The 576,716-nt window shown below is 36.0% G+C and overlaps 1 protein-coding gene and 1 pseudogene across 2 annotated transcripts; both read right to left on the bottom strand.

The window, feature by feature from the left end:
• Positions 1 to 73,551: 73,551 nt before the first annotated feature.
• On the bottom strand, positions 73,552 to 73,668 carry LOC150107109 (U4 spliceosomal RNA; annotated as a pseudogene).
• Positions 73,669 to 206,305: 132,637 nt separating this feature from the next.
• lqfR (clathrin interactor lqfR) lies at positions 206,306 to 571,090 on the bottom strand. Of its 2 annotated transcripts, XM_090391640.1 has the most exons (12): positions 570,901 to 571,090; positions 502,951 to 503,152; positions 459,892 to 460,030; positions 423,020 to 423,146; positions 414,214 to 414,345; positions 367,070 to 367,247; positions 362,078 to 362,192; positions 323,998 to 324,064; positions 296,580 to 296,997; positions 247,226 to 247,340; positions 210,156 to 210,242; positions 206,306 to 207,462 (listed from the first exon to the last, which is right to left on the bottom strand). In XM_090391640.1, exons 1-12 carry the CDS (start codon positions 570,930 to 570,932, stop codon positions 207,326 to 207,328), a joined length of 1,749 nt encoding a protein of 582 aa, XP_090247766.1. In that variant the 5' UTR covers positions 570,933 to 571,090; the 3' UTR covers positions 206,306 to 207,325. The 2 variants fall into 2 exon arrangements, with proteins under 2 accessions (XP_090247766.1, XP_090247767.1); XM_090391641.1 differs by lacking the exon at positions 210,156 to 210,242 and having other exon boundaries at positions 570,901 to 571,089.
• Between the last annotated feature and the right edge of the window lie 5,626 nt (positions 571,091 to 576,716).

Here is a 576,716-nt window from a genome sequence, read left to right as displayed (position 1 = left end):
AAGAAACAAAAAATAACTCAGAAATAACTTGATTTTAGTATATTTCAAGAATATGCGAGCAAAGTTGAAATGAGATGGCCATTTCGAACAGAATGGAGATAAAGATTAGCAAAACTTTACACACACACACACACACACACACACACACACACACACACACACACACACACACACAGAGATAGAGAGAGAGCGATCAGTATAAAGAAAGCTAGATGAAGTTTTGGCATGTCTGATCATATTAGAGCCAAAACAAATCAGCCTAATCTTTTCAAAAACATCAATGATCAGAACGTGTCAAGAAAGCATCAAGCATCGTTGACTACAATATTACATTTTACATTCCCTAGTACACATTGCATGAAATAACGAGGATCTGTTTATTTTTAATTTTTTCTTTATTTAATTAGATGCCTAGATCAGGGCTATCCAACCTTAGGTAATCCGAGGGCCGCATTAAAAAAAAAAATAAAAGAAAAGATTTATCCGAAGGCCACACCCGAATAATATACCGGTACGTTGAAACAAAACAGTGCAAGAACGCTTCTTTGACACATCTAATATTTGAAAAACACGTGGGTATATATAATGATGTAAACACACCATATAAAATTAACAACATCGTGATTATCGATTAGTGTTGAATTAAAATATATAGTACACATTCGATTCAAATTGCTTTTTAAAAAATAATAAAAAAAATTTTCACGAGCAAAAATTCTTTTAAAAATTTTTTGCTCGTGAAAATCAAAATCCACAGGCGGGTCGCACAAAATCGCACCGCTGACTGCATCCGGCCCTTGGGTCGTGTTTTGGCCTAGATCAAAGAATAAAAGAATGCAGTTCTGTTCTCACCATTTATTGGAACTATTGAAACGTCATAGCATCTAATTGCGTAAATAGCAACAAATACGCCTAAACATTTCAGATTTTGCACTTTGCCATCACTGAAAATGATTGATAGCATGCTTATATGCAAATTTATGGTGGACACGTAATCATTTGTTTGTACGAACATGGTTTTGGTCTCATTGTTCGTTTCGATTTCAAAATGTTCAGAGAATGAATAACAGTTGTGTCAAGAACTGCTAATGATTATCTCCTATCTTTGACACGGACTACTAGAAAATAAACAGTGTGGGTTATGTGCCTGTTCGTATCGCAGTTATCAACCACAGATAAAATCTTCAATTTATTACAGACTCGCGTTCAAAAATCAAGTGAATTTATTCTTCTCTCAGCTACTCAAAATATGATTTATAATCTGCTAATAATGATATGCTCTTCGCAGAGACAAATCCATTTTAGATAGTTCCATTTTATGTTCAGAGAATAAGTAGATAACTAACGATTTTTTTTCTTGTGCTAAAAAGGAGTACACCATTAGGGTTTAGCGCTGTTTATTTTTGGACTCATTTTCGATTGACATTTCAAAATTCACTGTACTTTCACTACTTCCGCTTTCTTCTTCTTACCTAGCATTAACTTCTCTTTCTAAAATATGTCATATTTCATCATTACTCATACCATGTCTGGACCACGACGCTGTATTTACACGAGAAAAGAAGCTGTCAGATAGAACATTACAGCGCCTGACAGATCTGAAGATGTTTACTGGAATCGGGCTTCTAATACACTTAACAGCTTTCATTTGGAGCAGATCGTCCTTTCGCTACCTAAAGCAGCAAACTGCGAAGTGAGTTTCGCCGAATTAGACATCCATGATATACCTTGCACTCTTTTAATGGTTTAGTTTGGATATCCTTTAAAAAGGTAGAAGTAATCACACTCTCGACTTTTAGAGCAAACTTTCATAAGTGAACTATGTAATCTGCGCATTAAGTAAACATACCAATTCAATATAAACGTATTTTCTAATATGAGTTCCCATTTTCTAAGCAGAGTTAATCCTAATTTATTTATATTCATATAAGCATTTTTATCATGAAATAGATGAAATGAGTGTGCTACTGATTTGGGCAACTCTTTCCGTCAGTTTATCCTCTTCTCGTAATGTTCAGCTCAACATGTTCTACTGCACTTTGCTAATTTCATACGGTGCTATAGAGACGGATAAAATCAATAGAAATCTGACAGACCACAAGCAGTAGTATTCGGGGAAGAGTCGTCAGACAGCTGGAGCGTTAGGAGAGGGGTACCACAAGGTTCAATGTTTGGACTCTTGTCATTTAATGTATTCATGAGTGATCTACGTTCAAATATTAAGAACAAAAATTCTCTCTTTGCTAATGATGCAAAGTTGGGCAGAGTAGTCAATTTTTCTGATGACCCACGTTCTTTACAGAATGATCTTCAAATGTTGGAAGAGTCCACGAGAAGTGTAGTTTATTATTTAATGTGAATAAATACAAGTCTATTCAGTAAGAAGATAAACAAGATGGATATGAGTTGAATGGGCACGCTTTAGAAAAAGTAATGAATACAAAGATGTGGATATTTTTGTTGACAGCGGATTTACGTTGAGCCATATCGATCAGGCAACTACTAAAGCTGAGTCAGCTTCTGTGGGATTAATTAAACGAAGATTCACTTGCAGTTGTGATGCCATTCTATCACTCTTTAGCCATTCTAATATCGAATTATGGTTCCAAGCTTTATTTACCAAGTTTTTAATAGATGTCAAGAAAATTTGAGGATATATAGATGAGACTGACTAAGTTTGTAGAAGGATGTGACGATAGGTGATTACAACTAACCAATCAAATCAGTTGGTTTAGTTTTAATCTAATTATTAATTTATCTAACAGGAGAAAGCGAGGAAATTTAATTGAAATTAGTTTAAAGCAGGTGTGTCAAACTGGCTGCCCCCAAACCAATTCCTTGCGGCCTGTGACGATACAAGGAAAGATACAAAAAAAAAGGATAGTTGCTTTTCATAATAAAACAGAAATATCGATTTAAAAATTCGATTTGTTCGTTTTCATACGACATTTATAGTTACAATATGGATGCAACGACTTGCTATAATATAATTGCAATAATAAAAATTTATATCATAATTCCAAAACTGTATCCAGACATTCCAAAACTGCAATCTTTCCACTGCATTATTCATCGGCAAGTCCTGTGCTCCAAAGCATTGGGAATGAGCGGTGTACTCAAGGCAGTGACAAATACTATGAACTTCACCGATCCAGAGGCCTCAATCACCTCCAGATTGCCCAGTTTTTTAACGACTTGGAGTGAATTTGAAAGACTACCTTATTACACAGAGATTCGTTGGTTATCTTGTCATAAAGTTCTAAAAAGCTTTTTTTTTACTTTTAGAGGAGATCAAATTGTTCCTAGAAATGAAAAATCATGATGTTGCATTTATTAATGATCAGGCATGGGTACAAGATCTAGCATTCTTAGTTGCTATTACAGAACATAACATTTGAATGATTTTAATGTCAAACTTCAGGGGAAAGATCAGTTAATAACACACATGTATGACTGGCAAGTTTTAGACGTAAATTAGTTTTGTTTCAAAATCATTTAAAAGAGAATATTCTACAGTAAATTACTTTTCTTTGTGTAAACAGTTGAATAATAAGAATCAATGTTTTACCTTTTCTCAATATTGTCCCAAACTAGAAAATATTAAAGAAGAATTTTACAGGTTATTTTTCCTTTAATTATGGATTTCCAGAATGATTCCATTCTAAAAGAGAAATACCAAGAAGTCGGTGTTCCAAATCTATACATTTATTTAGGTCAAAAATATGCGGAAATAAAAAAAAAAGTTTGCCGCAAATATTCTATGTTATTTTGGAAGCACCTGTTTATGCGAACAATCATTCTCATGTATGAAAGGTAACAAAACAGCCCACAGATCAAGACTAACAGACGTCAATATTTCTGTCATAGTGAAGATTGTACGAGCTTTGAGTCCAAATTTTGGCAGGCTGGTTAACAAGAAGCGTTGTCGTGTCGAGAAAAAAAAAAAAAAATATATATATATATATATTACAATTAAATTACTTAAAATTACTATAATTATATTATGCAGTGTGCATATATATATTACCCCAAAATATTATCACTGACATTTAAAAAATTCCCCAAAATATAGACATTTCCCCCAAAAATAGATGTATTTTATTTCAACACAAACACAAATAAATTCAAACTAATAGGAGGCTCTGTAAATTTTTGCGATGGTTATTAAATGAGACTTTATACTTTTTAGGTTGTATAAATATTTGATTTGTTCAAATAATATTTTAATTTCGGTTTAATTTGGTTTATATGCTATACATTTGTAAATATTAAAATAATAAAACATATTCTCTATTTTATTCTTTCATTTCCCTTCTCTGTGCAGCTTTTTTTTTTTTTTTTTTTTGAAAAAATTTTTTCGGTCCACTCGAGATACACTTTTATGGCAAATGGCTCGCGGTCCAATTGAGTTTGACACTCCTGATCTAGATATTTACAATGTGTCTATGCATAAATATGTGTGGGAAAAATTTCAAAATAATAATAATAATAAAAAAAAATGAATGAGAAATTCAGCTTGAGTGGATATACACAAACCAACCTATACGTGGATGGTGAATGTTGTGCACACGACTCTCGTTAAGTCCACAATAGCGATTAGCCAGTATAGTCAGTATATTGGTGTTCGTGTTTTGGGGAATTGGCTTTCCTCTGAGTGCTCCGGATTTTTCTTCACATGAAACCAACCTTGAACAGATTTGCGTAGGAGTTACGCTTATTTAATCAAGGTACAAATATACATTCCAGTAATTCCTGGAGTTCATGTCGATGCCATCCTAGATGGATTTGCGTCTTCCGCTGGAAAACCGAATAATATTATGCAGCGTTATTTTCCCAACTTATAAGAAAACGTTTCTGGATAGATTCTTTTAAACTAACAAATGGAAACTTTCCCTGTTTAAAGTTTATTTATGCAGTCAGTTACTAAAAATGTTAATCCATGGTCCAAACACGCAATCCAATGGTGATAATGTATAATCCAAGCTACTTAAGAGATGAAGACATGGCATCTTTTTCATATCAATGAAACGGGAAAAGAGGAATATATCAGAAGTAAAAAATGGCTGCAATGGTTTACTTTTTTATGTGAAATCCACACACAAAGAAAATTAAAATACTATTGCATTTTAGATTAAACAGACTGAGCACTGCAAACTGGTTTCGCTTTTCAGAAACCAAAAATGGTGGTACTTTTTCAATCACTCCAAAACTACAAAGTTGGGTCTATCTCAGCATCTGTTATATTAATTAACCTGTAAGATGAACCTCTATTAATAGATTTACTATAGCAATATAAATTCCAGTGTGCAAATGGATTTCACTTCATTAGCTATTTTATTAGGAAAACTAACCTAAGAAGGTGAAGAACCTCTTTTAGTTTAAATCACTGCGTGTTATTGGTTATTGATTCAGAAGGGTTGAAGCGTTTTGTAACGATTAATATCTCATGAGTAGGAATGGACAGTAACATTACTGAAATAAGAGCCAACAGGCTTCACTTCTGCGAAGTAAAATTATTCAAAATTAAGTGGATATTCAATATCCACTTAATTTTGACCAATAGACAATAACATTTCTCTCTCTCTCACGCACACACGCTACACCTTACTTTAAGAGCGTGGAAAAGGTTTAATCTATGCTCTTTGATCTTTCTACTTATTCCATAGATGTTTTTCCAGTAGAGCCATATTAGGATACTCAGTTGTTCAATGAAGCTGAGAGAGAGAGAAAGAGAGAAAAAAAATTTTCTGCTCCCATTTCTGCGCTATTAGCTCCCACTGACATATTATTTTGCTGTTATCAAGCCATCATCCATCTAGTAAACAATCACACTTGAAGAGAGAACGGCACATCTATTCAGCGGTATTGTGTATGTAGGGTGTTAAAATTTAAGTGCGGATCGTTTGATATTTGTGAAATTTGTTTCGAGAAAGAAATAGGTTTGTTTCTTTCTCTGTGTCTTTGATATTTCACAACATAATACGATTTCGGTTGTATTAGACGAGATAATTTTCTTTCATTCTCCAAGTTACTAGTTCCTTGCTTACGATTCTTTCTGGAAGAACTGTGTACACTACTTATATTATATTCGCAGTTATTTCAAACGACCAAGAGCGCGATGGATAGTGCAGTTGAATATATTGAGTTGCTGACTGTAGCTGTACTGAGATGCTAGGAGATGAAGATGCCAAACCAGCAATCTGGATTGTCCAGGACAGTGCGTCTATACTACAACGAACAGGTTGTGGGGTTTGAATCTCAACGCAGCATAGTGTTTATGGATGCTTTTAGGTGATAGATAAATGTCATCGTCTGGTATAAGATCACCATCCTGCTTACTGGAGGCCTGAATTGGCTTGAAAAAGTTTCATGTTTTCGGTCTTTAAATTTGAGATGTGCAGCGATAGATTTGTAACAACACTGTTCAGGGGTGGTATATTTACATTAAAAAAAAAAATTTTTTTTTTGGATTGGTTACTTGCTGGGAAATTCATGTTAAATTCTTGACACCGTTTTTTTTTTTTTTTTTTTTTTTTTTTATACATCAAACTAGGACTGCATGCATAATACTATTACCTTCTCTTCTGACACTAACAGCTATATAATCTCGTTCGAAATTTGTTAGTTATAGGTTCACTCATTTGTCAATACCTCGTAAACTTATTTCGCGATATTTAAATCACGATCTGCAAATTGGTACAATAATAATGTTCATATATTATTGTGCCAATAATATATGAACGATGATAAATGTCATCGTCTGGTAAAGACAACCTATTGATTTCAAAATATAATTCTGTATTTTTCCGATGCATTTTTCATAATAAAAAAAAATTCCACGTGTATAATACTGATTTATCATTATTTCTTTTATTTCTTTTATTTATATTTATATTATATTATTTATTTATATATTTGATGCATTGTTTTGAAAGTTTTGATACTCAGTGGATTTTATTTTTTTGCTTTATACGCGAGTAATTCTGGCGTATATTTATACAGAATTAAAGGCTTTTAAAAGGTTTATCACAGTGTGACAGTAAGCTCGCTTCAGTTCTAGACCTTTCCCCGAAAAGTCCGATTTTGTAATTTTTTGCGTCTTTAGATCGTAAAACTACGGTGTATTTTCACTCACTTCTTGTAAAGAAGGTAGAAAAAGAAAAAAAGAAAAAAAACGTGCTTTTGCTGAAAAGGAGTTGGCGGTTGTTGTCGCATCGATCCGTTCCAAAGTAAACGTCAAAGTTTCCCCTTCATAGGATAATTGTTGGTAGATGTGGTGCACAAGTGGTAATTGATACGTACAGTCTCGCCCTCTTCTGTGCAAAACATCATGAATCATACTCGCAAAAGTCATAACTGGAGCAGCAACACTGCGGACAGAACTGGTCAGACCGAAATGTGTTTCACGTTTTAAGTACGTCGCCCGCCTGGTAAATGACATTTTAAAACATTGCCCGTTTCTCGGAACTGTCAATACCACTGACAAATCGACTTACTGTACTAGTCGGAACCTTCCCTCCACGCACTTGCAGAAAGTTTCTTTGAATGATCACAATCCACTCGAATTTCTCATACTACAAATAAATATACTGTGTGCTTTCTTCAGTATCTGTAACTGATTAATGTCCTCATTATCGCCACGCGCTAGTTGTCAGTGGCGTTGCTTACTATCCAGTTGGGGCACGACAGTATAACTAGGAGTTGCGTAACTCTGTATTTTTTTTTTTTTTTTGGCATCCCATAAAACTTGCACTTAATTAACATTTCATAATCAGTTCCTTTGTACTTGTCATTATTTTTATGCGAATGACACGTATGAAAGTTACCGCACTGCCTGCACCTTGGGTGGACTAAAGGCACATTTTCTCTAAAAATTCTCCTAATTTTAACCCACTCCACATCCGACGGCAACATCAAATGTCAGAACAATTTTAGGCGAAAATGGAAATATCTGCTATCAAATGCAGAACTCTTTTAGATCACTTCATGTCCGCAGTAAGCTGGGAAGTTGTCTAGCAAAACATCGATGTCCACAGAGGGATTTTCTCTAAAACTCACAGCATGTATTGAGCTATAATATAATATAATTTTGTCAGATTCATTGTTTGTCTTTTATTTCGCGAAAACTTATGTGACCAAGATATTGGGGGAGGGGGGGGCAAGTATCATACGTTAGCTTATCCACTGTCCAACCAACAGGCTGTGTGTTCAAATCCCATATTGGCATGGATGTTAATGATTGCTTTTAGGTGTGAGACCTCTGCCCTATTTATCGGAGGCCTGAAAGGGCTTGAAAAGAGGTCTATGTTTGGTCTCTAGATCAGGGTCTCTAGTCGATGCAAAGCATCAATAAAAATATATACAAACGTTAAAATTAACGACAAATAGAAAAAAATCTGTGGCCCAATCACAGTGCTTACTTATGTATTATATGCTTACATCCTTTAATGAGTGGAAGTCGCATAAAAATAATTAATCAAAAAAGTACACACACACACACACACACACACACACACACACACACACACACACACATATATATATATATAGAGAGAGAGAGAGAGCTTAGCCACTTACAGTACTAATGCACGTGTGTAGAGGTGACATTAAAAAACTAGCAGGGTATAAATACTTAAGGGGGAAACGTGCTGTTGAATATAAATGGTTGTGAATAACACTTGCAAGATATTTTAAATCTTTGCTTCTACATAACAAATGATGATAGTTGAACTGATGGTAACGTAAGACGTGGTGCAAGTTGGCATTCAGGATAATCTGAATATAAAAAGTGTACTATAAATGTGTTATTAACCCTGCTTCAACATTGCGTCTTGGCGATATTATTTCAAACTGAAATAATCCCTCCCATCATCCATAGAATTCGATGATTCGTCAGAGACGGTGTCACTTGTCTGTTCAAGGCAGAAAATGTAGCAGACGCTTAACCTGTTGTTTGCAGTGTCGTTGGAACTACTGTAGTGCTGAAGTGACCTTCACATACACCACCATTCAACAAGTACCAAAGATGGTCTAAAAATCAGAAAACATGCAATAGAGGGCGTCCTGAGGCCCGAGTTTTTATTTTATTTTAATTTTTCTTTTTTTATGCCGGTTATAAGAATCTTTCAGTCTGACAGGAATAAAAACAGTGTTATGTTAATAAATGGTGGTTTATTAATATAACACTGGTCTGCAAAGAGTCCGGCAATGCGTCGCAACTTCTTAAAACTGACGGCAGATGACCTCCATTTCCACTACTATCAGATAATAAGGAGTAACTTATCGGATTTAAACGAAGACTCTTCGCCACAGAGACCGCTGGCAATCCAATCTGAGACTTCTACGAAATGAAATAGAATCCGCATCAGCTGGTAATTCTGCTGGATGCTTGTGGCATTTCGTTCCCTGTGCCACGAGGAATTCAGGCTGTTCTCGACTCGTCGAACTCGCAAAGGGGACGATATAACATATCGTCTCCTTTAAATAAACCAGCCACTTAGCGTATAAAGCTATAATGTAGTTATGCTTCTGGGACTACTATAACAGCCTGAAAATAACATTAAATTCATTTTACCAACTTCTGACAGCACATGCATCGATGATCTAGTGCCGGAATCTTCGCGTACGCTAGAACAAGAATCCATCCTGTTGGGTGGGTTCTGGAGCTTTATAAGATATTTATGACATGTATGATGTAGTTTCCTATAAAAAAAAAATCAGTAAATTGAGAAAAACTAATTTTTAGTTAATTGAATTATTTCTAGAACAGTTATGTTCCTTCATTTGTAGTATTTTGCGTCATTTGTTATTTTATTTGTAGTATTTTGCATCATTTGTTCCTTCATTAAATACTTTGCACATAACAGTTAATTTTTATCATTCTTTCGATCATTTTTATAAAAACTTTCTTAGGGGTACCCGCAAAAAAAGAAATACTTTATGTACGGTTCTGCAATCTCATAAGGTTTAAGAAACATTATTCTAGAGTATGCCAAAGCAATTAGCTATAGATCAAGCTTTTCATTGGTAAAGCAGGGCACAGAAGTAAATATGCAACTCTTTACCCAAACCTCTACAAACAGTTGTCGTGAACTCCTAGCCGAGAAAATTCTCTGATGCATCAAAAAAAAAAAAAAAGAACTCATGTCGTCTTCTCAGCAGCCTTTTGTCTCTTTTTCATATTAGTCTGCGGTCTGCCTAAAAACTTCTTGAATTTATTTCCGTTTCATTTTTTTCCCATCACGTTTCGTCTTCGATAACTGAATGATAACTAGTATAACTCTCTCTAATACCCTTTTTCCGGAATACAGTTAACGCCCAACTTCTATTCAGGGTTAAAATATTTCCTGATATTTAGTAAGGAGAAAATGTCGAAACCCTGTTCTAGCGACGAAACATACTTTTCAAGGCTCTTACAGGTTTCCAGTAAGCCAAGCATTGGTCATACGATGAATCCGAACCATTCGGATTAAGCCACTTTGTATTTGTATTTGTATTAAGCCAGTGCTTAATCCGGATGGATCGACTATTCATTGGCTAACTTTCACTATTTTCCAAAGATCTAAAATTATTAAGACTGCGGATTCGAATCTGCATGGATGGTGTTGATTGTCTTTAGGTAGAAATGACAAAAATTTTCATTTCTTTTCATTTCAGTTCCACGGCTTGAATGGTCCATACTTTCATGCCGAACTAAACCATTCGTTTCGTTTCGTACTAAACCCAGACTGTGACTCAGATACGTCGAGGACGTTTTCATCCTTAGACCAGGGTCTAAACAAATCCTCGAGAATTTTTCAAAATTCCTCAATAGCTTAAACCACAACATCCAATTCACATTAGAGATGAAAAATACGGATCTCTTCATTTCCTAGACGTTCTCATCTTGATTAAAATCGTGGCAATCTCTCATTTGAAGTCTATAGAAATAAAAAAACAAAAACTCAACACTAGAAGACATCTACGCGATACGTCACATCTCATCCCATCCTACCCAGAAACGAGCCATTCATCAAAACATTCAAAGACAGGGCCTTTATAATATCTGATGATAAGAAAAGACAAAAACAAATAACACGTCTTTAAGAAATACTCTTTAAATGGATACCGTCTCAAAGCCATCAATAACATCTTAAATAGGCCGTCACATTTTCCAGAGCATACGCAGCAGCAAAACGACTACAAAGATGTCCTTTCTTTAGCCTACATAAAAATTCTACAGTAAAAAATTGGAAATACTGAAGCACCACAACTTGAAAATTACCATCGCGCAAATAATCTTACCTCCTCCACCTCTGAAACGAACCAGAGTGTATGTTCGTCAGATGGATCGATCTGTTCGTTTTCTTCTCCATATCAGAGATGTGGAAAAGAAACGAACACATGGGTGAAGATTGGCATTTCATATTACCACCAAAGAAAAGCATCAAGCGCTTTGGCAACTTACAAACATGCCATATATAGAATTCAACAGATGTGCTCGCAGATTTAAAGAAGTCAGTGGAATAATATCATATCCTAGTCAATGTAATAAAAACAAAGATCTCATCTTTAAACGAACATTGATCAGCATATATCAAAGACCTACAAATTAACGAATTAGTCTATGAGAGAAGTTACAAAACACATCTCGATGCTATAGTCATCATCTGGTTTGTTCATTCGATGTGTAGCAGTTGATAATTTAGAAATCTCTGTTGCGATCTTTTTTCCGATCTGCATTTAAAATCTAATCTGAAGATGTACACGATAAGATGTACGCTAATTGCGTATTACTAATTAATATAATATAAAAATTATTAATATAATATGATTAATGTCATAAAATATTTCATACAATATAATTTAAATATAATAATAACAAAATAGCACATGATCACGTGCGATGAGCGTTGGTTTTATTTTTATACAAAAATGGAATTCCTGGAAATGTTTTTAGACTTTCGTTTTATTTTCATTGTTTTCGAAAACTTTATTTTCATTTCGATGTAGGAAGAAATCTCGCGTAATCACATAGAAAACCGATCAATAAGATCGCATAAATTAAAGTAATTAAATTAGTGAAGTAAATATGCCATCTTGTTGATGCAGCTGACACTTCCATGGGTGTTGTAAAACGACTCTCCATTTCCTTCACGTTCGTTGAAGTGTTCTTTGCATGCCATTCACGCTTCTCTGATGTTCACGGGCTTGTCAATATGTCATTCACACTGTTGTCGGTGACATGTTCCTTATGCATTCACGTGATATGCATGTCATATCAACAGTGAAGGGAAACTCTCTTTCTCCTTCTTCTTCTTTTTCTTCTCAAGAAGAAAAAAACGCGATAAACAATTCGCTGCCTCCAGAAACAGATTATGCAGTCTTTTAAGAAAGTGAACAAATTGTCATTAAAATACGATTATAAGGAACATTTATTTGAAATTAACGATAACATCGTAGGAATATCGTCATTAACATGTACGGAGAAGGTGTAGCTTTATTCTATTTTGCCATTTGAGATGCAGTTATTTCTAATGAGAGTAAAGGAAGTTGTAAGCAGTTTAGATACGCTTCTTCCCTTGATCGGTGAGCAGTAAATGTGAGTAATTTAGGCCTAATCAAACCACGGTTTTATTGTTATCCTTACAGTATGACTGAAATGGATTCCTGTAAAGCACAACTTACCCAACACTGCCCAAAACACCCAGCGCTGAATGATGACCTGACGCTTTTTCTACTTCAACTACAGGATGATCTAAATGTTGCGCACATCTTGAATTTTTCAATATTAGTGACAAACTTTAGAGAACTAAATGGCTACAAACAAAACTTATAACCGTATCTTTACAAAGACAAATAAATAACATTACCAAAGCAAATATTCGAAATGCCCGCCTCGTCTTGATCTCGATGTTTTTACCAAATTGGAGGCAACTCTTCGAAACATGGGGTTACTGCCTGCTCTGGTGCTTCACAAATGTTCGTCTTCAATTCATCAGTTGTGTGAAGGTTATTTTTATACCTTCACACAACTGATGATTAGTAATTGGTTTTATTTTTATACAAAAATGGAATTCCTGGAAATGGTAACGTCCAGGAATTCTTGGAATGGTAACTTCCAACATTGAACAGTGCACTGTTCAATGTTGTCTCAATGAAAATGGTTCCTTCGTCTTAGGTAACTCCATAAGACGAAATCTGGAGGTGAGAAATCTGACGATTTGGGGAGACAAAGTCCATTAGAAATCAGTCTGCACCAAAAACAACTTGAAAACATTGCGTTGTTTCATTTTATGTATTGTAGGTGGCACCTTTCTACTAATAACAGCAATTATGTCCTTCATTCTCAAGGAGAGCCACGAAGTAGGTGATGATGTCTTGATACAGTGCACTGTTCAATGTTGTCCCAATGAAAATGGATCCGACAATGCGACGGCGTGATACTGCACACCGCACTCCCATTTTCAGAGAATGCGTTTATTTGTTTCACTAAAACTAAAAAGGTTTATAACGTTTATTGTAAAATATAGATAGCATTCTAAACAATCATATTATTACTTTAAACAATTAATTTTGATACTTTTCACAAAAATGAACTTTTTTTTTTTAATAAATCAGGTTCGTGTTTTAAAAATTCATAAAACTATAGAATTCACGTCAAAGTTCCATTTGGTATAAATGCATGCTTTCAATTTTCGATTTTTAATTGGGTTTTTTCAACCCAATGGTTGAAAATACTCGTTAAGTGGGGCAATAGATCCAGGGACACATAAACAAAAGTCAACGATTTTTAAAATGCTTTTAAAAGATACACGTTTATCTGTGAAATATTTAAAATTTTCAACCCATCTATGTCGGCAGGACTCGTCATTTTGTCCCCATTCTTCGATCTTTTCACTGGTGACAGAACTTTTAATACCCGGAACATCATCAAATAGTTCGCCGTCATTTATGTTTAAGTTCCAGTGACTGGAAGTGAACAAAACACTTTCCTCAATCTTCGCCCGCAGAGGGATTTCTCGTAGCAGGACCCATTCAAATACTTCAATTTCCACGAAACAGCTGTCCCAGTTATTTGAATAATCAGTGCAGGTTTGGTAAAATTTAGGAATTGCATCTTTAAATATATTGGCATCAATATTCAATTTACTATTTCAATTCACAAAATAAAAGACAAAATGACCATTTTAGGGGGAAAAAATCTAAAGGACAGAGCATTGAAATAAAGGACGTATGGTCACCTTAATTATATGGCATGTTTCAATTCATGGTAGAATTTTATTCGAAGTTAGCCTTTGTGATCTGTCATAATGACATCGAGAATTTCAAATGCAATCAAACAAACACTTATTTCATATAATTGAAAAATTGACAATAGATTTTAGTTAGATACTGTGTTTCAGTGCGACATATGGTTTTGCTTGGTCTATACAGCATAGTTTCTGTGGGAAGGGACAATAATAGTGCAATTAGAGACAGCTGGAATAAAAACTGCTCTAACTAATGAATCACACTTTTTGTTGAGAAATATATTACACAGACTGCAAAAGCGTCTGTACCTTATTCAGGGATACAATAAAACTACACTTGTTTTTTTTTTTTTTTTTTTTTTTTTTTGCACATCTGCAGTATAATATGGCTGTTGGGGAGGGCATGTTGTTACCGCTGGGAGCGAGTTACTATTGCCTCGACATGAACATGTTTAAACATTTTTCGTGTGCGAGGTAATATGCAAAACTTTTTGATGTCTTTTTTCGTAAAGTAAAATCAGGGGTGCGAAGTTATACGCGAGGGCATGTGCTATATTCGAGTAAATACGGTAAGCATTTCGCTGACAAGTTGACATCCTTCTGCTGTTGACATTCTACAAGTTGACATTCCCCTACGCAGCTGACTTCTATGGTGAGTTACAATGAATAAATATTTTTCTCACTACCGGTTTTGTTTTGTTTTTTTTCAAACCGTTAAACATCATTAAAATCAATTTAATAATAAAATACTCAATTTTACACTGAATAATATTATAAATTTATATAAATATTATAAATACATAAAATATTATTTATAAAATGGTAATTATTTATAAAATATTATATAGTATAAATAAATTAATTAATTTTCTATTAATTTTTCCCCCACTGAAACCTGTCCGGCACGACAGCAACTCAATTTGTAAACTTCTGACACGCGCACATAAAAAGGTTCGCCACCACTCTCCTAGGGTGCCAACGAATAATTACAATTAAAACACTTCGATACAGCTCAGCTTCAACTTTGATGCGCGCGACTTTTGGGTCACCCTGTATTTCTTCATTTCGGACTGTATAATAGCTTTCGGTTCACAGCGAGCTAACTTTCTTCCATTCGTGCCAACTTTTAGCTACAACAAGATAGTTTTACATCGGACTTGGTTTTTATCTCCAATGTATTCCGCCACTCCAGACATGCCCCAACGCTAAAATCAGCACTGCCGTCACGTCAGCTGCTGTTGTAATGCACACTGCAGCTGATTTCTGGCCATGAACTCTTTAAGATTCCTAGGCGTCAGTCTCCGACCAACACTTCACTTTTGAACATTCCGGAAAGGTGCTGCAGAATTTCTCGCCACTGTCAGTCAACGGGTTCGCATAACCAGTCTTTAACACAACGCATAACCATCAATAAAAAGTAAACATCATTTAAAATTAAACACGTTATCAAGTTAAACATACTTCCTAAAACCTGCACCATAACAGCTTTCTAAACGTTAAAGATACTAAGCTATTTTAAACCTGGTTTTAATCCATTTCCCAAGTAAGCAAACAGACAAGAAAGTCAAGTTAGCTCCTGCAAGTAGTGCAAGTCTGGGTGACGCACGCAGTGCAAGTCTTAGGCAACTCGTGGTAAAGGTGGAATAAGCTCTGATCACTATTCTTAATATTTAACCTTAATGCAAAGCACATCTCCTTGAGGACATGTATGATGCTATGCATTAAAAGCAAGGGGCCACTACCCAGACCGGTTACGACCTTTATTCAGATCTCATCAGTGGGAGCCAGGCTTAGAAATACCAAGGTTTTAGTAATACAGAGCTTATAAATATTTTAACAAAACAAGTTACCATAAGGTGCTGCAGCGGAAAATTGACTTTATTGTCTGATTGCTTACTTGGGAAATGGATTAAAACCAGGTTTAAAATAGCTTGGTATCTTTAACGAACATTATACCCAAGGTAAAAAACTTTCTACATCTATCTCTCATCCTGAGATTTTTATTTAATAAGATCAAAACACCTTATGGTAACTTGTTTTGGTAAAATACTTATAAGCTCTGGATTACTAAAACCTTGGTATTTCTAAGCCTGGCTCCCATTGATGAGACCTCAATAAAGGTTGAAACCGGTCTGGGTAGTGGTCCCTTGCTTTTAATGCATAGCATCATACATCTCCTCAAGGAGATGTGCTTTGCATTAAGGGTAAATATTAAGAATAGTGATCAGAGCTTATTCCACCTTTACCACGAGTTGCCTAAGACTTGCACTACTTGCAGGCGCAAACTTGACTTTCTTGTCTGTTTGCTTACTTGGGAAATGGATTAAAACCAGGTTTAAAATAGCTTGGTATCTTTAACGTGTATTATACCCAAGGTGAAAAAACTTTCAACTTTCTAAACGCTTTGATTTGAAATACTTTTGTGACTCTCACGTAAAAATGACTGTCAACCAATAGCACATACTGTGGGGTGAGATAAACATTTTTTTCGATTTTATTGTTTCTATTTTTGTTTATTATTTATATAATCCGGAAGCTGTGTCCTAGAGCCATGAAACTTTTTTCAAGCCACTTCAGGTCTCCAATAAGCGGGGACGGTAGTCTCACACAGGGAAATGAAATTCATCTTCTACCCAAAGACAATCACAAACATCCACACCCACGTCGGGATTCTATCCCCTTACGCAGCAAACGCCGGTGTATTAGTAAAGTTGTAAATTTTAAATGTTTATGAAAAATATTAATCACTAGTTTTAAGCACTGGTTGAAATGTTAGTTGCTAGTTCAGGTAAGCCTTAAGAAAAACTATACTAATTAAAATAAATGGATAAATTTCTCTCTTCGAGTTTTTCTACAAATGCAGACATTTATGTGTATATAAAAGAAATCAGAGCGCTCCCTCATTCCTCCTACTATAACAAACCTTGCGAGGCTCAAATATTCCAATCTTCAAGAATTTCTATAATCAGCACCTTAAACACTGATTCCCATAACATTCTGTCATGAGGTAGCCATCTTGTATCCTTTACTGTTTTTATAACACAATAATTTAGTCTTTTTTTCCTCGCAAAAAAGGACCTGAATTCCTTTTCTCTTCCCTTCTATAACACTCACCCTACCACTGAGCCTCCGGAGCTCAGCTGATATAGACGATGCCCTGTGGTCAGAAAGACCTCGATTCGGTTCCCGTCCATGACGTGAGGAACCTTTATCTGGTCTCTTTCGATTAAAGGTGAGTTACCTGGTCTCATACGTGGGTAGAGGGTTTTTCAACAAGAAATTCGAGTTTTACGTCCCTCAGAACAGGCAAACAGTCCATGAACACGCACCGATCTACAGTCATAAAAATATACTTAATCTCTCATAGGAAGGCTCAACCCTAGGGGACTGGGGAGGAAAAGGTGGAACACACTATACATAACAAATACTGTAAACCCCACCATTCAAGATCACAATACGCTTTCTAACCTTTCTCGGCGAAAACATATCACTCTGTAGTATCCTCACCTTTCAAAACTCTTGGCATCCTTTTTCTCTCAATACTTTACTTTCCACCTGTCCAGCTATTAAAATACTGTTCTCACATCCAGCACAGTGTATCAAATACTTTTTTAAAAATAGATGCCGTCCAAAAGAATGGAGTTTGGCTCCATTTTATCTTTCACATTAGGAGATCTCTGTTTCACAGACCCTCTCCAGTCGCTGGAGAGGGTCTGTGAAACAAAGCCTCTCCAGATACTTTTCACAGACTTCTATTTTTCACAGAGGTCTGTGTAAAAACACAATGCAGTTACTGCATTGTGTTTTCCCTATCGATGCTCGAGAACTATTCAGCAAAACTGACACCAGTAATCCTCGCTTCCCATTTTTTCTAACCTTAATGGATGTCCAAAAAAATCGCGTCACCCCATATGAAATTGGTAGATACAAATCATTTTTCAATGCTCTTTTTAGGCGTTAATTTCTTCAAGGCTCTCACAACACCCTTCTCAGCTGGTGTTCACTGTTTCCTTCTTGTTGAAGGTCAACCAGTTTTTTGGTTAATTCTTCACATTTCCATTGCTTAAAGAGTTTCTTTTCTTATCCAGAGAGTGTCCATTTTGGTGGAGGATCTGGTTGAATTGTCGCTTGAAATCAACTCATAGCCATTTCACTGTATTTCCAGCTTTTTCCCTGCCGAACATCCCACAGCTGATAATAACAATTCTTCACTTTCACCAGGAACATGTACCAAGATATTTGTATTTATCAATTTCACACAGTGGTAACGGGACTTCGCCGCCGCCACCCTATACAGTAACATGAGTAAAAGCTGCCCAAGAGGTGAGGTCCCTAAATAAGATCCTGCACACTTACCATTTGCGCGTTCATTGTAGAATCCTCTGATACGTCCGTTGTTTTTATATCTGATCCACACACGAAAGGTCACAAGACCTAGAGCACATTAGTGCTGTCTGTGGAGACAAGAGGAATAGAAGAAAGGTGAGAATTGTAATCTCTGGGGGAAGGCAGAGCTGGGAAGACTGTTCCAAAGGACAGAAGTAGATGAAATAAAACAGGAGGCAGCGAAGTTGGTTCGGTGAGTTTATAGATAGACGGTAAAAGGGTGTTGGCTAGCAGTGGCTCTTGTTTTAATGGTTTTGGAGTAGAGTGGAGGAATAATAGTGGTCATTTCAGCAGAGCACTCTCCATTCAAAGTATCTGTGGAAGAGGCACAAGCAAAAACTGAACGTCTGTGAGAAAAGGATCATTAATTACGGTGTTCATTCAGTCGATTTTTGTCTGTTTTACGGAATAAAAAAAAACAATTTTAGAGATAAAAACACCATTGTCTCGGATTTATTGTGCCTGATAAAAGCCTAATAAATTCATATCTGAAGAACGGAATACGTATGCCACTGCTCTGAAGTGCGCAGAAATTTCGAAGACAATCAGGGACGGATATTCAGATGCTAGGTGCGTGGTCTTCATCCGCCAAATAGCAGTATCACCGATATTATATTTTTGCATTTACATTTATTCCCGTTAAATACTCCCCCTAATTGTTTCCAGACTTCGCGTGATTCCTAAAAGGAAACACAATATGCTAATGATTCATGAAGAGGACACTTTACGACGTGTCATTGTATCACATCCGCGTTAATAGCCCGGATGTGCATTCAAAATACATACACCTTTATGTATTTTGACTGCAGAAGGAGAATACCAAATATGGTATTCTCCTTCATTATTGTGTTCTAATATACAGTTTCTTAAAACATACACATTGTGTCCCACTCAGCGCAGATTTACAATACAATGCAAAGTTTATTACTCTCATATTTTCTGTTGAATTTTACATTTATTTTAGGCTGATTATTTTGTTATAGATAAATAAAAATATTTTCCTTATTATTATTATTATTATTATTATTATTATTATTACGAGAGACCTCCAGGGAGTCAGAGACTCTGCGAGGGAGACCAAATACTACCCGCACCAGCTATCATACTTATTCTTGAATTCATTCACACTGCTTGCACTCACAACATCCAATGGCAACCATTCCAATCACGCACCACCATCTGAGAGAAAAATCTAGCCCTCACACCCTTCTTGGCGGCCTTCATTCTCAGCTTTCAAGGATGCTCTCTCGTCCTTTCCCCACCCTCCATAAATTGAAAAAATTACATCAATTGAAACACTGTATGACCCTTTCAGAAGTTTGTAAGTTTCGATCACATCACTCCCTTTCTCCTGTTTGCTAGTCTGCAGTCTACAAATTCTCAATTTGCCTTCATAATCAGTATTCACAATCCTGATATCATTTTTAGCACTCTCCTTTGTACTCTCTCCAATATATCAGAATCACAACGGAAACCAGGAGAACAGACCTGCGCACTATAATCCACGTGAGGTCTTATCAAGGCCTTATATCTTATGCAATCTTATCAAGGCCTTATATATTACAATTTCTTTGTGTGTAACCAAGAGCCAAGATTTGGTTACAATTAACTGATAAATTAAAGTATCCTACAGTGATAAATAGATTTTTAAATACCCAAATAAAGTTTTTAGTTGTTTATTTGTGCGTAATCAGATATCAGGTTGGGGGAACGTGATCTATATAAGAGAGTAGATCGCCGAATAGGTTTTTATAGAAAAGAGAGAGACATTGGACCAATTAAGATGAGCGCTGAGGCGCTATCTTTGCTATTCCCTCAGCCATTCCTGCTGGTAGGAGTAGCTACCGTACTAGGGAGATGATTATGATCAATGTGGGTTTCCCGTTGTCTTGCCGTAGTATCTTTTATGACTGTAGCCGTCTTTGTTCACGAGACAGGTTTGCCTGTTTCGACGGACGAAAAAATCCTCCACCAGATAAAGATTCCTCATGTATTGGACGGGAATCGAACCCAGGATCTTCCGACCAAAGGGCTTCGTCTATACAGACTGAGCTACGTAGGCTTTTGCGCTGTACGCTAATGCGCTTACACTCTTAAAACTTTCATACAGCGATAAAAATACAATCAGACGGTCAAACTGATGTGAATTTTGTAGCACGGGCTGCATAAGCCACAACACCACACCCAACCGAAATGGGCACGCGACGCCACTGAAGACAATTTATTTAACCCATAAAAAAAAAAATAAAAAAAAAAAAATAAAATAAAAAAAAAACTTAAATTGAAAGGAAGATATAATGGCCGCTCTTTCTTTACTTTTAGTTCGTAAGCAATATTAATAAATATCATTTTTCTCTAAATTCAAGTTATTTTGTCTTCTTTGCTTGGAATGTTCATAATAATTTTAAAAACTGTAAAATTAAAAGAAACGAACTTAAGTAGACATTTCTGTACTATTGCAATATTGCAATATATAATACACAAAATTTGCAAATAACTGAAAATTCTGCAATACTTAAAAAAAAAAAAAAAAAAAAAAAAAAAGCGACTTGCTAGAAATCACAGATGCCGACAATCACAGGCTGTATCTGTGGCAAGGTATGGTTGGATTCTCATCGATCACACTGCACAATGGTATTTGTGATTCTGACAGGAGAAGCCTTTTTAACAAGTGGCTACTCCATGATGGGGAACATGCTCCCTAAAGCAGCGAAATGCTCGTAGTTCAAGAGCGAGGTCGCCATTTTGATGACGATTGTATTAGACGAGACGCATGGTCTCTGTGAACTATAACTGACACGTCAAAAGAACAAATGGCTTCGACCTTGGGCAGGAGAATGTTCTCTTGCCGAAGGTCGAAGCAATCACCTCAGTTTATAGTGTTAGAAAGAATGAGTAACAGTACGCAGCTTTATTTATATTTTCATTCTGTTAGAATAATTCAGGGAATGAACTACAGTCCTTGCAAACGGAGACACTTTTCGTGCTTATCCATTACCAGTAAATATTACAAAGTGATTAAATATTCAAGACCGAAGAGTTCACTTTGTACTTATTTAATATTTATATTTATATTGATTTGCATATGTTTGTCTATACTTATTGATATCCTGCGATTAAAATGCTAGATTAGGTTACCGAGCCGTACGCCAAGGGATTCACTTTGTTTCTGTGTAGTTAGCACCGTAAAATGTTTGATGTTTGTTGGCTACGGAAGATTATCTTCAGCGTGCTTATGCTCATACGAAAAGAGAAACGCCACAAAAGGTTAATAGCGTTATCTAAAATTGTCGCACAGGGTACGACAATTTAGATAGCGTCTTTTAGATAACAATTTTAGATATCTTCTTTAATTTACCTGCTAACGAATAGAAAAACCATCAGATATTAAAATAAATTCCCTCTATTGAAATACCCTATCTTAATATATATATATATATATATATTTTTTTTTCTTTTTATATGTACCTCCCTGGTCTAAATGTTAATTACTGTTTCGCAACAGGCCCGGAATTTCTTTTTTGGACTTTCCTAAATCGTAAAACAGTGCAATATTTATTTCAGTTAATAATTGACTGCTATAGAATTAAAAACGTTCTTATTACAGTTTAGTAATGCATCTACCATTAATGTGGGTTACAAAAAAAATAACTTTTTAATAACATTAATGAAATGCAATGCGGTTCCATAAAATCACTTTTATGGAACCGCTTTGCATTTCCCATCACGTAATTTATTCCGTCTTTTCCAACTGACAGGCCTTAATACAGTTAAGATAAACTTCGACTAGTCTGCAATGCTTACCATTATCTTCTTTAATTTATCTGCTGGCGAATAGTTAACCCATCAGATTTTAAATTAAATCCCCTCTAGTCAAATAATCTTAATATATATATTTTTCTTTTTATGTGTACTTCCCCGGTCGAAATGTTAATTAAGGCTTACTTTACAGTTTCGCGATAAATCTTATCTTTATTTCCCTCAATGTATATTAATCAATGTTAAAGAATTTTGTTACAAGAAAACAAATCTCAGCCCGGAATAAATTCAGGTGTAAGATCTGAATAAATAATCTGTTCGTAAAATCCCTGTAAGACATAATAAGTAATTATTAACTTTATATAATTCCCCTCTATTTTGCTGGAAGACAGAAAGAGAATCTTCGGCCATACTTGGTGCTTTGTTTGAATAATTCTCTTATTCGTTTAGCTTTCCATCCAACTCCTTAACATCTTAAACTAAAGAACCTCTGTTTCAGCAACTAGTAATCTTCTCGTCTCGTGTTAACATGATATCCTTCCGAAATAAGGCCTTGCTCATAACTAAATGTGATTCATTTTCTATGATTACCCTACAAAGGAAAGTCAATTTATACTGAAATAATAACCCTGAACTCCTAGTGAAATATGAGTCATAATTACTTATTAATAAATATATAATCATCTTAGTTTTTTTTTCCGGATATATTATGCTATCAATGACCAGAATATAACTTTCTCATCCCTAATAAACATGATTCGGTTTATATTTTATAACCTAAAAACGGGGCCGTGCAAACCACGAAAACCATGAGGCTTCTTTGTGGTATTTAGGAAAGTATTCCTTGGAAACATAATCTGAGTAGGATGTAATTATATTCTTTCTTTCTTTATATGTTACAGAATTTAAAAAAGTGACAAAAAAAATCATTGTCAAAGAAACAGTCTCCTCAGCTTTGCTGTCGACTAGAAAAATTCACAAGAATAGTAATTTTATTCCTGCAAATTCCTGTAATTTTATTCCTAGTGGATTGTTACAATAGAATCAGATTACAGTTAAAGCCGAAAATTTTAAAATTAAGTAATTTGAAATAAAATTAATTTTAATTAAATAATGAAATGACACAGCAGCATATCAAATTAAATTTAGGGAAAGAAGTTGAAAAAATTATTAATAATTATTATTATCAATGATTAAATTAATAAATAAAGCAATAAATAGATGAGTTATTAACATATCCGGACATTCTCTCACTCCAGCAAAAAATTCAATTCTCGCGAAAGGACATCATTTTGCTATAGTGCCTGAATGAATTCCATATCTGGATTTCGTACGTAATATTGAGAAATGACGTAAAAGAAACGACTTGAAGTCTCCTTAGTACTATTCAGAGCTACACTTCACCCTCATCTCCAACTGAAATCAAGGCCCAATAATCATTAAGGCATAATCAGTAACATCTCCCCATAACGGAACAGACAAGGGTAAAACTGTAGTCATCATGGACACTACTGACTACAACAGGAGATTCCCAAGAAGCATACCAACAGTCAAATTAACAAACTCAATTCCTTACTCAACAAAGTGATCAGTCGGGATGAAGACACTATCAAAAAATTGAAGTCTTTTTTTATGGCCTTTCAAAAATACATAAGGAAGAGTTCCACCGAGACTCGTAATGAACTGCATAGACTCCGTTACTTATCAATAAGCCAAATTCCTAACTTGTTAAACTCGTGCTCTGGCTACACACAAATCTCTGTGAATAATTCGTCAGATTTTTTGACATAAATAAAAATTAACCCTTCAATCTACAGACAATGATTAGCTTTGATATTCACTTCTTATTCACCAGTGCACCTCTAGCTGACACTCTCCAACTGTTATCAAATGAGTTTCCTCCAGACATAGTTGAGCTGTTCGACTTTGACATGCACTCACGATATTTCATCTCCAGGAACCATTCTACGAGTACAAACAAATTGAAGGAATGACAATGGGAGGCCCCTTGTCACCTGCACTTGCTAATGTCTTGAATAATCCATATTCTCTTCAATACAGCCCCAACCTTCCTTTTGGATTCGATATGTAGATGATGTGTTTTTGCCATTAGGTCAGATTCAGAACAAGCTCTACTTTTGTAACCAAAATCAACAGCCAACATCCACGCATCAACTTCGCTATGGAAAAAGAAAATGATGGCGAATTAGCCTTCCTAGATGCCCTCCTTTCCCGTATCCCTTCTGAAATACTTGTTGCTTCTATTAACCGTAAACCTACCTTCACAAGCCACTACATACAGCAAGATTCAGCACATCATCCATGTCAAAAAATAGGAATCTTCAAATCTTTGCTCATTTAAACTTCCTTGAGGTGAAATTACAAAATGAAATTACAGAGTGTAATTACAGAATGGTTTCACCTCAAGGAAGTTTAAATGCATGTTGGATCTCAAGAACTCTGAACCTGCACGGCGAGTCCCTATCGCATGCATCTCTGAGACGATTGCTTAGATCCTGAAAAGATATAATTCTTTTTCTTTTTCTCTACTTTTTCTCTATCAACAAAATCCCCTCTTGTTACCATCCACGACAGATAAACAATCCCCTATCTCTCCCTGGTGTTTACTAAGTTCCGTGCGAGTGCCTCCGCTCGTACTTTCGACAAACAGGACGTTCTGTTGAAAATGACTACAGGAACATCAATCTTATATTAACAACAATAAACCTAAAAAATTTTTCCTAGCTTAGCATGGAGTGGACACTGACCACGATATCCCATGGTCCAATACTCGCCTTTTACATTGTGCAAGTTTAGGTTTGAGTGGTTATTTAAAGATAGGGATGAAGTACTTATGCACAGTCTAAATTAAAATCCGAATGACTGTCTCTCTATTGCCAAGATTTGGGAGAATCTCATCCTCATAAATGACAAGCAACAATGTTTCTCCATTCGTAATAATAATTATGAATTTTTTTTAATTTCATAAAATGTTGCGTCATTTCATTATCTAATTAAATTAATTTTATTCAAATAACTTAATTTTAAATTCGGGCCTTAATTGTAATATTATTCTATTGTAACCACCCACTAAGTGGCAACTGGCACGTGGCACAGCTTCATAAATAGGATTAACGTTCTTTTTGTAGCTTCACCTTGTGATTATACTGATGCACTGATGATGACCAGTTAGTATCTGATTGAACTATTTGCAGTAATAACATTATTGTTAATACGTGTGTATAATAAATGTTATAATGGCACATACTCTATTTAAAAGAAAATTCGAATAATTATCCTTCACGGGGAAAAATTGGAAATATTGTGTTGATCGTTGCTCGTTTAGAGTGGCTGTGTTAGCTTTCTCAGAATCATTTCGAATTATTATTCGGGAAAGATATGTCGCTTTCCTGTCTTTCAATACGTCTGCTTGTTAATCCGTGCTTTCAATCTTTTTGTCCAATGTCCTTTCTAAGAGCAGAATCTATTACTTATAAAGGGCTTACTTATGACGATTAAATTTAATCGTCATAAGTAAGCCCTTTTCGAAGTTTATTATTTTTACGGTTATTTTGCCTGCTTTCAAATAACTTAATTTTAAATTCGGGCCTTCTGCCTTGATCGATCCCTGATGTCAGCATACCATATATCCATGCGGTATTTATTTATTAGTAAAAGTATAATGTTTTTCTTCAAGACGCTGCACATGACTGCAAAGTCATGTTAGGTAAATCAGACTGCGTTGCGTGCCAAACAGATGAAAGCTCAAATCTCTATGATAAATCTATTTTCCTCATATGCCTTTGATTCTAAAAGTATTTTCTTCTGTTCCGATAGCATGAAAACTAAAATTTAAATTTAAAATATTTTCCTACAAATGGAGCTGAGTAGCTTTTCAGTTGTTCTCAAAACATGTAATTCAGAGCTATTACACGATTTGTATGATTTCGTTCAAGGAAGGAGATATCTATACGACCAGATATCGTCAGTTCATTATACAGGCTGTCCCAAAATTCACGCAAGATTTAAATTTAGAGCCATTTGTTGGGTAAAGTGTTGCCAACGAGAAAAAAAAAGCGTGACAGCTGACAGTTCAGGGCTATTAAAAATGGAGCGCTACACGAAAGAACAACGCATTTTCATTGTTGAGCAATATTTTAAAAATAATGAAGGTTTGGCAGCTACAGTTCGCAATTTTGGTACAAAATATGGTCGAAATAGTGATTTAACGTCATCAACTGTGAAAAGATTAATTAAAAAATTCAAGGAAACTGGATCAATTAGTGATCTTATACACGCTGGCCGTCCTTCAACAAGTCGTTCAACAGAAAACATCGAAGCAGTTCGTGAGAGTGTTGCTGAGAGTCCAGGAACATCAATTCGGCACCGTGGTCTTGAATTGGGCATTTCGAGAAGCTCTCTACAGCGTATTCTCACGAAAGATTTGCATCTTTATGCTTACAAAGTTCAATTGACTCAAGAACTGAAGCTTACTGACCACACACACACAGCGAAGAGAGTTCGTTGAATGGATTATGGAACAACAACAAGTGGATGCTTATTTTTCGAACAAAATCATCTTCAGCGATAAGGCTCATTTTCATCTTGATGGCAAGATGAAAATGAGATGAAAATATTAATCGACAAAATTGTCGCATTTGGGGTTCAGAAAATCCACGAGTGATTGTTGAGAAACAAATGTATCCACAACGTGTCACTGTTTGGTGCGGATTTTGGGCTGGAGACGTCATCGGTCCATTCTTCTTCGAAAATGCGGCTGGTAAGGCAATAACAGTTAATGGTGCTCGCTATCGCGACATGATAATCCAGTTTTTTGTGCCTAAATTGCAAGATATGGATGTGGACGACATGTGGTTTCAACAAGACGGTGCCACATGCCATACAGCCCGAGAAACAATTCAATCACTGCATAAGTCATTTCCTGGTCGTGTAATTTCCCGTTTTGGTGATCAGAATTGGCCGCCCAGATCATGTGACTTAACGCCGTTGGACTTTTTTCTTTGGGGTTTTTTGAAGTCTAAGGTTTATGCCAAAAAGCCCACGACCACCCACGCCTTGAAGGAGGAAATTGAGCTGTACCAACTAAATTCAGCCACATTTATGCAAAACGGTCATGGAAAATTTCGACAAAAGAGTGCGTATGTGTCAGCAAAGCCGTGCAGGCCATTTACCCGATATGCTATTCCATGCATAACCCTATACTGTATACTTTATGAATCAATAAGAAATTACAATTTTTAATTAAAAACCTGTGTTTTCTATCAAAATTACTTCTCGCGTGAATTTTGGGACACCCTGTACATACTTAAACAAAACAACAACAAAAAAAATTTAGCTACTAATATTTCGCTAGGTTTCAAACACGCACCTTCGGATCACAGAAATACTTCTCATTGTTCCTAGAGAAGGCAGTTAATCAGTTAGTTGTGAATTATAGAACTTGTGCATTATTGTGGTATCCTCCGCGATAGGAGCAAAAGAAGAAATTCTCATGTTAGAGGTGGTCTTAAAATGCATTTTTTTCCCCCGTAAATTAACATAGCATACTTGCTGAGATTAGGAGAGTAGTTCGTATCTGATGCAGACTTTAAAAGCAGTCTCTCAGACTTGTTGCAATTTCATCCATTAATCTTGTGTAACTTCCATGTAGCACTGTAGTATATCGCTGCACAGAAGTAGAAGCTTTCTTTGAAACACTGTGCTCTTTGTCAGTTTAATCCTGTGTGATGGTTATATGCAAACCACGCTAGTTTAGATAACTCCCTCGAAGACTAATGTCTTCTGACGGAAAGCGTCTTAGTAGGATACTAATTATCTGAATTGTTTTCACAATTAGCCTTGTGTGTGAGAAGTGTTTTGTGCTCTAAGTATGCTGGTTTGAAATCCAGCGAAATATTAGCGACATAAGTTACTGATTTTTTTATTATTTTGGTGTTCATATCGTGAGGTATATATTAATAATCGCCAACAACGGAGCCTTTTGCTTGTCTTATTTACAACAAATTCCTCTTACCATAGTCCTCTCTACACTAATAGAAAAAAACTCTATTGCAACTCATGTTTTACATAAGTACTTATCAAATAGCTTACTTGCAAAACGATCAACACAAATATCATCCATTTTGAAAGAAATGCTCTGCAATGGTTTTTGAGAAACTCTGACCTTAGCGTTCGACATCTCCAAAGAATTTGATTATATTCGATAACTGGATACTTGACTTCGTCCCCTGCCATTTTAACACGTGACTTGGGAATGCATCGCGTGTTTATTCTCAAGCTTCTCTACCAATGCAAAAATTTCGCCAGTTTTTTTTTTTTTTTTCATAAAGAATATAGGCTTTCTTCTATATAGCATCGATCTTCTTTCCTTCACTTCCACTAGTTCGTTTAACAACTCTAGTTTTGAAAGAGTTCTACACACTTTTTCTGAATTAAATCTTGCAAATCTACAAAGAAAAGTAGTCGAAAGTTATTTACAACCAATTACTTTAATATTGATCTTCCTAACATTCGTAAGTTTGCGAAGGATAATCTCTCAAACTCAAAAACAAAAACCTGATATACCTCACGGAGATTCACAAGGCTGTATCAAAATTCGGAATGAAGACGTCGCACCTGAAGCTTCTTATATTCAAAATATCTTAACTTTTACCCACTTATACGGTTTATAAGTCATTGACCGATGATCATCAAATGGAGGAATTGTGGAGACTCATCCAGTCTTTTTTAAAAAATCCTACACTGGGTTCAACAGAAGTCATCTGATCAAACAAATGCTCAGTTTCTGTGGCTCTTCTTAGAACTACTTCTATTCATTTTACGAAAGCCTATTAAAGCATAAGCAGCAATTAGTTGCGCCCTTCGCTCTCCAGTTTTATAACAGCAGTACTAATTGCTCTTATTCTTCGTCGCTGTCACTCTTCTATTACTATCCAATGAACCATACTTTCACCATCCGTATTTTTCAGAAGCCACCACATGTATTAGTTCATGCGAATTAATTATTTTATCTTGCATATCCAGCCATTGCTCCACAGATGGTACTGTTGTACTAAATGTTTTCAAACTTTCCTCGGCAGAATTTTTGTTTAAAAAAAAAATTAAAATTCGACTGTAAATGTGAAATAAATCCATGTCACAACATGCCTGGAAGAGAATCTGGAGCGCGTTCAAAGGGTAAGAAATGTTCCAAGATATAACTGTTGTAACTTTTATAACAAGCAACAATTGTATGTTTTAATTTCGGTATTTCTCCCGAAAACTCAAGTTTTAATCACACAAAGTGGGTAGCGGAACATACGCAGTTAACCAACACCAAATGTTCAAAAGACAAAACGAATAACCGTAACTTACGTATACTTTTCTTCGTTTTGTCTTTTGAAGTATATAATAATACAGAGAATGATTTAGGAAAAAATGAAAGAGAGAGAATTTCAAATTGAATTTTTCACAAAATTCCCACAATGCTTTCGAATTAAGGGATGGAGCAAATGATACGGTGTTGACAGCTATATACAAGTGGAGTACTCATGAAGATACTATGCAAACTTTGTTTGTTACGCTTAAATGAAGGAATAAAACAAGATTATAATTTCTTGTCAGGTATTATACGATCAGATAAAAATTGTAAAGATTAAGATTGCCAAGTAGATCAAATAAAAATGGCCAGTCTAAAGAAATACGAGAACGGAAAAGTATTTTCTATATAATCTCCGCGTAAATCAGTACAGAAAACCATCAAAAATTGGCGACCTCCGTAGACTCTATAATTGCATCAATGCCCTGTGCTGGTAAAGATGCTGGTAAAGATAATTTAATGCTCTTTTGGATATAAAACATTTGCACAGAAGATGTTCGTCAATACACAACAAAAAGGACTGGCACATCTTTGCAGTTGAGAGACTTTTTGCGAAAGTCTCAGTGAAAGCATAATATAATAACTTTATACCAGCAAGAATAATCTAGAAAAAGAACTCTAATGGTCGTCGTCGATTTTTATGCGAATTGCTTTGGAGAACTGAGTAAGGAATTATTGGCAGGAATTGCAACAAAGGTATCGAAGTGTCTCAAGGAAACTACACTGTGAACTTTCTAAAGGAGAATAATATTCACAAAGAGTGTCGTTTTGAAAATTTTTTATTTCTCACACTGTCAGGAATTGCTTCCTCCGTAAATCTTAAAGTGCTAATCAGTAGAAGACGGTCGCATATTACGACAAATCAAAATTCTTTCTGTTAATCCAATCATCATTAGAACACCGTTTGAAGACGAATACATGAAGTACAAGCTGGTTACAGTTCTACTATGAAAGAACGTTTCTTTTGCCTGCAACGTTTTCATTGTCAAAGTGATAGTCGAATAACTTTGCAAACGTATGTCCTACTTTCATCCAGTAATAACCGATGATGAATTTTCAAGATGAAAACTATTCTTCGCGCTTAAAGATTTCAAAATGTGACCGAGAGTATAAACGCGAGAGAGCTCTCCTTAGTCCTGCAGAATGTATACGATATATTCTGGAGAAATGTAGACGATAGCAACTTCTTACCTCAGCTATCTTTCGCTTATAATGCAGTGTTTCGACATTTTGATACATTTATTTAGTTTAATTCTTTATCCAAGTGTAAGCAAACAAAGTTTGCGCCTGAAGTATCTTCAGGACTGCGACAACTCGTGGCAAAGGTGGACCACTTTCCTTAGTTATCCCATAATGCAAAGCACATCTGCTTGGACATGTATAATGCTATGCATGAAACCCAGACCGGTTTCGCTGGTTAAGTGCGGGGTTACCTCTTCAAAAAACTCGTGAGATCCCCCCAACAATGAGAGACCCAAAGGATCATTTAACTCAGCAGTTGTTCCCTTCAGTATCAGGCTCACCCCGTCACTGAGAAGAACTCTCAGCGATGGCTCTACCCAGTGGCACCCCCCCACACACACACCACCACCACCCAGCAGAACCGCTCATATCTCATCTGAGGGGCAACAGCCTCAGATAACTTCATGGGCTACAGCATTGCCAATCGTTGCAACTCTACCTGGGGGTAACAGCAGCAGCCGAGCCTCAGTTAGAACTGCATTGGCTACAGCATTGCCATCTATCACCCAAGCTTCCAAATGGTTTCCCTGTTTAAGTGCGGGGTTACCTCTCCAAAAACTCGTGAGATCACTCTGATCACCAAAAATGACGTAGGATCAAAGACTCAACGTTGTGCCCCTCATTAACAGGCTCACCCTACCACTGTGAAGAACTCTCAGCGTTGGCTCTACTTCGTAGCAGGCTCACCCCACCACCGAGCAGATCCGCTCATATTTCATCTGAGGGGGCAACAGCAGCAGCCGCGCCTCAGTTAACTTCATGGGCTACAGCATTACTATTCATCACCCAGGCTTCCAACCGGTTTCGACCTTTATTGAGGTCTCTTCAGTGGGGGCCAGACCGCGAGAGAGATGATACCAAGGTTGAAGTAATGTAGAATTGGCATATTTCCTTATGCCAGTTGCCAAAAGGTGTCACACCTTATTATTAAATTACCTTGGATTAGAGAAAAATGTTGGAAGTTTTTTCCACTTTGTTGGACTATAAGTTATATCATCATCATCATCATCATGCGTATTAAGGATTTAGGCCTAGCACGGCCTGTTTCGGCCTTAGAAGTCATCGTTGAATCGTTTAAGAGGACGTCCTGGTATTCTTTTTCTTAATGGCATAATCCTTTATCCAAGTGTAAGCACACAAAGTTTGCGCCTGAAGTATCAAGACTGGGGCAACTCATGGCAAAGGTGACTAAGTTCTCATCACTTTCCTTAGTATCCCATAATGCAAAGTACATCTCCTTGCTGATACAAAGGAAAGTGATGTCCACTGCTCTTTGCATTGGTTCTTGAACCTTTCTTACAACAAGTCAACAATACACATGCTGTGCAAGGAATAACAGTTCCTTCAACTAAAAAGGAAAATAAGGTATTAGCATATGCCGATGATGTAGTCGGAATTTTGAAGATTCCATATACAGGTAAACCTCATATAACGCGGTACTTATACAACGCGGTTTTGATATAACGCGGTCTATAAATTATGGATCCGCGCGGTTTGCCTAGTGGCTGTGCGCTTCGCAACCGTATGCCTGGAGAAGGAGTGTCTTAAGTTCGATTCCCGTAGGAGGCGTGAGTAGCTGAAGGATCTTCCTCGGCCATAGCAAAGTTAGCCGGTCTTGGGCGCGGGCAGTAGGGTTTTTCTAACAGTTTATTCTGGGGCTTTTATTCCACAAACAGGCAAACCGGACCCGTTAACACATAGGATACAGCCATAGGACATAGCATGGCAAGGAAGGCAACGGGAAACTACCTTGCTCATAATCACCTTGCTCATAAGTTTGGTAGCATAGCTTCCCTTACCGTCCGTAAGGATGAAAGGAAATCATTCCATACAAATTGTAGTAACCCTTTTTCATTGCGTACTTACGTACAACGCGGTTTCGATAAAAACAGTAGTAACCCTTTTATCTTTTCATATTTTTTCACCCCGCGACTTAAAAATCAAATTTTATCTTCGTTAAATTGGCGTTCTGCCCGTATCGGCATCTAGTTATAAGCAGCGAATTTATATTAGGGGGGGGGGGGGGGACCCTTTAGCACGCATGTACGTCAATTGTTTACCGTGTAAAGTGTTTATTGTTGAAAATGGTCTTTGATTTCTGCCAGGAAAGCGCATTAAAAATCATGTTTGTTAAACTGAGCACTTTATTTTCTGGTGAGTTACATACATAATTAATATGTAATGCTTTTTTTTATGTAAAAGAATTTATTTTTATAGTAATGGCCACTTAGAGGGCGTTTGCGATATGGTTGAAAACGAAATAAGTGAATTAATTGATGGGGAAATAGACTTAAATGAGGAGAAACTGGTACAATTAATAGATGAGGTCGAACCAGATGGCGGGAAAAGTTCTGCCGAAGATTCTGATTGCGATGAATCCGTTAAAGAAATCGGTTTAAAGAAATTATCAGAAGGATTGGACTTGGCAAGAAAGTCAGGAAGCTATTTTACGGATAATGATCCCTAAATGGAGCGCTCCGGAAAATTCACGAGACAAGTGGATATTTGTTTAGCTACATACTGTGAACTTAATAAAAAATTGCAGCATAGTGGAAAGCAGAGCTTATTACTGATTCTTGATAACTAAACCAGCCGAAGTATGAAATGAGAATTACACAAATGATGTCCAAGAGATTTCAAGTGATGATGACGTCCGGCCACTCGTAAATAAAGAACATCTACAAAATGTTCGTTTTGAAGACAGTGATGACAATTAAAATGTGCACTTGATTTTATTTTGCCTAAAACATTTATGCATTATGCGCAATGAAGTTTACGTACAAAAATTTGTATTTTTATAAGTTTATACTATGTATTTTGTTTCATAGTTTATGTTTTCTTAACTTACATGAATTATCTTTCGTTCGGAAAATAACCCTACTTTTTCTTTGTGATCTGAGTCTCGGATAACACGATTTATATAACGCGGCATTTCTGTGGAACCTAACATCCGCGTTATACGAGGGTTACCTGTATATATATTTTTGGTATTTTAGAAAAAGTCAGCAAAACCAATGGATTAATTACACAGTCCAACACAATTTTTGCTGACTTTTATATGAGACTTGTTTTTTACTAATTTGGGTGCGCTGAACCTTCAAGGAATGCCTTCAAGGTCCTACTTTCCATAGAGTTTTAATTTTGTCTTGCCTGCATTAATAACACTGGCCAACAAAAAAAAAAATTTTTCTGCTAATTATGATCTGACACTTGTTTTTTTACTAAAATTTGGGTGCGCTGATTTCAAATATCAAACCCATTTTTCTCTATCACGTCAGGTTTTTCCTATATGGCATTTTATTTTTGCTAATTTGTAAGTTTTTGATAGTTTTAAAGAGGCAGTACTATTTAGAGGATCAAAAAAAATCGATTTTTAATATTAGTTTCTGAAAGTATGTACTTTTAAAAATCTGTTCCTAACTTTTTATCAAGAAATGCGAAAAATTCCCGAAGATATAGCCTATTATTCAAAGCGGTGCGCAGATCAGAATCGGAGCGCTCACCGCTCTCGCTTGTTAGTAAACGAATAAATGCGTAAGAACCTGCAACGGCACGTAGTGGCGCTTTGAATGCGAGAGAGGCCGATAATTAGATACATAACTACTTAACAATATTCATTAAAAATTACAAGAATAAACGAATAAATGCGTAAGAACCTGCAACCGCACGTACTGGCGCTTTGAATGCGAGAGAGGCCGATAATTAGATACATAACTACTTAACAATATTCATTAAAAATTACAAGAATATTTATAAAAAAATAACAATTTTACTTACACATGAGTTTCAGGGAATAAATTTTTGTTTGTAGCAATTTCTGCTGTGTGTTCTGTTTTGGCAATCCCTTTGAATACTCCAACAGTAGTCGGCTATCGTGTGAGAATCCCATCTTCCTTGGTACCGATCTTCCATAGTTTTTAAGTCTTGATGAAATCTTTCGCCTTGTTCATCGCTTACAGCACCTAAATTCTCGGGAAATCTATCAAAATGAACGTATAAGAAATGAAGCTTTATGCTCATGTTGCAACCTAGGCGCTGGAAATTTTCAAGCATTGTTTCCACTAGATCTTTGTAATTGCACGCTTTTTTGTTTCCAAGAAAATTATTCGCAGCCATCGTAAATGAAGTCCAGGCCTCTTTCTCAATTTCGTTCATAGAGTTGATGAAAGTTGGGTCTCTCATTAAAGTTCTAATTTGTGGTCCATCAAATACACCGGCTTTAATTTTTTCATAACTAAGTCGTGGAAATTTTTCACATATGTATTGGAAACAGTCACCTTGTAAATCTAAAGCTTTAACATACTGCTTCATAAGACCTAGTTTGATGTGTAGAGGTGGAAAAATTATTTTTTCTCTGTCGATTAAAGGTTGATTTATAACATTCTGTTCTCCAACATTTAAGGATATTCTAAGAGGCCAACGTTTCTGACTCCAGTGTTGGTTTCTAGCTCGATTATCCCAGAAGCATAGAAAACACAGAAACTTTGTATATCCTCTTTGAAAGCCAAGTAAAAAGTTCACCATTTTAAGATCCACACAGATGATCCAGTTATGGTCTGTATATTTTAATAACTTCAGAACTTTTTTAATGTCCTCATATGTTTCCTTTAAGTGGACTGAATAGCCAATAGGAATTGAGCCATATACATTCCCATTGTGTAGTAAGACACACTTGAGACTTCTGCTTGAACCGTCGATAAATAAACGCCACTCATTTGGATGATATTGTACAACACTCATTTCAGTTAGTAAACCTGACACATTGTTACAGTAAACAAACCCACACTCGTGTTTAAAATATTGTACAAGATTACTTTCCCTGCTACGATAAAAAGTTATCTTCGTATCTTGCTCCAGTAAGTTTTTTTTTCATTTAATCTTGAAGCTAACAATTCCGATGATTCCTTTGATAGGCCCAAATCTCTTACTAAGTCATTCAATTCCGCTTGAGTAAAACGTTGCGGTCCAGAACTAGAAATTAAATTTTCATTGTCTAAATCAACATCCGGGTTTTGCTCCTCAAGAACATCTGGCATATCCCGATCATGCTCCATGCTCGTTCTCAAGTAAAGGAAGTCCTTTATAAATTGGCACGGCTATTTCATTGGAATGAGCAACTGGCCGAATTGCTGAGTCGAGATTTGGATACACAATTTTTTTCTTATTCTTCTTATTATAACCAGAAGTCTGAACTAAACAAAATTATCAATTATCTACGTGATTTTTCGGTTCACGCCAAATCATTGGAATGCCAAAAGCTAATTTTTGGCATTTTCCCTTGCTCCACTGTCGTAAATTTTCTACACATGACTTACACACTTTATTTGGAGCCCATGACTTGTCCTGATCTGCAATTTTTACGTCAAAGTATGCTAAGTACACTTTCTTAACGAAATCAGTGACCTTTGACTGGGAACAGTAAAGCTGCCACAAATGTAGCAGAAGGAATCTACACTATTGACACAATTTCGAGTAGTAGACATGATGTATTTTCTTCACTGCCGACTAACATGCAATTAACAAGACAAAAAAAAAACAAAAAAAAAAACAGAGACTTTATTGAAACGTTATAAGCGCTCATCATACTTTCACGATCGATTAACGATTGACTGATTTCGATCGTTCTTTGTCCGCTATGACGCATATAGCATTCATTTGTTTTAGGCAGTTGTCATCGCCTACTTTTCATCACCTAAATGTATTAGGTCAGTTATCGGCCTCTCTCGCATTCAAAGCGTCAGTACGTGCCGTTGCAGGTTCTTACGCATTTATTAGTTTACTAACAAGCGAGAGCGGTGAGCGCTCCGATTCTGATCTGCGCACCGCTTTGAATAATAGGCTATATCTTCGGGAATTTTTCGCATTTCTTGATAAAAAGTTAGGAACAGATTTTTAAAAGTACATACTTTCAGAAACTAATATTAAAAAATCGATTTTTTTGATCCTCTAAATAGTACTGCCTCCTTAAAACTATCAAAAACGTACAAATTAGCAAAAAGAAAATGCCATATAGGAAAAACCTGACGTGATAGAGAAAAATGGGTTTGATATTTGAAATCAGCGCACCCAAATTAGTAAAAAAACAAGTGTCAGATCATAATTAGCAGAAAATTTTTTTTTTTTTTGTTGGCCAGTGTTATTAATGCAGGCAAGACAAAATTAAAACTCTATGGAAAGTAGGACCTTGAAGGCATTCCTTTTGGACTAACCCCAAAGAGAGAACCCCTCGTTATACTTGGAATTCCCTTCTCCACTTATTCAATATTACCAGTCCAAGAACTTATATGCAAGAACTTAAAAATGTTAGAAGACTGGAGAATGTGGCTGCTCTTCTTTTCTTCTAAAGCCATAGTACTCAAAACAATAATATTTCCTACTCAGTTGTACATATTAATATTACAGACATCCTAGAAGCTGAAGAAAAGCAATTATATAATAAACATCTGCATTTTTTTTTTGGTCAGCCGATACCAAGAAGTTCAAAAGGAATTTCTTCAACTATCAACGAAGCATAGAGGGTTTGGACTTGCAGTCTTAACATTCTACTATATTTAAGCAATACTGCTTCAAAAATCCATAAAATATTGCAAACTAATCACACATGTGCAGACCTTCTTCGGTACTACTTGGGTTTTCATCTTCACCTGTTTGGAGTTAATCATAAAGGTCCAAAAGCTCAGATTGTTCCTGAATACTGCAACACTCTGTGCTTAACTCTAAGACTGCTAAAACTCTCGGTATTTGACATTCTTTCCATTAAAAAAAGTAAAATTTGGTATAAAGAAACCTTTAATTTCTTTCGCTGCGACGTTCCACAGTTGCGTACTAACAACAATATTTTGTTTCATAACTTGATGAAGTTCCAAGGGTACCCTAACAGGAAGGATCTTGCTTGGAGAATTGCATATGGCCGCCTTCCAGTCAATGCCATCAAATGGAAGTACTTTAACATTGGAGATCAAATCTGTGACATCTGTCACCAATTGGAAACAGTAGAATATGCATTCTACAGCTGTCTTTTGCTCTGCGTATTTGGAACAGATTATGCAATGTGTTGGGCATGCCACTATTTACAACAGAACAAGTTATTTTTTTCAATACCACCACCTGTCGGCCATGGGAAGAGAATTTCGATTTTTATAATTAATGAATTAAAATACAATTTATGGAAGGTTAGAAAAAAGACATGGATTTGAAAACCAGCAATATGACATCCAAATGCTTTATAATATTGTAATGTGGAAATTTTATTGTTCAGTCAGACGTTTTTTGTATTTAGAAAGAAGCATTCTAGGAGATATCAAATTTATCACTAGATGGTGTAGACCACACACATTATGCAATATTCACCAGGGGGGGGGAATAAAATTCTGTCTGTTCTTGATATTAGAGGTTTTTTAAATAGTTCCATCCTCTTAATTCAATGTAGTCTAGTCAATTGCAGAGATGACTGGAGATCAATCCCAGTCAGAGAAGGCCAACTCAAGGCAGTTAACCCAGATGGTGCAAACCACCTGGGTATCAGTCATCTTTTGCGCTTTAGTTTCAGTTGGTCTTTTGGTTGTTCATCTATATAAGATTGGTGAAAAAGGAAAACTGATAGCCTTTGGCTATATGATGATATAAAAGAGCTGAGGCCTTTTCTCTCTCTCTCTCTCTCTCACATACTATCTATCTGCCTTTTTTTTTCTCCTAATACTATCAGGCTCTGTTGCACCCCTATACTAACTACCCTAGGCCTATAATGAGCAACCCTTTACTTTTTCACCTCAATAAAGGTCTAAACCGGTCTGGATAGTGACCCTTCCCATGATGCATAGCATTATACATGTCCACAAGAAGATGTGCTTTGCATTATGGGATATTAAGGAAAGTGATGAGAACTTAGTCCACCTTTGCCACGAGTTGCTCCAGTCCTGAAGATACTTCAGGCGCAAACTTTGTTTGCTTACACTTGGATATTAAACTAAATATATAATTTATAGTCTAACCAAGTGGGAAAAAAAACTTACAACATTTCGCTACATTGTTGGAAGAATCGGTTGGGATCGATCTCGACCAATGCAGGCTGCAGAAACTTTCTGCAGCCTGCATTGGTTTCTGAAACGCCTTACGAAATTAGTTTTAAGCATATATGGAGTTTAACTAGGTATTTGTCTTGTTATTTCTTTAGAAGAATAGCCTTTATTCGTTTCATCTGGGTGCCATATAATTTGTATATATACATACAAATACTTTATGAATACAAAAAAACTTTTTTTGAAATGAAGTTGTTTTTGTTCAGTCTTCTTAGCGAGCTTCACAGAAGAGTTGTTAGAGGCATTCACTCTCTCTCTCTCTCTCTCGTAACATCAGGAGTTTTTTTTTTTTTTTTAATCTCTGTAGTCTAGGATATATATACGTATGTTCATTTTTCTTCGTTTCTCCTATCTAAATGTCGAAAGTAGTTCCATTTATTATCATGTTTTGTATATATTACTTTAGATATTTTCTTGTGTATTTTATATCCACTCGTTTGTTTTTTCAGTGGCATCAATAGCTTCGATCATTATTCATTCCATATCTTTGTGCAATTTGTTCTTATCAGACTTTTTCTGTTAAATTCCATAAATTTCCTCCAGTCGCAATTCAATATACTAAATTTTCAGTGATTATCAAGCTGGGGAAAAGAAAAAAGCGTTAGAAAGTAAAATGAAATAATAAATGAAGGACTCCAAATATCAGACATTTCTTTTATGTGAACTTTTACGCAGTCGATAAATGCAGGAATTTGACAACAACATTGCTTACAGTAACGTAATTCAGAGAATATTGATTAAGACATAATTTTCATCTTTTCAGGTGATTCCAAAGGAAAAGAAGATGTCCCGATTGGTAGAAAAAGCCTAACTTAAAGCAAAAAAGCTTCCGGGGCAGACTTTCTTACTTGCAGTCATGGAATCTTGAGAGCGTTTGTGTGTTCTTTATTGAAAGTAGAGCACTCTCAGGTTTGGCACTTGAGGTCTACTGCACGTCTACTAAGATTCACTAAGTGCACTATAACTGTGATGGACGTATCGGTGGCGAGAACATCTTCACGAACCTTCTTTTTCGTTTAACTGTACATATTCTTTCTTAACATTTTATTCTATAAACCATCAAACAAAGGAAGTTTAAAACTTCCTGATTATGGCAGCTTAGTTATATGAATATTTTGTAGCTGAGTAGTTTATTGCGTTGAAGTATTTAGCCAATATTTAAACTGTGGCACAAAAGGTGTTTTGCGAGTGTTTACTGTTGTCAGTTTCGAACGACTTTAAGAAGTGTGGAATGATGTTGAATTTTCAGTTCTGAATCTGAGTTACGTTCAATGTGCATTCTTTACGCAATTTTCATCACTCTGAACTAATTCATTTGTTAATCTTGAATTAGGTCTGAGTGATTAAAAAAAAAAATCGAAAGAAAGTGATTCAAATTAATGTTCGATTTCGGCTTCAGCAGGTGTAGAATTAAACTAAATTTTTAAGTTTAAAACGACGTAGAGGGAAAAACTTAAAATGAAAAGTTATAAATTTATCACTGTTTTAAAGCCAAATAATTGTATGTTAAACTTAAAAGTTTGAAAACTGATCTTAAAATTATAAGAATACAACCTTTGGCATCAGCGCTACCTTAGTATTGAACCACTTAACAGAACAAACTACTCGGGGGGGGCGGTCGTGTCGTTTAAGAAGTGCAATACCAAGGCAACTTCGATGTCAAAAGTTGTATTCTCATAAGCGCTAATCAAATTCTGAAACGTAATTTAAAATTCCGTTATTTCGCTATGACAGGAGTTGGAAACGTCCGGCCCGCTGGCCGTATAAGGCCAGCGAAATCATTTGGTCTGACCCTGCCAAGGCAACCGCAGGCGGGACTCGAGATTCAAGAAGCTTTTTTTTCATAGCAACATAAATTTATATTAAGTGAATCATAATTATGACGTAAATTTTTAGGGACAAGCAAGGAACGTCCATTACGGGATAGACAGGACACATACGAGTACATGACGGGACAGACACGTATGCTTCTCGTCGGCTGCCTCGGCAGCCGACAAGAAGACCGCGAGAGTTGATGGTACGAACGTTGGATATGTTCCAAATCCAAGATGCAGGATTAGAACAGTGATTAAAGCCAAATAATCGCGTCGCTGGCGACACACACACACTGGATAGTTATTAAAACTTAAGTGGTGTGACATCCTACAAATGGCGACTACAAAGAAAACTAAAGTTGATGCTGAGTGTCGATTTTCCAAGAGAAATGGACAAATTATTATTATTTTTTGTTGACGTCAAAGGCGAACCTGTGTGCCTAGTTTGTGGCGATGCGTTAGCAGTAATGAAAAAAGCCAATCTCGAGCGTCATTACAGCTCAAAACATGCTGAACTCAATGAATTGGGTGCCAAATGCATCTGGATGAAGTCAGTGCTCCTCAGCGGAGTTTGGAATCACAACAAGTTGCTTTCATTAGGCCACGTTCTGACAGAGACAACGTCATTCAGACGAGTTATGTAGTGACCGAACTAACCGCAAAAAAGTGAGGCCTCATGTAGAGGGAGAGTTTGTGAAAGAGTGCATGATGGCTGCTGCGGAGTTGTTAGCACCAGACAAAGTAAAATTATTTCAGAATGTTAGTTTGTCTCGGATCTCGAACCATCTCAGATCGGATTACTGACTTAGCACAAGATATTGAAAAAACATTGAAGGATTCTGCAGGAGATTTCCAATTTTTCTCTCTGGCTTGTGAACGAGACAACGGACGTAACAAATACTTCTCAACTGGCCGTTTTCGTTCGAGGGATAACGGCAGAGTTTGACATGCGAGAGGAACTGCTGTCACTGGAAGCCATGCATGGCACTACAAGAGGTGAGGACTTGTTTGAGAGACTTGTTTTATCAATGAAAAAACTTGACTAACATTTGAAAAGTTAAGTGGCCTTGCTACATTTTTGCGAGCCAACCATGGAGCTCCAGCCATGGTTGGCTCGCAAAAAGGATTAATTGCATTTGTCAAGAAATAACTGAATCGTCTCAGTCTTGATCCAAGTGATTTAATTATATGCCACTGCATCATACACCAAGAAAGTCTCTGTGCACAGTCGTTGCGGCTCAACAATGTGATGTCAACAGTAGTGTCATGCATAAATTTTGTCAAAAGCAGAGAGTTTAACAGATCATTCAGTAACTCCAGTTTAAGGAGTTACTGAATGATCTTGAGTCTGAGTACTGTGATCGTGTTTATCACTGTGAAGTGCGGTGGCTGAGTCGCGGGAACATGCTCATGAGGTTTTACGAACTGCTGGATGAAGTCAAGCAGTTCAGGGGAACTCAGTGATAGCAAGTGGCTATCACTGATAGCCACTTGCTATCAGTGATATAGCAACCAGCTTCTCAGTTCCCTGCTTTCAAACGTGAAATCATTTGAAGCTAAATTAAGGCTGTGGAAAGTGCAACTCGAAAGGAATAACACGGTGCATTTCCCCACTCTGGAAGGACTAAAGCCTTCTACGACACTTGAATATGCTGGTGAATGTGCGAAACTAATCGAGGCATTTAATGAAAGATTCAAGGACGTGAAAAGTAAACAAATGGAATTGAACATTTTGCTACACCGTTCAACGTGGAACCAACTGATGTGCCTGATAACCCACAAGACGAAATCATTCATCTGAAAGCTAGGTACAACAACCTCCACTGCTTGAGTTCTATAAACGTTACATAAGCAATGATGAATTTCCTACTTTCAGGAGACATGAATTGAAATATTCATCTGTGTTCGGAACAACTTATTGCTGCAAGCAGTTCTTTTAAAAACTTACCATCGTAAAGAGTGTCCGCGCGGTTAGCCTAGTGGCTTTGCGCTTCGCAACCATATGCCTGGGGAAGGAGTGTCCTAGGTTCGATTCCCGTCGGAGACGTGAGGAGCTGAAGGATCTTCCTCAGCCATAGCCAAGTTAGCCGGTCTTGGGCGCGGGCAGTAGGGTTTTTTCCGCCAGTTTATCTGGTGTTTTTCATCCCGCAAGCAGGCAAACCGGCCCCTTGAACACACAGGGATACAGCCAAGAATACCTTGAGGCATAGGAGTGACCATTCTATCCTCGTATTTCGGTTACGAAATCCAAGCATGCTTGGAAGGTTGTGGGCCTTAAAGGCCTGTTAAAGCCATTGGGATGGATCGTAAAGAGTCGACTGCACTCCAGACTGACCGACGCAAACCTGGAAAAGCAGTTGCGAGTAGCAACATCATCAATACCAGCTAAAATCACACGCCTCACCAAAGAGAAGCAGTTCCAGCCATCACATCAGAGGTGAGTTAATTAAATGTTTGACCAAATATAGCTAATTTTTAAGTTAATAATTTTGTATGGGCAGCGAATGATGTTATAAATATCCAAATGGCCCTTGGCATAAAAAAGGTTCCCCACCCACCCCTTGGCTATGATGTAATGATGGTGGATTCATAATACTTTCTATTTCTATAACTATGCAACACCAAATTAAAGCCGTTCAGGCTTTTTCTCCAGCTATCAAAAGGAAAAGTCAGTTTTCATACAGAGACTCAGATGAAAGTTGGCCGATTTTATGTACATAACAATCGGTAGTGTTAGTTAAATCTAATGATAATCTTAATAATTATTCATGACCAACAGATATAATTAATAAATAACTAATCCTGAAAGACAGAAATTGTTATCCGCTGCTTAGTGACTATTTCAGATATATTTACATTAATTCGTGCTGAGGAAACTATTTGTAAAAGAATTGGCATTTATTATTGCGAGCTTAGTAATAAATAGGCATTTACAGTGACTTCTTTAGGCATAAAATTAAAATTTAGTTCCACTATGAGACTGCCTGAATATTTTCAAGTTATTTAGGAATGAGGACACTCGAAAACACGCCGACGATAATCGTTTGCAATTCCACTTAACGAATTACTGAACTGGTTGGAAATGTGATTTTATTGTTTACCAGAGTACCTGGATGAAGACGGAATAAATACGGCATTCAAATGTTATTTCACAACATCTCCGTTTTAAGAAAACAAAAGCATGCGTAATATTAAATTAAGAAACCAATAAGTAAGGAAATGCGTGATCTCGCTGACTAGTTTAAGTCTGTTCCAGAGTATAGCACTACTAGGCCAGCTTCTGAAGAACTCTCAATAGTTACAACAAAACATCCAATTAATAACAGTAAAACAAACTGGAGCATGAAAAATAATCTCATCCGCATGAAGGTCATTAGATACGAGTACAAAGAAATGGAACAGGATGTTTATATCAAATTCATGAATGAGATAGAATTTTACATTTCGCGTATATGAGAAGAACTGCTTGTGGTTTTGTTACACCGCTTATACGAGCAATGGCCAAAATACACAATTTTATTGTAAAAAAATATATAGCGAGACCCCATTTTTCTTCGAGTACTGCACACCGTGATAAATGAGTGGAACAGTAAAGTATAAAGGCAGGGGGGGGAGGAAAAAACAATCAAAATGTAACTGCGTATTAACTGTGAAAAATAGAACGTGGTTTAGTAAAGTATCATCATATAATATAATATAATAGTTATTAATCAGTTCGTAGAACTGTGGCACAATGAAAGCCTCTGGGAGACTAACCGACATCGTTAAAATATAGAAGACAATTGCTTGCATTAAAAACATGCGGAATGGGCTCTAAATGCATCGCATTTTTGTCTTCAGACGTAAGTTGTTAATATCATGTTAGTTGAAAAAAAAATCACATCTGCCTAATTTCACTGAGACACAGTAACTAGATTTATTTAAATGATATCTTCTTCCAGAATAATTAAGACATATCTTATTATGGATCTTTTTTTTTCTCTTTTTTTTATGTTGGGCTGTTGACTGTTCAACCTATAGTACTTTAGTACCGTATATGTGTATATACGGTACTATATACGATACGGGATCTGCTTGACTTCCTGTTCAATTCTGATTACTGGGATATTTTTTCTTTTCTTTTTTCCTCTCGAAAAGATGCAGAATTAGTCAATCTTTTCCAAAGGCAAATGGGAGATTTTACATTGGAAGATATTCAGATTTTTAATCCCCTTACTAAGCAAAGCACCTGTAACATACAAAAGAGCACGCGGACACGTAGATACAGATATATGCAAAAACATCCACCGAGGTTGAGTGCAAGAATGCACTCAATTTCGTCGACGGCGAAAGGTAAAAAATGGCTACCCACAGATTTCCTAAAAATTAATACTGAAATAATATCCGAACTTAATTTCGGAACTAAATCTTTCACTCAAATTATTCTTCTCCGAATCTTATTTTAATTTTAGTATTAACGCCTTCTTAGCTCAGTCGGTATAGACGAAGCCCTTTTGTCGGAAAGACCTGGGTTTGATTCCCATCCAAAGCCTCAGAAACCTTTATCTGGTCTCTTTCGATTAAAGGTGAGTTAGTCGGTCTCGTACGGGGTAGGGACTTTTTTCACCCGGAAACTCGAGTTTTTCGTCCCCAGAACAGTAGGCAAAACCAGCCCCGTGAACACAGGCGGATTTACAACCAAAAATACTTACGACCATATGTGGAAGAGATATCGTCCTCACCACATGTAGTAATGCCCGCAGTTAACCATCATGATAGTCAACCTTTTAGATAGGAGATGGCACTTGAATGGGATAGGATTGAAGCTAATCAAAGGGATCAAAATTTTTACACCTTCGATAACAGAAAACGTATAAAATCTGAGAATCGCAAGAACGACAACACTTAAATATTCTAAATATCAAATTACCTATTAAACTGAATGCATAGGGTAATAGTTCACTTCAGTAAACTAGTATCCTCTAAAGATCTCTCCTGTCCTCCTTGAGTTTGTCTTCTTCATTTCTTATTATTTTTATTGCAACTGAATTTTACTTTTTCCTTCTTTCATCATTCAACTGTATTCTTGGAAACAATACAGAAACACCCGTGTAGTTACAACCAGTGGTGAGCTATAAGGGGCTCGCGCGAGCCCTATGTTAAATTTTTCTCAAATTTGCGAGCCTCTTGTTCTTCTTGTTTACTTTCTTATTTTTTCAAAAAAAAAATCTTTTTTGAAACATATTAAGCGAAAAATTCATACGGTAACCTAACAGAAATTAGTCTATTCGGCAGTGTATAGATTACTTGGAATTCTTGTTTCAACTCCTCTATAACGAAATCGCCCAAGTTTGAAAATATAATAAGACATGCGCTATCTTTACCCTTCTCCCTTCTGGTAGCCAATCGTATAGTAAAACCAGTAGCCAATCAAATGTTTTATAAAAGATTATAAAATATTTCATTCTTACTATATTTTATAGTTAAAAAATGTTTTTCTTATGTAAGATAAATTAAAAAAGTTGATTGTGTGCAAATATGTTCAGATCATGAAATATTTGTTTAAAAATGATAGCCTTTAGAGGTTGATTGTTCTCTCATACATTTTGATTGGAATTTGTACACAAGCTGTATTAATAAAAGTTTTAGTGTGAAATACGGCTTGCTTTTTTTTTCTTTTTTTTCCTTTTTTTTTTTTTTTTAATTTTTAGCTTTACGATACGAGCCCTTTGTTAAAATTTCCATATCTCACCACTGGTTACATAACTGCAGCTTCAGTAACCTGCTTAATGTGAAATCACTTGAGTCGGGCTTATAAAAAAAGTGATTATAAATTGGATTAAATCACAAATCGTTGGAGAGTTGCGGTTTGCGGCCAACTTAAGAAAAAGAACTTTATTAGGATATTTTGGTTTCATTTCCCTATCAATAAGAAATGTTAATGTTGTTTACTTAAAAGAAGATATTTCAAACTTAAAAATTCGGATGCAGCAACTCATTAAAGTTATCAACATATGTAATAATCAAATTTTATTACTTTCTTAAAGTGATTTGGAGACTATTTGAAAATTAATTTCTTGATAGATAGCTTAACTTTCATAATTAGCAGTCCATCATGTGATGCAACTGAATACCATCGTTATTGTGTTTCCATAAGCAAGAGCTTACGAATTACAATGCATTTATCGTGTGAGTTGCATTTTAGAAAGAAAGCTAAAACCTATTTACATCGCTTGAACAAAAAAAAAAAAAAAAAAAAAAAAAAAAAAAGATGTAGGAATTACTAAAGAAGGAGAGTTTGTAGCTCACTAGATATCAACATTGATTATTGGCTGGAAAGACCTGAGTTTGAATCTCGACGATGCGCATAACCTTTATCAGGGCTTTTCAAATGAAGGTGAGTTAGCCGGCCTTCTATGGTGGTTGCGTAAATTCGGATTCCCCCCCCCCCCCCAAATAAAAAAGAAACAGACCATCCAGCGAGAACAACACCCGCAGTTAGCAGATGCAATATACTGGTGCTATAGTCTTACTTGCTTCGATTTTAGCTCTAAGCAACAACAGCTAAAGAAAGAAGGTCATGTGACTAAAGTACAAGTGCGTACGAGAAGGAGAAAGATTGTTTCTCTGAGTGTCAAGTTGAACTTTAATGGATGGTGATAAAAGCCACTCCCAGAATTTCGGAAAGGTTGAACGATAATAGCTGCTCACCCAGATTATCAGTGGAAATGATAAGAGAAAAGGTAGCATAAAATGTTGCGGTCTTTAGGATAATAACATGACGAATCAGTAACAGAAATATCACGACCAGGTAATTTTACTCTCTCTCTCATTTATCAGGGCTTTTTAACTAAAGGTGAGCTAACAGGTGACAGAGTTTTTCTTCTGCCAAAATCAGACCAACCGGCATCAGGAACACACGCAACTAACAAGCATAGTATACTGGCCTCACAGACTCAGTTTCTTCGACAGTAAATACAAAGAAATCTCTCTCTCTATCGGTAGAATCAGGAAATTTTAGGGAAATACACATGTGCACAATCTGAAATATGGGACTATTATTATAAGGCTGAACTAATTCATGATTGATACAAAGAGGTTATTTTGAAAAAAGATAACACTTAAGGAGAAAAAGAGAAAAAAATGAAACTACTTTTTAAAATATTTTACTTGTTTCTTTAAGGATGAAACAAATTTGTCTTCTTTTCTTTAGGCCAGGAAATACTCGAGCTTAATGTGAAGAAACGAAGCGATATTTGTTCTTCTATAGAGGTCTGTATATTATCATAAGTGAAAAGGGTTCTGTTTTTGTGTTTTTCATCAAGCATTAATACTTAATGTTTTCTTCTTCTCAGCGTTTATCTATGCCAAGTTTAGTCAAATAATAAAGATTCATAGGGTAATGCCTGCATTGACAAAACATAATTTATGCTCACTGGAAGATAAGCGATACTACAAAAACAAAATTGTGGCAAAAGAAATGAGGCACTTCCTGAATTAGTAGGACAACCAGCAGGAAGGGAGAAAACGCAGTCCACTGTGACGCGACGTGTCCAGTCAAAGATAAAATGTCAAAAAAGTTTAAAAATACAGAAGAAAGGAAGTGCTATTAAAATTTTATTAAGTTCAAACTTAATTATTAGTTCGAACTTATTTAGCTTGTACGAACTCCTGAGCCAAATGATGTCGTGAGACTAAAGTTTGTAAACCACCATATTTACCGGCCTGGTTGGCTCAGTGGTTAGAGTATCCGCTTTCCAACCACAGATTTCGGTTGAATCTCATGTTGGCATGGATGTTTGAAGCTGTCTTTAGGAAAGAGATGAATTTCATCGCCCGACGTAAGATCAAGTTTATTGGAGCCCTGAAGTGGCTTGAAAAAGTTCCGTATTTTGTCGCTAGAGTAGCGTTTCCGTAAAAAATAAATTTCAAAAAAATTACAATAAATAAATAAAATAGATAAATCAATAAGAATCATTGGCTCATTCACTGTGCAAATGTACTATTGGTTTGTATATAACTTTCGTGGGTGGGTGGGTGGGTGGGTGGGTGCCAGATAAAAAAAATGCAATCTGAGAGTGAGTCGCCACATTTCACCAGTGCTCCGTTTGCATGCACTGATGCTAAAATAAATAAAGTCTACCATTCCAAGGAGGCTCAAGTGAGACTCTTTCAAAAGCAGTTTTCGTATTGCCAAATGCAATACTGTGCAAATATGTCTTTTACAGGTGTTTCTGAGTGTTTTTAGCATCATCATCATCGGCAGTTATTATTATTACTATTAGGCCTGAGAAACAGTTATTAAAATTGGGTCAGTAATTAAGCTGGCAGGTTTAATCATCCACTTGCTTGTTCGATAATTATGTGAAATATGCTGCAATTGAATGGCCATGCAGCATACGATATGAAAGTATGCTCTTTTCATTAATCCATTCCATTCGCATCCTTTGTCATTAGTTGTTATTAAGGAAAGCAAGAAACCATTAATAATGTCCCAGATTTTTTTCAACACAGAAGGAAATTCTTTTCTACAAATATTATCATATTTTAGCATGGCGTTATGCATGTTTTTGTAGGTCAATTAGCTTAGCTTAGTTATTCCATCCGTTATGGTGGCAAGAATGTTTTCACTAACTACATTACACGAAAAGCAAGTTCTTAAAGTCATTTGTGTGTGGAGCATTTTCACAGTTACAGATCATTAAGTTCCAACATCTTCTGCGGTGTGGTTAACGTTTGAAATGCATCCTCGAAGATTTCTTAAATGTTTTGATTTATGACCAACGTCTACAAGCTTACTTTTCATCCCACACAGAATGGCATTTGCTTCGATTTCCGCTCGTAATTACAAAGACGATTGGAAAATATACCTGTGCACTGTGATAAAAAAAGCACCATCTGATCATTGGGCAAGATTGATTATATACTATTTAAAGACTGTTTCCATACCACCTTTGTTAGGAGACCATATTTTCAAATACCTTATATTTAAGCATGGTGGAAATGAGTCACATATTCCATAAAAGCAATACGTTATCAGTAGGTGTATGAAAACACATGCTCGCACTTATAATATGCACAGAAAACTTCTTACTACCTAAAAAAAAACCCTCTTTTTAAAACATTTATACTTCGTTCAGCAGTTAACAATGGTGCGTTTTGGTTAGAAAAACCTGCGTTCTAGGACGTGGAGAACCTGAATACATAATTTTCTCCTAAAGATGAGTTAGCCATTCTTATACGGACTTGGTAATTTTTACTTCTCGGAAACTCGAGTTTTTTTTTTTTTTTTTTTTTTTATAAACAAAACAAATTGATCTAAGAGGACAACACAGTAGTATACGCAATAGATACGGTAGTTGCATATATAGTATTAACTGCGCTAATAGAGTATTCATTAGATTTATATAAAACCAAATCACTTGGCTGATAAAGCTGGTTAGCAAGTGCGGATTCGAATCCCACGTGTACATAGTGGGATTCGAATTTATGTACATGTATGTTTGCGATTGCTTTAGGTGAGAGATCAATTTCATAGCCAGGTATGAGATGATCATTGTACTTAATAGTGGCCTAAAGGGGCTAGAAAAGGTTCCATGTTTAGTCTCTACGACAAACTGTCCGGATATTTATTAATATCCTTAATAACACTAACGTACTACACCGGATTAATGCGAATATCCGCCCAATGAAAACTAATAGCCTTCGATACGTCGGATTCACATAACATAAATCAATAAAACAAGAAGTCGCAGTAGATAAAATTTTAAAAGGAATACCAAATATTATTATGCTATTCAATAACAGCACGTATCATGAGTTCAAAATAAAAATTATGTATTATAGCCATTTAACTAGATGTGTGAAAAATGCTCGTAAACTTTTTTCATTGAACGCGCAGTAAGCTGAACAGGTTTTGCCAATCAGGATCGTTTCTTTAAGATAGATTTTCAAGGAAAGTATCGCTTCCCTATTTCAAAGTACTTTGGATGCTTTGGATTCCTGACTTAAACGCAGCAACTGTTTTCGAATTATTTTCCCCATTATTTTTGGCAAATGTTAATTGTATATTTTGTCATCTGTCCTCTTTTCAGACATGAAAAAAAGATAATGTGATTTAAACATATTCAAGCGCTGTATTATGGCCGACAAACAGTGTGAATTTTTTGAATTAATTCCTAATAATTCGTTGCAAATTATAAAAACAAAACCTGCCATTTAATGAGATAAAATTTTAATCACCGCTAAATACTTCCAAAAAGGCGATTGTTTTTTCGTGTAGATACACGAAAAATGTCCTTCCAAACAATTAATTTGTCGGTTCAAATATTATTGTGTATGAGTAGTTCTGAGACAAATTCTCATTCAATCATTCGGAAATTGTATACCAAGAGTTGTGTTAACGGTTGTAAATCTGAAGTACAGTATTTTATTATGTCCTGAATTTTATTTTCGAGTTGCCATCACGCAACAATTTTTATTTCAAGTGTATAATGCAATGAAGTTCAATTCCTTTAATAGAGTGATCCATTCATAACAATATCTTCCTGTTATTCAAGATAGTTAGTCAGTTTATTAGGATAAATTTTATAGTTGTGACCAATATCATCAGAAACGTTCTTTAATTATAATTCTGAAAGGGAACTGGGAAACATACAAAATACACAGAATGTACTGGAAATAATGTACTTTGCTTGGAAATAATATGTAATCTGGTATCCTTTGAAAGTTGAATCTGAGAAGTAATTTCCCTTATTATTGGACAAATTACTTCTCATGAGGATCATGAGAAGACCATCCTTCAGATGAAGCTTTTATATAAAAATAACGCCATCATTTCTAGGTTTTAGGAACACAACAGTGATTTTTTTGCCAAATAGTCATTGTGCCGTTCCAGACTAATGGAATGTGCGAGCGCTTTTTTGTAAACATGCTTCCAAGAGAGTAGTAAAGGGATTGATGAACTATAGGTATGGGAAGCAGAATTTTGAGAGATAGGATTGGAGCAATTCACAATCGATAATGTGGCTGGACGAAAATGTGGAGAAAACATTTTCTGTACATTTTGTCCAGTCACTTCCGAGTCACAACATTGCAGAGTCCTCCTTGGATCAGCTATTTCATTCATCTTTCGGCGGGAAGGGGAGTTGTAGGCAGACAATCCAATTCATTTATACTGAGAGTGGTTTCTCTTATCTGGCATTATTTCGATATAGCGGATGAGTGCATATCGCTTTCTTACTCTATAGGAAATTTTCCACAGCTGTGCATGGCTGGGCTAACATTATCGCCCTCAAATAAAATCCAGAACTAGCTTCTAGACAACTGTTGTTTGGAAACTAAGTTGTCTTGTCCAAAGTTGTTCCAATTATGAAAGATAACCTGTTTTGTGTAAGCACAAATAAATCCTAATTAAAATCCTCTAAGTTTTTTCATTCTCGAAAAGAAGTAGACAGTATCTTCTAGCCCTAGCTTTCTAGTAATCATCTGTCAGTCGTCGCGAAAATTTCATATTTCATAACTGAAAAATTAGTTTGACCTCTAGTTGGTTGGCATAGACGACATTGCATGAAGATACGGAAAACTTCCACTATCTCACATTCCTCACTAGTATTAATGAGTGAAATCGTTTGGATTTAACAGTCGCTTTTCTGATTTGCATGAATTAAATACTCGAGTTTCTTCCCCAGATCAACTAACTCAGCCCATTGGCTGAAAAGAAGTACGGGAAAGATTATCTTGTTAATAATTAGAAGAAACCCTAAACTGTTAAATTCTGTTTACCGATCTAACTTCGTTCATGATTTAAGTGCGCTTCGTACAATGCATTAACGCTAATGAATTGATTTTGTTTGCTGTCTGTCTGGACACCGATTGATTTGAATGTTACGGTTACTCTTTCTCTCTGGCTAAATAGATTTTGTTTAGAATTTGGTAATAGGCATCTTTACTAAACTGTGTTCGAAACGTTCCATTTTTGATTTTAGTCAGATTAACGTAGTTTTAAAACGAATTGAAACAGCTCGGGATCAGTTGTTGAAATAGCAAATTATGCCACCGTACAAAAATGCTGTTACAAATTCAATATTTCAGTTGTTAATATTTCAAATCCTTTCCCTACTTTTAGAAGCGGTTCGTAAAATAGATAAGAACCACTACATCAGATTCGTTTTGTCTATTCGTCCGTGTGTGGCGTTAATCCTCTACCTGAATGGAAGGATGAATTCTATTCGGATTTAGTGTTGAGATTTCAGATCGATCTCCATTGAACTATGGCTAGAAATCTCTATTTATTACAGCAAACCAACAACAAAGTTTGGCAAAAAAAAAGTTTGGAAATTAAACATTTTCCAAAAATTATGCGCTGACAGATGTCAGTGTGCAGTACGTGAGGGGGGAAAAAGCTGTAAGTTTAATTGTTTGGTGATAAATATTGTCACTATACGAGGTTGATATTTAGAAACTCCCCTTTCTGTGATTCTTCTTTCGGATATTTTCCATATTTGTATTTTTTAAAGTTATTTTTACTTTAATAAGATGTTTTATTAAATAAGATTTACAAACAAAATAGGATATATGAATGTTTTTCTTCCCAATGTGTTTGCGATATCTTTCTTGTATGAGGGCGATGCTATGGTTGGTCTGGTCGGAAAAACTAGGTTCCAAATCTAGAATATGAGGAATCGTTGAGAACCTTCAGTTCACCTACTTTTGAAAAGCCTTTATAAAGTCTTTTACATCCTAGATGAGCTCTCAGTTAACCAGCCTTAGGTTTTCTCACAGAACTTTAGGTTTATATTCCTGAAAAACCAAAGTCAGCCAGAGAACACGGAAGTTTTAATATACTGGCCAGTATATTATATTACACATTTTTATCATGTGTATGTTTTAAACGCATAATGTTATGTTTCAGAATATGGAAGTATAAATAAAACGTTAAAGATCTGTTTTTCAAGAAAAATGACTTCTCTTGAACCTGAGAAATTTTCACCCCCCCCTAACCGACCTTCATCATTGCAGACAACAGAGAAAATGCCTTCTACTTGCTGAAAGAAAGTGGTAGGAACTAATTCGGATGCTGTAAAATAAAAATAAAAAAATCGTCTTTGAGCCTAGAAACAGCAGACCTTTCAAATATCCAACCGAGAACACCAATGCTTTTAGTATTGGTGGTGGAAACATTAATTACGTGAAATATTTGCTGCGGAGTGGAAAATTTGAATAAATGATACGAATGCATTGCTCTACAGCAACCTATACATAATAACGTCATTAAAGCATATTAAAGGCACCTTGTTAATGGGGATCAATTATCCAGCTTTCTCGTTCCCTAATGATTCCACGGATACTTTACTGAACTCCGCCTTTGCTTATTAATAAATGATGAAGATAATAAATTCACGATGAGGCCAGTTTTAGTTTGTTTTTAAAATGTGTCGCATGGAATATTTTATTTCTTAAAACATATTTCATAGAATTGCAAATAAATACAACCAGATTACTTCCTCTAACCATGTATATTAGCTAAAGCTTAGAGGAAGTAATCTGGTTGTATTTGTACAAGCAGCCGTTAAGGCTATAAAATTTTATATTAAAAATGCTGAAAAGAGATCAGATCTGAAAAATTCTTGAAGGTGAGGATGATTTGTGAACACTCACTCCAAATTAGGTACTTCAATTAGCATTGAATCCAATATCAGCGTAGAAATAGCACGAGACCGGGAATGATGCGTATATGAATATAAAATAACAGAACTATGACACAAATAAAATAAAAAGAGTGTGAATGAAAAATATCTAAGTAAACAAACCTGTAATATTAGCGACAAGTCAGCAATATAAATGAGAGTATGTCGGCTGATAGTGGCTTAAGAGATTAGATATTAAACGGAATTTGGTTGATTTAAGAGAAGTGGGCTGATTCGTCTTATTTATTATTATTACGAGCATGGGAATACATTCCGATCTTGTTCCTTCAGATACCCGTTGATTATGTCCCATGCACTGCTAACATCTTTTCCCTGAAATTTCTTATGCCATGGAACGGCTGTAAGCTGCCTCCGAAGCTTGGTATAATTACCTACACTGTAGTTCTGTATATATCCCTTATCGAAAGAAAAATCCACAAATGTTTCAACCTCCCACGTCAATACCTCATGATGACTCTCACCAGTCGGAGGTAATGTGTTCACCTTACTTATCATAAATCTTCTGAACCTATCACCAGAACCAACACTCTCACACCACGAGTCCCTTCAGTTATATATGATATTTGAAAGAGTTATCTCTTTATCTCTTAGCTGTATGAATTCAATTTCATTTTTACTGCCTGACTTTCCACTTTCCAGTCGATATCTTCAGTTGTGAAAATCACCCATAATAATTACTCGGCTTGCGTTAATTTGCCGAGCCTATCGTCAACATCACTCATTGTACTAAGACTATAGTATCAACCACCTGTATGTTTAGTTCCGTTGGCCAATATTTCATACCAGATTACTTCAAATAAACTACCAGGCACAGGCCTATCTTCTTAATATCCTACTATTTTTGGGGCCGCAGTTCTTCAGTTATCATCCCCAGTACTCCCTCCCCGTTCTATCTTATATATCCTCCCTGAAAATATTCACCCATCACATTCAATTCCAGTAACTCCATCTTCTGCTGTCAGCCAAGTTTCACTGATGCCAATATTTATTTAACCTGCGATCTGGACTAGATTAGGTACATCTTTTCATGTTTATCGCGTATTGGCTTGTTCTTATAGCCAGAGATTCTGAGCAATATGCTGTACGACCAGAGATGCAAGAACCCCCTCGACACTTCTGTCCATGGCAGAAGAAGGCAATTCGATTCCGATAATAGGGTAATCAATGATGAGTGTTAATTTTTGTACGTCGGAAAATTAGCTTTTCTTTTACGAAAATTCTAGTTTTTAAATGGATAACTATTTTGCTTGTACAACGGTTGGGAAATTTTACATATAAAGTACGTGAGCACTGCTAGTTTGTTGCTAGCAGTGCTCTTTTTTGTATTTTTACTATGTCACAATGTGGTTTAAAAAAACTGTTAATCCGTATTTAATACGGATTTTTATTTTTTTTTTTTAAATTAAGTTTAATTGAACATTTCTGATTGCAATATTCGCATAAAATATTATTTAAATCTAATCACAAAGAAAAATATAAACAAAAGAACACCAGCAACAAGAAAAATCGGACTATCGTTACATTCCATACAATTTAAGAACTCCGTCAAATCAAAGAGGTCGCCAAAATTGATTTTCAAGAAAAGGATAACAAATTATTGCTCAGAATCTCTGGCTATACGAACTGGCCAATATGCGATAAACCCACAAAGATACTAACTAATCTCGTTCACATGGCAATTAAATAAGATTAATTGCTCTCCCTTACTCTAGAACCAACAATTCCACTTAATATCTAATCTTATAAGCCACGCGGAAAACTCAGTACTCTTTGGCCAACACATCGTCATTTATACTGCTAACTTGTGTCATCTCAGGTCTTTCTTACACGTACGGATATACGTTTGTTATTTGCTCGACTTCTTTCTGTTTTTTATTTGTTGAAGAGAAGCAAGACGAGACTTTTTTTAATGTCTTTCAAATATCCTTACATCCGATTTTTTCTAAAATGGCCCTTTTGTTCGGCATAGCATGTCAAATGAAGAGGGAAAAAAATTTCCATTTTTAAAATAATTGAAACGGAAAACTTACGTGAAATGATTTATTTCATATTAAATTTTCGCCCAATTATCAAAGTTACCATCGGTATAAAATTCAAAAATTTGAACAAGCAAGCATTGACTGATTAATTAATTATTATTATCATTACACGCAACTCCATGGAGCTCGTAGACTCATCGAAGGACCTCCTAAACATAATGCCAAGCACTACCCAACACGTACAGAGTATCTCTCCTAATTCGCTTTGAACTCATTCGTCAACACGGCACTCGCGACAGATTCTGGCAAACTATTCCGCTCATTTACCACTTTCCAAGCAAAAGTAGTCCTCACACTGTTGCTGACCAAGTTCTTGCTCACTTTTACTTGATGACCCTTCGTTCTCTCCCCATTACACCTGTATTGACATTTTTATCTATATCAATCCTATAACAAATCTTTCAGTAATTTTTGTCTATCACATTACCCCTTTGCTGTTTCTCAACCAATTTCTGTAACCCACAATTCTTCAATCTATCCTCATATTGAGCCTTTAACCATCTTGCTCAATCGCCTCTGAATCCTGTTCACCTCTTCCTCATTTCCTAAAAGTCCAGGCGACAAGATCTATGCACATTCCACTATCGGTAGGATGTTCTTCATTAACCGAGTAATCTTATAGCTGTTTTCGCTACTTTTGCAACATGTTCTCTGAACTTTAACTCCCTGTCCATTAACACCCCCAAATCCTTGGCTTCATCAGTTTTCTGCAGTACACTTGAATCAATTTGTTAGTTCGTCAACGTGTGTATTATTTTCCGATCTCGAGTTATTTTGGCCCCATTAGCGGCAAAATTGTAGAGCAGGTGCCCTTCCTCGATGAGTCCTTGGACTCCCTGGAGGTGTCAAATAAAAATAATTATTATTATTGGGTTCAGCACTAAAAATGAGATACAAATGATGTACTTAATTTGAAAATGTTCACAAATATGACACCCAAGAATTTCCAGTTATGACTTCTTATGAGTATTTCTCCTAATCTAAAATTGTAAACAATAAATAAACATTTTACTGGTTGGCCCATGACCTTTGAAGTTTTGGATGATAGATATACACATACCGGCCAACGAATTAAAAACTTTTATGCAGATATACGTAAACGTCATTTAAGCAAAGTATACGCAAAATACTTGGTCATGCATCAACGCGTATTATAGGCAACCATGTAAGAATGTTTCTGGTCAGTAATCGTAAATACTGTTGATCACAGTGGGAAGGTAAACAAACGACATTTCGGAGTTCGATAATAGGTTTATTGTGGGTTCCCGTCTTGCTGGAGCCACGATTTTGAAAACAGCAGAGCTGACTGGTTTCTCAAAATGTGAGATATCCCAGCTGGTTAATCACAGAAAAAATAATCCACACTGGTTGTGAGGCGTAACTGTGGTCCTAAGGCAGTCTCTCGGGAATGAGATCGCCGTAGGCTGAAAAGGCTTGTACGAATAAACAACTTCCTGTGCTCAGCAATTGACGGAAGCAATTAATGAAAGCTTTTCCCAACCCTTATCTCACCGAACTATGCTCAGGAAATTCAACAGGATCGGTATTGGCAGTCGCATGCCTATATGGAAACCACTGATTTCTGCGAAGTAAATGAAAGTTTCTAATTCAGAAGTCTGCAAGCTGAACTTTTAATAGGTAGCGGAGTTGCACGCTGAATACCAGCTGTTTGCAGAGATTAGTAACCATGATTAATCACGTAACCATCATGGTCTGTCCACTGGCTACACATACCAACGAAGAACATCATGCAGTGATTCAAGTTTTATAGGTGGATAGTGTAACGGACACAAAAATTCATATGTGACTTACAGCACAATATGACAAAATGTTTTGCATCAGAAAACCATACAACAGCATGTTTACTTGCTTTAAAAGCAAAAAAAAAACAAAAAAAAAACGAACAAATGTTACTAACGAAGAAACGATCAGAAAGCCCATTGACATACACAACTGATTTTTCCCTGCGGCATACAAAAGCGGTGCTTACCAAGTGGACTTTGAATCAGAACAACTATATTTAAAGATAAAAAAAAAAAGCACAGCATATTGTGTACATTGCTGATTTACTAATTTTAATAAATACTTGGCGGACACCTTCTAAATTTCGTTTACATTTCAAATCGTTTCTACAATTTTCTTCGTGGTGGGTCATGTGGATAAAACCACGAGTGCATTTTGATTGGAAAAAGACCGAGTTCAAGTTTCATGAAAGAGAGGATGTGAAGAACTTTTTCTGAAGCTGAATTAGAAGATTTCGGAAGAAAAACTTTTTCTTCCAAAAAATTGGAGTTTTCTTCTGGTCGGTGAAACAATTTTATTTATCGCATATGCGGCACTCACGTCATGGCGTTAATTCTAAACAACAACAATTATCAAATCTCCTCCAGTTTTTTTTTCTTTTTTTCTTAAGTACATATCAAATACTTAACGTTGGTACTTCAAAAATTGCCGGAAATAAAGTGAATATTTGATGTTATTTAATTCTTCCGTATCGTGTTGATGTTAGAAGTATTTCCTTACTTCCTCTGTGTACTTGGTCTTCTACCAAAAGAATATTCTTCTCCAAGGAGTATACACTACTATATACTGAGAAGTGCAAGGACAGACTCCAACAACTGCACTTTCTAAAAGCATTCCCTACTTTCCGCAACCGAAGCGTCATCAATCACTAACCACTCATTACGGTTGACGTCATCTCAGGAGAAAAAAAAGACTTGCTCTTCTGTTCGTTGCCAAAAAGGTGCATCTGTGTGTGTGTGTGTGTGTGTGTGTGTGTGTGTGTGTGTGTGTGTGTGTGTGTGTGTGTGTGTGTGTGTGTGTGTGTGTGTGTGTGTGTGTGTGTGTGTGTGTGCGTGTGTGTGAGTGAGTGAGTGAGTGAGATTCTTTATGGATTCTCTTCCTTCTTGCTTCGCACACACACACATTTGATGAGTGCTTTTTAGCAAAAAAGAATTATCCATACAAGACATGAATGTTTAAGATCTAGCTACAGCAAAGGCAATGAATTATTTTATTTTCTATCATATCGAGAATTGAGTTCTCGTTCATGTCAGTATTTTGTATCTTTGTCTATGTTAGCTTTTGCAAATGCATATAATATACTTAAATTTATACCCTATCCTTTAATAACATGTTTTAACAAGGCAATAACTTTTAAAATTGCGTTTAATGCGAAGTTGATGTTCTAAAATGACACTAAACTCTGGCACGTTACGCTGTTTAAATCATAAAATACAAGATTAAAGATATAAAGAACACTGCTCCCCCATGGTGTTTTATTCCATTTATCTCGTCTGATAACTATCTCTGTATGCTTAATAGTAAAGATGGAGAGAGTAGAAACTTCGATCATCCTTAAATATATTGCTGCTGGTGACTTCAGCATCACTCCATCTGGCCCTGTAATATTCGTTAGAATTTGAATCAGTTCTATGAATTTGTTCACGTTCCCACATTGCCTTTATGTTCGATATTGATAAATTTATCAGTTCAAATCAGGGGACTTTTAGCTGCCAGTCCTTCAATAGTCAGTGTAGAATGCTCTGTTACATCTCTATACATGCTGTAAAAACTCGATGTAGCTTAAAAATATCAAAGCGCTTTACATAGATTTTTTACATAGGTCAAGTCCCATGGGAACTGTAAATAACCTTGTTTGTTTCTATGTATATTTTGCAAAATATTAATGTAGTTAACCCTGTGGGAAATGAATGTATTTACTGTTTTAACATCAAAAACAAAGGCAATGCTTTGCCATCGGGGAACTTTGCATATAGTTTTGTGTAAGAGTGCAGGCAAGTTGTTTACTAGATTTGTATATAAGAGTTGCTTACAAGCTCTGCGCTAACACCTTTAAAGTTAGTATCCAAGAGTGCCGCTAGGTTTAGAGAAGTTTCTGCGGCCCGAAAGGAGAAGCAAAGTATCAAAGAGATCCGCTAGTTTTAGAGACAACTTTCCGCGCCCGGCAAAATACGATCAAACAGATTGCACGGAGGAGAACAAAGAGCGGGTCAAACTTAAAAGATGAAAGAGTCATGCCGAATTCTTCGGGATTACTTCCCTCAGTGCAAGGCCCCGATATCCCAAAATAAAAGGGAACTGAGCCGAGCATAAGGGGGCTTCCAGACGTCCAGAGTGAGTCATCAGAAGTCGGAGCTAGAGGCAGTTGGAACCAGAGCGGAAGCGAGCTGAGACTATATGCGGAGTCCGAATCAGAGCAGTGGCGGCAAAGAACGAGGACAGGCAAGGCCCCAGTTACAAAAAGAAAAGCCGAGATCCAAGTGCCTAAAGAACAAAGGTGAAGCGCTCTTACCGAGAAGAGCCAGAGCCAGTAGGCAGAAGTTGCAGTCATCGGCGATTAGTAGCCGAAGTGGCGGCAATTAGAAGCAGATGTTCCCGAAGCAGGATCCAGAGGAGAATTGCCCTTATGCTGAAATATTTTATATGTGCTATTAGAGTACTGCAGATTGCAGTCCAAAAAACCCGCTAATATCCCGACGTGATACCACTGAAGCAAGTTACTCCTGAAGGAAGCCTAAGACTCGAGATGAAAGAAAAGCCATAAAGACTTTAGTAAAAGACTCTTGACTGAATGTGTGATACAGAGCCCCTATAAGTCACATCCTTTTGTATATTTTCTCTTATATATAATCTAGGATATATTTTGTATATGGTCTGTTAAGAGTTAGTATATTAGTAATTAAAAGTATCCATAAGAGAGTCAATTGGCATGTTAGAAGTCGATATAAAAATCTGTAAAAAATAACTTAACAGAGATTTAGCTAACCTCTTTGCGAGTAAACTAGAAGTTTAATAAGTTGAATTTGTAAGCAGAGAGTAAAAACTATTTGAGTTAAAGAGATTATTTAGTATTGAAGTGAAAGGTTCTAATTTTATGCTAATTACTTATGTTAATTTATGACAATCTCCCTGTCGTTTGATTCATGTATATTTCAATTTAATGTAAATAAATGTGTTTTAATTATTTGTTAAAAGAGTGCTGCCTGATCCTTTATTTTTCAACTGCACTGTTCCTAAATAAAACGGACTTGTGTGCAGGGAAACAACTAAGGCATTAAAAACGCAGTTCAATAACTTAAGAACCACGACTGTTTATATAAACTTTCTTGAAGAAATATACGCTAATAAGAGAGAGAGAGAGACTACCAGAAGTTTTATTGAGTCTTATGCCGATTATCTGATATAGTGATGGCGCAGTCTTACAAATAAATTTTCAGTGTTCATTGGCATATGGCTAATAAATACGGAAGGTGGATAAACATAAAACGCAGAGTAAGTGAGTAAGGTTAAGAGAGAAAACGCGCATTAGAGTAAAGCTATAAAGAATTAGGAATAGAATAAAGACAAGAGTAAAGAGTAAAGATAAAACATATAAGAAAAATAACATACGTTTACAATACTCTACACAAGTATAGCGCTTACGTCTTCCTGTCTCTTATTAATTTGTGGTTCGCTCTAAAATAGTATAGAAATGGTTTGTATCTTGAATCTCAAACGCAGTCAGCAAAGCAGGCCTTTCACTTAGAAGAGTTCACTTTAATTCTTCATTCCAAACCAGTCCCCTGAAAATTTCAAAATCAGGCACGTTCTCTAAGTTAAATGGAAGTTGTTGTGTTCTCTACCTGTAATGCAGTTTCCGCTTGTAAATATGAACATGAAACCTTTAATGTTTGAATTTGCTTTGTAAATGGATTATTTCTCTGCTTTATTTCCACAATTTGTGAGTTGGAATCCTTTTGTGGCATAGAAGTTTGTAAGAGTCTTTAGAATAGTATGATATTATTAGATTATTAGAACAGCATGAGGTGACTAGAAACCGTACGATGGTTTGTAGCTATGACAGGTTTCCCGTAAAACGTAACTGTTTCCACCTGCAAACAAATAATTTGGGTTATTTCCCTGTGGGATTCAAATTGACATTCTGTGCTTGAGTTTTTATTACGTGACACCTCCAAGGGGTCCAAAGCCTCATCGAGACCTACTCTACAATTCTGCGTCTCTACCACTCAATCCACTAACAACAGCGAACCACATTATCTACACCAACGCCATCTACTGCAAACCACCACCACTAGTATTTTCACATACAATCACAAACATTCATACCCACGGCGGGATTCGAATCCGCAACCTTCTGGCTGAAGAGCGGATATGCTAACCACTCGGTTCATCCTTATCACATTAAGGATCAAATAGTTCGTTTCCATGGGATCTCCAAATGATAGGCAACATGGAATTTCTAATATTTTATATTTTGGGGACACTAAGGCAAGGAATGAGAATTATTTCAACGTTCAAACGAGCCGTAGCATTCTTTCAGTGCAGCCACACTGCCTGCTCTGAAGGATGCGTATCGTCATTAGTCATTCCATACACGGTATGGAATTACTAATGGACACTACATTGGATAGTGGACTGTTTCCAATAGTCTGCTGTCCGTCAGAGCACATCAGTTCATCCATTGAAACTGAATTAATGAAATTCAGCGATGGATGTCCCGACTTGTAGTTGAAGAATCCGTTGATGCAAGAAGGACGTGCAACTTTTTTCAGCACTCTCGAATCTCGTAACGTCGGTTTATGTGATCTTTAGGAATGGTTCTAAATTTTTTTTTTTTTTTGCACCATCGTGTTTCCTTCTTTTAATCGCTGCAGTTGATCTTCAAAGCTCTAACTGTTCTGCTGGAGTAGGAACGGACTGACGATTAATAAGGTAGCCTCTGATAATCAATTTCGAGAGGACGTATCTAACTTGAAACCATGTTCTGTTTTTAGTAAATGCATGCAAGTCCAATAATTTAGGTTAAATTCCTTTCTTTGTCATCACGTAGTTTATCACTTCTATGGAGAAATTGAGAAGTCCCTAAATTCTTTGCAGTATGGTGCATTTTGCTTCTTTGCATGATTATTTATTAATAAGAAAGATTAGGCAACATCGCAGTCAAAATATAAACAAAATTTCCAGCGTCAAGATTTGTTTAGTGAGAAAGATATTCTCAGATTTCTATGGAAACCTAGGGAATTCTTTCTCGCTAAAATAACATTGCTTTAATTCTGACCTTACAATACTTTAAAACGGTTTGAATAGTATACAGTCTCTGTTGTGGTAAGGTTTGAAAGCACTTTGCATTTATCGTCGGAAAATTTAAAACAATTCTTATAAAACAACCGGCGAACAACTTCATAAAGTTCCCTCAATAACTTTGTTATCGGAGCTTCACTCAAAACTGGTCCATTTTTTCTCTTATGAATGGTCCCCTCATATCATTTAATAATTGCACAAATGTGCTCTAAAGAAGATTGTTTTTTTAAAAGAGAACAACTGCGTCATTAGGCTTTTAGGCAAAAATTTTGAATCGTACACATTTTATATATTTGTTTTTGATATTGAAAAATATTTTCATCCGTTCAACTTAGCTCCCCCCCCCCCAACATTAAATCCTGAGTGCACCACTGGTCACGTGCGTCATCGCGTATTCTAGGCAACGATTTAAGAATGCGGCTGATCAGTAATCGTCAATGGGGAAAACAAAGGATTTCTCGGAGTTCGATAAACAGCTTATTGTAGGTGATCGTCTGGCAGAGCTACGATTTTGAAAACAGCAGAGCTAACTGATTTCTCAAAAGGTTAGATATCCCGGGTGTTTAATCGGTGGGAAAATAAAATACGTGCTTGTCTAACAGGCGTAACTGTGGTCCTAAGCTTTCTGTCATGAAAGCGATCGCCTTCGTTCTGAAAAAAAAAGCTTGTACGGACAAACAGAACTTGTGTGTAGCAATTAACCGAAGCATTCCATGAAGGCTGTTCCCGAACCATCTCACCGAACTATGCGCAGGGAATTGAAGATGATCGGTGCTGGCAGTCGCATGCCTATTTTTTAAAATCGCATGCAGTTTTCAAAATCGTGGTTCTAGCCAAACGTCCACCCACAATAAACAAAGGAGTTGGGGTGGGGGATTAAAAGAGTTTAATTCTTTTGAATGAAAAGATCAAGGAATATAAAGGGAAATGGAAAGAACGTTTTTTAGGATGGAAAGATATCAGCTACCAAAAGAAGTGGATATATATATAGACTAAAGGGAAGGAGAAATAGAGGAAGACGAGTCGCAACATCATTGGACTGAAACAGGTAAATGCCTAATCCATGAAGAGAAGAAGAAGAAGAAGCTACATGAATCTCCAGTTTATCTGTGATTGTCCGAAATCTGTTTCTTATCATACTGATCAATTCGCTTTTTAATTATTTTGGTTAGACATATGAATGATTTCGTCACTTGGTATACTGATACCAGCAGCTGAAGGCGTAACTGTTTTAAAATATTCCTTTCTTGACATTCGCTTAAGTAATACGTCATTTTCAAAAGAGCACGTTAATCCTCGAACGTATTCTTAGAAAAATTAAAACCGAAACTTCACTTTCTAGATTACTGCTATTGTCAAGTGACTCACGAGTTTAAAATGAATCTAACTGCGTGATTGCGTTTCCCGTAGAGTTAGGGAATCCTGTCGGTGTGTATAGTACGGAAATTACGTGACTATAAGAAATCATTTAAGATTTCTTAAAGTCATCCGAACGTCAAAAATTCAATACTATGAGCAAAATATTCTCAATTATTTATCACTAAAACCATGGAAGTCTTAAACATGGTTTATTTCTTCCTTTAGAATTGCATCATTCTTTGTGAGTTTACAGTGCTCTACTTATGCATATCCACATCCACTCTAAAACTATAACTTTCTATCTTCTAAATAGGATCACTGATCTCTCTCTTCCAATATTTTTCATCGTTTCATGTTCAAATATAACCCATCTTTACTGAGATTTCCTGTCTGCCAAAAAGCTGGTCTTCTGCAGTGTTACAATAACCCACAGAGGCATTTTTCCTCTTCTAATTCCCACCTCAAAATATAGTTTGCTTTCGAACCAAGTTTTCCGATTTCTTAATAATTTGATTCTAACTGTCCATTTGTATCTTGTTTACCTTTACTAATGAGGTCAGTGTGGAAATGCTTTATTAAGCACCATTGGATGCCTTTAAATGGAACAAGTCGGACTTTTATTTGCCTCAAATTGACTCTTGGCCATTAAACAATTTTCTTTGCCTACAATGTAATGTTTATCATCAGCCTTTACTCTCATCTGTTTGCTCAGACTTATTGAATAGGATGCAGTTCTGACATAATCTCTCTCTCTCATGAGCTAATTTTCTAATTTGATTAGGAAATTACACTTTTTAAATAGATATTGCACATGTAACTCAACTAAAGCCCTTCAATGAGCACTTGCTAATAACTTTCCACTCATGAGAAATCGTAAATTGACACTCCTGTAGTTCAGTGGTCGTAAGTACAATTGTTTATCACTTTAAGGTGATAAGCAATTGTATTTATTAATTCCGGAGGAAAGCAATCATACTCTTCTCTTCTCCTCTGTTCTCGTCTTAATTTTAAACCTTACCTTTATTGGTATTGTGACTCCGATGATTTTCACATACTTCAGGTATAACGTAAATTCGCTCTCCTGCATACACTCACACACACACACACCAATAAACCAGGCTATTTAACAAATCGAGCCTTAATTTATCCAATCTGCTGTTACTCACAGAAAGTCTGAAGAAGCGTTATTTCAATGATAAAATATAAAATTCCATCCCTGCTCAAGTTTCTTTAAATAGAATTTCTTATCCTATTCAACAGGTTTTTCATTCTGTTCCACTCACATTAGTCTTTTTTCTTTACTTTTCTTTTTTTTTTCTTTTCATTTCAGAAACTCGTATACCTCTTCACAGTTTAAAGTAATTTCTATAACAATGTCCTCTTTCATAATTTTTGGCATCCCCTACCATTAATTAGTATCGAATGTGAGATGAAAACTAAATAATCCAGAAACCTTTTTCTAGGAAGGAAACCTGAAATTTTTTCGAGCTAGCGCAAGTCTCCAAAAACCAGAGTGGGAGAGAAGGGAGGGGGGTGATCTCATCCAGATTACGAAAATCGTTTACTACCTGACGATTAGAATCCACAACCTGTTGGTTGGAGAGCGGGCGCACACTATCTACTCCGCCAATAAGGCACTAGATTTATAGAATAAGTCAGCGAAAGAACCCACAGGACTTTGTAATTACGTAATTTTTGTAATGTTATCAATTTTCCCTTCTAAACTAAATGGAAGAAAACGAGGAGCTATTTTCTTCTCATTAGGCAAGGAAGGGGTTGGGGACAGTCCATCTTTCTTCTAACCGTCTTGATAAATTTTCTATTTCAAATGACCCTCGAATTAATAAATTTTGTCAAAAGAGTTGCCAATACTTGATGGTGTTTCTTTTACCTAACTCATCATCAGTAAAGTATATTTCCAGCGCCTTTCTGTGTAATACAATAGTTTCCTTTATCTATGAATTAGACATTATGTTATGATGACAATCCGTTCTTATTTATTTTTTTTTATGTTGAGCCCATATACGAGAGGTTGGCTGATCAAGCTATAGTACATTAGTACTGTATATGAGCAGTGGGTTCGGAAAGGAGGAACTTGTTTACATTTGATTTGAATGAGTGTATATTGTATTCCTTGGTAAAAAAAAAAAAAAAAAAAACACAGGGGGAAGACTGTTCCACAATACAACAGTTGAAGGGATTGAAGGAGGAGGAAAAGAAACTTGTACTGTGAACGGATGTTGAGCAGCAGCTGCGCGTGTTCCAACTAGCTTAATACTAAGTTGGGGAATTATTGATGCTATTTCAGATGAACATTTCCCATGGAAAGATTTGTAAAAATACACATACCCAAACATGCACCCCGGGGGGCAAAATCCCTTCCCCCCTCTGGGTGCGCAACTGCTTGGGGGAATTTGCTACTGTCAGTTATGCATGCATTGGAAGCAAATTGTGAACCCAGGAGATTGGCTTTTTATGTAGGTGATGATGCAATCGAGCCATCTGGGTATGATAGGAGTAAGAACCGTGTTTAGCAGAAGTTACGGCCAATTGCTTTGGTGAGAGACCAAAAGGCTCAGCTGCCGTTTGAGCAGGCTGCTAATTTCCTGCTTTTTGCTCTTTCGAACTCTGTTTTGGAAGCATTGACTTTTTAGGTCTTGACGTTCTAATTTTAGTAGCTCGGTGGTTAGAGATGTTTTGAAATTACAGCCCAAACACTTAAGTAAGGCTATGAGGTCAATGTATTTTGTCTGCTGCATCATTGTTCTTTTGGCTGTATCTATCTGTTTTGCAAGATGAAAACGGCAGGTTTCCGGGAAGAAAAATCATGCCGTCCCTTTATGAGGCCATCTAACTCACCTTTAGTTGAAAACCATTTGAACAAATGTTCTTCCCTTCACTGATGAATTTGGACTAAGGTCTTTCCAACAATCAGCGTCAATAGTGAGTGCGCTTCTGACTCTATCCCTGGGGAAGTTACTCGTTACTTCGAAATGATCCAACAACCACAACATTACTGGCTAGATGGGTGAAGCAATTATGTTTTTCATATTCCCCTTTATCTGTGTAAGGAACTTGGGGAAGGGGTTGTGAGCGTTCCGCTCGCCCTTTGGGGCTGTAGAGTTAGCTGTGTTCAGCTGGGAGAAGGATTATCTTGGGTCTTTTTTGTTTGCAGTTCGGATTCATTGTAGTTAGCAGCTTGTCTGACTAGTGGGTTTGGGTGCTTGCCTTTGAGAAGGACTTTTCAGCTAGATCATGAAGGAACGGAAAGATCTATAAATTCTGGTCTCTCGGTGGATCTGGGTGTTTCTAATAAACCATGGAGCGTCCAGTATCATCGGCTCTTATTCTGTATTCGTTGCAATTTTAGAATGTTTGATTTAGAGATATAACTCCATGCTTGGGAGGCGTATGTGATTACAGAGCGCATCACCATCTGGTATAGCAGTAGCTTGTTTCGTGTATCTAGTTTGCGGTGGCGGTAGAGTTGAGCTATGCCTTAGCACCTATGAGTTTGATGTGACTGTTGAATCGAGTTGTGCTAGATCATGAAGGAACGGAAAGATCTGTAAAATCTGGTCTCTCGGTGGATCTGGGTGTTTCTAATAAACTGTCGAGATATTCGGTTTCTGTCTGCCATGGAATCGTTTTTCCGAAGAGCTGGATGCCATCATTAACGGAGGCTTTTCTTCTGGAGAATAGTTGACTGTGCTTTTGTGGGAGTTTACTTGGATCATCCAGTCGGAGAACCATTTCTCCAGTGTAGTGATACTATCCTGGAGTTGTCGGATTGCCAGGTGGGGCGGAGAGATCTTGCTAGTATTGGCTTGTCGTGTGCTTATAGGACTGTAATGGTTTTCCTCTGGTTTTGCGGGATGTCTGCGATGTAGACTGCGAATAGTAGCGGAGGGGGGGGGGGGGGCAGCAAATATCCCTGTGGAACACCTGCTAGGATTTTGCTCCTAGTTGAGACTATTCGTTGATTTTTACCTGCATGGTTGTTTCGCTGAGGTATGCTTTTATTAATCTTATTAGATTTCTTGGCATATTTGCTTTTATGAGTTTATATAAAGTAAGCCTTGGTGCCAGATCTTGTCGAAGATCTGGCACCAAGGCTTAGCGACTTCTAATTCCAATTATATCCTATTGTGATGTATTCTACTATTCGGTAGATTTGCTGAGCTGTGCTGTGCTCTCGTCGGAAGCCAAATTGTTCATTTGGTATGATTTATTGTTTCTTGTAATCTTGAGAGGATGACTCTTTCTCTAACTTTTCCTTGTTTGGCCAGTAGACTGATGGATCGGTAATTTCGGGAGCTGGGGATCAGTGCCTGGCTTCTTTATAGGTATGATGTCGGCGGTTTTCCATGCTGTGGGAAAGTGCTACATTCTTAATATACAGGGTGTTCGGGATAAATTTGACAGTTTCGTAAGGAAAAAGAAAATCTTCTTTGTATCTATTAAATTTAATGAATTGACAAAAAAACATTACAGGCAGAGTTAATTACAATACTATCAACAAGATTTACTCAAAATAACCACCATTAGCATCGATCACAGCTTCAATTCTGCTTCGGAACCTCGAACAAGCTGATGCTACAGTCTCCCTGGGAAGGGCCGCAAAAACTGTTTTAATTTTATCCATTAACTGGGCTTTTGTATTACTGGAAGTGCGATTGGTGTCTTTTTCAACTGCGCCCCATACAAAATAATCCATGGGGTTAAGGTCTGGGGAGTTTGGAGGCCAAACATTTGGACTGGTGAAGTCGTAGAAATTTTCAGACAACCATTTTTGACTTTTCCCAGAGGTGTGGCAAGGGGCCGAATCCTGCTGCCATACATACGGCCTACCATTGGCTACCCTTGTTATCCAGGGCTTGACTACAGTTAGCAACTCCACGAACAAAGCCCGAATTCCAATGCCAGGGTTCTTCAACACCTGTTCCTGCAGATTTGCGAGGAATTCTGCTGTACGAACGCAATCAGATCGTCTGCTAGGGATCTTTCTTCTTGCTACATCCTCGTAGTCACCATTGCAAGTCTCTAGTTCATGCCTGATTGTTTTTACTGTATTCAGGGAGCATTGGGCAGCAGTCGTGATATCCTTATTTTGATGGCGGGCACGAATCATCATGATACAAGTTATTCTCTTCCATGATTCAGGTGGGTTCCAGCTATCCATCCTTTCTGACATCTTGTATATGAATGAAGAAGGGTCCAAACTTTTAAATGAAGAGAAGTGTGTGTTAATACATGTAACTTACGGAAAAATATAATTAATTATAAATATGTCAAATTTATCCCGAACACCCTGTAGTTATGTTTATTTTTTTATGTTTGACTAGGTGCACTATAGCCTTTCGTGGAAGCAGTTTTATAATTTTGTTGGTGATGCCTGGGACTATTTTTACTGTTGAGATGCTTTATGATCTTGTTTATGTCTACTGGAGTAGTGGGGGTGATACGTTCTGAGATTTCCTTGGACGGTCTTAAGGTGCGTTTAACCTGGTGATGAACTTTGTAGATGAGGTTAATGTTTATGTTTTCACATGATGGTCTACATTGTTTTTCCAGATTGTCCACGAGAGTTTCGCCTTTTTCCATATCAGTGTGTGTAATACCGTGTATGGCCTGCATGGAGGGGGGACGATGACTTTCGTTTGGTACGAAGGTTTCTCAGGAATTCCCAGATTGTATGATCATGTGGGTTGAGTGTTCCCATTCCTGACGATCAACGATAGCGCGTTGATCGTCTCTAGTCGATACTGATATCTGATGTTTCTGAAAATAACAATATCTAGTATATTTGATCTCTCATTAGGGCTGTGATGGGTGGACTTGGTGGCTCCTGCTACTGCAATTGAGTTTTGTGTTGTTTAGTGTGCGACCATTTGTGTTGATTGTTGTGCTGAACCATGATGCGTGTGCTTCGCGTTTAAGTCTTCTGCTATGATGGTGGAGTCTGGAGCCGAGGATGGAGTTCTGATATCAGTAGGTGGTTTCTTGGTGAGTTGTATGCTGCATATATTTTGATTCTGCCAGCATTGTTGGTGTGCACTTCTATACCGGTTATCTCCAGGTTGGTGGTTTGAGGGTTGGTTATGGCATTGTAGTTTTGTTAGGTTTTTATTTTATGTAGATGTCGGTGCTTCCGAGTCTGTCCGTCCGGTACATGGAGTATTCTCTTAGTTTTGGATTATTTGCAGGTCGGAGGCGCGTTTCATTGATTATTATTATGTCTGGGTTGTGTCTGTGTGTAAACTCGTGTACTTCTAGTATCTTGTTGATAAGATCTTTGGCATTCCAGACAGCGAAGAGGAGGGAGTTTGGTTGGATTTTGGTTTTATTCATGACTGAGGACTGTCAGAATGGACTAGGTTCCTTGCCGAAATCTCTTTGTGGAAGATGGTGATGGACTGGTTTTACTGAATTCATGGAGCATGGTGGCTAGCGAGGCAGTCAAGGTTGCTGCTAGGTTGGGGGCTTGTTTGGTCATTAGGTGTTGTATTCTTTGATCGCACTGCTTCTGCATAGGTTTTGATTGGAGATTGGATTCTTTCATGAATTATCGGGTTATTGAGTGTAACCCGTCGCAATTGGCACATCTGGCCGGTGTGGTTCTTGGCTTGGTGCTGGTTTGGTGGTTTTCACCGCATTTTAGGCACCTACAGTATATTCTGCTTTTCATAGTTTTTGGGCATGGCCAAATTTTTGGCATCTATGGCATTTCCCAGCTGAAGCTGTTTCTGAGTGGTTCTGCGATGATCCTGAGACCGCAACTGCGATTAGCTGATAAATCTGCTTTTGTGTGTTGTTAATTTCGACTAGCACTAGTGGCATTGGTTTTTTGTCTGTTCTGTACATTCTCCTTACCTTGATTGACGTCAGTCCCTGGTTGATGAGGTCTGCAGTGATCTCATCAGATGTGATGCCTTCGGCAACCCTTCAGAGCACCAGCTTCAGATTTCTTTTGCTACTTAGAGCGCAGGTTTGATATTGTAGTTTAGAATTGTCCATCATTTTGGTCATCTGTCTGTAATCAGCAACTGTGGTAGGTTGGGTTTTTACCCTCTCATCTATTTTGGTCCAGGAGTAGGCGATATTTTATTCCCTTAAGATCAGTGAGACTGAGGTCCACTTTTTTTTGTCTCATTGAATTACTGGAGAGGACCTTTTCTTTTTTGCTTCGGATGTCTTGTGCAGATGAATCCTCCACGTGGACATCTTCGGTCCTATGTCTTTTGCTGGTGTGTTCCTCCTGAGAGCCAGTCTGATGGGGCTCCTTAGGCGAGGGGACAGTTGTGTTTTCGGCTTCTTTATCACCCTCATCATCTTTAGGATCATTTGTTTGTGCATACAGGTTTAGAAAACCCAGCCACTCGGTCTCGAACTTCTTCAATAGCTTCTTGAACAGGTCAAGCGCGTGATCTCTGTTCAAGTGTTGTATTAAATCGTTTAAGTTCTCCATACCAGGTATGTACAGAATTCCACCCGCTGGAACCCACAGTCGTCCGTTGTTGGCTGGGGTTATTGCCAGCCTTGGAGACGCTTATGAGTTACTCTGGTTCACAAATGTTAGCCACAGATTTTAAAATAACAAAATTAGTATTAGAAATACACTAATTTTACACAACCAGAGAGCTTAGACTTAACAGTTACAACTACTTATACTTTATAATATACTCATTTGAAGTCGATCATATCCCTTCACTGTATCAATCTCCTTGCAAAATCATCATTTGCAATAACATTGTAATCACAATTTTCGTCAGTCAACAGGTATCGCAAACAAAAGCTATTATCAGACAATTCACGATTCAAAATGTTCTTTAAGTCCTTAAAAGGACTGGCTTAAAGGGGCAAAGCAAGAATGCTTTTCATATTTCCCGTTATCTGCAGAGGACAGTGTAAGGATAAGGTGTTTTTGAGCTATATATAGCTCTTATCATGGCAAGAGGGTAACAGCAATAGCCGAGCCTCAGTTAGAACTTCATTGACTACAGCATTGCCATCCATTACCCTCCAAGGGTATTAATCACCGCATCTCACGGTCGATTCTTCTAACTTCGAAATGTTCCTTAGTCCTTATAAGGACTGGCTTAAAGGGGCGAAGCAAGAATGCTTTTCATCTTCCCCGTTATATCTGTAGAGGACAGTATAGGGATAAGGTGTTATTGAGCTATCAAAGCTCTGATCATGGCAAGAGGGTAATAGCAATAGCCGAGCCTCAGTTAGAACTTCGTTGTCTACAGCATTGCCATCCATTACCCTCCTTATGAATAAGTAAAGCCGTCTCTAAAAATTCGGACGATCCCTAGGCCACTCAATTGTGGGCGAAAGACCGTCCATCTCAGCGTTGGCTCCACTCAGTGATGGCCTTCCACCCACCACCACCACCGAGCAGAACCGCTCTTATTCCGAAGAAAAGCATTCACCGACAAAGCCCCTCACCGGGCCGTGCCGGAAAACACTTTCCCCGGAGACTTAAATTGCTCCCTTAAGGCAAAAACCTTAAGAGAGCGTACTCATATTAGCAATAGCCGAGCCTCAGTTAAACTTCATTGGCTACAGCATTGCCATCCATTACCCTCCAAGGGTATTAATCACCGCATCTCACGGTCGATCATCTGCTGATGTTCCTTAGTCCTTATAAGGACTGGCTTAAAGGGGCGAAGCAAGATTGCTTTTTATCTTCCCCGTTATCTGTAGAAGACAGTGTAGGGATAGGGTGTTAAAAGCTCTGATCATTATTAACAAGGCAGTTTACAATATGCAAGAATATGTACAATTTGCAAAGTTTAAATATTCTGTATTTACAATTACCTTTATAATTATGGAATATTAACAATTTATTTCCTTTTATAGTAAGGATTATGTTTTAAAAAATAATATAATATTCCATAAAATATGAAACCAGTGGCATCAAATAACCTAATTAAAAATTTCTTTTTTTATTCTAAAAAAAAATGATAATCGCACTGTCCTTCGTACATCGCACTTCAACGAGGTTCTTCAAGTTCATCACATGTAAGGAAGTGAAAATCAAGAAATTTCAATGAGCATAGTTTACATTGAAGTGTCACAACGGTAAGTGGCAATCTTCTTTTTCTAGATGTTGTTCACAAGAGAAAGTCGACTTAACCAATTTACTTGTGGTGTACGATGAACGATATCCGGACTCTTTTGTTAAGACGTAATTCATAACGGAAACTCTCATTTGTAATTTAATTTAACAAAACTTTCTTCATGTAAGAGATTCGACAGTTTGCCCCTCCGGGTGGCCGAGTGGATGTCTCTTCTTTGCTATCAATTTGACTCAACACAACGATGAGGGGGGAATCAGCTTAGTTTAAGGCTCCTTTATCTAGACTCATACAAGCAGTTTTTTCTTATCTTGCTTATGGTTCCCTGAGAATTTCGGTTAAATAAATGGCAAGTGTAAGATTCGCTTCTTTCGTACTAATCTCTGTAGGTTACATATTATAACCGATTTCGACTCTCTCTGGAATATCATTATTTCTTACGTTGCTCGTCACTCCCTCGGGATTTTGCGCTTCGAGCAAAATAGAAGGGGCTTGTAAAGAAGAGAGAAAAAAATGTCTCAGACATCGTTACGACTTGCACTGTTCAAGCGAATCAGTCGAGAATAGATTGATTGTAATACTTCCGAAATCTCATGCTGTTTCTTACTATTATTAATTTTTCTTTACTCTATACTTTACCGTTATTCTGATTTGCTGTGCGCTTCCTCTCTCTCTGAATCTTTCTTGCTTATATTATTACGTACTCTGTTTATTTACCCTTCGCACTACGAGTCTTATGCCTAAGATACTAGAAAATTTATTTAATTTAGACTGCATCACTAATATCATTTAATTAGCATAAAACTCAATAATACGGCCGGCAGATTTCTCTCTCTCTAATACAAATTCCTTCAATAAAATTTGACACAAACAGTCGTGGTCTATTCTTTTACTTAATTTTACGCTTCGGCTATCTCACTTAGTTTCCCGCTCACAAGTCCGTTTTATTTAGGAACAGTGCAGTTGTAAAAATAAACGATCATGCAGCACTCCTTTAACAAAAAAATCAGAACACATTTTATTTACATTACTATGAAATACACATGAATTTAAACATTAGGGAGAATGCTTTCTCTATCTGTAAAAATTCTTTAGCATAAATTAGAACCTTTTTACTTCAACATTAATTGATCTCTTTAACTCAAAAACTTATTTACTCTCTGCTTACAATTTCAACTTATTAAACTCCTAGTTTACTTGCAGAGGTTAGAGTTATCTTTTACAAACTTTATATCTACTTCCAACATGGCAATTGACTCTGTTAAATCCATATATACAGTATATGGATATTCCAGATCCCCATTCATAATGAATAAAACACAGCAGAATATTACGAAGAAATTCTTTGAATTACGACTGCCTGATTCTGTTACTTGTGAAGTAATTCATAATGACACATTATGAATTTACATATTCTTAATTAACATAAACCATTCTTCATGTCAAGATTACTTTCACTGTGGGGAATTAGCGTACGTGCGTGCGCGCGCGCGTGTGTGTGTGTGTGTGTGTGTGTTTTAAATGTATGAAATAGTTCATAATATCGAAATTGCTTCATAGTAATTGAAAACTTTAAAACAATTCAAATGGTTTTCGATCTCTGGGGACAAATTAATTTGGACCAGGCGTCCAAAAATTAATTTGGTAATTTGGACCAGGCGTCCAAATGGTAATTTGGACGCCTGGCGTTCTTCGTGTCCTAGACGGGATTTGAGCTCAGCCCACTTTAATCAAAGTACTGAGTTACGAAAGTTCCTGAAAAAAATAATATGCTAATAATGGAATCCACTCTTCACCGTCACCATTAATAAACAAAGAAAAATGTGCTTCGATTTTTTTTTAATTAGAACAGACGCCAAGTAGTTAACTTCCTGATTCACTTAGAAAAAAAGGGACAGATTTAATAAAACATTTTATGTAACGAAAAAAAAGTTTATAAAATATGTTCCTGAGAAATTCTTACAAGCTTCTATAACTCAAAATGATTTTACAGTGAGCATGAAATAATATTTCTTTAATTTTTGATACATTTTAGTTTAATCTTACTATTTCTTATTTCTTAAGATTAATGTTAAATGGCCACTTAAAGTCACAAACTGAGGGGGGGGGGAAAGGAAATAGTTTTTTTTTTTTTTTTTTTTTTTTTTTTTTTTTTTTTTTTTTCGCAGTTTCGACTATGAGAGCTAACCCAAAGTACGGAAAATGGAGAAAATCCTACATGGAAAACTAATTATGTTTTCACAGTCTATCAGCACAAGCTTATTAACATACATATAGAAAGGGATTTTTATACAATATCACTCCTGCAAAGTTATGACTACAGCGCACGAGTATGTGGTTTGTTTAAGGATTAAATAATTCGTAGAAATAATCCGAAATGTAAAAGGTGCTGTTTATTTGATAATAAATAAATGGGGGGGACAAAAGAAATCAAGCCACGTTTGTCTCCCCAGTTAAGCAGAATGCTACTCCCACAATGCATTCGTAAGCATCATATTAATGTGGGGTTTAAAGAAATCCTGTAGGCTGGAAAGTGCAATCCTAGCCAGGAAGACAAGTTTGTCAAGAATTTTAAACAATACAACATAATATCACTAGGACATTATGCTGGATGTTGCTGTTTTCGGAGTGGTTCTCAACGAAAGAGAAATTCTAGAGAAATTTGATGAGTGACAGAAATATCGGTTTATTTTATTTATTTATTTGTTTTGAATATCCCAATTTTGAGTTGGCAACCATTATTATATTTTTAGGAGAAAGCATACGTTTCAGTCCGTTTTCAAAGCTATTGAATTCTAATGGCATTAAGTCCCCCTAGTATCAGCTATGATAATAGTTTGAGCTTACTGCCGTTCTCATAAGTGTAAAATCATGTTGTTGCTTTGCTAATACATAAAAAGGAGAAGACAAGATTGTTATTTATAGCTTATTTGTGGTTGTTTACACTAAAATAATGTTTATCTGGTAGTATTCGACATAAGTTACCTTCAGTGCATAACTAGTTGCGCTGTTTCCATGCTTTTAATGCCACTCTGTGGAATGGCATTCAACGAACATTGTGAATATAAAAAATTACCTCCATAAAACTACATAAGCACAAAAAAAAAATAAATCCGTTAGACAACAATAAAAATATCAGTCTTCTTTCCTAATGGATTTTAACTAATTATCTTAATGAAACATGTGCGGACATTATTTGTGTTTGTTTATTATGAAATCATGATTCTATTTAGATTATCGTTGCCATTACAGAGGGTTCTTCTTTTGCTTTCTTTTCTTCGTCATTTAAATGTCTACACTCAATGTTTTTTCCTCAGTTTCAATAAATTAATATTTGGAAATATATAGCTGATACGTGTATTTTGATGGATTGGATTTTATTTCGCTATAAACCTTTAAGTTGTATCATATGTTTGAAAGGAAAGTTTTCTACCTTAATGTTTTATGTGCATTTGATATAAAAGCTAAAAGGTTAAATCGATATTATGATGTGTGTCGGTCCACATTTGCAAAAATCTTTGTTGTATAGAACTGGGAAATATTGCTTGATTAATGGCATCGAGTTGTCACAGAACTATACTGAAAAAAAAAAAGGAAAAAAAGTAAACGACTACAGTTTCCTAAATCCAATATTTCACTTTATTATTTATTTATTATTCTAGCAATTTCCTCCCTCCCACCCGAAAAAAAAAAAAGAAAAATCGGAGACTTGAAATATTACTGTTAGCAGTACATTTAAGAAGGAGAGATTTTTTGTCAAATGCTTGCTTGTTATCACTAATTATTACATTTCTATATAAGGAAGAACATATCCAGGTTATTTCTATATCAAAATCTCTTGACAGTTTCGAGCAACTCTCATGTTCTAATCAGCAATTTGACGTTATAGGAACGTAAAGAAAATTATTTGATTTCTTTTTTCTTTTGTTTGCTATAAGTCATATGACATCATTTCTCTTCAAGAATCGTTTGAGAGCTATTTACATTGTCCGATAATTTTGGGCCGCTCAGTAATCACTGGAAATCATAACGAATACCATTATATACTGCTGACAGCTAATAAACCAGAAGCGCTCGCTCTACTACTTCCATGTTATTGCTTCAGCTTGCAACCGAACTGTCTCTCGCGCTGTCGACATCAGTCTGCTTTTTTTTTTCTTTTTTCTGTGATGATGGATGAGGAACCTAGTAATGGTGGAAGTTTCTGAAGATTTATACCTACGTGAAGAAGCTTTAGCGCTGTATCAATTTTCACGATAGGGTCAAGAAAGTAAAAGTCACATAGCTGCCTCCTACAAAATCTATGAAATGTGGGAATCGAATGAAAAATTTACTAAATAGATTTATATTGAGAAAGATATAAATTTGTATTATATAAAAGTTCATCAGTGTAGTTCTGTATTGAAAAATAAAGTTTATTTAAAAAAAAAAAACGAATAACATACTTTTTCGGTTTGTACATCAAATGACCCCTGATGAACAAAATGCAGTACAATTCTGAAAGGACCAATCACTTAGGGAGATGGGGCAGTCTTATTAAGAACTTTGTAATGATCAGGAAAATTTATCGCAAAAAAATTGAGTAAAAAATTATTGTAAGCCGTTGTACATGTAAAGCATTTTACTAAAAAATAGCCAATTTTTCTTGTAGCTAGTTATTTTTATTTTAATTTTTCCTTCTCCAGTTTTCAGAATCCTTAAATGAAACGTTTTCTTTCTTTTGAAAATTCTTCGCTGACCTTTTTTACCCCCAATAACAGCGCTCTGATGTTCTTATGAATATTCTTTTTACGGAGTCTCCTCAGTCCTGTCAGTAACGACAACACCGTTTGCTTGGAAAGATTCGGATCCAGTTCAGGATGAGAAGAAGCTTTGAAAGGGCTTTTCAACTGAAGTGATTTATCCTGTCTCGCAGGGATATGGCAAGATTTTCTGTCCGGAAGCTTGAATTTTTCATCCCTCACGACAAAGAAGAGGGCCAGAGAATGCACGCCACACAAAGAAAACTATACGGATAGGCTTAACTGTTTTATCCCAGAATTAATTACGTTACTAAGAAGCCAAGTTACTTCTCTGGGACCGGCAATGAGCTTGACATATAAGAGGAAGATGAGATGAGAGGAGATATTCTTTTTACAATTAATTGTGACCTTTAGAGGAGAGTGTGGAATCCTCGAATTGGGAAGCAACCGAGTTCGGAAATACTCTTGTGATAGTTTATGGCATCATATAAGAAATATGCGGCAAGAGTTGTACAAGAGTTGTATTAAATGAAGCCAAGGATGCAAGGACAACAAAATGGCTATTAACTGCTCCCCTTGAAATAGTCTCAGTAGGACCGAATGCACTTATTCTAGCTATCAGATACATTATGAAAAGGCTTGGTTCTTCTGTTCTGTTCTGCTGTTACTTTCTTATGAATATCATCTGCCATGTCGAATCGGTGGATTTTAAATCTCCGTTTCAACTTCGGAAAAAAATTTAAAAAAATGTTTTCTGGAGCCAAATCAGATGAAAGAGATAAAATATTTAAGATATCATTTTTTTAGTTAAGTAATTCATTTTTATCCAGCAATATCCTCATCAAGCTACAAACGTGCGCCTCAAACTTTGCACACATTTTTCTCTTACATAAGTGCGTGTTTTTTATGGACTTTATCAGTTTCCTTATTCACATTTACTTTATTTGCTATCCATCTCGCTGTCTGTCATTTAACGATCAAGAAACTGCTCACTCAGTTCTAGGTTGAAGAACGTGTTTAGTCATTTATTGTAAGGGTATCTTCTCGTTTTTCTTTCTTTTCCTCTTAAAAATGTTTAAACTATCGAAATATTTGTGCTCTAGACAACGGTTTACCCTCATAGTTTTCGTAGCATGTCAAGTATCTTACTGGGTCTTTCCCAAGCTTTACACAAAACTGTACAGTTTTGTGTAACAGTCTGGATAGTCAACGGAATAACTGTGCATCATCTCACAGTTTTTGATCTTTAACACAATCTTCATTTTCTGCATGTTCTTATAACTTACAACTATCAGTATTGATAACTATTATAGACGACGAACATATTGTAGATTATAGCACTCTTGTGGCTTTTCCTAAATCGATCCTTTCATTTAAAGCAACTTTAAAAGTGTTGCTTCATCTGACGGCACATAAAAGGCCAAAATATTAGACATTTAGAAATGCTTTTCTATCGATGACATGACATGATAGAAATGCTAACTGTTATTAGAATGTTTCGACGAACTTTCTATATACACTTTAGCCAAATATCGGCTTATTAAAGCCTCTATAAACGAATTTCGTTCTTTTTTTTTTTTTTCTTATTTGCACAAGCGCCATTTCTAGACAACAATGATCATCTAAAATGAAATTTTATTAATTACTTCTCTAAATCTTTGGAATGCTTCTACTGCTCACGCGTTAGCCAGACTTAGCGATGCAAGTACTAATGATGTATGCTTATAGCCATTGATTAGTTAGTTTACCCCCCAAATTAGATTTCAACTAGGAAAACATAAGGGTGCTTCATAAAAATAATAATAAATATACTGTAACAAAAATATAAATAATTTCTTAACGCATGCCACACACCAACAAGTGCACAAGCGACTGGTTACGGAGCCAACAGCTAGAAAGTTGTAGACCATCAAAGAAGGAGCATCTGACTTGCATGCGATTTGCATACAAACCGACCTGAATGCATAGTTCTATAATTTTCTGTTAAACATTTTGATAATGATGTCTTCTACTCTTGGATAAACGGACTGGCACCACAGCTGACGAATCATCGGCAACTATCGAAAAGTGACGTGTCTGATAGTCGATTTTTTTTCCTATATGTATCTGAGTCAGTACCGTCGACAGGCTGTAGAGGCAGCCTGCCTCACGGCGCCTCTTAATAAGGGCGCTCGTTCAGCCATATTCGGTAGGCGCCGTATTACGGCAACAAGATATTTTACATCTGATGTAGATGCAATAGATTTATTTGAAGAATTAAAAATTCTCTCAAAAATAATACAAAAGAAAAGTGGTCCTCACCAAATTTTATCATATATATATATATATATATATATACATACATATAACCAAAATCTTGTAGAAATTTATCCCAAAGTAACCACCGTCCTAAGGATAAGGATAGTGTTAACAATTCCTGTTAGAGTAGCAAGTGCGGAAAGAAGTTTTTCCAAGCTTAAACCGATTAAAAATTATTTGCGAACAGCAATGACTCAAGAAAGATGGGTCGGTGTAGCAATTATATCGAATAGAGGCGGACATAGCTTATAATTTAAATTCAGAAGAGCTTATGAACAGTTTCATTGTGCGATATCCCCGTAGAGCAAACATTTAATTAATATTATCTAATCGTTTTACATCAATATTTCTCTTGTAATAAAAACAAAATAGCAATTGGAATTTTCTTATATTTTTATTTCTTATATTATAATCCTTCGAGGGCGATATTGAATTGTTTGCCTCAGGGCGCGATCTAATCTGGTGACGGCCCTGACTGAGTTCGACTACCATTCTAATACTACTGGAGGGAGAACTTTTAGAAGTGCTTTGGAATTTAAAGTGAATTAACAGGCGCATTATTAACGTGGAAGAAGTTCCCCCCCCCTCCTCCTCCTCCTCTGCGCGAAAACACGAGTTCTCTATCTTTACAAAACATTCAAACCTACTAAAGGAGGCATGCAACTTATACATACCTCAGAGCCTTATATTTGTTTTGTATTCATCCAAACAACCAACTAACCATGTTCCAGAGCCGTCAGTGAATTAACCACCCCTCATCTAGAGTTTCCCCATTAATAGCTACTGCAGTAAACTGCTACACGCAGTTTTTGAGTTGTGACTGACTTCTAGGTTTCTTTTTTTCCCCAACCTGTCGCGTGAATTAATATACAAAAAGTAAGTTCTCTGTTGCCACAAACACGATGAATAAAAATAAAGCAGTTCTGGATATTGATCGATAGTGAGAGGAGATTAATCAGCATTGAAGCACGTTCGTGATTCATCTTAAAGCATCAGAATTCCAGAATGGCGAATTTCTTTGAATTTCAAAGTATTTATTTAATTCCAAGCAAAACTTTTGCTCGAATGATGTTCACCCAGAAAGAAGTTTAATAAATAAATGTCCCTGATATGAATACCACGCAAGTATTTTGTGTTTCTCGGGAAAGCCGTTCATCAAATGCACGAGACGAGCGGAGCGAACGCTGGGAAAGAACGGAAGAGCTCCAACACGAACCGACTCTTTCGCCGTGATGAATGAAAAATCAATCAGGAATTGTGGGAGATGCCGTGTATGGGGCACAGTATCAGCGTGCCATTAAATTCGAGTGAAAAATTGCGCCGCTGACTTCTCACCGACATCATTCTAAAGGCATGACATTCGGTGCTCAGGTAAAAACAGCCCGCACTGCTTCAACAGAACACCGATTAGGAAAGCTCGTCAGCAGAACAGAATTTGCTGTGATGCTGACGAACACAGCAAATTCCGTGTTTCAATTTCTTACGCGAATATTTCAGAAACGTCATTTTAAGAATTAATTTTCAAGTATATTAAACTTTTGCTTGAATTCCAAATAAAATTGTGCAAACAAGGTACAGATATGAACATCACGTTATCAATTTAATATTCCGAAAACTGGCAGTAATTATCTGATGATGGATAGCTGTTGATGAATGTAAACTGATTCTCCTCATCCCCGGTTTTCGAAAACGCCGTGCAACATTTCTTCGCCCTGGATTACTTAGTACTAACATACAGGTAAATAACAAGTGAAAATGGCGGTTTCTCTAAATATCATACTACAGTATGAAATTAAAATTAAATCAAAATAATCTAAATGTAGGCTATTTTGGTCTAAATTCCCTTTAAACTCGTATGACTCTTTTGTGACAAATAAGATGGTTATATTGTTAATACAACACAGTGTGCAAAACTAAAACTCCGTGGACTATTTCCTCGTACAAATATGTTGGGGCGAAGCCTGTGAAGAATTTTGTGCCATCCTTAATATTTTCATTCCCAATAAAGAAAACTCTATTTGTGTAATATTATAATACAATACTATAATATACTATTGTATGAAATAATCAGTGGCGGTTCGTGGCTTGAAATCGTGGGGTGCTGCAACTTTCGAAATATACATACACACTATAAGTACAGTGTATACGTGTTTGGATAAAACATCAAAATTATGGTAAAAATTAAAAAAATATTAAACACGAAAAAATATTGTTTATTATCGATAAAATTATACAGTTTAATATAATTCAAAATTACTTAAAAATAAAATCCATTATCATAACCCCAATAATGTTCTAAAATAAAAACTATAACAAATGTTATGTCTTTAATTGTAATGTCCAAAAATTTAAAGAGGCGGAGTAAACACGATAAGCACTACCAACACTCTACTACTGGCGCAAACTGCATACAAACGACAGTGGAACTTCGCGACGGACAGTGCCGCATTACGCTAATAGCTTGTATCTCACTATGACGTGCATATGCTTGCGCGCGTAACAATATGACACTGTGGTAAACACAGTGCTGCTAGCGCCCTTCGCCCTCCTAAGCGCTACCAGATGGATTTTTATTATTTTTATACGAAATAAGATAATTGCATAGGATTGTTGATGATAAAATTGAATATTACAAGCAAATATAAATAAATTAATAAATATATTTATATATCGAGAAAAATTGGGGGTGCTGCAGTTTCGCAGTGCCTATGCCCCTGGAAATAATATACATTTCACTTTATTTAAATTGGTCTCCGTGTTGTGGAGGAAATATTTGTAGTTTCTAAGTTCAAATAATAAAATATTTTACCAATAATCTGAGTTAGAAATCTGGCTTGAATAAAGTTCCGTGTTTGGTTTCTTATAGGGGGATCCTTGAATTCCTATCTTAGTTTTCTGTAAACTGTTATGTAGTCTATACTTTTGTGTGACATACCATATATAATATCGTGATAAGAATGGTCTGAGATATCATGTCTTTATAATGACTGCATAATTTGCCTCCAATCCAGTTTTTGCCTTTGGCACGCACGCGCTCGCGCGCGCGCACACACACACACAGTATATATGATATACACAGTATATACACCTTCCATTAGTTCATTGTTATTTAGTGCTCGTTTCTCTCTCTTTTTTTTTTTTTTTTTTGCCTACAGACAGTTATAAAGGTACATGTACACAAGGCAATATAAATATGTAAACAGTAACTGAAAAACAGTTGAAGTAAAACAAAGACAATTGCACTCTCAACGAACAAAACAATTATAAGATATTTTTATGTATTTTACTTGGATGGAACTTTTTCATCTATGTAGGCCTCAATAAACGAGATGCAGTCTCACATCGAAGAATGAAATTCACCATTCACCTAATATCTCATTATTATTATTATTATTATTATTATTATTATTATTATTATTATTATTATTAGGAAAGTGAATGAATGAATGTTAAAAAATTTCTTATGAAAATACGATGAGAAGGAAAAACGAAATATAGGTGGAACTGAGAGTGAGATCAGTCAGCATCACGGCACAAGCATGCAGCTATGTACCGTAACCATGCAGCTACAAGAGGAGTATTCTGCTTCTTAACTGGTGAGTTCTCCAGCCAGTTAATCTATTTCTGTTGGCGTGAAAAAATGAGTTTGGAAACAAAAATTCTGTTGCCTTTTTATGAACCTGCTAACCCATTTTCAATTAGAATGTTATGAAGATAAACGGGAGTCGAGGACAAGTCTTTCTAATCGCAGGATACGTTTTCTCATCGCACTCAAGACAGCGCTACTGTAATTGCGGAAGTTCGGGTTGAAAATGGCCTATACATTGAAATTGTCAAGCTAAAACAGAACTAATGCATCCTAAAAAAGTCTCTGTATGGAGTACTGAGGTATTTACAAACTGTGGAAATGTAGGGGATCTCACTGGGTATCGGATTAGTAAATGGCAGAGAGTATTTAAATGTAATTATTGTTTTAATTGAGGATAATCATAAGGAGAAGAACCTGTAAAACGGAAGTAGAATGCAAACCGGATCTAGTAGATAGACAGGAACTAATTATGAAAAAACTACTCAGAGAAAAACAATGGCAAGTGGAAGGGACTAAAATCTTAGGAGTTAGAAGAAGTATTTTAGATTTTTAACTCTGTTGAATAAAACGGAAGTAATAATGTTTCAGATGTCAGCAATTGGCTGGTTGAGAACGAATCGGGTGAGGGTTTTGTAAGCGGAATATTTGATAATAAAGAAGATTCTAAGAAGTGGGATGAATACTCAGTTATAAATGATGCCATTAAATTTGATGGAAATCCCACAGAACTGAAAACAGTAAATATACTAAATAGGATCAGTGGCACACCCAGAGGGGTGGGGGGACAAGGGGTACTGCCCCCCCAAAGAAAAGGGTTTTTCCCCTTTTCTTTGGGGGGGGAATTAAAATTAAAACACTAGAAAAATTTCCAAAAATCTTTTCCTAATTAAAATTCATTTTTTTATTTTGTTGTGTCTTTTCTTCTATTTCTATACTACTTATGAATTAGCGATCATTGCCAATGCTCAGTCATAGGTCGTATGCGATGCGTAGTGTGTATTCTCAAATCGTTTTTTTTTTGGAGGGGGCCAGTCTACTCAACCCCCCCCCCCCCACAAGATTAAATCCTGAGTGCGTCACTGAATAGGATTGATTCGCTACAAAAATAATGCACAAAAACTGAAAAAAGCCTCCATATCTCAGTCAGTATCGAAGATCGAAGTCCTGTAAAGACTTTCGAATCCCGATATTTAAGAGATTATCCACGGAAGGTGAGTAGCCCGTCTAATACAGGGGTGTCAGGATTTTTCATCCAACAAGGTGTCAGGGGAATGCACGTTATCATACTAAAATTATATGATTTCATTAAATTGATTGATTTTGTTATATCAATTATATGATTTATCATATTAGAATTATGATTTCGGAAGTCAATCACTGGCATTTAAAGGCTCAGTTCCGGTGCTGATGGTGTTGCTTTCAGAGAAGTTACAGGATATAAAAAATGTTGTATTCAAGGTTAAAAAAATTAAGATATGGAAATGAACCTGGATTGTTTATGAACTGCAACTAAAACTGATGACTTAGTGAAAAGAAAAATTGAAGCAGAATTGTTATGAACAGATCTCTTCAATTCAAGAGTGGCAGGTGGCAGTATGTTGTCGAAGAGGAGAAGAAGTGATAACGCTATTATGGGACAGTCATTCAGTGAGGCACGAAAAGATGATGTATTAACAATGGGCAGTTTTAGTTTCGGTGATATTAACTGAAAGAACGAACGAAACGGTCTCAAATAGAATGAACCGCAGTTTTAAATGTATTCCTTGGTAGTTTAGTAAAGATGGGCCAACAAACTGATAGATTAAATAATTATATCAAAATATTCAAGAACAGAACATATCAAGAATCTCGAGTTATTGGGCATTTATTTGAGAGAAGAATTCAAATTGTGGTTTGATGAAAAGAAAAGCATCTAGTTTGAAATTTAAATAAAGATAATGTTTGGAAGAAGGGGAGAATATGAGAATATGATAAAAGAAAGAGAAAGAACAAATTAGGAATTGTAATTTAATGGTAGTAACACTAATAGTAAATATTAAATGGCTATGATCCAAGAAGTAAAGTTCAAAATAAGATTGAATCGGTAGAATGAGCAGTCAAGTTCTCGAAGAAATAATAATAATAAAACTGAAAATCAGCAGTATGGTAAATATCATACATTGATTTAAATAAGATAAATATAAATAATTTTAACCGTATTGTGATTATGGATAGAATGGTTATTTTTTAGAAGGCAGGAAAACTAAATTTGCGCTGTACTTAATTCAGAAAACTAAGATTAACTGTAAATGTTTTTATTTGTTTTGCAAACACGTGTAAAATAAACAGGACTGAATTTAACAACACAAACATTGACAAAGCGACTTTAAACATCACGTTGAATGTGATGGGAGGAATTTAAAAAAATATTTTATGAGTGTGTAGGTGGAGGACTAAATTAATCGGATAATTCCAGCTCTCCTATCAATCTAATCACTAATTTTTAACGGATGCTAAGAGAATTGAGTTATGCAGAGACGATTCGTTGAGTGCGTTGGAGGACTTAATCAGGGCAATTGCGAGATTCGGTTAGTCAGACGTAATTTGATGTACTGAACCAGATGAAGAAGAAAAGGGACATAACAGACAGAAGTTTATTACAAATAAGTTCATTTATAACGCAGACGTGGAGATCCTATTGTAACTGACAGTGCCAGTGTCAGTTGCTGAACTCCAGAAAATACCGAACCATTTCATATCAAATAAGACCTCAGCATATAACAGACATTACAAGTAATTATAATGACGCATATGGAAAAGTAATCTATCAATTATACGTATCCGACCTATTAAACAAACTTCCATACAGTATGAAGAACCAAACTTCATACTAAGAGCGCTTTGTGGTCCTTATACTCAACATGCGGCAATAACAATGCCTAATATTAAAGTATCCACATGCCAACAAAGAAAAAAATAGTAATCTAATTATATACGTATTCATCTTTACACAAGCCATACACGGCTTCGAAAGATGTGAACAAAATGGTGTGTGTGTGTGTATGCACGCGCACGCACGCACACACACACACACACACACACACACACACACACACACACACACACACACACACACACACACACACACACACACACACACACGCCGGCGTGGTTGGCCGAGTGGTTAGCGTATCCGCTCTCCAGCCAAGAGGCTGCGGGTTCGAATCCCGTAATCATGGATGTTTGTGATTGTTTCCACCTTCATATTGATACATTCATTCACCCAAGTATAGATACACTCTCCCAATGTGGATTGGGTCATCATGGGAGTAGTAGACTCAAAACCTCCCGCAATGGGAGAGGGCTTGGGTCGAAAAATAGGCTGTTCATCATCTTCATCATATACACACATTTTGTTCACATCTTTATAAATATCGTTACTGTATGCCTGTTGTTCTAACACGCACACAGGAACGAATTTACCATTTGTATTGTGGTTTATCAATTATTTAACAGTTGTGAAGTTATCAAAAACATCTAATATGTGTAATTAATTGTCAATAGGCTTTTGTTGTGTAAAACGTTTATGTTCCACCACCCTTGATGATGTAAGTCTTACGACGTACGAAACTTGTCGGGTTTTATTTGCTTATTTTTATTCAACTCCTTGTTTATATTATAATGTGGTCTCAATACCGAAAGCTTCCCACAGAACTGCTAAATCACGGAAACTTACATTTATAAAGTAAATAACTGTTATGTTGCGGTGGTTGCTATGTAAATAATACCAGCTAATGTATGGATGATTAGTTTATGTAATTATAATTAATCTATGCATTGTTACTTATATTTATAACTTAGTATATTCAACATTAGTATTAATGTAAGGATGGTTAACATAAGTAATTATCGTAATGTTCAATATGCTGGTACTGTTATTTTTTTATCGCTAATTGCGGCAGATTTTATTAATGACAGTTAGTAGAGTAGCGATTTCTTATGGAAACCTATCCACAAAATTTTGGAAATTTTGTTGCACATTAGCAGTACGGTTGAACCAATGATTATTCCGGAAATCCCTCTGTAAACCAAACAAAACTTTCTGAAATCACTTCTTCAGGCCTCCGTGCTATAAGCAGCGTGGTTCTCATACCAAGTGATGAAAGTCATCTACTACCTAAAGACTTTTCGCAAATATCCATGCCCATTGTGGGATTCGAACCCATAATCTGCTAGTTGAAGAGCTCATATTTTACTGCTACACATTTAAGTATGTGTAGCAGTAGAATATGAGAGCAGAATACTGCTACACATAAATAGGCATGTTACCAAGACGACACCAAAACGTTTTAGTTTTTTGAAAAAAAAAGAAAAAAGAAAAAACAGAACCACGACAGTCGTGTAAATGTTTGGATTCAGCGAACGTGGTTGTGGTCACATTTCCTAACTTAAAGAGAACTTAAAAGTCAATGTATGAAGCAATGTTGACAAATCTGTACACGACTCAATGACAGAACGTTTGCTGTAAACTGTTTCAAAAACCCTTCCATGAAATTTATGGGGGGGGGGAGAGCGTATACGTGCAGAATGAACGAAGACGGTCCATCCCAAAACTTTAAAACTTAGTTCGTAATTTTGTATTTTTGTACAAAATGTTTTACTTTTTTGAGTAGGCCCGTGTGTGTGTGTGTGTGTGTGTGTGTGTGTGTGTGTGTGTGTGTGTGTGTGTGTGTGTGTGTGTGTGTGTGTGTGTGTGTGTGTGTGTGTGTGTGTGTGTGTGTGTGTGTGTGTGTGTGTGTGTGTTGGTGTTTGGGATCACAGCTGATGCAACAAAGGTTACGAGAACAGTGTATGCAAACGGCGTGTATTATTCTGTCCTGTTTTGCGGGATGAAAATCCCAAGTTTCTCAAAAGGAAAATGTCCACCTCGTTATGAAACTGAATAACTCGCCTCCAGCTGAAAAGATCTTGTAAAGGTTCTTCGCGATCTAGACGGGTTTCGAACTCTTTCCAACCAAAGTGCATCGTCGATGCTGAGTATAAAAGCTCCATGTGTGTGTGTGTGTGTGTGTGTGTGTGTGTGTTGCATATACAGCTGCATATATAGCGCACTTTCTTATTGTTGTAGTGCATTCTATTTTTATACATCAGTGAAAAACATGGTCGAGACTTCTTCCATCATCTTAGGAATTCGTTTAAAGATATTGCCAATGAAACTATCATTGCGTTTCCATTCGAACATCATGACTGGGACTCACTACGTTAAGACGGGCTTTCTTCTTTTCGTTAGCTTTTGGGTAAATATTTTTATAATTAAAATGATGTTAGTGGGTTTCCTCTTGCTATACTCTAGTCCCCCTCCTAGGGTGTTCTAAGTAGGTTTGCCTACAGAACATATCTAATCAGTTTCTCTTTAGAAGAAGAAAGCAGACAGAATTTCGGAATCAAACAAGCTCCGCATCTTAGATTCCCGGATTCACAGAAAAAAAATTCATTAGTTTTCTTTTCTCTTCATATCTTCATATGTGAAATTTCATAGATTTTTGTTTAATTTTTTGCAGTACATTTACAGTAATACAAAGAAAAACCAAAGGGCGACCGAGCAGTGGTACGGTATATAATTTACTTTGAATAATTGAACCACATTTATTACAACTCTGAACTTCGAATGGAAAGCCTTTCTGATATTTACATTTATGTTCGTCGAGTGTATAATCAGGAAGAAAAAAATCGTTTCGAACCTAGAAAAACTTTGAGCTGCCTAACCGTGGGTTCGAGCAATAGCAAACACAATACTTTTCCGTACGCCATACTGGTAGAAGTTTCCATAACATTATTTTCTAATTTAAAGGCGCCGCGTTGTTGACATGCATCTTCCCTTGCTCAAATTCATTATAAGACTCTTTCCTCAACAGCAGACTTTTTTTGCTGTTACCAAACTGCTTGTTTTTCTCCTTACAGCGTGACTTATCATTCATTACCCACCGCACTCCATAAAAATCGAGAGCGTCAGCTTCCTATCACGACAAAGTGAGCCCTGGTTCTAATTGGAACCCTGCACGCCACATTGTGTGTATAAAAATGAATTCCTGCTGGATCCCCATAAAAATTTATTGCGACAGTAAATTAGCCATTTTTTGAATAAATTAGGTGTCCTTTTCCCTTACAGATGGTATTCGAACCAGATCTCTTGAATCAAATGACGTTCGTCGTTACCACTGGCATGTAAATATAATTTTACCCATTTGTCTGGCATTACGGTAGCGTATCTTGATTATTCTCTCAGCCACCACAGACACGGCGCCGAGTTCAAATAGTGCGCGAGCAAATTTCTTTAACACCTTCTTCAAATAGATTAGAATTATTATTAGTTTATTTCTAAATTTCCATTACCAGCTGGCCAATTTGCACCAGCGCTTCCTAGCTTTCAATCTCGATTTCTCTCTCCTCCAATGTTGACTCCCACGTCGCCATCTCATAATTTCTTACTTTTCAATACATTAAGGGAGTGCATGAATGTAATTGTTTATTAGTTCTCATAAATAAATAATGAAACGACGACTAGTTTTATTTGAATAATGCAAATATAATACATATTGTAATTAAGTTACTGTTCTAGATAGAATTAGTCTTCTTGCGAAGAGTTAACATAATAATAATAATAAATACAAATAATAATAATAATAATAATAATAATAATAATAGTAATAGTAAATACTAATAATAGTTGCTTATATAATGCTAATACAAAATATGCATTAGGGTTATATAAGCAACAGTAGAATAATGAACAATAAGATTAAATAGCGATACAAAGGATAATTAATAATTACTTATTATTCTAATTTTTCTAATCAGTTTAGTTATTCTTTTTTGTTTTTATTCTTATTTCAAATTCCGGATGTTTTCATGAATAATATGAATTACAGGGTTTCTTCTACCACTCTTTTGTATCTTTTATCTCAAAACGAGAGAGAGAGAGAGATTAAATTGCATATTGAAATTATATTCAATGCGTAAGCCTTTCATAAGTTATTGTTGTGCGAGCAAGCCTTAATAAGATTTTATCTGAAATTATAAGTATAAACGATCACATCGTATTATCAGCCAATCTGCGTACTTCAATGAAAATGTATGAAACAGTTCCCACATTTTTATGGCAGACTTCTGGGATAAAGACTTCGTGCTTGCTTATCTGAACAAATGAACAAGCGTTGCGAGATTTTTGTGTAAATGCTGAGCTGTTTTATTTCGTTTTCATTTTAAAGTCCCGATAATGTTCACGGCAAGAAAAGGTCTTCCTAACAAACCCTAGTGGGCTATAAGCGTGTGTTTGTGTGTGTGTCGAGAGAAAGAAAGAGGAGGTTACATGATCATTTGCATCCTTAAAAGCATGTATCGTGCATCCCATTAGCATCGATAGAATAACTATATAGAAATTTTGAATAACTTTGATGTAGCTCTAAATAAATAAGTGCTGTATAATCATACATTCTACCCAGGGCTGATACCAGCAGAGCAAAGGGGATGATCTTTCATAAGGGAATTCCTTCAGTATGCAAAAATAACATTTTTGTTGTTGTTGTTGTTGTAGTCTTCGACATTGTAATTTCGTAATTGTGATTATATTAAAATAAAAAATGACTACACTAAGTTCTTATTTCTTAGAATATAAACATTTTTTTTTTTAAATCTTGAAGTAAAAATTACACAATTCATCAAATAAAGGAAGGGATCGACTGAAAAAAAAAAAAAACATTAGGTGGGGTGGGACGTCAAAAAACTTACAGCCTATTCTGATTCTCTTTACGGATTTAATTTGCTGAGCTAATAAATCTTCACCTATTCTATAGTAATTGTCTTGTCCAAAATAATTTCACCAACGCTAATAAAAAAATACGCAAAACATTTTTTATGTGATCCTTTTTAAACGTTTACCTTGATCTTATGTTTCTTTTTGTGTAAACTGCTATTGTGATGTTGCATTAATACATTAGCAGAGACTTTGTTTACAACAAACGTTTTCATAGTTCAAAATGTGTGGGAAGAAAAAAGCGTTCTACACAACACACTCTTCGTGCCGTGCGCTACGGTTTCTGACGCTGGAATACCCAGGACGAAATACCAAAGTGATTTTCGAGTCTTTCTACTCTCGAGTCCCGGAAAAATCAGCTGAAGACCTTCATTAAATTTAAATTTAGAAAATTGAAACAGAAAAGTGTCGAATGTGTTATAATTTTTAAAATATTTTTAATTTTGATAAAATTGTTAAAATTTTATTACCAATTGATGAAACTGTTTAACGACTGCAATAAATATAATGCTATTTTTAATACATCGATTCGTGTTTCCTTTGAATACAAATACGATAATATCATTATATGACTATAAGTCAAGCGCAACGAAAAACATCCACAAGTAATAGATATTTTTATTACGCTTAAGATTCAAAGACATTCTGAGTGAAACAGAGAATCTTCAATAGATCAAAAAGAATTAAGTTTGATCAATCAATTTTAAATACAAACTGCACTGTACTGTTAAAATATTTAAAAAACGTTCCAACAAAAGTACCGTAATATTACACAGGAATACATGAAAAAAGAGTTTAACAAAGAAGTACATTTAGTTTTAGACAAAAAACACAATAGTCTCTTGTTACTATGATTGAAAGATTCGTAAACCTGAAAAATTGTATTAAATAAAACTGTAGTAGTTCTGGATACGGATAATAAATGGAACGAGAAAATACTTTAATAAAAAATTCTTAATGGTATAAAAATTGCTAGTAAAGCATTTAAAACAACACAGAGATGCAAATTACTTAAAGGCAGAAGTCATAAATTTTCTCCTGAAAAAAAGTTAATGAAATTCCAAATTAGCAGACGATGTGTACAATGCACTTTGAGTGAGAATTCGAGAATGCACAAACAAAGCAATATTTGTTTGTTAACATATTTACATTATTTTGAAATACAAAAAAGATGTCTTTTTACTGATTTTCAAAGTGACTTGATAATTTTGTTTAAAATTTAATGGTATGATTTTTCCGTCTCACATAGAACATTTTAAGGAAGACAATGAAATCTAATGCATCAGAAAATGAAATAGAATTTTTGTTTCTCAAATAACTAAATACTGCTATGTTAATTATGCATCATTAGCAAACGCAAAAAAAAAAAAAAAAAAAATCGCAACTAGAAAATAATCAAAACAGAATTTAGTTTCTTGGAAAGATTTGTAAAAGTAACAAATAATTTAGAACTATTAAAAATCATTAATGAAAATTAAACTGAGTAGTACAGAATGTGAAAAAAATTTTCACTGGCAGGTAATTTTGACACCAAAATACAAAATTACTTAACTAATGAAGCCATTAATACGGTATATTTTAAAAAACTTATTTTGAGAATGAAAAATTTAATTAAATGTTTTTTTTTTTTTTCATTTAGAATTTGTTTGTATTATTACATATCAACTTGAGTTCCATTCTTTTTTTCTCTTATTGCATATTCCTGGGAAATGTAAAAAAAAATTTTAAAAAAAAATTGTATAAAATAGAAATAGGAATATAAAAACAGCAGAAACCCCACGAGCCAAATAACATGAAAAAACTATCTTGTTATGCGTTTTAAAAGACATCGAGTTAATTTAAACAAAGCCAGATTTCCCAATGATCATTAAAAACTAATTCGGTAAAACTGATTGCAGATGTATCACATATACTTACATACAGTTTTGAAATTCAGAGGGGAGGGGCATGCATTATCTCAAAATTTGTAGCGAGATATAAGATATGATATCATATTTGATGGCCATTCTTGCTTAAGCGAGGTCAAAAAACAATCCACCAAAGGACAATTACAGAAGCAGCGCTAAATTCATTCCCACTAAGGTATGCATTGACTTTTTCGCTATACGCTTATTCTTATTGGCTGTGAAAGTCGTTGTTATTGTTTATGGGATTGCGGCCGAAGCGACTAAGGCTGAGGCACTTAACAAACGCAGTTGGCATATAAATATTATGTATGTTAATTGCGTGTCCTCAGCAAGGGATTCAAAATGAAATCTTTCCAAGCCTTAACAAGGTATCTCACATATCAATGAATGTATGTGAAACTGGACTTCTCTTAGTTTCTGAACTTGTCTTATTTATACCACGGTTTCCACTGAATTACAGTAGTTGGTGAAACAATGTGATGTCACTAGCTGTTTATTTTTAGTATTGCCGAATTACATCAATCCGCGCGGTTAGCCTAGTGGTTGTGCGGTTCGCAACCATATGCCTGGAAAGGAAGGAGTTTCCTAGGTTCGATTCCCGTCAACGACGTGAGGAGCTTAAGGATCTTCCTCGGCCATAGCCAATTAGCCAGTCTTGGGGGTGGACAGCAGAGTTTTTTTCCACCAGCTTATTGGGGGGTTTTCATTCCGCAAGCAGGCAAACCCGCCTCGTGAACACACAGGCTACAGTCATAGAATATAGTACGGCAAGGAAGGCAACGGGAAACCACCTTGGTTATAATCATTTCCCTGCTATGGTAGCATATAGCTAACCTCCCCCCCCACGCACACACACACCAGCCGTATGGCTGAAGGAATAGAATAGAATTGCATCAAATACTGCAGGCACAACCAATGAATGCCACGTCTGCGAGCAACAAACAAGATTCTTCAGGAATGATGGAAGGTGTCAAAAACTCTTCCACAGCGTCAGTTTCTCCATCGATACCTCCGTATCTTCGCTTGTCGGAATTAAGCAAAAAAAAAAACGTCTACGCTGAAGTGGAGCAGGAGGTTGCGATTGGGTTAACCAACCGTCTAAGCAATTCTTCATGCATTGCTTATGATGAAATTATATCACCGGATATTCAATACCTTAGCGCGCATTTCTATCAAAGCAATCCTTGCATTGAAAATCACTCTGTGACCTGCTGTTGATCTGAATGTGCTCGAGTAAAAGAGTAAAAATCATATGGAAATATGATTTTTACTCTTTTTATTTCATGAGGTAAATTTACGTATCTAAGCATGAATAATGTTTTAAATTTTTTTTTTTCTTAGAGAAAATGTGTTAAATTCTGTCATAGTTTTTTGAACCGGAAACACTCATTGCATTTTTACATTCAGTCTTATGCATATCAAAATGAAGCTTAATCCGCAATGTTTAGTTATTCTCATTATCAATGAGAATAACTCACTGAATAGCCAATGTTGAATAAATGCACAACTTTCCTGACTTTTTAGACGTTGTTAAATCAGTCCCCTGCTTTTCAAGTTGAGTTTCCTGAAATGTAAACTTGAATTAATTTTTGAAAAGACATGCAGAAGCTTCATCTTTCATCTAACTCATGCTGTCATTTATACAGCAGCTAAACAGGCCAGTCTTTTCGAATTCTGAAAGTCCACATTGCTGTAGTATTAAAATGATTAATGCTGAGAGCAATGATAAGGAGACTATTTCCTTCCAGTACCGTATATCTGATGAAACTACAATTTCATTGTATCATTTGTCCTATTTTAAGAGAAAAACATTAAAATGCATCCTTTCCCGTCCTTCCGAAGATTATACTGTTCTTTATAACAGTATAATCTTCGGCACTGGAGTGAATAAAAAGTGGTTAAAGATTAGAGCTGCACCCGTCTGTTTTTCATTGTTAATGCAGTATTAAAAGACTTTCAGTATAATAGAGAAGTTAATGCGGCCAGCAGGCTACATTTTAAAATGCGCAGAAGCAGAGGGGAACCAAATCCTGATTTGCAAAGTCGCCCAAAGAAAGCATGATATCCAGAAATCTCGAAGAAAGATGTGATGTGAGTAATAAAACGCGATGCTGCATTATAGGCACCGGAGTAAGTCCCAAATGTAAGAAACTGCGTAGGGAAATGGATGGAACGGGATTTAGAAGACTCGGGAAAAGCATTTCTCTGGAATCAGAGATGCAGATGAGGAGCTTTGAGAGAGAGAGAGAGAGAGAGAGAGAGAGAGAGATTTCCAGTTCTCCTCCACAGAAAACCAGCGCATATTCCGCAAGCTAATTTCCATCTAACTTAGTTCCTGAAAGAAAACTGAATAATTTAGAAAGAATATAATTTTTTTTCATTTTTTCCATTTTGTCTAGCAACGTGAATGTCAAAATCGCGCTAAATTAATAAACACATCGGAAATTAAGACGCAGCAGCATTTGTGGAGAAAATAAACTGAAGATAGCCAACCTGTTGGTGGTACAAATAAAATATATAAAAACTCAAGAACAAAATAACACAAGCAAACTACACACAGCTTTGTTTCGCTTTGCATTTAGAATTAACAGGAATGTAAAAAAAATAGCAATGAATTAATTATTATAATCACCGTAAGTATTAGTATTCTGAATTTCTTTTATTTTCATTTTTAAAGATGGTTTAGACCAGTGATTCTCAACCTTTTTTTCTTCACGGTACACTTTTAATAATTTTAAAATTTGGCGGCACACTAACAATAAGATAAATTTAAAAGAATTTTACTTGGTTAATTAATTCATGTACCTATAATATATTTTATAAAAATAGCATACAATAATAATTTGCAATAAAATATAAAATGAAATTGCATTACAAAGTAAACAAAATGTTTATTTAATGATAAATTACATTTAATGCGAAATTTGAGCATGTTTTTTTTTGATAACTTCATTTATATTTGGGCGTATAAATGATAATGCTATCTCGTTTCGTGATCCAGATTTAAAAGTCTGGATCTTTTTTTCGTTTTTATATCGGTCAAAGCCGAAAATCCGAATTCGCACAAATAAGATGTGGAAAATTGTAATAACACACTTAAAGCTTTTTGTGATATTGTTGGATAATCGTATCTAAGATTAATCCAGGACGAATTAATTGGTTCTTCTGAATGTTTTGAAATTAAATCTCGGTTATTACACACAGAAATCAGTTCTTCTTCTTCTTTCAAAGTTAGTTCATACACCGATGTGTCGTTTATCACAAATGGATTCCGAATCCAATCACATTTTTTTATTTCTAAATTTAGAAAGCAATGAAAAATTTTTTGCTCTAGTATTGTCAAATGATCAATAACTATTTTATAAATTATTTTATAACAATCTTTTGGAAATGACTCAAACTTTTCTAAACTACCTTCTTGTGCTTTATTCTTCTATAAAGTAATTTTTTTTGAAATCCCAATAATTTATCGGTTGAGTTTAAAATATTTTCTTTCGGTCTTTGCAAACTCGTATTTATGTTATTAAAAATAAAAAAATATCAGATAAGTAAGCCAGCTTAGCACACCATATTTTGTCATCCAACAAACCAACAAAATCATTATTATCTTGTTCAAAAAATATCTTTATCTCGTTTTTTAATTCAAGCACGCGAGACAACTTTCCCTCTGGATAACCACCTGACTTCCGTGTGTAGTAACAATGACTAATATTTAGACTCCATAGCTTGGCATAATTGACTAAACAGGCGACTTTTTAATGGTCTTGATTTTATATATAATTAATCTCATTTTAACACATTGTTCCAGCACTCCTTTCAATTCTGATGGTAATTGTTTTGTAATGAGTGTTTCCCGATGCAAAAACAATGGGTAACTAATATATCTGCATTATGTTCTCTTACATATGCTACAAATCCTTTTATAGATCCTGTCATAGCCGGAGCACCATCTGTACAAATGCCAATGCACAAATTCCACGAAATTTTAATTTCTTGTAAATAAGAATTAATTTCATCGAAAATATGTTTTCCTGTTGTGAAATCAGATAATTCACGACAACATAAAAATTGATTAATTATATCATTTTCGTGAATGAATCGAACGAATGCAATTAAGTGTGCTTTTCCCGTAATATCAGTTGTTTCGTCGATTTGTAAAGCAAAATTTGAATTTGCAAGAGTTTTAGCAGTATTTTCTTCAATATTTCGGGACAAGTCTATAATTTTGCGATGAATTGTGTCATTCGAAAGTGGTATTTTACAAACGCCAATTTCTGCTGATTCACCGATCATTCTTTTTACAAATTTACGACAAGCAGGTAATATAATTTCTTCAGCCAAATTATGAGATTTTAATTGGAGAGCAAATAATTCAGCCACTTCATAAGAAGCTACCTGAGCTGTTTCAGACACACTAATTTGCTTTTTAAAAATCTTTAATTGTTTGGATCTTGCAGATAATGGATTTTGAAAGTAGGCTTTGTCTTTTGATGCTTGCGAAGGATGATTAGTGAGCAGGTTACGTTGGAGCTTGCTCGGAACCATAGCACTGTTTGATAATTTACAACCACATACCACACACTCGGGAACAGTTTTATCATTTTCCATTGTAGATGTAAATCCAAATTTTAAGAAGTCATCATTATACTTACGATAAACATTACAATTTTTTGCGGAGGAAACATCTTTACTTGTACTGGGCTCGTTAGCATGATCGCTAGCATCATCATTATCGTCGTTGAGCTTTCTTTTTTTTATCCATTTATCCATTTTAGGGGGTTCATAGAAAATAAAAATAATTGTCAAAAAATTTTTAAAAACGACATATTTTTGAATCCGTTTTAATTAAGTTTGGCTACACAATATTGTGGTATTGCACGTACGAAAACGAATATATAAGTTGTAACTAACCATATGCACACATCAAGCGGGCGACTAGTAGACTAAACTAATATGTAGCTTTGTTAGCCAGTAGCCAGAACTATAATAGCCATGCGCATTGGTTCAGCCAGTTCCCGCTAGGAAGGTAGAACTGATTGAACCACTTGTCTGACGCCGCTTATGTATGGGTATTCGCAGTGGCGGCACACTTAAAAAATCTCGCGGCACAGTGGCATTAAAGAATCACTGGTTTAGACATTTTAAATTTAAATTTCAGATATTTATTCCGTGAAGTCGTAACTTGATAGTGTACATGGAAATGGAACAGTAGTCGACATTGTTTGCCCTTTTCGAAATGGCAAATAACCTCATCATAGAGATAAGTTGGTATAACATAGCAACGCAATATGATTATTTATTTATTAAAGCACGTTTCGTAATTATTTACAATCATGTGATTATCAGCCATGTTTACCAGTTTCACATCACCTTTCACATCTGCTTCTGCACAATCTCTTCTCTGATATATCACAAAGACAACGTGATGACACCCAATATATAACTACTAAAACTATTCCATGCGTTGGTACCATCTCCAAAAAATAAGCTCGCCTCCTAAAACCACACAATATTAGAGTGACCTTCAAGCCAGTTGAAACTATCCAGAAATTTCTAAGGTCACCAAATGATTTCAATCCTGTCCTAATGCCTTTTTATTCCCCAATGAGGGTAAGCATTGTCTGAGACTTTTTTCTCCCCAGAAATTGGCAGTCGCCCAGGTTAAGTGTATTCCCACTACGTTCTGCATGACAGCTGACAAGTACAGAAATAATTAGAATTTAGTTGTATGCACTCTCTCTCTCTCTCTCTCTCTCTCTCTCTCTCTCTCTCTCTCTCTCTCTCTCTCTCTCTCTCTCTCTCTCTCTGTGTGTGTGTGTGTGTGTGTGTGTGTGTGTGTGTGTGTGTGTGTGTGTGTGTGTGTGTGTGTGTGTGTGTGTGTGTGTGTGTGTGTGTGTGTGTGTGTGTGTGTGTGTGTGTGTGTGTGTGTGACAGATTTTGCTGAATTGAGCGATTAACATCCTGGTTTCTACGGGAAGAAAAAGAAACCCCTGGTTACCTGCGCCGAATCTACAACAAAGGAGAGCAGGGCTCATTAATCACAATAACAATGAAAATAATGACAAAATGCATGCAACATAAAATAAAAATAATATTCTGGTATTCTGGAACAAATTTTGCCACTCTGTCTAACTACCCCAATGTCAGTATTTAGTTTGATTTATATCGAATTATTATTTGTTGTTCAAAACTTAAACAAACCTCAAGAACTGTCAACTTAAAAACAATGACTATTAAAAGTTTCTTACACAATTTTTTTACGTAACACAAAACAACGACCAAATGGAGCTCAGTGATATACATTCATCCACAGTGACATATTAATCGTCAAAAGCGATTTGTTTTAATCCCTCCCGTTGCTTATTACTGATTGTTAACCAATGCATCTTATTTTTTCTTTTCTTTCCTTTTCTTTTTTTTTTTTTTTTTTTTGTTCCTGTTGATGCATAACAAGTATCACGTATTACTTAGGTTTCGTCCCTTTTTTGTCCATGAAATGTCACCTCGCTTCTATCACAATTGACGTTTATGTTTTAAAATTAATTTGTCTCTTGCTATCAGAATATTCATACCAAGTACTCTTTCAACGAATGTCTTATATTTTTATCACGTTTTAATGACCGATAGTTCTGGAAAAGAATAAGTGTCCAAGATAATTCTACACCTAAGTTTTGTTCGGATCGCACACAAAAATATCTAATTTTCAATGCTATACCACCGATAACATTTAATGTCAACTGTTTTATTTCCTGAGTGTCCTTTACAACGAAAATACTGTAGTTCTCATTTAGCGACATTATGGAAGCTGCAGCGAGTGAAGTGTTACTATATAGAGAGAAATTATTTAGGGATTCGAGTCCGAAACTTCCATTGGGAAACATATATATAGCTTTGCACAGCTATGTATCGTACGAGCTGCGGTTGTCGTTGCACGGGAATGATTCATCAGTGTTGATGACCGTTTGCAACTTCGTGCTTAGTCGAGTTGCTCAAAACTGACTTGTTCTGTTCGATATAGACGAGGCACTAGTTGACATTCACTATGCCTTGAAAGTCTGGAGAAATTTAACATATAAATTTCTCCAGACTTTCAAAATTGATTCTAAAATCAGCTGCTCTTCTTGGTACTGGGAAGAGAGAAATGGGATTCGTTTTGGATCTGCTACACAGAGTTCACTTTTTTTCTGTAAATGTTCTTATCGTTTGGCTTACTCATACGGTTTTATTTTTTAAAAGAATATTATGTTGAAACTCTTGTTAGGCAAAAATGTAAGTATCCATACATACCAGAAATTTCAAAGATGAAAACATTAAAAAATTGAAAAATTGAATTTTTTTGAATACATTACAAAAACGGAATCATTTGCTACAGCGAAGGGAAGCGAGGCGATGGGACGTTCGATTTTAGTAAGTTAAATCTCGAATAAACTGAACAATCTATCAATATGTTGATAAGAAAGTTGCATTATATTTACAACTGACTTTAATTTTAAAAGCGGTTATGAAATGTGAAATAAATTTTTTTTTTTAAATTTAAGAAAATTAAAGGTTAGTATACTTTGAAAATGGAAAGTGCAAACTCCCTATTTTATTCCAAAATCGTCCTCAATTACTCGACTTCTTTTCTTCGCACAAAACATGCACAGTGACCAGAAGAACAGTCAACAGACGTAGTACATTGGCGCAAAATTTTCGATTTAAGGTTCTACGTGATAAGATCAACTCCGTAACAGTCATAGCACATTGGCCCAAAAGCATAAGTTGCTTTGGCAGTAATAACAATCAAATGCAAGCCTCGATTTACCCGTCACTTCAGGAGATGAAACTGAGATTTTTTTTTTCAGCCTAAATTTTACAGCGTTTTATCTGGGCATTCCAAACATCCTGAAGGTTCATTCTCTGATTTCGATTTGAGGTTCTGCTTGATAAGATCAACTCCGTAAATTGAAACATCCTCTTGTAATAAAATCTATTCTGAAGGGAATGCAGACCTTTTCCCCAGTCCATTCCACTGCTCTCTCTCTCTCTCTCTCTCTCTCCGTGGATGCATGCGCTGTGAGGCCAGCCTCTGTCACCGTGGTGATATATAATATCACTGACTTCTTCATTTGTACGACCTTCTGTGGATTTTTTTTACACCCCGGATATTTTCCCGATGAATGTGCATCATTTGTAGAAATCGCAGGAATGAGTTGCAGTTTCCGGATCAACTTAAAGGTGCTTTTTATGATGTCTCGGAGTGCTTAGGCAGTGTGGTTAGGAAGCGTACCAACGTATGATACTACTGCGATTGATTGTGATTTCTAACCTACAGTGGTCGTCAAGTCTTCAGTATTTATATTAATATTTTAAAACACTCTTTAGCGTTTTCTGTTTGTTAGAAAAGCCAGAAATGGTTTTGAAAGAGTTCCATATTTTGTTTCTATTATCGATCTTTGGTCGGTGAAAATGTCATGAGAATTTAGTAGTGAGTGATTGTTATGAGATGATAATTAGGTCAAAATTTCTGATTTTCATCATATACCAAAGTTTGAGCGGGTCGATGTAAAGTTTTGAACAGCACCCCATCACTTGTTTGAAGATAATGAAAAGCGACATGCAGTTATTGTCCAGTAACTATTAATGTCCAATATATTTTTATACAAAGTTAGTTGCATTTCGTTTGTTGTTTGTCTGTTTTTTATCAGTACATCCAGATAAGGGCAGAGTGCTTTTTTTTCATGCTTTATGATAAACTTATTTTTTTAGTGTTGTAAGTCAAATGTAAAGTAAATAGCTTTCGACCTCTTCCATGCTGTATTTCCAATTTAAGATATCATCAATGTGTCACAACAAAGAACTCATGTTACAGATTTTTAAAGCCGTCTTCTGTTCGTTGCATGTGTAGATGATTAGGAGAGGAGCAAACGGAAACCATATGTGTTTTATATGCCACCTATGCTCGTGAAAGATTTCCGGTATATTTCTCTAGGAATATGCTGAAAACGAAAATATACCAGACAACAATTGCTAACCATATCGCATGTTTCTGGAGATGTCGTGGAAGTAGAATGCGTTATTGTACCATCCCATACAATAGGGAGAGTGCGGACGAAGGTATTCAAAACATTGTATTATCCTCCTCAAATTCTGTTGCAAGATGAAACTGTAGCGAGAGGTAGAACTAAATCTCTTCCTACATTACATCTAAATTGCTACAATAAAATCTACCTAATGAAATAATTGTATGAAGTCCGGTCGTGTAGGGATCAGTACCGCATTTGTACAAGGACGCTGCTGTAATCCCATATGATGGTGCTGTCTCTTGTCATATTGTTAAATCCCTCCGAGAATATGCTATACAACCTATATTATAGACGATCCTGAAACTGCATTCGTTGTTGCGCTTCCCAGGTGATGCGCATCATTTGAAAAATATCCTAGGGCAGGGGTGTTCAACCCGTCGATCGCGGAGCGATTTTTGATTGATCTCTTGTGTATTCTTACTTACAAATTTAATTAAAACTGAAAACATAATATTTTATTTATCATTATTTTGTATTATTTTTAATTCTCTTTAAGTGTATTGCTATTGTTTATTTATTTTTCGTTAAAATTGTTAAATCAGTAATTTTCTTATAAGTCCGGGTAAATGAATTAATTTAGATCAGTAGAAGTCAAACAGCGAGCCGAGTGAATACGATTATAAGCAAAGTGTAAAAACTCGATTGTAGCCTAAATATTAAATATTCCAAAGCACATTACATCGATTTTTTACTTAGGTTAAGTCCCATGTGAATATTATAAAAAAATAAACTTTGTTTGTCTCGGTGTAGTTTGTATTAGATGTTTTTGTAAATAACTCTTTTGAAGCTAACTGTATATACTGCTTTAATGAGAATATGTTACAGTGTTTAAAAGAAAGGCAATGTTTTTGTCGCCGAAGCTGTACATGGTGGCGGCATTAGAAAGATTGTTATTGAAACTTGTATGTATGAGAAAGGCTTGCAGGCTCTAAGTGTAAACATCTCCGAAGTCAGTCAGAAAGAGTTCAAACAACTTTCCGATGCCTGGCAACTTACAATCAAAAGAAAACGGAGGAGAACAAAAGGCGTGCCGAACTTGAAACTTAAGATGAAAGACTCATACCGATTCTTTGGGGGTTACCAAACTTCATGCGAGTTCTCAGAGGAGGCCTAATAGAAAGGGACTGAAGCAAGCAGAGGGGTCCCGATTTCCAGAATTGCTGTCAGAGACGAGGCCACCCGGTCCAGTCGTCGTCAGAGAGACTGTCCGGATCCACGTTGCTTGAGAGAGGAGTTTCCCGCTTCCAGATAGGAGCTTCTCTGTTCGAGACGTCGCTAGAGAGAGACTACTTCTAGGCCGCAGACAAGGTTTCAAATTGCCGAAAGGAAGAGTTCCAATTGCCGGAGAAAAGTTTCCAGGCCAGGTTAATGTCAGACATCCACCAGTGTGTTGCATTTTCATTACAATTTGATGAATCAAACGACTTCACTGATATTGCTCAGTTAATGATATTTATTCGCATGGTATTTCAAGATTATTCAAGTAAAGAAGAACTTTTGAAAATTATACCATTATTGGGAAGGACTAGGGGAGAAGACATTTTTTTCGGCATTTGATGAATTTGTGAAACAACACAAACTTTCGCTTTTTAAACTTGTGTTTATTACTACTGATGGTGCTCCTGCAATGATAGGTTATAAATCAGGCTTCATTTCATTATGTAAAAACGATGACAAATATCCAGATATTTTAGCGTACCACTGTATTATCCACCAACAAGTACTGGGTAGTAAAAGATTAAACACAAAAGATGTTTTGGATATTACATTTAAAATTGTAAATTCTGTTCGAGGAAAAGCCCTGCAATGGCGGTTATTTAAATTACAGGCAGATGATGATAGGGAACTGCTGTTGTACAATAATGTTCACTGGCTCAGCAGAAGTCAATTTTTAGAAAGATTTCTTGTATTAATTAACGATATAAAATTTTTCTTGATGAAAAAGGAGATATTTATCCACAATTGAGTGATAAAAGATGGTTGTTACATTTATCATTTTTAGAAGATTTCTGTACGAAATTAAGCAATTTAAATTTAGAGTTACAAGGTAGAGATAAAATTTAATTGACATCTTAAGTTCAATAAAAACTTTCCAACAACTTACTTGTATTAAAGAAAAATATAAATGACCGCAAATTTAGACAACTCCCATATTTATTAACATTTTATGAACAAAATCAAGAAATGTTTCGCTATGATTTAAAAGAATTTATTCGTGAAATATAATTAGTTGAGAAAGAAATAAATTCAAGATTTAAAGATTTTAATAAAACTGAAATGATTGTATCTTTTATAATCAATCCATTTCAAGAAAACTTGAACATCACAGAAATTTCAAATAAAATTAGTGGGCGGTTTGATATAAACCAAACTGAAGTAGAACTTGAGATCAAACGTTCAGAATAGTTTACATTTAAAATCAATAAACAATGAAGTCATTTGGAAGTATTCACATGAAAAATTCCCAATATTAACTGATATTGCGCGAAAAATTCTGTCGTGTTTCGGATCGACATACTTGTCAGAATCCGCTTTTTCAAATTTCAAATATGAAATATTTGAAATCATTAAAAATCAGTTCATCATCATCAGTTGCAACAGTCTTGGAACTGGTAGCTCAGCAGCAATTTCCTCTATTCAAAAATCAATTAAGAAACCAAATTACAAATGATCATTTGGTTGATTGTCTGCGATTGGCCACTTCATATCAACTTAACTATGAAAATATTGCGAGGTCCAAGCAATGCCTAATTTCACATTAACTTCTTTTTTTTTAATCAACCAGTATTTCCTGTGAGTTTGTAATCAATCTGTTGTTTTTTCTATCTTTCGTTTTCCATAATAGAGAAATAAATATTTTATTTCAATATATATATATATATTTTTTTTGTTGTGTTAAAATAATTAAAAGTGATAAATACATTTTTAAATACATAAATAAAGTGTTTAGTTGTGTATTTTTTTTAGTTTATTTTTAGTTGTTTATTTGTGCGTAATCAGATATCATGTTGGGGGAACGTGATCTATATAAGAAAGTAGATCGCCGAATAAGTTTTTATAGAAAAGTAGCTCGCGTAGTAAAAAAAAGGTTGAACAACACTGTCCTAGGGCATAGATGGCGAACCTATGGCACGCGTGCCAGAGGTGGCACGTCAACGATTTACAGGTGATATCCTTTTATACGCTTATAAATTCAACTTTTTTTTTATTTTTAATTATTACAATACGTGCAAGTTAAATTTTGTTTTACACGAGAGTGCAGCTATGACGACGTGTATATGATACATATGATTGGTGGGGTATTAACAAAGGTCACGCGACCCAAAGACAAAGGCAACCGACAAGTGTTGAATTGAAATGCTAATTCTCTTCAACTGAATTCCATAATTCGCTAATTTCAAAATTTCGATTGAGTAAAATTTGAGCTGCAGACGAACTCACACGCGCATTATATGTATAGTGACCATATTTTGTTGGAGAAAATAAAGGACAAATCAGAAATTGTTTCATAATAAATAAATAAAAAAAAAACAGGTTGCGTATATTTGTTTCACTAAAATTAAAAAGCTTTATAATGTTTATTGTAAAATATAACCATATAGATAGCATTTTAAACAATCATATTATTACTTTAAAAAAATTAATTTTGATACCTTTCACAAAAATGAACTTTTTTTTAAATAAATCATGTTCGTGTTTTAAAAATTCATAAAATTATAGAATTCACGTCAAAGTTGCATTTGGTATAAATACATGTTTTCAATGTTTCGATTTTTAATTGTTTTTTTCCACTGGTCTCCACCTATTTTTCACTAATGAAAATACTCGTTCAGTGGGGCATTAGATCCAGGGACACATAAGCAAAAGTCAACGATTTTTAAAATGTTTTTAAAAGATACACGTTTATCTGCGAAATATTTAAAATTTTCAACCCATCTATGTCGGCAGGACTCTCATTTTGTCGCCATTCTTCGATGTTTTCACTGGTGACATAACTTTTAATACATGAAACATCATCAAATAGTTCGCCGTCATTTATGTTTAAGTTCCAGTGATTGGAAGTGAACAAAACACTTCCCTTAATCTTCTCCCGCAGAGGGATTTCTCGTAGTAAGATCCATTCAAATACTTCAATTTCCACGAAACAGCTGTCCCAGTTATTTAAATAATCAATGCAGGTTTGGTAAAATTTATGAATTGCATCTAAATATGTTGGCATCAATATTCAATTTACTATTTCAATTCACAAAATAAAAGACAAAATGGCCATTTTAGAAAAAAAAAATGTAAAGGACAGAGCATTGAACTAAAGGACGTATGGTCACCTTAATTATATGGCATGTTTCAATTCATGGTAGAATTTTATTCGAAGTTAGCCTTTGTGATCTGTCATAATGACATCGAGAATTTCAAATGCAATCAAACAAACACTTATTTCATATAATTGAAAAATTGACAATAGATTTTAGTTAGATACTGTGTTTCAGTGGACATATGGTTTTGCTTGGTCTATACAGCATAGTTTCTGTGGGAAGGGACAATAATAGTGCAATTAGAGACAGCTGGAATAAAAACTGCTCTAACTAATGAATCACACTATTTGTTGAGAAATATGTTACACAGATTGCAAAAGCGTCTGTACCTTATTCAGGGATACAATAAAACTGCACTTTTTTTTTTTTTGTTTGTTTGTTTGTTTTTTTTGCACATCTTCAGTATAATGGCTGTTGGGGAGGGCATGTTGTTACCGCTGGGAGCGAGTTACTATCGCCTCGACGTGAACATGTTTAAACATTTTTCGTGTGCGAGGTAATCTTTTTCGTAAAGTAAAATCAGGGGTGCGAAGTTATACGCGAGGGCATGCTATATTCGAGTAAATACGGTAAGCATTTCGCCGACAAGTTGACATCCTTCTGCTGCTTCCCCTACTCAGCTGACTTCTATGGTGAGTTACAATGAATAAATATTTTTCTCACTACCGGTTTTTTTTTTTTTTCAAACCGTTAAACATCATTAAAATCAATTTAATAATACAATACTCAATTTTACACTGAATAATATTATAAATTTATATATAAATATTATAAATACATAAAATATTATTTATAAAATTATAATTATTTATAAAATATTATATAATATAAATAAATTAATTAATTTTCTATTAATTTTCCCCTACTAAAACCTGCCCGGCACGACAGCAACTCAATTTGTAAACTTTTGACACGCGCACATAAAAAGGTTCACCACCACTGTCCTAGGGTATATAAAAAGACTTTTTCTTTGTAAGAAATTCTGTACGAACGAAGTGGTTGGTGATATCATGCATCACCTTGTGTATAGAGTAGGTCTTAGAGGGCATGCATCTCCAGTAAGCAGGGGAGCGATTGTAAACAATATGCAGGTGATTTAATTACACAGCACCTTGAATTGAAACCACGGTATTAAAATAGAAGATGAATTTGGAAAGAGAACAAACACTTCCATGCATGTTTAATTTATTTTTTATGATATGTCGTTTTTTGGGCAGAAGTCCTGACGATTCCCCAACATATATAAAAATAAATAAATCCACCAAATTCCTTAACGCCTTTTATTCCCTAAGGGGATGTGAGGCTGTTTTAGTTCTATCTAACTTTTTGATATTAAGAGGGTAGTTCAGTCCCCACAAGTGACTAATTGCAGATAGCTAGCCGAAGACCATTATAACATATTATATATATACCGGAGTGCTATGGCGCCCAACCCCCCGAGTTCCGGACTGGTAGGCCGGTTCTCCTTGAATTCTGATGACTCGAATTTAGAAGACTCGACATCGGGTAGCCCCTGAGTTTCAAAACGTTTCAAAAAATGTGACAAAATGGCTTATCATTATATATATATATATATATATATATATATATATATATATATATATATATATATATATATATATATATATATATATATATATATATATTCAAAAAACTTTAATGACTGTTACCGAGAGATAAAAAAGATGACATAGTATATTTAAAAATATACTACTAGTTAACAAGTTTCGTTGAATAGATCAACATCTTTAGGTATCACAATCAAAGAAATATATAAAGAATTACAGAGACTTAAAATTGTAATAACAGAACAAGTACAAAAAGACAGTGGCGTGCTTGAAAACAAAATGCCAGCTTGAGTTCCAAACAAACGTATACTACGCGCTGTCGCAAGTGAGCCAATACTGAACAGAGGCAACGTGTGCTTCAGAGAGATTGAAACTTAGGCTGTTGTTGATATGAGAAGAATCTAGAGAAATTTCTCTAGATTCGACAATCTTTCTTTCGAGCTCATCATAGCACACATGGATGTTAGAAGTTTGAGTCCAGTTCACAATGTGTTGGCTGCCTTCGTCTGAGTTAACTGAAAAGAGAACGTGGCTAGATAGAGCGCTGGCTCTAGTCCTGTTATAGGAGATATTTCTACGGTGTTCTTCCAAACGTAGAAGGATGGATTTAGCAGTCTGGCCATAGTATGGCTTTCCACAATCACGTAAAATCTTGTACACTCCAGGAAACTGAGTTGGAAGATGTTTCTCTTTAGGTTTATTGAACGAAGTTTTGGGAGCGTAATGAAGCAAATTCTGAAGTTAAACTTCTTGAGAATTTTTGCCAGTTTTGGTGAAAGAGAGCTGATCTAAGGCAAAGAGATGAAGGCTCTGGGGGAAGAGGGATATATATATATATATATATATATATATATAATGGTTATAACATATTTTTTTTTGTTTTTTTTTAAAGTGAGAAGTCACGTTACTAGTAAGACTTCAATCTAAAAATGAAGTTTTTATTTGACCATTACTTAGGTCATATAGTTATCAATAATACTGCATAATCACTATACGGTATTATCGATGGCAAAATGCCCTAAATGATGGCCAAATAATAACTTAATTCTTGTTCGGTTTGAGTGCTCAAAGTGATCTTTGAGCACTCAACACAGATTGCATAAGTTTGTATATTACACGTACAGTATATAATTCATAATGATCTCGAAAGTATGAAATCACTGTGATGTGGTCATTAACAGAAATAATCGATCAACGAACAATTGAGACCAAGTGCAGATAGTTTAAAAGTGTTCTTCGAAATGTTGGGGACCTACTGAACTGTTAGAGAACAAATTCTCCTCTATTATGATAGCGAAGCGAGAACGAAACGCCGTTTCGTACTTCACACAAATGCATTGTCAACGTGCTGTCAAGACCCACAAAACGCACAGCAGCACAATAACCTTCCAAACAAAACCATGCCCGGTTCACGACAGATCCAAAACTACATTGAACCGTAGAGGCAACATTTGCTGGATATAATCACCGGGAAACGTATATTGGTGTATGTCAACACCAATACGTGGCTTAGCGCCACTAAGCCACGTATTGGCTTAGTGGCGCTCTCTCGTTCTGGTTAAAAGTCCGTAACTGCCGTTTTCGAAAGGAAGCCATGCAAGTGCATTTTACAGTAACCAAAACGTTTTAATTATAAACAGTTTAAAATTTAGAAAATTGATATTTCGACTGTCGTTGAATTTTACATTGTGGGCATGATAGTTCGCAACAACAAAAAATATCGATTTCGATTTAGTGATCGTTTATATAGTTTACGTCGGTTGTGTAGCTTGGAATGGGTGGGCTCTGGTGTGTGAACAAAAACTGTGCCCCTGGATAACAGTTGTTTACTGCTGTAAAAAATGCTCCTATACACAAAAGTTAAAATTTCATTATCGTTACCTCATACACCAATTAATTTTATGTCAGTAAAACGATCAATAATTCTCTTGGTGTGTGGAGGTTCCTCGTACGATTCATCTTGATTAATTTTAAAGTGGAAAACGATCTTTCAGAATTGGCGACAGTCACTGATGCAGTTAAAAATTAAAGACAGACTTTGTATAAAAACAACACATGTTGATGATGGAACTAGATGGTTTGTTTATGTGTTTATTAATGTGTGAGCAAGTTCGCTTATTGTTATGATTTTCTTAGTTTCGAAGCTCATACAGTCTCGAAAACATACTCAATGATAAGGAAATGACAGAAATATCATATGAATATTATTTACAAGGGTCATACTGCATTCTAATTTTCCTCAGAAAAAAAAATGAATGTTATTAGGAGACGTGAATTTTGCAAACCAGTAAATCTGTGTTTAAGTTAATTATTGTGTCGAATAATGAGTGTTTGAAACTGGGTCAGGAGCGGATATTCGTTCGTCTGCATAAAGTTCATAAAAATAACCAACTTTTTGTATATTTATACCGAAAGCTATCTTAACTAAATTTTTAAAAAATGCTATTTTAGCAATACAATAGCTCCTTTATTACAATAAGGCTGAAAAGAGATATAATTAAATGCGATTGTTTTAGCTAAGGAAGAATTTTTAATTTGACATACTTGTGTGCATTTTTGAATGGAAACATGGTGTAAATACCCTTGTTACAATATCTGATGAGAGATGAGATGTATATAATTAGAAGTGCTAAATATAAAGAACCGATAACTGAGAATAGAAATATCACATAGCCTAAAGTGAGTAAACCCAATATCGAAAAAATTAATTATGGAAACTGTGAATTTAAAAGAACTGAACATAAAGAATAAAATAAAAAATGTCCGCTTGGGTGGATAGCGAATACTTAACGTATTCACTCCTTACGTGACTATGGGTTCGAATCCCTCCGTGGGTGTGAATATTTGAGATTGTTTTTAGACTGGTGGGAGATACATTTTATCACCCGGTGTGAAACTACGTCCCTCTTATTGAAAGCAGCGTTTCAAGACAGCTGCTTTCAATAAGAGGGACGTAGTTTTTTTTTTTATACTTTATTATACATTCAAAAAAAAAAAACATGTAAAACATGTTTTTTTTTTTTTTTTTAATGTATAAAATTGAGCAAATTAATCCTTAGGCCACCGATGATACAAATATACTGTGGGTTTACACATGACCTTTCATGGGTGTGAGCCCCACACACACACATACAAAAAATATAAATAATAAATAAATAAATAAAACCTGTCATTCGTTTAAAACTTTTAACCAAAATAGCAAGCCAACAACATGAACGGTGTTTATTCTATATAGAGTTTTCTTTTCAAAAAGATTCTTAATGGTGGCGATGTTAAGAATATATATTTCACCCGGATCCAGCTTGTCATAGAGTGCAGTTTCCTAAGCCAGGGGTATATCACACAGGAGTGATTCCACTAATTGCTCTACAAAAAAAAAATATTGGTACTCATGATAGCTATCAATAAATAGAGAAACACAACAATAATCCGCACGTACATCCTCTTAAACATCTTACCACTTAGGCAATTATGTATCTGTACAGGATAGATACTACTTCTCTTGAAATCAAATAAGTGCGTAAAATTAGACAAGATACGAAAGCGTGGCTCGAAATATGTAATAAAAAATCAAAAGAAATTATACACAAAAAATAATAACTGTTTGGTTCCAAAATTCTTCTCTTTATTACTTAAAAACGAAGCCAACTTAACCAAGTGATCAGAGAGCACTTAAATTTCTATAAGAATATTAATAATCCATTTAGAATAAGTGTATAAATTGAGAAATCAATCAATGCCAAAGGAGTTAGTTAGCAGTGTCTGTGAATATATTTTTATTCCTTAGATATTCTTGATTTTAACAATTTTGTGCACAGCAGGTTTATGCTCGATATATTGATTTCTGTGAAAGCAGGATGTTCTTATGCTCTTGTGTTATGCATGTCTTGTGTTGAAAGACTGTGGCATATAATGCAATCTAAATAAATAAAACTATAAGTGAATTATTTAAAACATTAATTAATGACTTCTGTGATTATTTTGATTAGCATTTTTTTTTCAAAGTTGGACTTCGAATTGGCATATTCGAAGTCCAACTTTTCATTGATGTGCCAATTTCATTGGCACATCAATAAAAAGTCTATATCTCCATTGCTGATGTCCTTCATAATAATCACTCAGCCTGTACTTATTGTACTAATTTGGCAATGCATGTCTTCCAGATCATCTGTGGAACTCTCTGTCCTATAGGAACAACCGAATGTATATTTTGTTTTACTGGCCTTCATCTCACACGAGATTTCTTCAAATGAACAGCCACCCTCCCCCCTGTCTCCTATTCTTTTTGTCTGCAATTCATCTGCTATCATCAGCAATACTCCTCTCCCCTTCGTATCTTCCCTGAAAATACTAAACCCTTCACATTCAATCCCTGTAAGTACATTACATGCTGTTAGCCAAGTCTCACTAATGCCTATAATGCCTATAACTTTTGGCGAGGTTGCACTAACCCCCTCCCCCCTCTTGTTCTTGATATTTCTGGCATATTATATAGAAACTGTAGTATCCTTTTAGGCTCCCACCCACGTTTACTTCCTGAAGACTACCCTATTCAATACGTTTGCTTGAGACTAGATTCCGCACTTGATCATTCTCACAATCACTCGTCAAATGGATGCCTTCACACAAACTCACTTGTTTTCACTCTAAACTGCTTAAGGTTTGCTGAATTTGTACTTCAACATGATCGGTGAACAAAGCTGTCTCCGGACACCTAGCACACCAAAGCCATTTAGATGCATTCCATCAGCATTGTACAAATCTTGTTTCCGTTAAACACAGACCACAGATCAAGAAATCCTACTTCATTCCTTCTGCATAATCTACATATAGACCCATTATCTACCAACGCCCTCCTCCTCAGTTCGCCTCTATCATAGTGTGGTAGGAGACTTACAATCTTCACCTTCTCTCTCTTCAGTTTTGCCCCTTCTAACAACCCCTTTACATCCTCCCTCATAGAATACTTCTCGCCTCTGAAATCATTTCTTTCAACCAAGACAATCAATTCTTCGACTTACTTTTTTGCATCCGGATAGCGTGGCTAATATCGTGCATTTTTGCACGCGGGAAACAGGATTTTGTCACATGTTCATTAAGTACTTCCCTGATCATTGAGTCTCCATACATAATTTTTCTCCATAACTCGTTTTTCTTGTTTGTTCGGTCGGTCTTTATTTTACCTTCGGACCACCTGCTTCTTCCTCTTTCCAGCCCTTCTAATCTTCTGTCGCTTCTGCAATTTTTCACTTTCTCGTTTTGTCCTATGAATAATAACATTTAGGCGCGCTATTTCTTTATTAATGTCCATTTCGTTCTCTTCTATTTCCACTGCCGCACGTTCGACATTAATAACATCATTTTCCATCTTACCGTCGGTATTTGCTGCGTTCTCGTCACCTAACAGACTTTTGAAACATTTAATACATACTCCCTCTTCAGTTTCAATTTCCTTCCACATATTCTTTAATTTTCTCGACGAATACATTTCACATACACTGCACTGAATAAATTCCTGAAAATTCAAATCGCCGGACAATGTGCTTTTTGTCTTCGAATTTCTTCAAAACTCCTGACATATAAGAGGTTTTGAAGAAATAAATCTCTCATTGGCTTTCTTTTTGTTTTGATATAATTTTTTATTACAATCAAGGGTGAAGTTTTGGTCGAAAGGAATTCGAGATTCTATAATCAATTTAATTTCTTAGATATTTAATTTAATTTACGTTTGTTTTATACAAAGTTCGGCAAGCTGTCCGTCTCTGCAAACATCGGAGTAGTACTTTTTTAAATTAATTCGTTTATTTATTACAATCCCAACTTACAAAAGGTTGCAACCTACAGTGCTCGTTTGCGAAGCAAACGAGCAGTAGACTTAGAAAATACTACCTCTAATGAAAACAGTGGAGCTTTTTCAAGCGTCCAAATGCTGAAGATTATTTCTCATCGGGCGAAGAAACTCGTCTACCACACCGATGAATTTCAATGAGTTACATAAATACAGGCGGTCCCCGGGTTACGGACGACCGGTCTTATGGCGTTCCGTACTTACGAACGAGCTCCCAAAACTCTCCATAAGAATAATTAAACAATTAAATTAATAATTCGGGAACTAGTTTCTTTCGCGCATGTAAACGAACCCGCACTTCACCGCATTATTAAAGTAGCTCTTCCCGTTATTTGGAAGTCAAATTTAAGGGCCTGGGTCACACTTGCCATGTTTGAAGATTGGTTCTTGAACTGTTTTATTCCTGCTGTGGAACATTATTGTTCGTAAAAGAAAATTCCCTTTAAAATTCTGGACAATGCTCCTGGACATCCAACATCTTTACATGACCTTCACCCTAATGTAAAGGTAGTATTTTACCACCCAACACTACATCGTTACTACAGTCAATGGACCAGGGAGTCATTTCTGAATTTAAGGCTTATTACTTACAGCGTACATTCCCGCAAGCAGTCAGGGCTACGGAAGATAATGTGATGGCCTTGGGAGAGTTCTGGAAGAATTATAACATCCTTGATGCCCTCAAAAACATTGCTGATTTTTGGGAGGAAGCGAAGCAGGCAACAATTAAAGGGGTGTCAACAATTAGAGGGAACAAACTGTGCCCTCAATTCTGTGATGATTTTCGTGGCCTCACAGAAGACATTGCCGAAGCCAGAAAAGCTGTGGTGGATAGTGGCAATGCACTGCAATTGGTCATAATGAAAATGTTGTCATTGACTTACTAGAGTCCCATCCAGAATTAGCCAATGAAGACCTTATGGAGATAGAGAAGCTGCTGATAGAAACACAAGAACACGAAGAATCAGAAGATCCAGAGCCAAGAAAGTTTACGACAAAAGAATTAGCTGAAGCCTTTCGTCTCATTGCTAAGCTTGAGGAGCAAGATCCTAACATTCAGCGGTTTACAAAGATTTATTGTGCAGTTAGTGAGAACATCAGCTGCTGAAAGGCCATTTATAATGAAAAAAAAAAGAAAAAGAAAAATGCTGCCGAAACAACCCTAGATAACTTTTTCAAGAAACTGACTCCAGTGGTAAGCTCCCCTCCTCCAGAAATAGAATCAAATCCTGATTCTCCTGCACCACTTCCATCCTCTCTAGCATCATCTCCATCATCATCTTCCGATTAATGTTAGCCTGCCTTCTTCCCTCAGAAATGCCCCTTCCAGTAAGCAAGACATTGAGTCAACCTTCAATATTCTTTTTTGAAATTTCTCCAATCTAAACTTTTTTGTATGAGTTTGTTTGTTTTTATGTTCTGTCTGTTTGAATTAAAAGAAAGGGCACAATAGTTTCTGTAACTTATTATTACAGTAGAGGATTATTGTTATTATTATTATTATTATAAAATACAGAAGACTTAAGCAACATAATGCAACTGATCGGCAGCAAAATTGGAATTCAAATCGCAACCACAGATATCACCTCTATCAACCGAGGTCCACAAGAAAACAAAGAGAGACCCCCACCAATCATCGCTCGTTTTACCAACAGAAATCTGAGAGACTCCATTCTTACAGCAAGCAAGAAAACAAGGCCGACAACAACGATCCTAACTGATAAGAAATTCCCAACACCAATCTATATAACGGAACACTGGACTCCATACTTCAAAAATCGTTTATACCAAGCAAGGAAGACAAAAACAGAGAAAAACTACAAGTTCCTGTGGACAAAGAATTCCCAGATATTTATGAGAAAGAATGAAAACACTCGAGTATACATAATTACAAGTGAATCCGACTTACACAGCTTACTAATATAAAACACTAACTTTTCACCTCCTTAAGAATAAGATTAGAATTCATTTAAAAATATATATATAATATATATAATGGAGATCTCAAACATAGGCGAACATATCCAGGCAGACAACATAAACTACATGGTCTTTGACTCTTTGCAGAAATGGTCAGACAAAATTTCCACCAATAACAACTTCACTATCATACACACAAACATAAGAAGTATAAAAAAACACTGGCTTACATTGATAACACAGCTCAATTATACCATGATAAACTTAGCGCATCTATGTTTATCGTGGTATAAAAATGATAAACCGAAGTTGCAATAAACGACACAGAAATTTACCCATACAACATAAATACGTACAAACACCGCAAAAGAAACGATATGCAGAACTATAGACCAATAGCTACACTACGAGTCATCTCAAAAATTCTAGAAAACATAACACACACCAGACTACAGAACTATTTACAGAAGTACAACATCATCTCACCAAACCAATACGGCTTTCAGAAAACAAAAAAGCACCACTACTTTATTAGAAGACATCGCCGACACAATAAACAAAGCTCTCGACAAAAACAAGTACGCCGTCCTTATACTGCTGGACCTAACCAAAGCATTTGATACACTAGAACATGACATACTACTCACCAAGCCACACTCAATAGGTATAAGAAGAACACTGCATACATGGTTCAAGAACTACCTCTCAAACAGAACACAAGTAACAAAAATAGGTACATGTCACAGTCGGAGTATACAAATAAAACACGGTGTACCTCAAGGTGCCATATTATCACCCACTCTATTCAACATATATATTAACGATGTTCATAACATATCCATAAGAAGTCAAATATTTCAATACGCAGATGACACTGCACTACTAGCAATCCACACAGCTCTCTGCAAAGCACAACAAGACCTAAATGAAATCACAACATACTTCCACCAAAACGCAATTCTAATCAACGGCACCAAAGCACAGATGTTGATAATACACAACCCAAGAATCATACGCCCCGCATCACTATCGATACATTGTCACACATACCGCTGCATTAACAACAAAAATACCCGCCAATGTTCCGAAATCAAACCTGTAACACACGCAAAATACCTCGGTCTCTATATAGATTCCCACCTTAAATGGACAAAACATATAGAATACCTACACACCAAACTCCGCATCATCGCAGCGAAACTCTTCCAAGTTAAAGACATTATTCCATCCGACATAAAAAAATAAAAACTCCTATATCACTGTATCTGCGAATCCCTGCTCAGATACGGAATAACAGTCTATGCAAATACATCAAACAGCCACCTAACAAAATTAGAAACACTACACAGGAAAATCGTGTCAACAGTGATCTGGACACCTTACACGCAACAACCAATATCCGACAAGCACATGGCGATACACAGAATTCTGAGCATTAAAAACCTGAAACACTACATGACATTAACAAGGAATTACTTCAACATCACCTATTGAAACAACAGAGACACATATCGTATAACACGACCCACAACAACTCTCTACATCCCCAAACCCTTCAACAACTCATACGGTTGTTTTGTGAGATCACATTAGATACCCATGCAACTCAACAACCTACCAAGAAATTTAAAACACGTAGATAACTACAGAACATTAAAAAACGAACTCTGGAAAATATACCAACAAAGTTAAGATACCATTGATACTAATATACACATCACAAATCACTAGCATGGAATGCCAACATCCCATACATAAACAGTAGCAACAACGTAAACAGTAAAGGCTAAATCCCACTCTCTTCATAAAAGCTAACCCAAGCTTCGAAGTAGGTGGGATTAACTTGCCTCACTCATCTACAAGTAATCTTATAAACAAATACAGAAATTTGTTTGTATAATCACTCTTTCTCAAACTTTGAAGAAAAAAAAATTATTATTATTATTATTATTCTGTATATTCTGTATTCAAAAATTCTGTATAATCTTTATTGTTACTATTAGAAGAACATATGTTGTAAATACATAATATAGAGGCAAAAAGTATTATTAAAAATTTTAATTGAAATCCAATGTACATAATGCAGCACTTTGTGCTGAATTCTGTAAAATTATAAGTTGCAATGTCACTCAAGATGTTTATTGTATGTGTAAATATTTTAGGCATCAATAAAAAAGTATTATTTTTTTAAAAACAGTATTATTATTATAGTATTACACTGTATTTTTATTGCCACATATGAGCCATTATTGTATTTTTATTATTATTACCGCATGTGCACCGCATCATGCGGTAATAATAATATCATGCGGTATCCGAGTTCGTACAAATCCGACTTAAAGACGTTCTCAGGAACGTATCTCGTTCGTAACCCGGGGACTGCCTGTATATTGTTAAAAAATATAATGAATCGTGTGCCCAAAACATTTTAAAAGATGATTTGGGTGATATAACCTAATTAATCTTTTTATGCGTTTTAATAATCCTCTTGTTATTAATTATTATTAACCCTGAATAATATGTGATCTCCTCTCTCTCTCTCTCTCTCTCTCTCTCTCTCCTCTCTCTCTCTCTCTCTCTCTCTCTCTCTCTCTCTCCCCATCCCATCCCATCCCATGCTTATCTGTTAATTGCTTTACAACATGCTGGTTCGTTTCGTCTTGGGGACTGAAACAAATCATGGAGGAAAAGCCTTTCCCCCTAAGCAGAACTCCGAACAACTCTCCTTCAATTTAAAAAATTCTGTATAAAGGTTCCTCGCATCCTATACTCGAACACTTGTCTTCCAACAAAGTTTGTTCTTCCAAATGCCTACGTATGCACTAGGCAAAGAGATAACATGACAACAATGTTATTGCATGAGAAAGTTATAAATGCATCTTTAACGACAAATTCGTGGATTCGCTTAGCGTGGAATAATATATGAGGCAGCCACACACATAAGCTATATATTGCAGAGAAACTTCTGGTAATTAGGAATACCGTGGTTTCTCTACTATAAACTATCAGAGTATGGAACTACAGTGGAACTATTAACTCTTTTATCCTCCTCTCCATGCCTGCGAGGAATTAGCCTTGTTCGAGCTTCCTTCTTAAGTAGACATTCTTTTTCTCGTTGTCTGTATTTTGAAACGTTTACAGGCAAGTTTTTTTAACTGATATCCATGACGGTAGTGTACATATCACTCTTGTCTATTTATCGAACAAAGACTGAATTTCTTTTCAGCTTAGCTTTCACGCTTCTTGTGGCTCTGAGTTCGCATAATTTCAAAATGGAGATGTTGGCTAATATCGAATAGTTGGTAGTAGAAATGGGTTCAGTACATGCGGTGTGAGTGAGTTGTGGGCACATAGTGAGTGTGCTAGTATCGAAAAACTTGTTTGTGCGTGACTTGCAAGTAGACTTTAGTTATTTTTTTCAAGGATTATTTTTTGCCAGTTTTACTTCATAAAAACACATATAGCTCATTATTTTTGATAGAAATAAATTATTTCATGTTACCCATACTATCCCATTTTACCCACAAAAATATCTTTTTGAAAATATTTGAATAAAAATAAATGTACTCGAGATAATGGAAATTCGTAAACAGCAATTGAGGTAACGCAATCTTTGCACACAGAGATTTTGTTTTCCTTTAACAGTTTTCGTTTTATCTTATTCGGGTAATACAATATGGCGTATTACCCGAAATTCCTCTAATAAATCATATAAAAGGAACAAGAGCAACCGATATTTATCAGAGCCAACATCTGTTTCGAGTCCCAAGACGAAAACTACCATAAAATCATGGCGAGCGGAAATAAAATTCTCATTTCAGCCAAGAAAAACGCAATCGAACAAAAAATAAAAAATAAAAATAAATAAATAAAATAAGCACCCGAAATGAGTTCATAGAGCTTACATATTTTGTTCAAAAGTTAGTTTGGGGGCAGCTCACTCATATTTCTCACGACTGCACCAGTCATGAAAAAATCGCACTTAAATAAAAACAGCTTCTCTGATCACCTGGCTGTTAGAAGACACGATATTTCTACCCAACCAAAGCTCACCTCGCAAATTTCACACTGGCATTCGCATAAAATGATTTCATGCCCCATCTTCTCCCCACAGATTTATTCATTTTATATTTTTTTATGGCGAACTTCGATGGAGAGAATTCTAATTTTCAAGATGGCGATCAATTTGTGATAATAAGAACACTGGATTTGCTATGCCATTTGGGATTATTCTCACTATGAGGAAACAACACGGGAGGAATGGCAGCAGAATTTCCTAATCAATAACACAAGTTGCGACGCTCCTTAGAAGGGTGACAGTCTGCAAACACCGAGCAACAGGATCGGAGTGCTACCAGCAGCTCGGGGTAGGTAGGTAGCGGGGGGGGGATAAAAAAAAGAAAGAAAACGTCTTGTGTTTCTCAAAACCTTTAAGTGGCCCTCTGCGGAGAATTTAGCTAATCGAATTAATCGAGAATTTCGTCTTTCTGTACTAGTTATTAAATACTTGTCAACTATTTAATTTGGTATTTAATTAATTGGGGTTAATTAGTTCTGTTTTTGCAAAAAGGGGAGAACTAGTGGAATTAAAGCATTTTCTTTATTGCTCATGCGAACATCTTGATTCGAAGCTTACATTTTCTTTTAAAGAAGCTTAAATTAGATGGGATTCAACGTATTGCGAGGAGTATACAGTGTGTGTGTTGGATATCGCACTTTTATTCCCTGTTTATTTTGTAACCTCCAGTTTAATTGCTAACAACATGGGAAATCATTCTGATTTTAAAGAGTTCAATTTTATTAGCAAATGATTTCATAGACTAATTTTCCCTCCATAACAGATCTGCTTTTGCCTTGCAGGCCTAACACCTCAAAAAAAAAAAAAAAAAAAAAAAAAAATTAGTTATCCGTAGAAAATCGTGATCAAAGTAAATTAGTCATTTGTTTGATTTTTCTTTTCATTATTGAATCTAATCATCATGGAAGTTTGATAACTCGTGGCTTCAGGGAACTAGTGCGAATGAATTTTCTCTCTCTCTCTCTCTCTCTCTCTCTCTCTCTCTCTCTCTCTCTCTCTCTCTCTCTCTTGTGTGTGTGTTCTCAGATGGGTCTGAGTGAGGAAAATCTCCAATAACCGGCAGGGATGGAAGACAGCATTATTTTCATTACTTTGCAGAATATCAAACAGCCTCAGCAAAACAATATGCCTATAAAACTCCTCAAGAATGGGATTTGCAACTGGATCTTTATTTTTCAGTCAGGTGCAACTTAAGAGCGCTGCTGTTTAGTAGCCACAATTTCAAATCAAATTGTGTGCGTATAAAAATTCGATTATTATATCACTATGTACTCCACGCTGTGTCTAGCAATTAACTCTGATTCGGTCGCATAAATTATTTTTCTAATTTATGCGACCTTTCTTTTCTAATTTATTGCGAAATATAAACAGACACGCCATGTTTCTGCAATTGCATGTACTTCATTTCCATTCCAAGCCTTTCCTTAACGACATGAATCATGACAAGAAGGGAGAGAGAGAGAAATTCACACCACTCAAATAAAAATAATAAAAGCCAAAAGAGAGAAAAAAAACTACGGTCAAGAATGAGGTAGCGCTGCACACGAACAGAACTCATGAAGAAAGAATGTGTAGAAAAGTCTCGTAAAGATGGACGATAGGTAAGATGATGAATTAGAAGCAACAAGACGACTAAGGAGATGAGGGTGAAGATCAAGACGGGAAAATAATTGAGAGTCATCAACTTTAATGAAGACAGCTGACTAAACAATCTTTAAGAAAGAAGCGGATAGATAAAAGATTATTAATCGCATCCATGAGTGGTGAAATCCTAAATAATAATAACATCATGGATGGGGGAAGAATTAGATTAGATTAGATAGACAGAAGAACGTTGCGGTTTGCACTGCGAAATACAAAAGGGAGAGAAGCTTGCTAAGAGAGATGATGTGTCTTAGTACGTTTTCTGCCTGGAGCATGATTATGAATGGATTTTCAGATTCGTGATTGAGTTTTAAAAAAATAAAAGAATGTTTTTTATTAAAATAAAGAGCCAAAAGGATTCACTTCGGCGATGCAAAATTTATAAAAATCAAGTGGGTATTAAATCCAGCATTATTTTAAAGCCGAATATAGAAACTATGAAAGTTTCGTATGAAATCTGACCAGAGAGCTTACGGGAATACACTCGCCGGTATTTACGAGTTGCCCTAGCCGGACCTTATAGGAGACATGCCCGCTATGACAGCATTGATATATTCGCCTCCTATTGGTCCATTTTGATAAAGTTTCGCTGGCCTGACAGCTGTTTCAAACTGGTTGGTTTTCGTCAGAGACCAGGCAGAAACCTTAACCTTATCATAATGGACCAACAGGAGGCGAATATATGGACGCTCTCATAGCGGGCATGTCTCCAGTAAGGTCCGACTAGGGCAACTCGTAAATACCGGCGAGTGTATTCTCGTAAGCTCTTTGGTCAAATTTCATACGAAACTTTCATAGTTTCTATATTCGGCTTTGAAATAATGCTGCATCTAATATCCACTTGATTTTTATAAAATAATGTTTTTTCTTAATTGAGCGTGTTCTTTTGACGGCCTGCCTATCATGTTCTGCGTGATGAAAAACCGTAGATTCAGTGAGGGAAAACTGATGATAATTCATACCTCGAAAGTCTTCTCCTCGTATACTGCTGTTGGAATGCGATCCACGTCTTTCCGACAAAATTCATTGTCGTTCTTTTCAATGTGCTCCACTAGGAATTTCGAGTTAATCGGTGAGAGAAGGATCCATAATCAGTCTCATTTCTGTCTGCTGAAAACAGTCCAGGATTTCAACGAGTTCTGGAGTGCCTTATAAATATATTTTTATGATTATCCCAATATAGGCATGAATAAACCAGAGAATCTTTTGAAGTTCCTTATATGATAAATCTATATAATTCAGATCAACCTGTATAAAGTTATATTATTTATAATCGAAAATATGTTTATCTTACGAATAGAAAACAATGAAATTATATTTAAAAAAAATTAATAGCCATCACTTATTTCTACTTGAAGGGGGGGGGGAGCATAACCTTCCACCATTATAAGTGGCGAAAATCTCTCTCTCTCTCTCTCTCTCTCTCTCTCTCTCTTAAAAGTAGAGAGAGAGAGAGAGATTTAAATCTCTCGTATGTGGAATTCCATCTTCCCCTGTGACGTTTTGCCACTTATAATGGTGGAAGGTTATGGGCCCCCTGTCAAATAGAAATCTATCTTTTTTCGTGTGGTTCCATGTACAATGAAATCCCCCTTTCCTTATACACATTTACAGCCCTTCAGCATGATGAGATTCTCTGTACATTTCAAAGCAAACCATGACAAAAGAAATTTACATTAGAATTTTGAGACATTTGAACTTTACTTTTCGCATGCTATCAAATGGAAAGAGAACTTCGACTGATTGTAATTTTCCCTGGTCAAACTCGCATAAATATACGAAAAGCAGGATTTCGCAATTTTAAAGTTTACATTTAAATCTGTATGAACAATATTATGCAAGGTTCTTCAGCACTTTCACCACATCTGCAAAATAGGAATGGCGATGCTTTGATTGCAACGTGCGTTTGTTGCGAATCATTCGTCTGCAAATAACTGTCATTCATAATTGTGAGTTGGTATTAAAACCAATTTTTGGATTTTTCTCTTTAAATAGCACATGTGAGATCTAACATGTGCTATTTAACACGGTGGCACGCTCTTCATTTTGTGCAGTTGTATTCGGATATATTCCCATGTTGTTTACTTTCATTCTTATCGTCTAGAAACATTTTTTGTGTCTCAAGAAAAAAAATAATTAATTCTCTCTCTCTCTCTCTCTCTTGCATTCCACAGTTACCTTGGTCGGATGATCAAAACTGGCAAATAAACCACTAACATAATACATTTATTAATGTTTATCGTAAACAGTTATTTTGGTGTCATTCGATATCTTGCAAAAGTAGTAAAACGAGATAAAATAGATTTTTTTTGTTTTTCTTTCAGCTTAATTTTGAAGCATTGGTCTTATTATAGCACTGTAATATGAAATGGAAAGTGTCCTGTGTACGGATTTAATTTCTTTTGCTATTAGTTGTTCCACTAAGTAGGTGACCTACCAAGCTTTAACACTTACCTTTCCCTTCAAAAACTTACTTCCTTGTTTTCCAGAATGTCAAATAAATAAATAAGAACTTTGAAGTGGGCCACGCTTTTCCTTGAAATGTGATGCGTTAGTCTTTTTTTTTTAGGCGTCGCTTTATTTCCCAGCTATAAACCAGAAACAACCCAAAGGATTACTAGTGAGTCTGTCAGCGCGAACCCAATCCTAACTCAGAATCGAAATAAAATGACCTTTTTTTTTTTTTTACTAGTAGTTGTATGGGTCTCATTTATCGTACACTGGGATTTATCTTCTCCTATAGACTTGCAGCAGCATCATTTCAGGTGTGTGTGTGTGTGTGTTGCAAGAAAAAGCCAATCCTCCAAATTGCCTCATATATATATATATATATATATATATATATATATATATATATATATATATATATATATATATAGTTCATAATTTTAGCGTTTGATTCTTTCTTCAAAAGCCGATTTTCTTAATTTGTGTGCTTTCTTCACTTGCAGGAGAGCCATTCTTTGTTCGTTCGCAATTTCCGCCACTGTCTCTTTTCTCAAAAGAATTAGGAAATGTGACAAATGAAATATATATATATATGAGAGAGAGAGAGAGAGTTTTCTTTTTTTTTCAGAATTTTTTTTTACTCGGTTGGAATATTATCGGTATCAGTCATTAAAGCTTTTTCATATATATATATAGAGAGAGAGAGATGATAATAAAGAACCAACAAGAGAAAGAGAGGAGATAAAATTAATTGAAAGGTAATTATGTGATTAGAGCCTCCGTAGCTCAGTCGGTATAGACAAGTTACCCTTTGGTCGGAAAGACCTGGGTTCGATTCCCGTTTAAGACGCGAGGAACCTTTATCTAGTCTCTTTCGATTTCTTCATTAATTCATTTAGTTTGATGAATATATTCATTCAGCAAGAAAAGTTTTCCTTCACTTGTGATGTGAACTTAGAGTGATCTGAATAGTTTAATTCCATAATCTGAACAGCATAACTGTTCAGATTATTTCAGAGAGACTGAGGAATCACGGATGCACCGTGTAACACAGATTTTTTTTTTTTTTTTCTGAAATGAAAAGTATCTATTAACTGTCATTAAATGTTTATCTCATGACATTTTTCGCATCAGCATCGGAAACTGTGCAACAGTCCGTCAAGAAACGTTTGATTGTAGCAAAACTCATGTCGGATGTTGCTATTCAAAAGAAAACTCTTCGTTTCTTCCGTATGTTGCAGAAATAAACATTCAGTGAGCTGAGGTCGAGTGAATTCGGAGAGAACGAATTCGTTCATATGGCGAAAGGAATCGCTTCCTCGGTTATTTTTTCGTATCAGTGAAGTAATGATTTTAAAAAAAATCGAAACTTTTCACACTTAGACTGGTGGCGCAACCGACATCATCCTGACACAGTCAAGGATGAGAAGGTCAAGTTATTGTACTGGTGCAGAACCTTTTCAAGAAATTTTCAGCTTGCACTTACCAAAAGTTACTTTTCTACTAACATCTCAAAGTTTGTGTGCGTCGGAAATATCTATTAATACGGATTCGCTATAAAATACAAATATCGGCATAAAAAAAAAGATTTGTATTATTATAAAATGTTTTCTTTCGCAACTTGAAATAATATCTAAATTCATTAAAAATTCAAACATAACTTATTAATGATCATTCCGGTACTCGAATACTAAAGATACATCGTGCAAATTCTAAAGAAGAATCATTAGCGCATTAATACTAGCACAGTTTTCAAGTTATGCCTACAGTAAAAGTGAGGTGTTTTTTTAAAAAATTAATTGAAATCTATGCAGTTAAAGGACACTTTAAAAAACGTGGAACTGCACAGTGTGTGAGTAAGTCCACTTGCGAGCAAGGATGCAAAAAAACTTTATCTTTACTTTACAAAAAAGGTGAAATAGAACTGACTAAAGAATACACATAGAATAATTAACATCATTAATATTAATAATATTAATTATCCTCTGTGCATTCTCAGTGTGGAATGATCAATCAAAACACAAATAACATACAATGTGAGTCATTCGTGCCACCAAAATCATTCATCAAAATAACGATTTAGTGAATTTTGATTGACTGACAATATATCGCAGATAATCGTAGAAATTGTTGATTTTTTTGAAATCTTTGATTTTTCAAACGACAGACCCCCTTTGTACCCGCCTTATAAGTAAAATATTTCGCACGCCACTCGCAATGTTCTTGCAGATAATGTTCGGAATGAGAGAACAAGCAGGGCCAATGTGTAAACACTCCTTGAAACGTCGGTGGCTGGTAATCAATTCCTTTAATCCTTTAATGGCAACAGTTTGCACTTCCTTTGTTGGTTTATGCCGGTTTCCCATTAATGTACGAAATGCATTCGTGAGAAAACCCAAATATTTTCCAATGCGTCATTTTCTTCACACCTTTGAGATACCATTAAGAGCTGCCGCACTTCAAAATCAGCTTACAGCATTTCTTTGATTAATTAAATGTTGCTACTTCATAATTTTAGCGTTTGATTCTTTCTTCAAAAGCCGATTTTCTTAATTTGTGTGCTTTCTTCACTTGCAGGAGAGCCATTCTTTGTTCGTTCGCAATTTCCGCCACTGTCTCTTTTCTCAAAAGAATTAGGAAATGTGACAAATGAAATATTTCTGGTAACTAATCCATAAGATGTAAGCAAATATATCGATTTCTTCTTGTAATCAAATAAATTTCCAGGTGAGTGAATTGAGTTGCATATTTATGCGTTTTGTTTTCCTTTAAAAATTTTTAAAAAATAACTGTACTTTACTGATCTTTATCTTATAATGCTGAAAGCTGTCCATCTGGCTGTTGACAATAATCGTTAAGAAAACTAGGGACGCAAGGCTAGAAATGTGACAAATGAAATATTTCTGTTAACTAATCCATAAGATGTAAGCAAATATATCGATTTCTTCTTGTAATCAAATAAATTTCCAGGTGAGTGAATTGAGTTGCATATTTATGCGTTTTGTTTTCCTTTAAAAATTTTTAAAAAATAACTGTACTTTACTGATCTTTATCTTATAATGCTGAAAGCTGTCCATCTGGCTGTTGACAATAATCGTTAAGAAAACTAGGGACGCAAGGCTAGCAACTGTCCTTAGCACGCATTTCACCTTCACTTGATAATCGGGTCTTTCAAACCAAAACAGTTGTTGATCTTCAGGCTACGCTACGCCACAAAGACGTCGTTCTACAGCCATATCTATTTTCGAACTGCTATCTGACAGTGGCAAGTTTATATGACTCTCGTGGTGCTGTAAGTGTAGAGTCTATTAGTGATCTTCAGCTACTTTTTAATTCTTGTATTAATTGAACAGATGATATGCAAATCGAGGAGTTCAGCGTGCAAGAAACAAGTGGCGTTTTACAGTTGGAAAACTAAATCCAGAGGTCTTGAACTCTATATTCAGTTACTTTCTAAATTACTTAAAGATAAAACAGAGTAATTAATATAAAAAAAAGATAAAAATATATAAATTGTTTTTAATTTAAAAACTTTAATGTGAAATATTTAAAAAAGTAGTCGACTCTATCGGTTATGCGATATAAACTCTCAAAAATGTTGTCTAATTTGTCATAAAAATCTGTCTTATACGAAAATCATCTTTTCTCATAACGAATCCTGCATTTCGAAAGTGAAAGACCGCCACGTTGGCAGTTCTGACATCTTGGTGAGTGTTGATTTTATTTCGCCCTTAGCTTTTAGAGGTAATTCTTCAGTGACTTTCTAAGAATTTTCTATATGACACCTTTCATTTATTTGATTTTGTTGTGTGTTCTGGATAATTTTCCAAGGAAAAATAATTTCATCAATCAGATGAAATGCTGCGCACTAGTTTCCTTTTATTTAACGGTTATCTAATTATTTCAAGCATGGGCGTCCGCAGAAAATTTTCAGGGAGGGGGGAAGCTTGAAGGCAAATAATTACATCAACAGATTTTTATTTAATTATTTAATTTTTTGGGTTTTTTCCCAAGTAGATCCGGGGGGAGTGCCCCCCCCCCCCAAGGCTGCTCCTCCGCTTGGTTTCACTGTGTTGATATCTTCGCTCTTTGGTCATTATTTAAATAAAGAATTACACATATTTAAGTTTAAATGAAAAACCTTTTTCTGGGATAAAATTTACGTCAAGAAAAAAATGCCGTCCTTCTTTTTCTTAATTCCTTTGTCAAGCGAGAAGCAGATGGCTTTCTCGTCTTTCCTGTTTATGAGAAGCCTATTTAATGGAAAATGAATTTTTCAGGATTCACCACCACAAAATTTGGAATTGTCCAAATATGTCTTTTAGGTATGTGGTTCGTTTACATGAAACCACTACAGAACACAATTCGCGCCGTGGTTTGCGTTGCATATTTTCATTATTTTGGGTCGGAAATAAAAACACTTCAAAATGAGAGAGGAGAGGGTCCTAATTATTTCATATGTGTTAATTTAATAATTGATGTAATAATTATTTCATAATTATTACATCAAGAGATTCAGGTAAAAGCCCGAGCTTTGGAGATGTGTGGGAAAAAAAATAAATAATATATATATATATATATATATATATCATGACAAATATCTAATGTACCTTAATTTTCTATGAAAAACAAATATTTCATGTAATTTACCCGAACTTTGTATCTGCCATTTCAACCAGCACTTCACCCTTTAAATAATCTTCTGCAATGGAGGTGCCATTTGCTTCCGGAAACGCTCGGGATTTTCATCCCGAGAAACAGGCAAACCGGCACACTTGCCTCGTAGCTATACCTGCTTCGGCCGTAAATCGAAAACAGCCAACTAACTAACCAATCTTACAGTACTTGCTCCACCATCATCTGAAGAGAGTGCAGAGCGATGGTGAAATTTCAGCGTGGATAGTGTGGCATCGTCTTGTTTCAGGTGTAGCATCCTCAGACGACACCATTTAGGAAATTGTCAACACATCGCACGCTAACTGAACAGAACTAATTAAATATCTTGTTAAATGTTTGAATTTATCTAAATAATAATATATCGAACTCTTAACCTGCCTCCGGTACAATACTAATATGCTATAAATTTACAACCTGTCGTCATGGGTGGAATTCGCATAAATAATACACACACGCGCGCGCGGTACCAGTGTGGTATAGGTTTTGCAGCAATATATTCAAGTACAGTACTTGAATTTTGATTGCTCACATTTATTTTGCGAAATACTTAAAAAAATGCAAAAATACTTTTTATATCCAACATTTTTAATTGATGAACAGTTCAGTGAATAAAATTGGTCGAGCTTATGCTTTAGCATCTTCTAACAAAAGATCCCAGCGTGTTAGGAGTAAACAGTTCATTTTTAAATTCTGTGCCAGAAAATACAAAATCCTACCGGAAAATGTTATTCGAACTCCACGTATTCAGTAGTCCATGAAAACAAATCAAGCGTAACCTTAATCGCTGATCAAATGTACAGCAAATATTTAAGTTAATTGGCTATAATAATGATACGACTTCTTACTACGGTGCGAATGAGTCTAAGATATCTCAAACTCATTCACACTAGATTATAGATAATATCGATTGACAATATTTGTCGTGTAGAATGCTTCGAGAGAGAGAGAGAGAGACTAGTACATCAGGTGTACTGTAAAAACAGAAGAAAGAATCACAACCCACAGTTAATATGTTGCAAACATCACAAACAAATACAAACTTCGTAAGCCAGAAGATGATGTGAGATGTTGCATATGACAAAATACGACGAATCAGCATCCACGAATGTTCAACTCGTCCTATGGAAAAAGAGTCAGAAAAAGAATTAAGATAATAAAATAATCTGAGAAAATATAATAAATGTAAACGATGGATTGAAAATAAGCCGTTAATCTCGCTTTGATTGCAAAATGATGATAAAATGTGTCGACGTCTGATATTGATAGGCTTTTACTCTCTTTTTAATTGAATTACATATCTCTGTTGTGGGTGCATTCATGTGTTGGTCGTTCCTGCTTTGTCCTGTTCTTTACTCATTTCTAATTCTGTAACAATCTTAAAGCTTATTAATTATAGAGATGTGTGATTTCTGTTATTTCATGATTTCTTCTTTTTCAGTATTTCTCAAAATGCTGTATGCATATCTCAAGGAACAAAAATGACAGGTCAAACTCAAATCACGTTACAGTGTCCACATTAGAGGGTTCTCTATTTTTTTATTTATCAAACTGCAGTCTGTTTGCTTTCATTCGAATGAAGTTCCACATGAAAACAACTAAGGCAGATGTATTATTTGCATTATTCAGTTTTCATTTATTTATATGCTCCATTAGTACACTCAGTTGCTCGGTATGCTACCAGCAAAGAACAGTCGATAAACAGGGAAAAAGGCGGATAGCACTTTTAAGCATATTTGTGTTATCAAGAGACTTGAAGAGATCACAGCAAACGGAGGCAACAACAATATTTCAGCACAATTCTTCTTTAGAAACATACTTTGTATAAAATGGCTGTTATTACTGTTTTGAATGAAGCAACTAAAGCTATTCGAGACCAGTGTATTGTTCCCATTACAAGAAAAATCCCGCTCTACCTGTGGGATACCAAGCTAAGTCATTTTCAGTTGAAAGCCTTTATAAAAGGTTTTTCGCGTAACACGGGATATGAACCCAGGTATTTCCACCAAATGACATAAGGACATTAAGATAATAAAAATAATTGCCTAAGATGAGAAAATATAATATAATGTAATATATGTAATGTTGATGGACTGAAAATAAGTCTTTAATCTGCCTTTCTTTGATTCAAAATGGCGGTAAAACGTGTCGAAGTCAAAAGCGAGCGAATCGGCATCAGTTTTGAACTGTATTATCTCACGTCGACTCACTTTCGGTCGTTCTAACACAGAAAGCTCGTGGTTTGAAAAATTGCATGACCTCAAGTAGAAAATTTAATCTGTCTCTTATAGAAAATGACAACGCTTGTAAGAAGTTTATCAATTAAAATAAGGAGTTCTTTTCAACTCAGCTGTTAGAAAGAAAACTCTTTTTTTAAAAAACCAAAACATTTACTTATTCATCTTTAGAAATAATACCCAATTCTGATTAGCGGCAGTTATTTAATGAACAGTAACTGATGACGAGCTTTAATCATTCTGAGGTCAAAAATGAAAACGAACTCACCAAGAAAGTTTGCTTATTACGGTAACAGCAAAATCTTTGAACAGTTTGTTCGAAGTAATTTGTTTGGAGAAAACTCTAATGCAGACGTTGATTATGGCGGCTCTCCGAAAGGTCATCATGTCTGCACCATGTTGATTAAACAAGACAGTTATTAGGATTCTCGAAATGCCTTCTTCCTGCCCTACAGGCAGAGCACTCTGTCCGAAAATAATTATTTGCTGGGCGCATATTGAATGCGTGTGTGCGTGCATGTGTGTGTAAAACAGAGAGAGAGAGAGAGAGAGAGCATGCACTTTTCGTTTCGTGATTACCTGATCTGAAAGATCAGATGGATATAAACAAGTCAAAGATAATAAGATGTCATGGAAGGTATATTTTTCAAGGGAACTATATTGTTAACCTAATAATCAATAATAAGGGAAAACATATTTTGGATTAATTTAGAAATAACAATAAGTAGCGCGTATTAGTATCTCCTTGGTACCGATAACATTAGAACAAAGGCTTGAGAAACATCAGTTTTTCGACGCAGATCATTTTTCATTTGTACTATAATTTTCATAACACAGTTTTCTTCAGTTCTAAAGGGTTTCATTCTGTTTCATTCTGTTGCGTGATACTCACGCAACAGAATGAAAATGATGAATTGCATGATTAAATATTGTGAAAAGTATAAAATAAGTTAAATAAAATCGATGCAAAAAAAATATGTTCATAATGTTTGTGGAAATCTGAAGTGGAAAATTAAAAATAAATAGAAAAATAAAATTAAAAAATTAAAGAGAAAGTAAAATGAACTTAGAAGAATGCATGTCTCGAAACTGCACTAGTTGCGAATCTGAGTTCATAATGACGAAACACACAACCCAATCACCATAACTGATTATTTTACTGTCTTCGCCAGCATGAGTTCGAGTTGCAAAGGAGACCTCTGCCCATGACAACAAAGGCATTTTTTGCATTGCATCTTATTTTCATTTTGAATAATAGATATTTTCATATTTTCTTTCTTTTCATTTCATAAAACATTCTTAAGAGTATCGTAAAAATTATAATTTGGGATGCAAACTTCCCCTATCCTTCCCATTCTCCGTCAGGTTCCTATCCTCACAACTGCCAAACAGGGTTAATTGGCCGTCATAGACAATTGTTCAACAGCCCTAGGCGCCGCACGCACACTCGCACACACACACACATACAAACTTCCAGAGATGTTTACAAAGAAATTCTTCTCTAAGATGAATTTGGAAAGTTTAGTAGTTCTTGGACGCCATCATTTTGGAAATAGGATTTTCTTTCATCTCCCTCAGTTGCACTGGCAGTATTGTCTTCTTACTTTCCACAGGGGCCCTTGATTTTTCATTTTGGTTAACGACTTTATTTCAAGATGTAAATCTCTTGGTATTAAATAAATGTGAAGCAAAACTGTATTTAAGGCAGCGCACGCTAGCCAAACAAATAATGAAAAAATAAAATGAAATGCGTACCGAAAAACAATTCGTTAACAACAACAATAGCACCAATGCTGAAGCTTCTAGTGATCTGTTTATTGGAAACTGCACTCTTATCTTTTCACATATTTCTTTCAGAATATCGGCGTTTCTCTTTCCCTCCATACCCGCACATATTTATTCTTACAGTTCGGTTTCCGCATCCGTACAGTCTTTTAGTGACAGAGGTTGCATTAAAAGTCAGCGTCTGTCGCTGACATCGTGTCACTATTAAGAAAAAAAGAGCGATGGACAGACTAAGGTTTCTGACAACCTTTGATGAGGTAAGAGAAGAAATTTATCTGAAGTTTGGTAAGTTGTAGGCATAAAAAAATAACACAAGAGGAAGTCATTAAGTACGGACGAGGTATCGAAGACAATTTCATAAAAATCGCGGTACGTAACATAAAACAGGGAGGAAGCTTTCACATTCCCCGTCTGGAATATAAAGCAGCAGATAAAAAGAGGATATTTTATGGTAATAAAAAAGGAAATGATCAGGTGGAATATCTGGAAAGTTGCCTCATGAGAATGCCTTCTGCTTTCTGAATATAAAAATGTTTGTATGTATAAAAGATTGAATTGAATCGACTACATAATTACTGGGTAAAAAATGAAACACAAAAAATTATTCTTGCTAACAAAACTGCAAAACGATGTAAAAAATAAAACGAAATCCGGTAAATGAAATGATAAAATTTACAGATAAAATAGGAAGGGCGATTTTTGTTTCTGAGAGGACTCGTGTGCAAGGGGAAAAAATTGAGATAAGACAAAATTAGGCTTATCTAGAACAACTATAAAGGACATCACATTAGATAATGCCAAGTGAATAGGAATAACTTTCCTTAGGTTCGAAATGAAATGATACAGTAGAAAAGAAAAGTGAAAAACAGAAGAGACATTTATGAAACGCTCACTAGGAAAATTCGAGATCTTGGACTTTATGCCAAACTTTGTTTTTCTCAGACAAAAGAAGAAAGACGAAATTGCGAGTGTCATTCATTAGCACGTAGTTAGAAAAATATGACCTTACTTATCGTGTCAGGATGGCATTCATTCACTGGACTCTCACATTTGTTTCCCCTGAGCCAGTGTTACTGCAGGCTCCTGGACATGGATTCATTCTGATATCCTTGGTGCAGAAAAGAAAGATTTCACTTTCTTTTTGATAAATCAATGTCAGAAGGCGAATTTGTTCCCAAAGACTGTAGTCCACATATATAATCAAGATTTAAAAGATTTTTTTTATGAACGAATTTTTATTATTTTCAAAATTATTTCCAGAGTGAAACTGAACTGAACTGAACGAAATCTGTTGAAAGCTTCCCGAATACAAATTGCCCTTCGAATTTCTTATCAATTTTGGGTAAGATTCACATATCCCTTGCCTCATCAACAATTCTCTTACATTGATCTATTCCAAAACCCTCTTCCTTTCAATCATACTCCGTCAAACAGCAGATGAATGTTGGTTGTCGCCACACGCCAGGATACCGCTGAATAAGAAGACAGCCAGCAACATCCTAAAGGTATGTCCGAATTTTCCTCTTATATTCTTCGTATATTTATCTATGTAAAACTTCAGTAATGCCCTAGAACTGAGTAAAAAGCTAATGACATTATAAAAAAGGGACGCTCCTAAACAAAAATAGGCTAAATAGCCATAAATTAATAATACTGAAATACATTCTACAGATCGTCAAGCTCAGTGGCAGGAAAAGTTAAACGAAGATTTCATTCATTCAGAATTCGTTTGGATGGAAACAATATTGTTACGTAATGTGAGGGAAAAGACTAAAATGTAAGGAACTGTTTCGATATCGCTTGCAGAACCGTATCTAGACAGGATTAACACGTTCATAGACACCGAGCCCAGGATGTTGTGTGTCGGGGGGGGGGGGGGGAACTGAACCGCACAATCGAAAAAAAAATGCAACTGCCATGTTAAAACTGTAATGCCATGTTAAACTCTGATCCATCCATCAAACTCATCAAAAATATTCTACAGTAGAATATAGAAAATATGTTAATAATGTTTTTTCTTTCACTTTTTAATTAGTTATTTATTCAGATGTAGAATAGCAAATAGTTAAAATAATATCATAATATTTTCAATGTTTCAAATTCACTGCCATGTGCTCTGATCGGCGCGATGGCAGGCAAAAAAAAACAGCTTTCTAACCAACGACCACAACTGGCAACTGCTCTTTGATAACCAGTCTGACTTGTTTTGTAAACAAGTTCGAATGATGTACTTAGGTCTATGTGTTATTGTGAAAAGAGGTAAGCTTTAAAAATGTATTTGAATCCAATGATTTTTAAATTCGTATTCCTCTTCTATGTAGAGAAAAATCCCAGTTTTGAGATTTTATATCGAGTTACAAGTTGTTATATTTTAACCAATGTTCATGCGATGTGAAAATAGTAATCTGCTTTTAGCTGAAACCGTGGCTGCAGAGACTGAATGTCCGAATATACGGAAGAGAAGAGTTAATAAAATGGAAATACAGTTATATTAAACATTGGATGAAGGAAGTAACACCCGAAGAAGCATTTAAATGCCATTTACTGCTCTATATTATAGTTTGTTGTCTCAGACTGGCGTTATGAACAGTGGTGAGCTATAAGGGGCTCGCCCGAGCCCCTTTGTTAAATTTTTCTCAAATTTGTGAGTCCCTTGTTCTTCTTGTTTACGTTTTTTTTTTTTTTTGAAATATATTAAGCAATAAACTCATACGATAACCTAACAAAGCGATTTTATTAAATAAAATATTATAGTCACTACCATTTTACAAAGAATAATTCACTTTTGGTAATCACATAAATAAACTATAAAATAATGCCCCTTGATTGGTACCGTTGATTATCACTTGAAGTATAAAAACAAAAGAGAAATATAAATTATTTCAATATTATTGTGTTTAGATAATATTTATTTATTATTTATAGATTGCTTGTCATAAAAACTTCTATCACAAAAGAAAAGAAATTTATTTTGTTTATAAAAAATGCGGATTATTTCATATGTGCGATTATAAAAGATTTTATTCTTATTATATTTTGATAGTAAAAAATGTTTTTCTTATGTAAGATAAATTAACACAGATTATTGTGTACAAATATTTCATGTTTAGATCATGAAATATTTGTTTAAGAATGATAGCCTTTACAGGTCGATTGTACCCTCATACTTTTTTTTATTAAGGAGTACACAAGCTGTATTAATAAAAGTTTCTGTGTGAAATACGGCTTTTTTTTTTTTTTTTTTTTTAGTTCGACGATGAGAGCCCTTTATTAAAATTTCCATAGCTAACCACTGGTTGTGAGTAACTTAGAACTGTGTGTAAAGAGTTTTGCTCTCTCTATGGATCCCTTTCAGAGTCAATGAGCGCTGCTAATTTACAAAAATCGGCTGCATATCTGAGAAGTATAGAAACGATCTCGATGTGTGCCATCTACCATACGAATTTTAAAACTTTAAGTTTGAAGCCTCAAAACTAATACCAAACATTAAAACTGAAGCTCCGCTTAACACTTTCATTGCCAAGCTGAAAATTGGAATTTCGCGTGGTGGCCACATTTTTTTTATTTTTTTATTTAGTTAGCGACGTTAACGCGATAACGCGTGATCAGCCGTTTGGTGAGAACTCGCATCGCGCGATAGCGCGTGATTGGCAATGAACGTGTTAATACAGGCAAGTCTCGTTATACGCGAGGGTTGCGCTCTCGTGGATATCGAAAACGCGTAAAATGGGAAGCTTATAACATGTGATGATAGAAGTTGCGCTCCCAAGCGAGCTAAATTACGATCTTTCAAGATTAATTTACTGAAACATGCACCTACTCTTCATACATATTAAGGCATAAGAGTAGTAAATAAAATATTCAGTGTGTGTATACAACAAATAACTAATCATAGTCACATCTTCTTTCTGGCTTGCTGAAGTTAAAGACTCGTAGGAAGCTGAAGACTACAGTGGGAACATGTCTTCAGCCTCGCCAGTCATGTTTAGATTGTGGAACACATAGCGACTCTTACAGCGGTCAAACCACCCACGACTTGCAGCAAAAGGTATCGGTTGCTTTTCATCTTTCGTGAGATCTTCATACTAATTTTTTCCTTCTCTCGAATCACCGCCTCAGACAAAAATGTTCTTCTGGTTCTTATGCTCGATCCATATAGCCAGCATCCTTCTCATTTTCTGAATTGAATGACATTTCGTTACTAATCGTGGATGATTGCGAACTCTCCGAATTGTATCAGCCATTATCACTGTAGAATCGTCCGCGCGGTTAGCCTAGTGGCTGTGCGCTTCGCAAGGATATGACTGGGAAGGTGTGTCCCCGATTCCAGTAGAAGACGTGAGGAATTTGAGGATCTTCCTCAGCCATAGCCAAGTTGGCCGGTCTTGGGCGCGGCCAGTAGGGTTTTTTCTGCCAGTTTATCTGGTGTTTTTCATCCCGCAAACCGGCCTCGTGAACACACACAGATCTACAGCCATAAATAATTAACCCCCCATGAGGAGGATCAACTCGCCCCAGTAGGGACGGTGGAGAAAAAAGGGAGGAAACTCCATACGAATAAATAAAAATCAACTGTAGAATCACCCAGTTCCGTGGTCTTTGAATGCTGCGTTCACTTCTATCAAACCGATTCAGAACTTCCAACTTCACCTTCCTAGGCCTTTTCTTCGCTTGGTCTTTATTCACGTTCTTCTTTTCTCTCTTAGTCTTTCTCTTGCCAGACATATTGCTCAAAGAAGTTATTTACAGACAACGACAACTACCGCAGAGACCAATAAGAAAGTATGGACACAAAATGAACACTGGGCCGCTGAACACGGGGACGGGAGTAGGAAACAAGGCGCATACCCGGAAGCTTTTACACCTCGTAGAGGAAACAGTGATAGTTCTTATGAACTGCAATAATGAAACTGCGGATAACGAAATCGCGTATAACGAGAGTTACCAGTGCATTGCAAGCTCTTCAAGATTTTGGACTAAGTGAATCATATCCGAATCGTGATGTCACTCTACGAATATTTCTCGCTCTTCCGGTGTCTACTGAGAAGATGTGAAAGAAGCTTTAGTGTATGAAAATTAATTAAAACTTTTTTATGAACTGCTACTGGACAAGAACGATTATCCAATCTTTCCATAATTTCAATGGAATAGGCAATTGCAAAATATTAACTGCGGTGATATAAAAATATATGTTTTATATAATATATAAAACTATTAAAAAGTATATAAAATTTATTCGTAAACTTTACTATTGTATCGTATTTAATTTCATTATTATATTTCCATAAAAAATTAAGGGGCTCAAAAAGAAAACTTTGCACATCATTCTTATTTTTACAGAGAATTCATTATTGTGCTTAGATTTGTTTAACAATGTCGGTATTTAGTTTTTATCTCAATTTTTTGAAGCCATTTAAGTTGTTAGGTTAGTGAAGAACAGGAATGAGGATCTTCTTCTACAATAGGATTTAGCCGGACTGAAATTATGTCTCTAAACTGGCAAGAAAATCTTAACATTTCAGCGCCTGAGGTTGAAACAATCTTGAGTTGGAGAATAGAATATCAGTGAGAAATAGTACCAGAGTTAATAAAAGCTGGAGGATAGAATATGAAGCAGCAGAATATAACATGTTAAACCAAACCTAAGAAAATATTATATACCGTCAGAAAGTTGTGGCAACTACTCGTAGAATCTGAAATACTTCCTCTCATCTGTTTGCCTAAACCGTTTCAAGTCATTTTTTAAGAATAATAGCATTATAAAGCATGCCTGTGTAACACTCATTCAAAATTTTCCGGTCTTGAAATATTTGTTTCACGAATTATTGATTAAATATTATAAATAACAATATGGAACAGCCTCTGTTAAACCTTTAGAATGCCATTATTTAAATATCAGAGTTGTGTTTCTAGTTGTTTGTTTTGTCTGCTTTATGCTCATATTAAGCTACATAAACGTTGCTTCCTGGAATATTTTAAGACAAGCGTTATAAACAGTGGTGAGCTATGGAAATTTTAACAAAGGGCTCGCATCGTCGAGCAAAAAAAAAAAAAAAAGGAGAAGGATAAAAATAGCGCATGTGCTTATTTTATTTTGAAACTTGGGTGCATTCGTTATAGAGGAGTTGAAACAATAATTCCAAATAATCTGCCGAATAGACTAATTTTTGTTAGATTACCGTATGAGTTTGGCGCTTAATATGTTTAAATTTTTTTTTTTTTTTTTTGTGGAAAAAATAAAAAAGCGAACGAGAAGAACAAGGGGCTCGCAAATTTGAGAAAAATTTAACAAAGGGCTCGCGCGAGCCCCTTATAGCTCACCACTGGTTATAAACTGAAGAAGTTATACGAGGTCGTCCAGAGAAGGCACTTTCCTACTGCCTTAAGCGGGGATGGATTCGAACTGCTGCCTTTGCGGTAAACAAAAGGTGGCTTTTACCAACATTTACCAACTTGAGCTAGCACGGTGGTAGGTAATGAATCTATTTACTGATATTTTAGACATATCCAATTATTCGGAAATACAAACGGATATATCGTTTTGAATCCGTTCAAATTTCAGAATTGTTATGAAATTTCTGCATCTGACAAGAGCGAATATTAATATAGTTACTCTGTTTATTACTAATATAAATATATTGATAATTATAAATACGTATCGCGAAGCTCACCATATTTCAAAGAACTCTAAACTGCACACACCTCAAGAACGCGTGAGTCCTCCTGATGCCACTTTCCACCCTTCTAGACATACTCTCCGCCAACGTATTTTGGACTAGTCTTCCTTAAAAATGATTGCCAGTCCGCGTACGACTGTTGGAAGCTCTGATATGTCCTGCATGCGATGTTTCACACCAAGAAAGTCTTTTATTCGGTTGGGATGGATCGAGAAGCCATTCTTGCCCAGTAAAGCGTTTCCACATCGTTTTCGTCCAACATGTCACCTGTATAGCGCCTGCAGAACATGAAACACATAGCTGTGTTCCGTAAAACTTCACAATGTAGGAAGAAATGCGTTATCCAAAAGTGTTTCATATCCTCATCAAATACCACAGTTGGAATGAGGCATTTGGACACAAGACGTTCCCCTGGAGGCCAGGGGAACGTCTGGATTTCCTGCATTTCCCATCTATTCTGAAAAGAGTGCAATGGGATTTGTGGCTCTATATCAGGGTTTTCCAAACTGTGTTCCGTGGAAAGTGAATAAGTGTTCCTTGAAAAATTATCAAAATTAATATGAGCCAGGAATGGTTTTAAATGCTGCGACAAGTTCAAACATGTTTAAAAATCAGGCGCTACTCATTTTGCATGTGGATTATGCTATTAAGGCCAGCGTGCGCTGGCCTTGACTCAGCCGCCCGCGGTTGTTGACACCTCCGAGCGCGAGTGAAGTACGGAGGTATCTATTCTAGGAAATGTGCGGTCACAAGCAAGGTCAACGCGATTCGATGCGGCCCGTCACGCCTGTAGTGTGCGGTGTGGCATTTTTGTGATGCTATACAGCCTGCTTCGGCGATAGTGTGCGCTTAACTTTATATTGAATACGAGACCGATGATACCCGACTCTAACCAAGGTGTTCCGTTAAAATTTCAGGATTTGTGAAATGTTCGGTCGTAGGAAAAGTTTGGGAAACGCTGCTCTATATCATGGACTTTGTGTTCACGGACTAGTGAGGGTGTTCTTTACGGCAATGTAGACCGCGGTGTTAACTGCAGTGGTTGATGTTAGGCTTATGTGCAACTGCCTTTCCGTAAAAACCCACCTAGTGCGCTTCTCTTTACGAAATGTCCTGCTACTAATCTGAACCCTTTGAATTGTTTATTTCCATATGGGGCTTCAGCATTCTTTGGGCTCCTTTGTGTTATCCCTGTGGATCTTCCTATCTTGGCTGAGGTGGCATTCTCACATATAATCGACTGATAATATTGTTTACAGTTAATTTTAGTGATGTATTCTTTTACCAAGGTTAAGAAGACAGGCTATCCTATAGTAACACCTCTTTTGAAGTCTGTAAGTTCATCTATCCGTGTTATTAACAGTGCATAGATATTGACTCTAAAGGAATATGTTTACATTATTCAGCAGCACGTGTGACGGTAGGACCTCACATATTAATATGATTAATTCCAGAACAGTGGTTTGAGAATTAATCAAGAACATATTCTAAGTGCTGTATTTAGAATACTATTTTTTCTTTTAAAAAAATTCTAGGAATGAGAAAGACTTTACGAAATGAATTTTTTACAACATGTGATGGTAACTCAAATTGTCTTTCCTTTTCTTAATGTAATTTAATATAGCTGCTTTGCTTTTATCCACCGGTACCTATTCTCTAATTATATTGAATAACAGTGTTTAAATTTCCAGTGTCTATGCGTATGTAAAATGTTCTCATATGACTTCGATAGTTAATCAAATAGGAGAATAACTGCAGTAGAATAATTTCATCTCCTGCACACCTCCTGAAATTAAGTTGATTACATTGGACAATGATTAGAGATGGCACTGATTCAACTAAACACATTATTAAATTCGAAATACATCGATCCACAACGACGCTTGGTTCTCTATAATTTTCACTAAATCCTCTGGGAGTCTTTTCATCTTATTACGGTATTTCCTGTTATCTCTCTCATTTTGAGAGAAAGCTTAATAAATGACTATTTAGAGTGTGCTTGGTGAATCTTCTGGGAAGTATTATAATTGATTGCAGCAACTTATTCTCTAATACAGATACGTAGACATAATACGGATTGCTTTGGAGTTAGTTCTAACTTTCTGATATTATGTCTATGTGTGTGTGTGTGTGTGTGTGTGTGTGTGTGTGTGTGTGTGTGTGTGTGTGTGTGTGTGTGTGTGTGTGTGTGTGTGTGTGTGCGCGTGCGTGCGTGCGTGTGTGTTTAATACAGTGTTTCTTAACGTGGGGCGTACGCCCCACAGGGGGGAAATTTGAATATTTTTGGGGAAATTAGAAAATATGTTGCATTTGTCACCTCATCACTGACATACTCGAAAAACTCACCATTGTCGGCGATAAATTGCCGATGTTGCAACCCTGACTTTCCGAGAAAAAAAGCTGACATCACTAGTACAGCAGTCAACATAAATACAGTATCAAGAACTTTCAGAAAAGCAAAATGATCAGTCTATTAGATGATGAGTCTATTAAAGAATCTTTATTTCTTTATTCGACATATAAGGAACAATGGCATGGCTTTCTGACGAGACAGAAACGAAATTCAACTAGTTTTGCACAAAAAAAAAAAAAAAAAAAAAACTGTTGCCCTTCCCGTCGTCATATTTAGTTGAATGTGGCTTTAATGCTGTAAATGACTTGCTACTAGGGAAAAAAATTCATCTGGATATCACAAACCATGGGGATTTGAGATTGAAAATGACTAAATTAGTAACTCAAATAAACACCCTTTGCAGCAGACATCAAGCTCAAGGATCGCATTAACTTGGATTTTATTTTCCCGAGTTCAGTTCGATTTATGTTTTATAATATACAAAGTGTAATATAAAATTTATATTCATTGAAGAAAGTCAAATTAAAAACAGTTTTACCTATGTTCCTTTTTTATTTAAAGTACATATTTATAATTTATATTATACGTTTCAGAACTTGGCTGACTATTATGCTAGAGGGGGAACATCAAAATCTTTGAGGCGTTGAGGTGGATCATGATCCAAAAAACTTTGGGAAACACTGGTTTAATACATAATACCAACAAAGTTACTTCTTCTTTCGTTAATGGTGAACTGAAAAACTGAAGACGAGTAAGCCTATCTCATACAGAGGGTTTTACTTCCCAGAAACTCAGGTTTTTCACCCAGCGAAACAAATTGTTCAGGAGATCTCATGCAGCTAACAGATATAATACACTTGCTTTATTACCCTTGGTAGCTTCGGCCATAACACCAAATAATTCAATAGTTAATGACGAAAATAATAGTAAGCGCTGTATGTCCTTTCGGTAGCTTTTTTCACGTAGATCTGATAGTGATGAAACCTTAATGCTTGCTGTGTGCCCATATCATTACATTCCTGCGTTAAAGTAAAAACCTCACTTAGGTGGGAGATAAATTTCATTGCCTGGTACCAGACCGGTTTAAGAAAAGTCGCCCCCAGCATTTCGCCCCCTGTAGATAATGAGTAGGTTACAAAAATGTAAATACAGTCAACTCTCGATAACTCGAATTTTTATTGAAGTTCCAGCCCCTTTAGTGGAGATTCAATGTTAAACTCTCTCGATTACTCGAATCGAACTTCCGATTCCGAACAAATTTTTAAAATTACATTCGTGTACAAATTGTCACGTAGCTTTTAAACTAATTTCTCCCCTTTTGTATGTCTTCAGGGTTCTCTTTCCATTGCGAAAGTATTAACTGGAACTGTTAATCCTTTCACAATGGAAAGAATACATACTCGACTACGAGGGCGATAGTCACGTGTTTAGTGACGGACATGGTGGGGGAGGGAACAGTGGACAGCGCGCGTTTGCTGTTTTCGCCGTGAAAATAGCAAATGTTTTCTTGTGCACTGGTGCATTGCGTGAACAAGCTGAGCGTCGCAGGCAGTGCAATATCTACATATTATTTTTGCATCTTGATTGATTAATCCTGTGTGTACAACGGCAAAAAGTGTTCCGTCAATAAGAGGCAAAAGAAAATTGGTAGATGATGACAACCACATTTACGTGTTTTCAAAGAGAACTGTATATGAACAACATGGAATCTGAGATTGTGGAAAAAAATTTCCACCTGCAAAGGGGGTGTTTGGACAGAGGGTTTGGAAAGCCCACTTGTAAAAGTCGTAACTAAACATAACCATGAAGCTGAAGCTGCAAGGTCGGAAGCATTGCAATTGATTGGTCGAATACGGCAACATGCAACAACCACGAACGAACGGCCACAGCAAATTGTTGCATCAGTAATTGCAGAGGCTCATGCCAATGTCACGGCATTACTTCCTAAAAAGGATTCACTTAAACGAACCATTCGTCATATTCGATGCACCAATGGTACTCCTGCTATACCGAGCAACCTCCAGGACCTATTAGTTACACAAAATGATCAAGAAATTATTATCGATGGCAATGTACAACAGTTTTTGATGTATGATTCTCAGGACGAACTGATCCCGGGTCGCATGCTTATTTTTTCCACTGGTAACAATCTTCAGTTATTGGCGCGTAGGCAGGAGTGGTTTTCTGATGCAACTTTTGGCACAGTACCCACGCATTTCCAGCAGCTTTCTGCAATTCATGTGGTTCAATTCAATGCAGTTATTCCAGTGGTCTACGCGCTTCTGCCAAACAAAACTCGTGCCACATACGTCAAGTTGCTTCAAGAAGTTAAAAATCTACAACCGGGTCTCCAACCCCAGCGACTTATGACAGATTTCGAACAAAGTGCCATGCAAGCCTTCCAACAAGAATTTCCTGGCATTGTAAATACCGGTTGTTTTTTCATCTTTCCTAGAGCGTTTGGCGAAAGGTACAGAATAAAGGTTTAAAAGCCCGACACGAATAAGACCATGAATTTGCTCGTTGGATCCGAATAATTATGGCAGTGGCATTTATTCCCCCTGCTAAGGTTATTCAAGCATTTGAAGATTTGGTTGAAGCTGATGACTTTAAACTACTTTGGAAGAAGACAACGGAGAGGCCGGCAATTACCCATTTTTGCCATCGGATTGTGGAATGTTTACACACGAACACTGAATGATCAGCAACGTACCAACAACGGCATGGAGGTGTGGCACAGGGGATTTCGGGAAACTTGTGCTACTTTATTCCCAAATATTTACCGATTCATTGATTCTTTAAAGAAACAAGGGCTGCACAATTTCGAAATTACACAACTAATTGCCGGCAATTCAGGCAATCAAAGAAACAAGAAGTATGCGGCTATTTCTACTAGAATCAAAACAATACTCCAAGATTTTCAAAATCGAAATGTGATTGATTACCTTAGAGCATAGATGGCAAACCTATGGCACGCGTGCCAGAGGTGGCACATCCAAGAATTTTGTTGGCACGTCAACGATTTACAGGCGATATCCTTTTATACGCTTATAAATTATTCAGCTCTTTTTTTATTGTTACAATATGTACAAGTTAAATTTTGTTCTTCACGAGAGCGCAGCTGTGAAGACGTGCATATGATTGGTGCGGTATTAACAAAAGATAGCGTTACCCAAAGACAAAGGCAACCGACTATTGTTGTGTTGAAATACTAATTCTCTTCAACCGAATTCTATAACATCTGAAACTGTCAAAACAACATTCACTATATATTCACTATATATCGAGTATAAACTTATATGAATAATCTGTTAATATCAATTGAATACGTGCGGTCAGGCCAAAATATTTCAAAAGGATACTATGAAACTGTACTTTAGCTAGGGCAGTAATTTGAGTTTAGTTTTAACATATTCACTAAGGGGTGTCGTTTGTTGTTCCGCTGGAACTTCTCATTACCAGCTGGCTCAACTCACACAGAGTTTCAACCCTTAGTTGAATTTTATTGCTGCTTATTTGAGCTGGAAGACGAACTTACACACGCATCATATGGCATGTTTCAATTCGTTGTAGAGTTTTATTTTAAGTTAGCCTTTGTGATCTGTCATAATGACATCGAGAATGTCAAATACAATAAAACAAAACACTTATTTCATGTAATTGAAAAATTGGACAATAGTTTTTAATTAGATACTGTGTTTCAGTGCAACATATGGTTTTGCTTGAGTCTATACAGCAGAGTTTCTGTGAGAGAGGACATGCGATTCATTAGTTAGCGCCATTTTTATTCCAGCTGTCTGTAATTGCACTTTTTGTTGAGAAATATATTACACAGATTGCAAAAGGCTCAATACCTTATTCAGGGTTATAATAAAACTATTTGTTTTTCTTGCATCTGCAGTATAATGGCTGTTGTGGAGGCGTGTTGTTAACCGCGGGGAGCGAGTTATCGCCTCCACGTGAACATGTTCAAACATTAAATTATATATTTAGTTTAATCCTTTATCCAAGTGTAAGCTACCAAAGCTTTCGCCTGAAGTATCTTCAGGACTGGGGCAACTCGTGACAAACGTAGACTGACTTCACATCACTTGCCTTGGTATCCCATAATGCAAAGCACATCTCCTTGCAGACATGTATAATGCTATGCATAATGGGAAGGAATGAGCATTTTGTTCTGTCTTTGCTTACAACTATTCACAAACCTTAGCTCTGTGATTGGGATCGTCTTCAATAATTTCATGTAATTGACATGAAACATGAGATTTCCATTTACCGTAGTTGTTTTGAAAACAGAGTATATAATTGGTCATGATTCCAGCTTAGAAGCACATCGTCTTATTGACTACTGTGGTGATCTCGTGAAGCGTAGTAATACTTTGACAGACTTTGTCTCACCTGCTGATGAGCAGGGTCTTCCAGACCGTTGCTTTTATACCTCTTAGAGATTAGCGAAGATCACAAATTCTCACGAATTCTGGAACTTTTTATTCGGAATGGTTGATCCGGGTAACATTCAAATTTCAACTGAAGTTACATTCCACACTCATTTTCTAATTGCAAGATCACTTCAGATTGTTGTTCGAATACCAAAAGTTACTCCGTATTTTGGCACTTTGGATTATGGACCATGGATATCATCTTTGCGATTAACACCCTCCGTCAGATTTTTAATGTAAATCCCAGCCACAAAGTTTGTAAACTTACAATATATTAGCATTGCTATTGTGGGTGGGTGGGTGGGTGGGCTAAGGGGCACAAAATGTAAAAACCTTACTATAGAAACCAAACATAAAACATCTTCATGTCACTTGAGGCGTCCAATAATCAGTGGTCTCGCGCTAGGCGACGACCTACATTTTGTAAGTTGAAGAGCAGATATGCCGTCCAATCGGCCGACCAGGGCAGCAACGTAGCTACCGCTAACCAGGAGGTATCTCAAATAATATCAGTAAACATTATAATTAAAAATTTTTCAGGGGTTTTCCGAGTGTTATTCAGGATCTAAGTTTAAATGAGCGCTTTCTAAATGTATATGCTTTATTTCAAATTAAATTGAACCATGCACTGGAAAACAGATATATAAACTTATATGAATAATCTGTTAATATCAATTGAATACGTGCTGTCAGGCCAAAAGATTTCAAAAGGATACTATGAAAAGGATACTTTAGCTAGGACAATAATTTGAGTATCGAATTTCGTGACAAACTATTACCCTTTAAGTAAGAAAAACTATGACAATGTGCAGGACCCTGAGAAATATAAACTATGCGCGGGCACACACACGAAAAGAAAGACTTAGTGGGTCTAGCCGTTCATATGATGCTTTAAATTTAAATTATGGTACACGAAGTGTGTGTGTGGGGGGGGTCCGAACTTGCTGGCCCTAGCTGTAACCAGCTGCAGAGCTCCGCCGAATTCATAATTAGGGGAAAAAAGGAGTTAGACGAGTTTATCATTTCTTCTTCTTCTTATTATTATTATTATTACACAACATCACCCAAATCAACTGTTATTACTTTTATTTAATTCATTCCCACTACTTGCACTCACCACCTCAAAAGATAATAAATTCCAATCACGCACCGATCGACGAGAAAAATCTGACTTTCACATCTTTTTGACTGCATTCATTCCCAACTTTAAAGAAGTCAGACGTCACCCTGTCTGAAGTTTGTCTCTATCATATCATCCCTCATTCTCCTGTCTGCTTCTATCTATAGTCCATACATTTTCGATTTGTCCCCATAATCTACTTTGAACAAATGTGATATATTTAACCCCTTCCTTTGCATCCTCCCTATGTTATCTGCATAAATTAGAAAACCAGAAGACCAGACCTGCACATAATAATGTAGATGGAGTCATGAATATTAAAATTCAATTATCGTTTCAGTGTTGCTATTATTATTTGTGCCATATTTCCAGTTTTCAATATATGACCCAACTTCAGCTTCCTATCTATCAAAACTCTTAAGATCTTCAGCCAGGGAAGTTTCTTCTAGAATGACTGCACCATTGTGATACGCAGTTTGAGATCTCATCGCACAAAACTGCATAACTTGACATTTATTAATATTGAACTACTGTCCATTTTCATTGCCCATAATTCCAGCGTATTCAAATCGTTATACAAATCCTTCATCCCTCACATCCTTAAGTATCCTTCATATCTTGGCATCATCAGTCAATAGTTCCAGTCAAATCTGTCTCTGAAAGTCATTAATTTTCTGAATAAATAACAATGAACCAAGAACTGTTCCCTGGGGTACACTACTAGTGACTTTAATTCTTAATGAACCAATCCGCACACCAATTTTTGATGCCTGTCAGTCAGCCGTTCTCTTATCCAAAGACTTTACAATGCAATCCCATATCCTCCAACTTACGCAACATCCTTTCGTGCTGTTATCAATGCACAATAATATCACTATGTATCAATTCCCTTTGTTTAAGTCAACCATAACATTATGGTGCGAGTTACTCAGCCATAACTTTTCCCTTATAAACTCATGCTGTTCATTCAAAGTATAGATTCTCTTTCAACCCATTTCTGTATGCAAGCATCCGCCAACTTTTCGAATATCTTCACTACCAATCTCTGGGATAGTCATAAGTTGATAGTTAGATACCTCAGTCTTTGCACCACATTTTTCAATGGAATTGTCATACATCCCTTCCACCTCTTGTTGAATTTACCTTATACTGAGCCTCAAATAATATAGTCAAGTGTACAGCCAATTCTGCTGAACTCTCCCTTAGCACACATGCTGAAATTCAATGTAATTTCGTACACCAAACAGCTGTAGTACCTCCTCCTCACAGACGAGTCACATCATTTAGTGTAGATGCAGCATTGAACGCCATATCATATAAGCGAGATTGAATAGTCCCAGTCAAAGTAGACATTCATTTCAGATGGTAGGCAGAACACCTGCATACATCTGTATTTAGCAGGGCTATTCTTCTTCTTCAATCCGCTTTTTGGTAGGCAGGGCCAATTCAGATTTCATATTCAGACTTAGCTTTTCGTATACAATACTTGTTTTTTTCTGACTTAAGTTTTGTAATTTTCATAACCAGCATGATTCTTATATACACGGTATTCCTCCACTAGGGTCGCATTTATACTTTTGGAGACCCGAGGCGCAACATCATCATGAGGCCCTCAAAAATAAGCATTTTTTTTAGTTTATTGAAAATAAAAGTCAACATTTCTATGGTAACTAATTTTAATAACACAATACAACATTGGTATACATATATTTGCATTTTAAAAAAAGTATAAAAATAAATCAGTTCAAATTTAAATAAAAAAATTAATAACTAAATTTTTTTTTTCTGGCTTTGGTTTTAGCAAATATATCTATAATGTCATCATAATTAATCGAGTCCATTACATCTGATTTAATGCATAATAACGACAGGTCACTTGTTTTATTTTGGTGCAAGTTGCTTCTTAAATAATTTTTTATTCGTTTCAACACTGAAAATGAGCATTCAGCACTTGCATTCAGCACTTGCATTTATAAACCCATCGTTTATAAATCTGTACATATTTTATTTTAATTGAAGAATTTTCTTCCTTTATCATTATTAAAAATTGCTTAACTTCATCAGTAAATTTTTCTGGATCAATATCAGTCCCATAAGTTTGTAAAATTTTATCAATACTAGTCTTGATCTATATCTTCCTTCAAAAAAAAGTCAAACATATCAAATATATCGAAATAGCTTTTTGTTCTTTCATTAATTTCCAAAATTAGCTTATCGTAAATGACATTAAAAGTGTTCACAGCGAAATTTTCTTTCCCATATAATATAATCTCATTGTTAGATTGTGAAATTTCGTCACTCCTCTTTTTTCGTTTTTTAACTCCTTCATTTTCATCTTTAAATTTTGTCTCATCTGTTAATAAATTCGCTTCTTCATTTACAGCAGCAAAACTATTTCTTATATCTAAAATAAAACCAACTAAAGAGTGTAACAAATTATTAGCAAAAAACAAATCCATATCTTGTAGAGATTTACTAGTAGCATTTATTCGTTGTAAAATTTTGTCCCACATAACTGTTAAAATTGCTGTTTCTGGTTTGTCAAAATGTTCAGCCAACGATGAGCTCTCTAATTTAGAAATAGGTTTTTCATGAGGAGAAATGGATAGTTCAAGTAATGCGTCTTTAATTTGTTTATATCCACGTTTCAAAGCCAATATATAGCGTCAGCTCTTGCGGACCACCTCGTTTCACTTAGTCTTTTAACTATTAAAGATTTTTTTTCTAAATGTTCAAGGAGTATGCCCCATCTTCTTGTTGAAGATGGAAAGTAATTATATACATTTTGAATAAAACAAAAATATTGCACTGCTTCCGGACAAGATTCCGCGGCATAGCTGCCAATTGAATTTAAGGAATGACTAGAACACGGTATATAATGTGCAGAGGGACTACGTTTTTTCAGCTAGCTTGTAAACCTGTATAGATACCTTTCATATTGGCAGCGTTATCATAGCTTTGCCCTCTGCACATTTTTATATCCAAAGATAATTCTTCTAATTTTGTTAATACTACCTCTTCTAAATATAAGGAATTATTATTATTATTATTATTATTATTATTATTATTATTATTATTATTATTATTTTAACGGTGTCTCCATAGAGTCAAAAAACTCATCGCGGGAGACCCGACATTGACACACTATCCATTATTCACACAATACCTGTCATACCTCTCCTTAAATTCATTCACAGTTGAAGCATTCACAACCACCTCTGGCAAAGCATTCCACATATTCACAACCCTCCAAGTACAAAATCTAGTCCTAACACCCTTGTTAACCACACTCTCACACAATCTCCAGAGATGGCCCCTCGTTCTCTCACATCCTGCACTGGTCTTAAAAATGTCATCAGTATCAATCCTGTAAAATCCCTTTAACAATTTTAATACCTCTATCATATCTCCTCTCCTACGTCTATCAGCTAGTTTTTGGAGCCCACAGATCATCAATCTATCCTCATAGGGAACATCCCACAGACCTGCAACAATCTTTGTAACCCGCCTCTGAATCCTCTCCACCACTTCCGCATCACCAAGAAATCCTGGCGACCAGATCTATGCACAATAGTCCAAATGCGGCCTTATTAATGCCTTATAGAGTGGAACAATAACTTCCCTATCCCTGCTTATTAGTGTGTTCCTCAACAACCATGTAATTCGATATGATGTTTTGGCAATCTTTGCGATGTGCCCTTTAAACTTAAGTTCTCTGTCCCCAATAACTTGCATCAACTTCCTGCAGTTCACTTCCGTTAATATAGTAAACAGCATGCGATGTCATCCTCCCGAAGTGCATCACCTTACACTTAGCCACGTTGAACTGACAGCCATTTACCTCAGCCCATACCGTCAGCCTATTTAAGTCATCCTGTAAAATATTTACATCATTTGAATTGATTATCTCTCTTCCCAATTTTGCATCATCAGCAAACAAGTGGATATTTCCATTCAAGGTATTTCCAATAACATTGATATACAAATTAACCAATAGAGGACCAAGCACTGAGCCCTGAGGTGCACCACTAGTCACTTGCCTTTTCCTGGACTCAGCTCCTCCGTAAACCACTCTTTGATATCTGTCCACCAGCCATCCTTTATCCAAATCACCATCTTCGGATCCATACCCATTTGCTCTAATTTATGTAACAGAGTTCCATGTGGAATCCTGTCAAATGCGTTTGCAAAGTCAAGCAGTATCACCGAGTAAGGATTTCCTTTATCCAACTCCATTGTTACTTTATTATAGAAAGTAAGCAAATTACTTAGGCAAGACCTACCTTTAACAAAACCATGTTGCCCCTTATAGAGTATCATATTGCTGTCCACCCAGTTCTGAATTCTAATTTTAACCAATTTCTCCAAAATCTTAACCACCACTCCAGATATATTGATTGGTCTATAATTTCCAACCTCAGTCTTAGAGCCTCCCTTGTGCAATGGAACTATTTTCCCCTCTTTCCACTCTATTGGCACTTTACCAGAACTGAGGCTTAAATTAAACATCCTGGTTAGAGGAATGGCTAATTCTCTTGCACATTCTCGTAACACATGGGCCGATATGCCATCTAACCCAATGGCAGTGTTAGCATTAAGGTTCTTTAATATATTATGCACCTCAATTTCGTCTACCTCTATACTCTCATCAGTCAATGGTACATTTGACACTGCACTATCACTACGAAGATGGTACACTTTTGCGAAATGATCACTAAGCAACTCAACTATTTGATTAGCTTCAGTAATTTCCCTACCATCAACACTTTTTAAAGTAATCTTTCCATGGATATTCTTCCTTTTACTAGCCACATAGCGAAAGAACTCTTTAAGGTTTCTTTTGGATTCATCAGCTAGCTTCCTCTCATAATTAGCATTGGCTTTCCATACCATACAGGTTACTCTCTTTGCCTGTACCTTATTTCCTATATCCTCTTTGGAACGCTCATCACATTTTTCTTTATACGTCCTCCACAACCTTTTCTTTATCTGCAACTCCTGTTTAATAGTATTATTCATCCATTTTACTCCTACTTGATTTCTCCTTCTGACTCTGGGAATACAGTCTCATACAGCTTTCTTCAAATACTCCTTGAGAATCTCCCACGCACCATCAACATCTCTCCCCTTGAATTTCTCATGCCATAGTACACCTGAAAGCCGACTTCTCAGCTTGTCATAATCACCAGCCTTGTAATTCCACATATACCCATTCTTAATAGAATATTCAGCACATCTTACAATCTCCCAGGTCAAGACCACATGATCGCTTTCCCCAAGTGGAGACATTGTAACTAAATTACTTATTGATATGTCCTCCGATGTTATGACCAGATCCAACACTCTAGAATCTCTTGTCCCTTCCATCACATGCTGTCTCAGGTAATTATCTCTTAAACAACTGTATAAACTCCATTTCCTTTGTTCCTTGTGACCGTTCCTTCTCCCAATCTATGTCCCCAAAGTTAAAATCCCCCATAATAATTACTTGACCTTCACTTATCGTGCTAATTTGCCAGTACATGCTATCTACATTCTCCCTTATTCCCCTTGGATTATAGCAACAACCAATTACATATTTCGCCTTGTTAATCTCTATCTCACACCAAACAGCCTCTAATGAACTGCCCTCTACATACCTGTCACAGTGAGGTACTTCTATCTTTTTTGGCTTTATGTTGTGTAATTCTGATGAACCCGATAAATGTTTCTCTAATGTCAGAATTTGCAGCAACATACCTAAATATCATAGCTACTTGGTCATTATGGGCAATGTTTGGCGTTGAATCGAGTATTATTGCAAAATAAGCAGCTTCCTTAATATCTGATATTAATATTTCTCTTGTTTTTTAGCTATTAATGCTATGAATTCATCACAAATATGGTAAGAAAGATAATTTGATCTGCTAGAACCACAGTTGGCATACATTTTCATGTGATGTTTTAAAAAATCATCAAATTCGCTTAAATAATGTAAACACGATAAATAATTTCAGCAAGAAAAAGAAAAAATATCATTTGTATTTCCTTTCAATGCCAGCCCTAGTTTACCCAGTAACTTAATTGTAGCTATTATTCTTTTTAAAACCTCTCTGAAATAATTTTCTTCAGATTGTATTTGTTTGATCAATTCGACTATTTACACAACTTGATACACTACGCATCGCATACGACCTATGACTGAGCAAGTGGTGCACATCGCTCGTATATGCTCAGTAGAATGCTCCTGATCACATAAGGTTCGTGTTATATTTCTCCAGTTATTAAAACTCTTCATTAAGCAATTATTTGGCTTAGAAAACAATTTACTAACAAAGCAGTAAATTGCTTTGCTGGTTTCTGAAAAAATTAGCCACTCTCGTTTCTCCTTTGTTCCATTCGCCTTTTTTACAGTAAAAATGTGATATATTTACATTTCTGACATATATTCATGATATATTTACATTTCTGACATTATTGCGTTCTGTGTATTCTTTTTTTTTTTAATTTTCGATTTTACCAACATTCTGGGGCATATTTATTAAAATATACTCGATAAATTGTTCATTAATACTAATTGGCCACACTGCTATATCGGTAGGATAAGAGATAGCTTGCTTGCTGGTAAGTACAGACTCCGATTGAAAATTTTCTTCAGAATCCACTTGATTTGTTTCATTTACTTCTTTCTCTCCTTCTATGTTTTCCACATCATTTTGATGTCCATCATTTTCACTTTCGCCTCCTCCTGATAATGATACTAATGTTTCGTTTTTCATCCCGAGAACTGTGAAGTACAACTTCAGTTCTACGAAATTCTTCATTTTCAGAACGCAAGAAAGACACAATTGCCCCTTTCGACTATTTAGCTGTTTTTCATTTACTCTAAGTCGTTTTCTTTTACTAGCTCCGGATTCAAATTTTCTTGGCATCATTATGTGTATTCTATCAAAAGTGTATTATGTGTATCTATCAAAAGCGAAATAAATATTTATTAAATCCAAAATAAACATATATAAATAAAATAAACAATTACGTTAACAGCTTAAAAAATACAAACATAGAAACAATAGTATCTTGGTTTTGTTAAAATAAACGAGTAACAGTAAAATAAGAATAATAATTAATTGATTAATATATTCTTACCGACTGCGACAACTACTTTAACCATATAATTAGATATATGCACTTGTATACAGTATACTGCTTTACAAGTACTAGCCAAATAACGGTAACTACACTATCAGTTTAATCACTTTTTTGGAATTTCCTTTACTGTTCTACGATATTTGACCCTTTTTGGTGCACAATTTATTTATTGTGTCTCTTCCCAAAAATATAAACGAATTTCACATGTATACAATAAATATTAATATTAAAACAATCTTGGTAATATTAAGCTAGCAACCTTGTAAGTCATTTTATATTGTTACACCTGATATCTTGAGAATATAATATTCTCAGTTATCATGGTATAACATGAAAAATAAATAACATAAATAAAAACCCCTGCATAAAAGGAATAATTTAATTAATAAAATATTCTTGCATCCAGTATAAATTGAGTAAAATGTAAAGGTCTATTGTTAAGATTAGTTAAGATAACAAAAGAAAAGAATGTATTAAGATGTATTATGACTAAACAAGGAATTTTGTATTAAATAAGTAGCTAACTAAGAATTAATATAGTAATGCGATTAAGAATGAAAGAGTTAAGTGCATAAGTATAAAAGAATGAGTCATGATATACACTATGTAAGAGGCTACAGATTAAGCATTAAGTAGAATTCTGAGAAAAGGTTTGAAAGGGGGTTAAGATAGAGGCTAACAAGAGAAATAACGGAATATCGCTTAGGGCCTATGCCCGGATAGAAACTTCGTTACGAGTTGCCGATTAAAATGACGTATGGCAGCAAAATGCTACAAAATTGGTAGACAGACGGAAAACAAGTAGGAGGCGGGAAAAGGAAGTAAGAAAGGGCACCGTTAGGAAAGCAGCTATAAAAGGGTTGGTAAACCCCCTTTCGTGAGGCTTTTTCAAGGAGTAGGCTCTTTTGGTTTTTTGGGGAGGACGTTTAAATAGTCAAGGAGGCTTGAGGCCTTTTTGCCTTTTGCGAGAGGAGAAGGAACGTTTGGATAGTCGCGGTGGTTTGAGTTTGGTTTTCTAGTGGATTTCACGGTGTTCCTGAGTGGAGAGATATGGCTTATATCCTCATGCCACAACAAGGAATCGAAGATGAGCGGGAAAGCTATTCCCATATTCCTACGTAGAAAGCGAAATATACCATGGAGTCATAGGAAGCTGTGAAAATATCGATGTCCTCGTTTCGGATAGTACAGCCGACGGCACAGATGTTTATATAGCCCTGAATTGCAAGAAGTTATGCATGCAAGTTCATTGAGTAGAAGGTAAAGGCCCGTAAGTGAAGCTAAAGAAAGGTATTGTGAATTTTGTCTTATGTTAACTAGAAGTTGTTTGTGATAGGTACCATTGTCATAATACAGAACTGTTAAAGTGATTAGGGAGAAATTATAATAGGACTTTAGAATTTGATAGAGAGTGTTAAAAGTAAGCTAGCTAGTGTTGAAAATTTGTGAATAATTAATTGTCCTAAGGATCTTGAGTGCCTACTATATTGTAAAAGGAAAGTTAATGACATAGTTGTGTGTTAATGAAGTAAATGGTTTTGTTAATATTGAGTTTGATTAGTGTGAATTGAGTAATCAAGTAGCCTGAGGAATTTGAATGCCTAGTGTGATGTGTAGAGAATCGGAATTGTCATAGGTATGTGCTAGAGTAGTTAATGATTTTGTTAGTGTACTTGAAGTTGAATAATCTAATAGTGTGTGGTAATCTAATTTGTCAATGTTAAGTGAATTCATGTTTTGTATAAAATTTTGTGGCGGCATGATCGTAGTAACTTTTGTCGAATCATAGCTCAACTACTTGTATTAAGCTAATTCTGGTGTGTAAGTAATTTAGTTGAGTATTTTGATATGTACCATGTTTAGAGAAATAATAAACCTTTTGTTTAATGATAAAAAAGTTGTCTGATATTGCTAATTCAATGCACTGCTTAGAAACATTCGAGCCTAATCACGCAGGGAATTAATGTTAAGAAACGGGAAGTTTAAGGAATTAATGTTGAGTAACAAGAAATAGTGTCACGCCTGCAATAGTTACACTTTCAGATATTTGAGTTCCTTTTCTCTGTTTATGTATAAAATATCTTAAACTAAATATCCCAAAGGGCGCAGTTATTAAAATACAAATAATAGGGATACTACGGGGAACAATAATTCAGATATTAGTAGAAATTTTGGTGATGTCTTGAAAGTAGAAGTTAGAAGAATATAGACGAATGCAATTTGTAAGACAAACAAAATCGTAAGATAGAATAGGGACATAACAATATAAATAATTGACTAACTTATATCGATGGATTATAAATAATTATGCAACTTCTACGATACTTTATATTTAATATTAAATTTTCTAAATAGTTTAAAATCTTTTAATCTAATTTTAAACATATATATTATTTACACTTTTAAATATTTCATGTAATTGAATCATAATTAATTTAAAGAAAGGTGTAATTAAAATCTTTCTGTGAAAGATTTCAATTGCAGTGTTGATTATTGATTTCGAGAACGTTAATTTTGTTTGACAAGCATCATAGTTGCTACAAAAATTCTGAATACCGAAAAAATATTAAAAGGTATGGTAATAATTTAGTATAAGGCTAAAATTTTTTTTTAAATAATTTAAATGTAATCAAATTAAGCTTGCTAATCAAGGTAAAAATTTGAACTTCATGAATTGTAAAGTTCAAATATTCTCACTAAAAATAAAAATTTTGAATTTACGGTAATAAAAATTATAGCAAAAATTATCATATTTATGAAATTACAACATTTATTTATTACAAGATTTATTCAACTCCAGCTTTGATTTTTTTAAGTTGCAGTAAAAAGCATAATAATTCCAGCTTTAGTTAAAATGTAGAGGCAATAAATAGTAACGATAACTTGCTATGCTTGCTAACATCCACTTTTTTCTCGACATTTTACCCTAAAATGACTACAATCTTGATGCACAAAAAAATGAACTGAAAAATGAATTTAATTTATAAATAATAATAAACTTGAAATTCAAATACTCTATTTATGTGATATAGAAACTGCTCTTACATAACTAATTAATACAAATAGCAGCAGCACACAGAAAACCTCTGTTGTCTCTGGAAAGTGTTTCATAATGATCGCAAAAACTTCCTTGAACTCAAAAACTTATTTACTCTGTTTACAATTTCCTTCTTGTTACTGTTAATCTAAATCTTAATTGTCCAACTAAAACACATCACAAGAGGGATTGTACAAAGGTTTATAACTTACAAAAGCTCTGAATCGCATATTTGGTCAAAGGTCTTGCACAAAAAGTTCTAAGGCAATTCTCTCATCTCAGATCTTCAGCTCCCTTCAGGAAATCTGGTTTCAGAAATATCTCTTCTGGAAAATAGCAGACTGAACTGCGCCCTCGGGTACTGATATACAGCTCTGGCAAAAAGTTATTCTTCCATGGCGAAAAGAAAAACTTCCAAGAGAAGGTGCTGGTGCTTCGAGTAATTTGTCTCGCCTTTTCTCCTCTGCTTGGGCTTGCCAAAAATGCCTGGACGACTGCCTCTTTTTTCTGCCACCTCCACTAACTTGAATTGTCGCCAACTATCAACCAGGATTCCACTCTGGCCTTGAAGCTTTTCTCCGGCGATTGGAACATCTCCTTTCGGCAACTCGAAGCCTTCTCTTAAGATTGGAACTGGGAGGCTCCTCTCTGGCAACGTCTGGAAACGGGAAGCCCTCTTTCTCTAGCGACTTCTGGATCTGGGAAGCCCTATATACTTGGCTCTGTCCCCTTTTATTATGCCTTCTCTGAGACCTCGCACGAAGTTTGTAACCCCCGAAGAATTCGGCATGATTCATTCATCTTAAGTTTCAAGTTCAGCTTACTCTTTGTTCTCTTCTGTGCCTTCTTTTTATTGTAAGTTGCTGACCATCGGAAAGTTGTTTGAACCTTTCTGACTGATTTCGGAGGTGTTTACATGCAGAGCTTGTAAGCCTTTCTCATACACAAAATTTAATAAACAACCTTTCTAATACTGCCATGTAGATCTATTACATACAGCTCTGGCGAAAAACATTGTCTTTGTTTTTAACACTCTAACACTCTAACATATTCTTATTAAAGAAGTATATACAGTTAATTTCCAAAGGGCTATTTACAAAAAATATCTAATACAAAATATACAGAGACAAACAAAGTTATTTATTACAACATTCTTATGGGACTTGACCTAAGTAAAAAATCGATGTAATGTGCTTTGGAATATTTAAGCTACAATCGAGTTTTTACAATATGATAAGAACAATAGTCTAAAAGTCCAGGTAGTTCAGCAAAAACCATCTGTGACAAAATGAAACTAGTTTATTTATTTAAAAACACAAAAATACAAATTTATTAAGTATATCTTTATAGAGTTCATAATTAAAAGGACTAATAATAGATTTCTACAGATGTGTCTCATCTTGTTTTGGTATTATCAAAATTATCAAGTTATTTTGAAGCATTATGAAATTTGCTATTTTATTATTATGCCACTAATATTTCTTCAAATGCAGCACTTTTTACAACAAAACTGGCTAAGTTATGTTGAATATATCTGTTCGCAAATATACTCAAAATCCCTTTGACCTAATAAAAAGGCAGGAAACAGGAAACTTCATCAGCATTCCATCTGTTAAAATGCAATTACTCCCCCCCCCCTTTCCCCTGCCACTGACGGATTATTGTAGTTATGTGCACTGTACTTCTTGGATTGACCCTTTTTTGCTGCACAATTTACTTATTGTGTCTCTTCCCAAATAAAAACGAATTTCACATGAGCGAAAAAAAATAATAAAAATGTTTGTTTGCATTGGAAGTATTATGTCAAATATTTATATTTTTTAAATAACATTTATTGAAATAAATATGACATTTGCTTCCTTTCCTTAAGATTATATGGGTCGCATATCAATTTTAGAAACGATTTTTTTATTTATATATATATTTTTTTTTATGAACAACAAATGGTGTTAAACTGCGTTACTCGGGGTTTCCGATTGTGAGTCTTTTTAATTTATATCCAATGGTATTTTTTCGGAGATTCTATGGCTTTGTCTTTTGCTTAAAACTGCAACAGTACAATTACTTTGGAAAAATAACGAATTCAAACAAAAAGAAAGTGTGCACATGTTATCTAGCAGTATTTTGTGTGTGTGTGTGTGTGTGTGTGTGTGTGTGTGTGTGTGTGTGTGTGTGTGTGTGTGTGTGTGTGTGTGTGTGTGTGTGTGTGTGTGTGTGTGTGTGTGTGTGTGTGTGTGTGTGTGTGTGGTGATAATTTTGGGAGGTGGGAGAGTTAGCCATTAAAGGCGAATTAATTCTGTTATGAAAATTTTGGAAATAAAATTTCATTCTGACACATGCACATGTTTTCGAAGGATAAAGTGTAGGGAAAATATCGCTACTTTAAAACTGCCGCATAATATCGAAATTAGCCGAAAATATGTAAAATAACAGTAGGCTTCATAACTGCCGTTTATTTTGATTTGTAGGGAGTGATTGGGGGAAACCAAGAAAGTTGAAATGCAAAAACCAACAGATTACGTTATAAAAATTATGCATTACATGATATGATTCAAGATTTACATATGATATACTTCGAATATTTACATATGATATTTACATATGATATACCTTCGAACTAAGATTATGAATAGGAAACTTAATTTGGAACAGATGGAGGCTATATTCATTTTTAGATTCGGATTTTCATGAATTTATAAAATAATTGTTTAACAAAAAATAATTATCTTCAATCAAGTTCTTGGAGAATTTTAAAATGTATTGGCGATTAAAATGATTAGCAAAAAAATTGATAGTGACATTGATCTTCCAAAATGATACAATATGAAGTGAAGAAAGTATGAAAGGATTTCTTATTTTACGCTGGCATTAAAAACTATAATTATACGATAAAAACAAGCAGCAAAATGAATATAACTCATAGATATTTAGTCTGATAATAACTTAGATTCCGGTTACAGAGCAAACGGCAAGCAACTGCGTTTCTTGCTGTAGGCCACAGAACGTAGCTACTACGTACGCTAGGTAATGTAGTTCAGTGTTCTTTTCAGCGGGAAGGATTATCGCACCTTCCAATGGACATGACGGTCAAACTACACTTCTTATCCATGTTCTTTCAGCAGTTGGACAGAATATTATGCAGGTTTGCTGGACGCGTATATACGTCCAGCAAAGAAATGGTACGCTTACATACATGAATTTTATGGAATACAGAGTTCCTGTTAGTTTTATATTCTAAGGAAAGAACAATGCATTTCAAATGGAAGTGGGAAGCCTCAAAAAATTTTACAGCGGCCTCCAGATTTTATATTATGAATGTAATATTTAAAAATAAGTATTTTATTTTGCAACTATAACTACGCTGTTTTTTTTTATTGTTCTTTGTGGGGAGTAAGGTTTTAAAATGAGCCCCTTCCCCCCATCTTGCGCCTAATGGTAAATGCGGCCCTGCCTTCCACATGGCATTTTTCATAAGATCACTCATGAAAAATGTAATGTTGGTGAGAGTTCATAAACAGAAAGGGGTTGACAGAGAATCTATACTTCGAAAACAACAGAAACATTAGGAAATGTGATATTTGAGTGATTGTAGTGATTAGGATACAGTTTGTGACGCAATGTAATGGCTAGAAATAATCGGTTACTTAAAACCTGTAAATGAATAAATAATTGAACAATGAGTTGTATGAAATAATTCAGGTATCAGTTCAGAAATATTCGAATTAGCGATTGTTTTCATTTGATTATGTCCATCACTAATTACAATAATTACTTCAGTGGCTTCTTACATTTCAGTGCAAAGAACGTATATGCAGTATGGAGAAATGGTTGTCTTTAATACACGCTTTCATTCGCTATCTCTTTCTCTCAAATCGCTGTGATAAAATCAGTATAGTTCAACCATGGTTTCTAATCGTCAGATGTATAAAACGCGTATTATGAAGGCTTCAAAGGCTTCATTAAACGTAGTGTCGTTGGTAGAAACCTACATCGAAGCGAAAGCGAACTTGTTTGATGTACAACTACGCAGATGGTTTGTCACCAACTTTCGCAACTATCTGTTGTCGGGGATGGGAGAGAGAGGAAGTTCTCTTCCGTTTATAGTCCCCTTTGTCGGTATGGATATCGTACTTACCGAAAACAACGCATTAGTAGATGTTGTACATTTAATGCAGATATACTAGGCAAACTTATAAGCGTTGTTATATCACTGTGGTAAAATCAGTATTGTCAACCATGGTTTCTAATCTCAGATGTATTATGAAGGCTTCAAAGGCCAACACGCCCAATGCGGTGGCATGCACCTAATTTAGCTGCAATGTGTATTTATATACTTATAAATGCACATATTCCATGTTATTTTCCAGAATGCATTAATAGTTGAAAAGTAGCCTGAAAATTGTGCCTGTAATGTGCCACGTGTACTGACTTTTGTAAGCTACTATTTTCAGACGTTAATTTATTTGAAAACAAGCAAGTTTAAGCTAAGATGCCTGCCATAAAAGCTTCAATAGGAGGAATAAACTGCCTGTTAAATTCTCCATTTTTAAGAACGATTTAACCGCAAAAGAGATACCATTAAAACTCCGGTTGTCAATTAATGATTTCCTCTTGTTGTTGTTGTTGTTGTTGTCGTTGTACAAAGAAAATGTGTCGATATTTTGTGTGGAATTGGGAAACACGAGTGCATGAAGAATATCGTTAGCATTTGACACTTATGGTTAGTACGTTTGATGGAAACATCAGTTCTGATAATTATCTGGCACACAGGAATATGTGAATTTATACCTAAATATCTGTTGAATCGTCATACACTACATTTGCTTGCTTGGATGAGTGAAGATGTCTAAATAGTTAAATTATACATACCCAAATCATGATCCAAGTAATGCGACTGCCCTAGAACAGTCTTTTCATGCACTTCTGTCTTTTCATCTTAATGAGAAGTGGTGCTGGAAGCATTTGCGCATTTCGTTGTATACCATGTTGACAGAGCTTAACGAAGTGATTACTCATTATTTAAAAAATCACATCTTGCTTCTGAAACAAGACTACTTGGCTGCATTCAAAGTAATTCTTACACATTCATCGAATTTTACTTTTTTTAATGTTGCATCCACCCACGAAAGATTATTTACAAACCTATAATACATTTTGTACCGTTCGTGAGCTAAGAAATTTTTTCTATTTTCTGTCAATCATATATATATATATATATATATATATATATAAACCCTGCTCTAGTGACCAAACATGTAGAAATTTTTCAAGCCACTTCAGGTCTCCAATAAACGCGGAGGTGGTCTCACGCAGGACGATGAAATTCATTTCCCATTCATTACTTGAAGCATAACTATAACGGGGTGCTTTTGGTCAGCACAATCAATTTTCTTATCCGACTTTCCTTTCTTCATAATAATCGTAACTTTTTTTTTATCTCCGTTTCATATATTTCAGAACTCACTCACTCCTCTCGCCCTTATTCTCACGATATTCCTTCCACGACAAAACAATTACAAAGCAAACTTGAAGAGCCCAAATATGAAGATGTGAAAGAGTTAATAAGAATGTGAATCTTATTTCCTGAGATGCCTTTCTTGCAGAAAGTATGATCCTTAAAGGGAAATTCCACGGAGACCAGCAGACACGAATTACCATTTTTCTACAGATTGGCTTGAAAGTTGTAATACAAGAAAAGGTTGAAGAAATCCATCGAGTAGGGATATAAAAATATTAATTTCAATAAAATAATTAGTAGGAAACAAATAATCACTGCCTCTGAATTTAATATTAATATTTCTATTCAGCAAAACTAGTTTGTTTCGGAAGGTAATATCAAACAAAGCTTTAATATTAAAAGATGTTTGAAATAAGATGTAGCCACAACAAAAACAACAACGCTTTCTGATCTTTACACAACAGCAATCGGATCCATGATTTGTAACTACTAAATATGGATCGATGTCTACAGGGCCGGCGGAAGCGGGCATACAGAGCATGCGGTTCTTGCGGGCGCCGCTACGATGGGGGGCGCCGCCGCCAGGGAACGGTTCATAAGTTAATTTTTTAAGAAACTAATTTTTATCATAAAAACAAAAAATTCTTAGAATGATCAATATTAAAATAATTAAGGCCGGATACACCGAATAAAATAAAAATAGTATATTGCCGCCTCTTCGATCAGCCGGCTGTTTACAATTTTGCAGCTAGAGCAGGCTAAATGCTTGCCTGCAGAATGTTGTGTCTACTGCAATCTATCTAAAGTGTAACGATGAACGGTTTTTATGCGCAGAAACGAATTTTCGTACAAAACATTTGTTGCTAGTTAACCAGTCATATGGTACGCATCTCAGTAGGCTACTGACAGTAGCGCAGTGCCGACTATTATTTCGTCTCTGTGTCGTGTTGTGTAATAATTTCTTGTGGATATAAAATAGAAATGGAATCAAAAATTAAAAAAAAAAGTTATTCGGTGCACAAAATCGTAAGCGTCATGCTGCGAAAGAAGCAGATATTAAGAAACAAACTGGGGCTCTTGATAAATTTGTTAAAATATTAAAATATTCTGATGCAGATTGTAATCAACTCGATACATTAGAAATCAGAGTTGAAGAACCGTGCACATCATCCAGTTTGCATGAAAGTATTATTGTAACTATTGAACAAGATAATTGAACATGATTTAAGTGAAAAATAGTCAGGATTTAGTCAACTACAACAAGATTTAGTTATAGTTGACCACGAAATAACACATTGTTAGTGTCTCTAAATTTAGAAGATCCAGGTGAATGGGGAAATATTGATGAAAAATTACGAGTTGGTTTAATTGAAATGGGGCCTGTTCAAAATAAAAATATAATATATCCCAGAGATATGGTCGTAAATTTGGCGACACGTATTATAATGGAAAAACGGAAAACGGGAGCTCGTGCCAAGAACATGCCTCATTTATTCCGAAACTTTAAATTCTGTTTTTTGCTTTTCTTGCAAACTTGTCGCACCTACTGAATCAACTGAATCACCTACTGAGTCTTGTAGAAGGTTATAACGATTGGAGAAATGTAAGTACAACTTTACATAGACATGAGACTAGTTTAACTCACATGAAAAATTTCTTAAAATGGAAGGAACTTGATAAAAATTAAAAAAAAAACTACTCTTGATTTCCAGACTCAAAGCATGTATGAAATGGAAAAGAAACAATGATCGAGTGTTTTAGAACACTTGATTGAAATTATAAAATTGCTTGGTAGTTGAAATTTAGCTTTTCGCGGATCATCTGATAAATTATATGAAAGGAATAACGGCATTTGTTTTTTAAAATTAGTCGAACTGTTTGCTATGTTTGCTCCCGTTATGGAAAATCATGTTGAAAGGGCTCTACAACGAAACAGTAGGGTGTACTATTTGAGTAAAGACAGTCAAAATGAAATATTCGAAACTTGAAGTAACGCAATCAGAGATACAATTTTATTATCAATTCGAAAGTGTAAATATTATTCCATAATTTTAGACTGCACACCTGATGCAAGTAAAACAGAACAAATGACCATTATTATTCGCTTTGTTTCCTGTGACAATGGAATTGTCAATATCAGAGAAAAATTTTAGGTTTTGCAGATATATCAAATTCCACAGGACGTGGTTTATGTGCAACAATAATGGAACAACTGGAAAAATGGAACATTTCCATTGAAGACACGCGAGGTCAAGGGTATGACAAAGGGGCAAATATGAAAGGGAAAAAATATGGGCTCCAAAATTTGCTTTTGAACAAAAATCCTCGAGCTTTTTACGTGCCATGTGCGGCTCATACTCTAAATTTAATCATTAACGATGCAGCCAAAGTGAATGCAGATACAATTAGTTTCTTTGCAATTATTCAAGAAATATAAAATTTCTTTTCATTCTCTTACAAACGTTGGGCAATCCCTTTCAAGTTCGTAAACAAATTAACATTGAAAGCTCAGAAATGCAATGGGAAAGTAAAATTAATGCAATCCGCCCTCTACGATATCAGTTAGGAGAAATTTATGATGCACTTTTTGAAATTTTAAGTAATGAAAATTTTAATAAAGAAACTCAGCATGAAGCACAAACATTATGTGCTAAAATAAAGGACTACAAATTTATTTGCTCTCTTATAACTTGCCATGATCTACTTAACAGAATAAACCCTGTGAATAAAATGCTTCAAGACAAAAATATGAACATTACACTTGCTTTAGAATCTATCGAAAACGTAAAAATATTCTTACAAGAGTATCGATCAGATACAAATTTTAAAGAAGTTCTAAAAACGGCAAAAGAACTGAGTGAAGAGGTGGATGGAGAACAAGAATTTAAAACTGGTACGGAAGTTCGACGACGAAAGAAGACACGACAATTGGACTACGAACATTATGACGAAACGCCACAATCGCCAGAAGATAAATTTAAAGTGAATGTGTTTTATACACTTCTAGACGTTGCAATGTGTTCGTTAATATAACGTTTTGAACAACTAAAAACATATTATGATAATTTAAATTTCTTGTATAGATTATTACAAATTAATAACGAAGATTTACCAAAAAATTGTGACGATTTAAAGATTGTCTTGAAGTACTGCGACAATAAAGATGTAAATACAATAGAACTATATGACGAGTTATGTGCTTTCCAGGTTATTTTTCGGAAGGATAATTTAAATATTCAAAACCCTTTCGATATTCTTAATTTTATTGTGTCCAATAATTTATCTTTCCCTAACTTTTCAATTGCTTTAAGAACACTTATTAACCTCAATTGTTAATGTAGCGAGCGGTGAACGTTCCTATTCCAAGTTGAAATTGATTAAAACTTACTTAGGAACAAGTATGTCACAAAAGAGGCTTGTTAGTTTGGCGTTAATAGCTATTGAAAATGATATATGTGCGGAATTAGATGTTAAGACCATTATTTCTAATTTTGTGAATATGAAATCAAAAACCCTAAAATTTTAATTAAAAAAATTTCAAGTATATTTATGAAATTTAATTTATTTTCTGTTATTCTGTAAAGATGTTATTTTTTGAATGCTTATATTACATGTTCTAATTATTTCTGAATTTTTTTCTTATTTTCTCATCTATCTCGAGTTTCTTTTATTTTCCTAAAAGACATTTCCACTTATAAAAATTATTAAGAAATTTTTACAAGTTACTAAGAATTTAGTAATTTGTAAAATGCAAGAATTTTTTAAACTTTAGTTCAAATACATTTTAACTGTAATTAAAATTCATTTTAATTTTAATTTTGTTAGCGATTCGGGTCGGTGAGAAGGCTATAATCCCTGCATCATTAAATTCAACGATTAAAGTGAAGTGGCTTTATCAAAATTTGCTTTAACTTTTGAGAATTTTTTGAATATTTGGGTTTTTAACGATTATCCTGCCTAGTCAACACCCCCGGTTCGTTACATTTAGCAAACCAACGTGTGGCTGTTCTGTCAAAATTTATTTAAGAAATTTCAAATAATTTACATTTTTATTATCGTAAAAGAACCACACACTCCCGGATCGTTACAGGGGCGTTTAGATAGAAATTGCATGTGGGCGACAAAGACTACTCGATTTTGAATTAAAATCAGTCGAAATCTAATTAAGTATTCTGGGAACGGTAACCGAAATTCATGCGGCCTCTGAATATTCTTTTCTAGTGGCCACCTTGACCTCCAGATGTCCATGTTGGCATTATAAGATAACCTCATGCCAAATCCTCTATTATCCAAATACTTTTAAGTATTTTTACATGATTTTAAGTTTTCCATGCACCTAACTCTTTGCATTAATGAAGGGCTATAACGTATACAGAAGTGTTGTATACACAGCTGTTTGTATTTCAAACACCTATAAGTCATTTTTGTCATATAGTCTCATTTTCTTTCTTCCAACAGGAATATATCTATTCCTTGTCGTTTTCAGTAGGCTCTTACTGAAATTATTAGCTATTCAAAAAAATTGGTTTAACTTGAAATGGTCATCTGCAAATTAAAACAAATATGCATCTATATATGTCAGTTTTGTTTTACATTTTATTTACGATGTTTCACAATTTATTTACGGAAATATGTTTTGAACAAACTAAAAATTGCGGCACCCCTGTACTAGTGGAAAGAACAGCGTGACAAGTGTACTTCTGTTGGAAATGATGATGGTTGTTTCTCATCATGAAGCGAGGAATCTTTATATGGGATTTTTCAAATGAAAGCGAACTAGCCAGTTTGGTACGGAATTAGCAGGATCCCCTTCCCTCACACTCACCTTCCCAAAAAAATTGTCTGTTTTCTCTTGTAGAACTCACGGACTATGGTAGAACTGCCTCTGCAATAAGCCCTGGGAGTCTTCTATTAAGCAGGGGCGAATGCTGGTCTTGAAATTCACGCTTGCGCTTGTTATCATTCAGGGAATGAGAGGTGAAATTTAAGTCTGATTAGCGGAATAATGAATCTGACCATTTAAAACTATATATTTAGAAATTTATGTACATTTAATCATACAAATACAACATTTATTTTACAAATGATATTCTATCTTTTTCAATTTAGCTACTTCATTACAAATTCTACTCTACGGTTCTTCTTTATGAACTGGTCAATAACAACGTCATGAAAAGTTGGTTGTAACTTAATTTTCCCAAGCAACACGCACACTTGTAAAGGCTGGCTGAAGCTCACTGGCTAGAGTTACGTCGAGTGCGTATGGCCTGTGTTTAAGCAACAGAGTGAGACGATATGAAATGGCTATGCGCGCGCATGAAATCACAGGGCTGCAACGAGGACCTGGAAGCTCCCACAACCGAGCAAGCCAAGGTATATTTGACTAGACGAGCAAGTATCGGCCTTCGATACACAACGCAAAGCTCAATTATTGCCGCGCAAGCTTAAGACGTCTTCTGTCCACAAAAATAAAAGCCTAAATGGAATGCCTATAAATGCATGCATTTCTTAACAAATAAATATTACTTCTTTCTCAATTAATGCTTGATAAGCTTGCGCAGCAAGCATAGCAAGCATGGAGAATTCGCCCCTGCTATGAAGGCGCCATATAATAATCATAAAGTTACTTACTAAATGTGAGAGTACGGCACAATAGAAAGGACACATCTCTTGGTTAATAAAACTTCAAATCAGTCTTCAAATCAACGCCAGGACCATTTATAAAGGCTTTTCAACTGAAGTTTAGTTGTCCGGTCTAAAAGAGATTGCACTTTTCCATCCTGTCATTTATTAATAATCTACCTCTTCACTCTCTCTTGCTATTTAATTCTCTTCTAATTATTATTATTACTCGCAATAGCTTTTTATCATAACATATGTCCTGTATCGTTATTATTGCATCCAATTAACACATTATTATTCCTCGATGAACTTCAGCAGATGACAATTGTGGAAATTGGTAAAACATTCTCGTTGCATTATCACATACGAGATGTTCTCGTAGATGTTCTGTATAACAGAATAGTGTATAATAGAACTATGCCTCTAAGGGCATTGTTCCGCACACTCTTTTCCAAACTTAAAATACACGCGAGAGAGAGAGAGTGACTATCCATTTTTGTCATGTCAATAAGAAAAGAGAGGTGGTTTTCTTTTCTTTTGTTTTTTTCCCTATTCGCTGACCTCTCTTCTATTTTGCTCACTGAAACACTGAATGGGTATCAGTAGAATTATAAACATCTAGAATGGGAATAATGTGCGAAGACAGCTATTTGTTAATGTCTGACGACAAATTGTGTATGGAATAAACGAAAAAATAGCCTAAGCATAACAAACAAAAAGTTCAATTATTGAAGATTTCGGAATGAGGGATTCAACTGAATGAACAAGAAAATCAACGTGTTTTTATCAATAAAAAAAATTCCCAGATAATTCTAGTTTAACGTTACTTACCAAATTTCTACTTCCTCGCTCCTACAAGTTTAATGTGCGATGTCTTCAAGAATGTACTTCGAACAACAACGTAGTTGTACAATCCTGTAACTACTCTCTCACACAAACGTTTACAGCTCTGCACAATATAAGTGTAAATTTCTGAAAGGTTCTTTTTCAAATTTTGTTGATACAAACACATTGATTTTCACATTATTCTCGAACGTGAGGTTCGCGAAACAGCTCGCATAAGGTTGCCCTGGAGACCAATCGCTACGGAGACTTTTAGTATAAAGGGGGCGGTCATTCTGTCGAAAAGCAGTCCGCCCATAACGTGGTACGAGAGAATACGGAAACTCATGAAAGCAGCTGCCGTGACCGAGGGGATGGACAGCTTTCTGCAAAAACCTGAAATTTGGTGCCTTCAAAGACGCCTAAGCGTCTGCATTTGAACCACGTTGGGTGCAGGTCGTTATCTTCGAATTTCTAATTAGCTTGTATAAAAGAAACTAATCGATACACACAGAAGTAGGATTTGGCATTTCAGATAGATTCTCTAGTCCACAAAATCCTTGAATTTTTTTTCGCCATCGTTTATCTGTCTTTCTGGATATCCTCACTTGATGACTCTATTGCTTCATGAAGCATAGCAACCGGTGATTTCACCTTAATATACACGTCTGTCTAAGATTTCACATAAACTAAAAAATTCACACAAAACAGTGTACATGATGCCCCTTCGTTATTCAATATTCAATATTTCTGAGTGAAGATTTCAGAGGAATCCCACGAATGAAAACAGAACATTTCAAATTTCATATTATTATTATTATTATTATTATTATTATTATTATTATTATTATTATTATTATTATTCGTGACACCTCCAAGGAGTCCGAAGACTCATCGCGGGAGGACACTTACAGCTGCCTCAACTACTATACCGAACCTTCACTACGAATCATCTCCATCAACGCCATCTACCGCCCACCTCTACCACTAGACTATATGCGATGCCAGAGATCACAAATCGTTATCTAACGCTTTTGAAACTCAGTAAACATAACAATCATATTTGACTTCTCTTGTGCCACATAAAGCCCATGCATTTTTCTAAAATTAATTCCCAAAATTCTGCTTACGAGGGAAAAGGAGATGTTGAATTACATCTGGGTAACCTTGAAATCTTGATGAGTCCATTATGGTTTCACCCTATCAGAAAGTAAGGCAACAAATTTTAAGAAAAAGTTGTTTTCCCAGGAGAGTAAAAGTTTAGCTTGGCACACTCAATCTGTAACTCAGTTTATATTTCTAAAGTAAGAGCATCTCGAGTTTTGTTTCTCATTACGGGAGGGAATCTAAGGGTACAAAATCGAGAATATGAGATATTCAGAAATTGGTCTCCTGTTGAATAAACAAAGTGCTGGTCGACTTCTTCTTCTTCTTCTTCTTTGGCACTACAGCCCCATGTAGGGCCTTGGCCTCCCATTTTTGGGTTTCATAACTCACTACGAGGTGGTGTCGTTACCCCCACGCTCAACCATGTGTAATTGACTGTGAAGCGTTGTGTTCTTAAGAGCGGTTTGCCTGCTTTGCGAGAGGAAAAAATCCCAGATAAACTGGGGAGAAAAATCGTGCAGTTCACGCCCAAGACCGGCTAACTTCGCTATATCTGAGAAAGATCCTTAGCTCTTCACGTCAACGACGAGAATCGAACGCAGGACACTTCTTTCCCAGGCATATGGTTGCGAAGCGCGTAACCGCGCGGAGGGTGGTCGACGACTGGACGATGAAAATCAAACTTACGGCACCATCTCAGTCCCCCTAAATTTTATCCTGGCTCGGGACTGGCATAGCTAACGAATCGTGCCTATGGCTGGATCTTAAGTATTCCTGACTGTAATCCATGTGTGTGTGTTCAAGGGGCCGGTTTGCCTGCTTGCAGGAGGAAAAAACCCAGATAAACTGGGGAGAAAAAGTCTACTCTCCACGCCCAACCGGCTAACTTGGCTATGTCCGAGAAAGATCCTTAAGCTTCTCGCGTCGGTGACGAGAATCGAACCCAGGACACTCCTTTCCCAGGCATATGGCAGCGAAGCGCATAGCCACTCGGCTAACCGCGCGGACCATGGCGATCCGAAGTTTAGATAAGGGATGCAAATTGAAAGTATACTGAAAATTCAATAGTTGTGGCTTATTTTGCCTAATTTCAAAAGGAGTACTCCTTCTATTAAATTATTGGCTTTTTTACTCCAATTAAATTAAAACATTTAATTTAATTGGAGTAATATGATACGGATATGGATGATATGAATTTTAAAAACATAGATTGAAAGAAAACAATATAAGAATAATTTTTGACATACCTTTATAGAATCCTCAAGTTTAACTTTTTGATGAAACGGCATCAGAAATATAATTGGTAAAAAACCATTAAAAATTAATTGATTTATAAATGATTTAAATACATTACAGCCTCTCTTTTTTTTTTCAGATGGGGTAAAATAGAGATAAAAAATATGCAAACTAAGACCAGAAGAATACATACAATGGTTTCATAATGGCTTTGTATCAAGAACTACTAAATTTAAAAATGAAAGATAAAAATAGTACTCACCGAGTACTGAGCAGTTTCGACATAAGAGTCGTCTTCAGAGCTCAGGAGCAAATGGAGTCTATATCATATCGACTTTGTATTTGCGTCGTATTTCCTATTAGTGAGAATCTTGGCCTAATTTTCATTTTGTGGAGCTTTCAACTCCCTGAGATCACATAGGGACGGTGAACGTTTATGGAGTTTTTGTCACATTTAATTGCTATAGTTTCTGATATCCTTAGCATTGGTCGAGGAACGGTTCGTAGTATGTTCGTAGTAATTATTTCAAGATCATCACCAAGGGCCATATTTGCTAAAAACTGCAAGAACTGTAAAAGCATGATTTATGATAATAAAAAAATTATTAGAATATCGCAAATATTTTCTTTCACCCAATGTGCATTGGTTTGTCTGAAAGGAAGATGGAAGATATCGAAGGAAAAGAAATGAAATTAAAATGTCAGAGATGCAGCAATAGTAACTTCTCCCATACACGATGAATAGCTCTGCAATTTAAACTCTGGGGGGAAAAAAAATTGAAACATGTTTGCATCTACCAAAAATAAGCCTCACATTATACCAGAAATATTAACAAACACGGTTCCACCAAGCGTTAAATAGGGAGGACAGTGTAACTATGACAGAACTAAAAGAACTATAACTCGAGGATTGATGACTCCAGGCGCTGTTTGTAATAATAATATTAAATATGCCAAAAAATTATACTAGTGTCCAAAATCTAAGGACGAACACTATTTCTGAAATTGTCACCGCAAATTCAGACGAATCAGATTGTGGCAATTTATAAAACTGACGATTTCAAGTAGAAAGCGGGCACACATTCAAATTTTCAAATCGCATGGAAAGAGGTCACGTGGTAGCACTCAACTGGACAAAAGCAAAAAGGCTGCGCTAGGCTAATTGTGTTTGAAGGAAGCTCTTTTCGTGAAGGAATAAAGTTGCAATCTTGGATGGATTGTCATGTCTGAAAGACATTATCTAGATAATTTCATGAGGGGAAGAATTATTGGAAGGCTTGAAGAACGCCGCAGAATTACTGATATTGCCAGAGAGTTTGGAATCTGACATATCGTTGTATCCAGGTTCTGAGTAGCGTTTCAAACTAATGGAATGTATTCTAGAAATTTTCTAAGAGGTCGTCCTCGCTCTGTCACGGAGCACGAAGAGAATTTTTTGGTTATAACAGCAAAATAGTCAACGCACCACAGCAGGTCAGGTTGCAAGTCGGCTTTATTCAAGCACAGTTACGCGGATAACTCGACAAACTGTGGCAAGACGTCTACGATAATAGGCCTATTATTAGTTATATTATTATTACTAGTATCACCAGTATATCACTATTATCACTATTATTACTAGTATTACCTACTATTACTAGTATATATGACTATTATAAACCCTCCACCTCTGTATGAGAGCGGCTCATACAAGTTTTGTCGAAGAAACTTGATAAAGGTTCCTTTCGTGATAAAAGAATCGAAAACTCAGGTCTTTTCAACCAAAGGACTTCCTCTATACGGCTACTCCATTTTCTAGTCAAACTCTGTATATTCCACATTCGATATCTTAAAGTCAGTGTTCATAGCCAATTTCGTTTCCCAAATGTCTTCCCAGTTCCATTTTTCTTTTAAGGATAAGTAGCAATACTATTTTTTACAAGAAAGAAGGTGCTTGCCCTTTGCTCAATCTAGGACGAGTTTTATTTTCGGAGCACACCAACTCCTAACCTGTGAGGAATCAACTCCAGACTACCAAGTCACCTCTGTGTGACTTGGTAGTCTGGAGTGTAACTTCTCTGTAAGTTAACATCGGGGACCTCTACCCCTAAAAAGACTGCCTTCACACTGGCTCTGAGCTCCTACTCTATGAAAATTATACATAATCTAATTATTCGTGTAATGTAATAATTATATATCGTGTAATTTTGCAACAAATTTTTTTGTATTTAATAATCTAATAATTGTGTATCTAAATTTATGTAATTGATGCATTTATGCTTATTCTTGTAAATCTTGGCTAGTACTTTGAACCATCTTAAATCGTAATTTTTGTCTTTTATTCTGTATCACCCTATATTTTAAAGTGTGTCTTGTATTTGGCTTATCTTGTATTGGATCTTTGCTTTTCTAGCATATTAACTCATCTTGTGTTGTACTGTATTTGTTGTATTTATACAATGTGCTAGCTATATTTTGTCTGTTAACTGTATATGTTCTTTTGCAGATTCTAAATTTTCTTTCACGTTTTGGAATGAAAATTCCAGTGTGTGTCCGCACAGTTCATCGTGCGGAAAAGTCATCGCTAGAAAATATACCGCGGGAAAATTATTCGCAAGAAAACATGAAATCCTATGGTCATGTCATTCCCACATAAAAAAAAAATAAGATATATTTTACGTATTATTTATTATTTCGATTACAGTTAGCGTTCTGAAATTTTTTATTGCGTATAAAGTTATTAATATTCTTTCTTACTTAGATACTACAGGCTCTGTAGATGGAATATTAATATTTATGAAACTGGGATAGGGTGGTCAGGGAAAAAGAACACCACATTTAAGAATATTAAGGGATAATAGTAATTTCCAACTAATATTTAGATTTATGGCTCACTATTTACTAATTCCTATTATTCCTATTAACGTCTAACTATTAATAGTTAGAATAGTTAAGAATAGTTAGGGAGAAAGGGCACAATATTTAAGAATATTTATTCTTCTAACCGTTCATTATTTTTCTGTTCTGCGGATTTAGACCCCACCCCATTCAGGTGTGATAGTCTTTTTTTTATCTGAACTGATTCAGGTGACGTGTTTCAGTTATTGAATGCACGTGTATTTTGAAAACGACTCCACTTTTCCGGCATAGGAAAGATATGCTGTACGCTGTTATTGTTTACAGAGCTAGATTAAGATCATAAGTGCATTTTGAAGTAATTACGATATATTATATTAAAGAAAACGATAATAAAAGTATGCAAATGCTATCATAATGATGAAAATCAGCAAAAGCTAAATCGCCATCTGTTTTAAAGGTAAAGTTTTACCTTTTCCTCCACTGCTAGTATTTTATGACACTAAGAAATTTTAAATTTTATATTTATTCTTCTTTACTGGGGGGGGGGAATATATATATATATATTTTTTTTCTTCTTCTTTACTGCGGGGGGGGGGGAATATATATATATATATATATATATATATATATATATATATATGTGGCGATTAGTTTTTACTCGGTTGTTATACATTTCAAAAAAAATAGATTTAATGACTCCAAGACCGAGATAACATATAAAGATTTTAATGATAAATACTACTAGTTTCGGCATATAGCAGCCTTCTTCAGGTATTTATAAAGGAAAGGAATACTAATAAACATTGAATTATTTAAATAAACAAACTGGAAATTACAGGTACAAATTGCCTCACATAATCGATACATAAAAACGTTGTATTTTTCAAGTTGTTCCAACTGGCGTGCCATTGTTTGTTGCAATTGTGCGTGCAAGTTCACGTGAACGCCAATATTGAATAACTGCAGCATGGCTATCTGGGATGTTATAACTTAAATTATTATTTAAGTGGACCGGGTTCAGTAGGATTTCCCGTGATTCTACGATTTTTCTTTCAAACTCATCTTCACAGCGAAAAATATTTTCTGATCTATTCCAGCATACAGAGTGGCTTTGTTGGTCATCATTAGGATTATTTGAAAAAAGAACATGACTGGATAAAGCAGTTGCATGAGATCTTTTGTATGAGATGTCTCTCTTATGCTCTTCTATGCGTTGTTCAATAGATTTGTTAGTTTGACCAAAGTATGGGATATTGCAATCACACCACAATTTATATACTCCAGGGTACTTAAGGTTGTGATGAGTAGGTTTTGGATGGCTGATTAGAGAGCGGATTTTTGGAAGTGTGGTGAAGAAGGTCCTGATATTATATTTTTTAAGGACTTTAGCTATTTTCTTAGAGACTGTGCTAATGTATGGAATAGAGATGCTACCTTTAAAATTAATAGTCTCTGTTGTGCACTGCTTAGGAGGGTTCAGAAGAAGGGTTCTTCTTCTGAACCCTCCTAAGCAGTGCACAACAGAGACTATTAATTTTAAAGGTAGCATCTCTATTCCATACATTAGCACAGTCTCTAAGAAAATAGCTAAAGTCCTTAAAAAATATAATATCAGGACCTTCTTCACCACACTTCCAAAAATCCGCTCTCTAATCAGCCATCCAAAACCTACTCATCACAACCTTAAGTACCCTGGAGTATATAAATTGTGGTGTGATTGCAATATCCCATACTTTGGTCAAACTAACAAATCTATTGAACAACGCATAGAAGAGCATAAGAGAGACATCTCATACAAAAGATCTCATGCAACTGCTTTATCCAGTCATGTTCTTTTTTCAAATAATCCTAATGATGACCAACAAAGCCACTCTGTATGCTGGAATAGATCAGAAAATATTTTTCGCTGTGAAGATGAGTTTGAAAGAAAAATCGTAGAATCACGGGAAATCCTACTGAACCCGGTCCACTTAAATAATAATTTAAGTTATAACATCCCAGATAGCCATGCTGCAGTTATTCAATATTGGCGTTCACGTGAACTTGCACGCACAATTGCAACAAACAATGGCACGCCAGTTGGAACAACTTGAAAAATACAACGTTTTTATGTATCGATTATGTGAGGCAATTTGTACCTGTAATTTCCAGTTTGTTTATTTAAATAATTCAATGTTTATTAGTATTCCTTTCCTTTATAAATACCTGAAGAAGGCTGCTATATGCCGAAACTAGTAGTATTTATCATTAAAATCTTTATATGTTATCTCGGTCTTGGAGTCATTAAATCTATTTTTTTTGAAATATATATATATATATATATATATATATATATATATATATGGATGCTCCCAAAGTGAAATAGTAATTAATGGTGTTATGAACCGTTCAAAAATAAACTGTAATCAGAAATATCATTTCGTTAACAACCGACTAAATAAACGTACCCTCTCCCACCAATGAGTTATGGATTCAAACTCGCAATGGGCATGGATGCTTGTAATTGTTATTAGGTGAGAGATGAATTTCGTCGTCTGAAAATACTAGCATTGGTGTAAAAGGTAAAGACTAGTATTGCAGCCGCAGATGGCAATTTAGATAATGCTGATTTACATCATTATGATAGCATTTACGTAATTTATTATCATTTTCTTTAATATAATTACTCAAAATTGCACCTATGATCTTACTAGCTCTGTAAATGAAAACAGCGTACAATATACAAGGGTGATCTGAACCTTCTCGGCCTAACAATGAATAAACGAATTTATAATTTCAAAATTATTTTTATTTTTCAACATAATCTCCCTTAAGACTAATACATTTATTCCAGCGATGCTCCAGTGCCATTATCCCATCCCTGTAGTGGTTCTCAGCAAGATCTGCAAAATACCCCTCTACAGCTATAATCACTTCTTGATTCGAAGAAATACGCTGACCAGCGAGGAAGAATTTTAGAGTTTGGGAAGAGATAGAAGTCAGAGGGAGCCAAATCTGGGGAATAGGGTGGATGTTCCACAATTCATAGTGCAGATCCCTTAATTTTCCTACCAAAACACCTTTGTGAACAGGTGCATATCCTGATGAAAGATGATTTTTGTTATTCTGCAAACCGGGTCTTTTCTTACGAATTTTTTCGTCTAGTCTGGTAAGAAGATCGGAATAATATTCCCCGGTTATTGTTTTACCCTTTTCAAGATAATTAATAAACAAAATGCCTTTAGCATCCCAAAACACCTATGACATGACCTTTCCTGCTGATGGAACCGACTTTGTCTTCCTTGGCTCTGAACAACCGGCTTCTGTCCACTGTTTTGAAAATGATGTTTGGATTCTGGTGTGTAATAGTGAATCCGAGTCTCATCCATAATAATAAATGAACACACAAAATCAGTTTTATTCTTCTTAAAACTCTCCAAGCACTGTTCAGAGATTTTCATGCGAGTGCGTTTTTAATCTGCTGTGAGCAAGCGCGGCACCCATCTTTCGCGAAGCTTTTTCATTTGCAATTCTTCATGCAAAATATATCCTACACGTTCATTTGAAATGCCTATAGTCTCAGCAATTTCACGCCCTTAGACGCGCCGGTCATCCAATGCCATATCGTGCACTTGATCAATGATTTCTGGTGTTGTTACGCTTTTTGGACGTCCTTCACGTGGATCATCTTCAAGACTGGTACGGCCACGTTTAAACTCGGCAGCCCATTTCTTAATTATCGAAAACGAAGGAAAATAGTACCCATAAACTTTTATGAACTTTGAACGAATTTCTTATGACGTTAAACCTTCTTTTACAAAGAATTTTATAACCGCAAGATACTCAATTTTATCCATTTCAAGGGATACAGACAACACGTTTGCTTCAGACTGCTGTATAAAACAAACACTACTTGATAGAATGACTTGCAATTTCACAGGGATGCTTAGGACAGATGTATAAACTTGAAATAAAAAAATCTTGTCGATAGTGTTGCCATTTATGGTCAAGGTCGAGAACGTTTCAGACTATCCTCGTATCGTTCCTGTACAGGAAAAATCAAGTCATTTTCAAAATACAATGACTGAAGAAACACCTCATTTTCTGAATTAGTTCAGATAAAATGTATATATATATATATATATATATATATAGGGTGAAGCAAGATGCTTTGTATACACTCCGTTGTCTGATATCTAGGAAACAATGAAAGGAAAAAATTTATGAGCTATTAGCTCGCCTTGTGAGAGCAAGTGGGTTACGTATCTTCACTTGATATTAAAATGGCTTTAGGTCTATGTTTGTAGAGGTCTCTTTCATTGTAGATTGCAGCTTGTAAAAAAATGTCTTTAGCATCCCAAACACACCAGTTCATTAGGGTGTGTAGTCGTTTTCAAAAAGAACTTTGCTGCTTGCAACTGTAAGAAAGAGACGATATATGAGATATTTGTGTCCCTATGAATCTAAACGCTTCTGACGAATCAATGTTTACGAATGAACAATTTATTATCATTCGTAAACATTTGTTTTTCATTCCTTGCAATTTAAGAATATTAACATTGGAGGTATTGTTCCAAGCTGGAGAAGTATATACAGGGTGTTCGGGATAAATTTGACAGTTTCGTAAGGAAAAAGAAAATCTTCTTTGTATCTATTAAATTTAATGAATTGACAAAAAAACATTACAGGCAGAGTTAATTACAATACTATCAACAAGATTTACTCAAAATAACCACCATTAGCATCGATCACAGCTTCAATTCTGCTTCGGAACCTCGAACAAGCAGATGCTACAGTCTCCCTGGGAAGGGCCGCAAAAACTGTTTTAATTTTATCCATTAACTGGGCTTTTGTATTACTGGAAGTGCGATTGGTGTCTTTTTCAACTGCGCCCCATACAAAATAATCCATGGGGTTAAGGTCTGGGGAGTTTGGAGGCCAAACATTTGGACTGGTGAAGTCGTAGAAATTTTCAGACAACCATTTTTGACTTTTCCCAGAGGTGTGGCAAGGGGCCGAATCCTGCTGCCATACATACGGCCTACCATTGGCTACCCTTGTTATCCAGGGCTTGACTACAGTTAGCAACTCCACGAACAAAGCCCGAATTCCAATGCCAGGGTTCTTCAACACCTGTTCCTGCAGATTTGCGAGGAATTCTGCTGTACGAACGCAATCAGATCGTCTGCTAGGGATCTTTCTTCTTGCTACATCCTCGTAGTCACCATTGCAAGTCTCTAGTTCATGCCTGATTGTTTTTACTGTATTCAGGGAGCATTGGGCAGCAGTCGTAATATCCTTATTTTGATGGCGGGCACGAATCATCATGATACAAGTTATTCTCTTCCATGATTCAGGTGGGTTCCAGCTATCCATCCTTTCTGACATCTTGTATATGAATGAAGAAGGGTCCAAACTTTTAAATGAAGAGAAGTGTGTGTTAATACATGTAACTTACGGAAAAATATAATTAATTATAAATATGTCAAATTTATCCCGAACACCCTGTATATTAATAATTATAGAACAGAAGAAACAAATAGCAATTTGTTTCTTCTGTTTAATTTGCTGTTTCTGTTAATTAAGGAGTGGTGTTGGGCGATGGCTTTTGATACCCTTGCACATATGTTCCTAATATGGTTGTTGAAGCTTAATCTTTTGTCCAGTAGTATTCCGAGATATTGGGCTTCTATTTGCCATGGAATTTTGGTTAAACAGAAAGATGTTCCCTTTGGAAGGTGCTAACCTTCTAGTGAAGAGCACAGCCAGGGTCGACGGAAGCGGGCATGCAGGGCATGCGGGCGTCGCAACGATGGGGGGGGGGGGGGCGCCGCAGCCAGGGAACGGTTCATAAGTTAATTTTTTAAGAAACAAAATTTTTATCATAAAAACAAAAAATTCTTAGAATGATCAATATTAAAATAATTAAGGCCGGATACACCGAATAAAATAAAAATAGTATATTGCCGCCTCTTCGATCAGCCGGCTGTTTACAATTTTGCAGCTAGAGCAGGCTAAATGCTTGCCTGCAGAATGTTGTGTCTACTGCAATCTATCTAAAGTGTAACGATGAACGGTTTTTATGCGCAGAAACGAATTTTCGTACAAAACATTTGTTGCTAGTTAACCAGTCATATGGTACGCATCTCAATAGGCTACTGACATAGCGCAGTGCCGACTATTATTTCGTCTCTGTGTCGTGTTGTGTAATAATTTCTTGTGGGTATAAAATAGAAATGGAATCAAAAATTTAAAAAAAAAGTTATTCGGTGCACAAAATCGTAAGCGTCATGCTGCGAAAGAAGCAGATATTAAGAAACAAACTGGCGCTCTTGATAAATTTGTTAAAATATTAAAATATTCTGATGCAGATTGTAATCAACTCGATACATCAGAAATCAGAGTTGAAGAACCGTGCACATCATCCAGTTTGCATGAAAGTATTATTGTAACTATTGAACAAGATAATTGAACATGATTTAAGTGAAAAATAGTTAGGATTTAGTCAACTACAGCAAGATTTAGTTGTAGTTGACCACTAAATAACACATTGTTAGTGTCTCTAAATTTAGAAGATCCAGGTGAATGGGGAAATATTGATCAAAAATTACGAGTTGGTTTAATTGAAATGGGGCCTGTCCAAAATAAAAATATAATATATCCCAGAGATATGGTCGTAAATTTGGCGACACGTATTATAATAGAAAAATGGAAAACGGGAGCTCGTGCCAAGAACATGCCTCATTTATTCCGAAACTTTAAATTCTGTTTTTTGCTTTCCTTGCAAACTTGTCGCACCTACTGAATCAACTGAATCACCTACTGAGTCTTGTAGAAGGTTATAACGATTGGAGAAATGTAAGTACAACTTTACATAGACATGAGACTAGTTTAACTCACATGAAAAATTTCTTAAAATGGAAGGAACTTGATAAAAATTAAAAAAAAAACTACTCTTGATTTCCAGACTCAAAGCATGTATGAAATGGAAAAGAAACAATGATCGAGTTTTTAGAACACTTGATTGAAATTATAAAATTGCTTGGTACTTGAAATTTAGCTTTTCCCGAATCATCTGATAAATTATATGAAAGGAATAACGGCATTTTTTTAAAATTAGTCGAACTGTTTGCTATGTTTGCTCCCGTTATGGAAAATCATGTTGAAAGGGCTCTACAACGAAACAGTAGGGTGTACTATTTGAGTAAAGACAGTCAAAATGAAATATTGGAAACTTTAAGTAACGCAATCAGAGATACAATTTTATTATCAATTCGAAAGTGTAAATAGTATTCCATAATTTTAGACTGCACACCTGATGCAAGTAAAACAGAACAAATGACCATTATTATTCGCTTTGTTTCCTGTGACAATGGAATTGTCAATATCAGAGAAAAATTTTAGGTTTTGCAGATATATCAAATTCCACAGGACGTGGTTTATGTGCAACAATAATGGAACAACTGGAAAAATGGAATATTTCCATTGAAGACACGCGAGGTCAAGGGTATGACAATGGGGAAAATATGGAAGGGGAAAAATATGGGCTCCAAAATTTGCTTTTGAACAAAAATCCTCGAGCTTTTTACGTGCCATGTGCGGCACATACTCTAAATTTAATCATTAACGATGCAGCTAAAGTGAATGCAGATACAATTAGTTTCTTTGCAATTATTCAAGAAATATAAAATTTCTTTTCATTCTCTTCAATTCGAAATTGTAAATATTATTACGAATCTTACAAACGTTGGGCAATCCTTTTAAAGTTCGTAAAAAATTAACATTGAAAGCTCAGAAATGCAATGGGAAAATTTTATTTTCCCATTGCATTAAAATAAAATTCAATACTCCCGGTTCATTACATTTAGCGAACGAACGTGTGGCTGTTCTATCAAAATTTATTTAAGAAATTTCAAATAATTTACATTTTTATTATCGTAAAAGAACCACACACTCCCGGATCGTTACAGGTGCGTTTAGATAGAAATTGCATGCCGGCGACAAAAACCCTAACGCCGGCTCTGAGCACGGCTACACACTCTTCTGAGGGGTTACTTGTAATCTCTGGTCGGTGAACCATTGTTTTAGTTTTAGAATGTTTTCTTGGATTTTTTTGGTTACAAGGTGTGGATGAAGTGATCTAGCTCAGCGCTTCCCAAACTGTGGGCCGCGGCCCCCTTGGGAGGCCGTAAGTTTTGTTGAGGTGGCCGTGAAATAATGAAAACAAATTTAAAATGTTTTAAGACTAAGTAGAGTTTTTTAATCTTAAAAGAAACGTATTTAATTTTTATTATTTCTATTTTTTATTTTTATTTTATTTATTTTTTACTTTTTAATGGAAAAAATCACACATTGGTTCACAAATTTTGCTTCTTGCTTATTTCGGCGCTTAATGAATATTAGTAAATATATGCTTATTCATATAAGTTTCATTTCAAAGGTATTGATAAGAAGCACATAAAAGATTACAAACCAAAATCTTGAATATAAATCGTAATGAATATAAATACAATAAATATTATAATAATATATGTCTATATTACGATTTTTTTTTTGGATGGGGGGCGTGAAATATTTTAATTTTTCCAAAAGGGGGCCTTGGCATCCATAAGTTTGGGAAGCACTGATGTAGCTAATACGGCTGTGTCATCTGCATTTAGGGTGCCTGCCATAAAGTTTAAAAACAGATCGGGGCCAGTAAGGATCCTTGTGGAACTCCAGCTAAAAATATGACGCTGGGTTGAAACAGTTCCGTTTATCTATATCTGTCCCTATATATATATATATACGCGTTACGGGGTTACCTGTATATATATATATATATATATACAGGTAACCCCCGTATAAGGCGGTTTCGATATAACGCAGTCTACAAATTGTAGTAACCCTGGTTCAACGCGGTTTTGATAAAAATTGTACTAACCCTTTATCTTTTCTTTCTTTTTCTTTTTTTTTTTTTATACCGTGCGACTTAAAAATCAAAGTTTATCTTCGTTAAATTTGCGTCTGCGCATATCGCGCATGTGGTTATAAGTAGTGAATTTATATTAGGGAAAATATCCTTTAGCATGCATGTACGTCAATTGTTTACCGTATAAAATGTTTATTGTTGAAAGCTGTCTTCGTTTTCTGCCAGGAAAGCGCATTAAAAATCATAAATGTGTTAATCTCAAGCTGAGCACTTTATTTCCTGGTGAGTTATATACAATATGTAATTAGGGTTGCCACCTGTCCCGATTAGGTGGGACATCCCGAATTTTAAGAAAATTTTCAGCGACCCGAATTACACCTAATCAGGACAACATATATATTTAAAATACAAATATTATTAAATCACTAATACCGGTACCAATGTATTCAATCTTTTAATTTTTTATAATGTTAGAATTACATATTCAGTTTTGGATTCAGCTTTTTTACGTTAGATATAAAATCTAATGTAAAACAATACATTAGATTTTATATCTAATGTATAAAGAGAGGAAAGTCTTCCTCTCTTTATACATTAGAGAGGAAGACTTTCATATTCGATAAGTGTGTCCCTCTTTGGACTTACCAAAAGGTGGCAACCCTATATGTAATGCTTTTTTATGTAAAAATTTTATTTTAATAGTTATGACTACTTAGAGGGCTTTTGCGATATGGTTGAAAACGAAATTAGTGAAAATTAATTGATGGGGCAAATAGATTTAAATGAGGAGGAACTGGTACAATTAATAGATGACGCGAACCAAATGGCGGGGAAAGTTCTGCCGAAGATTCTGATTGTGATGAATCCGTTAAAGAATTCAGTTTGAAGAAATTAGCAGAATGATTGGTCTCGACAAGAAAGTTAGGAAGTTATTTTACGGATAATGATCTCTCAATGAAGCGCTCCGGAAAATTCACGAGACAAGTGGATATTTGTTTAGCTCCATATTATGAACTTAATAAAAAATTGCAGCATAGTAGTAAGTAAGGTCTTATTACTGACTTCTTGATAACTAAACCTGCCAAAGTATGCAATGAGAATTATACAAATAATGTCCAAGAGATTTCAAGTGATGACGACGTCCGTCCACTCGTAAATAAAGCACTTCTACGGAATATTCGTTTTGAAGACAGTGACGACGATTAAAATATGCACTTTATTTTATTTTGCCTAAAGCATTTTATGCATTATAAGCAATTAAGTTTACGTACAATTTATATTCTTATAAGTTTATGTATTTTGTTTCATAGTTTATATGTTTTCTTAAGTTACATGAATTACCTGAATTAAATAAAAATATTTTTTGTTGGATATGTCATTGTTGTTTATATAATTAAAAAAAAAAAAGAGTTCGGAACATGACCCTACTTTTTCTATGTGATCAGAGTCTCGCATAACGCGATTTACATAATGCGGTATTTCTATGGAACCTAACATTTGCGTTATGCGAGGGTTACCTGTATATCACACTTTGATGGGTGTCTAAGTGCGGAGGAAAAATAGTGAACGGTTCGCAGAATAAATATTCTTAATTATGGTGCCCTTTCTCCCTAAACCACCCTATTCCAGTTTTGTAAATATTAACAGAGCCTGTAGGTATCTGAGTAAGAAAGAATATTTACAACTTTTTAGGAAACAGAAATTAGGAGACTCACCGATCAATAAAATATATCCTTTCACTGTATAAGAATAAAACTATTATCAAAATCTAATTAAAATCTACATAAATAATACATAACTACATAAAAAAAACTATATTTCGTGAAGTTTATCTTGCACTGCATTTACTTTTCATATATCGGTATCGACGCAATATCATTTCTATTTTTTAGCGAATAACATTTTCCGCGATGAATCGTCTGTGAAACAAAAATCCCAGGACGAGACCAGCTAACTTCCCCTTCAGATTAAAAGTTGTTAAATAGGTTCGTAGTATCCAAACTGAGATTTGAAAATAGCTTTGTTTTCTTCTTCCTCAACTACAGGTTATTTTCTGAATACATTGTGGGGGTGCTCTGTAAGGTTTGCAAAAAAAAAGAATGGACAAAAGCAGCGAATTCATCATGAAAGGGACAAAGTGGAATTTTTTGCAACTTAATGAAATTTAGTTAATTTCAGTATTAATAAAAAGTTAACTTATAAAAGTTGATCTCTGCTCTTATACGCAGAAGATTCTTATTTGTGAACGAAGCCTGATGCTTTTGAAAGGTATCGAGCTGGAAAAGCAATTATTTATTCAAAAGATTGCCAACATGATCTAATTTTCAGAGACATTGAGTACAACTGCTTGAGTTTTTTTTTTTTTTACACCATTTTATAGGATACGCACCTTTCAGGTCCTATAAAATATCCTTTAAAAGACTGCGCAATTGTTTATATCGACTTTCTCGAATTAGGTAAGTTAGTTGTTAATAATTCCGTATTTAAAAAAAAAAATATTGATATGGAGGCAATAAAAAAAATTTCAACGCTAAGTTTTTCTTCTTTAGTTTGCCTGGATATGAAATGATTTCCAAATTATTGAATAAATTTAAGTGGAATACAGAAGATGTCAAAAAATAGCAGTTAGCTATAGAAAATAGGTTTTGATTGGTGAGATAACATTCCAGATGCTAACACTTCTACTCTTCTCTGTATCGCTCTTGTGAAAATGGAAATCATTCATTAGGAAGTCTTTGCTGTTTCTTAAAACAGTTCAATATCGTTTTTGGTTCTGTATAGCTGGAATGATGCCCGAACCAACTAAGGCTGTACAATCAATGTGTTGTGCTTGTTAATTGACTCTGTTTTAATTAAAATAATTAAAAACCTGCAATTTCCATATGAGTTGCTAAATTAAGAAAAGCAGGTGGCCATATGAGTGACTAAATTACCTGCTTTTCGTAATATGTGAAAATTAACGGAAAATTATACGACTCTCTCTCTCTCTTTCTATGTGTGTGTGTGTTACTAGATTTGAAAACGTGAAAATATTATTTCTTATCCTCATTCCAAATAAAAACAATGAACCATAAAACGAGCTGCATTCTTCCTTGTTTTCCGCCTATTCACCACGTATAGCAGGTATACGTACATGTATGCTAAAAATATTGCTAAGCACAGCGAGGTGAAGCGAAAGAGGCAGTGGAATTTCAAGTTAAGAATGCCGTTTTTCCCAAAGAAAATCTTCTATGGACTATAAAATGTAATGCAAGCTTATCCTAACATTTGGATTGTTGTGCAGAAAGGTCTCCGCGTTCTCCGTCACTTCCGAACATCTTATTCATTACCCGTGATGAAAGATCGTAGATGAATTAGTTATGAAAACATTTTCTCTAATCCAAGTTTTTTCATAACATATCGGCACGTAATATATCGGCTGTTGATCCCATTTTCTGAATGTCTGTAAATTGTGTGTTCTTCTGGCCGGTTTACCTGCTCTCACCTCCGTATGAGAACGGTTGTTTCACATGCAACAGAAAAGTCCTCATAAAGATTTAAAGTCCTAGACGGAGTTCGAACCCAGGCCTCCGCGATCGGCATTATCAATGTTGACTGAGCTACGGAGGCTCTTATATACCACATAGCGGGATGAAATTGGTAACAAAAATATGAAAGTGTAAATTTTTATCAAAGTGTTTCTAGCGCTTCTTTTTCTTCGTCATTATAGCTACCAACGAATAGTTTCATAGATTAGAATGATACATATCTTAAAAGGAATATTCAGTAAAACCCATTTATTCATCCTCCACCATCATTCATTCATCAACCGAAGTACATAGAATAAGTACCTAAAACCCAAAAACTTGTGTTGACTGAAAATAATTCCTAAATAAAATAACATTATGTTTCAACACATTCATTTTAAGTGAATGTTAGAATAAAAGAAAAGGTTATTTTCTCCAAAAGCTATCAGGCCTGAATAATCTCTAATCAGTTATACGTTTTCCCTCTGCAACTTCATATCTGCTTTGCGGATTCGGCACAGACATTTTTCCATGAAGAGACGTTGCAACCGTCTTATTGTAACTCAGGCTTCAATTGCTCTATATGTAAAGAATATGCAAAAAAGGGAGATCACTCCTTCTCCTCCTGCTATGTGTAAGGGAGGATATCTCTTGAACCGGTATAAATACCGGATTCGTTGGTGGAATATTCCAAATGATGAAGCAGCTCAAACTGAAATTTAACAACGCTCATTGGTAACGCGCTGAAAGTTCAATTCCCATCTAGGGAGTGGGAAAAAATTATGAAGATATTTCAAAGTCTCCAGTCTCATACATGGGAACAAAGTTTGTCTTTCTAAAAAATAACATCATTTACCATCAGATACACCAACGCCATCTACTGGCCAGTAGTATTTTCATAGGCATTCACAAAGATCCATGCCCACAGCGGGCTTTGAACCGAGCCTTTTGGCTGGAGAGCGGATACGCTAACCAGTCGGCCAACCAGGCAGGCAGATTTGATAGACATAAGGACAATAGCTCCGTGTCCTTGCTGCTAGGCTGCTCACTTAATATTAAACAACAACAACAAAATAAAAGTTTAACTTGGTATAGTTCAATCTAAAATTCCTTCCCGATTCTTTACACTTCCGTTCTAACATCATTTTAAAATTCCTTTAGTGAAAAATAGGGAAAGATGTTCACACCAAGAAATTATAAGGTAAAACAACCTTGAAACTGAAACTCTCCGTGGACAGTTGCTGTTTTGCTCTCATATAAAATTTTCTTATGGCTTCATTAGTCGAGAAATAGTTTAACAGAAGGACAGCCTTTTTCAGGTAACATCTTCATTTGCCTGGGAAAAATGCAGACGTTTTATCAAAATCAAAATGACTTCATACAACATTTTTGTTTATGTCAGTAGAAGAAATAGGATTAAAATGAATTCATTTTTTCCTGGTTCTTTAACTGAACACAAAAAAATACCATAGCACATTCAATCTTCTATACAAAACAAATTAATTTTAATAACCTTTATTAACACTTGCACTATTGATTTAATATTCTTAAATTTTTTGTATTTCATCGCCAACTTAATATTATTAAAAATTCCACGAAATACTGCAAATAAATAAATAAACAAAGCCGGGCTTTAGTAAGTGGTGAGTCGTTGCTGTTGAAGACTAGAAGTGCCATTACCTCTCGGTAATGGCACTTCTAGTCTTCAACAGCAACGGATTGTATTACCACTAAAACCACATAAATGGCAAGCGTGACGACTGCGGCAAATTAAAAATAAAATATGACGCTGAACAACAGGATTAACGATGAGTGTTAAGCCCAAGTAGAGACGAGCCACTTATCTTTTCTTCGGAATATTCCAACGGACGGAGCTGAATAGGAGAATGTTAACAAGCAGAAACAAATCAGAACGAAGTCTTAAGAATTCGACTTGTAGCACAAACGTGTATAACATTAACTAGAAAAATGTTACGCACTTGCACTTTCTTTTCAAGCTATTGAGGAGTTAATCATTAAAGAAATAAAATAAAATAAAAAATAACGAGGCATGAAGCAATGGCTACTTGTTACTTACAAGATGGGTTGCATGAATTTGCGCCAATAAGACTTATGAGTATGCTGATATCCTTATTAGAAAAGAGTGTCTCTATAGTGCAGTCGCGAACAACAACATTTGTGGACTGAAAAGAACTGAGTTCAAATCCCGTCTAGGATGCAAGAAACTTTGCAAGAACTTTTCAGCACAGGAAAAGTTTCTCAGTCTCATACGAGGGTAGTGAGATTTTTCATCTTCAAAACAGATAATCCAGTCAGAGAACATGCGTAGCTCTTTTCTTTTTGCAATCTTCTCCACTTGTCATCAGCTGCCTATTCTCAGATTCCGCTCTGCACCATTCCTCCAGTTCTTATCCCGTAAGCCTCTTTTTCTCCATCACTCTGACTGGTCCCATTCCGTGTAGTCCTTGGTCTTCCTCCATTTCTCCTTCCAGGGAGTGACCGGTTCAAATATCTAAATGACCATCGTTCTTATTCACATCGCTTAGTTAATAGACATGATATAATGGCCTTAAAAAGCTTCAGTTGCTTCGGTCGTTATTTCAGTTAGACATCTCTATGATGTTCCTATTCTCTACCAAACACCTAACTTGGTAGAAAGGCTGCCTGTGTGCCTTTTCATCCATTTTTCTTGAAAAACTATGTCTTCTGTGCCTAAAAACTCCAGGTTCTCACTTATATAACCCCCTCCCCCTCTCCACGTTACACATGAATGCTTGCGAAACCTATAGCATATTTGTGTGTTTGTGTGGAAGGGACGTTTAAAATTACAGGCCTGAGTTTCGCGAACATTTTTCTGTCCAATTAATGTATATTCAATACTGGTATAGTCTGTAACACGTCGCATCTTTATAAAACAACCACAGTGCATGTTACTCAAAATGGGCTCCAATGCTAATTACGAAACATCTAAAATAATGACCGATAGAACAGACCCTTATAACAAACAGATAACGAAATGTTTAATTCCGATTTCATAAATAAGCTTATTTAAGGAACGCTTATTTACACATTTACCTATGCGTCCACTAATGTAGCTGAGGATCGGCAGTACAAGGAGAAAAGAGGACCTCCAAAATAATGGGAGCACTTGTAAAACAGTGCACAATATATTTGCTGTAATATATTTGTTCCCATTACATCTGAATTTAAGATCTTTGCATTCCACAAGGAGGAAACAGATCTAATTTACAAGTGAAGGAAAATAACATGAATTTGCATTGGCTTCTTTATACCTTGTACATCTAGAGCTATTGTACTCCTTTAAGTTGAAATTTTCTGTTTTAATATTTAATATTTAATTTTTGTTTATTTTTAAATGCTCCCAGTTTTAGAAACTCATTTAAGGCGTCCTTCGATGAGTTTAAAGCTTCAAATATTAGCCAAGAAGAAATGAAAGTAGTTCAGTAATATTGTAATCAGTAAACGAACGATTCAAGTTAATTATACAACTATCATTTGTTAATAATGTGGAAATACTTGTATGCTTATTAGTATAATGTTTTGCATTTTTCAAATATAATTAAAAAGTTCTTATTAAATTGTCGGCCTGGTATGACCGAGTGGTTAGCGTATCCGCTCTCCAGCCAAAAGACTGTGAGTTCGATTACCACCGTGGGCATAGTTAGTGAATTAACTAACAGTTAACTCACTAACTATTTCATGCTCCATGAAGGGGCGAGAAATAGTGTAAGCCTACGACAAATGAAAATTTGCCCATGAAAATGTTTCGCCAGAGAATACAAAGACATTAGAGGATGTATTATGGATAAGCCCTATAATACCTTCACATTCCACGAGGAGATAGGTAGCACTCTTTTGAGTGAACTTTTGGAAATCAGCAGGCAGCTTTTCACTTCTCACTATCGCCGAGGTTGTGGCTAGCTAGATAAGAGACAGGTAGAAAAATTTCCTCTAGTCTAATTATGGCCAAAGCGGCTCGCTGGGAGGCCAGTGTATTATATTCTGTAAATTGCATGTATTTTCTGGTTTGTTTGTTTGTTTGTGGGAAGTCTCTAAAAACCAGAATTTCCTGAATGGAAGTCCTGCTGACCGACGGTTACTTAGGCAGGTTAGTTACCATGAGACTATGCACGCCTAATTTCAAGTAATATTAAAATAATTTTATACAATGTTCATATCTATAAAAACGAAAGTTATGACATCTCTGATAAACAAGCGCATGCAGTATATATATATTGGCGATGAATTTACAAGAAAAAATAAACTTCTAGAAAAGGAGATGAGCAGCATTCTTATCGTTAATGTTTGTTTCCTTCTAGGGATTTGAACACTGCCACTGGATTTGAAGCTTCATTAGAATATAATATGAGTTTATCGCACTACGTATGAGGGAAAATAAACAAAAGAAACGTGTGTTTAGGATTTAAACTTGATGAAAGAACACCACTTGTGATAGCGACGTTTCCTTTTCTTTATCTACAACAAGAACCATGCAGTCTAAGGATGTTTCGAAAGGTTCTTGTTTCGTTGGCTAAACTTTTACCTTCGAAGCTCCAAAAAGTTTCAAGAAGAAAGACGAATGTTTACTTAGCACTCAGAAGAGACAGCAATACAAAGATTCATGGGATCGTCGAGTTGCGCACAGAGTTATATCCCGCAGCAAAGTGTGCTGTCACTAGCGACAGGTGTTGATTTTCTCCTCGCTGGAAAAAGGAAGCAGCAAACGCTTACCGACTGAGATCACATAGTTGATGTTTTATAAATTATGAACATTATTTCTCAACATATATTAAATAAAAAAGAATGAAAACGAGAAGAATATCATGAGCAAAGAAAACTGAAGATGTAAAAAATCATTTTTTTAAAAGACATCTTCATAGTCCCTCTTGCTGATCATAAAAATGTTTCCGTTATATGATACTGCTAGCCACCTTATCCTCGGGATAAGGTGGCTAGCTCTGTGCCGGCTTAGAAGGGCTAAAGATAGCTCCGTAACAGGCCATTAGGCCTAATATCTGAAGGGAAGAAGAAGAAGAAGAAGACGAGCATAATTAATTATTAATGGATCATAACAGCATTGATAGCTCAATGGTTCATTGAGTAGTCACCGCTTTTAACAATGACATGTTAAAAGAGTTTAACATGACATCCAGGATGTCATGTCACAAGCTGCTGCTGCATCGTGTATCATCACTACTGTGCTTATCGGAGACGTGAAGCATCAAAAACCATACATGGTCTCCAAAGCAGTTTCCGAATTATTTAAACTTTGGCCTGTCCATATTGACAAATGTATCATAATTTGCAACTCTGGTGAGTAGGTTGCCCACAAATTTTATTATTTTAATAATATTTTTAATAATAGTAATATTTTTATTGATCTCTAAAATATTTAGATTGTACTATAACCTATTTTGAGTGAGTATTGTACTATAATCATTTTCAGTGACAATCCAACACATTATTTTACAAGTACAGCACTGAGTGCTGCACATATGATTTGTTTTGTACATTAGATTTCAATAAAAACTTTTTAATAATTTAATAGTATTTTTTACTCATATACTATGTTTTTACAAGGCATTTTGTTCTAATGTTAACAGTGAAGATTACACAGATTTTTTATATAATGAATAACTGATATGTGACTATAATTGTAATTTACAGTTGCAGTTCAATAAAATTCCATTTTATTCAACTGCATATTACTTACGTATATATACAATCAGACATATTTTCTGTACAGTACAAAGATTCAGTATAAAAGATTCAGTACAAAATGCAGAGCACTTAATTCTTTAGAAATGTAAATGCACATTTTTCTAAAACTAACTAAATATTTATTCATCGTATTTACATATGGACTGGCACGAATGTGCATACAATTCACTGTATAATGCAGTAATACAACACACAGTTCATTAATATGAATAATGGAATGATTTTGTATTTATATACATCATTTTTCTGCATTTTGTTTTTTGTGTTTATCTTTCAATATTTTTTTATAAATTCTGTATTTAATACAGATATTTTACTTCTCTACAGAAATTCAGTACACAAGTTACTGAGTACATTCTTTTTGATATACTTGTTTTTTTTATGGAAGTTTTTTCACTTGGCTATGCTACCAATTATACATTTAGTTTAGTCCTTTATCCAAGTGTAAGCAAACGAAGTTTGCGCCTGAAGTATTTTCAGGACTGTAGCAACTCGTAGCAAAGGTGGTATAAGTTCTGATCACTTGCCTTAGTATCCCATAATGCAAAGCACATCTCCTTGCGGACATGTATAATGCTATGCATTAAGGGAAGGTCACGACCCAGACTGGTTTCGACCTTTATTGAGGTCTTGTCAGTGGGAGCCAGACCTAGAGGTGGTGATACTAAGGTGGAAATAATGCAGAGAATTTTAACAATAAGGTGGTGATACCTTTTAGCAACCAGTATTGGTGATATGACTGCTCCATTACTTCCACCTTATTATCGTCGCCTCTGGATCTGGCTCCCACTGACAAGACCTCAATAAAAGTCGAAACCGATCTGGGTAGTGACCCTTCCCTTAATGCATAGCATTATACATGTCCACAAGGAGATGTGCTTTGCATTATGGGATACTAAGGCAAGTGATCAGAAGTGATACCACCTTTACCACGAGTTGTCCCAGTCCTGAAAATACTCCCGGTGCATACTTCGTTTGCTTACACTTGGATAAAGGATTAAACTAAATATATAATTGATACTTGTTTGTTTGGGTAGGATTTCTGCTTACTTCCTCGCAGCTTCTGCAGAGCTTATCCGAGGAAGATAATAGATGGCGGTGGTTTATTTATATATTTATTTATTTATTTCTCTGTATCCAGATTGACTCGGTTTATGAACATGTTCAATAACTTTAATGATTTAAAACACTGAGATAATTAAGAATAAAAGTTTAATAAGGACACAACTAGTTTCGTTGGTAAGCCAACTTCATCAGGTGTCAAAGTACAAAGGTATATACAAAAAGACCGACAGAAACATTACACACTAACAACAACAGTTATCAAAAACTGTAGTTAAGTTTGAATTGGAGTTTGCGCTTCAGTTCTAGCTACATTTATAGGCGTGCATGTGATCTCGCGAGAACGCCAGTACTGAATAGCAGAGCTATGTGAGTCTGGTAAAATGTAAGTATGGTTGCTATTCACGTGGGGAGAATCGAGGGCGATTTCTTTTGACTCCAGGATATATCTTTCAAGTTCATCGCAACATTTGTGAATATTAGAAGTTTGATTCAAGTCTATTTGGTGTTGGCGGCCTTCATCAGAGTTTACAGAGAACAAGACGGCTAACGAGGGTGCTGGCTCGGATTCTATTATAATAGATGATTCTTTTGTGATAATTTTATACAATTTCTCCACAAACTCTTCGGCAGCCTTCTCAGCACTTGCAGATTCCCATACATTTTCACATTATGAAGCGCAAAACGCTGCTTGAATCTCATGAACCAACCTGAAAAAGCGCTGAATTCGTAGTCAAAATCGTGTTTTGCTTTCTCCTCCATCGTGTAGAAAAGACTTGGTGTCTTAGCAGTTATGGCCACAGTGCTAAGGGGTATGCGCTTTTGGTTCAGGTCCTCTATCCATGATTCAAGTAGCTTTTCCATATGACCGATAGGACCTTGTCATTGCTTCGTCACTATCGTCGATTTAATGGGAGCAGATCTTTTCACAGCCTCTACGATTTTATCCTTATTTTTCAAAATGGTCGTCACTGTAGAATGAGACCATCCGAAGTCATGTGCGATCAGAGTGACGGGCTTACCAGCTTCATGTTGCTTTATAACTTGCAACTTCGTTTCAATTGCTCACCTCTTTTTCTATGATTCTTCACTAGGTTTTTTGATTATGCGTGTACGGGCCATGTTGCACAAAACATCGCGAAATATTTTACGATAAATACACAAATAACCTCTTTCTCAAACACAAAATCAACAGAGGAACTGTTGAAGACACGTGCCGACTGTAGAGGGAGGTTGCCGCTGAAAGCGCTGTTGCCACTGTGCAAGGTCTACCTTACACTCGCTTGCGTAAGGTAGACCTTACGCTCGCTTGTTCGAAAGTATAGACGAAAATGTTATTTATTCCCTTATGGGATCACGGATATGTCACCCTGTTTCCATGCTTAGACTATTACTGAAACTAAATCTTCCGTTTAAATCGATGAGGATTAAGAGCATGCACTGACTAATGGGTCAGTCTTCGAAAGGACGTAACTCGAGGGATGACTGTATATATGTGTGTGCTTTTTTTCCGGTTAAAATATGGAAGCGAGTACATGCCCCCACTGACTACCACTGCATGAGCACGATTTAACGTTTTTGAGGGGGGGGGGGGATTAGATTTGGATATGGCGTGTTTGTGTTCCTTGTAATAGTATTTGAGAGGAATTCGTTATAGGTGTGTTGTGTGTGTGTAGTTCCCTCTATTTCAGTCTCGCTATAATATCTATATAGCGCCTGTTTCAGCTCTCTGTATGTCCCTAGGTTTCTCTCGTTGACTGGCAGTTTGTTGACCATATCAGATATGTAGAAGCTTCGGGTGGCTTTTCCGTACTGATTATTATACTTATATGTTATGTAGTTTGTTGAGTGTGGTCTTATTTTGTTTTGCAACATTTATAATCTGTTGAGTTTGTAGTCTGCGCAGAATGCGTATGATATAATTGAGTATCTATTTTCACATAATAATGCTTTATAGATTGGTATTTTTATGTGTGTCAGAGCAATGTCCTTTAATCGATATCGTTTGCTTGCTATTATCATGAGTTTGTTGTGTAGGTAGTTTGTATGGCTATTCCAACTTTGATCAGCATCGAAGTCAAGTCCGAGATAACGGACTTAGACTGGGGGGACGAGTTGAGTAAACGACTTTGAGAATATACACTGCACATTGCATACGACCTATAACTGAGCATCTGCAGTGATCGCCAATACGTGGTACCCGTGATCTCCACTGGCCCTGCTCGGGCAAACGAAGTAGCGCTCGGTCTGCCCGAGCACTACTTCGTTCGCCTTCCTGCGTTCACAGCGGCCGTGATTCCCGAGAGCTATAGGGTATTTCTGCGTTATGTGACCGCTAATTCATAAGTAGTATAGAAATAGAAGACACGACACAACATAAATTTAAAAAATGAATTTTAATTAGGAAAAGATTTTTGGAAAATTTTGTGTTTTTTCTTTCTTTGGGGGGGGGGGGGGGGGCAGGGCCCCTTGTTCTCCCTGGTTGCGCCACTGAATATGGCTAATATCGTGTGTATGTGTGCGTGTTAAACAGAATGCGAGAAAGAACAGCGCCTTGTGGTACTCCACAAGTTACCAGTTCCTCTTTGCTGTGCGCTGATCCTGTACGGTTGATGTGCTTTCTGTTCTTCATGTATGCTTTGAACCACTGGAGTAGACGATCTCCGATTCCGATATGTGTTAATTTGTTCAACAATGTTTTGTGTGTTAGTGTGTCAAACGCTTTTGTTAGACCAATAAAAATGACTAATACTATTCTGTTTTTATCTAACGCATAAAATGAAATATAAATAAAATGCATAAAAAAATAATGAAATACTGAAAAAGAGAGCCAAAAGGCATCACTTCGGCAATGCAAACTTATTCATATTAAGTGGATATTGAATCCAACATTATTTCATAGTCGAATATAGAAACTATAAGAGCTTCATGTCGAATGTAGATGAGACTATAAAAGTTTCTGCTGATATAAGAGTTTCATGCCGAATATAGATAGAGATTATATAAGTTTCGGCGGATACAAGCGTATGCCAACCTTTCCGCCGAAACTTTTAGTCTCTATCTATATTCGGCATGAAACTCTTGTAGTTTCTCTATTCGGCTATAAAATAATGGTGGATTCAATATCCACTTAATTTGAATAATGAAATACATTTGTCTTTTGTGCAAGACAATCAAGTGGCTACGAAGTTATCTTGAACAAACCCTCAGTTTGGCCATAAAAATCTGCCGAACAGAAAGTATGTTGAAGATAACTTAGTAGCCGCTTGATTGTCTTGCACAAAAAAAAAAAAAAAAAAAAATTATTTCATTATTTTTATGCATCTTATTTTATTTTTTTATATTTTCTTTTATTATGCGTCATATAAAAACATAGTATTAGTCGTTTTTATTGACCTAACAAAAGCATTTGACACACTAACACACAAAACCTTGTTGAACAAAGGTGTTGTTTTGGAAAGCAGTGATAAAAACGGTTTTCCATAGGTATTTTTGAACTAGCATGTTTTTCTCACGGTCCTATTTTAATGTACAGATAACCTCGTATAACGCAGATGTTAGCTTCCATAGAAATGCCGCGTTATATAAATCGCGTTATTCGAGACTCAGATCGCATAGAAAAAGTAGGGTTATGTTATGAAATCGTTTTTTTTTTTTTTAATTATATAAACAACAATTACATATCCAACAAAAAAAAAATTTTATTTACTTCAGGTAATTCATGCAAGTTAAGAAAACAAACTATGAAACAAATACATAGTATAAACTTTTAAAAATTATGAATTGTACGTAAACTTTATTGCACATAATGCATAAATGTTTTAGGCAAAATAAAATAAAGTGCATGTTTTAATCGTCAATGTTCTTTATTTACGAGTGGCCCGACGTCGTCATTACTTGAAATTTCTTGGACATCATTTGTATAATTCTCATTGCATACTTCGGCGCTGGTTTAGTTATCAAGAATCAGTAATAAGACTTTGCTTATCACTATGCTGCAATTTTTTATTAAGTTCATAATATGGAGCTAAACAAATATCCAATTGTCACGTGAATTTTCCGGAACGCTCCATTGAGGGATCATTATCCGTAAACTAACTTCCTAACTTTCTTGCCAAGTCCAATCCTTCTGCTAATTTCTTTAAACTGAATTCTTTAACGGATTCATCGCAATCAGAATCTTCGGCAGAACTCCCCCCCCCCCCCATTTGGTTCTATTAATTGTACCAGTTCCTCCTCATTTAAATCTATTTCCTCATCAATTAATTCACTAATTTCGTTTTCGACCATCGCAAAAGCCCTGTAAGTGGTCATTACTATAAAAATTAAATTTTTACATAAAAAATCATTATGTATTGTATTTAACTCACCAGAAAATAAAGTGCTCAGCTTGAGATTAACAGACTTATGATTTTTAATGCGCTTTACTGGCAGAAAACGAAGACAATTTTCAAAAATAAAGACTTTATACGGTAAACAATTGACGTATATGCGTGCTATAGGGTATTTCCCCTAATATAAATTCGCTACTTATAACTACATGCGAGATACGGGCAGACGCAAATTTAACGAAGATAAAATTTGATTTTTAAGTCGCGCGGTGAAAAATATTAAAAGATAAAGGGTTACTAAAATTTGTAGACTGTGTTATATCGAAACAGCGTTGTATAAGTACTGCGTTATGCGAGGGTTACCTGTACTTCATGCACAGTAAAATTGGTACAAATGGTGAAGATGCAAAAACTACTGAAAAGGATTTTTAATTTTTTTAAATTTTTTTTTTCGCTTTAGGATGTGAAATATTTTTAATTTATTGCCATTTGATTTTGATTATTGTTATTTAATAATTTTAAATGTAAAAATTCAGATTCGAACATAGACTGTTTCTTCATTGAGCTCCTTGAATTACTTTATTAAAATGGACACGAGACGAACTGCATAACTTTGGACGTCTGCGAAGAGTGACATAAATGATTCAGGATGATTCGCTTTGTCATCAACTAGAGCTACACTCGAATAACTCAGATTTGTGGATATTTTACGGAACTGTTTTCAGATAAACTAATACTTCTGGAAATTTATTACAGTTATCAAACAGTAACTAGGTGTCACATGATTTTTCATTATTTGATACCTAGTTAGAACGTCTGATATAACCACTTTGTTTATTGCAGACCTAAACAGAATAAACTGCAAAACAGAGTTCTCAAAGAATTGGTGAAATAGCATACACTGCAATATATGTTTCATAGATCTAATAGTCGGTTAAAAAAAAAATATGAACTATTTCTAAAAAATAAAATCCGTCATCTTTACTACTTTTTCTTTCACTATGCCTTATCCCATACTAAACGGGGTCGGCGTACCGATCTTTAACCTTCCTCTTCCAAGTTCTCCGGTCCAGGGCGTCTTTCGGACTCCATCCTTTCTCCCTAAGGATGGAGTCCGAAGGTGACAGCGTGCTCTGTCACCTTATCCCTCCACCTGAGCTTGGACCTGCCTCTTTTTCTCCTTCCCTCCAACTCCATATACTCTACTCGTTTACCCTTCCTCTCTACATGTCCGAACCTACTTTCTTGTATCTTCTTGCAAATTGGTCCCACCTTAACCGTCCCTCTGATGTAGTCATTCCTTATCGTCCTTTGTCACACCACTCATCCATCTCAACATCCGCATCTCCGCTACCTCCATCTTCCTCTCCTGTGTCTTTGTTATATAGGCCACGTCTCCACACCATGAAGCATCGCCGGCCTCACCACCATCTTATACAGCTTTCCTTTCCTCTTACAACTCACTCTCTTGTCGCACAGGACCCTGTTCATTTTCCTCCAGTTCATTGGTTTTATTTTATTTTATTTTTCAGTATTAGATTATTCTTTAAACATCTCCGAAATCACTTTTCGGAGATGTTTAAAGGAAATGGGAAATATATGATTATATGTGCTTATGGTAATGTTGCAATTTCCACTAAAGATCAGCCCCCCCCCCCCTTTCTGGGTAAACTTTCACATCCAGCTTCTCCTAGCATAAATATCACATCATAGCTTTCCTAAACTTTCAAAAAACTTGTTTTTTTTTGTTAGAAACATAACTTCTTTTTTGTGGGGAGACGAGGAGGAGAAAATACCTTGAGAAAGCCGGAAGTACACAGAATCGATCCTCTGCGAGAAGTAGGCTAAACAACACACAATGGATAAATTGCGTTTTATTTTAATTTAGTTTAAAATCTTAAAGAACACTTACTTTAGGATAGTCTTTATATTTGGGGTAGTGCATCCATAACTTCCCTAAGAGTTATAGCATTTAAGCAAGGGACAAGCCACATAACAGGTGACAGTTCTCTCGCAAGGGCACTCTTATTCTTAGCTCTTTATAGGAGCCCTGCTTCTGCATTTATTAACCTTTTATTTCCTTATTGGGAGTAAGTGATGCCGTTTTAGCTCTATCTGACTTTTGGAGACTGAGTGGGCAATTCACTCTCCACCAATCAGTAATAGCTATCCCAAGACAATCACTGATTATAAGCGCAATCTATGAAGAGACTAGCAAACAAGCGCTGCCATCTCGTGGTCACTAACCCTAACAGTATACGGTATTGACAGGAATAATGTGGGCTCTACGATCGACGACAGGTTTTTTCTCCCCGAAACTCGGGTTTCAGGGAGAAAAAAACTACGTTGCCCATGTCAGAGATCGACCTTTGCCTTTTTAATTGGTACTCTGAAAGGTGTGCACTTCTCCACCAAACTGTCCATTACCATTTTCTCTAAACATGCAAGAACACTAATCGCCACATCAACCTGGTTGAACAGCCTTCCTCACACTGTTTTTCCACATACAGCACTGTTGTGTTATTGGCATTGTGACCTTTTGTGTGTGAAGTCAATATAAAAATAAATAAAAATATTTTCTGATGACTAGTAAATATGCATATTTCAATTCACAGTACTGGTGAAAGTAGTTTATTAGAATAACTTATTTCTCTCCGTTCTCCTTTATTTGAAGACATGAAAATTCACCTTCTACAAAAATATGTATATGTAACAGGTGTTCCTCATAACTACTCCTTTAACACATGTTATTACTCTCAAAAGATTGGCATGTTCCGTTTAGCGATAATCCATGTGTGTGTGTGTGTATATATATATATATATATATATATATATATATATATATATATATACACAGGGTGTTCGGGATAAATTTGACAGTTTCGTAAGGAAAAAGAAAATCTTCTTTGTATCTATTAAATTTAATGAATTGACAAAAAAACATTACAGGCAGAGTTAATTACAATACTATCAACAAGATTTACTCAAAATAACCACCATTAGCATCGATCACAGCTTCAATTCTGCTTCGGAACCTCGAACAAGCTGATGCTACAGTCTCCCTGGGAAGGGCCGCAAAAACTGTTTTAATTTTATCCATTAACTGGGCTTTTGTATTACTGGAAGTGCGATTGGTGTCTTTTTCAACTGCGCCCCATACAAAATAATCCATGGGGTTAAGGTCTGGGGAGTTTGGAGGCCAAACATTTGGACTGGTGAAGTCGTAGAAATTTTCAGACAACCATTTTTGACTTTTCCCAGAGGTGTGGCAAGGGGCCGAATCCTGCTGCCATACATACGGCCTACCATTGGCTACCCTTGTTATCCAGGGCTTGACTACAGTTAGCAACTCCACGAACAAAGCCCGAATTCCAATGCCAGGGTTCTTCAACACCTGTTCCTGCAGATTTGCGAGGAATTCTGCTGTACGAACGCAATCAGATCGTCTGCTAGGGATCTTTCTTCTTGCTACATCCTCGTAGTCACCATTGCAAGTCTCTAGTTCATGCCTGATTGTTTTTACTGTATTCAGGGAGCATTGGGCAGCAGTCGTAATATCCTTATTTTGATGGCGGGCACGAATCATCATGATACAAGTTATTCTCTTCCATGATTCAGGTGGGTTCCAGCTATCCATCCTTTCTGACATCTTGTATATGAATGAAGAAGGGTCCAAACTTTTAAATGAAGAGAAGTGTGTGTTAATACATGTAACTTACGGAAAAATATAATTAATTATAAATATGTCAAATTTATCCCGAACACCCTGTATATATCAATAGGAAGCTAGTAGACTGCTCGACAAATTAACCTATAAAATGTAGTATAACTCTGTTTTTGCAAAAAAGCAGGACAAAATTTAGTACAGTGATACATAAAGAATAGCATTGATATGAGGAGACATCGAGAAATGTCGTACATGGACATTACATAGGAGTGTATAAGAATTGCCAAAAATGTTACATTACAGAACTAGACACAATATGCTCGAAAATATGATCACAAAACATCAGTATGGTGCATGATCTCCTCTAATTCAATGGCAACAAATACCATTCTTCCACCAGAATAAATTTTAACGTCAGTTCTTGAGCCATCAGTACAGATGGGCAAGAAATCAGAGTTGGCTGCTTTGTGTGCATTAATTAAACAATTGCAGGTAGACATATGAAGTATGACTTCTGTACGTGATATAGTAGCAGGATGGAGTGCAAACCTTCCACTTTTATGTCAACATTCATGCCAATATTCAGCATAATCTCTTTAACACACATACGAAAAGGACGTATGGCAGTCTGACGTTTGTAGTATTGAGCTTCCAACGTAGAGAAATGAGTGTAGTCCATGTTAGATATTCAGGCTTGCAGAATCATAGACTTGAGATCCCTAATCCAGATTTGAAACATCGAGAAATGAAGATTGACTAGCATTCCATTCAGTAGAGGATTGAGTACGAAGGAGATCCAATGCTCTCTTGCACTTTTCCCTTTGTCTGAAGAATATGTGCCAGAAAAGCAAATTTTCTGTCAAAGACGAGTCCCAAGAACGTGGCTTTGGTTGCTACTTGAATGACAGTTTGCCCCATTCTGAATTCAGGAACTGGATAAAAGTGTGTTTTGTAAAAAAAAGTCCACACAGACTATTTTTTACTGAAAAACTTACTAAGAGTCCACAGAGAGACGATCAATTGTTTGATGAAGTTGTCTCTCAATTACCCTCATTTTACAAGAGTGACAATAAATTGTGAAGTCATCAGCATATAGAACATTGCTTATGCAGTGGGAGCAAGCTGTTCGGTGATGGAATTAACGCTGATAACAAAAAAAAAAAGTGTCACACTGAGCCTTGGGGAAGACCCTGTTCTTGATAACATGGCCGAGATAGCGTACATCCCACTATCGACTTGGAAAGTTTGCCTAGACAGAAAATATTTAATAAAACAGGATACTCTGAGACCTAAGTTATACAGGTCTTTTAATATGCCACATCTCCAGGCTGTGGCATAAGCTTTTTTCATGTGAAAGAACACTGAAACCAGATGTTCTCATTTCAGGATAACATCTCTTATACGTGTTTCTAAATAGATCAAAAGGTCCAGAGTTGAACGATGTCTACGAAAACCACATTGCATATTGAAGAGAAGATTAGCATTAACCATTTTCTGCAATATTTTATAAATGTAGCTGGTCAGAGCAACAGGTCGATAATTATTGGCTTGTGTTGGATCCCTTTCTGGTTTTGAGATAGCAACGATTCCTGACTTTTGCCAAGAATCCGGAAACTCTTCCTCAACAACTATTCTGCTATGTAGTGAAGGAGATCCATAGAAGATGTTCTATTATTTCATAATGGATGTTATCAGGGTCTACTGCACTAGGGTCAAACAGCAAAAGAGTTCCTTAACAAATGGCCATTTGTATGGCTAAAGCTCATTGGTTAAAAAAATAAACAAATAAAATAGCCGCTGTATCTCTTGTTGCTCTTTTCAATATTAAAAATTCAGGGGAATATGAAGCTATTATTGGGATTCTGGCAAGATTTTCTCCCAAAGTATCGCAATAACTTCAGGATCAGCAGTAAGTTCAGAAGTATCTATTTTTTTTTCTGTGGGAATGTCTGGTGGTTTATCTTTAAGAGTCCTTGCCATCATTTTTGACAAGTGGGTTCTCATCTAGTGGAACGAGTTATTTCTGAAGTACCATAGGTCATATGATTTATGCTCTCAACAGAGAAGCACTCGTGATCAAAGTTCAGGCACGATGAAATTATCAAACAGTGGAATAGACATGTTTTTGATATTTTCTTTGCTCCCACCTACTCAGCATAAGAGGATCCAAGAACAAGTGTAGTGGTGGCTGACTTCCTTTTAGCATCCTGATATGATATATTGTGTTTTAATTTTTTGTATTTCTTTTTTACCTTTCCATTTCTGACATGCACTACTATATCGGGGTGCAGGTGGTAGAGCCACGATAGGCAGTTTAGACATGCCCATATTTATGACATTTAAAGTATCTGATGTAAAGTGTAACAGGATAGTTGAGATACCCTACTTTTACCAATGTTGGAGACTTAAGTGTATCAAAAGTAAGGATGATGTTCCTGGTCGGAACCAAGTGATCCTTCCTAGTTATCAGGATGAGTCTCTCACTTTCACTCTCTGACATACAAGCTCTGGACATATCCCTTCATCAGGAACATCAAGAAAATCCCATTCTGATATCACTCTACAAGGTATTCCACCCATTGAAATTGTTCTCAGTTTCTCATAATGTTGCTAACATTATGTCTCTGCAAGGATATCACCAGAAATTATGCTCTTAACATATTTGTTATAGTAGATAGTTTACTATAGTGACTTTCTTTTATAACAGCATTTTTGTTGGTACTAAAATTTTGTTACAGTGAATGAGTTTGTTATACCATTGTTTGCTGCAGTAAGAGCTGACTAAGTTGAATTGATAAGAACCAGTTCATCTACTGCCAACCCATCAACTCGGTAGGAGACACCTATTATCTTTAATAGTTATGAAGTAATTGGACTGTAATTTTTTTTTTTTCTCCCAGTTATGTTCAGTATAATAGAGTGTATGGGGGTCATATATTTGGTTTGTTAATGGAATGTGTTCTGTTACTTTCCAATCTAAGGAAAAACGGTGCTTCATTCTCATAAATACACTATGGAGGCATTATTTTCAGCTGCCGAAAAACAATGCCATTTAATTTCATGAATCTAATGATTATTATGAATCTTAATAGTAACATTGCAAATAAAATTATTATAAGGAATAAAATTTCCGATTGGTTTATGTTTAGATAATTTTAGAAGCTCAGTAAATGAAACAATAAAATACAACAAATGTAACAATGCTGTACAAATTATTTTATTTGCTATTTTCAGATGGAACCCAAGCACCCTGACAAGGATTATGCCCCATTTAACAGATATACAGAAAAGACACTAAAAACGTTTTTAGCAGTCTTTCCCATTTGAGGTTCAATGCTATTATTGTCTTTTTTTTTTCCTTTTTTTTTTTATTTTTTTATTTTTTTTACAGTAATCTATCTACATATGATCCCAACACCCAGAACTGGAGTTTATCCATTTACAGTTTGTTTAATTACAATGATACAGAAAACAGAAAATAATGCAAAATGAAAGTTACAGGTTACTTCCATATATCAGCATTAAAATAACATATTTAACATTACAAAAAAAGTTCAAAAATTGTTCGATTATAACAGGAATGCTAACAATATAGCTCTGCAACATGCGATGAAACAAAATGTTTATCTATATCTAAATTATCAATTTGTGGTGCTTAAAAATTGAGACAGAAAATTATTAGCCAAAATCTTGATTGATAGCATTATTGTTAAAATAAAATGTTCATTGGTTAAGTCCTGATTATAAATAAAATATAACATTGTAAAAAAAATAAAAAAAAAAGCCCATTAAATAAGAAACCCTGATGTTGCTATGAAAACAAATTTACAATGATTTTAACTGTACTTCACAGTACTCAATCAAAATTCCTATTTTATACTACATTTCAACTTCCTAGTATTTATTTAATAAACCCATCACAACTTCAAATATATTAGTACAAATTCAAGATCAAGTCCTTATAAGTTTAAATTATCAGCAGTAAAATTTAGGTCTCATTCTCTGTACATTGCACTGCAGAAAATTATTCCCTGAAATGCACAGAATTATCACTAAACTCACCCACATGATTTTTCTCCCACCCACTCTCTCTCATTTAAGGAATATGAAATGATAAAGAAGTAACATTAAGCTCTCTGAAAATGCAACCGATCATTTCTCAGACCCAATATTTGTGTGTCAAAGTCCTTTAATTACTGGAAGATCACTTAAGCAATTATTTTACATTCCTAAACTTGCTGAACTGCTATACATAATTCCTGATTGTTGTGAAGCACTTCCTGGCGGTGAAACTGAACTGTTGCCCACTGCTGAGCCACTGGGACTTAAACCTACAATGCCAACATTTGATATTAATCCTGCAAGTAAAATATATATATACATTATTTCTTTATTTCATAAGATTGAGAGCCTATTTTTTTACATACAAGTCAAACAATAATTCTGTGGACTATATTAACTTTTGATCCAGTGAATTGGCCAACAGTATTTTTTTTCCCCAAAAACGTTTATTAATCACTTCCATATATTAATAGCTGCACAATTTAGAATTTAAATCGATGCACAGTTAACTAGAGTGTATATAACGTATACCTTATATCATATAATTATAAAAAATAATAAAAAATTTTTTAAAAATCAGTTACTTCAGTTACTTCTATGGATAGCTACATAAGTGTTCAAAATTCCCACCAATCTCTAAGTATTTATAAATAAAAATATTGGTTTCTTTGTATGTTTGTTAGTATCTTAGCTGATGGACTAGATTCATTCTATATTATTATTATTACGGGCAACTCCATGGAGTCCTTAGTCTCATCAAGAGAGGCTCTAGACATTTCATGCAACATTCGACAGTATCTATCATACTTTACTTTAAACTCATTCACAGTCATGGCATCTACAACAGAATATGGCAACCTATTCCACTCATTCACTGCTCTCCAAGCAAAAAATCTAGTTTTAACACCCTTGCTAACTACACTCTTGCTCAGTTTCCAAGGATGGCCTCTAGTTCTTTCACCACCAGACCTGTTCTGAAAAATTTCCTCCATATAAATCTTGTAAAAGTCCTTCAGTAATTTGTATGTCTCAATCATATCACCCCTTTTTGCCTGGTAAACAATTTCTGTAACCCACAAATTTTACCTGTTCTTGTAAGGTTCATTCCATAGACCTGCTGAAGTTACGAAAGGAAACTGTGAGCAAGAGGGTAAGGAGTGGTTTCTTTGTGTGGAGGGTGGTTGAGCTGTGGAATGCATTGCCTGATGGAGTGGTGGGAGCGAGAACGGTCAGTGAGTTTAAAGAGTGGTATGATAGACTTTGTGTTTCTCAGGGGGGGGACCTCCCCTCGATGAGTCTTGACAGACTTTATGTCTTAGGAAGGACCTCCCTTGATGAGTCTTTTGACTCCTTGGAGGCCTGAATAATAATAATAATAATAATAATAATAATAATAATAATAATAATAATAATAATAATAATAATCTTGGTCACTTGCCTCTGGATCGTCTCCACCTCTTTCTCATCACCACCAAGAAATCCAGGTGACCAGATATGCACATGGTAGTCAAGATGGGGTCTTATCGAGGCTCAATAAAGAGGAATAATCACTGATTGTCTCTGCTTATCAAGGTATTCTTCAGTAACCAAGTAATTCAATGAGCTGCTTTAGCCATTTTTGCTATGTGCCCTCTAAACTTAAACTCCTTATCAGCCAACACTCCCAAATCTCTGGCATCTCAATTTCCTGGAGTACAGTTCCATCAACATGGTATACAGTTGGTAATCTTTTGATCACAAAATGCATAACATTAAACTTTGCTGTGTTAAACTGACATCCATTCTCCTTTGCCAAGACTGCCAGTCTATCCAAATCATCCTGCAAAAATTTTAACATTATCAGTAATCTCTATGCTCTGCCCAATTTTGCATCATTGGCAAACAACTGATCAGTTCCTCTCAGATGCCTTCCTATATCATTAATGTACAAATTAAATAGCAATGACCCAAGAACATAGTCATGGGGTGTACCATGCCACTAGTCACAGACTTTTTTCTGGGCTCTACTCATGAATAAACTACTCTCTGATATCTCTCCATCAGCCACCCTCTAATCCACCTCACCAATCCTATATCCACCCCATCTACTGCAGTTTACCGATTAGAATTCCATGTGGTATCTGTCAAAGGCTTTTGCAAAGTCCAGCAGTATCACTGTAAACCCATTACTTTAATCCATCTCAGCATTCGCTGTATTATAAAAAGTGAGCAAGTTACTGAGGCACAACCTACCCTTCACAAAAACATGGTGTCCCCCCATACAGTATCACATTTCTGTCTATCCATGCCTGTATTTTGCTCTTGACCAACTTCTCCAATACTTTGACTACAACTCCTGATATGCTGATCAGTCAGTAATTTGTTACTGTCTTGGAACCTCCTTTAGGAAATGTTCCCTTATTCCTGTATGAAAACATTCTTTTATGAAAAGATGAGTATACACCCTATAATTCTTGAGCACTAACACAAATTTCAAATTATTAACAGGTCATCACTGATCTTTCTCAGTTAACACAATTATAAAACAGAACTTGAACCTGTAAGTCAAGTTACCCTAATTATTTTTATTATTCTTTATCTTTTCTCTTTTGGGCTGGAAAGAAGAATTAGATACAGCCTAAAGCATCCTTCATTCAACTGAATATTAGTATTTGTAACGTACGTACATGCGCATGTGTTCATTTTAAATAACTACATTAAGATATTTAATCCATTTTGCACAGAAATCACACTTTCCAGAATATGGAACCCTAGCAAATGCTGACTGGACATCATTTATCCATACTTTTAGCAACATCCATTATAAAACGATCCTGATGTTGGGAATCAAAATGCAGAAGTTATTTAATCTCCCCCCAATCCCGCCAACAAGCTATCATAATGTGCATTGCAATTGTGGAAAATTACAAAAAATAAATAAAAGAAGCTATTCTCCAATATACGAGTTTGAAAGAATATCAACAAAAACAGAAAGTGACGTGAAGCTTACTTGATGTTTGATTAATAGCCATTTGATGCTGTGTCTGCCCTACGGATATCTGCTGTACACCCATTGTGAGGTTATTTACATTTATACCTTTAAAAAAATAATTATATCTGGTATATTTGACCGATTTTATGTTAAGAATTTCAGAACATTAGAAAGTGTAACTTAGTTTAACTTTCATATATATTTCAACAATTCACAACATAAACTGAGATTACTAAATAATACAGTCAAATTCTCACTATATCAAAATATTGGAGACCAGAATGGTTTCTTAGAGTGGATAGTTTTCTATAATGAATGGTATCTAGAACAGCCTTGCTATTATATTTACTTGGGACTTTCCAAGTTAGTTATAGTGAAAACTACATCATTAAAATAGAAAGATATAACTAGTAAATTTCACTGAATTAGAAGATTCAAGATTATTCACAAAGAAAACTTTCTTAAAATGTCAGTCATAACATGCTGAAACTGATAACAAAAATACCACATAATACAAAAATAAAACACTGCTCTCTTTACATATGCAGTACAGATGATACCCCGCCCATATAGAATGATCAACAAAACATATTTAACATGTTTACGCTGAGCAACATACAAATTGTATATCTTGTACAGTTTGTGGTGTGGGTAATGACAAAAGTTTTATTCTTCGGGCAGGGCCAGCTCTAGAATTTTTGCTGCCCCATGCAATCCATTACTTGCTGCCCCAGCATCAACCTCAAATTAACTTTTTGAATTTTGAAAACCATTATGTTCAACATTATTTTCATGACCATTAATTTTAAATATAGTGCCATTAATAATAATGCACTGATAAAGTGATTAAAATACTGCATATTCATAAAATAAATCATCGACTTCATCAATTGACAATTAAGTGAAATGTAGTTATAATTTATTACTTACATATATGGGGAATGATCTTCACTTGCACAACGGTGAACTGTTGAGTCACACTTAACTATAGAATGCACACGTTATAGCTTTAGCACTATTTCCACATTATTTTAATTAGAATTTATATTGTTTTTAGTATCTACTGATTAAAAGTATACTTTTCTTGCTTTCATATTTGCAAAATCAGAAATTAGGTCTGCAGAGTCTAATTTCTGACCAATTTCATGTTCAATTGAAATCATGGCAAGTCCTTCCAATCTAGTTTCAGTCATTGTTGAGCGTAAGTAAGTTTTAATAAGATTCAGTTTTGAGAAACTACGCTCATCACTTGCAACCGTCACAGGCAATGTCAGGGTGACAGAGACATTCAGAGAAAAGTTATTTTCAACAAAACTTCAATTGGCAGCATATTTTCTGGTACTAATTTGGACACTACTTTCAGTTCATCACAGAGCTCAATTGCATCGATCTCTATTTTCTTCATGTGTTAAAACGGCTTCTAGGTTTTTATAATTGTCTAAGAGCTCAATTGTCATCTCAGATTTTAATTTAGAGATGTTATATAAAAATGTGAACTGTGATGTTCCAATTGCTCGAACCTTTCTTCAATAAAATTAGTTGCAACATCAATAATAAAAAAGAAAAACTCAACTTTGAATTTTGTTTTGGGATCTAAAATAGGTTCATCTCTTGCTTCATAATCATGTTGCTTTTTCTGCTGACGCAATCTTGTACTTTCGAATGTTGGTTTCAAATCAGCATCAGCTTCGACTTTCTCAGCTAATGTTGTAGCATCGACAAGAAAATTTTGAAATGATTTATCATTTCTGAGATTCTTAACACTTTTGAGAACATTACCCAATGCTGTTACGGCACTAGACAATTCCATCTTTATGCTTTGCAACAGTTTACTTGCAATGTTAATTTCAACCAGACAACATAAAAATTTCAAGTCTCTAAATTTTTAAAGCTTCATGTCTCGTCATTTTGTCTACTGACTCATCATCAGCACTTTCTATCAGTGCATAACAAAACTCCTCAATATAGTATCTTAAAGGACGAATAGCGTCGATTCTAGATTCCCAGCAAGTTGTACTTAATGGCTTGGGCATTAGGGTTGTAATATGTGTCTTAAGGATTCCCCAAGGCAGCGTGGACACTGAGAAAAATACATACAATTTCTGAACTGTTTCAAAAAATGAAATCCCTTCTCTAGATGACATTGACCACCAAGTTGAGAGAATGAGAACAGCAAGGGATATAAAAAGCTCTTGGGTTCAAGTCCCTGATGCATTGTTGAACTCCTGAATGCTTTCCTTTCATGTTCGATCCATTGTCATAACCCTGGCCACGCATGTTTGCGATTAGAATATTCATGTCTGATAATTTTCTTACGATACATTCAGTTAACGCTGAGCCTGTAGTGGCTTCTACAGGAATGAAACCAAGAAAATGCTCATGAATGTTGATATCAATTGGATCCATATTAACAAATCTTACAATTAGTGTTAATTGTTCACATCAGGAGCAGAATATTACTATGCTGTAATATTCAGCTTTCTCAACCATAGAAATTATTTGTTTTTTTTATGGTTCCAGAGAGGAGAGCAATCAATTCATTTTGAATATTTTTTCCAAGATAATGTTGGGCCGAACCACAAGCTACTCTCATTAAATGTTCAGACATAGCACTGTCAAATCTAGCAATCAGTTCAAAAAGCTGTAAAAAATTTCCATTGTTAGGGTCATATAAATTATCAGATGTTCCACGAAATGGTAAGCATTGTTGGCCCAAGAACTGGACAACAGCAATTAGGCATTCTATTATGCTCTTCCAGTGCCGAATTTCTGAATTTAATAACTTTTGTTGAATTGAATCAATTGTCTGTTCTAATTTAAGCCTGGACGATAATTCAATCCACTTTTTATGGAACTCCAAATGGTTTTTAGATTTCTTGTGTTCATTAAGATACATTAAATGACCCTAATCATTATACCCATCAGTAGTGAATGACATTATATTACAGGAAAACAACTTACAGCAGAACAAAATACAGAATCTTTTTCTTTTGAATACACTAACCATGATCGATTAATATCTCCATTGCTTAGTTCCCTGGTGTAAAAATTTAATGAAAATTTCCTAACATTAGAGCTGTGCGGAAAAATGAAATCGCTATTTGGTTTCTCTGGCGGGCCCTTTTTTATGATTTCCAATCTTTTGGCATCACTTGAAGGATTCCATCTAGCTGGATCAGTGTACCTATCAAGTTCATCACTTAAATCTCTAGATTCAGAAATTGTCATATCAGTCTCATTTTCGAGATTCCTTGCAATGTCTATGTTACTGGGATCCGAGTTAGAAGTACTTGCCATGTGCTCAGAATCATTGGTTTCGGTACATTTACTTATTTCCTCCTGTCCTACATCAGCTGACTCAGTTTTTAGATATTTAAGTAAAGTCCTGATATGTTTTTGAATATCACGTTCTTTTTCCAGTTTCCGTTTGTGATATTCTGCACCTGAGAGTTTTTTCTTTTATTGGACATTGTAATCTATTTGAATATTAAAATTGTTTTAAACCCTACAATAAAATATTATTATTAGTATGGTATTATTTAGTAATTAATGGAGGTTGAAACACTACTAATTACTAATTTACATAAAACTCTAAAAAAAGCCTTATCACTGTAACAGTCACTAACACTGAGCAAAATCAACTTTCCTTAATACATGCTCAAAAACAACTGAAACATTCTGTGGATTACAGTATTGACGGCCGTTACTCAAAGAGGACTCTAGTGGAAATTTCAGCTACTTCGTATATGACTTGTTTTCTAGTACACGTGTCTTGCCTTAGGCAGTAATTCATATAATCAGATTAAGTTCCAAGTTCCCGTGTTTAGTTCACATGGTATGCATACACAATACTAAGAATTAGCATGATTAATACAATTAACAACTACAAGTTTTTACAAATATATCACAATATATTATACAAAATAGTGGCACACAACAGTAGGTAATATTTCAACATTTATCCTGATGAACAAAATTGGCCTTGGGAATGGCAGATTATGTTAAACTCTGAATGAGATACTATTATATTATAATTCTTCTCATTCAGAATTTAACACCAGTTAACAGTGGGAAATTCAATTCATAGTAAGTTAACAAGCACCAGATGGAAATATAATATCGCATAATGAACTTTTAAATGTAATTTTATTGCAGACTCCATTGTTGCGTATGCAAGGAATAGAGAGAAGAGACAAGAGGGAAAGGGAAAGAGAGTAAGCGAAGAATGACTCACATAGCTTCGATTACCGAAGAGCATTAAGCAAGTATCACTGGTCAACGGATTGTCAGAAATAGAAACAGCATCATGGACATAATAACTCACTAGTCAACTTATTATAAAAACTGTGATCTTAGGCATTATTATTATTATTATTTATTCCACATCTTCATTTTATTCACTTTCATTTTGGCCTCCCCGTGCAAATCATTATGTTTCAGATAAAAGCTATGTAAGGAAGAAACAATTTTTTGCTTTCATGAAATATAAATGATAATTAAGAGAAATTCCATATTTGGTTGGTATGTTTACATTTCTAAAGGTGTAGGTAATTTTATTTCAACCAGCATTAATCAGGTATGAACAATATGCACATGACTGGCATGTTTGAGGTAATAATAGACATAAATACAAAGAGATCTGTTACAGATAAACATCTGATGGGTGATGCAATAAATTACAATGGTAGGGAATGAATAAACACCATCCTCTTACACACATTGCACAACCACAAGCAAAACTTTTACTGTAGCATAATATACATTTCAAAATTTTTTCAAAGAATTTTTGATGATCACACATCCGTTACTTCTATATTCAAACAGAAATAAATTATACTTGCAAATAAATTATATTCTAGTTTAATCCTTTACCCAGGTGTAAGCAAACAGCTTGCATGTAAAGTATCTTCATGACTAGGCTACTTGAATACAGAAGCTGATGACTTCATATTATTTTTCCTTAGTATCCCATAAATCAGAGCACACTTCCTTTCGGACACATGCATAATACTAAGCATTAAGGGAGGATCACTAACCAGATCACTTTTGACCTTTATTGAAGTCATATCAGTGGGAGCCAGACCCAGGAAGATACAAAGGTTTTAAAATTTAAAACATTATAGTGCTTTGCATTACAGGATATTAAGGCAGCTTGTGTGTGAAGTTGTCAGCCTCTATATACAAACAGCCTAGTCATGAAGGTACTTCACATGAAAACTGTGCCTGCTTACATTAGCTAAAGGATTAATCTAGAATATAATGTACTTTGTAAATTATACTTGCCAACCGATATGAAATGTATGGGGGAGGGAGGGGGGACTATAAACCAGCAAATACTTTATTACATCTAAGATTGTATAAAGTGCCATGTACTTTGTGAACTGGCTTACTATGGGCAGACAGGAAGATCTAGTGATATCTGCTACTAAAAAAAAAAAAAAAAATTCACATTTGAGTCGCCATATGGTCACTCCTGTGCCTCACCAGGTTTTGGGAGTGAAGTCTTCTGCTGGAATAAGTGGTAGTGTCGCAGATGCCCCTTTCCACACAGAGTAAGTATGACAATTACAAATATTCATGCCCTTGGTGGGATTCAAACCTGCAGCCTCTTGGATGGAGAGCAGATATGCTAACTACTCAGCCAACCAGGCCAGCTGCCACTGAGAACATAAAAAAATACATTCTCCACCATACTTATAGCAAGTCAGAACTGACAGAACCATACTTCAGATCACCTTTTCACACAGGATAAATGGAAACCAAAGTACTACATAGAAATTATGATAAGTCAAAGAGACTGTTTCTGCAATCAGCAGCAGCTATGAAACATTCACCAAACCCCAACTAAGTATAGCTGTAGTAATTTACAAGCACAATAGAAGACAATCATTTAAGATCAACTCAATACTTGTTAACTTTTTACCCATCAACAGTTGATTTCAAAATCGGGACTTTACTGTTATTTGTGTTGTCTATTATAAAACTGTTCCCCCTAACAATTGATTGTTAGTATTCGAGAAGCGTAACAAACTATTCATGCTCTGAAGATGATGGCTATAAAACTAGTAAAAAATATTTATTGTGTTACTTTGATGTGAATTAAACTACAAAATTACAGATGCCACCTACTCTGCCAGATCAAGCTCAGAGAGAGTACTAGCATGCAAGGCTAATGTAGGCATGAAGAGGAGACTGGGTTACCCTAGTGTGAACAGCATGTTTTCAGGTTTCTTATCCACTACAGTACCTTCTTCATTTCTCTGGATTTTTTATCCTGCAAAACATGCAAACTGGCCAGAAGAACATATGAAATATACAGACAAGATACATAAATGACATCTTAGCCTTAGATGCTTCAGTAGTAAATACCATGGTCACAGCAATAGGATGGCAAATATTTATTTTTTTTTTTTTTTGTTCCTGGTTTAGGATAACTGTTTCCAGATTCATGGTAAAAAGTAATGAAACTGGACACTTTTTCCTTTCTTTTAGGAAACTGGACGCTTCCTCAGTAATATTCTCGTAGAAATTTTTCCTGGCTGGTTACAAAGTAAATTATACCAGACAAGGAATTATATTTCTGTTTTAATTCTTTTCACAAGACTAAGCACATCAATTGCTTCAGTATCCCATAATATAAAGCACACTTTCTTTTGTATGTTTATACTGTTATGTATACCTGCTTTTCCCTCTGCTAGGGCACAACAGCCATGATCCTGATTTCTGGATGCTCATGAGCACTGCATACCACTATGCAGTGCCCATGAGCTCACAGGGATTTTAATTCCAGTGATGATGGTCAGGAAAATAGGAAAGGAAAAAAGCATAGCATAAAGAATATGGAAGGAAAAGTACAGAAAAACAGGAAGAATGAAAAGGACCAGCACCATCATCAATGGATGCACCACATGGAGGAAGCCAAGTGACCTTTGTGATTTCTATATTTCATTTCCTTGGTTGAATTGTTTTTAGTATTCTAATACAAACCAAGGTTCAGAAAAGTGACAATAATCTCTGTAACAAACCATTAGCAATGAAAGTATTACTGAAGTAATTCTTAATGGTAGTATGGCAACATTCAATCACCCATTCAATTTTAAATCTCACATTTTGGAGATTGGTTCTCAAAGATGTGTGCAATGCTATATAAGAGAAAAACTGGATCTTTAATCAAAATGTATATTGTCCTTTTCTATCAACACCAAAGCCTGAAATAGCTGCAAGAAAATTATAAACATAATCTATAAATGATTCTGAGAGAGCAAAAAGCAAGGAAGTTGAATCATGCTTAAACAGTAGTCCTGCTTAACTGCTGGTTCTGAAGTTCTGCACTTCGGATTGATTCTGTCCTATGTCTTTTATATACTGTGCGTGTGGTGGGGAGTGAGAGTTCTGATAAACACCTAGAACAAAAATGTTTTTCATATAATTTTTTTTTCATATAAAAGGTTTTTATAGAAAATATCTTTTCTTTTAATATATAAAACATAAAATTAATTAATTTTTGTTCTAAGTGGTTATCAGAACTTTCCAGATCCCCCCACCCCCTTCATATATATTCAAAAGAATATCTATTTTACAGTTGGAAATTTGCAAATTTCCACACTACAAAATATATTAAACTGATCATATTACCAATTTCTCTCGCTTTAATGCTCTCTACACGAAGGACAACATTAAAATTTAACTTCAGGCCTCTCACCTAATAAATGATAACCTGTATGGATTCAATCTCTCAATCAACACAGAATATTGTCCTTATTCTCCCATCATGGAAATCATGGGAGAATCTGAAGTGGTTGCTCTTGATATCTCTAAGGTATTTGATTAGGTATGACATACTCCTCATGTGTATATTCAAGAGATTTATAAGATACTATGAAAGTATACTGATTATGTTTGCATTACTAAATTCCTACTGAATTGGTCTATCATTTGTTAAATGCTACATTTCAGTTAAATCCTATATTTCAGTTTTTTAATGCACTTCTTTATGAATCAATTCATATAGACGAATTTTTTTGACTTCATCTAGATCTTTCTGTTGCCATCCTATCAGCAAAACACAAAGTTTTGCTAACTGTCTCCTCTCACATTCTGTTTAACTGACCATATCACCTTCGATTAGTTTTGCTCACACATTCTTGAGTGATAATGATGTCAAGTTCCTACATCTCTTCATTTTTAATACGATTCTCCATTGATGCCGTCTGTTTACTCCATTATATATATATATATATATATATATATATATATATATATTTTTTTTTTTTTTTTTTTTTCAAAATTCTCATTTGTATGGTCTGTTCTGAACACACTGTTTTGTATGCTAATTTTTCTCAAATTCCATATAAATTTATTCAACTGCCACTACCACACAATGTATTGCTTACTCTACTGCTGATTTCCATATTTAATTTGACATCATTGCTAAAATTGTGAATCAAGAACAGAAATATTTTAGTTCTTCTAAAGGCTCTCCTACAATGCAATGGATATTTTCTATGTCTGTGCCTATTTTCATAGTATTTGTTCTTTTTTATTGCTAATTTTCATGTCATAATAAATTTAGTTTAATCCTTTATCCAAGTGTGAGCAAACAAAGTTTGCGCTGAAAGTATCTTCAGGACTGGGTTAAGGTGGTACAACACCAGGGCAACTCGTTGCAAAGGTGGAGCAAGCAACCAACACTCCTATTTCAGTATCTCCTATAATGCAAAACACATCTCCTTGCGGATATGTCTAATGTTATGCATTAAGGAAATGAATTAAGGGAAGTGGCCCTTCCCTTAATGCATAACATTAGACATATCTGCAAGGAGATGTGTTTTGCATTATAGGAGATACTGAGATATAGGAGTGTTGGTAGCTTGCTCCAACTTTGCAATGAGTTGCCCTGGTGTTGTACCACTTTAACCCAGTCCTGAAGATACTTTCAGGCACAAACTTTGTTTACTCACACTTGGATAAAGGATTAAACTAAATTTATTATACTCTAACCAAGTGAAAAATAAACTTAAAAAAAAAAAAAAAAAAAAAAAAAAAAAAAAAAAAAAAAAATTTCATGTCAAATCTGTCACAATTATTCAATTCAGATAATTTTTCCCTGCTAAAGATACATACCACATTTCTTTTGAAATATAACATCAGCATAAAATAAAGAACTGAGCAAAACTGGATATCACCAATCCACTTTCCTTCATTTTGTGATTAAAGACAGATGAATAAGAGTTGAGATAGTATGCATTCTTTTCTGACAATTTAGTTTTAATTCCCATTTTAGACATGGATGCTATAATAGATCTAATCCAATCACCAGGAATTCAACCTTCCAATCAGGCCAGATGAACTATGCAGTGTGGCTAGCATAATACTTTTATACCCTCAGGTTTCTGATGATTTTTTTTTCCATCTCAAATATTTGATATAACTAACTACATTCCTCTTAAATATTTTCACCTCTAGTTACTGCTTCTGTTATTCTCATTTAAAGTAATTACTCCAAGATATTCCACATTATCTCTATTTCCAGTTCTTTATATCAGTGCTTCCCAAACTGGGGGCCATAGGTTTTGTTGATGGGGGCTGTGAAATAATGAAAACAAATTTAAAATATTTTAAGACTAAATAGATTTTTTTTATCTTAAAAGAAACGTATTTAATTTATATTATTTCTTTTTTGTTATTTTTTATATTTTAATGGAAAAAAAGCACGCATTGATGCGGGTTCACAAATTTTGCTTCCTGCGTATTTCGACGCTTAATGAATATTAGTAAATATATGCTTATTCATGTAAGTTTAATTTCAAAGCAGAAATCTAAGAATTGCAGTTTCAAATATTTCACCTGATATTGTTGTAGCAGTACTGAAACACATCCATCCCATTAAATTGTTATCAAACTTCTTTTATGTTTTTAATTCTTTCTTTATTACTAATCATTTTACATTTCATGTGCTTGTACTGCAAATGACAATAACAATATATCTATCTATATAAAAATATAAGATAATGTGCTATGTCAAATGTGTATATAAGATGCTAAAAATATAATATTTGCATTTGATTTTTGCAATATTCCCTGTGTATGTTTTGTAATATAAATACAATAAATATTATAATGATGTCTATATTACAATTTTTTTTCGAGGGGGGCCGTGAAATATTTTAATTTTTCCAAAGGGGAGCCCTGACATCCAGAAATTTGGGAAGCACTGCTTTATATCAACATTATCATTTACTGTTTCCTCCTTTTCTAATCTTTTTCAACAGCCTCCAAAACATTTTGCCATCCTTTTGATATTATCTTCTATATTCTTACCAAAGTGTACCTATGACTTGTTTAACAACTTTTACATGTAACTTTTTTTACATTATTCTATGTTTTCTCTGAGAAAATCAAATGTACAGGGTGTTCGGGATAAATTTGACAGTTTCGTAAGGAAAAAGAAAATCTTCTTTGTATCTATTAAATTTAATGAATTGACAAAAAAACATTACAGGCAGAGTTAATTACAATACTATCAACAAGATTTACTCAAAATAACCACCATTAGCATCGATCACAGCTTCAATTCTGCTTCGGAACCTCGAACAAGCTGATGCTACAGTCTCCCTGGGAAGGGCCGCAAAAACTGTTTTAATTTTATCCATTAACTGGGCTTTTGTATTACTGGAAGTGCGATTGGTGTCTTTTTCAACTGCGCCCCATACAAAATAATCCATGGGGTTAAGGTCTGGGGAGTTTGGAGGCCAAACATTTGGACTGGTGAAGTCGTAGAAATTTTCAGACAACCATTTTTGACTTTTCCCAGAGGTGTGGCAAGGGGCCGAATCCTGCTGCCATACATACGGCCTACCATTGGCTACCCTTGTTATCCAGGGCTTGACTACAGTTAGCAACTCCACGAACAAAGCCCGAATTCCAATGCCAGGGTTCTTCAACACCTGTTCCTGCAGATTTGCGAGGAATTCTGCTGTACGAACGCAATCAGATCGTCTGCTAGGGATCTTTCTTCTTGCTACATCCTCGTAGTCACCATTGCAAGTCTCTAGTTCATGCCTGATTGTTTTTACTGTATTCAGGGAGCATTGGGCAGCAGTCGTAATATCCTTATTTTGATGGCGGGCACGAATCATCATGATACAAGTTATTCTCTTCCATGATTCAGGTGGGTTCCAGCTATCCATCCTTTCTGACATCTTGTATATGAATGAAGAAGGGTCCAAACTTTTAAATGAAGAGAAGTGTGTGTTAATACATGTAACTTACGGAAAAATATAATTAATTATAAATATGTCAAATTTATCCCGAACACCCTGTACTTCCTAGGTGCTTTTGACATACTTTCTTCTTCTCCAGGAGCATCTCTGTAACTGCTCGAGTCCACCACAGTTTTTCCTATCCTTGCAAACAACTTCGCAAAATACCTTCCCGGAAAAACTAATCAGTGTTTTCTTCAGAATATGAATCTCCAAGATTTTGTTCTTTCTTTCAAACTCTTTTATTTTTCATTCAATAATATGTATTGAATGAAAACTGAAATGAAAATGTAAACTGGTATATCCAGGTCTACAATTCACTTCTGAAAATTGCTCAACTTCATTTCTTTTAAAAAATTTTCATGATAGTCTTCTTTTTTATTATGACAATTTTTATCCTGCTCAAAACCAAATGATGATCAGTTCCTATTTCATATTATCCATACACTCTTGTATTCAACCCAGTGGCGGAGATGTCACTTTTAAGAATAACTCAGACAAGACTTATTTCTTCTTTCCATGTGAATTTGTGGATATCTTTATACTATATCATTGTGTTCCATGTCCTGAGGAGAAACTCAGCAGGTAAACATACAATTATTATTAGCTTTATGCTTTTCTCCAAATTTACCAAACAAATGTCATGTTAAAGCTATAGTTAAAGATAAAGGTATAGTTATGTTAAAGATACCAAGTAATTTTAAACCTGGTTTTACTCCATTTTTTCCCAAGTAAGCAAACAGACAAACTATACCCAAGTTAAAAATACTTTCTACATCTATATCTCCTCCTGAGATTTTTATTTAATAAGGTTATAACACCTTATGGTAACTCGTTTTGGTAAAATACAAGCTCTGCATTACTAAATCTTGGTATTTCTAGCCTGGCTCCAACTGATGAGACCTCAATAAAGGTCGAAACCGGTCTGGGTAGTGGCCGTTTGCCTTTAATACAAAACATCATACATCCCCTTCTTGGAGATGTGTTTTGGCATTAAGGGTAAATATTAAGATTAGTGATCAGAGCTTGCTCCACGTCTACCACGAGTTGCCTTGGTCTTGCACTACCTGTGGGATCAGCTAGTCTTGCATATAGGCTTGCATATTGCATATATTGCAGGCGCAAACCTGACATTTTGTCTGTTTGCTTACTTGGGAAAAAATGGAGTAAAACCAGGTTTAAAATTACTTGGTATCTTTAACATAACTATACCCAAGTTAAAAATACTTTCTACATCTATATCTCCTCCTGAGATTTTTATTTAATAAGGTTATAACTCCTTATGGTAACTCGTTTTGGTAAAATACTTACAAGCTCTGCATTACTAAATCTTGGTATTTCTAGCCTGGCTCCCACTGATGAGACCTATTCGCAGCATTATTCGCCAAGATGTGAAAGAGAGCTCCAGTTCGAAGAAGAAAGAACCTGTGCCTACCAGTCCAAAAGAGGATCCAGTTCCCGTGGCCCGAAGAGAGAGCTCCATGCTCACTTTCTACAGAAGTACCTCAGCGTTGGTAAGACCTTTTTTTCTTATTATTGGCTCTTTTACCTATTCCTTCTGGTATCTCTTCGCTTGTTGTGAGGGACACCGGGTGTTCCCCGACTTCGCTCTCCTTTACCTCCCCCCTTCTACAGCCAGCAGTTAGGTCTTTCCCCAACAATGCCGTTATTCTTACCCAGAACTAGAACGCTTGGCATCGAAGTCAAGCCGCTCCCAGATGAGCGGACGTTAGTGAAAGCTCTGATTGATACAGTAGGGGCAGAAAACATATACGGTTTCACACCGTTCTCAAAAGAAAGATTCCAAATTGTAGTTAAAATGACCAAACAAGAAGCAAATTATTAGAGGGTTTTCCCTGTGCGGGACAAACGATTAAACCTTATTTAATAGGGAGTTTACGAAAAACGTTAAGAATAGCTAGATTTCCCTTGGAATACCTGGAGAATGAAGACAACGTCAAGAAATTTTTTAGCCAATGGGGCGATATTATTAATATCAAAGCATTTGAACATCCAGATTACAAAGGCTGGAAAACAGGCGACGTTGAAGTACAGATGGATATGAAAAAGGAAGTTCCCAACTTCATTTTAGTGGGCCAAACAAGGGTCATGATCAACTACCCAGGTGTTAAAAGATTATGTTTCCGATGTGACTCTGAGGGTCACCTAGGGGCAGAATGCCCAAAACTACAGTGCAGAAATTGCAAATCAACAAAGCACAAAATAGTAAACTGCACAGAAGCATGTCTTAAATGTGGGGACTTGACCCATAAAGTGGACACGTGCTCGCACAGAACACTCTCAGAAGCAGCTGGAGGGACCATAATACTGATCAGGGCTATACCCCTCGGTAAATCTGAGGTATCATCAGGGAGCGATTTTCCAGAGCTCCGGCAACAGACCGAAAAAGAAACACTAGCAGAAAACACAACCTCCATGAAACCCGTAACGGGTAAGACACCCAGAGCAACCCGCCACATCAAGGAAATAACAGCCAACTTCGAAACCCGCAGCAAAGAGGAAGAAGTTGTAACAACCAGCACCCCAATAAAGTGCACAAGAGAGGCAGAAACAGAAGAGGCAAAAAAGGCTAAACAAAGCAGCCTACTCTCGTCAGAAGATGAAATGGACAACATCCAAACTACAAGCCAACGCGAAGGCACCCAGCCCCTTGAGGAGGCTGTAACAAAGACAGGAAACCTATCCCCAGTAGCGGACCAACCTGCAGAACCCCATTCACATATCTGCAGCACGGACATTTATAGCGTCACAGAAATGGAATTTCAAAACGACCTCGTTATGGATATTCCAAACAGCTCCGATAGTGAATCACAGGTGGAACATGTAGAGCAACAAACAAACAACACCCCCCCTTCCTCCAAATACCAACATGGATTTTAAAATTGCAACTTTAAACACCAACGGTTTACGCAACCCCTTCGCACAAAGCACTGTCTGGAAGCTAATGTTAAGGTACAAAATTACTATCCTCCTGATTCAAGAAACCCATTTTTATAAGCATTGGGACGTGGAGAACTTCTCGAGAAGCTACCCAGTCACCAGCTACTGGTGCTTTGGGGATGCTCACTGGAGGGGTGGGGATACTAATTCGCCCCCAATCGCGGGGGGGGGGGGGTTCTTCAACGTCCAGAAGGACGCCATGGGACGTCTAATAATGGTGGACTGGAAGTACGGTGGCCGTACCATCCGGCTTGTTGCAGTATACGCCCCGAACAACCCATACCACAGAAGCGGTTTCTTCTCTGCCCTTGAAAACTACCTCTTGGGAGCAGAACACCTAATAGTAGCCGGGGACTGGAATTGTGTGGAAGACACACGTTTGGACAAAGTAGGCGGGAACGCAAACTCCGGAACCGGTGGAACCGCCGCTCTAAAAAGATGCTGTGTAAATTTTGATCTCGATGTCTGGAGGAGGAATAACCCATCGAAGGTAGAAACAACGTGGTGCCGCGGCCAGATATCGACGAGACTAGATAGGGTGTACGTGTCCCAAAACTTGGAACAGTATGTTCAAAGGACACGTCACACCACAGCACACAACATGTCAACAGACCACAAATTGGTCATTTTAAAAATTACACTCCCAGAGGTTATGGAAACAGCCAGAGGTCCTTGGAGGCTTCCTCCTACCTTTCCCAGTCTTTTTAGCGACCAGCTACAGAAACTCTGTGATGAATGGGCAAACATCAACTGGGACTGGGAAAACTGGCTGCACTTTAAGTGGCAGGCTAAGGAACTGTTTCAAAAATGTGGGCGCGAAAGGGTCTACCAACAACGTAAATGGCTGAGGGATCTCTACAGGGAACTCGGCTGGTACCGGTCAAGCGAACGGAGCGGAGTTCCCTGCGGACATCTTACCAGACAGGTAGAAATAGAGCTGCAGCAAGAGCGGCAGAGTAGAGTCGATGACCTCGACTTTCGCACGAGACTCTATCTCAGAAATTTGGAAACACCCTCCGCCGCATTCTACAATCAACAACGGGTGGCAGCAAACGATGAAAGAACGATTTACCAGATCGAGGGGAAAGGCCAGATTCTAAATTCAACCCATGAAATACTCCGTCACTTTCACCAGCAGTATCCCGGCATCTTCACTGACCAGCAGGGCACGGATGACTTCAGTGAGTGGGATGTCAAACGTTTTCCCGAGCATCTTAGCGCCCTGCATGACAGGCCGATAACTGCAGCTGAAATAAAAGCCACGTGCAAAACGATGAAGCCAAAAAAGACCCCAGGGCCAGACAGACTGGGGATAGAATTCTATAGATCTATCTGGGACCTTGTACTGCCAGCACTAGTAAAGATCTTTAACGAATTCTCACTTCGGGAAACATCCCCGAGGAATTCGCTAAGAGCTATACAATCTTTATCCCCAAAAAAGACTGAGATCGGACCTTGTCAAATAACTGGCGACCCATCTCCTTAACTAACCTAGATTATAAACTTTTCGCAAAAATTATCTGTACACGCATTAAGGGCGGAATAGAAAACATAATAACAAGTTCACAGGTCTATGGAATTCCAGGTAGATCTATGGAATTTAATCTCTTCCTGCTAAGAGACCTAATCAGACTGGCCAAGGAAAAAAAATACCCCCTGGTACTTCTCTCCACCGACCTGGAAAAAGCGTTCGACAGCGTCAGCCACACGTACTTACAGGACACCCTAAAAAAAAGTAGGCATAGGCCTGAGACTTCGGCGTACAATTAAACATATATACGCGGAGGCCTCGACACAACTGTCTATTAATGGGATTCTGACAGAACCAATCCGTATAAAGAGAGGGGTTAGGCAAGGCTGCCCACTAAGCCCCCTTCTCTTTTACCTAGCATTAGAACCCTTCATCAAAAGAATAGAGAACACCCCTGCAATTAATGGTATTCCACTGCCCCAAGTCTCCAAACAGTGCAAAATAGTAGCATATGCAGATGTAGTGGCCACACTCAGAGACTCTGAGTCTATCTGCATCTATCTTGACATACTGCAAAACTTCAGCATAGTCAGTGGTCTCCGAGTTAATGCACAAAAAACCAAAATCAAAAATTTTGGAAATTTCCATAACACCGGACTTCCCTACGGTTTAGCGTTGCATACGCAGCCGCTAACAATACTAGGAGTTCCCTTTTCTGAGTCGCTAGCTTTACCAGTTAAAAAATTACAGGAAATAAGTACGGAAAAGATAAGTCTATTCAAACCGACCTTTTTCTCCTTTTATGGCAGAGCCACAGTGATAAAGACAATCATTACCCCAATGCTGATGCACACGGTCAATATCACAGGCATCACACTGCTACAAGAAAACCAATTATCCAAAAAACTCATAGATTTCTTCTGGAATGAAAAAAAACATGAGGTGAAAAAACAATACCTGCAACTAAAACATGAAGAAGAGGGGGTACGCTCTGCCTGATCTCAAAAGCTTGCTTTATGCAAATACATTCAAAACCGTACGGAAGGCCTTAAACTGAAACCACATTTCAGGCCTCCTAATTAGATATTTTATAGGACTTTTCCTCCCCCTCTTTGGAACCACAGACTATGCTGGACCCCGTGCAAGGGTTGTGCCCAAGTGGTACCGCACACTAGTAAAATCACTCACAGTACTTAGAGACAAAGGAACACAAATCCTCACACACAAACCCAAAGCAGTATATTGGGATTTCTTCCAACTCTCCAGGCGTGATACACCAAACCTTGGGACAAACAATGAAATTCTCTTTAAAAACATCAAGAATAGCTGGGGACAACCTTTTCATCGGGATGTGGCCGGGCGAATAGCTTATGGGCAGCTCCCAGTGAAACAGGTTAAATCTAGGTACGTACCCAGTCCGTGCGATCCCTTTTGTGATGTCTGCCGGGGCGTGGAAACAGTGGAGCATTTCTTTTATTTTTGCCCACCAGCCCAACGCGTCTGGCAAAGACTGAGCACAGCACTGGGAATCCCGATGCTAACACTAGAAGAGGTCATACACCTGCAATTCCCACCACCAGTCAACAAGACCCAAAAATTCGCCATTTTTTTAATTAACGTCTTAAAGTATCACATCTGGAAGGTACGGAAAAAATCCCAGGTACGGGACGCAAATTTAATGTACGCAGGAATAAGGAAAGGTTTCTTTTTTTATCTTCCTAAATTTCTTGCGCAAGAGAGACATCTACTAGGCGACTTTAAATTTGTGAACAAATACTGCAAACCACCGAAAATATGCTTTCTTATACAGGGACGCATCAAGCCCTGTATATTTCTTTAGTATCTCCAAAACTCCACCTAACTCTCACTAGGAAAAGTAACAACCACTCTGTTCTTCCTCGCCACAAAGCTTTCGCTGGCATGGTTTCCTTTACTCCAAATAAGGGGGGTAGATCTGAGAACCCGGGCTGCGAAGGCTTACTGCGAGGCGGTGCTGCTCCTTGTGAGCAGCATCTCCCGGGCCAGTCTTCTACCCCATTCTAAGTCCCAGTGGTACCAGGTCTGTAAGTTCCTTATTTTGTTCCCTTTCAGTTCAACTGACCGGACCTTAAGTCCTTTAATTTTTATGTAATTTTAATTATTTAAAAAAAAAATAAAAAAGAAGTTCTAACTACAGGTCAATGGATATCCTTCATAGATAACTGACAAAATTATTAAGGATAAATTTATAAGTGAACTTTAGTCAAAATTTTTATGGTTAAATTTTCTTTTTCTTTTTTGAACAGATAAATAGAGAATATGTGTCACAGACCAATTAGCCATATAAGGCTAAACAGGTTGATTGAGGCCTCTTTTACCTCCTACTATCCTACTCTATCTTTCATTATTCTCCTCTCTTACTGTTTGCTGACCCTCAGCTTGCTTTATTCTCCAAAGGCCTATGATGAGAGACATGAACTCCCATTCGACCTCAATAAAGGTCGAAACCGGTCTGGGTAGTGGCCCCTTGCCTTTAATACAAAACATCATACAACCCCTTCTTGGAGATGTATTTTGGCATTAAGGGTAAATATTAAGATTAGTGATCAGAGCTTGCTCCACATCTACCACGAGTTGCCTTGGTCTTGCACTATCTGTGGGATCAGCTAGTCTTGCATATAGTCTTGCATATTGCATATATTGCAGGCGCAAACCTGACATTTTGTCTGTTTGCTTACTTGGGAAAAAATGGAGTAAAACCAGGTTTAAAATTACTTGGTATCTTTAACATAACTATACCCAAGTTAAAAATACTTTCTACATCTATATCTCCTCCTGAGATTTTTATTTAATAAGGTTATAACACCTTATGGTAACTCGTTTTGGTAAAATACTTACAAGCTCTGCATTACTAAATCTTGGTATTTCTAGCCTGGCTCCCACTGATGATCAATAAAGGTCGAAACCGGTCTGGGTAGTGGCCCCTTGCCTTTAATACAAAACATCATACATCCCCTTCTTGGAGATGTGTTTTGGCATTAAGGGTAAATATTAAGATTAGTGATCAGAGCTTGCTCCACGTCTACCACGAGTTGCCTTGGTCTTGCACTACCTGTGGGATCAGCTAGTCTTGCATATAGTCTTGCATATTGCATATAGTGCAGGTGCAAACCTGACATTTTGTCTGTTTGCTTACTTGGGAAAAAATGGAGTAAAACCAGGTTTAAAATTACCTGGTATCTTTAACATAACTATACCCAAGTTAAAAATACTTTCTACCTCTAAGAGTTTTGTCCATATAGGATTAGAACTGTTGGTTTATGTGATTGAAAGGAAGTTGTGTACATTTAAGTGTTTTTCTTGTTGTGAATTGAAGAATACACTGGTGTTGCATAGTAGTTAAGTAGTTGATTTGTTGGTACATTTATTTGTGTTATTTGTAAATTAAAAATTTCTATTTTGGTTAAAAGTGTTTGAAGATTCAATCTCTTAATGGGATATTAAGGTTATTTAAGAGGACAGGTTACATATCAGATATCCTGGGATATGAACCCGTGTGCAAGCTAGATTTGAAGTTTAGTTTCAGATGTGTACTCTTTTTATTTTAATTAAAGAGTTTAAACCACTTACAGTGTGTGATGGAAAAAAAAAAAAAAATATATATATATATACTCTCCCGCACACATACATCATTCTTTTTAGAACAATTTCTGTTATTTGAGAGTGTGTTTGGCTCAGGAAATAATCAGATTAGCTGGCTTGGCCTGGTTAGTCGAAGACAGTGTCTGTACTCTCCAATCAATAAGTTGTGGATTTAAACCCCCCACAGCAAGCATAGGTATTTATAAATATCCTTAGGTGGGAAATGAATTTCATTTCCCGGTGAGACTTTGCTTAGCAGAGGCCTGATGTGGTAGGAAAAAATTAGTCCATGTTTAGTTTCTAGAGAAAGGTTTCCAGAGAATATAATTATTAGCCCAACAAAGTAATACTGCATGATACATTTACAATAATTTCTGAGTAGAATTTCACTCTACACCTCCATAAATTTGGCAATAACTTTCAGCAAACATGAAAGTTAATTTATTCCTTATGTTCATCAAAAGATAAGCTGAAGACCAAAGTCTAAATCTACTCCAAAGATGAAATTTAAACAGAAATGAATGTCATAAACTTTAAATTTTGGGAAGTTCTTTTGTTACACACCTCCACATTACTGCTATTCCTTAGTCCAGTGTTTCTCAAAGTGTGGTACGAGAAAGGTGTTCAGGGGGTACCTGGCAATTTTCGGCTATGCATAAAATCATTAAGAAAAAAAGAATTATTTTAAACGTATAAATTTCTCAGTAAGTTATATATTATGTATGAATTCTCCTACTGAAACAGTGATAACTGCGTCATTTGAATAGTTTGCAAATTCGCAAGCAATCACTCGTGAATCTTCGTATATGAATGTACATTGTGAGCCCTGCAACAATGTGAGGAGCGTACGATAGCGACTGATTAAAAAAAAAAGTAATTATATGAATCAATTTTGTTCTATTAAAAATAAAGCATAATTTTTGTTTAGATGTACATCTAAATTCAATTAAAATATACATTTATAACGAAATATACTTTTTTATTTTATTTATTTATTATTATTTTGATAAGGGGGTACTTGGTAATAATGAAAATTTAGGAAGGGGGTACACGGATATCTGAAGTTTGAGAAACACTGCCTTAGTCCATCAATCAGCTTAACTTTAGAATAAAGGGCCGTACTTAAGAACCAACAATTAACTTTCATCAATCAAATTACATTATTATACGAGGATGGTCTGAAAAGTTCTCAGCCTCAACCATAGATGGCAACGCTATCGGCAAGAATTTTTTTCCCCTAAGTTGGTACATCTGTCATAAGCATCCATTTTAAATTGCAAGTCATTCTATCAAGTAGTTTGTTTTATACAGCTGTCTGAAGCAAAAGTATTGTCTGTATCCCTTGAAATAGATAAAATAGCACATCAAAAATGCATTCCCATGAAAATCTCTGAACAGTGCTTGGAGCATTTTTAACAAGAATAAAACTTATTGTGTGTGTCGATTTATTACTATGGATGAGACTTGGATTCACCATTATGCACCAGAATCCAAACAGCAGTCAAAACAGTGCACAGAAACCGGTTGTTCAGTGACAAAGAAGACAAAGTTGGTACCATCTGCAGGAACAGTCATGGCAAGAGTGTGTTTTGTGATGCTAAAGGCATTTTGTTTATTAATTATCTTGAAGCATTGATTCTTTAAAGATACTTGTGACATTAGGATTATAAAATATATACACGTTTACACAAAAATATTATTTAATTTGCCAAATATTTCAGTCTGAATATTACAGACCATCTTCAGTGGCTACACAGGAATAGTTTAAAAAACAAGGTGGAATACGAACAATTGATCATTCACAAATAGAATGAGTCGCGTGATGTCATATCGCAATATGACATCACGCAACTCGTTCTATTTGTGAATGATCAATTGTTCGTATTCCACCTTGTTTTTTAAACTATTCCTGTGTAGCCACTGAAGATGGTCTGTAATATTCAGACTGAAATATTTGGCAAATTAAATAAAATTTTTGTGTAAACGTGTATATATTTTATAAGGGGTAAAACAATAACCGGGGAATATTATTCCGATCTTTTAACCAGCTAGATGAAAAGATTTGTGAGAAAAGACCCGGTTTTCAGAAGAAAAAAAATCATCTTTCATCAGGACAACACTTGCCCACAAAGGTGTTTTGGCAATGGGAAAATTAAGGGATCTGCACTATGAACTGTTGGAACATCCACCCTATTCCCCAGATTTGGTTGAGAGAGCCGAATCTGGGGAGTAGGTGATTGCAGCTGTAGAGAGGCATTTTGCAGATCTTACTGAAAACCACTATTGGAATGGGATAATGGTGCTGGAGCATCGATAGAATAATGTATTAATCTTAAGGGAGATTATGTTGAAAAATAAATATAATTTTGAAATTATAAATTCGTTTTTTCATTGTTAGGCCGAGAACTTTTCAGACCACCCTCGTGATTTGACTTGAAATGTCTAGTTTGTTTTGCTCAATATTCTATTTACACAATGAAGTCTTCAGCTATGAAGATGGCTTAGGGACTCAGTCAAAAACTATGTAAATAATCAAGTTTCCAAAGTTTAATAAACGTGACACACCGGTTTTCTACATGTATGGCTTGGTTAAGAAACATTTATAAACCATGTCCATCTCAATTCCAACTCTGGAATTGAGATTGACACAGTTTACAATAAGAAAATAAGAACTGAGATGGACATAGTAAAATAAAGAGATTTATGTCACATTGCAGGATCTTGGATCCAGTCATAATGATGTTTATTTCCAACTCAAATCTGCATCCCCCCCCCCCCCACACACACACCAACAGAATCTCAAAATGTGAGCTGCTATGACTCACTACACCTCAAAGATAACATCTGTGAATATGCTTACTCTGATATATACTGCATACGGAGTTCCTAACTAGAATTTCTTCTTCAGTGTTAAAATTATGATTATCAAATTCATTTGCTGTCTCACACTCCTACTTCACCAACCATTCTGAAATTTTATTCCCATTTTTTAATTTCATTTTCTCCAGTCCAACTTTCCTAACAGTGATATTGTCTTCATCAAAAGCTTAACATTCAAAGCTCCAACTGAGTTTTCTTTTCCAACTACAATGATTCAACAGACAGAGATGCCAAACAATCTGCTATCACCAATGATCACACACACACACACACACACACACACAAAAAAAAAAAAAAACTACTCACATGACAGACAACCCCAATTGCTCTCCAAATCACCTTGTTTTTTCCTCACCAGCAATCCTACTAAGTATAATGTGGATATTGTTTGTCCTCTAGGTCACATCTCAGATCACAATTCTTCTTCCATGAGCAACACTTATATAGCAACTGTCATCCACATGTGGTCTAGCACTATAAGAATGTCAAGTGAGATGTTCTTCATGATTGCTGCCTTGTTTGGTTGGATTGTTGTTTGTAGCTTTCTAATCTAAACATTTGCAACGAATGTATCACTGAAGCAATTCTTGTTGGTGTGGAAACATTTATTTGCCAATTTCCATTCCTTATTTAAGCAATAACTGTTCTAAGGGGATACAAGAGAAAAATCAAATATATCAGCCAGGTGTCACAGAGAAGCTCCCATGCCAAGGTTCCTGTGGTCTGCCTTTCTCAGATTTCTCTATAAATGCTCTATAAAAACACTTCTTACTACTTGTTGATGCCCTTCTTTCATTGACATGTCCTATTCAGTTTTTGCAGAACATTAGCACATTCATTCCTGTTCTTTATTCAGCAATTCTTCATATTGTGCTCAAATAATGATTCTAGTGTTAGGATCATTTATGGCCAATGTTTTAAATTTTAAACACTAATTTCCTTGCCATTCTCCATGGAGTGAGAAATAACCTATTGGCAATGATACCAAAGCACAGTCCTGTACTACTCTTGGCACTATATAAATCCAGAGTCAGTCCAATTTCAGAGTACTGTTTCATATATTTTATGTGAAGCACCCAAGCCATTCCTTCGAATGCCTGATACTTTCTAGAGGAGGGCAATCTGCTTGATAAATGATCCCTCTCATAGATTCTTCAAATTACTTTACCATCGAGGTACTGTTTCTGCATTATGCCTTTTCTATAGATTTTTTTATGCGTGCTACTCTGATGAGTTGGCTTCCACTGTTCCTCCACTATCTTCTAAGCATGTAAAAACATCAGAAGTTGCTGATCAGCATCTGTACACAGTTTGGCTTCATACTTATCAAACTAACTTCTACTTTCCTCTTTGATTCCACCAATTTCTGTTCTTTGGAATAGCTTTTCCATACCAGTTTCTTCTCAAACTATTATCTCCAGCTGTTCAAGAAACAAATCAATGGTAACATTACTTCATCAGTCACTTATGCAGACATGGTAGTCAGGTGTTCTAGAATTTGTAAATTACTAAAATTCCATCGTCCTTTTCTGTTTATACTAAACCTTAAACAGTTTGCCATGACATTATTTACATATCAATGCTGATTGGTGAGAAAGAATTTGCTTCATCAAAATGAAGCAAATCTCTTGATTCTTACTTTTCATGATGTTCTTGGTATTCATCAACCATTCCATATTATATACAACATCCAAGTCCTTTGTTCTTTTGCTAAAAAAGAAATCGGAATCTTTTCCAAACTGGACGATACAAAAAAGTCACCTGATGCTTATATTTCTCTGATGGTTCTAAAGATTTGTGCTCCAAAATTGGCTCCTGTTCTATGTTGCCTTTATATTCTTGGAAATTTATCCATACCCATTACCAAGATGACTATAATATCTTCATCAAACATCATCATCCAGTTTTTCTCCTCTCACTTCCATTCTTCCTAAAGGAATGGAGAAAACCACTAACACTCAACTTTTATACTAGTGTGAAGCCTGTCAAACTAATTAATGATTATCAGTATGGCTTCTGCCACTCGTTTCTCAGCAAATTTCATAGACGTGGGGAATTTGACAGAGTAGCTCTTGATATCCCCTTTGTTATTCAATTGTGTTTAGCACAAAGGCCTATTAAAAGTAAGCTCCATTATATGATCTCTCTTTTGACATTACAAAATGGCTCACCAGTTTTCTCTCTAGTTCATTATCATTGATCTTTGACCTCAAACTCTGTAGCTAATACTGGATTCCACAAAGCTCTCCTTTCTTTCTTTCTTATTTCCACTTTCTAAATATTAATAACCTGCTTTAGCTGACTGGAAATCCAAACCATGGTTTTGTTGATTATAGTACGGTGCACTCCCCTTTCTGGTTTGACAAACCCTGCAGTGAGCAAATTAACAAAATTTTCAGAATATTCAATTCTACAACTCTAAAATCAATCTAATTTCAAAACTATTCTTAACTGGTAATTAACTTAAGGAATTTACAACGCATAAAATGGATATTAATTAAAGGAAACTTTAATTAATACCTTCAATATTTCGGCAACGGCAGAGCCATGATTTGGATTTGTAATTCCCTTTCAAAACAGTTAAAACATTATAAATTATGGAATGAAAGAATAATAGAAGCTAGAATAAAAATAGATAGAGGCTATTTAACAATAATTGGTTTATTTGCCCCAGAAGAAGGAAGAGAACAGGATAATATTGATTTTTATAATCAGCTACAAAACATATATAATAAAATAAATAAAAATGATTACGTAATTTTAGTAGGAGACTTAAATGCAAGAATTGGAAACACGAAAATTAATAATAATATAGGAATACATGGAGAACATACTCTAAACAGGAATGGTAAAAAATTGATAGACTTTGTAGTTTATAATAACCTAAAAATAATGAATTCATTCTATAAACATAAAGATATACATAAATATACTTGGGCAGCAAGAGGATGGAAATCAATATTAGATTACTTCATATTAAATGAAAAGACATCAAAATTTTCACTAGATGTTAGAGTTCAGAGAGGATATGAAATATAAGCAGTGACCACTTCCTTGTTAAAATAAAATTACAATTACCGGCTAAATGGCTACAAGTAACAAGAACAGAAATAAAAATTGAAACATTCATTTATAAAACTAAACTATTAAATGACACAAATGTTCAATGGCTATATGAACAAAGAATTAACCAATATCTAGATAAAATAAAACAAAATGAAGAAATAGAAATAGAATGGCTTAATATAAAAACGATACTAAATGCAGCAGCAAATGAAAGCTTAGGAAAGGCTGAAAAATTCAATAAAAGGAAAAAACTGAAGATCTGGGATGACACAATCAAAGAAATAATCAAAAAGAAAAAAGAAGCCTATCACAAATGGTTAAGCAGTTAAAGATTAGAAGATGAAATAGAATATAAAAGAATAAGAGCTATAGCTAAAAGAGAAGTCAGAAAAAGACAGAGGATCATGGAACAAATTTGTTTCTAAAATAAGACTCAATGTATATAAGATTTTAAAACACTTAAATGCAGATACCAAAGAAAACATAAAATTAAACACTGAATTTAAATTAGAAGTATTTCTAAATTACTACACAGAACTGTGGACAGACAAATATTTTAAAAAAGACACTGGCAAACAATTAACGAAAATGAAAAGGAAATAACTAAAGAAGGATTAGAAATCAGCCTGAAAGAAATAAGAAATGGGAAATCACCTGGAGAAGATAAGCTAGGTTCAGAACTATATAATTACGCAGGAACAAGATTCAAAGAAAGATTAAAATAATTATTTAATAAAAAAAATTTACTCAACTGGTATCCCCCCCCCCCCAATAGAATGGAAAAAAGCAATTGTGATTCCTATCTTGAAAAGAGGTAATAGAGATGACCCTGAAAACTATAGAGGTATCAGTATACTAAATTCCTGTTACAAAATATATAGCAGAATCTTAAATAGCAAACTAATGAAATATTCCGAAAACTTTATTTTAGAAGTACAGAATGGATTTAGAAAAGGACGATCATGTATAGACCCGGCCTTTTGCCTAAAATTAATAATAGAGAAAAGAAGAGAATACAATTTAGAAACACATATTGTATTTATTGACTTTGAAAAAGCATTTGACAAAGTTAAAAGAAACATATTATTTAACATATTAAAAGAAGGACAAATACCAAATAATATCCTAAAAGCTATCACAAGTATATATGAAAATAATCAAATACAAATAAGATTAAATCACGAGCTATCATATACGAGAGAGATAAACCAGGGGTCCGACAGGAATGTCCCCTTTCAGCAACTCTTTTTAATATCTACTTAAATGAAATAATAATAAAATGGAATAAAAATTTACATCAAGGAATTAAACTTTCTCCTACAGTTAACTTAAACACTCTCCTCTTTGCCGACGACCAAATAATAATTACCAATTCTGAAGATAACTTACAGAAAGCTATTTTAGATCTAAATGAGATATCCAAAGATTATGGTATGATAATATCAACAGAAAAATCAAAAACTATGGCCTTTAAAGAACAAGATCCAGCAAGAACTAAAATAGTAATAGATAACAAGATCTTAGAACAGGTGAATTCATTTAACTACCTAGGATGTATGATCACATATGTATATGAAAAAGATATACAGGGTGTTCGGGATAAATTTGACATATTTATAATTAATTATATTTTTCCGTAAGTTACATGTATTAACACACACTTCTCTTCATTTAAAAGTTTGGACCCTTCTTCATTCATATACAAGATGTCAGAAAGGATGGATAGCTGGAACCCACCTGAATCATGGAAGAGAATAACTTGTATCATGATGATTCGTGCCCGCCATCAAAATAAGGATATTACGACTGCTGCCCAATGCTCCCTGAATACAGTAAAAACAATCAGGCATGAACTAGAGACTTGCAATGGTGACTACGAGGATGTAGCAAGAAGAAAGATCCCTAGCAGACGATCTGATTGCGTTCGTACAGCAGAATTCCTCGCAAATCTGCAGGAACAGGTGTTGAAGAACCCTGGCATTGGAATTCGGGCTTTGTTCGTGGAGTTGCTAACTGTAGTCAAGCCCTGGATAACAAGGGTAGCCAATGGTAGGCCGTATGTATGGCAGCAGGATTCGGCCCCTTGCCACACCTCTGGGAAAAGTCAAAAATGGTTGTCTGAAAATTTCTACGACTTCACCAGTCCAAATGTTTGGCCTCCAAACTCCCCAGACCTTAACCCCATGGATTATTTTGTATGGGGCGCAGTTGAAAAAGACACCAATCGCACTTCCAGTAATACAAAAGCCCAGTTAATGGATAAAATTAAAACAGTTTTTGCGGCCCTTCCCAGGGAGACTGTAGCATCAGCTTGTTCGAGGTTCCGAAGCAGAATTGAAGCTGTGATCGATGCTAATGGTGGTTATTTTGAGTAAATCTTGTTGATAGTATTGTAATTAACTCTGCCTGTAATGTTTTTTTGTCAATTCATTAAATTTAATAGATACAAAGAAGATTTTCTTTTTCCTTACGAAACTGTCAAATTTATCCCGAACACCCTGTAAATGTAAAAATTGCAAAATATTTACAAATAACAGGTGTAATTAACTCTATATTTAAACCAAACCTAGTTCAAAAACAAACCAGACTAAAAGTATATAATACATTAGCCCTACCAATCTTAATGTATGGAAGCAAAATCTGGACAATAAAACAAAAAAACAAACAAAGATTAACAACAGCAGAAATGAAGTTTATGAGAAAAACTGCAAAGTATTTGATCACAAAAGAAACGAAGAAATTATGAAAGAATTAAACCAAGTACCAGTAATAGAAAAAATTAAAAAATATAAACATAAACGTATGGAACATGTTCAAAGAATGAAAACAGAAAGATTACCAAAACAAGCCTTAAAGTACAAGCCATTAGAAAAAAGAAAACCAGGACGTCCTCTTAAACGATGACTTCTAAGGCCGGAACAGGCCATGCTAGGCCTAAATCTTTGATACGCATGATGTTGCCATCTTCAGGAACATACAAATATGGTATGTAGACGCAGCCACTAACAAAAGCAAATGAGGAAGAAGGCAAGAAACTAAAATTGTTCCTAAAGTCCTAATGGTGCCCCCTAGCGGGCTAATTGGGTTGTCCTGGCCATTGGGCTGAAGTTATCATGATATAAGGCTCCCAAATTTGGGGTAGTCTCATGCACTCAAATTTGTTGAGGTTTGATATGTTTTTTAGAGCTGCTGATGATTCCATGAATAATTTTTCGTACTTGAACTTGCTGCGGTGTATTATTTTAGTTTTCTTCGAACGAATTCTATGACGGGTATCTATGGCATGGTCTGCAAGCCCATAGTGGCTGTACTTGTGAAACCGGATGTAGTCTTTGTGTTCTGAAATCCAGATATTCGCTGTCCAGCCTGTTTGGCCAAAGTAGGACAATTTACAGCCTGCAAGGGACCTGGTATACACCAGGTAGGTCTAGTGGAAGTGGTTGGTCTTTCTTTGGAAGAAAACTAAAATAATACACTGCAGCAAGTTCAAGTACAAAAGATTATTCATGGAATCATTGGCAGCTGTAAAAAACGTTCCAAACCTCAAAAAATTTGGGCGCATGAGACTACCCCAAATTTTGGATACTTACATCACGAGAACTTCAGCCCAATGGCCAAGACAACCCAATTACCCTGCTAGAGGGCACCATTAGGACTTTAGGAACAATATTAGTTTCTTGCCTTCTTCCTCATTTGCTTTTGTTAGTGCCAGCGTGCACATACCATATTTGTATGTTCCTGAAGATGACACATCTTCAGGAACATACAAATAAGTATAAGCCTTGCTACAAGAATTACTAAATTATTCTTCCCTTAGAATCTGATAACCTTGTTGATTTCAAAGCTACTAAAAATTAATCCTGTGTTATCCCCCCCCCCCCCCCGACATTCCCAAAAAACAGTTTTTTTCTATATTTTCTTTGACAAAAAGGAATCTCCCTCAACTAATTCCAAAAAAAAAAAAAAAAATGCATAGTGCAACCAATCACTACATACAAACCATGGCAGAATCTCCTCATTAAGAACACACTTTCCCACCTACTTTACTAACATCCATAGCATTAACACCAATATAAATGACATTCACCATCACTAGCAGTCATTCAAACCAGACCACCTACTCTTGAGAGAAATCCAAATAGCATCTACATCCCAATTACACACTTTACAATTCCGTTTGCTACAAGGTTGGCACTTGTACCTTTGTGAGATCAGATACTGTATGCCAGAGAGTGGCTAATATAGAATCCCCTGCAGGGCTTACTGTTCTCCAAACTCCGATAACTATTCAGACCTCTTCATATTCCACCCAATGAAACTTTGACTATTTGCAATCCAGCCATCCAAATAGTGAAGTCATCTTCCTAGGCAACCTCAACATCCATAATCCCAACTGGCTTCCTTTTACCAACACCAACGGCCAAGCTGGATAAGATGCAGAAATCTTTGCCATAATCAACAACCTAATGCAAATTATTCATCTACCTACATGAATTCCAGATACTCTCCTTCTCTCACCCATTACCTGGGATCTCTTTCAGCAACTCAGACCACAATCTAGTACAAGTCCACCCCCACTCTCACAAAATGCCTTTTCTCGAGCCATCATGCTCAATCTTGATCCTCTGGCACTTCAAAAGTGCTGCCAAATGAGATGACATCTGAAACTTTTCCTTTCCACGGTCTGACTACTGCTTCAGCTCATCCAACGCAAACATTTCTTTAAAATTTTGGCTATTTTTTATGATGTGCCTTGGATATACAGAATGATGATAGCACTCTATGAGGTCTTGGGGTAATAATAATAATGATAATAATTACTAAATATTTTTTGAAGAGAAGGTTAAAGGATTGGGGAAAGGAATTTTTTTTTTTCTTTGATACTGTGGGAACTGTAGTCCCACAGTATCAAATTTATTGACAAAATCAAATTCATTAATGACATCATATTGTGGAGAGGGAGAATGATGAGAAAGTTTGTGAATATATGCCTTTGTGGATGGGCTTCCTGTATATACTGAAGAATACAGGTAGGTATCTTACCAAGATGTCTAGAAAGACTAAACTATTATTAGTTTCTATTTCAATGGTGAACTGGATTCAAGACTACTAAGGTGAGAAAAGAGAGAATATAATGCATCTGGGCCATGAGGCCAAATAGAGAACACATTATCAACATATCTTAACCAGATAGAAAGTTTGAGAAGGGCTGAGTCAAGAGCTTGTTTTTCAAAGTATAATTCCTCATCATCATCAAATTCCTGATATGTACCCTCAACGGGTGTACAGGATATGATAGTACTGAATGAAAAACTTACATCATTACTAACTTCCTATCTACAATTTTCCTAAAAATCAATCTGTTACCTGTCAAAACTCCAACATTATCAGATCTTATATTTCTGTATTCTAAGGCATTTTTTACTGTATCAATCCACCTATATCTTGGTCTTCCTCTAGATCTTTATCTTACCAACCTGACAGAGAACACTTGTTTTGCTAATCTTTCGTCTGCCATTCTATTTAAATGACCATACCACCTGAGATTCTCCACTAACACATCCATGGATGCTAACAATGTCAAGTTTTTTCCTAATATCCTCATTTTTAATATGATATTGCCATTGACACCATCTAATCTTTCTCAGGACTCTCATATCTGCAGTCTCTAGTCTTTGGTGAAGAGTTTTATTTATAACTCAGCTTTCAGTTCCATAAGTTAAAATGGGTTTGAACACCGTCTTGTATACAGCTAATTTAGTGTTTAGACTAATTTCTCTCTTATTCCATATCAATTTAATCATTTGACCTGCCATACCATCTTTGTTGATTCTGTTGTCTATTTCTATATTTAATTTACCATCTTCATTAAAAATCATGCCTAAGTAGCTGAAACTTTGGCATGATTTTTACATGTTTTACTTGTTCAATAGGTTCTCCATTCAAAATGCAGTTGATAATTTCAATGCTTCTGCCTATTTTCATTGTCTTTGTCTTGTTATTGCTGACCTTCATACCATATCTATGAGAACAGTTATTCAATTTAGTCAGGGAATTTTCAGACTTGTACTGGATTTATTTAGAAGGATAACATAATCTGCATAAAAGCAAAGAGCTGAGATTAACATAGCCAATTTTGATATCAGGTTTAATATCACTTTCTTTCATGTGATATCCATATAAATAATAAATAACAGAGGGGATAATGTACATCCTAGTCTGACACCAGATACACTATCTTCCTGCACTTCCTTCAATTCCAACTGCTGACTTACAACTCAAATAAAGACTAAGTATTACTTGATATAATGCCCCACTGAAACCACACAACTGTAGGGCTTCTCTCTCTCTCTCTCTCTCTCTCTCTTGGCACCTTGTCATGTGCCTTTTCCAGTTCTACAAAACTTAAATACAGATCTTTGTTATATTCCTATGATTTCTCAACTATTTGTCGTAAAGTGAAAATCTGATCCTGACGGCTGCTATTTAGCCTGAATCCAGCTTGTTCTTCACCAAGCTTCCCATCCACAATCTTTCTCATCCATTTCTCAAGTATACTTGCATAAATCTTACCAGGAACACTCAGTAGAGAAATACCTCTGTAATTCTCACATTCAGTTTTATTTCCCTTTTCATATATGGGTACAATGACAGCTCTACTCCAATCATCTGAAATTCATTCCTCTGTCCAGGCCTTTTGAACTATGCAGTGCAGCCAGTGTAAGACTTTTATACCTTCAAACTTGAGCATTTCTGGTCAAATAGCATCTACTCCAGCTGCCTTTCCAAGTTTTTGATAGCTTTTTCTACTTCAAGTATGAATATGCATTCCTGATTGCATGCCTGTTGAGTATTTTCTACTACTGTGCTGTCACTGATTGCTTCATTTAGCATTTTTTCAAAGTATTACTCCATACATCAAGGATATCTTTTTCTCTAGTTTTCATGTCACCTTTATCATCTCTAATTCCTTTTACAGCACTCTTTCCTCCATTTCTGAGCTTCTTCAACAGCTTCCAGAATATTTTGGTATTCTGGAATCACCTTCTTGATATTTATTTTCTATGGTCTTACCAAAGTCTTCTCATGACTTTTCTTTAGCTAGTTTTACACAGAGTTTAGCTTTCCTACATTTGTCTCTGTATTCTCTAAGAGTACAAGCTGACTTATTTGCCATGAACTCTTGATATGCTTTCTTCTTTTCCTTCACTGCCGCTTTAACTTCCTGTGTCCACCATGGGGTTCTGATTTTTCTATCCTTGCAGACAACTTCACCACATGCCTCTCTGGCTGAATCAATCAATGTTTTCTTCAGGATTTGCCACTGACTCTCTGAGGTTTGGTTCCTGTTCTCAAACTCGTTCATTTTTTCTTAAATAATGTTTGTGTATTTTTGTCTACGGTTCACATCTGAGAGCTGTTCAACTTTTATTCACTTTAAAACTTTCTTACATATTCTTCTTTTTGATATAAAATTCAATTTTATCTTGCTCAAGACTAAATGGTGATCCCTTCAATTTCAAATCCTCTGTACACTCTAATTCCTGCACAAATGGGAAAACATCACTATCAACAATAACGTAGTCAATGAGAATTTTCTTATTCCTTGCCTCTTCTCTCCATGTGAATTTGTGCACATTTTTATGTTAGACCATTGTTTAGGATTTGCCATTATTATTAGCTTTGCTCTTTTTTCCAAATTTTTCCAAAATATTTTTGTATGTCTGACACGCATTTCCTATTCTGCTATTTAGATCCCCAACAAAGATCAAAATCTTTTCCTTTTTCATTGTGTCAATTGCTTCTTCCTCTACAGCCTCATAAAATTCCTCCACTTCTACCTTAGTAGAGCCTTCTGTGGGACCATAGGCACAAATAAGTGTCATTGTCTAGTTCTCCTATTCTGATATTTGCTCACATCACTCTACTTAATACTCTACTATTCAAAACTATTCTACTATTCTATACAAAAATTGGCAAGGGGATGTGAGAGGGGAGAAACCCACAGAGGTACCCTCTATCTGTTTATAAATTTTGTACTTCCAACAGAAATATCCAGAATGGATAGCAAAGGAAAAAAGATGTAATATCAAAAAGGAAAACCTTTTTAATTTATAAGTGATAAGGTGTCATTTAAGGGAATATTGGTGACCAGCAAAGTGATATCAAAGCTAACTAAAATATCTGTATTATTTAACATTAAATTCTTAATGAAAGTTTTAAAATGGATTTATATATATATATATATTTATAAAGAAATGAATGACTAGAACCGAGTTTTAAATAAAAAGGTTTTAATATAAAAACATGACTAGTTTCGGCTTGTAACAGTCTTCATCAGGTGACATTATAAAAGAAAGAAAATAGAAAAAACACTAAAACACTGAAGCTTAAATAAGCTATGAACATCATAGAGAGTCTCTATACATAATTGACATTAAATCGTTTTGGTTGTATTTAAAGCTGTTCTTTCGTTAGTTGTATTGTTGGGAAAGTGCGTGCTAGTAGCATCTCGTGAATGCCAGTACATGATTACGGCTGAATAACAATCTGGGAGGTTGTAGCTCAAGTTATTATTTAGACGAACAGGATTGAAGATGATTTCTCTAGATTCCATGATTTTTCTCTCTCGTTCATCTACTAGCATGCACTTTCCCAACAATACAACTAATGAAAGAACAGCTTTAAATACAACCACAACGATTTAATGTCAATTATGTATAGAGACTCTCTATGATGTTCATAGTTTATTTAAGCTTCAGTGTTTTAGTGTTTTTTCTTTCTTTTATAATGTCACCTGATGAAGGCTGTTACAAGCCGAAACTAGTCGTGTTTTTATATTAAAACCTTTTAACTTAAATCTCGGTTCTAGCCATTCAATTCTTTATAAAAATATGCATGTTAACTGAGTTAATGATCATTCTTACATATATATATATAAGAAGTGGTATCGCCAGTGATAGGGTTAAGAGTACTTGCTAACTGTTCTGTTAATTTATAGCATGGGGAATCTTTGGTATCTATTATAGGTCTTAGGGGGAATTGGGTTTGTATATCTTTGGTAATCATATATCCAGGGAGACAAGAACTGAAAGGTTTGAGGAGTTTTTTTTTTTTTTTTTTTTGTGATTTCATTTCAGAAGTCTTTTATCCAGGTGTTCTTAGTTTTGTTTTGTCTTTGTGTATGTTACAAGTCTCATATTGTAATCCCTAACAATATCTCAATGACTGAGATGAAATATAGAAAAAAATAAACATTTTTAATCCTTTCTTAGTGCAGTTTCATTCCATTAATCCTCTAACATGAGGATCTTTTCATTTTTCATTCTATGATTCAAGACAATTTTTGTTTTAGAAGAATATCTATGCAAGTCAGATAAAACCAAGTAAACGAAATTATTTATTTATCATGTTTGCGATGGGCAAGGTCAAACTGTCTCATGCTTCCTGATTGTGTATCCAGTATATTGGTAGCTCAGTACTCAACAAAAAATAAAGTACAAAGATAGCCAACATACTGTGTTTAGTGTAATTAAAAGGCAATGGGAATGAAAATCTTCCTATATATACTGAAAAACATCCTTTCCCATGGAACTCCATACTGCATAGCTGTAAGCCAAAGTTTTACTGTAGCACTAAATACAATACAATATGCTAACTTATTTCAAAAGTAAGGAAAATTTATTCATTCACATGTACTTCATTAGGTGCAGAAACTAACAAATTCATGACATGAACTTTTTAAAAGCAAATAATTTTTTTCTATAACGATGAGATGTTTCAAAAATACTATTTTAGAAATAAAAGCCTACTGAAAAAATTGAAACAGACATGCTATATATATTTAACACTTTGTAACAATGTGCCTTCCCAAAGTGATCAAGCAAGTTCCTGCCTCACATACGACTTGTGCAAAAACACAGCCTGGCACGAACATGTTAATACGTAAACATGAAAGAATTTAAAATTTTCAAAATGATTATAAAGTTAAGATATTTACTGTTTTATACAACAAATATCTTAACAGATGTATGAAAAATGTAGATTTCATTAAATAACTATGCTTATTTGAATACTAGATAAACATGTAAAAATATATATATATATAAAAAAGATATATATATAAAATTACTGAATATTACACATTTCTAAATGTATGTCTGTACAACAATGTTAATAAAGGTATGGTGCACCAACCACTGCTCCCCTTCCAATTAAAAAAAGTCAGTGTGTACTTGTAACCTTGACTAGATGCTTAATTAAACCCATACAGAGGAGGATCCACTGGTTTGTGGTCTGGGAAACTAATTAAATTCCATGGTCAACTGTTCCATATGTTTTTGTCAGTGGGAGACAAACCTGCATTCAACTACAAGTAATGATGAGGTGTGGGCATCCATCACTGGCTGGTGACTACTGTTGTGCTCATTATTCTTCTGCTCTTGGAACCTTAACTATGGCACTCTGCAAACAGCCTATGATACCAAGAGTTTTCTGGATACTGCAACCAGTATCCCTACAATCACTCCCTCCCTCTTTTCTATTTTATTTATTTATTTGTTTATTTTTTTTTAGGTCCATCAGTCCTTCGCCTACATCCACCAGCAGCTAGGAATGAACAGTCACACACTTGAATCAAGGTGTGACTGTTCATCAGGATATAAATGCCACCTAGCAAAGTGGAATTACAAAATTATCAGAGCAGTCATAATACTTAACTGGACTATGTGCAGACATTATGTAGCTTAATCTCAGAATTCTGAGAAAAATATTAAATTTATAGTAACAGACTTATGATTTAATATATATACTTATTTTTTTATTTTTTCAATTGATAGCATGGGACAAGAAACAAGAGTCCCAACACACACACACACCACAGGGTAGGTTTTCTTTGAGTTCTGTTTGTGAACGGTTAGAAACTTATGAATTAGTGCTGTAAGTGGGCTGAGAGTTAGATAATCCTGCTCTAAAAACATATGGACTTTTCTTTTGCAAAGAAATTCCGGCTTCCAATAAGAAAGGTACTGGTCTCACACCAGGCAATAAACTGAAATTTATCTACCACCTAAAATCAATGGTAAATATGCAACTGTGAGATTTGAACCTAAAGCTTGTCTAGAGGGCAAAAGCACTATCCATTCAGCCGGTCAGATTGGCTAGGTGGGTAGCAGGCATCATTTAACCACCTTACTGGCCATTGTGGATCAAATACGCATCCTCATATGCTTTGTATCCATCATATATTTCAATGTAATATCAATGGTATTACAATTTTAATATGCACTTCACATCCGTGATAGCCTTGACGTCTATAGACGTCTTGGCTGGTAGCATGGTTAACAATGATTCACTCAACAACTGAATTCAGTGCAATGGCTTATTTTAGAATAAAATAAAGGTAATAATTTCAACATAACTAGGTAACTTTCTTGAATAACTAGCTGTTTAAAACAAAAAAAATGGTTGGAGGACAAGATAAAGCAAATTTAGAAAGTATTTTATAATACAGTGATAAAATATGACAAATTAGCATAATAACATAACTGGAACTAAATTTTATACTCTATCAGTAAAATTCACAATATGCAGATGCTATAACAGTTCAGACTATAAATACTTGCAAAAAAAGTTGAGCAATATAAAATTTTGTGTACTACATATTTCAGCAAAGATCAGAGCACCCATCAATTTGCAAAAACTTATTAATAAAATTCTGAGAATCCATCTATATAAACAGGCTCTCTCTAGTTTTAACAAGATTCTTATTAACATTCTCCTCACTCAGAAAAATGGTGAACACTTATTTTTCTTTTAAAAAAATGTACCTGCTAGTTGATTCATACTTGGTGCAACGGGTTTATCATATTTACTTGCCGGACTCAAATTATCAACACTTATGTCAACACTACCAGCAGCATCACTCCATGTATTTCTAGATTTCTGCAAAAATAATTCAAAGGATCATTAGATATACACAAATGAAATTAAAAAAACCATAAGACTTGAAAAGTCTCATGCTTTTATATCATGCTACTTAACAAACTGGTTACAACACTTTAGAAACTAAAGTTTCATACAGCTAACTGACCAACTTTGTACAGCCAAAAGGCAACAAAGAATAAAGAAAGGTCATGTATAAAAATGCCTAATAGCAATTAGTATTAAATACATCATGGTGTCTATTTGATTAGAAATTTCTAACTGCTCAATAACTTTTTTTTAAAACTTTTTTTCAGGCTCGGGAAGAAATCACATGGCATATTCTCTTTAGATGACTGAAGATACATACTATAAACTATATATTAGCAGTGATGGTAGGTGGCTGCAATAAATTTATCAGGTGGTTGTTGGATAAAACGAAACAGAACCATCACAGCTCTTTCAGTAATTCTGCAGAAATAATGACCTTAACTGGAAATTCCTGTGCTGGAATTCCATCTAAGATGCAAGAACCTTACCTTTATAAGGCTTTTTCAAATGAAGTTTTGGCAGGTCTCAGAATAAAATGGAGGTGGCAGGATTTTTCACACCACAAAGCAGACAGATTGTCAGAAAATACATGCAACTGAGAGAGCTAGCCAACTATGAAGATAGGATTAACCATAATGTCTTAATTAGGCTTGTAAAGATTTCTTTGAGATCAAGTACATGGCTATAACAAGACAATGAACCTAACAAATTAAGGAAAAGATTAGATGAAAACAGTTGAACATGAAAAAAATAAAATAAAATAAAATAATTGAAAGTGAAAGAGAAACATTTTATTCTTGGTGCAATTTTACATATGCCGATAAGTCACTTTTATATCAAGCATGGCATTTCAGATACCAATCAAGGATTTCTTACTGATTACAATTCAGACAACGTCTAAGAACAAGAACCTGGTACCAAAGTCATACCAAACTACAAGTCGGTAGATAGATCTGCAGTGATAAGTTTTATTTTATTTTTTAATTCATAATAAATTTCTTTAATACTTTTAATCTTAAATATATATGTCAATTACATCACTGTTTTAATAAAAATTGGTCATATCTGCTGTTTTTAAAATTTATTTTTTTAGGTGCTTTATCTTAATTTTCTCTCTGAAATCATTTATACTTTTAATTAGCTCACATTTTTCACAAATTTCATTAAATTCGATTCGGGTACACATTTGTTTCAAAGATGAAACATGGGGGGGGGGGTCCTCCTGATCATCCAACTGACACCTGCTGTCCAATACTGCATTTGTAAATGAGCCTTCTGTGATTAGAGTTGCAGTTCACTGCAATAAAGTGTAGGAAATTACAATCTACAAACACATAAAATGCTGTATAGTTATAAAATATTGTCTATTTTCTGTCTTACATTTTTTTAATTGACTTTCCAACTTTGCAAGGCCAAAATGCAATAAAACAATGAGGTTCTAGTGTGGTATTTCTGCATTTTAATAACTTTGCTAAGATGCTGATATAGCAACCAAAAATTAAGCATACAGTATTATTATTTTTATACTAAAACTAATAATTAGTTGAATCTTTAGAGGTACCTGTGACATAATAATTAATAATGGAACACGTACAGACCACAGTAATAACTTTAATTAAATAAAGGTACAAATATACCGCAGAGTTCCAATCCCTTACATTTCAGGCATCTCAGAACCTATAGGCAGAATTTTGAAGAAGTATCATCTTATTCCCACATATTTTCCTATCAACAAAATTTCCCACTTGTTGCCATCTACAAAAGACAAACTGTCACCTCTATCATTGGCTGGTGTTTACCAGATTCCATGTGAATGCAATTTATTCTATTATGGACAAATAGGCCGTTCTGTGGAAAAAAAGAATGAAGGAACATCAATATCATATCGAATACATGAAACTTCATAAGTCTGGTCTAGCACAACATAGCATTGACACTAATCATAATATCCAATGGGATAAAGCTTGTCTTCTCCACAGATGTAGGTTGATGAACGCCTTTTTAAAGAAAGTTGTGAAGCCCTCTTACATGGGCCAAATTTAAATCGAAATCACTGTCTCTCTCCCCCAAAAGTTTGGGAGACTCTTATTTTATGTAACCATCAATGAAATAATCATCTTCAAAGAATTATTTAATAATATTTTAGTAATTAATCTTCTAGCACGCAGCAACAATTTAATTGGTGACCCACGACTGTTCTGTACTTTGTATTCCATTCCTTTAACTGTTTGTTCTACACTGAGGATGTACTGTTACTTTCAGTAAAAAATATTTGTACCTTTATTTAATTAAAGTTATTACTGTGGTCTATACATGTTCCATTATTAAAACTAATAATTAGTATGATGTAGGAATAATGATATAATACCAAAGTTTGTAAGATTAAAACATACATTAAATTTCACCAAAACTCACTAGATTTACAAACTTACAGAGATGGCTCTTTTCAAAAAACTACAGCAACAAGATTGGAACTGTCAAAAATTTATCGTGATGATCTCCCTTCAGTCAGACTTAGCAGCGTCACTATAAGCAAAATTATGGACATTGTAAACAACTAACACGCAACAAAGCCATACTATTTTTTAATAGAAAGAAAGATAATTTAAACAAGAGCTTTAACTGGCTACAACGTGAAAAGAAAAACATTCAAGACAACTAGACCACTTTGACTTCTTGTAATATTCCAGAAGTAGACATTGCAAGAAACACAGAAAATTAATCACACTGACTTCTGGGAGATTTTGATGACCTTATTTTGCATTCAAAGTGTTTCCCTGTTACACAGAGCCAAATTACAACCTAAATATCCCTAAATCAGAATTATGGGTTGTAAATAATTTCAACACAACAAAAACATCATTATCTTCAGTGCAGATGAAGATAATGTGAGAGTGTCAAGAACTTAGAAGAATACATAACAAAAATTAACAATCTATTAGAAAATATCAAACACCAACAAAGCTTTAAACTTGGATCCATGCGGCACATGCTTAACAAAACCAACAATTTAGTTAGTGAAATGGCTGGAAGAATTAAATCTCTAACATTAAAACATCCTCGAGTCCTGAGAATTTATAGAGCTCCAAAAGTCCTATTACATTCAATTGTAGATGCAAGAGACTCCCCCATCTCCAACTTAGTTAAATCTCTCTCTAATCAGGTATTTACATTGTCAGCCTTTTTGCCAACAATGTTCCTAGAGGTGACATTAAAAAAAGACTATCATATTAAATTATAATGTGATAGTGTCAAGAACGTTGAAGAATACATCCCTTGTTGTGGTCCTAGTGAACTTATTTATGGAAAATTTTGAGAAGAAAGCTACAAAAAATATCATTAAGCAAAATCATGGCTATGATGTTGAAATATTCATAATTCGAAGAATTACAGAATTTCTAAATTTTCCTTAACAGCTTGTACACAAACATAAACTTCATTTAGACAAAATTACCCTACCATGACATCTGCCTGAAATTATCTTAAGAGGAAAAAAGGCTAAACATACTAGTATACAGAACCAACCACCACTGGGAGATTCCTACATTCACACACAGATAAGCATGGATCAAAACTCTGTTATTATATGCTACTGTTGAAATTCATAATTTTTAACTAGTTGAGTTTTATTTTAATAAAACTAATTCTCTATGCCAAACATGTGGTTACTATACAGGCATCTTAAAGAAAAGAATGAGGCTGTTTGTTCTTTTAAGGAAAATTATGAGTGTTTCCCAAAGTGTGGTATGCATACCCCCCCCCCAAGGGGGGGAGGGTCATCAAAGGTCTTTAGGGGGAATAAGAGGAACTTTTCACTTTAATTTTGATTATATTTTCTTGCCTTTTTGTCCCAGATAAGTGTAGGTCTATTCTATAATTGATTTTTCAATAACTAAAAAAATATATCTAAAGGAAGTTTTTAAAGTATCATAGCACATATTACCTGACCTTCATTAGAGCTGTGTCAAGGTTGATGGACAACTGCATTTTGCATTCCAACTCTGTGGATTAAAATGTTTGAACTAAAAGCTTAAATTCAAGTAGTTCGAACCACACATGTAGAAACACTTTGCTAAAGTTTGTTAAATTCCTCTGCAAAATCTATCACACACATATATATATGTAGAAAGTTTTTTACCTTGGGTGTACTATACGTTAAAGATACCAAGAAATTTTATATACTTGGTTTTAATCCTTTTTTTTTTTTTCCAAGTAAGCAAACAAGCAAGCAAGCCAAGTTTGCACCTGAAGTATTTTCAGGTCTGAGGCAAATCATGGTAAAGGTGGAATAAGCTCTGATCACTTGCCTAAGTATCATATAATACAAAGAACATATCCTTACGGGCATGTATAATGCTATGTATTATGCGAAGGTATCACTACCCAGACCAGTTACCACACGCTGATGAGACCTTTATTAAGGTCTCATCAGTGGGAGCCAGACCCAGAGGTGGTGATACCAAGGTTGAAGTAATGCAGAACTTATATTTACCTATACAAGTTGCCACAAGGTGCTTTGACCTTATTAAATAAAAATCTCAGGATGACAGAAAGATGTAAAAAGTTTTTTACCTCGGGTGTACCAAGAAATTTTATATACTTGGTTTTAATCCTTTTTTCCCAAGTAAGCAAACAAGCCAAGTTTGTGCCTAAAGTATTTTCAGGTCTGAGGCAACTCATGGTAAAGGTGGCATAAGCTCTGATCACTTGTCTATCTTTCCTAGTGAAGTTTTCGTGAAGGCGGCTTGATTTCCTGTTGTCGTCGCCTTGCAAGGTGGTGTTTGAAGAACTAGGAAATCTTCCTTCTCTGTCGTCTTGGAATTCTCTGATGATATGGTTACAACAGGTTTGATAGCACCTCGCATCCGTTCCGCATGGGTTCTATGTGGGCAAGCATCCACTTTGTGATCCATGTTACCACACATATCCTTACGGATATGTGTTTTGTATTATGGGATACTTAGGCAAGTGATCAGAGCTTATGCCACCTTTACCACGAATTGCCTCAGACCTGAAAATACTTCAGGCACAAACTTGGCTTGATTGCTTACTTGGGAAAAAAGGATTAAAACCAAGTATATAAAATTTCTTGGTATCTTTAATATATATATATATATATATGGACTCCAATATCTAAAAATGTATTCCTCATTGGCCAGAACCTCAAGGTAATAATGTGGTTAACTGTCTGACCCTGTGGTACCCATTAAACCATTACCACGCCACTGATATATATATATATCAAAAAAACGATCAGCATTGCCTGCAGTTTTTACCTGCTCATTCTTGATTTTTTTTTTTTCATTCTCGGTGACGTGGGAGTTTTCCAGTATGGCATCAATTGTCTCTTTATTTCTGTATCATACTGGAAAATCCACATCTCATCACATGTGATGATCTTCTCCTGCAAGTCTGCAATGAGGGGCACCCATTTTCAGTCAGTGGATGAGGTAAAGGAGAAAACGACAACTCTACTGAAGCAGATAACACTTGATGATTTGCAGCACTGCTTCCAACAATGGAAAATTCGTATGCAATGGTGTATAGATAGAGGAGGGGAGTATGTTGAAGGGGTTAACAATTAAGTTGTACAATTGTAATAATAAACCACATTTTTGCAACCAGTCTCATTATCTAATAGCTCCACCTCGTATATGGGTTTTCTTCCATGCTGTAGGGTGGATACCAGCTGATTACAGTTTAGTGAACAGATGATAAAAACAGGGTTCAGGAGCTCATCCCTTAAGCACAATGGGTGGGATTCAAGATTCTTCTGATGTCTTTCTAATAGAGTTACAGGCAACATGAGATGCACTTCTAGGTGAAGGAGGCAGTAATTTGTCATGGTCATCTATGAAGGAGTTAGAAGAGAAGAATGAAGCCAAGACATCAGCCTTATATTTAGATGATGTTACAATCCTACCACTGGGTGAAACAGAGGTGGTAACACAGACAGGCAAAAGTTGCACACAAGAGCTTTGGCGAGAGAGACCAGAAGGCACAACTATCAGTGGCACAAGCAGCAAGCCTTCTGCATTTATCTTTATTGAATTTAGACTTTGCCCTTTTATTGGTGGTTTCACAGGTGTTGTAGGCAACTGTGTATGTAGGCTGTGGAGGAATCTGGTGTTTTGGTTTCAAACTACTTGTGAAAGACTGTTTGCTTTTCTTGGACAACCCTGAAACACTTCTTGAAGAATCATGGTTTAGATGTGGGTTGGGAAATTTGAACAGAGCGAGCAACAAAAGTTTCCATTTTAATATGGGTTATTTCTGGCCTATAGCAGCAATCAACCTGCTTCAAAAGAACAGTCATTCTCCTGACTGTCTCCTATTTTTACTCGCTGCAATTCATCTGTTATCATCAGCAGTACCCCTCCCACCATCCGATCTTTTCTATTCTCCTTGGAAATATTTAATCCTTCACATTCTCTTACTGTAACTGCATCATTTTCTGTTAGCCAGTATCACTAATGCCTACAACTTTTGGCAAGGTTACACTAGCCAATGCCATAAATTCTCGGTCTTGTTCTTGATAATTCTGGCATTAGTACATAAAAACTGTAGCATCACTTTAAAGCCACCCCATCCACTTTAACTTCCTGAACTAATTATCCTTTTAATACAAACATGGAATGGAACTGTCCTTGAAACTTTCTAAGACTCAGTTTATATCTATTTTCTGTTTACGTAAGGATACACCATCAGGTGGCATATGGTGGTAGGCCTATGTTCGGAGAGCTCAGAAAGCCAAGTTGTTTAGTTAAAAAAAAATAGTGTTATTAGTTAAAAGTTTTATTTTCAATATAGTTAATAATCTTTCTGCATAGTAAGTTGCATTGCATAGCATAGCACACGGCACCAATGCGAAGTAACACAATGGCGTCTAACGCATCGTTGTTTAAAGAATTCAACCATCCAACATTTAAGGACTTCATACAGTGCACTGTCTGTGAGATGTACACATTTCTTTTTTTAGAGATTATTATTACTCAGTGAGAGTAATAATAATCTCTAAAGTCTCTTTTTTTTTTTTAATCAAGGCAGATGAAGAACAATCAACATTTTCTAGTTTTACTGAAGGTACCTTAAGGATTTAACAATTTCAACTGGATGAAAATAAGATTAATATTACAGACTAGAGATTAACTTCATCTATGTCAAATGTTTGATTATTTCCCTAATATTAACCAATGTTTCACAAACTCTTCCTTTTAATTCATGTTTCAAGCCTTCTTGAATTAAAAATTGTTCTTTCAAAAAAAACAAAACAAGGATCAGCACCATGTCCTTCCAGTTCTCTCTGTTGGTGGCTTTCCTTTTTGTTTCTGCACAGCCATGTGATCCTGTCCATAATCTTATATCTTCAAGCCATGTCCTTTGTTTTTTGCCTCTTGATCCTTTTCCCATATTTTTCCCTTTAAAACTGTTAGTATCCTCTGTCCTGCTGAACCTCCCAGTACATGTCCCACCAATCTCATCTTTCTCTGGATCATTTCCTGTAATAAAGATCTCTGTGTTCTTATTCTCTGAAGGAGATCTGTACATGTTCTGTCTATGAGATTTTCAGAGCTCTCCTACAGCACCACATTTCAAAGGCCATTATCTGTTGTCTAACTCTCTTCTTGAATATCCAGGTTCTCACTTTCATATGTGAAATTGGCCACACTAATGTTCTTATCATTCTTTTCTTTGTCTCGATACTCACAGAACTTCTGAGCAGATCTTTATTTTTCCAGAATGCATCTTTAGCTATGGCTGTTCTTATTTTTATTTCTTTATCTTGCTTTCCATCTGCAGTAAGTAGGTGCCTAAATATTTGTATTCTGTTATATGTTCAAGTTCCATATTTTTATGAATATTTCTGGCTCGGATCTGTTTTCTTTTGAAATTTTCATAAATTTGGTTTTTTTTGCATTTATATCTAATCCAAATTCTTTACCTTCAATTAGTAGCTGCAGTAATTTGATTAATTTGTTTCTGTTTTCTGCTATTAGATATACACATTACAAAGGCAAATGGATTAGTGGTGGGAAAGTGCACCAAAAATTAAATGTAAGCAAGCTCAAAAGTGCAGGTCAGGAAGAAAGATTGAAGTGGCAGACAGAACAAAAAATATGCATGAAAATGTCTGTGACAATGTAACAGCAGATAGGATTGAAACAGGGGTTAAAAGTTACACAATTGAGAGAGAGAGAGCAAAAGTGTTGATCAAAAGAATAGTAGTATGATGGATATAAAGAATGAAGAGTTGGCTATAATGAGGGAGATAGCTTAGTTACATGGAGTGATACACAGGATGAAGGGGGAGCTGCAACAAATGCGGAAACGTTTGGCGAGTGGGTCAGTGTGAGAAAAGAGAAATAAATGCTCAACTAAGAGAGAAGGAAAATTCAAGGAGCAAGTCTTGTAGAGTGATTCTATCATAAGAGGAATCTTATCATAACACAGAAAATAAATATCAGGAGGTGGCAAAATATTTGGGATGATATTGAAAAAACTCAGAGATGGAGGAAAGAGTACTTTAAAAAGGTATTATTGGAGATGATAAAGGTGAGATGAAAAAAAAGAAATAAACAATATTTTAGATGTCTTGGAGAAGTTTTAGTAGAAAGCACTCATTAGTGGTGAGAGATTAACAAAATTGTGCTTCCCAGGTGCAAAAATTAACGATATTAGTGATACAAAAAGGTAAAGTAAAATAGCTGATTGTTTTGGCTGGAATGAGTGATTTGAAAGGAGAAAAGTATGGAATAAGGGAGGGCATGAAAGAATTACTGGAAATTGCAAAAGAAAAGGGTGAGAAAATTAAGACAGTCTGTTGCCCACAGTATGACAGAGCAGAGCTGAGAAGTAGAGCCATAACCTACACAACCAATGTGTAGGTTATGTACAGGAGGAATAATGTGGAGGGAGTTTGATGGGTGAGAGAACTTATACAGGAAGGTGGTTTGAATCTGAATGGATTTGGTGTTGTCTGGAAAAGTGTTGTTGAATGAAGTGAAAGTGGATGTGCAAAATCAGGGAAACTAGAACTTTTAGTGGGAGAAGCTGTTGATTGTCAGAATATGCATAAAATGCCTAAGTTAGAACAACTAATAACAAACCAGAATGGGAAGGAAAAAAAGTGATATGATTGAGACATACAAATTAATGAAGGGTTTTTACAGGATTAATACAGAAGAAATTTTTCAGAACAGGTCTGGTGGTCTGAGAACTAGGAGCCATCGTTTGAAACTGAGAGAGAGTGTAGTTAACAACCTAGGTGTTACAACTAGATTTTTTTTTTTTGCTTGGAGAGCAGTGAATGAGTGGAATAGGTTGCCAGAGTCTGTTGTGGGTGTCATGACTGTGAATGAGTTCAAAGCAAAGTATGATAGATACTGCACAAACGTTGGATAGGTCTTGGCATGATGTTTAGGGCCTTCCTCGATGAGTCTAAGGATTCCATGGAGTAGCCCATAATAATAATCTCTAAAGTATATTTTTTTTTATTAATCAAGGCAGATGAAGAACAATCAATATTTTCTAGTTTTACTTAAGGTTTAAAATACCTTAAGGATTTAACAATTTCAACTGGATGAAAATAAGATTAATATTACAGAATAGAGATTAACTTCATCTATGTCAAATGCTTGATTGTTTCCCTAATATTAACAGATGTTTCACAAACACTTCCTTTTAATTCATGTTTCAAAGCCTTCTTGAATTAAAAATTGTTCTTTCAAAAAAAAAAAAACAATGATTAGACACATATCCAAATTCAATAAGATTTCTGTTCAGGACATAGATCATTACTGACAATGTATTTCAACATAAATATGTGCACAAATTCATATGCAGAGAAAACACAGGAAATCAGAAAAGACTTAATAAATGCTAATTTGTCAGCAACATCTTAACACTGGTTAAGGAGACAATATCACACACAGGATTTGAAATAAGAAGTGATCGCCATTTAGTTTTGAGTATGTTAAAATTGAATATCATATTGAAAAGAAAAAAGTGAGTAAGAAAGTTTAGTAACTTTTGGAGGTGAACTGTAGACTCAAATACACAAATATTATTCAACTAAAAATGAGTTTGCAAACAAGACCTGAACCTTGAAGATTCAATGGCATACCCTAAAGAAAATACTGACTCAGCCAGAGAGAGCCATGTGATGAGGTTGTTTGTATGAATAGAAAAGCAGAACTCCACAATGGACTCAGGAAGTGAAAGATTTATACTTGATGATACTTGAGAAGAGGCTGAGGAAAATTGTGGAAGAGAAACTTGGAGAAAAACAAGCTGGGTTCAGACCAAACAGAGATCGTAATAATAAATTTTTCAGTTTAGACAAATAGTTGTCAAGGAAAAGAAAGTGTATCAAAAGTTCTCAACAAATAAGTTCAGCTTTTGCTCAGAGAGAATAAAGAGAAAAATGAAAGAAAGTGAAGCACTGCCTAAAACAATCTAAACAAAAGTAATGGGAAGACTGCCAAGAACATAGAAAATAAATATCAGAAGGTGGCAAAATATTTGGGATTATATTGAAAAAACTCAGAGATGGAGGAAAGAGGAGTACTTTAAAAAGGTATTGGAGATGATAAAGGTGAGATGAAAAAAAAAGAAATAAAAATAAACGATATTTTAGATGTCTTGGAGACAGTTTTAGTAGAAAACACTCATCAGGAATGGTCAAGAATACTTATCAAAACTTGAAGTAGAAAAAGCCATCAAAAACTTGAAATGTGGAAAGGCAGCTGGAGTAGATAATATTTGACTAGAAATACTCAAATAGAGATAAAATTCTTAGAGTGGTTATGATGCATAATATAGAAGGCTTGGTCAGAGGGTCAAATTCTAGATTATTAGAGTGGCTCTCATAGAGTCCTCTTTAAAAAGGGGAATAAAGCTGATATGTGAGAATTACAGAAGAATTTTTCTACTAAGTATTCTGAGTAAGATTTATACTTGATGATACTTGAGAAGAGGCTGAGGAAAATTGTGGAAGAGAAACTTGGAAAAAACAAGCAGGGTTCAGACCAAACAGAGATCGTAATAATCAATTTTTCAGTTTAGACAAATAGTTGACAAATCATGGGAATATAACAAGGATCTGTCCTTGATCTGGAAAGGCCATATGAAAAAAAGCTTTTCTAGAGAAATATAGACAAAAGCTTTTCAAACCACTACAATTATATGGGATAAAATGAACAATATATAGCCTACAGTGGCGCACCCAAGGAGGGGACCAAGGGGCCCTGTCTGCCCCCTGCAAAAAAAAGAAAAAGTTAAAAAACACTAAAAATTTTTCCAAAATACTTTTCCTAATTAAAATTCATTTTTTTATTTATGTTGTGTCATGTCTTCTACTTCCATATTACTTATGAATTAGGGGTCACATAAGGTGAGAGTACCCTATAGCAGTGTTTCTCAACCTGTGGTCTGCGAAGATGGGACAGGTGGTTCATGGGCAGCCTTAAAGTAACCAAATAGATCTATATATTTTAATTGTCCAAACAAAAATTAAAATTGAATAAGTAAAAATTACTGAAATAAAATGGATAATTAAAAAAAAATAATGAAACTGGGGTGGAATGTTCATTCCATGAACGTTCTGCCACTATTTTAATTTGTAGCGGCAGAATGACGAGTAATAAAAGAGGGGTTAAGTAAACAACAATATGGTTTTATTGCTTCCACTTTCCCTTGTTCAGATTTGAAGTGAACATGTGTTGTCCACGTGACCACATTTCAACCAATTGCTTGTTGTTTATTGATTTTTATTGTTGAAGGGTTTCCTCCTTCAACCAAGGCTCAATATATCTTCAGAAGTGCTAAGTAATACTTGGACAAAGTGTGTTGTGAGTTAACCCCAGTATTTATATATTTTTAGGAAATCGCGTGACTGAAAGATAAAAGCAAGCCCAGTTGAGCTGAAATGCTAGAAATTTCTCTTCGGCTTTCTCTTCAACCGAATTCCATATGTGAAACTGCCATAACAACATTTGCTATATATATACATTTCTTAGTTTTAACACGTTTATGAATTTTAACACCTTCAGTTGAAGTTTATTGCTTGGGTCAGGCGAACTCACACACACATCAAATTAATAACAATAGATTTTAGTTAGGTACTGTGTTTGGCGGTGCAACATATGGTTTTTGCTCGAGTCTATGCTGTATAGACTCGAGCAAAAACCATATGTTGCACACTAATTAATGAATCACATGTCCTTTCTGTATGAAAGGACATGTGATTCATTAATTAGTGTCGTTTTTATCTCAGTTGTCTCTAATTGCACTATTTGTTGAGAAATATATTACACAGACTGCTGGTACTTTATTCACTGACATAATAAAAGTACTCGTTTTTCTTGCCTCTGCAATATAGTGGCTATTGGGGAGGGCGTGTTGTACCGCAGGAGCAAGTTACTATCCCCCGCTCTTAACGTGTTTCAGCTTTTTTTCATTTGCGAGGTATATGCGAAACTTTTTAATTTCTTTTTTCACAAAGTAAAATCAGGGGTGCGAGTTATATTCAAGTAAGTATGGTATTTCAATTATGGATAAGTACATTGGTACCTTCTTTAAACGAAAAAATAGCTTGGATGACAGTGATAATACAAAACGAGTTTGTAATGACAGTTTGTGTGTAGTTTCTGAAGAGAAAGAGGTCTAACGAATCCACAGAATTCCCATCAGTTGTAATGCGATAATATTAATATGCTGAACGAAAGGAAAAAAAAGATTTGCTGAACACTCGACCAGTAGATCTCATTCAAAGGTAAATGCAATTGGTTATTTTGTAGGAACATGTTTCTGTTTTGTCACTTTTCTCCCTTTACAGTAATTATGCCTACATTATTGTGTTATTATTCAACAATTGTTTACAGTTTTGAATATGTATACATGCGTTCGTAATCAGTAGCCTGATTATGAATGTGTGATGAAAGTGACGGGGAGGTTTGGAGCATTCCTGGATAGTATTCAAAAGTAAATACAATTGGTTATTTTGTATAGGGCTCTGAAACTTATTAGTTTAGAATTTAACCACTGGGAAAGCATTTGTGTCCACCACAAAACTCTGAAACAGAATTTGGAAACATATTTTCCGAATAACTTTTATAAAAAATTTCTGTGGGTTCACGATCCATTTCAGGCTTGCAGTCACGAGAACAACCTTTTGTTATCGAAAAAAGAATAGCTAATTGAGCTTTCAAGTGACAACGGACTTAAAATGCAATTCCGTAATCGTGGTTTGGCTCAATTCTGGATCTCGCCTTCATTGAGAAGTAAATTTCCTGAATTATCTGAAGCAGCATCGAAAATCGTCATGCAGTTTTCTACAACCTACCTTTGCGAGAAAGGATTTTCATCACTCCAAATAAAAACAAAATACAGAAATCGTCTTAGTGTGTGTGCCAATCTTTGACTGAAGTTGACCAATATTGAGCCAGATATCCAGCAACTCTGCAAGGCCGAAAAGCTCACCCATCTCATTAAAAGTAAATAGTAAACAATTATATCATATTATTTACTATTTACTATTTGTTTTTTTATAAAAATTAAAACTTTGTTCGATGATGATACACTTTTAATCGTTTACTTCCAAGTTAATTATGTTTCCATATATATATTCAAAACATGCTTTTAGATTTATTATGTTATAAATGGCACAGTTTTTCCCAAATGTTGGTAATAATCCCACATACGTATTTAAAAAAAATTACATAACTTAGTGGTCCATAGAATTGTTTTATGGATTTTACTTGTCCTTGGGCTTAGAATGGGCGAGAAATGCTGTCCTATAGCTGTCCGAGCTGGTCCACAGATGATCATGAGTATCATGTATTGGCGAATCATTGCAGATGTTTAGTCATAGGTCGTGTGCGACACACTCGTATTCTGTGCTATTTTGCATTGAGTTTGTTGAAAAGCATGTCTTGAACTTGAAACTTCTTTCCATCTCTGAAGAGTAACCTTACTGTATGTAAATTCTTCAATAACATTGAAGTTAAGTTAAAGTTAAATTTGTAAAAGATTTTATTTTGTTTTTTGGATTTTGTGCTTCAAATTACGGCTGAAAAACGTACGCAGAGTATTTTATTGAACTATTTCCAAAAAACCAAAAAAGGATAATTCAAATGTTAGTAGCAATGTTGACATTATTAATATTGTCAATACCGATTTGGATTCGGTTTCCCCAGTCGTAGGTCTGACAAAACCATCGAATTATCCAGAAGAAAGTACTTCCTTAGTTATTAATAATTCTCACAACATCGCATTTTTGAAAGAACAACCATTTAATTCTGACGATAATTTAGCTAATGTGAAAAAGTTGTGGAAACCAGAACCAAATTTTAATTTTCCTGCAACCTGTGCTGCAATTCACAACCAAAGTTTTCAATACACATGGTTTGAAAAATTTACATGGCTTGTGTATTCACACAAGTTGAAAATAGTGCGTACTGTAAATATTGTGTTTTTTGCACCTGCTAATGTTGGAAAATCTAAATCTGAAGTACCTGGGCAGTTAGTTATGCAAGGTTATAATAATTGGAAGAAAGCCATTGAGAAATTTAATAATCATCAAACAACAAAATATCATATAACGGCTGTTATGACTTACGAAAGGCTAAACAATATTCGAGATGAAAAATGTATTCCAATCAATCTACAAATTGATGTAGATAGTGCATCACAAGCTGCAGTTAATCAGAAAAGATTAGAGCCGATTATAAAACAGTAATTTTATGTGGTCAGCAAAATATACCCTTGAGAGGACATCGTGATGATGGAGAATTTTCATTTGAACAGGAGCCAATGGCGGCAATTTTCGAGCTTTGTTAAGAACGAGAATCGATGCGGGCGACAAACTTGGCTGAACATTTTAAACATTCTGCCAAAAACGCTACCTACATTAGCTGGAACATACAAAATCAAATTATAAATGCATGAAATGAAATCATTTTGAACCGTTTGGTGGAAAAAATTAATCCGGTGAAATGTTTTTCAATTCTTGCCGATGAAACTTGTGACATTTCTACCACTGAACATCTTTCCTTGTGTGCCAGGTATATAGACGAAGAAAATGACAAAGTTTGTGAACAATTTTTATAATTTGTTCCTGTAACAAGCACTACAGGAAAAAACTTATCCAACAAAATATTAGAAAGCTTAAATAATTATGGAATTGATTTGTCATATTTACGTGGGCAAGATTATGACGGTGCCACATCAATGAGTGGAGAGTTTAATGGTGTCCAATCTCACATATGGTGGAATTATATGATGCGGTGATTCATAGTCTTGAAATAATTGTTTCTTGGGAGGACAGAGACTCGTCCTCTAATGCAAAACTTGAATAATTCATTGTGTGAATTTGGTTTTATAATATCTTTATTTAGTTTGCAAAAAAATATTTGCATACACCTTACCATTGTCTAAAATAATGCAAAGATTTGACAGTGACATCTTAATTGCCCTAAACTTTGTTGATGATGTTGTGGCTCAATTAAATACCATTCGTGAAACACCAGATTTTTCATTTAAAGATATTTATGATGAAGCATGTATAAAAGCCAGTCATTTTAATATTGACATTAAAAAGTCAAGGACTATATCACAACAAACATTAAGTTCCAATGTTCCAGCAGATTCTGTAGAAGAGTATTTCAGGAGAACTATTTTCATTCCATTTATTGATCAAATATTGACTCAACTTCAGGAAGGTTTCACTTGGCACCGCAACATTTTGAAAATTATTTTTTCTCTTCTATCAAATGGAAAAGATGTTCCAACAGCAAGCGCAATGGAAGATTTTCGTCAGTTGTGTGAATTTATGCCGGTGATTTGCCTTCTACAAATCTAGCAATTTTGAATGCCGAATTCAAGTTGTGGTATAAGAAATTCGAAAAACCGTTTGCAATATCTCCATGCAAAAATGATGTTGATGCAGTTTCAAAGTGTGACAAAATGATATATCCTAACATCTATAACTTATTAAAAATATTTGCAATGCTTCCGGTAACAACATACGTCAGTGAAAGGTCATTTTCTAACTTACGCCTTTAAAAAAACCTATTTAAGATCTACCACGACACAATCACGATTGAACGGACTGGCTTTGCTGTATATACACAGAGAGATTAATGTAACCAAGACTGAAATAATTCAAGAGCTTTGTGTAAAAAGAAAAGAAAACTGGATTTTATTCTTTAAATAAATTTTTATAATCACCTAATGAATTTTATTTAATGTATGAAATTTAACGAATTTTAGTTGAACGGATAAAAATATTTTTAATGCAAATTCATTACATTAAAAATATTTTTATCCGTTCAACTAGCCACCCCCCCCCAGATTAAATCCTGGGTGCGCCACTGATAGCCTATATATTTAAAGTTATGAGTTAGCAAATAGAATTGAAGGAAATAAAATACAGGAAGATTGTTGGATGTAAAATGAGGCAGAAGACAAGAGGGGTACACCCTATCTCCAACCTTATGGATTGATCACATTATGAAAGAAAGGTGGTATTAAAGCTGATTTTAGAATCAGAGAGATGAAACTTATCTATTTGTTTTATGCTGTTGACATACTCTTAAATACATCTGACACAAATCTCCAGAATTCTCGCCAGCCTGGTTGGCTGAGTGGTTAACGTATCTGCACTCCAGCCAAGACGCTGCAGATTCGAATCCCACCAAGAGCATTGATGTTTGTGATTGTCCTATTAACTAATTCCCATATATACTGTTGTGATCTGTGTCCTGGTGCAGCATCACCTTTGATGTCTTTGCACCATATAAAAAAAAAATAATAAAAATCAAATCAAATTAAACCAGAATTCTCTAACTTAAATATCAGCTGTAACAAATTTGGTATGAAAATTTGCAACAGAAAGACCAAAACTATGAAAATCAGCAGTAACATAGAAAAAGCAGATTTCCTTAGCAATATTGTTACCTTTTTGAATGTGGTACATTTGGAACATCTTATATTAGTTTAATGTGGCAAAGTATAAGGTTATGCATTTTGGGGTGAAAAGAATAGCAGCAGTATACCACTTTGGTGGAAATGCACTCCAGGAGATTGAAGAGGCCAGGGATTTGGGAGTGTTGATGGACAGGGAGTTGAAGTTGAGGGGGCACATTGCAAAAGTGGCCAAAGCAGCTCATCAGATCACTTGGTTACTGAAGAATGCTTTGACGAGCAGAGACAACCAAGTTATTGTTTCTCTTTATCGAGCCTTGATAAGACCCCATTATTGACTACTGTGCCCAGATCTGGGCACCAGAGTTTCTTCTTGATGGGAAGGAAGTAGAGAGGATCCAGAGGCGAGTGACCAAGATGATAGCTGGTCTATGGAATGAACATTATGAGAACAGGTTGAAGATCTGTGGGTTGCAGAAATTGGTTGATAGACAGAAGAGGGGTGATATGATTGAGACATTCAAATTACTGAAGGGTTTTTAACAAGATTAATTCAGAGAAAATTTTTCAGAACAGGTCTGGTGGTGAAAGAACTAGGGGCCATCCATGGAAACTGGGCAAGAATGTGGTTAGGTCTGTTGTGGGTACCATGACTGTGAGCGAGTTCAAAGAAAAGTATGACAGATACTGTGTGGATGCTGAATAGTTGTTCTGGACATGATGCTTAGGGCCTCCCTTGATGAGTCTAAGGACTCCTTGAAGTTGCCCGTAATAATAATAATCTTATGGTTCAGAATAAGTTATACTAGCAAATGGAAGGTGCTGCAGTGTTCCACCGACTCATGCAGATTACGTTACACTATGAACATCTCCAAAGTGGCATTTTTCTCAAACCTACAATATGGTACAGACATTCTGATGATGATTTATTATTATACAGGTATCTCCATGGAGTCAAATGACTCATCACAGGGGATCCTTTATTCACACAATACCTATCATACTAGTTTCCCATAAACTCATTTACTGATGAAGCAGTCACCACCTCTGGCAATCCATTCCACCATATCAAAAATGTAGTTCTAACATCCTTGATAACCATGCTTTTACACAATTTCCAATGGTTACCCCTCACTATCCCCCTTCCTACTATGTACAAAAAAAAGTCTTCAGTGACAATCCTATAAAATCCTTTTAATAATTTGCAAGCTTCTATCGTGTCTCCTCCTTTTTCTCGATACTGTTGGATTCTGAATGAAGAGAAATTTAAATTATTAATACTCTCTTCAGAATCCAACATAATCCACCATGGCAAAGGCTACATTTGTAAATATTATTTAATGTAAATCACTTATTTATAAATTAATATTCATATAACTACCTATAAGTTGATTTAATATTTAATTATTTAATCAAGAATGTGTACTAATAAAGAAAAAACTCTGTATTAAAATATTAAGCTAATTTGAATTATTGCTATGTTAATATTATAAGAATTTGTATTTGATATTTTAACTGTGCATTAATTGAAATGTAAATATTCTTTATTTATTCCTACTTGTAGAAGTTTAGCGTTATGCAATACCTCAATTCTATTATGTTTTGTTTTGTTGTCATGGAGACGTATGTAAATGAGTGAGTGCAAGTTTGGAACAGTGCGTGAGGAGAATGTTGAAAGTTTATTGAAAAGAGTTTTAGTTAAAGAGATCATGAGAACAATTTAGGCGGGAAGAATGGATATATAAGCGAGGAACGCTGAAAATATAGATGGAGAGAGAGGATTGGCATTCGGTTGGAATCAGAGGATATTCTAATTTGGCATTTGGGAATCAGAGTGTGATAATAGCGAGTCAGCAAGTCCCTCAAGCAGCTAATTAAAAGTCCAGTAGTCGAGAAGCGGTTAGCTAATAAGTTGTAGAATAACAATTATAGCTATGGAAGACAGCTGAGTGACTACTGAATGAATAGCGATATTAGAGTTGAGATTTAATTTCAGGGCCGACCTTTCAAGGACACATGGAATCTTTAAGCATAGCACGGAGTAACTAGAGAATAGTAGAGGCTGTAAAGTTGAAGTTTAACGATAGCTGTGTTTAGAATTATAGTGCCTAAAGGATTAATTGAATGCCGGAGGAATGGACAACTGTGCATATAAAACTTCAAGTCAAGGAATTATTGTGTGTTACCTTAATTCATAAGTGATCAGCAGTACTTCATGCAAGAATGTTTGATTATGTGCATTGTAACCGTTGATTAATTCAGTTATTGCTTAGAAGATTTATTTCAATGAGTGCCGTTTATTGTATAAAGTGTTTACAGTTATAAAAAGTGTTTGTGTGTAAGTTGATGAAGAAAGAAGATTATCGGTAAGAACATTCCAACCATTAATATTCCTATGCAGAGATGTGAGTGTGTTTCATCCTTAATTTCCTTATGTTAACAGTAACTATTGCGAAGATTAGCTGAAGTGTAAATTTAAAAGTGTTTGCTTGTAAAGAGGTGTTACCGTGATTTTATTGTATTTGGAACTTAAGGAACTGTGAGAAGACTGTATTAGAGATAACAAATTTATACCATTGTCTGAGTTTGTATGACAGTAGTATTATCAGAAAGGCTGAAGTATTTATAATAACTTAACTAGTGATTTGATCTTAAGTGTAAAATTTGTGATTCTAAAATTAAATGTTTGTTTTGTTAATCAAAAGTTGTATTTTGCCTGAATCTCTTTTACTGCACCATTCATTAAATATTCGAACCAATGCGGGTAAATTAAGTAAGTTAAATATTCTCGGCCAGTATATATAATAACAACATATAAAGGAAAGGTAGTTGAGAGTAGGTTTTTCTTCATTTCTTGAACTAATTCAGATATAAAGTGGTGCAGTCTTTAAATATAAATTTTCTTTATATTTGAATTAGAAATCAACTTGCAACCTATCAACTAGTTAAGAACATCGTAATAACTATATATCGGATCCAAGGTTTAGATTGAGAAGTAGGATCCAACATTTATCTCGATACTCTAATCACTTTGTCTTCCCAATGGCACCTTTTCTTTCTCAGTTTACAGGAATACCCCCCTCCCACACAGGTAGATATATACATAAACTTTCCCACCCACCCATCCCCTCTCAACAGTTTGATGTATCAAAACACTTGTCTGAAGCCCTAACCTCTGTTCCAGCCAAGCTTCCCTTCCAGCTGAACTCTCCTTCATTTGCCAGACCTTCCTGTCCCATGGTTATGATGCTAAAAATATTAAAATGGTTTTTCCTCCCTTCTCCTCACATCCCTCTTGACAGACCACACTGATTTGCTCTATCTTGAGCACCTGAAAAAAAACAGGCAAGACTATAAAAAAATATAAACTCTGTATTACTTTCAAACCTCATCTGAAGCAGCTGCCCTTCTCTTAAGGATCAACTCTTACCCCTCTTTATTCCAAGCGTTTACAAGGTTCATTGTTCTTGCAAATTATCTTATGATCAAACCAGGAGATCTGCCAACATTCATCTACAAGAACATAAGTAATACATCTGCTGCCATAACTAAGGTCAGTCTGGTCTAGCTGACCATGATTTGGATACCTTTATCATCATCAGTGCCCATGGGTCCAATGCCCGTTGGTGTGTGATGCTTGTTTCAACATTCTTTGCCATTTCTCTCTGTCCATTGCCAGAAGAATAAAATCCTACAAACCACTCCTTCACACCTACCCACTCCCATCTTAACCCTCCTCCTCTTCTAGTTATACCATCATTCAAGGTGATCTTTCTAATGTTATCCATTCTGCAAAGGACCTCCCAGATGAGTCTTTGACTCCATGAGGTCTTGGGTAATAATAATAATAATAATAAATATGCCCAAAAATCTTTAGTTTCCTTTGAATTATTTTCTTCATTAGATTCTCTTTGTAGTTCATTTTGTTATATAGTTCTTCATTTGTGACCTTTTATACCCACATCCAATTCATAGAATCTTTCTATAACATGTTCTTTTGAAAACCAATATCCATCTCTCAAAGTGTTTGGCCATTACCCATGTCTCACAGCAAAGAGAGAGAGCTTGCAAATATGTATGTTTCCGGCCATCTCAGCTTTATGATAAAGATCCTTGGGATAATGAGTCTCCTTATGAGTATCAGCATTGTTCATTAATGTTGTGCAATAAACATATCAAGTTCCTGTCCACTCCATAAGATTTAAGTGCAGACCATGCCACTTTCTGAATACTGTCTAAAAGTCAACAAAGCAGGTACAAACATTTTTATCTTTACATAGGGGATTCTCTACAGTTAATCTTAACATCAATATTTGGTGAGAGTACTTCTGTTTCTTCTAAAACCAGCTTGCTCATTTTCCAGGTTTTCTTCCTTATTCTTTCTTGTTAATATCATCGCAAGTATTTTTCCTCACGACTTGTTAGAGCAATTGTTCTATATTTTTTGCAACCTATTTTGCTTTCTTTTTTGCTGAATCTGCATCGGGATTGATCTTGTCCATTCTTTTGGTGCTTTGCTTCATCCCATGGCATGTTAAACAACCAGTATAGTTCATCTATTATTATTATTACATGACACCTCCAGAGAGTCCAAGGACTCATTGTGGGTGGGTACTCCTCTTCGCCAAATACATCTCACCCTCTCCACTACTACTTAATTATCCTACTATGACACTACCACGACTATCAATGCCATCTACTATCCATCATCACCAACAACAGTAATTTTTGTCTGTAAATTGCATGTGTTCTGAAGGCCGATTTGTCTGTATGTGGGATGAAAAACCTAAGTTTCCGTGAGAAAAAACCTTGCCTGAGATCTCATCATTTCTGGGACTTCAGATGTTTTACTGCCTTTATAACCTCATCTCTCAGTACATCTGTTTCTTCCTCTATATAACTCTGAGTGGTATCTTGCCCATCTCTTCCTATTTCTTCTGTGTTGATTTTTCTGATCATCTTATATACTTCTCTTGTTCTGTATTCATATAGTATTTATTGATATCCTCGCATTGTTCCTCTAGCTATTTTGATTTCTCTTATAACTGCCTTTTTCACTTCATTGCAGTTTGCTCTATACTGCTTGCCCATTTCCACACCAATCTCTGTCTCCTGATCTTAAATGCTCTTTTATTCTTGAATTATCTTTAATGTTTCTTGTGAGATCCATCTTTTCTTTGGTTTCTCTGTCCTGGGACTGTTTGTTCTACTGCTCTCCTGAACTGCAGACTCCACTTTGTTGTTTCTATCCTCCAGTTCCTTTTCTATAATAGATTTCAGTTCTTCCTTGAGCACTTTCTTATACACTTCTGTGATTTCCTTGCTCAGTGTCCTCATATCTCTCTCTCTCTGACTTTGAAACTGTGCCCTCACTTGCTTGTCTTCAACTTAATAGTGGCAATCACTAAGCCATGATCTGATTCCACGTAGCTGCTCCTTGAAATGTTCGACAATGCTGAAATGATGTGGCCTATCCCTTGTTTATGAGTATCACTAGCATTTTCTTCGTTTGTTTCAATAAGGAAATACCAAGAGTAGGCATATTTAACTAAATTATAATCCCGGAATGAACTCTCGTAAATTATTTTTATGTAAAAAGTTAATCGAACAATAACTGACAATTCCCAAAAGGTGCCACCTAAGTAGCTAATGTAAGATAACTAAAAATGTCATTAAATTTCCTAACTTATTAAAAAAATATATATAATTAAATAAAATAAAGTTAGGAAAGATTAGCTGATTCTATTTTTATTTTATTATATAATTTTTTTTTATAGGTTAGGAAATTTAATGACCTTTTTTTTTAGTTATCTTACATTAGGTGGCACCTAATGTAAGATATGAAGGTACAATATATATGAAGGTACAAGAAAGCAGGCTGAGGTGGTTCGGTCACGAAGAGAGGAGGAGTGAGGAGTATGTTGGTAAACGAGTGGAGTGCATGAAGGTGGAGGGAAGGAGGAAAGGAGGCAGGTCCAAGCTCAGGTGGAGGGATAAGGTGGCAGAAGATCTTAGGGAGAAAGGATAGAGTCGGGAAGACTCCCTGGACCAGAGAACCTGGATGAAGAAAATTAAAAATGGGAATGCCAACCCCGTTTAACACGGGATAAAGGCATAGCGAAAAAGAAGACATTAGGTGGCACCTTTTGGAATTACCAGTTATTGCTCAATTAGCTTTTTACATTTTTGTACTGAAGATGCCTTTGATACTTAGGCAAAAACGATACTAAAAAAAAATTATATGAGTTTATTCCAGTATTATAATTGATTTAAACATATTCTTCATTCTTCCATCAGGGGACGACCATGTCCACCAATCTCCAATAATTACCATATTTGCCGGCATATAAGATGCACCACCTTTTTTCTACACATTTTTTAGGAAAAAAAACTTTATCACTGAATATTATAATGAATTTATAGTATTTCAAATATAAGTAATAAGTAGGTCTACTTTCAACAAATACCTAATCTAACTAGGAAAGAGTACCCACCTTTTAATCTTCTTCATCAAAACCCAGAAATCCATTCATCAATCCAGAGCTAAATGAAGAGACACTTGAAAACTCTTCTAAATCAGAATCCTCATACAACAAATTGTCCTCTGTACTATCCAGTGCATTACTAATGCCATACTTCTTAAATGATTTAACCACTGTCTCAGTATTCATGGCATCCCATGAAGCTTTGACCCACTCACACACTTGTGAAAAGTTAGGCCTCTTCTTTCTTCCTGATGGTGTAACCTCAAAATCTGAAGACTGCATCCAGCTGTTCCACTTCTCCTTCATAAATCCCTTAAATGGTTTATTAATACAAACATCTAAAGGTTGAAGCTAACTAGTTAGACCTCCTGGAATTACAACTGAGTTTTCAATTCCTTGAATTTATTTTTAGCATCTTCTGTTCTATGAGAATGAAACTGATCCCATACTAGCAGGGCAGGCTTCTTTCACCAGGGCACCTAGACCAAATTTTATCTATCCATAACTTCATTCCTCCTCCATCCATCCATCCAGCATTTTGCATGAACATTTAAGCAGTTTTTCTTTGGGTAGCATTTTCCTCTTAAAAATCAATAGTGGTGGCAATTTTGTCCCATCAGCACAGCAGGATAAAACAACATGTAGTGAGTTTTTTCGTGCCCCGAAGTTTTAACAGTAACACCTTTTGTGCCATTGGAATCTACAGTTTTGTTTGAGGGCACATCAAAAGTCAACAGAGCCTCGTCCATGTTTCCTATTTGCACAAGTTCAAAATTTTCTCGATTCCTTGCGTTAATGACGAATCGATGAAATTCAATAATTTTTTCTTCATATTCAGCTGACATCTTTTGTGATATTTCTGTTTTAGTCCTCATACAAAGCTGGTTTCTCTTATTGAATCTTGAACACCATGATGTTGATCCAGTAAAGATGGCGATCCCTCTGTTATTGGCTATCGCTTTTGCTTGATGAATAATCATTTTTGTAGACACTGAAAGTCCTGCTTTTCTGTGGTCTAAAATCCAAGTATTCACTTCTGCCTATTTTGCAGTTCCACTTCATAGGTTATGTTTACTATGAGTTGCTTTTTTTAGATCTTCTTCCTGATTCCACCAAGTTCTTATCATTTTCTCAGTTGGGGGTGGCCCAAAATGCCTCTCTGCAGCCCTGTTTCCATGTTCTTCAGCATATGCAATCACACATAACTTGTATGCAATACTGTAGCAATGCCGACATTTTTCAGCCACAATTTGCCAAGAAATTTAGAGAAAATTTAACGGCAGAAATTTATCACCATTCACAACAACTGCGACAACATATGCATCCACTGAACTCTACGTAACTGGAATGTTCTGAACACACCACAATGAAGCAAGAAAGAAATCACGTAACTCAGAACAGAGAAAATTTCTAGAAATGAAAGTAATAAAAAACTGAGTATCGGTGTATAAGAAACACCCTGTTTTTCAGACCTATTTTCAAAGAAAAAAAAGTGCGTCTTATACGCCGGCAAATACGGTAATATATCTTTTTTGAATACCTCGCACAAAAACAACTACCATGCTTCACCACAACAAATGTAAACTTGAAAGACTTTTCTTAGAATCAGCAGCAGATTTGTTAAATCATCCTAATTTTAATATGGTTGTGTAAAAGTTGGTTGGGAAACTTTAATTCTTGGGCCTCCTACCTAACAGCACCCATAGAAGGCACTCCTCATAGGACTAAGCTTTTAACAAAATTTTTCCACTTATTGTTTTGAGCATTTTGTGTGTGTGTGTGAGCGCGCTTTACAATTTTGCAAATGTATCCCTGATGATATACAAAACAATCATTGGACCTGTTGTTTATAGGGAGCAGAAACTTGAGCATAACAGACCAAGATGCAAAAACTTTACAGATCTTTGAAAAGAAAATCCTCAGAAAAGTCTATGGACCTATAAGAGATAACACAACAGATGAAGAAGGCATAATCAAGAACTATATGAACTCTACAGATTTCCACTTTTAGCTGATGAAATCAGAGCTTGCAGATTGAGATGGCTTGGTCATGTTGAAAGAATAGGCGAGGAGAGAATGGCTAAACAAGCATTCAAAATGAAGCTAATGGAAAGCAATCTAGAGGTAGACCATTGCTGTGTTGAGAGGATAATATCCAAAAAGATTGAAATGAGATGGCAATCCAGGACTGGCATGAAACAGCGTAAGACAGAAAGGAATCGAAGAAGTTAGTATATTCAGCAAACAAGAGCAGAGGTTCAACAATCTTTTTCATGACAGACAAAATATAGGATGTAATAAACTTATATTTTATTGTTTCTCTATGCTGTACTCATTCCATTAAACCTAATATTGAGAACAGGTATTATCCCATTCCATTTTCCCTTGCATGTTAGTTACTGACCTGTCATGGCCAAGTAACTTTTCTGAAACGTAATTAACGCCCTGGTAGGGCAGTTAATAATCCTATATGCATAGTGTATTATGGTGTCAGTTGCTTGTGTTCTTTGGCCAGTTTGTTTTGAAAAACCCTGATAGAATTTGTTCATGTCTTAAATGGAATTTGAACCCACATCTTAACAACCAAATGACATCTTCAAAACTGATAAGGGCCTAGAGAGGCCCAGTAATTTTATATTATTTGAATATCAAAATCCAACCTAATATCTGAAAACCAATCATTCTGATGTGTTATTTGAAGTTCTATGTATTGTTCAAATAGTGTATCAGGACCATCCTGTTATTTTTCATCTGATTTTTCAAAACTCTTGTAAATACAAAAGGTGGGATCATATGCCATTGAGCTTACTGTATCAACAATAATCAATACAATTTTTCTTGTTTCGTGAATGTGCCCGTTGAAGCGTTAGAAATGATTAATTCATGTACTGTGCAGAAAGCTAGTAGGTACTTACCCATTATTATATCCTGACCTCTTCCTAAGACATTACTTAGAAGGTTCTGGAATTCATTTCCAGACCTCCTTTCATTCATTTGCTTTGCTGTTTAGGTCTCCAAAAAAAAGAACCAGCTTTACCTCCTCCCCTTTTCTTTGTCAGCTGCCCTTTCTAATGATTCAAAATATTCTACTTCAGCAGGATTAAGTTAAAAAAAAAAAAAAAAAAATGTTGCACTTTCAAATTTCTCATTATGAAATTTTTTCCCCCACATCACTACTTGAAACTGCACATCTTCTTCATGTAGCTTCCTCAGTGAGAGGGTGCAGCACCATGTCCTTCCAGTTCTCTCTGTTGATGGCATTCCTTTTTGTTTCTGCATAGCAATGTGATCCTGCCCATGATCTTATATCTTTAAGCCATGTCTTTCGTTTTTTGCCTCTTAATCCTTTTCCTATAATTTTTCCTTCTAAAACTGTTAGTATCCTCTGTCCTGCTGAACCTGCATCAAGTTTAGTTAAGTTTATGATGTTTAGTATAAAATATATACAGCATTTCCTCAATTATTTTTTTTTTGCTTTAAAATTTTCTTTAAAAAAAAAAAAATTCTCAAAGATCTTATTTGTTCCAGTCTTGTTACCCAAATTTTATGTCAACATGGTGTTTCTGTGCTAACTCTTCACTGTAATAATAAAATTAGTTTAATCCTTTATCCAAGTGTGAGCAAACAAAGTTTGCGCCTGAAGTATCTTCAGGACTAGGGTAAGGTGATACACACCAGGGCAACTCGTTGTAAAGGTGGAGAAAGCTACCAACACTCCTATCTCAGTATCTCCTATAATGCAAAACACATCTCCTTGCGGATATGTCTAATGTTATGCATTAAAGGAAGGGCCACTACCCAGACTAGTTTCGACCTTTATTGAGGTCTCTTCAGTGGGAGCCAGGCCCTAGTGGAAATACCAGGCAGAAGCATTAGCAGGTCATCTCTACCTATAGGAGTTGCCAAATGGTGTGCCACCCGTTTTTAATAAATTACTCTGGATTTAGAGAAAGATGTTGAAAGTTTATTTTTTCACTTGGTTAGAGTATAATAAAATTAGTTTAATCCAAGTGTGAGCAAACAAAGTTTGCGCCTGAAGTATCTTCAGGACTAGGGTAAGGTGATACACACCAGGGCAACTCGTTGTGTGTATCCTGGTGTGTATCACCTTACCCTAGTCCTGAAGATACTTCAGGTGCAAACTTTGTTTGCTCACACTTGGATAAAGGATTAAACTAATTTTATTATACTCTAACCAAGTGAAAAAATAAACTTTCAACATCTTTCTCTAAATCCAGAGTAATTTATTAAAAAAGGGTGGCACACCATTTGGCAACTCCTATAGGTAGAGATGACCTGCTAATGCTTCTGCCTGGTATTTCCACTAGGGCCTGGCTCCCACTGAAGAGACCTCAATAAAGGTCGAAACTAGTCTGGGTAGTGGCCCTTCCTTTAATGCATAACATTAGACATATCCGCAAGGAGATGTGTTTTGCATTATAGGAGATACTGAGATAGGAGTGTTGGTAGCTTTCTCCACCTTTACAACGAGTTGCCCTGGTGTGTATCACCTTACCCTAGTCCTGAAGATACTTCAGGCGCAAACTTTGTTTGCTCACACTTGGATAAAGGATTAAACTAATTTTATTATACTCTAACCAAGTGAAAAAATAAACTTTCAACATCTTCACTGTAAGTTAAGAAATGAATAGTAAAATGGAAATGCACATCCATCTTCCCAAAACCAGTATGATGCAAATCAGAAAAGGGATAATGGAATTGAATATACTGACAACCTCTGCCCAGAATGGAAAAAAAGTAATAAAACACGTATTAAAATAACCAACAAAAATATCAGGCTAAATGAACAATCTCATATGGAAAAAAATTTAATGACTGAGCCAAAGTCCAAATATACAACTCAGTTACAGAAAACACATTTTCCTATTGATTTTTTTTTTAAATTTCTATTTAAAAAAATAAATTCACGGCATGTGCATTTTCAGGGCATTAGTTTGTTTATTTATCAAACAAACTAATAGTAAACACTTCTCTCTTCTAACACTCTTCTTTTCAAAAAGCACATTATGTACAAAAAATATCTTAAGAATATCTACAACCACTCTTTAAAAGTACACCTTAAAAATGAACAGCATTTCGGCAGTTGTTTGAAAATGATAATGAAGCAGCTCTGGTTACAAGCATTATATGTTTGTTCAGTATAAGTCTACTAGAGGCACAGGCTAAACTTATTGGTCTGCAGATCAGCCTCCAAAAGTCCAAAGTATCTCCTCAAATAGGTTATGAAAACTTTATATATTTCATATCAACAATAAACCCTTAGAAAGAATAAAAGACAATCCAATATCTTGAGTACATCAGCAATACAGAAAATGATATTAGAAAACATAAAAACAAACTTTGCCCCATCTAGAAATCATCATTAATATCATTAAAGTCAAAATTAAGACTATACTATGCAACCAATAGATCCATCTTCTTGTATGTTCTCAAACCTGTACAATAAGCACCAAAAAAAAAAAAAAAAAACTACAGATCTAATCAACTCCTTTGGAACTACATATCTCAGACTGATCCTTAGATACACTTGGATGGACCGTGTCACTGTGCTAAATGTCTGGATAACTCTGCTGTGCTAAATCCAGCTAAGCAAGAACCAAAATCCCTTATCCTGTACAAACCTTTGGTTTGTACAGGATAAGGGATTTTGACATGGTCTTTCTCTGCAATCACAGCAGAGAAAGACCATGCAAACAATTTTGGCAATACATCTTTGAAACCACCAATAGGCTGAACTGTAAAACTCCATCTGACATTTTGCAATCTTTAATTTTTAATGTAAATCTCTTTTCCCTTTTCACATTGTATCATATTGTGAATAAACTATGAAGTATAAGTATCCTAACTAGTTTATCTTCTACAGGTCAGATGTCATGTCATTCTTGTGACTGCATCTGAATTTCTGCAAAAAAATTTCCATAATAAATTTATGATGTACTTAAGGACAACTTGCACCATTTCATAAAACTAAACAGCATAGTTTGCATTTCCTTTCATTTATTGTTCATAATGAAAAGTGAATTTATATAAATTATCCATAGAATTAATTCAGTAGGAAAGACAATAATGAAGTTCGTAAAAACAACCAAAAATGGTCAACATTAGCAACAATGAAGACAGCCCAACTTTTCATGGCGTCATGTCAATGATGTGATTTGGTCTCTGACTCATCTTCTAAAGATAACTGTTTTTTTAAATGACACTATTAAAAAACTGTGTAAAATGTTCAAGCACATAATTACCCCAGATAATTCACACTGTGAATTACGAAAATAAATGTACATCAATACTACATTTCAAATGCATACAAATTTAAGAGTTAAAGAGAATGTTGGGAGAATAAGAAGAATATAAATTTGTCAGGATATCAATTGGTAGTGAAACATATGAAAATCATATATGTATATTTATTTACAATTTTTCTTTTTAGTTGGACTTTTATAAGTGGTTAGATTAACAACTTGTCACTTATGCAAAATAAAATGTTGTTTGAGAATATTTGACTGCTTCAAAATGGTAGTGCTACCTGTTGTCATAGGTTAGAATTACTTCATATTTTGAAAACAGCAGGCACAATTTTGTAGGAAGGAACTTTTGGCAAGGACAAACAGTCCATGAAGAATATAATAATAGTTTAATCCTTTATTAACTTTATTATTCCTAGAGATAAACAAAGAGATAAAAATAAGAGCCATAGCTAAAAGAGAATCATTGAACAAATTTGTTTCTAATTTAGAACATGATTTATATAAAATAAGACCCAATGTATATAAGATTTTGAAACACTTAAATGTAGATACCAAAGAAAACATAAAATTAAACACTGAATTTAAATTAGAAGAATTTCTAAATTACTACACAGAACTGTAGACAGACAAATATTTTAAAAAACATAACTGGCAAACAAAACTATAGAGGTATCATAAATTTAGTTTAATCCTTTATCCAAGTGTGAGCAAATAAAGTTTGTGCCTGAAAGTATCATCAGGACTGGGGTAAGGTGGTACAACACCAGTCCTGAAGATACTTTCAGGATACTTTCACCAGTCCTTACCCCGGTCCTGAAGATACTTTCAGGCGCAAACTTTGTTTGCTCACACTTGGATAAAGGATTAAACTAAATTTATTATACTCTAACCAAGTGAAAAATAAACTTTCAATATAGAGGTATCAGTATACTAAATTCCTGTTACAAAATATATAGCAGAATCTTAAATAGCAAACTAATGAAATATTCCGAAAACTTTATTTTAGAAGTACAGAATGGATTTAGAAAAGGACGATCATGTATAGACCCGGCCTTTTGCCTAAAATTAATAATAGAGAAAAGAAGAGAATACAATTTAGAAACACATATTGTATTTATTGACTTTGAAAAAGCATTTGACAAAGTTAAAAGAAACATATTATTTAACATATTAAAAGAAGGACAAATACCAAATAATATCCTAAAAGCTATCACAAGTATATATGAAAATAATCAAATACAAATAAGATTAAATCACGAGCTATCATATACGAGAGAGATAAACCAGGGGTCCGACAGCAATGTCCCCTCTCGGCAACTCTTTTTAATATCTACTTAAATGAAATAATAATAAAATGGAATAAAAATTTACATCAAGGAATTAAACTTTCTCCTACAGTTAACTTAAACACTCTCCTCTTTGCCGACGACCAAATAATAATTACCAATTCTGAAGATAACTTACAGAAAGCTATTTTAGATCTAAATGAGATATCCAAAGATTATGGTATGATAATATCAACAGAAAAATCAAAAACTATGGCCTTTAAAGAACAAGATCCAGCAAGAACTAAAATAGTAATAGATAACAAGATCTTAGAACAGGTGAATTCATTTAACTACCTAGGATGTATGATCACATATGTAAATGAAAAAGATATAAATGTAAAAATTGCAAAATATTTAAAAATAACAGGTGTAATTAACTCTATATTTAAACCAAACCTAGTTCAAAAACAAACCAGACTAAAAGTATATAATACATTAGCCCTACCAGTCTTAATGTATGGAAGCAAAATCTGGATAATAAAACAAAAAGACAAACAAAGATTAACAACAGCAGAAATGAAGTTTATGAGAAAAACCAAGAACCAGTAATAGAAAAAATTAAAAAATATAAACATAAATGTATGGAGCACATTTAAAGAATGAAAACAGAAAGATTACTCAACATCGTGCAATTGAGAAAATAAAAAGAATGCAGGCTATATGGATCAAGCATCAGAACCAGCAGAACATGCAATCTGTCTGGGCACAGTCATACATGAGAAGGCAATATACTTATATGAAGATCTGATGAAAAATGAAAAGCAACTGCCATCTTTTATGGCAAGTTGTGGGTGGTTCAACTGCTATAAAAGTCACTGTGTTCCACAATCTCAACATGACTGGCAAGGCTGAAGCTCATGATGCTAATGAAGAATTTCCCAATCACTTTAAAGCCGAGAAAGCAGAAGGAAGTTACACACTGAGAGGATATAACCACAAGTTGAAAACTGCAAGTCAGGTTTCCACTAAGCGATTCTTGAAAAAACAGACTTCAACTTCCTATGAGTCTTAAACTTCAGCATTGTCAGCTAAAGATGTGATTAAGATGTGGTTATGATTGTATTAATCGTGAAAATAAAGAACTACTTTAATACTATTTGTTTTATATGTACTGAATATTTTATTTACTGATCTGATGCCTTAATATATATATAAAAAAATAGGTCCACTTTTGTAAAAATTATTCTTGAAAAATCGGAATCTCACTGGTGGGAATGCAACTTCTATCATCTGTAAAACAGGAGGTTATAAACCTCCCATTTTACAAGTTTTCGATATATGAAGTGATTCTCGAGAACATAACCTGTCACATATAATGAGAGTTATCTGTAATTATTACAGATGACTTCAACAATGGGGCTAGGAGGAGGAAAGGTCACATGGATGAAAGGAAATGGCATTTATGCAGCTACTGAAGAAGAGTTGCTTAAGACAGCATGTGATGGAAGGTATTAGGGTAATGAAATTGCTGGATCTTGTGATGCATCAGAGGATTTGTCTATAATGAAGGTGGCTACACTGCCACCAGATGGAGAGCAGGATCATATAGTTTTGACCCAGAAGGTGGCTAAAATGAATAGAGTTCTTGCTAAAGAAGGGTTACATGTGGAATTACAGAGCTGGTAATTATGAAAAAGTCAGAAAACAGCTTGGAGAAGTGCCATGGAATGATAAACTACAGAAGAATGGTAAAATTCACGTCAAGGAGTGTTTGAAAGAAGCAATAGCAGAGTGTAAATAAAATAGGAATTAAATGGATGAGTAACATCATGAAGCATGAGTTGCTTAGAAAATATAGGCTTGTGGAGGACATTTAAAGAGGAAGGTGATCAGCAGTCTTATGAGTAAAATAAATCACAGGCCAGAAAGCTGACTAATATGGTAAGGAAGGAAAAAAAAGAGTATAAGATGAAATTAGCTAAGGAAGAGGTAAATGATCAAAAGGAGTTCTTTCAGTGTGTGCAAGTGAAAGGAATGATGAATATGGTAGCATGATTTTGATGAACGCATGGTAGGGAAGTGAACTGAAGCAAATGAAATAAAATGAAATGAAATTATTGAGTGATCATTTTGCAGCAAAGGTGTATTATCCAGATGGAGATGCTGCAGATGTGACAAGGGCTGCCACCAAAACAGAGGTAGATGAAGCAGAGATATTACACAGCCTTGAAATGAATACTACTATGGGATTAGATGGGATAGCAGCTTGCATATTATAAGAATGTACTGGGGAAATGGACTGGCAGCGCCTTTGACCAGATTATGTGAGTCACAGCTCTGGCAGAGTCCCAATAGAATGGAATAGGAGGGGAAAAAAAATTCCAATGCATAAAGGAGGCTACAAGTCCGACGTAGCAAATTAACCAATACATATCTCAGAAGTGATGGTCAGTGGTGGTACTGGAGAAGGTGGTTAAAAACAAGATTCAGGAATGGGTGGATGGAAATCAGACTCTGAATGCAGGGTAGCTTAGTTTTGTGAAGGATAGGTCATGCCTCAGTAACTTACTCACTATTAATAATGATGCAACAGGTGAGTAAGATAAGGGGAATGACTATACTATGTCGCTGTTTGACTTTGCAAAAGCATTTGAGAGGGTACAGTATGTGATTCTATTATAAAAATGGGAGCAAATACATTTGGATATGAATCTGGTTAGGTGGATAAAAGGATAGCTACAGTAGTTTATGAAGGAGTTGAGTAAATGAGAAAGCATGAGACTAGTGGTATGCCAAAGCTCTGTACTCGGACTTGGTTGGTTGGCTTATTCGCATGAGGACAGCAAAAGCCATACTGTGCCATAGCGAAGACTACAGTAGCACACAAGGTGTTAATAAATAGAGATAAATTAGTAAATAATACTTTCTTTTTTTTTTTTGACAGAATACAGCATGGAAAATTGTTGCATAAATTAGTGAATATGGGTTTGATTATAAAATATTAGCATGGATAAGAGGATGGCTGACTGACAGCCATCAAGAAAGTGGTATATGGGGGATGTGAGTCTGCGAGAGTTAAGGTACGAAGTGGTTTACCACAAGGATCAGTCCTTTGTTCACTGTTATTCAATCTGTACATTATTGACAAGGATTTGACAGGCAATATACAGCTATTTGCCGACGATGGCAAATAATGTAAATATGAAGGATAATCAGGAATGCTACTGATATGCAGTACTTGCAGAATGATTTCAATAGGCTGGAATTATGGACATGGGAAAATGGATGTCAGTAAATGTAAAGTCATACACTTTGGTGTAATTAGATATCTAATGCTGTATTATATTGGTGGGACTATGCTAGAAGAAACTGATCAGGCTAAGGATCCTGGGGTGTTAGTAGAAGTTGAAGTTCAGAGCCATTTAGTAAAGAATGTAAATACAATCTCAAAAGATAATTGTAATGCTGAAACAAACTTTGATATGTAAAGATAAGGATGTCATTTTGCCTCTTTACAAGGCTTTGTTAAGACCTCACTTGGACTACTGTACACAGGTCTGGTCTCCTGTTTTCTGTTGTGATTCTGATACAATGGACAGAGAAAGAGTACTTTAAAATGATACCACGACTGTAAAATACTGAAGACAAATTGAGAATTTATAGACTGCAGACACTAACAAACAGGAGAAAGAGGAAGGGGGGGATGATATGATTGAGACTTACAAACTTCTGAAAGGGTTCTACATGATATCAGTTGATGGAATTTTTCATTTTATAGAGAGTGGGAAAAAGGACAAGAGGGCATCCTTGAAAGTTGAGAATGAATGTCGCTAAGAAGGGTGCGAGGGCTAGATTTTTCTTTCATAGATTGGTGCATGATTATAATGTATTGCCATTGGATGTTGTATGTGTGTGCAAGTAGTGTAAATGAATGAATTCAAGAACAAGTACGATAGCTAATGCGTGTAGTATGTGGCCTCCCTCAATGAGTCACTGACTACCGTTGACCTGGAGGTCTCTCTTAATAATGATAATAATAATATGTATGTACAAAACTTAAATTAAGCAATGGAGTATTTACATATAAATAAAATTTATAAGCAAATGTGTTTGTATAAATTAACTCTTTGTAAAAATTTAAAATCGTCATGCAATTTGTCTAATAACGTGGAGAAAATATGAGCTGATTTAACAGCTGCAGTCTCGTTTTCATTAATTTCAATGTGGCTGGGAATACAGCACAACTGAACATCAAAATTAAGGTTCTTCATTTTGTACAACAGGTGTAACATCTCAAACAGCACTAGCGAAATCTACAATAGTTCTATACTCAGGTCATTGTTATTTAACTTGTACTTTACTGATCTATATATATATTCTATATTTTTTTCTACATTACAGTAAAACCGTAGCCATCCCATACATTAAAAGGTTATCAGAAAAAATCAATAGAATCCTACACCATTATAATCTCAGTGCCACTTTTAAACCACCTATAAAATTAAAAAACATATTCAACTACTCTAAGGATCCTCTCCTCCCATTGGTACATCATGGTGTTTATTGCATCTACTGCACCTGTAACTTACCTTATATTGGTGAAACTGGACATACAATCCCTATACGTAAAAAAGAACACAAAAGACAATAAATTTAGTTTAATCCTTTATCCAAGTGTGAGCAAACAAAGTTTGCACCTGAAAATATCTTCAGAACTGGGTAAGGTAGTACAACACATGGCAACTCGTAGCAAAGGTGGACCAAGCTAACATCACTCCTATCTCATTATCTCCCATGATGCAAAACACATCGCCTTGCAGATATGTATAATGTTATGCATTAAGGGAAGGGCCACTACCCAGACTAGTTTCGACCTCAATAAAGGTCAAAACTAGTCTGGGTAGTTTTTTTTTCACTGAAGCATATCCCATGATCAACAAAGAAAAACTTGAAACTGAACTTCGAATATTCTACAGTAGACCCGACATGCATGATTATTGTAAATTAACTGACTTGTTAAAATTAATAACAGAAAATAATTTAGATTGTGTTCTTAGTAAAATTACTGTATTGATAAAAATTCTCTTCACAATGCCTATGACTACATCAGAGCCTGAATGCTGTTTTTCAACATTAAAGAGAATAAAAACATTTCTGAGGAGCACTATGAATCAGGATAGGTTAAATGCACTTGCGATGATTTCAATGGAGAAAAAATTCCTCAACAGTCACACGAACTTCAAGGAAAAAGTTACTGACCTTTTCGCTCAAAACAAAACAAGAAGAATGGATTTTATTTTTAAGTAATTCTGAATATAATTTTATCGATAATAAACAATATTTTTTCATGTTTACTTTTTTTTAATTTTTACCATAATTTTGACATTTTATCCAAACATGTATACACCGTATACTTACAGTGTGAATGTATATTTTGAAAGTTGCAGCATCCCCATGATTTCAAGCCACGAGCTGCCACTGGTTTTCGTCCAATCTGTAATCATAGCTCCCATTACCCTTTTTTGAAGTGTTTTTTCATCCTGGTGGGTACAGTTTTTCAGGCATTTTTCCCTCAGAGTTCCTAAGCTGTCTATCGTCTTATGTTTCAAGTGTGCCATCAATTCAAGTGAAGGAAAAAAATGATCAAAATACACCACTGGAGTGGGCGATTCAGGTAAGGCCTGACAAAGTATACCATAACTTGTCCTCCAATTCTATTTTTTTGTCCCCTTCATCTGATACATCTGCATATGCAATCATTGCTTTCCCAGTGTAAAGGAGAAAGTTATAAATAATACCTGATGCTCCAAGCCCATACAAAAATTTTTAATCTCCATTTATGGAGTTTGTTTTAAATATACTGTCTTAAGTTGCCTGCATAAATTCCTTTATAAGGAACTATCAGTTCATCAATGGAATGCTCCATTTCTTGTGGCAATTTACAATCATGTCAATCAATGACCTGATTTTTGCTAGATGATCATCAGAATTAAAAATCTTATCATTATCAGCAAAATTAAAGTATGCATGGACTTTCTAAAGACATTTGAGACTCATAAAGCTTGCAATTTTCCCATTTTGGGCATCATCTACATAGGATGTAGATGATGCCCAAAAGTCAGTAAATGAAGGCATGATAACTCCCAAGTATAACAACATGCCAAAGAATTTCAATTTCATTGAGTTTGTATCAACAGATGTTCATGTTTGTTGTACAAAATAGCTTTGTTTGACCAACAATATTACATTACATTGGAATCAAAAAGACTTTTGAAACATTGCAATGGTGTTAAGTCCTCACATTGTGCAGGCATTTCTGGTGTTACATTTCACTTGATAAAATCAAGGTCTTTCTTTACACATCTGAATGTGTGTGTTTGTTTTGTCTTCTAGACTTACCATTTTTCTGGCCACTACATTCAGAGATGTGGATGGCATAAGACTCCTCAAGTTCCAGTACAATTCTAGAATTTGATTCATCAGAATCACTATCTTCATCAACATCACTAGTAAACATCCTCTCCTAGAGGTTGATGTTGGTATATATACGAAGGTGGTCTGAAAAATTCTCGGCCCGACCATTGACAAGATTTTTTTTTTCTAAGTTGGTACATTTTGTCATAAGCATCCATGTGAAATTGCAAGGCATTCTATCAAGTCGTTTGTTTTCTTACAGCTGTCTGAAGCAAAAGTGTTGCCTGTACTATTTGTACCTTGAAATGGATAAAATTGAGTGTCGTGCAGTTATAAAATTCTTTGTAAAAGAAAGTTTAACGCAAAAAGAAATTCATTTGAAATTCATAAAAGTTTATGGGCACTCTTCCCCTTCGTTTTTGACAATTAAGAAATAGGCTGATGAGTTTAAACGTGGCCATACCACCCTTCAAGATTCTCCATGTGAAGGACGTCCAAAAAGTGTAACAAACATTAGAATGTTTGTTACACTTTTTGGTAAGTCAAAGTGTATGAAATTGCTGACTCTAGGCATTTCAAAAGAATGTGTAGGATATATTTTGCATGAAGAATTGCAAATGAAAAAGCTTTATGCAAGATGGGTGCCCCACTTGCTCACAGCAAATCAAAAACGCACTCAGATGAAAATCCCTGAACAGTGCTTGGAGCGTTTTAACAAAAATAAAACTAATTTTGTGCATAGATTTATTACTATCGATGAGACTTGGATTCACCATTACACACCAAAATCCAAACAGCAGTCAAAATAGTGGACAGAAGTCGGTCAAAACACCAAAGAAGACAAAGTTGGTTCCATCAGCAGGAAAGGTCATGGCATCGGTGTTTTGTTTTGGAATGCTAAAGGAATTTTTTGTCATGTTGTACCATCATTTTTTATTTTGGCAAAATAAAAAATGATTTATTTATTTATTTTATTTATTAAGATTTATATTTTATTAAGTATATTAACAAAATTTATTAAATTAATACATTTAATAAAATTTAATAAAACAAAATTAAGAAATTAACAAAATTTATTTTTTATTAGGACAAAAACTGGTGAGATCTTTCTGAGCAATAAATAAAAAATGTTATATTCAGGCAGTGACAATCAAGGAAAAGAAGGAGTAGCCATAGTATTCAACACAAAATATGAGGCTAATCTTCTTGAATGGCTGGCAGTCTCAAGTAGAGTGATGTGGGCAAATATCAGAATGGGAAATTGGACAATAAGACTTATTTGTGCCTATGGTCCCACAGAAGGTTCCACTAAGGCAGAAGTGGAGGAATTTTTTGAGGCTTTAGAAAAAGAAACTGACACAATGAAAAAGGAAAAGTTGGTCCTTTTTGGGGATCTAAATAACACAGTAGGAAATGATTGTGAGACATACAAAAATATTTTGGGAAAATTTAGAGAAAAGAGCAAAGCTAATAATAATGGCAAATATCTGTTGGATTTCTGCTCAGGACATGGACTGGTTATTACTAACACCATGTTCCAACATAAATGTGCACAAATTCACATGGAGAGAAGAGGCAAGGAATAAGAAAAGTCACATTGACTATGTCATTGTTGATAGTGATGTTTTCTCCCTGGTGCAGGACACTAGAGTGTACAGAGGATTTGAAATTGGAAGAGATCACTATTTAGACTTGAGCAGGATAAAATTGAATTTCATATTGAAAAGAATAACATGTAAGAAAGTTTTAAAGCGAATAAAAGTTGAGCAGCTCTCAGATGTGAACTGTAGATTAAAATACACTAAGATTATTGAAGAAAAAATGAAAGAGTTTGAGAACAAAAATCAAACCTTGGAGATTCAGTGGCAAGCCTTGAAGAAAGCCCTGATCGATTCAGCTAGAGAGGCATGTGGTGAAGTTATCTGCAAGGATAGAAAAATTAGAACTCCATGGTGGACACAGGAAGTTAAATTAGCAGTGAAGGAAAAGAAGAAAGCATATCAAAAGTTCCTGGCAAATAAGTCAGCTTGTGTTCTTAGAGAATACAGAGACAAATGCAAGAATGCTAAACACTGTGTAAAACTAGCTAAACAAAAGTCATGGGAGGACTTTGGCAAGAACATAGAAAATAAATATCAAGAAAGTGGCAAAATATTCTGGAGGTTGTTGAAGAAGCTTAGGAATGGAGGAAAGAGTGCTGTAAAAGGAATTAGAGATGATAAAGGTGACATGAAAACGGGAGGAAAAGATATCCTTGAAGTATGGGGTAATTACTTTGAAAACCTGCTAAATGAAACAAGCAGTGATGACAGCACAGTGGTAAAAAACACGACCAGGCATGCAGTCAGGAATACATATCTATACTTGAAGTAGAAAAGCCATCAAAGGCTTGAAATGTGGAAAGGCAGCAGGAGTAGATGATATTCGAAAAGAAATGCTGAAGTATGGTGGTATAAGAGTCTTACAGTGGCTGCACTGCATAGTTCAGAAAGCCTGGACAGAGGGACGAATTCCTGATGATTGGAGTAGAGCTCTCATAGTACCCATATATAAAAAGGGAAATAAAACAGAATGTGAGAATTACATACCCTACTCAATGTTCCTGGCAAGATTTATGCAAGCATACTTGAGAAACGGCTCAGAAGAATTGTGGAAGAAAAGCTTGGTGAAGAACAAGCTGGATTCAGGCCAAATAGAGGCTGTCAGGATCAGATCTTCAATTTACGACAAATAGGCGAGAAAGCATGGGAATATAACAAAGATCTGTATTTAAGTTTTGTCGATTTGGAAAAGGCATATGACAAGGTATCAAGAGAGAAGCTATTCAATACGCTACAGTTATATAGTGTCGATGGAGCATTCAATATCAAGCAATACTTAGTCTGTATTTGAGTTGTAAGTCAGCAGTTAAAATTGAAGGAAGTACAGGAAGATGGTTTAATGTTAAATCAGGTGTGAGACAAGGATGTACATTATCCCCTCTGTTATTCATTATCTATATGGATCATATTATGAAGGAAAGTGGTATTAAAAATGATATCAGTATTGGAATGTTGATGTCAGCTCTTTGCTCTATGCGGACGATGTTATACTTCTAAATAAATCAGCTACAAGTCTGCAAGATTCTCTGACTAAATTGAATAACTGTTGTAATAGATATGGTATAAAGGTCAGCAATAAAAAGACAAAGACAATGAAAATAGGCAGAATCAGTGAAAATGTCAACTGTGTTGTGAATTGAGAACCTGTGAAATAAGTAAAATATTTCAGGCACGATTTTTAATGAAAATGGTAAACTAAATATGGAAATAGACAACAGAATCAAAGCTGGTATGGTAGGAAGTCAACTGAATAAATTTATGTGGAATAAGAGAGAAATTAGCCAAAACACTAAATTACCTGTATACAAGACAGTATTGAAGCCAATTTTAACTTATGGATCTGAGAGCTGGGTCAGAAGTAAAACACTTGACCGAAGACTAGAGACTATAGATATGAGCGTCCTGAGAAAGATTATAGGCATGAACAGATGGCATCAATGACAATATCATATTAAAAACGAGGATATTAGGAAAGAACTCGACATTGTCAGCATCCAGGAATGCGTTAGCAGAGCTAATCTCAGGTGGTATGGTCACTTAAACAGAATGGATGAAGAAAGATTAGCAAAACAAGTGTTCTCTGCAAGATTGGCAGCAAAACGACCCAGAGGAAGACCAAGATATAGGTGGATTGATACAGTACAAAGTGCCTTAGATGATAGAAATATAAGATCTGATAATGTTGGAGTCTTGACAAGTAACAGACTGATTTGGAGGAAAATTGTAGATAGGAAGTTAGTAATGATGTAATTTCTTTCATGTAGTACTATCATATCCTGTACACCTCTTGAGGGTACATGGCAGGAATTTGATGATGATGATGGAATTTTTTTATTAATTTTATTAATTAATTTGAAAAGGGTAAAACAAGAACCGGGGAATATTATTCCGATCTTTTAACCATACTAGACGAAAAAATTCATGAGAAAAGACCTGGTTTGTAGAATAAAAAATCATCTTTCATAAGGACAATGCACCTGCTTATAAAGGTGTTTTGGCAATGGGAAAATTAAGGGATTTCCACTATGAATTGTTGGAACATCTACCCTATTTCCCAGATTTGGCTCCTTCTGACTGCTATCTCTTCCCAAAACTAAAACTCTTCCTTGCTGGTGATAATTTTTTTCGAATCAAGTGGCGATTACAGCTGCAAAGGGATATTTTGCAGATCTTACTGAGAACCACTACAGGGAAAGGATAATTGCGCTGGAGCATTGGTGGAATAAATGTATTAGTCTTAAGGGAGATTATGATGAGAAATAAAAATAATTTTAAAGTTATAAATTCGTTTTTTTATTGTTAGGCCGAGAACTTTTCAGACCACCCTTGTAGTCTGGATCATTATCACTATCAACTTCAGAATCTGAATTATCCCCATCCGAATTATTTGGATTTGGTGGTGGCAAGACAGTTGCGCTCAACATTGCTTTTTCCAAAAAAGAAACAGCACTAAAAGGTAACATACCTTTCCACTTTGTTTATAACTACTAACAGGTAATCTCGTATACAGTAACTGTAATGGCAAGGTTAAGTGGAAACAACATTAGCAAAAAACAAAATTTTCGCACTCATCTCCCTCTCACAGCAAAAGAAACAATACTTGGAAAATGATACTCAGCTGTATAAAAATCAAGAGAAAACAATCAGATCACAAAACAAAAAAATAGCAACACTTCTTTTCGATTTTCTGTTCCTTCTCATCACAGTGAACAGGTGATACCATCTGTTGGCAAAAATGTGAATCAAAAAAGTGTCTCACTGTGCATCCACAAAGACGACTCTTACCTGGAAGTAACATTGACAACAATTCAGTGGAAACCCTTATTGGCATGGGAACAGAACAATGGTAAAGTCATGTTGCCTGAGAGTAACACTGTCAAATAAAGGGTTATTCAGGTTTTTTTTGCCTGCAAAAGAAGCAAACTGGGAACACATGCAATTAACAGACATGGTACACTGGCTCCATATGATGATTGCCAGCTGACAACCTCACCTAAGTTTTGTCTCTAGTGGAATACCTTTATATTTGAATGATGATGCAGTAACATCAACCAAACATAAAGCTGAACCTGCATCATTCTTCTCATCCAACTCCTGTATAGAGATAACCAAAGTAAATCACCTCATTTGCCTGAAATAATGCACAACATGGCTTTCTGCCAGAAAGACCAGTGAAAAATCATGAACAACTTGAATACATACCAAAAAAAGGCTTCAATGATCAACTCAAGCTTCAAGATCATCTACAACAATGTTTTTCAAATTGTGGGTCATGACTAGCATTTTTGTGTATGAGAAAACAGAACAGAAAATATCAGAGTAGAATCAGCTTTAAAACAATTTGATTTTGCAGTGGTATTCAAATTTAACTATAAACCATGAATGAAGACCTTAAGAAAATGCTGTTTGTTTACATTCAGAAATGTGCCAAATAGGTGGGGGGGGGGGAAGCATTTGATTTCATAAAATGCTTGCCTTCACCAGAAACCCTCTCATGGATAGCATGTCTTAAGTATTTAAAAAAAAAATATTCATTCAGCTGAAGGCATCTCTCCTTCAGCAAGAAAATGATAAATTGCCCTTAATTTGTCTAGCCACTTATTCTGTATAAACCCCAAATCTGCCCGATCCTGAAATAATTCTCTCATCTTTAGGATGATACACCTAAAAATGTTTGTAGCAGCTCAAAAGATGGTCTTTGTGTATTTTCTTCAGCCACTGTCTCAGTTTCCACTCTGTATCTCTGCTATAGATATTTCCATTCATGCTCTTCAGTGGAAATGGTACCCATCATGCAGCCTATTTCTGCTAAATCTACAACAACACCAGCAACAGTCACCCACCATCCTTCTGTAGTTCAAGTATTGATTCACTGAATCGCTACGCCCATTTATCATTGGATCAGCCTTCCTCATGAAGCAATCTCTAAAGAACAGAACCTCCAGGCTCATCAATATAGAACAGGAACAGATTATTTTGCTCTTGAACCCAGCTTACATACGACACTTATGCTATAGGGATTGCAGCCCATGTGTGTTGTAGCAATATATATTATTATGATGTACACCATCAAGACCTCAATGGGGAAAAAAGGGCACTCTGCACAACACAATACACCATCAGTACTACTTAATTCTCTGTCTACACCCTCCTTCACACAAAATACCAATGCTACCATCTACAGCTCACTAATAGTATTTTTGTTTATAAATTTGTGTGCATTCTCTGACTTATACGTCTGTAAGCAAGATGAAAAACCAAAACCTTAGTTTCCAGGACGATAGAAAGGGAACCCTACTACTTCGTATGAGATCAGCTAACTCACTTTCAAATGAAAAGCCTACAAACTTGGGCCTCCTCTAATCAAAGGTAATAAGTGCTGTCATTCTTCTCTATGGGGTATATGTATTTGAAGATAATTATTATAACTACTGAATCCAAAGGAGGGAAAAATAGAGTATAATATTCAATGCCAGTGTTTCTCAACCTGTTGTCCACGACAATGGGACAGGTGGTCCGCAGGCAGACATAAATTAATTAAATAAATATATATATTTTTAGTTATCCAAACAAATTAAAATTGAAAAAGTAAGTAAAAATCTCCATTTGAAGACTTTAAAAAAACAACAACAAATAGTGTCAGAATGTTCAAAGGTGGAAGCAATAAAACTATATTGTTATTCACTTCACCCCTCTTTTATTACTTGTCATTCTGGCACTACATATTTTGTAGCAGCAGCATGACGAATAATAAGAGGGGAGAAGTGAATGACAATATAGTTTAATTGCTTCCGCCTTCCCTTGCTGTTTTGTCAGATTTGAAGTGAGTATGTGTTATCCACTCTTTAGAGGTACCTGTGGCATAACTAAATTAATAACTTAACACATATTAAACCAACAGTAATAATTTTAATGAATTAAAGGTACAAATATTTTATACTGAAAGTAAGAGGACATCATCACTTTAAAACAAACAGTTAAAGGAATGGAATACAAAATACAGAACAGTCGGTGGATTACTAATTAAATTGTTGTCGCATGCCAGAAGATTAATATTAATAAAATATTATTAAAAATTCTTAAAAACTATTTCATTGAAGGTTGCATAAGATGTGAATCTCTCAAACTTTTGAGAGAGAGAGACAGTCATTTCAATTCATATTCGGCCAATAATGTAAAAGGGATTCGCTACTTTCATTAAAAAGGCATTCATATTTAAACCTGCATCTGTGGAGAAGACAAGCTTTATCCCACTGAATATTATGTTTAGTGTCAATGCTATGTTGTGCTAGACCAGACGTACAAAGTTTCATGTATTCGATATAATACTGATGTTCCTTCATTCTTTTTTCCACAGAATGGCCAGTTTGTCCAAAGTAGGATAAATTACATTCACATGGTATCTGGTAAACACCAACTAATGATAGAGGTGACAGTTTATCTTTTGTAGATGACAACAAGTGAGAAATTTTGTTGATAGGAAAATATGTGGGAATAAGATGATTCTTCTTCAAAATTCTGCCAACAGGTTCTGAGATACCCGAAATATAAATGATTGGAACTCTGCGGTCTGTTGAAGAATCCTGAGGTGTTGGAACATAGGAGTCAATTATCTGCTGGATTTGATTAGGATTGTAACCATTAGATTCTATTAGCTTTTTTATGGTGAAAAGTTCTTGTTGTAAGCTTAATGGAGAGGAGCACACTTTATGTGCTCTATTAATTAAAGATTTGATGATGCCGATTTTTTGAGAGGTGTGATGAGCAGACTTTTGATGAATATATGTCAGTAAAGGTGGGTTTTTGATAGACACTTGTTGACAAAGTACCAGAGGATGTGCATGTAAGGAGGATATCCAAGAATGGTAAACTACCAGATTTTTCTTTTTCCATGGTGAACTGAATGTGTGGGTGAAGGCTATTTATCTGTTGTAGAAATGTGGTAAGTTCCTCTTCAGCATGTGGCCAAATAGCAAAGACATCATCAACATAATGAAACCAAAGAGAGGGTTGGGGATGAATGGATGAAAACAAGGTGTGTTCCAGATGTTTCAAAAAACAATTTGCCAAAGGTGGAGACAGAGGGCTACCCAAGGCAGTACCTTCAACTTGTTTGTTATTTATTGATTTTTATTACTGAAGGTTTTCCTCCTTCAACCAAAGCTCAGCATACCTTCAGAAGTGCTAAATGATAGTTGGACAAAGAGTGTCGTGAGTTAACTCCAGTATTAATATATTTATATATTTTTCGGAAACGTTTTTTAAATGTGGAAAAGTGGCTTAGAACTAGGACTTTGAAAAGAAGAGCAAATGAAACAGGTGATGCTAATACTAATTGTGATACACATGTTGTAACAGTGAGTAAATCTGATACTATTAAAATAGAAGAAACAAGCAGTTCAAAGAAAAAATACAGTAGAGAATATAACAGTTCATATTTGGAATTTGGGTTTACTTGGTGTGGAGATGAAAGGGAATAGAAACCTCAATGTGTTTTGTGTTATGAAGCATTGTCAAACAAGTGCATGAAACCTACGAAACTCTTCTGACAAAAAAGCCAATTTCAGTGACGCTTAGCGACATTAAATCATGGGAAAGATGTAGTTTCGGCCATGGGTTCGATTAATAGCAAGGGACACTGGAAGCATCTATCTCTTAAATTTGCACATGGCAAAAACAGGGAAACCTCATTCTATCGGGAAAATTTACTAAGAGATGTGGCAAAAACTATGTCTGGCAACAAGTTACTAAAAGATGTTAATTTCATTTCAATGACATTGTAGGTCGCAGAATTAATGATATGGCAGGTAACGTAGAATCTCAGTGAATTGAAAGAGTTAAGAAGAGCCCTTGTTATATGTTACAGATGATGACGTTACAGATGCTACAGATGATGCATAGTTAATATGCTACGTGAGATATGCGGATGATAACATTCATAGTGATATTCTGCTTTGTAGAACTTTGTCATCCCGAACAACTGGAGAAGAAATATTTCACATTCTCAATAATTACATGATACATAAAGGGATCCAGTGGGAAAAATGCATGGGCTTCTGTTTGGATGGAGCTTGCGCCCTTACAGGCAGGCATAGTTGGGGGTTATTTCTATGGTCAAGTGGCTCCGGATATGAATCGGGTATATTGTTTCATACATAGGGAAAGGTTGGCGCCTCCAAAGGAATGCCACCAGAATTTAATACTATGCTATACAACGCTGTAAAGCTAGTTAATTTTATTAAGGCTCGACCGTTAAATAACAGGTTATTTTCAGTACTCTGCGATGAAATGGGCAGTGAATATATACAACTTTTGCTTCATTCTGAAATTTGCTGGCTTTTCAGGGGCAAAGTACTAACAAGATTATTTCTATTAAGGAACGAAGTTCTATTGTTTGTAAATGAACATAATTCTAATTTTGCATCACTCCTTTGTGACGAAGCATGGTTATCAACACTACTATCTTTCAGACATTTTTTTTCAAAATTAAATAAACTAAATCTTTCCCTTCAGGGAAATTCTTTAACTGTTCTTGATGCCTGTGACAGAATAAAGGCATTCGAGAAAAGAAGAAAAAAAAAATGGTGTTTTGCATTAGTTATGTAAAAGACAGATAATTTGCACCTTTTCCAAGATTGGAATCCTTTTTAGTGTAAAATGTTTTGTTGATTATGAGTTTTTGGAAATTGTGACCACCTCAAAACTCTGAAACACAATTTTTAAACATATTTTCTGAATAACTTTTATAAGATATTTCTGTGGGTTCGATGATCTATTTCAGGCTTATAGTCAAGAGAACGAACTTTCATTATCGAAAAACGAACAGTTAATTGAGCTTTCAAGTGACAGTGGGCTTAAAATATAATTCCACGATCTTGGTTTGGCTCAATTCTGGATCTCGCCTTCAGTGAGAAGTGAATTTCCCGAATTATCTGAAAAAGAACTGAAAATTGTCATGCAATTTTCTACACCCCATCTTTGTGAGAAAGTATTTTCATCGCTCATTCAAATAAAAACAAAATACAGAAATCATCTTAGTGTGTGTGCCGATCTTCGACTAAAGTTGACCAACATTGAGCCAGATATCCAGCAACTTTGCAAAGGCTGAGAAGCTGAACCATCTCATTAAAAGTAAGTAGTAACATAATTATATCATATTATTTATTTGGACTACAGTTTCCAATTATTCTCGTTACTAGTTATGGAATTAATTCATTTCAAAATCGGGGATGAAACAAAAGTTATGCAAAGTGACATCACGGTGAGGCTCAGCTCTGCTGGTGAGGAGGATAGCTGCCCACGTCCTGTTTAGCAAAATTCTGTATCTTGTACGGTTGCTTGTGGAAATATGCGGCCGAGCACACCAGATCCATCACATGCAGGCAACAACATCCGTACGGTCATGAATTGTACAGAAACACACATCACAATGTAATGAATACAAGCAGCACACAGGATGGATATAAATAAAACAACCACACAATTAATGAATCTGCCAGATTTATGATGACCACTGTTGTGCCTCTGGATAAAACAGGACAAATATAATTAAAACCACCATCATAACAAGATTAGTACAAATCACATGCGTACGGTATATATGGGATACGGTCGCTGGCTGGAAAATGCGCACAACCACATGGATGGCACTTTGCGACTGACATCGTGGGTTGGACTGTTTATAGATAACGGGAAGGATCTCGCATAACAGGATGTCTTAAATTTTTTTTGCTGGTCATGGAAAACTCATCAGGGAAATAAGACGATTCGTATCAGCCAGAAGTATGTATGTGTAGATGGATTGGGGTGGGGAGAGCATTAAAGGCTTTGGAATGTTCTGAGTGAAATTTTTGGGTATATGCAGGTGATGGTTTGGACAGGACAAGGGATGTCATCCATGATGGAATCCATGGATGTCAAGTTCGTATTCAGTATTATGATGAATGGAGTAAGATAAGAACAACATTTTCCCCTCGTCTCACAACGCACTTAGCGAATGGAACAGTTTACATGTTGCATCAGAGAGTGCGTGAAGATAAAAGTTGTTGTGGGGTATGGGCATGAGTATGGGCAGATGAATGGGGATAACATACAAAATATAAAAGTTGCTGTGGGTAGATGAATGTGGATTGAGGATAAACTTTGTTGTGGGCAGATGAATGAAGATATCAGCGGGACAGCGCAACATTCCCCATTCATTTGCCCATGACACCAATGGCGCTAAAAATGTTGTTATGGGGTGAGCATAATGAGTGTGGGCAGATGAATGGGGATAACATATAAAATATAAAAGTTGCTGTGGGCAGATGAACGGGGGTCTCAGCGCTGACATACCCATTCATTTACCTACAGCAAATCGGAAACTGATACCTTTATTTGTTTAATAAAAACTAAAACTTTGTTCAGTGACGATACATTTTTAATTGTTTACTTCCAACTTAATTATGTTTCCATATGTATTCAAAACATGCTTTTAGATTTATTATGTTATAAAAGGCACAGTTTTAGTAAACAATTCTCCCAATATAAAATTATACTTGTTTTTTTTTTTAACTACACATGTTATCCCCCTCCCAAGTGATTCATTGCTTCTCAGTTGTCAAAAACTCAAGACAAGCCACTTCATCACTGATTGACATGAATTTGAATGGAATTATGCCAAAAGAAACCAAAGCAAAGTGGCTGGAATTCCAAAGTTTATAATCATTCTGCACACAGAAACAAACATGCAAATTAAATTTCTACGTACTTGTATTAAAGATCGTCCTGTTCCTACAGCATTAGTAAACATCATGCCACCTATAGTTCCTAGTGATGACTGGTTGTAAATCACTGGCTGAATATCTGTCATGTTTGGATAAACTATAGTCTGAGTCTTCATCACAGACATGGGCACAGTACTATTAGTGGAAGGTGGTGTAGGATGGTACAGTGTACCAGTTGGAGATGTTAATCCTGATGGAGATGGAACAATAGGGGAAGCCAGTGGCTGCATAAGTGGGGGAACACTAACAGGCTGGATTAGAGAAGTTTGAGGATGGAGACACTGAACACCTTGCACTGAATTGTGTCCCATAAGTCCAACTGGTGCACTATTCGGAGATGATACATTAAGCAGTGGATGTCCAGGAGCAAAACAACTAAAATCGGCAAAGTCATCTTGATTACTGAAAGGAAAAACGAAAAAAAAAGTTATGCATTTTATTCATTGGAAAAAAAAAAGCTTTTAGTGAATGTTATAACATCTAAAATAATACCCACAATTAAAAAAATCAAAAACATAATGTGACAAAAAAAAATTATTTTTTTAAAGTTAATACTTTGACAAAAATTATATGGAAGACAGTAGCACTTTACACTTTGAAATTACAAGTGACATTTGATCAGTTGACACCCACCTAACAAACATGAAACAAGTTTCAGAGGAAGTAATGAAAAATGCTCTTTAAATTGCTATTATTCAACGTTTACTTTATCAGTAAAAAATGGGAGCAAATATTTGCTATATAATCAATCAGCATGTCAGGTTCTTGCAGAATGAATTCAAATATGATGAAATAATTCATTTGTATTTGCACTGATTGAGAAAGTGTGCAAAATTAGCAAATGAATTTTGCAAATTAAATGAAAGTTCATAACCAACAACAAATTGCAAGGATTGACAATATGCTCATGTGTCAAAACAGTCAAGTATTTTTAGACATTAACTGATGTGCAACAAAATTGATTAATGTACAGCAATGTCGAATGATCAATTAGCCAGTGTTGCATATACGAAAACCCAGAATTCATACATTTGTGAATCGTGAAATTATGACTTCTAGAAGCCAATCAATCACAGAAGACATTTACTCATAATGAATGCAGCAGGTTTTTCATCATGCTGCTCCAAAAGCATGCATCGCTCAACCACAAAGGTGACATGTCTCTTCAAAACAGTGCAAAACCTCAAGAGAAGAATTACACAAGATGAGTTTGACAGCATTAGGTGGAAAATTCTATACTATCCCTCTCTATATGCCCAAGATATCCATCTTATCTACAAGTGAGTAACCATATACAATAATTTCGTAAGTGAGAGAAACTGGAAATAAGACATGAATGATTCCATATCCTCAATTCAGAAACATTTGTAGTTTTATAGAAGTGATAGTTATGATCTGTTGTCCCATTTGGAGTAGACTGGAATGGATTCTCCAAGCCATTCTAATTTATTGTTAGAAAAAAAGTGCTGTTGGTGGTGAAAGTGCTCATTTTTCTCAACAACACTGTTTTGTTCATTTTTTAAGAATGTTTTCATTTATCAAAAAAAAAAAAAAATCAAACGATTTTTCTGTTAACCTGATTAAAACTGCATTCTTACATCTTACAAAATACTGCAAATAAATGATAATAAATCTAGTTGATGAATATCTTTCATATCCTGGTGAAATACTAATGCCCTGCATATTATAGAGGTGAAGTAGCTACTGCCATGTTTTGTCTCTGAATAGGGTCTCCTGCCTTCCCTTTCTTCTCACATACAGTACAGATCAGGCCTTGTTAAGCATGCTTAACATATCATTATTAACATATCAGAGCCAATTTGAGGGTTATAGCAATAAAGTGATTTCTGCAGACTGGCTACTTTTGAGAGTGCATGAGACTGAACACAACGGTAATAAGTTCCATTCAGTTGTCAAATAATCTTTGGCTCCAATTCTGCCAGTTATGCCTGATGGCAGTCCAGGTATTCTAGTCCGAGTATGGAATCATCCAGGAGGTACTGTCGAGACTGCACCTGGATTACAGTCTGAGCACTCAACACATAGGAGTCACATCACAAGTCAATCTCAATTGTACATACCCACTCTTAAGTTTCCTGCACCAACTGTACCATAAATCTAATCTGATCCTAATTTTTAACCTGCCAACCAGAATACTGGATAATACTCATTATTCTTCCAACACTCCATACCTTTTCTTAACCAACTCTCTCTCTCCAAACAGACTGCAGATATCTATTCACCTTGGCAACTGCCCAACCATACACATCTCCTCTACAGCCAATTTCCTCTCAAAGCCTGATATCCTATGGTACTATAATGGTACAAAGCGGAATCTGAACAACTGCTCTGCCCAAATAACTAAATAATCCTTACAAGAAGAATGAGCCTTAATTCTCCAATCCACTGCAAAACCTAGATTGGAGAATTACGGCTCATTCTTCTTGTAAAGATGATTTAGACCAGATCTCTAGAAAACGTGAATTCACATTTTCTAGAGATCTGGTCTGTCTAGAGATCAGTCTGTGACAAACATACAGCATATATTCAATATGCTCACATCAAAAACTAGCATCTCAATCAGCCTATAGTATAGTATGAAACAAATGTAACAAAATTATCAACAAATCTAAAGCAGGCTTCATAAGGTCAAATGTGATAAGCTTGCCTCATACTAAAACGGCAGTTATGCCTTCACATTCCTCGGTAAGATTGTTAGACATAACTTCCATCCCTTTGTTATTTCCACTCCCCCCCCCGATGGCACCATGAAAACATCACACAAAGATATGACAGGCCTTTTGGCATCAGTATTTTCCTTCAACTCTTGTACAATGAAAATCACTCCCTTCACACAACAAACTGCTCACCTTCAGTCTTTTGCTAGAAATGCATCAGAAAAATCTGCAAACAATCTTGATAGTAATAATTTTTCCTGGTCAAGATGATATTCTTCCAGTTCTGCTCAAAACTTGTGCTTTAGAATTAATATCTGCATCCTGTACTACCTAATAAATGGGAGATAAAAGTCAAACATCAAACTATAACATCCCACTGCTCTCACTTCAGTACTTGCAAAAGTGATGGTAATGGTCACTGACAGCCAGCTTCATCAGTTAATTAGTAATTACCAATATGGAGTCACTATTCTTGTTCTACAGCAGACTTCCTCACTAACCTTATGCACTTTTTTTTCTTCTTTTTTTTTTTGTGTGTGTGTGTGTGTGTGGATGGATGGCCTTCACCATCCAACATGATATGCAATGAATGACCAGATGGATAGCTAGCAATCCAAAGGATAGGAGACAAACCCATAAGATGGCAGCTTATTGTGAATGCCAGACACAATAAAATGCCTTAGAAATGCTGTACAACATTCATCCATGCTCTCCCTCCCATACAGCAAAAACTTCAAATCCCATTCATAATTTTGCTGATGACACTATCCATTTCGCTTCATTTGAGAAATCCTCTAGTACTCAAATGATTCAAGATCTTCAATAACCAATGTCAAGTGGAGTGAAGAGATAATCAAATATCAATACTATCAAAACAATCCTGTCATATGAATTGGAAGAAAGACGTCAAAAGTTTTTCTTCATGGTTACAAAGTATCTTTTTCTTGAAAAGAAATTTTTTCCTTTACCCAAGGAAAAATAAATGAAGTTTGCATGCAAAGTACCTTCACAACTAATCTATTTCTATATAGTGTCGGCTGACTTCACATCAACTGCTCCACTATTATATTCCTGATATGTATGCTGAGGGGCTGGAGAGAGATGATAGTACCACATGAAAAAGTTGCATAATTTATTACTTCCTATTGACAATTTTCTTCTAAATTAACCTGTTATCTACTAGGACTGCAATATAATCAGATCTTATATTTTGTCTTCTAAGGCACTTCTTAGTGTATTAATTCACCTACATCTTGGTCTTACTCAGGCTCTGTTTCCTGCCATCCTGGCAAAAAACACTTGATCTGCTAACTTTTCCTCTCTTATTCTGTTTAAGTAACTATACGACATGAAATTCATATAGCTGAAATTAGCTCTGCTAATAATGGCAAATTATTTGCAGTATTATATTCCTGGAATTAGCTCTGCTAATAATGTCAAGTTACCTTATATCATCCTCATTTTTAATGATACTGCCACTGAGACCATCTGTTCATTCCCTAATCTTTCTCAGAACTCTCATATCCGTGGTCCCCAGTCTTAGATCACATGCTATATTTCTAACCCAGCTTTCAAATCCATAAATTAAAACTGGTTTTTGAACACTGTCATGTGCCCTAGTTTAGTGTTTTAACTAACTCTTATTCCACAAATTTATTTAGTTGATTTCTTTCCATACCAACTTTGATCCTGTTTATTTCCATACTGAGTTGCTGTCTTCAGTAAAAAATTGTGAATAAATAGCTGAAATGTTTTACTTGTTCTATAAGTTCTCCATTCGGGATGCAGTTGATGTCTGACTATTAATATTTCTGACTATTTTCATCATCTTTTTATTGTTGATTTTCATACCAAATTTATTACAGCAGTTATTCAATTTTGTCAGGGAATCCTCTCATACTGTATTTATTAAAAAGTATAAGATCATCTGCATAAAGTAGGGAGCTAATTAACATCTCCAATTCTTATATCAGGTTTAATACCACTGTCCTTCAAAATGTGTACTATTGTCTCACATTTTATTTAAGATCAAACCATCTTCCTGTGTCCCATTCAATTCTAACTGCTCACTTACAACTCAAATAATATAGATTATGTATTGCTTGATCCAATGCCATATTTACACCATATAACTTTAGTTTCATAACAGCTTTTCTCTTGGAGCTTTGTATCCTTTACCAGGTCTACAAAACTTAAATATAGATCCTTGTTGTATTCCCATGATTTCTAAGCTATTGGTCTTAAAGTGAAAATCTGATTCTGACAACCTCTGTTTGACCTGAATCCAGATTGCTCTACTCCAAACTTGCCTTCCGCAATTTTCCTTAGTCTTTCTCAAGTATAATACTTGAATAAATCTTACAGGAAATACCAAGAACACTCAGTAGGGTATAATTCTCATATTCAGTTTTATTTCTCTTTTTTATAATTGGATACTATGAGCTCTATTCCAATCATCTGGAATTGTCAAAAATTTAAAACTCCTAACTACTGATTTCAGAATTACTGAAACTAAATGATTATATCAGATAAGGTGTTTTTTTTTTTTAATGAGAAATTACACATGAAATATAAATCTACCGATCATCAGTCATCTGCTCCAGAAACCAAACATGGAAATTTTTCATGGCATGTTTGGGTCTCCTGTCTCACATTGGACAATGAAATTTATCCAACACTTTCACAAATATCCATGGCCACAATGGGATTCAAATCGATGCTCTACTGACTATTGAATTGGCCAATTTTATTTTTACATGCTAGTTGTCCCCCCCCCCCTAATCATTACATCATTAATTTGTTAGATAAATTGTGCACTACTATCCAAAACTAGAAACATACAAACTTGACTGTTATCATAACCATCACAAAAGAATGGCAAAGATATTAGAACAGTGGAATAATTAGATATTAGTTTATAAGCTCAGACTTATATTTATATAATTCTGAGCTAATTTTTTAAATGGGGAACTCACTAAAAGAACAGGAAAGAGCAACAGTAATTCTGTTTATATTAAAAAAAAAAAGTAGTAAAGATAAACTCCAAAAATTAGAGAGAGAAAGATAAGAAACAGAAATTCCTGTTACAAAACATAGATTAAAAAAACTTATGTAGACCATATGTGTTACAGTTGTCCCACATTTCAATAAAATTGGCATGAATTATAATTTAGGCTGTTTCTTTTAATTTAATTATATTAATAGAAAAATGCAGTTAAGTTCTATATAAAATAATAAATCATGCATGGCATGTATCACATTTACATAAAACGTTAAGATTGATCTAAATGGACATAATGAGATTCACTTAAGCAATGAAATTAGATATTATGATTGGTGATGTTTTAAATAAATTAATTAATTATTGATAAGAGAAAAATTGCCTCTCTGTTTAGCCTTTATTGATCATGAAAAGGCATGCGATTCCATCAAAACTAATGCAATAATCAAAGCACTCCAGAATCAGGGAGTTCCTGGAGAATATATGGGCCTCCTCCAGGAAACATACCGCACTGCAACAGCAACAATCCAACTTCACACAAGTAGCAATAAAATATCAATTGAAAAAGGTGTCCGACAAGGAGACTATCACCCAAAATCTTTACAGCAGTCCTTCAAGAAATATTTAATAATATAAACTGGACAAACCTTGGTATAAAAATTAATAACAGAAACTTAACACACCTAAGATATGTGGATGATATCATAATTTTTTCAAACACTCCAGAAGAGCTTAATAGAATGGTAGAAGACCTATATAATGACAGCAGAAAAGTCAGTCTAAAAATAAACAGAGAAAAAAACTAAAATCATTTTTAATCATTTTGTAACACAAAAAAAAACATAATAATAGAAAATTTCTTGGAAAGTTTCTTCATATACATACTTAGATCATCTCACTGATCTAAACTGTGGACTCCAAAAGGAAATAAATAGAAGTGTTCAACTTGCCTGGAGTGCATTCAGAAAATTGAAAAGCATTTTTCAAAACAATGATGTCCTACTCTGTTTAAAAAAGGAAGACATTTAACCAATGTATACTTCCAGTCATCACATATGGTTGTGAAACTTGGTCACTAACAAAAGCAATGGCAAATAAACTAACAACAACTCAAAGAAAAATGGAGAGGTTGATGCTAGGCATCACCTTAAAAGATAAGAAGCCAGATTCACATCACTGACATCGTTCTTTACCATAAGTGACTAAAATGGAAATGGGCCGGACAACTATCCAGGAGAGAAGATGCACTATAAACCACTATAGTAATGAACTGGATTCCAAAAGAAGGGAAACGAGGCCGAGGATGTCCTAAAAGAAGGTGGAGTGATGAACTGTCAAAATGTGTTGGGAAAAATTGGTCAACCATTGCCAAGAACAGAGAAAGGTGGAAAGAACTGGAGGAGGCCTTCATCCAGCAGTGGACAGAAAATGGCTGAAAAGAAGAAGAGAAAAATAAACTTGCTTATTTTGCAAATAAGTGTGCAGGGTTCTGTTTATGATTAAAGCAGCTTAGCTGTAACATTATTGTTCAAATCATGAGAAAAAAAAAAAGGAGGGGGGGGGGATTAACTAGGAGAACAGTGGAAGTTTTGTTTTTTGAGGATTATTTCCTTTCTTTGGAGTCTTTCACACAGAAAGAAAAATGTTAAACAGTGTAATTTTTAAGAAAATTAAAAAAGAAACTGAAAAATAGGTTCATGTGTTTTATATAATTTTCAAAGAGGGATGCAAGATGGTTTAATGAAATTAAAGGAATTTAGATCCAGGGTTAGACTTTTTAATTCTTAATAAGGTTTAAGATAACTGCAATTGTTTTGTTGAATTTCTCATGTACAAAATGTACACAGAAAGAAATATCTGAATAACTGAACCTGCTACCAAGTAATTTGTTGAATGGATGTTTCATAGTAAAAGTTATCATTCATAAGAGAAAATATTTCAGGTATGAGAACTGCTGTTGTTATCGATTACCCTTAGTGTCCCCATTAAAGAAAACAGCTAAGGGTAATTGATAACAACAGCAGTTGTTATCATTGCACATTCTTAAGCATTAACAGAGACACAAGAAATTTATTTCCTTTGCTTTAAAGAAAATGAACCTGACACTGTTAGCATTCAAGAAAGTGTGAGCAGAGCTAATCTAAAGTCACTTAAACAGAATGAAAGAGGAAAGACTAGCTAATTAAATACAGATGTTCAATGTCAAAATGTCAGGACAAATACTCAGAGGAAGACCAATGTCTGAAGTGGAATGATGCAGTCAGAAGTCCTTTAGAACAGTGATTCTTAACCAAGGAGCCGCAGAAAATTTATAGAACATTTCTAGTTTTTAAAATTATGAAATCTCTTAAAATAATTATTTTTTGCTCTTTATTTCACTTTGTTTCAAACTTGTATCATTTTGTATTAGTAATCTGAATTATGCAGTTTAATGCAGTAATTTCTTTAGTGGTGGCACCACAAGTCAACTTTTCACTGTTGGCAACACTACCAGTCATGACATCTGAAGTTTTAAACAACACTAGTACGAATACATAGAACTTAACGCAGTTAAGTGCTACTTGAGTGCTATAACTTTTCAAAACTTTCAGTGCTGTAATACTGATTTGTTATTTCTTAAAATTGAGCCCCTTATAAAATGAGCAAACAAAGAACATTACTTGATTTCCTAAATATAAACACACCTGGTAGTTCAAAAAGAACATGTGAAAGTAGTAATAGTGATAATTTCACGGCTGGTGTAAATGAGTGTGAAACAGAAAATAATGCCAGTCATAAATGTAAAAAAAATAACTAAAAAAAAAAAAAATGATATAAGTTATATAAAATTCAGATTTATTAGTGTAGAAATAGTGATAGCCTTGGGCCATCTATCTCTGATTGGTACCAGTGGGGATTGAACTGCCTCCAAAAGTTAGATAGGGCTAAATGGCCTCGCCTACCCCAGTATACGGGAATAACAAGGTGTTAGCTGAGCTGATAGTGTAGAAATGGATGAAATTCGAAAACCACAATGTGTTGTTTGTGGTGTAGTCTGAAACCAAATAAATTAAGAAGGCTTTCAGATATGAAGCATCAGCAATATAAAGATAACAGCTGTTATTTCATTAATGCAATAACTGTTAGAATAAATCATTAGTTAAAGCTTCATTTCAAACAGCTTTGAATATTGCAAAATCAAAGCAACATTTACAATAAGCAAAAGTTTATTGAAGCCATGCATGATTAATATTTGCGAGAAACTGTTTGGAATATCAGAGGCTAATGAAATCAAGAAATACCTATGTCAAAAGATATTATTTGTCATAGAACTACACTGATTGCAGACGATCTCCAAGAGCAGTTAATTCAAAATATTAAAAATTCTCCATGGTTTTCACTACAAACAGATGACTCAACTGACGTTTCCAAAAAGAGTATCGTTTGGGATATGAGCGATATACTGACCATAATAAAGAAGATATATTTGAAGACATGTTGTTTTGTTTAGAAGTATACTCAGCAAAATAAATTAACTTTTCACATCCAATGAGTTACAGTAGCAAAACTGTGTCAGAATCTGTACAGATGGTGCAGCCCCTATGATAGGTCATCATATCGGTGTTATCTCTTGAATAAAACAAATTGCAAATTCTAATATAATGGTTACTCATTCTTCCATACACAGAGAACAACTAGCTTCTAAAAAAAATGAGTGAATTACTCTAGAATTACAAGAAGTAATGATGGTTGCTGTAAAAGTTATAAATTTTACAAAAGCAAATGCTCTTAATCGAAGACTGTTTTCTATTCTCTGTGAAAAAGTTGGTGCCGATCATACATTGCTTCTACTTCATACAGAAACTAGAATGGCTGTCGAAAGGGAAAATTCTTGCTCATTTATTGGAATTAAAAACGGAAGTCGATATATTTTTAAATGATAAAAAATTCAGCCTTGCCATTTATTTTGATAACAAAAATTGGATTGCAAAACTTTCATATTGGGGTGCTTAAGGGTCAAAGCTATATAACTGAGAGGAGACCTCCACATAGTCTTTAAAGGAATGCAGAGAACCGATCAAGTTCTCTGCATGTGGTGCAACCTGTTAGGTATTTACCTGGATACTGAACGAATGAGGATGAGCTGACAATTTGGGATTTAACCACCCAAGTTGTATTCTTATTGGCTTAAACAAAAATAAAAATGATGGTATAACATGAGAGAATTTTATGCCGGCTGGGGAATCTCCCAGTTAAACAAGGCCACTGTTGTTTTTGCCAAGGAACCAGGGCAAACAGTGAAAAGTCAGCTACTGGAACAAATCCTAAAACCCACCACAACTAAACATCACCAGAGTTCAAGATTGGTACTATCAACATAAAAAGCCTAAATGGCAAAGAAATGCAGCTAGCTGAGGAAATGGATAAGTACCAGATCGACATAATAGAGGTAACTGAAACAAAAAAGGCAAAAACTTGTGAGCTCTTTCTGAGCAAGAAATACAAAATTCAGGCAATGACGGTCATGGAAAAGAAGGAGTAGCCATAGTATTCAACACTAAATATGAGGCTAATCTTCTTGAATGGCAGGCAGTCTCAAGTAGAGTGATGTGGGCAAATATCAGAATGGGGAACTGGACAATGAGACTTATTTGTGCATATGGTCCCACAGAAGGTTCTACTAAGGTGAACTTAGTCACAACAAAAAAGCAAAAGCTGGTCCTTGTTCGGGATCATCATCTATTGACATCATCTCCTATAATTATTTCCCTTGTTTGGGAAATAATTATAGGAGATGATGTCAGACATACAAAAATATTTTGGGAAAATTTGGAGAAAAGAGCAAAGCTAATAATAATTGCAAATACCTGTTGGATTTCTGCTCAGGACATGGACTGGTTATTACTAACACCATGTTCCAACATAAAAATGTGCACAAATTCACAGAGAGAAGAGGCAAGAAATAAGAAAAGTCTCATTGACTATGTTATTGTTGATAGTGATGTTTTCTCCCTGGTGCAGGACTACAGTGTACAAAAGATTTGAAATTGGAAGGGATCACCATTTAGTCTTGAGCAGGACAAAATTAAATTTCATATTAAAAAGAAGAACGTGTAAAAAAGGTTTAAAGCGAATAAAAGTTGAGCAGCTCTCAGATGTGAACTGTAGACTAAAATACAGAAACATGATTGAAGAAAAAATGAAAGAGTCTGAAAACAGGAACCAAACCTTGGAGATTCAATGGCGAGTGAAAAATTCGATAAGGTGAAATTTTGTTAAAATTTTCTGACATCGATTTTACATAGGTCACAAATCATGTGAAAAGAACGAAATTGTACATTACTGTATTTTAACGATTAAATACTGACTGTAAACTTGTAAAGGTAACTGAAAAAAAATAATGACATAGAATTGTTCATAAGTTATAAAATATTGTAAAGGTTCAAATTGTAAGACTGCAAGAGTAATAGATTGTTACAGTATTTCTGCCTCAAGTTAAGAGGATTAGACGACATTATGTTGGCAACTTGAAAGTGAACAAGAGGTATTGAAGGTCATTTAAATGTGGAGATTTTTGCTGCCAAATCTGAAGGTTAAGATAACAGTGACGTCAGTATATGCAGAGAAGATTCGGGGGAGGGGGGGGGGAATCTTCCTACAAATTCCCGACTCTAAAACAAGGCACTTCAGAATTGTATAAAAGAGGTCTTGAGAACCTCTTAAAGGATGAGCTCTGAGTTTTTTCTTCTTGCTGCAGTTTGTTGGCCCGCACGGACTTCCGAGATTTCGTTGTAGTATGACCCTTAAGCACGGGGAACCAGGAGAGGCAGATTATTCTTTGGAGGTGTATTTTCAGTAACGGAACGTGCCGCATGTGACCAGATACATGCCGCCAACAATAGGCCTAGAATCGATGGTGAGCTATGCTACAATTTACGGAAAAGGACTACAGCAGAACGACAGCCAGGAGCCATTCAGCGAAGGCTAGTATATAGGACGGAGAAAAGCAGTCAGCAGAACTGCTACAAATCTTCAAAGCTAGTAGGACTGTACATGTTTCTGCAAACTTGAGAGTAGATTCTACTGTATTGATGCTGAGGTGATGATTAAGAATTGTGTGTCCACTGAACGTAGCTCTGTTAAATAATTGTATAGTCACTATAAGAGATAATTGAGCCTGAGAGTTAGCTAGTATATGTTAAGAGGAATGTTAGCCAACGATGTAAATTGTAACAGCCAGTAACTGCCTAGATTTTTATAAAGCATTATGAATAGCAGGTCTAAATTGTAGAGTTACGATTTGAGTTCATGACAGACATCGGAGAGAAATTGTTCAATTGTATATTAGATTATATAGTTGCTTAAGGTAAAATAAACATGTTTTGTTTGCTTAAAATTATAGCCTAATCTTTCACCCAATCTCATAAAAATAACTGAACCTGTGTGCTTAAATTAGAGAAATTGCGACGACTGACTATTTAAGGATTATTTTAGAAAGTGATCTATTCTATAAGTGTCATAACTAATCTCCCCGTGCTAAAAAAATTAATTCGGGATGGCGCAGTCAAAAAACAAAATAAATTTTTCCTGAGTTATATAGCGCAGGAGATAGTTAACTGTAACCATGAATTGCCTATTTCAGAGGCCATTTCACTAACAGCGCTAACACTTGTAGGAAGTATAAAGAATTGCAAGCAGGGACTAAATTAATCAGGTTAGATTAAAATAGGATAAAGAGAACTTAACAGAGAGGGTAAGTTAAAGTAGACGTAGTAAGGATAATGAACAAAAGATTGAAATTAATACAAAGGGGTGCAGCAGCCTACAACCGACGCTGAAGAAAATAAATTAAAATAATTAACATAACTATAAACCAAAATATTACAATGTTGCAACCAACATTATTTTACACAAGGCCTAAAAAAAACACTGATTCAGCCAGAGAGGCATGTGGTGAGGTTGTTTGTAAGGATAGAAAAATCAGAACTCCATGGTGGACACAGGAAGCTAAAGAGGCAGTAAAAGAAAAGAAGAAAGCATATCAAAAGTCACTGGCAAATAAGTCAGCTTGTGCTCTCAGAGAATACAGAGACAAAACTAAACACAGTGTAAAACTAGCTAAACAAAAGTCATGGGAGGACTTTGGTAAGAACATGAAAAATAAATATCAAGAAGGTGGCAAGATATTCTGGAGGTTGTTGAAGAAGCTCAGAAATGGAGGAAAAAGCACTGTAAAAGGAATTAGAGATGATAAACATGACATAAAAACAGGAGAAAAAGATATCCTTGAAGCATGGAGTAATTACTTTGAAAAATTGCTAAATGAAACAGCAGTGATGAAAGCACAGTGATAAAAAACACTGACCAGGCATGCAATCAGGAATATATATCCATAGTTGAAGTAGAAAAAGCTACCAAAAGCCTGAAATATGGAAAGGCACCAGGAGTAGATGATATTCGACCAGAAATGCTGAAGTATGGAGGTATAAAAGTCTTACACTGGCTACACTGCATAATTCAGAAGGCAGAATTATGCAGTGGGACGAATTCCATATGATTGGAGTAGAGCTCTCATCGGTTCAGAAGGATTGTGGAAGAGTAGCTTGGTGAAGAACAAGCTGGATTCAGGCCAAACAGAGGCTGTCAGGATCAGATCTTCACTTTACGACAAATAGTTGAGAAATCATGGGAATATAACAAAGATCAGTATTTAAGTTTTGTAGATCTGGAAAAGGCATATGACAAGGTGCCAAGAGAGAAGCTGTTCGAAACGCTACAGTTATATGGTGTCAATGGGGCATTATATCAAGCAATACTTAGCCTTTATTTGAGTTGTAAGTCAGCAGTTAGAATTGAAGGAAGTACACAAAGGTGGTTTAATGTTAAATCTTCAGACAAGGATGTACATTATCCCAGCTGTTATTCATTATCTATATGGATCACAATATGAAGGAAAGTGATATTAAACCTGATATCAAAATTGGAGATGTTAATCTCAGCTCCAATTTTGATATCAGGTTACTTCTAAATAAATCTGGTACAAGTCTGCAGGATATCCTGATTAAAGTGAGTAACTGTTGTAATAGATATGGTATGAAGGTCAGCATTAAAAAGAAAAAGACAATGAAAATAGGCAGAAACATTGAAAATATCAACTGCATTGTGAATGGAGAACCTAGAGAACAAGTAAAACATTTCAGCTACTGTTTCTATTTTAATAAAATATTTTACTGAAATATTTTACTTAGAACAAGTAAAATATTTCAGATTTTTAATGAAAATGGTAAACTAAATATGGAAATAGACAACAGAATCAAAGCTGGTATGGTAGGAAGTCAACTGAATAAATTTATGTGGAATAAGAGAGAAATTAGCCAAAACACTAAATTACCTGTATACAAGACAGTATTGAAGCCAATTTTAACTTATGGATCTGAGAGCTGGGTCAGAAGTAAAACACTTGACCAAAGACTAGAGACTGCAGATATGAGAGTCCTGAGAAAGATCAGGGCATGAACAGATGGCATCAATGCCAACATCATATTAAAAATGAGGATATTACGAAAGAAATTGATATTGTCAGCATCCAGGAATGTGTTAGCAGAGCTAATCTCAGGTGGTATGGTCACTTAAACAGAATGGGAGAGGAAAGATTGGCAAAACAAGTATTCTCTGCTAGATTGGCTGGAAAAAGACCCAGAGGAAGACCAAGATATAGGTAGATTGATACAGTAAGATAGAAATATAAGATCTGATAATGTTGGAGTCTTGACAGGTAACAGACTGATTTGGAGGAAAATTGTAGATCAGAAGTTAGTAATGATGTAATTTTTCATGTAGTACTATCATATCCTGTACAACCCTTGAAGGTATATATAAGGAATTTGATTATGAACTTTCATATTTGTCAGTTATATTCTCTGTTCTAAATCAGCTAAATTTATCTTTACAAGGAAACATTTATTTCATACATTTTTACTATGCTAGGTAAAATAGAGGCAATGAAAATACAACTGAATAGATGGATTCAAAGAGTATATTCAGATGTTTTTTAAAGGTTTCTGAACTATTTGCAAATGATTTCAAACTACAATTTTAAATCTGATATGTGGGTTGTTTGAAAAGTTTGGTAAATTTCTAATAGATGGTGACACAATTCGTTCATTCATACCAGTGTTGGCACGTACCATCTTTTTCATGACTCCTGGCAAAATTTTAGCCATGTACAATGCGTAGTTCTCATTTGGTAAATGTTTATAATTACCATGCTTGCATTTTTCATAAAAATGGAGAAAAACGAGTTTCATGCAGTGATAAATCACTTTTATTTGAAGAAGTAGATGGCTGAACAGATCAAAAGCCTAGTTAGATGCAGTTCATGGGGACTCTGCACCAGCATTAAAGACTATTTATTTTTGGATAAATGAGTTTAAACATGGTCGTAAGTCCATTGAAGATGAAGCGTGCTCTGGATGCCCGACTGAGGTCACTACGAAGGAAATGATTGACAAAATTCATTGTATCATTATGGAAGACCACCGAGTGAAAGTGCACGAGATTGCTGAGATTGTAGGCCTCTCAACTGAACAGGTGTATAATATCCTGCACGAAAAATTGTACATGAAAAAGCCATGTGTGTAATGGGTGCCGCGATTGTTAACTGTCGATCAAAAACGCATGCGGATAGACATTTCAGTGCAGTGTTTGGAAATGTTTAATTGCAATTCGCAAGATTTTTTTGTCAATTCGTGACTGTAGGCGAAACTTGGATCCACCACTACACACCTGAGTCCAAGCAGCAGTCAAAACAGTGGATAATGCCCAGTGAAAGAGCACTGAAAAAAGTGAAGACCGTTTTGTCAGCTGGGAAGGTGATGGCCACTGATTTTTGGGATTCCCAAGGAATTATCATGATAGACTATTTGGAAAAGGGTAAGACAATAACAGGAGTCTATTATACGTCATTGTTGGACTGTTTAAAAGAAGAACTGAAGAAAAAGCAGCCAAAATTGATGCACAGAAAAGTGCTCTTTCATCAAGACAAATGCACTGTCCCACACATCGGCTGTTGCAATGGCAAAATTGCACGAATTGAGGTTTGAATTGGTTCAAAAAATCCATATTCTCCGAACTTGGCCCTGTGTGACTTCTTCTTGTTCCCAAACATAAAAATTTGGCTCGGTGGGAAAAAATTTTCTTTGAACGAAGATGTCATCAAGGCTGTCGATGATTATTCTGCACAATTTGACAAATCCTACTTTTTAGATGGGATGAAAAAATTGGAAACTCGCTGGAAAAATGCGTAGACTTCAATGGAGACTATGTTGAGAAATAAAGGTGATTTTTTCCAAAAAAAAAAAATCTGTTTAATTTATTTTTTTACCAAACTTTTCAAACAACCCTTGTAAACTACATGTAAATTCTTTAATTATATGTCATCTCCAGAGATTACCGCATTTGATGGCATATAAGACGCACCCCCTTTTGTGTCACATTTTTTAGGAAAAAAAAACTGTTTTAGATCCTCTTCCTGATTCTGCCAAGTTCTTATCATTTTCTCAGTTGGGGGTGGCCCGAAATGCCTCTATGCAGCCCTGTTTCCATGTTCTTTAGCATACGCAATCACACGTAGCTTGTATGCAATATTGTAGCAATGCCGACATTTTTCAGCCATAATTTGCCAAGAAATTTAGAGAAAATTCAACGGCAGAAATTTATCACCGTTCAGAGCAACCGCGACAACAACTGGAAAGTGTAAACGAACAGAAACACAGCTGTGATCATCGATGACAGTGCATACGCATCCACTTAACTCTATGTAACCGGAATGCTCTCACACACTGCAAGGAAGCAAGAAAGAAATCGCGTAACTCGAAACAGAGAAAATTTCCAGAAATGAAAGTAATTAGAAACTGAGTATCAGCGTATAAGACAAACTCTGTTTTTCAGACCTATTTTCAAAGAAAAATGTGCGCCTTATACACCGGCAAATACAGTAATTGAAAAGTTTGATAAATATTTTCTAAATAATGAACCTGATTGTAGAAAATTGTGGATTCAAGATCCATATAATAACTGCAAAAATTATCACCAATAGACGATAACACACTGCTGGAATTGACAAAGGATTTAAGTCTGATCTCTGTTTTCAAGAAGAAAAGTTTGGTCCAATTTTGGATACACATCTGGAGAGAATATTCCCACCTGTTTACCAATGCCATTCAAAATTTGTTGTCTTTTTTTTCTACATATTTGATTCTACTACATATTTCTTCTATAGTCTATAGATTCTTTCTATAGTTCTTCTACAGAATCTTTCTATAGATTCTACAATGGTAAATATTAAAACAAACCAACAAAATCGACTCTGAACAGACTCATGCATGCCAATAGCATTGAGTAACACAACTGAAGCAAGAATAGAATAATTAGTAGAGTGTGTTCAACAACAGAGGTCTCATTAAAATACATTTAAGTAAAGTTGATTCCTGCTTTGATTTTTTTTTTGTCATTATAATCAGTAAGTAAAACCACTATTTAAAGAAAAAGTTTAATTATTATTATTATGTTACCACAAACTAGGGGGCCACAAAAATATTTTAAGATACTTAGGGAGCTGCGACAATTAAAGGTTAAGAATCACTGCTTTAGAAGATAGAAATATAAGATCTGACAATGCTGCTGACAAGAGATAGACTAATTTGGAGAAAAACTGTTAACAAAAGATTAGTAATAAATGTAAGTACTACACATTGTGTAGTAGTACTGTCAGAGTATCCTGTTCATCTTAGGAGAACATATCAGAAAACTGATTATAAGGATGAAGAAAAGAACCTTAATTTTGATGACAAGAATATTTCTCTAAGTTTCTTTCAAATGCTGATTGTAATTGAACTACACTGCATTGTGTTATGTTAAATGATAAATTTCATTTGGATCCCAATCTGATTTAAGTGGTTGTAGCTGTTATTTGGGATTATGCCAAATCAACTAAAACTAAACTTAACTGCATGCATCTTCTGGCTAGTTTGCCTGTTAACATTGTGGGATGAAAATCATGAGTTTCAGGGAGGAAATATCCTGCTACCTCCCATTAGACTAGCTAACTCACTTGTAGTCAAAATGTTCTTTACATCCTAAATGGAATTCAAACTTAGGTCTTTTGAGCCAAAGAGTATTAATACTGAGTTCAGTTAACTGAAGCTCCTCTTAAGCAGTTGTAATAAAATTCTTAATACAGAATTGAATCCTTGTATAATATACATTTCCCTACAACAAATTTTTATAATGCTGTTACCAAGTAACTACGAAGTTTCAAAATATTCAGATTTTATTCTAGAAGCACAGAATGGTTTTAGAAAAGCACATTAACGTATAGATATATAGTTTTCTGTCTAAATTAATAATAAAATAAATTTTAAAAAATTGAGTGCAATCTAGAAACACATTACATTTTTATATTAATATACTGCAAAAAATATAAATACCACAGCATTTTAAGAGCTATTATATACACACATGAGGATAATGAAATGCAGATATAACTGAACTCTTGAACTATATCATCAGAGAAATAAACTGAAGGAGTTAGAGAGGAATATCCTATCCCCTGTCTGCAACACTATATATAAAATAATAAAATTGAAGTTTCTAATGTGATTTATTTAAACCTACACCTTTTCACAGATGATCAGGTAATAGCTGATTATGAGGATTGACTTTAGAATGTTTTTTTTAATGTAAAGAATATAGTCAAACATATCAGAATAATATATAAAAAAAAATAGGAAAAAAGGGCCTTTAAAGGTCAAGATCCAAATAGAAGTAAAACTTGCTTCTATGGATGCACTTATTTTGCATGGTTTCATATATATATATATATATATATATATAATAACCAACCATCTCCACCATCTATTCCACCAGGTGTTGGAATAGATGGTGGAGATGGTATGCATAAACAAATTGATGAAATGAGTGGAAGGAGGGTAATTATTATGGGGGATTTCAACTATGGTAACATTGATTGGAAGGAGGAGAGGACACATGTGAGGAAGGAAATGGATTTTATTCAATTATTAAGGGATAACTATCTGAAACAGCATGTAATTGAAAATACTAGGGGTGTGAGAGTGCTTGACCTGGTAATAGTATCTGAGAATTTGACTGTAATGAATATGACCATGTTGCCACCTATTGGTGAGAGTGATCATAAGGTCTTGACCTGGGAGGTGGCTAAAGGTGTAAAATTTGTGATTAAGACAGGGTATATGTGGAATTACCGTGCTGGCAAGTATGACAAGCTTAGGAGATTGCTTGGATCAGTGCCATGGCATGTACAACTGCAAGGGCTGGACGTCGATAGAGCATGGGAAGCGATCAAAGAGCATTTACAGGAGGTTATGGCTGATTGTATACCTAAGGTCCGAATAGTGAAACAAGGAGGGGTTAAATGGATGAATAACACCATTAAGCTTGAGCTGCAAAAAAAGAAACAACTATCTATGGAGGGAATTTAAAGAAAGGGGTGACCTGCAGGCACACGAACGATATAAAGTACAGGCCAGAAGGGTAACGAGTGTGGTAAAAACAGCAAAAGCCGATTATGAAAGGAAACTAGCTATGCAAGCAAAAGAGAATCCCAAACAGTTCTTTCAATATGTTGCAAGCAAGAAAAAACTGTACATGGCAAAATGATTTTAAGGAATGACGATGGTAAAGAGTTCACTAAACCAGTCGATATAGTGGAGTTACTGAGCGCGCACTTTGCAAAAGTATATCATGCAGGTGGTGACGTTGAAAAAATGAAGGAACCATTAGTTTATATGGGAATTGTGATGAATGAAGTGGAGGTGAATAGTCTATTACAGAACCTTAATGTGAATACATCTGTGGGATTGGATGGTATACCGGCACGGGTCTTGCATGAAGCGGCTAAGGAATTATCAGTGCCCTTGACCATGTTGTTTAATCTGAGTCTCAGGTCTGGCTTAGTCCCGAAGGCGTGGAAAGAGGGGAAAATAGTTCCACTGCATAAAGGAGGATCCAAGACTATGGTTGCAAATTACCGACCGATCAGCATATCAGGAGTCGTTGTCAAGGTCTTGGAGAAAGTAGTCAAGGGAAAAATACAGGAATGGATTGATGAAAATGAGATACTGTACAGAGGACAGCATGGCTTTGTGAAGGGTAGATCATGCCTCAGTAACTTGCTCAAGTTTTATAACAAGGTGACGGCTGAACTGGATAAGGGAAATGGGTTTACAGTGATACTGCTGGACCTGGCAAAGGCGTTTGACAGGATACCACATGGAATTCTAATCCGTAAACTACAACATATGGGAATGGATATAGGGTTGGTGAGATGGATAGCTGGGTGGTTGATGGAGAGATATCAAAGAGTAGTTTATTCAGGAGTAGAGTCCAAAAAACGGCCTGTGACTAGTGGTGTGCCACAGGGTTCTGTTCTTGGACCACTGCTGTTTAATCTGTTCATTAACGATATAGGGAAGGGTCTAAGTGGGACAGTTCATTTGTTCGCTGATGATGCAAAGTTGGGTAGGGCGATAGTGAATGCAGAAGATGTCAAAGTCTTGCAAGATGACTTAGATAGATTGGAGTTCTGGACTAAGGAGAATGGATGTCAATTTAATGTGACAAAATGTAAGGTTATGCATTTCGGAGTGAAAAGATTAGCAGCAGTATACCACATTGGTGGAACTGTACTCCAAGAGATTGATGAGGCCAGGGACTTGGGAGTGTTGGTGGATAGGGAGATGAAGTTTAGGGGGCACATTGCGAAAGTAGCTAAATCAGCTCATCAACTCACTTGGTTGTTGAAAAATACCTTGACGAGCAGAGAAAAACAAGTTATTGTTCCTCTGTACCGAGCCTTGATAAGACCTCATCTCGACTACTGTGCCCAGATTTGGTCACCTCGGTTCCTTCTTGATGGGGAGGAGGTTGAGAGGATCCAGAGGCGAGTGACTAAGATGATAGCAGGTCTATGGAATGAACCATATGAGAACAGGTTGAAGATTTGTGGGTTGCAGAAACTAGTTGATAGGCGAAAAAGGGGAGATATGATTGAGACATTCAAATTGCTAAAGGGATTCTATAGGATTAATTCAGATGATATTTTTGAGATGAGGACTGGTGGTGGGAGAACTAGGGGACACCCATGGAAGCTGGGCAAGAGCGTGGTTAGCAGGGGTGTTAGAGCTGGGTTCTTTACTTTTAGAGTGGTAAATGAGTGGAATAAGCTGCCAGAGTCTGTTGTGGGTGCTATGACAGTGAGCGAGTTCAAGGCAAGGTATGATAGATACTGTGAGAATGTTGAACAGCTGTGTGAACATGATGTTTAGGGCCTCCCTCGATGAGTCTAAGGACTCCTGGAGTAGCCCGTGGTAATAATAATAATAATTACGTGCAGGGCGCAAACTTGACTTATTTGTCTGTTTGCTTACTTGGGAAATGGAGTAAAACCAGGTTTAAAATAGCTTGGTATCTTTAACATACATATATATATATAAAACATGTAATAAATTCTGTGGTTAGGGTTTAACCACAGTTTATTACACATGTTCTTTTTGGCAAAGACTACATTAAATTTTATAATACACTGACTATACCAATACTACTTTATAAAGTGAAATTTTGAAGAAAAAAAAAAGATAAAGATTAATAAGAGCAGAAATGAAGAAAGAATGAATGCATTAAATGAAGAACCAGTAACAAAGAAAATAAAGAAATAAAATGATTGTCCAAAAAAGTTCAATATCAACTGCTAAGAAAAACAAGACTGATTATGATATTATCTTGGTAACAGATAGCTTTTGAGGCTGCAACAGACAATAACAGGCCTAAATCCTTGAAACATGTCATGACAATAATGATAAACTAACTTTACATTTCAAAGCAACTAACAATACCTATTTAAATTAAGGAGATATTAAATCCCACATTGTTTTAAATTTACCACCTTTGCTGTGAGTTGCCCGAGTTTATATTACGTACTAGGACTATTTGCATTAGCTCACTTTTATAGTTTATTATACTATATTCAGCTTGAAACTATCTGATTCCAATCTCTGAGTTTCTTATTCGGTTTTAAAACAATGTGGGATTTAATATCCCCTTAATTTAAATAATGTTTATATCACCGAAATGAAGCCTATTGGCTCTTTATATTTAAGTAACTTAATACCATTTCAGATGTTCTAGCAGTAGTATGAGAAAATTCTATTCAGATCTACAGAAGTGGCAATTACATTGTGAAGTGGTACTGATGGGTTTGAAAAAGTGCAGTAGACCAGGAACTACTCCAATTTCCTCATACATTGCTTGGAAAGAAGTCAACAGACATCCCAATGGGCAAAGTACATTGTGGCAAATTGTTGCCAAACTGGGGAATCCTAGGTCAGCAATCAGAGATACCATACTAAGATGGAAGTGCAGGAATCTTGGTATCTTGGTGAGTGTGGTGGATAACCCACCACACTCACCAAGTGACCATAGGTGCTACTAAGGATAATATGTAAAAACTGTCATTCGTCAGCCGACACATGTGGAGTTTCCAGGCATCGATTGGAACACAAATTTGCACAAAAACATTCAGAACTGAGGCTCACAACATGGGTTTCTATTGTAGGACTGCAATATGCAAGTTGTACATTACCTGAACCAACATGCAGCATTGTCTTCAGTGGTGCAAAAAGCCTGTACAGTGGGAAGTGGAAGCTTAAAAAGCTGTGTTATGGAGTAATGAATCATGCTACATCCTCTACGGAGCAGATGGATGTGTGGCAGATGCACATGAACAACTCTTACCAGAGTGCATAACCCCAACTAAAATTCAGAGGGGGTGGTGTGATGGTAAAGTTCTGTTTTTCCTAGTTTGGCCTCAGATCTCTGTGGTGGCATGAACACTGAGCTCCAAGAGGTATCTGAACATTCTGGATAATGCAATGCTTCCTACAAGGATTATTTATATTGAAGGAGTCTGAAAGAAGCATCCTACACAATGCCTGTTTGTTGCCTATCTGTTCGGCAAATTGTTGCCAAACTGGGCCATCCTAGGTCAGCAATCAGAGATAACATACTAAAATGGAAGTGCAGGAATCAACTGAGAGTGCTACCCAGTGGATAACCCACCACACTCACCAAAAGTGACCATAGGGTACTACGAAGGATAATATGTAAAAACTGTCATTCGTCAGCTGACACATGTGGAGTACCAGGCATCGACTGGAACACAAATTTGCACAAAAACATTTTACATATTACATGTTCCATAAAACATTTTTACCTATTATCCTTCATAGCACCCTATGGTCACTTTCGGTGAGTGTGGTGGTTATTCACTGGGTAGCACTCTCAGTTGATTCCTGTACTTCCATCTTAGTATGGCATTTCTACAGAACTGACCTTTGTCTCTTACATCAAGACAGTGTACCATGTCATAAGGCTGCTGCTGTAACTGCATGGTTTGTGGATAGGAACATCACACTAGACTGGCCTCCAGAGAGCCCTGATCTCAACCCTACTGAACATCTGTGGAATGAACTGGAGCATTGGATGAGGTCAAGGTACATCCACCCCACAACAGTCCAGGATTCATTACATGTCTACAGAAAGAATGGTCCAAAATTCCCATTGATTGGCATTGTACACTTGTGGAAACTATACCCTGTAGGATTGTTGCAGTCATCGCAGTGAAAGGAAGTCTTACATCTTATTAAGTTGAATGTCATTGCTGTCTGTTCCTCACACTATGGTGTCCATTGACTTCTTTATCAATGCAGTTTTGCATTGATAAAGAGAATGCCAATCTTTATTGGAGATTTGGTGATTTTGAATCAATTCAACTCATTGCAGCATTATAAAGTATAGAAGGCTATATTATAAAACAGTACCCAGTACTTTTTTTCCCCCTTTTGAAATGCAAAGCCATAATTTATAAAGGAAATACTGATTAACTGATGGTAAGAAGCTTTCTCAAATTTGGTTAAATTGAGCTTCCATATTTTCTCCTCATACATAAGTAAACATACAGAGGTCTGTATCTTCAATATTTGACTACTTATAAAGTTACCTCACATGAGGCTATTCTTTGCATCCCATAATGCATTGCAATTTCCTTTTAAAGGAAATATATAATGCCATTATGGCAAAAGTCCCCATCCATAATGGTTTTGACTTTTGTGATATCATCAGGAGCTACACATGGATACTAAGAACTCTCTCGGTAGTAAATGCCACATTTCTCAGTATGCATCGAATCTCTTGAGTGGGCGAAACTAGTCCACTCAAGAGACTGGATGCATACATCAAAATAAATTTTAAGCAAAGTATATCACCTTCAAGTACGTTGTGCTAGACAAGAAATTAGATTCTATATTTCATTCAGATTTTACCCAACTACACTAGTAGCTTACTCAAGAAGAAACTTCACACACAAACTTACGTTTGTATGTGAAATATAAGATCCATCATCATCAAATTCCTGACATGTACCATCATGGGGTGTACAGGATATGATAGTACTACATGAAAAATTTACATCATTGCTAACTTCCTATCTACAATTTTCCTCCAAATCAGTCTGTTACTTGTCAAGACTGCAATAATATCATTATCAGATCTTATATTTCTATCGTCTAAGGCACATTTTACCATATCAATCCACCTATATCTTGGTCTTCCTCTGGGTCATTTTCCTGCAAACCTGGCAGAGAACACTTGTTTTGCTAATCTTTCCTCACCCATTCTGTTTAAGTGACCATACCATCCGAGAGTAGTTCCACTAATGCATTCCTGGATGCCGACAATGTCAAGTTCTTTCCTAATATCCTCGTTTTAAATATGATATTGCTATTGATGCCATCTGTTCACGCCTCTAATCTTTCTCAGGACTCTCATATCTGTGGTCTCAAGTCTTTAGTCAAGTGTTTTACTTCTGACCCAGCTCTCAGATCCATAAGTTAAAAGTGGTTCGAACACTGTCTTGTATACAGCTAATTTAGTGTTCTGACTAATTTCTTTCTTATTCCATATGAATTTATTCAATTGACTTCCTACCATACTGGCTTTGTAGATTCTGTTGTCTATTTCCATATTTAATTTACCATCTTCAGTAAAAATCTTGCCTAAGTAGCTGAAATGTTTTACTTGTTCCACAGGTTCCCTGTTCACAACACAATTGACATTTTCTACAATTCTGCCTATTTTCATTATCTTTGCCTTGTTATTGCTGACATTCATACTATATCTATTACAACAGATATTCAATTTAGTCAGGGAATCTTACAGACATGTAGCGGATTTATTTAGAAGTATAACATCGTCCAGATAAAGCAAAGAGCTCACATTAACATCTCTAATTCTGATTTCATGTTTAATACCACTTTCCTTCATAATGTGATCCATATAGATAATGAATAACAGAGGGGATAATGTACATCCTTGTCTCACACCAGATTTAACATTAAACCATCTTCGTGCACTTCCTTCAATTCTAACTGCCGATTCTTCAATTCTTACAACTCAAATACAGACTAAGTATTGCTTAATATAATGCCTCATTGACACCATACAACTGTAGCGTATTGAATAGCTTCTCTCTTGGCACCTTGTCATATGCCTTTTCCAGATCGACAAAACTTACATACAGATCTTTGTTATATTCCCATGCTTTCTTAACTATTTGTCGTAAAGTGAAGATCTGATCATGACAGCCTCTATTTGGCCTGAATCCAGCTTGTTCTTCACCAAGCTTTTCTTCCACAATTCTTCTCAACCGTTTCTCAAGTTATGCTTGCATAGATCTTGTCATGAACACTCAGTAGGAAATACCTCTGTAATTCTCACATTCAGTTTTATTTTGCTTTTTATATATGGGTACTATTAGAGCTCTACTCCAATCATCGAGAATTCGTCCTTCTGTCCAGGCATTCTGAACTATGCCGTGCAGCCACTGCCAGACTTTTATACCACCATATTTCAGCATTTCTGGTCGAATATCATCTACTCCTGCTGCCTTTCCACATTTCAAGCCTTTGATAGCTTTTTCTACTTCAAGTATGGATATGTATTCCTGACTCTATGCCTGTTGAGTGTTTTTTACCACTGTGCTATCACTGCTTCTTTCATTTAGCAATTTTTCGAAGTAATTACTCCATACTTCAAGGATATAATTTTCTCTGTTTTCATGTAACCTTTATCATCTCTAACTCCTTTTACAGCACTCTTTCTTCCATTTCTAAGCTTCTTCAACAACCTCAAGAATTTTCTATGTTCTTGCCAAAGTCCCTCCCATGACTTTTGTTTAGCTAGTTTTACACACTGTTTAGCTTTCTTACATTTGTCTCTGTATTCTCTAAGAGCACAAGCTGACTTATTTGCCAGGAACTTTTGTTATACTTTTTTCTTTTCCTTCACTGCCTCTTTAACTTCCCGTGTCCACCATGAAGTTCTGATTTTTCTATCCTTGCAGACAACCTCACCACATGGCTCTCTGGCTGAATCAATCAGGGTTTTCTTCAAGGCTTGCCACTGAATCTCCAAGATTTGGTTCCTGTTCTCAAACTCTTTCATTTTTTCTTCAATAATCTTTGTGTATTTTAGTCTACAGTTCACATCTGAGTGCTGCTCAACTTTTATTCACTTTAAAACTTTCTTACATGTTATTCTTTTCAATACGAAATTCAATTTTATCCTACTCAAGACTAAATAGTGATCACTTCCAATTTCAAATCCTTTGTACACTCTGGTGTCCTGCACCAGGGAGAAAACATCACTATCAACAATGACATAGTCAATGTGACTTTTCTTATTCCTTGCCTCTTCTCTCCATGTGAATTTGTGCACATTTTTACGTTGGAACATGGTGTTAGTAATAACCAGTCCATGACCTGAGCAGAAATCCAACAGGTATTTGCCATTATTGGCTTTGTTCTTTTCTCCAAATTTTCCCAAAATATTTTTGTATGTCTGACAATCACTTCCTACTCTGCTATATAGATCCCCAACAAAGACCAACTTTTCCTTTTTCATTGTGTCAGTTGCTTTTCTAAAGCATCAAAAAATTCCTCCAATTTCCACCTTAGTATAACCTTCTGTGGGACCATAGGCACAAATAAATTTCATTGTCCAATTTCCCATTCTGATATTTGCCCACATCACTCTGCTTGAGACTGCCTGCTATTCAAGAAGATTAACCTCGCATTTTGTGTTGAATACTATGGTTACTCCTTCTTTTCCTTGATTGTCATTTAATATAAGATCATTGTCATTTAATATAAGATCCAGTAATTCGTAATATAAATATGCATATTTGTTTGAGTGCCTCCAAATTGCAGTCAGTGGTAATGATGCCTTATGGTTGAAAAGACTGAATACAGATTTCATGTTTCTTTTTTATATTCAGTAAAAATTGGACAATGAAACAGCAGAATAAATGAAAACAACTTATAAATGAAATAGATATTTTAATTATATAATATACATAATTAAATATATGAAGAAGCCATTCAGAATGTCTTATATTAAATGTGCAACATTTCATTCATTTGCAACATCAAATTACATTGCGAGTTTCTTATCAGCATTTTCTTTCATCATTTATTGTTAACAGCACTGATACAACATAAAATAAATCTAGCGAATTGTTTTAACCACAATCTCAAACTATCAAAAGCCTGAAAGCAGAAAGTCTTCTAACTCTCATTTTAGAATAAATTTTACCTGGACTGTGATGTAGGAGGAATGCTTGAAAACTGTGAAAAATCTGCAAAATCACCATTTTCTGTACCTATAATTATAGCAAAAGTATATTTAGAATGTCATTCTTATGTATTTTATATATTCCTAAGCAATTATATTAAAGAAAGAAATTACTGCAAATCATTCTGCATATCTGCACATGGGCTTCATTCAGAATCATCATATCTGAGCAAGAGAATAATACACGAAGCTTCCATTTTGGAAGCTACTTGAAATTCCAAAAATCATAACATCAAACTCTGAAAAAAGCACTAGAATTTGTGTTTAGATAATTATTTGTTGGAAAAAAGCAAATGTACAGAATTTATCAACTGTTGCAGCAAAAACTCTTAAGTTAAAATTAAAATCTGTTAACCATAAAGAATTTCTAATATCCAAAGAATAAAAATCTAATAAACCAAAATACAGTAGCTAGCTTCCAGTGAAAATGATTTAGGTTTACGAAATTCAATACTTAAAAAATGTGATCTATTATCAATTATCACTCAATTAAAAAAATTACTAATGTTAAACTATTTTACTTTTATATTATGCATAAAATATATAATACTGTACAGGGTGTTTCAAATTGAAAAACCCCTATTTCAGAGCAATCTGTAGAGAGAATCAGTACGTGAAATAACCTCAAACTTTGGTACCCTACCTATCATGTGTATCATTAGACATGTTAAGTGCAGTCTCTACACTGTTGTGTAAATTCTATGTGTTATTCCTGGCACAGGAGAGATCTTGGAATGTTACATATATTAATTAATGATTTCCAAATTGTATAGAATCAATTCTTGGTTTCTATTTTGTGCCTTGAGTGCATGACCTCAGAAGACTCCTTGAAAAATCTGTCGGAGTAATCCTCTTCTAAGTAAGGCATGGAGATGCTTGCAAATTTACTGTGTGATGTTCTTTGAGGATGTGCACCACAAGCCCACTTTTTTCTTCTATTGTTTTCAACATTGCACACATTATTTTTTAATGGATTTCAAATCTTTTCCCAATTTGACCTATGTACATCTTTCCACAAGAACACAGAATCCTGGATAGTTCAGGAGGTTTATAAAATGGAACTTTGTCTTTAGAGGAATGTAGAAAGCAGGGGCAGATATTCAGGGTTACTAGGTGTGTAGTGCTCATCCACCAAATAGCAATATCACTGATATTAAATTTTTGCATTTATTCCTGTTGAAGACCCTCCCCCCCCCACTGTTTCCAGACTTCACATGATTCCTAAAATTAAATACAATATACTAATGCTTCATGAAGAGGATACTTTTCAACACATAAACATTGCATCACATTCATGTTAATAGCCCAGGTGTGTGTTCAAAATACATACACCTCTGAGCACTTTGAAAAGATGTACAGATGGTGCAGCAGGGTGAGCTCTGAGACAATAGTACCTAGAGGCTGTGATTGGTTATTGTCAGCCAATCCAATTGAACATTGTCAGAGTTGCTGTTATTGTTTTCTGAGTTTCATTTGTTTCGTGTGTGAAGTGTGAACTGATAGTAGGCAAGTTTCATATTAATTTTTGGTTTAATTAATTAATTTAAGTCCAGAAATTAATCACAAGTTTTGTAATTAATTTCTGGGTTATTGCAGGATGGTTCATCAAAAAATAAGTTTCTTTAGTACCTTTTTTGAGTAGCCATTCTGAAAGAACGGATTAACTATGATTTGAAGTTCTTCTTTCCATCATATTTTAGTATATTTAAAGCTCTATTTTGTTAAGATTTTGATTATGCCTAATTTCTGTTGAGGGTGATGCAATAAAATAAAGCTAAACTCCTAATTAACATTGCACAGATTCGTATCCCAGAACTCATATGTAACTTAACCTTTTAAACTGACCTATTAACCCATTAAGAGTTAGGTTTTTTTTTAGTTTACAAAAAACACAAATCAATACATCAAATCAACTACTTAACTATCATAATAAAGAATTTATCGAGACACAATACACATTTTAAAATAATTACTTAACATTAAGCAAGTAACAATGGATGTTTTGACCTCTGTATTGACGTCATCATCAGAAAACATACATATGTACAATATATACAAGCTACATGCCATTGTACTATACAAAAGTAAAATGAATCTAAATGTTTGTTAATCATTTATCCTAGTCTGACTACATTAAACAATTTCTAGTCCTTTTGTATTGAGGATTTCTTCTGTCTGGGGTTGTTCTGATTGCTATATGGGTTGAAAATGGGTCCTCCACATTCTTGGAATAATTAGTCCATTTTTGTTCAGATTTCGATGATCTGAATTTTTTTCCCTCTCAATTCTGTGGCGTTTGTGTTCATCTTTTCTGATTGGGATGGTGTGTCCTATTTCCCGTATGGAAGGTAGGTTACAGGTACACTGAATTTTGTAAACCCTTGGGTGGGCAGCAAGGTATGGAAGAGGATCTTTGGAGGAGCTAAGTAAATTTCTTAGTTTTTGCCAGGGGTTTGAAGGTTGTCTTGATGTTGTATTTAAGTAGTGTTCTATTTTTTCTGAAATTCCCCTAATGCAGGGTATGGCTATGGAATTCTTATAATCTTTTTTGCTTTTATTGGCATTTTTATGGAGGATCTTGTGAACTGTTTTTTTATTGTAGCAATTTTTTTTACAAATGTTTGGTTAATGATTTCAAATTCTTGGTTAGAGCTTGTTCATTGGAGCAAATTGTTACGGCTCTGTGTTTGAAAGTGCCGATCAGTACCCTCAAACATTTGCAAAAAATGTCTGCAATAAAAAAACAGTTCACAAGATCCTCCATAAAAATGCCATTAAAAGCAAAAAAGATTACAAGAATGCCATAGCCATACCCTACATTATTATTCCAAGAATGTGGAAGACCCACAACAACCCCAGACAGAAGAAAATTTTACTGCAAAAGGACTAGAAATTGTTTAATGTAGTTCCATTGTTTTATTTTCCTCACCAGAGGTCGGGTTAGGATAAACAATTAACAAACATTTTGATTCATTTTACTTTTGTATAGTACATCGGCATGTAGCTTATATATTGTACATATGTATGTTTCCTGATGATGACCTTAATACAGAGGTCAAAATGCTGTTGTTACTTGCTTAATGTTAAATAAAGTAATTAGTCTAACGTGTGTTGTGTCTCCATAAATTTGTCATTGAGTGCTGACCACTGTGTAACCTTAAAAGAAAAAACACAAATTCTTCTTGCATCCTAAAATCAAAGACTTCTGAAGAAAACATAACTTGTCTTCATTCAAGACATTTCCATAAATTCACTTTCCATATGAAAGTAACAGCAAGCTCCACTGAATAAGCTATTAAAACCATAGCATCACTTTAGAATGAATTAACCTTCTATATGAAAGATTCAACATTCTTCTTAAAACCTTATCAATAATTCTAACACTTCAGAATAACCTTTGCCTTCTATATGAAAGAATCTGAAGAAATGACTAAAACATGCCAACAGTTAGAAATCACTTATCAGACTGAGGATCCTAAATAAAACAAACTTTACTGGACCCATTTCTACATGAGCTGGAGAACAATGAAATTCCTTGTCAGCCTTAACTGAAATAAATCCTATATGGATTAATGACTACTAAAAACTTGACACTTCTCTTTATACAGGGATATCCTCTCTCAATCTTCTATTTCCAACTTTTCCCCTAGTCCAGTCTTTGTAAATTCAAGACACAGAAGCATTTTCATTTGTTGTATTCCTTTTCTATACCACGGACAGCTGAATGCCCCTCAATGTCCGATAACGTTCTTTCCACTACTGTGCATGCTCAGAAATGCAACCATCATATGCTGTCTATTACTGCTTTCTAGCGTTGGGTTTAAAACGACAAAGTTCCTTCTTAACAGTGCAAAAAAGTTTATTTAATTACCATTTCATCATGAAAAAGCTCGAAATTATAACAGTTCATCATTTCAACGTTTTCACACTGAGGTATATTTAATCACTTCTGATAATATAGAGGCAACTTTTGCTTCACTAGCTATTGATAACATAACATAAACAAAATTATGTTTATATACAAACAGCAAGCATTACAAAACCATAATTAAGCTCATAACTAATTTTAATAAATTTAATACCTATGCAAGACCAATATCCAAAGATAAAAAAAAAATACATCTCAAAACATCTTACTTGTGACATACAAACACAATTATTAACTAACGACAAAATACCAGCATTATTATCTTCTAACTTGAATTCACTTAATATAACTTAAACTTGTGGGATATCTGAATTTTAATACAGATATCCTACAGATGATATATCTTTGCAAAGTGATCAATTCAACTATTTCATTTATGTTGGAGGTTTAATGGATTTTTTTACAACACTCAGAATGAATTAAATTAGAATTTAATACTCCTATATTTCGTCCTAGTCACTAGGACATCTACGGGGATTACAAAAACAATTAATGTAACATGTACACAAAAACTTGCAATACTAAGCCCAACCACGTGGGTGACACTAAAGTCCTATCTAGGTGGAGCGCCCTCTAAGGGCGGTAGTAGGTGGCCTGGAATGTAAGGTGGGACCTCTGGTGATGAGTGTTTCCCAAATCTTCGGAAGCTTAATGCAACCGTATTTGTTAAGATTTGGTTGGTTTCTGAGAGCTGCTGCTGCTTATAAGAAAAGTCTCTCTTTCTTGAATTTGCTGTGGTGGAGCATGGTGGTTTTCTTCCATGATACTCTGTGGGTGGTGTCCAAAACATGGTCAGCCAAGCCTGAATGGCCATAGTTGTGTTTAACGATGTACGACTTGTGTTCCTCCAGGCGGATGGATGCTGAGCTGCCTGTCTGTCCAAAGTACGCAAGCTTACAGGAACAGGGTACTTTGTAAACTCCAGGCAGAGAGAGAGGGGGGAGCTGATCTTTCGTAGAACGGATAAGGGTAGCAAGTTTGCAGTAGGGCTTGTATGCTGTGTGTAGGTTATACTTTTTAAGTATCTTGGCTATTTTTTCCGAAGTGCCTCGGATGTAGGGTATGGTGATGGCATTTTTAAATTCTTGTTGACGAGAGGGACGGGGAATGGGGGAGGAATTGATTATTTTTTTGATACTGTGTTCACTGTAGCCATTGGAGAGGAAAGTTCTGTGTATGTGGTTAAGCTCAGTAGTGAGGGCGGTTCCACTGGAACAAAGATTATGGGCTCTCTTGGTAAGGGTTTTAATGATGCCATATTGTTGTGAGGGGTGGTGGTGGGAGAGTTTGTGAATGTATCTGCCTGTGTGTGTGGGTTTTCTGTATACAGTGAAGGCAAGTGTATCATTGGGCAGGCGCGTGACTAAGGTGTCTATAGGAAGGGTAAACAATTGTTCTTTTCCTTTTCCATAGTAAACTGGATTCTTGGATGTAGGCTATTGAGATGACTGAGGAAGGAGTCTAACGTGTCTGGGCCATGGGGCCAAATGGAGAACACATCATCTACATATCTTAGCCAGATAGAAGGTTTGAGTGGGGCTGAGTCTATGGCTCGTTTTTCGAAATCTTCCATATAGAAATTGGCAAGGGGGAGTGAGAGGGGGGAACCCATGGCGGTTTCTTCTATCTGCTTGTAGATTTTGTTATTCCAAGAGAAATATCCTGAGTTGATGGCAAAGGAAAAGAGATCTAAGATGTCAGAGGGGAAAACGTTTTCTAAGAGAGATAAAGTGTCAGTTAAGGGAATATTGGTAAACAAAGAGGAGATATCAAAGCTTACCAATTTAACCTTGAACAATACAGACATATTGGTAAGCTTTGATATCTCCTCTTTGTTTACCAATATTCCCTTAACTGACACTTTATCTCTCTTAGAAAACGTTTTCCCCTCTGACATCTTAGATCTCTTTTCCTTTGCCATCAACTCAGGATATTTCTCTTGGAATAACAAAATCTACAAGCAGATAGAAGGAACCACCATGGGTTCCCCCCCTCTCACCCCCCCTTGCCAATTTCTATATGGAAGATTTCAAAAAACGAGCCATAGACTTAGCCCCATTCAAACCTTCTATCTGGCTAAGATATGTAGATGATGTGTTCTCCATTTGGCCCCATGGCCCAGACACGTTAGACTCCTTCCTCAGTCATCTCAATAGCCTACATCCAAGAATCCAGTTTACTATGGAAAAGGAAAAGAACAATTGTTTACCCTTCCTAGACACCTTAGTCACGCGCCTGCCCAATGATACACTTGCCTTTACTGTATACAGAAAACCCACACACACACAGGCAGATACATTCACAAACTCTCCCACCACCACCCCTCACAACAATATGGCATCATTAAAACCCTTACCAAGAGAGCCCACAATCTTTGTTCCAGTGGAACCGCCCTCACTACTGAGCTTAACCACATACACAGAACTTTCCTCTCCAATGGCTACAGTGAACACAGTATCAAAAAAATAATCAATTCCTCCCCCATTCCCCGTCCCTCTCGTCAACAAGAATTTAAAAATGCCATCACCATACCCTACATCCAAGGCAATTCGGAAAAAATAGCCAAAATACTTAAAAAGTATAACCTACACACAGCATACAAAGGCCTACCACAAACTTGCTACCCTTATCCGTTCTACGAAAGATCAGCTCCCCCCCTCTCTCTCTGCCTGGAGTTTACAAAGTACCCTGTTCCTGTAAGCTTGCGTACTTTGGACAGACAGGCAGATCAGCATCCATCCGCCTGGAGGAACACAAGTCGTACATCGTTAAACACAACTATGGCCATTCAGGCTTGGCTGACCATGTTTTGGACACCACCCACAGAGTATCATGGAAGAAAACCACCATGCTCCACCACAGCAAATTCAAGAAAGAGAGACTTTTCTTATAAGCAGCAGCAGCAGCTCTCAGAAACCAACCAAATCTTAACAAATACGGTTGCATTAAGCTTCCGAAGATTTGGGAAACACTCATCACCAGAGGTCCCACCTTACATTCCAGGCCACCTACTACCGCCCTTAGAGGGCGCTCCACCTAGATAGGACTTTAGTGTCACCCACGTGGTTGGGCTTAGTATTGCAAGTTTTTGTGTACATGTTACATTAATCGTTTTTGTAATCCCCGTAGATGTCCTAGTGACTAGGACGAAATATAGGAGTATTAAATTCTAATTTAATTCATTCTGAGTGTTGTAAAAAAATCCATTAAACCTCCAACATAATGTCCTCACAGTACTTAAGCCTCTACACAAGAAAAGTATTTCATTTACTTCAGTCACTTCCCTTCCATCAACATTCTACCATGGTCATTCCTCCTTTTACTTGCACATACTGAAAGAACTACTTCAGATTATCTTTGGCTCACTCAGCTAATTTCATTTTCTACTTTTTTTTTTCTCTCCTTAATTACCATATCAGTCATTCTTCTGGTCTTGCCTGTGATTTATACTGCTCATGACACTGCTGACTGCCTTTCTTTTTAAATGTCTTCAACAAGCCTTTTTTTTTTTAAAGCAACTCATGCTTAACAATGTTACTTGTCTACTCATTTCCCACTTGATTTATCCTCCCGATTATAGGTATGCATTCTGCTATCTCCTCTTTCAAACACTCCATCCTTTCCTGCACCACTAGCATCCTTCCCCTGCAGTATGTCATTCTATGGTGCTTCTCCAAGCAGTCTCCTGAATTTGGCATAATTACTTGCTCTGTATTTCTTTAGCAAAAAAATCTAGAGTTAGCTGCATCCCATGTCCTCTCTCTCTGTTTGTGAGAGCGATCATACAGTTTTGACATAGGATGTGGCTAACTCTAGATTTTTTTTGCTAAAGAAATACAGAGCAAGTAATGCAGAGCAAAGTAACCACCTGCATTATAGACAATTTCTCTGATGCAATCAAAATGTCTGGCAATCTCAATCCCCTAGCACCTTCCATTACATGCTGTCTTAAATAATTGTTATTTAATAGATGCATAAATTCCATTTCCTTTCTCCCATGTAACCTTTTTTCCTTCCAATTTAAGTCCTCCGTTAGTTGAAGTCCCCCCCCCCGGCCATAATAGTTATCTGTCCTCCATTTATTGAGTTTATTTGCTGATCCATATCCTTCGCATCATCCTTTGCATTACCTGGCCAATAATAGCAACCAACTATATATTTTGTAGTTAGCTTCTGTTTCATGCACACCAGATAGTCTTAAAATGTACTACTTACTATTTCACTGATCCCTTTGATCTGTTACTCTTTTTTGCTGCAATTAATCAGCTATCATCAGTAATACCCCTCCCCAATCTTGTTTGCTCTGTCAGCCCTGAAAATACTATATCCTCCATATTCTGTACCAATTGCTATATCACCTTCTGTCAACTATGTCTAATACCGATAATTTCTAGCCAAGAGAGCTAACTAATGCCAAAAAACTCCTCTCTCTCTCTCTCTCTCTCTGTTCCAAATGTTTCTACATTCTCATGCAGAAAACTCAGCTGCTACCATAGCCTACAACTACTCCTACACTTTGATTTTCTATCTCATGAACTAAATCCAATTTTTTCCAACCAACTACACGCACATTTGCCTTAGGCATTTACCTGCATCCCCACCTGAATCCTTCCTATTAGCTCTAGTTTCTCTGTCTTTGCATTGCTAATCTCAGACCAAACAGCAAATTTATTATCTTAATAGGCCCATTCAAATATTGATTAAATACCTTTCCCATCACACAATTCCTATAACTCCCATAAGAACGAACCATTAACCCATCAACGTCTCTTGAAAAAGTCCCTGAAGTCACACCATGCATTCCATTACCATTTAACACACCTATTGGACCTCACACTCTAAATCCTACCATCTAGTCCTCATTTCCCTGCAGAGACAAACGCTATCCTTCATTCAATTGCAATCCACCAACTCAGTCTTCCATTCTCAACAAACAGGTCTCTCTTACTTCAAATTTCTCCCAGAGATCAATATACATAAGCTCCTACTTTTTACATAACCTTTCTACCACGCTATCATAATCATTGTCCTTCTTTTCAGTTCCCTACTATTATACTTTGGAAATATACTTACAATCCTATCCGTATCACTTTTACACTTCACAGCATCTAATAATATTCTCAAATTCCATGCTGCCTCATTTACACCACTTCCCAAATTATTTGCAATTCTTCCTCTCTTCAGAGCCTCAGTCATTCAAGTAATTGTACTACCTCACCAACACTTTCAGCAGATGTTCTAATTTTACATCTTTAATAATCGAATCCTCAAACAATACTATTCTCTCTCTCTCCCCTTTTCAATTCTACTATTTTACATTTTAAATTGTTGCTACAATCAGTCACCTTTAAATTCTTATTTACTAGCACCTTTCTGTTCCAATAGTCTGCCTCTCTCCTTATTGTTTTATCTCATTCTGCACCAACATTAATTCACTCCTTAGACTCCTCAATTCCAGCAGTATGAAGCCTAGGTCTTGCACATAGTTTTCTACAGAAGCTTTTTCCCCTTCGATTAAATAAGACTGGGATGTCAGAATTGATATCTTGTATTACACATTGAGCACTTTGACTGAGTATGGATGATTCAGGTAGCAGAGAACTAAAAAGTAAAATTTGATCTCCTGATTTTCCATGAAATGACGTTCAGTGTTGACCCCGTCCAATAGCATCTTTTTTGCACCTACAGCATGTCGAGTTCCTTACTTCTTGATGGCACCTTTTTCTTAATGATTAGAGTTGCTAAGCACTCCTTTTTGGGGTCTTTTTCTTTTCCTACTGCTTAACTGTGGCAATTCTGCATCATGTTGTTTATGTTATACTGCAGTATTAAATAAGACATGGATACTAAAGTGATATCACATTCTTCATGCAGATTAATATCTGAAGCTCCCTAATATTTACATGTCTCTGTAAAACTTCTTACATTAAGACTTTCAGCAGTACTAATGAGTGTAGACAACTGGTCCTGCGAAATGCTCACTTCACCCTTGTACAGGAATTCACAACCACTTCCAGATATGCATATTTTATGTCATTGAGTATTAACAATGGGATCATAATTTGTATAGGAATTTTCCATAAATAAGCTGTTAAAGAATGGACTGTATGCCAACAGCACTATTCTGTGAGCCCTTAGACTCCTGCTTTTGCAAACTAAAGTTACATCTAGAAGAGCTTCACTAGATAGTAACTGACAAATGCTTAACATATCGATATGGTGATTGTTCCATTTCAAATAGATTTGCCAAGTTTCCATCTTTTATAAATTAATCACAATTGTTCACTAAGATTAAAGCCAGCAATGCTGAGTTGTAAATTACAGCAATATTTGCTCAATAACATACTAACTCTGATGTCGTATTTTCACTGACAATTATTATTATTATTACGGGTATCTCCATGGAGTCAGTAGACTCATCGCGGGAGACCCAAACTAGCAAAACAATATCTGTCATATCTCTTCTTGAATTCATTTACAGACGAAGAGCTCACAACTAAGTCAGGCAATGAATTCCACTCATTCACCACCCTCCAGGCAAAAAACCTTGCTCTGACACCTTTGCTAACCACACTCTTCTTTAATTTCCAGAGATGACCTCTTGTTCTTCCATCACTATCACACAGCTGAAACATTTCCCCTGCATCAATCCTATAAAAACCTTTTAGTAATTTGAATGTTTCTATCATATCCCCTCTTCTTCGCCTATCAACCAATCTCTGCAATCCACAAGCTCTCAATCTATCAATGTAGGGAGCATTTTTTATATCACTCACCAACTTGGTCACTCTTCTCTGAACCCTCTCCACAGCCTCCTCATCTCCAAGGAATCCAGATGACCAGACCTGAGCACAGTAATCCAAATGTGGAAGTATCAATGCTTTATAAAGGGGAATAATAACCTCTTTATCTCTGGATGTCAGTGTGTTCCTCAACAACCAAGTAATCCTATGTGCAATCTTGGACACCTTAGCAATGTGTCCTCTGAACTTCATCTCCCTATCTACCAATACCCCTAAGTCCCTAGCCTCATCAATCTCTTGGAGTACCTTTCCATCGATGTAGTACACAGCTGGTAATCTTTTAATCCCAAAATGCATGACTTTACACTTTTCCACATTGAACTGACATCCATTTTCTTTTGCCCATTTTACCAGCTTATTTAAATCCTCCTGCAAACTTTCAACATCAGCTTGATTTTTTATTGCACTACACAACTTTGCATCATCAGCAAACAACTGAATATCTCCCTTTAAGCCGTTTCCTATATCACTTATATACAAATTAAACAACATTGGCCCAAGCACAGAGCCCTGAGGCACACCACTGGTCACCTGCCTCATTCTGGACTCGGCTCCTCCATACACCACCTTATGGTATCTCTCCCTGAGCCATTCTCCTATCCATATCACCAATTTAATATCCATTCCCATCTGCTCCAATTTGCCTAACAGTGTTCTATGGGGTATCCTGTCAAAAGCCTTAGCAAAATCCAGAAGTACCACTGTGTAGCCAGTTCCTTTGTCCAACTCTGATGTTATTCTATTATGAATAGTTAATAGATTGCTAAGGCAGGATCTACCTTTAACAAAACCATGTTGGCCTCTATAGAGTATCATATCCTGATCCACCCATTCTTGAATTTTGTCTTTAACCAACTTTTCCAATACTTTTACCACTACTCCTGAGATGGTGATTGGTCTGTAATTCAATACCGCAGTGAAATTTTCAGTGAAAATGTGACATCACGGTTAATATGTTATTGAGAGTTAATGTGTTATTATAGCATACCACAGTCATGACAATAGAGCAGTGATACAAGGAAATAGTTAAAAAAAAAAAATTAACTACTTTCAAACAAACCAGTTTGCTTGATAGGCCAAATATAGTTTACATGATAGGCTGTTTGGCCTATCAAGTAAACTTACAAACAGAATTGCCTCAAGAACCATTAAAGTCAAAGGGAAGGCATTCAAAGGCTGCCCCTCAATCTCAAATTGATAACAATTAACCTAGTACTTCTCCACATTTTTTATGAAGCAGAGGGTCTAAAGAACAAGACAACTAGGTAGCAGGAATTTGGATTTTAATTACAAAAAGAACTCTAAATCTGCAAACAAATAAGAGATCCTCAATTTCTAAACAACAGTGATTTTGACAGAATCAGATTTCAGGTTGGTATTCTAACATTAAAGAGCACAAGTAAGGCATCAGGAATCTCATACTTACTTGCAATCTTTGATGTCAGAATATCAAAGATTAATGAACTTGAAAAACAACAACACAAATCTATGAAGAAACACTGCACCACACTTCCTCCTAATATCTCAGCCACATTTCAGTTCAGCATTCAGTTTGGCAAGGAAAATTCTACAAACAGACAGAGAGGACTGCCATAGGCTATCCATTCCACCCCTTCCCCTGCAGCCAACTACTTCATGGAGATGCTTGAAGTCTTAAACTCTACTTGGCCACAGATCTGAACTCTCAACATTTTCTTAACACATCTAACAGCCAACATCCCAGGATTCAGTTCACTTTAGAAAAGGAAATAATAAGTCTCTCCTTCTTAGACACTCTGATTACATACCAGCTTGATGGATTCCTGGCATTCTCTGCTTATAGAAAATCTACACATACTGATAGATAGTTAAAAAAAAAGTCACCCTCTCACACACTCCTAACAATATGGGATTATAAAATTCATATATAACAAGGCAAAATTAATAAGTTCTGATAAGTGTCCTAACAACTTAACTTGGACCACAGTCTTAACATTTTCTTATTAACCAATTATAATTATTAGCCAATAACTACAATCCCCAACAAATCCAAAAAATATTAAAACCTCATAATAACTGCAACTCCATCATTCAAGATCAGGGACTACACAAAATCTATCACCATTCCATATATCTGGGGCACATCTGAAAAATTAACAAAAACCTAAAGAAATATACCTTTGTACCTACTAAGATTGGTATCGTAGTTGTAGTAGGTACAAACGACTTAACTGGCGATAAGTTCAGTATGAGAAAGGACATGAAAGGGTGGTTGGAAGAAGCAAGAGTAAAGAGTGAAACACATCGGTATTTTACCTCGTTATGATAAAAATTAATTAAGAAGAAGGGCTATGATGGCAAACAATTCGATGCATAGGCTGTGTAGAAGGAACGGATGCAAGTTTTGGGATGTGTGGAGTGAGTTTGAGGGAAGATTGGATTTGTATATAAGAGGGACGCTACATCTGAAATGCGTTTGGTATCAGTAATCTAGAAAAACTAATAACTGGTATGAAACCTAACACAGAGAGTCAGGAAAACTAAATTATAAAGGGAGAAATGGTGTGAATGTGAGTGTAAGAGCGACAATGTTATATAATTGTGTTAATGATGTGAATGGGCTTTGTCATGGAAATGTTGATGAGGAGAGAATGATTTTGGATTTGTGTTTGTCCAGTTCGGACCCATCAAATTTGTGCAAAGATGTCTACATGTGTAAGGCATTAGAGAATAGAGATCTGCAAGTTGTCCAACTGTGTCAGGCAGACTGCAGACAAGACAATACAAAAGAACAAACAAGTAGATTATTATGTCTGTACATGATTGCTAGGAGTATCAGAAACAAAGGGGAAGAGTTTGTTGCCTTAGACAATATGTCGGGACCTCAGATTTTAGGCATTAGTAGACCTGGTTATCAGAATCAGACATACTAACTGATATCGAGTGTAAAGAATACACTATTTTCAGGAAGGATAGAGGGGATAGGAGAGGAGGGGCATGCTGCTGATGATATCGGATGACTTGAATCCAGTTAGAGTTGAGACATATGACTGTAGTACTACTAACAGTATTTAATGTGGCAGTCAGTTTCAAGCCATCTGGTGTGAGGTGGAATTTAACAAGACTAATTACATAGTGGGGTGTTGTTACAGACATGCTGGATTGGTTGCTAGTGATGAAGAAATGCAGCACCAAAAAGAGTAATCATAATGGGAGACTTTAATTATCCAAATATTGATTGGTAGCAGTAGAATCTCATGATAAAATGAAAATGCATTTATTGAGCTGTTGTGGGACAACTTCCTCAAGCAGCATGTGACAGAAGGAACTCAAGGGCAAAGAGTGTTAGATTTGATCATAATGTCAGAGGGTGTTTCAGTTAAAGACGTAACTATTCTGCCTCCAGTTGGTGAAAGTGATCATGTGGCACTCACTTGGGAAGTGACTAAGTTTATTAATGTTCTATTAAGAAAAGGTTACACGCTGAACTACAAAGCAGGAAATTATGACCAAATGAGGAATATGAGTTCGGTGGAATGGGATCGGTTGCTGGATGGAAAGAATATCGACAGTGCATGGGAAGCATTTAAACAATACTTAAATGATGTGATATCAGAATGTGTCCCGAAAGTTCGAAGAATAAATAGAGTAGAAGACAAATGATGTGTAATCTTATTAAGCAAGAGACTTGTAAGAAAAGGTTGATGCAAAAGGAATAAGGATGATGTGCATAATGAACGTTATAAGCAGCAGGCTAGAATAGTCGCAAATGTTGTATGGAAAGCAAAGTCTGAGTATGAAAAGAAACTGGCTCTGTGTGCTAAAGACAACCCACAAGAATTCTATCGATATGCTGCAAGTAAAAGAAAGAATGAATATGAAAGAATAACTCTTCTAAATCCAGATGGTTTTAGAGATGCAGAAGAGGTTGTTTAGTTAATGAGTGCCCATTTTGTTAAAAGCTATCAACCTGGTGAATGCAGCATGAAGTATTACGTGAGACCAAGGTATTAAAGCTGTTGCACAAATTGAATAAGAATTCAGCAATAGGGACTGATGGAATATCAGTACATGTGCTAAAAGAGTGTTCAGCTGAACTGGCCATTCTTTTGATCAGGACGTTTAATATGAGTCTCAGAACAGAGAAAATTCTCCAACAAATGGAAGGAATGTATGGTAATTTCATTGCATAAGGGTGGTGCAAAGACCGATGTATCCAACTATTGACCAATTAGTATCTCAGGAGTGGTGGTGAAAATGTTTGAAAAATTGGTCAGGGCTCACATTCAGAAATGGGTTGATAGTGAATCTTTACTTTGCAATGAACAACATGGGCTTACTAAGGGAAGGTCATGTTTTAGCAACTTGCTAACATTCTATAACAACGTTACCATTGCTGGACCGGATACACCATGGTAATTTTGGATTTTGCAAAGGCTTTTGACAGAATACAGCATGATTGACTGTTGCATAAATTGGAGAAAATGGGTTTGGGTTATACAATATTAGCATGAATAAGAGGATGGCGACTGACAGATATCAAAAAGTGGTATATGGGGGATCTGAGTCTGAAAGGTTTAAGGTAACAAGCGATGTGCCACAAGGATCAGTGCTTGGTCCATTATTCAATCTGTACATTAATGATATTGGGAAGGATTTGACAAGCAACATACAGATATTTGCTGATGATGCAAAGATATGCAGGGTAATTCAGGAATGCTGCTGATATGCAGTACTGCAGAATGATTTGAATAGGCTGGAATTGTGGGCATGGGAAAATGGGAGTCAGTTCAATGTCAGTAAATGTAAATTCATTCACTTCGGCATGATTAGATATCCAATGTGGTATCATATTGGTGGGAATAGGCTAGAAGAAACTGATGAGGATAGGGATCTTGGAGTGTTAGAAGATAGGAAGTTGAAGTTCAGGGATCATGTGGCAAAGATTTCAAATACAACTCAAAAGATAATTGCAACGAAACGAATGTTCACATGTAGAAATAAGGATGTTATTTTGCCTCTTTACAAGGCCTTGGCCTTGATAATACCTCACTTGGACATTGTGCGCAGGTCTGGTCTCCAGATTTCCATTGCGATTCTGATATATTGGAGAGATTACAAAGGAGTGTGTTAAAAATGATATCAGGATCGTGGAATACTGATTATGAAGATGGATTGAAAATTTGTAGACTGCAGACACTAGCAAACAGGAAAAAGAGGAGTGATATGATTGAGATTTACAAACTTCTAAAAGGATCATACAGGATTTCAGTTGATGGAATTTTTCAATTTATGGAGAGTGGGAAAAGGACAAGAGAATGAAGGAGAATGGAGGGCTAGATTTTTCTCTCAGAGGGTGGTGCGTGATTGGAATGGAATGCCATTGGATGTTGTGAGTGCAAGCAGTGTGAATGAATTCAAAAATAAGTATGATAGCATGTGTGTGTGTGTGTGTGTGTGTGTGTGTAGTATGTAGCCTACCTCGATGAGTTTCTGACTCCCTGGAAGTCTCTCTTAATAATAATAATAATAAAATATAACCTTAAAACCACTTTATAGACCAGACACACTCCCTATATCTACAAGAAGTTTACCAGATTCCTTGCAGTTGCAAACTATCCTACTACAACCAAACAGGCAGGACAGCCAATATCAGAATTTCCAAATACATGACTAGATCCAGTTCCACCATTAACAGCCACTCTGGATTTGCTGAATCATACGTTAGACATCCACAATAAGATATGCTGGAAGAAGTCCACTCTACTCCACTGCAGCAAATACAAATATAAGAGACCATTTCTGGAATCTGCTTCAGTCTTAAGAAACTTTCCAAACATCAACAAATTTTGGGTGCATTAAACTGCCCAAATCTGGCAAGCACTCATCCTCAGATTTTCAGTCCAACAGACAAGACCATCCAACTGAGCCCACTAGGAGGCACTATTTAGAACTAAGCCCAACTTTGGTTGCCCTTCTTTAGCGTGATTCATCCAATGATGGCAATCGAACTTTAACAGAATATCAGAAGTATTCACTAATAACAAAAAAGATTTCAAGAATGCTATTGCTATACCATATGTTAGAGGCTTTTCAGAAAAAATAGACAGAACACTACACAAATACAACATCAAAACCACCTTTAAACCCCGACAAAATTAAGACACCTACTCAGCTCTTCCAAGGATCCCCTGCCACACTTAGCCCACCCAGGGGTTTACAAAATAGATTGCACATGTAACATATCATACATAGGGGAAACAGGGCGAACCATCCCAATCAGAAAGGATGAACACAAACGTCACATAAAATACCTCCATTTTGGAAAAAACGGCCTTTCTGACCATGCACTCCAAACATACCACAGAAATGACTGGAAAGGTACCAAGTCCCTACACCGCACCAAAACCTGGTTCGAGCGGAAATTCAAGAAAGCATGTGAAATGCTCAAACATGATCCGAATCTGAATAAAAATGATGGTCTAACAATTCCAAGACTGTGGAGGACCCATCTACAACCTTCATAGCAACCACGAAGAAAAATCTCAATACAAGAAGACTTGGTGAAGTGTTTTTTTTTTTTCCCTCCTGAACATTCAATAGCAACCTGTACTGTACAAATCCAGAAGATGTACAAATCCAGAAGATAATCGTAATATAACAATATAAACTGTATAATTCCAGAAGAATCCTAGTATGTGAGGACTTTAGCAGAGTTTATTGTAGTTTTTATTTTATTTTTGTTTATTTTATTTATTTAATTTTTTTTCCTTCTCACTAGAGGGCAGGCTAAGAAAAGAGATTAGTTAACAACGTAGATGTAATTTACTTGTATAGAGTGCAACAGCATGTAGCTTGTTCTTATACACATGTATCCTTCTGAAGATGACCTCAATACAGGGGTCGAAATGTAAAGTTATTTTATTATTAATCAGTAAAATAATCTTTTCAACACGTGTGTTTTGTGTCCCTAAATTCATAAATATGAATGCTTTTAGATTTATTATGTTATAAATGGGAGTTTTTTCCAAATGTTGGTAATCTCCACATAGGTTTTTAAAAAAATTACCTAACTTAGTGGTTCATAGAATTGTTTTAGACATTTTACTGGTCTTGGGCTAAGAAAGGTTGAGAAATGCTGGACTAGTTGTTTGAGTCCCAGCTCTAGTAGAGTCCCAAGGGAGTGGGAAAGAGAGCAAAATCATTCTATTCCATAAAAAAAAGCTCTAAGACAGAAGAAGTAAATTATTGACTGATCAACATTTCAGGAGTTGTGGTCAAGGCATTGGATAATTTACTCACTTTTTATAATAATGTCTGTTTCAATATCAGCTGTGCTGGATACGAGAAATGACTACACAATCCATACAGTATCCTCTCAAATGCAAATACATTTGAGAAGATACTGCACGGAACCCCATTATATAAATTGGAGCAAATGAGTTTGGATATGAAGCTGGTGAGACAGATAAAAGAGTGGCTAATGGATAGAGATCAGAAAGTAGTTTATGCAGGAGATGAATCCAGGAGCAGGTGTGTGACAAACACTGTGCCACTGGGCTCTGTACTCAGACCAATGCTATTTAACTTGTACATTGATGATATAGGAAATGGCATGAGATAGAATATTCAGTTATTTGCTGATTATATAAAATTGGGCAGAGCACTAGTTAATAAGGTTGACGTGAAGATCTTGTAGAACAACCTATATAGACTGACAGTATGGGCAAAGAAGAATGGTGTCAGTTTAATGTGGCAAAGTGTAAGGTTATGCATTTTGGGATGAAAATGATTAGAAACTATGTAACGCATTGATGGAACTGAACTGCAAGAAATTACAGAAGTGAGGGATTTGGGTGTGCTAGTGACCTAGGCATTTTCAGCATTTTAGTGACTAAAACTGCGCATACGATTACCTGGTTATTGAAGAACACAATACCAAGCAGAGAAGGAGGTCATCATACCTCTGTAAGTCCCTGATACAGCTCCATCTGGACTAATGTGCACTGATCTGGTCACCTGGGTTTCTTGGAGATGAAGAAGTGGAAAGCATCCAGAGGGACAAAGATAATAGCAAGGCAATGGAATGCAGTTTATGAGGATAGATTAAAATTTTTGGGTTACATATATTGGAGAAGGAGAAAGGGAGAAGAGGGGGAAGGGGTATGATAGATATATGAAAATAACTGAAAAATTCTTATAAGATTGATACAGATGAAATTTTTCAGTACACAAATATTGTGGAGAGAACTAGTGATCATCCCAGGAAATTAAATAAGAGTTTATACGCGTGGATAGGCTTATGTGTTCGTCAGACATGTTGTAATAGGTTTCACGGTAATAATAAGAACACAGATGGTTAAGAAAATAACTATTTATTAACTTAAAAGCTAATATTTCGCTGGTATTATATCCAGCATCTTCAGAGCACACAACACAAAGTTTGTTACAAAGGCAAGACAACCACAATCCGGTGTAACAGTGGGGCTAGTAAAAGTGATTGCAGCGTACAACACAAGACTAAAGTCCTAATATGGCACCATTTAGGTTAAAAAAAAAGTTTTGAAATAGTAGTCCAAATGATAGTCTTAAAAAGTTTGAAAAGTATAAATTAAAAAATTAAAGTAATAAATATTAATTTGCTCTTAGGATGACTGTCTCCCAAATCTTTAGTAGATTTATACAGCCATACTTAAGGTTTGGAGTATGTTTTAAGGCTTCTGTTGATTCCAGGAATAACCTCTCTGACTTGTAGAAGCTTCTGTGCATTACTTTTGTTTCTTTCCAATTGATCCTGTGTATAGGGGTATCCAAAGCATGGTCTGCCAGACCCGACTTACCATAGCGAAGGTGTCGCTTCATAGACACCTGGATGTGATAAAGGAGTGCATTTGTCCTTAGGTGAACGGATAAGAGTTGCTAATTTTATATAAGGTTTAAATACTGTGCATAATTGGTGTTTGTTAAGCACCCTAGATATCTTTTCAGATGTGCCTTTAATGTATGGGATGGTAATGGTTTTGTTGTAGTCTTCTGTGGTAGATGGAGGGGATTTATGGGTAGCATTTAGTATGTTATCTATTTTACGGGGATTATAACCATTGATTAAGAAGGTTTGACGTAGATGAGAAAGTTCAGCAGTGAGAGCAATGTCATTGGAACAGATTGCTCTAGCTCTATGGGTAAGTGTTTTTAAGATACCATATTGTTGAGAAGGGTGATGGTGTGATTGTTTGTGTAAGTATCTCCCTGTATGTGTGGGTTTTCTGTAAACCAAAAATGATAAGGAACCTTCTGGAAGACGTGTGATCAGTGTGTCCAAGAAGGGCAGGCAGTCATTGGCTTCTAGTTCCATTGTAAAGTGGATTTTAGGGTGCTGGCTATTTAGATGCACTAAAAATGTATTCAATGTGTCTAGGCCATGTGGCCAAATAGCAAACACATCGTCAACATAGCGTAGCCAGAGACTAGGTTTGAGAGTGGCTGTGTTGATAGCTAATTTTTCCAGATGTTCTATGTGGAAGTTGGCTAAGAGGGGAGAAAGGGGTGAACCCATAGCTGTCCTTTGAATTTTTTTTTTTTTTAACCTAGATGGCGCCATATTAGGACTTTAGTCTTGTGTTGCACGCTGCAATCACTTTTACTAGCCCCACTGTTACACCTGATTGTGGTTGTCTTGCCTTTGTAAAAACTTTGTGTTGTGTGCTCTGAAGATGCTGGATATAATACCAGTGAAATATTAGCTTTTAAGTTAATAAATAGTTATTTTCTTAACCATCTGTGTTCTTATTATTACCGTGAAACCTATTACAACATAAATAAGAGTTTAGTTAGCAATGGCTTCAAGGCTCGATTTATTTCCTGGACAATGGTGAATGAAGGGTTGGTTGATTTATGGTTTAATGACACAAGGAAAGCCAAGGTCATACTGTGCCATACCAAAGGTTACAGTAGCACACAAGGTATTAATAAATAGTTATAAAGAGATAAATTAGTAAATATATTTTATGTACAAAAAATTAAGTTAAGCAATTATAGAATTTATAATCAAATGTGTTTGTATAAATTCTTTGTAAAATGTTAAAAATATCATGTAAATGATCTACCTGAGTGTACAAGTCTCAGCCGTATAAGTAAAAATTTCATCCCTCTCTCGTGTGAAGTGTTGGCACTCCACCAGAATATGACAAATGATGACACATGTTGCATTTTTCACACAGTGGCATGTGAAAAATGTAAACATATCATTTGCTCAGTAAATCAGAATGTGTAAGATCACCTGACCTATGCAAAGCCTAGCAAGAACAACATCCTCTCTTCTGTTTCTACATTGACTAGACTGCAAATGCTTGATTTCATGCTTGACCTCATGCAAATTGTTTGTCAGTGCTTCCTGTTATAATGCCACTGGGTAATTAGTTTTGATATTAGAGCCTGGAGTCTGTAGATGAGAGTTACAAACAGTACGTTGAAAAAAGTATAAGCTGATCTAGTAATAGTGCCTTCAATCTCATTTCTCTTAATTCTGTGCTGGAAATCAAGAACAACTAAACATCAAAATTAAGGGTCTTCTACAACAGTTGCAGAACCTAAAAAAACAGTGAATATGCACTATACACAAGAGAGAAGATGGCCTGTAAAGAACTCAATGAGTGTATAAATTACCTACTTTTTGGTAGTGAATTTTCTTTTATATGCAAAGAGCAACCTGAATGGCATGCAACTCTGCTGTATAATTACTGAAATCAAGTGGGATCTGGTTGGATTATTGTAATATCAAGAAACAACAACACAGTCAACAGAGGTCTCAGATTTTGAACCATCAGTATAGATGGGCAAGAAATCAGAGTGGGCTGCTCTGTGTGCATTAAACAATAGAAGATATACATATGGAATATGAGACTTCTGTAGTTGACAAAGCGAAAGATTGCAGGATGGAGTGCAAATCTACCGTGGAGGAATGCTGTTATGTTTGGTGCAGATAGCGTCAACATTCATGCCAATAACTTGCATAATCTCCAATACATATACCAAAGAGACATATGGCAGTTTGATGTGTATGATATTGAGCTACCCAATGCAGAGAAAAGATACTAGTTCACACAGGAGTGTGGACTAGTATCTTAAAAATAGTATCTGGAAGATACTATTTTTAAGGCAAAGAGAAACTGTTTCTATCTCAGTGATAGAGCCTATTCATTTGTTTCAACATAAAGACAGAGTGAACTACCTGTGAAAGGCACCAGATATCCATATACCCTGATGATGGATGGGATCCAACCATTGTAGGCTACTATGCCTTGCAAAATCATAGACTCGAGATCCATAATCCAGCTCTGAATGTCTACGTGCATGATAAAGACAAAGAAATGAAGACTGATATGCACTCCTATTCAGTAGAAGACAGTGTGCAGAGAAGAGTCAATGATCTCTTGCACTTTTCTCTTAGTTGATGAATAAGTGCAAGAATTTTTTGATCAAAAATGAGTCCAAAGAACATAGTATCTGTTGCTACTGGAATAACACTTTGTCCCATTCTTAACTCAGGATTTGGGTTAAGAGTGCATTTAAGGCAGAAGTGTACACAGAGCCCATAGAGAGGCAATCAATTACTTGCTGAAGTTGTCTTTCAGTTATCCTCATGTTACATGAGTGACAGTAAATTATGAAGACATCAGGGCATCATTGCTTATGGAAGGAAGCAGTACAGTATTGCATTAATTTTGACAGCAAAGATAGTCACATGTTTCTAAATAGACCAAAAGGTCCAGTGTCAAATGATGTCTATAAAAGTCACATTACATACTGAAGAGAAGATCATTGCATTCTAAATACCACTGAAGTCTAGCATTAACCATTTTCTTCAATATCTTACAAAGACAGGTGGTCAGAGCAATAGGTTGATAATTGCTTGCTTGCAGTAGATCCTTTCCTAGTTTTGGGATGACAATGACAATTGACTTATACCAAGAATCAGAAACTCTTCCTCTGTAAGCATTCCATTGTATAGTTAAAAGAAGGAGATCCACAAAATATGATGGAAGATGTTTTATCATCTCATAATAGATATCATCAGGACCTACTGAACTGGAATGAGACAGCAAAAAAGTTCTCTTTAATTCCTCCTTTACGAATGGCTGATTGCACAACTCGAACCCACTGGTAGAAAAGCTTGGCTACTTTATCTCTGGTTTCTCTTTCAGTACTAAGAATTCAGGAGGATATGAAGCAATTGCTGAGATTTTGGCAAGATTTTCTCCCTAAATGTCTGCATTAGCTTTGCGATCAGTACTCTGCTTTTATGGATAGGCTTAGGTGTATCAAAAGTAAAGATGATGATGATCCTGGTCAGAACCAGATGATCATCCCTATATATCAAGATGCATCTCATACCTATCACCCTCTTCTGATCTATAAGCTCTGAACATATCTCCTCATCTGGAACATCAATGAGATCCCAATCCGATATCACTCCTCTAGAAGAGTTTAGAGTTTTATGAGGTATCACTGTAATCGGTATTTCATCAACTGATGTAGCCTTCAGTAATTTTTCTTAGTGCTGCTGACTATATTTTTCCACAAGCATATCACCAGAACATAGTTTGAACGGTTTTTGGGTCCTTTTAAACTCTTTTGAATAAGAGTGAGATTTTACCTATTGGCTTTTCACCTGTTGCACAATGATGAGAAACAATGGTACATTTATATTGGTATCACATGTTTCTTGTTTGTTATCAAATGATGTATCTACAGTATCAATACTTGGTTGAGACCTTGTTTAGGTACCTGAAACATTTGAGGATGAAGAATTCATTCTCAAGAGATTTTCTGTTTGGCACCAGAGCTCCCAACCCACCACATAGATACATGTGGACATCCACTGACTGGCATGCAATGACTACATTCAGGAGTGGAAGGCCAGAGCTACCCCAGACACTATTCAAGCACCACAGCAAGTCTTGAGACCTAATCCCAGACCATGGGGTAGGAGACTTACTGCAACACCTTTGACCCTTGCAGGCAAACCCACTAGCCGACTGATACTGGCAAGGCAATCCAGGACTGCATCTTACCAAAGTAGTGCAATACTATGTTTACAGGCTGCACTGCACAGCAAACATGGCAGCAGGGTGTTGCAATGGTGATTTAGAAGAAAGGATAGTAAAAAAAAGACTCCAGAAGTAGAGGAAAAAATAGAGGAAGAAAAGCAAAGAAAAAGAGGAAGAACGAAAAGGGCAAGTATCATCACTGGGGGAGTCCCCTGCACTACAGGTAGGTGTCCTACAGGAAGGGGCAAATGAGTGGAATGAGTTGCCAAAATTCATTTGTGTGCTATGTCAGTAAACGAATTCAAATCAAAGCAAAGTATGACAAGTATTGTGCAAACAAAGATTAGTATTTATTTGGTTTTTAGAATGTTGCTTGATCTCCCACAATTTGTTTAGACTCCATTGAGATGTCCATGATAGTAATATATTTAAAGAAAGTAGTTTGTTAATTACACTTGACACTGTAAAGGTAGAAGAGAGAGGATTAAGTAAAAAGTTTAATTAAAATTATGTTCCAATAAAGATCATTATACTACAGTTTCAGTATTAAAAATACAGGCAGATGATATATAATAAGGATTTAGACACCCATTATAATTATAATGTCAAATTAAGGAAACAAAACTTTTCGAATTTTTCAAGAGAGTTTATGAGAATAAACCTTTGGTATAGGATTGGCTTCGGTTTGCACTACTTAAAAGATGAGCACTGCATGGGAGGCCATATAGCCACCTTTTATTAGCACAATGCATAGATTTCATTGGCCTGAGAGCTGTTTCGAATTGTTGGTTCTTGAAATTATTTAATTTACTTTGTTTTAGATTTAATGGAATCTATGATATAATAATTGAGAATGAAACATGCTACATACAGTCATCATCTTCAAATTAATGACATGTAAACTCAAGTGGTGTACAGGATATGATAGTACTACATGAAAAATTTACATCATTATTAATTTCCTATCTACAATTTTCCTCCAAATCAGTCTATTACTTGTCAAGACTCCAATATCATCATTATCAGATCTTATATTTCTATTGTCTAAGGCACACTGTACCGTATCAATTCACCTATATCTTGGTCTTCCTCTGGGTCGTTTTCCTACCAACCTGGCAGAGAACACGTGTATTTCTAATCTTTCCTCGCCTATTCTGTTTAAGTGACCATACCACCTGAGATTAGCTCTGCTAACGCATTCCTGAATGCCGACAATGTCAAGTTCTATCCTAATATCCTCGTTTTTAATATGATATTGCCATTGATGCCATCTGTTCACGCCTCTAATCTTACTCAGGACTCTCATATCTGCGGTCTCTAGTCTTTGGTCAAGTGTTTTACTTCTGATCCAGCTCTCAGATCCATAAGTTAAAACTGGTTTGAACACTGTCTTGTATACAGCTAATTTAGTGTTCTGACTAATTTCTCTCTTATTCCATACAAATATATTCAATTGACTTCCTACCATACCAGCTTTGTTGATTCTGTTGTCTATTTCCATATTTAATTTACTATCTTCACTAAAAATCGTGCCTAAGTAGCTGAAATGTTTTACTTGTTCCACAGGTTCCCCGTTCACAACACAGTTGACATTTTCAACAATTCTACCTATTTTCATTGTCTTTGTCTTTTTAATGCAGACCATCATACCATATCTATTACAACAGTTATTCAATTTAGTCAGGGAATCTTGCAGACTTGTAGCAGATTTCTTCAGAAGTACAACATCGTCCACACAAAGCAAAGAGCTGATACTAACATCTCCAACTCTGATATCATTTTTAATACCACTTTCCTTCATAAAGTGATCCATATAGATAATGAATAACAGAGGGGATAATGTACATCCTTGTCTCACACCAGATTTAACATTAAACCATCTTCCTGTACATCCTTCAATTCTAACTGCCAACTTACAACTCAAATACAAACTAAGTATTGCTTGATATAATGCCCCATTGATACCATATAACTGTAGAGTATTGAATAGCTTCTCTCTTGGCACCTTGTCATATGCCTTTTCCAGATTGACTAAACTTAAATACAGATCTTTGTTATATTCCCATGCTTTCTTAACTATTTGTCGTAAAGTGAAGATCTGATCCTGACAGCCTCTATTTGGCCTGAATCCAGCTTCTTCTTCACCAAGCTTTTCTTCCACAATTCTTCTCAACCGTTTCTCAAGTATACTGCATAGATCTTGCCAGGAATGCTCAGTAGGGAAATACCTCTGTAATTCTCACATTCAGTTTTATTTCCCTTTTTATATATGGGCATGGGCATTATTAGAGCTCTACTCCAATCATTGGGAATTCGTCCCTCTGTCCAGGCTTTCTGAACTATATAGTGCAGCCACTGTAAGACTTTTATATCACCATACTTCAGCATTTCTGGTCGAATATCATCTACTCCTGCTGCCTTCCACATTTCAAGCCTTTGATGGCTTTTTCTACTTCAAGTATAGATATGTATTCCTGACTGTATGCCTGTTGAGAGTTTTTTTACCACTGTGCTATCACTGCTTGTTTCATTTAGCAATTTTTCGAAGTAATTACTCCATACTTCAAGTATATCTTTTTCTCCTGTTTTCATGTCACTTTTATCATCTCTAACTCCTTTTACAGTACTCTTTCCTCCATTTCTAAGCTTCTTCAACAACCTCCAGAATATCTTACCACCTTCTTGATATTTATTTTCTATGTTCTTACCAAAGTCCTCCCATGACTTTTGTTTAGCTAGTTTTACACAGTGTTTCGCTTTCTTACCTTTGTCTCTGTATTCTCTAAGAGCAAAAGCTGACTTATTTGCCAGGAACTTTTGATATGATGAAAGTGGAACAATATAAGCAATTCAAAGAGAAAAAACAGAATAAGGCAAATACAACTACTAGTTGGCCCATAATGTTAAATGCCACATGCAAGAAGGGATGACATAAAATAATTTTTGATATTTACATAACACAAGGATCTCTGCATGCTCAGAATAGATAGACAATCATGTGTACAGTAAATGGGAGCCTTCTATCTCCACCCTTGGCTAATTATTATTTAATGCATCTAGGGGATACTCTGTTTTCCACCATTCATCCTCACCACAGAGGGTTTGCTGTGTAGATGATGTAAATGGAAAAGGAGAGTTCTGGGAGTTGATCCTTCTTGGACATCCTACTTACTGACATAGCCTCTTGTATCTTGTCAACCAGTGATTATCAGAAACTTACCTTCACTAGCAGATATAAATCAGAGTTTTATGCATTATATCTCTAGTGAAAAGTTCTGAAATAGTTACAACAGGAGCTTCTCATTGTCAAATCTTTAGTGGAAACAAATGGATAAAAACCCTTGTCACATTCAACAGATGATACTCTTACACTTCTACACAAAATGTTACTGCAACAGAATATAGAGGTTCCAATCCCAGACATATCCTGCATTTAAGGAAAAGTAGAAAGTTCAACAGCCTTGTTATACCGTTTTAATTTAAATCAGAATGATTGTATACTACATTAGTAGTGCAGATGAGTAAAAATTTTTTTTTTTTTTAATTTCTTAATTTTTTTTAAAATTGATTCTTTACATAACACAGAAACTTCTCTAGAAAACAAAAGTGAAACTTTTTCAAGCCACTTCAGGCCTCCACAATAAGAGGAGCTGAGATCTCATGCTAGGTGACAAAATTCATCTCCTACACACAAATAAATAACAAACATCTATAACCCACAGCAGGATTTGAACCTAATTTGTTAGTTGAAGAGCAGATATGCTAATGACATGGCCAACTAGTATTTAGAACATACTAAGTTGCCTTGTAAGTGACATATATTTTACCTGTTTGGTGAAACAGAGCCCAGTGAATATGTCCCTAAAGATACCTGACCAGTAACTGGATAAGATTGATTGTCTCACATGTAATGCAAGATAGTTAAATATACCTGAAGTGAACATCACATTTATGAAAAGCACATAAAGGGAGAGGAGAGATCATTGGTCCCACATATGCTGCTGTTGAAACCTAAGACAAAATGTCAACTGACAATGATAATTATCTGATAAATATGCTCAAACTTGCAGGAAATGGTATGAATAAAGCCATTACCATGCAACTGCTGTTTGGGAGACACTCCCTCTTCAAACAGCAATCCTGTATGCTAGGGTGTGGATTATGCCTCTAAATAGTAATCTTTCAGTTTCCAGTACTCTCATGGTTCTTTGTCAGCTTCTTTATTTTGTGTTGTAGAAACTCTGTCAAGCTCAGAAAGTCAGTGATGAAGATGAGTAAATGTTCAAGAGCATGGAATTCAACAACCAGAGAAAACCTCTTGACAAAGCTCATGTGTTTCATGTGAATTTCCATTGACACAACAATAATAAACAGTTGTTGGAAGGTTTTGCACTTGGTTATACTATAAATTAAAGATACCAAGAAAATACATACTTGGTTTAATCCTTTATCCAAGTGTACGCAAAGTTTGCACCTGAAATATAATCAGGACTGGGGCAACTCATATATACAAGCAAATGACTTCGCATCACTTGCCTTAGTATCCCATAATGCAAAGCACACATCCTTAAGGGTATGTGCTATGGGAAGGATCACTACCCAGACCAGTTTCGACCTTTATTGAATGTTCAAGTACAGGTCAAACTCCAAAAACTCAGCATTGTTCCCCTCAGTAACAGGCTTACCCTGCCACTGAGAACTCTCAACGTTGGCTCTACCACGTGGCAGGCTCACCCCACCATCGAGCAGAGCTGCTCAATTGTCATCTGAGGGGTAACAGCAACAGCTGTGCCTCAGTTAACTTCATGGGTTATAGCATTGCCATTCATTACCCCCCACCCAGGACCTGGGTGACAGCAACAGCCAGGCCTCAGTTAAAACTTCATGGGTTACAGCATTGGCATTCATCACCCAAGCTTCCAACTGGTTTCAACCTTTACTGAGGTCTTGTCAGTGGGAGCCAGACCCAGAGGTGGTACCAAGGTTGAAGTAATGCTGAAGTCATATTTTCATATATAGAAGTAGCCAAAAGGTGTCATACCTTAAAATAAGGGGATAAAAATCCCTTATTATTTTACAGCCAGTATGCGAAACTCTGAGATTGAAAACTACGATCTAAGAGTTTCATGCCGAAGAACTATTGGCGAATCCAAGCATAAGTGACCACTTGGGAGTACAACACCAAGGCAACTCGAAGCAAAGGTGGAGCAAGCTCCCTTATTATCCTTGATATTTTCTCATAATGTAAGACACAGCTCCTAGGAGATGTAATACTGCCTTACATTATGAGGAGAGGTCACTACCCAGACCGGTTTCAACCTTTTTGAGGTCTCATCAGTGAGTAGGTAGACCTGGATGATATCAAAGTTTAAGTGAAAAGAACTTACATACCTTCACTATACGAATGCCAGATAGGTGTGCCCATATATTATAACTATGATAAAAAGCCAAATGGCTATTTTTTCTGGCGAAGTTAATTAAATTAAGGGGATAAAAATCCCTCATTATTTTACAGCCAGTATGCGAAACTCTGAGATCGAAAACTACAATCTAAGAGTTTCATGCCGAAGAACTATCGGCAAATCCAAGCATAAGTGAACACCTGGTAGTACAACACCAAGGCAACTCGAAGCAAAGGTGGAGCAAGCTCCCTCACTATCCTTGATAATGTAAAACACAGCTCCTAGGAGATGTATTCCTGCCTTACATTATGAAGAGAGGTCACTACCCAGACTGGTTTCAACCTTTTATGAGGTCTCATCAGTGAGTAGGTAGACCTGGATGATATCAAAGTTTAAGTGAAAAGAACTTACATACCTTCACTATATGAATGCCAGACAGGTGTGCCTATATATTATAACTAAGATAAAAATCCAAACGGCTATTTTTTCTGGCGAAGTTAATTAAATTAAGGGGATAAAAAACCCTTTTATCAAGGATAGTGAGGGAGTTTGCTCCACCTTTGCTTCGAGTTGCCTTGGTGTTGTACTACCAGGCGTTCACTTACGCTTGGATTCGCCGATAGTTCTTCGGCATGAAACTCTTAGATCGTAGTTTTCGATCTCAGAGTTTCATATACTGGCTGTAAAATAATAAGGGATTTTTATCCCCTTAATTTAATTAACTTCGCCAGATAATAAAAATTAACTTTGATATCATCCAGGTCTACCTACTCAACAGATGAGACCTCAAAAAAGGTTGAAACCAGTCTGAGTAGTGACCTCTCCTCATAATGTAAAGCAGCATTACATCTCCTAGGAGCTGTGGTTTACATTATGAGAAAATATCAAGGATAGTGAGGGAGCTTGCTCTACCTTTGCTTCAAGTTGCCTTGGTGTAGTACTATCAGGTGTTCACTTACACTTGGATTCGCCAATTGTTCTTCGGCATAAAACTCTTAGATCGTAGTTTTCGATCTCAGAGTTTCGCATACTGGCTGTAAAATAATAAGAGATTTTAATCCCCTTAATTTAATTAACTTCACAGGAAAAAATAACTGTTTGGTGTCATACCTTATTATTAAAATACTCTGGATTAGAGATAGTTGTTGGAAGGTTTTCCACTTGGTTATACCATAAATAAAGTGGAAAGATATCAAGAAAATATATACTTGGTTTAATCCTTTATCCAAGTGTAAGCAAAGTTTGTGCCTGAAATATAATCAGGACTGAGGCAACTCACATATAGAAACTAATGACTTCAGATCACGTGCCTTAGTATCCCATAATACAAAGTACATATCTTACTCTTACGGGTATGTGCTATGGGAAGGGTCACTACCCAGACCGGTTTCAACCTTTATTGAATGTTCTAGTACAGGTCAAACTCCAAAAACTCAGCGTTGTTCCCCTTAGTAACAGGCTTACCCTGCCACTGAGAACTCTCAGCGTTGACTCTACCCCGTGACAGGTTCACCCCACCACTGAGCAGAGCCACTCATTTGCTCTTATGTCATCTGAGGGATAACAGCAACAGCTGTGGCTAAGTTAACTTCATGGGCATTGCCATTCATTATCCCCCACCCAAGACCTGGGTGACAGCAACAGCCAAGCCTTAGTTAAAACTTCATGGGCTACAGCATTGCCATTCACCACCCAAACTTCCAACCAGTTTCAATCTTTATTGAGGTCTCTTCAGTGGGGGCCTGACCCAGAGGTGATACTAAGGTTGGAGTAATGCCGAAGTCATTACTCCAACCTTAGTATCACCTCTTAGAAATGGCCAAAAGGTGCCATACCTTATTATTAAAATACTCTGGATTAGAGATAGTTGTTGGAAGGTTTTCCACTTGGTTATACCATAAATTAAAGATACCAAGAAATTGTTCAAATTAAATATATTTGGTCGTTTGAAAGTTAAGCATAAAAAACTTATTGTTTAATACTGACCATATACAAATATTTAACATTCTTTGCCTACCAGTTTCGCTAGCAAACTGTCTAGCTTTTTCAAGGCATTGACGGAAAAGTATAAAAAATACTAGTAAATGCAAATTGAAAGGAACATTAAAAACGTTGTAAACACTCTAGTAGCTAAGTTTGCATGTTCGCGTGACAGAGACTGAGAGGACTTATTGTTCTTAATCATTATCACGCATGCGTGTTTATTGTAAACATGTAATGTGATTACTAGCTAGCTGTAGTTCAGATGGATTTAGAGAGAGGATGAGGTTTTCCATGAACTGTTAAGAATAGTACCCTGGTTTTGCTGAGGTTTCTACCAGTTTTTCACATTACTGCGGTTTAATTGAATAAACGATGTCTATAATCATCGTCTAAATATGGCATGGAGCTATTTTGCCACTCTTTCGCATGGTTAGATGTACAGAAATGATGCTAAGCCATAAGAAATACTGTTGTGGTTTACATCACCAACGTGCTCTTCTGTCTGATCTCCAAACTCCGTGAAGTCTGTCCGATGTAGGCGAGACCACAGGAGCAAGGAATGTAATATACTCCCGGATATTTGTAGAATGGCACCTTGTCTTTTGGTGATCCTAAAACAAGACACACAAACTAAGCATTATCCATATGTTGAAAAATAGAGTATGTAAGTTTATATCAGAAGAGGAGGATACACAGACTGAAATCTCACTAATAGCCAAAACATTATCACAAAATGGATACCCTCCGAACATCATCAAAAAATATCTATATGGCGACAACCCCAGACAAAAAGAACCAAACTCCCAGCACATTTCTACTGTAGTGATTCCCTTCATCAAGTCAATTTCTTATCAAATAGCCAGAATACTAAAAGCCCACAACATCAGAGTGATCTTCAAACAAACCACCAGCATCAAACATTTTTTAGGATCACCAAAAGACAAGGTGCCATTCTACAAATATCCAGGAGTATATTACATTCCTTGCTCCTGTGGTCTCGCCTACATCAGACAAACTTCACGGAGTTTGGAGATCAGACAGAGGGAGCACTTTGGTGATGTAAACCACAACAGAAGTATTTCTTCCGGCTTAGCACATCATTTCTGTACGCCTAACCACATGATAGAGTGGCAAAATAGCTCCATGCCACATTTAGATGACAATTATAGACATCGTTTATTCAAGGAAGCCGCAGTAGAGTTAAAAACTGGCAGAAACCTCAACAGAAACCAGGTACTATTCTTAACAGTTCATGGAAAAACCTCATCCTCTCTCTAAATCCATCTGAACTACAGCTAGCCAGTAATCACATTATGTGCTTACAACAAACACATATGCCTGATAATGATTAAGAACAATAAGTACTCTCAGTCTCTGTCATGCAAACGTGCAACCTTAGCTACTAGAGTGTTTACAACATTTTTAATGTTCCTTTCAATTTGCATTTACTAGTATTTTTTATACTTTTCCGTCAACGCCTTGAAAAAGCTAGACAGTTTGCTAGCGAAACTGGTAGGCAAAGAATGTTAAAATATTTGTACATGGTCAGTATTAAACAATACATTTTTTATGCTCATACCAAGAAATTATATACTTGGTTTAATCCTTTATCCAGGTACAAGCAAACAAAGTTTTCACCTGAAATATAATCAGGACTGCAGAGCATTATACATACCCATAAGGATATGTGCTTTTCATTATGGGATACTAAGGCAAGCGATGTGAAGTCGTATGAGTTGCCCCAGTTCTGATTATATTACACTTGGATAAAGAATTAAACCAAGTATATAATTTCTTGGTATCGATAATAAAGTGAATATCAGCTACTTCAGTGTATTTGAGCTTGACCTCTATTGAAAAACACCAACATATGACTTAGAAACACTGAAGCAAGTAGCAACTACCACTTACTCAGTACAAACCTATTAGAATGAATGCAACTCCAGGGACTCACTGCTTGTGATTCTAATTGTTTACAATCATTAATTCACTAAGTTGCATTTATCTGTTTTGCATGTTGCTGGCATTCGTGATACTTTCAGAAATGTGAGGTTTCCATACCCATATTTATTGAGACGTTTTCATTAGTTTTGAGGTATAGAATATGACTTTAAAGTTTATATATAGGATGATTCCACACCTGTCATCAAGTACAAGCCTGCCTATATACACAAAGCAGTGAAGGGGAGACCATAAAATACAGATATATTATTTTTATCTAACCACAGTGGTGTTGGCATGTGTCACCCAATGCAGATCTTTTCTTAAATTTCCAACACTGAATTTGCCAGTTTCAGAATGAGACCTTGGGGATAGTTTTCTTCTCAAAAAAGGTGAAAACACATTTTTGTGGTTTCAGTGCACAGCAGGAATACATTAGAATCTATACTCAGGACATTTCTTAGGTACAATAATAACAGTAATATCTTTTCACTTCTCAATAGTCCTATTGTGATGTTTTTAGTAAGCAAATTTCATGGAACCTTAAAGAGCAAATTTTGCATTGAAAATATCCCATCTTCCTTTTTTTTGTGTTAGGTTCAATGGCGTGTCATGGCCAAGTAACGTGGTATCTTGTAAACTAATTACTGATTAAGATAAGGTGATTAATTCTATCTGCATTATCTGCTATGTATATAATTTGCATGTTCTTCGGCCTGGTCTGAGGGATGAAAAACCAGAGTTTCCAGGAGTTAAAATCCAACCACCTTCATATGAGACCAGCTAACTCACCTGCTGTAATGCCCTAATGTTTTTCGTGTCCTACATTGGATTCAAATCCAGGTCTTTCGAAACAAAAAAGCATTGTCAACGTCAAGTGAGCTACAGAGCAAATTACTGCTAAAGAATTCAAGGTGTAAAATATATTATTCTTTTAAAATGATTTGCTTAGTTTTATGAACATAAAAATACTAATAGAGTAATAAACATTTAAAGGAGGCTATTAATAGGCATTGCATTTTTCATGTTTTCACTTCTGAGAAAATTAGGTGGAGCAGAGCCAACGACACACAAAACAACAGAGATAACTCCTGATCAAATGGCTAACCATTTATTGAAAACCTCCAAGATTCATCTCAGCTCTACCAGGAAAATTGCTGTACAAGCTTCCATCAGACATATCCTGAAGATGGAACCCGAGCTTCCTGAACTCGTACACCCAATATCCCGGGAAGGGGTACAAAAAGCCTTAAAACTTACCAAGAATGGCAAAGCTGCAGGAGTGGATGGTATACTCCCTGAGTTCCTAAAACATCTTGGTTAACATGACCAAATATAGCTGGCTGCCCTTTTCTCAGAAATCATCATGACTATTAAATTACCAAAGCTGTGGCGGGAAGCCAAAATAATTGCCGTGCCCAAACCAGGGAAAGATCCAAATGACGTGAAAAACCTACAACCTATCTCCTTGCTTTGCATCACCTTTAAGCTCTTTGAAAGGATTCTCCTTAAAAGAATTTCACCACTCATCAAAAGAGCACTCCCGACTGAACAAGCTGCCTTCAGGCCAGGAAGAAGTTGCTGTGACCAGGTCCTGGCAACTCAAATTGAAGCAGGCTTCCAGAAGAAACTTAAATCTGGAGCCACTTTCATTGACCTAACATCTGCTTATGATACTCTGGATCAGGGGACTCTTCCTAAAATTAGGAAACATTATAAAGTGTAAAAAAAAATTACAACTTTTTGAATCTATTCTCTCCAACAGAAAGATCCGAGTCCATCTTGGTGGAAAAAAGAGCAGGCCCAGATTCCTTCACAACGGTCTTCCTCAGGGCTCTGTGTTACCCCCTATACTTTTTAACATCTATGTGTACGATCTACCTCATACCAGATCAAGCAATTATATGTACTCCAATGACCTAGCGATCTTACATCAATTCACCTCCTTTACCAACCTAGAATCAACCTTGAATACAGACCTGAACACCCTGGAAGAGTACTTCACGCAGTGGTACTTGAAGCCAAATCTAACGAAAACAGTGTCCTCAGTATTTCACCAGTGCAATGCAGAGGCGAGTCGACAACTCAACCTTTCTTTCTGTGGAAAAATGGTAGAACACAAACCTCACCCAAAATACCTTGGAGTGAGCCTGGACAGAAGTCTGACCTATAAAAGGCACATCATCAACCTCTCCAATAAAATTAAAACCAGAAATAACATAATTTCAAGGCTTGCTGAAACAACCTGGGGTTGTGGTGCAGAAGTCCTAAGGTCGTCTGCGCTAGCCCTAGCATTCTCTGCAGCAGAATATTGTGCCCCTGTCTGGGAAAGAAGTACACACACACACACACACACACACACACACACACACACACACACACACACACACACACACACTAACATTATAGGCACCCAGCTGAACTCTACCATGTGCACAATTAGTGGGACAGTGAGAAGCACCCCTCTCTCCTGGCTGCCTGTTCTATCTAACATTGCTCCACCACACATACGAAAGACAAGCCTCGATTAAGGAATTTAATAAAGCAATGAGCAACCCACTCCTACCCCTACACCAGACTCTCATAAACCCACCTAGTCTTCGCCTCAAATCTAGAAAGCCTCTCTGGTCCATGGATGAACTCTCTTCAGCTGCGTTGCCATCGATATCTGACATATGGAGAGAATACTGGTCCAACAATCTCCCAACAAACGGCTTCCTGGTAGAAGATCCCTGTGCTCTGCAGCCTGGTTTTGATCTTCCTAGGAAGATTTGGTCATTCATAAACAGGATCAGAACTAATCAGGGCAGATGTGGCTATCTTCTACATAAATGGGGGCTGTCAGATCACCCTTATTGTGATTGTTCTCCCGTGGCTCAGACGATTACTCATATTGTGTACGACTGCCCAAGGCACCAATTTCACGGTGGTGGCCTACAGGACATCCATAAGGTGACGGATGAGACCTTGAATTGGCTTTCCAGCCTGGACCTTTACCTGTAGTTGGAATGGTGGTGGCAGTGGTTATGGAGGAAACGGAAGATCACGGTCCCATCTCACCACAAAGACACTATTCTCGTAGTCACTCTCACAGTCCTCGTCATAGTATCAGCAGAACTCCTCCTCATGTTAGAAGATAATACAATGTGAAATGGGCCTCCTCTAATGGATCAAGTTTTCTCACACAAGACACAATTGCTCTCTACTTAAACCTCGGATACAACTACATTTATCTTGTGAAGTGTTGTGAGAACATGCAGCAGGACGATAATTGTCCCTAGCTTGATTATGACAAGTTACTTTTGCTTTATTTTTTTAAAAAAAAGGAAAGACTTAGAAGGCTGTGCCTTTTATGTAATGAACTTTTATATGTTAAGATTTTCATAATTTGTTTCTGGAAATTGTGATTGTACTTTTCACTTACCAGTTTCATGTAGCCATAAGCATAAATAAATAAATATTTTAGTGAGAAAATACTCATTTCATGATTAGCAGATAACTGCATTGTTTCTTGACTGCCCATGTTGTTGTCTAGTTCAGGTAAGTATTCTTGGATCTTGTAAACAGTATTCTGCTGTGTTATTGGATTGACTGTATCTACCTGTGTGCTTTTACTGAAAAGATGCTGGATAAGTTTTGAAAGGAGTGCACTGAAATCATTTAGTCTCTGTAGTCTGAGACCTGCTGGAAGAATATTGATGACAATTTCCCTGTTCCTAATCAATTTTTTTTTTTTTGATACACACTAAACATATTAGCCATCAAGTTCAAAATAATGTGCTTTAAGTAGCACAATGTGGAAAGTACTTGGCAAATATCTACATGTCACAGATTGCCTCTAAAATGACCGAAAGAAATCAAGTAAATAACTTTTACATCTATATCACTTGTAAGAAGTAGAGCACCTTCAAGGGACAAATCATGAACCATTAAGGAATGTTTGTCATTGAGTGCTTCTCAATCCTGACATATATATGATTCATTTATGAAGTGATGTGCACTTGGAATGAATATTTAAGTGCCTGGTGAAAATCCTAAGTAACACTTGAAAGGAATTTCAAACAATCTGAGCAACTATTCTAAAAGCTTTGACTGATGTATTTCTTATCATTTTTTCAACATAATACTTTTAATATTAAAATATCTTAGGTGGAGATGAATTTCATCACCTGGTGTGAGACCACAACTGGCTTATCAGAGGACTGAAGTGGCTTGAAAAAGTTCCATGTTTGGTTTCTAAAGCAGGGTTTCCAGACTATGCAAAAAATAAATAAAAATACCAAAAGTATAAAAATTAATTAAAAATAGGGGGAAAAAACCTTAGCCCAATCACAGTATTATAGTACAACCTTTTGTGAGTGGGAATCGCATAAAAAAATTAACTTTAATTCTAAAATAAATGCCTGATAGTGTTCTAATTTTTTCTTACAACCTCCAATATCTTCATATTAGAAATCAAATCCATGGAGTTATATATTTTACTTAAACTCACTGCAGTGATCAACTATTAAATTTGAAGAATTACTATTGGAACATCCTATGTACTAATTAGTCCAACGCCTACAGGTTGTTCTGAGAAGCAATGAGTTTTTTTTTTTTTTTTTTTTTTAATTTTTCTGTTGTGTGTAACATGTTTAAATCCTTCTTACTTTCATACACTGACCAGAATTACTAGTTAAGTCTTGACATAAAATAGAGAATACACGATAAAATGCTTAGCTAGTGAATAATTTGCTATACCAAATTTCTTTTAGCAGAGTGCCCATGAGCTTTGATCAGAATTTTTTGTAGTCTTCTGCAGCAAGTAGTCAGTTTGTTATAATGTTTCTATAGTGAGATGAACTGAATAACATTCATGTCCAAAGACATTACATAATTTATGGCTAAACCATGAATAAAACTTCCAACCAATGCAAACTAAAGAAATTTAAAATTTGCTGATTTAAAAGTACTCACTCTGGGATGAAACTGTTCTAATATCAACCAAATCTGAAAGGAATTCTTTATTGTTTGAAACAACTGGCTGCTCTTTTGAAGATGGTTCTACTGAAGGGCTCTTTTCAAGAATGTTCTACACATAGAAATCAAACTTCTGTTCAATAATAAAAACATAAAACATTTGAACTTATATTAGCAAAGCTATGTCATATAAGATAACTGCTTAAGATTAGCATAAAATGACTTATTACATCATCTCTTTGAAAGGGGTAAAATGAAAATTTTAATGAAGTTTTTTTTGCATAAAGTCAACATAGTAAAAATCTGTCACTCTGACATGCTTGCCCAGTTGGTGCTTCAGGAAAGCACCATTCCAAGTCCTGTGGAGAAACTTGGTCCAACTATATATATACCATTCACGTGATGGTAAAGATGAAATAGCATCCTGTTCTTAGATTTTTCATCTCTTTTAATGCATTCTCTCCGAGCTGATTACCAATTATTTTAAATTTCTGCTTCAAATTTAGTCTCATGTTATCACACTTCAATTTCCATATTAAATTCAGTTACTTATTACTGATTACCAATTATTTTCAATTTCTGCTTCAAATTTAGTCTCATGTTATCACACTTCAATTTCCATATTAAATTCAGTTACTTATTACTGAGGGAGAAAGAGAGACATACCATTTTATATGTTTTCTTGCTGTAAATTAACCATATTTTAATATCATAAGTTAGTGAGATCACATATTACAAATTCTATTATATCATTTCCAGTGGCGGCACGTACATAAGCACTGAGACACTGCAGCACCCCCAAAGAAAAAATGAAAAATTTAAATTTTGTGTTTATAAACAATAACAATGCTTACAACATTATATAAATGCAGTACAACATTTTTAAGCTGTTACAGCTTATGTTTCGACAGTGATTGAATAGTTAATAATTGGAATTGTTTCGATTAATGCTTTAGATTATGAAACAAACGCACTGCTATCTAACGCAGTGTCGATATTATCGCGTTCGACCAATCGTAGCCAGTCTCGCCGATATTCGTTTGCGCTTGTGAATGCAGGTTACAAGTCATTCCGACAATGTTCGTTTGAGCAGTGTATCATATCCTTGATGCGTTATTTCTATGAGATACGAAACTTTTATTATTGGTGCGTGTTCGTGGTGAGGGTGAAATATTTTAATAAAGCAATTTTTTAATATATAAATCTATTGATTAATAAATTGATTACTGACTAGGAAAAAAAGAATTTTTTTTTTTTTTTGGTGAAGAACAAGCTGGATTCAGACCAAATAGAGGCTGTAAGGATCAGATATTCACCTTACGACAAATAGTTGAGAAAGCATGGGAATATAACAAACATCTGTATTTAAGTTTTGTCGATCAGGAAAAGGCATATGACAAGGTGCCAAAAGAGAAGATATTCCAAACGCTATAGTTATATGGTGTTAATGGGGCATTATATCAAACAATACTTAGTCTTTATTTGAGTTGTAAGTCAGCAGTTAGAATTGAAGTACAGAAAGATGGTTTAATGTTAAATCTGGTGTGAATCAAGGATGTACATTATCCCCTCTGTTATTCATTAACTATATGGATCACATTATGAGGGAAAGTGGTATTAAAAATGATATCAGAATTGGAGATGTTAATGTCAGCTCTTTGCTTTATGCAGACAATGTTATACTTCTAAATAAATCTCCTACAAGTTTGCAAGATTCCCTGACTAAATTGAATAACTGTTGTAATAGATATGGTATGAACATCAGCAATAAAAAGACAAAGACAATGAAAATAGGTAGAATCGTTGAAAATGTCAACTGCGTTGTGAACGGAGAACTTGTGGAACAAGTAAAACATTTCAGCTACTTATGCACGATTTTTAGTGAAGATGGTAAATTAAATATGGAAATAGACAACAGAATCAACAAAGCTGGTATGGTAGGAAGTCAATTGAATAAATTCATATGGAATAAGAGAGAAATTAGTCAGAACACTAAATTAGCTGTATACAAGACAGTGTTCAAACCAGTTTTAACTTATTAATCTGAGAGCTGGGTCAGAAGTAAAACATTTGACCAAAGACCTGAGAAAGATTAGAGGTGTGAACAGATTGCATCAATGGCAATATCATATTAAAAATGAGGATATTAGGAAAGAACTTGACATTGTCAGCATCCAGGAATGCATTAGCAGAGCTAATCTCAGGTGGTATGGTCACTTAAACAGAATGGGTGAGGAAAGATTAGCAAAACAAGTGTTCTCTGCCAGGTTGGCAGGAAAATGACCCAGAGGAAGACCAAGATATAGGTGGATTGATACGGTACAAAGTGTCTTAGATGATAGAAATATAAGATCTGATAATGTTGGAGTCTTGACAAGTAACAGACAGATTTGGAGGAAAATTGTAGATAGGGAGTTAGTAATGATGTAAATTATTCATGTAGTACTATCATATTCCTGTACACCGCTTGAAGGTACATGTCAGGAATTTGATGATGATGTATGGTTATTAAATAATCACATAGCATGTATTCTACCTACATCTTCTTCTGGATGTTTGTATTTAATGTGAATTAGATTATTTCCATAGTCCGTGTGGTTAGCCTAGTGGCTATGCACTTCAAAACCATATGCCTGGGGAAGGAGTGTCCTAGGTTCGATTCCCATCGGTGACGTGAGGAGCTGAAGGATCTTCCTCAGCCATAGCCAAGTTAACCGGTCTTGGGCGTGGACAGTATGCTTATTTCATCCTGCTAAGCAGGCAAACCGGCCTTGAGAAACACTACGGACCATAGGATATACCGGGGTGTGGGGCTGACCATCTTATCCTGTGAATGGCTTGAGGTTCGATGATTAATAAATCCTCGATATCGCAAGGTAAAAGAGAGTAAAAGGAAAATGAGAACTTATTTCCATACCCTGCAGAATACTTTCTTATGAGTGAGAGAGAGAGAGAGGGAGGGAAGAAGAGATCATCAAGTACAGGGTGGCCATAAAATAACTTTCCCTCTTTGAAGGCATCTGTAGCAAAAACCAATAAACGGAATGAGACCAAATTTTATATTGAAATTTTTGAAGGCATGGGGAGATGATTTCCATGAAAAAAAGATTTAGTACCAAAACTCGCCGACAGGAAAAATTTTGGCGATGGCGGAGTAAAAAAAAAAGCGGATAATTGCATTAAAGGCAGATAAAATTGAATAATAACATTTCAACGGTGTAAGCGACAGCCTTGTCACTCATTCCAGCTGAATATGTCGCACATTACAATGATAATAATAATAATAATTAAACTAAAAGAACAACTTGCGAGAGAGACAGAAATTAATGTAGTGATTGAACTCACAGGAAATAATGTTTTATTAATCAGAATCAGGGTCCCCTGGACCACATACATGATTTTCAATGTGCTGACCTTTCTTGTGTACAACAAATTGCATCTGGTGTGCTACATTCTCTACAGCTGAGCATAAAGAGTCGGATTGGATGTTCATAACAGACTGTTTTATTTTCTCTTTCAAGACATGCAAGTTTGGAATGCCACCAACATACTCAACAGATTTCAAATACCCCCACAATGAAAAGTCACATGGAGTGATGTCCAGGGATCGAGGCGGCCGTGCCATCGGAAAGAACTGACTGATAACCCTCTCATTTACTGAAATGCTGGCATAAAAGGTGCTGTACTGAACGTTCAATGTGTGGCCGTGCTCCATCCTGCATAAAAATTCTGGTGTCCAGACATTGTCTTTGCTGCAATTTTGTCATTCCTGCCAATGCAGGAATGACAAAATTTTCCAGCATTCGTCGATAAATCTCTCCATTACTGGTGAAATTTATCAACGGATAAATTAATGGAGCAGGTTACAGGACCTGTAGGGGTAATACGCTCAAAAGAGTATAGTCATATTATGAAATCGGCTGTGAAGCCACACCACATGGTTACTTTTGGAGAATGTAGTGGTACTTGCTGGATTGCTTGGGGATGTTCAGATGCCCAAATTCTGCAGTTTTGAGTGTTGACCAACCCATTCAAATGAAAATGAGCCTCATCACCCCACAATATTCTCCAAGGCAAGTCATTGTCGACCTCCATTTGGCCAAGAAACGTTAGTGCGAAAGTCATGCACTTATCATAATCTGCGGTAGTTAGTGCTTGCACACGACTGAACTTATACGGATAGAAGTGAAGCATTTTCCGTAAGATTTTCCAGACTCCATAAGCCATATCAAGTTTGCGAGCTATGGCACAAGCGCTTGGACCAGTACTGTCTCTTCTTGCACTGCTTTCTGTGCTCTGCCAGGTCTAACTCCTAGTGATCCAGTTTCTTCAAACTTCTTAATCATAGCTCTCAATGCTACAGCTGACATAGGACCTGAACGCAGGTTATGAAGCCTTCTAAATTCCCGAAGGGCCGCTACAGCATTGCACTGTTTATGGTAAAACAACTTAACAAGTAAAGCACACTGAGGCAAGGTAGGATGCATATTGAGCACAATTCTTCAGTCATTCGAATAACTGCCTGAACATTCTCAATCCCTTTTTAAGGGGAATTGGTGGCGCTGCTGTCACATACGCATAGTAAAATTTGCATAATCCTTTTTACATGCATTTACTGCAAATATCTGATTTCGGCTCTGCCAGTGCCAAAATTTCCCCAATTGGCGACTTTTTGTACTAAATCTTTTTATCGCAGAATTCATCTCCCCATGCCTTCGAAAGTCTCAATATAAAATGTGGTCTCATTCCGTGTATTAGTTTTAGCTTACAGATACCTCCAAAGAGGGAAAGTTAATTTATGGCCACCCTGTATATACCAATCTCTTTTTATGGGTGAGTTGCAATGGGTTTAAAATGCTTCATTGATGTTTAAACAAATGAAGCTGAAACATAGTTGAATATAAAATAGGCAAGTAGGTCTAAAAAAAAAAAAGATTACATCCTGAAATGAAATTAAAAATGACATAAAAATCAACAGTTCATACATACCTGAGACTTTTGTTCTACACCATAATTAGCTGCAGCCCCCAAATCAATTTTTTTCCCATTTTTTGGTGTTCGCGTTGATTTTTCTAGTCTGTTATTAGATTTGGATTCATTTATGTCATGATCTTCATCTCTATATTCACATTTATCTCCATTTTCTGACCTCCGTTCTTCATCATTACTAGAATTAAGATAAAATATTTTAATTACAAACTAAAGATAACCTTCAAAGAAGTATTATTATGTAAATAAGACACTGATAATGATACTCTTGATTTATCTGAGATATTTTTCAGTTTCTGAAATTTTTGTTTTCATTGTATTTTACTACTCATGCATTCTTTTTTTCTTTTATGTTGACAGCTAGGGAAATGGATTATCTTTCTTCAACACTTCATTCTTTGTTGCTTTTATGGGAATACTGTTTGTCTAAGAGAGTATTTTTGCTGCAGTGAGGTTAACTAAGTTGTGTACATGTTGAAATTATTTTTATACAACTGCAAACAAAAAACTAAACATTTACTGTCTGCCTGCAGCCAAATTCAAGTCAAGAAATAAGTGGAAATTCTGTAATTTCCAATTATTTCTTAATTGCAATTTTTGACACTTTTTTACTGTCGTAAAGTCTTACAAACTAGTTCATATAATTCAGTGCAAAAAAACTAAAACATGGACTGCTTAAGAATCAAAGGAAGATATCCTGTTAACTATGCTAATATCAACATAGATAAGGCTGTTTTCTCTACAGTTGACAAAAAATTACCCGAACAGCTCACTGCATCCTCCTCTGATCTTTTGGTAGCATTACATCCAAAGAAATCGGAAATATTACTGGATCCAGATGGTGTCTCCCCCCCCCCCCAAAAAAAAGTACTAAAACTTTGTATTTCAAAATAAACTCATTGTATATGCCTATTCAGGCTTCATACCTTTATGGCATTTACCCAACAGCATAGATGCAAATCCATATCCAGTCTATCTCATCCCCAAAAAAGTTGAAGACTGCCATCTATCTATCATCCCATTATTTTACATAATTCTCAACAAATAACCAGCTTTAGGCTCATTAATTTAATTAGCAATCCCTGATACATATTCCACTACTTTCATTCTATAGCAATTTCCTAACCAATCTTTTCCACCTTTGAAAAGGTCTGGAAAATCATGTATTTGCTTGCTACATTTCCTTGCCATTTGATCAGGATGGCATAGAATTTTCTTTATCAAGCTATCATCTTATTGTCTTCCTTTTGTGAGTGGGTTCCCAGTATGCTGTAGTATACAGTTTTCTCTCTTCAGATTTTTGTCCACACCTTTCGAACACCACCAACCCTCCTTTTTAGAGTTCAAAGTTTTTTTTTTTTTCACTTGATTATATTATACATTAAAGATACATTAAAGGTTGTGCATGAAGTATCTTCACAACTGGGCTACTTATATATAGAGGCTAAAGACTTCATCAATTGCCTTAGTATCTCATAATGCAAAGAACACCTCCTTTTGGATATGTATAATGCTAAACATTATGGGAAGGGCCACCCATACCAGTTCTGCCCTTTATTGAAATGTCATCAGTGGGAGCTAGACCCATAAGTGATACCAAGGTTGAAGTAATGCAGAAAGAGGGTGTGCTTTGCATTATGGGATACTAAGGCAATTGATGTGAAGACATCAGACTCTATATACAAGTAGCCCAGTTGTAAAGATACTTAACATGCAAACTGTTTACTTACACTTGAATAAAGAATTAAACCAAGAGTATAATTTCTTGGCATCTAACTCCTTTTTGGAGATTTTTTTTTTCTTTTCTAACTTTGCACTTAAAAATCAGTGCTACTTCAAGAATGCTAGCTTCAAGATATTCCATAACCAAATTTTCTTGACATTCTCCAGTGAGATGAGGACAACTGAGTAATGTGACCAAAACACAATTCTATCTTTTGTGTTTCAACCAAAACACAACATTTCTTACAAGAAAGATCTGACTTCACTTCCCCTACTTCTGATAATACCCGATAGCTAAACATGACTGCTCACTGTACAACTCCTAACACTATATAAATTCCAAATCCACTCACCCTTAGAATACTATTCTCACATTTGGAGTGGTGTGCCAAAACCCTGCACTAAAAATGCTAGATCTTATCCAGAGATAAGCAATCTACTTCACAGATTCAAAGCTCTCACAGACTATCCAATGACTTTTACCACTGAACTGGCCACCACTATTCTTGGTAACATACCAGTCAGCATTCTGTGCACAGATATCAAGAGAGAAGTTAAACTATTAAATCAAGAGTGTCTGCTAATGGTACATGAGTAAATAAGTGACATCAAAGCAATTGCCTCAACTGCTTTGATGTCACTTTTTTAAGTATGTGATTTTTTTATTAGTGAAATGAAATGGATTGAATTTTTTTTAAAAAAGTAAATCAGTATCAGTGAGTACACATTTACTTTTGTAAATGTAAAAGTAAAAAAGTACCAGTGAGTGAGAGGCAAGTGACTTAGAAAACTGTTGAGCAAGTTTTTAAGTTGGACTGTACATGTAGTGAATATTACATTCATGGATTTTAAGTAACCCATAAATATGGTGTGGTTTGGCATGAACAGGTTTTAATTTGTTAATGAATTCTTTGGGCCAAGAAGTAACTTTTTTTTCAATAATTTATGAACAATTTTTTTTTTCCCCTTTTGAGACATAATGGGGATTTGGATCTATGATTTGGCAAGTATAACTGTCATTTAGGACAGCAATTCTCAAACATTTTCAGACTGTGGCACATTTGGCAATGCAAATTTATGTCATGGCACAACTATGTTCTTAATGCTGGACCCTTACGTGATAAACTGTAAATTTCTAATATTTTACAGTTTACACTACACTGACTATATACAAATTCTATTACAATATATATTTGGTGAAATCCCTTGTAAAAAATTGAATGGCAATAAAATTTACTAAAACTTCATGTCAAACTACTGAAGTTGCTTAACTTACCTATGCAGCTATACTTGTAACTACTTAGCCCATGGTACTTGACGACGTAGTGTGTATTAGTGGTGGTTGATTGATGGTGCTTTAGTTTAGCATTTGCAGCAAAATAAACCAAGGTTATGTAAATATTATGCCAGTGAAAGTTTATATACAAATATAATTGTATAAATGGGCAAGAGTGCACTGTAATTTGGAGAAAAATATTTTTTACAATCAAAAGTTGGCAATACTGCATGAGAAACACTGAACAAACTGAATAAATCCATTCATTTAATTTGTGAACAAATTCATAAATTAACATGAATCATATTGATTCATAATAACAGTAGCATTACCCTAACCAGGTTTAGTAATCACAATATTTTTTACTCTTATATAACTATTTTAAAGCAGCTGTTTCTTTCTGTGATATATTACTTTTAGGTGATTTTGATTTAGTTTGGATGCTTGCTATGTCTAAACAAATGTTACTGGCTATTGAAGGTGGAAGACTGCAGATACCATGTTCTATGTTCATCATAATTACTAGTTTTGGAACTTATTTGGGTGCAATAGCAAAGTTATGACCATGACAAATAGCACTAACACTCAGAATCAGATGCATAACAGTGGAAGAGAAAATGAAAATAACATAAGTTTTCATTATTTAGTTTAATTTTATTTATATTTAGTATACTTAAATGTTTTGTTTGTATTTGTTTATACTTTTACTTATATAGTTATACTCCCTTATACTTATTTAGCGCTTAGTTGTAATAGTTCCTCGACACTATTTTGAATAATGGCGGCAGTGGCAGTTAAAATTGCAAATGGCGTATCGCCAAGTCCTGTCCCATTTAAGGACTTCATTTTGAGTGATATCATATGGGATTTTGTAGCATGCGGGACTTGTGGAATGTATGCGTCCTGGCGGTTGTATATGTGGCAGGTGAGAGAAGGGGGAAATACGTATATGCGCAAAATGCAGGAAATGGGAGGAACCTGGTGAGTTAGAGATGACTATAACTGACATCGTTGAGTCAGAGGCGGGAAATTCTCCACGTTAGAGGAATGAGTGGTATGATAGAGGGCAAAAATGGCGAGAGAAATATGAATAAAATAATGAGAGTGGGGAGTATGGAAAGGTTGAAGAATTGTGAAGTTTTTGGAGATAGTCTCAATTGGGAGGATGAATGGCAAATAAGAGTGGCTGACTAACAGAGAGAGAGAGAGAATGGAAGGAATTTGTCTCTTCCAGGAATGGAAGAGACAAATGCAAGGCGAATCAGAGTGGGAGTGAGAGAGAGTTATGGGAATGATGGAGTAGGAGAGAATAGGAACAGTAGAAGAGAGTTATGGGAATAGTAGAAGAGGAGAGAATATGAACAGTAGAAGAGAGGGAATGAGAGAGAATTATGTGAACGATAGAAGAGGAGAGAATAGGATAAGTGGAAGAGAGGGAATGATAGAGAGAGATATGGGAATGATAGAAGAGGAGAGAATGGAAACAGCAGGAGAGAGGAAATGAGAAGAATGCGAGGAAGCACTGGAACCAGAGATAAAGCGATGTCAGGAAGGCGGGGCAAGTAGGGGAACATAGAGAGAAGGTGTTAGAGGAGAGAAAGAGAGAGAGATGCATATGAGCAATCGAGGAACAGGGTGATAAAAGGTGAAACGTATGGGGACTCAATGATCCATGGTGCTCAAGATACGATGCTTGAGGAGTGTTTGCCTGGAGGAAAGAGAAAGTGTGGCTATGGCAATTAAGAGGGGTGAAAGGGTGGGTGAGATGATAGAGATGGTAGGAACAAATGACTTGAGAGGTAATGTAAATTGGACAGTGAGAGATATGAGATTCTTGCTAGAGGGTGTATGAAAGAAGATGCAGAGAGGAAAGATAGTGTGCATGTTGCCTAGGTATGATAGTGACTAGCTGAGCAGAAGAGCAGTAATATCGAATAACATAATAGCTAGAAAGTGTCAGAGGAGAGGATTGGAATATGTGGATGCTTGGAGGGCGTTTGAGGACAGAAAGGAATTGTATACAAGAGACAGCTTGCATTTGAATGAGGAAGGACGTAGGCATTGGGAGAGATTGCTGTTCTGAATGAGTCGGTGTATCGATGCAGGGAAACTAGAATGCCCAGGGTGGATGGTAGCAGGGATGGCCATTTGTGGGAATGGGTACTTGGGAGAAGAGAGATGACATCAGGTAACGCTGAGCCCAGTGGAGTCTACAGGGGATAATGCTGAGTAAGAAACAGTGGCATTTTTATGCTTTATACTAATGCCAGGAGTATCTGGAATAAAGGAGAGGAATTGGTGGAGCTGATAGCATCAGCCTGGCCAAAGATTACTGGGATCACTGAGACATGGTTGACAGAAGAGGATATAATAACAGAAATAGAAGTAGCAGGGTACAGCATTTTTCAGCAGGATAGGAAGGGAAAGTGTGGTGGTGGAGTACTGCTTATGATAAGTGACGACTTATGTCCTCTAAGAGTGGAGGCTTTGGAAGGCAGTGACACTAATGATTTTGAAAGGATATGGTGTGAGGTAAAGGTGAGGCAAGACAGAATATTTAGTGGGGTGTTGCTACAAACCAAGGAGCACAGAAGTGGGGACCAGGAGATGTTTAGACAGTTCGGCTTGGCAAGTGCAAGAAGAATGATTGTTATGGGAGATTTTAACTATGGCAGTATAAATTGGGGAGAGGAAGATGCATGTAGCAATAAGAGAATGGAATTTCTAGTATTCTTGAGGAACAAATGTCTTAGGCAACATGTAATAGAGGGAACAAGAGGATCAAGAGTTTTGGATTTGGTCATAGCATCAGAAGAGTTGATAATAACTGAGATGACATCTCTCACACCAGATGGAGAAAGTGACCATGTGGTTTTGACTTCGAAGATGAATACACATGCAGGAGTATCAAAGAGAAGGGAACGTATGTGGAATTATAAGGCAGGTGATTATAATAGTCTTAGATGTCAACTTGGGGAAGTTTCATGGAGGGAGGAAGGAATTGGAAGGCCGGGATATCGTTAGTGCTTGGGAAATTGTGAAGGAATATTTGTTAGCAGCAATAGTAAGCTGTATTCCACAAGTGAAGAAGAGGACGCAATTTGGAGTAAAGTGGATGACAAACAACATTAAACAGGAACTGCATGCAAAAAAGAGGCTATGGAAGAGATATAAGACAAGTGAAGAGAAGATGCATGTAGAATATAAGACACAGGCCAGGAAAGTAACTAGTATGGTAAGGAAGGGGAAACTGGAATATGAGAAGAGATTGGTCCTAAGATCCAAAGAAAATTCTAGGGAATTTTTTTAGCTATGTGACCAGTAGGAGGAGAAATGATTGTGGAAGAATGACATTGTGGGATAAAAATCAGAATAGTGTGACTGATGCAGAGGACATTGTGAATTGTTCAATGAACACTTTATTGGATTATTTCATCCTGGAGGAGTAAATTTTAATACTAGAGAAATAGGGCAGGTTCAAGGTTTAGAGGTACAAAAGGAGAGTGTGTTCCAAATGAGACTGGATGGTATTTCACCACAAGTTTTGAGAGAATGTGCTAAAGAACTGACAGCTCCTTTGACCTGGCTTTTCAATGAAAGTCTGGCTATGGAAAAGGTGCCCAGGGAATGGAAGGAAGGAAAGATAGTGCCATTGCATAAGGGTGGAAGCAGACTAGAAGTGTCTAATTATAGGCCAGTTTGCGTGTCGTCAGTAGTTGTTAAGATCTTGGAGAAATTAGTGAGGGACTGTAAACAGCAATGGGAAGATGAGGGTAATGTTATCTGTGAGAGTCAACATGGATTTGTGAAGGGGTGCTCTTGTTTTAGTAATATGCTAGCCTTTTATAATAAAATTACAAGAGCAGTAGATGAGGGAAAGGCATATACTGACATTTTCTTAGACTTAGCGAAGGCATTTGGCAGGATGCCACATGATAAGCTGATATTTAAGTTCCAGCACATGGGTTTCGATGCCAGGTTGGTCAACCGGATTCAGGATTAGCTGTCCGATAGGTATCAGAGAGTTGTGTATGGTGGAGCAGTTTCAAGGAGGCAGAGGGTTACAAGTGGGGTCCCACAGAACTCAGTACTGGGACCTATATTGTTTATCCTTTATATTAATGATATTGACAGTGGATTGGAAGGGGATATTTAGTTGTTTGCAGATGATGTGAAGCTGGGAAGGATTATTAGTAACAGTGCAGATGTGGTAGCCCTGCAAGAGGATTTGAATAAGCTAGACAGATGGACAAATGAATGGGGGTTGTCAGTTTAATGCAGCAAAATGTAATAAGGTCTTGAGGTTTGGGACACATTGATGGGACGCTGCATACTCTATTGGAGGAGCCATACTGGAGGACATAGGGGAGAAAAGAGATCTAGGGTTGATGATTGATAGAAACCTGAAACTTAGGAGACATATTGCAAAGGTGGTGAAGGTAACACAGAGGATTGCTACAATAATGAGAAGGATGCTGACCTGCAGAGATAAAAGAGTTATCATTCTGTTGTATGAGACCCTGGTCAGACCACATTTAGACTATTGTTCTCAGATTTGGTCCTCAGGATTTGAAGGGGATAAATTAACTATGGAAAGGGTACAAAGGCAGAGATAACAAAGATGGTTTCAGGACTGTACAAAATTATGAGAATCAGCTGAGGGAATACGGACTGTAGAGTTTGGTGGACAGAAGAAGGAGAGGTGATATGATTGAGACTTTTAAACTGTTGAGAGGCAGTTACAGGGATGACACTGGGGAGTTCTTTTGCTTGGTTAAACAGTGGGAAGGAGTGATGACAAGTGGCTACCCATGGAAGTTACGAAAGGAAACTGTGAGCAAGAGGGTGAGAAGTGGTTTCTTTGCATGGAGGGTGGTTGAACCATGGAATGCATTGCCTGATAGAGCAGTGAGGGCAAGAATGGTCAATGAGTTTAAGGAGTGGTATGACGTTTTTCCTAGGAGGGACCTCCCACGATGAGTCTTGATAGACTGTTTCCTAGGAAGGACCTCCAGTGATGAGTCTTTTGACTCCATGGAGGCCTGAATAATAATAATAATATTTTGCAAGTACCTGCGCCAATAAATTTATAACCACACAACCTCATAGTGGTGTTGGAGAATTTCAAGTCACTTCAGGTGTCCACTTTTAACCTTTGTGAATTCTTTTTTCGCCAACACTTCGAAGATGTGATATCTGCATAAACACTTTGGAGAAGATAACTACATAAACAATCACAACATTATCCAGCCCAACAGTTTCGAATTCTAAAAACACGGCTATTTGTTCTAATAATGCAGCTCTTTCCTCAGAACTCATCTTCACTATACTTCCTTGGCCAATGGCTACAGCTCCTCCAAAATAAATAAAAGATTCCATACCTCCTCTTACTTCCTCCTCAAACATACAAGAACAAACCATTCCTATTCCATATATCAAGGAACATCTGAAAGGATAGCAAAGTACTAAAAATATAACCATCACACCACATCAGTGTGCAAAATTCCCTGTGACTAAGCCTACTATGGACAGACAGGAAGATATTTTGGAGAACATAAGAAATACATTCATTACTATTATTATGACAAGTCAGGACTGGCAGACAGAACTTTGGACGACCCTTAACATGGGATTAAATGGAAGAAAACCAATAGAAGTTATTATAGGTTAGAAACTATATAGAAGTTATTATAGGTCAGAAAGACAACTTTTAGAATCAGCAGTGACAATGAAGCATTCTGCTACCCTCAACAAGTATGGTTGCATTAATCTGCCAAAAATTTAGGAGACTTTCATTTTAAGATCAACATTAGAAGGCACCCAATTAGAAGTTTAGCTCTTTCGTCAGTTACAATTCGAATACAGGACAGACAAGGCACTTAGTCAAGTCAGTGAACATTAAAAGTAAAAATGATGACTTTAAGAAGGCCCATAGAACAAGTGAAACATTTCAGTTATCTAGGAATAATTTTTAGTGAAGATGGCAAATTAAAATGGAAATAAATAACAGAATAAGCAAAAGTAGTATTGAAGTAAGTCAACCGAATAAATTGTTATGAAATATGAGAGAAAAGATACCTTGCTATCACTTCTGGGTGTGGCTCCCACTGATGAGACTTCAATAAAGGTCTGGGTAGTGCCCCTTTCCTTAATGCATAGCATTATACATGTCCGTAAGGATATGTGTGTGTGGTGCATTATGGGATACAAGGCAACTAATGCGAAGTCTTTAACCTCTATATACAAATAGCCTGGTCGTGAAGTTACTTCATGTACAAACTTTATTTGCTTACACTTGAATAAAGGATGAAACCAAGAATGTAATTTCTTGGCATCTTTAATTTATAGTTTTATGTTCCAGAAACTTCAACATGAAAAACATGAAATTACAGATAAGAGTTCTGAGAAAGATTGGGATAGGGGATAAAGAGATGGCAAGGATAATATTAAAAATGAATACATTAAGAAGAAACTTAACATTAAAATTGAAACAAACTATTTGATTTTTAAGACCATAGATTTTAATGAACATTTATACAAATTGTCTACTAGTTTCGCTAGCTGTAACTGTCTAGCTTTGTCAAGACTAGGAAGGTATTGGTAGTATTAATAAAAAAACAAAAGAATGAAGTAACGGTTTAAAAACAGACAAATTGGAGTGCACGTGTGACATCACACACATTAGGCGTGAAGACTTAGTTATTGTTATTAAGTCGCGTTTTATAATTTTTCACGTAATTTAGTTCCGTTAAACTTAATGAATTTAACAGATTTTTCCACATGCCTTTTAATATTATTCCCTGGTTTCTATTGAGATTATTTCCTGTTCGTAGGACTACTACAGCTTCTTTAAAGGTTCTACATCTAATCCTCTTCAATATATGTCATGGAAATGTTATCCCGATCTATTGAATGGTTTGAAGTTGAGAAATGATGTGCTAACCCTGAGGTGTCTGTTCTATTATGATTGACATCTCCGACATGTTCCTTCTTTCGAATTTCTAGGCTTCTTGAAGTTTGGCCTATGTAGGTAAGCCCACACATACATGGTATGCTATAAACACCTGCATATTTGTAGAAAGAGACACTATCCTTAGTGGATCTTAATAACTGTCTTGTAGTTCTGGTAGGTTTAAAAACAACTCTGATGTTAAAAGGTCTCATGATTCTTGCTATTTTGGTGGAGACTGATCCAGCATAGGGTATGACGTACTAGGTCGTCCAAGGTTGTTTCTATAGAGAATTTTGTTGATTATATTTTGAAGATAAACATTTTGCAATAGGTTTTTGATACAAGGGAAAGCTCAACAAGTACATCCGTTTCCTCTGTGATAATATTTTTGGCTGTTTTTTAGCATATGTATAATGCTCAGTTTCTGTGCATAGTGATGATTGGATGTATAATGGAGATAACGTCCAGTATCTGTAAGTTTACGATATATTGTAAGTTTGATATTTCCATTATCTTGTTTTTTTAACTAGTACTTCTAAAAAGGTAATTGATAATTGTTTTCCAATTCTAATATGAATTTAATTTTATGATAGAAGGAGTTAATTTTTGGAGGAACTCATGCAAGGTATCTTCCTTATCCTTCCAGACAATGAACACATCATCAACATATCTCCACCAGACTGATGGTTTTGGATTTATTTTTGCTAGGATGTCATTCTCTAATTTTTCCATGAACAGGTCCGCACCCGGTGGTGACAGGGGACTGCCCATGGCTAAGCCTTCTAGTTGTTGGTATACTAAGTTGTTAAGTTTAAAGTAGTTGGACTTAAGACAGTAGCAGAATAGTTGTGTAATATCATTTGGAAAGAGGTCTTTTATAATCTTAATGACTTCTTCAACTGGTACATTTGTGAACAAAGAGACCACATCCAGACTTGCCAATAAGTCTGTGTTGGATATATTAATGTTTTTAAGTTTTTCAATGAAGTGTTAAGAATTCCTTATGTATGAAGCTGTTTTCCTTATCTTCTCTTTTAATAGGTTAGCAAAGTGTTTGGGTAGTAAGTATGTGGGAGAGTATCTGTCATCTACGATTGGGTGGAGTGGAACCTCATCTTTATGTACTTTAGGAACACCATAAAGGCATGGAGTTATTGGATGTAAAGATTTTAGTTTTCTTTGCAAGTCCTGAGGCCATCCATTCATATTGCAAATCAAAAGATTGGTCTCGTTGTGATTTTTCATGGTTGGATCTTTCTCTAATATTTGATATGTAGACTGGTCAGCTAGTAAAGTATCGATCTTTGTAATATAATCTTTGTAATAATTATAATGCATTAAAGTAATGGTCACTACCCATACCAGTTTCGACCTTTATTGAGGTCTCGTCAGCGGGAGCCAGACCAAAAAACTTGTTTAGGTAAAATATTTATAAGCTCTCTATTATTTCACCCTTGGCATTTTTTAGGTCTGGCTCCCACAGATGAGACCTCAATAAAAGTCAAAACCGGTATGGTTGTGACCATTACCTTAATGCATAGCATCATACATTTCCTTGCGGAAATGTGCTTTGCATTAGGGGAAAATTCTAAGGTCGAAACCAGTATGGGTAGTGACCATTACCTTAATGCATAGCATCATACATTTCCTTGCGGAAATGTGCTTTGCATTAGGGGAAAATTCTAAGGAAAGTGACCAGAGCTTGCTCCACCTTTACCACGAGTTGCACTACGTGCAGCTGCAAACGATTTACTTGGGAAAAAGGACTAAAAAAATCTAGCTTATAAAATTGCTTGGTATCTTTAACATAATATATACCCAAGATAAAAAACTTTCTACATATTTAGAATCTTTTGAAGAAAAAGCTATCTCCTCCTTTCCTTTTAAACCAAAAATGTGGAAAAGATATATCGATGACATCTTTTTTAATTTGGAGCCATGGTCCTGAATCTCTAAAGAACTTCCTTGACCACCTCAACAGTCAACACCCAAATATCAAATTTACTACAGAATTAGAAGATTGATGGCACTCTCCCTTTCCTGGATGTGACTCACTCTAATTTCTGAGAAATTAAAAATCTCAATTTACAGAAAACCAACACCAACAGATATCTCCATGCACAATCCCATCACAATCCACCTCAAAAACTTGGTATTATCTCTACACTAGGCAAAAGTGTGAAGAGGAAGATATTAACAAAGAGCTTCAGTTTCTACTTACTACTTTTCAACAAAATGGTTATTCAAAGCAAACAATTAATAAGTTACTTTTCAATCCACCTCTTCGCCATGCTGAAGATACAAATAGCAAAAAAAGGCCACATTACCCTACCATATATCAGCTCAGTTTCGCCAAAATTGGCCAAAGTTCTTAAGAAATACAACATCTGGGCTTAATTCACTCCTTTTCTGAAACTCCATTCCTTGCTAAGCAGGCCCAAATAAAGACATGACAATCTTAAATATTCCAGTGTTTATAGAATTTGGTGCAACTGCAATAAACCTTATTTTAGCCAGACGGAGAAATCCATCGAATTACGTCTTGAAGAACATAAAAGAGACGTCATATATGGCAGAACAAGAGCTAGTGCTTTTGTCGAACCATGTTCTGAATTCTGCTAACACTAATGAGGAAAACCTCATTCATCCAGTCTTATGGGACAAATCTGAAAACATCTTTCGCTGCTATGATGAACTAGAAAGAAATAATTCTTAATGAAATACATCTTAACAACAACCTCAGCTATAATCTCTCAGACTGCCATTGTGCTGCCATCCAACTTTGGAATTCATGTGATTTTGAATGCAAGCGCGCACCCAACAATGAGGAGATACAGAGAATAGCTTCAAATGTTCATACGTCAGCGTTTTAATGTTTAGACTTTTTATTCTTTCACAATTCTCTGTTGGTTGTTCTCTGTTATTGTGCATCCAAAGAAATCTTCTTGAAGATGAAACTAGTCGTGCTAAATTAAAAACAGTATTTTATACCTATCTCTCGGTTTACAGTCATGTAACCTTTTTTAAAAAAATATGTCTCTCAGCCGAGTAAATCTGTTATGCTATATATATATATATATATATATATATATATATCATCTCATCTTTTTACCCTCTTTTACCTTGTGGTGTCGAGGGTTTATTAATCATCGGACCTCAAACCGTTCAACGGATAAGGTGGTCAAGCCCTACGCCCCGGTGTATCCTATATACTGTAGTGTTGAGTTCTCAAGGCCGGTTTGCCTGCTTTGTGGGATGAAAAAGCGCAGTATCAACTGGGGAAAAACGCTACTAGCCACGCCCAAAGACCAGCTAACTTGGTAATGGCTGAGGAAGATCCTTCAGCTCTTCACATCACCAATGGGAATCGAACCTAGGACACTACTTCCCCAGGCACATGGTTGTGCAGCACACAGCCACTAGACTAACCGCGCGGACTTATATATATAAGTATTCAAGGGCTAGCGGTGATTCTTTCCTATTTTCCTACCTCACGCAGTGGGAGTCTACCTTCTCCTCAGGTACCTGCCCACCCCCAGTTAAAAATGGTGAAGACAAATCAGAACTCTATACCGCATCAGTCGCCGCATGAGTTACCAAGGGCCGTACTGGATGTTAGGCTTCCTGGACATCCAGTGACAAGTGGGCTACAGGAGCAAGATGCACAGAACTTGAAAGTACTTACTAGGAAAAAGTGGAGCATGGATGAAAATTGACAAGTCATGCAGTGCTTCTATGGTTCAAACCCCTCAGTTAGGGGATTTCAGATATGAATGTTCCAACTTTGGCTTGAACGACACCCAAAATTGGAAATTTCATTTGAAAGGTTGATGCAGCAGCACAGCTTCATTTTCAAATGCAAGATATTTAGTGAACTTGAGCTAGAAGCACTGAAAGCTCAAGCTGTAAAAGGAGACTGTACTGACCCTGAACCGACCAAGAATATGAATGGAGCAGAACCAGATTCCAACGTGCAAAATGCTGAAAATATACAAATAGTTGAGAGGAAGCTATCAGAGAAGGAACTAGAACTAGCAACAAAAATTACCGACCAAATGAACAGCAACCTGGAACAAGTTAGTATTGAGTATTGTCTCAACCAGTATTGAGACAAGTACCTCAACAAAAACTGAAAGAACTCCTATAAGAAGCCAATAAAGCTGCAAGGGCTATCCCTACTGGAATTATTGGACAAATGAATCAACTTATGTACTCAATAGCCTATGTCGTAATATCTGAATTAGGCTAAAAGATTAGTGAATCCAAAAGCAGTAAGGCTCAGGAACCAAAATGAAAGCATCGACTGGAGAATAAAATTCTTAAACTCAGAGCAGACATGAGCAATTTGAAAAACCTTAAGGAAAAGGTGAAAAACACAAAAATCTGAAATAATCTCATAAAGAGATATAATATTGGAACACGACCAATTGATGAAGTATTAGAGGAACTGAAGCAAAAAACAGTTGCAGCTAAAATAAGAAGATACAGTGACTGCATTGAAAAGTACAAGCAAAATTCAATGTTTTGAGTGAATCAGCACCAATTTGACAAGAAAATTTGCTGCAGGAATGATAATCTTAAAGAAAATATAAATATCAACAGACAAAAAAAAATACACTTAAATTTTGGCAAAATTATGGGACAACCCTAAGAGGCGTAATAACAGGGCAAAGCGGATTGAACAAATTATGAAGGAATCTCGAGAACGAAAAATGGACCAACTGAAAATAACCACTGAAATGGTTCAAAAGCAAGCTAAAAGGATAAAAAAATTGGTTAACACCCGGGGAGGATGAATTACATGGTTACTGGTTGAAATATCTGATAGGCTTACACGACAGACTTGCTAACTAATTTAACGATGTTTTAGAAGGACAAAGCAAAGAAGAGTGGGTCACAGCAGGGAAAACATTTTTGATCATGAAGGATAAAAAAAAAAGGCCCAAAGCCAGAAAACGTCTGACCAATAACCTGCCTGCCAACAACTTTTAAGCTACTGACAGGCATACTACCTTATAAAATATACAGCTATCTTAAAGCAAATTCTCTTTTTCCAATTGAATAAAAAAAGGTAGCAGCAATAATTCGAGAGGCATAAAAGACCAATTGCTGATTGACAAAATGGTTCTGAAAAATTGCAAATGTAGAAAAACCAACCTTCATATGGCTTGGATAGATTATAAAAAAAGCATTTGATTTGGTGCCTCATAGTTGATTTTAAAATGCACAGAACTATTTGGTATTAGCGAAAACGTACAAAAATTTTTGCAATCCAGCATGAAAAATTGGAAAACAATGATGGTTCTAAATAGAGAAGAAATTGGAGAGGTAAACATAAAAAGGGGTATCTTTCAAGGAGACTCATTATTTCCTCTATTGTTATCTTGTTATTGATCCCCTAATTAGAATTTTAAATAAAACTGCTCATGGTTATCAAACTGCGCAAAAAAAGTGAAAGATATCTCACCTTTTATACATGAATGATCTGAAGTTGTACGCAAAATTAGAGAATGTACTCTGATCGTTGCTTAATACTGTGCACATATTCAGTCAAGATATATCAATGGATTTTGGCTTAGACAAATGTGCAATTGCTGGAATAGCAAGAGGAAAGTTTGAGATCTGAAGGAATTTGAGATGCTCAATGGTGAAAAAATCAAGGCGATAAAATTCAAAGACAGCTACAAATATTTGGGAATTTTTGAAGCATCAGAAATTCTTCACAATAAAATCAAAGAAAAAACTAGAGCAGAACACATAAGGCAACTAAGGAAACTTCTTAAGTCAATGCTTAATGCTGGAAATTTGATAAAAGCAATTAACACCTGGACCATACCTGTTCTGAGATATTCAGCATGCATTGATAAATGGACCTAGCTAGAGGTGGAGGATTTAGACCAAAAAAACTCAAATATTAATGACAATGCACCATGCCCTCAATCCTCGCAGTGACGTTGATAGGCTCTATCTATCACGCAAAAAATTAGGTAGATGATTATTACAAGTAAAGCGTGTTTTGGAAGGAGAAAAACGAAATCTGAATGATTATCTGCAGCAAACAACGGAAAAATTTCAAATTGAGGTAAGGAAGTAGGGTTTATCTAAACCCATGGAGACAAAATTGGAATACAAAACCAACCAAGTAAAAGTGAGAACTGAGAGATGGAAAAATAAGGCATCGCATATCTAATCTTTAGAGGTACCTGTGGCATAATAAATTAATCACTTAACACGTATAACACACATTACACGTGTGTTATACCTGTAACAAAAATACCAATTATACATGTTAAGTGATTAATTTATTATGCCACAGGTACCTCTAAAGATTAGACTTATTCTCCTTCATGGGGAAGAATTTACTAAACAAACAGGAAAATGAGGAAAGTTATCGGTTTTGCATGGTAAGCTTCGCACATGGATTGCCTTTCTCAAAAAATGGCATGATACGAAAGTCATTCCTACGTTTGCTATAGTTGGAGAAACAATTCGTTCTCCTGGAGCTCACGCAATTTACGTTTGTGCAAGTTTTTCCTTGATACAGATCCAACTTTGGGCGACTAAAAAAGATTTAGCATTTAACATTCATTCTATTTTGGATCTTGATAGGAATTAGGTAGATGATTATTACAAGTAAAGCATGTTTTGGAAGAAGAAAAACGAAATCTGAATGATTATCTGCAGCAAACAACGGAAAAATCAGCTGTCCTTGATGACGAATTATGGATATCGTACTTCAGGTGTCTAAACAATCGTTAGTCCGTTCCCATGAAAAACATTCGTCCAAACTTATGCAAAAATATGAATTTATACCATAAGCAAAAGAAAAACATTACCTCTGATAACACTCCTATGAATAAATGGATTGTTAATATTTCTGGACGCCCTTTATCTGACGCTGAAACCAGTGCATTAGCTAAAGGTCTTGATTTTGCTGTAATACCTAAACGCATTCCTTATCTTGATTTTTTGGTTAATATCGAACATAATCTGTCAGGACTTTCTAGCGAAGATGCTAATAAACTACGATTTGAAGTTACTGCCTCACTTTTCAAAAGCAAGTTACCGCCATATAATTTATCGAGAGCTGAAATCCATGCACTAACTTCATTAAGAAAAAAAAAAAATGAAATATCTATTTCAAAATCTGATAAAGTTAAAGATGACTAAAAGATCACTAGATCATGGATAAGACTGACTATGAGAGAAAAGTAACCAGCTTTTTACAAGATACCTCCACCTATCAAGAAATCAATCATAATCCTACAAATTCGTAAATTAAAAAACTAAATAAGTTGCTTGATGAAGCTATCAGTTGGGATCAAAACACCGTGGATAACTAAGCACTCATTCTGAAAGAACTCCTCACTTATATAGACTCCCAAAAATCCATAAAGAAGGTTATCCAGTAAGACTCAACGTGAATTGTATTGACTCTCCCACTTATCGAATTGCTAAATTTTTGTCACATTCATTAACTGCCCTTACTGGACATTCTAGATCATTCATCAAAAATTCAACACATTTTCTTGAAAAAATCAGAGTCTGACTTATTAGTTAGTTTTGATATTGTTTCCCTTTTTACCAATATTCCATTAACTGACACTGTCAACTTATTATATGATGATTACCCTCCAGATATTGCAAAGATTTATGAATCTGTCATACATTCAGGATATTTCAGCTGGAGAAACAAGATCTACAAACAAGTTGAAGGTACTGCCGTGGGTAGCTCTCTGTCTCCACCTTTGGCAAACTGTTTTTTGAAACATCTAGAAGACACCTTGTTTTCATCCATTCATCCCCAACCCTCTCTTTGGCTTCATTATGTCGATGATGTCTTTGCTATTTGGCCACATGCTGAAGAGGAGCTTACCACATTTCTACAACTGTTAAATAGCCTTCACCCACGCATTCAGTGCACCATGTAAAAAGAAAATTCTGGTAGTTTACCATTCTTGGACATCCTCACACGCACATCCACTGGTACTTTTTCTATAAGTGTCTATCGAAGACCTACCTTTACTGGCAAATACATTCATCAAAAGTCTGCTCTCTCAAAAAATCAGCATTATCAAATATTTAATTAATAGAGCACATAAAGGGTGTTCCTCTCCTTTAAGCATACAACAAGAACTTTTCACTATAAAAAAGCTAATAGAATCTAATGGTTACAACCCTATTCAAATCCAGCAGATAATTGACTCCTATCTTCCAATACCACAGGATTCTTCAACAGACCGCAGAGTTCCGATCTCTTACATTTCACACATCTCAGAACCTATTGGCAGAATTTTGAAGAAGTATCATCTTATTCCCACATATTTTCCCATAAAAAATTTCTCATTTTTTGCCATCTACAAAAGACAAACTGGCACCTCTATCATTGGCTGGTGTTTACCAGATACCATGTGAATGTAACTTATCATACTTTGGACAAACAGGCTGTTCTGCTGAAAAAAGAATGAAGAAACATCAGTATTATATCGAATACATGAAATCTCATAAGTCTGGTCTAGCACAACATAGCATTGACATTAATCATAATATCCAGTGGGATAAAGCTTGTCTGCTCCACAGATGCAGGTTTAAATACGAATGCCTTTTTTAAAGAAAGTTGCGAAGCCCTTTTGCACTGACCGAATTTGAATCAAAATGACTGTCTCGCTCCCTAAAGTTTGTGAGATTCTTATCTTATGCAACCATTAATGAAATAATTATCTTTAAAGAATTATTTAATATTATTTTAATTAATCTTCTGGCATGCAGCAGCAATTTAATTAGTGATCCATCGACTGTTCTGCACTTTGTGTTCCATTCCTTTAACTGTTTGTTCTACACTGATGATGTACTGTTACTTTCAGTACGAAATATTTATACTTTAAATTAAGTTATTACTGTGTGTTATACGTGTTAAGTAATTAAGGCATTGCATGGAAAATTCCTTCACAGCATGAAGGCCAGTGTTGACAGCAACTTGACCCTGGCAATGGTTGAGAAATGGAGCACTAAAGAAAGAAACAAAATTGATAATTTTTGCAGCACAAGAACAGGCCATTAAAACCAATGTTATGAACGCAAAAATACAAAAAATTCAAGAAGACAGTAAATGTAGATTGTGCAAAGAAAAGGAAGAAACGGTAGACCAAATTATAGGTGGAGTAAAATCGCACCAACTGAATACCGTAAAAGGCATGATAATGTAGCTAAGATAATTCACTGGCATTTATGTACAAAGCACGCATTAAAGTATCTAAAGACTATTGGAAGGGCATAAAGTTCACCAGAAAGTGATTGAGAAAGAAAAAGTTAAAATACTCTGGGATTTCAAAATCCAGACTGACAAAAGCTTGGAATGTAATACACCCGATATAACAGTGGTTGAAAAAAGTGAAAACAAGAGTGTTCAGTTTATCGAAATATCAGTAACAGGAGATAGTCGGATTGACGACAAAGAAACTGAAAAAAAATACAAAGTATCGCGAGTTGCAAGTCGAGGTTGAACGAAAGAAAACGAAAGTTGTTCCCATAATAATAGGTGCTTTAGAGGCCATCGCAAAAACATCGAAAAAACGTCTAGAAACACTCGAGTTCGACGGATTAAAAATTGGGTAGCTGCAAAAGACCACTTTGGTCTGCACAGCATTCATATTCAGAAAGTATTTCCACAACTCATAGGCCTTTGAGTAAGGCTCGAATTAGTGGAATATAACCAGCCTTTTACTTAAGACTGAGGAAGCAAATGAAACTTGGATGATTATTTTATATATATATATATATATATATATATATATTTGGGGTGCTTAAGGGTCAAAGCTGTATAACTGAGAGGAGACCTCCACATAGCCTTTAAAGGAATGCGGAGAACCGACCGGGGATTCTGAGCTAATGTCCAATCCTCACCTTCTCGTGAAGCACCCTGTTGGGTATCTACTTGGATACTGAACGAACAAGGATGGGATGGCAATTTGGGATTTAGCCGACCAAATTGTATTCTTATTGGTTAAACCAAAATAAAAAATGATGGTACAACATGACAAAATTTCATACCGGCTGGGTCGTCGCCAAGTTAAACAAGCCTCCCCCCCCCCCGTTGTTTTTGCCAGGGAACCAGGGCGAACAACGAAAAGTCAGCTACTGGAACAAATCTGAAAACAAACCCCAACTCAACATCACCAGAGTTAAAGATCGGTACTATCAACATAAGAAGCCTGAATGGCAAAGAAATGGAGCTAGCTGAGGAATTAGATAAGTACCAGATCGACATAATAGGGGTGACTGAAACAAAAAAGACAAAAACGGGTGAGATCTTTCTCAGCAATAAATACAAAATGTTATATTCAGGCAATGACAATCAAGGAAAAGAAGGAGTAGCCATAGTATTCAACACAAAATATGAAGCTAATCTTCTTGAATGGCAGTCAGTCTCAAGTAGAGTAATGTGGGCAAATATGAGAATGGGGAACTGGACAATGACTTATTTGTGCCTATGGTCCCACAGAACGTTCTACTAAGGTAAAAGTGAAGGAATTTTTTGAGGCTTTAGAAAAAGTAACTGACACAATGAAAAAGGAAAAGTTGGTCCTTGTTGGGGATCTAAATAGCAGAGAAGGAAATGATTGTGAGACATACAAAAATATTTTAGGAAAATTTGGAGAAAAGAGCAAAGCTAATAATAATGGCAAATATCTGTTGGATTTCTGCTCAGGACATGGACTGGTTATTACTAACACCATGTTCCAACATAGAAATTTGCACAAATTCACATGGAGAGAAGAGGCAAGGAATAAGAAAAGTCACATTGAGTATGTTATTGTTGATAGTGATGTTTTCTCCCTGGTGCAGGACACCAGAGTGTACAGAGGATTTGAAATTGGAAGTCTTGAGCAGGATAAAATTGAATTTCATATCGAAAAGAATCACATGTAAGAAAGTTTTAAAGCGAATAAAAGTTGAGCAGCTCTCAGATGTGAACTGCAGATTAAAATACACAAAGATTATTGAAGAAAAAATGAAACAGTTTGAGAACAGGAATCAAACATTGGATATTATAATGTGAGAGAATTTGTCCAATGTGATGTGTGTGGAATGTATGCATTCCCGAATGAGGCTGGAGTATGGATTGAAAGTGATAGTGGTGGGAGAATGTGTAGAAAGTGTATGCAAAGTGAGGAGTCGAAGTATGTGTTAGGTTGTGAGACAGTTATGGTTGAAGAAAGCCAGAGTGCGAGTGAAAATAGTCGATCGATAGGGAATTGCGGTGTACAAGATGGCAATGTGAGCGATGATCTAAGAAAGAGCGAGAGCAATTATACAGAAAGAGAAAATGGTTTGAATGATAAAAAAAATGAGGAATTATTTGTAGGAAGTGAGATCGCTAGGCTGCGCGCAGTGATACAAGATGCGCAGCGGCAATTAAAGCACCTGCAAAACTCTTTCCAGAGTGGTTCGGCTAACGTAAATAAACAGCGTGGGTGAGTTTCCGAAATGAAGGAGAGAGTGTTGTATGGTGACTCGTTATTAAGAGGAGTAATAGATGGGAGTGTAGCTAAATCGTACTTACCGGGTGCGAAATTTAAGGATGTAAGTGAGAGCATTAGAGTGCAAAAACAGAGGGTGAAAGAAATAACAATTGTGGCTGGTACGAATGAATTGAAAGGTGATAAATTTTTTATGAGAGAGGACTTGAAAGTATTGTTAAAGGTAGCGAAAGAAAAGAGTGACAGAGTTAGAATGGTGAGTCTGTTACCGCGGTATGACAGAGAGGAGTTTAGAAGGAGGGCCATAATCGCAAATGATATTATGTGCAAGTTATGCAGAAGGTGTGGTGTGGAATTTGTGGACGTGTGGAATGAGTTTGATGGGCGAAAGGACTTATACAACATGGATGGACTGCATTTGAATGGACTTGGTGTGCGGAGACTGGAAAAAGTGTTCCTGAATGAAGTTAAAATGGATGTGCAGAACCAGGGAAACTAGAACTACCAAGGAGGGGGGGGAAGTGGATATCCAGACATCAGTGAGACAGTTGAGTGTAAAAATGTATATAATGTACCTGAGGCAGCAATAAGGACAAAAAATGGGAATGGGATATTTAGAATAACGCATCAAGATAGGGGTGGGACAAAGGGAACACTGCAATTCATGTATATTAATGCCAGGAGTATTAGGAACAAGAAGGAAGAATTTTTGGCCTTGATTGGCTCTTCCTGGCCACAGGTTATTGGCATTAGTGAAACATGGCTGACGGAAGATGATATAGTTAGTGGGATAGAACGTGTAGGTTATAGTATGTTTAGGAGGGACACAGAGAATAAAATTGGGGGAGGGGTGTTATTGATGATAGCTGATGAACTGCAGCCAAGGAGAATTGAAGTATTGCAGGATAGTGAAAGGAGCTCATTTGAGGCTATTTGGTGTGAGATTGATACTGGCAGAATAAAATATACAGTTGGGTGCTGCTATAGACCAGGTGATGGAATAGATGGTGGAGATGGTATGCATAAACAAATTGATGAAATGAGTGGAAGGAGGGTAATTATTATGGGGGATTTCAACTATGGTAACATTGATTGGAAGGAGGAGAGGACACATGTGAGGAAGGAAATGGATTTTATTCAATTATTAAGGGATAACTATCTGAGACAGCATGTAATTGAAAATACTAGGGGTGTGAGAGTGCTTGACCTGGTAATAGTATCTGAGAATTTGACTGTAATGAATATGACCATGTTGCCACCTATTGGTGAGAGTGATCATAAGGTCTTGACCTGGGAGGTGGCTAAAGGTGTGAAATTTGTGATTAAGACAGGGTATATGTGGAATTACCGTGCTGGCAAGTATGACAAGCTTAGGAGATTGCTTGGATCAGTGCCATGGCATGTACAACTGCAAGGGCTGGACGTCGATAGAGCATGGGAAGTGATCAAAGAGCATTTACAGGAGGTTATGGCTGATTGTATACCTAAGGTCCGAATAGTGAAACAAGGAGGGGTTAAATGGATGAATAACACCATTAAGCTTGAGCTGCAATAAAAGAAACAACTATGGAGGGAATTTAAAGAAAGGGGTGACCTGCAGGCACACGAACGGTATAAAGTACAGGCCAGAAGGGTAACGAGTGTGGTAAAAACAGCAAAAGCCGATTATGAAAGGATAGATAGAAAGGATATGCAAGCAAAAGAGAATCCCAAACAGTTCTTTCAATATGCTGCAAGCAAGAAAAAAACTGTACATGGCAAAATGATTTTAAGGAATGACGATGGTAAAGAGTTCATTCACTGAACCAGTCGATATAGTGGAGTTACTGAGCGCGTACTTTGCAAAAGTATATCATGCAGGTGGTGACGTTGAAAAAATGAAGGAACCATTAGTTTATATGGGAATTGTGATGAATGAAGTGGAGGTGAATAGTCTATTACAGAACCTTAATGTGAATACATCTGTGGGATTGGATGGTATACCGGCACGGGTCTTGCATGAAGCGGCTAAGGAATTATCAGTGCCCTTGACCATGTTGTTTAATCTGAGTCTCAGGTCTGGCTTAGTCCCGAAGGCGTGTAAAGAGGGGAAAATAGTTCCACTGCATAAAGGAGGATCCAAGACTACGGTTGCAAATTACCGACCGATCAGCATATCAGGAGTCGTTGTCAAGGTCTTGGAGAAAGTAGTCAAGGGAAAAATACAGGAATGGATTGATGAAAATGAGATACTGTACAGAGGACAGCATGGCTTTGTGAAGGGTAGATCATGCCTCAGTAACTTGCTCAAGTTTTATAACAAGGTGACGGCTGAACTGGATAAGGGAAATGGGTTTACAGTGATACTGCTGGACCTGGCAAAGGCGTTTGACAGGATATCACATGGAATTCTAATCCGTAAACTACAACATATGGGAATGGATATAGGGTTGGTGAGATGGATAGCTGGGTGGTTGATGGAGAGATATCAAAGAGTAGTTTATTCAGGAGTAGAGTCCAAAAAACGGCCTGTGACTAGTGGTGTACCACAGGGATCTGTTCTTGGACCACTGCTGTTTAATCTGTTCATTAACGATATAGGGAATGGTCTAAGTGGGACAGTTCATTTGTTCGCTGATGATGCAAAGTTGGGTAGGGCGATAGTGAATGCAGAAGATGTCAAAGTCTTGCAAGATGACTTAGATAGATTGGAGTTCTGGACTAAGGAGAATGGATGTCAATTTAATGTGACAAAATGTAAGGTTATGCATTTCGGAGTGAAAAGATTAGCAGCAGTATACCACATTGGTGGAACTGTACTCCAAGAGATTGATGAGGCCAGGGACTTGGGAGTGTTGGTGGATAGGGAGATGAAGTTTAGGGGGCACATTGCGAAAGTAGCTAAATCAGCTCATCAACTCACTTGGTTGTTGAAAAATACCTTGACGAGCAGAGAAAAACAAGTTATTGTTCCTCTGTACCGAGCCTTGATAAGACCTCATCTCAACTACTGTGCCCAGATTTGGTCACCTCGGTTCCTTCTTGATGGGGAGGAGGTTGAGAGGATCCAGAGGCGAGTGACTAAGATGGTAGCAGGTCTATGGAATGAACCATATGAGAACAGGTTGAAGATTTGTGGGTTGCAGAAACTAGTTGATAGGCGGAAAAGGGGAGACATGATTGAGACATTCAAATTGCGAAAAGGATTCTATAGGATTAATTCAGATGATATTTTTGAGATCAGGACTGGTGGTGGGAGAACTAGGGGACACCCATGGAAGCTGGGTTCTTTACTTTTAGAGTGGTAAATGAGTGGAATAAGCTGCCAGAGTCTGTTGTGGGTGCTATGACAGTGAGCGAGTTCAAGGCAAGGTATGATAGATACTGTGAGAATGTTGAACAGCTGCGTGAACATGATGTTTTGGGCCTCCCTCGATGAGTCTAAGGACTCCTGGAGTAGCCCGTGGTAATAATAATAATAATAATAATAATATTCAGTGGCAAACTCTGAAGAAAACATTGACTGATTCTGCCAGAGAGGCATGTGGTGAGGTTGTCTGCAAGGATAAAAAAATCAGAACTCCCTGGGGGACACAGCAAGTTAAAGAGGCAGTGAAGGAAAAGAAGAAAGAATATCAAAAGTTCATGTCAAATAAGTCAGCTTGTGCATTAAAGAGAATACAGAGACAAATTCAAGAATGCTAAATACTGTGTAAAAATAGCTAAACAGAAGTCATTGGAGGACTTTGGCAAGAATATAAAAAATAAATATCAAGGTGGCAGCAAAATATTCTGGAGGTTGTTGAAGAAGCTTAGGGATGGAGGAAAGAGTGCTGTAAAAGGAGTTAGAGATGATAAAGGTGACATGAAAATGGGAGAAAAAGATATCCTTGAAGTATGGAGTAATTACTTTGAAAAACTGCTAAATGAAACAAGCAGTGATGACAGCACAGTGGTAAAAAACACTGAACAGGCATGCAGTCAGGAATACATATCCATACTTGAAGTAGAAAAAGCCATCAAATGCTTGAAATGTGGAAAGGCAGCAGGAGTAGATGATATTCGACCAGAAATGCTGAAGTATGGTGGTATAAGAGTCTTACAGTGGCTGCACTGCATAGTTCAGAAAGCCTGTACAGAGGGACGAATTCCCGATGATTAGAGTAGAGCTCTCATAGTACCCATATATAAAAAGGGAAATAAAACTGAATGTGAGAATTACAGAGGTATTTCCCTACTGAGTGTTCCTGGCAAGATCTATGCAAGTATACTTGAGAAACAGTTGAGAAGAATTGTGGAAGAAAAGCTTGGTGAAGAACAAGCTGGATTCAGGCAAAACAGAGGCTGTCAGGATCAGATTTTCACTTTACGACAAATAGTCGAGAAAGCATGGGAATATAACAAAGATCTGTATTTAAGTTTTGTCGATTTGGAAAAGGCATATGACAAGGTGCCAAGAGAGAAGCTATTAAATACGCTGCAGTTATATGGTGTCAATGGGGCATTTATATCAAGCAATACTTAGTCTTCATTTGAGTTGTCAATCAGCAGTTAGAATTGAAGGAAGTACAGGAAGATGGTTTAATGTTAAATCTGGTGTGACACAAGGATGTACATTATCCCCTCTGTTATTCATTATCTATATGGATCATATTATGAAGGAAAGTGGTATTAAACATGATATCAAAATTGGAGATGTTAATGTCAGCTCTTTGCTTTATGCGGATGATGTCATACTTCTAAATAAATCTGCTACAAGTCTGCAAGATTCTCTGACTAAATCGAATAGCTGTTGTAATAGATATGGTATGAAGATCAGCAATAAAAAGACAAGGACAATGAAAATAGGCAGAATCATTGAAAATGTCAACTCTGTTTTGAACCTGTGGAACAAGTAAAACATTTCAGCTACTTAGGCACGATTTTTACTGAAGATGGTAAATTAAATATAGAAATAGACAACAGAATCAGCAAAGCTGGTATGGTGGGAAGTCAATTGAATAAATTCATAGGGAATAAGAGAGAAATTAGTTGGAACACTAAATTAGCTGTATACAAGACAGTGTTGAAACCAGTTTTAACTTATGGATCTGAGAGCTGGATCAAAAGTAAAACACTTGACCAAAGACTAGAGACCGCAAATATGCGAGTCCTGAGAAAGATCAGAGCCGTGAACAGATGGCATCAATGGCAATATCATATTAAAAACGAGGATATTAGGAAAGAACTTGTCATTATCAGCATCCAGGAATGCGTTAGCAGAGCTAATCTCGGGTGGTATGGTCACTTAAACAGAATGGGCAAGGAAAGATTAGCAAAACTAGTGTTCTCTGCCAGGTTGGCAGGAAAACGACCCAGAGGAAGAACAAGATATAGGTGGATTGATACGGTACAAAGTGCCTTAGACGATAGAAATATAAGATCTGATAATGTTGGAGTCTTGACAAGTAACAGACTGATTTGGAGGAAAATTGTAGATAGGAAGTTAGTAATGATGTAATTTTTTTCATGTAGTACTATCATATCCTGTACACCCCTTGAGGGTACATGGCAGGAATTTGATGATATATATATATATATATATATATATATTATTTTTTTATTATTATTTTATTTATTTATTTTTTTTAAGCCTGTGTAGCTCAGTCACTACAGACAAAGCCATTTGGTTAGAAAGACCTGGGTTCGATTTCAGTCAGTAATGAGGAAACTTTATCTGGTCTCTTTTGACTAAAGGTGAGGTAGCCGCCAGTCTCATATGGAGGTAGGGGTGTTTTCCTCTAGTGAATCGAAAAACCTCAACACCACAGGGTAAAAGAATAATTTCTTTTTTTTTGTAATGTATATTGTATTGTGAAACATAATATGAAAGTGGCCAAGAACCGGTGCATTTTAAGCATATGTGACCGAGCTGTTGAGAATGCATCTTTAGTGTATAGAGGATTTGATGGACAGTACAAGGAAGTTCTAAAGAAATACACAAAAATTATATTTTAATGAAGTTACAATGAGTTATTCACCTCTGGATAAAAGGCACACAGTGACACAATACTGGATATATCATCATCATCATCATCAAATTCCTGCCATGTACCCTCAAGGGGTGTACAGGATATGACAGTACTACATGAAAAAATTACATCATTACTAACTTCCTATCTACAATTTTCCTCCAAATCAGTCTGTTACTTGTCAAGACTCCAACATTATCAGATCTTATATTTCTATCGTCTAAGGCACTTTGTACCGTATCAATCCACCTATATCTTGGTCTTCCTCTGGGTCGTTTTCCTGCCAACCTGGCAGAGAACACTTGTTTTGCTAATCTTTCCTCTCCCATTCTATTTAAGTGACCATACCATCTGAGATTAGCTCTGCTAACGCATTCCTGGATGCTGACAATGTCAAGTTCTTTCCTAATATCCTCATTTTTAATATGATATTGCCATTGATGCCATCTGTTCACGCCTCTAATCTTTCTCAGGACTCTCATATCTGCGGTCTCTAGTCTTTGGTCAAGTGTTTTACTTCTGACCCAGCTCTCAGATCCATAAGTTAAAATTGGTTTGAACACAGTTTTGTATACAGCTAATTTAGTGTTCCGACTAATTTCTTTCTTATTCCATATGAATTTATTCAATTGACTTCCCACGATACCAGCTTTGCTGATTCTGTTGTCTATTTCTATATTTAGTTTACCATCTTCAGTAAAAATTGTGCCTAAGTAGCTAAAATGTTTTACTTGTTCCACAGGTTCTCCATTCACAACACAGTTGACATTTTCAATGATTCTGCCTATTTTCATTGTCTTTGTCTTTTTATTGCTGACCTTCATACCATATCTATTACAACAGCTATTCAATTTAGTCAGAGAATCTTGCAGACTTGTAGCGGATTTATTTAGAAGTATAACATCATCCGCATAAAGCAAAGAGCTGACATTAACATCTCCAATTTTGATATCAGGTTTAATACCACATTCCTTCATAATGTGATCCATATAGATAATGAATAACAGAGGGGATAATGTACATCCTTGTCTCACACCAGATTTAACATTAAACCATCTTCCTGTACTTCCTTCAATTCTAACTGCTGACTCACAACTCAAATACAGACTAAGTATTGCTTGATATAATGCCCCATTGACACCATATAACTGCAGCGTATTGAATAGCTTCTCTCTTGGCACCTTGTCATATGCCTTTTCCAAATCAACAAAACTTAAATACAGATCTTTGTTATATTCCCAGGCTTTCTCGACTATTTGTCGTAAAGTGAAGATCTGATCCTGACAGCCTCTATTTGGCCTGAATCCAGCTTGTTCTTCACCAAGCTTTTCTTCCACAATTCTTCTCAACCGTTTCTCAAGTATACTTGCATAGATCTTGCCAGGAACACTCAGTAGGGAAATACCTCTGTAATTCTCACATTCAGTTTTATTTCCCTTTTTATATATGGGTACTATGAGAGCTCTACTCCAATCATCAGGAATTCGTCCCTCTGTCCAGGCTTTCTGAACTATGCAGTGCAGCCACTGTAAGACTCTTATACCACCATACTTCAGCATTTCTGGTCGAATATCATCTACTCCTGCTGCCTTTCCACATTTCAAGCCTTTGATGGCTTTTTCTACTTCAAGTATGGATATGTATTCCTGACTGCATGCCTGGTCAGTGTTTTTTATCACTGTGCTGTCATCACTGCTTGTTTCATTTAGCAGTTTTTCAAAGTAATTACTCCATACTTCAAGGATATCTTTTTCTCCTGTTTTCATTTCACCTTTATCTGGGGGGGGGGGGGGTGGGGGGGGGGGGGGGTGGGGGGGGGGGGGGGTGGGGGGGGGGGGGGGTGGGGGGGGGGGGGGGTGGGGGGGGGGGGGGGTGGGGGGGGGGGGGGGTGGGGGGGGGGGGGGGTGGGGGGGGGGGGGGGTGGGGGGGGGGGGGGGTGGGGGGGGGGGGGGGTGGGGGGGGGGGGGGGTGGGGGGGGGGGGGGGTGGGGGGGGGGGGGGGTGGGGGGGGGGGGGGGTGGGGGGGGGGGGGGGTGGGGGGGGGGGGGGGTGGGGGGGGGGGGGGGTGGGGGGGGGGGGGGGTGGGGGGGGGGGGGGGTGGGGGGGGGGGGGGGTGGGGGGGGGGGGGGGTGGGGGGGGGGGGGGGTGGGGGGGGGGGGGGGTGGGGGGGGGGGGGGGTGGGGGGGGGGGGGGGTGGGGGGGGGGGGGGGTGGGGGGGGGGGGGGGTGGGGGGGGGGGGGGGTGGGGGGGGGGGGGGGTGGGGGGGGGGGGGGGTGGGGAGTTGGGTAGGGCGATAGTGAATGCAGAAGATGTCAAAGTCTTGCAAGATGACTTAGATAGATTGGAGTTCTGGACTAAGGAGAATGGATGTCAATTTAATGTGACAAAATGTAAGGTTATGCATTTCGGAGTGAAAAGATTAGCAGCAGTATACCACATTGGTGGAACTGTACTCCAAGAGATTGATGAGGCCAGGGACTTGGGAGTGTTGGTGGATAGGGAGATGAAGTTTAGGGGGCACATTGCGAAAGTAGCTAAATCAGCTCATCAACTCACTTGGTTGTTGAAAAATACCTTGACGAGCAGAGAAAAACAAGTTATTGTTCCTCTGTACCGAGCCTTGATAAGACCTCATCTCAACTACTGTGCCCAGATTTGGTCACCTCGGTTCCTTCTTGATGGGGAGGAGGTTGAGAGGATCCAGAGGCGAGTGACTAAGATGGTAGCAGGTCTATGGAATGAACCATATGAGAACAGGTTGAAGATTTGTGGGTTGCAGAAACTAGTTGATAGGCGGAAAAGGGGGAGACATGATTGAGACATTCAAATTGCGAAAAGGATTCTATAGGATTAATTCAGATGATATTTTTGAGATCAGGACTGGTGGTGGGAGAACTAGGGGACACCCATGGAAGCTGGGTTCTTTACTTTTAGAGTGGTAAATGAGTGGAATAAGCTGCCAGAGTCTGTTGTGGGTGCTATGACAGTGAGCGAGTTCAAGGCAAGGTATGATAGATACTGTGAGAATGTTGAACAGCTGCGTGAACATGATGTTTTGGGCCTCCCTCGATGAGTCTAAGGACTCCTGGAGTAGCCCGTGGTAATAATAATAATAATAATAATAATATTCAGTGGCAAACTCTGAAGAAAACATTGACTGATTCTGCCAGAGAGGCATGTGGTGAGGTTGTCTGCAAGGATAAAAAAATCAGAACTCCCTGGGGGACACAGCAAGTTAAAGAGGCAGTGAAGGAAAAGAAGAAAGAATATCAAAAGTTCATGTCAAATAAGTCAGCTTGTGCATTAAAGAGAATACAGAGACAAATTCAAGAATGCTAAATACTGTGTAAAAATAGCTAAACAGAAGTCATTGGAGGACTTTGGCAAGAATATAAAAAATAAATATCAAGGTGGCAGCAAAATATTCTGGAGGTTGTTGAAGAAGCTTAGGGATGGAGGAAAGAGTGCTGTAAAAGGAGTTAGAGATGATAAAGGTGACATGAAAATGGGAGAAAAAGATATCCTTGAAGTATGGAGTAATTACTTTGAAAAACTGCTAAATGAAACAAGCAGTGATGACAGCACAGTGGTAAAAAACACTGAACAGGCATGCAGTCAGGAATACATATCCATACTTGAAGTAGAAAAAGCCATCAAATGCTTGAAATGTGGAAAGGCAGCAGGAGTAGATGATATTCGACCAGAAATGCTGAAGTATGGTGGTATAAGAGTCTTACAGTGGCTGCACTGCATAGTTCAGAAAGCCTGTACAGAGGGACGAATTCCCGATGATTAGAGTAGAGCTCTCATAGTACCCATATATAAAAAGGGAAATAAAACTGAATGTGAGAATTACAGAGGTATTTCCCTACTGAGTGTTCCTGGCAAGATCTATGCAAGTATACTTGAGAAACAGTTGAGAAGAATTGTGGAAGAAAAGCTTGGTGAAGAACAAGCTGGATTCAGGCAAAACAGAGGCTGTCAGGATCAGATTTTCACTTTACGACAAATAGTCGAGAAAGCATGGGAATATAACAAAGATCTGTATTTAAGTTTTGTCGATTTGGAAAAGGCATATGACAAGGTGCCAAGAGAGAAGCTATTAAATACGCTGCAGTTATATGGTGTCAATGGGGCATTTATATCAAGCAATACTTAGTCTTCATTTGAGTTGTCAATCAGCAGTTAGAATTGAAGGAAGTACAGGAAGATGGTTTAATGTTAAATCTGGTGTGACACAAGGATGTACATTATCCCCTCTGTTATTCATTATCTATATGGATCATATTATGAAGGAAAGTGGTATTAAACATGATATCAAAATTGGAGATGTTAATGTCAGCTCTTTGCTTTATGCGGATGATGTCATACTTCTAAATAAATCTGCTACAAGTCTGCAAGATTCTCTGACTAAATCGAATAGCTGTTGTAATAGATATGGTATGAAGATCAGCAATAAAAAGACAAGGACAATGAAAATAGGCAGAATCATTGAAAATGTCAACTCTGTTTTGAACCTGTGGAACAAGTAAAACATTTCAGCTACTTAGGCACGATTTTTACTGAAGATGGTAAATTAAATATAGAAATAGACAACAGAATCAGCAAAGCTGGTATGGTGGGAAGTCAATTGAATAAATTCATAGGGAATAAGAGAGAAATTAGTTGGAACACTAAATTAGCTGTATACAAGACAGTGTTGAAACCAGTTTTAACTTATGGATCTGAGAGCTGGATCAAAAGTAAAACACTTGACCAAAGACTAGAGACCGCAAATATGCGAGTCCTGAGAAAGATCAGAGCCGTGAACAGATGGCATCAATGGCAATATCATATTAAAAACGAGGATATTAGGAAAGAACTTGTCATTATCAGCATCCAGGAATGCGTTAGCAGAGCTAATCTCGGGTGGTATGGTCACTTAAACAGAATGGGCAAGGAAAGATTAGCAAAACTAGTGTTCTCTGCCAGGTTGGCAGGAAAACGACCCAGAGGAAGAACAAGATATAGGTGGATTGATACGGTACAAAGTGCCTTAGACGATAGAAATATAAGATCTGATAATGTTGGAGTCTTGACAAGTAACAGACTGATTTGGAGGAAAATTGTAGATAGGAAGTTAGTAATGATGTAATTTTTTTCATGTAGTACTATCATATCCTGTACACCCCTTGAGGGTACATGGCAGGAATTTGATGATATATATATATATATATATATATATATTATTTTTTTATTATTATTTTATTTATTTATTTTTTTTAAGCCTGTGTAGCTCAGTCACTACAGACAAAGCCATTTGGTTAGAAAGACCTGGGTTCGATTTCAGTCAGTAATGAGGAAACTTTATCTGGTCTCTTTTGACTAAAGGTGAGGTAGCCGCCAGTCTCATATGGAGGTAGGGGTGTTTTCCTCTAGTGAATCGAAAAACCTCAACACCACAGGGTAAAAGAATAATTTCTTTTTTTTTGTAATGTATATTGTATTGTGAAACATAATATGAAAGTGGCCAAGAACCGGTGCATTTTAAGCATATGTGACCGAGCTGTTGAGAATGCATCTTTAGTGTATAGAGGATTTGATGGACAGTACAAGGAAGTTCTAAAGAAATACACAAAAATTATATTTTAATGAAGTTACAATGAGTTATTCACCTCTGGATAAAAGGCACACAGTGACACAATACTGGATATATCATCATCATCATCATCAAATTCCTGCCATGTACCCTCAAGGGGTGTACAGGATATGACAGTACTACATGAAAAAATTACATCATTACTAACTTCCTATCTACAATTTTCCTCCAAATCAGTCTGTTACTTGTCAAGACTCCAACATTATCAGATCTTATATTTCTATCGTCTAAGGCACTTTGTACCGTATCAATCCACCTATATCTTGGTCTTCCTCTGGGTCGTTTTCCTGCCAACCTGGCAGAGAACACTTGTTTTGCTAATCTTTCCTCTCCCATTCTATTTAAGTGACCATACCATCTGAGATTAGCTCTGCTAACGCATTCCTGGATGCTGACAATGTCAAGTTCTTTCCTAATATCCTCATTTTTAATATGATATTGCCATTGATGCCATCTGTTCACGCCTCTAATCTTTCTCAGGACTCTCATATCTGCGGTCTCTAGTCTTTGGTCAAGTGTTTTACTTCTGACCCAGCTCTCAGATCCATAAGTTAAAATTGGTTTGAACACAGTTTTGTATACAGCTAATTTAGTGTTCCGACTAATTTCTTTCTTATTCCATATGAATTTATTCAATTGACTTCCCACGATACCAGCTTTGCTGATTCTGTTGTCTATTTCTATATTTAGTTTACCATCTTCAGTAAAAATTGTGCCTAAGTAGCTAAAATGTTTTACTTGTTCCACAGGTTCTCCATTCACAACACAGTTGACATTTTCAATGATTCTGCCTATTTTCATTGTCTTTGTCTTTTTATTGCTGACCTTCATACCATATCTATTACAACAGCTATTCAATTTAGTCAGAGAATCTTGCAGACTTGTAGCGGATTTATTTAGAAGTATAACATCATCCGCATAAAGCAAAGAGCTGACATTAACATCTCCAATTTTGATATCAGGTTTAATACCACATTCCTTCATAATGTGATCCATATAGATAATGAATAACAGAGGGGATAATGTACATCCTTGTCTCACACCAGATTTAACATTAAACCATCTTCCTGTACTTCCTTCAATTCTAACTGCTGACTCACAACTCAAATACAGACTAAGTATTGCTTGATATAATGCCCCATTGACACCATATAACTGCAGCGTATTGAATAGCTTCTCTCTTGGCACCTTGTCATATGCCTTTTCCAAATCAACAAAACTTAAATACAGATCTTTGTTATATTCCCAGGCTTTCTCGACTATTTGTCGTAAAGTGAAGATCTGATCCTGACAGCCTCTATTTGGCCTGAATCCAGCTTGTTCTTCACCAAGCTTTTCTTCCACAATTCTTCTCAACCGTTTCTCAAGTATACTTGCATAGATCTTGCCAGGAACACTCAGTAGGGAAATACCTCTGTAATTCTCACATTCAGTTTTATTTCCCTTTTTATATATGGGTACTATGAGAGCTCTACTCCAATCATCAGGAATTCGTCCCTCTGTCCAGGCTTTCTGAACTATGCAGTGCAGCCACTGTAAGACTCTTATACCACCATACTTCAGCATTTCTGGTCGAATATCATCTACTCCTGCTGCCTTTCCACATTTCAAGCCTTTGATGGCTTTTTCTACTTCAAGTATGGATATGTATTCCTGACTGCATGCCTGGTCAGTGTTTTTTATCACTGTGCTGTCATCACTGCTTGTTTCATTTAGCAGTTTTTCAAAGTAATTACTCCATACTTCAAGGATATCTTTTTCTCCTGTTTTCATTTCACCTTTATCATCTCTAATTCCTTTTACAGCACTCTTTCCTCCATTCCTAAGCTTCTTCAACAACCTCCAGAATATTTTGCCACCTTCTTGATATTTATTTTCTATATTCTTGCCAAAGTCCTCCCATGACTTTTGTTTAGCTAGTTTTACACACTGTTTAGCTTTCTTACATTTGTCTCTGTATTCTGTAAGAGTAAAAGCTGACTTATTTGCCAGGCACTTTTGATATGCTTTCTTCTTTTCCTTCACTGCCTCTTTAACTTCCTGTGTCCACCAGGGAGTTCTGATTTTTTTATCTTTGCACACAACCTCACCACATGCCTCTCTGGCAGAATCAATCAATGTTTCCTTCAGAGTTTGCCACTGAATCTCCAAGGTTTGATTCCTGTTCTCAAACGTCTACAGTTTACATCTGAGAGCTGCTCAACTTTTATTCGCTTTAAAACTTTTTTACATGTTATTCTTTTCAATATGAAATTCAATTTTATCCTGCTCAAGACTAAATAGTGATCACTTCCAATTTCAAATCCTCTGTACACTCTGGTGTCCTGCACCAGGGAGAAAACATCACTATCAACAATAACATAGTCAATGAGACTTTTCTTATTCCTAGCCTCTTCTCTCCATGTGAATTTGTGCACATTTTTATGTTGGAACATGGTGTTAGTAATAACCAGTCCATGTCCTGAGCAGAAATCCAACAGATATTTGCCATTATTATTAGCTTTGCTCTTTTCTCCAAATTTTCCCAAAATATTTTTGTATGTCTCACAATCATTTCCCACTCTACTATTTAGATCCCCAACAAGGACCAACTTTTCCTTTTTCATTGTGTCAGTTGCTTTTTCTAAAGCCTCAAAAAATTCCTCCACTTCTACCTTAGTAGAGCCTTCTGTGGGACCATAGGCACAAATAAGTCTCATTGTCCAGTTCCCCATTCTCATATTTGCCCACATTACTCTACTTGAGACTGACTGCCATTCAAGAAGATTAGCCTCGTATTTTGTGTTGAATACTATGGCTACTCCTTCTTTTCCTTGATTGTTATTGCCTGAATATAACATTTTGTATTTATTGCTCAGAAAGATCTCACCAGTTTTGGTCTTTTTTGTTTCAGTCACCCCTATTATGTCGATCTGGTACTTATCTAATTCCTCAGCTAGCTCCATTTCTTTGCCATTCAGGCTTCTTACGTTGATAGTACCGATCTTTAACTCTGGTGATGTTGAGTTGGGCTTTGTTTTCAGATTTGTTCCAGTAGCTGACTTTTCGCTGTTCGCCCTGGTTCCCTGGCGAAAACAACGGGGGCCTTGTTTAACCGGGCGACGCCCCAGCCGGCATGAAATTTTGTCATGTTGTACCATCATTTTTTATTTTGGTTTAACCAATAAGAATACAATTTGGTCGGCTAAATCCCAAATTGCCAGCCCATCCTCGTTCGTTCAGTATCAAAGTAGATACCCAACAGGGTGCACCACGAGAAGGTGAGGATTGGACATTAGGTCAGAAGCCCTGGTCGGTTCTCCGCATTCCTTTAAAGGCTATGTGGAGGTCTCCTCTCAGTTATACAGCTTTGACCCTTAAGCACCCCTACTGGATATATATGTTTACTAAATGTGATTAGCAATTACTGTAAATATTATTATAATAATTAAATTATTTATTTGGATATATTTGGAGTAATTTTTGAGTAGAGCTAGAGTAATTAATTTCTCAAGGTCAAACTTGGTTAATGTTTTGGCATTTGAAACAGAGAACAAAAAAGTAAAATCATCTTTTCAAAGACAAGCCCATGGATTATGTCAACATGCCCTGCAATGTTCTCAACACACAAAAGTAAATGAAGAATGACAAATTTAAACTTTACAAGAAAGTTGTGATTATCCTTCAATTTCTTTCTTTATGAAAAGCTACTACAGACACAGTTGACCCACTATGTGTAACAACCACAGAAATATTTATTACAAGCAGACTGTTTGCTATACTGAATGTCTTAACACTGTACTAATCAGAGAGCATAAGGTGGGATTGCTAAGAAGTTTATTATAGTTGGGATTGCTATAATAAGAGTCAACTGTATTCAGTGAAGTTCCTCTATGACAAGTATTAATTTTACCATCATTCATAACTTCCAATATTAGAATAAATCAAAGCTCATATGTTGATAATTGGTTTAAGAATACATTGTGGTTGGTCAGTGAATTTAGTGCTCATGTAAAATTGGTGATTTTTGTCTGTTTTATGGTGTTTTTTCCTTAGAAAATTAGTGCTTTACAGTATATTAGTAGATTTTAGTGTTTTATAGTATATAAGTGTAGATTTCAGTGTTTTTAGTGTATTTAGAATTTTATAACATATTTTTATTAAGATATTTCAACAATAAGTTTAAGTTTAAGTTTAAAATGGCATCAAAAACGCACAAGTAAAGTAATGCTAAAAAGAACACTGCAGGCAAGACAAGGCTAGTCCTGCTAACGGGGTTATTGAAGTTGTGGAGGAGGTTAATGAAAACAAATTAACCTCCAAATAGCAAATTCAGGCAGATCATCATAGAAATAACGCGAGAATTACAAAAAGTTGAAAGGCATAAAATGAACACAGGCAGCAAATAAAAATTAAGCAGCAAAATAAAGAACAAAGCACGGAAAAAGGTAAGTCAGGAAGTAACGGAAATCAAGTAAGTGACGTTGTTAATAAAAAGAAAGTTATTTGGTATCGTGACCCTATAATAGAACATGCTATTGATGAGCGAGTTATCACTTCGAGTTTTCCTGGAGCGAAAATTAACAATATAAAGGAAGCAATTCAAAAACAGAAAAAAAAGTAAACAAAACTGCAATTGTAGTAGCTACTAGCAACTTAAGTAGCAATAAGTTCAGCATGAGAGAGGACATGAAAAGGTTGTTAGAAGATGCGAGAGTAAATAGTGACAAAGTAAAAATCGTCAGTATTTTACCTTGATATGATAAAAATGAATTAAGAAGAAGAGCTATGATGGCAAATGATTTGATGCATAGGGCAAGTTTTTGGATGTGTGGAGTGAATTTGAGGGAATACTGGATTTGTATAAGAGAGAGACAGCCCACACCTGAAGGCATTTGGTATCAGGAGTCAAGAAAAACAAATAACTGGTATGAGACGTAACAGAGAGAGAGAGAGAGAGAGAGAGTCAGGGAAACTAAATTATAAAGGGAGGAATGGTGAGAATGTGAGTGTAAGAGCAACAATATTATAGAACAGTGTTGATGACGAGAATGGGCTTTGTCGTGGAAATGTTGACGAGGAGAGAACAATTTTGACTTTGTGTTGGTCTGATTCGGGGCCATCAAGTGTGTGCAAAGATGTCTACATGTATCCTTTCTTTTAGTGTTATACGGTGATCAGCATTCATTTTAGAAATTATGGACTTGACAACAGTGTTATAACTCTTTTAATATCCTGACATTTTGATCTTCATATTAAGATCATTCTGGAGCATATACAAATATACAGGACAAGCTAAGTTACATTACATACAGTAAGCTAAAGAAACAATGAATTGATCACAAGTTATTCTACTGGCATGACCTCTAGTGAAAAAAAAAAAATTAATAATTTATAAACTACATCAAGCTAAATTCAATTTATGATAACATGAATAAACATTCTTTATTCATGTTATCATAAATCACCACCCAACACAAAAACTAAGTGTCATTAACACTAAAAAACAGGGCTCTGAAGATCTGCTCCAATGAACAGGCACTGAAAGACGAATTTAAAGTTATCAGCAATACTTTTCAAAAAAATGGGTATACAGCCAAAACACTATTAACAAAATTCTCTACAAGACCTCAATAATAAACAAAGACAAACCAGACTACAATAAAACTATAACCATTCCTTACATTAAAGGGACATCAGATAAAATAAACAGAATACTACAAAAATACAACCTCAAAGCCACCTTTAAATTTATTGCCACGCAGGTGCAATAAATTAAAAAGCTTACTCAACTCATCCAAAGACCCACTCCCTGCGCTGGCCCACCCTGGAGTATACTGTATTTATTGCACCTGTAACATACCATATATAGGAGAAACAGGATGCACAATTCCTATCAGACAAAAAGAACATAAACGACACATTAAATATAATAATTATGGTGAAGCTGGCCTTTCTGATCATGCCCTGAACACCTTACATACAATTGACTGGAAAAGCACTAGTTGTCTACACTAAAACATGGAATAAACACAAATTTAAGGAAGCCTGTGAGATTATTACCAACCACCCCAATCTGAAAAATAATGATGGTCTAAAAATCCCAAACATATTGAAGACATATATTCAACCCACGGAACCTTCCTCTAAGAGCAACTATTAACAGGACTGTAAAAAATCCAGGATCCTAAATCAAAAATAACAAATGTAATGCTAAAAATAGAACTTCATTGTTACTGAAAGAAAACTATCTGTAAGAAAGAATGTTTATTCATGTTATCATAAATAGAATTTAGCTTGATGTAGTTTATAAACAATTAATTTTTTTTCTTTTTTTTCACTAGAGGTCATGCCAGTAGAAAATCTTGTGATCAATTCATTGTTTCTTTAGCTTACTGTATGTAATGTAACTCAGCTTGTCCTGTATATTTGTATATGCTCCAGATCAGTGGTTTTTAAACTGTGGGGCACGACCCCCAGGGGGGGAATAGCTTGAAGGGGGGGGGGGGCATGGCATACTTTCCTACAGATAAAAATTAAAACTGCCCTAAATCAGTTTAAAAAATAACAACAAATAAAAATACAGAATGAAAAACTTTTGATGATACAGGTTTTATTGGCAAAGGATTCCCAACTTTGAGCCAAAAAGCAATGAAGATCCTTATTCCTTTGGCAACAACTTATTTATACGAGAAAGGCTTTTCTGCCATTTCTGATATTACATGACGTTTTGATAAATCTTTGTTCTCAAACACAGGCCCATCCATCATATTAGACTTTGACATTTAAATGTTTGATTATTTTTACAGAGAAAAATTAAATACTTGTTAGTTAAATATTGTTTCATTTCAATACTTGTTAGTTAAATATTGTTTCATTTCACTACATATTTTGGTTAATTGCAAGTGTTAAAACTAATTTTTATTGCAGGATAATATTGTGATACTTTAATTATTTTGTGTCAAAAACTGTTAAATAGTATGTAGAAAACACAAAATAAACAATAAAACATCAAATTTAGTATGACTTCTATTTAGATAAATAAAATCGGCGGCAGGGGGGGGGGGGGGGGCTGTTTTCTCTTGTCAGGTGGGGCTCAGAGGTAAAACGTTTGAGAACCACTGCTCCAGATGAAATTTTTGTCATGTTGTACCATCATTTTGTATATTGTATAGCATCATTTTGTATAGCATTAAAAAGACAAAGAAAATGAAAATAGGCAGAAACATTGAAAATATCAACCGCATTGTGAATGGAGAACTTATAGAACAAGTAAAACATTTCAGCTACTTAGGCACGATTTTTAGTGAAGATGATAAATTAAATATGGAAATAGACAACAGAATCAACAAAGCCAATATGATAGGGAGTCAACTGAATAAATTCATATGGAATAAGAGAGAAATTAGTCGGAACACTAAATTAGCTGTATACAAGACAGTTTTAACTTATGGATCTGAGAGCTGGGTCAGAAGTAAAACACTTGACCAAAGACTAGAGACCACAGATATAAGAGTCCTGAGAAAGATTAGAGGCATGAATAGATTGCATCAATGGCAATATCATATTAAAAATGAGGATATTAGGAAAGAACTTGACATTGTCAGCATCCAGGAATGCATTAGCAGAGCTAATCTCAGGTGGTATGGTCACTTAAACAGAATGGGCGAAGGAAGATTAGCAAAACAAGTGTTCTCTGCCAGGTTGGCAGGAAAACAACCCAGAGGAAGACCAAGATATAGGTGGATTGATACGGTATAAAGTGCCTTAGACGATAGAAACATAAGATCTGATAATGTTGGAGTCTTGACAAGTTACAGACTGGTTTGGAGAAAAATTGTAGATAGGAAGTTAGTAATGATGTAAATTTTTCATGTAGTACTATCATATCCTGTACACCCCTTGAGGGCACATGTCAGGAATTTGATGATGCTCCAGATGATCTTAATATGAAGATCGAAACGTTGGGATATTAAAAGAATTATTTATAACATGGTTGTAAAAGTCCATACATGTTTAATACACTAGAGAAAAATAGAGAGATCTGCAAGATGTCCAATTCTGTCGTGCAGACTGTATACAAGAGTATACCAAAGAATATGCAAGTAGAGTATTATGTTTGTAGACAAATGCTAGGAGTATTAGAAACAAAGAGGTACAATTTGTTACTTAGTCAATATATCGGGACCTCAGATTGAAGCTATTAGTGAGACCTGGCTATCAGAATCAGACATACTAACTGGTATCGAGTGTAAAGGGTACACTATTTTTAGGAAGGATAGAGAGAGGATGGGAGAGTAGTGTGTGTGTGTGCTGCTAATGATATCAGAAGACTTGAATCCAGTTAAGAGTTGAGACCTATGATTGTAGTACTACTATTAACATTATTTCATGTGGCAGCGACTCTGAAGCCATCTGTTGTGAGGTAGAATCTAACAAGATCTAACATAGCGGGGTGTTGTTACAGACCTGGTGGATCGGTTGCTAGCAATGAAGAATGCATCATCGAATAGACAAGATCAGCGTGAAAATAGTAATCATAATGGGCGACTTTAATTATCCAAATATTGATTGGGTAGCAGTAGAATCTCATTAGAAGAATGAAATTGCATTGATTGAGCAATTGCAAGACATCTTCCTCAAGCAGCATGTGACAGAAGGAATTCTAACTCAAATATTGTTATATTTGATTATAGTGTCAGAGGACATTTCAGTTAAAGATGTAACCATTCTGCCTCTGGTTGGTGACAGTGATTATGCGGTACTCTCTTGGGAAGTGACCAAGTTTATGAATGTTACATTCAGAAAAGGTTACATGCTGAACCACAAAGCAAGAAATTATGACCAACTGAGGAGTATACTAAGTTCAGTGGAATGGAATCGGATGATGGATGGGAAGAATATCAACAGTGCATGGGAAGCGTTTAAACAATACTTAAATGATGGAATATCAGAGTGTGTCCTGAAAGTTCAAAGAATAAATAGGGGGAGTCAAGTGGTTGTTTAATCTTATCAGGCAAGAGAAAAGGATGATGTCAAAAGAATCCCGCATGCATAAGGATTTTGTGCGTTATGAAAATTAGAAGCGTCAGACTAGAACAGTCATTGTACAGAAGGCAAAGTCTGAGTATGAAAAGATATTGGCAATGAATGCTAAAGACAACCCACAAAAATTCTATCAATATGCTGCAAGTAAAAGAAAGAATAAATATGAAAGAATAACTCTTATAAATGAAGATGGCATGAGGGTTAAAGATGCAGAGGCTGTTCAACTAATGAGTGCCCATTTTGTTAAAAACTATCAACCTGACGTACACAACATTAAGCTGTCTGCTACCTCTTCACTGGATGAAAAAACTCAGTTGTATGAGGATGATGTATTACAGCTGTTGCACAAACTGAATAAGAATTCAGCAATAGGGACTGATGGGATATCAACATGTGTGCTAAAAGAGTGTTCAGCTGAACTGGCTATTCTTTTGACCAGGCTGTCTATTATGAGTCTCAAAACAGGGAAGATTCCACAGGAATGGAAACAATGTATGGTAATTCCATTGCACAAGGGTGGTGTAAAGACTGTTATATCCAACTATCGACCAATTAGTATCGCAGGAGTAGTGGTTAAGATTTTGGAAAAATTGGTCAGGGCTAGCATTCAGAAATGGGTTGACAGTGAATCTCTACTTTGCAATGAGCAACATGAGTTTACTAAAGGAAGATCATGTATTAGCAACTTGCTCACATTCTATAACAATGTTACCATTGAACTAGACAAGGAGAATGGATACACCATGGTACTTTTGGATTTTTCTAAAACTTCTGACAGAATACAGCATGGTAGACTGTTGTATAAATTGGAGAATATGGGTTTGGATTATAGAACATTAGCATGGATAAGAGAATGACTGACTGACATATCAAAAGGTGGGAACGAGGGGGGATGTGAGTCTGCAAGATTTACAGTAACAAGTGGTGTACCACAAGGATCAGTTCTTGGACCACTGTTATTCAATCTATACATTAATGATATTCGGAAGGATTTGACAAGCAATGTACAGCTATTTGTTGATGATGCAAAGATAGGCATGGTAATTAGGAGTATGGCTGATATTCAGTACTTGCAGAATGATTTGAATAGGCTGCAATTGTGGGCATGAGAAAATGGATATCAGTTCAATGTGTAAATGTAAAGTTATTCACTTTTCAGTGATTAGATATCCAATGTCGTATTACACTCATGAGCAGTTGAATTAGAGATACCTGCCGTGTTGGTGAAATGGTCGCACCGGCAAATTCTATTCCATTTGCCGGTGCTTTGGTCGCACCGGCAAATGGAATAGTGGCATGTGAGAGATGTCTTCAGACCTTGTAATGACCGTCTGACTAATAGTCGAGCACAGAATGGGGAAGACTCAAGATCTCAGCGAATTCGATCGTGGCCAGATAGTTGGAGCCAGATGTATAGGGCACTCCTTCTCTGAAGTCATGCAGGCACTGGGCTTTTCACAGGCCGCTGTGTACCATGAGTACATGGAATCGGGTAAAACCACAGCCGCCAGGTAAAACTGCCATGGTGTACAACGTGTCGATGATGGGATGCAATCGGCTAGCTTGGATGGTAACAGCAGATAGACGGGCCACAGTGCCGCAGATCACTTGCCAATTCAACGCTGGACAACAACGATGTGAGCAGCCACACCATCCAGAACCATCTCCTCGCTACGGGGTACAGAAGCAACTGTCAGACTAGGGTACCTGTGCTCACCGCACGTCACAAGGCACAACGATTAGCATGGGCGCAGGAACACTGCCATTGGACCCTCGACACATGGCAAAAGGTCACCAGGACTGATGGGTCGAGGTACACGTTGGTACATGCCGATGGCAGGGTACGAGTACGTTGCCAAGCACATGAAGGGATGGATCCCTCATGCCAGCAGGGTACAGTTCATGCCGGTGGTGGTATCCTCGTATGGGGATGAAATGGGACCCCTGGTACATCTACCATCATCCCTCATCGGCGAATGATACAGGGACCGGCTGTCAGATCACGTGCACCGATTTCTGCGCCTACAGCAAGACAATACACCGGCCCACCGCTCCCGAATTGTGGCCGAGTGAGTGGATGAACACTCCACAGATATGAGGATGCTTGGCTGGCCCCCGAGGTCCCCTGACCTCAATCCTACTGAACACATCTGGGATGCTATCGAGAGAGATATACATGCCCTCGACCCTGCTCTGACCAATCTCCGTGCATTGTGGGAGGATGTACAGCGGTCATGGATCAGTTTGGTTTCCCAAAGCTTCCGGTGCCTTGTGGAGTCCAAGCCACGCAGCATGTGCTCCACAGGGGGTGTTACCCGCTACTCGGCAGATATCTCTAATTCAACTGCTCATGAGTGTATATTGGTGGGATTACGCTTGAAGAAACTGATGAGGCTAGGGATCTTGGAGTGTTAGTAGATAGGAAATTGAAGCTCAAGGGGCCATGTAGCAAAGATTGCAAATACAACTCAAAAGATAATTGTAATGCTGGAACAAACTTTGATATGTAAAGATAAGGATGTCATTTTGCCTCTTTACAAAGCCTTGATAAGACCTCACTTGGTCTAATGTGCACAGGTCTGGTCTCCTGATTTCCATTGTGATTCTGATATATTGGAGAGAGTGCAAAGGAGTGTGTTAAATATGATATCAGGATTGTGGAATACTGATTATGAAGACAGATTGAGAATTTGTAGACTGCTGACACTAGCAAACACGAGAAAGAGGGGAGATATGATTGAGACTTACAAACTTCTGAAAGGGTCATACAGGATTTTCACTGATGAAATTTTTCAATGTATGAAGGGTGGGGAAAGGACAAGTGGGCATCCTTGGAAGCTGATAATGAATGCTGATAAGAAGGGGGTGAAGACTAGATTTTTCTCTCATAGGGTGGTGTGTGATTGGAATGGACTGCCACTGCATATGTGAGTTGGACTCACAACTCATACTTATTCTTGAATTCATTCACACTGCTTGCAGCAGTGTGAATGAATTCAAGAATAAGTATAATGACTGGTGTGTTCTTGATTTTAGGAGAAGACTAGGTGGATTTATGAGAGTCTGGTGCAGGGGGAGGAATGGGTTGCTCATCACTTTATTAAATTCTTTAATTGAGACTTGTCTTCTCTGTATGTGTTAGTGGAGCAATGTTAGATAGGACAGGCAGTCAGGGGAGAGGGATGCCTATCAGTATCCCACTAATTGTGTGTATGGTAGAGTTTAGCTGAATGTCTATAATGTTAGTATGCACACTTCTTTCCCAGACGGGGGCACAGTATTCTGCTGCAGAGAATGCGAGGGCTAGTACAGATGACCTTAGGACTTCTCCATCACAACCCAAGGTTGTTCCAGTGAGCCTTGTAATGATATTGTTTCTCATTTTAATTTTGTTGGGCAGATTGGTGATGTGTCTTTTATAGGTTAGGCTTCTGTCCAGGCTCATGTTGTACCATTTTGCCAGAGAAAGAGAGGTTGAGGTGCCGATTTGCCTCTGCATTGTTCAGGTGGAATACTGTGGACACAATTTTTGTTGGATTTGGCTTCAGTACTCTTCCCAGGATGTTCAGGTCTGTGTTCAAGGTTGATTCCCGTTGGCAAAGAAATCTGGGCCTGCTCTTTTTTTCTGCCAATATGGACCTGGATCTTTCTGCTAGAGAGAATGAATTCAAAAAGCTGGAAAGTTTTTTTGTACCTTATAATATTGCCTCACTTTAGGAGGAGGCCCCTGATCCAGACTGTGTCATAAGCTGATGTTAGGTCAATGAAAGTGGCTCCAGATTTAAGATTCTTCTGGAAGCTTGCCTCAATCTGTGTTGTCAGGGCCAGGACCTGGTCACAGCAACTTCTTCCCGGCCTGAAGCCAGCTTGTTCAATGAGGAGTGCTCTTTCGATGTATGGTGAAATTCTTTTTAAGGAGAATTCTTTCGAAGAGCTTAAAGAGCAGAGCAAGGAGACAGGTCGTAGATTTTTGACCTCATTTGGATCTTTCCCTGGGCACAGCAATTATTTTGACTTCCTGACACAGATTTGGTTGTTTTCCATTCATTATAATTTTTAAGAAAAGGGCAGCCAGCCATGTTTGACCTCGTTGGCCAAGATATTTTAGAAACTCAGGGATGATACCATCCACTCCTGCAGCCATGCCACTCTTGGTGAGTTTTAAGGCTTCCTGTACCTCTTCCTGAGATACTGGGTGTACAAGTTCAGGAAGCTTGGGACCCATCTTTAGGTTTTGTCCAATGGAAGATTGCGCAGCTGTTTTCCTGATAGAGGTAGGATGTATCTTGGAGGTTTCAGAAATGATTAGCCATTTGATCAGGAGTTATCTCTGGTGGTTTGTGTATTGTTGGTTTTCCCCACCTAATTTTCTCAGAAGTGACCAGCTTTTCTGGCTAGATGGGGTGAAATCAAGTTCATGGATGGTTGAGATCCATCTTTCCTTTCTGTTTTTGTGCAGCGTTGCTATGAGCTCCTTAGCGACAGTTGGGTCTTCAGTCTCTTCATATTTGGCTAAAAGTTCCTAACTTGTAGTTTTGATTAGATTGACAAATCTGGGATAGCAATTAGGGGTGGATGGTATTGCTGTAATGATCTGCTCAATTTGTTGCTCAAATGCATTCTAGTTGGATCTGCCAAGGTTCCATCTAGCGACTAGTGTTCCACTGATGATTGGGATCAATGTGCCTACACTCTATTAGTGTAGGACAATGCTGGTTATTAGAGAATATGTTGAGGATGGTTCTGGTTGTTGGCAGAGGATGATCTTCAGTCTTTAGAGACTATGCACAGATCTGGGGTGTAGGTTCTGTTTCATCTGGCTGAGTGAAGAGTACCTTCCTGCTTGGCATCGTAAATCAAATACAGATTATATGTATCCATCCAGCTTTTAGCATTAACTCAAGTAAGCAGAAGCAGCCATTGGGGTGATAAACGTTTGTACATAAGCAATGAATTAAAAATTAAAAAATAAAGTTCACAGAAAAATACAGTAATCTAACTCTTTTAAGAAACAAATTTTCTAATTAGTACATTAGTAGATAATAATAAATAAGTCAAACCTGTGATCAGAAGAATCTTCAAAACTTCGTCTTCTAACAAATGAAAATTTAGGAAGCCTGCTTCCTTTATTAGTATCAAAGTCCTCAAACTCGTTTCTTCGTCTTGATTCTAAGTCATACTTATCATTGTACCTATAAAAGTGCACTTAAATCATTTTCTTTTAACTGTAATAGCAAAAGTTTTGTTAAAGATAATGTAAAATCTATATTTGTAAATATGAGTAACAAGACTGAAAAATATATTAATGTATAAAAAAGTATTGTATTACAATTTATGTGGCTTGGTTTAAACAAGGTCTAAAAAAAAAAGGAGTACAACAATGGCAAGACAATTGCACTACACAAAATATCAAAAAAGAGGTAGCAAAGTATAAATTTGCTACCTCTGTAAAATGTATAAATTTGATATTTCTGAAATAGCCAAGTTAAGAGAAAATAGATGAATCAATATTCAGAAATGAGCAGAGATATCTTTTATGGGAGGTAAGCATGGGTATCAAAATTTTTTGTAGTAATTTTCACCTTCAAAAAAAAAAAAAAAAACCATGAAGATTAGTAAACTTATCGTGCAATTAGTACCTTTAAATGGCCAATCTAGAGATCAAACGTAAATTTTTTAAGCCACTGCCTCCAATATTTAAATAACTAGTTACTTTCATTAACTCAATAAAATGTAGGCAATTATCCAAATAAGGTTATCATATGAAGACAATTAAGGTAAATGAATAACGTAATTATATGGAAACAAAGTAAATGGATGCAACTGATATTAAGTCTTAGATGAGAGGTGTGACAAAAGACTACATGGCCAAGCACTACATAAACTGAGTGGATGGGTGGGAATGGATAATATGCTGGTAGCATGGATAAGGGGGGAGAAGTGTGTATTTAACACTTGCAAAAAAGTATACTGTATATGAAGCATATCACATCATTCAGAGATACTTGTTCTGAGAATGTGGGAGAGGCATGTGGATTAAGGTCTCTGCTGACACTTTCTTTACAGTTGCCTTTTTAGCATAAGAGGTTTATCACAAAAGCAGATTATATCTCCTTTTCATCTTTCCACCTTCGGAAAGATGAAAAGGAAAGATAACCCAACATGCCTGGGAGCAGGTTAGGTTATCTCCCTCACAATCAGGCTATTTCAGTATTTTGCACCTACATCTTTGTAATTGAGCTCTTTACTGCCAACACTGAGCACAGATGGCAGAACCATGACAGACAGTATGAGAATGACCATACTTCTGACAAGACAGTGCAAAGGATTCAGAACGTGTATCCTAAGAGGACAGATGAGATACTCTGCTTTCACTGATGTTGGAGGTGGAGGTTCAATGCGTTGAATGTAACAACGCTCCTGGTTGGAACCAAGTAACATCCCGACATACGAAGATTCTCCTTATGCCCTGTCCTTTAGTTCAGAGAAGTTTCCTTGTCGGGAATGTTTATGAGGTTCTCACTTCAATATTACTCCTCGAGAAATTATCACACTTGTTGGGGGGTGAGGGGAGAACTGCAATTGGTATTCTCCCAATACATGTGGTTTCAATAAGAATGTTCCTTGAACAGAGGTTTCTAACAGATTGTGAATGTCCACTCAGAAAAATGTCACAGGGTTATATTTTCCTGAGTGAACATTTGCCTGTTGAATGCATAATTAAGGATGGTATAACAGTAAGATGAGATAACAGTAAGGATGAGAATAACAGTAAGAGGAGTTATGAAATAAAAAACGCACAGATCACAAAAATTGCTAGTTGTACAGAAAACTAAATCAGAGTATGAAAAGAAATTGGCTATACAAGCTAAAGGCAATCCAAAAGAATATTATGCTGAAAGTAAAAATGAATGTGGAAGAATAATTTTATTGAATGCAGAGGATACTCTTGTGTCAAAAGCTGATGAGATTGCTCAATTAATGAGTGCTCACTTAACTAAGATCTACCAATCAGGTGTAACATGGTGTACAGTGCTATCACTGAGTGAAAATAAAGGGACACATAACAGTGAGGTTTAAGAGGTGTTGCATAACCTGAATATCAATTCAGTAACAGAGCCAGATAAGGTATCAACATGTATGCCAAGCAAGTGTTCAGCCAAAATGGCTTCTCTTGACATATTTGTATAACTTGAGGCTAAGCTCAGGAAAGATCCCACAGGAATGGAAAGAATTATGATAGTTCCATTGTACAAAGATAGTGCAAAAAACCAATGTGTCTAACTATCAACCAATTGGTATCTCCAGAGTGGTGGTGAAGATTTTCAAGAAGTTAATAAAAACTTTCAGACAGAAATGGATTGACCCTAGCTATACTTTGTAAAGAACATTATGAGTTTACTAAAGGGAAGGTTATGTTTTAGCAATCTGCTCATATTTTATAATAATGTTACTGACAAATTGGCTACAACAAGGGAATGGATAAACTATGATTCTGTTAGACATAGCTCAGCCATTTGATAAGATTCCACATGAAAGACTTGTGTAAACTGGAGAATATGGAGTTGGAATATAAATGACTGACTTGGATAACTGGCTGGCTGCTGATAGATATCAGCAAGCTGTAGGTAATGAGTATGAATCTACCAGATTTAAGATGACCAATGGTGTATCCCAGGGATCAGTCCATGGACCAATAGTTATTCAGTCTATAGATTAATGATATTGGGAAAGACCAGGCAAGATTCAATTGTTTTTTGATGACACAATGATAGGCAGAGTAATCAGGGATGCTACTGATGTAAAGTTCTGCATTCTGGCCTGATGAAATTTCCAACAACATACAAGGTGGTATCAAAAAGTTTCAAGACTAGCTCTGTTTACGAGAAATTACTTTATTTATCTAGGTTTACAGACTATCACCTTCAAAATAGTCCCCTTGCAATACAATAGTCAATACAGCACTCCCAGCATTCTTGCCACTTCTGGAATGTGTCCTGGAAATCTTCTTTACGAAGCATATCAAGCACCTTCTGTGATTCGCACTGGATCTCCGCAATGGTGTCAAAACAGTGACCTTTGAGCTGGGTGAAGAGGACAAAGTCTGCAGAAGCCAAATCTGGTGAGTAGGGGTGGGTGCGGAAGTGAGATCATCTTGTTTCTGGCGAGAAACTCGCGTGTGAGGAGAGCTCGGTGACAGGGTGCATTGTCATCGTGGAGCATCCAGTTTTTCACACGCCACATCTGGTCGCTTTCGCCAAATGTCCTCCCTCAGACGCCTTAAAACCTGGCAGTAGAACTCGCTATTGACGGTCTGGCCCCTGAGGATGAATTCTCGATGCACAATGCTGCGAATGTCAAAAAAGACAATGAGCATGCACTTGGTTGAGCTGCGGACCTGCCTCGCCTTTTTCGGTCGTGGAGATGATGGGCTCTTCCACTGTGAAGACTGTTGCTTCGTCTCAGGGTCGTAACCGTACACCCAAGTTTCGTCACCAGTAATGATCCTTGAATTTCATGTTTGCTCTTTGTTCTAATTTGCTGTCCATGGTAACGCAGGTGGTCAGAATAGCATCAATTGCACAGCTTCCAATGTACACAGGATGATGTCATTTGGCACACTGACTTTAGGTAGGTAGGTGCTCCCTGTGACTGTGCGTGCAGCCTTGTGCTGCCATCTGTTGGCGTGTTACAAACCTAGTCTTGAAACTTTTTGATACCACCTCGTACTATATTGGCGAGATTATGCCACGAGAAACTGATGAGGTTAGAGATCCTGGAGTTATGCTGGATAGGAAACTGAATTTCTCTGTACAGTAGTGTATTCTATAAAGAGTACACAACTTCAGGGTTCCACTACTAACCTCACAAAAGTATTTAAATTTTCTTGGTTTCTTTAGAGTTCAAAGTGAAACCCGAAATTCCTGTGACTTTTCAAGTCTAAAAGTTATGTCAATGCAACCGATAACTGAAAGCAATAACATAAGTGTGTGTGGTGTGTGTTATACATTTTGCTTTTAAAATGTTGCTATTATTAAGTAATTCATCTTTAATTAGTATTAAGCTACTGTTCACTTTTATCCTTGTTTACAGTGCTCTTTCCATTTTTCGAAAATGTGGCAAAGCTGTACAGGAGAAGAAACCAGCATACTGGAATTGGCTGCTAGTGGAATCAATCTTCCTTTCCTGTGTATATAACAAAAATCTGAAACAGCTGGAAAAAAAATTATCAACGGATTCAAAACTGATACTGAAAAGACTGAAAGCAGAAACTATTGATGGTGCCCAGAAGCAGTCATTGCAATAAATCCATAAATCAATAATGGATGATCTCAGTGGCAGCTGGTGATAATAGAAACAGGTGGAGCCAGAGGCCAAAAACAACTTAATTTTTTTAATATTTATATTGTGGTTCTATTATTGATTTATAGTTATTATTTCTATTACAATAATGTTTAGTCAGACTCCACTGATGCATTGAGCTATTAATTTTTTTAAAATTGATAACTCAAATCAAATCAAATCAATAGTTTATTGATGAACAAAATCAATAAACTATCGATTTTGTTCATAGTTAAAATATAGTGTTTATGGATGAAATAAAAATTTAAACTTTAAAATAAATTATAACAAAAAATCACAACAATAATTAAACACACTAAAAACAATACAACAGAACAACAACAAGAATAAATAATAAGACAATGAAAGAATCGTGCGCTATTTATGTACAAACGCAATGATTGGGCCAGACTAAACGGGCCCCAAGGTAAGCTTTGCACCCGGTAAACAAATACAATCGCTAGTGTACATTCTCATAGATGCCCTGTGTTCTACAGGTAAAAAATAGGGCCAACCGTGGCTGGCCCCAGAGACCGTACTAAGTCTCATTATACAATTTGCCACAAAATAGTACAGTATTTTTTTTTTAATAATCAATAAAACATGTTGGAAATAGATCAAAAAATAATAATTACAAGAAACATGTTTTTAAAACTACAATTATCGGGCTACTTATACAAATATAAGTGGGGGCCCGGCCCCTATAGATGAGCCGTCCCTGGATGATCTCAATATCTCTAAAGCATTTGATGACGCTTCGTTCCCAAATCCTATCACTACCCCTCTAAGCAATTGGCTATAACTGTTGTCAACTCCGTTTCTAACTCTTTTGCACTACCACAAACACAGAATATTTAATGTTGTCCATCCCTTTTTTTTTCTTGCAATAACAAGAAACCTGTCCAAATTGGTCCTGATTACATTTCTCCAAAGGCTGGTACTTGGAATTGACTCATGTTCTATATTGTCTTTTTTTATTCTCTCTGTTCTACTAGTATTCATTGTTTGGATTGGAAATTAGTCCATATTCAGCCTATTCCAAAGAAAGGCAATAAATCTTTGCTATCAAATTATGCCCAATTTCACTCACTTTAGAGATTTATAAAATAACTGAAAAAACCATCGCCACTTTATGCCACCTTGGAACCTTAACTAAGCCAGTATGGATTCTGGCATTGTCAATCGCCAGGGAACGTTCTTGTCACCATGGAAATGTTTGGGAAATCCATAATGGATGATCTGAATATCTCTAAAGCATTTGATGATGTTTGGTCCTAAATCCTATCAAATAAGTTCCCCTCCAATTCAAGTAATGCTGATGTAGATCATCAGCATATGCATACAGATGAATCTGAACTCTAACTTTCCTTAATTACCATATCCTTTGTCAGTGCAAAATATATCATCAGAAATGCACAAACTCCACAACTCTCCATCTCTACCACTCAATCCACCAACTATAACGAACTACAACTACTTTCATCATCTACACCATCTACTACCAATCACCTCCACTAGTATTTTCACAGACAATCACAAACATCCATGCCCATGGCAGGATTCGAACCTGCGGCATTTTGGCTGGAGAGCGAAGATACGCTAACCACATGGCCGACCAGGCCGGCAAATTAATAACTACTTTTCATTTATACAGTTCTGATGCATTGCTTATATGAGGGTGGTCTAAAAAGTTCTTGGCCTAATAATGAAAAAACAAATTTATAATTTCAAAATTATTTTTCTTTTTCAACATAATCTCCCTTAAGACTAATACATTTATTCCAGCGATGCTCTGGGTCCATTATCCTGTCCATGTAGTGGTTCTCAGTAAGATCTTCAAAATACCCCTCTACAGCTCTTGATTTGAAAAAAAAAAAAATGCTGACCAGCAAGGAAGAGGATAGAAGTCAGAGGGAGTGGTTTGATGTTCCAACAATTCATAGTGCAGATCCCTTAATTTTCCCATTGCCAAACACCTTTGTGGGCAGGTGCATTGTCCTGATGAAAGATGATTTTTTTTCTTCTGCAGACTGGGTTTTTTCTCACAAATTTTTTCATCTAGTCTGGTTAAAAGATTGGAATAATATTCCCTGGTTACTGTTTTACCCTTTTCAAGATAATTAATAAACAAAATGCCTTTGGCATCCCAAAACACCTTTCCTGCTGATGGAACCGATTTTGTCTTCTTTGGTGCTGAATAAAAGGCTTCTGTCCACTGTTTTGACTGCCGTTTGGATTCTGGTGTATAATGGTGAATCCAAGTCTCATCCATAGTAATAAATCAATGCACAAACTCAGTTTTATTCTTGTTAAAATGCTCCAAGCACTGTTCAGAGATTTTCATGCAAAATATATCCTACACGTTCTTTTGAAATGCCTATAGTCTCAGATTTCACACACTTTGACTTGCGGGTCATCCAATATCATATCGTGCACTTGATGAATGATTTCTGGTGTTGTTACACTTTTTGAATCCTTCACGTGGATCTTCTTCAAGGCTGGTAAGGCCACGTTTAAACTCGGCAGACCATTTCTTAATTGGTCTGCCAAATCTTCACTTCCTGACGAAAATGAAGGAGAAGATTGCCCATAAACTTTTATGAACTTTGAATGAATTTCTTTTGGAGTTAAACCTTCTTTTGCAAAGAATTTTATAACTGCGCGATACTCAATTTTAGCAATTTCAAGGTATACAGACACTTTTGCTTCAGACAGCTGTATAAAACAAACTACTTGATAAAATGACTTGCAATTTCAACTGGATGCTTATGACAGATGTACCGATTTAGAAAAAAAAATCTTGCTGATAGTGTTGCCATCTATGGTCGAGGCCGAGTCCACCCTAGTAGTTTAAGATCTAAACATAACATTACTCGATTATGAGACATATGCTGGTTAAATCTAAATTACCATTACTATACAACTGCTCACAATTAGTTTTACATACAATCTTCACATACTTCACATGCTTTCAATAATGCAACTACTTACAAGTCCCTTTTAGTAACCAGCCTTTCACATTATCTTAATGTTCCACAAGGATCTTATCTTTCTCTATTTCCTTCTTTGCTCAAGAAGTCGACAGTCCTTTTCTTTATTAGATGCTCATTGTAGCAACAATATGTAGCTTCTTTCCTTCCTGACGACTAGTAACAATGTTTCTCTCATGGCGGAAATCCTAGTACATGACAAACAAAGCTGCTCTCACTTCCTGACAATAAATGGCGGTTATCTTCAGGTAAGAGAATGCCTCAAGAACCTTAGAGATGAACCAACGAAGCTTCTCTTTCACTTCGTGACCAAGAATGGCAGTGATCTCAGGCAAGAGAAAGCCTCGAGAATCCTGGGATAATATTCCTTTCTGACGAGGTGCCTTGTATAGGCATAGATTTCCGTTTTGCACGTGCTCACCTTTGGGCATGTGGATGTCACTTTTCGCATGCTCTTCAAATTCCTTATCCTTGGCACTTGTTGACCTTTGGATATGATGATGTCGTTCTTCGCAAGTCTCTGTAACTTTCCACTTATGATAATCCTCCTAATGTGTGTCCCATTATTGTAACAAAAACTGAATACAAATACTTATAAAAAAAATATTATTTCAATGAATCTTTAACAAATTAACAAATCTTTTTAGTGTTTTCCTGAATTAAAACCCATGTAAAACCGAACATGATAAGTTATGAAATTACTTATGACAGATTTTACAATACCAATCATTTCAACATGGTAGTATTCCTCATTCTTCTTCTTCTGCCAGTTCCACTTTTACTTCTGTCACTAGTGATGATGCCTTCTTGAATTCTGCTGATGAGTATGTTCCAATAGCTGACTTTTCACTATTCATCCCACTTCCCTGATTAAATAATGGGGTCCGTGTTTAACCAGGTGACACTTCAGCAAGCATGATGATTCATCATGTTGTAGAATCGTTTGATCAGCTAAATTCCAAATTACCAGACATTCTTGTTCATTCAGTATCCCTATATAGCCACACCAAAAAGACAATGAGGATGGACCTTAAGAATTCCTTAAAATTCTAAGTGAAAGTATCTTCCCAGTTATCTAGCTTTGATCCTTTCACTTTAAAACTGTTTATCCTATTTTTAGTTAATTGGCTTTGCATAACAGCATCAAATGATGCAAGTGGTGAATAGCCTGAAAAATAAAATGCAGGCTAACGGCTAACTTTTTTTTTTTTTTTTTTTTTTTTTAACTAAATGTATATAATGAGATATTTTGGTTTTCTCTAAATGTGATACAGTGAACTCAGTAAAAAAAACTCCTAAAGATTACAGGAGAAGTCTGTTATGGTGGATAGCTGACTAAAGAATTAGTTTTTTCAAATAACAAGTGTCCCTATAGGTTAGGCCTTTTTTTTTTTTTTTTTTTTTTCTGTTATAATGAATTTCATGAGTGGGACTATATATCCTAACTGATTTCACATGCCAGAGAAATACCCATCAAGGTACAGTTTCAATGTGAAAGTGCTATATTGCAAAAAGAAAGATTATACATTCTTACCTATATCCCATAGATTCAGAAGATAACCCCACATATTTATCTTTTGCTTTTTTTGCTTTTTTTCTTTCTTCTCTCAATTTTTCATCATCCTGAATGAATTCTATAAGATCTCTCACTCGCTGTCGTACTATAAATGAAATAAATTATCCAGAAGTTAAAAAAAAAAATTATTTTTATTAATAGTTAAAAAATGTATTCACAAAACAAACACTATACAAGTAACACCTAAACCACCATTTCTGATATCATACAGACACACAATAAAAAGAAAAACAGCTAATACCTTTTATTTCCTTATAGAGAGTAGGTGAGGCCTTTTAACTTTATCTAGTTTTTGGAAACTGAGTGGGTAGTTCAATATGCTGGTAACCAATCAGAGATAACTGGTTCAAGACTATCACTAATTACAAACAGCAAGGGATGGTAGCTAATTACAAGCTGCCATTTCTTGTACCTAACCCAAACAGGATATGTTACTGTCTAAAATATGAGGGTGGTCTGAAAAGTTCTTGGCCTAACAATGAAAAAAAAAAAAAAACAAATTTATAATTTCAAAATTATTTTTGTATTTCAACATAATCTCCCTTAAGACCAATACATTTATTCCAGCGATGCTGCAGCAAGATTATCCCGTCCCTGTAGTGGTTCTCAGTAAGATTTGCAAAATACCCTTCTATATCTGCAATCACCTCTTGATTCGAAGAAAAATGCTGAGTTGCGAGGAAGAGTTTTAGTTATGGGAAGAGGTCAAAGGGAGCCAAATATGGGGAATAGGATGGATGTTTCAACAATTCATAGTGCAGATCCCTTAACTGTCAAAACACCTTTGTGCATTGTCCTGATGAAAGATGATTTTTTTCTTCTGCAAAACATTGTCTTTTCTCACAAATTTTTTCGTCTAGTCTGGTTAAAAGATTGGAATAATATTCCCCGATTATTGTTTTACCCTTTTCAAGATAATTAATAAACAAAATGCCTTTAGCATCCCAAAACACAGATGCCATGACCCTTCCTGCCTGATGAAACCAACTTTGTCTTCTTTGGCGTTGAACAACTGGCTTCTGTCCACTGTTTCGACTGCTGTTTGGATTCAGGTATGCAATGGCGAATCCAAGTCTCATTCACAGTAATAAATCGACACACAAAATCAGTTTTATTCTTATTAAAATGCTCCAAGCACTGTTCAGAGATTTTCATTCAAGTAAGTTTTGATCTGCTGTGAGCAAGCGTGGCACCTATCTTGTGAAGCTTTTTCATTTGCAATTCTTCATGTAAAATATATCCTACACGTTCTTTTGAAATGCCTATAGCAATTTCACACATTTTGACTCACCTGTCATCCAATACCACATCGTGCACTTGATCAATGATTTCTGGTGTGGTTGCACTCTTTGGACGTCCTTCACATGGATCATCTTCAAGGCTAGTACAGCCACGTTTAAACTCAGCAGCCCATTTCTTAATTGTTGAAAACGAAGGAGAAAGTGCCCATAAACTTTTATGAACTTTGAATGAATTTCTTTTTGCGTTAAACCTTCTTTTACAAAGAATTTTATAATCGCTCTCAATTTTATCCATTTCAAGGGATACAGACAACACTTCTGCTTCAGACAGCTGTATAAAACAAACTACTTGATAGAATGACTTGCAATTTCACATGGATGCTTATGACAGATGTACCAACTTAGGGAAAAAAAAAATCGTGCTGATACTGTTGGTCGAAACTGAGAACTTTTCAGACCACCCTCATAATTGGTGGTACTAGTAAAGAAAATTGGCATACAATATAAAATCATATAACACAAAGTTAACACAGAAATATACAATGAACCAAAATGTTATATTTTTAAATGTGTTATTATTTGACTTTATTTAATATTCTAAATGTGAAACAGAATTTTGAATTTCTTAAAAGTATGAGTGTTCTTTCATTCTCTATTTTTGATCTATTTGTTTTATTACTAAATTCAGCCACCAATGGACTAGTGAAATGCAATATATGCAGCTCAACTTGTAAATGCCAATCTTACCTTACTATGGTTTAGTCTGTTTAAAAAAAAGGGGGATTTTAGCAAATTCAGAATATTTCTGGTCCATAAAGATACCTTGCTAATTAAAGAAAATGCTAACTAGACCAGCCAGATGGTTTATCATCACTCGATGAAACTTACTGGAAATGAAATGGCCTGAAATGGCTGATAGTACATTTGGTTTCCAGAGTACGGATTCCAGTTTATTTCTTGCCCTCTCTCTCCCCACACAATGTGAGTTTGAGATACTCATCAAGAGCATGCCAAACATACAGTCAGTCCTCAACTTATGCTGGCTATCCCATTAACAAATACCGCACTGCGGAAACTCAAGAACCAGGGTTCTGTTGCTGCCATGAAGACATTTAAAAAATAATTTTTTCTCAGTCTTGCTGCTACTGTAAGAAAAGCTCAGAGACTTTTGAAAAATAATATCTTGCAATGTACAAATGACATGGTGTGAGGTGACAGCACAGTGTATGAATAGCATCTGAAAGAAGCTATTCATACATTCACAGAATTAGACAAAGCCTAGCAGCAAGATAGTGCTGTTGCTGCTAGCCAAAGAAGGGAGTTAAATTATTTATTTATTTATTTTTAATGGTGTAAAGACATCAAAGGTCATACTGTGCCAGGACACAGGTCGCAGCAGTACATATGATAACTGGTTAGTAGGACAATCACAAACAATGCCCTTGGAAGGATTTGAACCCACAGCCTATTGGTTGGAGAGGGGATAATGAATATGAAACCAATTATTGAAGAAACACTCACAGGGAAAAACCTTATGTTCATGTGTGTTCAGACATTCCATATACACTGCATGGAAAGAAATTAACGGACAAGATAGTGTGAGGAACATGCAGAAGCAGAATTGTGACCACCTTAATAAGATGTAGGACCTCCTTTCGCTGCAATGGCTTCAGCAAACCTAGGGAGCAAACATTCCACAAGAGTGTGATAACCATCAATGAGAATTTTGCACCATTCTTCTTGTAGATACATAATAAGGTCCTGGACCATTGTCAGGCAGACATCCTTTGACTTTGCCCAACACTCCAGTTCATCCCACAGATATTCAACAGGGTTGAGATCTGGGTTCTGTGGAGATCAGTCAAATGTGGTGACATTCATATCCAAAACCACACAGTTACAACAGCAGCTTTATGGCAGGGTACATTGTCTTGCTGAAAGAGAAAATGGTCAGTTCCATAAACATGCAAAATAGGAAGCATTGCATTGTCCAGAATGTTCAGATATCAAAGTTCAATGTTTGTGGAACCACAAACAGAGGTCCGAGGCCAAACCAGGAAAAACAAGAACACTGCCACTTCCAAATTTCATAGTTAGGGTTACGCACACTACTTAGAGACGTTCACGGGCATCCACAACATCCGTCCATCTACTTGGAAGAGTGTGTGGCTTTATTTGTCACTCCATGACACAGTTTTCCAACCTTCCACGTCCCACTATACATGCTATATGCACTACTGAAAACAATACTCCCTGTTGGTTTGGGTAATGTGGGGCTTGCATATTAAGGTCCTACCATGTTGTGAGCCTTGGTTCTAAATGTTTTTTGTGCAGATTCCAGTTAATGGCATCCTATCACAATACCTCTTTCAAACTCCATCAGTTCCCTTCTTGCAGCCATTTCACCTGAACACAGTTGCACTGACTTGGGAGCATCATGTTCCTCCAATTTATTCTGGCTACAAACATGTGATTTGTTACGTGCACCTTATCCATTGGGGTGTCTGCTGCATGCCTTCTTTCCTAACAGTGTATATTTATTATGTCATTCTCATCCATGAAAGGTTTTAATTGTAAATCTATAGTACATTAATATTGGGGGTGAACTGAGAATCTCCCCCCCCCCTATTTTTATTGATTTCATATACAAGCATACCACAGTCATACATGTTAGGTTCCAGACTTCTGCCATATACCAATTCACCTTTTTTTCTTCTCCCCTACCCACTTATGGATACATGAAATGGTTTAATAACATTTTTAAGCAGCAATATATATATGCATAGATGATATTATAATTCTATAATATAATGAACGACATAACAATTTAATGTGAAGATTGGCCTTGTACTTCAACTATGAGACTATCATTCTAGTAGCAAGACTTATACGTTGGTTAGACATAACTGGTAATTAGTTTACAGAATTAACAACGCATATAAAGTATATTAATTAAAGGTAACTTTAATGAATAACTTCTATATTTCGGCAACGTCACATTGCCATCTTCAGGAACATAAGGATATGGTATGTGCACTCAGGAACTAACACAAAGCAAATGAGAAAGAAAGCAAGAAACTAATATTGTTCCTAAAGTCCTAATGGTGCCCTCTTGCGGGCTAATTTGGTAGTCTTGGCTGTTGGGCTGAAGTTCTCATAATGAAAGTCTCCCAAATTTGGGGCAGTTTCATGCACCCAAATTTGTTGAGGTTAGGAATGTTTTTTAGAGCTGCTGAAGATTCTTTGAATAATCTTTCGTATTTAAACTTGCTGCGATGAATTATTTTTGTTTTCTTCCAACGAAATTTATGGTGGGTATCTAAGGCATGGTCTGCCAGCCCAGAGCGGCTGTACTGGTGAAACCGGATGTAGTCTTGGTGTTCTGAAATCCTGATATTTGTTGTTCTGCCTGTTTGGCCAAAGTAGGACAATTTGCAGCTGCAAGGGACCTGGTATACACCAGGTAGGTCTAGGGGAAGTGGTTGGTCTTTGATATAGCGGATAAGGGATGCCAACTTTTTATATGGTCTGTAACAGGAAGTAAGGTCATATTTTTTGAGGATATTGGTTATTTTCTCAGAGGTGCCCTGGATGTAGGGGATGGTGATAGACTTGGTGTAATCTTTATTGTGGAAGGGGGGAAGGGGTTGTGGTTTACAGGTTTTAGTATTTTTTGGATTTTTTTGGGGTTATAGCCATTGGCTAAGAAAGTGTTGAGGATGTGGTTTAGTTCAATAGTCAGGGCCTTGTCATCTGAGCAGATTAATTTTGCCCTGTTATTATTATTATTATTATTATTATTATTATTTGACACCTCCAGGGAGTCCAAAGACTCATCGAGGGAGAGTGTGCTAACAGCATCGAACGATTGGTTCCCTTCCAACTACTAACCATGCTCAAACTTACTTAACTGAGCCATCAGTAGCAGAGGCTCTACCAATCGACCAACCTTTGCTGGCATAATATAGTGTTTTTATCACCCCATATTGTTGTGAGGGGGGGGGGAATTGCTGGTGAATGTATCTGCCAGTGTGGGTGGGTTTTCTGTAAACAGAGAAAACCAAAGATCCATCAAGCTGGCGGGTGATTAAAGTGTCCAGGAAGGGGAGGGTGTTGTTTTCCTCTTTTTCTAAGATGAACTGGACTCTGGGGTGTTGGTTGTTTAAGTGTGCTAGGAAGGAGTGGAGTGTGTCTGAGCCATGTGGCCAAATAGCAAACACATCATCCACATAACGAAGCCAAATAGTGGGTTTTTGTGGGGCGGAGTTTAAGGCTTTCTCTTCAAATGTCTCCATAAAGAAATTGGCCAAGGGTGGGGAAAGTGGTGAACCCATGGCTGTCCCCTCTATCTGTTTGTAGAACTTTCCTTGCCAAACGAAATAGCCCGAGTTCATTGTGAACTGAAATAGGGCTGAGATATCGGGAGGAAACTTGGCTTGGATTAGCTCAAAGGTTTCTTTGAGTGGGACATTAGTGAATAGGGAGGAGACGTCAAAACTGACCATTATGTCAGTGTGTTGGAGTGTGAGGTTTTCTATACTGGCTTTAAAGTGGGCTGAGTTTTTTTATGTGTGATGGTGTGTTGCCAGTGTAGTGTGTGAGCGTTTTCGCTAAATGTTTGGCTAATTTATATGTGGGGGAATCAATGCCATCCACTATGGGATGCAATGGCACATTTTGTTTATGTATTTTTGGGAGTCCATATAATCAGGAGGGTCTAGAGTTATAAGGTTTAAGTTTGTTGGTGACTTCCACAGGCCAAGAAGTGACTTTCTTAAGGAGTCTGTGGATAGTTCTAATCTGAGAGCTGGTCGGATTATATTCAATGGGGAGGTAAGTAGTACGGTCTAGTACTAAAGAATTTAGCTTACCTTTGTAGTCTTTTTGATTGAGTACCACAGTAGCGCTTCCCTTATCAGCTTTGGTGATTTCTATTTTTTTGTTGTTTTCCAATTCTTGTAGGGCTGTATATTCGTTTTTGGATAAGTTGGATTTTGGAGGTTTGGCTTTAGTGAGAACACCGACTACATCCAGTCTTACGTTGTTGGTGATATGGTTAGGCAGGTTGCGAATTCCACGTTCAATTTGGATCATGATTTCTTCAGCAGGTATCCTTTTTGGAGCTAGGGCGAAATTGTGACCACGTGAAAGTGCGGTGAGTGCTTCAGGCTTTAAAACTGCCGATGAGAGGTTGACTACAGTGTTGAGTGGTGGCTGGGGTATGGAAGTAGAAGTCTTTGTCAGGTTTTCGTATTTTTTCACATGCCGACTACGTATTTTTTCGAATTCCTTTCTTGCTGATGTGCATGAGATATCATAAAGTATAGACCATAGATCAAGGCCGAGTGTATTCGAAAGCTCTTCCTCTAGCGCCCGTAAGGTTTTGTTTTCATCGGCAAGGAGAACGTACGTCGCGGTAATTTGTTCTCTTAACAGGGCGAAGCTAGTGCGGTTATAAATGCGTAGAGCTTTCTCGGAAGTAAAACGGTGCTTCAATTTGACACAATTAGGGATCACTTTGTTATCCCGGCAGTGTTTTAGGAACGTCAGACAATTTATTTGCCTCGATATCGTCAACCTCAATTTGCCGTATTGACGGGCTTTTCGTGCGATTGCATCTCCGTGGATGATCATGATTCTAGTAGCAAGACTTATACGTTGGTTAGACATAACTGGTAATTAGTTTACGGAATTAACAACGCATATAAAGTATATTAATTAAAGGTAACTTTAATGAATAACTTCTATATTTCGGCAATGTCACGTTGCCATCTTCAGGAACATAAGGATATGGTATGTGCACTCAGGAACTAACACAAAGCAAATGAGGAAGAAAGCAAGAAACTAATATTGTTCCTAAAGTCCTAATGGTGCCCTCTTGCGGGCTAATTTGGTAGTCTTGACAGTTGGGCTGAAGTTCTCATAATGAAAGTCTACCAAATTTGGGGCAGTTTCATGCACCCAAATTTGTTGAGGTTAGGAACGTTTTTTAGAGCTGCTGAAGATTCTTTGAATAATCTTTCATATTTAAACTTGCTGCGATGAATTATTTTTGTTTTCTTCCAACGAATTTTATGGCGGGTATCTAAGGCATGGTCTGCCAGCCCAGAGCGGCTGTACTGGTGAAATGTGTACTGGCATTGATTCCCCCACATATAAATTAGCCAAACATTTAGCCAAAACGCTCACACACTACACTGGCAACACACCATCACACATAAAAAACTCAGCCCACTTTAAAGCCAGTATAGAAAACCTCACACTCCAACACACTGACATAATGGTCAGTTTTGACGTCTCCTCCCTATTCACCAAAGTCCCACTCAAAGAAACCCTTGAGCTAATCCAAGCCAAGTTTCTTCCCGATATCTCAGCCCTATTTCAGTTCACAATGAACTCAGGCTACTTCGTTTGGCAAGGAAAGTTCTACAAACAGATAGAGGGGACAGCCATGGGTTCACCACTTTCCCCACCCTTGGCCAATTTCTTTATGGAGACATTTGAAGAGAAAGCCTTAAACTCCGCCCTACAAAAACCCACTATTTGGCTTCGTTATGTGGATGATGTGTTTGCTATTTGGCCACATGGATCAGACACACTCCACTCCTTCCTAGCACACTTAAACAACCAACACCCCAGAGTCCAGTTCATTTTAGAAAAAGAGGAAAACAACACCATCCCCTTCCTAGACACTTTAATCACCTGCCAGCTTGATGGATCTTTGGTTTTCTCTGTTTACAGAAAACCCACCCACACTGGCAGATACATTCACCAGCAAACCCCCCCCCCCTCACAACAATATGGGGTGATAAAAACACTATATAACAGGGCAAAATTAATCTGCTCAGATGACAAGGCCCTGACTATTGAACTAAACCACATCCTCAACACTTTCTTAGCCAATGGCTATAACCCCAAAAAAATCCAAAAAATACTAAAACCTGTAAACCACAACCCCCTCCCCCCCTCCACAATAAAGATTACACCAAGTCTATTACCATCCCCTACATCCAGGGCACCTCTGAGAAAATAACCAATATCCTCAAAAAATATGACCTTACTTCCTGTTACAGACCATATAAAAAGTTGGCATCCCTTATCCGCTATATCAAAGACCAACCACTTCCCCTAGACCTACCTGGTGTATACCAGGTCCCTTGCAGCTGCAAATTGTCCTACTTTGGCCAAACAGGCAGAACAACAAATATCAGGATTTCAGAACACCAAGACTACATCCGGTTTCACCAGTACAGCCGCTCTGGGCTGGCAGACCATGCCTTAGATACCCACCATAAATTTTGTTGGAAGAAAACAAAAATAATTCATCGCAGCAAGTTTAAATACGAAAGATTATTCAAAGAATCTTCAGCAGCTCTAAAAAACGTTCCTAACCTCAACAAATTTGGGTGCATGAAACTGCCCCAAATTTGGGAGACTTTCATTATGAGAACTTCAGCCCAACAGCCAAGACTACCAAATTAGCCCGCAAGAGGGTACCATTAGGACTTTAGGAACAATATTAGTTTCTTGCTTTCTTCCTCATTTGCTTTGTGTTAGTTCCTGAGTGCACATACCATACCATATCCTTATGCTCCTGAAGATGGCAATGTGACGTTGCCGAAATATAGAAGTTATTCATTAAAGTTACCTTTAATTAATATACTTTATATGCGTTATTAATTCCGTAAACTAATTACCAGTTATGAGACTATCAATATTGACGTTAATATTACTTAAGGATAATTACATAGAATTTTCGAGATTTTCGTCCGTTATTCTTGTCCGAATTTTTGATTTATTGTATTTCAACCTCGAAAAAACTGTTCACACATATATGTGCTGCCGAAAAGACAAATGATTTTTCTTGAAAAGGTATGTAAATTTGTATATTTTTCTTCCACCAAATAAAATTTATAAAAATCCGTCAAAGCAATGTTGTTAAATTGTGATTTTAGCACTAAATCTGCCTGAAGCTGAATAAGTTTCATCTGTAAGTTTTTTGGCACATTATTTACATCAGCATCCATCGGACGAGCAAATATAGCGAATGTGGAGTCTTTGTTTTTGAAGTCGGCAAACCTTGTATCAAACTGCTCTATTAGTGCCTTCAGTTCGTCTCCATAACAATTATAAGGGATATTTTTATGAGTTGCTAGAGTAGGAAAATGATAACAATTTTTAGCTCTTATCTGACTTTCCAACAATCTTAGTTTATTACAAAAAGCTTTGACATGTCCATGCAGTTCATGAACCAATTGTCTTTGTTTTTGCAATTTAAGATTCAGTTCGTTTAGGTCTACAAGGAATGCTAAATCACACACCCACTCATCATCTTTTACTTGGTTAATTGTGTTTCCTTTTATGTCCATAAAATCTGCAATGTCTTGTCTCAGAATCATAAAATCATTTTAACATTTTACCTTTACTCAACCACCTCACTTCACAATAATAAGACACATCTTCATAATCCGAAAATAGGGCTGCCAAATACTCCTTAAATTGGCGGTGATTAAGTGGTGATTAAGTACACATGACTTAGTAAAGTTAATACTGGCTACTACAACTTCCAAAACATTTGTGAATCTAATCGATTTTGCACACAGATTTTGTTGGTGGATAATGCAGTAAAAATTTATTAAATTTTCTGGATGGATCTGTAGTTCTATTGCTCTTTCATGAACTATTCCAATAAATCCCTTCTGTGCACCAACCATTGCAGGGGCTCCATCAGTGCATATGCCAGATAGTGAACTCCATTCAAGCCCAAATCTCTCGAAGACTGTGTTGACTGTTTCAAATATATCTTCACTGGTAGTTGTTCCTTTTAACAGCTGAGGCACCAATAATTCTTCTGCGATGTTTAAATCCGCATGAACTCCTCAAATAAATATTGCTAGTTGTGCTGCTGTATCGGAGGCATCGGTGCTGTCATCCAAAGCAATAGAAAATGCTTCCAATCTAGCAATCTTCTCTTTTAAACATTTTTTGATATCATCAGCCATAATTTCTATCCGTCGGACAACAGTACATCTCGACAAATGAATATTCTCGAAGTCTTTTTTCTTTTCAGGATATATTATACTTGCAACATCCAGCAGACATCCTTTAATAAATTCTCCTTCACCAAATGACTTAGAATGCTTAGCGATTTTTTCGCTTACCACAAAGCTGGCTTTGACAATGCTGTGGTGCTGCATTCTTTGCTTGTTGAACATTTGCTGCTGGGTATCCAAGTTCTTCTTCAATTTCTGTATTTCAACTTTTCATAGTTGTCCATCAATTTTTGGGTGATCCGCATGTCTCAAAGTAAAGTGTCTCTTCAAGTTGTATTCTTTGTTGATGGATACGGATTCGTTGCACAGCAAACATACAGGCAAACCTTTATTCAGAATAAAATAATAATCCTCCGTCCAGTTGTCTTGAAATTGACGATTCTCTGCATCTACTTTTCTTTTTTTTGCAATAACCCCTGACATTGTCCCAAATTTATAAGCTATATTCAGAACTGTCAAACAAAACTGTCTTCTACACCGCAGACACTGAACAGAACACATCAACGCAGGCAACGAACAGAACATAACATCAATGCAGGCACTGAACAAAGCACAACACCAACGCAAGTACCGAACTGACACGTTGTAACATGTTCACACACACCGCTAGTCAAAGTGAGAAAGAGACCTTGGTTGGAGAAAACATAGTTTTGCACAAGTCATAAGACGTCAGCTTAATGTGAGTTAGTAGAACACACCATGTTTTCTCCCACCATGAATCAGACAAACTTTGCTGAAATAGATTTGGGCTGGATCAGGCCCACGGGTTGCAAATACGTGCCTTAAACAGTATGTGAGGAAGAGGACTAGGTGTATAAGTGTTGGTTCTGGTAAGGCATCAAAAGATCTATCCATAACTATAGTACGAATTCCACCTCTGATCAGATAAAGTGACCATGCTGTCTTTTTCTGGGAGGTTGCTCAACATGTAGAAAACTCAGTTGAGAAAGAATTTATGCAGACCTACAAAGCAGGCAATTATGATAAACTTAGGTGGTCACTTGGAGCAGTCCATTGGTATAAGAAGCTACAAGGAAAGTATGTCAAATAATGCAAAGGAAGTGGTCATGGATTGTTTGATAAAGGTAGTATTGGACTGCATACCCAAGGGTCAGGAGGATAAACCGTGCAGGGAATAAATGGATAAGTAGACAAATAAAAGAAGAGCTACAAAAAGCACTGTGAAAGGAATATAAATAAAAAGTGTTCATGGACAATACAAATTGCAGGCAAGAAGGATAACTAGAATAGTAAGGAAAGCAAATTCAGACAGAAATTATTGGCTAAGCAGGCCAAAGTAAATCCAAAAGTTTTTTTTTTCCCACTATGTAGCAAGTAAGAGAAAAAATGATTATGGAAGGATACTATTCCATGCTGAAGGTAAGAAAGTGACAAGCAGAAGAAATAGCTGCTAAGCAATCACTTTGCAAAGGTTTTATCATCTAGGTAGAAACTTGGCAGCTACTAATGTAAGAACTGAGGTAGATGAGAATTTACTCAGCTACCTCGGTTCCATGGTATAAGAATCAGTTCCATGGTATATCTATTGACTCCTTGGAGTTGCCCGTAATGATAATCAACATTTACTCAGCACACTGAAAAATGTTTATTATCATTACGGGCAAATCCAAGGAGTCAATAGACTCATCGAGGGAGGACCTAACATCATGTCAAGAACAACTATCCGACATTCACACAATATCTATCACACCTCGCCTTAAACTCATTCACAGTCATGGCACCCACAACAGACTCTGGCAGCTTACTCCACTCATTCACCACCCTCCAAGTAAAAAACCTAGCTCTAACACCCTTGCTAACCATACTCTTGCCCAGCTTCCATGTATGGCCCCTAGTCCTCCCACCCACCAGTGCTATTCTCAAAAATATCTTCTGAATTAATCTTATAGAAATCCTTCAGTAATTTAAATGTCAATCATATCACCCCTTTTCTGCCTATCAACCAATTTCTGCAACCAACAAATCTTCAACCTGTTCTCATAAGGTTCATTCCATAGACCTGCTATCATCTTTGTCACTCGTCTCTGAATCCTCTCCACCTCCTCCCTGTCAAGAAAAACAATGGTGCCCATATCTGGGCACAGTTGTCTAGATGGGGTCTTATCAAGGCTCAATACAGAGGAACAATAACCTGTTTATCTCTGCTTGTTAAAGTATTTTTCAGCAATCAAGTAATTTGATGAGCTGATTTAGCCACTTTTGCAATGTGCCCCCTAAACTTCAACTCCCTATCCATCAACACTCCCAAATCCCTGGCCTCGTCCTCCTGGAGTATGGTTCCACCAATGTGATATACTGCTGCTAATCTTTTCACCTCAAAATGCATAACCTTACACTTTGCCACATTAAATTAACATCGATTCTCCTTAGCCCAGTCCTCCAAACTATCCAAATCATCTAGCAAAATTTTGACATCCTGTTCACTCACTATTGCTCTACCCAACTTTGCATCATCAGCAAACAAATGAACACTTCCTCTCAGATCCTTTCCTATATCGTTAATGAACAAATTGAACAGTAATGGTCCAAGAACAGAACCCTGCGGCACACCACTAGCCACAGGCCGTCTTTTGGACTCTACTGCTGAATAAACCACTCTCTGATATCTCTCCATCAACCACCCTCCAATCAATCTCACCACCCCTATATCCATCCCCACATGCTGCAGTTTACTGATTAGAATTCCATGTGGTATCCTGTCAAAGGCCTTAGCAAGGTCCAGTAGAATCACTGTAAACCCATTACCCTTATCCAGTTCAGCCATCACCGTGTTATAAAATGTGAGCAAGTTATCGAGGTATGATCTACCCTTCACAAAACCATGCTGTCCCCCCATACAGTATCCCATTTTCATCTATCCAATCCTGTATTTTCCTATTGACTATTTTCTCCAAGACCTTGACAACGATTCCTGATATGCTGATAGGTCGGTAATTTACAACAGCAGTCTTGGAATCTCCTTTATGCAGTGGAACTATTTTCCCCTCTTTCCACCCCCTCGGGACTAACCCAGACCTGAGACTCAAATTAAACAAAATGGTCAAGGGCACTGACAATTCTTTAGCTGCTTCACGTACGACATGAGCTGGTATACCATCCAATCGCACAGATGTATTGACATTGAGGTTTTGTAATAGACTATTCACCTCCACTTCATTCACCACAAATATCAATGTGAATACAGCAATGGGACCGGAGAGTAGATTAGCCTGTTAATATTTATTGAATTTATTTATCCTGTAGGCGACTGCGCCATTGTTAATATTTTATGAATTTTCCTATAGGCTGCGCCATTGTTAATATTTAATGAATTTATCCTATATATATTTGCCATTGTTATTTATAATGTGTATTATAAATAATATTTCATTTACTAACAATTATTTTTATTTTTGACTCCGAGTGTCCCTATATGTTATTATATTTGCACAAAGAGTTCACTCCAATTGGTGCAATGACTTTAACTCACTCTTTCAGAATCCAACTAATCACTGACTCAATACCAAGTACAAAATAAACACATTTAATAAAACTTAAAACAACATATATACACTTCTAGTAAAAATACATAACTACAATTACAGATTATATGGATCCAAGGCCTTATTTAAAAATTATAAACTTACTCTTAAGACAAAACACTTTTCTTTCACAATCAAAAAAAATGTTCATAGTCTTTTTCTCTTCCTGTTAAGGCTCTTTCCAGAAGTTACAAGGTTCTGTACTTCATTTTTTTAGGATCCCTTTAAAATTCCTTTTTACTGCCTCACACAAAACAAAATCAAGTTCCTTCCTACTTGAATATATCTTGGCCAGTTTATAAAAACTTAGTTTCAAGATTTCCTTCTTCTTTACTTATTCCTTCTTGAAACATATTATTTCCACTATTCCTTTTTCGGAATACAATATGAAATTTCCTTTTAACTGCCGCACACAAAAAATCAAGTTCCTCCCAACTTGAATATTCCTCGGCCAGTTTATAAAAACTTAGTTTTAAGATTTCCTTTTTCTTCTGTACTTATTCTTTCTTGAAACATATTATTTCCACTATTCCTTTTTCGGAATACAATATGAAATTTCCTTTTAACTGCCGCACACAAAAAATCAAGTTCCTTCCAACTTGAATATTCCTCGGCCAGTGTTCTAAAAACTTTCCGAACGCTCTCCTGTTTACCACTGTAACTTGGATACGCAACGCTTTTCTTGTCAGCTGTCAATCAAACATCAAGTTCACTCCGGGAGCATGCGCACTTCACAAAAGTCAGAAACTATGCACTGTAATAATATGGCTGACTCGCTGTATCCACCAGCGCTGAAGAAAGTCTTTCATAAACACAAAATTCAACATTTAAAAATACAACAAACTTTCTTATAAATAATACAAATAATCAATTAAGTAAGTACTTCAATATTTTTACTTCCTTACATATTACTTCTAACATAATATTTTCATAACGAGCACATCACAAGTGCAGACACTGCGTGTATGAAAACAAAAACTAACAAGCAAAATTAATACGTAAAAATATTCAGAATTTTTAATATGATTATTTTTACATCAGTTTCATTTTTCTGTGAAAAAAATTTTTTTTTAAAAAATTTTTTTTATATTTAACCTACATCTAAACAAACTTTTAATATTTATTTCAAGATCGTTATATTTTAAGTTCTAATCTAATTATCTAATCATTATGTATATCTTCTGAATCACTAGTTTCAGAATCATCTGACACTAGAGATAATTCTGAACTTTCTTCTTCCAAATTAGTATACTTAAAAATTTCATTTTTATACCTTTCAAACACTTCATTTAAACTACTTGAATGATGTCCTAAATCTATAGAATCATCACTATCAGAATCAGTTTCTACAGGTTTTTGAGATTCTATAAGTTTCTGGGATTCCTTATCCTTACTAACTAAATTTGAGGTATCTTTAACTTCCCTTTTCTTATTTAATCCTATATTTATCAACCTATGAAATTCCGCTATACTTTCATCAATATTAGAATCAATTTGATTATCATTATTCCTACATTGTACATCATCTGAAACATGTGTCTTAGGATTTCTAAAATTTCTTGTATTTTGGTTCACTTTACCAAAATTTAATTTTTTCTTTCGCTGCATATTTGAATTATGAATATTAGATCTATTCCCTTTTCTATCATTTAACTTTGAATAAGATTCACAATTAGTATTAGGAAAACTACATTCATCCTTCAATATTTTATTCATATTATCACCTAAAGTAACTAAATTTTTATTTCCCAAAAAGTACCTTTTTAATCTATCAGAATGTACATTTAAAATTTTACTAGGATTATTGACATCTTGAATTCTAAAATTTACAGGAGAAAAATTGTCTAAAATTCTAAATGGACCTAAGGCTTTCTTTCCTAATTTCCCAACTCTTTTAATACTAGATTTATCATCTAACAATACTAAATCACCTGGTACAAAAGAATTATATTTTCTAAAGCGATTTATATATTGTCTAGTTTTCTGAGCACTTAATTTACTTATCTCACCTACTAGTCTATGAGTAGTGGAAAACTTATCTATTACTAATTCTAAATATTCATTTATATCACTGTATCCTGTATTTGGAATAACTGAAACAAGTTCATTAGGAAAAACTGGGTCAAAACCATATAATGCAAAAGATGGTTTTTCCTTGATAGCAGAATGAAAAGCAGACCTACATGCAAATAATGTTTGAGAGATATGTGTATCCCAATCATTCATTTTGGTGTTTGCCAACTTTGAAAGTATTTGCTTTATGTTTCTATTTAGTCTTTCACACATACCATTACATTGCAGATGATAAGGTGTTGTAAAAATCTTCTTAACATTAAGCAATTTACATAACTGTAATAATAGTTCAGATGTGAAATTTGCTCCTTGATCTGAAAGTAAGGTCTGAGGAGTTCCATATCTACAAACTATCATATTCAAAAACTTTCTTGCAATAGTTTTTGCAGATTGGTCTTTCATTGATACTGCTTCAGGAAATCTAGTTAGCATGTCTATGACTACTAGAATATACCTATTTCCTTTTTTAGTAATTGGTAGAGGACCTACTACATCAATAGCAACAGCTTGAAATGGTCTAGTTGGAATTGGAAATGGTTGTAAAGGAGCTTTTCCTCTAAAAGGGGATCTTATTTGGCACTTATGGCATGACTTGACATACGTGAGTATATCACTCTTCATACCTTTCCAGATGTAACGATCCTTTATTCTTTCCAAAGTTCTAGAAAACCCTTGGTGTCCTGCTAAGTCAGAATCATGGAAAGTATACATAATCCAAGGAATCATTTCAGTTGGTGCCAATATTTTCACCTTCAACTTTCCATCTTCCATTTGTCTAGATAAGAGTAACCCATCTTTATCTAAATACAAGTTATCCAGATTCAAAAATGTATCTAGTTGAGTTTCCTCTTTCAATACTGCTTCATAAATAGTTTTTAGTATGGGATCATCCTTCTGAGCTTCATCATCATCATCAAATTCCTGTCATGTACCCTCAAGGGGTGTACAGGATATGACAGTACTACATGAAAAAATTACATCATTACTAACTTCCTATCTACAATTTTCCTCCAAATCAGTCTGTTACTTGTCAAGACTCCAACATTATCAGATCTTACATTTCTATCGTCTAAGGCACTTTGTACCGTATCAATCCACCTATATCTTGGTCTTCCTCTGGGTCGTTTTCCTGCCAACCTGGCAAAAAACACTTGTTTTGCTAATCTTTCCTCTCCCATTCTATTTAAGTGACCATACCATCTGAGATTAGCTCTGCTAACACATTCCGGGATGCTGACAATGTCAAGTTCTTTCCTAATATCCTCATTTTTAATATGATATTGCCATTGATACCATCTGTTCACGCCTCTAATCTTTCTTAGGACTCTCATATCTGCGGTCTCTAGTCTTTGGTCAAGTGTTTTACTTCTGACCCAGCTCTCAGATCCATAAGTTAAAATTGGTTTGAACACAGTCTTGTATACAGCTAATTTAGTGTTCAGACTAATTTCATTCTTATTCCATATGAATTTATTCAATTGACTTCCCACCATACCAGCTTTGCTGATTCTGTTGTCTATTTCTATATTTAGTTTACCATCTTCAGTAAAAATTGTGCCTAAGTAGCTGAAATGTTTTACTTGTTCCACAGGTTCTCCATTCACAACACAGTTGACATTTTCAATGATTCTGCCTATTTTCATTGTCTTTGTCTTTTTATTGCTGACCTTCATACCATATCTATTACAACAGCTATTCAATTTAGTCAGAGAATCTTGCAGACTTGTAGCGGATTTATTTAGAAGTATAACATCATCCGCATAAAGCAAAGAGCTGACATTAACATCTCCAATTTTGATATCAGGTTTAATACCACATTCCTTCATAATGTGATCCATATAGATAATGAATAACAGAGGGGATAATGTACATCCTTGTCTCACACCAGATTTAACATTAAACCATCTTCCTGTACTTCCTTCAATTCTAACTGCTGACTCACAACTCAAATAAAGACTAAGTATTGCTTGATATAATGCCCCATTGACACCATATAACTGCAGCGTATTGAATAGCTTCTCTCTTGGCACCTTGTCATATGCCTTTTCCAAATCGACAAAACTTAAATACAGATCTTTGTTATATTCCCATGCTTTCTCGACTATTTGTCGTAAAGTGAAGATCTGATCCTGACAGCCTCTATTTGGCCTGAATCCAGCTTGTTCTTCACCAAGCTTTTCTTCCACAATTCTTCTCAACCGTTTCTCAAGTATACTTGCATAGATCTTGCCAGGAACACTCAGTAGAGAAATACCTCTGTAATTCTCACATTCAGTTTTATTTCCCTTTTTATATATGGGTACTATGAGAGCTCTACTCCAATCATCGGGAATTCGTCCCTCTGTCCAGGCTTTCTGAACTATGCAGTGCAGCCACTGTAAGACTCTTATACCACCATACTTCAGCATTTCTGGTCGAATATCATCTACTCCTGCTGCCTTTCCACATTTCAAGCCTTTGATGGCTTTTTCTACTTCAAGTATGGATATGTACTCCTGACTGCATGCCTGGTCAGTGTTTTTTATCACTGTGCTGTCATCACTGCTTGTTTCATTTAGCAGTTTTTCAAAGTAATTACTCCATACTTCAAGGATATCTTTTTCTCCTGTTTTCATGTCACCTTTATCATCTCTAATTCCTTTTACAGCACTCTTTCCTCCATTCCTAAGCTTCTTCAACAACCTCCAGAATATTTTGCCACCTTCTTGATATTTATTTTCTATATTCTTACCAAAGTCCTCCCATGACTTTTGTTTAGCAAGTTTTACACGCTGTTTAGCTTTCTTACATTTGTCTCTGTATTCTGTAAGAGTAAAAGCTGACTTATTTGCCAGGAACTTTTGATATGCTTTCTTCTTTTCCTTCACTGCCTCTTTAACTTCCTGTGTCCACCAGGGAGTTCTGATTTTTTTATCCTTGCACACAACCTCACCACATGCCTCTCTGGCAGAATCAATCAATGTTTCCTTCAGAGTTTGCCACTGAATCTCCAAGGTTTGATTTCTGTTCTCAAACTCTTTCATTTTCTTTTCAATAATATTTCTGTATTTTAGTCTACAGTTCACATCTGAGAGCTGCTCAACTTTTATTCGCTTTAAAACTTTCTTACATGTTATTCTTTTCAATATGAAATTCAATTTTATCCTGCTCAAGACTAAATAGTGATCACTTCCAATTTCAAATCCTCTGTACACTCTGGTGTCCTGCACCAAGGAGAAAACATCACTATCAACAATAACATAGTCAATGAGACTTTTCTTATTCCTAGCCTCTTCTCTCCATGTGAATTTGTGCACATTTTTATGTTGGAACATGGTGTTAGTAATAACCAGTCCATGTCCTGAGCAGAAATCCAACAGATATTTGCCATTATTATTAGCTTTGCTCTTTTCTCCAAATTTTCCCAAAATATTTTTGTATGTCTCACAATCATTTCCTACTCTGCTATTTAGATCCCCAACAAGGACCAACTTTTCCTTTTTCATTGTGTCGGTTGCTTTTTCTAAAGCCTCAAAAAATTCCTCCACTTCTACCTTAGTAGAACCTTCTGTGGGACCATAGGCACAAATAAGTCTCATTGTCCAGTTCCCCATTCTCATATTTGCCCACATTACTCTACTTGAGACTGACTGCCATTCAAGAAGATTAGCCTCGTATTTTGTGTTGAATACTATGGCTACTCCTTCTTTTCCTTGATTGTCATTGCCTGAATATAACATTTTGTATTTATTGCTCAGAAAGATCTCACCAGTTTTGGTCTTTTTTGTTTCAGTCACCCCTATTATGTCGATCTGGTACTTATCTAATTCCTCAGCTAGCTCCATTTCTTTGCCATTCAGGCTTCTTACGTTGATAGTACCGATCTTTAACTCTGGTGATGTTGAGTTGGGGTTTGTTTTCAGATTTGTTCCAGTAGCTGACTTTTCGCTGTTCGCCCTGGTTCCCTGGCGAAAACAACGGGGGCCTTGTTTAACCGGGCGACGCCCCAGCCGGCATGAAATTTTGTCATGTTGTACCATCATTCTATATTTTGGTTTAACCAATAAGAATACAATTTGGTCGGCTAAATCCCAAATTGCCAGCCCATCCTCGTCCGTTCAGTATCCAAGTAGATACCCAACAGGGTGCACCACGAGAAGGTGAGGATTGGACATTAGGTCAGAAGCTCTGGTCGGTTCTCCGCATTCCTTTAAAGGCTATGTGGAGGTCTCCTCTCAGTTATACAGCTTTGACCCTTAAGCACCCCCCTTCTGAGCTTGGATAATCTTATCCTTTTCCCAAATTTGTATACTAGGATCCTTATTCTTTAGAGTTTCAATATTAAATACTTGATCACTATCACTAGTATCTAGAAAAACTTCAGGAGACTGCTCTAATTTTCCACTGTCACCTGATTTCCTGTCCAAACAGCATTCTATTCCACACAATGATACTGTATTTTCAACAAAATTGCACACAAACCCATGACGTTTCAGAAAATCAATTCCAAATATTATTTGTACATTTGGATTTGAAGATTCTGGAAGAACAATTAATGAATGAGAAACTTTTAATGGAAAACAAGGAATTGAAATAAAGACATTGATTTGCTTATAAGCTGAAATTTCAGATTCAAATATTCCTTTTAACTTAATTGGATTGCTTAAAACTGAAATATCATATGGAATTAGAGATTTAATTTTGTTAAATAAGCTATAAGAAACGAGTGAAATGTGTGCACCTGTGTCAAGTAAGATATCACATGGTACATCTTCAATAAATCCTTGTAATACTGTTAAAGGATTACTTTCATTAGCATAAGGAGCTAATGCTACATCAAACTTTCTTTTATGGTTATAGCTGTCTTTGGCTTTACCCATGTTTAGTGAATAGTTTGACATTTCTGTCCTTGCCAGTATAATATTGGAATAATAACTAATTCCAGATTTACTTTTATTCTCCGATTTCTTATTTTGAAAATAAGATCTATCTCTAACATAACAATCTTTAGCAAAATGACCCTGTTTATTGCATCTAAAACATTTTGGAATGTATCTTCTATGAGATGCTTTATTCCTGTTAATGCTATCAGATTTACAAGAAAAAGATTGATTATCTGTAAGATTTTTTGATAATGTTAAATCCGACATCATCTTAAACAGAAGTTCTTGTCCTTGTATTATGGGTCTCTGTTGTCTTTCTATTTCTTCACTCAGAAATGTTTTCAGTTCCTCATATTTTTCCAAATCATGTAATTTTACCCTGGAATCAGATTCTGGAATATCTTTAGTAAAATTCACAGAAGTTTCCTTAGACTTTTTCCTTTTATTTGCAACTTTACTTTTTTGAAGCTTTTCTTCTCTCATTTTATCAGTACCCACAATGCTAGAAGAATGAGTTTGATTATGCTGAAAAGAATTTACTTGCTTATTGCTAGAGGAATGAAAAATATCTCTTAATCTTTCTTCCTTTTCTTTAACAAGCTCAAAACATTGTTCAAGGTTTCTAACTTTTTTCTTATACGCTGTTTCTTTTAAATTATCCTTGAGGCCAAGCCTAAATTGATTAAAGAGCAGCCATTCTAAAGAGGATTTCTCTTCAGATGAAATATTAAATCCATGAGCAATGGTCCACAATCTATGATAATATTCAGAAACAGATTCCTTATTACCTTGGATACACTGTTGAATCTTCCAAATGTTTGGCCCTAATTCTCTTACATTTGAAAATTCTGATATTAGCAAACTTTTAAAGGTTGCATAATTGTCAGTATCTCTTAGTAAAGGAGATGTGTTTAAAAATGTTTTGGCTTTTCCCAACAATTTATTACGAAGTATAATTAACAAGTGAAAATCTGACCAATTCCCTAAATCTTTAATTTTTTCTGCATACCTAAAAAATGTTTCTATGCTTTCACTACTATCACCTGAGAAAGAAGGTATTACTAAGGTTGGATTTATTAACCTAAAAATTCTTCATCATTAACCGAAGGAACTTTACCACTAATATTACTATTTTCTGTAGCCATTTTTTTTTTTTATTTGAGTCAAGATTTGCCTTTTGGATTCTAAAATAGTTTAGTCATAACCAATTATCCTGTCGTCGACTGCGCCATTGTTAATATTTAATGAATTTATTTATCCTGTCGACTGCGCCATTGTTAATATTTATTGAATTTATTTATCCTGTAGGCGACTGCACCATTGTTAATATTTTATGAATTTTCCTATAGGCTGCGCCATTGTTAATATTTAATGAATTTATCCTATATATATTTGCCATTGTTATTTATAATGTGTATTATAAATAATATTTCATTTACTAACAATTATTTTTATTTTTGACTCCGAGTGTCCCTATATGTTATTATATTTGCACAAAGAGTTCACTCCAATTGGTGCAATGACTTTAACTCACTCTTTCAGAATCCAACTAATCATCGACTCAATACCAAGTACAAAATAAACACATTTAATAAAACTTAAAACAACATATATACACTTCTAGTAAAAATACATAACTACAATTACAGATTATATGGATCCAAGGCCTTATTTAAAAATTATAAACTTACTCTTAAGACAAAACTTTTCTTTCACAATCAAAAAAAATGTTCATAGTCTTTTTCTCTTCCTGTTAAGGCTCTTTCCAGAAGTTACAAGGTTCTGTACTTCATTTTTTTAGGATCCCTTTAAAATTCCTTTTTACTGCCTCACACAAAACAAAATCAAGTTCCTTCCTACTTGAATATATCTTGGCCAGTTTATAAAAACTTAGTTTCAAGATTTCCTTCTTCTTTACTTATTCCTTCTTGAAACATATTATTTCCACTATTCCTTTTTCGGAATACAATATGAAATTTCCTTTTAACTGCCGCACACAAAAAAAATCAAGTTCCTTCCTACTTGAATATATCTTGGCCAGTTTATAAAAACTTAGTTTCAAGATTTCCTTTTTCTTCTGTACTTATTCCTTCTTGAAACATATTATTTCCACTATTCCTTTTTCGGAATACAATATGAAATTTCCTTTTAACTGCCGCACACAAAAAATCAAGTTCCTCCCAACTTGAATATTCCTCGGCCAGTTTATAAAAACTTAGTTTCAAGATTTCCTTTTTCTTCTGTACTTATTCTTTCTTGAAACATATTATTTCCACTATTCCCTTTTCGGAATACAATATGAAATTTCCTTTTAACTGCCGCACACAAAAAATCAAGTTCCTTCCAACTTGAATATTCCTCGGCCAGTGTTCTAAAAACTTTCCGAACGCTCTCCTGTTTACCACTGTAACTTGGATACGCAACACTTTTCTTGTCAGCTGTCAATCAAACATCAAGTTCACTCCGGGAGCATGCGCACTTCACAAAAGTCAGAAACTACGCACTGTAATAATATGGCTGACTCGCTGTATCCACCAGCGCTGAAGAAAGTCTTTCATAAACACAAAATTCAACATTTAAAAATACAACAAACTTTCTTATAAATAATACAAATAATCAATTAAGTAAGTACTTCAATATTTTTACTTCCTTACATATTACTTCTAACATAATATTTTCATAACGAGCACATCACAAGTGCAGACACTGCGTGTATGAAAACAAAAACTAACAAGCAAAATTAATACGTAAAAATATTCAGAATTTTTAATATGATTATTTTTACAAGCCCATATGCTACAAGAAAGTGCAAGAAAACTGACAGTGCCTCTAACAAAATTGTGTAATTCTCAAGTGAGTAAGATAGTTCCATTACATAAAGGTGCCTTAAAGACAGAAGTAGCAAATTACAGACCAATTAGCATCTCATGAGTAGCAGTTGAAGTATTGCAAAAGATTGTAATGGTAAAGTTCAGGAATGGGTGGAGAACAATATGATATCCTGATAGGCAGCACCGCTTTGTAAAAGGTCAGTCCTACCTTAGTAATTTTATACACTTCTTAAAAAGTGACAGTAGAACTGGATAAAGGAAATAGTGACAATATGATACCGCTGCACTTTGCAAAGGCATTTGATAAAATACCATATGCCTATTACATAAGTTAGAAGAAATGGGAATGGACAGAGGAATGGCTGACAGATGTCAGAGTGTGGTGTATGGTGGAGTGGAATCAAGGCAAACAAAGGCAATTAGTGGAGTGCACCAGGGCTCCATACTATGACCACTATACTTTAAGTTAATATAAAATACAAATTAATGATATAAGATATCATTAATTTGTATATTAATGATATAAGATTTAAAGGAGGAGGAGGGAAGAGATAGTTGTTTTCTTTATACATTAATGATATAAGATTTAAAGGGGGGGGGAGGAGAAGGGAGACATTCAGTTGTTTTCTTACAATGCAAAACTGGGGAGGGTAACAGTTGATAAAGGTGAAGTAGCCTATATGATGATTTAAATAAATTGGCAGTGTGGCAAAGGATAATGGTGGTCAAGTTAATGTTGAAAAATGCAAGGTAATGCACTTCAAACTGAAGGGATCACATATTTTGTATTAAGCTGATGGTATATGATTAGAAGAAAATGAGAAGGCTAAGGGTCTGGAGGATGAATATGAATATGATTTTCCCTCAATATAAGGCTATGATTTTGCTGCATCTTAACTATTGTGCACAGATTTCGTCAACTATTCTTGGGGGGATCAGGAGGTAGTGGAGAGGATTAAGCGACGAGTGACTAAACTGGTGACAGGACTTGAAATGCTCTCTGGAATGATCAAATGAAGATATATGCAAGTTGCACAGTTTATTTGAGAGGGGATATGACAGAAACTTATAGGTTACTGAAGAGATTCTATAAGACTGACACAAGAAAATTTTCAATATATGATGAATAAAATATATTCATCATAAAAGTCACTATGGAAGTTGTGCAAGATTGTAGTTGGTAAAAGTGTGCAGACTAGATTTTTTTACTTTGGTAATAGTGAATGAATGGGATGAATTGCCAGAGGCAGTTGTGAGTGTCCTGAAAGTGAATGCCCTTAAGGAAAGGTATGAGAGGAATTGTGTGAATAGCGGTTAGTGTGGGTCTCCTGCAATGAGTATTCTGACTCCATAGAGATACCCTGTATAATACAGCAATCCCTCGATTAATGCGTTTTCGATTAGTGCGTCATTTTTTTTTGATACCCAAAATCGATTAGTACACCTATATACATCTTAAAAATAAATGTTACAGATTTTAAAAATTTTCGATCTATACATTTTTATGGCTAACTATTTTAAAAAATCACTCACCAGGATGAAATAATTTAGTTACCGATTTGAAACATTAAACAGAGTTATTTTTTAATGGCATACTACACTATTTCCATGTATGCTATGTTCCAAATTTACCGCCAAAATTTATGTCGTCTGCGTTACATAGCATTTTCCTGATCATATCTCGTGCAATTGTTTTACTTTTTTATTTTAAAATATTTTCCTAACCTTTAATCATGGGTAAAAGAATTAGTGAGCAAAAAATATGTGTGAAAATGATTCGAAGAGTAATCTGATTGGAAGAAAAAGATGAAATAATAAAGAAAAATGAAGAAGTCGAGTCCAGAGCAAAGATAGGACAAGAACACAAAAATGGGTGAATCAACTGCAGAATATAAAGAGAAAGGTAACGCTGCTTCTATTTCATCATGCATGCACTGAAAGTCAAAGTATTATAATGACTGAATTAGAGAGACTTCGTTTTACATGGATCGAAGATTGTAACCAAAAACAGATCCCGCTATACACTGGCCTTATAAAATCAAAAGCATTGTCTCATTGTAACTTGGAAAGAAAGAGCTATCAATGATGGAAAAGAAGAATTCCACGTTAGTGCTGGGTGATTTGAACGTTTCAGAATGAGAAATAGCCTACATATTGTTCTAATCATAGGCGAAGCTGCAAGTGCAGATAAGGAGATATCCAGAGATTTTGAAGAAATCGTGTAAGAAGAGGACTATTGTGATCAACAAATATTTATTTTCGATGAAACAGGCCTTTTCTGGAAGCTAATGACTTCCGAGACTGTTCTAGCCAAATCAGAGAAATCTCAGCCTGGTTATAAAGTTGAATGAAATTACTGCTAGTAATCTGTGAGCCGTTTGGTAGCACATTCTTCCACATTGTGCAAATGATTTTAGAGGCTTTTGAAATGAATCTAAGTTAATTAAATCTCATTCTGAGAAGTTGAGTGATTTCGACATGCTAAATTTAGATGCATAGGAAAGATCCTAAAATATATGAAGAAAATTTAATCACTGACAAGCCATTTCACAGAAACAATTTGAAAATAGTTTTCGCACAATTGAAATTTTTAAGCAGCAATGCTTAGAGGCTGACCCTGGTGAAGAGAGAACCATAAAATTTGCAGAACAGGCAATAGAGCCAAGCCATCAGTTGTATGATAAAAAGAAACAGAATAATAAATTTATATGCTGAACATGTTTTATTGTCTTTCAGATTCATGGTTTTCCTTTAACGAGGCAATGAGACATACCCTAATTCTTTTATAAAAAAAATAAAATTAAGGGTCAAAAAGAAATCTGAGGAACGAATTATACATTTTCCCCACAGGTTATTATATTTGATTAGTGCATTTTCGATTAATGCACCTGTTTTAAAGAACGCATTAGGGCATTAATCGAGGGATTGCTGTAATATGATAAAAAATATAAAGTAAAAGAATGACATAGGGGTGCTTAAGGATCAAAGCTGTATAACTGAGAGGAGACTAACACATAGTCTTTAAAGGAATGCGGAGAACCGACCAGGGCTTCTGACCTAATGTCCAATCCCCACCTTCTCGTCATGCACCCTGTTGGGTATCTACCTGGATATTGAACGAACGAGGATGGGCTGGCAATTTGGGATTTAGCCGACCAAATGGTATTCCTATTGGTTAAACCAAAATACAAAATGATGGTACAACATGACAAAATTTCATGCCGACTGGGGTGTCGCCCGGTTAAACAAGGCTCCCGTTGTTTTCGCCAGGGAACCAGGGCGAACAGCGAAAAGTCAGCTACTGGAACAAATCTGAAAACACACCCCAACTCAACATCACCAGAGTTAAAGATCTGTACTATCAACATAAGAAGCCTGAATGACAAAGAAATGGAGCTAGCGGAGGAATTAGATAAATACCAGATCGATATAACAGGGGTGACTGAAACAAAAAAGACAAAAACTGGTAAAGATCTTTCTCAGCAATAAATACAAAATGTTATATTCAGGCAATGACAATCAAGAAAAAGAAGGAGTAGCCATAGCATTCAACAATATATGAGGCTCATCTTCTTGAATTGCAGGCAGTGTCGAGTAGCGTGATTTGAGCAAATATCAGAATGGAGAACTGGACAATGAGACTTATTTGTGCCTATGGTCCCACAGAAGGTTCTACTAATGTAGAAGTGGAGGAATTTTTTGAGGCTCTAGAGAAAGCTACTGACACAATGAAAAAGGAAAAGTGGGTCCTTGTTGGGGATCTAAATAGCAGAGTAGGAAGTGATTGTCAGACATACAAAAATGTTTTGGGAAAATTTGGAGAAAAGAGAAGCTAATAATAATGGCAAATATCTGTTGGATTTCTGATCAGGACAAGGACTGGTTATTACTAACACCATGTTCCAACATAAAAATGTGCACAAATTCACATGGAAAGAAGAGGCAAGAAATAAGAAAAGTCTAATTGAATATGTTATTGTTGATAGTGATGTTTTCTCCACTGGTGCAGAACACCAGAGTGTACAGAGGATTTGAAACTGCTAGCGATCACTATTTAGCCTTGAGCAGGATAAAATTGAATTTCATATTGAAAAGAATAACATGTAAGAAAGTTTTAAAGCAAATAAAAGTTCAGCAGCTCTCAGATGTGAACTGTAGACTAAAATACACAAAGATTATTGAAGGGAAAATGAAAGAGTTTGAGAACAGGAACCAAACCTTGGAGATTCAGTGGCAAGCTTTGAAGAAACCATGATCGATTCAGCTAGAGAGGCATGTGGTGAAGTTGTCTGCAAGAATAGAAAAATTAGAACTCCATGGTGGACACAGAAAGTTAAAGAGGCAGTGAAGGAAAAGAAGAAAGCATATCAAAAGTTCCTGGCAAATAAGTCAGCTTGTGCTCTTAGAGAATACAGAGACAAATGTAAGAAAGATAAACAGTGTGTAAAACTAGCTAAACAAAAGTCATGGGAGACTTTGGCAAGAACATAGAAAATAAATATCAAGAAGGTGGCAAAATATTCTATAGGTTGTTGAAGAAGCTTAGGAATGGAGGAAAGAGTGCTGTAAAAGGAGATAGAGATGATAAAGGTGAAATGAAAACAGGAGAAAAAGATATTCTTGAAGTATGGAATAATTACTTTGAAAATTTGCTAAATGAAACAAGCAGTGATGACAGCACAGTGATAAAAAAACACTCAACAGACATGCAGTCAGGAATACATATCCATACGTGAAGTAGAAAAAGCCATCAAAGGCTTGAAATGTGGAAAGGCAGCAGGAGTAGATGATATTCGACCAGAAATGCTGAAGTATGGTGGTATAAAAGTCTTACAGTGGCTGCACTGCATAGTTCAGAATGCCTGGACAGAGGGACAAATTCACTATGATTGGAGTAGAGCTCTCATAGTACCTATTTATAAAAAGGGAAATAAAACTGAATGCGAGAATTACAGAGGTATTTCCCTACTGAGTGTTCCTGGCAAGATCTATGCAAGTATACTTGAGAAACAGTTGAGAAGAATTGTGGAAGAAAAGCTTAGCTAAGGGTCAAAGCTGTATAATTGAGAGGAGACCTCCACATAGCCTTTAAAGGAATGCGGAGAACCGACCAGGGCTTCTGACCTAATGTCCAATCCTCACCTTCTCGTGGTGCACCCTGTTGGGTATCTACTTTGATACTGAACGAACGAGGATGGGCTGGCAATTTGGGATTTAGCCGACCAAATTGTATTCTTATTGGTTAAACCAAAATAAAAAATGATGGTACAACATGACAAAATTTCATGCCGGCTGGGGCGTCGCCCGGTTAAACAAGGCCCCCGTTGTTTTCGCCAGGGAACCAGGGCGAACAGCGAAAAGTCAGCTACTGGAACAAATCTGAAAACAAAGCCCAACTCAACATCACCAGAGTTAAAGATCGGTACTATCAACGTAAGAAGCCTGAATGGCAAAGAAATGGAGCTAGCTGAGGAATTAGATAAGTACCAGATCGACATAATAGGGGTGACTGAAACAAAAAAGACCAAAACTGGTGAGATCTTTCTGAGCAATAAATACAAAATGTTATATTCAGGCAATGACAATCAAGGAAAAGGAGTAGCAGCCATAGTATTCAACACAAAATACAAGGTTAATCTTCTTGAATGGCAGTCAGTCTCAAGTAGAGTAATGTGGGCAAATATGAGAATGGGGAACTGGACAATGAGACTTATTTGTGCCTATGGTCCCACAGAAGGTTCTACTAAGGTAGAAGTGGAGGAATTTTTTGAGGCTTTAGAAAAAGCAACTGACACAATGAAAAAGGAAAAGTTGGTCCTTGTTGGGGATCTAAATAGTAGAGTAGGAAATGATTGTGAGACATACAAAAATATTTTGGGAAAATTTGGAGAAAAGAGCAAAGCTAATAATAATGGCAAATATTTGTTGGATTTCTGCTCAGGACATGGACTGGTTATTACTAACACCATGTTCCAACATAAAAATGTGCACAAATTCACATGGAGAGAAGAGGCTAGGAATAAGAAAAGTCTCATTGACTATGTTATTGTTGATAGTGATGTTTTCTCCCTGGTGCAGGACACCAGAGTGTACAGAGGATTTGAAATTCGAAGTGATCACTATTTAGTCTTGAGCAGGATAAAATTGAATTTCATATTGAAAAGAATAACATGTAAAAAGTTTTAAAGCGAATAAAAGTTGAGCAGCTTTCAGATGTGAACTGTAGACTAAAATACAGAAATATTATTGAAAAGAAAATGAAAGAGTTTGAGAACAGGAATCAAACCTTGGAGATTCAGTGGCAAACTCTGAAGGAAACATTGATTGATTCTGCCAGAGAGGCATGTGGTGAGGTTGTGTGCAAGGATAAAAAAATCAGAACTCCCTGGTGGACACAGGAAGTTAAAGAGGCAGTGAAGGAAAAGAAGAAAGCATATCAAAAGTTCCTGGCAAATAAGTCAGCTTTTACTCTTACAGAATACAGAGACAAATGTAAGAAAGCTAAACAGTGTGTAAAACTAGCTAAGCAAAAGTCATGGGAGGACTTTGGCAAGAATATAGAAAATAAATATCAAGAAGGTGGCAAAATATTCTGGAGGTTGTTGAAGAAGCTTAGGAATGGAGGAAAGAGTGCTGTAAAAGGAATTAGAGATGATAAAGGTGAAATGAAAACAGGAGAAAAAGATATCCTTGAAGTATGGAGTAATTACTTTGAAAAACTGCTAAATGAAACAAGCAGTGATGACAGCACAGTGATAAAAAACACTGACCCGGCATGCAGTCAGGAATACATATCCATACTTGAAGTAGAAAAAGCCATCAAAGGCTTGAAATGTGGAAAGGCAGCAGGAGTAGATGATATTCGACCAGAAATGCTGAAGTATGGTGGTATAAGAGTCTTACATTGGCTGCACTGCATAGTTCAGAAAGCCTGGACAGAGGGACAAATTCCCGATGATTGGAGTAGAGCTCTCATAGTACCCATATATAAAAAGGGAAATAAAACTGAATGTGAGAATTACAGAGGTATTTCCCTACTGAGTGTTCCTGGCAAGATCTATGCAAGTATACTTGAGAAACGGTTGAGAAGAATTGTGGAAGAAAAGCTTGGTGAAGAACATGCTGGATTCAGGCCAAATAGAGGTTGTCAGGATCAGATCTTCACTTTACGACAAATAGTCGAGAAAGCATGGGAATATAGCAAAGATCTGTATTTAAGTTTTGTCGATTTGGAAAAGGCATATGACAAGGTGCCAAGAGAGAAGCTATTCAATACGCTGCAGTTATATGGTGTCAATGGGGCATTATATCAAGCAATACTTAGTCTTCATTTGAGTTGTGAGTCAGCAGTTAGAATTGAAGGAAGTACAGGAAGATGGTTTAATGTTAAATCTGGTGTGAGACAAGGATGTACATTATCCCCTCTGTTATTCATTATCTATATGGATCACATTATGAAGGAATGTGGTATTAAACCTGATATCAAAATTGGAGATGTTAATGTCAGCTCTTTGCTTTATGCGGATGATGTTATACTTCTAAATAAATCTGCTACAAGTCTGCAAGATTCTCTGACTAAATTGAATAGCTGTTGTAATAGATATGGTATGAAAGTCAGCAATAAAAAGACAAAGACAATGAAAATAGGCAGAATCATTGAAAATGTCAACTGTGTTGTGAATGGAGAACCTGTGGAACAAGTAAAACATTTCAGCTACTTAGGCACAATTTTTACTGAAGATGGTAAACTAAATATAGAAATAGACAACAGAATCAGCAAAGCTGGTATCGTGGGAAGTCAATTGAATAAATTCATATGGAATAAGAAAGAAATTAGTTGGAACACTAAATTAGCTGTCTTGTGTTCAAACCAATTTTAACTTATGGATCTGAGAGCTGGGTCAGAAGTAAAACACTTGACCAAAGACTAGAGACCGCAGATATGAGAGTCCTGAGAAAGATTAGAGGCGTGAACAGATGGCACCAATGGCAATATCATATTAAAAATGAGGATATTAGGAAAGAACTTGACATTGTCAGCATCCAGGAATGCATTAGCAGAGCTAATCTCAGATGGTATGGTCACCTAAATAGAATGGGAGAGGAAAGGTTAGCAAAACAAGTGTTCTCTGCCAGGTTGGCAGGAAAACGACCCAGAGGAAGACCAAGATATAGGTGGATTGATACGGTACAAAGTGCCTTAGACGATAGAAATATAAGATCTGATAATGTTGGAGTCTTGACAAGTAACAGACTGATTTGGAGGAAAATTGTAGATAGGAAGTTAGTAATGATGTAATTTTTTCATGTAGTACTGTCATATCCTGTACACCCCTTGAGGGTACATGGCAGGAATTTGATGATGATGATGATGAAGCTTAGTGAAGAACAAGCTGGATTCAGGTCAAATAAAGGCTGTCAGGATCAGATCTTCACTTTATGACAAATAGTGGAGAAATCATGGGAATATAACAAAGATCTGTATTTAAGTTTTGTCGATTTGGAAAAGGCATATGATAAGGTGTCAAGAGAGAAGCCATTCAATACGCTACAGTTATATGGTGTCAATGGGGCATTATATCAAGCAATACTCAGTCTTTATTTGAGTTGTAAGTCAGCAGTTCGAATTGAAGGGAGTACAGGAAGATGGTTTAATGTTAAATCTGGTGTGAGACAAGGATGTACATTATCCCCTCTGTTATTCATTATATATATGGATCACATTATGAAGGAAAGTGGTATTAAACATGATATCAAAATTGGAGATGTTAATGTCAGCTCTTTGCTTTATGCGGATGATGTCATACTTCTAAATAAATCTGCTACAAGTCTGCAAGATTCTCTGACTAAATTGAATAGCTGTTGTAATAGATATGGTATGAAGATCAGCAATAAAAAGACAAAGACAATGAAAATAGGCAGAATCATTGAAAATGTCAACTGTGTTGTGAATGGAGAACCTGTGGAACAAGTAAAACATCTCATGCTACTTAGGCACGATTTTTAGTGAAGATGGTAAATTAAATATGGAAATAGACAACAGAATCAATAAAGCTGGTATGGTAGGAAGTCAATTGAATAAATTCATATGGAATAAGAGAGAAATTAGTCGAACACTAAATTAGCTGTATACAAGACAGTGTTCAAACCAGTTTTAACTTATGGATCTGAGAGTTGGGTCAGAAGTAAAACACTTGACCAAAGACTAGCGACCGCAGATGTGAGAGTCCTGAGAATGATTAGAGGCGTGAACAGATGGCATCAATGGCAATATCATATTAAAAACGAGGATATTAGGAAAGAACTTGACATTGTCAGCATCCAGGAATGCGTTAGCAGAGCTAATCTCGGGTGGTATGGTCACTTAAACAGAATAGGCGAGGAAAGATTAGAAAAAGAAGTCTTCTCTGCCAAGTTAGCAGGAAAACGACCCAGAGGAAGACCAAGATATAGGTGGATTGATACGGTACAAAGTGCCTTAGACGATAGAAATATAAGATCTGGAAATGTTGGAGTCTTGACAAGTAACAGACTGATTTGGAGGAAAATTGTAGATAGGAAGTTAGTAATGATGTAAATTTTTCATGTAGTACTATCATATCATGTACACCCCTTGAGGCTACATGCAGGAATTTGATGATGAGAATGACATATACATAAGGAAAAAATTATTTAATATTTGTAGAATTTTCAGAAAATTCTAGTAGAATTTACCTAGCCATTGTCAATACAGGTGGAAAGAGATAAACACAAGAACAACACTTAAATATATATATATATATATATATATATATACACACACATACACAAAGTTGATCCTTGAACAACGTGACGGTAAGGGCCGTCGAAAATCCACATATAACTTTTGACTACCCAAAAACTTAACTACCAATAGCCTACTGTTGACCAAAAGCCTTACCGGTAACATAAACCATCGATTAACACATATTTTGTAAATTATATGTATTATATACTACATTCTTATAATAAAGTAAGCTAAAGAAAAGAAAATGTTATTAAAAAAATCACAAGGAAGAGAAAAATATTTATAATACTGTATTTATCAATACCGTAAGTTTAAGTCATCTGTATACAAGATGAATTGTCTGTCAGTAGCTACATCAAATTGTCTTATATGACACAAAACACTGTACATGTCATACATATTACTAACACTAGACATCAAAAATGAAAGGATAATGTAAAAAAGAAATTCATATTTATTTATAGGTATAACGATTCATACATTGATAACGAAGAAGCAGCAATGTGATTGCGTTATGGTAGCTTAATGTAATCAATGCGATTCCTTCACAGTAACTTAGCCTATGCACTAATGAATGAATCATTATAAATTTTTATTACCCTATCCTTCTTGTCCGTCCTAGGATGGGTTGAATCCCCCCACCCAATCAGGGGTTACTGGCATATTAATGCAGCCGGTTCGCCACTCCTTTGCTGCATTCCCTAAGGGTGATATTCATGACTGTAATCCATGTGTGTTCACAGGACTGGTGTAGCTGCTTACGGGATGAAAAACCCCAGATAAGCTGGGGAAAAAACCCTGCTGTCCACGCCCAAGACCGACTAACTTCTAATTAATTTCTTATTAATAAAGCATGTCCAGTTTGTCCAACACAAGAAAGGTGAACAGTCACACAGCACTTGGTAGACAGTGAAAACCATGATGATGATAGTTCTTTGAAACTATCATCATCATGGTTCTCACTGTCTAATAATTTTTTAAGGATTCTAGAGATTGGATCTGAGATGCCAGAAATGTATGGTACAGGAACTCTTTCTATTGTTACATTGTTTGAGCTCGGCTAAAATAGTAATGAAAATTATGTTGTAAGGTCTACTCTCAGAAGCCATTGAGATGAAAAAACCATTTGATGTGCAAGTTCTTGCCGTAGTTGTTGCAGTTTAGAACATACGATGTGAACATGATGCAACAAAGTTTTTATAATTCAAATCTTCTGGGAAGGATGGTATATTCTGGATGCTATATTCAACATCAATCTGCTGGTGAATATAGCATCCAGTAAAGGTAGGTTTTTAATAAACTGAAATAATTAGTTCAACTGGCAACAGCAATCTGCTCGTCATCCTTCTCAGAAGATTGAAATTATAAAAACTATTGCATCATGCTCAGCTTATGTGCTCTCTACTGCAACAATTACAACAAGAATTTCTGGACATCAAATGGTATATACAGTCATACCCTGAAGTTATGGTAGGTGGGACCAACAAAAAGCGGGTAAGTCAAATTCGCGTAACTCGGGTATAATTTTGCATACAAACATACAAAATATTAGTTAATTGGTACCAAAGGTTTACAAAAACACCTATATTTTTTAAGAAATATAATCATAATTGTAGTTTTTCGTACATAAAAAAAAGAAAGTTATTTCGATGTCAATGGTTTCATAAAATCTAATAGATTCGTCTGATGGCATAATGTCTTTTTCTTGTCACGCAAAATTTCTTCATTAGCGAGCTAATGATTTTTTTATTCCTTACCTTGTGGCTACAATTCATTCCTCGTTAGAATCTATGTCCTCCAAAATCTGTAAACCTTTCTTTTATGACTGTTCTACTGTGGATTCCTGTAGATCAAACTTCTTTGCTAGCTCACAAATTTTCATTCCGCCTTCAAAATCCTTAATAATGTTGAGTTTTGTTTCCAAATTCAATGTTTTTCTTTTCTTGCTAGCTGTAGAAGAATCGGACTTGCTTCCTTTGGACGACATTATTATTTTTTATGTGATAAAATTTTTATCAAGAACATAACATTAAACAATCTCAAGGTTTGTAGACTATAAAAATCATGTATGAATGGAGACGGCGCGAAACATGTCAGTGCTTGTTCACAGCATGTGTGACACTGGCGAATGCGGCCGGCGCCAGAAAGATACGACTAGTGGTGAGGTGTGAAGCGGGATGGGAATACGTACGTACATGAAACCGCGTAACTCGGGCTTCGCATTAAGTCAGGGTATGACTGTATATCTCAATGTCTTCTCAGAGCATACCATACAACATGATTGGTATGGATGCTTGTTATTCAACTTTCGTGGAATAAAACAGATGTCTAAAGCTAATAATTAAATTTAATTAGCTAAACTAATTTAATTAGTTAATTATTAGCAAGACATACCATATACTTTGGATTCCTATGTGCTGAGCTCATGAAACAATATGAAGAGCTCTCATCGGATACATTTTTTGGCATCTCAGAACCAATCTAAAATTCTTAAAGTATAATGTAGTGGTTACACTTTCACTCTTCCTGGCATCCAGCAAATTCTACATCACTGTCATCTTTCATATTTTGGACAAAATTCAGTGGACAGGAGAGTAAAAGGGATTCAAGAGAAGCAGAATGAAGAATACAGGAAGTATAGAAAAAGAGGAAGAATGAAAAGGGCTAGTACCATTGATAGGAGGTTTCCTAAACCATGAATGGGTGCTCCATGTGGAAAAGTCAACCTGGGAGGGAAATCTTGTAAAACTTGAAAAACACCTACTCTAGATATAATTTTGCTAACAAATGGAACACAAAATTGAAAGAATTTATTTAATTTCTTCGTATCTGATCCCAAATACAAAATTTCATTAAATTCCTTCTCTCTGGTACAAAATTTTCCAGTAAAAATTATCCTAGAATATTAATGGTGCAGAATACAATCTTTTCTTACCTATAAATTAAGAAAAAATTTCTCATCCTCTTCTAGAAAAGTTCAAATAAAATTTTCAGTGTTTCCCATACTACAAGCAATTTACTGCCATTTTTTCCATGAGAAAGGAAATAAAGTATGCCATCTTTAAAACTACATATCTGAATAAGATCGACTCAAACATATAACTTGACACATTTTTGCAAAAAAACATTAGCAGACATTTAAAGAATGAACACATTTTGAAATAAATAGCTTAAGCCATCATTAGTAAGGATACTAAAATATAAATTTGAATTATACAAAGAATAATTCATAAAAAACTGGGCTAACTGTTCTAGGGTAAACAATACATGCTAGAAACAAGATAGTATTAGAAACTAACTGAATTCCCATTATCACAGCTCATGATTTTGTATCCTATAAAACTGAGAAAGAAAAATGGAACGAGAAAATAATACAATTTCTGTACCTTTTAATCAGTTCCTTAGTTAGATGTAATTAATCATATTACAAAATTAAAAGAAATTAAAAGATTGTTTCCATACCATTTATCCCCTGATCTTTTGCATGTTCATCAATATATGAATAGTTTTCAAGACTACGTAAATCATAGATGTGCTCCCTGGAACTTGTCACCACTCTTTCTGAACCATTCCGTACTAAATAGCCCAAAAGAAGCAGAGACTGAAAGAAAGAAAAGAAAAGAAAAGCATTCACTATCATTACAATTATAATCAAGTAGTTTAAAAAGAAAGATTACACATTACAGAAATCCTGTCACTCTCTGAAAACAGATTAAATAAAAAAATTAAAATAACATAGTAATGTTTATATATAACAATTGTGTTAAATGGGCTGAACATTTTTAACTATTATTTATTATTATTATATTGGCAACTCCATGGAGTCCATACTCATCAAGGGAGATCCTAACCATTATAACAAGCACTATCCGATGTGTGCGCAATATCCATACTTAGTTTTGAAAACATTCACAGTCATAGCACTGACAACAGACTCTGGTTGCTATTCCGCTAATGCACCACTTTCCAACTAAAAAATCTAGTCATCACACTCTTGCACACCACACACTCTTGTCCAATTTCCAAAGATGGTCCCTAGTTGTCCGACCACCTGTTCTGAAAAATTTCCTTTGTATTAATCCTATAAAAATCTTTCAGTAATTTGTATGTCTCAATCATATCACCCTTTTTCTGCCAATCAACTAAATTTCTGTAACCCACAAATCTTCAATTTATCCTCACTATCATTCCATAGATCTGCCACCATCTTGGTCAATTGTCACTGGATCCTTTTCTTCCCCTGCTTATCCCCAAAAATCCAGGTAAACGGATCTATTGTGCAGTAGTCAAGACGGGGGTCTTATCAGGGCACTATAAAGAGGTATAATAACCTACTTGTCTCTGTTCATCAATATTTTCTCCAGAACCAAGTAATCCAATGAGCTGGCAGTTTTAGCCATGCCCTCTAAATTTCGACTCCCTATCCACCAAACCCCTGGCCTCATCAATTTCCTTGAGTACAGGTCCATCAATATGGTGCACAGCTGGTAATGTTTTCACTCCAAAATGCATAATCTTACACTTTGTCACATTAAACTGACATCCATACTGCCAGGAACTAAATCCTGCAAAATATTAACATCTTTGACTATTGCTCTACCAAATCGGCATCACTGGCAAACAACTGAATAGTTCCTCTAGTTTCCAACTAAAAAATCTAGTCATCACACTCTTGCACACCACACACTCTTGTCCAATTTCCAAAGATGGTCCCTAGTTGTCCGACCACCTGTTCTGAAAAATTTCCTTTGTATTAATCCTATAAAAATCTTTCAGTAATTTGTATGTCTCAATCATATCACCCTTTTTCTGCCAATCAACTAAATTTCTGTAACCCACAAATCTTCAATTTATCCTCACTATCATTCCATAGATCTGCCACCATCTTGGTCAATTGTCACTGGATCCTTTTCTTCCCCTGCTTATCCCCAAAAAAATCACACTCTTGCACACCACACACTCTTGTCCAATTTCCAAAGATGGTCCCTAGTTGTCCGACCACCTGTTCTGAAAAATTGCATAATCCTCTAGTTTCCAACTAAAAAATCTAGTCATCACACTCTTGCACACCACACACTCTTGTCCAATTTCCAAAGATGGTCCCTAGTTGTCCGACCACCTGTTCTGAAAAATTTCCTTTGTATTAATCCTATAAAAATCTTTCAGTAATTTGTATGTCTCAATCATATCACCCTTTTTCTGCCAATCAACTAAATTTCTGTAACCCACAAATCTTCAATTTATCCTCACTATCATTCCATAGATCTGCCACCATCTTGGTCAATTGTCACTGGATCCTTTTCTTCCCCTGCTTATCCCCAAAAATCCAGGTAAACGGATCTATTGTGCAGTAGTCAAGACGGGGGTCTTATCAGGGCACTATAAAGAGGTATAATAACCTACTTGTCTCTGTTCATCAATATTTTCTCCAGAACCAAGTAATCCAATGAGCTGGCAGTTTTAGCCATGCCCTCTAAATTTCGACTCCCTATCCACCAAACCCCTGGCCTCATCAATTTCCTTGAGTACAGGTCCATCAATATGGTGCACAGCTGGTAATGTTTTCACTCCAAAATGCATAATCTTACACTTTGTCACATTAAACTGACATCCATACTGCCAGGAACTAAATCCTGCAAAATATTAACATCTTTGACTATTGCTCTACCAAATCGGCATCACTGGCAAACAACTGAATAGTTCCTCTCAGATCATTTCCTATATTGTTAATGTACAAATTAAATAGTAGTGGCTCAAGAACAGAGTCCTGTAGCACACCACTAGCCACAGGCCTTCTACAGCACTCTACTCCTGAATAAATTGTCTTGTATCTCTCCAACCACCCACTTATCCATCCCTATCTCATGCACTGCAATTTATTAATTAGTTTTATGTGGTATCCTGTCAAAAATGTTTGCAAAATCCAGCAGTATCACTGTAAACCCATTACCTTTATCCAACTCAGCTGTCACTGTATTATAAAAGGTAATAAGTTACTGAGGAATAACCTATCCTTCACAAAACAATGCTTCCTCCCTTCTCTCCTTTTCAATGTTATATCCATTTTTAACCTGCTAAAATCTAAGTAATGGTCATTTCCAATTTCAAATTTTCTGTACACTCTTGTATCCTGAATCATCATGATGATATCACTATCAACAATGATGTAGTCAATGAGACTTTTCTAATTTCTTGTGTCTTCTCTCCATGTGACCTTGAGCACATCTTTATGGTGAAACATGGTGTTAGTCATGTCCTTAGCAGAAGTCCAGTAAATACTTACCATTATTATTAACTTTATCCTTTTCTCCAAATTTTCCAAAATGTTCCTATATTCTTGGTGGGATCCATTTCATACTGCATTGTTCAGAATTCCAACAAGAACCACTTTTTTCATTTTCTTTATGCCAGCTGCCTGTTCTAATGACTCAAAAAATTCCTCCACTTCTTCCTTAGAAGACCTTCTGTAGGACCATAGGCACAAATAAGTTCACTGTTCATTTCTCCATTTTGAAGTTTGTCCATATAACTCTACTTGAAACTGGCTTCCAATCAAGAGGTTTATCTTCATGTTTGGTGTTGAATGCTATCACTACTCCTTCCTTTCCTTGATCATTAATTCCTGAAAATAACATCCTATACTTATTTAGTAAGATCTCACTCACTTTTGTCTCATTTGTCACAGTAATGCCAATTATGTTCACATAGTACTTTTCCAATCTTCTGCAAGTTCACTTTCCTTTTTATTAATACTCCTTATATTGATATATCTTAAGTTCTTCTGTTTATTTTTCTTCTTCTTCTAGATGTTTAGTTGAGCTTTTTCCAGTAGGTAGATGACTTTTCAATGTTGCCCTGGTTCCCTCCCAAAAACAGCAGGGGGCCCTTAGTTTAATGGGTGATGCCACAATGAAATCTCATCATGTTGTACAATCACATGCATTTGTGGCTTAAGCAAATAGAGAGTACAATTTGTTCAGCTAAATCGCAAATTGCCAGTCCATCCTCGTTTCTTAAGCACCTAGTAGACACCTACTAACAAGGTGCAACACTTGTGTTGCACCTTGTTTGTAGGTGTCTACTAGGTGAGTAGGTGTCTACCTTCTTGTGAGGATTGGACATAAGGTCAGAAGCCCAGTCGATTCTGCACATTCCTGATGATGTGGCAGTCTCCTCTCAGTATAGGCTTCGACTCTTAAGTGACCCCAGTAGTGATCACTAGCCAATCAAATGAGATGGTGGAAGATATTCATTGGAAGACTGAAGTAAAAATATATAAAGCAATAATCATCCAGTCATTATCTATAATTAAAGAGGCAAGAAATTATATTCTTGGTTTAATCCTTTATCCAAGTGTAAGTAAACAAAGTTTTTTTTTTTTTAATGAAAAAAAAAAAAAAACGTGAAGTAACTTCATGACCAGGTAACTCGTAGAGGCTAATGACTTCACATCACTTGCCTTAGTATCCCATAATGCAAAGCACATATCCTAACAGAAACGTATAATGCTATGTATTATGAGAAGGGTCATTACCCAGACCGGTTTCGACCTTTATTGAGGTCTCATCAGTGGGAGCCAGACCAACAAGTGATACCAATGTTGAAGTAATGCAGAAGTCATATTTCCATATACAAGTAGCCAAAAGGTACCTTATTATTAAAATATGGATTAGAGATACATGTCAAAAGTTTTTCTACTTGGTTATACAGTAAATTAAAGAGGTCAAGAAATTATATTCTTGGTTTAATCCTTTATCCAAGTGCAAGCAAACAAAGTTTGTGCATGCAGTAACTGCACAACTCGTATATAGAGGCTAATGACTTCACATCGCTCTTAGTATCCCATAATGCAAAGCACATATCCTTAAGGACATATAATGCTATGAATTATGGGAATGGTCACTACCCAGACCGGTTTCGACCTTCATTGAGGTCTCATCAGTGGGAGCCAGACCTAGAAGTGATACCAAGGTTGAACCAAGGTAATGCAGAAATAGAAAATAAGATTTCTACATTATTGATGTTTGACATTGTAGCAGAGCAATTCTGAAACAAACTAATTTTTTAGTATGCAGAGAATTTCTGATGCATTGCATTGCACAATAAAATACTGAAGAAAAGTGTGAAGTGAAGTTATCTGACTCTAGATAAAGGCATATGTTTACAGTGATATTGGCAAAAAATAGAACAGGAGTCCACATGTGATAGAAGCAAACCAAATGATGTCAATCGCATGCGCTATATATATATATATACTAAAAAAAAAAAAAAAACGAGAATGTAGTTTGATAGTAATCAAACTGCATCAATGCATAGATCTTAGTCTTCCTCCAAGTGTCATCTTCCATCAAGTATCCATTTTACCAACTTCCATTCTTTTTAAATGATCATATAACTTGTATGAGTTCTACATTAAAACCACAAAGATGTCAAATAGAAACTTTGTATTTCAACTAGTTTTTTGAAAGACTTTGTTTCACTTCATCAGGAAATAGCATGAATAAACTAAAAACTAGAAAGCAAGTAATAACAGTTAACATTTCTAGTGAAAAGGATATGAAAATGTTTAAACAACAGAAAGCATGCATTCACTATTATGCTAACTGCTGGTTCTTGGGTTGTTATAACATACTACTAGTAGACACAAGTGTGTTATAATGGATTAAGACCAGACCAGACTTGATGTAAAATCATCCCTTGTTTTTTGTTACATTATAGAGGATGCTTCATCATTTCAGTTGAATCTTTGAATGCTCCTGAGTAAAAATGGTAATCAGTGTGGAGCATTTCAGTTTGTTGCCATTCTACTCGGTGTTTTGTTTCAGTTTTATATGCTGCCAGCCCTGATTTGTACTTTCTTTCATTCGTAGCATCCTTGAAGTGTTCCAATCGGCATATCTCATCAGATCTGCCAGTCTGTCCTATGTAGCATAGACCACAGTTGCAATTGATCTTGTAAAGAGCTGGTTATTTGAGTGGTGGATGTGAAGGTTTAGGTTTCAGACATTGAGAAATTTTGTTCATTGGTAGAAGGCAATTTTTAAGTTTTGTTGACTTTCAATATCAGAATGCATTAGTTCAGTAAGCAAAAAAAAAGAATGAAGAAGCTTAGAAACCTTATCAAAGAATGAAACAATCACAGTGGCAGATCACTACTCAATAAAATAATTATTAAACAAGTCCTCCAAAAAGTTCTGAAATGAACATACTTTCTCTTGGTTTCAATTTTGCACTCTCCCCCAGTAAGATTCCAAATTAGATATTATAGTAAATGTAGAAAACGGGCACCAAAGGATTCCAGATGTTGCAGATTTTCTTCGCATTCAAACAGACTGTACTTTTATGAGCAAAACCTACTACAAATAATACCCCAAAAATAGATTAAAGCCTTATAAAAAAAAAACAATAAAAAGGACAAACACATCATAATATTGAAAGCCAACAAAGGCAAGTCAACAGAATCACAAACACCTAGGAAAAGTTGGAACAAGATCCCATGGAATATTTCCATAATAAAACCAATAACTCAATAAAAAACATTCTGAACTGGTCTGAAGAAACAAAAAAAAATGCCTTAAATCTAGACATCCTCTTGTTCCAAGAATATATGGAGTCCCTAAAATGCACAAACAAGACATGCCATTAAGACCAATTGTTGATGCAAAGATACTCACTTTTCAAACTTCTTTACTATCTTAGCATCTAGCAAACCTCCTGAAACCTTACATCAGGCAAATATCCTCTTATGTAGAAAATGCCATCATCATCATCCTTTCAGGGATTTAGACCCAGTGGTCTGTTCCAGTCTCATTCCATCTTTTCCTTAGTGGTTCCTGACTTCTATATCCTCCAACTGGATGGTATCAGAGTATTTCTTGGGGTAGTCTTGAACCATCCATTCTTTTGATATGTTCAATCCACTTCTTTCGGTAGTCATATACTTTGTCCAGTACTGAATCTATATTTAGTTATTTATGTATTTCTCTTTCTTTCCCAGAGTAGCCAGTATAGCCTGCTGTCCTTTGCAGGAATTTAATTTCTCCAGTTTCTATTCTTTTTTCTTCTGCAGTTTTTATGGTCCATAATTCACTTCTACGTCTAATTCACCTCTACCTTGACCACAGTAGAGAAAGTCTTGCCAAAACTTTATAAAATCTTATTCTTGTATGCTTTTGAACTTGGTTAGGTTGTAAAATATTGATCATTCCTGTTATCTTTAGAAAGTTTGAAATTTTGATATCAATGTCATGACATTGATATCATTTTGTATATGATACAGCACATCCAAAGTATTTGAAGTAGATAATTTGTTCTAAAATATTATTTTCAATTATGATTTTATTTCTGATTAGAAATGGTCCAATCAGAAATAAACAAAATAAACAAAACAAAATAGAACCAATATAAAATGCTGGTTTTATATTTTTCTTCCATTTCATCTATATAGATATTAAATAAGAGTAGTGACACTGGGCATCCTTGATGGACCCTGCTGTTTGATTTCCATTCTGTAACTATTTTGTTGATTCTTACAGCTATTTGGTTGTTTCGATACCTGTTAATTATTGCAGCAAGCAGCTGATTTGGAATGTTTAGATTCTTGAATATGGTACACAGTTTGTTCTTTAAAATTTTGTCAGAGGCTTTCTGATAATCTACAAACTATGTGTGTTTCTGTGTTGGATTCGTAACGTTTTTCCATTAAGATTTTTAATGTGAAAACTGGGTCAATGCATGACTGCCAGAAGACATTTTGTTCTTAATAAAATTTATCTTCTGCATATAAGTTTTGAAGTTAATATTCATGCATATAACTTATAACCAGTATTTAGGAGACTATCTATTCCATTTTATCTCTATATCTTAATTTTCTTTTATTTGCTCTAGTTTTCCATTTATTCTTTGTGAATAAAGGTAGTTAATACTTTTATCATCCAAGAACCAGTATTTAGCAGACTTAGTCCTCTGTAGTTTTCACAGTTGCACTTATCACCTTTTTTATATACTGGAATGATAATTGCCTTATTCCAACTTTCTGGCAGTAAGGATTTTTCCTTGCTGCCAGATACTGTTAAATTTTAAAAGTCATTTGATGACTAGGATGCCTGCAGCATATAAACAACGGATCAATACAAAATTACTAGAAGTAGAAATTAATTATCAATACAAAAGAGCAACAGCAAAAAAAAAAAAAAGCATGATGGAAAAAGAATAGAGAAATACAGCAAAGCAAATCAGGAAAATCCCCTGGAGAAGATGGAACAAATATAGAACTTACTACGATAAAGAGCCAAGAGGCTATTTTTTTCCAGCAGAGTAAATTAAGTTAAGGGGATAATAAATCCCTCGTTATTTTAAAGCTGGATACGAAACTCGGAGATCAAAATCATAATGTAAAACAGTAATACATCTCCTAAGAGCTGCGTTTTACAATATGAGAAAATATTAAGGATAGTGACGAAGCTTGCTCCACTTTTGCCCTAGTGTTGTACTACCCAGGTGTTGACTTACGCTTGGACTTGCCGATAGTTCTTCGGCATGAAACTCTTAGATTTCAATCTCCGCGTTTCATATCCGGCTTTAAAATAATGAAGGATTTATTATCCCCTTAACTTAAATATAGAACTTATTGTTCTAGATTTATTCCATCTTCTCTAAGGGATTTTCTTGATTTTCTTTGCTGTATTGCTTGTTGGACTTCTTGTAATGTTATTTCTTCCACTGTATAGTTAGTAGTTAGCTTCATATCAGTTTTAGATGATTCACTACTATCTTGCCATAAGCTTTGGAAGTTCAGCCCAGTTTTCTCTTTGATTATTTCAAGTTTCACTTTTTCTTTTACCTCCTTATTCATATTTCTTCAAATTGTGTATGTATTTTGGCCTCTTCACTATAAGATCTCTTTCCAATTTTGCTACGAAGTCACCCCATGTTTTTCTATTCTTTTTTTCAGCATGCTCTTTTTGCTATTGTTCTTTTGTATTGATAATTCATTTCTACTTCTAGTAATTTTGAGTTGATCTACTGTTTACATGCTTCTTTCTTGTCTTTGATTATTGTTTCAATGTTTTCATCCCAATTTCTTATTCTCCTTCTCTTCCATTTACCGAGACATTCTGTTGCAGCATTTATTAATATATTTTTTAAATTATTCCATTCTATCTCGTCATTTTCTTTCAGTTGCTCTAGTTTTTCATTTATTCATTGTGAATAAAGGGTAGTTTAATACTTTTATCATCCAAGAACTCTAAATGATTCCTGAAGATTTCTCTTAGCATTGATATAGTTAACTTTAAGCCATCTTGGTGGATATTCTTAATGTTCTTTGTAAGAAATAATGATTATGAAACATATATATAAACAAAAAATAATAATGAAACAGTGTTTAATGAAGATTTTCTTTTCATTAGAAAGGACTAGTAATCGCCTCTTCCCTTTCTCTATGTTAGCTAGCCTATTCATGGATTGGTTTGAAACAACAGCCTATCAACATCAAATAACAAAACCAAAAATGTGGCTAAGACATGTTGACAATATTTTTATCATCTGGCCCAGATAAAATAGTAAGGCTGCTGCACCAACTTAAGTCACCTTCTACCCAATCAACAAAATCTATGAACATCCGAAACCTCCCCTCAAAAAAAAAAAAAAAAAAAAGGTGTCTGCTGCAGGATCGATTGCAATTATGGTCTACGCTACATAGGGCAGACTAGCAGATCTGGTGAAATATGCAGATTAGAACAATGAAAATGAAAGAAAGTGCAAATCAGGCTGGCAGCACATACAACAGAAACAAAACACCAAGTAGAATTGCAACAAACTGAAATGCTCCACACTGATTAACATTTTTACCCAGGAACATTTAAAGAATCAACTGAAATGATGAAGCATCCTCTACAGCAGGGGTTCCCAACCTTTTTGTTTCCTAGAGCACATTCTAAAATACTGATAGGGCGACGGGCACCATTTATTTTTTCAAGCAAATTTTTTGAATTCTTTTGTTAAATGAATATATACAAAGTTTACATTATAATGAAATGTTTTATTACTTAAAAGTTTACATTATATAAAAATTTAAATATATATATATATATGTAAGTTAGTGTGATCTTTGGCATTGCATTTCATTGGCCAGTGCTTCATAATTAGGAGAATATGATGTTCCAGTTCTTAAACTGGAATGAACAACTTTGAATGTGCGTCTCCTTTATATTGTATGCATTTAATACTCGGCATGTGTCATTAACGCAGGCATCATATAGCATGCCATGAATTGTTGCGTGATTATTTCAAACTATACGGCACACGGTTGAACAGCGGCGGGCACACGCACAAATTGGTCGACGGGCGCCATGGTGCGCGCGGGCATAGGATTGGGAACCCCTGCTCTACAGTGTAACAAAAAACAAGGGATGATTTTACATCAAGTCTGGTCTTCCTTAATCCATCACAACACACTTGTATCTACTGGTAGTATGTTAGAGCAACCCAAGAACCAGCAGAAACACAATAGTGAATGCATGTTTTCCATTGTTTAAATGTTTTCAATATTTCTGACTAGAAATGTTAATTGCTATTACTTGCTTTTTAGTTTTAAGTTTATTCATGTTGTTTCCTGGCAAAGTGAACAAAATCTTTCACAAAACTAGTTGAAATAAAAACAGTTTTTATTTAACATCTTTGTTTGTGGTTTTATACCAGAAAAAAATAGTTCTAAAAATATAAATATTTCTGTGGTTCCTACAAGTTTGTTACACAAAGAATCAAGTGCATTTCTGACCCAATTTCATAAGTTGAAACTAGTTTGAATGTTCTTCTAATTTATCTTATATACTGTTAGTTTAGTGTTCTAGTTAATTTCTCTGTAGTCCACATAAATTTGTTCAAACGATTCCTACCATAACAATTTTGCTTACTTTATTATATATTTCTAATTTTTTCATTTTCACTAAAAAAAGAATTCGAACTTAATGGGCCATCTGGTGCAACATTACCATCGTCAACATCTGTCCCTCACATTTCAAGAGAAGAAGTGTACCAGACATTTCTAAATACTTTTGCGGCTAAACAAGTGAAAAAAAAAAAAAATTATTTAAAAAAAAAAAAATGCAATATATTTCTTCAAATTTAACATGGTCATCATCAGGGAGTAAAGAAGATGTGATCAGTAACTACATTCAAAATATGAATTATGAGAAAGTCATAGCATATGACTAGTAGCTTGTCCCAGTCATAGCTGAGTTCACAGGAATGCACCATTAGAGTTCAAAGAAACAATTATAAAAGTTTCTATAATTAAATTTAAATAATCTAAAAAATAAAATATTTAGTGTTTCACACATTCCAAGGAAAAGGTTTCAAAGAACCCTGTGTCAAAAGGATGGTTTTTCATAAACTGAAAATTCATCACAAGCTGCAGGATTTCAGATTATTCAAGTACAGCAATCGCTCGATTAATGCACCCCTGATTAGTGTGGTTTCGATTAGTGTATCATTTTTTTTCGACACACAAATTTGATTGAGCCTCTAAAATTCGATTAGTGTGCCTGTATTTTTAAGATGTATACATACCTCTTAAAAATAAATGTTAGATTTTAAAAATTTTCGATCTATACATTTTTATGGCTAACTATTTTAAAAAATCACTCACCAGTATGAAATAATTTAGTTACTGATTTGAAACATTTTACAGTTATTTTTTAATGGCATACTACACTATTTCCATGTATACTATGTTCCAAATTTACCACCAAAATTTATGTCGTCTGCTTCACAAAGCGTTTTGCTGATCATATCTCATGCAATTGTTTTCCTTACTTTTTTATTTTAAATTATTTTCCTAACCTTTGATCATGAATAAAAGAATTAGTGAGCAAAAAGTGTGAAAACGATTCGAAAAGTAATCTGATTGGAAGAAAAACTTTAAACAATAAAGAAAAATGAACAAGGCGAGACCTGAACAAAGATAGGACAAGAACACAAAAATGGGTGAATCAACTGCTGAATACAAAGAGAAAGGTAAGGCTGTTCAAGTTCATCATGTATGCACTCAAAATCAAAGTATTATAATGATTGAATTAGAGACTTATTTTTACATGGATTTAAGATTGTAACCAAAAACGGATCCCGCTAAACACTAGCATTATTAAATCAAAAGCATTGTCTCATTGTAACCTGGAAAGAAAGGGCTATCAATGATGAAAAAGAAGAAGAATTCCAAGTCAGTGCTGGGTGATTTGAGCATTTCAAAAAGAGAAATAGCCTACATAATGTTTCTAATCACAGGCGAAGCTGCAAGTGCAGATAAGGAGATATCCAGAGATTTTGAAGAAAATTGTGTAAAAGGGGAACTATTGTGATCAACAAATATTTAATGTCAATGAAACCAGCCTTTTTTTTGGAAGTGAATGCCATCCAAGACTTTTCTGACCAAATCAGAGAAATATCAGCCTAGTTATAAAGTCGCAAAGTCAAATGAAATTACTGCTAGCAATATGCAAGCCATTTGGAAGCACATTCTTCCACATTGTGCAAATGATTTTAGAGGCTTTTCAAATGAATCTAATTAATTAAATCTCATTCTGAGAAGTTGAGTGATTCCGACCTGCTAAATTTAGATGCACAGCAGGAAGATCCTGAAGAATATGAAGAAAATTTAATCACTGACAAGCCCAAAGAGATTTTACAGAAACAATTTTAAAATATTTTTTGCACAATCGAAGTTTTTAAGCAGTAATGCTTAGTGGCTGACCCTGGTGAAGAGAGAACCAGTAAAATTTGCAGAAGAGGCAATAGACACTTACCGTCAGTTGTATGAAAAAAAAGAAACAAAATGCCCGCCAAACTATGTTAACTCAATTCTTTGTTAAGAAGCAGAATAATAAATTTATATGCTGAACATGTTTTATTGTCTTTCAGCTTCATGGTTTTCCTTTAACTAGGCCCTGAGACATACCCTAATTCTTTTATAAAAAAACCTTAAGGGTCAAAAAAGAAATCTGAGGAATGAATTATACATTTTCCTATAGGTTATTATATTCGATTAGTGAGTTTTCGATTAATGTGCCGGTTTTAAAGAACGCATTAGGCGCATTAATCGAGGGATTGCTGTATTTGGGAAGCCCATAGAGACATTGCAGACAGGAATGATAAGTTAGTAACTTCTCAGCAGCATTTCAAGATTTTACATATTCCAATAATTTACTTAATTTACTGATTTGACTTTGTTTGGTCCCTACTAATCACATTGTAGGTTGACCTGTCCTTCAGTAAGGTATTAATTTTACAATTATACTATGGTATCCATTACAACAGTGGTATTACCCTTGTCAACCTACCTTTGACAATAATGATGTTCTGATATAAGATTATCCACTCATACAATGCTTTTCAATTATGACCAATGCCCATTTATATGACATGACATCCACTCATACAATGGTTTTGGCAACATGATGCTCCCATAAATCAACATGTTGTAATTTGTGAATTATGTTTTTGCTCACTGAATCTCTCTGTATTTTGCTGTGAATTATAAACTGTTTATAACTTTTGTTATAAACAAAAAAAATAAGGGTGTTGTTGCAGCAAAAAGAATAAGAGGAGTGAACTTGCTGTAAAAAAACATAACTTGCTAAAACTAAAATTATTAAATTTACCAATGATGGTGTATGAAATGCTAGGATAGGCTGCAGGCTAAACTTACTTTGCACTATTGTTGTTACAGATGTTTAACAAGAAAGAAAGTGTTTAATGAAGTAAAAAGTGCTACACTAGTTAAATACTACAGTTATTTGTAAACACTGCAATCTTACTTGCACTACTTAAGAAACATGGAAAGTTTCTTGAGTGGTCCAAGCTAAGGCAATTCTAAAGAAAAGGATTGTATTTTCATAAGCTCTCTTCTTTATTCAAATCTCTCCAAGTTTTTATATATATATATATATATATATATATATGCATATTCAGCTATGAAATAAGCAAAGAAATTTAATACCTCCTATTTCTGTTTATTTTACATTACAAAATAAAAACTTTTCAGATCTTCTTTGATAAAATGGGAAAATAAAATTTTGCTTTCCCTAAATATAATAGCTGTTAAAATTTGAAGCATATAGCCAGGGCCGGATTTAGACTTGCTAAGGCCCTAAGCTATACAAAACCCAGAGGGCCCCCTACTGTTTTAAATTACATCAGCTGGTCTTTTTGATTTTTTATTTGAGGCCCTGGCAGATATTGCGAGGCCCTAAGCTGTAGCTTTTTTAGCTTATACGTAAATCCGGCACTGCATATAGCCGAGATACTTCGATTTGAAATAAGTAAAATATTGTAATGAAGGATATTATGGATCCATTCATATTTGACAGGCCACTAGGTGGTGAAGAGAGCTGTGCTCATCGAGATCACTGTGAAAAGATAAGTTTAAATTTTAAAATTGTGTGTGGCAATAGTGATAATTTTAAATTTTGTTGCATGATAGTTGTGATCGGTAGGCAGTGTTTGGTGTAGTTATAATTCTGTATTTATTAAATTTCTTTGTGTTTCTTGTGTGCAGCTTTTAACATGAGTAAAATGGCATTAAAACATAAGACAATGTGAAAGACTAATGTAAATTTCATGGATTTGGTGAGCTGTCATGAATGCAGTATGTATGCTTGGGGAGAGATTGTAGAGGATTAATAGGAGTGATGAGATGGTTTCGGTGTGTAAGAAGTGTAGCATACTTATGTATTATGAAATATCATTGAATGTCAGTGGGAGCAGGCAAAGGTTTGTGGATGTAGCTACAGCAGTAATCGCAGTTGATGGTACGGCTGAATGCTTGCAGAGTAACACTAAGACACCGGGAAAAGGTGGTGATGAGTTAGAGATGTTGATTGGTAAGACAGCATGCATAGATGGTGGTGAGTGAGCAGGAGTAAGCTGTAAATGGGTGGTGAGCAGTAAGACAGTAAATGTGTAAGGTAATGAAAATGTAATTTGTGTAAATAACACTGAAAAACTAATTGAAGATATGAAAGCAGAGTTGGTAAATATGAGATGAGAGATTAAATGTAATAGGAATGAACTGAGGAGAATTACGGATTTGCATAGAAATGTGAGGATAAATGGAATGAAAGATATGAAAGAAATATTGAATGAGTTGATAGTGGCAATGTACAGAAATTCAATGATAAGAGGTGTGGTGAGTGAAAAGATGCACAAGGCCTGTTTTCCAGGAGGTAGAATGAGCAGGGTGGTTGAAGCAATGGATGAGAGGAGTATGCAAGCAAAAGAGTTGGTAGTCATAGTTGGCACAAATGATATGACTGGTAACAAGAAGAATGTAAGAAGGGATGTCATGAGGCTGTCAAACAGAGTGAAATATAACAGTGTGGTAGGTAAGTTAGTCAGTGTGATGCCAAGGTATGATAATGATGAGTTGAGAAGGCAAACAAAGATTATGAATGGTATGCTAGCAGAGTAGTGAGAGGAGAAAGGAGTTCATTTTGTGAATTTGTAAAGAATGAGTTTGAGGGGTTGTATAAAAGAGACAGGCAACGTTTGAATGGATTTGGTGCAAGTCAGTTGGAGAAACTGTTGCTGCAAGAGAGAGAGAGAGAGAGTGACTGAAGTGAATGTAAGACCTGAGAAAGCAAGGGGGGTGTTGTGGAAGAGGAGAGTAAGGTAGGCTAGTTTGTGAATGGAGAGGTGAGTGGCACGAGTGAAGGAACACAAAATGGACAAGGAAATGGAGGGAGGTCAGGGTAAACAAGGAGACCCTGTGTGAAAAGGGTAGATGATGATTTCAGGAGTAGATGTGTGGGTGCACAAAAAAGGATTAAAATAATCAAAGATGTGGGGGTGACATTTAGGTCTGGACAGGATGTAATATCAGTGAAGATGGACAGGAATAGATGGGGGGGGGGCATCATATCTGAGAAGTGGTGTTAGTGGGACTTGTTATAAAAATAGAAATGAGCCAGTGTGTGTGTTTACAAATGCTAGAAGTATCTGAAATGTGGGGAATGAAATTGTAGTATTGATAGCGTTCATCCACCCAAAAATTGTATCAGTGAAACATGGTTGAATGAGGATGACATTCTAACAAGAATAGAGAGGGAACGATATTTAGTCTTTCAAGAAGACAGACAAAACAGACAAAGCATCATCAGTAACTATCTGTTACTGATGATGGCAGAGTTGTGCCCATCTGGGGTGTGGAGATGCAAGAAACAAATACTGACAGTGGTTCTGAAGCAGCATGGTGGGGCAGAGGTGGACAGGATGAAATGTTTAGTTTAGGTGCTGCTATAGATCTATTAATGTGGAAGGCAGTGAAAAGGAAATGTTTAGCAAATTGGTCTAGATAATACAAAAAGGTTGATCATTATGGGTGATTTCAATTATAATAATATAGACTGTAATAAAGAGACAGCATCAAGAACCAAAGAATGAATTTCTTGACTTTTTAAGGGATAACTACCTTAAGCAATAATTGAGAGACCACACTTGGATCAGTAACTTGGATTTGATTATCTCATCAGGAGAAATTGTTGTAAATGAAGTTTCACATCATCCTCCAGTTGGTGAAAGTGACCATGAAGTGATCACTTGGGTGGTGACCAGCCATATCAGGACTTTTATGAGAAAGGATTACATGTGGAACTATAGGGCAGGTGATTATGGAGAGCTCAGGAAGCAGCTTGCAGCAATATCATGAAATGAGGAACTGCATGGGAAGGAAATCGATGCTGCTTGGTCTCTACTCAGAGACCAAGCAGAGGCAATGAGCAAGTGTATTCCAAGGGTTAGGAAATTAAATGAGGCAGGTGTAAAATGGATGACTGCAGAGGTGAAGCATGCAATGTGGAAGAAAAAGAGACAGTACAAGATGAGTGGAGATAATCAGTTACATGAGGATAAAGAGCAAGCAAGGAATATAATCAGCGGGTGACTGAGGAAGGCAATATCAGAATGTATTCCCATGGTCAGGAAGTCAAACAAGGTAGGCATTAGATGGATGAGTAGTAGAATCAGGCTTGATCTGCAAAAAAAGAAAATGTTATGGAGAATTTACAAGGAGAAAGGTGATCAGTACACTCGTTAGAAGTACAAGGCTCAAGCTAGGAAAGTTACCAGCATAGTAAGAAAAGCTAAATCAGATTATAAGAAGACCTTAGCCAAGGAGATCAAGGGTAATCCCAAAGAGTTCTTCTGCTATGTGGCAAGTAAAAGGAAGAATGACTTTGGAAGGATAACCTTAGTTGGTGCTGATGGTATTAAGGTGACCAATTCAGATGTAATAGTAGAGTTACTGAGTGATCACTTTTCAAAAGTCTATCACCCAAGTGAGGATATCTCTGTACCTGTAGCAATAACTAATGTGAGAATTGAAGTTAATAAATCAGAGGTATTTAGTATATTGCAGAATTTAAATGCCAACACTGATGTAGGTTTAGAATGATTATCAGCTCAGGTGCTGTGTGAATGTACAAAGGAATTGCCAACACCTCTTACCTGGTTATTTAACTTAAGTTTGAACTCTGGTATGGTCCCTAGAGAGTAGAAGAAAGGCAAAGTGGTTCCTTTGCATAAAGGTGGCTCTAAGACTGCGGTAGTTAATTACAGACCAATCACCATCTCTGGAGTGGTGGTAAAAGTACTGGAAAAGTTGGTTAAGGACAGAATTCAAGAATGGGTGGATCAGAATATGATACTCTATAGAGGCCAATATGGTTTTGTTAAAGGTCAATCCTGCCTCAACAAATTATTAACTTTTTACAATAGAATGACATCGGAGCTGGACAAGAGGAATGGCTACACAGTGATACTTCTGTGTAGTATCACTGTGTAGCCTTTGCTAAGGCTTTTGACAGAATATCCCATGGACTACTGTTGCGCAAATTAGAGCAGATGGGAAAGGATACTAAACTGGTGATATGGACAAGAGAATGGCTCATAGAAATACCAGAAAGTAGTGTATGGAGGAGCAGAGTCCAGGTTGAGGCAGATGACCAGTAGTGTGCCTCAGGCCTCTGTGCTTGGGCCATTATTGTTTAATGTGTACATAAATGATATAGGAAATGGCTTGAAAGGAGATATTCAGTTGTTTGCTGATGCAAAGTTGGATAGTGCAATAAAAAATCAAGCTGATGTTGAGAGTTTGCAGGATGATTTAAATAAGCTGGCAAAATGGGCAAAAGGTAATGAATGTCAGTTCAATGCGGAAAAGTGTCAAGTTATGCATTTTGGGATTAAAAGATTACCAGCTCTGTACCACATCAATGGAACGGTACTCCAAGAGATTGATGAGGCTAGGGACTTGGGGGTGTTGGTGAATAGGGAGATGAAGTTCAGAGGGCACATAGGATTACTTGGTTATTGAAGAACACACTAATATCCAGAGATAAAGAGGTTATTGTTCCCCTTTATAAAGCATTATAAAACACCCCCAAGTCTCTAGCCTCATCAAGTCTCTTGGTACTCCAAGAGACTGATGAGGCTAGGGACTTGGGGGTGATGGTGAATAGGGAGATGAAGTTCAGAGGGCACATAGGATTACTTGGTTATTGAAGAACACACTAATATCCAGAGATAAAGAGGTTATTGTTCCCCTTTATAAAGCATTGGTTGGTACTTCTGCATTTGGATTACTGTGCTCAAGTCTGGTCACCTGGATTCCTTGGAGATGAGAAAGTTTGTAGAGAGGGTTCAGAGGAGAGTGATTAAATTGGTGAGTGATGTAAAAAATGCTCCCAAAATTGATAGATTGAGAGCTTGTGGATTGCAGAGGTTAGTTGATAGGCAGAGAAGAGAGAAAAAGATAGAAACATTTAAATTACTAAAATATTTTTATAAGATTGATGCAGGGGAAATATTTCAGCTGTGTGATATATTTGAACAATCTTGTAAATGAATTCAAGAAGAGGAATGATATTGTTCTGATAGTTTGGGTCTCCCCGATGAGTCTACTGACTCCATGGAGATACCCATAATAATAATAATAATTTGCATGTAAATGATACTGAAAAGGACTTAAATAGTGATATACGGTTGTCTGCAGATGATGCAAAGTTGGGAGAGTTATGAGAAGTAGAAGATGTAGCTTTGCAAGAGGACCTAAATAGATGTCTAAATGAGCAAATGAGTGGGGATGTCAGTTTAATGTAGCAAAGTGTAAGATTTTAAAATTTGGGAAGCAAAAATAGGATGCAGAATATAGGATTGTGAGGATATATTAAAAGTGAAGGAGATAAAAGATCTGAGGGTGATGGTGGATATGGACTTGAAATTTTGTGGACATTTTGCTAAAATTTTGAAAACACAGCAGATTATGGGAAAGATGCAAAGAATACTGGAATAAGCTGGTAGCTAGTGTCCTTTTTGAATGGTCGTGCAAGTGGAGGGTTTTCCTGATTAGTTGCATTTGTTATGACACATGTAACAGGATTTTTACCAAATACCTCAAAAACATGACATATCGACCAAAGCAAAACCGAATTCAGTGCATCCCTAGTTAAAACAGATACAAGGTTTTAATTCAATTTCACTATTGAATGCAAATCCAACAGCATCTTTCCTTTTTTTTGATACCTTAATAATCCAAAATCCTACAGATTGTGTTGAATTTTCAGTTCATCAAAAACTAACCTTTACTGGCCAGTACAGCTTTGTCTTCAACACCATCATTCATTGCAGAAGATAAGTACTATCAAAGACTTAAATTGAATTAAATAAAATAAAAATTACCCTGGTGACTAATCGTTATAAGAGAACTACCATCTGGAAAATATTGACAGTTAATATCCATCAACCAGACAACAATCCAATATGAAATTTCCCTGCCCTACCTTAAAGGAACAGCTGAACAAATAAGCATGGATTCTTCTCAAATTTAATCACCTCCTATAAACCTATAAAGCTTGGAAACTGTCTTTTTCTTAACATCTTCAAAGAACAAATTACTACCTCTCTCCTTACTAGATGTCTATCAAGTACCCTGGCCATGTCAGCTTTGTTACTTCAGACAAACTGACCTCACTACTTGGATAAGAATCCAAGAACATCAAGACTATGTAGCATTTTTAGAATTCAACAAGTCTGGCCTTGTTTCCCAAGTCATTAACGCTAAACAGCGTTTTTTGGAACCAGACCAAGATTCTTCATTCCAGCAGATTCAAATTTGATCGTCATTTCTTTGAAACATCATGAAATTGTCTGAATCTTAATCACTCTGTATGTCAATTACAAAGTTTTGAGAAGTGATTACCATTAATTATCAATTTTTTTTTAGGTTATTTAATTGCAGACTTGTTTTTGTTTCCTTGAACTCAAACAATGCATTCCTGTCAACTCAGCTGAGACCAAGACACAAGCTAGTAAGCACAGTTATGCAACTTATTCTCATAATTTGTGTTGAATGTAGTTATTGGTCATCTCTTCTTTCTCCGTGATGATGTCCATTGTTACAATGGATGAAATATACTGGAGTTTTTTTTTTTTTTTAAACAAATTTTATATTTTTTCTGTGTGTGTTAGCCATTTAAATATTTAGAAATACAGCATTTGTCTCTACCACAGGCTACATCTGGAGTAAAGTGTTCATCCAGTTATCCTAGGTCTCGCTATCACTTCTATCAATCTTGCTCTGGTGGTGAGGAGTCTTCCTTACAAAATCTGTTTCAAATAGACTAACATTCTATCATTTATGAGAAAGCAAGAAAATTGCATGGTCAGAAAATGTGGACGGCAGATGACCAGGTGATCAAACAAGTGCTTACAAATAAAACTGACAAAAAAAACCTATTTATCAACTGATCATCTTCCGTCCAACATTGTCAAACCATTAAATTTTCTTACCTTCTTATAAACAATAGAATGTTGGATCTTTGAAACAAGTTCCATAGTTCCTCACTATCTTCATTCATGTCATCCAGTATTTTGTAAAGAAGGCAAGATGGTCCAAAAATCTTTCTCACTACTTTTCTTTCAAATATAATATTTTCTATTATTATACCTGTTTCCATGTAGTCCAAGACTCAATTTTTAAACACCATCCATCTGGTGAAGAGACAACTGCTGCCATCTCATGGTCCCTAACCCTAATAGCACAATATATTATAATTATCTGAAGTAGTGCGAGTTCTAATATTGATTTTCTTGAGTTTATGGTATGAAAAAATAGTTTCCAGAAGAAAAACACTTACCCATTCCAGAGATTGAATAACTCAAGAACTGGCTGAAGAAAGGCTTAGAAAAAGATCCTCTAGTCAACGACCAGAATCAAATTTAGAGTGTCTTTCTCAGGCAGTCCCCCCCCCCCACACCCACACACTACAAAAGGAGGCTTGAAAGAAATGCTTTGCCTGGCAAGGTTTCCAAATTACATAAGTCCTGACAACTAGTTTCTTATCAACACCCCCCCCCCCCCCACTCCATACACAAAAACAATGACTAAGCCAAAAACTAGTTGTTAAAACCAGTTTTTTTTTTTTTTTTTAACAATCTAAAAACTCTGCATAGAGACCAAACAAGGCACTTTTTTCAAGCTAGTTCAAGTCTCACTCCTCCCTGCTCACTTAACCATGTGGGTGAAAGTGGATAGGAAAAAAGGAATCTTGATATGTTGCTTGAACATCTACAAATCATAATTCTTTGAGATAAATGTTATGAAGATGAGTGTTCAAAAAAAAAAGATTCATAGAGAATGAAAGGGGGAGAATGAGAAGCTCATTTTGTAAGTCCGAAACTGAAATGAACAACTGCTGGTCAGCATTTCATATATTTTTATGCTCAGAGGAAAGTGGAAGAATATTATGGAAAAAGACATAATGCAGAACTACAGCATCTTTGCAAAAAATAATTGGAAGGAATCTATGAGAAGTGATTATCTATCAAGCAGATCACTTATTGATGTACTTATTACTGTATGGCCTCAGACATTCTTAGGATTTTAGTACATCACCCCAAACGTAACAGTAGTCTAAGGGTAGGCAGATTCAATATTTGCACAGCATTAGAAGTTAACAGTTCTAGAGGCAGAAAGTGATGTTTTGAATGGAAGAGGATAAGTTTATTGGAGTCTGAGGCTACGGATGTGATGTGTTGTGCCAGGAAAGGCCACAGGCAAAAGTCAATCAATGTATTATTTTATATATATATATATAAAAAAGAAAAAAAATATATATGTATATATAAAATCTCATTTGGATCAAAATATTAAAAGTAAAAGGAGTGAAGAGATCTTTGTGATAAATGATACAGGATTATTCTTTAATAAGTGTTGAGGTTCACTAGATTATTCTCATCCCAGTGGAGAATGGAATGAAGTCATTGTGTAGAATTTTTGGAGACAAAACACTTGTGTCAGAGTAAGTACTTACAATTAAGCAAATAACACTCAACGAAAAAAGAATCTGTTAATGAAGATCTGGAAGCTTTACTTCATTTGACTAAATTCACTTGAACGCCATGAAGTTTGTTTAACGATAAAGAATGGAATGTATCGATGTCAGCAAAACTATGAGCTAGACTGGAGATTGGCAAGAAACAGCTACTGATGTACAGGAGGAAGGGTGTGAGTAAAAGCATACAGCCCTGGAATCCCAAAGTGATGGAGAAATCTGATAAGGGAAACCATCCCAACAAGACAAGGAGAGAAAGATAGCAATCTATCATCAAGGACACCATAAGAAGGTAGCTTGGAAAAAAGCTGTCAGTAGCCGGATGATCAAATACTTTGGAAACATGTCTGGAGGAAATCACGTGGTTGCAAGAACAACCACGTGATTTCCTCCAAACCTCTTTATGCATTGTGTCAAACACTGAGTAAACAAACTTGGCTGTGTGATCTTCTGTATAATGGGAGTAGCAGAATCTCTACCACTGATCACTAATAGGCAGGTTTCCAGACATTTAAAATAATAATAAAAAAATAATAATAAAAAAACGGTTAGCCCTCACTCAAGAGGACTAAGATAAGATTAATGGAGTAACATCTGATAATTGATTTCTCTTTCTTTTTTTTATTATTTTATTTAAGATTGAGGCAGGTGTAAGCTTGCGTCTTGCAACATCTAGCATCTCATATATCAGGGGTGGGGAACCCCTGGCATGCATGCCAAATGTGGCACACCAACGACTTTTTTCCGGCATGCAACCAAGGGCTCATCTTAAAAACTAATTAAATAAATAAATGCATATCCAGCATCTTCGCTGAGTTGTATATTTTAACTTAATAGAAAACAATTTTATTAAGTAGAGTGATACCAAATAAAAATGCAATAAAAAAAACAAACACTATCAACTGTTTTAGTAATAATAAGTAATAAAAAAATGAAACATCCCATTTCCAAGCCATCTATCTCGCGATATACAAGTTTAATCCTGTTCTGTTGTTGCATCATTTGCCAGGCAGTCAGACGTGGTGCAACTCTTTTACCATCATTTTATATATTTTTTCATGCTTCATACAGAATTTATCAGTTTTCTAAAGTATGTATATATGTGGATTTGGATTTAATTAAATCGTAAGTCATTAAAATATGGATTGGAAGTGTTGATTGTCAATTAATATGTTTAATTTATTAGATATAAATGCAAATGTTCTTTACATTGCCATAAACATAAATTACTGTTAAATGTGAAATGTATTATCAATATTCAGGATTATGAAGTGTTATTTGCATGTGATAAATGGCATGCATACTCTTCCCTTTCATTTGCATGTATAGGTGTATGTATACTTATAATTGTACTAATTTTTGGTTTGCTTAAATTTGGTAGGTGTATGCAGAGAGGGATTATGATGAGATTTTCGGTGTCCAAATTATAATTTTTGCCATTGTCCATATGTCACTATTCACATTTTTACACCCCATGATCTGATTTTCATTAATGTTGGAAGCTGCATGAAAAAATTATTTTTTGTGTGCACCTTGTGGTTGTATAACTTTGGTCATTCAGTTCTAATTTACTTCTTTTTTTCTTTTCCTTTTGCCTTTCACTTTATTCCCTTCTTGACTTCCTTTCTTTCTTCCTCCTTTTTTCTATTCATATTTATGCTATATATATATTTTTATTTGCTTCCTGCTTTTACAGATTGTACAGAATGTCACAACCACCTGCAAAGAAACAGACATTCAAATGAAGAGGATATTAAAGAATTTGAAGAGCATTTTATGTTCTGAATCAGTTGTTTGTAGGACTTCATCTGTAAAGAGACATTTTGAAACTGTTCGTAAGAAGTTAAGCAATAAAAGTGAGCAAGAACAAAGAGAATTAATTTCTCGTAAACTAAGCAAGACAAAAAAAACAGTCCAATACTTTGATGAAATTTATTTTAGGTAAGCCTAGTTCCAACTTAGTTACTGCTAGTTTTGAGGTTTCAAAAGTTATTGCCAAACATGGAAAAGTAATCAGTGATGGGGAGTATATCAAAGAAGCATGGCTAGAGTGTGCTCCTTTCCTTTTTGACACTCTTTCAGAAAAGGTAAAAATTATTCAGCACATTAAAGATTTGTCTGTGAGTAGAAAAACAGTTAAGGATAAGATACTTAAGTTGGAAAGGAATACAGCAGAACAATTAACAAAAGATTTGACTTTATGTAAGTTCTTTTCTATTTGTGTTGATGAGAGCACAGACATTACATCATCAGCTAAACTAGCAATCTTTGCTCAATTTTGTATAGTTGATGAAGTATGCGAAGAGATGATTAACCTTGTAACACTACCTGAGTACACTGGGGTTGAAACATGTAAAGCAGTTATGAACGAATTATCTATTCGGCAAATTGATATTTCAAAAGTGGTATCCATCACAACAGATTTACACCCAAAATAATTGGTAAGGAAGCAGGATTTGTAAATCTGTTTGCAAAACATGATGGTCATCCAGTGATAGTTTTCACTGCATTATACGTGAGGAGACTTTACGTGCAAAAGTTGGCCTAAAGCAACTTCCAAGAAGTGATGCAAACAGTAATCAAGAATATTAATTACATTTCTCAACGTGCTTTTAATAAAAGACAATTTCAGAATCTATTGAATGAGGTGGATTCGGTGTACAAAGGATTAATAATGTACAACAATGCTTATTGGCTTAGTCGTGTTTTGTTTTCTTTTCAGAACAGAGGTCTTGTTCTGAAAAGATTTGTTGAATGGCTGGATGAGATAAATCTCTTTTTTGACTAATCAATAAATGTCTTATAAAGAAATGTATGACATCGTGTAGGTTTGTAAACTGATGTTTTTGAGAAACATTTAAATGACTTGAACCTTAAACTACCAGGCTCTAGTAAGACTCTTGATGTTATGTTTCATGACAAATGCATTTGAAATGAATCTAGGGGTTTTTAAGAGGGATACAGACAGTGAGAGATTTAGATATTTTCCTAACCTAAAGAAATACATCAGTGATCTCCAAAAGGATGACAAAACAGACGCTGTTGACTTCAAAAGCTATTATTAAATGCCATGTCAACTGTTGAGTAGTTCACTCTAAGATTAGTTAAGTTCAGAGAATTAGAAGAGATTGCAAAATTCATTAAGTTTCCAGACACTAAAAAACTGGATGAATTAAACTTGCAAATGTTTTCGTGTATAAATATGGATCATTTTGAAATGCAGTTGATTGATTTTCAAAGTAGCTCAATTTGGAGAAGAAATTTGTTGACCTCAGAGCTGACTTGGAAAATATTGAAAAGGAGTGATTAGAGACAGGAGTAACAGAGAAAAGTACTGAAAATGAGGTAATAAGGACTTGGAATACTACTCCAGAAACTTTTGCATTTTTAAAAACCCTTGCAACAGCATTACTATCCATTTTTGCATCTACATATTCTTGTGAATCATTGTTCTCACTGATGAACTTTGTTAAGTCTCGTAATAAGAGTAGCCTTACACATGAAACTAGACAGCACATGCACATCTCTAAAGGATACAAATTATAAAACTGATATAAATTATCTGTCATCAGTGATGCTAAATAAATAAAACTCCCACTATTTTTTTGGGGGTGTTAAGGGACAAAGCTATATAACTGAGAGGAGACTAACACATAGCCTTTAAAGGAATGCGGAGAACCGACCAGGGCTTCTGACCTAATGTCCAATTCTCACCTTCTCATGGTGCACCCTGTTGAGTATCTACCTGGATACTGAACGAACTAGGATGGGCTCGCAATTTGGGATTTAGCCGACAAAATTGTATTCTTATTGGTTAAACCAAATTAAAAAATGATGGTACAACATGACAAAATTTCATGCTGGCTGGGGCATCGCCCAGTTAAACAAGGCCCCCGTTATTTTCGCCAGGGAACCAGGGCGAACAGCGAAAAGTCAGCTACTGGAACAAATCTGAAAACACACCCCAACACAACATCACCAGAGTTAAAGATCGGTATTATCAACATAAGAAGTCTGAATGGCAAAGAAATGGAGCTAGCTGAGGAATTAGATAAGTACCAGATTGATAATAGGGGTGCCTGAAACAAAAAAGACAAAAACTGGTGAGATCTTCCTGAGCAATAAATACAAAATGCTATATTCAGGCAATGACAATCAAGGAAAAGTAGGAGTAGCTATAGTATAACACAAAATACGAGGCTAATCTTGAATGGCAGGCAGTCTCAAGTAGAGTGATGTGGGGAAATATCAGAAAGGGGAACTGGACAATGAGATTTATTTGTGCCTATGGTCTCACAGAAGGCTCTACTAAGTTAGAAGCGGAGGAATTTTTTGAGGCTCTAGAGAAAGCTACTGACACAATGAAAAAATAAAAGTTGGTCCTTGTTGGGGATCTAATTAACAGAGTAGGAAGTGATTGTCAGACATACAAAAATGTTTTGGGAAAATTTGGAGAAAAGAGCAAAGCTCATAATAATGACAAATACCAGTTGGATTTCTGCTCAGGACATGGACTGGTTATTACTAACACCATGTTCCAACATAAAAATGTACACAAATTCACATTCGAGAAAAGAGGCAAGGAATAAGAAAAGTCTCACTGGCAATGAGAATTATTGTTGATAGTGATGTTTTCTCCCTGGTGCAGGACACCAGATTGTACAGAGGATTTGAAATTGGACGTGATCACTATTTAGTCTTGAGCATGATAAAATTGAATTTCATATTGAAAAGAATAACATGTAAGAAAGTTTTAAAGCAAATAAAAGTTGAGCAGCTCTCAGATGTGAACTGTAGATTAACATACACAAAAAATTTATTGAAGAAAAAATGAAAGAGTTTGAGAACGGAAACCAAACCTTGGAGATTCAGTCTTGAAGAAACATCTTATTGATTCAGCCAGAGAGACATGTGGTGAGGTTGTCTGCAAGGATAGAAAAATCAGAACTCCATGGTGGACACAGGAAGTTAAAGAGGCAGTGAAGGAAAAGAAGAAAGCATATCAAAAGTTCCTGGCAAATAAGTCAGCTTGTGCTCTAAGAGAACGCAGAGACAAATGTGAGAAAGCTAAATATTGTGTAAAACTAGCAAAGCAAAAGTCATCTGAAGACTTTGGTAAGAACATAGAAAATAAATATCAAGAAGGTGGCAAAATATCCTGGAGGCTGTTGAAAAAGCTCAGAAATGGAGGAAAGAGTGCTGTAAAAGGAATGATATAAAGGTGACATGAAAACTGGAGAAAAAGATATTTTTAATGTATGGAGTAATTACTTTGAAAAATTGCTAAATGAAACAAGCAGTGATACCACAGTGGTAAAAAACAATCAACAGCATACAGGCAGGAATACATATCCATACTTGAAGTATAAAAAGCCATCAAAGACTTGAAATGTGGAAAGGCAACAGGAGTAGTGATATTCATCCAGAACTGCTGAAGTATGGCAGAATAAAAGTCTTGCAGTGGCTGCACTGCATAGTTCTGAAGTCCTGGACAGAGGGACAAATTCCTGATGATTGGAGTAGAGCTCTAATAGTACCCATATATAAAAAGGGAAATAAAACTGAATGTGAGAATTACAGAGGTATTTCCCTGAGTGTTCCGGGCAAGATTTATGCCAGTATACTTGAGAAACGGTTGAGAAGAATTGTGGAAGAAAAGCTTGGTGAAGAACAAGCTGGATTGAGGCCAAATAATGCTGTCAGGATAGTAGGTGTCAATGGGGCATTATATCAAGCAATACTTAGTCTTTATTTGAGTTGCAAGTCAGCAGTTAGAATTGAAGGAAGTACAGGAAGATGGTTTAATGTTAAATCTGGTGTGAGAAAAGGATGTACATTATCCTCTCTGTTATTCATTATCTATGTAGATCACATTATGATGGAAAGTGGTATTAAACATGATATCAGAATTGGAGATGTTAATGTCAGCTCTTTGCTTTATGCGGACAATGTTATACTTCTAAATAAATCCACTACAAGTTTGCAAGATTCCCTGACTAAACTGAACAACTGTTGTAATAGATATGGTATGAAGGTCAGCAATAAAAAGACAAAGACAATGAAAATAGGCCGAATCATTGAAAATGTCAACTGTGTTGTGAATGGAGAACCTTGTAAAACATTTCAGCTACTTAGGCACAATTTTTAGTGAAGATGGTAAATTAAATATAGAAATAGACAACAGAATCAGCAAAGCTGGTATGGTGGGAAATCAACTGAATAAATTCATGTGGAATAAGAGAGAAATTAGTCGGAACACTAAATTAGCTGTATACAAGATAGTGTTCAAACCAGTTTTAACTTATGGATCTGAGAGCTGGGTCAGAAGTAAAACACTTGACCAAAAAACTAGAGACCGCAGAAAGTACTGAGAAAGATTAGGGGCATGAACAGATGGCATCAATGGCAATATCACATTAAAAACAAGGATATTAGGAAAGAACTTGACATTGTCAGCATTCAGGAACGTGTTAGCAGAGCTAATCTCAGGTGGTATGGTCACTTAAACAGAATGGGCGAGGAAAGATTAGCAAAACAAGTGTTCGCTGCCAAGTTGGCAGGAAAACGACCCAGAGATGGATTGATACGGTACAAAATGCCGTAGACGATAGAAATATAAGATCTGATAATGTTACAATAATCACTCTTGACAAGTAACAGATTGGTTTGGAGGAAAATTGTAGATAGGAAGTTAGTAATGATGTAAATTTTTTCATGTAGTACTATCATATCCTGTACACCCTTTGAGGGTACATGTCAGAAATTTGACAATGATGATGATGATGACTATTTTTCTTTCTCTAAATTTGATTTCATGTTTTCTGCTAAAAAAAATGTAAAATTAACTTCTGTTTAATATGCTATTTAGGTAAAATAACATTTTATTTTATCTGTAATTTTTATGTATTACTCATAAGGGATTAAGAATTAATAAACGAATATCTTTAATTTTATTTTCTTTTATTGTGCTTTAGTCAAGTAAAATGATTATGAGATTGTGCACTGTAATATATCAGAGAAAATTGAAAAAACCTAAGTGCGATTGATCTTTATAAAAAAAAAAAAAACAATTTAGAATTATTGTGTACTCTTTTGCTGATGTTAAAAAGTGAATCTTTAAATTGTGTTGCTGTATATGGCAGCTAGAATTACACTTAATGGCAAATAAAAAATATCCACGCTATCGACAGGATAGAAGGACTTTTAAGTAAAAATTCATCACTAATTTTTACATTCATTGAATCTTACATGACTAACAATAATCACTCTTACAATATTCTTTGATTTGACTGTTCTAGTGTGATTTTTGATTATTTGACAAGGCTCTTCCATTACTTAAAAACACTAAATAATAATAATAATAATAATATGTTCCCCAAAATTTCGGTTGTCACATGAGAAAATTTTGCATCAAAAATTCGGGAATTTTGGAATGCACACTTAAAACGGTTGCCCACCCCTGTCATATATATATGCATGATAATAAGTTTCTGGAATACAAATTTTGAGCACAACTGGATAATATGTGGACTCAGAGATTATCATGCAGACTAACAGAGATTTTTCTGATAATTTTCTTCGACAAGATTAGGGAGCATGCAATAGGCTGTTCACAACCATCTATACAAGATGTTTAAGGAGAACAACCTATACAAAAGTTTCATGATAACAGTAATAAGTATCCAAATGACACTGTTATCATTTGAGACATGCAGGAGGATAGAGGGGCCTTAGATTTAAATGACATTCCAACTTTCTAGTCACAGAAGGCTGGACTACCATATAAGCAAGAAGCAAGTTTTCTGCATTTGCAGTGTGATATGAATTTCGTTTTTTTTTAAAGATGTTACAAGTTGCATTGTGGCTGAGTCCACTGAGGTTTGAGCCTGAGTCATATAAAAACATGCTGAATTTGTATCTTAGAGTGCTTTGGAAACATGTTGGAGCACCAGACTCAGAACACGCTGAAACAGCACGGAGAAAGGATTAAAAATATTATTTAATTCTTCCAATATTTTGTCTTAATCACTGAGACATCGTCAGGGAGTACAACATAAGATTTGTAACATGCACACACACACACAACACAAAACTAATGAAACACATGTACAAAAGAACAGAGTCCTAACGAAATGGGGCACCCTCTGTGGACACCTGTTGACAGCCTAGGATGTAAACTACAATCTCTAAATATTAGTGTTTCCTATATTTTGGAAAGTTTAATGCAACCATATTTAAATTAGGTTGATTTCTGAGGGCAGCAGCAGATTGCAAAAATAGTCTTTCTCTTCTAAATTTACTGTAATGGAACATGGTAGGCTTTTTCCAAGGCGTCTATGAATTGTATCTAAAGCATTGTATGCAAAACTCGACTGACCAAAGTCGTGACTGCAGATGTATTTTTTCTGTTCTTCGATGCAGATGTTGGCAGATCCTCCCGTATGTCCATAGTAGGCTAACTTGCCAGAACAGTGCACTTCATATACTCCAAGCACAGAGAAAGAGAGAGAGAGAGAAAGGAGGAAGCTGTTTTTTTAGTAAAACAGAGAAGGTTAGCAAGATTTCAGTGGGACTTGAAAGCCATGCACAGATTGTATTTCTTTAAGATTCTGGCTAACTATTTTTTCTTTTATTAAATTAATAATAAAAATAATATTATTAAGAGAGACCTCCAGAGAGTCTGGGACGCATTGAGGGAAGCCACATACTACATGGACCAGCTGTCATACTTGCTCTCAAATTCATTCATGCTGCTAGCACACAAAACATCCAATGGCAATCCATTCCAATCACGCACTACTATGGCAGAAAAGTCCAGACCTCATTCCCTTCTTAGCAGCATTCTCAACTTCCAAGGAAGCCATCTCATCCTTTCCCCACCCTCCATAAAATGCAAAAATTCCAACAACTAAATCCTGTATGCATGTGTAGAGGCTTAAGTGCTGTGAGGACATCATGTTGGAGGCTTAATGGATTTTTTTACAACACTCAAAAAGAATTAAAATAGAATTTAATAATTCCTATATTTCGTCCTAGTCACTAGGACATCTACGGGGATTAAAAAAACAATTAATGTAACATATACACAAATAACAAACAATACTAAGCCCAACCACGTGGGTGACACTAAAGTCCTATCTAGGTAGAGCGCCCTCTAAGGGCAGTAGTAGGTGGCCTGGAATGTAAGGTGGGAACTCTGGTGATGAGTGTTTCCCAAATCTTCGGAAGCTTAATGCAACCGTATTTATTGAGATTTGGTTGGTTTTTGAGAGCTGCTGCTGCTTCTAAGAAAAGTCTCTCTTTCTTGAATTTGCTGTGGTGGAGCATGGTGGTTTTCTTCCATGATACCCTGTGGGTGGTGTCCAAAACATGGTCAGCCAAGCCTGAATGGCCATAGTTGTGTTTGAAGATGTAAGACTTGTGTTCCTCTAGACGGATGGATGCTGATCTGCCTGTCTATCCAAAGTACGCCAGCTTACAGGAACAGAGTACTTTGTAAACTCCAGGCAGAGAGAGAGGAGGGAGCTGATCTTTCGTAGAACGGATAAGGGTAGCAAGTTTGCGGTGGGGCTTATATGCTGTGTGTAGGTTGTACTGTTTTAGTATCTTGGCTATTTTTTCGGATGTGCCACGAATGTAGGGTATGGTGATGGCATTTTTAAAATCTTGTTGACGAGAAGGAAGGGGAATGGGGGAGGAATTGATTTTTTTTTTTTTTTTTTTGATACTTTTCTTAGAAGCAGCAGCAGCAGCTCTCAAAAAACAACCAAATCTCAATAAATATGGTTGCATTAAGCTTCCAAAGATTTGGGAAACACTCATCACCAGAGTTCCCACCTCGAGGGGGGGGGTGCACAAGATATGATAGTACTACATGAAAAATTTACATCATTACTAACTTCCTATCTACAATTTTTCTCCAAATCAGTCTATTACTTGTCAAGACTCCAATATTATCATTATCAGATCTTATATTTCAATCGTATAAGGCACATTGTACAGTATCAATCCAGCTATATCTTGGTCTTCCTCTGGGTCATTTTCCTGCCAACGAACACTTGTTTTGCTAATCTTTCCTCGCTCATTCTGTTTAAGTGACCATACCACCTGAGATTAGCTCTACTAACACATTTCTGGATGCCGACAATGTCAAGTTCTTTCCTAATATCCTTGTTTTTAATACGATATTGCCATTGATGCCATCTATTCACGCCTCTAATATTTCTCAGGACTCTCATATCTGCAGTCTCTAGTCTTTGGTCAAGTGTTTTACTTCTGACCCAGCTCTCAGATCCATAAATTAAAACTGGTTTGAACACTATCTTGTATACAGCTAATTTAGTGTTCCGACTAATTTCTCTCTTATTCCACGTGAATTTATTCAATTGACTTCCTACCATACCAACTTTGTTGATTCTGTTGTCAATTTCCATATTTAATTTACCATCTTAACTAAAAATCGTGCCTAAGCAGCTGAAAAGTTTTACTTGTTCCACAGGTTCCCCGTTCAAAACACAGTTGACATTTTCAACATTTCTACTTATTTTCATTGTCTTTGTCTTTTTAATGCTGACCTTCATACCATATCTATTACAACAGTTATTCAATTTAGTCAGGGAATCTTGAAACTTGTAGCGGATTTATTTAGAAGTATAACATCGTCTGCATAAAGCAAAGAGCTGACATTAACATCTCCAATTCTGATATCATGTTTAATACCACTTTCCTTCATAACGTGATCCATATAGATAATGAATAACAGAGGGGATAATGTACATCCTTGTCTCACACCAGATTTAACATTAAACCATCTTCCTTTACATCCTTCCATTCAAACTGCCGACTTTCAACTCAAATACAGACTAAGTATTGCTTGATATAATGTCCCATTGACACCATATAACTGTAGCGTATTAAATAGCTTCTCTCTTGGCACCTTGTCATATGCCTTTACCAGATTGACTAAACTTAAATACAGATCTCTGTTATATTCCCATGCTTTCTCAACTATTTGTCGTCAAGTGAAGATCTGATCCTGACAGCCCCTATTTGGCCTGAATCCAGCTTGTTCTTCACCAAGAACAAGCTGGATTCAGACCAAATAGGTCTGTCAGTGGTAATTCTCACATTCAGTTTTATTTTCCTTTTTATATATGGGTACTATGAGAGCTCTACTCCAATCATTGGGAATTCATCCCTCTGTCCAGGCCTTCAGAACTATGCAGTGCAGCCACTGTAAGACTTTTATACCACCATACTTCAGCATTTCTGGTCGAATATCATCTTTCCACATTTCAAGCCTTTGATGGCTTTTTCTACTTCAAGTATGGATATATATTCCTGACTGTATGCCTGTTGAGTGTTTTTTACCACTGTGCTATCACTGCTTGTTTCATTTAGCAATTTCTCGAAGTAATTACTCCATACTTCAAGGGTTTCTTTTTCTCCAGTTTTCACGTCACCTTTATCATCTCTAACTCCTTTTACAGCACTCTTTCCTTCATTTCTAACCTTCTTCAACAACCTCCAGAATATTTTGCCACCTTTTTGATATTTATTTTCTATGTTCTTGCCAAAGTTCGCCCATGATTTTTCTTTAGCTAGTTTTATACAGTGTTTCGCTTTCTTACACTTGTCTCTGTATTCTCTAAGAGCAAAATCTGACTTATTTGCCAGAAACTTTCGATATGCTTTCTTCTTTTCCTTCACTGCTTCTTTAACTTCCTGTGTCCACCATGGGGTTCTGATTTTTCTATCCTTGCAGACCACCTCACTACATGCCTCTTTGGCTGAACCAATCAATGTTTTCTTTGGGATTTGCCACTGACTCTCCAAGGTTTGGTTCCTATTCTCAAACTCTTTCATTTTTTCTTCAATAATCTTTGTGTATTTTAGTCTATAGTTCACATATGAGAGCCGCTCAACTTTAATTCGCTTTCAAACTTTCTTACATGTTATTCTTTTCAATATGAAATTCAATTTTATCCTGCTCAAGTCTAAATAGTGATCGCTACTAGTTTCAAATCCTCTGTACACTCTGGTGTCCTGCAGCAGGGAGAAAACATCACTATCAACAATAAAATTGTCAATGAGACTTTTCTTATTCCTTGCCTCTTCTCTCCATGTGAATTTGTGCACATTTTTATGTTGGAACATGGTGTTAGTAATAACCTGTCCATATACTGAGCAGAAATCCAACAGGTAGTTGCCATTATTATTAGCTTTGCTCTTTTCTCCAAATTTTCCCAAAACATTTTTGTATGTCTGACAATCATTTCCTACTCTGCTATTCAGATCCCCAACAAGGACCAACTTTTCCTTTTTCATTGTATCAGTTGCTTTTACTAAAGCATCGAAAAATTCCTCCACTTCTACCTTAGTAGAACCTTCTGTGGGACCATAGGCACAAATAAGTCTGATTGTCCAGTTCCCCATTCTCATATTTGCCCACATCACTCTACTTGAGACTGCCTGCCATTCAAGATTAGCCTCGTATTTTGTGTTGAATACTAAGGCTATTCCTTCTTTTCCTTGATTGTCATTGCCTGAATATAACATTTTGTATTTATTGCTCAGAAAGATCTCACCAGTTTTTGTCTTTTTTGTTTCAGTCACCCCTGTTATGTCGATCTGGTACTTATCTAATTCCTCAGCTAGCTCCATTTCTTTGCCATTCAGGCTTCTTATGTTGATAGTACTGATCTTTAACTATGGTAATGTTGAGTTGGGGTGTGTTTTCAGATTTGTTCCAGTAGCTGACTTTTCGCTGTTCGCCATGGTTCCATGGCGAAAACAACGGGGGCCTTGTTTAACTGGGCGATGCCCCAGCCAGCATGAAATTTTGTCATGTTGTACCATCATTTTTTATTTTGGTTTAACCAATAAGAATACAATTTTGTCGGCTAAATCCCAAATTGCAAGCCCATCCTAGTTCGTTCAGTATCCAGGTAGATACCCAACAGGGTGTACCAAGAGAAGGTGAGGATTGGACATTAGGTCAGAAGCCCTGATCGTTTCTCTGCATTTCTTTAAAGGCTATATGGAGGTCTCGTCTCAGTTATACAGCTTTGACCCTTAAGCATCCCTAAATAAAAACAAAATATTAAAAATTTTTGAAGTTTAATTTACAATCTACTTGTATCCATTAGCAAAGTGCTAAATCATTTATCATTATTTATTGGAAAAGATGCAAGCATAATTATCTCATTCAATGAATCCTTCCTCTAACTTTGGCATAGGTACTATACTAAATGGTAGGCATGGCAATTCCATGCCTACCATTTAGTACAGAGAAGGATAATATATATATATATATATATTGAAGTCTAGAAATCTAGTATATGCATAATGATAAAGGCGACATGCAAACAGAGAATATGGCAAGAACAATATGCAGAAGTGTGACTGACATCAGAGATGCATGAATTTGTCTTAAACTATCAAACAGAACTATTTTCATTCAAAACAAACTGCCAGACTAGTTGACCAAATGTAGAGCACCTGTGCTCCTCAAGCAGTAGGTTCCAACTTTGAATTCCACTGTGAGTGTGATGTTCGTGAATGTTTTCGGGTAGAACATAAATTTCACTATAGACTGTTAAAACCACCAGCACCCTGCTTATTTGGATGACTGAAGTTGCTTGAAAAAATTCTATATTTAGTCTCCAGACTATCTAATGCTTATATGAATTATTTACATGAAAACACAAGTCAAATATAATATTTATTTGATCAGAAGGCCATATATTCGATCTGAAACTAACAGACCATCTTTGGTGGCAAAAACAGTTGATACAAAGCACAAAACAAACAATGGATTTATTTGAAAAAGAATGAGCCATGAATGAATGATGTTATATTTCCAGTCATGTTATAACTGAGGAAAAGGTTAATCATAACTACAAAAAAAATAAAAATAAAATACACACGCACACGTGCGCATATAATTTATGTCATACTCTACAAATCACCCAATATATCAGCATCTTCTTAGTTTCTTGAGACCTTATGACTTCATAAAATACCATTCTTGGTTTTAATAGCAAGTGTGTGTGTATATATATAATTCAGCACTAGAATATAAACCTACAGGAAGAAGAGACCATGGATATCCAAGATTAAGATGGAAAGATCAACTTCATCTGCACAGCAGGAACAGGACATAAAAAGCCTATACCTAAATTGCTCAGATGATGCCGACAACGAAATATATATAAACCTTAATGGTGAATTATTCTAATCAGACTTTTCTATATTATTGATAACGATAGGCAGTCATTCCGATTCAAGTTTGGGCGGTGAAGCCCGAACTTGATTCGGAATTCCAAAATCTTTGGATTTCCTAGACAAATTGAAAAAATGTTTCTATACATTCCAATGATCTTATTATGATGAGCTTCAATAAAGAATCCCTATTTACAAACGTACCTCTCAAGGAGACATTCCCACAAGATATAGCAAAACTATTTGAATTTGTGATGCATTCTGGATAATTCGTTTGTCAAAACAAATTCTACAACCAAATGGAAGGAACTGTCATGGGAAGTCCACTCTCCCCTGCTCTAGCCAACTTTTATTTAGAGCATCTAGAAAACAGCCTTTTTTCATCCATACACTCTCGACTTTCATTTTGGGTTCAAGTATACTGACATTTTTGCTATGTGGCCTCACAATAAAAAAAAAACTTTGATAATGATATCAGCTTCTATATATACTTTACATCCTAGTATCATATTCCCTATGGAAATTGAAAGAGACAATGAATTATCTTTTCTGGACATTCTCTCATCTGCTCACCATCAGGTGATTTAACCACATAAATGTATTGAAAGCCACTTTCACTGGATGCTACATTCTTCAACAATCTGCACACCATTCTTCTCAAAAGACAGGAATTATAAAGTCTTTAATTCGACAAGCTAAGACTAATTACTTGACTCATCAATTACAGGAAGAATTCTCAAATATCAAACATCATCATCATATTCCTGATATGTACCCTCAAGGGTTGTACAGGATATGATAGCGCTGCATGAAAAACTTACACCATTACTAACTACAATTATCCTCCAAATCAATCTGTTACTTGTCAAGATTCCAATATTATCAGACCTTATATTTCTGTCTTCTAAGACACTTTTTACTGTATCAATCCACCTATGTCTTCCTCTGGATCTCTTTCCTGACAACCTAGCAGGGAACACTTGTTTTGCTAATCTTTCCTATCCCATTCTGTTTAAGTGACCATACCACCTGAGATAAGCTCTGCTACCACATTCCTGGATGCCAACAATATTAAGTTCTTTCCTAATGTCCTCATTTTTAATATGATACTGCCACTGATGCCATCTGTGTCTAGTCTTTGGTCAAGTGTTTTATTTCTAACCCAGGTCTCAGATACATAAGTTAAAACTGGGTTTGAACACTCTTGTATACATCTAATTTAGTATTTTGACTAATTTCTCTCTTCAATTCTGCTTATTCCACATAAATTTATTCAGTTGACTTCCGATCATACCAGCTTTGCTGGTTCTGTTGTCTATTTCCATATTTAATTTACCATCTTCACTAAAAATCGTGAATAAGTAGCTGAAATGTTTTACTTGTTCTATACGTTCTTCATTCACAATGCAGTTGATATTTTCAATGCTTTTGCCTATTTTCATTGTCTTTATTGTCATACCTCCATACTTGACCATATACCTCCATACTTTTTATTGCTGACCTTCATACCAAACATATCACAAGAGTTATTCAATTTAGTCAAGGAATCTTGCAGACTTGTAGCAGATTTATTTAGAAGTATACCATCATCTGCATAGAGTAAAGAGCTGAGAATAACATCTCCAATTTCGATATCATGTTTAATACCACTTTCCTTAATAATGTCATCCATATAGATCAGGGGTCTCCAAACTACAGCCCGCCAATTGGACTAATTTTTCAATAGGAATCCGCAAAAAAAAAAAAAAAAAAAAAAAAAAAAAAAAAAAAAAAAAAAAAAAAAAAAAAAAACGGGGCGTTGATAGAAATTCAAATAACACGGTTAAAATGAACTAACGAGCAAAAAACAAAATTTCCCGATCTGTATTCATTGACAAAAAACTATACGAAAATTTACGAAAAAAGTTATACGAAATTAAAAAAAGTAACGTAAATTGTCAGTGTATATTCGGTTGAAAAACTAACGACTAGCAAAAATTTAAACAAATTGTTTCCCCGAACAGAAAAAAATAAATTCGGCTATTTCAAAAAAAAAAATTATCAGTTCGCGTGTAGAAATTGTCGTGAGAAGATTTTTTATGGTAATTTTTACAAAAAATTTTTTGAAATAAATAAAAAATAATAAAATTTTTAAATAAAAAAAAAATATATTTTTTTTCTTCTTTTTTGGATATTTCGGGTAAGTTATTAACAGAAATATCCAAATTATTACATTGCGCCACTTGCAGCGCCGCAATATAATACTCAATTTGTAATTGCATAAATGTATATTTAAAGGTGCGTATTCACTTATTCGCTCATACAGAGTTCTCGTGATTTTAAAAATTTTATAATTATTTATAAATTTATTCTCTTTTATAGGGTTAACAACATTTGAAATTGCTACTTGTAATTAGCACTTCAAAATTTGAACCCTGAGTTTAATAAGATTTTAAAAACACAAACGTAGTTTCATCATTCACATTTTAATGGTTTTATTATAATTTGTGATAAAAATATGAGAATTTGCTGATAGTGTTCGTTGTCATAAATATACCATAATTTAATCTCACATACTCTGTAATCAGTTTTTATCTGCTTTCAATAAAACTCATATCTAGTTCTAGAGTTTTTTATTACTACGGCCGGCTGAACAGTGCTGAAATACCCAATGTGGCTCTCACGTGAAAAGTTTGGAGACCACTGCATAAACACTGATATAGATAATAAATTAACAGAGGGGATAATGTACATCCTTGTCTGACACCAGATTTAACATTAAACCATCTTCTTGTACTTCCTTCAATTCTAACTGACTTACAACTCAAATAAAGAATAAGTATTGCTTGATGCTCCATTGACACCATACAACTGAAGCACTTTTAACAGCCCCTCTCTTTCTTGGCACTCTATCATATACCTTTTCCAGATCTATAAAACTTGAATACAGATCTTTGTTATGTTCCTGCGATTTCTCAACTGTTTGTCGTAACGTGAAAATTTGATCACAAAAGCCTCTATTTGGCCTGAATCCAGCTTGTTCTTCACCAAGCTTTTCTTCCACAATTCTTCTCAACCGTTTCTCAAGTATACTTGCATAGATCTTGCCAGGAACACTCAGTAGGGAAATACCTCTGTAATTCTCACATTCAGTTTTATTTCCCTTTTTATATGTGGGCACTATTAGAGCTCTACTCCAATCATCAGGAATTCGTCCTTCTGTCCAGGCTTTCTGAACTGTACAGTGCAGGTGGTATAAAAGTCTGCAAGACTTTTATACCACCATATTTCAGCATTTCTGGTCGAATATCATCTACTCCTGCTGCCTTTCCACATTTCAAGCTTTTGATGGCTTTTTCTACTTCAAGTATGGATATGTATTCCTGACTGTATGCCTGTGGAGTGTTTTTTTACCACTGTGCTATCACTGCTTGTTTCATTTAGCAATTTTTCGAAATAATTACTCTATACTTCAAGGATATCTTTTTCTCCTGTTTTCATGTCACCTTTATCATCTCTAACTCCTTTTACAGCACTCTTTCCTCCATTCCTAAGCTTCTTCAACAACCTCCAGAATATTTTGCCACCTTCTTGATATTTATTTTCTATATTCTTGTGAAAGTCCTCCCATGACTTTTGTTTAGCTAGTTTTACACACTGTTTAGCTTTCTTACATTTGTCTCTGCATTCTCTAAGAGCAAAAGCTGACTTATTTGCCAGAAACTTTTGATATGCTTTCTTCTTTTCCTTCAATGCCTCTTTAACTTCCTGTGTCCACCATGGGATTCTGATTTTTCTATCCTTGCAGACTACCTCACTACATGCCTCTCTGGCTGAATCAATCAATGTTTTCTTTGGGATTTGCCACTGACTCTCCAAGGTTTGGTTCCTGTTCTCAAACTCTTTCATTTTTTCTTCAATAATGTTTGTGTATTTCAGTCTGCAGTTTACATCTGAGAGCTACTCAACTTTTATTCACTTTAAAACTTTCTTACATGTTCTTCTTTTCAGTATGAAATTCAGTTTTATCCAGCTCAAGACTAAATGGCAATCACTATCAAATCCTCTGTACACTGAAGTGGCCTGCACAAATGGGAAAACATCACTATCAACAATAACATAGTCAATGAGACTTTTCTTATTCCTTGCCTCTTCTCTCCATGTAAATTTGTACACATTTTTATGTTGGAACATTGTGTTACTAATAACCAGTCCATGTCCTGAGCAGAAATCCAACAGGTATTTGCCATTATTGTTAAGCTTTGTTTGCTCTTTTCTCCAAATTCTCCCAAAATATTTTTGGGAGAATTTTCTCAGAAAGTACTACACATCTGTTTTACTCCAACAAACCTAACTTAAACAAGGAAACAGTACATCAAGTTCCAGTGACATAGATTGCAGGTGTTTAAGGAGCGATTTCTAGAATTCTGAAGGAACATGATTTAGTGAATACTTTTATAACTATCAATACTCTCAACTTATTTCCCCTCTTCAAAAGATAAATGCTCTCCAATGTCTGTCGAGGGTGTATATCAAGTTTCCTTGTGACTGCCATCTATCCTAATTCAGACAAACTGGACACTCAACAGAAAAAAGAACACAAGAACATCAATCATAACCACAGGAAATCCAATATATCTGGATTGGCTCAACACCGAATAGACACAAAACACAACATTCTTTGGTCTAAAACACACTACATCACATGTCAATACAAATTTGAACTTTTATTTAAGGAGAGTGCAGAAGTCTTGCTTCATCACCTAAATTTGAACCTAAATGACTGCCCTATCATTATCAAAAATATGGGAAAGTCTGATTAGAATAATGCATCGTTAAAAGTTGTTTTTGTTTACACTTGCTATTAAAACTTAGAATGGTATTTTATGAAGTCATAAGATCTCAAGAAACTAACAAGATGCTGTATCTATCAGGTGATCAGCAGAGTATGACTTTATAAATTATACATACATACAAGGGTGGTCTGAAAAGTTCTAGACCTCGAACATAGATGGCAACACTACTGGAACGATTTTTTTTTCTAAGTTGGTACATCTATCATAAGCATCCATGTGAAATTGCAAGTCATTCTATCAAGTAGTTTGTTTTATACAGCTGTCTGAAGCAAAAGTGTTCTCTGTATCCCTTGAAAAGGATAAAATTGAGTATCATGTGGTTATAAAATTCTTTGTACAAGAAGGTTTAACGCCAAAAGAAATTCATTCAAAGTTCATAAAAGTTTATGAACACTTTCTCCTTCGTTTTCAACAATTAAGAAATGAGCCGCCGAGTTTAAACGTGGACGTACCAGCCTTGAAGATGATACGCGTGAAGGACGTCCAAAAAGTGTAACAACACCAGAAACCATTGATCAAGTGCACGATATGGTATTGGATGACGGAGAAAATGAAAAAGCTTTGCGCAAGATGGGTGCTGCACTTGCTCAATGCAGACCAAAAAAGCACTCGCATAAAATCTCTGAACAGTGCTTGGAGCGTTTTAACAAGAATAAAACTGAGTTCGTGCATCGATTTATTACTATGGATGAGACTTGGATTCACCATTACACACCAGAATCCAAACAGCAGTCAAAACAGTGGACAGAAGCCAGTTGTTCAACGCCAAAGACAAAGTCGATTCCACGCAGGAAAGATGTTTTGGAATGCTAAAAGCTTTTGTTTATTAATTATCTTGAAAAGGGTAAAATAATAACTGGGGAATATTATTCTGATCTTTTAGCCAGACTAGACGAAAAAATTCATGAGAAAAGACCCAGTTTGCAGAAGAAAACAATCATCTTTCATCAGGACAATGCATCTGCCCACAAAGGTATTTTGGCAATGGGAAAATTAAGGGATCTGCACTATGAATTATTGGAACATCCACCCTATTCCCCAGATTTGGCTGCCTCTGACTTCTATCTCTTCCCAAAACTGAAACTCTTTTCTCGCTGGTCAGCGTTTTTCTTCGAATCAAGAGGTGATTGCAGCTGTAAAACGATATTTTGCAGATATTACTGAGAACCACTATGGGACTGGATAATGGCGCTGGAGCATTGCTAGAATAAATATATATTAGTCTTAAGGGAGATTAGGTTGAAGAACAAAAATAATTTTGAAATTATAAATTTGTTTTTTCATTGTTAGGCCAATATATATATATATAGAGAGAGAGAGAGTTTTTTTTTTCCAGTTATAATCAACTTTTTTCTCAGTTATAACCTTACTGGAAATATAACATCATGTGCCTCATTCTATTTAAAATAAATCAATTGTGTGCATTCTATCTTGTATCAACTGTTTTTGCCAACAAAGATAGTCTAAGTTTCAGACCAAAAATAACAGCTTTATAATCAAATAAATATTAACTTTGCCTTGTGTTTCATGTAAATAATTCATATAACTATGGCAGAAGTTTCTCTAAAAGAAAGTATCTAATGCTTAGCATACTCCCAATGACAATGTTGCAATAAGTTTATACCCTTTTGTGGATTAGATTCACTGAACAGATAAAGAGCATTACAACAAATTGTCATTAATTTAAGGGCATGTTTCTGAGAATATCTGGAGTAATAAATGTGTAATAAATATGTCTGAAACTGAATTGAAACAGAGTTATATGGATTAAATTTTTTTTCTTAGCTATGTCGATATAAATATTGATAAAAATCAAGAGAACATAATATATATATATATAAATAGAGAGAGAGAGAGAGATAAGATACATTTTTATCGTTTAATGAAAATTCACGATACAGATGCATAAGCACCTGTTGTGTAGCAGAGAAGTGCTGTTCCAATGAAGTACCAATCATTAGAATCCAGGCTGCCTCAGGTCTTGAGACATCCAGATAAATGCATTACTGTGTATTAGATATTTTCATTATACTTCGAGGATTGCCTGGGCAGTTAACATTTCACATCTTTCATCTCACCTTATATGTCCGCCGCCAATTTTTCTTGTTGTCATGCAGCATACGTTTCCAAAGCATTCCCATTACTTCTGGAAAATGTTCATATGTGAAAGTACTTTGAGCTATTTCTTGCATAAGCTGCCCTGTTGGTCCCCAAGCATCATCATTAGTAGCTTCTCGAACTTTGGCTTCTACTTCTGTATAATTCATAACCACATTGGTACTGTAATTAGAAAAAATAAATATATAAATGTGTGCGTGTGTGTAAAATACATAAAAACTGCCATAATTTTTCAAAAGAGCACTATTTAATTCAGATTTTTCCAAAATTCTTGAAACTACCAGTTATAAAGCAGCAAAGAAAAAGGAAGTATATCTATAAACATACAGGATAAAAACCAAGTCTGCCAATTTGCGGATTTATTTTGTCTAAACTCACTTGGTAACATTCTTGGTATATTTTGTGGGGAAAGGAATATACCTTCTCCCACAAAATATAAAGATCTCTCCACTGCACATTTTCATGCAAAAACTCCTTACAAACATATAGTCTTTTTGGATATTAATAGTGAGAAAATGTCCAGAATAAAATGAAATATGAAATAAATATTTAAAAAATACAAAATAAAAATAATTAATAAAAAGTAAAATTTATAAATAAAATTAATAATCCTCCGAGAGCCAATACCATGTAAAGGCTGCTCTGAGCATTGCTTGATCCAAGAGAAACATAGTTTGAATTTTATATTAATTTATTTCCACTTCCCAAGAAAGCTAAAATTAGTGCAAAGGAAATGGCTTTTGGACAAGCAACAAGAAAAATCCAAAATCCTGATTTTAAACAAGTAAACTGCCAAATAAACTGTCCAACTTTTCCCCACCGGACATTCATCGAGGTTCATGATGGATGGTTTCATCAGATTTTTTCAAATTTGATACTAGTGTAACTCAGGGCTCTGTGCTTTCACCTACGCTGTTATTCCTATAAATCAACAATCTCCTCTCTCTGACATCCAATCCTATTCTCATCTTTCTTGATGATAATACTCTCCACTCCTTTCATTTTCAAAATCTCATAGTGCTCAGTTAATTCATACCTCAAGATCTTCTTTAATCAATGCTTTAAACACTGATTGCCCTGCTATTCTCAAGTGGGATGAGGATAACCTGGTGTATTTTAATGCCAACAAAACACAATCCTGTCTCATTTCCCAGAAGAAAGACCATGAAGGTCATCATCTAATATATACACAGGCATATATACACTGAGTTAACTTTGCATCAGAACAATTAATTATGGCTACTATAAATGGGCAATATAGAATGCTGTAAATAGGGAATGTCACCCTTTATGTGCACAAAATCTGGAATGGCCAAGATGACAGAAGAATCAACACTGACTGATCAACGGCATCAAGGGAATGACAACCAGATGTGCGGCACATCGAGGGCACACTCCTGACATCTAAGGGACTTGTGGCCAGCCATCGTGGAAAAGATCAGAGCCTTACCACATATTTATCCATTGTCAACCATGAAACACACCATGTCACAATATGAAGTTAGAGATGTGGTTGAAACCCCTGCAACCATCAGCTCTTATAGCTACAGCGAAGAAGAGCTTGAAACCGGGATTTGAAAGACAAGAACTACTAAGGTAGTGTATGAAGATAATATCCCAAACCCTCCAGGGAGGTTATTCTCAGATGTCCCTTGTCTGAAAACGAGGAGCAATCTCTTGAAAATAGTAACATGGAATGCCAGAACACTCTACGAGGCAGGCAAATTAGATAACCTACTCCAGGAATTAGAAGTGATGAAGGCCGATATTGCAAGCATCAGTGAAGTGGACAGATACAGGCATAATAAGAAGAAAAAATCACACTATAATCTACTCTAGCAGTGACTCACACCTTAATGGAGTAGCACTTGTCCTAAGTAATAGAATTGCAAAATCTCTACAGGGATATTGGCCCATAAATTACAGAATCATAACAGCCAAAATACTGCACAACCATTCAATCTGTATATTATCCAAGCATATGAGCCAACCCAAGATCCTAGATGAAGAGTTGAAACAATATTATGAAGACATCCAAACTGCAATCTCCAGTGCTAAGTCAGATGATGTTATTATAATGATGGGCGACCTAAATGCAAAAGTCGGCTCAGAAAAAAATCTCATTTTCATGGGAAACCAAGGGCTTGGAATCAGAAATGAAAGAGGTGAAAGATTAATTCAATTCTGTGAAACCAATGACCTAATAATTGCCAACACACTGCTTAAACATCCTCCCAGAAGACTATATATCTGGAAAAGCCTTAGTGACATCTGTAAAAATAATCATAATTTAAAATTCTGAATATTTTTACGTATTGTTTATGGGTAAGGTGGTACAACACCAGGCAACTCGTTGCAAAGGTGGAGAAAGCTAACATCACTCCTATCTCAGTATCTCCCATAATGCAAAACACATCTCCTTGCAGATATGTATAATGTTATGCATTAAGGGAAGGGCCACCCAGACTAGTTTCGACCTTTATTGAGGTCTCTTCAGTGGGAGCCAGGCCCAAGTGGAGATACCAGGCAGAAGCATTAGCAAGGTCATCTCTACCTATAGGAGTTGCCAAACGGTGTGCCACCTTTTTATTAAATTACTCTGGATTTAGAGAAAGATCCTTTATCCAAATGTCAGCAAACAAAGTTTGCACCTGAAAGTATCTTCAGGACTGGGGTAAGGTGGTACAACACCGGGCAACTCGTTGCAAAGGCGGAGCAAGCTAACATCACTCCTATCTCAGTATCACCCATAATGCAAAACACATCTCCTTGCAGATATGAGATGACCTTGCTAATGCTTCTGCCTGGTATCTCCACTTGGGCCTGGCTCCCACTGAAGAGACCTCAATAAAGGTCGAAACTAGTCTGGGTAGTGGCCCTTCCCTTAATGCATAACATTATGCATATCTGCAAGGAGATGCATTTTGCATTATGGGAGATACTGAGATAGGAGTGATGTTAGCTTGCTCCACCATTGCAATGAGTGGCCCGGTGTTGTACCACCTTACCCCCGTCCTGAAGATACTTTCAGGTGCAAACTTTGTTTGCTGACACTTGGATAAAGGATTAAACTAAATTTATTAAAACAGGATAGTGTTCGAGAGAAAATTAGAACACAAGCCGACAGACATTTAGATTCGGAGGAATTTGAGTTTTTTTATGCGACAGTCAGAGGAAAATTAATAGTATATTCCGAAAAAGGAATCGCGCAACTATGAAGTTTAAAGTGGAATAAGTATTGATAAATAAAAGGGAAATATTGCTATAGTGGTATCTAGCTAATCCGAACCTCTTTAGTCCGAACCCTCCAGTAATCCAAACTGCGGTTTGAAAGAAAAAAAAAAAGTTTTATTTATTATTTTTATTATATTTATTATATTATTATTTTGTGTACTATTATTTTGCCTCCAAACTATACTCTATTGTTGCAACCAATGCATCAGAACATAATACAATCCATTAAATTAAAAGATCACAAAGACCTGCTTTTAAATGTAATTTCCCAAAATTATGACGTTACCACATAAATAAAAAATATAAATTTGAAGGATGTAGCATTCTCAATTGATGTTGCTTTGGAATCCTCAAACCTGAAGCAATTCGAGTATCATGGAGAAAACTGTGGACTTCTAGAATTTACGAAGATAACTACGGTGATACACAAAAAGCAGAAATTCAAAACGTGCATAATTTGGTAAAAATATAAATCCAAATGTTGAAATTTCACAAACAGATGTTACGGAATGGATTACAGATAGAACCGAAAGTGAATTCGAAATTAAATCAGATGCTTAAATTATAAATATGATGCTGCAGAATGAATTAGCAGACGATTATGATGATAAAGAATTCAAAGAAAAAAAAGTAAAACATGAAGAGGCAGTTGACAGTTTTAATATGTGTAGAGAATGGGTTAATCAGAATGATATGCCATTCCACAAAATTTTATTGCTAATGCAGCTCCGAGAAGAAGCATTCGAAAAAAGTTCAGCTTCCAAGAAGCGAAAGAAAATCAGTGACTTTCAAATTCTTAAGTATCGATCATTGGTTAAAGACTGGATTTTTAAAATGCGCAAAAGAGAGGAACATAGTAGATACAAGTAGCTGTCAGCAACAAGAAAATGTTGATATTGTATCTGGATCAAGTGAAATTGATAAGTGTGTGTTGTCTGACATCTCTAAAGAACCAACTAGGAAGAAGATGAGTAAACTTCGTAAGTACAACATAAAACTTGAAATGTGGTTTTTCATGGACCTATTCCATTATGTGTAATTTGCAGTGAAACTTTAAAAAATGAAAGCATGAAACCATGTAATTTAAATCGCCATTTTGAATCGAAACATATTGAATGCAAGGACAAACCTGTCGAATTTTTTCAAAATAAACTAAAAAATTTAAAAGAATCTCAAAAAGTGATGTCAATCATGTCAGGAGGTGAAAACATGAAGGCTTTAGAAGCTTCATATCGCGTGTTGCTATTAATAGCAAAAAAGTGGTGCAGCGGAAACAATTGGTGAAACTTTGGTCAAGCCTGCAGCAAAAATAATAGCGGAAATTATGATCGGAGATAATGCAAAAAGATCTTTTGATAGGATTTGCCTTTCAAATAGTACCATTCGTTGAAGAATCACTGAAACGGTCGAAAATAAAAAACAAACATTGTTATCCGATAAACGTAAGAGTCGTTATTATGCGTTGCAGGTAGATGAATCCACCGACATTACAAATTTTGCAAATCTTCTAGTGTTCGTTAGGTAAAAAAAAAAATCAAAAAATTCATGATGACCTTTTATATTGCCAACCCTTGCCAGAACATACAACAGGAGAAGAAATATTCAACAGTATAAATACCTTTATGCATCAAAACAAGCTTGATTGGAAAAGTTGTGATGGAATAAGCAAGGATGGAGCGAAATCCATGGTCGGATCTAAAAAAGGGCTTGTTTCAAGGATTCAAGCTGTTGCACCAAATGCAAAGTCGACACACTGCTGCATACACAGGGAGGCTTTGGCAACACATATGATGTCTACAGACCTAAGAAAAGTTCTTGATGAAGCTGTAAAAATCATAAATTATATTAAAGGCCGTCCTCTAAACGCCAGACTTTTCTCTCAACTTTGCAAAGAAATGGGAAGCAACTATACACAACTTCTTTTCCATACCGATGTTCGTTGGCTTTCTCGTGGGAAAAGTCCTTACTCGTTTATTTGAACTTCGGAATGAACTACAAGTTTTTCTTGATGAAAAGTTTGAATTGAAAAAGCACTTACATAATTGGAAATGGCTCAGTCAATTAGCATACCTGGCAGATATATTTACTGTATTAAATAGTCTTAATTTATCTTTACAAGGCAAGGAAATTTCTATATTTCATGTCCAAGATAAAGTGAACGCCACGTTGGCAAAAATGAAGTTATGGAAAAATGGATTGGTAATGGAGAATTTGACACGTTCCCATCGCTTCATGAATTGCTCACAAGTTCAAATGAACAAATTGATGATGATGTGAAAATTACTATCATGCAGCATTTAAAAATCTTACAAATGAAACTAGAAAAGTATTTCCCTGAATTGGACATTAATATTTAGTGGATAAGATACCCTTTTAATAAAAACAAATTTATGCCAAAGGGTCTATCGTCAATAGAAGAAGAACAACTTTTAGAACTAGCTTCTGATGGTTTCCTAAAAAATGAATACAGCGAGAATATGTTATCATCATTTGGCAACAAATACAGAATGAATTTCCTGAATTAACAGATAAAGCTCTAAGGTTCATTTTTCTATTTCCAAGTTCATATCTGTACGAAGTTGGATTTTCGGCCCTTGTAGATATTAAGACGAAGAAGAGGAATCACATTATAGATGTTGAACAGCATCTGAGATTGAAATTAACAACTATAGAGCCAAATTTTGCTGAAATTTTATCTCACCATAAGCAATTTCACTCCTCTCATTGATGATAAATTATTTCAAGTAAGTAAAACTTTATAGTATCTTTATAAAGTTTGTTCTATTAAAAATAAATCATATTTTTTGTTTACGTGAACATATAAATTCAAATAAAATAGATATTCAATTTTTTAATATTTTAAATTAATTTATTAATTTTAATTAATTTATTTATTTATTCTTAATTAATTAGGGGTACTTGGTAATAATGAAAATTTAAGAAGGGGTCTGTGGATATCTGAAGTTTGAGAAACACTGAATTAGATGATTCTGGAAGAACAATTAATGGAACAAACTTTCAATGTAAAACAAGGAATTGAAATAAAAACATTGATTTGCTTATCAACTGAAATTTCTGATTCAAATATACCCTTTAATTTAATTGGATAGCTTAAAACTGAAATGTCATTTGGAATTAGAGATTTAATTCTGTTAAACAAACCATAAGAAATGAGTGAAATATGTGCACCTGTGTCAAGTAAGAATTCACAAGGCACATCTTAAATAAATCCTTGTAGAACTGTCAAAGGATTACCTCCATTAGCATAAGGAGCTAATGAAAAATCAAACTCTCTTTTAGGGTTGGAGCTGTCTTTAGCTTTACCTGTGTAATGAGTAGTTTGACATTTCTGACCTTGTCAGTATGATATTGGAATAATAATTATTTCCAGATATACTTTTATTCTCTGATTTATGTTGAAAACAAGATTTATCCTTAACATTCTTTAGCAAAATCACCCGGTTATTGCATCTAAAGCATTTTGGAACATATCTCCTTTGAGATGTTTTATTCCTGTCAATACCATTAGATTTACAAGAGATTGATTATCTGTATGATTATTGGATATTGTTAAATCAAATATCATCTTAAACAAAAGTTCCTGTCCTTTTACTATTGGTCTCTGTTGTCTTTCTATTTCTTCACTAAGAAATGTTTTCAGTTCCTCTAATTTCACGAATCATGTGATTGTACCTTGGAATCAGATTCTGGAACATTTTCTGTTAGATTTACAGAAATTTCCTTAGACTGTTTCTTTTTCTTAGCACCTTTTAATTTTTGAAACTTTCCTTCTCTCACTTTATCTGTAGCTGCAATGGTAGCAGAATGAGTTTCATTATACTGAAAAGAGTTTACCTGTGTCTCTCTTCCTTTTCCTTAACAATTTCAAAACACTGTTCAAGATTTTTAACCTTTTTCTTGTATGCTGTTTCTTTCAAATTATCTCTAAGGCCATGCCTAAATTGATTAAACAGCAACCATTCTAAAGAGGATTTCTCTTCAGATGAAACATTGAATTTATGAGACAGACATCATTTTTCAGAATAAAGTTTCCAGCTTATTCTAAATGGCATCTGTCAGTACTACCAGTTTACAACCACGGCAGATATTTTTGTGATGTTCTGTTCTTACAATGGAGGCAGTGTCTGCAAGAAATAAAATACACACTGCATAGTAATTAATTAGATGCTTAGATGAGTTATGTGATTAACAAGCAACCCATCGCAATAATGTGCTAGTTTCAATTTTTTTTTGGGGGTAGGATTATCATAAAAATAAAATAACAAAAAAAAAATTAAAAAAAGAATAAAGTTAAAGAATGAACCTGAATATAAAAGCATGAATAAAGAAATAAAAAAAAAAGAGTGCAGGAAAGCCAAAGAGAAATGGATTAAATATAAATGAAAACACAGCAGTAGAGAAATGCATGAAAAGATCAGAGAAATGACAAGCAGGACAAATACAGCAAACCATGCAAGTGTCATTGGAGAGTCAAGAGACCATATTCTAATGGATAAAAAAGAAATCATGGAAAGATGGATTGAATACATAAGGAAATTATATGAACAACAAATGATATTCATGAACAGACTGATTTAGAATGACCATCCATTTTACTCTGAAGTTGAAAATGCCGTCAGAAAACTAAAACCACATAAAGCTGCAGGAATAGATAACATCTTGGCAGAATGGTTGAGGGCTCGCGATGAAGGAGGACTGATATTTCTAACAAAATTATGCAATAAAATATATGAGACTGGATTTCCCAAAAGATATTAATCACTCAATTTTCGTTCCAATTCCCAAAAAAACAAAAGCTTCAAGATGTGAAGAGTTCAGGACAATCAGCCTCATCAGTCAAGTATCAAAAGTCCTCCTATACGTTATTCTTGAAAGAAATAAAAGAAAAATAAACATAGAAATAAATGATACACAAAGTAGCTTCAAGGAAAATGTAGGTACAAGAGAAGGTATTTTCAACATCAGAACCATCATAGAAAGATATCTAGAAAAACAAAAGATGTGTACCTCTGCTTCATAGATTACAAAAAGGCATTCAACAATGTCCAACATGAACAATTAATTGAAATCCTTTCAAAATAGGCATGGATGGAAAAGACATTAGGCTATTAACCAACCTTTACTGGGAACAGACTGCATCTTTGAGAATAAATAGAGAGACCTCAGAAAAATTCCCAGTTCAGAAAGGTGTGAGAAGGTTGTGTCTTTTCTCCGATTCTCTTTATCCTGTACACAGAAGAAATATTTAATAAAATTAGTAACCTCAAAGGAATCACTGTAGGGGGCAGAAATATTAATAACCTAAGATATGCAGATGACACGGTTCTTCTAGCTGAAAACAAATATGACCTCAAAACTCTTATAGATGAAACCCTCAAGTATAGCGAACAGTATGGCCTCAGTTTCAACTTTAAAAAGACAAAAATCATGAGAATTTCAAGAGAAAAGAAAATACCAAAAATATGCATCAATATAAAAGGAAATAAATTAGAACAGGTGCAAAAATACATATACCCCGGACACTTGATCACAGAGAATGGCAGGACAGAAGATGAAATTAGAAAAAGGGTTGAAATTGCAAGGTCAACTTTCAACAATATGAAAAATCTACTAACATCTAGAGAATTAAATCTGAAAACAAGACTAAGAATCTCCAAATGCTACATATGGTCTACATTATTATATGGAGTAGAGACATGGACACTCTCCAATCTGAGTGTGAAAAAACTGGAAGCCTTTGAAATGTGGATGCTGAGAAGAATTGAGAATATCATGGAAAGACAAAAAGACAAATGAAGAGGTACTAGAGATGGCAGGCGTAAACAGGAGCCTGATGAAAGAAATTAAAAAGAGAAAAGTCAGATATTTTGGACATATTCTGAGAAACAGCTGCCTACAAAGGACACTTCTCAAAGGAACTGTTGAGGGAAAGAGAGGAAGACAAAGACTGGAATGGATGAAAAATATAGAAGACTGGACCTATCTCTCATATGAATGCAGCAGAGAGACGCAGAATAGGACATGGTGGAGACACATGGAGGGAGAAGACACCCAACAGGACAGGACAGATAAATGGGCTCACATACCCTTAATACTAAGGAAACTCTGTACGTAATCAGTAAACGTTTGCCAGTAATGGAGAAGTGTGGTGACGCAAGCCAATTTGAATGTGGCCAGATAGTTGGGGCCCGGAGTGGCCTCCAACTATCTGTCCATACATGTTCAATTGGATTACAGTCAGGAAAGTTTGGGGGCCAAGGCAATGTAGCAAATTCATTGTTGTGTTCCTCCCCCATTGTCCTGTTTAAAAGATGGCACTGTGGTTGGGGTAGACCTCCTACAGACATGGATGGAGATAGTCAGCTAACAGGTCCCTATAGCATTCACCAAACCAATCGGTGTTTGCGAGATGATAATCAACAGACCAGAGTGTGCTAGGAAAAAGCTTTCCAGACAATAACATCAACTCCACCGGCTGTTGAACCCCAACTGTGCAACCAGGGGATAGAGCTTCAATGCCGTTTATGCCAAATGTGAACCCAGCAATCAGCATGATGTAGCAGGAAATGAGATTCATCACTCCAAATGATCTTCCTCCATCTATCGAGGATCCATTGCCAACATTCCTTGGCCCATGTGAGACTTTGTCTGCAATGCCTGGGCATCATCATGGGTACATTTGTTCATCTCTACCTGTGGAATACCATCTGAAGCAAGATAGTAATGGGGAAGCGTGGTGACGTAAGCCAATTTGACTGTGGGCGGATAGTTGTGGGCGATATGGTGCATGTGGAAATGGGGTAAACTGTTCTGCTGTTGTAATGGTGAGTGAGCTATGTCACTGTTGCACATCATTGCTAAGATACCAGTCATGTCACCCGATGCTCACTTCTACAATCTTATTGAAATATACTAGCCAAATCTAAATAATGTATGAATAATGATTTCAAATCAGAATCCACATATGATTCCAAATCTGAAAACAATAATTCTATATTCATTTCTTGTATATTTGTTATACCAAGAATTCTGTATGCAGGCATACCCTAGCCATATGATATATTAGGTCCTTGACCACTGTCATATAGCAAAATCAGTTTTTTTTTCCCCCACTTGTAGCACATAATGGTTTTTCCCCACTTGTATGCACATAATGGTTTAATAACCTTTTAAAGCAGTCGTAAACAAAGCACCTATTTACTTCAGACACCCAAGCAAAACATTATTTTCACAAAACAAAAAAGTTATTCTGAATAGCTTGGCTTAAAGATATATGATATATTAAGTCCTTCATCACTGTCATATAGCAAAATCAGTTACCCCCCCCACCCCGCTTGTAGATGCACGTAATGGTTTAATAACCTTTTAAAGCAGTCGTAAACAAAGTACTTATTTACATCAGATACCCAAGCAAAACATTATTTTCACAAAACAAAAAAGTTATTCTGAATAGCTTGGCTTAAAGAAACATGTCAACCGGTTTGGTCATCAATCTACACCATTACAAGTTTTTCCATTTCAACAATAAGACTGTCACTTCTACAGATAATTGTAGTATTAACTAGTATAGCACTACTATTCACTTAGAATAATGAACTCCAACAACAGTAGTGTGAGGTCAGTTTTGCTTACAGCCTATCTCAGTGTTCGATACACCATTGTCACTAAATTTAATTTTAATCTTAGCATGTAATGTAATCAAAGGAAGCAACAGCAGCCTTACTTTGAATTTTATCTGCCATTATTAACACCAAGAAAAGTTATAAACAGTTTATAATTCATATCAAAACACATGTAACGAGCAATGATGTCGTAAACAAACAATTCACAAAAACTGTGAATTGTTTATTTATGACATTGAGACCCCTAAATGAGACTTGTCAAAATTAAAGGGAGATATTTGTTTAATTTACAATTTTTTATAAAAAAATCATTTCTAAGAAACATTAGCAAATACCAAAATATCAAAGATAATTATATGGACATCCTACAGATTGCACAATGTAAGTTCAAAGAAAAAATATCTTTCACTCTTTGACCCTCACAGTTAAATTCTTTTTTGAAGGGTGACATCAAAAATACTATACAAAAGCAAACAGCATTCAGTTAAAAGTTCTAGTTTCTATAGACTATATGGAAACCTCCTTTGTTGCATTTATCTCACTGCTAGCACTTTTTTATCTTCCTTTGTTTTATTATTATATTCATTTTTAATTTCATTCGTTCATTCATTCATAGTATGTCTCTAAAATTACTTAGATCACAATAAAAGATGCTTAAGATCTGACTATCATACTTGCATGTCATTTTCTAGCACACAAGTTTGTTGAAAAATATTTAATTTCCTGAGGTGGGTTTGAAGATAATCTGACAATAGGAGTATAAAATTTAATTGAGTTATGAGTTAATATTCCAAATGAATTCCATGGAAAAGAATTTTACTGCAAATTATCTTACTTTACAGAGTAGAGCCAGTCCTTGATTTATGACAATCAAACTTGCAATGTTCCTTAAAAGGAGAATAATGTTGCTCGGGTCGATGCAATATGTTTGTTGGGGAGAAGAATGTTTTTTATTTTCATTCCAGTACTCAGCAACCAATATATAAAAATGCTGTTTATTATTAGTTTGTTTAAATATACCAACTAAATATAGAATTTCCAGAAATTACTGCTTTCTAATATGTTCTGAAAAATCACACCCCATTTGCATACTTTTGGTTCTGATGGAAGCACATGCCGATCCGAAGATTGAGTACAGCACAAGGTTATTTGTCCCCATTTGCAGTAAATGTATTAATCTTATATTATTTTTGAATTCGAACGATTGATCATAAAGTCAAATGACGAACCACTCCATCTGCTGTAAGACAGCATCTTTTCATATTATGATATTCTTTTGGTGGTTATTTCTTTGTGAAAATGACCATCAAAAGAAAAAAATTCTTCTTCTCAAGGGTTGAAGGAGACCACTGAATTAGGAATGAAAATAATGCATGCATATATAATTTCCGACGGGTAGTCAGAACGAATCTTCTCGTAAGTCGAGAACTGCCTACGTGCTTCTTGCTTCCCATTTGAGCATATAGCACTTACTGATATATAAATGCTTGATATTGTCTTCAAATATCAACTTTAATTCCTGGGAATAGTAAAGATCCATATAAAAACTTTTCTGAGATTCCAGAATTCAACTCAGTAGTTTTCTCCACCTCTGACTTAGTGAGTCCAGTTTCCAGGTGAAAGATGCTCCATAGCTTATAACTAAAGAGCATGCTTTTTACGGACATTCAAATCAAAACTCAAGTGAACAACATGGTTGGTGCATACAGGAACACTACTATAAATATACACAAAATAATATATGTATAAACTATTCTATGTAACTCCAAAGGATTGAATATTATGATGAACTATTTGAAATATGTTTCCTTCTGCATCACCACCGCTTTTATTTACAGACAAAAAATATGTTGTGATGGTGGGTGGTAGATGGTGTTGTGTGTTGATGGTAGTAGTGTTGTGAACTATTAAGTGTAGTAGGAGGATTAAGGAGGTGAAGGATGAATTGAGTAGTAGTGTGTCCTCCAACGAGAGTCCTTGGTGGGGTTACATAATTTACAGCAGTTCCAGTAATACTAAGGAAACACACAACTGCATTAATGAAATACGTTTTTAGCCGGTTTGGGGCACAGACGGCAGGGTTTCTCCCCCAGTTTATCTGCGGTTTATCTTCCAGCAAGCAGGCAAACTGGCCCCATGAACACAAGCTGCTACAGTCAAAAATACATTTCCCCCTCAGTGGCAGGCTGACTGGGGGTTGTACTAACAAAAGTCGTATCTATGTAACACACGAATCCTGCAATGGAAGCGGGGGAAAAATGCGCAGAGGAAGAAGATTAATTGAAATGAGAAGAGAATTTCAGAAAGAAACATACATGGCCTTGATTATGAAAAAGCCTCTTTGATAAAATATTTATAATATATAATATTAACTGCCTTAAATATACCACATCAGATCTTGCACTTTATTCAAGAAATATATGCAGGAAATAAAATAGCAGTCAAATTAGAACAAATATCAGGAAACAGTATAACCCATTCAGTATACATATAAACACAAAAATAAAGATATATTATTATTTGCACATGATCAAATTGTATTAGATTATAAATCATCTTCTGATGTAGCTAAAGATCAGTAAAATTATTAAATGAAATTTCAGAACAATATATATGTATGTGTGTGTATATATATATAGTTTAGAAGATTCATTTAATAATTTTACTGATCTTTATATGTTATATATATATATATATATATATATATATATATATATATATATATATAGGAGAAAACTCAATAAGTAAAACAGCAACAGATATATATATATATAAGGAGAAAACTCAATAAGTAAAACAGCAACAGATAACATATTACAACAAGTAAATAGTTTCAAATACCTGAGATGTGTATTTCTTTTTCATCTTCATATAAGTCACATCAAAATATCAAATTTTGTTAAAGTAAACGGCATAATACATAACACCATCCCATCCCATCCCTGGTAGAAAAACGTACCAGAATCAGACTATATAACGTCATGTCTAAACCAGCTTTATCATATGGAAGCGAAACATGGGCCATAAAAAAATTATGAAAGACAGATTCAAACAACAGAAATGAAATTTCTCAAAAAAAAAAAAAAAAAAGGCTGGATATATCAAGTGGGAATAAAACAAATAAAGAAATTTGTAAATAAAATATAAAGCATTTCTCAGGGGGCTCACATTGGTGAGAACGGGCATGGCAAATCCGAGATACCCAAGCTAGACCTGATCTTGCTTTGTACAATATACACTTGGTATATCATATTTGGAGACTGGTCTTCCACTCTTCTTTCCCTCTACTCTCTCTCTCACTTCTTACTCCTTCCCCTCCAGTGTTATTAGAGCAATTTGAGGGCGAGGGGGTGACTCTTTCCTCTCAAACTGTAGTTTTCACTATCTACTAAAAGAAAAAGGCAAGCCTAGTTGTCTTAAGGTGGCAGCCCCACCACTAGGATACCTATTGTCATGCTAGTCTCAGTGAAATTCAAACCAGACAAAAAACATGAGAAACGACTGCAAACTGGAAAAGGTTAAGAAACTTTGGAAAAAGAAAAACGTGGTGAAATATGCTACATGGAACATTAGAAGCATAGCACATAAAGAAGAATTAGATAAAATTTTAAATGACGAAAATATAGAAATTGCAGTTCTTACAGAAACAAAAAAGAAACAAAGGAACAAAAGAAATAGCTAACTATAATATCATATATAGTGGAGTGGACAAACAAATAGATGCAAAAGCTGGTGTAATGATTTGGATCCATAAATCAATTAAAGCAAAAATAATTCATAATACTGGAATGAAAGAATATTAGAAGTACAATTAAAATTAAATAAAGAAAATTTAACAGTTGTTGGAGTGTATGCCCCTGAAGAAAAAGAAAAGAAAATGATTACGGAGGCGCTTATCTGGTCGATTTCAATCGATGGTGAGTTAGCCGATCTCATACGGAGGTAGCAGGGTTTTTTCTCCCGGAAACTCGGGTTTTTCATCCCGCATACATACAAATTGGCCCTTCAGAACACACGCAATTTACAGACAAAAATTACTAGTTGTGGTGGTGTTGGAGGTGGGCGGTAGATGGCGTTGATTCGTAGTAGAGGTAAGGTGTAGAGACAGTTGAAGATGTCCTCCCGCGATGAGTCTTCGGACTCCTTGGAGGTATCAGGAATAATAATAATAATTACTTTTACAAAGAGTTACAAGGAATATATGAAAAATTAAATAAAACAGACCATATAATTATAGCCGGAGATCTTAATGCTAGAATAGGAATGAAAAAAATTAACAATAATATACAAAAATTTGGAGAACCAATAGTAAACAAAAATGGAAAGTGATTCATTGATTATACAATATATAATAATTTAAAAATAACGAATACATTTTACAAACATAAAAATATACATAAATATATGTGGTGTGCAAGAGGACAAAACTCAATAATAAGACTACTTTATAGCAAATGAAAAAGCAGCAAACAGATTCCTAGACGTTAAAGTTAGAAGAGGGCTAGAAATTGACACAGCTCACTATTTAGTACAGGCAAAACTAAGATTTCCACCAAACTGGCTATAAAAAATACAAAAAAATAAACAAATTAGAGAAACAAAATCAAATTACAAAGTAAGACTACTAAATGATTCAAGTATAAGAAATTTATACCAACAGCGGATTAATAACTACTTAGAAAAAATACAAGAAAATGAAGACATTGAGAAAGAATGGAATAACATAAAAGAAATTATTGCATCAGCAGCATATGAAAGTTGAGGAACACACAAAAAATATCATAAAAATAAAAAATTACATCTATGGGACAATGAAATAAAAACAATAATTGAAAATAAAAAGCTGGCTTTTAAAAGATGGTTAAGTAGCAAAAAAACAAGGAGATGAAATTGAATATAAAAAAAGACAAGCAATAGCCAAAAGAGAGACAGAGAAAGCTGGGAAAAATTTGTATCATTTCTAGAAAATGACATATACAAAATAAAACCCAGTGCATACAAAATACTAAAACACATGAATACAGATATAAAAGAAACTGCAAGAAAAAAAAAAAAAAAAAAATTGTGAAATAGATGTAAAAGAATTCTTGGATTACTTTACAGATAATATAAATTTTATATTATCTGTAAAGTATAGATAATATAGATTACTTTGGACAGATAATACTGACATCAAAAATAATTACACCAGAAACTTAAATACCTTAAATGATATGATAACAATGAAAGAATTAAAGGATAACCTAAATAAAATCAAAAATGGCAAATCAGCAGGAGAAGATGGGATCAACTCTGAACTGTATAAATTTGCTGGAAAAAAATTTCATCAAATATTACTAAAATTTTTAAATAAAATATATAAAAATACCAATAGAATGGAATACAGGCATAGTAATACCTATATTTAAAAAAGGAGATAAAACAAAACCTGCTAACTACAGAGGTATTAATTTATTGAAACATGCTACAAAATATATAGCAGAATACTTAATGAAAAACTAAAAATATTATTAGAATGTCAAAATGGATTTAGAAAAGGATGTAGCTTTCTGTTTAAAACTACTTATAGAAAAAAGAAGAGAATTTAATTTGGAAACTCATCTTTTGTTTATTGATTACGAAAAAGCATTTGACAAAGTAAAAAAATATATACTGTAAAGATATATAATGTAAGATATATTACAAAGAATAAATATACCTAATATTTTACTACATGCAATATTGAATATATATATAAAGATAATGAAATAAAAATAAAAATAAATGAAGTTGTCTGGAAAACAATCTATAAACCAAGGAGTAAGACAGGGATGCCCTCTGTCTCCAACACTTTTCAATATTTACATTTATGAAATATTAATACAGTGGAACACCTTAAACAATCAAGGTATAGAAATTTCCCAGAATAACAAAATAAATATGCTATTATTTGCAAATGATCAGGTAATAATATCAGATAAGACCATTTACAAAGAGCAATATATAATTTAAACATTATAGTAGAACAGTTTGGAATGAAAATTTCCATAGATAAAACTAAAACAATGGCATTTTGTGGACAAACTCCAGTTAGAAGCAAAATAGTTATTATTATTATCTGAGACCTCCAGGAAGTCAAGGACTCATCGAGGGAGGCTGTAAATTATCCAACCCAGCTATCATACCTTCCCTTAAATTCATTTACACTAGATGCACCCACTACCCCCTAAGGGCAAATTATTCCACTCACTCACTGCTCTGGGAGAGAAACCTAGCTCTTACCCCTTTCTTCACTAAGAACAACCTTTACTTCCATGGATGCCCCCCGTGTTCTCTCCCCGCTTTCCATATAACGAAAAATTTCATCATTTGAAATGCTATAACACCCATTCAAAAGTTTACAGACCATTATCATATCACCCCCTCTTTCTCCTGTTAACCAGACTGCAATCCATATACTCGCAATCTGTCCTCATAATCTGGATATAAACTTTGTAACTCTTCTTTGCACCCTTTCCACAGCTTCTTTATCCCCTTGGAACCTGGGAGATCAAATCTGTGCACAGTAATCCAGGTGTGGTCTTATCAAAGCTTTATAAAGAGACAAAATTAGCTCCTTATCCTTACATGTCAAGGTTCGCTTCAACAGCAATTATCCTCTGAGTTGAATTTGCAACTTTTGCTATGTGACCTTTGAACTTTAAATCCTTATCCACCAATATACCAAGAATTTTTTTATATTTCCCACTAATATAATATGCCGCTGGAACTCTAATCATACCAAAGTGCAGAACTTTACACTTACTAACATTAAACTGACAGCCAATTTTCATTTGCCCAGATTTCCAGTCTATTCAAATCATTTTGTAATTGCTGAATATCAGTAGCATCCCTGATTGCCCTGCCTATCTTCGCATCATCAGCAAACAATTGCACATTTGATGATAGACCCTGCTTGATGTCATTAATGTATAGACTGAACAATAATGGCCAAGAAGACTGAACCCTGAGGTACACCACTGGTTACCTTAAATCTGGCAGATTCACACCCACTGTATACCACTTTTTGATATCTGTCTGTCTGTCAACTATCCCTGATCCAAATCAATAGATTATATTCCAATCTCATATTCTCCAGTTTACACAACAGCCTGTCGTGTGGTATCCTATCAAATGCCTTAGAAAAATCCAACATTATCATAGTGTATCCATTCCCATTATCCAACTTGGCCATAACATTGTTATAAAATATGAGCAAATTGCTAAAACATGACCTTGCTTTAATTATTATTATTATTATTCGTGACACCTCCAAGGAGTTCGAAGACTCATCGCAGGAGGACACCTACAACTGTCTCAACTACTACACCGAACCTCTACTACGAATCATCTCCATCAACGCCATCTACCGCCCACCTCCACCACTACCACAACTAGTATTTTTTGTCTGTAAATTGCGTGTGTTCTAAAGGGCCGATTTGTCTTAATGAACCCATGCTGTTCCCTGCAGAGTATAGAATGCTTGTCTACCCATTTCTGTATGTGAGTTCTTACCAACTTCTCTAAAACCTTCACTACCACACCAGAGATACTAATATGTCGGTAGTTAGACACACCACCCTTCTGCAATGGAACTATCATACATTCCTTCCATTCCTGTGGTATCATTCCTGAGCTGAGACTCAAGTTATACAAATGTGTGAAAGGCCTAGCCAATTCAGCTGAACATTCCTTATTAATAATAAAATAATAGAACAGATAAATACTTTCAGTTATCTTGGATGTGATCATATGAAGGAGAAAAAGACATAAAATTAAAAACTTCAAAATGTTTACAGATTACAGGCCTGATAAATAGAACACTCAACCCAAATATAGTACAAAAAGAAACATGCTTGAAAATATACAATACTTTAGCAGTGCCCACATTATTACATGGCAGTAAAATTTGGGCAATAAACAAGATAAACAAAGAATAAAAACAAGTGAAATGAGATTTATGAGAAGAATTGCAAACTACACATTATTAGATCAAAAAAGGAAAGAAGACATTTTAAAAGAACTAAAAACAAAATCAATAGAAGAAAAACTAAACAATTATAAACAAAAATGGATTGAACATGTAAACCGAATGGCCAACCCAACATCCTAAACAAATACTAAAATATAAGCCAATTGGAAAAAAAAGGCAGGGTAGACCTCAAAATAGGATATTGGATGGATAATGAGACCGGAACAGACCAATATGGTCTATACCTGTAATTAGTGTTATGTTGATGAAAATATAAAGCAAATGAAGAAATTTTATGATTGCTGAATATAAACCCAATTAACTACAATATAAGTAAATATAAACAAAAATGGATAGAATACATCTAAATCGAATGGACAATAGCAAATTACCAAAAAATATTTGAAGTGAGCTGTATGGGAGCGATGGACTGCATTTGAGTGGTTATGGTGTGAGTCGCTTGGAGAGACTGCTGCTGGAAGGTAGAGAAGTGAATAGAGAGAATGAATCAGATCAAGAGGGGAGTGATGTGGAAGAGCAGGAGAGTAAGACAGGAGAGATTGAAGGAGTGGAAATGAATGTGGAAGTGAGTGGTATGAGTATAGATAATGAGAGAATGGGTGTGCAAGAGGAGCAGGGAAACGGGGAGGCTCAGGGTGGACAGGGATACACAGCGTGAGAAAGGTGGATGCTGCAAGAGGAGGTGAGAGAATGTGTAGGCAGGAAAGTAATGGGATGATCAGGGATCAAAAGGAAACAGATGGAATTGCAAAGGGTTCTAAAATGAAGAAGCAGAAAGGGAAATGGCCCCAGTCCAGCATGGAGAGATCACATCGAGTGAGTGGTATCAGTGGAACTAGCTGTAGATCCAGAAATGAGTTGTTGTGTTTGTATACCAATGCTAGAAGTATAAGAAACAAGGCAGATGAAATGGTTGCACTAATTGCGTCTGTGCACCCAGAGATTGTCGGAATAAGTGAGACATGGTTAGATGAGGATGACATCCTGACAGGAATAGAGATGGAAAGGTATGATGTGTTTCGTGAGGATAGAAGGGGTAAAAAGGGAGGGGGAGTGCTATTGATGATAGAGAAAGAGTTATGTCCATACAAGGTAGAGATGCAAGGGGGAAATGGGGCCAGTGGTTTTGAGGCAGTATGGTGTGAGATAGAGGTGAATAGAATCAAATACTTGGTGGGATGTTGTTATAGACCTGGTAATGTGGATGGTGGTGATAGTGAAATGTATAGTCAAATAAGCCAAGCAAATAAGAAAAGGGTGATCATTATGGGTGATTTTAATTATGGCAATATAGACTGGAATGAAGAGATAGCAACTGGAAGTAAAGAAAATGAGTTTCTTGAGTTTTTGAGGGATAACTACCTCAGACAGTATGTAACAGAGGGCACAAGAGGATTAAGGGTCTTGGATTTGGTCATCTCATCGGAGGATGTAATTATCAATGAGGTATCAAATCATCCACCAATTGGTGAAAGTGACCATGAGGTGATTACTTGGGTGGTTGCCAGCAGTGCAAGGACCCCTGTGAAAAAAGGGTATATGTGGAACTACAAGGGGGGTGATTATGAAGAGCTCAGGAGACAGCTTGCAGGTGTAGCATGGAATGAGGAGTTAGCTGGAAAAGAGATCAATGCAGCTTGGGGGATTTTCAAAAAATATTTAGTGGATGCAATGTCTAAATGTATACCACGGGTGAGAAGGTTAAATAAGTTAGGTGTGAGATGGATGAATAAAGAGATTAAGCATGCAATACAGAGAAAAAGGGCATTGTGGAGGCAGCATAAGAGAAGTGGAAGTAACCAATTTCATGAGTTCTACAAAGACCAGGCAAGGAGAGTGACTTGGTTGGTGAGAGTAGCTAAAGAGAGGTATGAACAGCAGTTAGCTAATGAAGCTAAAAAGAATCCTAGGGAGTTCTTTCGATATGTAGCCAGCAAAAGAAAGAATGATTATGGAAGGATGACATTGATTGGAGGAAATGGTATAAAGACAGCTGTTGCAGAATGTGTGGTGGAGATACTTAATGAGCAGTTCATAAAGATCTTTCAATCTTGTGAATGTGACTTCATGGAGAGATTAAGAGCAGTTGATGATGGGGAGGAGAGACTGACTGTAAGTGAGCAAGAGGTGTTTGGGGAGTTGAGTAAACTAGATGTAAATAAGGCTGTGGGACTTGATAATATATCACCACGTATTCTGAAGGAATGTGCCAGAGAGTTGACACCTGCCTTGACATATTTTTTTAATACGAGTCTTGCACTTGGTCAAGTCCCTAAAGAGTGGAAGGAGGGCAAGATTGTGCCACTTCATAAAGGAGGTGATCGAACTCAAGCATCAAACTATAGGCCTATCTGTGTGTCGGGTGTTGTGGTTAAGTTGTTGGAGAAGCTTGTGAGAGCTAGAATCCAGAGTTGGGTTGACAACAATGGTATAATCTTTGATGGACAGCATGGATTTGCTAAAGGGAGGTCGTGTTTTAGTAATCTACTTACTTATTACAATAAAGTGACTGCTTCCTTGGACAGAGGAGAAGGATACACAGTAATATACTTGGATTTCGCAAAAGCTTTTGATAGAGTGCCTCATGATAAGTTGACAGTCAAACTAGAGCAGATGGGGTTGGATATTAGATTAGTGCATTGGATTGGAGACTGGCTATCTGATAGGTATCAACAAGTTGTGTATGGGGGTGCAATATCCAGGAAAAGGAAAGTCACTAGTGGAGTGCCTCAGGGATCTGTTTTAGGGCCATTACTATTTAACTTGTATATTAATGATATTGGCGAAGATTTGGATGGAGATATTCAGTTGTTTGCAGATGATGCAAAGTTGGGAAGAACCATAAAGAGTAGTGAAGATGTTGTGGCCTTGCAAGAAGACTTGAATAAATTGAGTGATTGGGCAAGCAAATGGGGGTGTGAGTTCAATGTTGCAAAATGTAAGGTTTTAAAATTTGGAAAACAAAGATGGGATGCAGAATTTATGCTTGGTAAGAATATATTGTTGGAAGTAGAGGAAATAAGAGATCTGGGAGTGATAGTGGATAAAGATCTAAAATTTAGGGGTCACATCGCCAAAATTGTGAAGACAACACAAAGACTTCTGGGAATGATGAGGAGGACACTGACGTGTAGAAGTAGGGAGATTCTTGTTCCATTGTATAAGGCTTTGATTAGGCCACACATGGACTATTGTGCCCAGATTTGGTCACCTGGTTTTCAGAAGGATGAGGAGATGTTGGAAAGGGTCCAAAGGCGACTGACTAAGGTAGTTTCTGACCTCTGGAATGTCGAGTATGAGGAAAGATTGAAAAGATGTAATTTGCAGAGACTAGTGGAGAGAGGGAAGAGGGGAGATATGATAGAGACCTACAAGTTGGTAAGGGGTTGCTATAGGATCAATGGTGGAGAAGTTCTACAGCGAATAGTGGGAGATCAGGGGAGAACCAGAGGTCATCCCTGGAAACTGTATAAAGAGGGTGTGAGTAGGGGAGTGAGAGGCAGGTTTTTTTCGTGCAGAGTTGTGAATGATTGGAATGCCTTGCCTGAGAGTGTGGTGTCTGCAAGGAGTTTGAATGTGTTTAAGACCCGGTATGATGAGATGTGTGTGAGATAAAAGGACCTCCTAGATGAGTCTTTGACTCCATGAGGTCTTGTTTAATAATAATAATAATATTATACAGACAAAAAAGCAATGGCATGACACTTTAACAGGACACCTTGCCTAAAATTCATGATAGGAGAAGAAATAAGTTATTTAAATAAAGTGGATATTAGATCCAGCATTATTTCAAAGCCGAATACAGAAACTATGAAAGTTTAGTTTTTTAAGTTTTCATTATTTATAAACTCAGTATAAATACTGTACAATGAACACAAGTAAATCACGATTATGTGAGATTTTTTACAAGCTGTTAGGCACTTCATTTCTAGAGAAATTATGGTATCTTCAGAACTTGATATTTTATGAAGTCTCAAATAGATATGTTTATAAGTTAAACTGTATACAGCTATTAAGCCGTGATTGCACAGAGAGTTAGCTTTGCATTAGGAATACCCACCTAATAATGCGTTGGTCCATCTCTCTGTGCAATCACAGCTCGCAGACCCCTAGAACAGATTCCACAAGGTGTAAAATATTCTCCATGAGTAACTCGACCCATGTGCGCTACAGCAACTATGCCAGTTCGCACTCTTTCCATGGAGGAGAATCAGTAGTTCTCACACCCTGTTATAACAGTCTCCAGTCTGAGAACCATTTTTCTAGCATTGAAATGCTATCTTGAAGTTTTTTGGTTACAAGGTGAGGATGGAGTGATCTAACTAATACTGCTGTATCATCTGCATATAAAGCCATGATGGACACTATTGGGGGGGGGGGGGGGGGTTGTGGGATATCAGCCATGTAGATTGCAAACAAAAGCAGGGACAGTAAGAATCCTTGTGGGACTCCAGCCAAAATTCTATGTTGGGTAGAGCTTGTTCAATTTATTTTGACCTGCATTTTTCTATTGGTAAGATATGATCTGATTAAATGTATTATATTCATTGAATGTTAGCAGTGATAAGCTTATAAAGCAAAGCATAGTGCTGAATTTTGTCAAATGCGTTTGCAATGTCAAGAAATACAGTAAGGGTATGTTGCTTCCAAGTGTGTCCCGTAGTAATGTACCCAATTAAACAATGAATTTGTTGGGTGGCACTGTGATTTCAACGAAAACCAAATTGTTCACATTGTATAATATTTAATTTGTTTGCTGATTCTTGAAGTCTGGAGAGGATAATTTTTTTGTCATTTTTTCCCTAGATTTCATAAAAGGCTGATAATTGTGATGTAAATGAGGATCTTTTTCCAGCTTGTGAACTGGTACAATGTCAGCAATCTTCCAGGAGGGAGGGAAGGGAAATATTGTATTCTAAGAGTTGCATCCATGTTGACAAGATGCACTATAGCTTTGCATGGTAGCAATTTGATAACTTTGTTTGCGATGCCATCCAGACCTGGAGCTTTTTTTATTATTGAGATACTTGATGTTAATTATTTCTGTTGGTGAGTAAGAGTAATCAGATTTAAATTATTAACGGGTTGTTTTAGTGAGCGTCTAACATGATAATGCTGTGTTACTGCTCATCGCTTGTGAACTATTACAATGTCAGCAATCTTCCAGGAGGGAGGGAAATATTGTATTCTAAGAGTTGCATCCGTGTTGACAAGATGCACTATAGCTTTGCACGGTAGCAATTTGATAACTTTGTTTGTGATGCCATCTAGACCTGAAGCTTTTTATATTATTGAGATACTTGATGTTAATTATTTCTGTTGGTGAAGTAAAAGTAATCAGATTTAAATTATTATCAGGTTGTTTTAGTGAGCGTCTAACATGATAATGCTGTGTTACTGCTCATTCATCTATCTTGTGGAGCATGTGTATTATGATATCTTTTCCCTGCTTTATTTTTCTCTCTAATTTTGTTCATGATATCTTCTGGAAGACAGGCTTATAAATAGTTGTAGTCCTGCTGGTGCTTTGTTCATTTGATTAGTGAGGTTTTCTATTGCTTTATCAATGTCTTATTTTGATTTTATGCTGGGTACAGGACCAATGTATACTTTTGATAATCTCTCCCAAGCTATGAAGGAATGAGAGAGAGATTCTTGATTGCCTAATTTAAGTATGATAGGATTATGGTCTGAGAACAGCTCATTCAGCAACTGAACATAGTATTGGTATTTGACACTCTGTAGGATAGCAATATCTAAGACATCTGATCTTCCAAGAGAACTGTGATGAGTAGGCTCAGTAGGGCAAGCCACTACAATGTAGTTCAATCCTGAGTAATTATAAGGTATGTGACCGTTTTTATTGGTTGTGTTACTGTTCCAAGATGGTTGCTTGGAATTCAGATCCCCAGCAATAATAATGGACTACCTGATGCCTTAGAATAGCATCTAAATCAGCCAACAGTAAAGTTTTGGTTGGTGAATTGTAAGCAGCAAAGATTTTGAGCTTACCAGCTGTTGTATTGGTGTAGACTTCAATGCCTGTAATCTCTAAATTTGTGGTTAGTGGGTTGGTTATTGAAATGTGTTTAATGTAGTTTTTAACAAAAAATGGTGGTACTGCTTCTGTAATCCAGTGTGTCATTTCTGTAGAGAGCAGGTATCCTCTCAATTTCGGATTGTCCGCAGGTCGTAAGTAAGTTTCATTTATTAGAATAATATTTGGAATGTATCTTAGTGAAAATTCTTGAAGTTCAATCATCTTGTTGGATTTGATTGCATCTATCTTCACTTACGAAACACATGAAAACAACTGAAGATTTCATATCATTAATCCGAACGCACCTACTTTCCTTTTTAAATAGTAGGGATAAAGAACACTAAGTTTTAACCATTTTCTCACATAAACCAGTCATTACTTTCTTCCTATTATCTTCAGATTTCATGACTTTATCCTTCTATATGAATGATTACTAGGAAAAACAAACCACCATTAAATTTGAACCTGCTGTATATATTGAGTTAGCTTTGCATTAGGAACCCCCACCCTCGATTTACATATTCGGCACTATAACAAAGTACCACTTCCTATTATCTTCAGATTTCATGACTTTATCCTTCTATATGAATGATTACTAGGAAAAACAAACCACCATTAAATTTGAACTTGCTGTATACATTGAGTTAGCTTTGCATTAGGAACTCCCACCCTCGATTTACATATTCGGCACTATAACAAAGTACCACGTAATATCAACGTCATGTGAGACTACTATAAATGGACACATATTCCTCTATCGAACCATACTGGCCAGAAGTACCAACTGCAATGGCCCTCATCCAGCAAATTACAAAGGATGCACCTACTATTAAAAAAAATAAAAAAAACAGACTGGCAGTAAAAAATAATCAAGTGGCAATTAAAAGAGAGTTTGTAAGAAATTTATTTCTAATCATAAGTAAATGCTATTAGGATAGAGTGAGTTTCTTGAAGGAACACTTAATGATTTCAATCATTAAGCGTTCCTTCAAGAAAGCGGCAGTCAAGTTAGGATGTGTTTGATTCTGGCATCTTGCTTTCGTGGGGTGTGTCACTTCGACGTACATTTTGTTCATTTGATGAATATCTGCTTGCTTTTTTTTATTATTATTTTGTTTGAGTTTGGGAAAATTCTGCATCCCTTAGTTGTGAGCAAGATTGAGAGGAAGTATGATTATTTTTTACTGCCAGTCTGTTTTTTAGATAGTAGGTGCATCCTTTATCATTTTTCGGTGCAGTTGACATATCTGGCCGGTGTGGTTTGCCAGAGGATAGGTGTGCCCATTTATAGTAGCATCACGTAATGTTGATATTACGTGGTACTTCGTTATAGCACTGAATATGTAAATTGGGAGGGAGTTCCTAATGCAAAGCTAACTCAATGTATACCCAGGTTCAATTTTAATGGTTGTTTTTCCTAGTAATCATTCATAGAGAAAGATAAGTCATAAAATCTGGAGATAATAGGAAGAAAGTAATGACTGGGCGAGAAAACGATTAAAACTCTTCTTTATTATATGCTATTTATAATAAATTTAATTTAATCCTTTATCCAAGTGTAAGCAAACAAAGTTTGCGCCTGAAAATATCTTCAGGACTGAGGTAAGGTGGTACATCCCTTGGCAACTCACAGCAAAGGTGGACCAAGCTCTCATCACTCCTTGTCTCAGTAGCTCCCATAATGCAAAGCACATCTCCTTGCAGACATGTATACTGCTATGCATTAAGGGAAGGGCCACTACCCAGACTGGTTTCGACCTTTATTGAGGTCTTGTCAGTGGGAGACAGACCCAGAGTGGTGATACTAAGGCAGAAGCAATGGAGAGGTCATATTTACCTATACAAGTTGCCAACTGGTGTACCACCTTACTTCAGTCCTGAAGATATTTTCCTCTCCATTGTTTCTGCCTTAGTATCACCACTCTGGGTCTGCTTCCCACTGACGAGACATCAATAAAGGTCGAAACTGGTGTGGGTAGTGGCCCTTCCCTTAATGCATAGCAGTATACATGTCTGCTAGGAGATGTGCTTTGTATTATGGGAGATACTAAGACAAGGAGTGATGAGAGCTTGGTTCACCTTTGCTACGAGTTGCCAAAGGATGTACCACCTTACCTCAGTCCTGAAGATTTTCAGGTGCAAATTTTGTTTGCTTACACTTGGCTAAAGGATTAAACTAAATTTATTATAGTCTAACCAAGTGCAAAATAAACTTCCAACATCTTTCTCTAAATCCAGAGTAATTTAATAATAAGGTGGTACACCAGTTGGCAACTCGTATAGGTAAATATAACCGCTCCATTGCTTCTGCCTTAGAATCACCACTGGGTCTGCCTCCCACTGACGAGACCTCAATAAAGGTCAAAACTGGTCTGGGTAGTGGCCCTTCCTTTAATGCATAGCAGTATACATGTCTGCAAGGAGATGTGCTTTGCATTATGGGAGATACTGAGACAAGGAGTGATGAGAGCTTGGTCCACCTTTGCTACGAGCTGCCAAGGAATGTACCACCTTACCTCAGTCCTGAAGATATTTTCAGGCGCAAACTTTGTTTGATTACACTTTGGATAAAGGATTAAACTAAATTTATTATAAATAGCATATAATAAAGAAGAGTTTTAATCGTTTTCTCACCTAGTCATTACTTTCTTCCTATTATCTCCAGATTTTATGACTTATCTTTCTCTATGAATGATTACTAGGAAAAACAACCATTAAAATTGAACCTGCTATATACATTGAGTTAGCTTTGCATTAGGAACCCCCCCCCTCTTAATTTACATATTCGGTGCTATAACGAAGTACCACGTAATATCAACATCATGTGTGGTTACTATAAATGGGCACACCTATCCTCTGGTAAACCACACAGGTCAGATGTGCCAACTGCACCGAAAAATGATAAAGGATGCACCTACTATCTAAAAAACAGACTGGCAGTAAAAAATAATCAAACTTCCTCTCAATCTCACTCACAACTAAAGGAAGCAGAATTTCCCCAAACTCAAACAAAATAATAATAATAAAAAAAGCAAGCAGATATCCATCAAATGAACAAAATATATGTCGAAGTGGCACACCCTATGAAAGCAAGATGCCAGAATCAAACACATCCTAACTTGACTGCTGCTTCCTTCAAGAAACACACTCTATCCTAATAGCATTTACTTATGATTAGAAATAAATTTCTTCCAAAGTCTCTTTTAATTGCCACTTGATTATTTTTTACTGCCAGTCTGTTTTTTTTTTTTAATAGTAGGTGTCCTTTGTAATTTGCTAGATGAGGGCCATTGCAGTTGGTACGTCTGGCCCAGTGTGGCTGCAAAATAAACTCCCTACTATTTAAAAAGGAAAGTAGGAGCATTCAAATTTAAAGATTTATAAATTCAAGGTTGAACTTATAGTTTTCCGATTAATGATAAGAAATCTATAGTTGCTACATGTGTTACATAAGTGAAGATAGAGCTTGTGATTTTTAATGATAGTTTTCGGTCAATTCGTTGACGGCTTTTCTTTTTCTTCTCAGTAGAATAAAGAAATGTTTCCATTTCTAGAAGAGAACTGTTCCTTAAACTTTTATTAGAAGTGCTGATGCAATCAAATGAATTAAATGTGCACTTTAAGATAAGCATATTAAAATTGCTCAGCATTTTCTTTTTGTTTAAGCAGCTAGCTTAAGTTGGATCAAACGTTTTATTTTTTCTTTATGTCTTGTAGTGAAATCTTATCGAGTATCATCTCCTTCCAGAAATTTGCCTCTAATGAATTGCCATATATTTGTCTTGGGCTACTCTTGCTCTACATAGTTCAGGCTTAGCCATTCCTTTATATTTTTTAATAAATGGGCATCGTTGCTAATTCTTCCTTTCTTTTGTTTTTCCCCTCAATTCTTCCATCTAATAAATCTTTTTGAAGATTTGTCTCACTGAATAAATTATAATTTATACATGAGAAATAAATAATGTAACAACATTATTTTAGAGCTCCATTAAAGATGAATGCCAGCGTACAATAAAGAATGAATATAATCTGAAGTAATCTTAGCTCTCAGTAGTTCTGAATTGAAATGGTTTTGTGATATCATTAGAATGATCTGAAAAAGTGATATCATGATTGGAACAAAGGCAGTATTCTTCCAATATATAAAAGGGAGTGTAGTAACTGTACAGGAATAACAATGTCACTGTGCAGATATTTATGAAAGGATAATGGTGATAATGCCAATGATGCCATTTGTTTACTCCCTTAATCTTTCTCAGAACTCTCATATCAATGGTCTCTAGTCTTTGATCAAGTGTCCGATTTCTAGCCCAGCTCTAAAATCCATAAGTTAAAATTGTTTTGAACATTGTCTTGTATGTAATTAGTTTAATTTGACTAATTTCTCTTTTATTCCATACAAATTTATTCATTTGAATTCCTATCATACGGTTTTGCTAATTCTATCGTTTATTTCCATATTTAATTTCCATTCTTCACTAAAATTTGTGCCTAAAGTTAAAATGTTTTACATGTTCTATAGGTTCTGCATTCAGGATGCAGTTGATGTTTCAATATTCCTTCCTAATTTCATGGTGTGTCTTTTTATTACTCATTTTCATACCAAATTATTACATTGGTTATTCAATTTACTTAGGGAATCCTGCAGACTTGTACTAGCACTGTCTATATAAAGTAAACAGCCGAAATTAATAACTCTGATTTTGATATCAGGTTTAATACCACTTTCCATTTGTGATACAAATATATGATCAATGACAAACAGTGGTGATAATGTATACTCTTATCTCACACTTGATTTAACATCAATCCATCTTTCTGTATTCTTCAATTCTAACAAATTACTTACAATGCAAATAAAGACTAAGTATTGCTTGATATAATGTCCAACATACACCATATAAATGCATCATTGTGAAGGGCTTTTCTCTTGGCACCTTGTCATATGCCTTTTCCAGATCTACAAAAATTAAATACAGATACTTATATTCCCATGATTTCTCAACTCTATCAAAGTAATCCAGACAATTTGTATTTGCCCTGAATACACCTTGTTCTTCTCCAAGCTTCCCTTCCAAACTCTCCTTAACTTTTTCTCAAGGTCTGATCAAAGGGTCAAATTCTGGATGATTTGAGTGGAGCTTATAGTATCCATCTATAAAAAGGAAAATGGAACAGAATATGAGAAATAAAGAGGAATACTATAAGCTCCACTCAAATCATCCAGAATTTAACCCTTTGATCAGGCCTTCTGCACAAAGCACTGTAAAATTTTTATACCTCTCTATTTGAGTATTTCTAGTTGACTATCTACTACAGCTGACTTTCTACATTCCTGGTTTTTCATGGCTATCTTTTTTCCTACTTCAAATATTGATATACATTCCCAATAGCATTTCTGTTGCACATTTTCTACCATCAGTTGTCACTGCTTGTTTCATTTAGCAATCTTTCAAAGTAATTACTCCAAATATCTAGAGTAGCTTTATCTTCAGTTTTCATGTTGCCTTTATCATCTCCGATTCCTTTTAGAGTACTCTTTCCTCATTAGTAAGCCTTCAGAATATTCTGCCACCTTACTGATATTTATTTTCTATGTTCTTACCAAAGAATTTTCATGTATTAGTTTTGCATGAAAAGTCTATTGAAAAAAATGTGAAATTGGCATGCCCTATATATACTGAGGAATGTGTCCACCTAACATGGAAGGGACATCTTAGATGGTCAAGTAAGTCCTGCCAGACACAAAGTGTGAAACATAGCAACAGCTTGAATGAAACAATGAAAAGTAGAATAAGAAATTGCCATAAGTAATGTTTTAGGACTAGAAAATGAAATACTTGTGAACTCCTGTTTTTGAAGTGATTTGGACATATGAGAAAATGAAAGTAGAAAGAATACCAAGGTCAAGTGAGCGAAACAAGCAGTGGCAGCATAGTAGTAGAAAACATTCAACAAGTTTTGCAAATTGGGAATACATATCAATACTTGAAGTAGGAAAAAAAACATCAAAATAAAATCAGAAAGAATACCAAGAAGAGTGTATGAAATGAAAAGTGAGAAGAAAAGGTCAAGCAGAAGACCATGGGAAAGAAATGAACTGGAACAGTATTCATGAAGAAACAATATGGAATAATAGAAAAAAATTGAGGACTCTGATCCACCTGATCTGACAGTTTCTGTTGGAGCAGTTGATCTGAAGGTTGTGCTCATCTCACTGGAGAACAGTTTAAAGATATTGGTTACAGAAGATCACAAAACACTTTGCAAATACAAGTTTTGTCAAATGAAGGGAGATGAAGTGTGCTATAATCACCAAAACCGCGGGAAAAATTTTAAAGGTTATTAATATAAAGAAGGAAAAACGTGGATGAAAGTGCAAAGACCTGGAGTATTTTAGCATCAGTGGGAAATCTGAGAAGTACAAACCATCCAACATGAAAGGTAGTGAATGACCAGAGAGGAAACAGATGACAACTGCAAAAAGACAGATCATAACATAACATAGTAGTTAAGTAGGGCTGTATACAAGCCCAAATCAAATGCCCAGTAAATATCAACAGGAACTACCTGAGTTTCTTCAAACCATTACTTCTACCCAAGGATAGGTAATGTTTAAGAGATGATCAGAAGCAAGAATGGTAGTCGACACTGAGAGCCACTAATAATTCATCAGTCAGTGAAGAAGTTGGCTAGTGATAACCTTCATTTTTGTATGGAATGAAAGGGAAATGGGATGTTAAGCAGATCCACACACTTACATATTGATGAGGACAACAGCTACACAAGATATATAATGGATGTTAGTTCAGCAGTGCAAAGTTTGACAATAGTTAGAAGGGGGATACCATCTAGAACAAGAAAGTCACTAGCAATAGTATTACTGATTCTTCCAATTATTTTCAACAAAGAATCAGAAGGATCATAAAGTGAAATATTCTTAGTATAGTGAGTGTGATTTGCTTTGATCATCTATAGAAAAGTTGCTGATGTTAGGACATCCATATCTTTAGTTGACATTTTCAATATTCTTGATATGTCCTTCCATGCATATTTCCTAAACAACTTGCTTGTCTGAAAGAACATAAGCTGCATGAACAGAAAATTTTATATAAACTTTTTTTTTGAAAATTTTTTAACCTATATATATATATGTGTGTATACACATAGGTTAAGTGAAGAAGGATGTTAAATTAGGAGAACATGAGGGGGGGGGGACTCAAAATGGTCTTGCATTCCTCAAACGACAATTGTGCCTCAGCCATTTTGTTTGACTGTCCTGCCAGTCATGTGTTGATGCTAGTATTCATGTGAGTAACGATATCTTTTGAGAGAGAACATCATACTATACATTGCTACCATAATTCAATCTAACTTGCCAGCTTGGTTGGCTGAGTGATTAGCATATCCGCTCTCCAGCCAAAAGGCTGTGGGTTCGAATCCTGCCATGGGCATGGATGTTTGTTTGTGAAAAATACTGGTGGTGGTAGATGCCGTTGGTGTAGATGATGAAGGTAGGTAGTTGCGGCTGGTGGAGACGGAGAGTTGTGGAGTAGGTGCCTTCCCTCGATGAGTCTTTGGACTCCCTTGAGGTGTTATGTAATAATAATAATAACTTAGAAAAGAGTCCATACATGACATCTGTTAGTGTGTGTATAAAGTGATCATAAAACAAAAATAAAAAAAATTAAGGTTTAAAAATTTAAAAGAGCATATGAGAACATAACCTTTGGAATCCAAGATGACTTGGTATGCACTACTTAAGACACAATCTCTGTCCAAGAGTGTATGTTTGTCTTTTCTTAGTGCTTAAATTAGGTTCATAAGCCTGATGATTGTTTCAAATTGGTTAGTTCTCATCAGAGACCAGATTGAAAACCAGAGATCAGAAATTCTAATACCATACCAATCCTATATGTAAGTTATAATCATCACAATTTCATCATTCATCATCAAATCATAATTTTTTATACCACTTTTTATGTGTTTTTTTTTTTTAATTTTATGTAATCCATAAATCTCTCTAGGACCAAATATGGAATTTTTTTTTATCAAGCCACTTCAGGCCTCCAAAATATACAGGGAAACAGTCTCCCACTGGACAATAATGGTCATCTCCCACCAAATGAGCATTCTTCATGATAGTACTTACAGTATAAACAAAATAAATTAGTTTATTGAATATGCTAACATTTCAGTATCTGATTTTCAGAGCACAAATTATAACTGTGACAGGTACTAAACTAAATCATTAAAAAAAACATTCAAATTGTGGAAATAGAACTAATGTCCTAACATGGCACCCTCAATAGGCTATATTACCATAAAGTTAATTTGGAGAAGTCAAGAGAAATTAATGCAACCATATTTGAGGTTGCAGTCCGCACCATGTGAGGCGCATAGCCGAGTGGCTATGTGCTTCGTAACCATATGCCTGGGAAAGGAGTGTCCTGGGTTTGATTCTCGCTGCTAACGTGAGGAGCTTAAGGATCTTTCTCAGCCATAGCCAAGTTAGCCAGTCTTGGGCGTGGACAGCAAGGTTTTTCTTCCCGCAAGCAGGCCCCATGAACACACACACTAATTACAGTCAGGAATACTTAAGACCCAGCCATAGGACTGATTTGTCAGCTATGCGGGTACCAAAATGGGGGGGGGGATTGAGATGTGCCATACTTCCTCGTAAAAGGGGCCTCACGGCAATTATATCATCATACAAATAAAAAAAATTATGTTCCAGGGGTGGGGGCTTCATAGCAGAAGCTCATTCTAAAAATAGTCTTACAAGGCCTTCTGTGTAATACCAATGTCTTCGAGTTGTATTTGAAATCTTTGCTACATATAGACTGTGAACATCAACTTTCTATCTACTAAAACTCCAAGAGCCCTAGATATGGAAGAAACCTGATTGGTTTCTTCCATATCTCATCGCAAAGTGCATGACAAACAAACATTTACAAACATTGAACTGACAGCCATTTTCACATGCCCACAATTCCAACCTATTCAAATCATTCTGCTAGCACTGCATATCAGCCATACTCCTAATTACCATGCCTATCTTTGCATCATCAGCAAATAGCTGTATGTCGCATGTCATATCCTTCCCAACGTCATTAACAACTGGTTACCTTAAATCTTGCTGATTCACATCCTCCACATACCACTTCTTGATATCTGTCAGTCAGCTGTCTTCTTATTATATCTCCATGGAGTCCGGAGACTCATCATTGGAGACCCAAACTAATTATTATATACACAAAACTTATCATACCTCTCCTTAAACTCATTGTCAAAATTAGTTCTCAGTTCCCATTGTTATTCCATGTATTCACCACTCTCCAAGCAAAAAATCTAGTCTACACATCCATACTAACCACACTCTTACACAACTTTCACTGATGACTCCTAGTTCTCTATTTGTCATATATGAAAAATTTCCTTTGCATCAATTTTATAAAAAAAACCTTTAATATCTTAAAAGTTTCTGTCATGTCCCCACTTTTCTGCCATCAACTAAACTTTGTAATTCCACACATCTTCAACTTATCCTCATAGGAGCATTCCACAGATCTGTCACCAGCTTAGTCACTCATCTCTGAATCTTCTCTACCACCTCCTGGTCCCCCAAGAAACTCATTTGACCAAATCTGTGCAACAGTAGTCAATGGACGAATCTCAGCCTCATATAGAGGGATAATAACTTCTCTATCTTTACTTGTCAGCATGTTTTTCAACATCAAGTAATCCTTGGAGCTGTTTTATCAAGTTTTGCAAAATGCCCTCTGAATTGCAACTCTCTATCCACCATTATACACAAGTCACTAGCCTCATCAATTTCCTGAAATTCGGTACCATCAATGATACAATCCAAAGTGCATAACCTTACATGTTGCAACATTAAACTGACGATCATTATCCTTTGCCCACAATGTCAATTTATTCAAATCATCCTACAGGATATCTACATTATCTCTATCAACCAATGCTCTCCCCAATTTTGAATTATCAGCAAACAACTGAATATCCCCTCTTAAATCTTTCCCTATATCAATGATATACAAATTAAACAGTACCTCTAGTACAGAATCCTGAGATACTCCACTAGTCACCCTCATTCCATTCCACCATATACTATAGTCCGACCATAGAATCGAGAGCTGTTGTTGGCCGACTGCCAAGAATAGTCAATTCGTGTTGAAGGGGAGAAAAAAATAAGGCGATGTATGAATTGGTCACCAACACGCGAAATCACGTGTCTCATACGTAAAATTTTCCAACTGTCATATAATCGAAATAGTTACCACTTTAAAGACTACAATGATCATAAAGGAGAAGTTAATTTTCTGACGTGTAATAATAAACACTCATCCCACAATATGGATTGATTACCCTATTATCGGAATGGATTCTCCTTCTTTTGACACGTGCAGAAGTGTCGAAGGAGCCCGTATCTGTGGGCATACTATACTACTACCTAGTGTCTGCCAGCCACTTCCCTATCCATGCTACTAGCTTCATATCCATTCCCATTTGCTTCAACTTTTGTAATAGTTTTCTATGTGGTATTCTGTCAAGTGCCTTTGCAACGTCCATCAGTATCATGGTGTAGCCATCTTTTATCCAGTTCCATTGTCACTTTATTATAATATATGCATAAATTACTCAGGAACTACACTTTACAAAGCTGTGGTGCCCACTATAGAGTACTGCATCCCTATCCACCCATTGTTGAATTTTACTTTTAACCAACTTTTCCAATACTTTAACAATCACTCTTGATATATTATTTAGTCTTTAATTTGCCACTTGTCATGGAGTCACCTTCATGCAATGGAATCATCTTCCCCTCTTTCTACCCCTGGAACCCTGAGCTGAGACTTCAGCATAAAGATATCATTATCATCAAATTCCTGACATGGAATTTCCTGAGCTGAGACTTAGATTCAATAACTTCATTAGAGGCAATGCCAATCCTCTTGCACGTAGTACAACAGGTGACATGCCATCCAGTCCTACTTCTGTGTTCACAACTTAGCCACTTCTCGTGATATTTCAAAATAGTTACATCTTTAAGTGAAATCCCTCCCTCCCCGACACTATAGTCAAACCTAATACTCTTTGACCTAAAGTTCCTTCTGTCACATGCTGCTCAATATTTTCAGTTTCATTCTTCACGAGATATCACTGCTACTCAATGTTCAGATAATTGAAGTCTCCATTATTACTCATTTCTCACCCATCTTTATTTGCTAATGAATTTATTCGTCACTAGCAACCAATCCACTAGATCTGTCAAAATCCCACTATGTAATGATGTCGTTAGGCTCACACCAGGTGGCTTCAAACTCACTGCTACAAGAAAAACTGTCAGGTCATCCAATATTATTAGAAGCACAGCCCCCTCCTCTCCTATTCTGTCTATCTTTCCTAACAATACTGTACCCCTTATGCTCAATACCAGTTAGTACAATATATCTATCTCTGATAGCCAGGTCCCACTAATGCCTACAATCTGAGGTCCCAATCTGAGGACTAAGGCAACAAATTAATCCTTTGTTCTACTCCTAGCATTTGTGTACACACATTAGTTGCCTGAATGCTTTTTTTTTTTTTTTGTATTCTCTTCTCTGTAATCTACATGACACAGTTGGACAATTTCAGGATCTCTGTTCTTATCCAGTGCCTTACTTATACAGACATCCTTGCACATGCTTGATAAGTCTGAACTAGATGAACGAACACAAAATCCTTTCCATTGAAATACCCCCAACATTAACACAGTTACCTAACATTGTTGGTCTCACACACATATTCTCACCACATCTCCCATCATAATTTAGTTTCCTTGATTAGGTCTCATCCCAGTTAATAATTTCTCATGACTCCTGATACCAAATGCATTCAAGTAGGCAGTCCCTCTTATACAAATCCATTCTTCCATCAAACTCAATCCACACATCCAAAATTTATTTATTCCTTCTGCACAGTCTATGCAAATTGTTTGCTATCATAGTCCTTTTTAATTAATTTCAATCATTTCTAGGTAATATACTTATAATTTTCACTTTCTCACTTCTTCCCACAATTCTTTCATATCCTCTCTCATACTGAACTTGTTAATCAAGTCATTCATACCTCACCAGAAAATGTTGTTCTAAATGAAGTGTCACATCTTTCTCCAGTTAGTAAAGATGATTATGATGCAATCACTTGGGTAGTGGCCAGCCATATCAGGAGTTTTGTGAGAAAGGGTTATATGTGGAACTATAGAGGGAGGGGTGATTATGACCAGCTCAGGAGGTGGGTTGCAACGATAATATGGAATGAGGAACTGGATACGAAGGAAATCAATGCTGCTTTAGTCTCTACTCAGGAAGTATCTGGCAGAGGCAATGACAGGCTATTCAAAACATCAGTAAATTAGATAAAGTAGGTGTAAAATGAATGACTGAAGAGGTGAAGCATGCAATCTGGAAGAAAAAGGCATTGAAGTTAACGAGTTACATGAGGAATACAAAGAGCAAGCAAGGTCACTCACGAGTAGCAAAAGTGTGGTATGAGCAGCAGTTAGCACATGACGCTAACAGAAATCTAGGGAGTTTTTTCAATATGTGGCCAGTAGAAGGAAGAATGATTATCAGAGGATGATGTTGGTCAGTGATAATGGAGAATGAAAAACATTGAGGAAGATATAGTAGAGATGTTTAATGAACAGTCGATTAAAGTATTCCTTTCTTGTGATTGTAGCATAATGCAGAACTTCAGAAGAGTGGGAATTGGGGGGGGGGGGGAATCGATAATGGTGAGCGAGGAGGAGGTATATGAGGAAACTGAGTAAACTTGATTTTAACAAGACCATGAGACTTGATGAAATATCACAGCATGTCTTGACGGAATGTTCCAGGGAATTAATCATAGCTTTAACTTATATTTTTAACATGATTCCCAGATTAAACCAGATTCCAAAGGAGTGGAAAGATGGCAAAATTGTTCTGCTTCATAAAGGGGGTGATAAAACTAAGGCTTCGAATTATAGACTAATCTGCTTGTTTGGAGTTGTGATTAAGTTGTTGGAGAAGCTGGTGAGAACAAGGATTCAGAAATGGGTTGAGAGTAGTAGAATTCTCTTTAATGGACAACATGGATTTGCTAAAGGAAGATTGTATTTTAGCAATTTGCTTACTTATTATAACGAGGTGACAAATACATTGAAGAAGGGGAATATATATATACAGTAGTATATTTAGATTTTGCAAATGCACTTGACAAACTAGTAGTTAAATTGGAACAGATGCGGTTGGATAGTAGATTAGTGGATTGGAGTGGAGATTGGTTGTCTGATAAGTATCAGCAGGTTGATTATGGGAGAGAGTGATATCCTAGAAGAAGAAGAAAGTGAATGCTGTATGGGGATTCGCTATTAAGAGGCGTAATATCTAACTTAGGGAATTGAAACAACGTAGATTCGAATATAAATTAAATTATACTTTAATAGATATTTCCGATATTTCAGCAATGTGACATTGCCGAAATATCGGAAATATCTATTAAAGTATAATTTAATTTATATTCGGATCTACGTTGTTTCAATTCCCTAAGTTATTCAGAAATGCATAACCAACGTATAAGCCTGTCTACGACAATTAAGAGGCGTAATAATTGAGAGTTTAACGAAGTCGTACCAGCCGGGTGCGAACATAATGGACGTCAGCGAATCTATTCGACTGCAAAAACATAGGGTGAAAGAGATTATAATCTTGGCAGGAATGAATGATTTGAAAGAGGACAAAATGGAAATGATAGAGGATGTGAGGGAGTTGTTTGAGGTAGCAAAAGAGAAGAGTGAGAGAGTTAGGATGGTGAGTATCTTACCGCGGTATGACAGTGAAGTGTTTAGAAGGAGGGCCATAATTGCCAATGACTTTATGCGTGGGTTATGCATGGAGAGTGGTGTGGAATTTGTGGATGTGTGGAATCAGTTTGATGGGCGAAAGGACTTATATAAGATGGATGGGTTGCATTTGAATGGAGTTGGTGTACGGAGACTTGAAAGAGTGTTGATGAATGATGTGGAAGTGGATGAACAGACTCAGGGAAACTAGATTTATTAAGAGGGAGTTGGTGTACGGAGACTTGAAAGAGTGTTGATGAATGATGTGGAAGTGGATGAACAGACTCAGGGAAACTAGATTTATTAAGAGGGGGGGAGTAGATATGCAGACTTTAGGGGGGGCAGTTAAGTGTATGAATGAGTATATTATGCCCGAGCGAGTACGACAGACAACAAATCAGAATGGGATAGTTAGTATAAGGCATCAAAGTAGGGATGGAACAAATGGGCTTCTGCGATTCATGTACACTAATGCCAGGAGTATTAGGAACAAGAAGGAAGAGTTTTTGGCCATGGTTGGCACTTCCAGGCCACAGGTTGTCGGTATTAGTGAAACATGGCTGACAGAAGATGATAAAGCTAGTGGGATTGAATGCGACGGGTATAGCGTGTTCAGGAGTGACAGGGTGAATAAAAAGGGGGGAGGAGTGTTATTGATGATAGCTGATGAGCTTCAGCCAAGGAGTATAGAAGTTGAACTGCAGGACGGGGAAAAAAGCACATTTGAGGCTGTTTGGTGTGAAATAGAATCTAGCAGAACAAAATATACAATTGGGTGCTGCTATACACTGGGTGACGGAGTGGATGGTGGGGATAGTATGCATAAGCAAATAGAAGAAATGAGTGGAAGGAGGGTAAGTATTATGGGTGATTTCAATTATGGTAACATTGACTGGAAAGAGGAGAGGGCACATGGGAGGAAGGAATTGGATTTTATGCGGTTATTAAGGGACAACTATCTACGGCAACATGTATTGGAAAATACCAGGGGGCAGAGAGTGCTGGACCTAGTAATTGCAACTGAGAATGTGGCTGTAACGAACATGACCATGTTGCCACCAATTGGTGAGAGTGACCATAAGGTCATGACTTGGGAGGTGGCTAAAGGAGTCGAATATACAATTAAGACAGGGTACATGTGGAATTACCGGGCTGGTAAGTATGACAAGCTTAGGTGTGTGCTTGGCTCAATGCCATGGCATGTAAAACTGCAAGAGCTAGATGTTGATAGTGCATGGGAGGTGGTTAAGAACTGTTTGCAGGAGGCAATGGTTGACTGTATACCAAGAGTCCGAATAATAAATCAAGTAGGGGTTAAATGGATGAATAACACTATTAAGCTTGAGCTGCAAAAAAAGAAACAATTGTGGAGGGAATTTAAGGAGAAGGGTGACCATCAGGCGCAGGAACAGTATAAAGCTCAGGCCAGGATGGTAACAAGGGTGGTAAGAAAAGCAAAAGCAGATTACGAAAGGAAATTGGCCACGCAGGCTAATGAGAATCCCAAACAGTTTTTTCAATATGTTGCAAGTAAAAGGAAAAATGCTCATGGTAGAATGATCTTAAAAAATGCTGAGGGTAGGGAGGTAACCGAATCAGTCGATATTGTGGAATTACTGAGCGAGCACTTTGCAAGAGTATATCATCCAGGTGGTGACTTTGCAGGAATGAAAGAACCAACAGCTTATACTGGAATTGTGATGAATGAAGTAGAGGTAACTAGTCTATTACAGAACCTCAATGTCAATACATCTGTGGGATTGGATGGTATACCAACTCGTGTCGTACGTGAAGCGGCCAAAGAATTGTCAGTGCCCTTGACCATTTTGTTTAATTTGAGCCTCAGGACTGGGTCAGTCCCAAGGGGTAGAAAGAGGGGAAAATAGTTCCACTGCACAAAGGTGGTTCCAAGGCTGCTGTTGAAAATTACCGGCCAATCAGCATAACAGGAATCATTATCAAGGTCTTAGAGAAAATAGTCAAGAGGAAAATACAAGATTGGATAGAAGAAAATGGGATACTGTATCGGGGACAGCATGGTTTTGTGAAGGGTAGGTCATGCCTCAGTAACTTGCTCACGTATTATAACACAGTGACAGCTGAACTGGATAAGGGTAATGGGTTTACAGTGATTCTACTGGACCTTGCTAAGGCCTTTGACAGGATACCACATGGAATTCTAATCAGTAAATTGCAGCATATGGGAATGGACATAGGGTTGGTGAGATGGTTAGCAGGGTGGTTGATGGAGAGATATCAGAGAGTGGTTTACTCAGGAGTAGAGTCCACAAGACGGCCTGTGACTAGTGGTGTGCCACAAGGATCTGTTCTTGGACCACTGCTGTTTAATTTGTTCATAAATGATATAGGAAAGGATCTGAGAGGAACAGTTCATTTGTTTGCGGATGATGAGAAGTTGGGTAGAACAATAGTGAATGCAGATGACGTCAAAATTTTGCAGGATGATTTGGATAGATTGGAGGTCTGGGCTAAGGAGAATGGATGTCAATTTAATGTGGCAAAATGTAAGGTTATGCATTTTAGGGTGAAAAGATTGGCGGCAGTTTACTGCATTGGTGGAACTGTGCTCCAGGAAATTGATGAGGCATGAGATTTAGGAGTGTTGGTGGATAAGGAATTGAAATTTAGGGGACACATTGCAAAAGTGGCCAAATCAGCTCATCAAATCACTTGGTTGCTGAAGAATACGTTGACAAGCAGAGACAAGCAGGTTATTGTTCCTCTGTATCGAGCCTTGATAAGACCCCATCTCGACTACTGTGCTCAGATTTGGTCACCTAGGTTTCTTCTTGATGGGGAGGAGGTGGAGAGGATCCAGAGGCGAGTGACAAAGATGATAGCAGGTCTGTGGAATGAACTGTATGAGAACAGGTTGAGGATTTGTGGGTTGCAAAAATTGGTTGATAGGTGGAGGAGGGGAGATATGATTGAGACATTCAAATTACTGAAGGGTTTCTATAAGATTAATTCAGAAGATATTTTTGAGAACAGGGCTGGTTGTGGGAGGACTAGGGGACATCCATGGAAACTGGGCAAAAGTGTGGTTAGTAAAGGTGTTAGAGCTGGGTTCTTTACTTTTAGAGTAGTGAATGAGTGGAATGCGCTCCCTGAGTCTGTGGTGAATGCTGTGACAGTGAATGAGTTTAAGGCGAGGTATGATAGATACTGTATGAATGTCGAATAGTTGTGATGAATATGATTTGGGGCCTCCCTCGATGAGTCTAAAGACTCCCTGGAGTTGCCCTTAATAATAGTAATAATAATAATAGTAATAGTGATGTGCCCCGTGGGTCTGTTTTGGGGGTATTGTTGTTTAATTTGTATGTAAATGACATTGGAAAGGGCTTAAATGGTGACATACAATTGTTTGCAGATGATGCAAAGTTTTTATTATTATTATTATTACCGGCAACTCCAAGAAGTCGACAGACTCATCGAGGGAGGCCCTAACATCATGTCAAGAACAACTATTCGTCTTTCACACAGTATCTATCATACCTCGCCTTAAACTCATTCACTGTCATAGCACCCACAACAGACTCTGGCAGCTTATTCCACTCATTTAACACTCTCCAAGTAAAGAACCTAGCTCTAACACCCCTGTTAACCACATTTTTGCCCAGCTTCCATGTATGGCCCCTAGTCCTCCCACCACCAGCCCCATTCTCAAAAATATCTTCTGGATTCATCTTATAGAAACCCTTCAGTAATTTGAATGTCTCAATCATATCACCCCTTTTCTGCCTATCAACCAATTTTTGCAACCCACAAATCTTCAATCTGTTCTCATAAGGTTCATTCCACAAACCTGCCACCATCTTTGTCATTCGTCTCTGGATCCTCTCCAACTCCTCCCCATCAAGAAGAAAGTTGTGGAAGAGTTATGAGAAGTAAAGTAAATATTGTAGTTTTGCAAGAGGAACTAAATAGACTGAATGAGCAAGTATGTACAGATGTAAGTTTAACGTAGCAAAGTGTAATGTTTTAAATTTTGGGAAGCAAAGATGAAATGCAGAGTATAACATTGGGGGAGATAATTTAGAAGATGAAGAGATGAAAGATACTGGGGGTGATGGTGAATAGGGACTTGAAATTTCGTGGGCATTTTGCTAAAATGTTTAGGACAACACAGCGGAATATGGGAATGATGTAGGCAACACTGACATGTAGAAGTAAGGATGTTTTGATTCCACTTTGAGATCTGTATAAGGCTTTGATAAGGCTGCATATGGATTACTGTACAGAGACTTGGTCACCTGGTTTTCAAAAGGATGATAAAATGTTGAAGTGGGTTCAGAGACAATTGACTAAGTTGATTTCTCTCTGGAATATGAGGACAGATTGAGAGAATGCAGATTACAGAGTCTAGTGGATAGAAGAAAGAGGAAGGACATGTTCGAGATGCATAAGTTGGTAAGGGGTAATTACCAGATTAATGTAGATGAGCTTTTGCATTGTATATCTGGATATAGAGGCTTATACTTGATAATAATATACCTTCTAGAATTATCTCTTTCACTTTGCTTTTCTACATGAGAAGGAATGCATGAAATTCTGCATGAAAGCTATATAAGGAGGTGTGAGGAGTAGTTTTTTGCATTGGGGGTGATTGGAATGCACTGCCTGAAAGTGTGGTGAATGCAGGGACATGATAAACTGTGCATGTGAGAGTGGGACCCCCATGATGAGTCCCTTGATTTCATGGATATCTGTTGATAATAATAATATATCTACAAGAATTATGATGTCTTTCACTTTGCTTTTCTGTTTTTCAATTGTATATGCTATAATTTTAATTTTTCTTTGGGAAAACTTGAAGTTATAACCAACTCATCAATAGCATGCTTTATGATAGTTGACATACCAAATAATATCTTTATTTTTACAATCAACTTTATCTACCTGATTCCGTGCTTTCTCATTTCGCTGATTAACTTGGAGAGTGCCATGGGAACGGTCGTATTTTCAGGGAGCTCCCGAAAGCTAAGTACAATATTGAATGGAAATTAGAATAAATGTTAAAAAATCATAACGTCATATTGTCTAAATTTGGTAGCTTGTTGTGTCTGTGTGATTTTGGTGTAAATTCCGTAAATTAATTTAGTCTTTAACGATACGTTTCACATATTTGAATATGGCGCCAATTCGACGTAAGATAATGGCGTCCAAAAATATGACGCCATTGTTCAAAAACTGTAGTGTGAGAGAGTTTGTCCGGTGTGATGTGTGTGGAATGTATGCATTCCCGAATGAGTCTGGAGTATGGGTTGAAAGTGATAGTGGTGGGAGAATGTGTAGAAAGTGTATGCAAAGTGAGGAGTCGAAGTATGTGTCAGGTTGTGAGACAGTTATGGTTGAAGAAAGCCAGAATGCGAGTGAAAATAGTGGCTCGATAGGGAATTGCGGTGTACAAGATGGCAATGTGAGCGGTGATCTAAGAAAGAGTGAGAGCAATTATACAGAAAGAGAAAATGGTTTGAATGATAAAAAAAATGAGGAATTATTTGTAGGAAGTGAGATCGCTAGGCTGCACGCAGTGATACAAGATGGGCAGCGGCAATTAGAGCACCTGCAAAACTCTTTCCAGAGTGATTCGGCTAACGGAAATAAACAGCATGGGGGGGGGGGGTTTCCGAAATGAAGGAGAGAGTATTGTATGGTGACTCGTTATTAAGAGGAGTAATAGATGGGAGTGTAACTAAATCGTACTTGCCGGGTGCGAAATTTAAGGATGTAAGTGAGAGCATTAGAGTGCAAAAACAGAGGGTGAAAGAAATAACAATTGTGGCTGGTACGAATGAATTGAAAGGTGATAAATTTTTTATGAGAGTGGACTTGAAAGTATTGTTAAAGGTAGCGAAAGAAAAGAGTGACAGAGGTAGAATGGTGAGTCTGTTACCGCGGTATGACAGAGAGGAGTTTAGAAGGAGGGCCATAATCGCAAATGATATTATGCGCAGGTTATGCGGACGGTGTGGTGTGGAATTTGTGGACGTGTGGAATGAGTTTGATGGGCGAAAGGACTTATACAAGATGGATGGACTGCATTTGAATGGACTTGGTGTGCGGAGACTGGAAAAAGTGTTGCTGAATGAAGTTAAAATGGATGTGCAGAACCAGGGAAACTAGAACTACCAAGGAGGGGGGGGAAGTGGATATCCAGACATCAGTGAGACAGTTGAGTGTAAAAATGTATATAATGTACCTGAGCCAGCAATAAGGACAAAAAATGGGAATGGGATATTTAGAATAACGCATCAAGATAGGGGTGGGACAAAGGGAACACTGCAATTCATGTATACTAATGCCAGGAGTATTAGGAACAAGAAGGAAGAATTTTTGGCCTTGATTGGCTCTTCCTGGCCACAGGTTATTGGCATTAGTGAAACATGGCTGACGGAAGATGATATAGTTAGTGGGATAGAATGTGTAGGTTATAGTATGTTTAGGAGGGACACAGAGAATAAAATTGGGGGAGGGGTGTTATTGATGATAGCTGATGAACTGCAGCCAAGGAGAATTGAAGTATTGCAGGATAGTGAAAGGAGCTCATTTGAGGCTATTTGGTGTGAGATTGATACTGGCAGAATAAAATATACAGTTGGGTGCTGCTATAGACCAGGTGATGGAATAGATGGTGGAGATGGTATGCATAAACAAATTGATGAAATGAGTGGAAGGAGGGTAATTATTATGGGGGATTTCAACTATGGTAACATTGATTGGAAGGAGGAGAGGACACATGTGAGGAAGGAAATGGATTTTATTCAATTATTAAGGGATAACTATCTGAAACAGCATGTAATTGAAAATACTAGGGGTGTGAGAGTGCTTGACCTGGTAATAGTATCTGAGAATTTGACTGTAATGAATATGACCATGTTGCCACCTATTGGTGAGAGTGATCATAAGGTCACTCTCACCAATAGGTGAGAGTGACCTTATGATCTCCTCCTTGACCTGGGAGGTGGCTAAAGGTGTGAAATTTGTGATTAAGACAGGGTATATGTGGAATTACCATGCTGGCAAGTATGACAAGCTTAGGAGATTGCTTGGATCAGTGCCATGGCATGTACAACTGCAAGGGCTGGACGTCGATAGAGCATGGGAAGTGATCAAAGAGCATTTACAGGAGGTTATGGCTGATTGTATACCTAAGGTCCGAATAGTGAAACAAGGAGGGGTTAAATGGATGAATAACACCATTAAGCTTGAGCTGCAAAAAAAGAAACAACTATGGAGGGAATTTAAAGAAAGGGGTGACCTGCAGGCACACGAACGGTATAAAGTACAGGCTAGAAGGGTAACGAGTGTGGTAAAAACAGCAAAAGCCGATTATGAAAGGAAACTAGCTATGCAAGCAAAAGAGAATCCAAACAGTTCTTTCAATATGCTGCAAGCAAGAAAAAAACTGTACATGGCAAAATGATTTTAAGGAATGACGATGGTAAAGAGTTCACTGAACCAGTCGATATAGTGGAGTTACTGAGCGCGCACTTTGCAAAAGTATATCATCCAGGTGGTGACGTTGAAAAAATGAAGGAACCATTAGTTTATATGGGAATTGTGATGAATGAAGTGGAGGTGAATAGTCTATTACAGAACCTTAATGTGAATACATCTGTGGGATTGGATGGTATACCGGCACGGGTCTTGCATGAAGCGGCTAATGAATTATCAGTGCCCTTGACCATGTTGTTTAATCTGAGTCTCAGGTCTGGCTTAGTCCCGAAGGCGTGGAAAGAGGGGAAAATAGTTCCACTGCATAAAGGAGGATCCAAGACTATGGTTGCAAATTACCGACCGATCAACATATCAGGAGTCGTTGTCAAGGTCTTGGAGAAAGTAGTCAAGGGAAAAATACAGGAATGGATTGATGAAAATGAGATACTGTACAGAGGACAGCATGGCTTTGTGAAGGGTAGATCATGCCTCAGTAACTTGCTCAAGTTTTATAACAAGGTGACGGCTGAACTGGATAAGGGAAAAGGGTTTACAGTGATACTGCTGGACCTGGCAAAGGCGTTTGACAGGATACCACATGGAATTCTAATCTGTAAACTACAACATATGGGAATGGATATAGGGTTGGTGAGATGGATAGCTGGGTGGTTGATGGAGAGATATCAAAGAGTAGTTTATTCAGGAGTAGAGTCCAAAAAACGGCCTGTGACTAGTGGTGCCACAGGGTTCTGTTCTTGGACCACTGCTGTTTAATCTGTTCATTAACGATATAGGGAATGGTCTAAGTGGGACAGTTCATTTGTTCGCTGATGATGCAAAGTTGGGTAGGGCGATAGTGAATGCAGAAGATTTCAAAATCTTGCAAGATGACTTAGATAGATTGGAGTTCTGGACTAAGGAGAATGGATGTCAATTTAATGTGACAAAATGTAAGGTTATGCATTTCGGAGTGAAAAGATTAGCAGCAGCATACCACATTGGTGGAACTATACTCCAAGAGATTGATGAGGCCAGGGACTTGGGAGTGTTGGTGGATAGGGAGATGAAGTTTAGGGGGCACATTGCGAAAGTAGCTAAATCAGCTCATCAACTCACTTGGTTGTTGAAAAATACCTTGACGAGCAGAGAAAAACAAGTTATTGTACCTCTGTACTGAGCCCTGATAAGACCTCATCTCGACTACTGTGCCCAGATTTGGTCACCTCGGTTCCTTCTTGATGGGGAGGAGGTTGAGAGGATCCAGAGGCGAGTGACTAAGATGATAGCAGGTCTATGGAATGAACCATATGAGAACAGGTTGAAGATTTGTGGGTTGCAGAAACTAGTTGATAGGCGAAAAAGGGGAGATATGATTGAGACATTCAAATTGCTAAAAGGATTCTATAGGATTAATTCAGATGATATTTTTGAGATCAGGACTGGTGGTGGGAGAACTAGGGGACACCCATGGAAGCTGGGCAAGAGCGTGGTTAGCAGGGGTGTTAGAGCTGGGTTCTTTACTTTTAGAGTGGTAAATGAGTGGAATAAGCTGCCAGAGTCTGTTGTGGGTGCTATGACAGTGAGCGAGTTCAAGGCAAGGTATGATAGATACTGTGAGAATGTTGAACAGCTGTGTGAACATGATGTTTAGGGCCTCCCTCGATGAGTCTAAGGACTCCTGGAGTAGCCTGTGGTAATAATAATAATAACTTTATCATTCCAATGTCCCTTTAAACACCATTTGGGTTGTTGTAATTCTCGCATCATCTTCTAATAATCTACTTCAACTTTGCAATTTCTGAAGTTAAATTATTTTCAATATCCTATTCAATATTGTCTTTTAGCAGGGCAAGCCTTCTGTTCTCGACTTTGCTATTCTTGTTAGGATTCTGCTCCTTGTGCATTTTCAGCACCATTTTACAGCTGTATTTAATACTGCAATATCTAAATAAAAAACATAAAAACACCAAATACTCTAAAAATACGAAAATCTACAGTAATAAATTATAAAACACTCCTTTTCTAAAGGGGAAAAAAAAATAAAATACATAAAAATCAAATGCTTTACATTAGCACTAAATACACTGACTAAATACTCGCAACGTAGACTCAAGTTCAAAAGTGAATTATAACAGAAAAATGAATCATGTCTTAAGGAATCCCTTCTAATAATCAAATTATAGATTGGGATCCTGCCAAATAACAAAGGAAAAAGTACAGAAATTATTAAAAAATTACATCTTGGCCCAAAGAGATTACAAAAAAGCTAACGCCTTTTCGTGTCAAACTACTCAGGACATATAATCCCCAAACACAAATCAAATACTCTGCCCCGTTCATCCAATATCTGACAGCATAGTCAGCACCCATCTACAAACTTATCAAACATTTATCCAAATCACTTTCCTTCTCCCCCCCCTCCCTCCCTGCAGGCAACTCTCTCTCTCTCTCTCTCATTAAAAATTTGTTGCACTTTAAAACTTTAATAAAATATTTAACCTTAAAGAACCTGACATCATGGTCAGCCTTATTTATTTATTCTTATGGTAAAAGGAATACAAAGCAACTACAGATCAATGTCCAGAGATCAAATCCAGGGCCTCATCTGTCACCTCGAGGCTGCCACAATGAAACTGGCCCTTTGGGCAGTCATTCACAATATGGGTGATCATCTGGGCCTCAGGGGGGGGGGGAAACAGTCACAATATGGGTGGTCTGACAGTCTCCATTTATGTAATAGGTAGCCACATCTGCCCTGGTTAGTTCTGATCCTGTTGATAGATGACCAAATCTTCCTAGGAAGAGCAAAACCAGGCTGTGGAGCACAGGGATTTTCACCCAGAAAGCCATTTTGTTGGCCCAGTGTGGATGGTAAGGCCGCTGAAGAGAGTTCGTCCATGGACCAGAAAGGGTTTCTTGATTTTAGGCAAAGACTAAGTGGATTTATGAGAGTCTGGTGCAAGGGCAGAAGTTTGGCTTGCTCGTTACTTTATTAAATTCTTTAGTCGAGGCTTGTCTTCTCCATATATTTGGTGAAGCAATGTTAGATAGGACAGGCAGCCAGGGGAGAGGTGTGCTCCTGAATGTCCCACTAGTAGAGTTTAGCTGGGTGTCTATAATGTTAGTGTTTCTACTGCAGGGATGGCGAGGGCTAGTGCAGACGACCTTAGGACTTCTGTACCACAACCCCAGGTTGTTCTGGCAAACCAGAAATAATGAGAAATGATATTTCAAAATTAAAATGAGAAATTATATTTCTCATTTTAATTTTGTTGGACAGGTTGGTGATGTGCCTTTTATACGTTAGGCTTCTGTTCAGGCTCACTCCAAGGTATTTCTAATGAGGCTCTGTTCTACCATTTTGCCAAAGAAAGAGAGGTTGAGGTGTCGTTTTGCCTCTGCATTGTTCAGGTGGAATGATGTGGACACAGTTTTTGTCGGATATGGCTTCAGGTACCACTGTCTGAAGTATTCTTCCATGATGTTCAGGTCTGTGTTCAAGGCTGTTTCCAGGTTGGCAAAGGAGGTAGATAGGTGTAGAATCACTAGGTCATCTGTGCCTGCTTTTTTTCCCATCAATATGGACCCAGATCTTTCTGTTGGAGAGAATGGATTCAAAAATCTGGAAAGTTTTTTGCACCTTATAACATTGTCTAGCTTTAGGAGGAGGCCCCTGATCTAGAATGTGTCATAAGCTGATGTTAGGTCAATGAAAGCGAATCTGGATTTAAGTTTCTTTTTGGAAGCCTGCTTCAATCTGTGTTCACCCTTAATATTACTTCACTGTACACCACTGTACTTTTGGAGACACTTGACCTTATTATAACATCTTTTCGCTCTGATATAACTGAATTACTCAAATTTATCATTTCTTCTGGTTACTTCTTATGGAAAGGAAAAAAATATAAACAGCTGGATAGGACTGCTATGAGTACCCCTCTTCCCTACAACTAGCTAACTTCTACATGGAATATTTTTAACCAAGCACTCAACACATCGACACTCAAATCAATGGTATGGCTGCATATGCAGATGGTGTGTTTGCTATTTGGCCTCATAGCCCAAACACATCTCAACAGCCAGGCATCCTAAAATAAACTTTACCATAAGGAAAAAAAGTAATAACTGTCTTCCCCCTTCCTGATATAATAGTGGCAAGACTTCCTAATGGTGCATTATCCTTTTCCATTTACAGAAAATCCACACATACAGGAAGGTATTTACATCAACAATTACACCACCCATCCCAATAGTATGTCATTCTCAAAACACTTAATTCACAAAGTCAGGGCTATTTGTTCAGGCAACACAGCCCTTCAAACTAGGGACATTTGCAGCACATTTTTAGTCAAGAGCTATAAAATATATAAAATACCACATTCAACTTAAATCCCTCATGCAACCAACCAATCCATGGGATCACAGCAAAACTATTCCCAACTGGTTCCCAACTATATTAAGGAAATATCAGAAAAGATAGCTAATGTTACCTACAAATATGATCTCCATGCCACTAGCTACCTTCATCTGCTCTCCTAAAGATCAACTTCATCCTCTTGCACATCCTGTAGTGTATAAAGTTCCTTGTGCCTGAAGTTCAGTCTACTTTGGACATACTGGTAAATCATCTGTATGGCAAGGCAGGAGTAGCAGACCATGCTCTAGATCTTCATGTAAAATTAATTGGAGGAAAGAAATAAACGACATCTGTATTACACAAAAGTCTCTAAAGTCTATAAGACTATTTTTAGAATGAGCATCTGTTATAAAGCACTCCCTCAACAAGTATGGTTGCATTAATATGCCAAAAATCTGGGAGACAGTCATTTCGAGACAAGATGGCCTGACTTCTGCAAATTAACTTTATGATTATCTGACCCATAGAGCTTCCATGTTACGACATTAGTTCAGTTTCAGTTACAAATGAATTCTTTCTAAGGATTTAGTTTAGTGTCTGTGTGCCTATCAGAGTTAGAATTTGTGCTATGAAGGTGCTAGGTAGAAAGTCAACAAAATATTAGTAACTTCAATAATATTTATTTTTTCCTCTCTGGTTCCATGAAGCATTATTATGCATAATCAACAACACCTATGCCTTATGATCATCATCCAATTCCTGATATATATATACCCTCAAGGGTTTACAAGATATGATAGTACTACATGAAAAATTTATATCATTACTAACTTCCTACCTACAATTTTCCTCCATGTCAGTCTGTTAAATGTCAAGATTACAATATTATCAGGTCTTATATTTCTGTCTTCTAATGCACTTTTTACTGTATCAATCCACCTATATCTTGGTCTTCCTCTGGGTCTTTTTCCTGCCAACCTAGCAGAGAACACTTGTTTTGCTAATCTTTCCTTTCCCATTCTGCTTAGGTGACAATAACACCTGAGATTAGCTCTGCTAATACATTCCTGGATGCTGACAATATCAAGTTCTTTCCTATTATCCTCGTTTTTAATATGATATTGCCATTGTTACCATCTGTTCATACCCGTAATCTTTCTCAGGACTCACATATCTGCAGTCTCTAGTCGTTGGTCAAGTGTTTTACTTCTAACCCAGCTCTCAGATACATAAGTTAAAATTGGTTTAAACACTGTCTTGTATACAACTAATTTAGTGTTTTGGCTAATTTCTCTCTTATTTTGTATAAATTTATTCAGTTGACTTCCTACCACACCAGCTTTGTTGATTCTGTTGTTTATTTCCATATTTCCACTTACCATCTTCACTACAAATCGTGCCTAAGTAGATGAAATGTTTTACTTGTTCTATAAGATACCAGAGAGTGGTTTATTCAGGAGTGGAGTCAAAAAGACGTCTTGTGACTAGTGGAGTGCCGCAGGGCTCTGTTCTTGGACCACTGCTTTTCAATTTGTTCATCAATGATATTGGAAAGGATTTAAGAGGAAGTGTTCACTTGTTTGCTGATGATGCAAAGTTGGGTAGAGCAATAGTGAGTGAACAGGATGTCAAAATTTTGCTAAATGATTTGGATAGTTTGGAGGACTGGGCTAAGGAGAATCGATGTTAATTTAATGTGGCAAAGTGTAAGGTTATGCACTTTGTGGTGAAAAGAATAGCAGCAGTATATCACATAGGTGGAACTGTACTCCAGGAGATTGATGAGGCCAGGGATTTGGGAGTGCTGGTGGATAGGGAGTTGAAGTTTAGGGGGCACATTACAAAAGTAACTAAAACAGCTGACCAAATCACTTGGCTTATGAAAAATACTTTAGCATGCAGAGAGAAGCAAGTTGTTGTTCCTCTGTATCGAGCCTTGATAAGACCCCATCTGGACTTCTGTGCCCAGTTATGGGCACCAGGGTTTCTTCGTGATGGGGAAGAAGTGGAGAGGGTCCAGAGACGAGTGACCAAGATGATAGCAGGTCTGTGGAATGAACCTTATGAGAATAGGTTGAGGATTTGTGGGTTGCAGAAATTGGACGATAGGCGAAGGAGGGGTGATATGATTGAGACATTCAAATTACTGAAGGGTTTTTATAAGATTGATCCAGAAGATATTTTTGAAAATATGACTGGTGGTGGGAGGACTAGGTGCCATGCATGGAAGCTGGGCAAGAGCGTGGTTAACAAGGGTGTTAGAGCTAGGTTTTTTACTTGGAGAGTGGTGAATGAGTGGAATAAGCTTCCAGAGTCTGTTGTGGGTGCTACGACCGTGAATGAGTTCAAGGCAAGATATGATAGATACTGTGTGAATGTTGAATAGTTGTTCCAGACATGATGTTAGGGCCTCCCTCGATGAGTCTGTCGACTCCTTGGAGTTTCCCGGAACAATAATAACAATAATAATAATAAGTTCTCCATTCGCAATGTAGTTGATATTTTCAATGTTTCTGCCTATATTCATTGTCTTTGTTGTTTTAATGCTGACGTTCAATCCATATCTATTACAACAGTAAATCAATTTAGTCATGGAATCTTATCATTATTATATCACACCTCCAGGGAGTCCAAAGACTTATCGAGGGAGGGCACCAACCTTCATCATCTAACACCAACGCCATCTATCACCATTAGTGCTTTCATGGACAATCACAAACATCCGTGCCCACAGCGGGATTCGAACCCGCTTGGCTGGAGAGCAGATACGCTAACCACTCGGCCAACCAGGGCAGTTTTTCTTGCAGACTTGTAGCAGATTTATTTAGAAGTATAATATCATCTGCATAAAGCAAAGAGCTGAGATTAACATCTCCAATTTTGATATCAGGTTTAATACCACTTTCCTTCATAATGTGATCCATAGAGATAATGAATAACAGAGAAGATAATAATGTACATCGTTGTCTGACACCAGATTTAACATTAAACCCACCTTCCTGTACTTCCTTCAATTCTAACTGCTGACTTACGACTCAAATAAAGACTAAGTATTGCTTGATATAATGCTCCATTAACACCATATAACTGTAGCATTTGGAATAGTTTCTCTCTTGGCACATTGTCATATGCCTTTTCCAGAGCTACAAAACTTAAATACAGATCTTTGTTATGTTCCCATGATTTCTCAACTATCTGTCGTAAAGTGAAAATCTGATTCTGACAGCATATATTTGGCCTGAATCCAGCTTGTTCTTCACCAAGCTTCTCTTCCACAATCCTTCTCAACCGTTTCTCAAGTATACTTGCATAAATCTTACCAGGAACACCCAGCAGAGAAATACCTCTAATTCTCACATCCAGTTTTATTTCCCTTTTTATATATGGGAACTGAGAGAGTTTTACTCCAATCATCAAGAATTTGTCCCTCTGTCCAGGCTTTCTGAACTGTACAGTGCAGCCACTGTAAGACTTTTATACCTCCATACTTTAGCATTTCTGGTCGAATATCATCTACTCCTGCTGCCTTTCCACATTTCAGGCATTTGATGGCTTTTTTTACTTCAAGTATGAATATGTATTCCTGACTGCATGCCTGGAACCTCACCACATGCCTCTCTGGCTGAATCAATCAGTTTTCTTCATGGCGCTTGCCATTGAATTTCCAAAGTTTAGTTCCTGTTCTCAAACTCTTTCATTTTTTCTTGAATAATATTTCTGTATTTTAGTCTACAGTTCACATCTGAGAGTTGCTCAACTTTTATTCTCTTTAAAACATTTTTACATGTTCTTCTTTTCAATATGAAATTCAATTTTATCCTGCTCAAGACTAAATGGTGATCACTTCCAATTTCAAAACCTTGCCTCTTCTCTCCATGTGAATTTGTGTACATTTTTATGATGGAACATTGTGTTAGCAATAACCAGTCCATGACCTGAGCAGAAATATAACAGGTATTTGCCATTATTAGCTTTGCTCTTTTCTCCAAATTTTCCCAAAACATTTTTGTATGTCTGACAATCATTTCCTACTCTGGTATTTAGATTCCTAACAAGGACCAACTTTTCCTTTTTCATTGTGTCAGTTGCTTTCTATAAAGCCTCAAAAAATTCCTCCACTTTTACCTTAGTAGAACCTTCTGTGGGACCACAAGCACAAATAATCCCATTGTCCAGTTCCCCATTCTCATATTTGCCCACATCACTCTACTTGAGACTGCCTGCCATTCAAGAAAATTAGCCTCGTATTTTGTGTTGAATACTATGACTACTCCTTTTCCTTGAGTGTCATTGCCTGAATATAACATTTTGTATTTATTGCTCAGAAAGATCTCACCAGTTTTTGCCTTTTTTGTTTCAGTCACCCCACTCGTATTATTTCGATCTGATACTTATTCAATTCCTCAGCTAGCTCCATTTCTTTGCCATTCAGGCTTCTTATGTTGATAGTACCAATCTTGAACTCTGGTGATGTTGAGTTGGGATAAGTTTTAGGATTTGTTCCAGTAGCTGACTTTTCGATGTGTGCCCTGGTTCCCTAGCGAAAACAATGGGGGTCTTGTTTAACTGGGCGACGCCCCAGCTGGCGTGGCGATCGTGTTTAGTTAGTCTAGAAAACGTGTTTTTAAATTTAAATATAGTGTGGCTTTTTGTCTTGAATTGTGCTGCAGTTGTGCATCGGTTAGATACAAGTGTCCTTCAGTGGAGTTATTGTTTGGAACTGTGTTGTATATATTGTGTTTTCACTGCCGTTTGTTTCACTACTTTAACGTGTAAAGATGGCGTCCAACAAGAAACGTACATCAGCGGCGCGCAGGACTTCTACTTCTACACGAAAGGCTTGCTCAGCGTTAAGATTTTTTGCAATGGATACGTTGCGGAAACTGCTACATGTATGCACCGAAGAATGTGAAGGATCTGTGGTCGGTCTGGCTAAATGAGAAGAATGAAAATGTCAACGTATGCGAGATTGGAAGTGCTCAGTAAGGAGACACTGGAAGTTAAAACTGAGTTTAATGTGTTAAATAGAGAAATTAGCACTATAGAGATTACTTTATCTGAAGTAACTAAAACAGGATTACGTATGGGTGAGCCTGGTGAATGATGCAGTAATAAATAGTATGGGAGTGATTGGGAGTCAGCAAAATAAAACCACAAGTGGCCTAGAAGAAAAACGAGATGACTTGAGAGTGGGGGGGGGGGTAAGTAATAGAGCGTTGAGTAATGAAACTGGGAGAGTTATGCTGAACAGCGTAGAAAATGAGTGCATGAGTGATGCTTGTGTGGACTTGAATGAAGTTAAGAGTAGTAAGATATATGGTGATTCTATGATTAAGGGTATGGAGAGTGGTATGCATGAGGAGTGCTTGGCTGGTGGGACAATAGAAAGAGGGACTTTAGCAATAAAGAGAGGGCATGAAGCAGACAAGATGATAGTTATGGTGGGTACAAATGACCTGAGTGGTGGTATAAATCGAGTAGGAAAAGATTTAAGAACATTGTTGGATATTGTGAAGAGGAAAAGTGTCAATGGGAGGATAGTGTGTGTGCTGCCTCATTTTGACAATTACGAGTTAAGTAGACGAGCGATAATAATGAATGGTATGATTGCAAGAATGTGCAAAAAAAGAGGTCTGGAATTTGTTGATGTTTGGAGTGTGTTTGAAGAAAAAAGACAGTTGCATGCTAGAGATGGACTGCATCTGAACATGGAAAGACATAAGCGATTGAAGAAGTTACTGTTTTCTGAACAAATTGAAGTAATTGGGCAGGGAAACTAATATTGAAAAGGTTGAGTGTAAGAGAGAGAACCTTTAGCACTGATTGTATATTTATTGATCTTTATAAGCAGAATAAATTGCAGAAGAGGGGATAAAAATTGGCATGGGACTACTGAAATTAGTGACTTACATATCAGTTCTAAAGCCGGTAGAAGATCTAGAGGGAATTTGCAATTTTTGTATACTAATGCAAGAATCATTCGAAATAAGAGAGAATTTTTGGCATTAGTCAGTGCAATCTCACCAAAAGTTAGTGAAACTTAGCTGTCAGCAGAAGATGTGGTCACTAGAATTGAATGCGATGAGTACAGTATTTTCAGGGAGGAGGATAGAGAATATAGCACAGAGGGAGGAGTACTGTTGATGTGTTGCAGCCAAAGAAAGTAGTATATCAAGCTGATAGACATGTGAATGAGAGTTCATTTGAGGCAGTCTGTGCGAAATAGTGACCATTGCAACCAAATATACAGTTGGATGCTGCTATAGGCCAGGTAGTACAGGGGGAGATATTGAATTCATGCATCAGCAAATTAGTGCAATGAGTGCAGGTTTAGTGATTATTATGGGGGATTTTAATTACGGTGATATCAATTGGAAGGAGGAAATATCACGTAGCAAAAAGGAAATGGAGTTCATACATCTTCTAAGAGATAATTACTTGAAACAGCACATAACTGAAGGGACATGTGGTGTGAGAGTGTTGGACCTGGTTACTGGTTCAGAGGTTATATGCATAAGTAAGGTGTCCTCATTACCTCCAATTGGTAAAAGCGATCATGTAGTATTGACTTGGGAGGTTGCAAAATCTGTGGATTTTTCTGTTCAGAAGGGATATATACGGAACTACAGGTTAGGCAATTATAACAAGCTTCGGAGTGAGCTTGCAGCCATCCCATGGCAGAACATATTGCAGGGGAAAGATGTTAGCAGTGCATGAGATAAAATCAGCGGGTATCTGAGGAAAGCAATATCAGATTGTGTTCCCATGGTCAGGAAGTCAAACAAGGCAGGCGTTAGATGGATGAGCAGTAGTATCAAGCTTGATCTGCAAAAAAAAAAAAAAAATGTTATGGAGAATTTACAAGGAGAAAGGCGATCAGTACACCCATGAGCAGTACAAGGCTCAAGCTAGGAAGGTTACCAGCATAGCAAGAAAAGTTAAATCAGATTATGAGAAGACCTTAGCCAAAGAGATCAAGGGTAAGCCCAAAGAGTTCTTCTGCTATGTAGCAAGTAAAAGGAAGAATAACTTTAGTGGGTGCTGATGGTATTGAGGTGACAAAATCAGATGTAATAGTCGAGTTACTGAGTGATCACTTTTCAAAAGTCTATCACCCAAGTGAGGATATACCTGTAGCAATAACTAATGTGAGAAGTGAAACTAAAGAATAACAGGTATTTAATATATTGCAAAATTTAAATGCAAACACTGCTGTAGGCTTAGATGGAATATCAGTTCGGGTGTTGTGTGAATGTGCAAATGAATTGTCAACCCTTCTTACTTGGATATTTAATTTAAGTTTCAACTCTGGTATGGTCCCTAGGGAGTGGAAGTTAGGCAAAGTGATTCCTTTGCATAAGGGTGGCTCTAAAACTGCGGTAGTTAATCACAGACCAATCACCATTTCAGGAGTAGTGGTAAAAGTTTGGAAAAGTTGGTTAAAGACAAAATTCAAGAATGGGTGGATCAGGATATGATACTCTATAGAGGCCAACATGGTTTTGTTAAAGGTAGATCCTGACTTAGCAATCTATTAACTTTTCATAATAGAATGCCATCCGAGTTGGACAAAGGAACTGGCTACACAGTGGTACTTCTGGATTTTGCTAAGGCATTTGACAGAATACTCCACGGAACACTGTTACGCAAATTGGAGCAGATGGGAATGGATACTAAATTGGTGATATGGATAGCAGAATGGCTGAGGGAGAGATACCAGAAGGTGGTGTATGGAGGAGCAGAGTCCAGGATGAGGCAGGTGACCAGTGGTATGCCTCAGGGCTCTGTGCTTGGGCCATTGTTTAATTTGTACATAAATGATATAGGAAATGGCTTAAAGGGAGATATTCAGTTGTTTTCTGATGATGCAAAGTTGGTAGCGCAATAAAAAATCAAGCTGATGTTGAGTTTGTAGGATGATTTAAATAAGCTGGCAAAATGGGCAAAAGGTTATGGATGTCAGCTCAATGTGGAAAAGTGTAAATGCATTTTGCATTTACACATTTATACAGTTATGCATTTTGGGATTAAAAGATTACCAGCTGTGTACTACACTGATGGAACGGTACTCCAGAGATTGATGAGACTAGAGACTTAGGGGGCCAACATGGGGTGTTGGCCCCCTGAGTGGTGTTGGTGGATAGGGAAATGAAGTTCAGGGGACAGATTGCACATAGGATTACTTGGTTATTGAGGAACACACTATCATTCAGAGATAAAGAGGTTATTATTCCCCTTCATAAAGCGTTGATACTTCCACATTTGGATTACTGTGTTCAGGTCTGGTCACCTGGATTCCTTGGAGATGAGGAGGCTGTGGAGAGGGTTCAGAGAAGCGTGACAAAGTTGTGAGTGATGTAAAATATGCTCCCTACATTGATAGATTGAGAGCTTATGGATTGCAGAGGTTGGTTGATAGGCGGAGAAGAGGGGATATGATAGAAATATTTAAATTACTGAAAGGTTTTTATAGGATTGATGCAGGGGAAATGTTTCAGCTGTGTGATAGTGATGGAAGAACAAGAGGTCATCCCTGGAAATTAAAGAAGAGTGTGGTTAACAAAGGTGTCAGAACAAGGTTTTTTGCCTGGAGGGTGGTGAATGAGTGGAATTCATTGCCTGACTTAGTTGTGAGCTCTTCGTCTGTAAATGAATTCAAGAAGAGATATGACAGATATTGTTTTGCTAGTTTGGGTCTCCCACGATGAGTCTACCGACTCCATGGAGATACCCGTAATAATAATAAAAATTCTGTCATGTTGTACCATCATTTGAAATTTTGGTTTAAGCCAATAAGAATACAATTTGGTTGGCTAAATCCCAAATTGCCAGCCCATCCTTGTCCGTTCAGTATCCAGGCAGATACCTAAAAAGGCGCACCACGAGAAGGTGAGGATTGGACATTAGGTCAGAAGCCCTGGTCAGTTCTCCACATTCCTTTGAAGGCTATGTGGAGAACTCCTCTCAGTTATATAGCTTTGACCCTTAAGCACCCCAAGCCTTTTGATATATATACTAAAGGACGTTCACAAAATCCATGCCTGCAGTGGGATTCAAAACCACAACCTACTAGTTGGACAGTAAAGATGCTATTCACTCAGCCAACCTAACTGGCTAACATGTCACTTGCAAAGTAGATGAGATTGCTTGGGTGATCTTAGCACTTTGAGGTAGCCTTTTTAAAATGACTGTACCTTTGTTATTTATGTCTTTTCGCATATTTGCAAAGTTGTCTGACAGTTTTAGAATGTTATTAATTTTTTTCGAATGTAGCCTTTTTTTTTTAAATAATGAAATGTCTCTTAGGTAATCCATTCCTTGTTACTTTCTGCTATCACCATATGTGGAAACTGCTGTCTTTAAAGGTTTTTATTACACAACAATTTGGTAAGCAGAGAAATGCAGATATTAACCACTTAGAATTTTTTTTTTCCCCCTGAGCACTGAAATGTTGATATAATCTGCTCATAACTGAAACTAGCACATCAAGAAATGGAAATCTTGTTTTCTTAAATTTCTACTATAAAAGATTTTAGAGCTGAAACATTAAAAGCTTGTTTTTGCTTATAGTACTCAAACTGAAAAAGGTTATAATCTACAATGTGCATTTAATCATACATTTCCCAAGATTTGGAAAACTAATTCTTAAGCCTCTCACCAAACAGCTAAGGCTAATCAACAGCACCCATACATGGTGGCTCCCCTGATAGGACTTTAGGCTCTATGACTTCACATCACTTGCTTTAGTATCCTATAATGCAAAACATATCTATACGGACATGTATAACGCTATGCAATATCGGAAGAGTCACTACCAAGACCAGTTTCGGTCTGGGTAATGACCCTCGACCTATATTGAGATCTCTATATATATCGAGGCAAGTGATGTGAAGTCATTAGCCTGTATATACGAGTTGCCCAGTCATCATGAAGTTACTTCACGAGCAAACTTTGTTTGCTTACACTTGGATAAAGGATTAAACCAAGAATATAATTTTTGGCATCTTTAATTTATAGTATAACCAAGTTGAAAAACTTTCAACATCTACCTCTAATCCAGAGTATTATAAAAACAATAATTTGCAACACCTTTTTTGCTACCTGTATATTTTTTATTGTTATGTGACACCTCCAGGGAGTCCAGAGACACATCGAGGGAGGGAGGGTATATATTCTACAGCTCTCTATCTCAATCCTCAATCCACCAACTACAACAAACCACAACTACCATCATCATCATCTATACCCACACCATCTACTGTCCCTCACCACTACTAGTATTTTCACAGACATCACAAACATCAATGCTCACAGCAGGATTCGAACCTGCAGCCTTTTGGCTGGAGAGCAGATATGCTAACCACTCAGCCAACCAGTCATATGTTGATGGAAGTTTTTTTATCAACAAAATTATCCAATGTTTGGATAATTTTGTTGAAAGTTTTTTTCCACTTGGTTAGATTATAATAAATTTGGTTTAATCCTTTATCCAAGTGTAAGCAAACAAAGTCTGCACCTGAAGTATCTTCTAAACTGAGGCAACTCGTGACAAGAAGTGATGAGAACTTGGTCCACCTTTACCACGAGTTGCCTCAGTCCTGAAGATACTTCAGGCGCAAACTTTGTTTCCCATAATGCAAAGCACATCTCCTTGTAGACATGTATAATGCTATGCATTAAGGGGAGGGTCACTTCCCAGACCAGTTTCGACCTTTATTGAATGTTCAAGCACAGGTCAAACTCCAAAACCTCAGTGTTGTATCCTTCAGTAACAGGATCACTCTCAGCATTGGCTCTACCCTGTGGCAGGTTCATCCCACCACCAAGCAGAGCAACTCATTTGCTCATATGTCATCTGAGGGGTAACAGCAACAGCCGTGCCTCTGTTAACTTCATGGTCTACAGCATTGCCATTTATCACCCAAACTTCCAACCGGTTTCGACCTTTATTGAGGTCTCGTCAGTGGGAGCCAGACCCAGAGGTGGTGATACTAAGGTGGAAGCAATGAAGAAGTCATATTTACCTATACGAGTTGCCAAAAGGTGTCTTACCTTATTATTAAATTACTCTGAATTTAGAGAAAGTTCTTTTCCACTTGGTTAGACTATAATAAATTTAGTTTAATCCTTTATCCAAGTGTAAGCAAACAAAGTTTGCACCTGAAGTATCTTCAGGACTGAGGCAACTCGTGGTAAAGGTGGACCAAGCTCTCATCACTTCTTGTCTTAGTATCTCCCATAATGCAAAGCACATCTCCTTGCAGACAAGTATAATGCTATGCATTAAGGGGAGGGTCACTACCCAGACCAGTTTTGACTTTTATTGAATGTTCAAGTACAGGTCAAACTCCAAAAACTCAACACTGTTCCCCTCAGTAACAGGCTCACCCTGCCACTGAGAAGAACTCTCAGATCCGGTTGGCTCTACACCATGGCAGGCTCACCCCATCACCGAGCAGAGCCGCTCATTTGCTCATATCTCATCTGCGGGGTAACAGCAACAGCCGTGCCTCAGTTAACTTCATAGGCTACAGCGTTGCCATTCATCACCCAAGCTTCCAACTGGTTTCGCCCTTTGTTGAGGTCTCATCAGTGGGAGCCAGACCTAGAGGTGGTGATACTAAGGTGGAAGCAATGGAGAAGTCATATTTACCTATACGAGTTGCCAAAAAGGTGTCTCACTGTATTATTAAATTACTCTGGATTTAGAGAAAGATGTTGAAAGTTTTTTCTATACTTGGTTAGACTATAACAAATTTAGTTTAATCCTTTATCCAAGTGTAAGCAAACAAAGTTTGCACCTAAAGTATCTTCAGGACAGCTCTGCAAGGAGATGTGCTTTGCATTATGGGAAATACTAAGACAAGAAGTGATGAGAGCTTGGTCCACCTTTACCATGAGTTGCCTGTCCTGAAGATACTTCAGGTGCAAACTTTGTTTGCTTACACTTGATGTCTGGATAATTTAAATCATCCATAATGATTACTCACTGATAATCATCATATACAAATGCCAGCCCATCCTAGTTCCAGTATCCAAGCAGATATCTACTACTGGAACATACACAGGCACTGTGCATTGGACATTATGTCAGATGCCCAGGTCAGTTCTCCACATTAATTAGAAGACTATGTAAAGGTATCCTTCCAGTTATCTACCTAGCTTTGATCCTTAAGAGATCACTTCTAAAATTATTATTATTATTCAGGCCTCCATGGAGTCAAAAGACTCATCGTGGGAGGTCCTTTCTAAGAAACACAAGTCTATCAAGAATCATCGAGGGAGGTCCCTCCTAGGAAACACAAAATCTATCATACCACTCCTTAAATGCATTGACCATTCTCGCTCTCATCACTCCATCAGGCAATGCATTCCATGGTTCAACCACCCTCCATGCAAAGAAACCACTCCTCACCCTCTTTCTCACAGTTTCCTTTCATAACTTCCAGGGATGGCCCTTGTCATGACTCCTTCCCGATGTTCAACCAAGCGAAAGAACTACCTAGTGTCAACCTTGTAATAACCTCTCAACAGTTTAAAAGTCTCAATCATATCACCCCTCCTTCTATCCACCAAACTCTGCAGTCCACACTCCCTCAGCCGATCCTCATTATTAACATTGTACAGTCCTGACACCATCTTTGTTATCCACCTTTGTACCCTTTCCACAGTTAATTTATCCCCTTCAAATCCTGGGGACCATATTTCAGAACAATAGTCTAAGTGTGGTCTGATCAGTCTTATACAATGGAATGATAACCATTTTATCTTTGCAGGTCAGTGTCCTTCTCATTATTACAGCAATCCTCTGCATTACCTTCACTACCTTTGCAATATGTCCCTTAAATTTCAGGTTTCTATCAATCATCAAACCCAGATCTCGTTTCTCCTACTTCCTCCAGTACAGCTCCTCCAATCAAGCATGCTTCCTCCCATCGATGTGTCCCAAACCACAAGACCTTACATTTTGCTGCATTAAACTGACACCCCCATTCATTTGCCCATCTATCTCTAGCTTATTCAAATCCTCGTGCAGGGCTACCACATCTGCACTATGACATGTGCCACCCTGTCAAATGCCTTCGCTAAGTCTAGGAAAATTGCAGTATATGCCTTTCCCTCATCTAATGTTCTTGTAACTTTATTATAAAAGGCTATCATATTGCTAAAACAAGAGCACCTCTTCACAAATCCATGTTGACTCTCACTGATAACATTACCCTCATCTGCCCAATGCTGTATATGGTCCCTCATTACTTTCTTCACGATCTTACTAACTACTGATGACACACAAACTGGCCTATAATTAGACACTTCCAGTCTGTTACCGCCCTTATGCAATGGCACCATCTTACCTTCCTTGCATTAAATCATTAGAATAAAAAGAACATAAATAAAATTAGCAGAACTGTCTTTGTCAGCCTTCAATATCAAAATATGGTCATTAATGTGAATGGTGAAGCTTCTGTTTTGGTAATATTTTTTGGTGACAGCTTGGAATTAAAAATCATTGCATTCTTATATACATTATGTAAGCTGTGTTTCTGGGAATCCTGTGCACTGATACTCACCACTATATCTACCTTGAATAATGCTATTAGGAGTTATAGCAAAATCAAAGCCGTTAGAGGGAGGCTTATTTGGTAGTTTCCTTTTCATCCATTAATCTTTCAAGTTTTATAAGTTCCAACTCACAGTCTGCTGAGTCTGAAATATTCGATGATAGCTCAGTAGCCAATTCTGAATGATAAGAATATGCATATTTATTTATTTATTTATTATTAGTCACCGCCAGGGAGTCCAAAGACTCATCGAAGGTGGGCATCTACTCTACAACTCTGCTTCCACCACTCGCAATCCACCAACTGACCGCAACTACACCAACACCATCTACCGCCAACCACCACCACTAGTATTTCCACAGACAATCACAAACATCCATGCCCACAGCGGGATTCGAACCTGCAGCCTCTTGACTGGAGAGTGGGCACACTAACCACTCGGCCAGTCAGGCTGGCGATATTCTGGATAACAAATATTGTATCAGTAATTCTTTCTGTCAGTAAAGCTAGCAAACTTTCCTTTTATGTTAAATTTTTCCTCTTTTTAACCCCCAAAAACAGTTTTCATTTTAAGTAACTTAGGTATGTATTAATCACGGCTGAAGGAAAGTCCACTGAATATCTCTACATCTGTTTTCAAATCTGTGTAAAATATGAAACAAGGACTCCGAGTATACACCAAAGACAAGCTTCTATGGTTTTGTTCAGGCTAAATAAATGTCGTATAACCATAATTAAAAAAGCCTGTTTATGCCACTAGTTTCTTATGCTCTATAGCATATTTCATCAGGAATATAGTTATCCTTTCCTTTAATGTTAGACAGTGATCAATTTGAAAACGTATAAAAGCAGAATAATTCTTCAATATACGTACTGTTCTATAAATTATTATAATATTATTCTATGCATGCAATAGTCTCTTCTTGAAGATGTTCATGAGATTTGCTTGATGAAAACGAGAATTATCATCTTGTAGGATAAATGTCTCCCCTATCACATTGGCATACAGATGAAAATAGGAAATGAGGACCTCATCTGTATAAAGCTGCAGCATTCATGGTTCCACTAGAAAACATATACAAGTCAGGATGAGATGCCCCCCCCCCAAAACATCACAATACCTTCACCATAAGAATCTATCTTTATCAAAGAACCAGTGATAACGTGTCATTGGTTCTCTACAGATCAGAGAACACCTGACATCAGTTTGTAGAGCAAACTGACCACATAAGTCGTGGTCCAGTTGATATGGAGCTTGGCCCATTTTAAATGTTCACTCCTGTGATATGGAGAGAGGAGAGGAGAGCAGACTACCAGTCACCTAATACACAGACCACCTTCATTAAGTCTTCTGCATACAGTGGAAGCAGATGCCAATGTTCCTATAGCCGACATGAGGTTATCTCAGATGATTCGAGGTAGCAGTCCTGTTTTGGCAAGCAGATAATCTGAGATATTACCTACCATGATTATATCTCATGGCCTTCCTTCACTGTATCTCCAGGATGCTATTTGTGACTGTTGGAATTGGTTCCATAGTCTGTGAATTATGGAACCACTCACATAAGCCATCTGGCTACAAGCCAGAATCCCTACTCTAGATACCAAATTAGCATCAACTTATTCAGACTTCAATAGGCAAAGTGATAAATTTAGTTTAATCCTTTATCCAAGTGTGAGCAAACAAAGTTTGCACCTGAAAGTATCTTCAGGACTGGGGTAGGGTGGTACAACACCAGGGCAACTCCTTGCAAAGGTGGAGCAAGCTACCAACACTCCTATCTCAGTATCTCCCATAATGCAAAACACATCTCCTTGCAGATATGTCTAATGTTATGCATTAAGGGAAGGGCCACTACCCAGACTAGTTTCGACCTTTATTGAGGTCTCTTCAGTGGGAGCCAGGCCCAAGTGGAGATACCAGCCAGAAGCATTAGCAAGGTCATTTCTACCTACAGGAGTTGCCAAATGGTGTGCCACCTTTTTAATAAATTACTCTGGATTTAGAGAAAGATGTTGAAAGTTTATTTTTCACTTGGTTAGAATATAATAAATTTAGTTTAATCCTTTATATTGAGGGAGATACTGAGATAGGAGTGTTGGTATTTTGCTCCACCTTTGCAAGGAATCGCCCTGGTGTTGTATCACCTTACCTCAGTCCTGAAGATACTTTCAGGTGCAAACTTTGTTTGCTCACACTTGGATAAAGGATTAAACTAAATTTATTATATTCTAACCAAGTGAAAAATAAACTTTCAAAGCAAAGTGATGTTCCCCAGAATGATGATCATTCTATGCTTAGCAACTAAAATAAATTTATATATAAATATTATCTTATTCTCCAAGACTGACTTTAATATATAGGTGGGGAATTAAATACCTGTCCAGTCGAATAACAGTACATTTCACATATGACAGTACTAACTTTGTCCCATGTACGATGAAAATTTTTATAAGGCCTTTTCGACCATTATCACGTATGTGGTGCTTGATGAAAAGGCAATAAATCAAACATAGGATGTTGGAATATTATTCACTCCATTCCTTGTTGCCTCAGAAAATGGATTCCCCTGCCCCCAACACGTTGGTATAAAGGTATATCATTTACAGCTAATTGATTTTGACAAATGTGCAGTTGGTGAAAATGGGCCATACCAGAAGAAATTGTATACTGCTCGACTAATTTTTGTTACATCTGTAAATCTTAAATCTCTGGTTGACTCTCATTAGGAATATTATATTGTAGCTCAAGGACCATTCATTGATTATGACATTATTATTATGTGACAAATCAAAAGGGTTCAAGACATAAGGGCACTGCCCCACACAAGGCAATGTCAACACTACTAATTCCTCAATCTACTCTCATGCAAAGTTATCTCCAACCTTTTATTTTTTTTTGTCTATGAATTCTCTGGGTGATATGCCATTTTGAAAAAACTTGAGTTTCAGAAAGAAAAAGCATGCTACCTCCGTATGAGACCGGTGTCTTCAAATGAAAAAAAAAAAAATTTTCCAATCGAAGGGTACAATGTCTCGTCGTTCTTAGAATTGCATTACGGATGCCAGGAATTTTAAACATGTAACTATAACATGTTTAAAGTATTCAATCGTGAATTATTTATTATATAAATTAGGAGATGTGGTATTGTGACATTTTACGGTGCGGTGAGAATTTGACATTTCGGTTGTGATATTCGAAGAAACGTGAATAATTTACTTTATTCCGCTCATACATCCATTTAAATGAAAAAAATTAAAAACAACGTTCCATCAGAATTGAAAGAATTCATATAATCGATTCTATGAACCATAATTGCAATGGAACGGCTGTTGGCTTTTGTCAATTAAAATTATTCAATCATGATCTTAAATGTACGAGTTAACGACATCATTTCAACATTAAAAATTACTTCCATACGTTTTCGCCGACTTATTCAGATTTTTGTAAATATCAAACTTGTGCGATTTTCATGTGGTCTGTAAAAAACAGTGTAACCATAAAGCTAACTTTCTAGACATCTGAATTATTCTTATTTCACAGGAAAGGGGGGGGCAGCCATCAATTAATTTCAATTTTTTTTTTTTTTTTTTTTTTTTTTACATTCCAAAGTTTTAAAATTCATTAGTAAACAGTGTGCACGTTCGAAATTAGGTCAGTATCAAGGGCCTTACGAGTATTTCAAGCCAGTATAAAACTTTACTCACACTTTATCTGTAATTTCTCTTATTTTCCACATTGCAAGCGGACGGAATTTTGCTGGTGATCACTAAGATTAAGGTGTATTAATACCACAACATACAGGGAACATGAATTTTTCTAATATCAGATGCCAGAATCCGTAAACCTATTCCAACAAACTTCCTGCTTACGACACAAGATCATGGCGACAACGCCACATCACGTGATTTCGTGCATTATAGCCTGGAAATCACCACAATATAATACAACTGATAGCGAGCATGCTATTAAAACAGTAGCACAAATTCCCACTTAAATGACATTCTAAGATAAAATACCACAAAACGGCTTGAGATAATTTTCTTTTCTGATTCAATCATAAGTATTCAATGACAAAATTTAAATTTCAATAATCCGATGAATTTCTCCTCTGAGAAGAAATTCATCGGATTTTGTTTCAACTGCTTATTTCACCGGCTTATGGCTACAAGTTACTTCGATGCGCAATTTATGATTATAAAAATAAAAAAATAATAAAAAAATCAGCTGAAGCCTTCTTATTCCCGTATTGGGAGTAGGCGAGGCCGTTTTAGCCTCTAACATTTGGAGACTGATTGGACAGTTCAATCTCCACTGGTATCCAATCAAAGATAGCTGGCCCAAGGCCATCACTAAATAATAATAATATTGAGCCTGACGGCTCAACAATCGCATTTATGATTATATTATTATTATTATTATTATTATTATTATACAGGCATCTCCATGGGATTCGAAGACTCATTGCGGGAGACTTAAACTATCCTCACAATATCTATCATACTCTTCTTGAACTCATTTACATACTCACAACTGAGTCATGCAATGCGTTCCATTCATTAACCACTCTCCATGTGAAAATCTTGTCCTCACGCCCTTGTTAACCACACTCTTACTTAATTTCCAGGGATGACCTCTTGTTCTTCCTCCACTATCCCACTGTTGAAATATTTCCTCTGCATCAAACTTATAAAAACATTTTAATAACTTAAATATTTCTATCATATCCCCTCTTCTCCGCCGATCAACCAACTTCTGTAACCATCAAACTCTCAACCAATCTTTGTGGAGCATTCCGTATACCACCACCAACAACTTTGTCACTCGCATCTTATTCCTTTCTATCACTTCTTCATCTCTAAAAAAACTCAGACAACAAAACATGAGCACAGTAATCGAAATGTGGATGTATCGACACCTTATAAAGAGGAATAATAACTTCTTTATCTCTGCATGTTAGTGTGTTCTTCAATAACCAAGTGATATTATGAACAATTTTGGTCACCTTAGCAATATGCCCTCTGAACTTCAATTTGCTATCCACCAACACTCACAAGTCCCTAGCCTCATCAATTGCCCAGAGTACAGTGATGTGGTACCAGTTTGTAATCTGTTAATTCCAAAATGCATAACTATACAATTTTCCGAATTGAACTGACATTGATTATTTTTGCCCGTATTGGCAGCTTTTTAAAATCATCCTATAAGCTCTCTACATCAGCTTCATTAATTATTACGCTATGCAACGCTGCATCATCTGCAAACAATATTTCCCTTCAAGTCATTTCCTATATCATTTATGCACAAATTAAACAATAATGGACTAAGCACAGAGTCTTGCAACAAACCACAGGTCACTTGCTTCATTCTGGACTGTGTTACTCCATACAGTATTTTTGGTATCTCATCCACAACGCCAGATTAATATATCATTATATATAATTAGCATACTAATATAATATGATATAAGTTTAATATAACAGCAATTTGATAATTTACTTATAATTAATCGAAAAAATAATTAATTAATTTCAGAACACGCACTCCAAACATACCGCAGAATTGATTGGAAAGGTACCAAGTCCCTACACCGCACCAAAACCTGGTTCGAGCGGAAATTCAAGAAAGCATGTGAAATGCTCAAACATGATCCAAGTTTGAATAAAAATGATGGTCTAACCATTCCAAGAATGTGGAGGACCCATCTGCAACCTTCATAGCAATCACAAAGAAAAATCTCAATACAAGAAGACTTGGTGAAGTGCTTTTTTTTTCCTGAACATTCAATAGCAACCTTACTGTACAAATCCAGAAGATAATCATAATATAACAGTATGAACTGTATAATTCCAGAAGAATCCTAGTACCCGAGGACTTTAGCAGAGTTTATTGTAGTTTTTTTATCATTAGAGGGCAGGCTAAGAAAAAAGATCAGTTAACAATGTAGATGTAATTTACCTGGATAGAGTGCAACAGCATGTAGCTTGGTTCTTATACACATGTATCCTTCTGATGATGACCTCTATACAGGGGTCGAAACATCAAGTTATTATTTTATTATAAATCAGTAAAATAATCTTTTCCAATAAATAATCAGTGTGTTTTGTGTCCCTAAATTCATAAATACGAATGCTGATCAGAGTGTAACCTTAACAGAAAGAATTAATTAAACTTAATTGAGTGCTGGTGTCGAGGCTATCAATTGAAAACACGTGCTGTAGAAAGATCTGTAATTATCCTGATTTATTAAGTGTTTTCCTGGATCTCAAAAAAAAAATCTGTTCCTGCATAGGGAGTAGACGACGCCGTTTCCGACCTATCTAACTTTTGGAGACTGCGTGGACACCTCAATCTCCACTGGTAGCCAGTCAGAGATAGCTGGACCAATGCTATCACTAATTAATTGGTATGCAGTGAAGACGCTTAACACGTGCCGCCATCTTGTGGTCTAACACAATATTTTAATGTCTGAAGGTTCTAATGTTCGAATGCCGATTATCTTGAGTTATCGGTACGAAAATAAAGGTGGAAAATACCCGCTTAGCCGTGCCAGAGATAGACTAACTCGAACACCCCAGTCATTTGTCATGCAGTCAAGTGTTGTAGAGTGCGAACGCTACTTCTACTGAGCTACAGAAGCCCCTATATATGTGCTTGGATTTAATTGTGTAGTTTAGTATAGTTTTGTAGTTATTAGTGTGATTATTATGCTAAAATATTTTATAACATAATTATAGAAATATTATTAGTTTTTTGCTACTCTTAATAAACCCAAAAACTCGTTGTAACAAGGAAGTGGCTAAAGCTCAAGTTCTTACGACTGAGAAGAACTTTGGTTCTGATGAACAAAAGAACTCCTACAGTGATGGTGATAATTCATCTGAGGATAAGTTGATATTATTATTATTATTATTATTATTATTATTATTATTATTATTATTATTATTATGTGACACTTCCAGGGAGTCCAAAGATTCATCGAGGGAGAGTGTGTCAACAGCATTTAACGATTAATCCCCTTTCAGCTACTAACCAGGAATATCTCGATTTAAGAAATTATTAGAAAAACGTACAGAGATTTGGAAAAGGTGGAAAATTGCAAACGCTTTGTTTAACTAAACTTAGACACCTTAAGAAAAAGGATCAGAACAAGAACAGGCAAGAAAGTACTGAAGCTGGTAATTGTGATATTAATAATAACAAGATAAGTCAGTTAAAATCTAAGTAAGAGAGGTGATATGGTATGGTGACTCAATCTTAAAATTTGCGCTTTTCGATGGAGTCACTACTTCTAGTTTCCCGGGAGGAAAATTAAAATTATGACAAATGGAATTGAAAAGCAATAAAAGAAAAGTAAAGAGATGGTGGTTCTGGTAAGTATTAATAATTTAAGCAGTGACAAATATAGTATGAGAGAATATATGAAACATCTGTTGGAAGAAGCAAGAAAAAATATGAGAGAGTAAAAACTGTAGGTTTGCTACCTAGATATGATAGTACCGAGTTAAGAAGGTGGGCAATGATAGCAAATGATTTCACTTGTATCATAAGGATGGCCTGCACTTGAAGTCGTTTAGCATCAGGAGCCTTGAGAAATTACTTCTTGGTATGAGACATAATTCAGAGAAACGGGGAAACTAGATCATCAAGTGAGGAACGGGAGAAATGTTTGCGAAAGTTCTGTTATGTTATGTTATGCACACATGATAAAAATATGAATATCTTCAAACATGGTCATGTATATGGCCAAAAGGCAGAAAAATATATTTTGGGTTCGGTCCTTTTAAGTATGTCTTAGGATGAAAAAAAGAAAAAAATCTAGAACAAGACCAAGTTGATTGCATTTCTAATTATAAGAATAAGCTAAGTGGTAATTTATTATGAATACAGACAAATGCCAGGAGTATTAGAAACAAAGGGATTGAGTTCTGTTGTGTCCCATTTATTGATTATTTTTCTATCTAGTGAAATTCTGCTTATCTATGTTCTACTATTTTCTATGCACGAGATATCACCCCAAAATACAAATATTTTAGCTATTTCTTCCCTTAGTGTCCCTAATATTTATATTATACTGCACCTTTTTGGACATTTAGTTTGAGATATTAAATACAAAAACAAGAAGAAAGTACTAAAATATGTCTGAATGTGAAACAATATTGCAGTCGTGACACTTTATCTCGTTTTTTAACACATTAATTTTCCGGGTGATTAGGTTCGTACGTTTTTCAAGTGGTGCATTGGGCAGCAATTTCAGACAACTGTTTTTATCAATGAACAAAGGTTTATTAAACTCATTAGTATGGTACAATTCAATTTCTAATATAATTCAATTCAATAGTAAGAAAACATTTACAAATTAGCATTAGCTTATCACAAGTAACTTGGCTATGATCCTATATGGGTATTACGATCATGCTGCCATAACAAATTCAACACATAAAACCATAAGTAAAATCCCTTATCTAATTAACACATTAGTTAATCCTATATTAGTCTGAATATGCGCTATATGCTGTAGCACATGGACATATATAATAAACTCACTCTATTTTACTATCTAAAATTACGTAGATTAAATTATCCTTTCACTGTACTAACACATAACTTGGACATTTATAACTTTCCTATACGTTACAATACACATGTATAATTCTCAGGACACATGAATTATTTATATAATATTAATATTAGAAAGCATACTTTCAATATAATCAGCCATGTACTAAATTCCTAGTATAATTTTCTTAGTCTCTTCAACAGTTCAGTAATAGAATAACGATAACAATTACAGACGATTTTCAGTTAACATGAGATTTTTACAGTGCCTTTTTGTCTTCAGTTTTCTATATTGGCCTCTACCTTTTTCCAATTGAACTATCCTGGTATGATCTCTCCTATAACCTGTTACTCCTAAGTTCCTTTGGCATTGACCTGTGCTTACGCGATCTTAACTCTTCATAGTTGAATTAATAACACTTTAGAGTCATCTATACCATGGCTGTGAAACTCGCCACTTGGACACCGACTTCTTTACAGATTTCCTTTTCACTGGACGATGAAACACTTAGACAATACCTGCTTTCCTTAGCTAAATGGCATTCCTCGTTTCTTACCATAGGAAATACGGAATCGAAATCCCGCTCACTTTTGTTTCCTTGTTGTGACGACGAAGATAACTCCAATCCCGCCACTCAGGAAAACCACGTGAAACCTATACGAAGGATATCGTGAAGAAACTATCCGGGAAAAAGCCTCGTTGGGGGGGATTTCTAACCCTTTTATACCTTGACTCCTAACGGCACCTTCTTTAATTTCTTTTCTCCGCCCCTTACTTGATTCGACTTCACCGACCAATTTAGCCTTATGGGTACCAAACAAACGATCATTGTGGGTGACTTTAATTTTCCAAGCATTGATTCGGTAGAAGAAATCTCATTATAAGAAAGAAGTGGATTTTATTGAAGTGCTACGAGACAACTTTCTCAAGCATTATGTGAAATAGGTGATCATGATGTGCTTT

This window comes from Typopeltis vanoorti, chromosome 4 (genome assembly GCF_054136105.1).
Source record: "Typopeltis vanoorti isolate ZY-2024b chromosome 4, IOZ_Tvanoo_1.0, whole genome shotgun sequence".
NCBI lineage: Eukaryota > Metazoa > Arthropoda > Arachnida > Uropygi > Thelyphonidae > Typopeltis > Typopeltis vanoorti.
The sequence above is the reverse complement of the archived record's forward strand: the minus strand, read 5'-3'. Positions and strand labels throughout refer to the sequence as shown.

What these genes read in the sequence shown, in the direction of transcription:
- lqfR (XM_090391640.1), bottom strand. Translation starts at nt 570,932, where the DNA reads ATGTGGAAAATAAGAGAAATTACAGATAAAGT. An exon ending in AGAGAAATTACAGATAAAGT is followed by an intron (nt 503,153 to 570,900) that starts GTGAGTAAAGTT and finishes TTCTAATTACAG; the next exon opens with TACCAATGTGGTTATGAATT. An exon ending in CAGGACGATCTTTAATACAA is followed by an intron (nt 247,341 to 296,579) that starts GTACGTAGAAAT and finishes TTATTTTTGCAG; the next exon opens with AAATCTAGAAATACATGGAG.